The sequence below is a fragment of the Hypoxylon trugodes genome (genome assembly GCF_022578975.1).
Source record: "Hypoxylon trugodes strain CBS 135444 unplaced genomic scaffold F4822scaffold_8, whole genome shotgun sequence".
In the NCBI taxonomy this organism is placed as follows: domain Eukaryota; kingdom Fungi; phylum Ascomycota; class Sordariomycetes; order Xylariales; family Hypoxylaceae; genus Hypoxylon; species Hypoxylon trugodes.
The window spans coordinates 288-524993 of NW_026250023.1; the positions used below are offsets into that span (position 1 = coordinate 288).

A 524706-nucleotide genomic window follows, 5' to 3' on the forward strand; every position below is an offset into this window, starting at 1 on the left:
AACCTTGGAGTTTCCCTATATTATATTCTCAGTGTACAGGTATAAGGCTTTGTCCACCTTATAACACGATATGCATATCAGGAGATATGAGGCTTAGTTCCCCTCATATGATATGACATAGGGACATGCCTTACGGAAAGAAGGTATGATGTTACGTTCCAAACTGTAGGGTAATATATATAATATAGAATTAGGGAACAGTAATTAATTGATCACTGGGAAGCTTTTGCTTTATGGCTTAACTAGTTATCCCCAAATTAGTTTGTGACATTAAGGTTAAAGATCCTAATATTATTGTTATTATATTAATTAATCTTCCTTTTAAGACTTGTAGCTATTTTTTAGGTTTTTTATATTAATTTTTATAGTGTTCTATTTCCTAATAATTGTAATACTTAACCTTATTTAAATCTCTTTTAGATTTCTTATTATTATTAATTATATTTAAACTTTAAGTTTTGGTTAATTCCCTTTTTCCTTGGTTTTTCATTACTTTAAAATCTTTTTTCTTTTTATTATATCTTTTATATAACCTATTATTGTAAAGAATTACCTTGATTATATATTTATTAATAATGATAAGTTATTTTTCCTTAGAAAGTTTATCCTTTATTTAGATAATCACTTCTTTATAAAAATAATTAAATTATATATCTTTAGGTAATTATCCTATAGCTATAAATTGTTTAAATTCTATCATATAGAATGTAACTTATCCTTTCTATCTAAGATAGTAGATGGCCTTCTATGTTTCCTCTTTTTTAAATGATTTATCAAATATCATCTACATTTTGCTTTCAAAATGTTTATATAGTTTGAAGATATATTAAGATTCTTTTGATTTTTTTTCGGTAATGTTAAAATGATTTTCCAAAATGGATTAAAATTATATAAAGGTAGTTCCATTCAAAAATTAAATAACAACAAATATTTATTATTCCTCCTATAATAAATTTTCTTTATAAAAAAATAGATAAAATTTTACACATATAAGTTAATCTTTAATATCTAAAATTCCATCATAAATTAGTAAGTCTGTTAGTTTATATCCCTTAATGAATGGAAAAGGGGTCACTGTTCTTTCCTTTTTTAGTTAAAGATCTTTACCTTCTTTTTTCTTCCTATCTTTTTTATCGTTATTATTGTTATCATCTGGAGGTCTAGGGGGTGCTGGTTGTTGAGAGGTTCTTAATAAAGATCCTTCAGGGGCCTTTCTTAATCTGGCTTCCTTCAAGGTCAATTCCTTTTTAAGTCTTTTAATCTCCCTAAAGGCAACTATCATTCTGGTTTGTTAGTTAAGGGTCTTTTCTTCTTTCTGGTTATCCCCTCTTATTCTGACATTAATTTCCTCCTATATTTCTAACTCTAGGACTTGCAAGTATATCTTAAAAAATATCATTCTATTAATAAATTAGAATATCTCTTTTATTAGTAATAGATCTTAAGTAATATGAATAGATATGGGTATTCTAGGTAATAATAGATTAGACTGTTATAAATCATTTAAATCTTCATTTTAGAGTTCTTCTTTATTTGATTCTTCTTCATTTTCCAGGTTAGGATCTACTAATTTATCCCATATTTAATTGTGGTATCCCTCAAAAAATAATTCTTAAAAGGCATGAAAATTTTCTATTTTATCTTCAAAGATTAATAAAATAAAAGAAGGTTTAATTAATAATGATAAAGGAATATCCTATAGATGACTCATACCACTTCTTAACCTAATATTAATATTAATCAAAAAATTATCAAAATGTGACAAACCTATGCCTCAGAAATATAGTCATTATTGGATTAGCTAATCCAAAATATCTTGATTTAAAGATAATAATATTAATAATAGGTTAAATAATTAAGTATATTCTATTTATCAAAGAAGCTTAGAGTCTTTTTACTATATTTAAAAGAATAATCTTAAATTAATAATTAAAAAACTATAAAAAAAATAATTAGATATAAAGGAAATATTTATATTTATATAATTTAATATTCCTCTTTCCATCTTGCTTTATTCTCTTTTATTCTGGAATAAGATAGAGTAACACCTCCTTTACTTTATTCTATTCTGGAATAAGATAGAATAACATTTCCTTTACTCTATTCTGCTCTGGAGCAGGATAGAGTACTATGCTCTATCAGCTAATAGAACAAACTGGTTTGCCATAATTTCCCTATGATTAGGTGCCTGATGCCCCATCCGACTAAAAGGATGTAACTATAAGTTGTTGGGTTGTAACAAATTACATTCCATCAAAATATATTAGAATAACATTTTCATCTAATAATAATATGACAGAGATGTTTTGATTATTAATTTATACTGAAAACATCATTTCTCTTTCCATTTCTCCTTCCATATTCCAATCCATATCCCATAATGGTCTTTATTTATTTAAAGAAGAACTAGATTCTTCTGAAAAGACATTTATTTCTTTTTTTTTAGAATCTCTTATGCTTATTATATCAAGATTCCATAACTGATTTATTTGATTTATAAAATTCTTTATTTTTGTTTATTAGATGGCTTTATCATAATTTGGTAATGGGTTTTCTTATTCTTCTTCTTTTTCGACAATGTTAAGTATTTTCAAGGTTAAAGATCCTAATGTTATTATTGTTGTATTGGCTGATTTTCTTTTTAAGATTTATGGCTGTTTCTTGGGTTTCTTATATTAATTTTTGTAATATCCTATTTCCTGGTAATTATAATATTTAACCTTGTTTAAATCCTTTTTGGGTTTCTTATTATTACTGATTATGTTTAGGTTTTGAATCTTGGTTAGTTCCTTTTTTCCCTGGTTCTTTATTATTTTAAAGCCTTTCTTTTTTTTATTATATCTTTTATATGATTTATTGTTATGAAGAATTACCTTGGTTATATATTTGTCAATAGTGGTAGGTCATTCCTCCCTAGAGAATTTATCCTTTATCCAGATAATTATTCCCTTATAAAAATAATTAAATTATATATCTTCAAGTAATTACCCTATAGTTGTAAATTATTTAAATTCTGTTATATAAAATGCAGCTTATCCTTTCTATCTGAGATGGTGGATGGCCTTCCATGCTTCCTTTTTTTTAAGTGATTTGCCAAATATCATCCACATTTTACTTTCAAAATGTTTATATAGTTTAAAAATATATTGAGATTCCTTTGATTCTTCCTCGGTGATATTGAAATGATTTTCCAAAATGGGTTAAAATCATATAAGGATAATTCCATTTAAGAACTAAATAATAATAAACATTTATTATTCTTTTTATAATAGGTTTTCTTTATAAAAAAACAGATAGAGTTTTGCATATATAAGCCAGTCCTTAATATCCAAAGTTTTATTATAGGTTAATAGATCTACTAATTTATATCCCTTAATAAATAGAAAAAGGATCATTATTCTTTCCCTTTTTAATTAGAAATCTCCACCTTCTTTTTCCTTCCTATCATTTCTATTATTATTATTATTATTATCTAAAGGTCTAGGAAATATTAGTTACTAAGAAGTTCCCAATGGGAATCTCTCAGGGGCCTTTCTTAATCTAGCTTTTTTTAAAGTCAATTCTTCTTTAAATCTTTTAATTTCCTTAAGGGTAATCATTATTTTGGTTTGTTAATTAGGGGCCTCTTCTTTTTCCTGGTTATCCCCTCCTATTCTAATATTGATTTCTTCTTGCATTTCCAATTCCGGGATTTATGAATGTGTCTTAAGAGGTATTATTCTATTAATGAGTTAGAATATCCTTTTTATTGGTAACAGGTCTTGAATGGTATGAACAGGTGTGGGTATTCCGGGCAGTAATGGACTAGGTTATTGTAAATCATTTAAATCTTTACTTTGGAATTTTTCTTTATCTGATTCTTCTTTATTTTTTAGGTTAGGGTCTATTAGTTTATCCCATATCCAATTATGGTATCCCTCAAAAGGTAATTCTTGGAAGGCATGGAGATTTTCTGTTTTATCTTTGAAAATTAGTAAAATAAGAGAAGGTTTAATTAATGATAATAAAGGAATATCTTATGGATGGTTTATGCCATTTCTTGATCTAATATTGATATTGATTAAGGAGTTATCAAAATGTGATGAACCTATGCCTCAAAGAGATATAATTATTATTAAATTAATTAATCTAGGGTTTTCTTAATTTAAAAGTAATAATATTAATAATAGATTAAATAATTAAGTATGTTCTGTTTGTCAAAGAGGTTTGGAATTCTTTTATTATGTTTAAAAGAATAGTCTTAGATTAATAATTAAAGAGTTATGGAAAGAGTAATTAGATATAGAGGAAATACTTGTAATTATATAGTCTAATATCCTTTTTTCCATTTTGCTTTGCTTTTTTTTACTTTGGAATAAGGTAGAATAGAACCTCTTTTGTTTTATTTTATTCTGGAGCAAGATAGATTATTGTGTTCTATTAGCTAATAGAGCAGATTGGTCTGCCATAGTTTTTCCATGATTGGGTGCCTGATGCCCTACCTGACTAGAAGGATGCGACTGTAAGTTGTTGGGTTGTGACACCTTAAAGGAAAAATTGGAAAAGAGGTCGATTACAGAAGCTATATTAGTTTATGCCTTAATATTATATTATTATTCCCTTGCTGGATAGTATTCCTTTTTTGACTATTCTTATTCTTTTAGTTCTTCTAGACTTTAGAGATTACGTTAAAATATCTTTAGGCCTTTTTCTTTTAATAGTTCTTTTTGCCGCCTAAGTTGTTTAATGTAAGTTAAGGTCTTGGTTATTTCGGTATAAAGATATTTAAAGGCTTCTTTAGCCTGACATTCTTAAATAGATAATTATTTTTCCTTATTCTTAAACTGGGAAAAGGAATTAATAAAAATATCTATCCCATTATATTAATAATGATATAAAACATATTCATTATACTTTTTGGATATTTTAATTGCCATTATATATTTAAAATTATGGTTAAAACAATATAAACACAATATAATATCCATATTAAGACCAATTCTGCTAATCCATTCTAAAAGCTTTGTATACTCCTATCCTTAATTAGTGTATTTACATTTTACAGATGGATTGATGGATATAATGGAGATTAAATTGGAAGGGATCTACTAGGAAAAAGGATTTTCAAGGATAAAGGAACTAAGGAAGGAAAAAATAATGTTATAAACCATATAGGCCTATAAGGATATAAAATCTTAGAAGAAACCTTTTTCTTTATTAAAATGGAATAATAATAATAGGAATGTATAATATATGATATAGATAAATGTGGATAAGGGTATCTAATCTTATCTAATAAATGTAATATAGATGAATATAGATGAATATATCCAGTCTTATCTAATGAATATAATAGGGGATAAGTATAGATAAGGAGATCTAATCTTATTTATAAGAAAAATAATAATAAAGAATATCTATATAATCATTACAATTCTCTTATATATCTAATCATTCTTTCATAACTTTTTAGTTATTAATTTAAGACTATTTTTTTAAATATAGTAAAAAAACTTTAAGCCTTTCTGACAAATAGAGTTAACTTAACCACTTAACCTACTACTAATATTGTTACCTTTAAATTAAGAAACCCCAGATTAGCCAATCCAACAATGACTATACCTCTTCGAGGGATAGGTTTGTCACATACTTATCTTAGATTTATTAAAGTGAAGGCTAGATATAATATGGTATTAATATGTTTAATTTATCAAATATATTATAATTAGGTATTATTTAATGTTTATTTCTTTTAATTTGGTGGTGAAGATGTTATTGTTATTACCTTTAGAGTTAGAACTTTCTTCCTTAATTCCCTTATAATTAATTAAAAATATAGTATATTTATCTTTATTTTATCCTTTTTTAGTTTTTTATTTATTTTTGGTTTCTTTTTGATCTTTTTTAGAATATTTTATAGATTAATATCCTTTTTTCTTATATATTTAGTATTGTTATTTCTAGTTTTGTAATACCTTTTTTGATTAATATTTATTATCTTTATTGTTATAATGGTACCTTTTTTTAATATAGAATTAATTAATATCTTTATTATTATTATTATTAATTATATATTAATATATTTTTTTTAAATTCTTATAGATATTAATTAATATATATAATTTATTAATTAATTTCTTAAATTAATATAATAAAATAAATAAGGCATATTATAATTATAATAAATTATTGCTTTTTTTAAAATCTTTCTTAAAAGTTTATTAATAGAATAATAACTTATTTAACATTATCTTGAGTATCTCTATATTAGACCTTTCCTTATTCTTTTTATTAATTTTATTATTAAAAAAGATAATAGTAATTTAATTATAATAATATTAGATTTTATTTTATTCCATATTAAAATGTTATTCTATGGTAAGATATATATTTATAAAGTATTAATATTATGGTATATTATATAAGAAATAAATTATTATCTTTCTTATAAAAATAGTAGAAAATATAATATAGAATTATGTTTAGTGTATTCTAATTATATAATATATATTTAAGAAGAATTAAAATTTATTTTTAAAAATATTATATATTTTATCTATATAATTATTCTTATTATTCTAGGCTTTTTTGAAATGGTTGATAATCATTAGCAGGTATATTTTATTTGGAATTTGTACTAGGGGAATATTATAATATATATTATCTTATTAATTATTAATGGATATGAATATTTATTTTTATTAATTATTTATTAATATAGGTAATAGAATTATCTGGGAAGAAGAATTAAAGTTTCTAATAAGATGGTTTCCTTTTTTTAATTTAATGTTAAATAGAATTATTAATATTATATATAGATTATTGTGACGAACCTATGCCTCAAAGAGATATAGTTGTTGCTAGATTAGCTAATCCAAGGTTTTCTTAATTTAAAGATAACAGTATTAATAATAGGTTAAGTAATTAAGTACATTCTATTCGTCAGAAAGGCTTGGAATCCTCTCACTATACTTGAAAGAATAGTCTTAAATTAATAATTAAAGAACTATGGAAAAAGTGATTAGATATAAAGGAAATACTTATATTTATATAATTTAATATTCTTTTTTTTATCCTGTTTTACTTTTTTCTATTCTGGAATAAAATAGAATAACATCTCCTTTATTTTATTTTACTTTAGAGTAAGATAAATGATGGTTGCATAATGAAGAACATGTGACCTACTTAGTCAGCATCTTTGTATTTAAATAGGTTACTTTGTTTGTCTATTCATATGGATAGACCTTTCTTCCTTAAATAACTTAATATATATTGTCTTATCTTTATTATTTTTATTCTTTTTTTTACTTTTATTTTGCTTCATTTACATACATACCTACCAACATTGATCAATATTATTAAATAGTTAATAACATAGATTAGCAAGGTTAAAAAAGTCATTGTTACGACAATCTGGAAGATCTTATTGTAGTAATATAAACAATATTAACATATCTATTTCTATCTAAATCATTTTTCTATTATTCCATTTATGATAGAATATTATTTTACCTTATTACATAACCTTTTTGAACCTTTATTTACATATTATAATTTAAATTCTTTATCCTTTATATCTTTAGCCTTATCATCTTTAACTTCTATATATATTATAATGTTATAAGAGGAAAGTTCAGTATAGGTGCAAACATACACCATAGAAACCAACCCAGTTAAATTGGAAAATATAAATAAACTATGAGAATTAATAAGTTATTTCCTTAGCTAAATAACAACTTTTATGCAACATTTTGATTATATAGCAGTAAGATAGGAAATCATTAACCCTTGAAAAACTATCCTAAAACAAAAGGTAACTTAGGCATTACTTACACTAATAAACTTCAAAATTATTAACAAAAATATATCACATATTCATATAATTAAGGAAATAATAGACAAATATCAGAAATGGTTTTAAGATTTTATAATAATAGATTTTACTAATATACCAAAATAATTGCAATTGGTGTTGAGAACTATGTTGATGTAACGGGATATTTACATAGGGTGGCACAATGCCAATCATATAGAAGTGCTTATTAATCTCATATCATCATGTGAATTACCAATGTAGAATTTCAACAAGTTGGAAATAATGAAATAGAAATAGCCTGATATGTTGGTATGAAAGATATTAATATATAATATTAAAAAGGGATTGGTTTACCCTGAGGCCCATGTATTTATGTACATATATATTATGTTATAATAATAATTAATGATCTTTAATCCATAAATATTAATATATATAACAGAATATATAGATCAAGATCCAATTTTATTAATAATTCCTATTAAATTACCATCTATTCATTTATTTTATATGACATATAATCTATAAGGAATGCCACTTCTTATCTATAATAATCTGTTATTATAGGGACCTATTACTTAGCCCTTTTTTTAACAAATATTTAATTCTTATCTAACCTTTTTTCTTTTATCTTTATAAGGTAATTAAGGTAATCCTTAATTATTAATAATCTCTTTTTTTCCTTCCTTATTTTAATAAGGAATAATTATATTCTTTTAGGCTATCTTAGGTAATAATTATCCCAATATTCCAGTATTTGTGGCCTAATAGGGATATAACTCTCAATATTTTTATAATAGTGACTATATATAAAAAGAATAGCCCAACTTATTGGTACCAGGAAATGTATCTAGACCTTCTGGATTGTTATTGGATGATCTATATATAACATTGGTAATTTTATTTAATATTGGATTAAAAAGAGGAAGTTATCTTATTAGAAATTTTGGTTCCTTCTTTTAGATAGTTTTATTACCTATATTAATAGGTAATCAATAAAAATAAATATTTATATCTATTAGTAATTAATAAGATAATATATATTATAATGTTCTCCTGGTATGAATTCCAAATGAAATATGTTTATTAATGATTGTCAATTATTTTAAAAAAACCTAGAATAGTAAGAATAATTATATAAATAAGACATATAATATTTTTAAAGATAAATTCCAATTTTTTTTAAATATATATTATATAGCTAAAATATACTAAATATAATTCCATATTATGTTTTCTACCATTTTTATAGGAAGGGTAGCAATTTATTTCTTATATAATATGCTATAATATTAATGCTTTATAGATATATATTTTGTTATGGAATAACATTTTAATATGGAATAAAATAAGATTTAATATTATTATAATTGGATTATTATTATCTTCTTTAGTAATAAGGTTGATAAAAAAAATAAAGGAAGGTTTAATATAGAGATATTTGAGATTATATTAGATAAGTTGTTATTTTATTAATAAACTTTTGGGAAAGATTTTAAAAGAGAATAATAGTTTATTACAATAATATAATATATTTATTATAATATTTTATAATTATAATATACCTTATTTATTTTATTATATTAATTTGAGAAGTTGGTTAGTAAATTATATATATTAATTAGTACCTATAAGAATCTAAAAGAAATATATTAATATATAATTGATAATAATAATGATAAAAATGTTAACTAATTCTATATTAAAAAAAGATATCATTATAATAACAAAGATGATAGATATTAATTAAAGAAAATGTCATAAAGCTGGAAATAATGATATTAGATATGTAAGAAAGAAAGATATTGGTTTACAAAACATTCTGAAGAAGATTAAAAAGAGGTTAAAGAAAGATGAAAAACTAGAAAAAGACAAAATAAAGATAAGTATGTTACATTCTTAACTAGTTATGAAAAAATTAAAGAAAAAAGTTCTAATTCTAAAGGTGACAATAATGGCGCCTCCATCATTGAACTAAAAGAAATAGATGCTGAATAATACCTAACTGCGGTGTATCTGGCAAACCAAACGTACCAACACTACATTATATTTAATTTCCATTTTAACAAATCTAAGATAAATATTACCTTTATCTTAGATTATTATATCAAAAACATTTTTTAAGGGATTATTCCCAATATAAGCATAACAAGAATATCCATGGTTAGAAAGGGATAATGTCAAGCCTTCATTAGGGAATTCTCTGAACACAACCTTAAGATAAATACTAACTAAATTGGAAAAATAAACATTAGATTTGGCAATAAATCTTCGATTAAATTACTAGGAATAATCATAATTAATATCCCATTTAGATTAATTAATTTTTATATTATAAAATTAGATATTCTTTTCTTTATATATTTTAAGGACATGGATTATTTAGATATATATTTAAATAATATTATAGATTAATTAATTGAAAAAAATGGAATAATAATTATAGTTATTTATAAATGGGGATATCTATAATTCTATTTAAATAATATAACTTATTTTATAAAACCTAAATTATAATGTATTTATATCCATTTTGGTTATCCATTTATGAATAAATTATATAATTTATTAGATAAAGTTAATTATAATATCAATATTAATAATATCAAAGAAATTAACAAATTCTATTACTATTATCAAATCAAAAATCAGATTCTTTAAAAGTTTAGGTTTAATCTAAAAGACCTAAATATAGATTTTAATTATAAGATAATTATTAATATAATGTATTTTAATGAATAATTAATCTTATATATAATCAATGTAACTACAGGTTTCTAGATAATATATTTTATGAAGATTATTTTGGTTAAAGAAATTTAAGAAATGTTGAAATAGTATTGGATCAATATTTACCTTGGCTCCCCAGATATCGTCACATATGATGCTAATACCAACTTTAATAACGCCAAATTTAAAAACAAAACCTGTATTATTAGAATTACCTATAACCAAATATTAATAAAGGTATATTAATTTATTAATAAGGTTAAGAAATATTATAACCTTATCTATAAAACCTATAAGATCATAATAGATGAACTTTAAGGTTTTGGTTTAAAGGTATTATAATTTTAGATGGCTGTTAAGGTAGTTAACGATATTGTCAATCCGGACAGCCTCATCCCTATTCTCTTGGTTTTTAGCACCTACCCAAGGATCAACATAGATTCATTATCCATTCCTTTATAGACCCAAAGGGTATAGGCAATCCAAAAGATAATAATAAAAATTAGGAGGATTAAAGTATAATATTCTATCAGGGATATCATAAATATATAAAATAACCTTAATATTTAAAGAATATTCTTTATGATATTCTTTATTAATAATAAAGTCCTGGTTTATTAAGAAAAGGAAAGATAAAAAAGCTTTTATAGAATTATTATGGTTATTAATAAGGATATAATTATAGTTTTTAACATTTTTGATAATATGTTAACATTTAGGAATTCCTATGTCAAACCATATACCTAACCTAAGGAAATTCTAGTATTAATAAAGAAATTTAAGGTTTAGTTATTTTTATCTTTATTTAACCTTAACGATTTTGAAATTATCCCCGAAGAAGATCTTATGTATATCAATGATTTTTTTTATATTGTCATTTTGTATCTTATTATTAAGGAATAAAATAATCTTATTCTTATATTTAAATTATAAGTGGATAAAAAGATAGTCATTTTAAATAAACCATATAAGATATCAAATATAAAAAAAATAAATATATTATTTAAAAAAGACATTTTATAACCTAAAATATACAATAAGGTAATTTATTGAGGTATAATAGTCTTTAAATTAAGAATAGTTTATAAAATTAAGGCTAAGAATATCTTTTTTTCCTATAAAAAGTTACGGCTTATGGTCTAAGGATATGACAATCCCGATAAGGAATTTATCATAACATATATACCCATTATCTAAAAGATAAGCTAATAATTAATATTGATTCTTATCTCTATACTATACTATTAAGAAATGAAAATTATGATATAAGATATAATTATGGTATATACTTAGTCTAAAATATTAATATAAAAGACGATTTTTATATAATTATTAACTAAACTAAAAGATAAATATCCTAAAAGAATACTATTATAAATCATTAAGTTATTATATAGCCTTATAGAATCAGGTATTTATTAATTTAAAACTTATTTACATTATTATTAATAAAAATTATATATAAAACCATTAGCTTTTAATCCCTGCTTACTGGTAATAGATTTAGGCCTCTTTGGAATCATAGGACTTTAGATAAACGATATTCTTAACATAGATATTATGGATTTTTTTGTTGCTGAAAATGTAGCACTTACCAAGGTAAGAATTAGGGCATACCCTTAAAAGGTAATGGACTTGGAATCCAAGGATTTCAACAGTTTATACATCATTATCTACAATAAGGACTTTAAGATCTCTATTATTTAAAAAAGCCAAGTTAAAAAGCTTAAATTCTTAGATGTAAAAGGTTTTAATATGATTAAAAAGTTTATAGAATAGAGGGTCAAAGGTATATATATTGTTTTTATTTGTTAATCTGAAGCTGTTTTTGATTATTTTATGGCAGCCTAATATCTTGAATTAGGCCCTAAAGAAGTGAAGGTTTTTAATGCTAAGATATAATAATAGATAGATAATTAAATGCAAAGACTTAACTATGTCAAATTAGATCTATAAGATTTGCATCTATATGTTTTTATTAACGGATTATTTGTAAATAATAAGGATTTAAGTTTATAGATTGGTTACGTTATTGTTTTAGGTAATAAGGGATTAACTAGTTAAGATAATGAAGTTTGGATCATTAGAAATATCATCCACTGATTGTCCATTAAGTGTAAATATGTCACTTATAATGTCTTTATTAACAAGATTTATGGAATGATTTAGGGCTTTAATATTAGTTATGTCATTCATTATACCATTAATATAATTTTAAGGCACCTCTTGTTCATCAAGATTTCTCTTGTTCTGTATATCGATTCTTTCTCCCTGTATTAGTGTTTGGTATAGATGGGCAGTACTAACGAAAAGAGACTGATGATTGATTTGATAGCTTTGAGATAGTTGTATGAGAACTGAGAGGTAGATGACATTTATTGGATTTATGACAGCTATAACCCCGTGGATGTTATAATGAAGGTATTTCTAAATGAAGCTATAAAGAGGCTAATGGAGGACAATTAAATTATTATATGATTGAAGGGATGGATGAAATGTAAAGATAAGTAATAAATTTGCAATCAATTGAGTTGCAAAAAGAAAATAGAATGAGTAATGGTTGCATAATGAAGAATATGTGACCTATTTAGTCAGCATCTCTATATTTAAGTAGGTTACTTTGCTTGCCTACTTATGTAGATAGACCTTTCTTTTTTAGATAACTTAATATACATTGTCTCACCCCTACTATTTTTGTTCTTTTCCTTACTTTTACTTTGCTTCACTTACGTACGTACCTACCAACAATAAAGCAATATTTCCTTTGCTTTGTTCTGTTCTAGAGCAGGATAAAGCATTATATTTTATTAGCTAATAAAATAGATTGGTTTACTGTAATTTCCCTATGATTAGATATCTGATACCTTATCTAACTAAAAGGATGTAATTGTAAGTTATTAGGTTATGACATTATTCCTTTCCTCCCTAAATCTTTTATCCCAAAAGTTCTTTAATAAATTCTTTCTTTTATTATTTCATTAAGATATTATCCACCAATAAGAAAAAATACAATAGTTCTTTTAAACTCTTTTCTATTAATTACTGTAAATATCTAATCCTTGAAATTAAGGAAATTGGTTTTAAAATAATGCTATATTCTTGTTATTTTAATAGGGATTTAGTTTATGAGAATATTTCTGATGTTTATAAATATTATAAATACCAGATTATTAATGTCTTATATGATAGGAAAGAAATCCTTATAAATTCCATAGCTTAGATTAGGAAAGAAAAGTGTTATTTAAAATTAAAGGAGAAAGCCAAAGAACTTCATCTCCAGGAATTATTATCCCATCTACAATATCTCCAAAAAATACATTATTTACTAAATGAGAAGGATATAAAGATGATCCAGAGAAAACTTATTAATATTAAAAAATTAGAAAATGCCGAGTATGTGAAAATAGTTTAATAAACAATTACTACTTTTTCCATCGAAACTTCTAAGATCTCCCCTACCTTTAATTAATCTGAGATAAACCTTGGTCTTAATCCAATATTATCATCAATTAAAGTCTTTCTAACCTTGGTTAATTAAGGTTCTAACAATAAAAATCCTTAATTAACCTCTAAATCCCATTACTTATAAAATATTCTTGTAATTCCCAGATATTATTCTCTTTAGAATAATTAAATTATTTGATAAAATATTTAATCTAACCATTAATAATCCTAGAATCACAGATGGTTTCAACGTTATATTCTTTTAGGTCTTCTTCCAATTTGACATTTCCTTCAATTTCAGCATCCCTAGATGTTGATTCGAATATAATAATATAAAATATATTAATTTTTAATTTCATATTTGTTAATAATTATAATCAATAATTTATTCTTGAAAAGGCCTTCTTAATTAAGAAGGGTCTTAGTTTTTTAAAATCTAACTTCTTATTTAGCCTCTTAATTCAAATTTAAGATATTTTTAATATAGAATATTGCTTATCTTATAATAAATAAACCTTATCTCTTTTATATAGAATTAATCTTTCAATTCTTTTCTTATTATAATATATTATTATTTTGTATTATAAAAATTTGAGATGTTATTGTGATGAACCTATGTCTTAGAGAGGTATAGTCGTTGCTGGATTGGCTAATCTGTGGTTTTCTTGATTTGAAGGTAATAGTATCAGTAGTAGGTTAAGTAGTTAAGTGTGTTCTGTTTGTTAGAGAGGCTTGGAGTCTTTTCATTATGTTTGAAAGAATAGTTTTAGATTGATAATTAAAGAATGTGAAAGAGTGATTAGATATATAGGAGAATTGTGGTAATTATATAGATATTCCTTATTGTTGCTTTTTTTATGGATGAGGTTGGATCTCCTTATCTATATTCATCCCTTATTATACTTGTTGGATGAGACTGGATGTATTTATCCATACTCATCCATGTTATATTTACTGGATGAGACTGGATATCCTCATCCATATTCATCCATGTTATGTGTTATGCATTCCTACCCTACTTTGGAAAGGAAAAAGGTTTCCTCTGGGGTCCTATCCCTGTAGGCCTGTGTGGTTTGTGACATTATTTCTCTCCTCCTCAGTTCCTTTGTCCTTGAAGATCCTTTTTCTTGGTAGGTCCCTTTCAATTCAGTCCCTATTATGTCTACCAATCTATCCGCAAAGTGTAAATGCATTAATTAGGGATAGGAGCGTGTAGAGCTTTCAGAATGGATTGGCAGGATTGGTTTTAATATAGATATTATGCCATGTTTATATTATTTTAACTATAATCTCAAATGTGTAATGGCAATTGGGGTATCTAAGAAGTGTAATGAATATGTTCTATATCGTTGTTAATATGATGGGATAGGCATCCTTATTGGTTTCTTTTCCCGGCTTAAGAATGAGGAAGAACGGTTATCCATTTAAGAGTGTCAGGCCGAAAAGGCCCTTAAATGTTTTCATATTGAAATAGCTGAGGCCTTAGCTCGTATTAAATAGCTTAGGCGGCAAAAGGAACTGTTGAAAGAAAAAGGCCTAAAGATGTTTCAGTGTGGTTTCCAAAGCCTGGAGGAGCTGGAAGAATAGGAATAGTTAGAAAAGGAGTAATGTCTGGCTGGGGAGCAGTAGTACGACATTAAGGCGTAAGTTAGTGTAGCTTCCGTGGTTAACCCCTTTTCCGACTTTTCTCTTAAGGATGTAAACTTTGATTTGCCACCGTCGGTCAATCTAGGTTCTGGCGGTGGAAATCCTTAATTAACTTCTGGACCTTCTTATTTATAAGGTGTTCCTATGGTTTTCAGGTACTATTTTCTTCTGAATAGTCAAATTATTTAATAAAGTATTCAATTTAACCATTAGTAATCCTAGAATTATAGATGGCTTCGATGTTATATTTTTCTGGGTTTTCTTTTAGTTCGATATTTCTTTCAAGTTTAACGTCTTTAGGTGCTGGTTTAAATATAATGATATGAAATATATTGATTTTTAATTTTATATTTATTGATAATTGTAATCGATAATTTATTTTTGAAAGGGCTTCCTTAATTAAGAAGAATCTTAGTTTTTTAAAATCCAACTTTTCACTTGGTCTCTTGATTTGAATTTGAGATGTTTTTAATATAAAGTATTACTTATCTTGTAAGAAATAAATCTTATCTCCCTTACATAAAATTAATCCTTCAATTCTTTTCTTATTGTAATATATTGCTATTCTGTGTTGTAGAAATTCAAGGCATTACTTAAGCTTAGCTTACAGTGTCAGGGTTCTGATAGCAAACATCTCTGTTCTTGGTGGTATTGTTTCCAATTCTGGGATAGCCTTGTTTGTTAATGGTTTCTATTCTATATTTGCTTATTGTCCATACAGCACTTCTTGTAGTGACATCCTGGTGGTGTCGCTGACCGAAATATTATATAAGGATATAGTAAATGGTAAGAATTCCACCCAATTATCTTGTTCATAGTCAACATAGCTCCGTAAATACTATTCCAATGTCTGATTTAGTTGCTCCGTTTGGCCATCAATTTAAGGATAAGCCATCATAAAAAACTTCTATTTAACCCCTAGCCTCTTCATTAGGCCAACCTAAAATTTCGAGGTAAAAAGCTTATTTCTATCTGAAATAATCCTCCTTGGTAGCCTGTATTTGCTAAAGATCTTTTTGATAAATTCAAAAGCCAAATCTTCGGTTGTATAGGTTTCCTTAAATGGCATAAAGTACCTATATTTTATAAGTTTATTGGTAATAACCTATATATTATTATATTCTTCTTTAATTATTAAATATTGTGATTTGGGTAATTTAGTGATAAAGTCTTATGTAATAGTATTTTATGGTCTGTCTGGAACCTTAATGGGTTGTAGAAGTCCATATGGTTTATGTCTGATTTCCTTAACCTTGTTGTAGATGTTACAGTTTAAGATGACCTTTTTAATTATTCCCTTAATTCCTGGGAAGTCATATATTTCCTATAGTTGTGTAATTGTTTTAAAGATTCCCAAATATTTATATAAAGGGTGTTTGTGTATTTTTTGTATGAATTCTTTTTGTAATATTGGTGATATGTAGATTTTCCCATTATATGATACCATATCTTTAATGGTGAAATCCTATATCGATAGAATATCTTTGATTTATAGGGCTTCTTTCTTGATCCTTTATTCCCATTTATGTTGTGGCTTGGTTAGATATACCACCGATAATACTAAGATGTTGTTGGACGTTTCCTGGAATATTACCCTTTCTTCTCTGACCTTTTTGGTATTGAAACCCTTTGGTCTACTGAGAATGTCTACCTGAATATTCTCTTTTCCCTTAATATGGTAGATCTTAAAGTTGAAATATGTAAGATCATCTATCCACCGTGATTGTCTATTATTAAGAACTTTAGTAATCATAAAAAACTTAAGATTACAATGATCTAAATAGATTTTTAAGGGTTTAATAGTTTTTGATACCTATGGTCTCCATTTCTTCAATGCTTGGTGAATGGTTATAAGTTCTTGGTTATATGTTTTATATCTTACTTCTGATCCCTTAAAGGTTTTGGAAAAATAGGCGATTGGGTGCCAATTTCCATCATCTTCCAGTTACTCTAATGTTGCTCCCATTGCTCCATTCGAGGCATCGGTATGTAATCGTTTTTTCTTGTTTAGGCTAGACAGCCTCATTACTAAATCCCTTATTATAATTTTCTTCATTTCTTGAAATGTTTTTTCTGCCTTTTATGTCCATTTAAAATCCTTTGGATTTTTGACATATATTATAATCATTATTGGTTCCATAATTTTCCCAAAATCCTTAATTAAGGCTCTGCTGTAGTTGTAGAAACTGTGGAAGGCTCGTACTCCCGTGATGATTTCTGGGGTTGGCTATTCCCTGATTATGGATATTTTGGATTTCTGGATCTTGATTTTTCTTAGAAAGATTGTATATTTAAGGTAATCAAGTTTTTGGACGAAGAAGTCACTCTTGTCTAGATCCATGAGAAGCTTAGCTTCTCCTAGGGCCTTGAATACCTTGTATACATCTTTTTTATATTGTTTTTTGATTCTTGAATGGATTAGAATATTGTCTAAATATATAAAAGTACTTTTTCCAAGGAATTATCGTAGAACATCCTAGATCATTTGTTGAAAGGTGGCTGGTGCATTTGTGAGTCTAAATGGCATTACCAAACACTTGAAATGACCGTGCGGTATTCTGATAGCTGTTTTCCACTCGTTTCCTTCAGCAATTTGTATAAGGTTAAAGGTAAATTTTAGATCCAATGAAATAAACCATTCATCATCACCTATTTCTTCCTTTAGGCTTTTAATATATGGTAAAGGATGCCCATCTTTGACCGTGATCTCATTTAGTTATCGGTAGTTGTAGATATCCCTCCATATTATTTCTCCTTCTTTATTTAGCTTAGATGTTCCATCTTTATTCTTCTTAGGTACTAAGAAGACTAGATATCCTACTGATGATTTTGATTTTCATATAAACCCTCTTGCCTCCTTATTTTGGAATATAACATGTAAGACTTTGGATTTGTTCTGGTTTAATTTGTAAACTTGATGTAGTTTTGGATGTTCTCTTTTCTTTAATATTATTTTATGGTTATATTGGCCATATTCCGGTATGCCTATATCCATATCTGGATTATCCTGGAATAATTTAAGAAATATCTTTATATATTTTTCTTTGATTTTAATTTGTTTTTGGTCATTTGATTCTTTGGTATCCATGTATCATATCATAAGGCATAGAGGTACGGAATGTTCCTTCATGAGGTTGCCTATTTGCTGTAATTGCTATTTCGATTCGCTTAAATTGGCCTCTTTCCAATGCTCAGGGGCTGAATCTTTTTCTGGCTCATCCCAATAAAGTCAATCTTATACCCAGTCGATTCTTGGATTACTAGCTCTGAGCCACATCTTTCCCAAAACTAATTTGTAGTTTATGTTAATAAGATTAAAAGATACCAACTCCTGGTGTCCTTGGATCAAGATAGAGAGAGCTGCAGTTTCTCTTTTGACTTTTCCTCCATCGTAGGCAATGAGGCTTCCGTCGATGTTGCTGACTTGGTAAGGCGTCTTCTTTTTTTGATACGGTATTCCATATGTGTTGACCAATTTTGGATGGATCAAATTGACTGTACATCCTGAGTCAATCAGGACATTAAATTCATATCCTTTCCATATCATCTTCACGATTAAATGGGGTCCCTTAGCTGTTCCTACTAAACATACTGGCTTGACCTCATTTGATGTCGTCTGTAGGATCTTCAGCAATTTTTCCACCATATCCTACTGTTTGTTAATCGTATCGATCATTCCTCGTGACAGGTTTACTAATTGTTCGGTTCTTCCTTGGAGAACCACAATCTTGCTTTCTAAATGTTATATTTCCCTTTAAGACTAGTCGATCATCTCCTTGTATCGTAGTAATGTCTGTTCGTAATGTCCATCCAGGACAGCATTTAAATACTGAGCCACTTACTTCAGATATCCGCAAACAGGTTTAATTAAGGTAATTTTGCCTTGTTTTTCCTTGTAAAGTATTGCGTGGGAGACCCTATATATGTTCCTGTAATATCGTTGTACGAATTCCCAGTCCCATCCGTTTCTGATTACCCCTTTATAATCCAAATCTTCAAGTGTTTTCAGGGTAAATAGTTCCGGTATTCCTTATCCTTTGAATATTCTTCTAACGATATTTCTGCAGGCTCTCCTGCAATTCCATCTCCTACATTTTCGGATCCATACTTCATCACTTTTAGACATATATTTTGGGTCCATTAGGTCACCAAGATTATAATAATAATAATCCATTCGCTCAATTAACCATACGTGGTATACCAATTCCAGTTCGGGGATTCGATTCCATCCTTCCTTATTATTAGAATCCCATCAGTCCCATACCACCTGCTGGTGTAGTTGCGTTCCATCGAAATATGTCAGAACAACATTTTTATTTGGTAATAATATGGCAAAGATGTTTTGGTTATCAACCTATACTGAAAATATTACTTCTCTTTTTATTTCTCCTTCCATGTTCTAGTCCACGTTCCATAATGGCCTTTATTCATTCGAAAAAGAGTTGGATTCTTTTGAAGAAACATTCGTTTCTTCCTCCTTGGAATCCCTTATATTTATTATATCAAGATTCCATAATTGATTTATTTAATCCATGAAACTTTTCATTTTTATTTGTTAGGTGATTTCGTTATAATCCAGTAGTAGGTTTTCCTATTCTTCTTCTTCTTCAAGAATGTCGAATATTCCCAAGGTTAAGGATCCCAATATTATCATTATTGCATTAACTGATCTTCCTTCTAAGACTCATGGCTATTTCTTGGGTTTCTTACATTAACTCTTATAGTGTCCCATTTCCTGGCAATTGTAGCACTTGACCTTACTCAAGTCCTTCTTGGGTTTCTTATCATTACTGACTATATTTAGGTTCTGAATCTTGGCAGGTTCCCTTTTTCCCTGATTTTTCGTTATTTTAGAGCCTCTTTTTTTCTTATTATATTTTTTATATGACTTATTATTGTGAAGAATTGCCTTGGTCATATATTCGTTGATGGTGGTAGGTCGTTCTTCTTTGGAGAGTTTATCTTTTACCCAGGTAGCTACTTCCTTATAGAGGTAGTCGAATTATGCATCTTCGGGCAATTGCCCTATAGCCGCAAGTCGTTTGAATTCTGCCATGTAGAGTGCAGCTTGCCCCTTCTGTCTGAGGTGATGGATGGCCTTCCATGCTTCCTCCTTCTTGAATAATTTGCCAAACATCATTTACATTTTGCTTTCAAAATGTTCATATAGCTCAAAAACATATTAAGACTCTTCTGATTCTTCCTCGGTGATGTTGAAATGATTTTCCAGAATGGGTTGAAACCATGTGAGGGCAGTTCCATTTAAGAATTGAGTAATAATAAATATCTATTGTTCCTTTTATGGTAGGTTTTCCTTATAAAAAGATAAATAAAGTTTTGTGTGTGTGAGCCAGTCCTTAACATCCAAAGTTCCATCGTAGGTTAGTGGGTCTGCTGGTTTGTATTCCTTAATGAACGGGAAAGAGGTTATTATTCTTTTCTTTCTTGGTTGGGGATTTCTGCCTCCCTTTTTCTTCCTATCCTTTTCATCGTTATTGTTATTATCGTCTGGAGGTCTAAGGGGTACTGATTATTGAGAGGTTCCCGATAGGGATCCTTTAGGGGCCTTTCCTAGTCTGGTTTCCTTCAAGGTTAACTCCTTTTCAAGCCTTTTAATCTCCCTAAGGGTAACCACTGCTCTAACTTGCCAGTCAGGGGTCTCTTCTTCTTTCTGGTTATTTCCTTCTGTTCTGACATTGATTTCCTCCTGCGTTTCCGACTCCGGGACTTGCGAGCGTGTCTTAGGAGGTATCATTTTGTTAATAAGTTGGAGTATCTCCTTTATTGATGGTAGGTCCTGAGTGATATGAACAGGTATAAATGTTTTGGGCAGTAATGGATTAGGCTGTTGTAAATTATCTAAATCCTCATTCTGGAGTTCCTTTTTATCTGATTCTTTTTTATTTTTTAGGTCAGGGTCTATTAGTTTGTTCTATGTTTAATCGTGGTATTTCTTGAAAGGTAATTCTTGGAAGACATGGAGGTTTTCTGTTTTATTTTTAAAGGTTAATGAAATAAGAGAAGGTTTGATTAATGGTGATAAAGGGATATTCTGTGGATGGCTCATGTCATTTTTTGACCTAGTATTGGTATTGATTAAGGAGTTATTAAAATGTGATGAACCTATGTCTTAGAGAGGTATAGTTGTTGCTGAATTAGCTAATCTGTGGTTTTTTTGATTTAAAAGTAACAGTATTAGTAGTAGGTTAAGTAGTTAAGTGTGTTCTGTTTGTCAGAGAGGCTTAGAATCCTCTTACTATGCTCGAAAGAATAGTCTTAGATTAATAACTAAAGAATGTGAAAAAGTGATTAGATATATAGGAGAATTGTGGTAATTATATAGATGTTCCCTACTGCTACCTTTTTTATGGATGAGGTTGGATCCCCTTATCTATACTTATCCCTTATTATATTTGTTGGATGAGACTGGATGTATTTATCCATACTTATCTATGTCATACTTACTGGATGAGACTGGATACCTTCATCCATATTCATCCATGTCACATGTTATACACTCCTATCCCACTTTGGAAAGGAAAAAGGTTTCCTCTGGGGTTCTACCCTTGTAGGCCTATGTGGTTTATGACAATTATTTAAGTTTAGTTTATAGTGTTAAGATTCTGATAATAAATGTCTTTATTTTAGGTAATATTATTTCCAATTCTGGGATAGCCTTGTTTATTAATGGTTTTTGTTTTATATTTGCTTGTCGTCTATATAATGTTTCCTGTAGTGATATCCCGGTGGTATTGTTAACCGAAATATTATATGAAGATATAGTAAATAATAAGAGTTCCATCTAGTTATCTTATTTATAATTAATATAATTTTATAAATATTATTCTAATGTCTAATTTAATTATTTCATTTGGTTATCAATTTGAGGATAAGCTATTGTCACAACCCAACAACTTATGGTCGCATCCTTCTAATCAGGTGGGGCATCAGGCACCCAATCATGGAGAAACTATGGTAAACTAGTCTGTTCTATTAGCTGATAGAGCATAGTGTTCTGTCCTGTTCTAGAGCAGAACAGAATAAAAGGGATGCTGCTCTGTTTTGTTCTAGAGCAGAATAGAGTAAAGGAGGTGCTGCTCTGCCTTACTCCAGAGCAGAATAGAACAAAGTAGGATGGAAGGAAAAATATTGGATTATATAATTATAAATATTTCCTTTATATTTAATTATTCTTTTTATAATTCTTTAATTATTAATTTAAGATTATTTTTTTAAATATAATAAAAGGATTTTAAGCCTTTTTAATAAATAAAATATACTTAATTATTTAATCTATTATTAATATTATTATTTTCAAATTAAGATACCCTGGATTAGCTAATCTAATAATGACTATACTTTTGAGGCATAAGTTTATTACATTTTGATAACTTTTTGATCAATATTAATATTAGGTTAAGAAATGATATAAGCCATCTATAAGACATTCCTTTACCATTATTAATTAAATCTTCTCTTATTTCATTAATTTTTGAAAATAAGGCAGAGAATCTTCATGTCTTCTAAGAATTATTTTTCAAAAGATATTATAATTAAATATAGGATAAATTAATAAACCTTAATCTAAAAAATAAAGAAGAATTAAATAAAAAGAAATTCCAGAATGAGGATTTAAGTGATTTATAATAGCCTAGTTTATTATTATTTAGAATATCCATACCTATTCATATCATTTAAGACCTATTATTAATAAAAAAGATATTTTAATTTATTGATAAGATGGTACCTTCTAAGATTTATTTGCAAATTCTAAAAATAGAAATATAAGAAGAAATCAATATTAGGATAAAAAAGGATAACCAAGAAGAAGAAAAGGCCCTTGATTAGCAAGTCAGAATAGTAATTATTATAAAGGAGGTTAAAAGACTTAAAAAAGAATTGGCCTTAAGGAAGGCCAGACTTGGGAAAGCCCTTGAAGGATCCCTATTAGGAACCTTTTATTAACCAATACCTTCCTAATCTTCAGCACTTCTTGGATCTTTAGATGATAATAATAATAATAATAGAAAAGATAAGAAAGAAAAGGGAGATAAAGATCTCTAATCAAAAAAGGAAAGAATAATAATCCCTTTTTTGTTCATTAAGGGATATAAACTAATAAACCTATTAATCTATAATAGAACTTTAGATATTAAAGATTAATTTATATATATAAAATTTTATTTATCTTTTTATAAAGAAAATCTATTATAAAAGGAATAATAAATATTTATTATTATTCAATTCTTAAATGAAACTACCTTTACATGGTTTCAATCCATCTTAGAAAACCATTTTAACATTATTAAAAAAGAATCAAAAGAATCTTAATATATCTTCAAACTATATAAACACTTTAAGAATAAAATATAAATAATATTTAACAAATTATTTAAGAAAAAAAAAGCATAAAAGGCTATCCATTACCTCAGATAAAAAAGGCAAGCTACATTCTATATAATAAAATTCAAATAATTTATAATTATAAAACAATTATTTAAAGATGTATAATTTGATTATTTCTATAAGGGAGTGGTTATTTAGATAAAAGATGAATTCTTTAAGGAAAAATGACCTATCATTATTAACAAATATATAACCAAGGTAATTCTTTATAATAATAGATTATATAAAAGATATAATAAAAAAAAGAAAGGTTTTAAAGTAATGAAAAATTAAAGAAAAAAGGAATTAACTAAGACTTAAAACCTAAATATAGTTAATAATAATAAGAAACCTAAAAAAGATTTAAATAAAATTAAGTATTATAATTATTAGGAAATGGAATATTATAAGAATTAATATAAAAAACCTAAAAAATAGCCACAAATCTCAGAAGGAAGATCAGTTAATATAATAACAACAATATTGGGATCCTTAACCTTAAAAGTATTCAACATTATCAAAAAGAAGAAGAATAAGAAAGCCTATTATTGGATTATAACAAAGTTATTTAATAAATAAAAATAGAAAGTTTTATGGATTAAATGAATTAATTATGGAATCTTGGTGTGATAAATATAAGGGATTCCAAGGAGGAAGAAATGAATGTCTTTTTGGAGGAATTTAGTTCTTTTTTGGATGAACAAAGGCCATTATGGGACATGGATTGGAATATGGAAAGAAAAGTAAAAAGAAAAATAATATTTTTAATATAAGTTAATAATTAAAACATCTCTATTATATTATTATTAAATAAAAGTATTATTCTGATATACTTTGATGGAATATAATTATATTAATAGGTGATATAGAATAAATGGGATTTTAATAATAAGAGAAGATGGAATTAAATCCCCAAATCAGAATTGATATATTATATATGATTAATTAAGTAATTGGATTATTATTATTATAATCTTAATGACCTAATAAACCTAAGATATATGTCTAAAAGTAATAAAATATAGACCCAAAAACATAGGAAATGGAATTATAGGAAAGCCCATAGAAATATTATTAGAAAAATATTCAAAAGATAAGGAATACCGGAATTATTTACCTTGAATATATTTAAAGATTTAGATTATAAAGGGGTAATCAAAAATGAATAGGATCGGGAATTCATGCAATAATATTATAGAAATATATATAAGATCTCCTATACAATACTTTATAAAGAAAAATAAGGCAAAATCACCTTAATTAAGCTTGTTTACAGATATCTAAAATAAATGATCTAGTATTTAAATATTATCCTAAGTGGATATTATGAATAGATATTATTATGATATAAGGAGATGATTAATTAATTTTAAAAAGAAATATAATATTTAGAAAGTAAGATTATAACTTTTTAAGGAAGAATTAAATAATTAATAGACCTATTATAAGAAATGATTAATATAATTAATAAATAATAGGATATGATGGAAAAGCTACTGAAAATCCTATAGATAATATTAAGTAAAATTAAGCCAGCATGTTCAATAGGAATAACCAAGGGACCTTATTTAATTATAAAGATAATATAAAAAGGATATAAATTTAATATCCTAATTAATTTAAGATATATAATTAATTTGATCCATTTAAGATTAATTAACATATATAAAATATTATATTAGAAAAAGAAGATGTCTTATTAAGTTAATAATATTAATGGAAGTCTCATTGTCTATGATGGAAGAAAAGTCAAAAGAGAAATTGTAGCTCTTTTTGTCTTGATCTAAAGACACTAAGAGTTAGTATCTTTCAATCTTATTAACATAAATTATAAATTAATCTTAGGAAAGATATGATTTAAAGTTAGTAATCTAAGAATCAATTAGGTATAGGATTGATTCTATTGGGATAAGTTAGAAAAAGATTTAGCTTCTGAGCATCAGAAAGAGGCTGATTTAAGTAAATCGAAATAACAATTACAGCAAATACAAATAGGCAATCTTATAAAGGAACATTTTATATCTTTATGTTTTATGATATAATATATAAATATTAAAGAATTAAATAATCAAAAATAAATCAAAATTAAAAAAAAATATATAAAAATGTTTCTAAAGTTATTCTAGGATAATCCAAATATAAATATAAGTATATTAGAATATAGTCAATATAATTATAAAATAATATTAAAAAAAAGGGAATATCTAAAATTATATTAGGTTTATAGATTAAATTAGAATGAATTTAAAACTTTATATATTATATTTTAAGATAAGAAGGCAAGAGGGTTTATATAAAAATCAAAATTATTAATAAGATACCCAATTTTCTTAATATCCAAAAAAAATAAAGATGGGATATTTAAATTAAATAAAGAAGGAGAAGTAATATAAAGGGATGTTTATGACTATCAACAATTAAATAAGATCATGGTCAAAGATGGGCACCTTTTATTATATATTAAAAGTCTAAAGGAAGAAATAGATGATGATAAATGGTTCATATTATTAGATCTAAAATTTATTTTTAATTTTATATAAATTATTGAAAGAGATAAGTGGAAAATAGTTATTAGAATATTATATAGTTATTTCAAATGTTTGGTAATATTATTTAGATTTATAAATATATCAGTTACCTTTTAATAAATAATTTAGGATATTTTATAACAATTTTTTGGAAAAAATATTTTTATATATTTAGATAATATTTTGATCTATTTAAAAACCAGAAAATAATATGAAAAGGATATATATAAAATATTTAAGGCCTTAGGAGAAATTAAATTTCTTATAGACCTAGATAAAAGTAATTTTTTTATTTAAAAATTTGATTATTTTGGATATATAATTTCTCTAGGAAAAATCAAAATCCAAAAATTTAAAATATTTATAATAAGGGAATAGCTAATCTTAGAAACTATTATAGGAATATAAGCCTTCTATAATTTCTATAACTATAATAAAGTTTTAATTAAGGATTTCAGGAAAATCATGGAACTAATAATAGCCATAATATATGTCAAAAATCCAAAGGATTTTAAATAGATATAAAAAACAAAAAAGGCATTCTAAGAAATAAAAAAGATTGTAATAAGAGATCTAATAATGAAATTGCCTAACCTAAATAAGAAGAAATAACTATATATTAATGCCTTAAATGGAATAATAAGAGTAACATTAGAGTAATTAAAAGATAATGGAAAATAACATTTAATTACCTATTTTTTTAAAATCTTTAAGGGATTAGAAATAAGATATAAAATATATAACCAAGAATTTATAATCATTTATCAAATATTGAAGAAATGGAGATTATAGGTATCAGAAATTATTAAACCTTTAGAAATCTATTCAGATCATTATAATCTTAAATTTCTTATAATTACTAAAATTCTTAATAATAAATAATCATAATGAATAAATAATCTTATATATTTCAACTTTAAAATTCATCATATTAAAGGAAAAAAGAATATTTAAATAGATATTTTCAATAGATTAAAAAATCTTAATATCAAAGAGGTTAGAGAAAAAAGGATAATATTCCAGAAAATATCCGATAATATCCTAATATTATTGATGGTATATCTGACTAAGTTATAACATAAATAGAAATAAAAAATCAAAAAAAAAACCTTATAAATTAAGGATATTTTATTAATATAGAATTTCATTATTAAGGATATAATATCATATAATAGGAAAACCTATATATTATTAATATTATAAAAAGAATTTATATAAAAGGTATATAAACATCTTTTATATGGACATTTGGGAATCTTTAAGACAATTGTATAATTATAGGAGATATATGATTTTCCAGGAATTAAAGGGATGATTAGAAGGATCATTTTAAATTATAATATCTATAATAAAGTTAAGAAAATCAAATATAAACCATATAGGTTTCTATAATCTATTAAGGTTCCAGACATATTATGGGATATTATTATATGGGATTTCATTATTAAACTACCCAAATTATAATATCTAATAATCAAGGAAGAATATGATAACATATGGGTTATTATTGATAAACTTATAAAATATAGGTATTTTATATTATTTAAAGAAACTTATATAATTAAAGATTTAGCTTTTAAATTTATTAAAAAAATCTTTAATAGATATAGGCTATCAAAGAAGATTATTTCAGATAGGGACAAACTCTTTACCTCAAAATTTTGGATTAACCTAATGAAAAGATTAGGGATCAAATAGAAGTTCTTTATAATAATTTATTTTCAAACTAATGGCCAAATGGAACAATTAAACCAGATATTGGAGCAATATCTGTAAAGTTATATTAACTATGAACAAGATAATTAGATAGAATTCCTATTATTTACCATATTCTTATATAATATTTCAATAAGTAATACCACTGGGATGTCATTATAAGAAGTATTATATAGATAAAAAGTAGATATAGAATATAAATTATTAATAAATAAAACTACCCCAGAATTAGAAATAATATTATCTAAAGTAGAAATGTTTATTATTAGAATCCTGATATTATAAGCTAAGTTTAGGCAATATTTTGAATTTTTATAATATAGAATGGTAATATATTATAATAAAAAAAAAATTAAAAAACTAATTTTATAAAGGGGAGATAAAGTTTATTTCTTATGAGATAAACAATATTTTATATTAAAAATATCTTAGATTTGGACTAAAAGGCTAAACAAAAAGTTGGATTTTAGGAAGCTAAGATCCTTCTTAATTAAAAAAATCCTTTCAAGAATAAACTATTAACTATAATTACTAATAAATATAAAATTAAGAACTAATATATTTTATATTATTATGTTTGAACTAGTATCTAAAAATATTAAAATTGAAGGAAATATTGAATTGGAAAAAGATCTAGAAGAATATAATATCGAAGTCATCTATGATTCTAGGATTATTAATGGTTAAATCAAATATTTTATTAAATAATTTGATTATTTTAAGGAAAATAATACCTAAGAATTATAAGAATATTTCATAAATGATAAGATTTAGAAGTTAATTAAGGATTTTTATTATTAAAATCTTAATTAATTAAAATTAAAAAGATTTTAATTAATAATAATATTGGATTAAGATTAAGGTTTACTTTAGATTAATTAAAGGTAGGGAAGACCTTAGAAATTTTAATAAAAAAAATAATAATTATTTATTAAATTACTTTTATATATTTAATATTTTTTAATTTTTTAATATTAATAAGTTTCTTTTGGATTATCTTTATATCCTTTTTATTTAATAAATAATATATTTTTTGGAAATATTATAGATAGGATAATAATTCCTGGAGATGAAGTTCCTTGGCCTCTTCTTCCAATTCTAGACAACACTTTTCCTTCTTAATCTAAACTACAGAATTTATAAGGACCTCTTTTCTATTATATAAGACATTGGTAATCTGGCATTTATAATATCTGTAGATGTCGGAAATATTCTCATAAACCAAACCCTTATCAAAATAGCAAGAATATAGCATTATTTCAAAACCAACCTCCTCGATTTCAAAGATTAGACATTTGTGGTAATTAATGGAAGAGAATCTGGGAAAATTATTATATTTTTTTTTATTAATGGATGATATCTTAACAAAGTAATAAAGGAAGGAATTTATTAGAGAACTTTTAGGATAAAAGATTCAGGAAGGAAAGGAATGATATTATAACTTAATAACTTATAATTATATCTTTTTAATCAGATAAGACATTAAGTATTTAATTATAAAGAAATTATAATAAATTAATCTATTTTATTAGCTAACAGAACATAATACTCTATCCTATTCTAAAACAGAATAGAGCAAAAAGGATGCTACTCTACCTTACTCTAAAACAGAATAAAATAAAGAAAGTGTTGCTCTACCTTACTCCAGAATAGAATAAAGTAAAGCAAAATAGAAAGAAGAATATTGGATTATATAATCATAAGTATTTCCTTTATATCTAATTATTTTTTCTATAATTCTTTAATTATTAATCTAAGATTATTCTTTTAAATATAATAAGAAAATTCTAAGCTTCTCTAATAAACAGAATATATTTAATTATTTAACCTATTATTAATATTATTATCTTCAAATTAAGACATCCCGGATTAGCCAATCCAACAATGACTATACCTCTGAGGCATAGGTTCGTCACAGCTATTATAAAAAGCTTTTATTTAATCTTTAGCCTTTTTATTAAGCCGACCTAAAATTTCAAGGTAAAGAACTTATTTCTATTTGAAATAATCTTTTTTGATAGTCTATATTTGTTAAAGACTTTTTCGATAAATTTGAAAACCAAATCTTCAATTATATAGATTTCCTTAAATAACATAAAGTATCTATATTTTATGAGTTTATTAATAATAACCTATATATTATTATATTCTTTTTTAGTTATTAAATATTATAATTTGGATAGCTTAATGATAAAATCCCATATAATAATATTTCATGGTTTGTCTAGAACTTTAATAAATTATAGAAACCTATATGATTTATATTTAGCTTTTTTAATTTTGTTATAAATATTATAATTTAAGATAATCTTTTTGATTATTCCCTTAATTCCTAGAAAGTCATATATTTCCTGTAATTGTATAACTATCTTAAAGATTCCCAAGTATCTATGTAAAGGATATTTATATATCTTTTGTATAAATTCTTCTTATAGTGTTAATAATATATAAGTTTTCCCATTATATAATATCATATCTTTAATAATAAAATCTTATATTGATAAAATATCTTTGATTTATAGGGTTTCTTTTTTGATCTTTTATTTCCATTTATATTATGGTTTGGTTAGATATATTACCGATAATACTAAGGCATTATTGGACATTTCCTAAAATACTGCCCTTTCTTTTTTAACCTCTTTAATACTAAGACCTTTTGGTTTATTAAGAATATTTATCTAAATATTTTCTTTTTCCTTAATATAATGAATCTTAAAGTTAAAATATATAAGATCATCTATTTATTATAATTATCTATTATTAAAAACCTTAGTAATTATAAAAGACTTAAGATTATAATAATCTAAATAAATTTCTAAAGGTTTAATAATTTCTGATACCTATGGTTTTCATTTTTTTAATATTTGATAAATAATTATAAGTTCTTAGTTATATATTTTATATTTCATTTCTAATCCCTTAAAGATTTTAAAAAAATAAATAATTAAATATTAGTTTCTATTATCTTCTAATTACTCCAATATTACTCCCATTGTTTTATTTAAAGTATCGGTATATAATTGTTTTCTTTTGTTTAAGCTAGGCAATCTTATTATTAAATCTCTTATTATAATTTTCTTTATTTTTTAGAATATCTTTTTTATTTCTTATATCCATTTAAAATCCTTTAGATTTTTAATATATATTATAATTATTATTGGTTCTATAATTTTCCCGAAATCCTTAATTAAGACTTTGTTGTAGTTGTAGAAATTATGGAAGGCTTGTATTCTTATAATGATTTCTAAGGTCGGCTATTCCTTTATTATAGATATTTTAGATTTTTGAATTTTGATTTTTCTTGGAGAAATTGTATATCCAAAATAATCAAATTTTTAAATAAAGAAGTTACTTTTATCTAGGTCCACAAGAAGTTTAATTTCTTTTAAGACCTTAAATATTTTGTATATATATTTTTCATATTATTTTCTGATTTTTGAATAGATTAGAATATCATCTAAATATATGAAAATACTTTTTCCGAGGAATTGTCGTAAAATATCCTGGATTATTTATTAAAAGATGGCTAATGTATTTATAAGTCTAAATAACATTACTAAACATTTGAAATAACTGTGTAATGTTCTAATAACTATCTTCCATTCATCTCTTTTAGTAATTTATATAAGATTAAAAATGAATTTTAGATCTAATAATATAAACCATTTATTATCACCTATTTCTTCCTTTAGGTTTTTAATATGTGGTAAAGGATACCCATCCTTAACCATGATCTCATTTAATTGTTAATAATTGTAGATATCCTTTTATATTATTTTTCCTTTTTTATTTAATTTAGATATTCTATCCTTGTTTTTTTTGGATATTGAGAAAACTGGGTATCTTATTAATGATTTTGATTTTTATATAAACCTTTTTATTTCCTTATCTTGAAATATAATATGTAGGGTTTTGGATTCATTCTGGTTTAATCTATAAATTTGATGTAATTTTGGATATTCTCCTTTTTTTAATATTATTTTATAATTATATTAATTATGTTCTGGTATATTTGTATTTGTATCTGGATTATCCTGGAATAATTTAAAAAACATTTTTACATATTTTTCTTTAATTTTAATTTATTTTTAATTATTTAATTCTTTGATATCTATATGTTATATTATAAGGCATAGAGGTATGGAATATTCCTTTATAAAGTTGTTTATTTATATTTATTATAATTACTATTTCAATTTACTTAAATCAGCCTTTTTCTGGTTTATCCTAATAGAATCAATCCTGTACCTAGTTGATTCTTAGATTGCTAATTCTAAACCATATCTTTCCCAAAATTAATTTATAGTTTGTGTTAATAAGATCAAAAGATACCAATTCTTAATATCCTTAGATTAAGATAGAAAAAGTTGTAATTTCTCTTTTGACTTTTCCTTTATTGTAAATAATGAAACTTTTATTAATGTTATTAACTTGGTAAGGTATCTTCTTTTTTTGATATAATATTCCATATATATTAATTAATCTTAAATAGATTAAATTAACTATATATCCTAAGTTAATCAGAACATTAAATTTATATCTTTTTTATATTATTTTTATAATTAAATAAGATCCTTTGGCTATTTCTATTAAATATATTAACTTAATCTTACTTAATATTATCTATAGGATTTTCAACAACTTTTCTACCATATCCTATTATTTATTAATTATATCGATCATTTCTTATAATAAATTTACTAATTATTCAATTCTTTTTTAAAGAGTTATAATCTTATTTTTTAAATATTATATTTTTTTTTAAGATTAATCAATTATCTTCCTATATTATAGTAATATCTATTTATAATGTTCACTTAAAATAACATTTAGATATTAGGCCATTTACTTTAAATATTTATAAATAGGTTTAGTTAAGATAATTATACCTTATTTTTTTTTATAAAATATTATATGGAAGACCCTATATATATTCCTATAACATCATCACATAAATTCCCAATCCCATTTATTTCTAATTATTCTTTTATAATCCAGATCTTTAAATATATTTAAGATAGATAATTCCAATATTCCTTATTTTTTAAATATTCTTTTAGTAATAATTCTGTGGACTCTTCTGTAATTCTATTTCCTACATTTTCAGGTTTGTATTTCATTACTCTTAGACATATATTTTAAATCTATTAAATCATCAAAATTATAATAATAATAATCCATTTATTTAATTAACCATATATAATATATCAATTCCAATTTGAAGATTTGATTCTATCCTCCCTTATTATTAAAATCCCATTAATCCCATATTATCTATTAATATAATTATGTTCTATTGAAATATATTAAAATAATATTTTTATTTAGTAATAATATAACAAAAATGTTTTAATTATTAATCTATATTAAAAACATCACTTTTCTTTCCATTTCTCTTTCCATATTCTAATCTACATCCCATAATAGCCTTTGTTTATTCAAAGAAGAACTAGATTCTTCTAAAAAAATATTTATTTCTTCCTTTTTGGAGTCTTTTATATTTATTGTATCAAGATTCCATAACTGATTCATTTAATCCACAAAATTCTTCATTTTTATTTGTTAAATGGTTTTGTTATAATTTAATAATGGGCCTTCTTATTCTTTTTCTTTTTTGATAATGTTGAATATTCCTAAGGTTAAAGATCCTAATATTGTTATTGTTGCATTGGTTAATCTTCTTTCTAGGATTTGTAGCTATTTCTTGGATTTCTTGCATTAATTCTTGTAATATCCTATTTCCTAATAATTATAATACTTAACCTTATTCAAGTCCCTTTTAGATTTCTTATCATTATTAATTACATTTAAATTTTAAATCTTGGTTAATTCCTTTTTTTCCTAGTTCTTTATTATTTTAAAACCTTTTTTTTTATTATATCTTTTATATAATCTATTATCATAAAGAATTACCCTAATTATATATTTATTAATAATAATAGGTTATTCCTCTTTAAAAAGTTCATCTTTTACCTAAATAACTACTTCCTTATAAAAATAATTAAATTATATATCCTCAGATAATTACCTTATAATCACAAGTTATTTAAATTCTGTCACATAAAATATAACTTACCCTTTTTATCTAAAATAACAAATAGCCTTCTATATTTTTTCTTTCTTAAATAATTTATCAAATATCATCCATATTTTGCTTTTAAAATGTTCATATAATTTGAAAATATATTAAGATTCTTCTAATTTTTCCTCAATAATATTGAAATGATTTTCCAAAATGGGTTAAAACTATGTAAAGGCAGTTTCATTTAAGAACTAAATAACAATAAACATCTATTATTCCTCCTATAATAGGTTTTCCCTATAAAAAAATAGATAAAATTTTACATATATAAACCAATCTTCAACATCTAAAATTCTATTATAAATTAATAGATTTATTAGTTTATATCTGTTGGTAGGTACGTATGTAAGTAAAGCAAAGTAAAAATAAGGAAAAGAACAAAAATAGTAGGGGTGAGACAATGTGTATTAAGTTGTCTAAAAAAGAAAGGTCTATCTATATAAGTAGGTAAGCAAGGTAACCTATTTAAATACAAAGATATTGACTAAGTAGATTATGTATTCTTCATTATATAACCATCACTTATTCTATTTTCTTTTTATAATTTAATTGATTACAAATTTATTATTTGTCTTTATGTTTTATCTATCCCTTTAGTCGTATAATAATTTGGTTATTTTCTATTAGTTTCTTTATAGCTTTATTTAGGGATGCCTTTGTCATAATATCCGTGGGGTTATAGCTATTATAAATCCAATGGATGTCATTTATTTCTTAATTCTTATATAATTGCCTTAAAGTTATTAAGTTAATCATTAGTTTCTTTTTGTTAATATTATCTATTTATATCAAATATTAATATAGGGAAAAAGAATTAATATATAGAATAAAAGGGATCTTGGTAAATAAGAGGTGCCTTAGAATTGTATTAATGGTATAATGGATAACATAACTGATGTTAAAGTCTTGGATTATTTTATAAATCTTATTAACAAGGATGTTATAAATAATATGTTTATACTTGGTAGATGATTAGTAGATGATATTTCTAATGATCTAAATTTTATTATTTTGGTTAATTAATTTTTTATTATCTAAGATAATAACATAACTAATTTATGAATTTAAGTCTTTATTATTTGTAAATGATTTATTAATAAAGATATATAAGTATAGATCTTATAAATCTAATTTAATATAGTTGAATCCTTGTGTTTAATTGTTTATCTGCCATTATATCCTAGTGTTAAGAGCTTTTGTTTCTTTGGGGCCTGGTTCGAAATGTTGGGCTGCCATAGAGTAATTAAAGGCAACTTTAGGTTAACAAATAGAAATAATATATACACCTTTGATCCTTTATTTTATAAACCTTTTAATCATATTAAGGCCTTTTATATCTAAAAATTTAAGCTTTTTAACTTGGTTCTTTTAAATAATGAAGATCTTAAAGTCCTTATTATAAATAATGATATATAAACCATTAAAATCCTTGGATCCTAAATCTATTACCTTTTAAAAACATACCTTAATTCCTGTCTTGACAAGTATTACATCTTTAGTAATAAGAAAATCTATAATATTTATGTTGAAAATATTATCTATTTAAAATCCTGTGATTCTAAAGGGGCTTAAGTCTATTACCAATAAATAGGGATTAAAAACTGATGGTTTTATATATAATTTTCATTAATGATAATATAAATAAATCTTAAATTAATAGATGTTTAATTTTGTAAGGCTATATAATAACTTAATGATTTATAATAATATTCTTTTAGAATATTTATCTTTTAATTTGGCTAGTAATTATATAAAAATTATCTTTTATATTGATATTTTAGACTAAATATACACCATAGTTATATCCCATATTATAATCTTTATCTTTTAATAATATAATATGAAGATAAGAATTAATATTAATTATTAACTTATCCTTTAAATAATGGATATATATATTATAATAAATTTCTTATCAGGATTGCCATATCTTTAGACCATAAGTTATGACTTTTTATAAGAAGAAGAGATATTCTTAACCTTGATTTTGTAAATCATTCTTGATTTGAAGATTATTATACCTTGATGAATTACCTCATTATATATTTCAAGTTATAAAATGCCTTTCTCAAATAATACATTCATTTCTTTTATATTTAATATCTTATATGGTTTATCTAAAGTGATTATCTTTCCATCCACTCATAATTTAAATGTAAAAATAAAATTATCTTATTCCTTAATAATAAAGTATAAAATAATAATATAGAAAAGATTATCAATATATATAAGATCTTTTTCAGGGATAATTTTAAAATTATTAGAATTAAATAAAAATAGAGATAATTAAACCTCAAGTTTCTTTATTAATATTAGAATTTCCTTAGATTAAATATATAATTTAACATAAGAGTTCCTAAATGTCAATATATTATTGAAAATATTAAAAATTATAATTACATCCTTATTAATAACTATAATAACTCTATAAAGATTTTTTTATCTTCTCCTTTCTTAATAAACCAGAATTTTATTATTAATAAAAAATATCATAAAAAATATTCTTTAAATATTAAGACCATTTTATATATTTATAATATCCTTAATAAAATATTATACCTTAATCTTCCTGATCTCTATCATTACCTTTTAAATTATCTATACCCTCTAGATCTATAAGGAAATAGATAGTAAATCTATATTAATCCTTAAATAAACATCAAAAACTAAGAAAATAAGGATAAGGCCATCTAGATTAACAATGTCGTTAACCACCTTAATAGCCATCTAAAGTTATAATACCTTTGAACCAGAACCCTGAAATTTATCTATTATGATCTCGTAAACTCTACAAATAAAGTCATAATATTCTTTAACCTTGTTAATAAATTAATATACCTTTATTAATACTTGATTATAGGTAATTCCAATAATACAAACTTTGTTTCTAAATTTAACACTATTAAAATTAATACCAGCATTATATATGACAATATCTAAGGGGCCAAAATAAATATCGATCCAACATTATTTCAACATTTCCTAAATTTCCTTAACCAAGATGATCCTTATAAAACATATTATCTAAAAGTCCATAATTATATCAATCATATATAAGATTAATTATTTATTAAAATATATTATATTAATAATTACTTTATAATTAAAATCTATATTCAAATTTTTTAAATTAAACTTAAATCTTTAAAAAATCTAGCCCTTAATTTAATAATAATAATAAAATTTATTAATTTCCTTAATATCATTAATATTAATATTATAACCAGCCTTATCTAATAAATTATATAGTTTATTTATAAATAAGTAATCAAAATAGATATAAATATATTATAATTTAGGTTCTATAAAATAAATTATATTATTTAAATAGAACCATAGATATCTCCATTTATAAATAATTATAATTATTATTCCATTTTTTCCAATTAATTAATTTATAACATTATTTAAATATATACCTAAATAATCCATGTTTTTAAGATATATAAAGAAAGGAATATCCAATTTTATAATATAGAAATTAATTGATCTAAATGGGATATTAACCATAATCATTCCCAATAATTTGATTAAAGATCCATTACCAAATCTGATATTTATTTCTTCAATTTAGTTAATATCTACCTTAAAGCCATATTTGGGGAATTCCCTGATGAAGGCTTAACATTATCCTTTTTTAACCATAGATATTTTTATTATATCTATATCAAGAATAATTCCTTAGAAAACATTTTTAATATAATAATCTAAAACAAAAATAACATTTATCTTAGATTTATTAAAATAAAGGCTAGATATAATATAATATTGGTATATTTAGTTTATCAAATATACTATAATTAGGTATTATTTAATATTTATTTCTTTTAGTTTAGTAATAAAGATGCCATTATTATTACCTTCAAAGTCAAAACTTTCTTCTTTAATTCCCTTATAATTAATTAAAAATGTAATATATTTATCTTTATTTTATTTTTTTCTGGTTTTCTATCTTCCTTTAATCTCTTTTTAATTTTCTTCAAAATGTTTCATAGATCAATATCCTTCCTTTTTATATACCCAGTATCATTACTTCTAATTCTATAATACCTTCTTTAATTAATATCTACTATCCCTATCACTATAATAATACCTTTTTTTAATATAGAATTAATTGGCATTTTCATTATTATTATTGTTAATTATATATTAATATATTCCCTTTAGATTCTTATAAATACTAATTAATATACATAATTTATTAATTAACTTTTCAAATCAATATAATAAAATAAACAAGGCATGTTATAATTATAAAATGCTATAGCAAACATATTATATTATTATAATAAACTATTATTCTCTTTTAAAATCTCTTCTAAGAACTTGTTAACAAAATGATAGTTTATTTAATATGATCTTGAATATCTCTATGTTGGACCTTCCTTCGTTTTTTTTGTTAATCTTATTACCAAAGAAGATGATAATAATCTAATTATAATAATATTAAATCTTATTTTATTCTATATTAAAATATTATTTTATAACAAAATATATATTTATAAAACATTAACATTATAATATATTATATAGGAAATAAATTATTATTCTTTTTATAAAAATGATAGAAAATATAGTATAAAATTATATTTGACATATTCTAATTATATAATATATATTTAAGAAGAATTGGAATTTATCTTTAAAGATATTATATATTTTATTTATATAATTATTCTTACTATTCCAAGCTTTTTTAAAGTAATTAATAATCATTGGCAAATATATTTCATTTAGAACTTATGCCAAGAAAATATTATAATATATATCATCTTATTAGTTATTAATAGGTATAGATATCTATTCTTATTAATTACCTATTAATATAGATAATAGAGTTATTTAAAAAGAAAAACCAAAGTTTTTAATAAAATAACCTCCTCTTTTCAATCTAATGTTGGATAGAATTGCCAGTGTTATATATGGATTATCTGGTGGTAGTCTAGGGGATCTAGATATATTTCCTGGTATTAACAGGTTAGGTTATTCTCCTTGTACATGATCATTACCATAGGAATATCGAGAATTATATCCTTATTAGATTGTAAATGTTGGAATATTAAGATAATTATTATCTAAGATAACCTAAAAGGATATAATTATTCCTTGTTAAAATGGGGAAGGGAAAAGAAAGGTTATTAGTAATTAAAGATTACCCTGATTATCTTATAGAAATGGAAAGGGAAAGGTTAAATAAGAATTGGATATTTATTAAAAAGGGGGCTAAGTAATAGGTCCCTATAATAACAGATTATTATAGGTAGGAAATAGCATTTCCTATGGATTATATGTCATATAAAACAAATAAATAAATAATAATTTAATAAAAATTATTAATAAAATTGGATCCTAATCTATATATTCCATTATATATATTAATATCTATGGATTAAAGATTATTAATTATTGTTATAACATAACATATATGTACATAAATATATGGGCCTTAGGATAAACCAATCCCCTTTTAATATTATATATTAATACCTTCCATACTAATGTATCAGGCTATTTCTATTTCACTACTTCTAACTTATTAGAATTCCATATTAATAATTTGTATAATAATATAAGATTAACAAATACTTCTATATGATTAATATTATACCACCTTATATAAATACCCTGTTACATCAATATAATTCTCAACACCAATTACAACTATTTTAATATGTTAATGAAATCTATTATTATAAAGTTTTAAAATTATTCCTAATATTTATCCATTATTTCTTCAGTTATACAAATATGTAACACATTTTTGTCAATAATTTCAAAATCTATTAATATAAATAATGCCTAAGTTGCCTTTTGTTCTGGGATAGCTTTCTGAGGATTAATAATTTCCTATCTTATTGTCATATAGTCAAAGTATTGCATAAGAATCATTATTCGGCTGGGGAGGTAATTCATTAATTCTCATAACTTATCCATATTTTCTAATTCAACTAGGTTGATTTCTATGGTATATATTTATATCTATATTGAATTTTCCCTTTATAACATTATAATATATATAAAAATTAAAAGTGGTAAGGCTAAAGATATAAAGGATAAAGAATCTGAGTTATAATATATAAATAAGGATTTGAAAAGGTTATATAATAAGATAAAATGATATTCTATCATAAACAGAATAATAAAAAAGTGATTTGAATAAAAATAGATATACTGGTATTGTTTATATTATTATAATAAGATCTTCTAGATTATTGTAACAATAACTTTTCTAACCTTATTAATTTATATTATTAACTATTTAACAACATTAATTAATGTTGATAGATATGTACATAAATGAAGCAAAATAAAAGTAAAGAAAAAAATAAAAATAATAGGAATAAGACAATATATATTAAATTATCTAAAAAAGAAAGGTCTATCCATATGAATAGACAAGCAAAATAACCTACTTAAATACAGAGATGCTAACTAAATAGGTCACATGTTCTTCATTATGCAACCATCAATATCCTTTAATAAGTAGAAAAGGGATCATTGTTCTTTCCCTTCTTGGTTAGGAATCTCTGTTTCCCTTTTCTTTCTTATCTTTTCTATTGTCATCGTTATTATCATCTAGAGGTCTAGGGGATATTGGTTATTAAAAGGTTCTTAATAAAGATCCCTTAAAGACCTTTCCTAATCTAATTTCCTTTAAAGTTAATTCCTTTTCAAATCTTTTAATTTCTCTAAAGATAATCATTGTTTTAACTTATTAATCAAAGGCCTTTTTCTCTTCTTAGTCATCCCTTCTTATTCTAATATTGATTTCTTCCTGCATTTCTGACTCCAGGACTTACAAATATATCTTAAGAGATACCATTCTATTAATAAATTAAAATACCTTTTTTATTAATAATAAATCCTAAATGATATAAACAAATATAGGTATTTTAAATAATAATAAATTAGGCTATTATAAATTATCTAAATCTTTATTCTGAAGTTCTTTTTTATTTAATTCTTCTTTACTTTCTAGGTTAGGATTTATTAATTTATCCCATATCTAATTATAATATCCCTTAAAAAATAATTTTTAAAAAATATAGAAATTTTTTATTTTATTTTTAAAGGTTAGTAAAATAAAAGAAGATTTGATTAATAATGATAAAAAGATATTTTATAAATGGTTTATATCATTTCTTAACCTAATATTAATATTGATTAAAAAATTATTAAAATGTAATAAACCTATGTTTTAAAGAGATATAATTGTTATTAAATTAATTAATCCAGGGTTTTCTTAATTTAAAAATAATAATATTAATAATAGATTAAATAATTAAATATATTTTATTTATTAAAGAAGTTTAAAATCCTTTTATTATATTTAAAAGAATAATTTTAGATTAATAATTAAAGAGTTATAGAAAAAATAATTAGATATAGAGGAAATACTTATATTTATATAATTTAATATTCTTTTTTTCATCTTGTTTTATTTTCTTTTATTTTGGAATAAAATAAAGTAACATTTCTTTTGTTCTGTTTTATTTTAGAGTAAGATAAAGTAGCACTTCCTTTATTCTATTCTGCTCTGGAGTAGGATAGAGCATTATGCTCTGTCAGCTGATAGAGCAGACTGGTTTGCCATAGTTTCTCCATGATTGGGTATCTGATGCCCTACCCGACTAGAAGGATGCGACTGTAAGTTGTTGGGTTGTGACAATTATCCAGTGGTAATCCAAGGGATCTAGACATATTTCCTGGAATTGACAGATTAGGTTATTCTCTTTATATAAGATTATTATTATAGGGATATTAAAAATTATATCTTTATTAGGTTATAAATACCGGAATGTTAAGATAATTATTACCTATAATGGCCTATAGGAATGTAGTTATTCCCTGTTGAAATAAGAGAGGGGGAAGAAAAGTTATTAATAATTAAGGATTACCTTAATTATTTTGTAGAAGTGGAGGAAGAGAGGTTAGATGAGAATTAGATATTTGTTAAAAAGGGGATTAAATGATGGGTCCCTGTGGTGGTAGATTATTGTGGGTAGGAAGTGGGACTTCCTATGGATTATGTATTATGTAAAGTAGATGAATAGGTAATAGTTTAGTAAGGGTTGTTAATAGAACTGGATCTTGATCTGTATATCTTATTATATATATTAATATTTATAAATTGAAGATTATTAGTTGTTATTATGATATAATATATGTATATATGGATATATAAGCCTTAAGATAAATTAATCTCTTTTTAGTATTATATATTAATATTTTCTATATTAATGTATTAAGCTATTTCCATTTTATTACTTTTAATTTATTGGAATTCAATATTAATAGCTTATATAATGATATAAGATTGGTAAACATTTCTATATGGTTGGTATTATATTATCTTATATAAATATCTTATTATATTAATGTAATTCTTAGCATCAATTATAATTATTTTGGTATATTAATAAAATCTGTTATTATAAAGTCTTAAAATTATTCCTGATATTTATCTATTATTTCTTTAATTATATAAATATATGATATATTCTTGTTAATAATCTTAAAATCTATTAATATAAATAATACCTAAATTATTTTTTATTTTAAGATTATTCTTTAGGGGTTAATAATTTCCCATTTTATTGTTATATAATTAAAGTATTATATAAGAATTATTATTTAACTAAGGAGATAACTTATTAATTTTTATAATTTATCTATATTTTTTAATTTAATTAGGTTGGTTTCTATAATATATGTTTATGCTTATATTAAGCTTTTCTTTTATAATATTATAATATATATAGAAATTAAGAATGGTAAAATTAAAGATATAAAGGATGAAAAATTTAAATTATAATGTATGGATAGGGGTTTAAAAAGGTTATATAATAAGGTAAAATGATATTTTATTATAAACAGGATAATAATAAAATGATTTGGATAGAAGTAAATATATTGATGTTATTTATATTATTATGATAAGATCTTCTGAATTATTATAGTAATGACTTTTCTAACCTTGTTAATCTATATTGTTAACTGTTTAACAATATTGATTAATGTTGATAAGTATGTATGTAAATGAAAAATAATATAATAAATAAAGTAAAATAGTTGGGGGTAAGACAATATATATTATGATGTCTAAGGAAGGAAGTTCTATCTATATAAATAGACAAAGAAGATAACCTATTTAAAGGAAATCTTGATAATTAAGTAGATCACATGTTCTTCACCTATGTAACCATCATTAATAAAAGGAAGGCCAAAGAATAAAGACCTAATAGGGCCAGGGTAACTAATCAAAAAGAAGTTTTTATAGAGATAATAAAGATTATATGTCAAGATTTATATAATAACCTCTAATGATTTTTAAGAATATTATAAAAATAAATAAAAAAGAGGTTTTTAAAGGTCTCTATCTGAAGAATAAAAACCATTTAAATAAAAGATATATAAGAAAAAAATCCCTTATATATCTAATTATTCTTTTATAATTCTTTAATTATTAATCTAAGATTATTCTTTTAAGTATAATAAAAGGATTCCAAGCCTCTCTGACAAACAAGAATGTATTTAATCACTTGACCTATTATTGATACTGTTACCTTCAAATTAAGAAACCCTGGATTAGCTAATCCAGCAATGACTATACCTCTCCAAGGCATAGGTTTGTTACATAAATATGTTCTGTTTATTAAAGAGGCTTGGAATTTTTTCATTATACTTAAAAGAATAATCTTAAATTAATAATTAAAAAATTATAAAAAAATGATTAGATATATAAAAGACTTCTTTTTTATATATCCTTCATTTAAGTAATCTTTATTCCCTAAACAAAAACCTTTAAAAATCTCCTTTCTATTTATCTTTATAATATCCCTAGAGACCTCCTTTTTATTTATCTCTATGACACTCTCAGAGACTTCCAGAGGTCATTATATAAGCTTTAACATATAGTCTTTATTGCCTCCACAGAGACTTCTTCTGATTAGTCACCTTGGCCCTACCAGGTCCTTATTCCCTGGCCTTCCTCCTGTTAGGTTGTAACATATTAGTTTATGATAATTGTTTTTATTCCTTTAGTTTTTTCAAATTTTAGAAATCATGTTGAAACATCTTTAAGCCTTTTTCTTTTAATAATTTTTTTTGTTATTTAAGTTATTGATGGTTGCATAGGTGAAGGACACGTGATCTACTTAGTCATCACGTTTCCCTTTAAGTAGGTTACCTTCTTGCCTACTCAGGTAGATAGACCTTTCTTCCTTAGACAACTTAATACACATCGTCTCACCCCCATTACTTTGCTTTACTTGTTATATTGTTCTTTCATTTACGTACGTACCTACCAACAGTTATTTAATATGAATTAAGGTTTTAATTATTTTTATATAAAGGTATTTAAGGGCCTCTTCGGCTTGATATTTTTAAAAAGATAATTGTTCTTCTTTATTTTTAAGTTAAGAGAAGGAATTAATAGAGATGTTTATCTTATTATATTAATGATAATATAAAATATATTTATTATATATTTAAAATTATGATTAAAATAGTATAAATAAGGCATAATATCCATATTAAAACCAATTCTATTAATTTATTCTGAAAACTTTATATATTCTTATTTTTGATTAATGTATTTACATTTTATGGATGGATTGGTAGATATGGTAGAGATTATATTAGAAGGATCTATTAAGAAAGAAAATCTTTAAGGATAAAGAAATTAAAGAGGGGAGAAATAGTGTCACAAACCACATGTGCTTATAAGGATGTAAGACCTTAAAGGAAACCTTTTTCCTCGCCGAGGTGGGGTAATGACAATAAGAATATATGACATATAATATAGATGAATATGGATGAGGATATCTGGTCTTATCTAAGGAGTGTAATAAGGATGAATATGGATGAAGGTATTTAATCTCATCCATAAAAGAAGCAATAGTAGAAAACATTTATATAATCATTATATTTTCCCATGTATCTAATCATTTTTTCAATAGTTCTTTAATTATTAATTTAAGATTATTCTTTTAAAGTATAATGAGAAGACTTTAGGCCTCTTTGATGAATAGAATATACTTAATTATTTGATTTATTATTAATACTGTTATCTTTAAATTAAGATACCCTGGATTAGCCAATCCAGTAACGACTCTACCTCTCCGAGGAGGTTCGTCACAATAAGTTTATTACACTTAATTTTAATCTTAACCTTAACCTTAACCTTAACTTTAATCATAACCCTAATCTTAAGAAAATAAAATATCTGAAATATCATTAATTATATATATTCTATATTCTTATATTTATATTGTTGTATTAGAGTTATAAATCACGGTACTTGACTTCGTCTAGAAATCATGTGATACCCCTCAACCAATCCCTCCCTTACCTCCCGCTTATGGATATGAAATATCGACGTTATTAAGGGGGACTTCATTTAATGTACTTTCGAGATGTTCGAGTTCAAGCTTTTGTTAAAACAGGACTGCGGACATGATGTAACATACCGAAAATTAAATATTCAATTACTATATCTGTCACACAGGGACGGGTGCCGAGGCCTTGTTGGTTACCGTGTGAAACAGGCTGGCGGTTAAAATAGCTACTACAATGTCCGTTGGCGAACCAACAGGTCAGAATATAGGTATACAGGGTCACCAACACAAGAACGCCGGAAAGTCAGGTTGAAGTATACGTACACATCAAGGTGTCATAGGGCAAACCATATGGAGAGGATAATAACTCAGTTGTTGCGCAAATAGAGCGCAAGTAACTGCTACGGGGACTATAATGTGTATGCACGGGTATCCCATTTGTCTGAACGGCTCCTTTGTCTTCATCAGTGATAAGGGGTCCTCCCGATACCAGGTATCGCTTCCTTACAGCTAGGTACCGAGAGTACTGACAAAAAGAGATCTCAAGGACTTATTAGATGAAATCAATTACCTAGGTACTATTCTAAAAAACAGTAATATTATTCCATAACGAGCAATTCAACTTAAACGAGTGACCAATCGTCAGACTACAAATATACCGCGGCTACCTGGGTACCATATAAACTTGCGAGTCCCCTTCCAAATAAACACAGCAACTTGTCTAACTAACAGGTGTTGCAGTAGCCAACTTGGTTCCGTACTTGGAGTAATTCTCCCAGGGTTTATCATCAGGAGGGTCAGGAGAAGGCACAAAGCTGTTAGGGCTTAGACCTGCTTTACTCTGGAAGACACAAATGATATCGGACCCCCCAAATAAGAAGTTCGAGATCTCATCGCCTTTTTTCAATTCGTCGCCCTTTCGAACCGATAACTTCACCCCTGACACGAGGGCCATACCAATGGGTACTAAAATAGAAGGAATTAGTGCCGACAAACCTCAATCAATACCATCTAATTCATGTAAAGGAGAAGAAACAACCGTTGACATCACTTACGCACTGCGACTTTACCCAACACAGGGTTATCGATAATTATTATGCCCCGAGTCTGCAGGAATTCTGTAACAATAAATAACGTCTATTAGCAAAATGGAACTGCGTCAGATACTCTTTGGGGTAAGATTAGAATGGATAACTAACGATAGCCGGGTGTGTCTGGGGCCTTAGGATCCTTAAGACCGCGATTCAGTATGGTACGCTTGGCTTTTCCGTCATCGTTGACCTCAAGGTAGCAGGTACCCTGCACAACTTTTGCCTCAAGCACTGTACCTCTAACTGGAGCATGTTGACGGTGATAGTTATACGAATTTAGGAAGGCGTGCATCCACACACCACCATCGAACTGATCTCCATATTCACTTCCCTGGAGTAGGGAGCTAATGGTCCAAGGAAGGCCCTTTATGAGGACAGTTCCCCCAGAAGAGATATTGACTGAATGATCATCAAGGGTCGTATCGTATCTACAGTCGGCAGGATAGACGATGACACTATCATCATCCGGGCTTTTGATGGGTCTTTTCCCTTTCTGGAGGAACCGAGCGAATAATTCGTTGAAGGTCTTCCAACCACCAACAGGCTCAAGTGCTTCAGCTATATTGTATGCAGGCGATTCTCGGAAGGTTTCCAAGGACTTCGCTGTCAAGGAGTCTTGAGTGTCCATCCATTGGCCAACGAGCTGAGCATAGACAACTAGCCAGGATGAGAGCCAAGTCAACGGCTGCCCAACCACGTCGGGCGTGATAGGAGTCTGCATATCCTTAAGCGGGGACTGATTGAAGACGAAGTAGAACATGCAGAGGATGTTATAAACATCCTTTCCTTCGCTGTTCTCGTGGGGGATCCATCTGAGGAGGTCGTCCGCGAACTTCAGGAATGAATTGGCTCCAGTAATGTCAAACGTGTTCATGAATGTGGGCGACTTCTCGTATGCTTTCTGGACAGCATTTTCAAGGGCATGCGGGCCGTGGGATTTCTCAAGATATCCGACGAGCATGATAATGATAGGGTTAAATTGGCTATTCAGTTCGCCAACATATGGAACAGAACCAGGGGTTGAGCCAAAAAGGGGAGCGGTCGGCAAGCGAGCCATGTTTGAGCACCGGCTTAAGCTAATGGAGTAGATAATTGTATTGGGAAAAGAATGATATTCAAGATCCAAAGAGGTAGGAAACGTGAGGAAGTTCGCGGCGACTTATAGACGGATCTGATAACCCCCAAAGAACCCGAGGCGCGACAGTCGAACCTAAATCTTGAGACCCCTGTCGGCCTTCGGCCACCCCCTCGCTCTTGTCATTCAAAATTGTCGACTGAAGAGGCATGTGCTTCTCAATACGCATTAAGATATTCGCGCATATGTATGAACAATCAAAATTATAGGGGCAATGGGAAATCGAACGAATTATATTCATGGGCTAACACGTCGAATGGCCAGCTGAATGTTGATCTCTTGTTTGTTTGTAGCGCTAGTTCATAATTGCGACCATAATATTAATGACCGGTGTAGACTTAACGTATCATTTTCGTCGGGCGCATATAATGTTGGGTGGTCTTGTCACAAAGTGACCATGAAGGCAGGGTAGTAGATGTTTTGTTACACGAAGAGCCGGCGAGTAGCAGCTTAGAGAGTTCCCATATGCGTACATCCACGGATAACACTTCCATCATCACGCCTTAAGCCTGGGTTGTTCTCTTTATTAATAGAGGTTACTTACGGCAAGAGGGATGTCATCCGACACCTCTTATAACAAGCGAATCACACGGCTACCTAGGTAGACTATGACGCTCATGGAAAGCACCTACCCGTACTTTCTGGTACGGTCGGAGGGAATTTTGCAGACACCTGCATTCGATCAATATTGTACGGTTTAATCGTAATGAGGTCAGCCTTCGTTGCCAACACACATCGTTGCATCCTATCCTTGTACGTGTCTCGCGAGTTAGGTAGACGTACAAGAATTTCGTAGTTATCTCTAAAATAGAAGTCAATTGAAAGTTGTTCCAGCCATTTGAAGCTCCGGGTTTGAGATTTGTCTGATGTAACGATTGTTAAGTTGTCTTTAATGGTCATCCGTAAAGCGGGACCTAGGTCGGAAATGCGCTCGTAACTCAAACAAGTTCAAACTCCAACCAGTCCTTTTAAGGTCCAAAGGTGTCTGATATTTTCGATACTGCTGTCGTGATTCGTCTTCAGGATCAAGATCATTCATGTTATCTGCTTCCATCTTATTGATACCGACACGTTGGTATACCCCCGATTCCATCTCATACAGAATCACTACCCAGATTCCTCTAAAGTAAGCTTTGGAATAAATCTCTTGCGCCAAATTCACTGCTATCCATTTTCCAGAGGGAGATATGGAATCGGAGAAATCCGACATTGGCGGGAAATACCACTGTAAAGAGCGCCCATCTACTGTTTTCACGAGTGCTTCTATGGGTATTTCGACCTCTCTTCCGTCTTCAGGATCGCCGTAGAACTCCTTTACACCTAAGATCTCAAGTGGAATCACCCATGTTGCGATGTGAAGCGTAGGCCTTATGTGTAGACTTTCCTCGCCATACACCGTTTCGAATTGATCCCAAGAAATCATTCGCCCATCTTGCAACTGAACGTCTACTTTCATATCCTGATTCCCTTGATAATATATCCATTCCTTCTGACTAAAAACATATTCGATCTGTCCGTACCATCCAGTCCAAGACGAGGAGGGGAAACCTTCCCGTCGAGTACTTGGCTTATGGACGTCCCAGCAAAGGCCAAGACAAAGTCCTATTGTAGGTGTCCATACCATTGAATCGTACTTGGATTGGAGTTGACGATTATTAGGACGAGTAGGGCGCGATATTACTGGGACGCCTAAGCAATGTCTGAGTCTCCGTGGACTTTGTTCCAAGGCTCTTAATATACCCAAGATTCCATTCAGGATGTCAGAACCTTTGGTTAAAAGTCTTCCAGTATAATCATGAATCTGTTCTATCACTTCCCAACCCGTATTTCCGAGCTTGTGTGGGAATATTCGACTATTCGTGCCGTTGAGTAATGCTGATTTGAATCGTTGTTGATCCTTAGTATGGAGTTTTGAGAGAGGAAAGCTCAAACTCTCAAAACAGTACATACCACTGCATTCATAATACACTTGGTGATCAGTAAACACCAATCGCCTACGTGATAGTACACCTTCCTGAAGTGTCCAGCCACGTCTCCACCACTTCGACCACAAGATATCGTCATCAGGCTCGTGCAGTGTGGACACTAGAAATTGATCGCCGACTTTCGCGTGAGGTTGTGTTAAACTTCTAGATCGGATACCAGGAAGACCATAACTAGGATCTTGACCGGCAGCTGCAATAATAATCACTTCGGCGCAATTATATATCAAATCCATTTTAGGGACTTGCTCAGCAATCTCTTCAGGGGCCCCTTGGTTGATACAGTATCTATCAACCCACATATACTGAAAGCCAAGCTCTAACGTGGCTTTTATCGCATCATCAATGATATTGGATACATCTTCAGGGAGTTCTTCCGAAAACGTAGGGCCCTCTCCAATCCCCCAGACATAGCTTAGCGCGGTATATGGTTGCTTCGGGGCACGAATGACTTTTCGCGTCTTGCAGTTGATAAGTCTAAAGGATGCCAAAGAACATACGGCGCGTGATCCTCCCGGTAAGCCACAGTCGTGTATGTGGTGTTTGTCACAATAATTAACCCATTCCCGAACTACTTCAAAATGAATAGTCGAATCTAGGATGCGAACAACATCAGAACCATCTTTGAGCTTTGAAACAAGTAATCTAGGAGGATCGGCTGGGTCCGGATCCAGTGACAGCACATTTATGTCAACGGACTGCCAACGAGGGTCAAATGTGATGGTACTGCTGGAAAAGCATCTAAGAATATGCGACTCATGATCAATCGGCTGGAAAGTACTCATTAGAAGCTCACATAAGGCACATGAGTTAGGTTTCCATGTGCTTATGTTTCCCATGTCAAAGACTATAGTGCCCTTTTTAGTGTATTTCTTTCTGCTGAAGGCGGTGTTGAGATTGACATTTTGGCATCTCCGACATAGATGTTGGGTTTTTGAACGAGTACGCATGCTATGCGTGCTAGCTGGTAGCGGAGAGTTGCTGCGCCACCGACGTTTGAGTCGCTCGCGGTGACTCATGGTTGTGAGATAGACGTTGCTCCAAAGGTGTTAACTTTGGAATATAGTACGAATCTAGGACATAGAGTACCTTTGGTTCTGAGTAAAAATAGCGAAGAATCTGGAAAATATGATCAGACTGAAGTTTTCTGATTGATGTATTCAGCTGGCTCAGCTGGGCTGGCGGGGTCATTGTCGCCTACCTAAGCCCGGACGAATATTTGGGGGACAACTTGGTGGACGGCTTTTATTGGCTGGGGCCATTCGATGCGTACTACGTATACGTAAGCGCTGTAGAAATCTCTGATAGATGTTCCCTAATCATTTATGGTCATTCCGGAAATGTGTAGCCAGACTTTCATTACGAACTTGTCTTATGCCAACACGGGTATGCCGTAATGACTTGATCATTCTAATATCCCGCGGGCTGGGATATGTGAGGGATTCGGAGTTATTTTCTGAGGACCGGGTGCCGGGAGTCGATCGAACTTTGAGCTGATTGAACTCCCTAACGGAGCTGTACAATAGAGCGGCTGTGTAAGACTCGGCTTGGCTAGCCTGGTAGCGGAGCCGCGATGGCCTGTAAACAAGCCCCAAACGAAGACACTGAAAAAGTATGTACATACACCTAGGTCTGGGCTGGAGATATACTTCATACCTATCTAGACAGATATGAGTTATCATTCTCGATTATTCGACTCGTTAATTTGAGGCGCAACATGGTCTCGGAATCGGAGTTTCCCAAGCATCGCAGGATTCTCCAATTTCAGCTTAATATGCAGCCTATGCAGCCCAGGAAGAGTGCAATCTATTTGTGAAATCCCTGATAATTTAGTTAGGCAAGTTCATCAATAGGTAACCCTTGCAGCTACACTCACCTACCTGATTGAATTGCTTTGGGAATTGAAAGCACCTAGGTAATTTTGTGATAACCCTACGGCGATTCAATTGAGTAACATATACCCGAAGACCGCCGCTGAAGGGAGTAATCTCAGCTGAAGGATCCCTCGCTAGGGGTTTCTGTTCCTCCGATCATAATGATTTCCGAGTTGGTAAATGAATAACTTGGCTGAGTAGGTACTTATAGCCATACATATCGCCGCAGAGACCGTTCAAGATTGTGTGATGTTGATTATAATCAATTTTACACGGGTCTAGACATTAATTCGACGGGCATTAGGAAGACACGGCATCTCAGGACCGGATAAAATGAGGTTCGCCAACACTACTCTCTCAGCTATCGTAACCTCCTATGTCACTACCTTAGGCGAGCGAAAATATGACCAAATAGCGCTCTACTTCGCACCGAACGCCAATTGGTGGGTTAATGGGAACCCAGCATGCAACCCAGACGCAGGCGACGGCACGGTGGCTACACGATTACCAACGCTACCCGGTCTTCTAGGTCGTTTCGACAATCTCTCCTTCGACGTACTCAATATCGTGGAGCAGGACGACAAAGTGATAGCTGAGACTATATGCACGGGACTTGGCCCTCAAGACTTGGTTTATGTCAATAACATTACCATGTCCTTCGTGCTTAACGACGACGGCAAGTTTACGACAGTCAGGGAGTTTCCGGATTTTAATGAGCTCAATTGGGTTAACGAGTGGTTCAAAGAACATAATACCACTGGTACTTCTTCACGGCGGTCGGATTCAATGGGGCGGAAGTGGGCGTAAATGAGGGGCGTTGGTGAAAATGGCAGTTTCTTCCAGTTGCTTCGCGTGGCTACCGAGGTACCTAGGCAGCTTTTCGCTTTATTCATTCGGTTCAGTGGTGTGTCTCGAGGCGTTCATGATTGGACGTTGAAAATCATAGACGCTAGAAAATAGGAAGTTCTTGATCAATATTTTGAGTGGCTTCTACATCAAAGCAATACTGAAATGTCGCATGGGTACCTAAGTACGTACCTAGGTAGATAGGTGCGTTATCCGGAGGGATTGAGTGATACTGTAGGTGGCGTAGGTTTAACAGGCGACGCACATCCCCAGCATTTCATTGATGGTCTAGGATGCCGTAAGTACCGTTTCGGTACCTAGGTACCTAATGTATTTGTCTTATTCCTTCAATGTTGCCGATAACACCCTCGTGGAAATATTCGCGGGGTACGAATATCAAATTTGGCCCATCATGCGTCGAAGTGAGGACATCATATAGTTGATACTCATCCTCCCTCTCCCTTCCGTTGCCCAGAGTGCTATTTCCAGCCCCAAGTTTACCCAACTCCCCCGGGGCCACCTCAAAATCAAAATACCACAATATCTTTGCCAATACGATGCTGGCCTCGTGGTATGCTAGAGTCCTACCAGGACAATTACGTGTACCGATAGAAAATGGCACGAATTCTTCCTGCATTCTCTTTCTTTGATCTATAGGTGTGCTCGACTCGAGCCGTCGTTCGGGTTTGTAAGAGAAAGGCTCTGGAAAATACTCTTCGTTATGATGATGAGCGTAAATATTAACACCAATTTGGATGCCAGGAGGTATGACCTGCCCATCTATGATGAGTGGTTCCACCGATTTGTCCGATGGCGAAAGTTCTCGCCACGGAGTACCCAATACAGGCGGAGACATGCGTAGAGTTTCGTCGATACAAGCCCGAAGGTATTGACAGGAAGCCAATGTAGGTCCTGCTCGTATGTCTTCGCTGGTCTGAAACGTCGTACGAATCTCTTTGACTAGTTTCTTATAAACTGTAGGATTGCGGGCCAAATAGAGGAACAAGCATATCGGTCGGTAGAAGGAAGGCCTAGCCCAATTCTACCTCTCTTGCTGTTACTGGAGGCGGGAGCAAACAGCCTGCTGCTTTGGTAGTGTTTCCCGACGCTTAAAAGCCTACGAATGCGGGCCTTTTAGTCGACATTAAAAGTCCTTACTTCATCAGCCACGGGCGATCGAGGGCTGTCGAAGAATCCATGAGTAAGGGGAAGAAGGGTAAGTTACTTTTCGCGTTTCGGCGTTTGGTCTAGAAATGACGGGTGGCTTGGAGTTTTGAGCGTCGAAGATACATATGGATCTCCACATGTCTCATATCTAGGTAGTGCTCTATGTGCGAGTGATCGATCCACCATCGCCTATAGTTCTTCAGTAAGGCCGCGGTGGGCCGCTTATGGAATCACAAAGCTAATGAGTGGCGTTCCTTGGCTTTCACTCCTGATTAAGGTAGGTAGCTGCCAATAAGACTCACGATTTAACCCTCGTCCAGATAGATGACGATCTCCTACACCCGATCATGATCTACCGCAAGCCCCAATTGTGGACTACCTCTCTTTTCCTTTAGTTTTGAACGAGAACATGCCTGCTTAAGTACCTTCCGCGCGAACACCCCTCTGATATGTACCAACGAGTGATTGAGCACGCGTACGAGGTCGATTCCAATTTACCAGTATATGTCGCCATATATTACATGGACCGCTCGATCGCTCAGTTGTGACTACCACAGCAGCCACGGACATCAATGTCTCGGAACACGCACTGCAACATATATCAAGCCAAGAACTATCCTGTTGCGTAACCAAACCAATACCTATTCCTACCAATCACATATTACGTACTTATCTCAGCTCCTAATCCGATTTCACCCATTCTCAGCCACACAAGTAAATGCCCAGTCTTCCCCCCAGCAGCTCCCATGATTTCTTTTCCACTCTCAGTCCTTTTTAATATGATTGCGAAACTGATGCATCTCTCTAGCGTCCCGTCGATTGTCCAATCAGGTTTTTGCGATGACATACCATTCCCGATTGATACGCCTAACCATTTTCGGTTTTTACAACGCGATGATTCAATCCCAGCGATCGCCACAATCGTATGTATCACATTATACTTCGTGTATCAACACGAATTCATCTTTTCCAACCTATAAATGATTACTCAGTCGATTCAATTACATTGGGTATCTAATTACTTGGGTTGGGTTAAGTTAGGTACCTAGTATAGCTCATATTTATGTTGCTTGCGCCGTCTCTAGGCACCTCAGTAATTAACACAACTTACCTGCGCACTACAACCTCTTCCGACCGACCTGTACCACACATTCACGCACGAGACTTCACAGCTCAGATACTATCCCAAGCATTATTTCAATTCAACTATCTTTTAAACCTCGTTCATTTACTACTATTTTATCCCGTAGTTACGGTACCATTTCATGGAAATCTTAGCGACTTAGCCGCAATATTTCCCGGTGCAAGGTGATTAGGCGATGCATGTCTACCATTTTTTATAACATACTGACAGACTATATGAAAGAGGTACGTAAGCTTTGATTTCCGACCCATATCCTTTTCGATGATTGTCAAAGTAGGTACAATTAAGCTTATTTAAACGATTTAATTATATTGAGAATTACGTGGACTGGTATTCGCGGATAATTTGAATGCAACGTGACTTGAAGCCGTGGAAGAAGTCGAACATTATGGGATGGGGACTTTGAAAACTCATAAAACACAGAAGCGCTAACGCCATATTGGTATCTTGGAGTCGCTAATTCATGTTGTTGTCCTTATTCTCAAAATGTTTGTTTCACCCCTATTTTTGTTTAGTGTCCTGCACCTGACATTGGGCTTGTCAACGGCATCGATTCCATATGAGCGGAAACAAGAAGAGTGCGACGTAAAAACTCGTCATGTGTCATGGTTCGTCTCGTATTGCTCGTGAACTCTGTTGACAATCTAACAATCCTCAGGACCGATCTAACTTCCACTGAGAAATTGGAATATATTAAAGGTGACCTATGTTTAATGTCGACTCCTGCAAAAGCCGGTATACACGGGGCCAAAACTAGATGGGATGAGTTGCAGTACGCTCATATTGTCCAAGTGAGCTATGTTCACTTCGTGGTAAGTCCAAATGAAACCATCACGTTTTACCATTCAGATAGGTATTGATACCTTGGGCATAGGGCGCATTTCTTCCATTTCACCGATACTTTCTAACTGTGCACGAACATCTTCTGAAAACTGAATGCAATTACACTGGTCCAATTCCGTACGTGCTCATAAAGTCCCCTGATTACCTAGGTACCTTGGGTAGGGATAACTAACAATGATAGATATTGGGATGAAACTTCCGACGTTGGAAATATCAAAGAATCTACTATTTTCGACGTAGAGACGGGATTCGGCGGAAACGGTACGGGACTAAGTGGTTGTATCGCCGACGGACCTTTTGCCAACATCACTTTACGCTTTAGAGAAGACAAGACTACAAAGGAATACTGCATCTCCCGACACCTTAACGATAGGGCTCTTGAGGGTGCTAATAAAGATAATATCGACGCATGTCTTGCGGCAGAAAAGTTTACGGATGTATGGAGTTGCCTGGAAGGTCGGCCTCATGGGGCTGGACATGGTGGTGTGTCGGGAACCGTACGTACTCGTTTTAACTATCCGTCAGAGTGAAACGCATTGACTAACAATAATAGATGGTGAATCTCTTCCTATCACCTGGTGACCCGATATTCTATCTCCATCATGGTTTCTTGGACAAGTTATGGTGGGACTGGCAGTCCTTAAACTTGTCTATGAGATTAAATGAAATTGGTGGTAATAATACGTCGTCTGGTCCAGGTTTCGGTCCCGGGCCAGGATCCAACTTTACTAGAAACCCTTTTGGCAATGGTAGTTTTCCTCTACCACCTGGATTCCCGCCAACCAATGGTTCAAACCCCTTCCCCTTTCCAGTTCTGAACACAACAATTGACAGGGCATTTACTGACTATTTCAACGACAACGGGAACATTACTACATTGAATCATACTCTATGGTCTGCTAATATCTTGGAGAATATAACAATTGCGGATGTTATGGATGTTCGTGGTGGGTTCGTATGCGGCGATTACCACTAGTAATGATGGCGATTCGGTGCTTACCTAGGTAACCTCGAGCACATTTATGAGTTAGGTATACCTACCTACGTACCTAGGCACAATTCGAAACTCATCCAATAAAATACATAGATCAGATATGCGATATGATTATAGTATAATGTCCCTATCGAACATAAGTTAAGCATCCTTAATATCATTAAAACGAGCTGATTGGAAGTTAAACGCAAATGTCTGAAATACCATCCTGCGACTATATTTTCAACCAATTACACTTATTAGGTATCTACAAAATTCACTAGGATTTCTTGAGTCGCATTCGACTAAATGGAGATTTGACGGTCTACGCCGATCGACGGAATACAGAAGACCTCGGGACCGAATTCATATACCTACCTAGGTAGTTACCTGGGTACATACGTGGGACGGATGGAACCCCTTAATACCCAACCCTCTAGTACAAACCCAGGGTAGTATTCTTCTCACATGAGCTTATTTGAACTTCTCGTCATCAATATGTGACCAGAATAGGGTTTAGGTTGCTGAAGGCCGTCAGGTATAAGTTATTTGCATAGGTGCACGATCGGAGATATATTTCTTGGCTTGCCAGATTTCTTACATGCTGGATGTGATGTACTGATTTCAACGTTCATTCTTGTAGGAACTGAATCTTTACACCTGATCACTCACAAGACAGATTATATCTGGGTACCTAGGTAGTCAATTGAATCAGGCATGTGCTTATTTGACGTACCAAATGTCTCTGTATACCTAGGTGATTCACTCTCCAGGTTGGATGAATTGCCCACCCTCATTCTAGAATAATGATGCCAGACTATAAGTAAACGAGCACATTTACGAAGCACCCAGTCAAACAAGATATATAATTGGAATGATAAATCAGGTACACATCTTCCTATTTGGGCACTTGAACTAGGGTAGAAGGTAGTAGCTTACCTGTAACTCTGTGTCGGCTTTACTCTAGAGTCTTACCCCAATTAGTTGGTTCTGGAATTTCGTCCTGCCATTTTCATACCAAACGGAACTTAGTGGAGCATGGGATTGATCCCGGGAATATAAACTACCTGGGGTATGTAGGTAATTATCGTCAGATGTAAGTTCTAGACTTGTCCAGCTCCTCGAAATAGTATATTCAATTTTCTGTCCGTAGCTGACAAAGCTAAACCAATCATCTTACTCATTATCATGATCCTGCTGAGTGATCTGATTTTTCTGGGTTTCTACCTCCCTAGCTATCATCCTACCCTTGCTTACTTACCTAGGTACCTAGGTTCGTTGCTGTGACCCTGAACTAGCGCTTGACCAAGATTGTGACGGAGATATGTCATGAAGGAATCATACCGCTAGCGTTATAAATGTAGGATGTACGCCTAATTTTTGCATGATTCGATGACTTCTCGTCGGTTTTCACTTCATCCCAACCCTACCTGGGTAAATAACCTCGTCGTATCTCGGAATGCTGCGTCAAATTATTTCCGGTTTAGCCGTGTTCGGCGGGCTAGCTCACGCTTCTACGGGGACGAGCTACTCGTTCAAGACTGAAGGTGCATGTTCGACGGCATCAGGAACTGGTGGTACGGTACCGATGTCTCTTCCAACATCTACAACTACTAGCACCGTCTCATCAGTCGTTACGGAGAAAGAGGTAACAGTACCATCAACATACAAGATCACCGCGGATCCAGTAACGACAACGGTGCTCACCCAGTCAGCATTTAACTGGACTACAACCACTAAGACTCTTCCCGTTAGCACTGCTTGGCAAGTAGCTCAATTGACTGTCGCAACCGCGACATGGCCAGTTACTGTTTGTACCAACGATGTTACTCCGACTACCGTGACGAAATACAGCGGTAGTTATACACCTGTCTCTGGTCAAGTCACTACGATTCCTACTTCGTATCCGTCGCAGGTTGTATGCGCAACTGGTGTGACGTGGTTCACCTATTTACTTCCAACAGCAACTTCTGGTGTTACAACTATAACGGTTACACCTACAAGCACGGTGTTTGCCCCTACGACCACTACCACGAGCACCATCTCGTTGACAGCTACAACTTGGGCATCGACCGTCACGAGTCCCACCACCAGTTACCATGCTACGACAAGTATTGTGACGACAAGTATAGCTTGCGAAGCTACAACCACAACCACGTTAGCCGCTAAATGTGCGCCCACGAATATTATTTCGGGGATTGATAATTTCGGTCTTGTCTCTGGTAAATATGCCGACAACGCAACGGTTATCTATATTCGCGACGATACCTATAATGACCCAAGTCTTTGCTGCCAATTATGCCAGGACAATGATGGGTGCGCGGCTATTATGTCTGGATTTTCGGGGTATTGTGGCTTGTATTATGTTGGAACACCAGACGAGAGCCCGGTTTGTGATTTCACGTTTTCGTACCAGTCCCAATCGAATGTGTTTCCGGGACAGAGCCTCTGGGTACAAACAGGGTGCGGATCGATCGAATATACTGGAGGTGATGGTGTATAAGAAGTTTGGCGGTTAGGATGCAGTCCGAGAACTCGAAGATAGGGTATTCGTGGATGGATATATCAGATATCGACTACTGCAGTCTTCAGCGAGCAAATATTACAAATACATATTGTGAATTTGATGGATTGTTGCTGGTAGTGTGCATGCGATTCGATAATATTGTAGTATGAATAGAACTTTGGGAATCGATTAGTTGTTCTCTCCGTAGATGACGGATGCGTAAGAACGCTGTAGAACTCGCGCGGGGTGGGGTCTCGCCGTGGGGTATTGGTTCTGGGGGTGTCGGCGGCTACGTCTTTTTATTCGGTGACTGACTCGGTGGACTCGAGAGACCCGTAAGATGGGAATTGGGAATTACGTCGTATACCATTTGATGGTTTTAGAAAGTTGGCATATCGGTTAATGTAAAGGTAGCAGGCCTTTGGTGTGACCTTGTTGTCTATGGCACGTCGACACCAGTTCCTTGTTGAACTACCCTATCAGCCTATCCGCGCGAATTCCATCACAACACTTACTACACCACCATTGCGCAATATATCTCCCTCGAAACCTACCTAGATATTATTTCGGTTGTATCAGGAACGGTATCTCTTCGACATATTCACGTTCGGGCTTCGGGTTGACGGATGTTCGATACGTGTCTCGTTCTTCTATGACGAAAGTGTTTACCTAGATAGGTATCAAGGTAATTAGTTGGTATCAACGAATGATGGGCAGGGTATAGAATAGGTTCGGGTTATCGTCGATAGCTATAAGATGCCATTGAACATATTGTCCGAATACTACCGACGTGATGTTCGGGTTCGGGTTCATGGAATTGGTATTAGAATTGAACTAGAACTGAATTGAAATTGAACTTGGTGAGAATCTTGGCATGTGGTTGCTTATGTGGCTTTTTTACTTCTATCCGCTTCTAGCCGTTGGTAACCTTGTCTCCTTTACCACGTACGTAGATTCTAGATCTCTTTTTTTTTTTCTTCGTGACAACGACGAATTCAATCATTCATTTAATATGGTGAGCCATCCATTAGATTAGACACGTTTTCAATTCTATATTTAGATAAGGTTCCCCAATGCTAGTGATCATAGTGGCTATTACTACCGACATCCGTGTAGCTACCTAGTATTCAGGGGTATTCCCCAAGAAAACAATCATTCATATACTGATTCATATCGTACGGCTTCATTTCAAGATGACAACCGTGCATGAGAGGCTGAATATTTGGAATTATTCACACTTGGTTATTAATCTGGCCATGATCGAAACCTAAAGAAAAATTAGTATGATTCGGAATCATACCCACGTTATGATTGCCGATGTATTGTAAGGCTGCCGCGGGCTTGTCTTGTGGAGCGACTTATATGATGACTTCGGCCCTACTCCCCACGACGAATTTTCCTCCTACAGCACACTCCCAATACGGCATGCTTGGTTGGCGAAGACCTCTCTGCGACCCTTGATGTGGATTGATACTATGACGTAGAAGGTCCAATCAACAAGCATCTCACATCAACTACAATATCGAGTCAGCCCGATATGTATTTTCAGGCTTAGGTCGTAGTACTAAACCCGAGAAGATGATCGAGATGTTCTTGCGGCTTGGATATTGGATACCAAGACGATGTAGGTGCTCATCAATGTGAGATGCGGGGGAAGATGTTCCGAATTATACGTTTTAGCATTCGCCTAAATTAAACGAGTCGGGAAAATAGCAAAGCTCCAAGAAAAAAATGACGATCGGGCAATTAATTGGGATTTTGTCCTGTACGGCCGGCTATCGGCAGATCCTCGACCTAATGTTGGCGTGAACGCGATAGCAATACATATGTAGGCTCGGGTAGAACCACACTACCCCTTTGTGGGCATCTCCATCGTCACCTCAACCTTGGAACACATCATTGAATTCGACCTCTACCTAGGTAATCGCTAATATGAAGTGGCTTTCTCTAACTTTGGCACTCGCCGTGCCTTCGCAGGCCGCCCTTCGATTCGGATGTTCGACTGTTTCCATTCAGCGTCTTGACCCCCTCGTCGAACCTGGCAAGGTCCCTTCTGCGCATCTTCACCAGATTGTTGGTGGTAATGCCTTTAACGCGTCCATGGACCCCACCGATGGAGATATCGCGGAAAAGGCTACATGCACAACATGTACTTTCTCTGAAGATTTCTCCAACTACTGGACCGCCGTGATGTTCTTCAAACACCCGAACGGAACCTACAAGCGAGTACCAATCATGCAGAACACGGCTTTGCCTAACGGTATCAATGGTGGAATGACCGTTTACTACACGCAGCAAGACTTCTCGTCCAACGGAAACCAAAAGATCACAGCTTTCAAGCCCGTAAGCACATAAAGGTAACCCCATATGCGAATGGAAAAAGCTAATATTATAAGGGCTTCCGTATGACTGTCGGTACACCCACAGCTACGTCCAAGTATGGACCTGGGTTGAAGTTTGTCTGCCTACAGAACAAGGGAACTAGATTCCCCGAACTAGATGACTTCCCTCCTAACAAGTGTGCTGGTGGTATCATGACTGTCCATCACTTCCCCGCGTTAGTATCCCTATAACCAATCACCAATCGTACTTTTATGTGACTTTCTACTAACAATATTTAGATGCTGGGATGGCAAAAACCTCGACAGCCCCGACCACCAATCTCACATGTACAACACCGTAAAGGATGCGTTCCAGAACTCTGGCCCTTGCCCTGAATCTCACCCGTATGTTAAATCTAAAGGATCAACTTAGTATAAGTTTATCATCTAACGATATAACAGCATTCGTGTTCCTCAGGTCGCTTACGAAACCCTTTGGGACACAACTCAATTTAACAACATGTGGCCCACCGATGGCTCTCAACCTTTTACTCTAAGCTACGGCGACAACAAGGGTTACGGCACTCACGCCGATTACGTCTTCGGTTGGAAGGGTGATGCTCTTCAGCGTGCTATGGACTCGTCCTGCATGTTCAACGCCTGCGAGAATGGCAACCCTCTGAAGTCTCAAGGTGTAGCCCAAATGAACCAATGCCAGGTCAAGAGCACGGTAGATGAAGATATTGATGGATGTAAGTGGTTACAGATTTCATCGAATAAGTGTGACAAGCTAATCATTTATTTCAGGGCTCAATTCTCTCCCCGGCATGTAAACAAATTGAGCAAGGAGAAAAGCATAATATCAGAATGGACATACCAAACCGTCCTTAAAAATTTGCTTGTTTAGATTTGTTCGCGCTTGTGTTCTTGAACTTCAAGATCGTTATATACCACGGCTAGTAGGAGTATACTGTGTTTTCAAGGAATCGATGCCTAATAAATATGGATAATCATACCCCTTCGTCCTAGATACTTAGTTACTGAGAAAGGGAGTTTATTAAGGCTAATATTGATATAGCTACCTAGGTAATGAAATTATTATTACTTTAAATTTATGAATACGTTTTAAGCAAAATACTAAATCATTCACAAGTCTACCTAGGTGTGCAACCAATATTCATTTTCTATACTACATACTAAGTGCTAGGATGTTACAATAGGAAATAGCTTATAGAACAACCTCATAGAGGTGGAAGGTCCATCAAGATTGTCGTGACGTTTAGTAGATCGCCAAGAGCCACCTTATTTGATGGCCATGATAGCCATGTTTCTCCGACTTCGATTGCTGGGATATCCAAGTCGTCAAAGGTACCTGTTTCGTCCCAATCGTTAGGAGGGTAGTCGCTCCATGACTTCTTAAAATAACTTAGAGGTCCGCTATTCTTGGCCCGTTTTACACTGCTGTACAACAATCCTTCAAACAGAGTATGGTTGCTGTTGGCTGGAATCCTCCACTTCAGGCGCGAGGCCTGCGAAACCATTTCGCACGTTGATTCTAATTCTGCTACAATGCTACCGGCGGCATGTTGGCCGATCCTAGCAGATTCTCGAGCGAGTATGAGCGTTTGGTTGAGTTTATTGAGAATTGAATCTATACGAGGCTCATTACCCATCTGTCTATGCTCTATTTCCGTTAGAAGACCGGAAATCTGCATATGTAGAGACCCAAGGAGGTCCCTAGCTTCTGCGTAATGTGCTCGCATACCATGCCAAGGATCGTAACGAGAATAGATACCAGAACATACGACCTCGTTGAAAAGATCGTAGATCCGACGATTGTGTGGGACAACGAATGTATTGAAAGTGATGAGTGCAGACTTCGAATCACTCTCCAAAACGAATGCCTGTAGGAATTGTCGCAATTCGAATTCCGGTGATACCCAGTCCCACCAAGTGGTTAAGCTAACCCATTGCTGAAGGACCATACTTTCCCACGAAGACTGTAATTTATTTTGTTGGCTGAAAGTTGAAAGAGTAGTGTCTAACAGTCCTAACAATATCATAGTATGACCTGTGTCATCGCTAGTTTGGCTCGGCTCGTTCGTTGATGCCGATTGATCCGATCTTAATGAGTTATATGGGGTGATAACTGAGTATATATGGCTAAAATTGGACTCGATCTCACGATAAAAATCTTTATGGAGACTTGTCCAGCTACTGCGAAGGGGTGCATGGTGATCCGAAATTAGAGTATGCAGACTTTTAGGTGGAGGGATTGTCCAGACTAAGGTATAAGGCGTAGCAGACGGAGACGAGTCGTTATCAGTTGGTGTAGCCCACTTTATCGGAATATCCGGCGTCGTGGATGAAAAGAACCATAAGATTAGCCATCCTACAAGGCTAATGGCGGCGTAAGCAATGGCTAGGGGAATAAGTCGCTTGAGGAGAGTATGGCGCCAAGTTGAACGTGGCTTAGGAGTGATTTCCTGCAAGTCGGGGATACCTAACTGTTTGTCGTAGCTTTCATCTCGTCGGACCTCAATGGCCTCTGAGCAAGTCCGCTTTACTTGCGACTCTGGGAGCTCGCCACTTCGCCATGATCGATATTTCCCTCCGAGGTGAAGGCTTAGGGGTCGAGGGGTTTCTACAAATTCTGTTTTACCCTCCATATCGCCATGATATACAAATATAACATCTTGCTGTTCGTTGGTTACCCCATTAACCATGCGTATAACGTTATGAGCAGGGCGATTGTGCGCCGGCTGCATTGGCTCATCCTGGAATGACATTGTTAACAAGGCTTTACCTATGTAGTCAATGCTAGGCTATTAGGTTATCTTCTATATGAATCTCAAGCTAATTAGTCGGAGGCGTAGGTAAGATTAATGGTAGATGGGAAGATCCCGGAAAGAATTTCAACATCGCGGCTTGCTCGCCGGTCTTATCTTAAAATCAAAACAAAGAGACATAAAAAAAAGGCATTTTTCATAAAAGAGAGAGTTGAGGCTATGAAAATAACTGTGTACGCTGTTATGTGAATGGTATGAGATGTTGTTTCTTGTTTTTCGCCTGACTTCTAGTTTATAATCTGTCATTCGTACCAACTACGATGCCAACCAATATTGACTTATTCATTGACTTAAGCATATCTACATCTTGCCTACTCTTTTAAGAGATAAATTATAACCAATTATCTAATAGCTATAAGTTCTTGCCGCATTACCTACAGCAATGACTTCAGGTCCAAGTCCAGGTTCCGGTTCTGATTCTGGTTCTGGTTCGAATCCTGTTCCTCTTACTCCTGCTCCAAAAGTTCCCAACCCTGTTCCTTCAAGTCTTGGTTCATCTCCACTTTCAAATACTGGTTCATCCCCATCAGGTTCTACTTCAACTCAGCCTTCTTCTGCTCCAACCACAACAAATAGCCCAACCTCAGGTCAAAAATCCGACCCAACTACAACCTCTGCTCCTGCTTCAGGTTCTATTTCAGCTATAACCATAACCCCCGGTTCCGCTCCTGCCCCTGCCCCCGCTCCTACTCCTGCCTATACCTTCCAACCAAATTACAGCAACGGGACAACTGGAGTCCCTAACGAAACTTGGTTCTCATTAGCGATTTGTGTACAACCAGAAAACTCTGACAACGACGGACGAGAGCAGATTATCATCCTCAACGTCGATCACGATTTCGATTTCCTTGTTTCCGGACCACTGGGACGTGAAGGTCTCACGAATGAAAAGGAAGACCAAGATATTCACAGTCCTATCGTTTTCCATATTTTTAACAATCTTGAACGGAAAGATGATGGTGAACATGAGAGTGTGGTCACTTGGCGTACCGACTATGGACGTCTCGAGCGTCCACCCGGTGGCCGATACTTATCCCCTGATATACTATGGACAATAGCAAACAGACATGAAGAGGAAGGACTAGGGGTTTGCGAAGTAGAAGTTTTGAGAGCGGTACCAAACTCCGAGCAGGTGCGTGATGATGATGATTTCACCTGGATCGGAAATCAAGCGGATTGCGACGGGGGAGTACATATAGATCAAACACGTATTCTAGAACGTGAGCCATTCCTTGAAGAAATACGCGCCAGAAACTACAGGCCGAATCACCTCTTCGAAAGCTTTCAAATCGGTTTACTGCTATTACTTGTCGCTATATTGACCATTGGTTGGGTTCTAACGCTCGCCGAATATGGTTACGGATGGCCGTTTTCCGCCTCTATTTAGATATCCTTACTCTTAACCATCCACCCTGGAGAAGTATGTACATTAGCATTAGTCTTGGCAATTGAAATAAAGCTTGTGACTTTACACCACAGTCTATACTAATTGATTGCATCTTATAATACCTAACATAAGTAGGTGATCTGTTATATTTCATCTAGATTTCTCTTAACCACCTTTCCTTGCTGAATTATCAGAATCGGATGGCCCTTCTGTAATGTTATCTTGTGCCTTCCAAGCTAACCCCGAGTCCAATATACTTGGATTTTTTTGAACGTAAAATCGAATACTCAACATGGCTATTATACTTCCCACGCAAAACGCCGCTGACATTGGGAATCCAATCGGGTACTTCGGAGAGTCCGAAACTTGCCATACGCGTAGAGGGATAGTAGCATGTCCCACATAAACCAGAGTGATTGCAATTGCTACGATGATGGATCGCCCTTCCGGTTCTTTGCGCAAAATTTCTGCAAGCCAGGCGATTAATGCGTAACCCCAAGCAGCTGTAGCAAAGGTTAAGAAATAGAAGGTCATGATAGTGGGGTGCGAATTAGGCCACCCAGCTAATACGGACGTAGCTAGTAACTGTAGAGTGGCTGCGCCGCAAGAGATCTGCCATCGCCAGCCCTTCCAATCACTTAGAGCATTTAGGGCGATATTGCACACTATCGAGATTGCGTAGCCGCCAAGGGGGATAAGATTTACCGTGTAGGTCGAGTAAAGTGGTTCTCCTGTGGAATTTGTAACGCCTTTGAGATACAAGAGGAAATATGAGTTGGCGCGTTGAGACCAGGCGAATTGGAGGTAGGCTGTGAGAAATAAATATGTAAGGGGACTCTTAAGTAGTAGGCGAAGTTTCTCTACAAGAGTGCTGAAGGGAATTAATTCTGAAGTATTCACCCCGTGTTCTAGCAACCTTGAACGTGCTAGTTCACGTTCCGAAGGGCTCAAGTAGATGGCTCGGGTGATTTGAGGAGAATCAGGGATCACTAAGAATCCTATAGATCCCCACACCATGGTAATAATTCCCGAAACGATAAATAACCACTGCCATCCCTCGAGGCCGTTCACTCCATTGAGATTTTTATAGAAGGCAGCCTGTAAAATACCCAAGAACATATTCCCAGCTACACCACTAACGCCAAATATGGCTAATCGTTTCCCTAATTCTCTTGGTGTATACCAATTGAAAATAAGGCTAACAAGGCCAGGCCATGAGGTTGACTCAAAGACCCCAAGGAAGAATCGCAGTCCATAAACGGTTTTCGCATTTGGTGCCTTGTACGTAGCGAGAGTAAGTGCTCCCCATATTATCTCGCAAATCGGTAAGAATATAGAAGGGCGGATTCGTGTCTGTATCAATTGAGCCGGGACTATGAACAACGCATATCCAACAGAGAAATATGTGGTAAATTCGACTAGTTCGTTGCCATAAAGTGAAAGCGATTCCTTCATGCCCGAAACATAGGCTTGTGTCGTTGCTGATTGGTCCATATCTTTCAACAATCCAGCAACAAACGCCCAAGTCAGGAGAAAAGCATCGAGTTTAAGGGTTATGACATGTCCCGGATCTTTGAAATATGGATGAATCCTTCCCAGCCATGTCTGTGAACTAGTATCTAGGACATTTTCTTCGACTTTGGGATTTGGCTTGCTAGTATCGCCTAGAGTATTCGGCATCTTCGCTATGAAGTGGTTTCACCGCGATAAAATTGAACGGATGCAAAGGGTTGGCAAGTAAATCATTTTCTTCTAGAAAATGTGTACTAAGTAACAACACAGGGAGGTTCAGTCATTATAAACATACCCAATTGTTAGGTTAAGAAGACCAATGAGAATGAAAACATTTACTATAAAGATCTTTCCTGATCCATGGTGACATTCGAGCTATAATTATGTCAACGCTTCTCAACCTTTATGCTGGTCAATAGTATCGACTAGGTTTTGTTAGATACCAGCATTGGCGTCGTGCCCACGTGCTACATGCGAAGTCGGTGCTGATAACCACAATGTCGGCCATACGCGTAACATATTATTACCCCACGTACCCCTTTGTGAAAGCAACCCCTTACCTTGAACTTGTTGCCAAGGGGCTATTGGTTATCTAAATGTGTAAAGTTATGATGCCGTCACCATCCGTGCTGATGTCGTGATTAGTACTAGCCAAAATGGTAACCTGAAGGGCATATTAGAGATCCACCACAGTACTAACAACCGTTTTCCGTCGACGAATGATAGGAATTAAGTTCGTCCGTTTCGGGAGATATTAGCCGATGATAGATAGAAATGACCCATATTAACAAGGCATATAATGTTGGTTTCATTATATAAGTCTCAACTCATGAGACTAATAAATCGCACCACAGACAATTAAGTCAACTAGGGCATATCAAACGAAATGGCAAACCCCCTGTATCCGGATTATCTACCAACCAGGCCAGATGGATATTCACCGACATTAGATGTCCCTCTGTTTGAAGCTGATGAGCCTGGGACCCGAGCAGATCCTACTACACCATCTATTTTGAAAGCCGGTGCTACGATAACAAATATAACGCCAATAATTGGGACAGAGATTAGAGGTATTCAGCTGAGCAAACTTACCCATACAGGTCTCGATGAAGTAGCATTTTTAGCAGCTCAAAGAGGAGTTTTGGTCTTTGTAAGTAGTAGAAATAGTTGTTGAACTGCATCTGATGGTAATCCGCAGAGAGAACAAGATTTCGCGGACATTGGATTTGAGAAACAGAAAGAAGTCGTGAAGTATTATGGCCCGCTTCATAAACATCCGACCATGGGTTATCCCGCTGGAACTGGTCCAGAATTTCATGTTGTCTACGCAGACGAAAAAGCGTGAGCAAGGGAAGCCCAGATATGGAGGAGACCTCTAGGCTAACTATGATTGTAGAGGAAATCTCAGAACACTTTTAGGTCCTCACACCACGTATGACTTATGGCATGTTGACCAAACTTTCACTCCTAATGTACCTTCGACCACTTTCTTCTGGGTACTTGAAATCCCTGCATCTGGTGGCGGCGATACAGCCTTTACCTCTCTCACAGCAGCTTACGAAGCTTTATCCCCCGCCTTTAGAGAACTACTAGGAGGACTCAGCCTCTATCATACTTCAGCTTCAGTAGGAGAAGTTGCTCGTGTTGGGATGGAACGTGCGTTGAAAGAAGCGGTTAATACGACGCATCCTTTGGTGATTAGGCATCCCGTCACTAGAAAGCCTTCGCTGTTCGTGAATCCGACAATTGCTCGAAAGATTGAAGGATTTCTTCCTGAGGAATCAGACAACTTGTTGAAATTCCTTCACGATCACTTTAGGAGTCTTGACTTCAGCTGTAGGGTTAAGTGGGAGAAAGGTACTGTGGTGGTTTGGGACCAACGAGCTGCGGCACATAGTGCAGTTCCTGATTTTGCGGATGGTGAAAGGCGGCATATGTTGCGGATGATTCCTTACGGGACCAAACCTCAGCCAGCATTCCCGGAGAAATTTATTGATTCAAAATAGAGTAGCCAACTCAGCTAGATAGTTATTCCTTCTTACTAATCGTTAATAACATCCCCGTCGAAAGTCCAACGGTTACGGTCCGCTCTATCTTATCCTATTCTATGAAATATTTATCAAAAAGGTGCAATGCCATAGAAACATCAACCTCTGTACTCGCCATATCCATTAAATACCGTCCTTCTGTTCTCCTAGCTTGATTAATTGACTGTATCGTTGTCGTATGAATTGCCGCCGTTATACTTTTACATAGACCGTAGTTCGAGTAAGTAACTAGCCCCAATACCCCTTAAAACCCTCGTTAGACTAACTAGAACAAGTAGAAACTTGTCGTATAAGGTTTGACTTACCCGATGATACCTTGGCAACCATATTCGCCGACCCTTTACCAACTCCTTTGATGGCACCAAGTGTACCCAATTTTCTGCCTCCTTTTATGGGCTCCTGGATTAGATCCGTGAAGCCATCCGTGATACCATCAACAAAGTTTTTACCAGCGACAGCCGCGCCAGATTTCCAATCCGTAATTTTATTTATTTCACGAACTTCCTCGCCGTATAATTTCGGCAAAACCCGTAGTCCTTCAGTGGCTGCTAGAGGCATGTCAATATACATACCTTTGAAGAAATGCTTGAAGAACCCTCCGACCCCGGAAGCTGATCCAGCCAGAGCTTCTCCAATATTGGCGCAAGACTGTCGACTTCGGTATTGATGTTCGTTTTTTGCGCTAGCAGCTACTGAAAAAGCTGACGGCCCAGAATCATTGCCCTTCGTAAGGGTATCAGGGGGCAGTGAGGGGCTAATACCCCTTTGTTGTCGCTGATATACTTGTATTGGTTTGACTATAATGTCGGATGTCGATACCACCATACCCTTAAATGTACTAACGAGTGATGAAGCTGTAGCAGTGACGGGATCCCATCGTACTGGGTCAATAATTGTTGGCCTCGGGACATACCTATGAAGAAAATCAATTAGCCTGACAATGTTAAGGGCAATAGCTGGTCGGGGATTAGCTATAAGCCATACCGCTCCAGACGGTTCTTTTCAATCCTTAAGTTTTCTACTAGAATCTCTGCTGCGAGTTTTGACAGCTTCAGTCGGGTGGTTCCTTTTCTATACGTCCAGACAGCAGCTCTATCCCTCAGAATATCACACCTTAACTCGTCGGCGGGAATGTTCGCGTGGAATTGATCAACGGCAACCCTAACGCCGGATTCATTTCTCATTTTTTCACTGAGATTCTTAGCAGCTGCTAATGCCCCCTTTGTAAGACAGAACTTGATGGATTCGGCCAAATTCTCGCTGGTTAAGAGGCTTGGGGGGATAGGTTGAGGTCCAGCACCCGCATTGGAAACCATGGCGCCCCAGAAGGGTTGACTAGACAGTTAGGTCAGCAGAAATATGGATTATAGTCTAAAAAGTATGCATACTCCCCAAAAAACGGAATAACTATCGTAGGTCGACCATTAAGAAGCCCACAGGCCGTTGTTCCAGCACCTCCGTGATGTACCACGGCTGTAACATGTTGGAAAAGCCATTCGTGAGGACAATCTCCAATGAATATCACGTTCTCGTTGTCTTCATCCCCAACATCCCCGAGCTTACTCCATCCACGTGAGATAATGGCACGAACTCCACTAATCTTTATCGCACGTAATATGGTGGCGGTCAAACTTGCGGGATCCTCGATAACAATACTTCCAAACCCGATATATATCGGTGGTGGTCCATCTCGTAAGAATTTTTCGATTGTATCAGGTGGCTTATATAATGGGGGTTCACGGAAGAAGAAACCGCATACGTCTGTGTATATTAGTAACCTATGCGTGATTACGATAGTGATTCACACACCTACCTATATGAGAAGGCCAGTCAGAGGGCTTTGGTATAAGGTTAGGAGACCAGCAGTATGTGAAAGGTATTTGAAGAGTTTCTGCTAACGTAGGTCCTTCCGAGGTTGGTATGGGTTCCAAGTCCAGCGTTTCCCTCCAAGAATTAACCACATCCCCCAGTCTAAAAGTGGGTTAGCTCAATGTTTTCTTGCTTGAGAAGTTTACAGGTACCAACCCCTGCCAGGTCATCCATTCCACGAATAGGTACGATACACGATTGGCATGACCAACTGGTATCGAAGAATTGGTAAGATCCATATTTATGAGGGGATGGGGGAAGGCCTTTGTAATAGTCCATGGCACTAAAGTCTCAGAAATTAGCGATTCATATCCACGGATACGGAAGTCTGAATTTTGGCCGAGTATTTCAGATGCCCGTGGTCCTTAATACACGTTAAGATAGTTGAAAATGGGGTTACTTACTCGTAAACATAAGATGTAACGGAATCCCAAGAGCCTGTGCGCAATGAATATGAGCAAAGCTTGGAGGGTTCGCTATGATGACTTCGGCGACAAAGGGACACATTGTCACAGGGTCTTTGTCGATACATGAGTTCCAGCATCCCTTCAGGATCTCAGAAATCATTTTTCTCTTTTTCTGAATATCACCATCCTTTAAACTTTTCATACTCGGAAATAATCCTGGGTTCTTGACCATGTAGGCCATTAGTTCTGCTGGGTCTCCACCGATCGGATAAAACTCTAGCCCAGAGTCTCGAACAAATTCGGCGAATGTGTCGTGAGTAGCTAGTCGGACTCGATGACCATGACGGAGTAGTTCAGTGCCTAGGGCAATGAAAGGTTGGACATCACCGCGGCTTCCAACTACTTGGATAACTATATTTAACTTGAGATTAAATTGCTGGCGGGCTACTTCATCGTAGGGCGGTGGTTCATCGTGGGACTTCCTCTTTGGAAGCTGATCTACCACCCTAGAAAGAGTTTTGAATAATCTTGACTTTGTGTTAAGATCAATCCTGCCATCGTCTTGTATGGTATGGTAGGTTAGCTATTATATCGGGGACTTTCTGAGAGGGGATAATACCTCCTACTAAAGACACGTTTGCTTCCGTTCCGCGGTCTAGATTCTCGGTCACGTCTATTGGCGAGTATTCTGGAGGCAACAAGCCCAGGTCGGTATGATTAGGATCTACCATATTATTCGGTTTCTACGATGAGGTCCGTTCGAATATATGATTTCGTTTGAGATAGGTATAGAGCAAAGAGAATGCTAGAGTTTTTAGATATGTAAAATTCAGTGAAATAACTACGTCAACCAACATGAGTGCTTAGTTAGGTACATATACCGTCGAGTCAGTGAGTATCCAATTATAAACAAGGGAGTAGAGGCTAGGTTCCAGCACGGATGGACCCATGTATATCCAAGTGAGGCTTCAGAACATGTCGCTTTAACCAATGTCAGATAATACAATAAATTTCCACCTAATTTACCTAGGTAGGTAGAAATTCGATATCTTCTAGAGATTTTTTTCCTTTTACTAAGCGATATACTTGGTTGACTCGTAAGGTGGATCGTAAGAGCCTAGTGGTTGACATGATTAGGATAAAACGAAGTATACGAATACGAAGATTATACGAAGAGCTCTAGACTTATCACTGTACGGCCAGGCATACGAGAATATACGAAGTACGAAGTACGAACCATACCCCCTAGATACGACCCACAAAATAAAGTCGATAGTAACCCCTTAGCGCCTAGATCTTTGGTACATATATCCTAGTAATATGTTAAGTTATGCATGGTATTGTAGATTGTTTCAGATACTAAAACGTCATGGAATTATTTGCTTAATTGGGCTAATCTTTACATCAATAGTTTATACGAGCCGGATCGCGAAGTACTTATATTGTAGCTAATTACAACAAGAAGTACGAGTACGCGTATTGCCATACATTCAGGTATCTAGCAAAATCAAGTTGCAGAGCCTCAAGGCCAAGAACCAATCATCATGCTTTCTTAACCAATGTAAGTGCCTAGGTACCTAGGTAAATAGGTAGGTATAAAATATGAAATGTATATATTACGCTCGTGGTCACCCATTGTTGTCAATAAACCGCATGTCGCATCCGTCATCATTGTCGAATGGAATTTTTTTGATAGGGAATCTGCAATCATGGCTGACGATGCACCAACCTTCGTTTTTTATCTTTATAAGCCTTCTATGGCTGCTGCAATTATATTTATCATCCTATTCTCCATATCCGCCCTTCTCCACGTTAAGGTACTTATCCAAAAAAGGACATGGTACTTTATTCCATTTGTTATCGGTTGCCTTTGTAAGTATACTGCTCATTGTGAAAGTATCACTCGAAATATCATAGCCGATATCTAACCTAATTGTATAGTTGAAGCTGTTGGTTATATAGGACGAGCAATGTCATCACCCGAATATCCCAACTTTACGAAAAACCCATATATCATCCAGTCTATCCTCCTCCTTCTTGGTCCCACTCTATTTGCGGCGTCTATATATATGATCCTCGGCCGACTCGTCGTTCTACTCGAAGCCGACTCCTATTCTATGATTAGTCCGCGATGGCTAACAAAATTTTTCGTACTGGGCGACGTGCTATCGTTTTTTGCTCAGGGTGGAGGTACCTAACGTATACTAAAACTCCTCGTCAGGACGTTATATACTAACACATTGGCATAGGGGGAGGCCTACTTACACAAGCAAAGTCAGAAGACGATGTACGCCGTGGCGAAAATATCATCGTCGGGGGCCTCGGAATTCAAATACTTTTCTTCGGATTTTTCATAATAGTTGCCTTCGTATTTCATAGGCGTATCTCGAGAGATCCTACTAGAAATGCTCGGACGTTAACTACCCCCTGGAAGAAACTTCTCGTCGTCTTATATATCACCAGCGCTCTCATCATGATCCGTTCAGTATATCGAATAGCTGAGTACGTTCTAGGTTCAGACGGCGAACTACTATCTAAAGAAGTATACCTATACTGCTTGGATGCCCTTCCAATGCTGATCGTGGCGGTTTCATATAACTGGTTCCATCCAAGCCGGGTTGTGAGTCGAGAATTCCTTCAACGATCGTCCGTTACGAGTTTGGAAGTTTTGGGTTGAAGCCTTTGACTTTATTGAATACCTAGTTCACATGATCATAAATTTTATTATTAGTCTTTATGTTTCATGATATAAAACTAGAATAGGGCGTTACCGAAGTTTACTCATTGTGAGGCGGAAGTTGGATAGGAGCAAGACACCCCAGGGGATCGGGTGGAAATATTTCTTTCTCAGAGATGTATCATTAATTTATTTAGTTAAAGTTCTAGGTAGTATCAGGTTAATAATCTAATAAACCTGGAATTTGAAGGCATCAAACGTATAAGTCCATGACTGTATAGATTCAGAATCAATCACACAGTCCAAAGTCCCGTTGTTAGACCATAATGGTCGAAGTGGCCATTTACACAATGAATCAATGCCACCTGTGTTCTGGAGGGTATCAGGGGCTACCCCCTTTTCAGCCCATTCGATTACCGACTGTAGTGTAGTCGCAGGCCAACCTCCATTAGGTTGATCTCTGTTACTTCCACAATGTGCACCTCCAGGAACGAGATACAGCCGATAAAATTCGTCCATGGCGGCAATGCTTTCATCATACCCGAGGCCACCATACATCGTGTTACGAACAGAGTCGTAATAATGAACCGAAGATGCTGCTGGGATAGAGGAATCGGCTTCTCCATGAACATGTATAACCTTGCTCCCAGCAGACTTAAAAGAGGTAATATCTGGCCAGGTCGTTTGAAGCGAATCATAGTACCTTTGCATACCCAGCGCCATCCAATCTCTTAATGTGTCTGCAGTCACGTTCTCTAAACTGTCGAGGACATCTTTATCCTCCAGATTGAGATATCTGGTGATATATTGACCACCTAAACCCGCGAGACTTGGTTCCCACGTCTTCGTATCCTGGTTGTACTGTGGAGTGGCATCGGCAAATGACGAACCGGGTTGGGGATTTATATAGATACGCTTCCCATTGGAGTCGATGAGACCGTTTGTGAATGCGGAAGCAACAGCCACACCCTTGGCAGTAATTGTACCATTCTGCTCGGGAGTAGGTCCAGCTCCTGGAAATTGGCGACGATGTAAAGATGGTGGGCCACCAGGAAACCCACCAGTTGAAGCGGGGCAATAATAAGGCTCGCCTATCGTGGAGTTATAATCGAAATTTAGCTTGCAAAGATCGGATCTCGCGATTACACCATCAACCCGTCCATCCAGGCTATCACAAGTGGCGATTGTCAGGTTTACAATCTTTTCCAGCTCACAAGGGGGGGGATAGTATCCAATAGACGCTCCGATAACTCCACCAGATAAATGATTCGTCTGCAAATGACTGAAGCGAAAAGCAGGCGCGCCGGTAACAAGACCATCGAATTGGTCAGCGAAACGTTGAATCTGACTCCAACCCTCTCTCCCACCTTCGGAGCAGCCTTGATAATACGAGTAGATTTTATTGTCGTTGGACGTGTTGAAGAAGTTTCTAGTGAATTGTTTTCCGAGTGTAGCAAGTTCATGATGAGCCTGGTATCCAAACATGTATGTAGCTTGCCAATTGATAGTACCTTTTGCTAGAAGGAATACGTCATCATACTGAGTGTTGAAGTTACCAAATCCGCCATCAGTAATCCCCGAAACGGCGCCAACTATGATTCCGACAGGGCTAGACGAGCCCCCAGAGTTAATAGCAAGTCCTCCTCCTCCAGTAGAGACGTAGCGGTTGGCAAACTTGTCTGGAGAAGGTACAAGGTATGACACGTGAACAATATCGTTAGCAATCCCGTCATGGGAGTAGGCGAATGTGATATTGCAGTAATCAATCACGGCTGCCCCGAACCATTGAGAACTGACTGACTTATTAGTTGTCAAAGCGGCTGAGATCGATGATGGATCAATTGTGATACCGAGTCCAAGGTCTTGGACAGGGAGTACGCCTGAGGCATAGTCGACTGTGCAGTAATCGGCTAGAGAGGCAGCTTGAACAGCTACAACAATGACGCTGAAGGATAGAATTTTGCCGATAAAGTCCATCGCCATCGTAAATCAGACTACGAAATTTAGGAAGTCGTGATAGGAGAAGGAAGAAGATCTCAAGACTTTAGGATACGTCACCGCCTAATATAAGAATTGTCGCTACTATGTACATCTCCAATACTACCTTAAACTACCACTTTACAATTTTCCCCGAACAGGAGCCTCCTCGATATGGCTCCCTCGGGGATGGATCTACCGCAGTGTAAATGTTTCAGTGATTTTCTATTCGATCGGATGCAAAAATAAGATCAAAATACGTACTTTGAACGTCTTAAAAACAACACATTATAATAGGCCGCGCGTCGTTTTGAGATTTGACTTACTCTATTTGGATATGAGAAGAAATAATGGGACGTTAAAGGTAGTACTCAGTGGGGGTTACAAGGGTCCTATGGGATAGACTGTGAATCTCTGTATGATCTAGTTTATATTTGATAATGGACGATGGAATAAGAAGTTGATTAATATCTGATTTGCAACTGACTTTTCTAATTCCAATTTCTATCCAATAGCTAATAGCTAATATGAGATAGTCATCGATCTAGACACTCCCCGCAATGCCTTCGGTATGGTACCGATATGAGGGGACATGAGGGGATACTACCAACCACACATATGTGCTTATTGTTTCAGAGTTCTTTAGATATTTTACGACATATACTGTGAAGTTTTGATCTAATCTTGATCTGATTAGATCTCATCAATCGCATCGGATCTATTCCGCTGAGCTCGTAACCCACCAACCAACCTCCAGGCTGGGTATCTAGTCCCCAGTCTCCACATATTTTTGTAACTTGAATGGATACTCAGCTGTTAAGGTAGCATTGTTACCATTATGTTATTCCCCTAATTATAAGTACGATATCCCTAAATCAGCTGTTTTTATTCTACGAGAAGAATTAGCCGAAATGATTTTCTTCAATTCACCCCCTTAAACAAGGGATTATGTAAAAGGGGTAAAGTACCATGCACTTACATAATCAAAAGAAGTTCCTATCTTATCGATACAGATAAGAATATGACGTTAGTAAGCGTCTGTCTTACCCGGGTATCTCCACATTTACCTGTCAGCATCTCAAATACCAAAAGGCTTAAGGTAATCTTCATACCGACATATTATGATGCGCCCATCTTAATCCTTCATCTTACTGACTGTGGCTTATCGTTCTGTGATATCTCAAAGCTATTATTTAGCAATTTCACGATGAAACCAATCATCGCTGTGCCTGCGACTCTCGGGCTCGTATATCGAGCCTATTCGCACAAATCGCTTACGCCTCTCGGCATCTTCGCCGCTGCGTTAACCGCAACCGCCCACGCTATACACCCTTGGAATTTACCTTTCGTACTTCTCTGCGCTTTCTTCTTGGCTGGTACCCGTGTCACTAAAATCAAGGCGGATATTAAGGCGGGCCTTACATTAAATTCTCAAGGGAGTGGTGGCGGTGAAGGCCCAAGGACTCATGTCCAAGTCTTGGCCAACTCATTAATGGCCTCTATCTTAACCCTACTCCACGCCTATCAATTACATACACGACGTGATACCATCTTTACCCATAGGGAGGTACCCGAAGGTTCATTTTGCTATAAATGGGGTGGTGACTTACTGGTTGTTGGGATTATCGCCAATTACGCTGCCGTTTGCGCTGATACTTTCTCCTCCGAACTTGGTATCTTATCGCGTAGTACTCCAAGGTTGATTACGTCATTCTCCCTACGAAAAGTACCTCGAGGCACTAATGGAGGTGTCACGTTATGGGGTCTTATCGCCGGCTTTCTTGGTTCATCTATTATTGTGGCTGTATCCTTCTTATTTCTTCCGTTTTGTGGCGAAGACACGAGTGGGAAAATCGGTGGTGGCGGGAGCTGGACCATCACACAAAAAGCTACATTGGCCTTGGGGTTGACTCTCTGGGGCACCCTCGGCAGCCTTTTAGACAGTTTCTTAGGAGGTTGGCTTCAACGAAGCGTACGAGATGTACGCTCCGGTAAGATCGTCGAAGGTGAAGGTGGCGTTCGTGTTTTAGCATCTTCCCAAGACACTGACTCTCATGCACACGATCATTACGAGAAATCCGCTACCGATGCCAAGGCTAAAATACTTCACGGAGAGGGAGGCAAGGCTATTGAGAGGCAACCCGAGCCCGCCAAGACCGAAGCGAATGACCCCACCAAGGATCCGTACGACCCCAAGGATAAACATCGTGCTTCCCACTTTGGAGATCAGAAGCCTACGCGAGTGGCTGTAAGTGGGTTTGACTTGCTAGATAATAATGACGTCAACTTCCTAATGGCATTCACAATGAGTGTCGGCGCAATTGTTGGTGCGGGTTGGTATTGGAATGTACCATTGGACAGCATTCTGCGGGCTTGAGAAAGACGACAATTCGCGACTGGCGGCGAATGACGATGCCAGGGTGTACTTTAATGTATGACATTTGGGGTATCCCATCTTATTTACGGGTGGACAATCAGCAAGAGGTGGTGGCATTTAGCGATAATGGCTATCTGAGTATATGCGCGAAGTATTAATAACCGTGTAATGAATTCTATTGCCTGTCTATTTACCAGAGTACATTCCCGTACTCATACTCCGAACCTCTCGTACCCATTTAACCACGATATCAATTCTAACCCTTATAAACGCGAACGAGATCATCTACAGCAGTCTTGATTGTTCCATCAATGCCATACCAGAAATGCTCTGGTGTTAGCATCCAACGTCTCAAATGGCCACCGATGATGTCTTTGGCAAGTTGACCAAGCTCACCCGCAGCTTGTTTCGGGAGCTGGACAAGCAAGTCTCCAACAGCTTCTTTTTGGGCATCGTTCATATGAGTCTGATCTACGTTCTTCCAGATATCCACAAGCCTATCAATGAATGCGGAAGCGCTTTGAGGGAAATCATCGGTGGGGTCGGTACATAACGGATCCGGTGTCGTCTTCTCACAGTACGATAATAGTGTCGTACTCGACGGTAGCGACGGAAAGCTTACGGTATCCTGCCAGACACTTATCGGGTCACCAAAGACTCCTAGCGCGATGACCTTAGATGCTGCATCACCCAATTCACCCATAGATTTGTGTGCGCACAGTGCGCCTTGGCTATAATCGAACATATTAACGATCGTCTTTAAATGGATAATAGGTGTTGGAAATAAGGATATGACTTACCTCCATCCCCAAACAGCAATCTTAGCATTTGGACAATGAGAAGAATACGTTTGCACTGCTGACCCTAGGCTCTTTGCGCAGTTATTTGATCCACCTTCCTCAATATAACCAGCTAGATCGGCCGGATAGTCATCAGTGCTAACACCCTGGAAGGCCACATTGATACCTGAAGCGCCGCTAATTAAGGCATCATGAAATGGACCGCCAACCCAAGGACCTAGGTTTCTATTTGAAGTTTATTAGTACAGCGAAACACTGATCGTTCTATTATCGGGGGGTCTTACCCTTGGTCAAAGGTTCCTCGAGCGAAAATTACAGCAAGATCAGCACATCCTGCGCCTTGGTCTCCTTTTAATACGGAGTCCCAATCATTTGCGGAGACAGCTGTATCGCGACGATTTATTATCGCTGCTGCTGAAGCGGGTGTTGTTAAAGAAGTGAATAATAAGCTGGTGAAACTAGATAAAATTGCGAGTCTATTCATCGCGTATGCACCATTGGTAGGGGCCATTTCGGGTATGTGAGAACTTCCAATTAAACCAAGACTTATCTTCCAAGTTTCCGATTAAACAGGTATATACCTAGGTAACTTGGGAGAGAGTAGATGAAGATATTCCGATGCTTTTGAAGGTAGGACTCTCTGACATATATAGGAATATTATCATATGTTGGAAGTCCATTTAACTGTTACCAATTCCTTGGGAATTCGCATTTTGTCCAATGACGGCACAGCAACTTCGTTAAACGAGTAAATCCAGGGACTCAAATGCCTGCATCCATTTACCATGCCATTCATGTTTGGTATTTGCTTGTACGATAGAACCGGATACCGAGCCACTCTATACCAAACACCTTCCTGAATGGAAAGGAAACTTGTATTTGTTTATTTATGGATTGAATTTATGGACAAGCCGACAAGCATAAAACGGCGCATCGCCTTCTCCGATTGATATCCTTGTTGTTTTTTCCTTTTTCACGTATTGGACGCTGTGTAACATGTATCCTTGTACCCTTGTGCCTCTTCAATTGAACTCGGGTTTAATTGCACGTGCTCGCGCGTCATTCACCCAGGTATCTGGGTATTTAAATTATGTAACTGTTTAAACACCAAGTAACCATTCAATATGTTATACTGATGCTTGTGATTTATACCCTCTGATTTAATTTTTAATTAGTAACATGTTGGGGATAAATTTCATTGACCTTACGACCGTATCGAACTGATTTTATGTCGCTCAATACTGAAAAGGGAACATCTTGTTTCAGCCATCGGAGTTTAAAAAGACCGGAGCTCAGATACACGGGGTTCTCTTCCCGTAATTTGTGTTACGACGGGATAAGAACAGCTGGAGAAATTGAGTCAGATTGGTAAAGGTATTGTGATTGTGATTACGCTGTTTAAAATTTGTAGGAAAATACCTCACCTATATGTAGAGGCACCTTGGAAAATTGTGATAACATCCGACATGGATGCTAGCTCGACTCATAAGGTCAATAAAAGGCCTGAGCAAAGGCAAATGCACGTTTTAATTATCGGCGCCGGCATCGTCGGTCTTACGATTGCTCAAGGCTGTCGCGAAAACAACATACCCTACACAGTCTTCGAAAAAGATGTAGAAGGTTGTGAGCCAAATTTGGCACAGCGAAAATATCTACCAAGCCTAACAATCTGATAGGAACTCGTACTCAAGGCTGGGCTCTAACGTTACATTGGTGTCTAGATGCGCTCAATAGAACAATTGGAACAGAGAAAGCAACAAGGATACCCGACGTAGGTGTATTGGTATCGTATATTCCACAATCATTAATAAGAGATAGGCTGTGGTGGATAAATCAGTGACGAGCGACGCGGGTAATTTCCTATTCCTAAATTGTGAAACAGCGTCGGTCAACCTTTACATCTTAGGTGTTTGACTTGGACTGACCCGATCCTACAGCGAGGTTCGATATAGGATTCCTCCTTCAAGGAAACGACTTCGATTACACCGACAGAGGCTTAGGAAAATCCTTTCAGAAGAAATCAATATTCGAGAAGGCAAGAAGCTTGTATCTATAGAAGAAATTGACGGAGGTGTAAGGGCGCACTTCGAGGATGGCACCTTCGCAGATGGAACATTGCTAATTGGGGCCGACGGGAATAATAGCAACGTTCGCAAATATTTGATCCCCGATGATTACGCCTTAACTCCTTTGTCCATCAACCTTATAGGGGTCGTACGTCACTTCTCTCCCGAACAAGCTGCTCCGGTTCGTGCGCTCGATCCGTTACTCTTCCAAGGCCTGCATCCTAAGACCGGTAATTTCCTTTGGTATAGTATTTATGTGAGTCGTGTAACCATAGTAACGGTAAATGTAACTCGTCACTAATGATTAATCAGGATTCGACTCACGAACCCGACGGGCGACCTTCCTTCGACGCACAAGTCATCATATCTTGGATGGTGAAAGATCCAATCGCGGACGACATCCCAGAATCCAACAAAGCCCGTATCGAAATCATGAAGAAGCGCGCGAGTACCTATGCCGAGCCTCTGCGAAGTATCGTAATGGACATACCAGACGATCTAGACTCCACGACACCTCTTAAACTTGCCGATTACCCCCCTCGACGATGGAATAACAAAGACGGACGACTAACACTTGCCGGAGATAGTGCTCACGCCATGACCATGTACCGCGGTGAGGGAGCAAACCATGGAATACTAGACGCGGCATTATTGGTGGATTTGCTCAAGAAGGTTTCCACAGGTGAAATTGATCAAAAGGCGGCCATTGATTCATATGAAGAGGAAATGAGACCACGAACTCTTCTGGCGGTTATGAAGAGTCGTGAGGCGGCTTCGGATGCACACAATTGGGATGCGCTTACGGAGAACTCTGCTGTCGTTGCTGCGAGGATTCTTCCCACCACAGCATAGCATGGTCAGGGAAATCAAGAGAGGCAAAGCCTAACATCAGAATGAATGGCATGGGAGAGGACTTTATAATTTGTGTTGCCCACTTCAGTCCATGGATGTCGCTTGAGATAGGTATGCCCCGCTACCCCGCCCCCTTTTCCAGGTCTTAATTACAGTCGCTTCGTTGAATCCTTGGAGTTTTCACCCTATCGTTCTTTCAATGCATTCTCCCGATAATCGTCACCCAATAGTTTATGTATTAAATATTGAGTTGAGCAAATACATACCCACAATATCCTCCTATATTGTCTACTACTTAACGTCGTACAACTTCCATTTATATCGTTACACCAACCTAGTCAAATACGTCAGTAGCGTATCTAACGTTTCTCAATTCGTCCCACCATTTCTGCGCATCCTCATCACTAAGCTGCTCACCCTTCGACTTCGCATTCTCTTGCTGTATGCGCTTTGCAACTTGTTCGACTCCCTGGCTAACCTTTTGCGATCCACAGATATAAAGCTGCGCACCATTACGCCATAATTCGAGAAATTGAACGCGATCGGCCCACACAATGTCTTGAACATATTTAGAACCACCCGACTTATCTGGGCTCCTACTAAAGGCTCGTTTGATCGTAACAGCACCAATCTTTCCCCAGTCGCTAAATTCCGATGCATATAAATCATCTTTCCCTGGCTCCCGACAACCGTGGTATAACACAGCCGGTGCAAGTTTACGACTAGACTTAATCATGACCGCGCGCTCTTGTATGAAACCGCGAAATGGAGCAATCCCACTTCCGGCGGAGACCAGGATCAATGGTGTTTTTTCTGGAGCGGGTGGTAAATGAAATGCCGCGTGGGATGGTCGCACGGAAATACGAAGCCTATCGTTAGCTTCGAGACCTCCTAGGTAGGAACTTGCAACGCCGATATGATTGCCACGGCCTGATTTCGCGCGACCCGACACCACGGAATAAGTGATAGAAGCAATTGATGAGTCTTCAAGTGGAGATGAAGAAATGGAACTAAAACCGTTACTTCATGGTCTCTTTTGGACGTAAGTTAGCGGGCACTTACTATTGACGACATCGCATTGGTGGTAGCATCGCTAGGAACGATCCTAAGTCTATTTTAATAGATGAATAGGCTTCTAGCAAGTCAAGCACCGATGTTCGCTTGGCAAGTATCTCGGCCTCGTAATCATTGGTGGCTAAACTTTTTAGCTTCTCACGATCTTCCTCGGTGTCTGCCGCATCAGCCAGTACGTGGATGTTTCTTTTCGTCGCTGGCTGGGTCAATTCGACGAAGTCGCTTAGGATACTATGGGCAGGAACCAGTTCATTAGTTGGGAGCCTTACACCGGTCCCTTCTATTTTAATACTTGCATCCCCCTACAGCAAACGATATTAGCGACATCAAGGAATGCGGGGAAGAAGGGGAAGAAGGGGGACACTACAGGCAATTCGAACCGACGCATAATTCGCTGGACCGTTTCTTTGGGATTGATGGGAAGGACGGTCAAATAATCACCAGGTCTATAAGCCAAGCCGAGTGGAAGCCGAACATCAACCTGCTTTTTCACAGGTTCCCCATTGGCAGTGAGTAATCGAGTCGCGAGGACTTTAGCCTCGCTTACATTCTGCTTCAGGATTGATGATCGAGTATTTGAGACCTGTACTTTCAAAGGGGCAACTCGTGTCTTAGACGATGCCTCTACTCCGTCATTTCCCTGCAGGGTGTTCAAGGCCGGCCAAAGAACCTATGTAGGTGGTTAGCGAACAAGCATTGGCTAAGGATGATCAAAAATAACGCCGCCTTCCTAGGGACATGTTGATTTCCTCCTCAGTGAGAGTAGCTGATCTGGGACTTACGTTATCTTCCCATGTTTCAAAGGCAACAAATACATCCTCTCCTGCAGCATCTGCAAGGCCTATCTCAGCAACCCTCATTGCACCGAGTTCTCCAAGTCTCATATCCACCAACTTCGGAATTCGATGGAATGTCTGTGCCCAGTCATGGTGACCACATCCAAATACCGCGAAAGAGGATCCCTGGAAGACGGTTTCATCTTTGATGCTATTGATCCACGAAACGAAGTGACCGGCATTGTCTGGGGGCTCGCCTTCATAGCTTGCTGTGATAATAACGACGGGCTGGTTTTTAGGAAGCTTTTCCACAGCACCGTCCATGCAATCCAGAGTCGACACACTATATCCGTACTGGGCGGCATCAAAAGCTAGTCGCTGCGCCAAAGACTCGCATGTACCGCTATTCGAACCATATAGAATAGTAATCTGCTTGCCCGAATCGTTGCGTCGAGCGGTCGCATTTCCATTGGTTTTCACCTTCTCTGAAGGCATCTCAGTTCCGGCAAGCCTAGACTCGAGCTTAGTAGGATCCATGCCATCACGGAGTATGGCTCTTATGAAGAAATTATCCGGTTTAATGGTTAAGGTCTGTTTATGGCTCAACTCATAATCCGCGTCGGCTAGAACGAAGTTGAAGTTCTGGAATAGCATGGCCATAACAAGGACAGCTTCCTGCCATGCAAAGGGTCTACCTATGCACTGTAACATTCAGTCAGTTACACGAATTTCATGGCCCTGATTAACAAGGAAACGGACGGGCCAGGCATGGAACCAAAACAAGCACGCGCGATGCACAGGGAGGAATAATTCAAGGAGCACTACTTACCGCTCTCGAGCCACTACCAAAGGGCTTCCATGAGTTCTTCGGTAGCTTATTAAAATTTTCATCAAGCATCCTCTCTGGTTTAAATTCTAGGGGATCATCGAAAACTTCTGGGTCGAGATGTGATCTTAGCAGAAGACAGTTAATGAATTCTCCTTTATGCACTAAGTATTTTCCAGCCAGCAAGGTATCCTCTAGCGGGGAAACAGAAAAAATTGGTATAGGCGAATCCAATCGAAGGGTTTCACGGAGGACCTATATCCATTAATGTCGCATCCCTTAATCAAGGCTGACTTCGACGAACCGCTGTAATGAATGGAAGCTTTTGCACATGTTGCACAGTTACAGGCCCTTTACCCACGACTTCGTCCACCTCTTGTTGTACTTTGCGATAGTCATCGGGGTTCTTCAAGAGTCGATACTACGATAATCCAATCTTAGCATGGGGCTCAAGATGGAATTTAGGGAGGCTCGAGTATCTATTCCGATGATAGGGCATCGTTGAAGCGGCATGTTTCATCGATACCGAAGGGTAATAAGAAGTGCACAGGAGAAAACTTACCATAGCATATGATAAGGTACCGGACGTGGTCTCATGCCCAGCGACTAGAAAAGTTATCAAATTATCAATAATCGACGAATCGCTCATTTTCTCCCCAGTTACGGAATCTCGCCCCTTAAGCATAGCCGTTAGAAGATCTTTCCGGTCATTTCCAGGGTCCGACATTCGCTCTTTCAAAACCGCCTCAGCTGTTTCGCGAAGTACATCAATATGAGACTGGTACGCTTTATCTTGGGCTCGGTAGAAAATCGATGGCAATGGTGGCCTCTGCACCCTCCGTCCGGACTCAGTGAGGAACTCCGCCATAGAGCTGATGAAGGGGTGCAACTTCTCGGAGTAGAAGCTATTGAATCGAAAGCCCATAGAACAAAGAGCAATTATGTCCAAAGTAAGGCGTGTGAAGTCTTCGGGGGCGTTGATTCGGTTTTGCGGTCCATGTCTCGCCCACTTCAAGACTAACTGCGAGCTGATATCTCGCATCTCGTCAAACATATTACGAATATTCATCGGTCCGAATGCCGACATCAGTACGCGATGAGCAATTCCCCAGTTCGGCTCATCATAATGTGCCGTAAATAGTCCATCATGAAGGCCTCGTCGAAGCTCCGTTAAGACTTCGTTGGGAATCTTTTTAAATCGCTTCTCGTCACAGACCTCGTCGACTAAAGCGCGCGTACTTAGGACCACTAAGCGGGCTCCCGGGAATCGCAATCGATAAATCTCGCCATACTTATCCGCCAGACCCGCGATTGAGAACACAGGTCTTTCAAAATCGAGTTCATATATATTGCCGATTAATGGAAGCTGTGGAGGTCCAGGGATAGGGCTAGGGGATTGAGTGGTCATGTTTTGATGTCGGTTAGTATCACCACAGTAGGAAGTGGGTATTAACAATGAGGCGATAAATGTCAAGGTCAGGTCTTCGTTCTGATTATAGTCTGTTTAGACTCTCCTATATGACCGAATTCTCCTTTATAACATGCGGAATAAGTAACAGCCACGTATATGCACCGGGGTGGACTATCTTCTAGTCGCGCTTTCGGGGTTGCGATTCATCCGCAATATTGTTTTACGATCTACTATGTCATAATAGCGATACAAACACGCCTAAAGGATTCAAATCCCCATCATTACGCCAATGAATATGCTCCGAAACACCTAGGTAGTAGGTATACTTACCCTTACGTCCCGGAACATTACGCATCACCATGATAGAAGCGGTAGGTCGGTACCCACAAATAAGCACTACGTACATGACAGGGTTATACGGTTCTTATGGAGCCCGCAAATTTAACGTGCAGTCAGCGTACCTCTTTAACATTTTAACGGACCAACTAGAACCTCATGAAGCAGGGGATTACGCCGGAGTCGGGCTCGGAATCGGGGTCGGGAATAGATGTGGATCTAGTAAAGTCACGAATAAGGGATAATGAAAGAGCTGAAAGTGTCAAATTACCTTAACACTGGTCCATGACAGACGCAATCTTAGATTTGTCATCTTAACATTATCTTTTTCGATCAATTTCAGCCTATTTTAGTTACTCAGGTATGTAGCCCGCCCAAAGCAATCCATCCCGACTTGCATCATTCTCAAGTGAGCACCCGAGTACTCGGACAACTATGGATAACCGCTCCCCCCGATCCCGACCAAATCTACGTCCCCGGAGAGCGCTCGCTTGCCTATCATGCCGGAAGAAAAAGCTTCGGTGTGACCATCAGCATCCTTGTGGTAATTGCATGCGTTCGAGGAGCAAGGCATGTTCTTACCCCCCACAACAAGACGAGCCCACTGCCAGTGTCGCCCCACAAAACGCGTCGAAAAGTGATGAAGCCACACCCAAAGGTTCAAGCAGCTTGGCGAGCGGTGGGGTTGTGAAAGAAAGCCCAGGGCACGAGATATTCGCCCGTCGCGAAGTATGGAAGTCATCTTCAATAGGGGCTTCATTGGCGGTAACAGTCGCTTCCAAGGGCGAACCTGGCCCGAACGAAACCTTTTCTATAGATAACGGTACTACTATAACGGATTCGAATAGCAGCAACCAGGATGAACAGACAAAGAGGAACCAGTCGGGCGTTAGGCATCTTCGCATGAGTTCCCAATTATCCCCTTATATGGACAAGTACCCTATCAGCGGGATAATAATGAAAACGCGATATCTCTCTCAATCGCATTGGATGTTTTCGATGACATTGGTAAGTCAATAGATGCATCTAGTTCTAAGAACCTTCACTGACAGATTGGACAGTTGCCGTATTCCTTAGATTGGTATGACGAACAGTTAAGACGTCAAGGAGCTATCTGGCAAGACTTGGTAACTTGCAGGTTACTCGCTAGATCCATCAAAGCTGCTCGTATTCTCTCATGGACACCCGGGCAGTACGGGAAACATTTACCGACCAAGGTAATAGCAGACGATTTACTTGATGCGTACCTCCGTACTTTCGAGACTATATATCGGATCATTCATGTTCCCACATTCAAGCGCGCGTACGATGCCCTTTGGGAGAATCTTAGCATGGCAAACTCGGCTTATATGGTTCAATTGCAACTCTGTCTCTGTATCGGCGCTTGTTTCTACGATGAAATATTCTCGCTTCGTCCCCAAGCTCTTCAATGGATTGGGGAAGCGGAACACTGGCTTCAATCATCAGGAAAGCTTCGCCTAACAGTTTTCGGTATTCAAACAATGTGCCTATTGCACTTAGCCCAACAAACAGCTCAGCATATGCAAGAACACCAAATCTGTATCAACTCGAGCGCATTGGTCAGAGTTGCGATGACCGTTGGTCTACATCGCGATCCAACAAGGCTTCCGAATATGCCCCGATTCGAGATCGAAATACGACGACGATTATGGGCAACGATACTCGAGCTCGCGTTGGACTCTGGCGTTGATGCTGGTGGGTCATCTATGCTCCCATCCGACGATTTCGATTGTACCTTACCATTGAACCTAAACGATGTCGAGCTTGAGATTGATAAATGTGGTGAATTCATACAACATGAAGCGTCTGAATTTACTGATACATCTATTCAAATCGCGCTAGGTCGGACATTCGCATCACGACTTTCTATTGCGAAATACGTTAATGGGATAAAACCAGACAATCCTTACGAGGAGACTTTGAGACTCAGTTCAGAATTAATGACAGAATATCGTTCATTGATCAAGTCGCTACATTCTCTTCGACCACAGCCCGGAAAGTTTCAGCAGCAGTACTGCGAACTCATGTTTAGTCGCTATATCTTTGCCTTGCACATAGCATATATGCCTCGAGCGTCTAGCGATCCGGCCCAGTTTTACTCCTCCCGAACTATATGTGCCGACACAGCTTTAAGACTTACATCATTTTTCTTGCCACAGTTACCCATACCACAGGAGCCTCCATCATTCTCAACCCCATCCGACTCATTTCGGATCGAGCAGAATTTCTGCATTGAGACAGTTCGGCTTTTTACCTGTGGCTCTGCCTCATTTAGGTCACTACCTTGGCAAGCTGTCATGGTCATCGCGGCGGAATTGGCAGCAACAGTATACCAGATCCATGATACATCCCCTTGGATGGGAGTCGTACCATTTAACCAGACACAAAATGGCAACAGAATTCGTAGCATCGAGCTATTGGCATTACTTCGTGAGGCTATAGATTGGACAAGAAGACGTGTCAAAGCCGGTCAGCTCAACGTTAAAGACCTTCTTTGGATCACTGTAACACGAGCCGGAATTGAGGCCATAATGGAGGGCGCTCCGGCTGAGCCGGCCATGGACTCTAAAGGGAAGGAAGCATTAGCTGAAGCTATAATGATCCTTGCCGAAATAACGGGTACCAGCAGAACCGTCATTGATAATAACTTTTCAGACTTAGAAGATCAAAGACCTGGTGCTTCCAACGATTTTTGGTCTATAGGATTCTCTGGCACGGAATGGGATACGTTCTTTATGTAGAATGGGTATATTTCAGAACGAGACCGACGCTCGTAAGCCTCGGGTACCTAGGGTGCTTCTAAATACTCCTCAACCATACCTGACTTTTGCAGCATTATCGCTAAACCAATCATCCGCAACGAGCGATTCTTCAGTTGAAGCATAATTGATGATAGTGCTCTTGGTCGTGGTGTACGCATGGTACGCATCAATACCATTTTCACTTCCAACACCACTCGATGACTTAGCCCCACCCCATGAACTGCTAGGGTCATTCCTATGATGTGTATTTATCCAAGTGATTCCTGCGTCGATTTGTTCAGAAACGCGGAAAGCCTGCGCCAAATCTTGAGTCCAAATCCCTGCCCCAAGGCCAAAGTCACTGTCATTAGCTAGTTTGATAGCCTCCTCTTCAGTATCGAAACCCACAACTACGATGACGGGTCCGAACGCCTCCTCCTTCCAGATACGCGTCCTGAGAAGGCTATCGCCCTCACTTGACACGAGAACTGTAGGCTGGTAGAAATAGCCCTTCGAAAAAATGAATCTATCGAGAGGGCTGGTGCCGTGCATCCTGCTACCCCCAATAATGGCCTTTCCGTTGCCGCTTGCCAAAGCCTCGGAAACTAAGGTCTCGACGTGATTGAGCTGTTTTGCTGATATTAAAGGCCCCATCATCGATTCTGGGTTGTCCGGAGAACCCATGCGCTGTGTTATCGAATCCGTCTTCACCTTTAATTTTTCTAGTAATTCTGGCAAGACCTTGTTGTCAACGATAATCCTGGTGCTGGCTATACAGGTCTGACCACTCGCGATAAAACTACCAAATGCAATCCCGTTCACGGCAAGTTGCAAATCCGCCTTCTCAAAGACAATTAGCGGTGCCTTTCCCCCTAGTTCAGCAGTGTACCTTGCCAGATTCCCGCCGACGATTGCTCCGATCGCTTGGCCTGCTGGCGTACCTCCAGTCACGTCAACTTTTCTTACTAGCGAATTCTTCACAAGTGCCCTGCCAGTTGTAGCACCAAACCCCGGCAAAACGCTAAACACGCCATCAGGGATGTCAGCTTCCTTTAGGATCCGACCAAGTAGAAGCGTCGATAGTGGGGTTAACTCGCTCGGCTTCACAATGACACTATTCCCCGCAGCCAGCGCAGGTGCCAATTTCTTAACAGCGATGAGTAGCGGATGGTTAAATGGTGTAATTTGAACCACGACTCCAAGTGGCACGCGATTGATGAAATTGTGCAGCTTCCCTGCGGTTGGAAGGACGGGTTGTTCCTCAACTCGTAAAAGCGATGCATAGTATTTAAACCAACGTACTAAAGACGGCACTTGTGCTTTCATCTCCCGGATCGCGCGGCCGGTCTGTCGCACCTCAAGCGCAATGAAATCTGGTAACCATTCAGTAAGGAGGATTGCGCATTTATCCAAAATATCAGCCCGATGATGGCGCGAAGATTTAGACCATATGCCGGATTTAAAGGCTGCATGGGCGAGATCGATGGTATTCTCGACATCGGAGGTAGAGGCAGCATGAGAGCTAATGGAAGAGAGCAGATATCACATTAGGACGTAAGTATTCAACAATTTATGAAAAATACACGCTTTAAAAACCAGTATTCTGATATAGGTACTTACTATGCGAATATTTCACCAGTTGCAGGATCTTCAATCGGTATTCTGAGTCTCGTCAATTACCCAAGGCATGCGACGCGGAGACTGCGCAACTTACAGCTCTTCTTGGCCTGGCTTCTCTTTACCAGCAACCCACATAAGATACGTTTGAGCCATTATGAAAGTCGAACCCTTGCAAGATCTAAATAGCTAATATACTGAGAGAAGGATACATGAAGTTGTTATGATTTGAGAATCATCACTTCGGGCTGGACATGCACATCTCCTCATTAGGTATGTACCTGAGTACCTCATGTAAGCAAGCCACAATCTCGGATATCTCTGGCAAAAGATAAGATATCACATGATTGGCACCAGCACATTTTTATGAACAGTTCTCGCTTATAGTTATGCATATTTATACATAGAGCTGCCTACTATGGTACGCAACTTACCCCTATTTCGGAGGCTGTTACTAACAACATTGAAGCAGGCAACCAAATAGGGCATTATAACTCAAGACCTTCATCGCACCCCTCATAGATTGCCAAAAGAACGTTCTCAATTTGATGCTAAGCTCCAACTAGAAGTACGACCATGTCCACATCAATTCTGCAGGCATCCGCCTTTACGTTGCAACAGAGGCTTACGGCCGGGGAAATCACCAGTGTTCATCTTGTTAAAGAGTTTCTTAATCAGATTGAGAAACACAACACCAATGGAATGCGCCTCAATGCGGTTATATCTATACTAGATCGTGACTTGGCCTTAGAGACAGCAAAGCGCTTGGATGAGGAGCGGAAGTATAGTAGAGTACGAAGCGGGCTACACGGAATACCCATTATAATTAAGGTATACTTTCCAAAATCTGAACATTAAATGTATATCAATAACGTATTCACGTTCTAGGACTGTATTGTCACCGGCCCCGACCTAGGGATGTCAACAACCGTTGGTAGTCACGTCTTTGGCGCGATGCAGGGGAAACAAAATGCACCACTAGTAAACCAGGTATCATGAGCAATATTTCTCTCGTCTAGAAGGTAACTAAACCCGAATACAGCTCATCGAAAATGGTGTGATAATTTTAGGCAAGGGTAATTTGACGGTATGGCCTCGACACATCGAATTGTTACAAATACTTATGTCTAATACTCTATAGGAATCCTGCGGACTGAAGTACGTCTACATCTTCTACCCTGATACGAAACCGGCGTGGTTCCCAAGTTCATTCTAACTAGATACTATTTAGGTCAAATGATACACCGATCGGCTGGAGTGCATACATGGGCCAGACATTATCGGCTCACAAAATGCCTCACTTAAGCGAAAAAGATCAGCCGGTAAGTTATACAGGGCAGTATGAACCTGCATCTAATCGAGTGTATATAGACATGTGGTGGTTCCACATCCGGCCCGGCAACCAGTATCGCCGCGGGATTCTGTTCTATCGGGATCGGCACGGAGACGGCAGGCTCGACCGTTTATCCGGCAAGTTGCTGCGGTCTTTATGGTATGAAGCTGACTCCTGGGTCCGTCTCTACCAAAGGTGTTTTCAAATTGAGCGAGTCATTCGACAGTATTGGGGTTTTAGGGACAACCCCATATGATCTTGCGCTACTCACGGATGCCATCGTGAGAGAGGCCAAGCCAAAGCCAGTATCAGAGAGACTCTCATCCCTCACGGCACGATCCTGGTCGGATCTTGGTGTTGGTGTAGTTACGAATACTTGGGGTGTAGCACATGCTATCGAGAAATGGTGTCGACCAGAAGTGGTAAGATATTTCCCACCTATCCTTGTCAAGTTGTCCAGGATGTTTGACTAACTCCAGAATAGAAGATCATATATGAGAGCGTCCCCCACGTTCTTGAATCCAAGGGTGCTAAAGTAATATTTCCTCTAAATATTCCCGGCGGAGATATTCTAAAGGTCGATGAAGACAACCTGGGCACTGTTGCATGTACGAAAGATGAGCATATAAGCAGTCCTTTTGAAATAATATGAAAGTTCCTAATAAGTGTGCTAGATCACGAGTTCCCTAGGGAGATAGAAGAATTTCTAACCAATTTCGATCGCACTACGAGCATTAACTCGCTAGACGACATCATTAAGTGGAACGAACAGAACGCAGATATATCCTTACCTGATCGTCAGTGTTCCACAGTTCATTTATTGATAGGGGAGTAACATACCACTGACAAGACAAATAGCATATAAAACTCAAACAGAACTGATTAAGTCAAGAGACAATAAAATGACAGAGCAACGTCACAACAAAGTCCTCTCTGAACTCCGGCGTATTGCCATAAACGAACTGGAGAAATCCATGGCCGACGGACTAGATATAGTTTTGGCTCCATCTGACTCAACGATGGTGTCTTACGCAGCTTGTGCTGGGTGGCCTATTGCTACTGTGCCACTCGGTAGACTCGATAGCAATGGCCAGCCATTTGGACTTTTCGCGATTGCTCGTGAAGGGAGTGACGATTTATTACTCAATTTCATGGCTTTATTCGAGAAAGCTTTTCCAGCACCAAAGAGAGCAAGCTGCCCTTTTGACTAGGCTCGTGACTGGAATAGGAAAAATGCCAATTACGTTATCATCTCCATCATCCAACTACGTTGCTCTCAAATCAGTTTGCTTCTAATTCATTGAGGGTTAGGAACCTTCGGAGTTGCCGACCCTACTCTCTCTGCATAAGCGGCCGCAAATCAATAAATAGGTGTCTAGGTCCGGTCTACCGGGATCCATTGCGCACTCATATTTAGAGATCGGCGAATCGGTGTGAGGTGTGCGAAAAATCTAGACGTCCACGTCTCTAGTATAGCACTATCTTAACCAAGAATGGTTAGTCGAAAGGTACCAAGACCTTTCTCATATAACAGCATGTAGTATAGCGCTTTGACATTTGACTACGTCTTTGCTGTCGGAGTTTATAGAATGAGGATAGGCTAACTACGGAGCTATACGCTGGAAAGGACTTCCACAATTAGTAAATAATTACCGAAGTAGTTAAGCTTCTAACAAATGCCAAGGCACCGGTGCGATGAGATTCGCGTTCGGATTTGAACCCGATGCATGTTTAGCGTGGTGTGGGTGGGATCTTTCTGTCTTGTTAGTTTTCCCCTACTATCCCCGAAGTTGCCTTAGGGGTTTAAGTAATGCTCGTAAATCCTATCTCTTCGTCTCCCTGACTCTTTCATGATAATAACCCCCTTCGTACGTAGAAAACGGCGCATAAAAGAATGATATCAACCCCCTTGGATGACAAACGTGTAACATTATTTAGCTCAGACACCGAAGGGCAGTAGCAAACATGTATTCAACAACAGCTGTACAGCCCTACGATAATGATATCCTTACACAAAAGGAACTAATAGGCGAATGGATTCCGGATACTTCTACACATTTCCTAGCTTCGATTGGACCTTGACTAGCGAGGGGCTATATCCGTAGCGGGAAACCACCCCTCCAAGAACCAGGGGTTGTCCATGGGGATGGTAAGAAGACCTAGTCTGTCGTTTGAGGTGTCCTCGATGGAATAATCCAAGTAGGTACTTTCCAAATACTGAATCAGTGCGCGTATGACGTTGTCGTTATAGGACGTTTCCTTAGATATATCCTCGGTGAGCAAGGGTTGTTTCGACAAATTCCAAGAGCCAGGATACTATCAATTATGGTAGTGGGATGATACCGAGAGTAAATCGACGGGCGTCTATCTTTTATTTTTCCTGTCACGGTACCTGAATAAGTTTTATTCAGACTATACTAAGACTATACTGAAAGAGAGCCGAGACGGAACTATTACCACGTGGTACTCCCTCTAGTGGGATACTTCAAGCCTATACTATTTAATTAGTAAGCTATTCTTCACACCTCCGTTCGTATTACAGACCAATTAGTGGTAGATCAAGTTTCGGCAGTGACAGCGGGTTCCCTGGTATACTTTGGTACCTGATGTAAGCTAAGTTAGCTGGAGTCTGGGTAAGGTACAGTATAGACACATACATGGTAACATGCAAAGAGAGCAAATCAACTGCGATGCAGGTGCATCGGCCTGGTCTAAATCGAATAGAGGCCATGCAGGGCTGATCCTTGGGTCCTAGGGCGTAAACCTGTTATCAAATGCGAACTAGTCAGCCGCATTGACTGGTGCAAGGGAGAAGTTTACAAATCTGTATACAGCCGAGGAACTAAGATTAGGTGAAGATCTCATGGTTCATTGGACTTATCGTGGCACATCGAGTTCCTTAGCACGATCGAGAGATCCACAGGAACTGAGACTCTAATCTTCCATATAAATGTCCCCCGCCCGATCATCATCCACCAAAGGTGACTTGGACGTCTTTTTCGAGCTTTGATCTCTTCACGAAGTATCCCTTCCTTTCGAGCGCGAGCGGGGAAATACTCCAGCGTGGAGGATTGTTGGTATTTATTGCCATCAATTGTCCCATAGGAGATACCCCAGATCAGACAAGCCATTGTTTTACTCTCTTTTGGAATCCGATATGGCCCCCTCTATCGAATCAGTCGTTGGCCTTTGCCACAAGGCCACGGTCCTTGGCAACAAAATATCAATACATATGCTCGAATATGTTGGTACCGTCGAAAAGCATGGACATCAGTTCGATGATCTAGCACAAGATTTCCTAGAAACATGTCGAATAATGTGGTCGCTTGAGGCTGGTCTGACGGAGTGCTCTAGGAGCAACCAAAGGTTCCCACCCGAGATGATCACGGAGCTCGAGAAGAAGTTTAGGACTACCAACACCGACTTTCAGGTTCTCGATCACATGTTGAGCCGCCTCCTAGAATATGAGAAGAAGGGTACTGTCGGGAAAATCCAAAAAGGGTGGCGCAAGATGTTCGCCGATAACGATGTTGAAAAAATGAGGGAGAACTTAGCAAAGACCAGGGAAGCGCTAAGAATGAGCGCACTCGTCTTTCAATGGTCTTTGGGAGACGCAAAGGTTGACGAATCTGTCGGTATCGGTTATGTCGGCCTTGCTGCCGCGCTCGAGCGCATGTCGAGAGGAAAGACTGTAGCCGGTATAACAAAGCTAAAGTCTCTCAGCAACAATACTGTCGTTACTCATCAAGTAGAAGAGATACCCTCCGGGTGGCCTTTACCACCACCTGCCCCTCCAAGTAAAGGCTCGGTCACAGATCATTCTTCTTTCAGAACGCGTGAAGAGGTCCATCATCCGGTTGCTCATTTATTACCCGAGATCCAGCGGGAGCCATCAATATCAAACTACACAATCGGTAGTGCGGCTTCTTCTTCTCGTGGCGCTCGAGAACGTGTCGTCTCGACAACAGCCGATCTTATGGGCCGTTCTGTCGCTCACAGCACTGCGGCATCTGGTGGTATTACGGAAGTCGATACACTAGTTGAGGAAATGGATTCATATGAACCTTTCAAAGTCGTTCGCTTGAAGGCTGATCCTCTTGCTATGCCTCGGTGGAGTCCAAGGAATACAGCAGGAAGCGATACTTCCTCATTAAGAGAAGCTCTATTCTCCGCCGTCGACTCAGGGAATCACAAGTTAGCCGAACAATTATTAGATCGAGGCGCTTCTCCAAATAATGGGTCTGATGTGCACATCTTAAACCAAGCAATTGCGCGTCACGACTCGGAGACTGTTCGCATTCTCTTACTTTTCGGAGCTGATCCGAACGCTCCGGATAACCGCAATATCACTCCTTTACATTTGGCTGTTGAAGAATCATTCAGGGACGCTCTTATTATGCTACTGAAGTAAGTTCCACCTCAGGAGAACCCGTACACGTTGGTGTGAACGGATTCAGGGTCTTGTAACCTCGCCCCCACCAAAAGGGGGATCAAAGAATATTTACTAATGGCTGGGTGTTTATTATAGATACGGTGCAGACCCGAACCTCGCAGCGGGACCCGAGTCCGAGACACCGTTTATTATGTCCGTGATTGAAGACAAGTTCGAGTTGACTCGCATACTTCTTATGTATGGTGGTGATGTCAATCATGTTATGATCAATGGTGACACTGCCTTGATGACAGCTATCATAAAGAAGAGGACGAAGAAGATTATCGATATGCTCCTTCAATATGGCTCAGATACCAATACCAAGAATAGAGAAGGTCACACCCCACTATTTGAGGCTATTCAATCGGGTCGTCTCGAGATTGTTACAAGCCTGCTAGATCATGGAGCCAACCCGAATCTTCCCGGACCAAAGCATATGGTACGTAAATGAAGCTCCACGTTTACTTGTTTATTCCCTTTCGGACATCTGCTAACGTGCTTAAAGTAAGTGACAACTGAATTATCGCGACTTTCGGGGAAATGGGGGATGGAGGGGGACAAAAGGAAAATCACTAACATCAGTCTTCCGTAGGCTTTGGCCGGCTGCGGGGCTACCTCGTATCCTCGATTTACTCCTTTCTCGTGGCGCGGACCCCAAGAAAGCCCCTGGTATTATGGAATTGGCGACTTCTATCAACAACATAGACTCCGTGCGTGTATTGCTAAAAGCCGGCGTCGATCCGAACGCCAAGAAGGATGGCATCTATACACCACTTTGCTCATCTATTCGCGATAATCGTGCCGACATATTTGAGTTGCTCCTCGCGAATGGCGCAGGTAAGTCATCCACACTCTCAAGGCCTGCATGAAGCAAACCAACTTCTAACTCCAATATTACTTAGATCCCAACGTGCCGAGTGCTGAATATCCGGCATTCAAGTGCGTAACACATTATCGAACTCAGTATCTTGCCCCATTGGTAGCCGCTGGGGCCGATCTCAACACTCCCAAGGGTGTTCTCGAAACTGCAGTACAGTTTAAGAATGTCGAAGCACTATACTGGTTGCTGGACACCGGAAAAGTGTCGCCTAACCACAAGACTCCCAAGACCGGTGCTACACCATTGACTACTGCGATTCGGGAAAATCGTCCCGACTTAGTGGTAAGAACATTTCATCAATCGGACTAGTAACCATGTACTAATGTGTATTGTGTTTATGAATAGGATCTCCTTTTATCCCGCGGCGCCGATCCTAACGTTAGAGGCGAGAACTGGCCTGTATGCATGGCTGTGAGCCAACCCACAATTCTTAAGCGTCTATTACCTGCATTAGCAGAGCCACGTGCCTTTAAGGGTGTCATGGAGATGGCTGTCGTAGCCGACCAGCTTGAGAGTGTAAAGCTACTCCTCAAGGCTGGTGTTAGTGTGGAGGACCGTAATGGCGGTGTCTTTTCGCCATTAACCACAGCTATCCGTGAGGATCACAAGGATATCGTACACTTCCTACTGGTAAGCTAACCCCCCGCATCTTGAAGAGAGATTGGTCGTATATTTTGCTGATTCGAATGTCCACATCCAATAGGAGGAAGCTGGTGCTGATGTTAATGCGCCCGGAGAGCACTTGCCGATCGTCAAGGCGCTGCGACGAGTACACGGAGCTGATACGGAAATTATTGAGTTACTTTTGAAGCATGGCGCGGATCCAAATAAGATATACCGTGGCCACAATGCTTTCATCCAGGCCATCGAGAACGGCGACCCGGAAATCCTTAGGCTCCTTATCGACAAGGCGGGCGTCGATCTTAATGTTAGGGATGATTCCGGAATGACGATAACTGAGATCGCTGCTCATCGGGGTTGGGAAGAAGGTCGACAAATTCTATTGAGTGGGAGAACAATATCGTAGGGAAAAGGTGTCACAGTCATCATATGATTTTTCTTTTGTAATTATTGGGCATATATCGTGGATATCCATCTTATCAGAGCGGCAATGGGTAACGTAAAAATTAACGATAAATAATTTATACCAAGTCTACCATAGCTATGCCTAGGTATTAGCGGTGCTATTCTTACAATTCAACGCATATTGAACATACCGATACTGTTAATGTTTTCCTTTACCCCCTATTGATTGATTGTGTAAGCCACAAGTGGGAGTAAAGAGGTACGTACCCGGAGTACCTCCGAGAATGTCATCGAATCGCCCGCTGAGCTTTATCGAATAATTCAAATCTGATAGTCCTCGAGAATTGAAAATTGGAATCATCTAGGCAGGCTAGGGATGCGCTCGCAGGATTATTCATGATAATGCACTCATATCCTCAAGCCACTGACATCGTGTGAGTGGTATCTACCATGCCTTGGGGCGCCGTATAGGATTCGTTGCGACCAAAATAAACTACCATCATGAAATAGAATTAGTAATTCAACCATCTTCGCGAATGATGGTGTGTCTCATGTGGTGGTAATGCCTCGGATATTATTGGATATGCAGCGCCGAACACCGACGTCACTCTCGGGCAATCCTCTTCGTATTATAAATCGATATGCTTCCCCGCGCTGAACCCGCCACATCTTATTGCTAACCAATTTCAACTCCCATTGTTTAGCATCATGTTGGTTCTTGTTACTGGTGCCACAGGCAATATTGGTCGCCATCTTATTGATAGCCTTCTGGCTAGAGGTCATAAAGTTCGGGCGCTAGCTCGTAATGCTTCTGCCAAATTGTCGCCCGAAGTTCTATCAAGGCTCGAAAGTGTCGTGCAGAGTACTGGATACGATGATATCGCCTCGCTAGATCGTGGCTGCGCCGGTGTCGATGCCATCATCAACGCCTATAGTGGAAGACCAGAGCTAACACTCGAAGGTCAGCTCTTACTCTTGCGCGCCGCGGAACGAGCGGGTGTAAAGCGTTTCTTCGCTGCGTGTTGGAACTATGACTGGACTACTCTCAAACTCGGCCAACATGAGGGTTATGACCCTTTCATTGCCTTTCAAAACCATGTCGATTTGACATCCGACATAAAGCCCATCTATATCTTCACCGGTGTCTTCGCCGAAGTATTCTTTGCGACGCCCGGCCATGGAGACTTCTCGCCTCGTAATTCGGGATTATGGGATCCAGAGCGTAAAAGGCTTGAAATTTGGGGCACAGGGGATGAGCCTTGGCATTGGACTACTGAGCGGGATGCGGCGGAGTTTGCCGCGGAGCTTATACAACGTGATGATGCTGCTGAAGGAGGATATTGGCGTCTCTGTTCTGGTGTTAACACTCTAAAAGAGATCGCTGCCACCTATGGGGAGGTAAAGGGGGTTGATGTAGACGCAGAGGTTATGGGGAATGCGAAAGATTTGAGGGAGAGAGCACTCCAAGCACGGCGGGAAGGATCTCGGCGAAACTTTTGGTTATACATCGGTTGGTTCTACCAATTATATACCGTGGAGGGAACCTGGTCCTTGAAAACGCTTGACAACGATAAGTTGGGACTGCGCACTACAACCCTTCAGGAATTCCTACAGCAGAATCCAGCCATTTAGTTTATGAAGCGTCAATACGATGTATGTGTAGGTGGGGCAAAGAGAAGGCATACTTGGTATCCTCAGGGGTCCAATTACTTAGGACCATCACCCTCCCTAGTTATTTCATGGTGTGATATGGAAGAATGGGTCAGCGACATGTCATATCAAGTCAAGCTAGATGATGTAATAGTTGCTATTTGGGACAACCTCAATGATTTGACATACCCAAACATTCAATTCAGGCTTAGTATTCAGATAGTCTTGTTATCGTAGAGGATGGTAACACGTACCTAGTTGCCGGGAACTGAAGCGCCCACTGCCACGTTGATGGTGCAAATTTTACGACCTGCAGCGACTAACATGGATATGGTATGCTAGATAATCTTATCATCGGATCTATCGGGATCATATGAAAGTAGGTATTTGGTAGAATGCGCGATACACACAACTGAGACTTGCTTTGATCTACCTCCGAAATCGGAGAATTAACGCCAAGTCCCGTCACGATGGGAACGAATTACATGCTGATGAGGCAGGTAATAAAGTCAGTGATGCCAGGGGGGAGAAAAAAAAAGAATTGGGCTAAGGTAACCCTTGCGAACAGAAAAAATGGATATCTCATTAATCCCGTTCATTATTTAGCATAAGGCGCGATCGGTCCACTTAGAGCCTCTTTAGATTTTCCCCTTGTAATTCATAGGATTATCCTTCTAATCCCCTGACGATGCTAACCAAAAAGAGGCATTCCGTAGCACATTAAACTTTTGATTGGTCAATTTACTTTCGATGCATAAGAACAATGGGGCATCTACATGTATCAAGAGAGGAAAATGTAGGTGGGGCAGACGCGTTTGCTGGAAGGGACGAACGATAATCACGCGATGGTGACAGAGCCTTAGTTGTCTTAGTTGGGATTAGTGAAATAATGATAAGGAGTAGCAAGTGGAATCAGTGGGACAGTGGAGATTGCTGTGGTAGTTGCGTGGGTAGGTGCATCCATGAAAATGAAAGCTGGGAAATAGGTAGGGACGGGTACTCACTTTACGCACGACCCCCCCGGCGTTTGCTTCCAGCTTTTGAATGAGAGATAAGAACTTCCCTAACCTTTTTTTCTTCACTTAACCCAAGTTTACTTATCCTGAACTTTACTTAGCACCCATTTTCCATCATCAATCAATAAATAATCATCCCCAGAAAGATAGACACAAACAATCAACGTCATCACTTCCATCTTCCATCATGTCTTCTGCTTTCGTTCAGCGCCCGGCTCCGGCCTTCAAGGCAACTACCGTTTTCCCTGGCGGCGAGTTCAAGGATATTTCTGTCGGATTATCTCGGCCAGTGGTATGTTTGATTCCATTTCATTATCCCTTTCTCTCTTCATACAACACCCATATATCTTGGTTGTCCTATCATCACAATGGTGATATTTGGATGTGGAGATGGCATTCCCAACTAACTCATTTAAAGGGTCGTCCTCCTATTCTACCCACTCGACTTCACCTTTGTCTGCCCGACCGAGATTATCCAGTACAATGATGCCCTGCCCCGCTTTAAGGAGATTAACACCACCGTCCTCGGTGTTTCGACCGACTCTCACTTCTCCCACCTAGCATGGACTGAACGACCGCGCAAGCAAGGTGGACTCGGCTCTGACTTGCAGCTTCCTCTTGTTGCCGACAAGTCTCACAAGATCTCACGCGACTACGGTGTCTTGATTGAGGGTGAGGGTGTTGCCCTTCGTGGTCTTTTCATCATCGACCCCAAGGGTGTCCTCCGACAGATCACCGTCAACGATCTACCCGTCGGTCGCAACGTCGAAGAGACCATCCGTCTTGTCCAAGCCTTCCAATTCACTGATGAGCATGGCGAGGTTTGCCCTGCTGGTTGGCAAAACGGTTCCAAGGGAATGAAGGCGGACCCCAAGGGAAGCCTCGAGTACTTCTCTACCCAAGGAGATGCGGTCAAGAATGGTCATGCTAACGGAAATGGCGAGTCTAAGAAGCGAGCCAGAGTGGACTAGATCAAGCCGTCAGTTGGGGAAATTTGGAGAAAAGCAAAAGAATGGTGGTGACGTAAGTGGTATGAAACGATCCGATCGCCGATTGTGTACCTGTACTATTAGCTAGATTTCTACGAGCATTAGCTTGCGGCAATGCCTTAATACTTTCGGCGTGAGGAAATTAGACAGTTTATTGCTCTTTTCAAAATACAGAATCCTGAAGATTAAGCCTGTATTTATTTGAGTGAAGTATGCCTCTTGTCGCTAATTACCTAAGTGTAATGCTCTAAAGTTACCTCCGATTTCTCCGATACTCCAATTCGAAACCAGCGGAGATGATCTGCGAAATAGTTTAAACTTGACTCAGCAAATCTCCAACACTCGGAATAAATTCACCTTTTAAACTGAACTACAATTTACATTTACAATATTCCTACCAGCTATAAATGTTGCGATAGATGTCGGGGAGCATATTGTTCGAAGAAATCCTGTAATTAGTGTGCGTTCTAGGCTCTCATTCTTACTATTCGGAACAATTGCTTTTTATACACCATGTATACACGAAGAGCGAAACACCTAATATCGTTTTTCGGACACCATTCCGATCAAGTATTCCTCCGAAATCGACCTAATCAGCGTGGTCGCAGTTAATATCCTATGATGATCATTTATGCTGATAAAAAGTCGGCGGACTCGCGACAACCATCTCGAAGATTGGCGCCATACTTTTCGTGATAGAAAAAAAGGCGTGTGGATAGAAATGGAGACGTAGAGCGAGGAATGTTCAACTCCGATGAGACTGCGCAATTTCATTTCTGCATCGGATGTATCCGATCCACCAATTTCTATGATCCATCGGCCATCGGATCTCTTCCGAAATGATGATTCTGAATCGTCGTCACACTACGAAATACACGTTATTAATATTCATTACTCCTTGATTCCAATATCTTTTTTAGAAAGTAACGAGCACGTTATTCTATTCTAACAGGATCGATCTATCATGAAGTTCTATCTTGGAGTTTTTAAGCTGGGAGGCCTACTTGTTCCAGCAATTTTCCAAAACTACCTCGCCAAGTATCCACAACAAGTTGTCCGAACCCAACAGCAACCTCTTTCTTAATAGATCCATCGGGTTCAAGTTGGTCCAAGGTTTCGAAGAATTTCTCGATATATTCTTCCAATAACATAGGAGGGAACGCCTGCTCAGGACCACCTTGTAGGTCATTCACGGCGTCACGATGCTCCCCATCCAAACCCGTATCTACATATGGCGGTACGATTTCTACCACATTCATATTCTTTTTTATTTCATCTGGCGCGTTACTTAATTGTTGTCGCAGGACCTTAGCCAACGTGTGGGCACCAGCCTTACTTGGGCAGTAAGCTGGATAAAAGCTGAAAGGTGCATATGCCAACGCAGAGCTAGTGAGGAACAAGTTCGTCTTGGTCCCAACCCTTGCCAACTCAGCTAGGTGAGGTACGAATAAGCGAACAAGAAGAGTAGGCCCTGTTAGGTCCGTGTTGATCTCATTGATAATCGTCTCAGAAGTGATGCTGGCAGGGTCGAAGAAACTGAAATTTTTCTGAATCCCAGCATTGATAACGACCGAATCTAAATTGGGGAAGTCTTTTAGGAGACTCTCAACATTGGCGGGTAGGGAGTCTAGATCGGAAATATCAAACTATCAAATACAGTTAGTCAAAGTATGCGGCAAATCCCAGGGTTACACGTCCGACTTACCGTGCGAGTCTCGAGGCCTTTCAGCTCTTGCGCCAACGCGTCTAATTTGGCTTGCCTACGACCGGTGGCGATAACAGTCTTACCCAAGGCATGGAAACGACGGGCAAATGCTTCACCTAGACCAGAGGTAGCACCGATAATAAGGATAGTATTGATTCTCGACGTCATAGCTGCGACAAGCTTGCTTCGATTTCTTAACTGATTGACTTGGGCTGTTGATTCGGTGAAGGACTTGGATGTTCTGAAGATATAGAACAAAACACCATCAAGAACAATTCCCTCGAACGCGGTTTTATACTCAACAGCAAGCCAAGATTATCATCGTGCATAGGCACCGAAGTGACGAACCACCTCTTCCTAAGTCGGGGCTCCGGTGATAGTATTCTATAAAGCCGGGTAACGTATTAGTCGTCTACCATATTTGGTATGTCTTAACTCCATTTGGGTTCGTCTACGCTACTTCGGGCACATTCTACTAATGTAGGTGCCTATATTTATGCAGTGTCAGCGTTCTGTGCCGTGCAGCATCTCTGTTACGCGCCTAGGTGGGTTATCCCATCTCCCAACTAGCCCCTGACTATGTTACCTCACTATGTCAAGACCAGTATTAGAAACCTGGAAGTTGCCAATATAGACATGGAATTCTATTCATGCCCTAAGTTCTTTCACGTCGCTTATCTACTCATATACAACCTTCAATTCTATCTAGATGTCTACGCAGGTATCTAGGTGAGTGGCCACTATTGACTCGCTTGCATTTAGGTGTTTAGCTGTTTAGCTTCAAGTCCGAAAAATCTAACAAGGGGTAACCAATCGATTCGAAGTCACAATCGTTATTAAGTGTCGGTATTTCTAAGCCAGATCATATGTATGGGGCCAAATCGAACCAAACTCTTGGGTATCGCCAAGGATTTTACACCCCTGATCAGCATTGCTAAAGTGTCCCTCTATGCCTATCAAGTATTAGTTTCCGCACGGCTTAGCGGACTTACCATATTCTCACCAACATATACTACTTCGAGCTGTTAATAATGCAGATAATCGAGCCAACGTGCATTTGGGCTTCTATTTTTCGCACCCAAGCCGGCTTTCACTTTACTTTATTTCATCATTACCTTCTATTGCTTGCTATTCAATTCTGCTGAAGAACGTTTATAATGGCAACCTTGGAATGTATAGTTGTTCAAAAGATCCTAACGATTTATCATCATCGTAGAGAGGGACATCCTCCTACAATATACAACCAACGGTCGATTGGATGAAGATGAGAAAAAGCCAACCCCACTTGGCAAGCCAGGAAAGGGGGATCTAGATGGACGACGATGTCAGGTGATGTCTAATTAGGCTATAAATTCGCATCACCGCAGAATATATATGGACGGCATGATAACTACCGAATTGTTAATGTCAAGCAGACATCATAGACCACCGAGAAGGAAGTCTGCCTAGGTAGGTAGTTAGGTAGGTAGGTATGGACTCCTGATTTATAATCATGGCATGATGAATTGGGTAACCACCCAACCTACTCAATATTTTCCTTCGACGTATGATATATAACTAATCTTCAGTACGTAACATTCATTCTCAACCTGGCTGCGCCGCGTTCCCGCATGACCCAAAGGGCGTCATCCTAACCCCGATAACGTACGAATATCTACAGGGTATACTGTATAGCACCTAACTCCCCATAAAATAGCACAAGACAGTATATTCCGCACCGTCCCTAGTTTTGGTAACGCCCTTCTGTCAATGTGAAGCTAAGGAGTTGATTACACCATTTAAGCCCATTCTCGGTCTAAATCACTGTCGATATTCGTATGTAAAATCTTAATAAGTGAATTATTATATAACACCAAAATCTCGGTATCCATTTGCTTGATCTCACCGACGGGTTGGCGCAGGCAGCAGCACAACCCCACAACCGAAAATGCCTTCAACAATAGTCCCAAAGGCCTTGGAGCCCGGTGCGACAATAGCCTTCATTTCACCCTCTGCTCGGATCAATCATGAGTTCCCTGGTGTCATGTCACGAGCGACTTCGTTGCTTGAAGGACGTGGTTATAAAGTCCGTGAAATCTATAATAGGGACACGGGAATCCAATCCTCCATTTCTAATCGCCTAGCCGAGGTACGGACCGCATTTTCGGATCCTACTATCTCCGCCATTATCTGTACCATCGGTGGACCGACGTTCACCGAGTTAATACCAGCTTTAAGTGCTGACGCGGAGCTCCACAGCATCATCCGCGCCAATCCCAAGATAGTCGTGGGTTACTCCGATATATCGGGTCTGCACTGGTTCTTGCATGCATACACAGGACTTCGCACCTTTTACGGGCCGGGAGCCATTCCGGAGCTTGGCGAGTCCAGCTCTGTCGACGACAAATCCAGTCCGCTTGCGTTCTCCGTCAATCATTTATTCCGTGTCATCACGAATCGCGAACCTATTGGAGATATCCCACGATCTCCAACATACACGGCAAAGGTCCCCACAATTTTCCGTAACCCAGCTTCGGTAGAGCCACCAGAGCTCTCCCCTACTCCTGGCTGGATATGGTTGCGACCCGGTAAAGCGCAAGGACGGCTCTTCGGTGGTTGTCTAACCGTCATAGCCCGTCTCGGAGGGGTCCGTGGTATAGTTCCCGATTGGAAAGGACGGATAGTATTTTTCGAGACGGCCATAGGCGATGATGAGGAATCCGGAAACCCACTTCCTCGAGTGCAGGCAGGTATCGCCGATCTCATCGCGGAGGGCGTATTCGAAGAAGCGGCGGGATTGGTAGTGGGGCGACCATTTGGATATGATACCCCGGAGATGAGAGAACAGTATATCGGAGTGATCAAGGGGCTTCTATGCGAGGGACGTTTGGCAAGCAAGAATTTCCCGATTTTGTTCAATATTGATATTGGGCATACTTCGCCGATGGTCACTTTACCATTTGACGCATTAGCTCAATTAGATTCTGAGAAAGATCAGTTCTCTATTTTAGAGCCAGGGGTGCTATAAAGCATTGCCAGTGCCGTCGGATCTATCCGATTGAGGTCGTACAAACCAGTCAGTTAAGCACCTACTCAGGGTTGTATGAGCAAATCAATCCCTATATCAATCAATTGAGAGTAAACCTATGACTTACAAATATAAATATATCGAATTTCTATTTATTAAGGCATACGTGTTTACAGGACGACTTATCGGCGATAATTCCTAAGAGTGGGTGTCGCGGACAATGGAAAGTAGAATATGTCCGAGCACTCAGGGGTCAAGAATGCGGCGCGGATGCACCAAAACCCAAGTGAATAATGCTATCCTAGTGAATAGTATAAAATCAGTACGAACTATCATTAAGAAGCTTTGAAGATGTTTTAATTCATTAGCAATTTATAATCTATTTAAATACCGATATCTGAGGAGACCTAGGTATTTCCTCCCTACCCAAACGTCAAAGAAGTCTCTTGCTTCAATCATGTAATACTCTCGTAGGGAGAAAGGGTTTACTTAGGAATAACTTGGCTTTTTTTCGTTGAGTTGTTGTCTCTCTATTTTGATCGACAAGAAATTATCGTGATCTAATATACAGCAGAATGTCTTCCCAAAGTCGCATAGCCGAACTATCGGCCGTTGTAGCAGCTCATACACACTTAATCGATACCTACCTCGCTGAGAATGCATTGCCATATCCATCTTTCGAAGCAGATGGTCCAACTGAGCTCGGATTACCGGCGGAACTAGAGGAATCCCGAGCGTTAGTTCTTCAAGCAACGCAAGAGCTCAATGATCTTCTACAAACACCAAGGGATTTGCTTTATAACCATCACGTGTGTAACCCCTTGTGAATATAATCGCATTCATCATATAGGGACTAATTATTTATCAGCACAACCGTTTGTTGTATATGAAAGCCATTTATCGCTTTGATATTGCCCATCAAGTACCTTTAGATGGAGAAATCACGTACAGGGATTTAGCGGCAATAGTAGGAGTCGACAGCGCTGCCCTTAGTCGTATCCTACGCTTAGGCATTGCGTATCGTATCTTTAGAGAACCTCATCCTGGTGTTATCGCGCACTCGCCAGCCTCTAGAAGTATCGCAGAGGACTCGGGTATTTCAGATTGGATGGGGGCGAATACACATGAGCTATGGCCAGCAGCAGAAAAAACTGTTGAAGCACTTATCAAGTGGCCCGGTGCAACAGAACCCAATCAAGCCGTACGTACGTATGTTCGCGATTGTAGTATCCGACTAACAAAATCAGGGATTCTCGCTTGCTAAGGGTACGAATGACCCTTACCTTAAGGAGCTCTCCAAGGACCCAGAAAAGGCACGTCGATTCGGTGGTGCTATGAGCTTCTTTATCAGTGGTCCCAAATTCTCGCCGAATCATCTAACCGATAACTACCCTTGGGCTACTCTAAACTCTGTTGTTGATGTGGGCGGATCTCATGGTGACATGGCTTTCGCCTTGGCCCGCAAGTATCCGAACCTTCACATTACGGTACAAGATCTACCTACAGTAGTCGCGAGTGCGAAAAAGGAAAATGGCCTAAATGTTCAATTCATGGGTCACGATTTCTTCGAAGAGCAACCTATCAAGAATGCCGATGTTTATTTATATCGCTGGGTCCTTCATGACTGGCCTGATAAGTACTGCGTTAAGATCTTAAGGGCACTCATACCAGCTTTGAAACATGGTGCGCGAGTCATCGTCATGGAAGCAGTCCTTCCCCCTTTTGGAGTTATTCCTAATGATATGGAGCGAAATTTGAGGTGAGTCTAAAAATCTTTTTTTGTGCACACGTGTGCAATATTACAGGCACACATAACTGACTGGACTCATAGAGCTATGGATATATCGATGCTTGAACTTAGCAATGCCAAAGAACGCGATCTTGACGAATGGAAAACATTGTTTCAGGAAGCTGATCCTAGGTTCATCTTCCAAGGTGTAAAGCAACCGTCGGGATCCAATCTAGCCATTATTGAGCTCGCGTGGGAGGGATGAAGTGAATAGCTTGAGCCTCTTCATATTACTAATACATAGCGCATTAAACGAATGATATTAAACTTCCAACAGCTTCGAAAAATCGCGATAGATCGAATTATGTCAAGTCACTAATGGTTCTATCAATTCTATATGCTCTCATCGAGATGGTTGAAGATCGTCCCCCCACCACATTCGATCTGCTTCTCAGTTCAGCCATGACTTTGCTCCGATAGGAGCGATTATTAGAACCAATAAATATTTCTATTGGAGACGCCATGGTAAGGGAAGATTTTCAAAAAGATCATCACTTTTCATGGGAAGTTGTATAAAAGTAATACCATACCGCCCCGGCCGAGAGGCATGGTACTTCGTGAAGATTGAATTTGGGCCTGCAAAGTCCCCCAAAATAATATTTCGTTGTGTATTATTGAAGTACAAATAATTAAAAGGGTACACAATTCCTCATAATCTTAATCCTCATGGAATTAATATCCCGAGAACGAAGTGCGTAAAAACTCCCTAAAGTTCCGCCGTATATACAAGCCCCTGCTCTTGAAGGATCCAAACTCCATGATATCCACCACATAACCCAACACTAAGTAATTCGAATTGACGGAAGGTATCTTCCGGCGAAATAAAAAACTGCGGCGACCAAGTTATTTTCCACCTTCAATGTGAACGTTCATCCCTTCGTTTCTATGCCTGGGTCACGATGATGCGAGCTCCTTGTCAAAATCACACAGGCCGCTTCCGTCCTTCCCCTCTTCAGTCAACCTCTCTAGGGCGAAATAGTAGCCTTTGCTGCCAACGGCGCAGATCCCGTCGGCGTAGGTTTCGGGGTAGGCGGTGACCCAGGTGGGGCTGCGGTAGCAGTGTCCATGCAATACCAATCGCCATGACACCAACATCCATCGTTGCAGGCGGCACATAGCTCGTCGCTTGGTGCATCATGCGTCCATGTATCACTGATATCAATAAAACCACACGATGAGCTCTCGCGCCGACAGTATAGACACCGATTACACTCGGTGCGATCAAGTGGCGCGCTGCATCCTTGGTTGCAGTACCACCCGCAGGAACTGCAGTTGCTGCCTTCTACGCAGCCCGTAGACTGTGCGAGGGCGGTAGGTAGGAGGAAGAGGGACGTTAACGTTAAGAAGTTTGAGAGATGCATTGTGATGGCCAGGTGGTGATTAGTTGGGTGATTTTCGCATGACCGTGTTATGCTCAGCTTTAGATGACCGAGGATGTTCGTTTCTACTTATATCGACTGCCCATCGCGTCGATCAAACCTATGTCATAGGTACGAATGGAACCAAAACCCCCCTTTTTTCTTCAGAAAAAATATATTGGATGTTGTCATAACATGTTATTTTGCTTCGTGATCTTCAGTTGCGATGTCACTCTACGTGCATCAATTGTCGTATTGTCAATTTAGCCCGCATAGCCGAAAACCAAAATGCAAAAGTGCCTTTTGATAAGCTTAAAATGACCCGTAATGAGGTATGATGCTTCTTTCTTAGAACAGATGCTGTTCCGTAACCCCAAAACTCGTAGGAAGCTTCGAGATGTCGAGTTGAGCGGGGCCCGAGGAGACCGTATTTCGAACCTCTAGAAGCGACCCAACTACAGCGAAGACTTGAAGACAGGGATCATGTTGTAGGGACTTAAGGCTTGGCTAGGTAGCTATCAGGGGTTCTTCAGCTTGGGGTCGTTCTAGCATGGTAAAATTTTGCTTACATCCGTGAATACATCGTAAGATTCGTAAGATCAAGTAGATTTATCCTACACGCTATCTGACTGGCTTGAATGAGTAGGTAGCTTGGGAACCTAATAGCCTAGGTAGGTATCCGATGATTCCGAAAAGGAAAAGACAGGGAAATGAAAGAAATCAGACTAGTCAATCGGCTGGACAAGCCTTCGCACTAATCTACAATGTTAGACATACAATAACTCCATGAATTTTCTTGTCGAGGACCTCTCACCAGGCCTCCCATTTCTGTCCTCCTATAGCCACAAGACGGTTAAACAATTCGTCCCTCATTGGTAACGCAGTGACGCGTCGTACGTTCCCTAACCTGTCCGTAATTTCTAATCCGTCGGCCACTTCTCTACCCATTGACCACCCAACCACTATCTTGGCCTTCCATCCATATCCACCAACCTTCTTAAGTTCGGCGATATCATTAATGGCGATAGTCCAAAGTGGGTGCAAATCTTCGCGCTCCACCGACCCAATCTTCTCGATTGTCGAGTCAGTACTAAAAGATACCGCTGGAATTGTGGACTTCGTTGTGATGTAGACATGTCCTTTCTGGCCCTTGTATCGACCCTGAAAGTCAACCGGTCCAGAGATCCGGCTATCGTCCGATCGAGGAACAGCACCCAGACGGTTCTTAGCATGATGAGATCCCACTTTCGCTCGAGCGTGATCGGTACCAATAGCCGTCTTCACTGCGCCTTTCGTAGTTCCTTTGAAGAAGCCGATGATCTTGCTACCTTTCTTGCCGTGCTTAGACCCCTTTGCGGCATCAATATCCGAGCCACCAGTCTCGTGTGCAGTTCGCGGGTCATGTTCCATGGCCTGTTGGATTTCTTCGTCTGTAGCGTTTAGTGGCGGTTCGGCACCCGTTGCTCTCAATTCGTTGTCTGTAATTTCCGTTGGCTTCTCAGGTGGTGGCTCGCTAGTAGAAGGCGGTGGTGGGATGGGAGCCTTATTAGCTTCGCCTATGCGAAGAAGGGTAAGTGTTAATTGCGCATTAGTCGGTACACCCTTGAGTATTGTGTTGCGAAGCTCGAGTAATTTCTGCCAGTTAGGGAATGTATGGTTGAGCCACTTCAATCCGCGAGAAATAATGGGATCTCCGAAAAAGCCAAACCCTACTCCGAAGGTCACACCTTTCATGAACATGTAAGATGTCACGAACAGAGAAATGAGGAACAGCGGAAGAATCAAAGAGGCTAGCCTCAGTCTGTAGATGTCCCTTGGGAATGGTGGTGTGGGAGACAGAGCATTGGCAAATCTCTCCCAAGTATCGGACACATCAGCAACACCATGCATAATTGGTCTCATTTTTGTCCACATCGCAGTCTCGACTGGGACTTTAGTCTTGTCATGTTTCGGACTCGCCTTGCCTCCCGCAGCGACATCTTTTGCCTCAGCAGCCGCAACGGTCACACTAGTAGGATCTGGCACGGCATCATCGGGAGATCCCGATTCTGTTGACGGTGCAGCTTGTGGATTCTTTCCCGTAGCGCTTGTAACCACGATTGACGTAATGCCATTGAAGAAATTGCTAGCTTCTTGTTCGACCGCCTCGCCCTTGTAATTTTGTGGTGCTCCTGTTGAACTCTCGGTGCTGCCAAGAACTCCAGCTTTAGGTTTTTGAATGCCACCAGTTTTGCTATCGACCAATGCAAGAGGCGCCGGTGGGAAGAGGATATCTCGCGATCGTGGGTAGACAATGAGTGTGATCAAGGTTAGTGTCAGTGTCGGAACAACTAGATCGAGCGCCCACGCAAGGAAGTAGACCTATCGGTACCAATTAGTTTAAGGTGTCGCTACGACAGGACATTGTAGAAAGAAGAAATTATCTAGGAAGACTTACCGCGCAAAAACTTGCTGTCCGACGAGTCTCACGCCATGAACGTAATCGCGCAATATGTTTGACAGCAGCTAACAACCCGACGACGACAGTCATGTAAAGTCGCTCAACATTCGCTCGCAATTTGTCGGGAGAAAATTCCTCTTCATCGGCTATGTTGAGATCTAGATCGCCAGGTACAGTAGTGGGCACTTCTTTAACATGGTATACTTGCTGTGATGAACCAGTTTCATCAATATCCTCGTTCGCGATGTTAGGAAGGACAACAATATGCATACCTTATTAAATCTTCGCACCAATAGCCATAGATCTTCGTTACCCAAACCCCCAACCAACGGCCCGGATATTTCTTCTTTCTTCTCATTCCAACCCAAATCGATCACTTCTTCATCATGCTCTTGTTGGGCTAAGCCCTTCTCTTCGTGATCGTCCGTAGCCAAAGCATGGGAAAGTGTCGGTTCCTCGGTGAGGCTATTCGCAGTTTCACGCTTCTCGGGTTCGCTAACAGGTTGGGTATTCGGCGGAACGGGAAGAATATCTGTTAATTTAGAAGCTATAGTGTTCTGGCCCGAGGTGGAGCCATTTTGATTTGCTTCTTCGTCTGCAGACATAATGCGACTTTTGTGGATTCAGTAGTAAGCTTCAAATATCAGGTCGACGAGGTTGGCTCAACCCTTCGGTATATATACGTAGGACTGGAGAAGGTTACGCGGCCAAAAATCCACTCCAATTCCCATCTGTCGTCTTGAATATTCCATGATTTCTTGTTCTATTTACTAGAATGGCGATGTTTGAATTCTCCCAGCCCTGTTAGTGAAGACTAATGACGTCGATGGCACCCTGAAGTACAAAGCCTAGTGTAGACGATCCAGAAGCGGAACCCTCTTAGTGCCACACGAACAGCGTGATTCCTACTATTTAGCTGGGGCGATGGCGAATAGTCAATTCGGATTTTATTCTTAGAAAGACCATTCCCAAAAACTTGAGTCTTGTAAGTTAGACGACGGGCGGTTGTTGTTAGTTCCAGGCTATAGACCAAATGGTTACTAGTCTTCTACAAGTTTCTAATGCCCTGTAAATCTAAGAAAAACCTGTTAGATGACACAATTCTTTAGCTGTTGGGGGGGTACTGTTACGGGATGTTTAGCTGCACTTAAGATCGATCGATCGGAACTATAGGCGGATGTCACCATACGGTCGGAGTAACAAATTTCATGTGAAGGCAACAGCTAATTTAGACGAATACATTCAATTTTTCTATAGGGGATATATCTCAATGCTGAATGAACTCCGTTCATGTCTATCAGATCGTTGTCGTTGTATATGTGGGAACTGATGTTTGTTTGTCTTGGGAAAAGTTGACGAACGGATTAAAAACGTCATTTTCGATCTATTACTTCTTTAACAGGATTACATAATCCATTCTACAAACGATCCACTTCTTCCTCGGGACAGGTTTGATGACGAAGCCTCGGAATATTTCATCAACAAGTAGATAAATGAGTAGATTATCAGGGAATACACGTTTCTGTTCAAGTCACCATCATAAATCGTTTGAGGTTCGGAAAGACAGCATTCTTACCTAAGGGCACAAGCTTAGATACCTATACTACCGAGACACCCGGAGTATATGTGGAGCATTACTTGACTACCCGGTCCGGTACCAGATAGCTGGGACAATAAATTTCATATTAACGTACCAGGAAATAGAATTGACATTAATTTTCCTATCGCTTTCCTCTCTTGAAGTAAGTCGGGTTATTTAAGCAGACAATTGGCCAAATAAATACTCAGGTTTCCACGCATTGAAATCCGACAAAGGGTGTTGAAACCCCCACATAAGAATGACATGTCCGGGACCTAACACAAACATCTTCTATGACGACATGTAAACATCACGATGGCGGATTTGGGGCGCATATGGAAGAGGAAGCATAGCAAAATAAAAGTAAATAATAGTAATTACTTACGGCAGTGTATTCAATCCACTTGATTATTGCTAATAAAATTATTAACTTCAAAAACAATCTACGATAGCAATCGTCTCGGAGCAAGCCCACTATCAAGAGTATCGGAATGTCGCCTCCAACCGTGTTCCAGCTAAGCGGGACTTGTAACAATTATCCTTGGGGAAAGAAAGGAAAACAATCCCTCGCAGCACAGCTTTGCGCGCAGACGCCTGGTATTGACTTTCAAATCAAAGATGATGAATTTTATTCAGAGATGTGGTTTGGAGACTACCCTGATTTCCCAGCTCGCAAACTAGATACCGGCGAGTTATTAGCAGACGTGCTTCAAGCCAACAAAGAGAAGCTTCTAGGAAAGAAGGTCATTGAGAAATTTAACAGCCAACTTCCATACTTGCCGAAGGTATGTTTTCACCATAAAGAAACCAGTTTTAAGGATAAGAACTCATAAGACCCTGTAGATCCTATCGATCGCCAAGGCACTCCCACTACAACTCCACCCTAATAAGGAACTTGCTACTAAACTTCACGAGAAAGATCCAGACAGTTTTACCGACCCGAATCACAAGCCTGAGATCGCAGTAGCATTATCCAAATTCGAGGTTTTCGCCGGGTTTAAGCCGTTGAATAAAATAGCACCTCTATTCGAGCTTCAACAACTACGACAATTCAATCCAGAACAACCAGATAAATGGACAGACGAGACATTACGGAATGTCACCAGAACCCTACTCAAGGCTGACCTTGATACGGTTAGAAAAGTCCAAACAGAACTATCGAAGGTCCCGAAAGATCACTTGGGAGATGCAGCCTACATCTTGGACCTCCTACCCCGCCTTCAAGATCAATACGGTCCGGAAGATGCAGGCAGTTTAGTGGCGCTTCTGTGCATGAATTACCTTGTCTTCAACGCCGGAGATGCAGTGTGGATACCTGCAGATGGAATCCACGCATACTTAGCTGGCGACATCGTCGAGTGCATGGCCAGGAGCAATAACGTGCTCAACACCGGCTTCTGCCCGCCTGGCGACCGTAACAATGCCGATACATTCGCGGACACATTGACTTTCAAGGCTCACAGCAGGGATGATGTTTATCTACCTAGCCAGAAGTCGAACAAGAGCAAGAATGGGAAGACAGTGGTGTATAGACCACCGATGAGTGAATTTGACATGCTCAAAGCAGACCTAGGCGCCGGCGAGAGCGAGGAGCTTACCGCGAGCGAAGGTCCAGGCGTATTAATCGTGACCTCGGGGAAAGGAGTAATGCACGCTGAGGGAGTAGACCATCAGCTTAAGGAAGGGTTCATCTTTTTTGTCGCGCCAGGTGTCCCGATCCTGTGGGAGAGTCAGGATGGAATACAGATACACATGGCTGTCATCTGAATAATAATGAGAGTATGGATCATATCGAAGAGTGAGGTTATTGGAGTTACATTGGGGTTTCTTTATAACTAGTAAAACATCTATTATATCATGCAACTGGTATTATACCTCTTTGCTCGTATCCCTAACTTCATCGAGCTATTGGCGGCATTTAACTAATTAAAAGCCACCAATTATTGAAATCAGCCAAGAATATACTAAATAATTGCCTGTTAAAGAAGATTTTAATTAGGATAGGTAGATTGTTTAGGCAATTGAACTATTGAGCTTCCGGAGTTAGATCACCCGGCAAAATGTCTCATCGCCCCTCAGCTCAACCAGCTCGAGAAGATCTAGACAAAAACCATCACGGAGTCTTGTAAGATACGGAATAATTCAAGGTAACAATACGACATGCCCCATACTTATAACTATCTTGACCAGGTTTTCCGAGCGACCGTAACATCGCGATGTAATGTGGTCTAGATCTCTGTGACTCTAGGGATGAGATTACTTGGAACAAAGCAATCTCAATCATTTCCGACGGGCAGCTTTCGCAGTAATATATAGCGAGGTGCGCCGTATGCATTATAAGCCACGGCGTGCCGATCTCAATACTAATACATCTCTCTGCATCGTAGATGATCTCAACAGATCGGATCAGATCGCCATAGAACCGTGAATCTTTTATCTTAGTCGGTTTATTGCCCTCAGAATACACTCATCAATCACTCCTAAATCCCTTAGCAATGGGTGTTTATGGACTGTGGTGGCTTCTAGCTCTAACCGCTACAGCGGCCCCAACAGCGCCGGCCACAATTCACCTATGTGGTGATTCAACCATGGCTAAAGGAGGGGGAGGCGCTGGATCAGCCACTGAGGGATGGGGGGAGTACCTCAAGTACAGCTTCGGTTCCGACTTTGTCGTACACAATGCAGCCATCGGCGGAAGAAGCGCCAGGTCATTTACTCGCGAGGGCCGCTTTACCGAAGTAGCCAATGTGGTGAAACCAGGCGATTGGGTTGTCATTGAGTTCGGTCACAATGATGGTGGTAGTCTAAGCAGTGACAATGGACGAACCGACTGTCCTGGAGATGGCGCTCAAACATGCCAAACCACGTATAATGGTGTTAAGGAAACTGTCCTGACATACCCTGCATACTATAAAAATGCCGCGAAACTCTTCCTCGACAAGGGAGCCAAGGTCATTCTGAACTCACCCACCCCGAATAACGTGTGCGAAAGTGGAAAATGTGTTACTGACACATCGCGATTTGACTATTACGCATGGTAAGCAGTAAAATCCAGAGAAATTTCGATTGTTTTACTGACTATTCCGAAGGCACGCGGCTGCTGAGCTCAATAGTCCGGATGTGTACCACGTACCGCATAAACAATATGCAGTTCAAGCCATGATCAACTTAGGTGCCACAACCGTCAATGCCAACTACCCGAAGGATCATACACACACTGGACCTTATATGGCCGACGTTATGGCTGGAAGCTTCGTATTGGGTCTTAAGTGTGGAACTACTGTTTTGGGCGCAGCTGCGAAGAACTCGACAGAGTCTTTGACGAAAACATTCTATGGTGCTTGTATACCGCAGAATAGTACCGTTCCTATTTAGTTCGTCTAGGTAGTTGTCGAAAATTTACTTGTATGTGCACCTAGGTAGACATGATCAATCGTCGTTCGTGGAATTGTGACACCAGCTGGGGAGTGGCTTGTATTTCGGGAACATGGAAATGAAATGGAAACATTCAATAGACAAGTTTCGCCAACATAGGAAAACGCCGCCGATCACCTCTCCAAAAGCAGGGAAGAAGTAAAAAAAGAAGTTCCAAATGATGCGACGTCAACTGAAATTCAACTCAGCAATCTCCTTCTCACTCCAATCCCACAGGCATTTCGCCAAGTCCATATTCTCACCATCCCTCGTAAGATCACCCGGCCTCCCAACCGGCAAGTAAAATTGTCCAAGCTTAAGATTACTTTTCTCCGTAGTCAAAGGCCAGAGCATGTTGCACGCGCCCTCTTGCACAGTCAGGAGACCTTTAGGATTCGTCGCGTACACAACCATGCGATTGATCCAGGACGGACTATCCACAAGCCCGGTCTTGGCGGTACCTGGATGCACGACGACGCTCGTGATACTATGGTATCTACGCGCCATCTCTTTGACTGTTAGAATGTTGGCTAGTTTCGCTTGACCGTATCGGACCCATGTATTGCGGTCTTCTTGCTTTGATTTGATGAAGTCGAATAGTATACCACCGCGCGGGTGTAACCCGTAACCCAGACTCGTCAGCGCAACAAACCGTACATCGGAGCCGGGCTGCTCGGCTGTGCGTAACATGATAGGAAGTAGGAGTCGCATCAACGTGAAATTTCCCATATGCGATGTTCCAAATTGGATCTCGTAGTCATCAGCCGTCACGTCGGCGGGCACTGCCATAAGCCCGGCGCCGGCGATGATTACGTCGAGTCTGCCCGAGTGGAACTTCTCAACTGCCTTAGCGATGGAGATGCGAGATCCGAAGTCGCATTGCAAGAAAGTGACGCTTACTGATGCATCGATGGTGTTGATGTCTGAGATGATTGCGTCTGCACTCTTCTGGTTGCGACCGGTGAAGTAGAGATGGGAAGGTTTGTGTTTGGCTAATTGGATGAGTGTTTCTCTTCCTAGCCCTGCAGTACCTAGCTATATTGTCAGTATAGGGAGGTTTAGGTGATATGTTAGGTACCTCGCTAGGTGTAAGGGGTTGCGTACCGCCTGTGACGAGGAACACTTTTCCCTGAAGGTCAGGAATATCAGCTTCGGGATCGAAGTCAACCTTCGCGGCGCAAGCAGACATGATAAAAGATGGGTAAATTCGAATTAATTCGAGTCTTTTGGTTTTCAATAGTTATATGTTGTCGGTTCAGGATGTTCTGAGGCTCTCTATTAACCGTGTCTTGACTCTAGTTCATTTCGCCAGAACTCGAGGGCGCCAAACAAGCCTTTATAATCCATCGTGAACAACAAGATGGGCATGATCAATAGGTTTCCTCAGACTCAAATTTATGAATGAATTCACGTAGAACATGCTTCTTCTCCCAATGTATGCCCATTCTAGTCATCGACATTGTCGCGGTCGAATAATTCCTCCACGGCAAGGGTTAGATGCTAAGATGATGATAGAGGCATAGTACCTTAGGTAGGTAGCTATTCTTCTTAGGGTCCCGGGGTTTTAAAGGCTGGCTGTTCCCTGCGCTTCTACCTGGAAGCACCCTGGACTGCCCTAGGTAGGGACCCCTAGTTGTAATTTCAGTGACAAATCATCGTATAATACGAAGACCTAACGGGCTCTTACAGCGACCCGAAATCTAGCCTACGGACTAATTTTTAGGCCGTGTACTGACGTAGTAAAGCTTCGTTTTTATGCCGCCGCTTATTACTGGATTTTATACGAAACTATACGTAACTTGCATCCTGCCGCAAGACTCGTATATCTTCGCGACAACTCTAGGTTGCTGTCACTTAACCATAGCTTATTCCTAGAGGGAAAATCACTAGAATGGCTTGGGCAGGCATGGATTGCACTGTATTGTGCGCCAATCTCATATCTCAGCACCTACCACCTGCTCTAATTAACGCCACCTCCCACTGAGATATGAAAACAAGATTGAATTATTCTACCTGGGTATATCATCCCGAAGAGACTCATCAATCACATTTATCTACATCGTCAGGGCATCCAATCTTCTATCAATTTCTATCGTCCACTCAACCTCTTCTCTAAATATCGAAGAGGGAGATAGAGAACCGCAGTCACAGCGAATGCCATCTCGAATCCAATGTCACCAGCCTTCTTCGCAATTGGGCCTTCAAACCACACCTGCGACATGCTAGGAATAGCCACCGCAAAGCTGAGCACACTTGCTGTTAAAGCTGCGACACCCCATGGCAATCGAGATGCCACGTTCCAACTATCGTGATCATATGAATCATATTTACCACCTCTGAAGACATTATGTTCCACAATTAATACCGCGACGAATGCCGCGGACCAGTAACCGATCAGACCAACAAAATTCTCAAGGTTGGCGAAGAATTCTGCCGCAGCTTTGACGCTTACCGGTATAATAATAGCGGTGACTACCACCGAAAACAAGTAACGCGGTACTACGACGAGCTGCGGGACCAATATCTGGAAATTAAGCGTAATCGAATACATCGTTGCAGAGATGTTTCCGAGTAAAGTTAGCGATAGCACAACGACGACAAATTTTCCGAATCCGCCAGCCCGAGATAACATGGCAGCTAATACACCGCCAACTTGTGTCGAGTCGTAACCTGCTTGCCATTCGGGTACACTAGCTATAGCCCCTCCGATAGCAGCGCCTAGCACCATCAATACCACGGACGGGAGAACAAGGCCGGCATATCCGTATAAGAACAATCGCACGCTTATATCAAGTTAGCTTAAGATCAAGATCATCACAATATGGGACAACTCACGATGAGAATTTGGGATTTAAATATGTTGTGAAATCCGAGGCGAGGCAAGCATATGGGATCATATAAGAGGCAATGATCATTCCAAAGCTGAGAACACCACCGGCTGTCGCAGGTTCCACTGGTGCTTGCTGTTGGAGGCCCGACCCTCCGCAACCAGTAGCGATTATTATCGCCATCACAGCTGGAATCCACGCGAAACGCTCATACTGATGCAACACCTCATACCCGCAAAAAGATATGAGGAGAGCCAAAAAGCCCATGATGACTATTCCGACCGCCGGGGTGAGAGAACCACCAGCAACGGCCGACAAGCATTGACCTCCGATGACGCAACTGACGACGCAGAAACCCGTGAGCGTGGCCAGATTCAAAATGACGGGTACGGAAACAAGGTATCTTCCGAAAGAGAAACGAGCTTGAATCATTTGTCGCAAACCAGTTTTCGGCCCCAAAGTACCAAGATAAGTCGGTATCGCCGCAGTCAAGAGGCAGAAGAACAAGATGACTAGCGAGCTGTCCCTCAAACCTAACCCATACGCCGGACCTAATAAGCCGAATGTAATACTAATCGAGAAGTCAGCAATGTTTGTATAGCATGTATAGTATGAATAACTCACGGTAAGAGGTTTATATTCATACATGCCCATATCGAAAAGTAACTGCTATAATTTGTAGCAGTCCGATCTTCTAGCGCTACAGGCATGACACCTCGTTCTTCTACTGGACCAGCCGAAATGAAATCCGATAGGATTTTGCGAATGGTTTTGGTCCATGTACGACCCCTCGACTCAGTAGCATCGCTCTGCCCAACAGTCTTTCCGACATACTTGCTAGTCACCCCTGGCTGCGTCCCAGCATGTTGGTAGCTCTCCAACATCTTGACAGTTCCTGTTTATACACAGGCCTACGCAACCGGTAAGGAAGTCTCAAAAATCCGCCCGGGTAAAAATGCGCAATCGATTCTTAGGCCCTGATAGTAGCCCAAGGAAACTATTCGAGAGAGGGGAAGTCGATCCCGGAACGTCAATGATACCCAAATATAGAGCCAACAAGGTATAACATAGATTGCTTCACACGTTCGCGATGAATAATAGCAACCGTAAAGCGAAACCGAATTATTCCCACTGTCGTCGAGGATCTATAAAAAGGCTTATGCTCCGATGCGCGAAATTATCTAGAAGGATCGACAATTCCTAGATGTATGTCATCATGTACAACTGCAAGTAATTCGATAAAGGCTGATCTCCTGTCTCTACGACAAGGTCCCAATGTTCTAGACGCAAAAAGGAAACAATGATTTTTCCTGATGGGAATGAAGGGTCCAGGCTATCGAGTTTTAAGTCAAGTGATGTAATCGCCACAAGAGGGAAAAAGTTTTCTCACGTCTTTCAGCGATAGCTTCGATTCCCCGTACAGTGTGTATAGTATTAGAAGCTATACAAACTATTAACTATTATACTGTGTGGTCTCTCTAGACAACTTCAGGATGTTCCTTTTTCACCGTTCTATACTACATTCGAACATTTTTCGCATTTTCAATTCATTTAAATTAGGAACTTATAACAGTACTCTCAATTCCCTATCAACTACGGCAGATGTGATAATGCAAACGCAGACCAATGAGCCGACATATCAAAAGCTTATGGCCCCTGCCGAATTGGTGATAAAAATTCAGACTCCTTCAACGATCCCAGTGCATCCATCGGAAACATCCAGTAGCCAACCGCATTGCTTATCGAGGATGCCTTGGCGAGCTCCTCATCACTTCTAATCTCTTCTACACGTGCCTTAAACTCGTCGATGAAGCTGAGGTTTTTGACAAGTTTTTCCCAAAACCTATCCTCCGCACGCAACCACCGCTCGGCGTCCGCACGATCCATTACCTTATGTATCGGCTCCTTGGGAAACATCGTCTCGGAACACCCCCGAGAGGCCATGAGGAAGTGATAAGAGGTGGTCATTGAGGAATGCGGTATCTCCCATAAATGAAGCATCTCGCGCCAGTTGAACATCATCCGACGAGGATCATCCCGCTTGAAATAAACGTGTTTTAAGTCTCCTTGGATAGGTCTCGGATCGGATGCCATGATGTCAAAGGCCGGTGTCTTGGGCGCTATAGGAATCGATCTATGGAATTCGACCTTGTCCACGATATCTGACACCTCACTACCGCAGACACGACCGAAATTGTCAATGTCTATAAAGAAGACCTTATCAAGTTGCGCGATAGTAGCAGTAAAATCGTTGCGCCGCTGTTCACCCATGTTGGTCACATCCGTACAATTCTTGATGCATATCATATCGACAGCATCCAACCCCAATTTAGTAACGCCAACTCCATGAGGATCCAAGCTCTTCAGCTTGCAAATGAAGTTCGAAAAGTAGAGACTTCTACGCGGCGGCACTCTGATTTGTAGAATATCGAATTCGGGGTTAAATGGGAGAATCCCATATTTTCTTTGTTGGCCCTTTTTGAGCGTACAAGGTATATGTATCCGATAAAAACGAAGCACGGCTTGCCTCGACTCTCTATTAACTCGAAGAAGCTTGCTGAGTATATGATGGCCTCTTGCTAGACATATCTCGTCCTTGGTAATCCAGCCACTCGGTACTTCGACCTTGACGATCCGGTTGCGTGGTAATGAATGCTCCCATATTAACACACGGAGTTCCTCGGGGAGATTTGGGAATTGTGGGAAATCATTGTGCTCAGCTTCGTATGTTGGATTCAATATTCGCAAGTGCTCTTGAGAAGACATAACTAAATGAATAGTAGATGAGACAACACCAGGGATGATGTGAATTTACAGATATCTTTGATATGACAGAAAACTTCTTTCGGTAAGGTTAAGAGAGAACATTTCCGCCTAGAATTTATGTCTGATCTGCACAATTAAATACTACCATATCCACCCACAATCCCATCCCATCACCGACTTTTCGCTCTCAACGCAGCCTCCTGCCCCGCAATCCTCCCCATCACCGTCCCCATAGTCAATCCACTACCACCAGGATAATTATCCCAGAACAAGCCACCAAGCAGCTCACCAGCGCACCAAAGACCATCAATTCTATTTCTAGTAGCTTCACTCACGACCTCCGCACGAGACGTAACCGCCAGCCCGCCGAATGTAAATGTGATACCACACGTCACTTCAACAGCTTGGAACGGTCCGCGCTCGATAGGCCTGGCCCAATTCGTTTTACCCAATGCAAGTGATTTATTCGTACCCTGCGTAGACAAACCGTCTTTGACGCTCGGATCAAATTTCCGCTCAGGATGTTCACGCTGAAAGTTCTTACACGCATCGTTGAACTCAGCAATGGTCTCAAGAAACCGTCCCTTATCCTTTAATCCCTTTTCTATGAGTATATCCGCAAGTCCATCGAGCGTTTCTGCTCTCAAATTTGTCGTAACGTCGTCGGCGTATTCTTCCTTACGAAGTAAAGCAACTCCGTCCGCATCCCATATCTGGAATGCGACGCCCTGCGGTTGCTTCAAGATTTCTTTCCCGAATATGGCATAGGTGTAGTTACGCAAATCAAACCCTTCATCCACAAAACGCTTGCCGTCGATATTCACCATGACACCGAGAGGATAACCGGACTTGGTGTACTGGTTAGTCAATTTTCGGTTTCCAGATGCATGAGGCGAATTGGCATCCCAGGCTACAGAATGGCAGCCTGAATAATTGCCCTCCAGTTTCGCTCCGATCTTCGCGGCTATTTTGTGGCCATCGCCCGTGTTGTACTTGGACCCCCGAACATGAGCAAGATCCCAACCAGGACCTAGATACTGCGTTCGCAATGCGGGAGATGCTTGAAACCCACCACTCGCTAATATGACACCACCTCGAGCTCCAGTGGTTTTGATTCTACCGTTACTGAAGACCTTAATACCAAGTACCTCGTTTGTCGTAGGATCGGTGATTAAATCAATCGCTGGGGTGCTGAAATGGACGGTTACACCATGTTTCTTCGCAGTATTCAGATGAAATTCGAACAATTCTTTGCCGTGTCCTATTTCGTCCCGATAGGTAAGAATCAGGTTCAACGGCACTACAAGTTTAAACATAGAATAGGGCTTCTCTCACCAACCATACTCAAAACCAAGCCACCCCAAAACTTGTACTTCCCATCGACAAAATAAGCCTGTCGATTGAATGAGGGTATAAATTGAGCGCCGTTGTCCATGAGCCATTGTACCGCTTCCCTCGAGTTTTCCACGAGTGTCTTAGCCAGTACCGGATCAGCTCTACCTTTAGTAACCCGATTAATATCCTCAACAAGCATTAGCTCTGTTTGCTCAAGTTCAGAACCACGTGCAAGCTCACAGCATGAAAATCAGCTTCCGTGTAAGGCTTCATTTCAATCTTATCAACAAGATCTTGAGGCAAGCCCTTCGTGCCATCAGAATGAAAAAGATGAGGTGATAAATCCCGTATACCATCGAAACAACACCGGAACGCGGCAGCCGTGTAGAATGAATTCCCACCCGCATCTTCAAACGGAGCCTTTTCAACTAGACAAACCCGAGCACCGGACTGAGCCGCAGTAGTAGCAGCCGAAAATCCGGCATTCCCACCTCCTACAACTACGACGTCGTAACTTTCATCGAATGTCATTTTGCGATGATGAAATAAATCGGCTCCGTAGAAAGATAGATACCTAAGTAGGAATTAGTTAGAGATGGAGAAGCTTGGGATCCCCTCAACTAAGACCGAGAACCCGATCCACTCCGATTTACTTACCCCAACTAAGGTAGGTACCGTGATCTTCTAGCCCGAGAAGTAGCGATACGAAGCCGTTCATATCGGTCAAACTCCGATCATGAATCGGGATTAGGCCGAAATAAATTGTTACGCTAAATAAGATGTGCATATAGAAGTAAATGATAATGTTAATCCTTGATGTAGATATTTCGTTATGTTCATACATAGCATGGTGTTAGAGCTGAATGTAGTATTTTATGGTTACGTCGATGAACAATGGTCAATGCCCAACCTCGAGATGCAGGTTTAAAATCCCATATCCGCCTCCCTTTGCCTAACCGATATATCCACAGCCGTATGCCAATATCTAAGGCGATTCCGTACAGGTTTTAGGTATTGCGGCATTGTTATAATTGCCCGTCCAAAGGAACTAAGAGGTTTTGTGTTAACCATTGAATCTATATCGGCCTCCACTCGGTTTAACACGGCTGGGGTTTGTGCGTCGAAGTAGAGACCACAACGGCGCATCTCTTCTAAATGTTCTAACAATCCAAGTAAATCCCCACGACGAGTCCAGTAGATCATGAGAAGTTCGTTGTAAAATGGGGTTGAGACACCAAGAACGTAAGATTCCAACCCTAGCTCTTTGATCCGAGGGAGAATTGAGAAGGCGAGGGGTGATGGCATGCGAAAGCCGTTATCAAGACGTCGAAGAGCAAGAAGAAGGTATGCCGGGTATAATGGTCCATGGATGTATAAGTTTAGTTGCTTATCTTCACTTAGTTTCTCCTCATGAAGTAATTCCTCACTTTCCGTCTTTACTGTCGCATCTTTTCGTTTTCCTTTTCTTGATTTCCTTTTGGAAGATGTAGGCTCAATACTGGATATGGAATCGTTTGTCGCATCTTTAGTATTTTGACTACTAAGACCAAGTCTCGCTGGCATCGTAAAGACTTCCTGTTCCAAGACATCCCACAATTCGAAATCGGACTTCGCGGAGTTTATTAAGCCTTCGACGCGGCTACGCTCTGGATGACGCTTGCTTTCCAATTCGACCATACGGTCCAGCGCATGAGGTGACGTTTTCCAACCTTCGTCAACCTGATCCTCTTGCCCAGCTGCAATAGATGCTTCATCGTACGCAATATCATCGTTACCCGAATATTTTATCGCCGAATTCTTGATTGCGTCGATAGCTTTACTAGCGGCGGGGCGCAAGTCGGGTGGAAATCGTAGGAGGGCTTTGTTTCGATCTCGAGCGACACCGGCGAGGAGACCGGGGGATGCGATAGTAGAAGTGCCGGTCTGGCCGGCGTTTTGGGCGGCTTGTTGCATGATGACCATAGTCGAACGAGCCGTCGTAGGGGATATCGCATCATCCTGGAAAGTAGGTTGAAGACCACGGCCTTTTATATCTGCGAAAATACGTTCGAATATTTGCCTCTCTTCGGGAGTGATGGTACTGCGGCGAGTCGGTTCCGATGGGACATTTTCGTCGCCGACTTCAATTTCGAAGGGGATATCATCTTTTCGTTTTAGTCGTCGATTCGTAGCATGCAAAGAGCGAGTGAATACGACGGTTGTTCGAGGATTCGCTCGGAGGATTGTCCTCGTATGGTATAAAAACGGTAGTAGAGTTGATGACATTCTGAATGATAAAGAAAGAAAAAAAATCAGTCGTGATTATCTACATTTAGGTGTATATGTACAACAATGCATGAAGATGTGCGGATTCAATTGACGATGGCGATGGAAATTTTGTCTTTAGAAGGCGGGATTGCCTATCGATACGGCTATGGGCTTTAAAATAAGCGTTTCCAGCGGTTTGGAGCAGTGGGGCTAGGCTACTTGGGTACCGTACCAGGTACCTAAGGCGCTAGATTTGCAGCCCTACGTTGCTATTAGACCCTGTATTATTTGACTTAGGGGTATATACATCCAAGACTCCATTCCGCTAGAATCAGATCAAATTAACCGTCTTTATCGCACTACACATCTTAAAGATCGTGTTAGGCAGGTCGACGTCTGCCGTACCCAGTCTTGAAAAAGTGTGTCCCCACCAACCTTCGCGGCGTAATATTAAACACCCATGACACCTAAGATTCTGGGTGTCCTTGAGACTTGCATGCTCCGCGATCTCAAGTAAATATACTATCCTTGGGCAAGCCCACCTCGCGTAATTAGGAACGTCTAATATGATTGAATCCCCCGATAGAATCTTTATTCCCGTGTACCAGTGACGTAATGAATATCTAGGACCGCGGAGCTTAGGTGTATATTGAAAGAGCCAGCAACAAAGCAGCCGGCCTCGTAGCACCAGATTGCTTCGCTCCAGAACTCCATATGGATTGTTATTCACATAATGACAAGTCGCCTCTATGACTTCAGAAGTAGTTTCCATATCAATAAGGTAAGGATATGAAACCCACCCAAAATCTCCAGAGGCCCAAGACCATGATGGCATATTTGTTGGTTTTGGGAGTTGGGCACTAGCGTTGTAGTTATACGAAACCCTCCATAGGAGGTCTCGATGAAACGACCCGGTCCATACTGTGGTATGAAAAAGAGGTTAGTGATTATACCATGAGGAACGTGAAAATGAAAGCGTATGTTACGCACAGCCAGCCAAATAGCTCTCCCCTTGACGGACTGCATGAAATTGCTCGGCTATGGCCCCAATGGCAGGAAGTTTATCATCAGGGTTGCTCAATGCTAGTTGACAATATTGTTCAACCGTGTCTCTCCATAAAACGTCAATATCCTTGTCATTCGAGTCTTGGAGAGACAAAGGTCCCCGCTGATTCTGAATAACTTCATTGCTCTGCCGCTCAATGTTGATTGATTCATTAGCATGTTTCAGTACACTTTGGAAGATATCTCTCTTATGGCTTTCGTTTCTAGTTGGTTGATGCTGGAGATGGCCGCATTCGCAAATAGCATCACAGAAACATTCGAAAGCTAGCTCGTAACCAGCGAAGTATACAACCCTCGTTGATATTATACGCTCTTGGTAGGCCCACGCTCGGGTTAATAGAGGTTGCTCTTTACCTGCGCGACGGTACATCGAGAAATACTTCTCATGAGCTCGTCGTGTATAAAGGAGGCAACGTCGGTTTTCCAGTCGTAGTTCAGCAATGAATGTCGGATCGAAGTCATCTGATATTGATGTTGAGAAAAGTCCAGTGTTGCCGTCTTTCCCCCACATAGCTGCTAGAGTCACATAAGAATTCCTATAGACGTAAAACATCCGTCCAGCCTCTCGCTCCCAATCTTCTTTATCGCCTTGTAGAATACAAATACAATCAGCCCAGAAGTATTGGATTCCTAATCGACGAGTAAATTCAATCGCATCCTGGAGAGTTTTAGGCAACGTGGACCACGGTATACGCTTCTTGCGTTCGTTAACCGTCGAACGTGTCGTTTGACATAGAGGTTCATATTGTCCCCAACAATAACTTAGTGCAACATACCGCGAACCACTAGGTACGTTCTCGTCGAGGAACACATCCTTATCGAAGCCAGGGGTGCTAAGATTGACGAGTCGCGTCGGAACGAAGGATCCAGACTTATGAGCCTCCCAGCAATCTCGATGTGACTCAATTTGGTTCTTCGTCCAAGTGAGGGAGCCGTCTGTTAAGGAACCGCAATGTGATGGTTGCTGGTTTGGAACACTAGGATTAAATTTAATCTCACTGTGTCCTGTTAAAGTGGCTAAATATATTTCTACCGCAGCCCAGTCCCCATCCACCCTCCCAAAACGAACCCAGCCGTTTGACCAGATCTTTATATAAGCGTCTTGACCTGGGGGTGCCCCAGCAAAACGAATACTGAGGACCTTGAGGGCCAGGATCAATATTTTACAACGGGCGCAGTTCTCTTCATTAGACTCCAAAAGCCTCTTGAATGTGATTCCGTCGTTTGTTTCGCTAAATATTTGTAGGGGATCCCCATTCCAGTCACAAACGTCACAGCGAGGACCCTGAAAGTTTGTACGTACTACGGAAATCACCGGGATACTTGGCAGTCCAGATGGGATGTCTCTGTCTTCGGAGGTTGGCAAGCTCTGTTGTTCCATCTTTATATTGTGTGGAGAGTAATGGAGAAAACATAATCGGGTGAGGGTTGGTCAGCGCGCGGGGGAGTCAAGGACCCCTTCATTTTGAGGCCCTCCACCATTGCGTGTCCCTTCTACGTGTATGCGTGAAGCTTCATTAGTATGATCAGAAGGACGTAGGCAGGCTGAGGACCGGGGTATTTATATGCATAAACCTGGTATTCCAATGTTCTTGATTAGTACATACCCCCTTAGAAGAAACCACGCTAAAATTAATTAGGTAATCAATAATTTTAATTGGAACGCGGAAAGCATGACTTCGCGTTGGCGCGTCTTAACTTTTAATTGATTTTCGTCATTCACGACATCGTCGCCATCACCATTTACATCCGCGCATAATCCATTCAATTTCGGCTTATGATTCTTATATTTGAAGATCGATAATCGAATCCCTTTAATACCACAATTAAGGCAAATTCTCGCCTACAGGGCTGCAAATAATCGAAGGAAGGAAGATCGCGATTCAAATCAGATTCACGTCCCCCACCTAAGCTCGTTCATTCTTTTTCTTTGTCGAAATATTTTACACGATACAATCCACACTTTATAAGTATTGGTTTTCGAGATAATTTAGGGTGGATATTATCAAAATCGGGTTGATTTGATTCGATCTTCTTACCCAAGATGGCTCCCGAACTTAGCACCTTCGAGGCGCGAAGGAAAGCAAACGTCGTGAACAATGCCAAACTATTAAAGGACTCAGCCGAGGTTGCGGCCAAGATGCGCAGGGCCGCAGCTCCCCCTCCGAGGCCAACTACTACCAAGAAGAGGAAGACTGTCGAGCCAGCTCCTCGTACTCGCGTCATGCCTACACGTCAAAGTGCAAGGTTAGCCGGAGCTAGTACAGATGCTGACGGCGCTGGTGTGAAATTGGAAGATATTCCCACCGAGTTAAAGCCCCCTCAACCTAAGCGCATTCGCACAAGTGGCGATTTGCAACTCTCAAATCTTCAGGTGGAAGGTCAGAGATGGTCAAGTACTAGTGCGCTCGCCTCATTCGTTCAGGGCGCGCAACCTGGCGTTCGGACATTCACGGAAGAGGATATCAAGGATACATCGGACGAAAAATTAAAGGATCTCAGGAAGGAAATGGATGATTTGAAACTGTATGAAGGTTGGGTACCGAATGGTGAGTGGACTTATTCAAAGCGTAGTTACACGCGACATAATCTGAACCGTAGTTCTAATTATATGCAGATATCAAAATTACTCCTGAACGTGTTTATGCCCTCACTTTCCATCCTATCCAGGATAAACCAATCATCCTTGCTGGTGACAAGAAGGGTACCTTAGGATTTTTTGATGCGTCGCAAGAAACTCCCTCTCAATCGGAGGATGATGAAGATGCCGATATTCCTTTACCGCAAGTGGGCGCATTTGAAGTCCATAGCAGGACTATATCCTCCATTAAAATACCCACATTCGATCCCAACTCAGTCATCACAAGTTCCTACGACTCCTCGATACGTTGTTTAGACTTGCAGTCCCAAGTAAGCAGTCAATTATGGCAGCCCGAAGATGACGATGTAGACGTGGGTATATCATGTCTCGATGTATCGCCCGAAGCCAAAGACACCATCTTCTTTTCAACCTTAGAAGGTAACCTAGGAAGGTTTGACAGGCGCTCGAAGGGTAAAGCAGATATATGGAGCTTATCCGAGAACAAGATCGGTGGATTCTCCCTAAATCCATTGCTTCCTCATCTAGTAGCGACGGCATCACTAGATCGAACCGTTAAGATATGGGATTTGCGTATGATCAAAGGAAAAGGAGAACTACGCCACCCCTCTCTACTAGGTGAACACCAATCACGATTATCAGTATCACACGCATCTTGGAGCCGCGGCGGATACTTAGCAACATCATCCTACGACGACACAGTCAAAATCTACGACATGTCAGATGCGATGAAGTGGAAGGCCGGACAGGATCTATCCGATGACCAGATGAAGCCAACACAAAAGATCCCTCATAACAATCAAACCGGTCGCTGGGTAACCATTCTCAAACCACAGTGGCAACTCAACCCCGCGGACGGTGTGGAGAAGTTTGCTATCGCTAATATGAACCGGTTCGTGGATATTTACGATAGCCAAGGGAAACAACTTGGACAGTTGGATGGTGAAGGTATTACTGCTGTACCTGCGGTCGCTGAGTTCCACCCTACGTTGAATTGGCTTGTATGTATTTTCCTTTTTTATCCCAACCCTTATTTTCTTCTCCTTCAATTCCCCTTATTTGACTGAAATAGTTGCTAACCTTCGATTAAACAAACAGGCGGGCGGAACCGGCAGTGGAAAACTGTGTCTCTGGATGTAAGGATGAACAGGATAAAGGCGCATGGTATATGGTAGTTCAGGAGTCAATGATATTACAGTCGTTTAGTACACGAGCGCTTGCATAAGTTATAGCATAGCATCTCACATTAGAAAGTTCGCGAAGTCGATGCGACTAAGGCATTTGACAAGGAATATAGTTGGTTGATTTAGGTATATTATGCCTTCCAAGCAATAGACAAAAAGTCCCATTCAGACTTAAATGAGCCGGGCTAGGGATGGATACTGAGGGGGGTATATAGCATTTGGAGGCGAAGCATCAGGCGCTGCGTGCGAATTTTAATACAAAATAATCTTCAATGCTCAAAGGATAACAAATTATCCGTCAATTAGGACAAATTACAACGCGAGAAATACTCGAAACTCCAGAAATAGATATTGAGATGCCTTCAAGTCGAATTTTAAGCGAACCTCGGGAGAGTTGCTAAATAGGATATCGCACTTACCTAGGTATCTCGCATCTTTAATCACCAGAATTGAAACAGCCCATAGCACATAACTGATAGCAATATAGCTTCATTGGCACTTTTATGTATTGATTATAGTATATACACAGTATACAGGCCCTTAAGGAGGCTTTCCGGGTGGGTGTATTACTATCGATTATCCCCCATCAAGTGGGAGTCTGCATAGTGCGTGATTCTGTTGTCGCACTATACCATAGAATCATAGTCTTAGATAGACCATGTATCCTTGATGCCTCTTCAGATGAGCCATGTCCGAGTTCTCTGGATTTGACCTGTCTAAAAGCATCGTGTGCTCATTCGCGTAGTTGGGTACGGCGTCGTTCCGCCCAGATCGAGGTATCGTGGATTTAGCATATCTGCGAGTCTCGTCGCAACACCCAAAGCACCAAAGCGCCAGCTATCCATAAGACATGATGACTCCATGCATCGTTATCATAACATCATCACATCGTCTTCCAATTCTGGCTCAGGTTCTCCCTCTGGATCCACCCGTAAGAATTCATGTTTCAGCGCCTCCTCCGCGCTAATCCTCCTCATCGGGTCCAAATCCATACATCTGGACAAGAACTCAATAGCGCCCTTCTCTTCTTCGGTGAGTTGGTTCTGTTTCCCATCTTTGCCGCCGTCACTCCTACACGTGCTCCATAGCATGATCTTCTCGAAACTGAAACCCCTCTCACCGATGGTGGGAATATTGGTATCGAACACACAACCATGTAATTGGCCCGCTTGCTTCATTCGCTTGGATCCAAATATAGTAGCAATCTCTATCATAGCCTCGATATCGTCCGCACTGTTGAAGAAGGGGAAGCGTTTGCAGAGTATAGTAAGGAGAATGACACCCGCAGACCAGATGTCAATCTTGGTCGTCTGCTCAGTACACTTGAACAGCACCTCGGGAGCTCTAAATCCACGAGTACCTGCCCTGTTCGCCCGACGAGATGGTCGGGTGTCATTCACTGGATAACCAGGTTGCGGGCCGGCTTGAATTGAGTTGAAAGCGACAGATTGTTGTAATCTTTGTTTCCTGACTTGTCGGTCTTCATGGCAAAGACACGGTTTGGTATCATATCCCTCCCGTTCTGCCAAACCAAAGTCTACTAGGACGCCTCGCTTCTTCTCGGGATCGTAGAGGAAATTAGTGGGTTTAATGTCGCGATGAATAATTCCTTTGTCGTGTACGGCGGCTAAGGCGGTGAAGAGTGATCGGAAGTATACTCGCATGTCGTACACGTTCATCTGGGGATAATACTTTCGGAAGTCTTGGTGACGGAAGTAAGGAAGAATAGCAAGGACTTGATCAGCCTGGCGGAAGGCTGTAACAAGAGGACATACTGAAAGGGAATCTCGTAAGTCGTGGAGAAGTTCGAGTTCGTTGAGGATTCGGGCGGGTGAAGAGGTGACATAAATCTTCTTGATTGCGACGAATTTTGGTTTTTGGCGGGATCGGGAAGAGTGAGACTCGGTTCGAGAATGAGAATCACCTTTAAGCGGTGGAGGTCTCCATTGGTTTTCCACGGCATCTATATCCCAAGCGTTCTCGTATTCGTGGTATTGGAGGTCTTCGGCTTTATAAACAGTAGAGAAAGTTCCTTCGCCAATTCGTTTTATGAGTCGGTATTTGTCTTTAATGTTAGGAAAGGTAGCTTGTAGCTTCTCCATGTCGTGCTGGACACTCAGATCGATATCGTCTGTGTCTTCGGAGGAATCGGTCTCATTTCCGTCTTCTTCTTCAGTTCGGTTCTCTTGTTCGTCTTCATCTTCAGGATCCTCTTCCAATAACTCATCGCGATCGACATGATTTTCATATATTTCGTTGGCACGTTGAATTCGGGTTTGGCTTCGGCTTCGACTCCGAGTAGTTCTCCTAACGTCTGAGATCCCGCCAACGGGGACATCTTCGTGGATTCGGAAGGGGTCTTTGGCCACTCGACGGTGACTAGTAGTGGCCATGATTATGGTCTTTGGAGTAGGTTTATGTTAGTTGTCGCCGACCTCTACCCTCGCCCCCAAACACATCAGAGCCAACCCGGCTCGATGCTTTGTAATTGTTCGGCGTGTTTCGCGAAGGGAGGTACCGGTAATAGGAACTGATTGATCAATTATTCTTTTCCAGATAATAGATCAAGCTATTGCAAGTTCTTGAGAAAGAAAATAAGAACTTGGGATCGAATTTAAAGACGTAGAGGAAGTATCGCGTTGAGCATTTCTCATATTGTTCATGGAATGAGAAAGTACAAGGAAGTACATGGAAATATGTACTTTCGCCTTGTAACACGCCGATGAATTGTGCCGGGTACTCTTCGGGTATTTATTCAACGCGTTTTATTTGGTGGATAAGCGCGGGGTTAGCTGCAGAAAATTGATTGGAGGTCGCGTCTTATCGGGAACCAAACAAAAACAAATCCGTTGCTAAAGCAGCTGCGGGTCAGGTCGCACTCACTTACATCTTGCATCACCAAAATACTTTATCGCACTTTGTTGATCTCCCCTCTAAACTTCTAATCTTTTCCCCTCTTTATTTTTATTCAAGACACTTTCAACTAACAACAACAGGAAAACACCTAAAGATACCCTCCTTATTCCAAAGCGCAATACTCTGATTGATTCTATATCTTCTTTTTCATGTTCCTGGGGACATTTTGCGCATTTCCTGTTTGAATAGGTAGTCTTTTATCCTACTTAATATAACCCATTAGTTTCCATCCGCACTTATTCGTCCACACTGCGCTCCTCCAGCGCAAACACCACCGATCATCATGGATCCCATTAACTTCGATATAAATGATGCTCTCAAGCATTATATGAGCGATCCAGCTGCAATCTCTACACCAGAAGCCGACGGTGCATTAGTCGACTGCGAAACAGACCCCGAAGCTCTATCCAACATATCTCTTCTCAACCCGGTGTTAAATCCCATCGTCGATGCCGTTGCCGGAAATCCAGATGCTATTATGCGCAGCGCATATTTTGACTCGTTGCAGTTCCTTCTCAAGTGTGCACCCACTTCCATTACCCCCTCTGACAACCCTCAGTCTTCCAACAAGAGAGTACAAGAACCAATTTCTAAGATTTTCCTCGAATCCAGATATACGCAATTTCTACCCACACATGCCCTCAGTAAGATCTTCGACTTGATCATGAGTGGCCTAGCAGCCGAAGCCGACGCTATAAACCACGATCTCGAAAACCCAGACGAACAAGAGATGATCGCCCATCACAAATCCCTACTCGAAATATATGGTTTTCTATTGCAGTGGACTATCGCTTGTGTCGAGACGAAAGCCGCCGAGAAATCATCTACCACTTCTGTTTCACGCGCCAGAGGTAAGGGCGCAAAATCCAAAGCCGCAGCGAGCAAGGATAAGGATGGCAGTTGGGACAGTGTCGCCCAGTTACAAACAGCATTAGACGTTATGTCCAAAGTTCTTAAGTTGAAATTGGGCAAAATATTTCTTACGACAAGCGAGCGCGATACATTCATTGGTCTACTTACGAGGCCCGTTTACATGGTTTTGGAGAGTGAACAGAGAGTCAAGAATACAGCTATAAAGATGCATGCCTTCAAGGTTCTTTGCATCGCTGTTAAACATCATGGCCACGCCTACGGTGAGAAGTTATAGTTAAGGGAATTGGACTTAGTAGTATAACTAACCTGATAATAGCGGCGCAAATATCCATCGTCCAGAATTTGACATATTTTGAACATCTATCCGAACCGATGGCAGAGTTCTTGCATATTCTTGCGGAAACATACGATTACCCTCAGTTGGCCGACGAAATTCTGAGGGAGATCAGCAATAAGGAATTCAACACCAACGACACGAAGGGCCCTAAATCAGTATCGTCATTCATCATCAAGCTATCTGAACTTGTTCCCCGCCTAGTGATCAAGCAGATGACGATGCTAGCCAAACAATTAGACAGCGAGGTACGGCTTATCCCATACAATTACGGGCCAATCTAACATTTTTATCAGTCATATGGGCTAAGATGCTCCCTCATCGAAGTTTGCGGCAACATGATCGCTCACCTCACCACACAAGAAGAGCGAAGCGAAAACCACAAATCACAATTGAATGCCTTCTTCGACGTTTTAGAAGAGCGTTTCCTTGACATAAATCCTTATTGTAGATGTAGGGCTATGCAAGTCTACACGAGGCTCTGTGATCTTGAACAGAAATTCCCCAAGCGTCGACAGAAAGCTGCGGAGCTAGCTTGTCGAAGTCTTGAAGACAAGAGCAGTCACGTCAGGAGAAATGCTATAAAACTTTTAGGGACTTTGATAAAGACACACCCCTTTACCGTCCTGCATGGTGCTCAACTTTCTCGCAAGGATTGGCAAGAAAGATTGGACAAGGTCGATGCCGAATTAGACGCATTGAAGCCACCAGCAGGCGAACCTGGTCTAGGAGAAGATAAAGCCGACAATACAGCACTAGTAGACGAACCCACACAAATCGAATCACCTCAGAAGCCTAAGGAGATGACTGATGAAGAAAAGGTGGCAGCGGTTCTGAAGGCCCAGGAAGATGCAGCTACTTCGGAAGCCATCGAGAAACTAACGCTGACGAAGCGATACTACACCGATGCTCTCAAGTTCATCGAGGTACTACATGAGGCTACATCTACCGTATGTCAGCTTCTTGGGTCCAAGAACAAGTCCGAAGTCATTGAGGCAATGGATTATTTGGAAATCGGAAATGCGTACAACATCGAAGACAATATGGTTGGAATTCGACGAATGATGCGCCTTATCTGGACAAAAGGAAATAGTGATGAAGGCAAAGGTGTGCAATCGCACTTAATTGATTGCTACAGACGACTATTTTTCGAAGCACCAGACAGCTTCAGCCCCAATGACGCCGCCATCTACATCGCGAGAAACATGATCAGTCTCACATCGGGTACGACCCCGGCCGAATTGACGAGTCTCGAACAACTCTTGGCGACAATGATGAAAGGTGGAATGATCTCCGACCGAGTAGTCACAAAGCTATGGGAGGTTTATGGCTTCCAGAGGAGAGAAATTTCTCGATCCCAGCGACGCGGTGCTATTATTGTTCTAGGCATGCTTGCTACGGCTTCACCTGAGATTGTTGTCGGTGAGATGGAGGCCATGCTACGAACCGGACTTGGATCTCATGGTCGATCTGACCTCCAATTAGCCAAGTATACATGCATTGCTCTACAAAGGCTTAACCCCTTAGGAAGACAAGCCAAAGATTCGCCAGTCAAATTCAGTCGCCTTCCAAATGAGCACGCCGTACTAGCGAAGTTAGCCGCAATCACCGAGGTTCCAAGCGATAGTAAGGAATGGTTTGGAGTAGCCGAACAGGCCATCAATGCCATTTACGTCCTTGCCAAACATCCCGATACATTATGCTCTGAGATTATTAGGCGCAGAACAAGAGTCGTATTTGCCGCACAGCAGAAATCTCCATCTGCATCTCGCCCTGGATCGCGAGGCTTCGATCCTACTGTGACCGCTGCCGTCGACCAGGGAATGACTCAAGGCATCACTATGAATCTTGATGCCCCTACTCAAACTATTCGACAAATTTCAGAACCACCAGTCGAGCCCAAGCAAAAAGCCGCTATTGCGCTTTCTCAACTACTTTTCGTCGTTGGCCATGTGGCCATTAAGCAAATCGTTCACCTTGAACTTTGCGAACTCGATTTCAAGCGACGGAAGCAGGAGAAAGAAAAAGAAGCTGCTGCTAAACCAGCCGAAACACGTCCTTCCGTAGGTCGTAAGGGCAAGACGGCTGCTCCTGCTCCTGCTCCTGCTCCAGAGGATGCTGGAGATGAACTTGATTTAATTGGTGGCACGACGGAAGATGACTTTACAGAAGCCATGGCACACATTCGTGAGCAAGAGCTTTTATTTGGGCCACAATCACTACTGTCTAATTTTGGTCCGATGGTAGCCGAAATATGCTCGCGTAGCGATATTTACAGAGACAAGGGCCTACAAGCAGCAGCGACTTTATGTTTGGCGAAGCTCATGTGTGTTAGCAGCGAATACTGCGAGGCTCATCTACCGCTACTAATTACCATCATGGAACGGTCACTTGATGCGACCGTGCGATCGAATGTTGTCATTGCTCTCGGTGATATGGCAGTTTGCTTTAATCACCTTATCGATGAGAATACCGATTTCCTGTACCGCCGATTAGCTGATAGAGATTTGTCCGTCAAACGTACTTGCTTGATGACCTTGACATTCCTAATCCTCGCGGGTCAAGTCAAGGTCAAGGGTCAATTAGGAGAGATGGCTAAATGTCTGGAGGATGAAGACAAGCGTATCGCAGATCTTGCGCGCATGTTCTTCACCGAGCTCAGCACCAAGGACAACGCAGTATACAATCACTTTGTCGATATGTTCAGCTTGCTGTCCGCAGATCAAAGAATGGAAGAAGAACCTTTCCGGAGGATTGTTCGGTTCTTGTTGGGATTTGTCGAGAAGGTAATTTTCCCCTCGCCAATCACTCATAATAACCCATTGCTAATAATAATAACAGGACAAACATGCCAAGCAACTCGCAGAAAAACTCGCAGCTCGTCTCTCACGATGTGAGACAGAACGCCAATGGAATGATGTTGCATACGCGTTGGGTTTGCTACAGCATAAGAATGAAGATATTACGAAAGTCGTAAGCGAGGGGTTCAAGGTTATCCATGCTTCTGCTTAGACTGAATGATGTGATGGATGTATGATGTATTTATCGAGGATACCTAATGAACGGTTTGGTCCATGTCACGTATGGGTTGGACGATGAGGATGAAAGGAGTCTGGCGTTGAGGATTAGGATGGATAGGATGGAGGTCCTTTTCGTGGTAACATAAAACTTATATTTTTTTCTAAATGAAATACATGAACTTTTAAAGCAATAGTCTCGTGTCACTAGCCGAATAGTGATGTCCATCGCCCATATCCCGGTAAGAATTTGTACAATTTAAGTACGTTCCCAGTAAATGATCATGGGCCTTGCTAATAATTGCACTCGTGTATCTTATGGCCTATATCAACGCTACCTAGGTAGGTAACCCTACATATCACTTTTGGACTGCTATACATCCCCAAGCATAACCAGCATACTGCCAAATCATAACGCAAGATCAAGACCAGAGCATTGGTTGAATTTATTTGCTTCTCTTCTCTGTTGGTATATGTACAAATTCCCCAGCGACTCTGACTTCGGGGAGCTCTTCCACTCATAGCCAGAGTGCATTTTCGGGTCTATTTCATGAAGCATACGCCACCATCACTATTTTCTTTCCTTATTTTGCTTATTTCGTAACGTTGGTCGGCGTAACGGCGAATGTCGGTCTCACGTATCTGCAATTACACCACCATCAGCATTGATTCTCATCTAACCAAGACAGAAGAGTAGATATTTGAAAGGGAAAGGGGAACATACCGATCCGAATTATAAACCTTAACGTTCTCACCCAAAAGCTCCTTCTCACGCGCCTGATCCGCCAAATGTCTACGCACTAGATCGCGGTCTTCTTCGGCTTGGAGGAGGGGGATTAGGTGGATACGCGACCACATCTTTTCGCGGGCGAGTTCACTACGGTCGGATTGTTAGTATCGACCTCGAGATGTATTGTAAGGGGAAGGGGGGGGAGGTACTTTTGTTCTCGGACACCCTTGGTTAGTTTGTAGAAACCGAAGACCATGATGGCGCCCATGCCGAGGAGTAGTGTTGCGGGGCGGAAGCCTGGGCCGGGGAGGTTGCGCTAGAGAAGAGAATTATGTTAGCACAGGGTCTTCTCAGAAGATGAACCCATTTCTGCTTGATTGCGGTGATTCCAGATGCCCGCGATGTTCCAATTTCCCCTACATCTCTAGAGTCGGCCGTTTCGATTGCGAAGTATGGAGTAGTTGTGGAGGCCGTGAACGTGACACGATCTCTCATAGGTATCGTATAACCGTATCGGGAACATGTAGAAAGTCGTCCGTATAGATACGAATTGTGTATCCCAGCTCCTCATTCATCCCGTCGATCGTCCGCAACATCATAGCCCAGTATTCCTCAACCTCCCTCCTCCATCCCGACTCCTATTATACCCTCAGTTCGGCCTCTCAGCTCCTCCCCAACATCCACACACCCTCTTCCGCACCGACCGCAAATAGAAGTAATAAATGCGCAACTAACCTTATACTGCACAGGGCCGTAACCCCCAACGGGGGGCATATCCTGAGGCATCTTGTCTGCCTATTTGTATCCTCTTTCCCCTAATCAATTTCTCTTCCTTTCTTTTTCTTCCCTTATCGTTTCGTCTCCGAGTATCGGTTCGTCGTCGTGATTATTATTGTTGTTGAGAGAATGAATGATTAAGCTTCAATTGGCGCCGCTTGATTCGATGGCCGGTACTTTAGTGGGTCGATGAAGCTTAGCGTGATTTAATTGGTTGGGGATGAAGGTGGGGGTTCCCAGTTATGTAATTGGATCACGTGAGTCCCATACATGTACTTAGGTACACTTACATCATAGGATATCGAAAGTCGACGATGAGACTATCTTGTCGTATCATTTAAATATCAAATATTAACGGGAATAAATTTCTTTACTATAAGCACCCTACTCAATTCATTCGCTATGCAGCCAAACACCTGAAGAAGCGTAGAAAAACCCAACACAAAAGCCACCCTTATCCCGGTATCTCCACCTACGTACCATTGCCTTGCCTTTGCCTTTCCATTGCCATTGTCCTATCCGCCTATCGACAGCAACTTGAACAAAACTCCTTATCAGGCAAATAAGAAAAGGATATAAACATTGTAGATTAAAACAACAAGATAGAGCAAGAACATACGCCCCATGACGATGATGGTATGTTGAAGAACCCTTGAAGATGATATGATGCCTGCCTGCCTGCTTTTTCTTTTTTGCGCCGCCAATGTCATGCATTCATTCGTCTTCTCGTAATCCGGACAAACTTAATCAGCAACACGGTTCCTCACGTCTAGATAGCCAGTAGGTTGGTTATAGGTAGATCAACCTTTCTCGCCCTCGGCTTGTAATTCTGCCTCGAGCTCGGCTTCCAAGTCGGCAAAGTCATCATCATCATCATCATCTTCGCCACCGTCGTCGGCCCCGTCTCCACCGCCACTCCCAGCACCAATAGGGTTCATCTCGCGGTCACCATCTTCCTCGTCACCCGTACCTAACGGTGTCGGCAAGCCACTATCTTCCGCGTCCTCTTCATCAGTAGCGTTTCTCACATTGCGCAGACCCGTAGTCCTCGCCTTTGCTATACGCTGCTTTTTAGAAAGGACGCTTCCTCCAGTTTCTAGGCTGTTCTCACCATCATCATCTTCACCCAGCTTACGTTTCTTGCCCTTAGGTTCTTCCGTTTCCGTGTCCGTGCCGGCATCCGTACCTTGAGTGCTCTCAAAGTCTGAGTCATCTATATCAGATCCCATAAACTCTTCAAGCTCCTTATCAACATCACCCCATTCCATTCCATCGAGATCGTCTATGGGGCTTTGTTGACCGTCTTCGAGGTCAGGTGGCATTACATTGAACCTATCTTGTAACTCATCGTCCTCATCCTCATCGTCGTCGTCATCGTCATCATCATCCTCCCCTGAACCATCCGCATCACCATCATCAATCTCATCGTTTGCTTCTTCCTCATATGACTGACGACCAGAAGTGACAATGGTAATCTTTGGTCGAGGTGGCGATGCTGATCCTTCATCTAGGGGTGTATCGGAATTTCGGTCTGCGGGATGTATTTGTATTAGGTAGGGAGTTTCGTCCAGCTTGACCCATTGCGCTATTGAATCGGCAAGCCAGTTCTGATTGACAATCTTAATCGACGGAATGCGTGCTGCCTGGCGAACCTTCTGAGTTCGCGGACGTGCAAAGTTAATAACTAAGTGAGTAATCTCATTGCTCACACGCGTCCGAATTTCAGCGCCAAAGCTTTCTGCTTGCATCCCTATTTCCGTTTTACGTACATCAACGTCTAACGGAACAAGACCAGAGAGTACCAATCTCGTATCTTTAAGGACTTGGGATTTGAGGAAGTTAAGAGTTGATCCTACATCTGGTATAGTGTCGGGTCTTATCTCGTCACTTTGGCGATTTGCTGATCGGGCATCGTATTGTTCGTAGAATGAATGATGTAGGTTGGCGAGGTGCTTCTCTAGGAATTTCAGTTCTCGGTCGTCGTCACGAAGTAGCTTATGCCGTTGGTGTGAAGGAGTATCTGACTCTCCATTTACCACGGGTTCTGGGTTGTCGCCGTTCTCGGTGGATTTTTTCTCAGCTTCATTGTCCTCCTTATCTAATTCTTCTTGTAAATGCAATAAGGGGCGATCCTTCAATTGTTTCTCCAGTGTGCGTTCCTGCTCTTCTGCTTGTAATTGTAGTAGGGCATTGTCGCCTTCGCCATTCCCATTCCCATTCGCTACCGCCCTTTCATGTTCCGAGGTAGGACTTGGCTCGACACCACTTGCACTAGGTTGTGCAGCGTTGCCATTGACTGGTTTTGGCTTCGGCTCCGGGGGACGAGGGGCGGGTATGATATCTTCACGCTTAGGCAAAAAACTAGAATTGATATCTCCAATGCCTGTGAAGAAATCATACGGCGAAACTTTGATCAAATTTGACCTATTCCGTGGCCATACGTCAGCTCGATCGTCCATGACAACGACCATGTTAGTGCTGACAGGGAATAACCGTTGCAAACTCTTGGCGGTTATACTGTCGTTCTCGTCTCGACTAATGATTCGATTGCCGAAAAGCTTTTGTGTAGGATCGACAATTTTCGCGATATTAAGGGCATATGCGCGCGTGCCCATCGTGTAAACGTGTAACTCGAACATTTTAGAAACTCTTTCGAGGAATTCAGCTAGACCTGGGCGCATCTTGATGTAGTACCAGCACCCGCTGGCAGCTCCTCGTGGACCATCGTCAAGTTGGAAGCAGCGCACATCTTTGACAGCTTCATAGTTTGGATTGGACGGATCGCGTTGCCATTCGCCAACAGTAGGATCGATACAGGCGTGTATGATAGTTTGGTCAAGATCGACGACAAGACTAAGCTTTCTGGCCTTTAAAAGTCGACGCTGTAATTGCATCTCAGCGCGTGCAGCCTGATCAGAGCTTACAGTAAGAGCGATATTATCATGCACCATGGCGACCGTGGCGCGCGCAGTGTCGAGGGACTCGCTGGCGTAATTCGCCTCCTTCATGTCCTTACCACAAATGGCGCATAATCCAGCGTATTGTATCTCATGGCTGCAAGTCTCGTCTATGCTAACAAGGTCTTGGTCTTTTTTGATGACTTCACCTATCTTCACGCGCCATTGTTTCAGTTTGCCCTCGGCAGGGCTGTCCCAGTCTGCGACTCCTGTTTCTTCTATTTCGTGTTCTTCGTTCATAGTTGGGTCGCCTACTGTACGCGTGTATTTAAATGTGTATCGGAGGATTGGTTCTTGTTTTGATACATCGTCGCCAGGTTGTTTTAGGAAATTTGTTATTGTAATAGGGTAACGGAGCCGAGCTCCTAGTCGGAGTGTCTTGGCCATTTCGTATGTATTCGTGGGGTGTAGAAACGGTCATACACCCAATAAATTACGGCCTAGACAACAAAGAAATGTTAGTTTGGAATTGACATGATCAGGCCATGTGTGCAAAGTAGGGAGGTAGCTTTGGAATGTACTGGAAAGGTGTGAGATGTTATAGGTAGTCGAGTGAGGCTCGGGGAAAGACAGTCAAGCAAGCTTAAAGACGAAAGTGGTACAAACAAATTGGATACATGATGAAATGGTAAGACAAAGAAAAGCCATTATCTTGTTATGCGACATGGATCCCATGTACAAATGGGCAAAAGAGAGATACAGTATGTCAATAAAAGTAGTTATACCGACCTTTGCGCGCCACACCTATCGATGACGGAAGCTGTGAAAGTAGGTAGGGTCGAGCTCAATAGCTCCAGTTTTTCCCATTGCACTTTAAGACTAGAGTATGCCTTTCGATAGACGAAGGTGTTGACCGTGGAAGAAATGGGTAGGTCGCCGTCGCAGATAGGTATGTATTGGTAACAATGGATGAGTAGGTAGCTACTTGATTATATCGAAGCTGTAATTCTTCACGCGGAAGAGGTAGCTAGGTAAGGACGTAGGATTTCAGGCGCAGCTAAACGTATGACAACTTCATGTTGTGCCGCAACCACGGCGGTAACAGACGTGCAATGTTGTGAAGATTGCCTTAAGTATGTAATAGTATTGAGGAATAGAAAATAGGATGTATAGGTTTAAGTGGATGCGTGAATGCGTCAAGGAGAATTTATTGTGCTTATGCTTGCGCGTGCACGGCGATATGTAAGGTAGGCGTAGTTCGTGAAAATAGGTAGCTTCCAGGTTTTGGTCTACAGAAAAAGGCCAAAGAGGGTTAGTGGGTTTCAATAAAATGGATCAGTTTAATAGGAAAGGGGTACCTAGGTACATTGATCAAAGTGTAAAATGAACAAATCAACGTGGACGTAGACGGGTTATCCCGGTCCTGTGTAACACTTCCAATTGGGGAAATAATTTCAGTGGAACTGATTGGATGACAAGGTGAACGGAAGGTTTGGTAAGGAAATGGACGGATGGGATTTGATACATAATCAAGAATGACAAGATTCAGATAAAGTAATAGTACAATTCCAATGCTTTACCCATTGACAGATAAGGTAGAGGAAGTCTGTGCAATACTTATATTAGGTATGAGAAAGATTAGGTATATGACCTCCAAGATGGACACAAAATGGATACAATGAATGATAGGGATACATATACGGGGATGCATGTACCTTAGTATGAATGTACATACGTACATACATAAGAGCATGTACATACATAGACGTACATATATTATGTATGCAAGGTATTTGGGTGAGACGAGAAAGATAGGCCGGCACTTGCATGCAATTGAAATAGGGTGATGATGGCATTGTTTGTAGGCGAGTACAAAAATACTTCCAATCATATGACGCGAAGAATCGGGTGCTTCAAGCCTCAATTTGGGAAAAGAAAGAAAAGGGAAAAAGCATTAAGAACTTGTACCCACTTACCCGTATTGATCGCACGTGGACGAGAAAAAGTAACACTCAAATACAGTACTTGAGGTTACCTACATATGTAGGTATGTAATTGATAGGCTCGATAAGAAGGTACTTAAGAAAGGTAACAGTTGAAAGCCACCAAGAGTTGCTTCTTAAGCCTTACGCCAATTGGTTGATAAGGTTGACGAAACGACTTTCAATAATTGGTGTACCTTAACCCTTAATTTTATAGCGTACGGGAGTAAACTGGTATAGGGAGGAGTTGTAGGTATTATGTAAAATGATTCATAGAATGATGAAGAGTTAAGTGAAGAATTATAAAAGAAGTTAGAAAGGTTGAAAGGCTAGATTGGTCGGTTGAGAAAATTAAGCACAAGCCACTAGAACAAACGCCTCTTTCTCTTAAAATTCACAGGCGAGATGGTGTCCCCTTAAAAATTCACTTGGGGTGAGGGGGCCTTTTTGTACCTGGTGGCAGACGCATGGGCTGGCCTGCACCGTAGACAGGCAACCCCTCGCTTACCCCCCTGTCCGTTTGCGGGGAGCTTTAGAAAACAGGGGGATTCATTGGACACATAAATGACGTGGCTGAAGCTCCCTGCATGTGGCTAGTAATCCATACATATGTACCACCATTTTACATCAGGGCAAGTACATTTGTATATAAATACATAGATACAAGAGTACATAGGTACGTACTCGCATGTGGTAATGACTCAAGCGAATGATTTCAGACACTTTTCGTCATAGTCGCTGACATCAAGATAGGGGCTACTATTCTCCAGTCATTTTTCAAAATTGCTCCATGCGAACTCCATTCAGGCTGCCAGATAGTAGCATCATTCATGAAAAACCAAGTAAGACTCATTGAGAAAGGTAGATATTGATACAACAAGGTTGATGAACTCTCTATTCTTTGGCTTGCTTTGCCTGCCTGTGGTCATACCCATTACCCAAATATGTAGCCATTAATTACCCCTGAACCCTCTTATACTTCCATGAACGGCATGAGGTAGGTAAGCTGTTATGTAAAACAGCACCAGAAAGTAGTAAATGCAAAATAGTACCGGACGCCTGCGCTTGCAATGCAGAAAGAGCAGTCAGTCTATGCGCGCGCATACACACCCAAATCCATAACGTAAACTGTCGTATACTATGAAATCCTCTGAGCCGGATACCATGATCAGATAGGATGTAATATTTCATCCCATCTTGCGACTGGATGAGTTAGATACCAGTTTTCTGCTCGGTTTCTTTCCTATTTAACCTTCGAATTGGATTCAAGACGTTACCGAAAACTCCCAAGATTAGAGCCGTAGTTCCGACCCAAAGGCCACGGCACTAACCGACCGTACAGGTATCTCCCTAAGACCCCGTCGTAGTCGATGTTGACTTGGCCATGCTTGAACTTGTGCCGGCTCTACCGAGAAATCTCGATCCTAGGGAACCCTGTCCGGTGGCTCCATTAATACTTGCTTCCATCTGAGAGAGTGCGCTTTTCTTAACAACGAGCTCAGGGTCGACTTCATCACCACCGACGAAGGTCCAACTCTCTTCTTCCGATTCATCAGCTATAGTGCCGTCGGGGCTACTAGCCGTAGCTGCATTCTTGCCAGCTTTAGATTTGATCAGGCTCTTGGCGTATTCAAGATCTCGGTATATGCATTGGATAGCTGTATCCACGCCATTTTCCTGTTCCAAAAGTTAGATATCTGTCATTACTAGGTGATTGAAGAAAAAAGACATACCTTCCGAATAGTCTCCCCTAATACTCGAGCCTTTACAATCATTCTTTCGCTGTGAGTGGTCTCCCATAGGGCTCTCGCAAAGCTGTTGGCTCCCCATTTCTTCAAGCAGATACCAACACCCAAGTCTTCAACCCGGCTACCAAAGAAGAACTGGTCGCCGAAAAATGGACGAATGATCGTTGGGATACCAGCACGTAAACTAGCGCCCGTTGTCCCAGAACCACCATGGTGCGCGGCTGCATCCATCTGTGCGAATAACCAGTCGTGAGGTGCGCTTTTAATCTGGAATATTTCCGGTGGAAGTTCTTGTTCGGGTACCGCGGCTTCCTTATTACCAAGGCGGTCAGACCAGCCCTTAGATAGCACACACCGAACATCAGCTTTCAATACGGCATCAATAACCTCTTGTGTCATCTTCGCAGGATCCGGTACAATAATAGAACCAAAACCAACGTAGACTAGCTTCTTATCATCTTTGCGAGCTTGCTGAATGAAGTTCATTAGATCATCGGGTGGAGTCCATTCAGTACCCTCGTCCAAAAACCAGTAACCCGTTACACGAATCCAATCACTATAATCAAGTGGAGGCGCAACGACCGCAGGAGAGAAATTGTAGAGGAAAGGAACTTTGTTTGGCTGCAATTTCTCCAAACTCGTGTTGGGTAACCCGAGAATATTATTTCTCCAACGGTTGATTTGGTGCGCCGTTGCTTTCCAGAATACATTGTCAAACATGACATATGTGACATAGTTATAGGCGCCACCCATTTTGTGTTCGGGCATAACGAAAGCGTGGGGGTAGGCCCTCGTGCGGGTCCACGGCATCGTGAAAGCTCGGAAATAAGGGATACCTAATGCCTCTGCAATGTGAATACCGGCCATGGCACTAGGACTTTCAATGAGTAAGTCGGAACCTTTGCATGCCGTAAAAGCGGATGCAAGTAGTTCATCCAACCAGCCGCGAAATTTCGAGTTTGCTTCCCTTAAGAATGCCCACGTAAAAGTACCATTCTGAATACAGATACGCATTAGTTCACTGGGATCACCCTCAACAGGCGCGAACTCGATACCGTGCCCTTCAATCCAATCCTTGAACTCCTTATGGGTAGCTATTCGAGGTTTATGTCCTTCAGCCATCAGCCCCTTGCAGAGTGCGATATAAGGCTGGACATCACCCCGAGAACCAATCGTCAAGCAAGTGACTTTCATAGGCTCTGAAGGTTTAAAGTTGAGGAATGAAGCTTTAGGATCGTCGAATAGAATCGTGGGTGATGAATCGCTTAGGCAAGATGTTTCATGAGGCATCTTGAGGTCATGTTCGACGTTTTCTTGAAGTCGCGCCTCATGGAGTGCGTCACGTTCTGCCATCGCTTCATCGGCATCCTCCTGGTCTTCTTGATCTAACGAGCCTTTGTCTCGTAGGTAGCGCGTAGTTTCAAGGTTTCGTAATAGTGTAACGGTGCAATCATCGCGTAATTCAGCCTTGTTGAATTCGAAAAATATTTCTTCGTGGCCACGAATGACAACGACCAACCCAGAATATCCAAAGCGGAAGCCCTTTTCTTTCTCGGCAGTTTCAATGTCCTTCAGCGGAAGAATTAATTTCGTCCGAGTTCCAAGCAGCAAGCTACGGAAACAGAAATGACGATCGCTGATGTAAACTTTACCATAGAGTGGCAAAACACGAACAATATAGCCGTAGTAAGTTGCCTGTAATTTCTCCGTTTCTGGGAGGGCAAAGTGCGCCCGGAACCGATCCATATCTACACCATCATCGTCATCCATTTCTCCATCAGGCTTGAGAGCAGGAGCTTCATGGTAATGTTTTCGACCGCCTTTCCACATGCCGGATACTTTCTCGACATATCCCATTGACTCAGTCGCCAACAAATTGCTCATATGGCGGCTTGTTTGGTTCAAATAATTAGCGAAAAAGCCCGCTCGTTGTAATGGATATGCGCCCATTCGTGCTATTTTCTGAAGGCCCGGTGCCGATGTTGTTGTCGATTGATCAAGTTTGTCGCTACCACTAAAATCGTATACGTGCCCCGTAGTGGCGGCTCGATGTTTGTCGTAAGCAAGCGATTCATCCGATTTCTGGGGCAATCGACTTGTACCAGACGATCTATCGCGGCGGCCTGCGCGAGAAGCCGATATGGAGCGACGAATGGTAGGTCTATGAAATACTTCGCTGCCTCTTAAAATCTGACTACCAGAAGGGTCTTCGTTTGATGATGAAGCCATGGCAGATGTGCTAGGGTCTTCGAGTGAATGAACGTATGACTCGGACGACTCCAACTTTTCTTGTTGAGCCGAATTATCATGCATGCGATGCTTGCTTAACGACCTGCTGGCGCTAAAACTTCGACGAGGTGAAGCATCGCGTGTTAATGTATCGAGATCTAGGCTTCGTCGCCCAAATTGTCGAATGGCATCAAAACTGCCGCGGGCTAAATCACCACTAGCTCGGGGACTTGGTTCCCGCGGACTATGAGGTGAGAGGGGAGCTAGTGTTGCTCTGACATGATCGCGAAGTTTGGGAGATTTGAGCTCAAGTGCGGCAGGGGCATTTTTTTGCTTAACGCTTAATGAGCTGTGCCGAGAAACCCCTTCAAGTTTTTGCTGTTGTTTAGATGATTCCAGCTCGGAGTTTGATTCCTGATGTTTCGACGCACCCTCTACTAGGATTTTGAGGACACCAATTGCTTCTTTGCTAAAGCTGAAGAATGAAAAGAAATACTCGTCAATGGCATACGTCTCGTCGTTATCGATGACGCGAATCTTGCAAGTATCGGCAAATTCAATCATTTGACTGTCCTCGACGTCTATGACATTCTGAATCGGAAGAGATATCTTGACGCTGTCGCCTTCGTTGTGAGATCGGAAGATAACCCTTTGTAAACTCTTGACCCATTCCTTGGCACTTGGAGCGCTATCAGCTCTGAGGTGATAGGTTCGGTGATTTGTGACAACAGAAAAAGATAGCCCATCTTTTTCTTTCTCGTCAATATTTGCCGATATGGCATAACTTAAGTCGATTTGACCATGTGGGAAGTAGAGATTCGATGGATCACGATAATAAGCCAGCACATCACCTTTTAATCGGAACCAGTAACGACTATACTTGGGATTCCGTTTGCCGCTCTTGGATAGATATCCAGACTTGGCAACTTCGTGCTATTTTCATCATTAGTAAGATCCCTCGCAAAATTCGGGGAAAGATCGTACAGCTTTCTTTGGCAGATAGGCGTAGAAGCAAATATGCTTGGCGGTGATGTACATGTAGCCTTGTAGCAGCACGCTCTGGAGTAACCAACAAGGATATTCTAAACGACGTTAGTTCCTGAATACGAACCAGTAAGGGAAATGATTGTTTTTCATCATACCCTCTACTACTTCTTCGGGCTCGTCAAATTCAAATATCCTTTTAAGTTGTCGCGCGAGTAAACTAGGGCCATCATCGCCATCACCCCTTCGATGATCACCCGATAGTCTTTCAATATCAAAACTTGGCCTAGACGACATTTCTGCCCTGGCTTCTAACATCCTGGTCATCACTGGAGCAAGCCTTTCTTCACGATCACTTGTTGCGGTATCGAGCGTGGGCGAGCGCGAGTCTGTAGTCGGTGAGCTTAGACCATCGTCTTCGCCCTCTACACCTGATTTAGATTGGAGACCTGAGGATTTTGTTTGCCTAAATTTGGACCTCGTCGCAAGTCGTGGGAGCTGGGGTAACGATCGTAGGAGTTGTCCTGATAATCTTCTTCTCTGTTTCTCTCCCTTTTCCTTATCCGAGGGACTCTTTCTCAGTATTGTTGTCTGCGCAATTTGTTCCTTCTCTTTACCTCTCTTCGGTCTTCCTCCTCGGTCCATTTCTTCATCCTCGTCGCTCGATTGACCTTCGAATCGATCGTTGAAATCTACGGTTGATCCAGCGGCTGCAATCAAGCCAAATATCGATTGGTTCAAGTTCATGAACATCTGAGCACCTTGATTGGGTGGTAGAACATCCTCGTCTGCGTCGTCTCCGTGGTCTTTTAATCGGTCGGGAAGCTCCATAGTCGGATGGTGGTCTTCTTTACGTTTCTTCTGAAGCTTTTTACTGACGTGCCGGCGGGCGGGACTATCTTCGGATGGGGGTGCCATAGCGGGCAATAAGTTAGCTTAAAGGCAAGCTATGAACCACTGACTTGTCCAAGCTGATTCGGATACTTTAGGGCTTAAGATTAGCGTTCGCTGAACCCGTGGTACCGGAGCAGGCTACACAGGCGAAGGGACGAATGGGAGAAGAACACGGCTATGAAGGCCGCAGGCAGCGTTGCCAAGATTCGTAGAGCTTCGAGACAAAGGTCCCGAAAGGCGTGAGAGTTGGATCGAATCAAAGTGGGCCCGTGGAATTACAAGGCGGTGGGTTTCAATGATGCAGATGCATCGTTAAAAAGGTAAAGAGTGATAATATGTAACAGTTACTATAGTAGTATTGTGAATAGATTGACCAAGGTCAAGGTAGTAATAGTAGTAGGCAGAAGAACAAGGGCAAGAATGAGAATGTGAGGCAGATAATGATATTAGCTACTCCCGTCTAGACTATTACAGTCAGCTGGTAACTCATTGGACAACGCCAACAATATTATTGTACAGGTACAGGAAGGACAGATGACTACCCTTTAGATAGGTAGATAGAACGGGAAAGAAAAGGATGGGATAGAGAAGGTAAGGACAGGATTCAAAATGGGATCAGTTGATTGGACAACAAGGTCAGTGACATGACATGAATTAAGTGTGTGTGCGTGTGTGTTGTATGGGTTGTATGGTGCGCGCGCATGTGGAAGGACTTTTTGGATGGGAAGAAGTGGAAGCGTAAGTGTAGGTAGGTATAGGTAGGTAGCCTAGATGTAGCCTGGATGAAGCCTAGCATAATAATTAATGGAATAATACATCCAAGAATACGCCTAGGATCACATTGCATAGGCACCATGTACCTACATTATCAAAGCTTATCAGGTGCCATTCGACAAGGCCATTAAAGCTCATTAGGGTATATGATTAGCCCAGCGAGTAAGCTTTCTTAACTTCAGTGCTATCGATAACTTTACTATTGCCGCAATGACGTTAACTCTATCCACTATAAGTACCTCATAAGTCATCCATGGATTTCATAGCATTTTAATAGGCAGACACCTCAATTAAACATTGAAGGGAATATTGCGAACCTTAGAACAAAGGGCAAGCACAATTTGTCGGTGAACCCTTGGGATTTTAGTTGTTATTATTTTATGTACTTCTATGCATCATAAAATATGTATAATGTATCATGTACATTATTTAATGTTCATAAATCGTTAAGTTCCGATCTATAATTGTGCACGATTTATTCAATTAATTCTCATCTACAAGTTCCGCGCCAATTTGTCCGAGTCATTCGGTACAAACAAAATCGACACAAGATCAAAAAAGGTCCCGAGTTCTCTCGATCACATGCCAGATCTATAAAAATAGATAAGTGATATAAGGGACTTGGAGGCTCCCTCAAATCAGCCTCTTAGCAAATAATTGCATTTCATCAGCAATTTGTATCAAATTCTAGAAACATGATTATATTTTTGTATATAAGTAATCAGTGTATTAGGTTGCAAGCCTTTCGAATGATCAGAGCACCTACCTAGGTACATACATGGTAACGGGATTCAATTCCGAGGCGGACACTGGCACAATATCAGTAAATACCTAGGTACTTAGGTACATACTGACTAGTATAATCAATACATGTACGCAATAACCCCGGGAAAAGGTATCTGTCGGAAAAGACCGGAGTCGCACTTGATCGTCACACCTAAAGGATACATCATGGTGCGAGAAGACTTGTCAGCAAACAAAACAAATTGAGGTTGCATAATTCGTCCTGTTAGATTGGTGTACTCTCGATGAATATCTGTATCCACCCCTGAAAATCATAATTAAGACATAAGTCACATCCCGAAATCGGAATTTGGGTAAAATGCATTTTTTGTATTCAGCTGAACTCCCTTTCGTAGAATCCGATCATGCCATGCGATGCTCGAGAAAGCCGAAGACTACCTGCGAAATATGTGCAGGTCCATTGAGTTACAACCGTCCCAAATCGTCAGGTATCCGTTCCCTTGTTTCCCTAAATAGAAGCCCTTCCGCCAGTACACCCTTATGCGACCAGCTCAACAACACCACCAGCCTCTGTGATCTTCTTCTCCGCTAGCTTGCTGACCCATCGTGCTCGGACAACTACGGGGACTTCGGGGATTCGGCCCTTTCCGAGGACCTTAGAGTAACCTAGAGGGAGGAGGTCGATGACGGGAACGGTGTCCTTCTTCTCGCCGGAGATGTAAGCCTCACGGGTCTCGGCGGGGACAAGCGACCATAGCTGCAAAATATCCGAGTCAGTAAATATTGACCAACGATATGATATAACAGATTCCTAGCAAGGCGAGAGCTCTCGTGTTGCGCAAACCCCCACTAGACTACTAGACTACAAGAAAAAGAAGAGATTTCGGATATCGTACCTTGTCGAGGTTGATGATGGGCTTCCAGAAGTGGTTCTGTTGCTTGTGGAAGTATCGCATGCCAACCTTACCAAAGTAACCAGGGTGGTACTTGTCGATGTTCGTTCGGTGGTGGTGTTGACCACCGGCCATACCACGACCACCCGGGTGCTTGCGGTGCTTGCCGATACGACCGTGACCGGCCGAGACGTGGCCACGGCTAATAAAATGGTTAGCAACCTGATTCCATTGAAGCGCATAAGGGAATTCAAAATGTAGTTGTCGCTCAATTCGTCGCGCCGGATGCCATGAATAATGTTTTTCGAACCAGTCCCTTTTCCAGCTAGTCATAGCAATATTATGCAATATTTCTGGTCTCTCGTCGTTGTCCCTAATTTTCCTTGCTACTGGTGTCCCTTCTCTTTGCTATTCAATTTCGTTCTCCCACAAATAAAGGTACGACATAATATGGCAGTTGGTCCGGCGCGACGATAATTTAAGGCGATCAATAGCGAAATGGAATTGATTCGATTATAACATACTGCTTTCTGGTCTTCGATAATCTGGTAGGCATTTTGTCGGAGGAGTGGCTTGTTGTGATGTATTGAAGATGCCAACTCTGAAGGTGGGTTGCGGAAGGTTAGGCGGGTTTTGAAGGTTGTATTGAAAAATTGTGAAATTCTTTTCGTTTAATTTTTTGGGTAGGGTTTGGTGCTGTGGAGAATGAGCCACACTCAATCAATCGCTCCTTCTTAGCCACAACTGTGTGTCCCCATTACCCCGCTAATCTTACCAGCCACACCAAGCAACCTTGGAAATGGATCCATCTCGACACCAATTAAATTTAGCTTGATTACTCCACCAAAACTCATACAACTCCCAAACCAGACAGCAACAATTTGAAAAGAGACGAGGACAGCAGTATTAAAGATCAAATGTCGCAAATAATTTTATAAAGCTGAACAATTCATCTAATGCATAAAACCCTTCATCTATGCACGCAATCCGATTCTTCGGTGATATCAATGGCTTCTAATTCAAACATATCAGAGGCCAAAGTGGTTGCGGGTTTCCCACTTTCACAGCAAAAGTGTATGAGTCTGTGCTCTCCAGCTTGACCTTCAAAACGTAGTTTTGGTCTTCCTCACCAAACATACCAATATGACACATCATGAATCTACCCCAAATTATTCCTAGCACATCATACATTCAATCCCAGTAGCCATTTTTGTACCGTCCGACAAATATGGATGAGATGATTGATGCTGTCAGGAAGATTGACTTCCATCACCCATACACTCCATATGATGTGCAGGAACAATTCATGAACACTGTATATAATGTCCTTCAACAAGGAGAGGGTCAAATTGGTATTCTTGAAAGTCCAACTGGCACCGTATGTCTATTCCCGCCTCAATTTATTCGACATCTCCGCTAATAATTATAGGGAAAATCTCTATCTCTGATATGTGCCGCTCTCACTTGGTTGCGCAATCACAAGAGATCAAGATTTGAGAGTTCTGTCGCCGAAGCAGCTGGCAAATTCAAAGACGAACCTGATTGGATCGTAAATCAGATGCTCAAGAGGAAACGGGAAGAAATACTCAAGCAATGGGAAGAAAGAGAAGCTCGTTTGAAGAAAATACGAGCTAAAGAAAAGTTAATGGAGGAGAGAGGGTCCAAGCGAAGAAGACTAGATGATGGTAGTGTCAAAAAGAGTAGCAGGCCAGCCGATGACGATGACGAATGGTTGTTAGATGGAGGTGAAGATGAAGACAGTTCCCAGAGTAATGATAATTCGTCAGGCTTCAGCAAGGAAACGAGAAGCTTGATGGAGAAATTAGGTCTAGGGACCCTTGGAAAGAAAGAGGAGGAAGAAGACATAGATGACGGTGAGGTCAAAGTACGTTATCACCATACATATTTTTAGAAGACTTGGCTAACCATTCATAGATCTATTTCACATCAAGAACACACTCGCAATTGACACAATTCATATCAGAACTACGACGACCGACTTTTCCTACATCATTGCCAGATTCCCTTCGTAGCGATGACCCAGAAACCGAAACTGAAGGCATTAAGCACCTTCCATTATCTTCCCGACAGCGTCTTTGCATTAATACATCGGTCTCCCGTCTTGGATCTCTACCAGCAATCAATGACCGCTGTGCTGAACTTCAACAGCCTAAATCCAAGGACAAGTGTCAGTTCGTACCAAATGCAGACAACTTAAGTTTAACGCATCAGTTCCGAGACAATACCCTTGCAACCCTTCCGGATATTGAAGATTTATTTGAGCTCGGGAAAAAACTTCAAGTTTGTCCATACTATGCCTCAAGAACTGCAGTTCCTGGTGCGGAGATCATTACGCTTCCCTACCCGTTACTTCTTCAGAAAACTGCCCGAGATGCACTTGGTATTAAACTCGAGGGCAACGTAGTCATAATTGATGAGGCCCATAATATTATGGATGCGGTAGCGAATGTCTATGCTTCTGAAATCGGTCTTAGCGAGTTGAAGCGAGCAAGGCAAATGCTTGGTGTATATGTGAAGAAATTTGGGAAGAAGCTTAAAGGCGAGAATCGGGTTATGGTCGCGCAAGTTGCTAGAGTGGTGGATGGTCTCAGAGATTGGTTGGAGAATGCATCGGAACTGAAGGTAAGAACAAGAGTCAACGACCCGCTCCAAAACCCCCACTAACCCATATTCTAGAGCGACCAGGGAATCGTCGACCCCAATGTTCTTTTGAGGTCTAAAGGTATTGACCAGATCAATATGTACAAACTCATCCAGTACATACAAGATTCCAAACTCGCATATAAGATCGAAGGCTACGTAGCACAAGCCGAGTCCCAAGAGGCTGGTGTTGATTCACCTCCATCACGATCAACTCCTGTCCTGCATACACTCCTATCCTTCCTCGTCTCGTTAAATAACCTAAGCTCGGAAGGACGAATTTTCTATCACAAGGTATCCCAAAATGATATTAAATTATCGTACCTCCTTCTCTCACCTACACATGCATTTTCCTCCATCGCGTCTAGTGCGCGGGCTGTCATTCTTGCTGGCGGTACCATGTCACCCTTCGAGGACTACACAGCGCACCTATTTCCAAACCTAGCGGCAGACAAAATCACAACTCTGAGTTGCGGCCACGTTATTCCATCTTCCAGCCTCTGCGTATGGACCTTAGCCTCCGCTGGACCGAAGACAGATACGAAAAGCATGCAGTTCGAGTTTAGCTTCCAGAAGCGCAGTGATAAGTCTATGATTAACCAGTTAGGTCTAGCAATCCTTAACATATGTACCGCTGTTCCGGATGGTGTCGTTATCTTTTTTCCCAGTTACGGGTACCTCGACGAAGTAGTCGCCTCATGGAGCGCAACTAGTGCAGGTCAACCTAAATCATTATGGGATCGACTACAAGCGAAGAAAGCCGTATTCCGCGAGACGAAAGGCGGATCAAGCGATGAGGTACTAGAGCAATATACCGAAGCGATTCTAGATGGCAACGAAAGTAAGGCTAAGACCAAGCCAAATTCCACACCAGCAGGTCAAACCGGCGCTCTATTACTTAGCGTCGTAGGCGGGAAAATGAGCGAGGGCATTAATTTCTCCGACCGTCTCGGCCGCTGCGTCGTTGTGGTCGGACTTCCTTACCCGAATATCAATTCACCTGACTGGAAGGCTCGAATCCAGTACATCGAATCGACGACGCTCGAGCGTCTCAATTCTGCCAACCCGTCCATGTCAAAAAGCGAGGCTATCGCAACGGCGAAGCAAGCCGCGCGTGATTTCTACGAAAACGCGTGTATGCGCGCCGTGAACCAGAGTATTGGACGTGCTATCCGACATCGTAATGATTACGCTGCTATTGTGTTGGTGGATCGACGGTTTGCGACTGAGAGGATTAAGAGTAAATTGCCTGGTTGGATTCGTGGGGGTTTGGTTGAGGGGAGTGAGAATGGAGGGCTGGGACAGATGATGGGGAAGTTGAGTGCGTTTTTCAGGGGGAAGAAAGGTGAGGCTGGTGCTTAGTATCGTCGATGATAACTATTGTCACGATCTCTATGATTAGCTCCGGACTTAGGAATAAATAATTGATGTCATAGAGCATGCCAACTTCCTGACATTGCCCAGAGCGGACTGTAATTGGATCGCGAACCTGTGTCTCACTACTCTTGTAAACATATTTTTAATTAGGTTGTCGCCATAGATTGAAAACCCAGGAAGTCTTCCCTCGGGGAGGGGGGGTATATTTCTGGCAAGATGTATTGATAACATTCAATCGTCTAATCTGCCGAAATTGGTTGTCATCATCGAGATTGCTGACTCTCTGGTCAAGTTTCTTTTTCCACCTACTAGATGAACTTTTGCGCATCTATATTTAATTATTTCGAAACGGCTGAGAAGCTATTGAAGCAGTAATCTCTCGTATCAACTCATTATAGAATAGAACTGCAATGGAGGCGTTCTTCCCATGCCCTGAGCTATGCCAAAGGCGTTTTAAATGTAAGACCTTCTCCACCGGAGACGGTTGATATCTAGATTTATATGGATCATCATAAAAGCTTCACGATAATTTAAGAATGGGTTCTTTCGGCTTCTGTTCATTAGAGCAAGCACCAATGTTCTAAAATTTTCAATGATGCGATTTTTCATATTATCTGCTGTACTTCTAGCGCCCCTTGGGGTCATCGCCGCTCCTCCACCAAAATTACACGATGCAGGGTCTAACGTCGTGATACCTCCGCCTTGTATCGCGATGGATCCGCCGCCTAGTGAAGATGAGACACAAATGCGATTTGGCAAGTTCGCGTACGCTTTTATAATAAAGAAGAACCTTACTGAGGCGTTTGAATATGTTTCTTCCACTTATATAGTATGTTACTCCTACTAAGAACAGCAACGAAGCGACTTAACTAACCATAACCTGCCATCATAGAATCACCAACCACTTGCCGGCGAAGATGGCCCCGATGCTGCTTTAAAAGTCTTGGGCCCAATGTGGGAAGAGAAGACACTCATTCCTCTTCGTACGGCCTTTAAGAGCGACCAAGGATGGTTGGATTACATGGCTAGTGGTGCTGGTGAGATTATTGACCGCTTCCGGTGGGAAGCTGGTTGTATCGTTGAACATGTGAGTATATGGGTTGTTTACTATTGAGTCTCAGTTCGCTTGGATACCTACCCAAGACTAACTAAATTCGCTAGTGGGACGATGGTGGGAAGTTCCCGGATTTCTAAGTCAATGAAGAGTTGAATCTCAGAGCAACAGCCTCGGTTTGATATAAGGGATAAGGGGCTGATACATATGATCTTGAAGTACAATCGCCATATATTATGTTTGAATAATACTTAATATTAATCTAGGAGATTCTCATCAACTACTTTGCATTCGGGAAGAGGGAAGACAAGATTCTGAGAAACGAACGGTAACGTAAGAAACGTCTTATAAGCACAGTCTAAGACAGACATATTTGTGTAATCAAGCATAATAGACTTATGTCGTTGTACTGGTACAAGCGCCTATATTGTGCTGTTATGCATGCATAATTATATCGGAGCTAATACACACCGTCACGCCGTGATTTTACCCCGCGGTACTATCGATAAGAAATACACCTAATTAAGCACTTAAACGAGACGCGCTCTTCGTCGCGTCCCTCCTAAATAATTCTTCCCATTATACCAAGCGTTATACCAATCCACAAACCATTGATCTTTCAACTCCTCTTTTTCGATCGCATAAACTGACTCCATACTACTAGGAGGTACCCAGTTGGAAAAATGGCCTCAGAACCTCGACATGAGGAGTACCAATACCTCGATCTCGTCCGCGAGATCCTAGACCACGGCGAGCGTCGACCAGATCGGTAAGTGAAAGCAATCGCATCTTTTATGCACGTGAATTGCAAAATACTCAATCTAACACTTCAAAATAGAACAGGCACAGGCACATACTCTATCTTCGCCCCACGCCCCCTCAAATTCAGCCTCAACAATAACGGCACCCCCATCCTCCCCCTCCTAACCACAAAACGCGTCTTCCTCCGCGCCGTCATCGCCGAGCTTCTCTGGTTCATCGAGGGCAACACATCCTCCACCTCTCTCAGCGCGCAAGACGTAAAGATCTGGGATGGCAACGGATCCCGTGAATTCCTCGACAACCTCGGGTTAACCGAGCGCGAAGTCGGCGATTTGGGACCGGTGTACGGTTTCCAATGGCGACATTTTGGAGCCGAGTATGTTGATGCGAAGACGGATTATACGGGGAAGGGGTATGATCAGTTGGCTGAGGTTATACATAAACTGCGCACGAATCCGTATGACCGCCGCATGATATTGTCGGCGTGGAATCCGGCCGATTTAAAGAAAATGGTACTTCCGCCTTGTCATATGTTTGCGCAGTTTTATGTCTCGTATCCGAGGCAAGGTGATGAGAAGGAGGATAGTCCGAAGCCGAAGGGACATTTACATTGCCAGTTATACCAGAGATCGTGTGATATGGGACTGGGTGTTCCGTTCAATATCGCGAGTTATGGGTTACTGACGCATATGATGGCGCATGTTTGCGATTTGGTTCCTGGGAGTTTGACACATGTTATGGGCGACGCGCACGTATATATCGATCACGTCGATGCGCTCAAAGTTCAACTAGAGCGAGAACCGCGACCGTTTCCGGAGATACAACTCAAGCCTGAAAAAGGTGGCTCAATTGATGGGTGGAAGGTAGAGGATATTGCGGTATTGAACTACGAGCCACATAAGACGATTGCCATGAAGATGTCTGTATGAAATACGGAGAGGTTCTTAGACACAAGGTACGTCTTGAAAGAATCAGAGTGGGAATCAGAATCTAGCTCTCAAGAAAATGCGACATGATAATGAGTGTATATTTTCGGAAGATATAAGAGTTGCATTGGGGCGGGCATGGGGTTTAGTAGACTAAAGACATCGTCGTCACCCAGCTTTGTTTCCTCAAAGTCTTCATTCTAGATAGCATATTAATCATGAAGAGATCGTGGTACCAAACAAGAGGATATCTTGGAATATACCCACTTTTCATCTGTTCATATCGTTGCATTTCCTAATGTCGTGAGCCAATATATAACTACGAATCGCCACGCCTTGATCGTCTTGTGGTCAATTACTACTAGTTAACCCACCTGTCTTAGTTTTACTATTGAAAGGTATTTTGGACATTTCGATCTCGCAATCTGACCATGGCGGATAGGCCGAGTGTCTCGGATCTAGCAAGCATCGCGAAGAAAGAACCCCAGAATCTACAGCTTCATGCTGATAAAGTTGTGCATCTCGAGTTCTTCGCTGGTGATGCCGCTCATCACAAGCTATTCCGAGGTGTGAGGTTTTCCAAGTTGGAAGATCTCAATTTGGATGCATCGGATGATAATAACGATGAATCGCTCGAGCCGTATCTCGGACCTAGCTTGAAGACCTTGCTTTTCTTCGGAGGTCCGATCTCAGATGCATTTCTCGAAAAGCTACAGGTTCGTGTTATCATTCGCGCATTATGTGCACCATTAACAGGAAACAGAAATCTTGCCCGCATCTCGAGGAGCTACTCATTGATAATCCGCGCGATCTCATTTCTCCCGAGGGATTCCTGCGATTTCTCAACGGCGCACGGTCTCTGAAGCGATTAACAGTCATGTACGGCCTGGAACGAGTTCTCACCGATTCCGTCTTCATCGCGCTCGCCACGAGACCCGGCCTTGAAGTTTTCAAGCCGCGGAAACTAATCACTTCGAATCTCGTATCAAAGGTCGTTGTCGTCGACGACGATCATCGCGGCGGTGCCAAGCGACGGCTCTTCCCGCACCTCCGCAAGCTGACTTGCGCCGGGGACGCTGACGGGATCGTAGGATTGCTGCCGCACCTCTCAGAGCTGACTCATCTGGAGGCGAGCATCGAGGGTAGCAATAGCGGTAACAGCGACAGCGATGAGGATCCCTCAGAAAATGAAGCACGAGACTTATTACTGAATATCAACAGACACTGTCGCAAGTTACGATCGTTAAAGTTGGGATATTCGCAAACTGACAAAAATGAAATTGCAATATCGTCGGAATCGCTCGTTAAGCTGACGCAAGGGATGGAATGGCTAGAAGAATTGTCCATCTCCAATGAAAAGGTGAAAGTGGAAGGATTTAACGACTCGCACTTCGTCAGCATGGTCCGGACCCTTCCGCGCTTGGAGAAGCTGCAGCTATCGTTCGACTGCGATCTCACGGAGGCCGCGTTGATCCAATTGTTGCAGGTAGACGAGCGAGCTGGTAAGAATCTGGCCGAGCTGGAAATCTGGGGGTGTTACACTCTCAATATCCCTCTCCGCGATCTAACGGGGTGCGATGCTGCGTTACCCAAGCTACAGTCCCTTGTACTCGGAATGCTCATCATGCCGTCCCCCGCATCCGATCCGAAGACCTCGGAGGTCGTTGAAGCTGCTCGGCTTCTAACGATGCTTGCTCCTAACTTAGAAGAGTTCGATGTTGTGCTCGATAACGCGTTTAGCGACATGGTTCACAAGCAGCTAACTACGGCACCTACATAGTGGTAAACTAGGTGAAATAGGTAAATGACATGTGATATTATCGTCAAGTTTGGTTAGATGTAAGCACTTCTCGCCCGCGTTGTAACCGTACGAGAAAGATCCCTTCACCGTTCTTCTCCTCTTCACCTACATTCAAACTTGCCACCTACCTTACTTACATTAACTTACATTACATTACCTTAGGTACGTTACCTTCATCCGATCTTTTCACTCGTCTAGAATCCCTCCCACTCTAAAGCACTAAAGAAAAAGGCTGGTCGGCATTGATGAGGAATGCTCCACCGCATAACGCGATAACCGCATCGGCTGTGGCGTCAGCTCGATAGTGTCGATATCTGACTTGGGGTAAAAATCCTATGTTATGCTTAACATACCTTGATCATCACTATTATTAGACTTAACTACGATCTTTAAAACATAACCTGGAAAAGATCTAGAAGCTCAGACCTGAATTTAGAAGTGGAAGCCTGGTTAAGGGAATCGTAGTCGATCATACAGTAGAATGATTTGCTGCGCCATGGGGAACAATAAAAAAACCCCAGGAAATTTCGACGCGCTTCTATTGACATTTTCCCAGGTTAGGAAGGAAGGTAATGGGGTCAATTTGGTTCAAGATGTCAGCTATTGCATTGATTCCGCCATTTTGTTCGTCTTACAGGAATAGCAAGCAATATCGTGGGGTGAGGAGGAGCTTGATCCCTGAGCTTACTTGTTGCCGGATACCGACTTTTGTCGTCTTTCTTGCTCCTTTTTGTGGATAGCTTTGTCGCCCACCAACCCTGCCGGCCAGACTCGAGACGGGCGAGAACTCGGAGTATGGAGCTGTATTTAGCGTAAGGTACGTAAGGTAGTAGTGTGAAGGAAGAGAGGTCGTTCTCGGCTCTCCTTACCGAAAGGCGAGTCGGAGGAATATAGTAGGTTAATGAAAGAATGCATACATGAGTTACATAGTAGAAATAATAGGATCCTCTTGCCAAAACCGTCCTTAGCCTTTTCGTAAACGGCAAAGACGTAGACGTATGCTATCATTTGCTAATTTGTGTAATTGTGTAATGAGTGGGCAAATATCCGAGCTCCCTTGTGCAACTATCCTTGTTTCCCTTGCAGGCGGAGGAATTGGTATCACGTACTCACTCTCACGTCAGCTTAGCGGAATCCCTTAGTTGATTAATCTCTAGTACTCCTCTAATCTCTTACCTAATACCTAGACGCCTTAAGCATAATGAAGGACGGGCGGGGTAAACCAGTCAATGCCTCTGATTCCATTCCCAACACTGCTACCTTGTGCTTATTGGGGTCCAGAAATGGCATATCGTGCATAGCCTCGCAGCCTCATTGGGAAGTTAGCTCTTCACCTTACCTAGATACGCGCGGGGTTCATACTTTCGATACGTCAATGGAAAGCGGATTGTCAATTCTCCCGTAGGATGTCCCTCTCCGGGGGTCCACAGAAGCATATGCGACTTTCCTCGGAGGTGTGGTAGAATGTGTTTCGAGCTTGTACGTTGGACAATGCACGTTGGATAACCTTGGAAGGGATGATGAGAGGGAGGAAGACCTTCTCGTGCGTAGGTACCTGGGTAAGTTTAGTAGACCGTCAAGGTGAAGATTATTCGAACCCATCAAGTATATAATGATGAGCTTCATCCCTCTTCTTGGTGTCTGAATCTTCTCATCATCATCACAACATCTTCTACAACAACAATCTTCCAAACCAACAAACAAACCAAACAACCACTTTTAACCAACTTCTTCCAAACAAACCAAATCATTCAAAATGGCCCCTATCACTACTTTCATCCTCACCACCGTCAAGGCCGGTGCTAAGGTCGAGGAGTCCTTCGGTGCCATCGAAGCCATCCAAGACACCATCAAGAGCGCCCCCGGCAGCGGTGCCCTCCGCGTCGCCACCCTCCACGAGGACGCCAACCAATACCGTCTCTTCATCGACTGGGAGTCGATCGAAGCCCACAAGGCCTTCCGCCAGACCGAAGCCTTCCAAAAGTTCGCCAACGAGATCTCCCCCTTCGCCGCCAACCCCTCCACCGTCTTCCACGCCGAGCTCTCCCCCTTCCCCCCCTCCGTCCTCGACAACGCCGAGGGCAAGGGAAAGACTGCCGTCGCCGAGATCCTATTCACCTACTACGCCCCCACCGCCGATGCCGACAAGAACCTAGCTCTCGCCCAGAAGCTAGCTTCCCAGCTCGCCGGTGCCGGTTTCGCCGGTGCCACCGGTGAGACCGCCGTCGGCTGGTCCGTCGAGAAGGACATCGACTACAAGGGAACGCCCAGCCGCGCCCTAGTCGTCATCCTCGGATGGGAGACCGTCGCCGCCCACGAGGCCGCCCGCAACAGCGACAAGTACAAGAGCATCATCGCCGAGTTCCAGGGCTCCACCGATGCCACGGGCTTCGAGGTCTCCCACGTCACCACCAAGACCTTGTAAATTGCAAAGTCTTCCTGATGGGACAATAACGGCCTGGGATATATATACTCTTGTCAGCAGGAGGGGTCACTGGTCGCAATATATGAATATATAGAAACTTTTCCTTTGTTTTTAGAAATGGTATGAATGACGAAAATATAGACGTTCAAAGTTGGAAAACCTTTTGCTTCTTCCTCTCATGCATTGCTTTTTGTGATTGTGACTTGAACGAATTAACAATCGTAGAATCCTGAGCGAAAAAGTACATCCATCTTATACTAGTTTCTTCATAATCGGAATATCTTTCGGCACAGAAATGAGAATTCTCAATTCTATTATTCAAAATTAGCAGGATCTATTGGATATCATACAGCTTTTGGTTCGGTCCCCTCTTTCGTGCTTGTTTCTTTCTTCCCTACCTCTTCATCTAGGGATTGTCCCCTAACAACCCCGACACCATGATCAGCCATGTCCGATTTCAAAACAGGCGGTCCTGAAAAGTGCTTTCGTCCCCAAGCGAAATACCATAAAATACTAATTGCGGCGAAACCTGCGAACACCACGCTAGCATAGTTCATAGTGGAAGCGTCCAAACCGGTAAGATTCGTGGGCATACAGAAGAGGAAAATCGCAAGGACAATCCATAGAAGCGTGGTGACATTAATGGCGAAACCAAATCGACCAAGTGAATACGATGCATGTTCCAATTGTTTCCGCCCACGGACGACAGAGACTAGAATTGGCAAGCCATATGACGTCGAGAGGCAGATCGTGGCGACTCCTGTGAAACTACTGAATGCCGCCGAGGAGCCGAAGTAAATCAGACCTAGCAAGCAATCGACAATCGCAGATAAAGTGAGAGCCAAGAGTGGAATATCAAAACGCTTGTCGACTTTACTCCAGAGACCAGAACCGGGAATCGCTCCGTCGCGGGCAAAGGCATAAGTGCAACGACTTGAGGCTGTTAGTGCACCAACGCCGGCAAATAACCAGATACCCAAAATGAGGAATAGCAATCCGAAACCCCCACCAGCGCTACCTGTGGCTGTCTTAAAAATAAGACCGACTGGTTGTCCGTTGGCTACTTCGAGTAGTGTCTGTACTTCCGGTAGCACAAAAAGGATGGGTATTAAATAGACCAAGCCAGTGATGCCGGCCGCCACAACAGATACTATTGGACCCAGTCAGCAGATTATACAAATTTTCACTTGATTGTGAATTCCGGCAGTTTGTAGGAAATTTAGAAGGGGAGTGTGCATTAAAATAGAGGGATCTATGCGGGATATACTTACAGACAATAGCTTTAGGAACTTCCCGCTCGGGCGTCTGTACCTCCTCGCACATAGCGGCCACCATCCCGTAACCCGTGAGCACATATGCAGGCTGCAACAAGCCGACAAAAAAGGACCAACCAGCTGGCCATCCTGAAGCCGAGGCGTCATAATGCGCAAACACGAACTCCCCACTCCTCTTACTCGGCGACATGACCAGCAGAACGATCAGTAGAATTATGATCGACGCGCCGGTCCAGTATATACAAATAGTATTAATAAGATCCAGGTATTTCGAGCCGAAGATATTGATGAGGTAGCATACGAGCATGACGGCCCAGAACATGAGGATGGTCTGCCATTCGTTGGCGACAAAGTCTTCGTCCCATAGCGAGATGGCGCTGAGAATCAATTGAGCGCCTCCGAAATTGATCGATAGGGTGACAGTCCAGTTTCCGACTAATGTGAGCCAACCGGTGATCCAACTTGCGATAGGCGCCCATTTTGGTGACGACAACAATGCAGCCCAGTAATAAACGCCACCGGCTGTGGGATACACAGAGCAGATCTCGGCGAGCGAAGCAGCGATAGCGGTCGAAAGGAGTGAGAGTAATACCCAGCCCCAGATAATAGTGACGGATTGACCATTTGATAATGAGATATAGAATGTCGTGCTTAAACCATAAGGAACAGCCATCTAATTCATGTTAATATTATCATCCTCTTTTTTTTCTTATGAGTCACTTGGTGTTGTCGATATTTCAAGCGGGGTCCCATTCAATATTGAGGCGCTCGTGAAAAGAAAAAGCAATAACACATACTATTAACAGGTTAGTCTATATCTCATTTGATGTCGATTTTATACGTACCAATAGCAAAAGATAAACCAAGTACTGAGAGCATACTCAAACTCCGAGGCAATTCTGCCTTGTAACCCATCTTAGCGAGTGCATCATCCGCAGCTGTGGCCTCGCCTGACTTGCGCCGGCCAGCGCTAATAACGGATTCCCTTCTCAACGCCATCAAATTGGCGATAAATGAACAAAATAAAAAATGAAGAAAAACAATAAGATAATTACATGGAACAGAAATGTTAGTGAGCGACGGGAACGTGTAGAAGAAGCTCACGCGACCCCCTGTTCGAGTACTGATAACATGAAGACTTCTTATCTCTGAGCTGATCCCTCAACCTTGGAAGTCTTTGTCAGGTAACCCGATTGAGTAAATACGGCAACTCGATGGGGGAATATCCCAGTCTAACTTATCAGTGACCTAGCTGAAGGTTTAATTACTTGGTTACTAGTCTTGATATGGTCTTAGCATAACTCAGCTAGTACCTTTTCTACCTTTTCTACTTCTTTCTATGTTTTATGCTTATCTCTGTCGTACGAAGCATTGTATAAAATTAGTGTATACTTGTATAAGTGTAACTATTAATAAATATCTTTAGAAATAATCCATCGCAACATAAACTTCCCTCGTCACAACATTCAAACACTTATAAGTATTAAACAGTCCCACCTAGTTCTATATGCGACAATTAGAACCGAAGCAAAAATATTAACAAGCTTATATACGTCTAGTACTAACAAAAGGACTTACTCCGAATGATGCATCCGAGGTTCATAACGTCCCTCATAAGTTCCCCGCACGCTATTCGCCCGTCATCGCAGGTACTATGTATGCTGAGGTACAGAGCCGATGACTTATTATGTTATGCAGCGAAAATACCCCATCACTGTGACCCACTACCAAACCGAATAAGGCAAAGATGCGGACCGGTCAATTGTTAAACATCTTAAGCTCATGCGAAACAAGGTGGGGAAGCTTCAACTATTTGTTCCTATGATACATGTACGGTAAACTGTTTATAGAGCCTGAATGATGGGTTAAGCTCAGGGGATAATACTAACATTATTCTCATCATGTAAGTCAATAATTTCGACGAATATTGACATTAAAACATCAAGTTTCAACGAAAAGAGAAAGGGTATTTCATAAATAATTGCAATCATGGCTCCTCGTCCTCGTTTGGAAGGCAAAGTTGCGATCGTGACCGGAGGTGCATCGGGATTCGGACGAGGCATCGCAGCTAAATTCGTCGAAGAAGGCGCCAAAGTCATCATCGCCGATTTATCCCAAGAAGCCGGTCAAACGGTAGCACAAGAATTAAAATGCGATTTCTCAGTCGCAGACGTAACAAAACGAGAAGATTGGGAGAAACTCCTTCAAATCGCTGTGAATAACCACGGCCAACTTGATATCGTGGTGAACAATGCTGGAGCTACATATGCCAACAAGCCGACCGAGGAAGTAACCGAAAAGGATTTCGATCTCGTTATGAATGTCAACGTCAAGTCTATTTATATCTCTACCAATGTTCTCCTCCCCTATTTCTTGGAGAAGAAGAGGCCGGGTAGCTTTATCCAAGTAGCCTCCACAGCAGGTATTCGACCACGTCCGAAACTCACGTGGTATAATGCTTCGAAAGCGGCCGTGATCAATGCTACCAAGGTATGGAGACACTACTACTGTCGCTTTTTCCCCTGCGACAAACAATTTAGCCGGTTTACAAATATCAAACATCATATTTGAGATTGGAGACATCAATGCTAACTATTGCTTCACAATAGACAATGGCAGTCGAATACGGACCTCAGCAGATTCGGTTTAATGCGGTATCTCCGGTGGTAGGAAGCACGGGTATGACACATCTATTCATTGGAAAACCTAATACCGCCGAGAACCGCAAGGCTTTTGAGTCCGTCGTGCCGCTAGGTAGAGGCTCTACGCCGGAGGATGTCGCCAATGCTTGTTGCTACTTGGCCAGTGAGGAGGCTGCCTTCATCACAGGGGTCAACATTGAAGTAGATGGAGGGCGATGCGTATAAGAAACTTGCTCAAACCAATCTACGAGGTCGTCATAGAGACAGCATCGTGACAGAGCCAGCAACCCTTCTGTCCGAGGCTAGGAGCGAAATTAAAATCTGCTCTGATGGAGATGGGTATTTTCTCATCATTGGCTCGAATGTGGTGTTAAGTGTGTATGTATGCATGAGGTGACTAAAAAAGAATTACCTCCTTACGATTTCGAAAAGCTTCCGAGCATTGATTCATATCCAGCTTTACATCTATTCAAAACTTGACATATTTATCATCCCCTCCAATGAAAGAGCTAAAAACCAGGGTTCGAGCAGTGATGTGTACGCAAGCATCCGTCTTCAAGGTTCTCCTATTCCTTAATCACCTGCAGTATCTGCCCTGGTTTCCGGTGCTTGCGCTCGGTCTCAGCGTTCCCGGCGAGGCGGGCTACGGTAGTTGGGCAATTCTTGGTCTATCTAAAATTCGAGATATGTTGCATCGGCTTGCCGAATGCGTACTGATTTTAGGCGTCCTTCCGATATTTCCGTTTCGGGACTTTTCGATGGCCTCCTTTCCCCACAAGCACCCCACGAATACCCATGACAGAACCACGCCGCGTATACTCGTGCGCCGAGAAATCTCCCATGTTTCCCATGCAGTAAGCCTGGTTTGTCGCAATTGGGATCGCCGACGATGGAACGACGGTCCGTCCGGTCAAGGTATGGTAGCTTGGAGTCGGCGAGAAATGCGATTCAAGTGGTGGAGGAACATTGAACGAAATGCTTTTGCAAGGTCACAGCTGAAAACTACCTGCTTTCGCAACGTCGTCCGCGTCTAGGATGTGACATCACTCGCATCATGGAGCCCCTGCGCCGGTATTTGATAATATATATAAAGAGCCTCTCGTCTCTTGGCGACGCCGTGGAACAATCTAACCACAGCACCGTCACCGTCATTCTCAGATACCCAAGGACTCAGACCCCGGAAGATATCTTTAGCCCGCCATGAAGAACTTCGCCAACATTGCTGCCGCTGCTGCTCTCGCAGCTAATGGTGTCTCGGCCCATTACATCTTCCAGCAACTTTCGGTCGACGCTACTGAGTACGGTCCATTCGAGTACAGTAAGTCTCGATCATATTCAGGAGCTTTCTATTACTATGCGCGAAATGTCATGAATGCTGAAACGATCTTAACCTGAACAGTCCGACAGAATTCCAACTACAACTCTCCTGTTACGGGTAAGTCGCCTATACCATTTCTGCTCTGGACCTTCACTAACCATTGCAGATCTGACCTCGAACGATCTGAGGTGCAATGTTGGTGCACAGGGTGCCGACACCAAGACGGTAGACGTTAAGGCCGGTGAAAAGTTCACATTCACTCTCGATACCGTACGTATCCCACAACTATATCATGTCTGTTGACACCGCGACTAACTCATCACTAGCCCGTATACCACCAAGGCCCCATCTCAATCTACATGTCCAAAGCCCCCGGCGCCGCGTCCGACTACGACGCCAGCGGTGAATGGTTCAAAATCAAGGACTTCGGTAAATCAACCTCCCACACCCCCACCCCCTAACCCAAATTCCATCCATCCCATCCACTAACCATACCCACAGCTCCGGACTTCTCAGGCGGAGAAGCGAAATGGGACATGGAAGGCTCCTACTCCTACGAAATCCCATCCTGCATCGAGGACGGCGAATACCTCCTCCGTATCCAGAGTCTCGCCATCCATAACCCTTACCCTTCTGGCACGCCCCAGTTTTATATATCTTGCGCTCAGGTTAAGGTCTCGGGCGGAGATGGTAGTTATAACCCCAAGACTGCGCTTATTCCGGGTGCTTTTAAGGAGACGGATCCGGGGTATACTGTTAACGTAAGTTTCTCTCTTGGAGGGGTTGAGGTTGGATTTCAGTTATGGGGGATGCTGACTTTGGGTTGTCTAGATTTACTCGGACTTCCATAATTACACTGTTCCGGGTCCTGAGCCTGTAAGTTACCTATGCCGGTCCTACGTTTGAGTTATGAGAGCTAACAGCTTCTAGTTAACCTGCTAAACTCTTCGAGGAGCTAGCTTAGATGGGTAGCATGCTGGACTCTGCACAGTTGCATCGCGAGGGGTAGGCGTTGGTTCACCATATATACCTAGGCACAGATATAGGATCAATAAATTCAAATTATGATTAGGCACAACCATGTGTTCCACTCTTGTATTGCTTCACTACTTCATGAATCGTGTTAATGATGCTACATTGATAGTTCATCCCGTAGTTGTTTTCGTGACCATATCCCCACCCCATGAGAACATGAAGTTTACGATGGTTCGGAATGAATACCAGCATAAGGGTACTAAGTCCTGCATATACAATATGCGAATAGCGATATGCTATTAAGTGTCACCATCGCTACCCCCAGCCATCCCAGAACCAGGCCACATCAATTTCCAGGGGTAATTCCCCCTGTGACTTGACGGCAATGGCAGGTAGTCAAATTAAGAGAAATGAAGCCATGTGCAGAATACGGGGGCATAGGTTACACAGCAGACCTAGCTACATCTTAAGTGAGCTTCTAAGATGAGATCTCACTGTTGCTGTAGTCACGATTCGCTCATCGCGAGTCACAACATGAGTAGGTAGTTCCGATAGGTCGAAGACAATGTCAAGGAAGGCTACGTGGGTAACATAAACTTTAGTATGCTTCACTAGTGCAGTTTATCTCACTTCATCTTCATAAAGCTGTGTAAGAGCTAATACTCATATTTCCGAAGCAATTATCTATCAGTGACCGACGTGGACTCGGTCAAGCTTCTACTTGCCAGGGAGGCTTCAATTTAGTGCGACAATCACTTAAAGTTATTTTCGAATGAGAAACAATTGACTTCCATTGAAAATCTTCGATCTCGTGCTCAATATTCCATTATATGATGATTCCCTCGCCAGTCCTTGCTGCCTAGGACACCCGTAGTGTCCCGAGAACATGGGTTTAGTGCTGACAGCAACAACTTCGTTCTTACGTGTTCACAAACGCGAAACTAGCTGTCTATTCTAATGTGCTTTGATGCTCCTAAGAAAGTCATCTCTTACTTGATCTGAGGATGTAATACTTACGAATGCCTCGGCAGCGAGGTCTTGGTGACAGTTGCCGAGGTATGCTATGCGAACCACCCAATACAAAAAGATATATTTTTAAGATGAGTAAACTAAGTGTTCCGTTAGTATCAGAAGATATCATAAGGACGTTGGTCGCTTATTGTTGTATAAGTGCTTACCTCTTCATAATCACATAAGAGTAAGATGATATTTCATGATATTATTAGCCTAAAACTCATAAATATGAAGATTATTGTTAAATCTCAAGTAAATAAGATTAATATCTCCCAAGAGCTTTGGGATCGATCCTAAGGAGGTATATGGGTTGTTGAATAGATTCTGTAGTGTCGTGAGTGTTCAAGCCCCTCTTAGGCAATACGAGAACGTAGACACTACGCGATTAGTAAATGAAAGCTTAAATGAACGTACAATATAAATCATCTATAATCTCTTTAAGTCTTTACAATTAAAATCTAACAGTCTTCTCACATTCTCATCAAGTTCTTCTACTCTACCCCTATCTTCACGGATAACTTCTCCGAGTAACGTGCGAGGTCACAACCAAGGCGGATTACACCTACGCTTAACGATAATCTCTAGGAAAAGACATTCTACACTACTAAAAAACTTTGATTAAAAAGATCATCAAAGCGAACAAGCAAAGCCACGAAACCCCTGAGTGTAGTAAGTTAGCAACCATCGAGGCTGAGTCCAAACCCAGCCACCCCTCGTCGCAAGTCAACCATCAACACCTACAATCCGGAAAATCATCCCCAAGACAAAAAAAAAACATACCAAATCCCCAATCTAACAATCCCTCCTGACTTAAACACACGCACAAGAAAAAAAAAAAAAGCGCCATGAACCAAAATATCAACCCAGTCAAAAACACGCAACAAGTGTGCCCACGGTGGCAAATTTCGACGCCACAACCCGCGAAACAAGGCGACCGAGTTACGTCGTCGACCCCCTTCAATGTGATACAGCCACCATCCCTACATCCGTCCCTCCAATATCTTTTTTCTTCTTATGGTCCGTTTCCTTTCTTTCCCTGGCACAGTATACCTACATAACACCCTGCATGCGCACGCGCACACGCATACGTAAATATGCGGTAAAATAACAAGCCTCCTAAACGCGGAGCGGGAAAAGGAATGTGAGAACGGAGAAAGAGAGAGAAAACTGTAGGTAGACAAAATAGACGGATAGGCAACCGTCACGAGGCGAAACATAGAAAAGTGACTAATATTCCCCTCCATTCCGAATCGGTCACATGGACCATCACGGACGCGACGACGGGGCGCAGGGCCATGGGGGTTTGTAGGTGTGGATGGGTTGTGTTATGTATTATATGTACGTCTATATGTAGGTAGATAGAGATGTACGTATATACGTATATACATACGTTACCTGGGGCATGTATGTATGTACGTATAAATGTGTGGATGTATGTAAGTACTAGGTAGTATGTGTGTACCCCGGACATATCCACTACCCACACCTTATACCCATACACCCACATATACATATCTACCTACATACACACAGACGCACTCAACGCGCACAACATACATAGTACAGACGGGTTCATACTGAGGGAGGGATGGGATGGGATGGGATGGGATGAAGGTTGGTGGGACAAGGGTTATTCAACTACCTACTTACTTATATCGAGTTCCCACATACCCACCTACGTACCTGTGTATGAACTGATCTTTCCAACCTTTTTCAACTTCATCAATCTCCCATGTAACATCTATTCGATGTAGTTCAACGTCGCGGATGCTAGGTGCTGCGGCCCGGGACCGCGTTTGCAGATTTATCCACTCTGTTGTGGACGATAGGATTGCCTAGAAGACAGAATCAACCTGTAGGAGCTCTTTTACTGGAGGATCTAGGTTGACACGGCCTGTGATCATAGTCCGATGAGCCTCAAGAGGGTGGGAAACGATCATCGATGCCTAAACGCTGTTGATGGACATCTTCCTTCTGCCTCACCATCGCTCGGCTTCTAATATCCGTTCCCCACCGATTACTCACGTTATCATAGTATCGTTCAATATGGACCCTCCCGACGATCTATAGCAACCCCATCTTTTGCATATGGTATAGTATAACCCTGATGACGGCGTCGATCGAGAATAGCGCCACCGTATGTTGTCATATGTTTCTCATGGATTCCCCGGACCTGTTGTATTAATTATTATATTTTGTAAAAAGGATCTCCCATGTGGTCTCCGAATAGGCAGGTCGAAATCGGTTTTTCGTTGCCGGGTCTGACAAATCCACCTTCTCTCATACGGGATTCGAATAGTCCACCCTGCCGCGAATGAATCATCCTTGAAGATATCTGCACGTCATGTCGACGTGCATCGTTGATTACGATACCTATTTTTTCCGCTAGGTCAGTCGTTTTTAATAGAGTATCCTGCCAGAGCGTCGTTTTAGGAATGCATGGATCTGCTAAGCTAGTGAGTCTATATCTATCATGTACCGATGTTAGTTGCACTGTAACTGTTTAAGAACCTCATTTGGGATCAGAATGGTACCGACCACCTACGGGCGTACGGTACTTACTGCATGATAGAACCGAGACTTGTCGGATGTGACCACTTCGAATCTGCAGCAAGGTATGAGCTTAACCTGGAGCAGGCTAGTAAAATAGTAGTCTATTGCAATTAGATGTCGATGAATACTTTCTTGGCGGGCGTATTATGCTAGATATGACGGATGCTGGAACGCGTGCTGCACGAACTACGGGTGCAAGCGCTTGCGTATGTCTCATCGTATCCCTAATGCATGTGCGTGGCTGATGGAGGGCTGGTGTGGGGAGGGTGTATCATGGGATAGCTGGACCAAGCTTGAAGGGGTGTAGGGGTCCTAGGCCGTCCCAAGCTCTCCTAAGCTGCGAGAGAAGGGGAATCTCGCAGATCATAGGATCTGGACAAACTTGACAGTCGATCAGATACACCCTTGCAGGCCTTGTAGAGAATGAACCTTGTTCGGATGGTCGGGAGACGAGGATAATCCGTTGCACTGCAGCGGAGAGAAAAGGGTGTCAAGGATGTTTAAGCATAAGACAAACGGCGTCATGGGATGTTGGTACATATCGGTTGGGGTTTGCCCGAAAGGGAAATAAGTGGTCGATCCCTCGGTGAAACTTGATAGGTCCAAGATGGGGGCTCTGAATCCGAAGCAATAGTAACCTTCGTAGTCTTGTGTATATGAGTTTGAGGGATTGTCGTAATATGTGCTTGATGAAATCACATCAAAGTGATATCTAGGAGTTCGTTCTAGAACCTATGGTTATCTGGTCCCAATTCTAAGCTACCTAGATAGGTGGTTAGAAGGTCAAGTTATGATCTTCAATGGTAGCTCACTATTGGTCGAACCTGTAAGGTCTAGTTTATTAAGAACCATACCCTGTCAGCATATAGCTGGAGAAGTTCAACGCCACGAGATAGATCCTTGAACTTACTAGAGACGGCAACACGAGGAACTATAGGCGAGATGGAGACCAAATTGAGGTAGGTGTCGAATGCCGTACGTATTACAAGTCCAGCCTCACGGATAGGTTAGTGGGGGGATGCTATACTATACGCATAATCGACTAAGTAGCTAAGTAGTTGGTCGTCTCAGGATGGTGTGTGGAGACTGTTCATGTAAGTCGGAATGGTGAGGGCAGCTGATTGGTGATTCGTCTATCCAAAACGGTGTGGCCACACCGCGAACGTTTTGGGGATTCATGGCTGACTCCCCCATCTGTATAGAAGGCTAGGCTGATACTCACTTGGGTGATTGGGCAATTTCGGAAATAACGTCGCTTTCGGGAGTGATCGGGGTGCAAGTGATCGTAAAGGGGAGGCCTTTTCGCTTCTCGGGACCGTAAGACACCGAGAAAGACAATGTACATACCGTTTTAATATGCAGGCGAGGTCTTGAAAACGCATGCCATGGTCGAAGTGATTGAAAGGGATAATGGTGTACACTTTATAAGACTTAAATGGACTATGCCATATGACCCCCATCCTGCCAGTAAGCAAATTCTAGCGCTTACATAAGTAGTCATTTTGCATTTATAAATGAAGCCAGTGATCTATGTCGATTCATTGGACTAAAGATCAGAGGCTATACGACCGGTGGTAAGTATCCTAACCAGATAATGGTGTCAACTCTTCAAAGTTCTTGGGAGTGTTGTTATGATGATGGTACTCGATCGCACATGTTCTTGACGAAATAGCCACTTGACTTAGAATAGGAACCTAGATAATTATGGAGTAAGAGTGAGAAGAGTTGGAATAGACCAAGCATAGCCAGGGCGGACTATACGAGGCTAAGGGTGTATCAGATGACCTTGTGGACTTGTCATTATATTGAACGGCGAAGTCGATAAGTGATGGTGAGAAACCTCAACAAAATTGGGGGTCTCGCTTCTCATGAGATGACCTCGACTAGCGGAGAGAGCAAGGAGAAGATGTTGATTTCTGGTTTTTGCATTTTCCCTGTTCCGTTTGAGTCAGCCTAGGATTTCATCCTAAACTTCCTCTATAGTCAAATCGCCGGCGGATCTAGTCCAAAGACAGACGACAGGCTGACACTTGATGAGACTGGATCATAGAATATGATGGAATCAAGACGCAGTGCATAGCCCATAAAAATGTAGGCATTGCATATCTAAGCCGTTGAAAAACCAAGGCGAAGAAGAACCCTAGGAGGTGATGTCTCAGTCCAAGCGCGTAAGGATTCTCCAAACACCGACCTTGGATTTGATCTATACTCTTTCGTGGTCACATTAAACAGCCCCCAGTCCTGTCGGTTTAGCTAACATGGACTAGGCCCCCTAGCTGACTTCTCGCCTTTTGTCGGCAGTTGAGCGATCAATTTGAGATCACCATCTCGCGGGGTTAAAGCCGGATAGGCGCGCAGTAACTCTTGAGCAGGGTAAGCGACGGGATGAGCCATGACGGGCAAGGCGATAAGGTCGCATTTACCACCATGCTGACCTCTATAGTGAAAGAATAACCCTGTCTCCGATTACTGTCACTGTTCTGGTGATGCGATGGAGTTCTCCATGATTATCGATGGGGGTGGATCTCCGGTAGTCGTCCGAAGAGTACTTACACTACTGAACCAGGCGTACATATCTGCATATATACTTGTTTTACCATGTATATATGTATGTATGTTGTATGTAAGTGGTACCCCTCCTTAACCCCAGGTAACGATCTAGGTATTGTTTGAGAGTGTGGGAGGTATGGTAGTGGTGGTAAAGGTAAAGGTAAAGGTAATGGTGGTGGTAGGTACAAAATAATGTGGAGGAGAATTGAGAAGAGAAGGGAAGCCAAGAAAACATGGTGGATTATTTTTCAAGACCATTGCCGGTCAAATGTACCTTCCCATGTATATCGAACAGGGGGCAGCTGATTGTTAGTGGGGAATAGTGGAAAACGGAGAGTGAGATTTCCCGGGTAGTGGGTCAAATTGATTGACTAGCATTGGTGTGGCAGCTGTGTGGTTCGGCACCTAAAGCTACTAGAGCAAGGTTGGTGTCACCATCTTGCCTGCTCTTGCTTGCTTAATTCCTTAATTCCCAGCTCAAATCCACTTCTAACCTTGGAACTATGAGTATATGGGTGCGCCACCGCCGCCACAAAAGAGGTCCGAGCACCCACACCCCCATTTAACCCCGGTGGACATCTTTTAGATCAATTGATTGTTACTAAATCTGGTGTCGTACTTTTGTACTTTCTCCATAATCCTCACAGCTGTGGAATCTCTTCAAAACTTGACAGCTTGATCAGCTCCCCACGCGATGAATGGTTGGTTACTTGGTCTCTATCTGATCATCACGAGGCAACAATATTCCAGCTTGTAACATCATAGAACCATTCAAGCTACGCTCAAGCAACCATCTACCTTATGTCCAGTACCCTTCTAGGTAGTGGGTATGACTTCTATCACCAACCATCTACCATCTACCTGCTGCTTTGTCTACTACCTACCTAATCTACAACGTACATCACATAACTATACATAATCATACATTACATAGGTAAACATTCATTCATTCAACCATCTATCGGATATCCCGGTCTTGTAGATCGGTCTCCAGATCGATTCTGATGGCACTTCTTCACATACGCAATCGTATCATCTCCTTTCGCTAGTGCGGATAGCGTCAACCTCGTGGCAGCACACTCGACGCAGCCAAGCTACGTACGATTATGTACAAGCGACGAGATGGAAGGCTGAAACGCTTCCCCATTTCATCAATGCCTTTGGGTCATTGGGTCATTGGACCATACTATTGATGGCTGGACCTACTTGCTTTGAATCCGGACCATTTGAACCATTCATTCCCAGCCTAGCCTCCTGTGGCATGGCCGGATTCTTCCACATGCGCCGGGTACTTGCTTATTCCATTACTATACCTATCATCAGAGAGATAGAGAGACGGATACAGATGAGAGGGCTCCATCTATGCATCAATGTCTCTTCGGTTATCGGCTTTGATAGCTTAGCACCCCAAAATCCAACCCCCTCTATTTTTTTTTTTTTTTCAAGGTCCCTCCCCCCAACACACATTCGAACATTATGGGCGTAGTCTCGAGGCGCAGACGCGTTATGCGACGTGTGTGGATGCCTGCGTACGTAAATGTGCGCGCATTCTATCTGTTCCAGTCTGTCTTACTTACACGAGGGGTGACAGAAGTATGAAAAGTTATAGCTGCAGTCGCCACTACGCCATGGCTGCTCACCCGACGCAAGGAGCGGTTGAAGATAACTGGGATCGCCATAAAAATCCAAGACATTGAAGCGGAGAAGGCAGATTCCGTTTTCGTGTCGGGGTTTTCGTGCTAGACATGTCAAGCAAAGATAGATAGACACACATAATGGTTTGTGCCCTAATTTGTATTACAGAAGACCATCCAAAGGCCAAGAGGCACCAGAGGCTCAACAAGGAGGGGAGGGCTTGCGTACCAATCAACCAATGCCGTACGTCATGCTTCGTCTAATTCAACACATGCCGGCCTCTCTACTTCTCTACCTAACATAACAATGCTGGTTCATACGGTCTGCTAGTGCTCACTCGTATTATGTCCATATGACCTTGTGGGCATAAATAGACCATAGAGGGCGGCTTTTAAGCGTGAGCTTTCAGCTACGGACGAAGGCTAAGTTACCTAGTCTCCCGGATCCGACTCCTTGGGACGACCCGAGTTCCATCCTCTTTACCAACAGCGTCGACTTGCATCCCTAGGGATCCCACTAAATTCCCCATTGACTGGGTATCGAGATTCTAGGTAGGAAATCTACCTTGGCTTCGGTTCGCCAAGTTGATATCACTTTCGCCGCAAATAAGTGTATTTGTGAAGAAGAAGAAAAGCGGCGATATTCTAACCTCCTCACGATACACAAGCGGACGCCTAGACCAGATCTTTAGCGGAGAACAGCCGAAGAAAATTAAAACGGTCACTACTGTAATTGATATGTCACATCAATTGACATTCTAATAAGGTATGTTGCTTGGTCACGGACGCTTCGGGACGAGAAAAAAATAGAGAGCCACAGCCGTCTTACCACTCTTAATCTCACTTACAGGTTACACGAGTGTTTTTTGTATTACTTTGCCTCGCTCGCCCACATAGACACTTAACACGACATCGCCAACTAACATCGGTTACTACACACGAGACCAAATTATTGAGGCAAAGAGAGGTGAGAAACTCCAAATATAATAAGAGTGAGCAATCATATTTCCTGATGACGGCGTCCCCGGTCAAATGGGATCAAAAGAGCATTTACTATGATCATGATAGCTTATGCCGGGTTGCTGCATCTGACACTGGAAATGGTTTAGGAAGATTTAACGACGACCCTGTCGCGTCATCTTTTAGACCGATCCTCGATTTCCCAAGTTGCTCGAAAAAGACGATCCATCTACTTGGCATTCCGACTATCCAGAAACTAAACTTGATCTAAACCCGTCTGTGCTCCCCGTCATACCGACTTGATTTTAGTTCATCTTCACCGGTTCCCCAAACTGCCTTCATCGCCTCATTTATCTACCTATCATTTACAAGACCGAGGTGTACTCAATACAGAATCGTTCACCCCGCGGCCTATAATTTGCTGGCCTTGAGCTGGTACTTTTAGTACTCTTAAGCCTAATCCCAGCTGTTTAATTGATTGGGTGCCACGCGTCGGGTTTCAAGGCAAAAGGATCCATCATTCAGTTCCCTCGGGTTTTCTCACCTTACCCATCAGCTTCTGCATACGAGTGGCCAATCTTTATTTCGGCCGTTGATTTGTTTGATTTTAATTTTTCTAAACCATCGTCGTTTTCAAGCTAGAAATTCTAAGACGGCGTCATCGCCATCGATGATATCTAGCTAGCAGACGATTGTGAGATTTTACGGCCTAAAGGCATAACCATAACCTGGTCATCTTTCCCTGGTTGGATCGGGAGGTAACTCCTCTTCTAACTGCGTACGTATACGTACATCCATACCTTCGCACATCAGTATCGTGAGACGCCGTGACGATCCAACTCCACCGTTCCATTATCTGTGGATCATTTCATGTCGCAATCTCTCCTCCACTTACATGAGAAAAAGTCACGAGACTGGTAAGAGAGAGCTGGGTGCACAATCTAACAGTCTCTATTCTTTTTTAACTCCCTCTCACTCTTGCAACCTACCGGCGCTTCAAGTTCCTTGACCCAAGTACACACACACACACACACACACATTCATACACCCGAGTCTTAATTCCAATCCCCAATGAGACCCCCACACAGGCTTGCCCTACCCCCTGCAGGTCTAGCCCAAACGATCAAGTCCTGAACCGTCAGACAATACAATACCCTGGAGCCATTCCTCCGTCCTTACACAAGATTCAAGGACAAGTGCCTTTTATCAAGGGTCAGCCGAGAGTTCCTGACGAAGAGTACATCAAAAAGGGCGCTGGATTTATTAGTAACCACGCAAATTTGTATATCTGAAGAGGAGTTCAGTGCCTTGCAGCAACCTTGCATGACTCTTATCTTCGGCAGCACAAGCGGTTACCTACCTGCCTTACCCATTTGGCAAGCCGCCGCCCGATGTTCGGGACTTAAACTGCTACGTTGAGCTGCCTATTCCCACGCCTACTTTTTTGACGCTTCCGTACCTTGAAACCTGTTCATATCGACAGGGCGCGCGCAATTGCGACGAGAAGGAGGGCGATCGATGTCATATTTTCAATTCTCTTGTGTCCTCGTGATTTGATTAGAGTCATTTCACTACCACTTGATATTTATGAGACATACATATCATATCCTACAAGAAAAAAAAAAGGAGGGAAGATATCCCATATAAACTGACGCATTTGCGGGTACCTTACCTGATCCGGCTTTCTCGGTCGGCGCATTCCTAAGACCTGGGGCATCAGCTTACGAGTTACTCTTCCCCAAAGTCTTACGAATCGCCAACGGCCTTTTTGAGAACGACAGAATACGGAGGACGGAACCATAAAATCCATTCTCAAGGCGGGCGTAACCTTGCCCATCTCATCATCAAACTTCCGAGTTACAATCGTCACAAATTCCCCGAAAATTCCGTATTACATAGTTGATTGATTTCTTCAATCATTCATTGATTCATTCGTTCTTTTTGACCCCAAGTACCAGGCAAGCAACAACAAAAAGTCACGACGATATTGAAGTATCTCGAAGGATCAAATAACAACAAATTTGGTTTACCGAATTTAATTCGTACCTCATTTATTCAGTACTTATTGGTAGGTACCTACTGATTTCATTTATGTTACTTACTTCATTTCATACACCCACACATACACTACATACGATCCCAAGCATTATTAATACATACATAACCCGTTCATCATTCCCTTCTTATGTATTGAGAATCCTCTCTTACATCTACAAGGTCGTCCCCCCACATCTATATATGTATTCATAAAAAAGTGAGGACCCCTCGAACCAACCCCTCCTGTCCCTACATGTATTATTCTTCGGCCTACTAGGCAGGGCGATTCCTCTCTCGTTTCCCTCTCCCTCACACACCAGACAAGGCCACCCCCCTTCTAAGCTACCTAGTTACATACCTACTTAGGTAGATACCTTACCTTACCTACCTAGGTACCTACCTCCTACCTAATTTACTTAACCATCGCGTATTTCTGGGTCTTTGCCCGTCTGCGAACCTACGATCTCATTCCAATCAGAACCTGGTCAGCACCTTGTAACCCCCCCTTCTTCTTCCCCCAGGTCCTTAGGTTCCATTTTCCTCTTTAACTCCCACTTAACTTACCCATCTTACCCTAGTTACCCTAGTACAAGTTACCTTTTGGGTTAATGATAATAGAAGCTCTCTTACAAGCTTCTTTTCTCTGCCCCCTACCTCTTTTTCGCTACCTTATACCTAATTACCTAGGTATAATAATAATTATACACACTGTAGGTAGGTCTTTTCGTCTTTTTCCCAGTCGCAAGACCTGAGTCCCAAGAGTCCCTCAATACGGTACATATTATCGATACGCCCCTCCTCATTTTTATCATTTTATTCTTCTCTTCCCCTTCGGATCACCCCTCGTCGTTCTGCAGCTCTTTGATTTGACCGAATCTCTCCCGCCACTAACCCACTAACCCTCTGGGTTTCTCTTTTCTGCCTCTCTCGTCCCCTCTTCTCATTCCCATGCAGATTAGGGTCTCCTTCGTCTGAGGAAATCCAACAACTCACCAATCTTTCTCCTCCAGTTATCTTTAGACACACCACGCACATACGCAACGCACACTTATAACCCGGAACGTCGGAATTCTCAAATCACATCGTTCCAAGTTAAAAAAAACCCCCCTCCAATCCAAATCTTATAATTTTTTGTTCCTGTACCTTACACCATCGAGCGGTAACTGCATACAAGCGGGCGGTGCGCGCGCATACGTGTGTACGTTTAGGAGGTATTTTTTTTATTTTATTTCTTTGGTACATGTAGGGTTGAACAATACCTTTATTTAATTGATTTTTTATCTGAATTTATCTAATTTTTTAGTTATTTTTTAAATTCTTATCAATTGTTTTCAACCAATCCTTTATACGCTACACGCAGACCCTTTTTTATTTTTATTTTATTCCTATTTTATTTTATTTTATTTTTCCTTCGAGTCGGGAAATACTTCCTTACAATATACATTGATACATTGCTGCATTGCTGCATTGAATCCTGTATCCTTACCCATACCCATACACCTCTTACACAATTATCTACATACATACATCATACCTACATATTTATATTCATGCATACTTAAGTAAAGCTACGTGCTCCGATAATAACAAATCGTTATTTAGGTCTCTTTCCTACATTGGCTTATTAGCCCTCGACCTTGACACTCGAGACCCTTGGGACCCTTGACTCGACCCAAGAACCCAAGAGTGGAAAATCAAGGCCAGCAAGACATACAAGAAAAAAAAAAGACGATAAATAAATCAGGGGGCGTCAATGCTCACAACGACCAGGTTGTCGGCGTGCCCCTCCTAAATCCTCCTCCCTCCCACGTCTCGCTACCACGCATCGCCGATATTACCTATTACCACCGTTGCTAGTACCATTCCTATTACTACTATTTCTTACTCTCTCTTTTTCCCATCTCCACCCCCCCTTCTATCTACTACTCCGTACCTATCCGTCACCATTTAAATTCCTTATCCGATTGTCGCCTCCACCGCTACCTACCTTACCCGGGTAGATATACCTACGACGCCCACGCCTGCATAAAATGTCCGAGTATCGTCATATGAGGTCCGGTAGTCTAAGCATTCCCTCATCAACAAACACAATGAGTCCAATAGTTCCCTCACACGGTCGCTTCGATGGGCCGAGAAGCCCGCCGAGTAAGTTCTTCATATCCATTTACTATATCAATTAATTGGCAATTAGTTTCTAACTTCAATGCTTCTTCGGTTACAGATACGTCGCATGTTCCATGTAAGTTCTTTCGACAGGGCGCTTGCCAGGCTGGTTCTGCGTGCCCCTTCAGTCACGATCTAGGTACTGCTGCAGAAACAGTATGCAAGTATTTCGCAAAGGTAAGCAAGCAAGCAAGCAGTGTAGAAGAATGGTGCTCCCGTCACACAACGAAAGCGCGCACGAACTAACCATGTGGTGAAACAAATAACAGGGCAATTGCAAATTCGGTCCTAAATGTGCCAATGTACACGTTCTCGCCGATGGAAGACGAATCAACTACGGCAAGAATGGTATTACGATCGGTCAACCTATTCATCTCGGAAATCGAGTCAATCCTACCTCATATAACTCCTCTAGTAGCGCTTTAACGAATTCCTTTATGCGCGCTGATTCGAATCAATCCTACGGAAATGGTTACGGATATCCGATGTCACCGAGCGATACATATCAATCCATTGATCGACGACCAAGCTTAGAAAACGTTCCAACGATCGATACTACATACTCTCACACGAGCTCACAATATGGCTCACCACGAGAAGAAGATCCGTCGCGCCTAGGTTTAGGGCTCTCACCTGTAGCCGCCAAGGGCCTATCTGTACTCGACGCACCCCTTCCAGCTTCTTTCGACTCCAATGGAATATCCAACGCTGCTAGATACCCTGGAGGGCCATGGCCGTCCTCTGTACCTTCTCAATTTGGACTCGACTCACCTTCGCCTTCTTTGAACGCAGCCAAAGATTCGCGAACTTCCGAAACTCTCAAGCTTCTCCATCACTCTGCATTTGGCAGCAACGAACACTTAGCCTCGGCCGCCGGCGGTTCCTCACCGACAACCCAACCACACGACGAATATTTTGGTAAACGCCAGATGCATTCGAGCCGCTATGCTAAGCCTAAGATGCTTAGCAGTAGTGCGCCTCGCGCTATCGCCGGAGCTATCGATCGAGACTGGGAGTCAGAATTCCCCTTTCTAGAAGAAGATTATCTGCCCGATAACCTGAAGGATCTGCTGACACCAGCTGAGAAGGCCCGACGTGGGTCACGAGCGGCCGACGAGGAGTCCAACGGTCACAGGGGAAATGGAACATCACCCAGTGTCGTAGGAGTGAGTGGTACAGGGACACCCAATGGTGAAGTGAGCTCAAAATTTGGAAGTCCCATGTCGTCGAGCCCAAGTCGGTGGGGTCCGCTGTTCCAACGACAGCACGAGGAACAAAAGCACGCCGCAGCCGCTAGTGCAGGTGCCTTTGGACACGTTGGAAGCCCTCTTCGCCAATCCAGCCTCAGCGCTAGCGTTGTGCGACCGCAAAATGCGAGCCGGTCCAGTAGTATCGACGGTCCCAGCACTTTGACCCAGCAGCTGCAACGTATACGCATAGAAGGCAACGGGGGCGAATCACCTTTGTTACATCCCAATTCCCATGCTTCCCATAACCCAAGGCCATCTAACGGGCGAGGCGGCGAGCGCCACGTCAGCAGCGGCTCTATCAGCTCCAGCGCACGATACACTACTCCGATAGGAGAAGAGGATGGCGAATTCGTATTCAGCATGGACGAAGACGGCGAACGGGAAAGCACCATAAGAGCCCGGAAACGTATGTCCGTAGGCACAGCCATGAGCGTTTGGGGTTCAAGCTACGCTGGCGTTACCTCCGGACCAGGGAAGAAAGACGACAACGCCGCAAGAGTTGTCGAAGGAGTTGGAGGACGGTGAACAATAGCAGACCCAAGAAACGACCAGTACAAATAAAGGTGCATCTTCAAGCGAAGGAATAATAATTATGCTAGGAGAAGATGTCTAGTCCATGCGAATCTCCTATTTCAAAGGAACACCGACAACCCGAGGTATAAACTTACCAAGCTACCAATTTCCAAATAACGAAGTTACGAATCACGAGGTGCCGGGAAGCTGGCTGTTTAAGGCACGGAGCATTTATTTCACAACACAAAGAGCGCTACGACAAATTCTACCATACCAAACTACCTAGGTACCAACTTACCTATCTATTTTACCTATATAGGAAAAGATGTTGGAAGTGGGGAAAATGAAGACTGTTGCATAGCAAGCAGACAGGCAAAGCAGGCATAGAAAGGTGGACTCACCCTGCTACAACTCGTTGGTACACATTTTTCACGGCATCCCAGGTTGGTAAAACAGCGGCAGCCCGGCGAGGTGGGCAGGTTCTTAAGAATATATTATTATTTTTTACAGGAGATGCGGATCACAAGGGGGACGGAGTTGGTTTGGCAAAATCATCATCATCACAGCACTACCATGCAATTCATTTCCATTTTCCTTTCTATTTGTTTATAACCATGTTTGAATCGGCCCTCATTTTCAAGCTTTAAGGGGGGAGTTTAGTTTTCATTTGCTTTTTTTACTTTTCGGAGATATCCTGACTCTTTGCATTCTTTTTTATTGTTACTGTTGCACGCATTTACCTTGACATCTATCATCACCTTTATCTACGTTACTTACCCACCATCTGTCTATTCACACAAGCAAACAACACTCATGTAATTTGGCGGGGTTTTCAAAGTCATTTTCATCCATGGGAATAGGGAAATGGGAAACTCGGTGGTTTGAACATAGGCCGGTCATATACACGAGATTATAAAAAGAACAGAAAAATCCAATTGGAACTTAGATCGGAACGAAACTACGCTGCTTCTTCATCTTCATATTCTTCATTGTTATCCTTTGCTATTACCTACCTAGAAGAACTACTCATACACGCATCTATACATCTATCCGTTATACTGCTTCTTAGATACACGTCTACGGTTTGGTTTAGTTAACTTGCCTTAGGTATTCCTTGAGATAGATACTTAGATACACGACAGTGGTACAGCACGGTACACTATAGGACTTGTGTAAATTCAACAACGTTTAAATTTCTCAGGCCTACAGGGCTTGTATAAGTGTACGTACCTTAGCGTCTACGTGTTGACAGTCCTAGAGGTATCATCAGTTACTCTCTTTCTAAACCAATATAATCACTGCCGAAGAGCCTCATCTCCCCACACTGTATGAAAGGTTAATTGTTAACTTCGGTAAGCAGACCCTAGGTAGACGGGCAAAAGCTGAAAGAAAATGAGGCGGAACCCTACTGATCAGGAGATTATAGTCTTATCGTGTGAAAGTTGACTAACATTGATGAGCAGGTCTCTACAAGGTGGGCGAGGGCTGAAAGGGAATGAATCAGGACCTGGTTGATCTATCACTACCTGAATGCTAACAGTCAAATTTCATAGGCGAAGCTTTGGGGGATGAGCAACAATGCTGTAGAAGTGAGTCAAAGTTCTGTCGATCAGGTCATGCGATAGCATACTCACCGGTATTGAGTCAGTCTACAAATAAAGGAGGGCTTGCGTACGCCTTTCGAGCAAGTTTTCGGTACGCGTAGACCGGAGAGAAAGGCAACCATGTTGGAGGTCTCGGTGGGAAGTACACATCTATTGATTGACAGATGGGCAGCAAGATGGCATCGACAGGGAAATAGAGGGTTTGGATAGGCATACGATGGTGTGGTTAATACCTCAGAACTATCCGCGGTACATCATGATGCAGAATAGGTAGAATGCCACGGAGAGAATACCTAGGCAGACGGTCTGAACCCTAATACACTTTCTCACCGAAATGATCGGGGACCTATCCAGGTCGGCAACCATTTCGATATTGAGGTTGACCTACGTAAGCCACCGAATCTTCCCGTTTCCCTGAATATCTACATGGGCGCCTCATGGGTGGATCAAGTTGATGATGTGGGACAGGAACCAGGCACCCAACCATTCACAATCCTATCGAGATCTTGGAATGATATGGTTCGCTTCCCCCACGCCATTAGTTCGACTCATATTTGCCATTACGCCAGTCGATGACCAATAGACATGCCTAATATAACCAATTCAAAGTTGTGGTACTCCATTAGGCAGACGCGGTACGCGTCCGCGGGCTTTTTCGTGCCAAGACAATTTTTTTGCGCAAATGCGCAGATGAAATACAGAGGTAGGCGTTGAGTTGAAAGGGGGGTTACCGCCCGATTGCTATGAAGGCTGTAGGTAATGGTCGACCTCTAGGATTGAGATATAAAATGCAAATTTCGAGAGTCCTAGGTATAATACCTAACCCTTTCACAAAGGAGGCTAAAAATCACCGACTGGGATGGTATGAAATTTACCCGACCCTTACATGAACTATAGGGCTGTATCATAATTTGCCTGTTAATTAAATAATACTTTTGGTTCATTCTTTGTTACATCCAAGGAGACCCCTGTGATTCGGGATCTACAGGGGATTCAGGATTCGGCTCAGGACATATTTCAAGCATAATGCTAGTACTAACACATATCTTATGACATTTCTTTATTCACCGTGACCCCATAAAAGTTTCAAATTATACAAACATGTCAAATCCCTTAAGAATAAAAACAGACCCAGCCCTATTTACATCTCAAAAGTGGAAAAACATATTCCTTAGGCCTCCAGAGCCGCATCGACGGCCTCAATCTCAGCCGCTTTCTCGCTAAACTAACCTTGTATCTAGGTTAGCGGGAACATACCTAAGCGCTTAGGAATCCGGGAGCGACAACGGATGGACGCAGCCGTACTCATAGCCCCTAGGCATCGTTGAAGCGAAAGCGAACCTTGGAACCCTCCCCAACATAGCCACCTGGCCACTAGATTATTTCTCGCATGTCAACAACCCCAGAAATACACTTCGCCATCATCCCAAGAACTATCCACCGACGGTACGAACACAAAGGCGTCGAATCCGAAGCACCTGTCCATTGTGGTGACACAAAATAGGCATGCCGGGATATCCAATCTGCCAATGCCTGTCTCAATATGCTGAACGGGTACATGCTGCCAGAACAGTCGCCACCCGGGCACCAGGCACGTCATCAGGTCCAGGCAGATACTATCCGCCTAATGGATCACGGCTAGATCCGGACCAGATCATAGGCATTCTGATGGCGAGTTGCCTATCAGCCACCAGACCACCAGCCTCTTGCGGAATAGACCTCGTTATCTATCCAACGTACGTCTAACCCAGATGGAGGACATACTACCAAGTATGGTTAGCGGTATTATTCTTGCTCAAAGCCCCTATTTACTTCTTCGAGTAAGTGAGAAGATCATCAGGGGCGTTGTCATACCCCTTCCATCGCCGCTCGAAAATGATGACTAAGCGGGGTCAGGAGCTCGAAGACGGTAATAAAATAGCAGTTATACTATAGGTTACACTGTATCCATGACACGTAACTAAGGGTCTAATCTAAAACAGAAAGATCAGTAAATATCCCGTCGTCATTATCTTCGGCATCAATTTCTATACAAGAAAGACGTTATCCGAAAAGGGAAAGCATGTGATTCGGATTCGTGGACGACTAGCCTATCAGTTGTAAAATGGTATGGTATTCGTAAATGCTATGCTGCCTGATGATGGGAACTCTACAAATCCGATGATGATTCCTTCAATTGAGAAGGGAAAAAAAGACTAGCGTCGTTGCCAACTGTCGTAATATCCCAATAACCCGGATAGTCCACTCACGGCTCGGCTCGTCAGCTCTGCAGCAAATGATCTACTTCGTACTTCGTGGAGATGACAAGAAGGTTAGTAGGGTTCTATATTTGTACCTCTATTGACGTTAGGGTCGTAATGCGTCATGCAAGGAGGGAAAGCCAGGTGGCAGACGACGGGGATCCAATCAACTGGACCCTAATATAAGAATGAGGAGCTGACGGCATAGATGATATTAAAAAACACGGAGACAGAAAAGCAATGGTTACTGTCGGATAGGGATACTAAAGGAGACGATGGAATGTTGTATGTAGCACTAAACCAAGTTCTGCTTGTTGCCCCTTTTCATGTTACATGTCTGCGTCGTCACTATACAATAAACCCAACTTTAGTCTCGTCTTGGAGTTCGCGTTTTCCAACCCATTTACACGCCATAATCGTGTGGTCTATTTTCCTTGAAATGGTCCTTGTTTGATGCAGCGATAATCTATGCAAAGATGCCCAAAACTCACCATATTGATCGTTAGTGTGATTGGGATAGGAGATGGCAAACTCTGAATGGGGAAGCAGTGCTTGCTTGGAACAATGTTAGCATAATCCAAGGAACCGAATGATCCTCGTGTAAGCTTCCAAGATATCTATGATTCAAGTAATGCGCAACCCGTTGATGAGATGGCAAGAATTGACGAGACAACGCACAGTAGAGTCATCTGTGTCGTGATATTTCTGCGTCGCTATGCGAACATTAGGCATCTCATACGAAATTAGCAATTGATAGAAGGCATTGGTTGATATTTAGGTAAGTTAAATCATCTCTTGCGCCTTTTCCCTCTACCTAAGATTTCATATTTCATGACAAAGCTTCAAAGTCGGGACACCATTAGGAAGAAGCAGTACATGTCAACTAAAGTAACACGATATAGGCATGGTATAAAATTGACTTTACAGCATTCAAAACCCCATGTATCCAGCAAAACAGCGACACTAGCCCCCAACGAGGTTCGAATATATCAGGAAAATTGGTCGTTAATAATTCAATACTTCGTCAATGCCGCAGATTTCTAAGGATTAACCCTTCAGTCCCTACGATCGCCGCCACGTTTAGTTTATCCCTTGAGAACTATTTAGATTTCGATGCCTCAATCTCACCACCAGGTTTCGTAGCCGAAAGAGCCACATAATGCCAATGTCCATACCCCCTATACGACTCCACGCCAGCAACCGTATTAATAAACCACCGCTCCAGCCCCAAAACGCGAACAAAGAAATACGGAATAACAGCCAGGAGATAAAACGCCCTAGTCATAGGCCGAATATTATACGAATAATCCCTCACAACCACATCCTCAAACCCAGCATCTTCCAACATCTGCTTAAAAACGCCAGGTTGGGAGATCGCATTCGTGGGCATAGCAGCGTATTTATTAACTTTAACCATAGATTCCGCGATATCCTTTGGCGAGCCCTCAAGCGCATTATGGTCGTACTCAAACATCACCAATCTCCCACCGGGCCTTAACACGCGGTGGAAATTACCTAACACGGCTTTCGGATCGCTAGCATGGACGAACGTCTCCATGGTATATACCCCATCAAACGAACCATCCGCAAACGGGTCTAAATGGTGATAATCCATCCTCTGCGCCGATATCACAGTTTCCGGTAGACGCGAGCGCTTGATATTCCGCACGGCCTTGGCGACGTGATGTTCCACGACATCAATAGCAGTTATTCGGAATTTGAATTTTTTCGCCATGCGTAGTGCTACGTGCCCGACTCCGCAGCCAGCGTCTAGGACTTGGGAGTCTGGGGGGAGGGATAGGGCTTCGCCTAGTTTGTCTTCCATCCTGCGTAGACTTTTGGAGAGGGGGAATGGCCAGTATGTGTCGTGCTCCCAGTACCCGAAATGTCTTGTACCTCCTAGTATGAATCTATAGCCTAGCCGTGATTCTAGGGAGTGGTAGTACGATTGGAGGTCTGGGTTTGAATTGATGACTGGCTTTGTGTTGCCAACCTCCTCTAAGGAAGACGACATGGTTGAGATGGTGAGGGTTGCTATTAATCCGTAAGTGTAATGCTGTGTGGGTGTATGATATCAAGGAAGTGTCGAATGAAATGGTTCATTTATTAATAAGATGTAAATAAGAAGTAGGAATGTTAAAAGTTGGTGTAAGCTTCTGAAGTAATCTTGCTTAGTTCCACTTTATTCTGTGATGTGATAGTGATCGATGCTAAAATAACAGTCACTAATAGTGGAATATGTTAAAAATAGTGTGTATAACGACCGTACTTTTTATCGACGGATCGAGCCGCGCGCTAAGTAAATCCTCGTCACCAACAAACAGTTAAGTTCTGACGGGTTTGGTGGTACAACGATGACTTGGGTATGCCCTGTAATTAAGCCTTACAGACATGGTATAGCCTCAGATGTATACTGGAATAGGTGATATACCTTTCATATCTCATAAAAATAACCAATCTCTTTCTCCAACCATATATACGACGTAACTTTCCTGCTCACAAAAACAAGAAAAATACTTGGGGGTATCCAACACCACATGCATCCCACTCACCCACATCCCAAGGTCCCTATTCACAGGTCCTAAATAATATAAACTGGCATACGACTCCCATACGTCGCACTCCTCGGAACCATAACATCATCCTTATGAAAATCATGCAACTGCAACCAACAAAGCATACGGAAAACCAACAAACACCACGTAGTATCGCGGAGACGCGGTCTGTCTCGTAATCCCAAAGAACAAGTCGGGACTTGCATTTTCTCGACGACGTTTACCTCAATCTTTGTAATCGCGAACCGTTGATTGAACTCCCGGTGTGCGATGGATAGGTCGGGATTGTAAATATGCGTTGCGGCCCATCGGCTGCGCTCGAAGAGAAATGAGATTAAAGACACCTCGTTAGCGCCTTCGTTGGCGCGGCCGAGTGGGAATAAATCGAGGAGGCGTGACGGACGTTGGCTGAGATCTGCGACGACGCAGGCGATGTGGCGGTTGACGGTTTCAAGGACGATGGTTTCCGAGGGATGGTCCTCGTCCTCTGATGATTCTATTAAAAGTGTATCCAAGGTTGACATGACCTCGCGGAGGTTATCGAGGAGAATAGGGGAGAAATCTTTGATTAGGGGATTCTCTAGGTACGAACTCAAGCGGTCGAGTGCAGACCTAATGGAAATTAATGGACCGGGGATATCTCCAGCTGCAGCGTAGTTTTTGTAGAGTTCGGTTTGGTACTCCTTGAAGACTAGAAGGAGACGTCTTGTGTTGAACCATCGACGGTCCCAGCGGAATATCGTTGGATTGGGTAGCATGCGGTAGCAATATCCTTCAACTGATAATGATCGACCCAGCATACCAAGAACATCGAATATGACTAGGGAATGTTAATATGCATGTTGGTCTAGACGAGAGTGAGTCTTCTCGATAGGATAGGGCTACTCACCAGGAAATAAATGAGAAGTCCTCGCATCCTCATTAAGAAAATACTCAGCAACCGTTATAGGGCACCCGATATCCATCAACGTCTCAGCAATCTCCTGCCGACTGCCCAATTTCAACATTGGGAGAATCGGCTCCGTGGGTCTTTTCGTCATGTTCTTTTCATCAAGATATTCATACTTATCCAGAAAATAAAATGTCGGACTAAAACCAAAGCAAAACCTCTTAATCGAGTTATTAGGAATAAGTCGATTGTCGAGAAATACGGTCTTGTCGTGTCTAACAAGTGTAAACACGATACCTTGCTCGGCATTGAAAGATCCTAGTAATATACACCCGTTACCCTCCGCTCGGTACCTGTCCGCTTTTGAATCCCACATGGTCCAGTAGATGCCGAGCATAGCTGCTATCTCTACTATATGGCAAATAGTCGTACCCGCGAATGGCTTTTTGAAGTTGGGTACGAAATCCCATGACAACGTCTGCGCTTGGACTGCGACGGCGATTGTGCGGGCGGAGAAAGGTCGCGGTTTTTTCGCATCCACATTAAAATGCATCAGTTCGTGCCATCTTGCACTATCACGCTCCATGCTTTGCAAAGTTCGGAGTAATAGCACCCAAGTAGCCTCGACATTAACACCACGTCGGATGGCCGTAGTCCTCGGAAGAGAGCCCGCGTCGATAGGTAATGGTGTCCGGGTTTCCTGATAGCTTTGGTCGCTTCCATCTATATACCAAATCTCCCGACCTGGAACAGGCCCACGTCTATTGAAAGCCGGGGCGACGAAGAGAATGGGCGATTGGAATATGATCTCGAATCGTAATTCCAACCAACGCCATCGACGACGGGTAGCCCCGGCCCAGGGTCCCATTACCCAACTGTTGCAATTTCTTGCACCAAGCGCATTAAGAGATACGTTGGTGTAATACTGGTATAACAACTGAATGGATGACACGATTAATGCGACAAAACTGATCGCCGTCGATATTACACCCGCAAGTGTAGCGCTATCCATCCCCGTGTTGCCTATCGTTTTGTCGCCATCTGTTGAATTATCCATCTCGGTCCTGCGTAAATGGCGACATTTAAGCGTATTCATAAGTGAGGCCCTAACAAACGAAGTAAATAATTAATACCCAATACTATGATTGGCAGCGAAACGAAAGCAAAACGTCTAGATAATATCCAATTGGCGCGATAAAATTTGGGTTAAAAAGATGAAGCTGTAGATAGATGTGGATTTAAGAAGTATATTTTGAGATTAGTCTTGAAGATTTCAGGGCTGAAATTGCTTGGTTAGGGGGAATACAGGGGGTTTCTTTGTCGCATCCCGTCGCATTCATTACCCTAGGTAGTGCTAGTGGAGCGTCAGCCGCATCGCAGTTATCGTTGCCTATTATTTTGTGAGCAATATCTGACCAAACCTTTAACAATTCTCATTATTCACAGATTATTTCCGATATGTCATATTAGAGATCTCACCAAGAAGCGCAAATTCGGGTTGAAGGAGAAACGATCTATACACTAATACAACGGTGGGGGGGAAATCGAATATCGATTTAAACCGCACCATGATTATCTTCGTTGATATCCTTTCTCGTTGAGATTCGACCATTTCGAACTGGCCGACTCAAATCCCGCCATCATCACGTTGTAGTTTTATAGGCGTACATGGTAATTGTTGCGGGATCCAGATTCTATGTATGAGTTATTGTCATCAGAGTGGTGTAGCTGTTAATGTACAAGATTGTATCTTTTAGTTCGCATCCGGTTGGCTCAAGATGTACTCAACAGCCTGGTTAACTGTTGATATAGTAAGGTTAGCATTTTGTTCAAACCAATGCTTTTCTGAGATTTGGAAGAGTATCGTGAATTCGTAAAGGGTCTCATACCACTGTGGATAGCGTCTGCGTCCTTGTCGGGGATCTCAATGCTAAATTCCTATTTATGGAGTCAGTAATCACATTCTACCTCAATATCGACAAAATTTGGTAGTCCTCCACGGCCTGGAGCCTCGTGACATGTTGTTGCATACCTCTTCTATCGCCATAACAACTTCCACTGTATCTAAGCTGTCCAAACCAAGGTCGTTCGAGAAGTGAGAAGTAGGCTTGATCTAAGAAGGGTCAATATTCCAACGGATATATCTAGCGCATCGGTATCGAATCTTACGTTAGTCGGGTCGTTGACCTATATAAAAATTAGCGAATTATTCTCTATGGCCGATCTTGTCCAGATTATGCGCCCAATATCCTCACACTATCCCTAACCTAACTACCTAGGTAGCTCCGGTCTTGCAATTTGCCAACAAGTAGCCAGAATTATCTCATTTGCCCAACTCTTATACTCACAAGCCAAACATAAAAATACCACCCAAACTAACTCACCTTGTCGAAACCTTGTAGGATGCCAATAATACGGCCCTCTACTTCCTCCTTCTTTAATCCACCACCGGCGGAGTACATTCGTACGGTCTGGAAAGCGGCGATTTTCGGTGCGGGTGCGAATACAGCTCTAGCGGGCACAGCGGCTCTTCGGATAGCAGGTCGAGCAGCGGTGGTAGCGGCGCGAGACGCCGAGACGGCGGTACGAATTAAGGCTGCGCGATACATTGTGACGATCGAGTTAACGACTCAATTGGCGAAACTCGGTGACGTAGAAAAGGGGGCGTAGTGACCGTCGAAACGGGTGGTGTATATTTATTTGGTTGGAGGTGGAGTGGGATAGAGAGAGCTGGTATGGTAATTGAAGATTAAATCGAAGTTAATGATAAATTTCTCGTCATTTCACATTTCCCACTCCGAAAGCTTGGACCCGCGGAGCTAGCGGCGATTTGAATTGAAAGCTGCACGTGATTTGCTTTTATGTTTTTTATGTAAGTGTACGTAAGTACCTATGTACAGAACGGTACGTATCGCCCCGGAGGTTTTGTCCGCCAAGTGTCCAGCAACTGCCGTTATGATTACCACCAAATGACTCGCAACTGGCTAAACTGTCAATTACATTCTATGACCTAATCTCGTGGCTCCGCCTTTCCTGTGGCTTCTTCGGACTCGGGGCTTGAGCTACGACCAATCATAAAACATCTTTTGTAATATCAAGCTCCACCTAAAATCCCGAAACTCCAGCATGACCTCAAAGCTGTTCAAGAAACATTAATTTCGCCATTGCCAATTCCACCCTACATAAACCTCCCCGCTCTCCTTCTCACAGCCCCCGATTTGCTTGCTCGCCGTATAGCGATATGCAAGGGCTTACCACCACATCGACGGCCGCCATGCTGTCCCGCCAGCTTGTGCGACGGCCACAATCCTACCCCGTCGCGGCCTTCGCCGTGGCAAGAATAGTCGCGCAACGCACATATGCCACACCCGCTGGACCGCCAGCTAAGGGATTCCGATTGCCTAAGGCGAAGCGATGGGATGAGGAAGAAGAAGGAACTTTTGATCGCGCTGGGAAATATTTCCTCATGACGGAAATGTTTAGGGGAATGTATGTCGCGCTGGAGCAGTACTTCCGACCACCGTAAGTTCCCGTCTACCTATCAATTGATGAGGGAGTGATCCAATGTTAATGTGCGATGCTTTTAGTTACACAATTTACTATCCTTTCGAAAAGGTTCGTGGTTTCCGACGACCCCATCCTATTTTAATCGAGCCTGCGGGATATACACTATCTTGTGACATTGAGATTATTACTCGAAGGGAAAGTATTGAACGAGAACATGACGACTGACTGCGCAATAGGGTCCTATCTCTCCCCGATTCCGTGGCGAACACGCATTACGACGATACCCATCAGGCGAAGAACGATGTATTGCCTGCAAGTTGTGTGAAGCTGTACGTTCCATCCTCTACGGAACCAATATTTCGCACAATGTCTCATAATATCCTCTGTAACATCGATCTAACATATCTACAGATCTGCCCAGCACAAGCCATCACCATCGAAGCCGAAGAACGAGCCGACGGATCCAGACGAACAACCCGATACGATATCGACATGACCAAATGCATTTACTGCGGTTTCTGCCAAGAATCATGTCCCGTAGATGCGATCGTTGAATCACCCAATGCCGAATACGCCACCGAGACGAGAGAAGAATTATTATATAACAAGGAGAAGCTCCTAGCAAATGGAGACAAGTGGGAACCTGAATTGGCAGCTATTATTAAAGCAGACTCGCCTTACAGATAATGGAATTAAGCAAAAATAGAACTACGACTACATCATGGGGGCGTTGTAACCAATGTACGCTGTAAATATTGACTAGAGGGCAATGAATATTTTTCCATTTGTGGCGTCCAAGTATATGCTCCTGTTGCAGGTGACATTGGCTTTCTGTTGTTGGGGAGATGATTTAATTCAATAGTCATGGCATTGGTATTCCTAGGAATCCCTGTGACTACCCAGGTGGCTTGTGCCAAACTTTGATTATTTGGTTGCCTAGGAATTTACCACGAGGTAGGTTTATAATGTCGAATAATGTTCATACCAGCACCAACAAAGAATCCGAGCGCGTTGGGAGTAAAAACCGTATCCCGGTGGCTCAGTTGTCTGAACTCCCGAGTCGACAAGTCAGGCAGCTACCACCGGTGGCGGTTTTTCGCGGGCCAGGTTCGATTCCAGCTATGAGTACGATTCATTTCCAGCATCGAACCTGCACCGTCTTTTTGCCATTTTGCTCGTCACTTTAATTGAATGAATTATTATTGATTTTTTTTTTCTTTAGCCGCCCAACTTCAAGTAAGTCGTTCGCAAGTAGATAAAATTCCGCGCAACTATTCGCATATCCACCAATACCATATCTAAGGGTCAGCTATTGGTATTATGAACCAAGGTAATATTGACGCATACCTCGAGGCAATTCGTCCATGTTAGGATTATCCCACATCATAAATACTTTCTCGTCGTCATAGAACCCCCATTAAAACACAATTACTCGTGCATTTCCCAAGATATCTTCCGTAGACACCCTCACTTCGGCGCATCCGTAAGCGGAACATACCTAACCCCATACAACCTCTCCTTCCTAATCTCCCCCTTCTCATCCTTATCCACCGTCCAAATATACTGCTCCCACCCCCCTCCATCCCCCACAGGTATAAACATGCGTCCAGGACTCCTCAACTGCCGTATTAACTCCTCATGCAATTCCACCGCCGCAGCACCAACATGTATAGCATCCCACCCTCCCTCCTCATCCTTCCGTACCTCCCCCTCCGCATCGCCATTCGCCGGCCCTCCAACACCCGGTTGCGAAATCGTAGGTTTCGGCTCGGACCACCCTTTTCTCCCATCACCCACACGAAACCTCACGCGTCCCGTATCTAATGAATGCCTCCCCTCCTTCGATTTCCTCATATTCTTCTCCCCAAGCTCTTTCAACGCAGGAATATGTTCCAGTCCCACAACAACCCCATTCTCCCCAACTAATTCCGCGAGTACATGCGTAAGATACCCACTCCCACTCCCAATATCCAGTACCCTTCTCGGCCTCCCCTTCTCCCCTACCAAATCCCCGACTCCCTCCGCCTTTTCCCCTGCAGAGGTTTTCGGGAGCAGGAATGGTAAAAGGGTTTCCACGGCGTTGGCATGCATATGCGGAGCAGATATCGTAGCGTCGTGGCCTATGGGTTGCGGACTGTCGTCGTAGGGCGCGGAGGGAGCGTAGTGGCCCCGGTCTACGGCTAGGAAGGCGGATTTTACGAGCGGTTGCGTTATTAATTTGTTCCGCCAGAGGTTTTCGATAAGTGTGGCGTTGGAGGTGCCGGAGCTGCGCCAGGCCATTGTTGTTTTACGGAATCGTGATCGTGCGCGGGTTGCGAAGCGGCGGGGGAAGGTAATTCGAAGGGTTGGTTGGAGGGAGATTGGGAGTGTTGAGAGGTTAATTGGTGGTTTGGAAGACACCTTGAATTACGGGTTGGTTGTCTTGCTCGGGAGTTGAGGTAGGCTAAGGTTAACGTAGTTCAGGTCGCAATCAAGGGGAAGGTATTCCGAAGCTATATAGTCACGCGAGTGATATGATAAGTAGTAAGAGTTCTTTGAAGTAAATTCAGACAAAGAAATTCGTATATAGACACGTAGTTAAAAATGTACTCATGAATTCAAATCTTGAGTTTAATTAATATTGTATTAGTTTCAACTGTTGTAATTATTGGAAAGTTCGCGAAGTTTGCTCCTGATCATGACGTGACTTTTCGTTCAACTTGACATGTACGCAATGCGGGGCAGTTTTGTATTCCCAACCCTTCCAGTTACAACATTCGTTATCGATAATCTATACCTAGCAGATAGATTCCATATCGACCAGTGAGTTATTGACCCAGATAATTCCTATAATAAGTAAAGTACATGTAACTCATTTCTATAAGTAAGTTATACTATTTTCAAGGTTAGTTGTAGTTGTAAATCGAAGTGGGTAATAGGTGGACAGGTGGAGCATCGAATATCTGGGGAAACCCTTGGGGATGTGCTTCAAGGGAGATGGATAGACTAGTAAGCAAATCGCATGCCAAAGTTCTATTGGAAATAATGGAGCAATTAGTACATTATTAGACCCTCGATTCCCTTCCCAAAGCACCGGGATGAGATAATAGTATATTGTAGCAAAATCGCTCGAAATGCCTCACGCAAGCCTACTCATCCAACGGATTTCTTAAGTTACACTATCACAAATGGTGACAATCCCGTAACGCCCCTTACGCCATTAATCCCCAACAAGCTCCGGTCCCGTAGGTACCAATTCACATCGTGGTACAAGTTTGTCTATGATTTTCATATTGACCCGATAATACAACATCGACTTCCAACGAGGAATTTTTTGGATTCGATATAACCAATACTAAACCACCGTCTCGGCTCGCTCACCTTCTGCAATAATCGGTACACCCAAGCCCCTATCTGGGCTCTGAAGAACTAATTGTTCATGCTTCCTCGCCTTGATGTAGTCACTAACTGCCCGGATCAAGATGAACCAGCCCACGATCATAAGCAGATACGCAGCCCATTCACTACTCGCAATATCGCTGAAACTTGAACCATCTCCATTACTCGTGCCGACAGAGTTAGGGTCGAAATCATGGCTATTCGGGTCTGGAGGCTGTGCATATCCATCTGAGGGTGCGCCATCCATACCTCCCCCGCTGGATGATCCTTTCATGTAGAAACCGTATTGGATAAGCGTAATACCGAGTCCAGCGCGAGAACCATTCTTTGCGGCGTGTGTTGAGTGTAATAGATATGTAAGCAGGAAACCGACGAGCGTAAATGACATACTGATCATGCCATTCCAAATGAAACTAAATACGGAACCAACTGGCATGCCGTCAATGTAGACATCATCGGGGCCACCTAAACCGGGTGCTAGAATCGTTGTTTCCCAGTAAGGCGGTGCGGCATCGGCTGCGGCTTGTTCGTATGTCTAATCCATCATCAGTAAATCGAGACCATCATACTAATAGTATACGGCTAGGAAGAACATACCGGAGGTGCTTCTTCCACTATCTTCTCTCCCCTTTCCGGTCGTGCCATCATATTGGAAAACACGCCATCAGATTGTATTCCACCACCATACACTCTAGAACCAGGTTGCGGAGGGATAGCAGTACTAGAAGACCATTGCGACGGTTGTCCTCCCGGAACAGACGGCCTTATATCGCCGCCATCCGAATTTTGACTGCTAGTATTATTTGATATCGGAAATGAATTCCCTCGTACTAATCGCTGTCTATCATCGGGTTCGTCATCACTATCGTCATCTTCGGCATCGAACGCATCCGCTAGCGTAGGATCGACATTTTGCCTCCTCCGTTCCAACGAGGAGGTACGGGAATGAAATGACGGCGGGGGAGAGTTGGGTATTGATCGTGGTTGTCGCAATGAAGAGGGTGCAATCGGAGTATCAGGTTCGTCGTCTTGGGTGTTAACCCTTTCGTACCGTCCGGACATCGTTGTCGTTGTCGAAGTAGAAGAATGAAGAATGAAACAGGAGTCAGGGGTGTACGTAAGTGGCAGTGTTATTTTCGGCAGGCCGGCAAAAGGAAAATGGTTTATCGTCGCAGGAATTATTTGTCGATGAATAATAATAAAAAGAAGTAGTAAAAAGAAATAGGACAGTTATAGATTCTAGTCTTCTTTAAGGAGAGTGGTGGGTTTATTGGAAGACTAGGAAAAAGGGATGGCGTGACGAGAGAGATGATGATGGATAAGAAAAGATGGTTGAATGATTGATGGGATTGGAACGAGATCTGTGTTAAACGATGGTAAAGGGAGACAAATGCGACACACGGGGGCAGAAGCGGCGGCGCGCGGGACTAGCTTAGTGTATTCAAGCACTGTTAGGTAAGGTGATGATGCGACCGTTGTAATTCACCCGTAGCGCATCATAGGTGTATTATAGTGCATTATAGCGTATGTAGACACCCGTATTACAGGGACATTGTTAGGACGTTTTTAAAACTTACAGGAGAAAGTCTTAGGGGAAGATCGAACAGAACAGAAGCAAGAAGGACCAGCTGACCAATAGCACCTGACAGCCTTAAGGGACAATGTCACCATCAGCTCAACGCACGAGCCATTTTAAATTCACCAAACTCCATACAGTCAACCTTATTCGGCAATTACAGGGATTCATATTATTGGAGGCCTGAGATCGGAAGTATCCTATCACCGATATTTATGCATGCATTTGAAAAAGACCGATCTTATGTTTATCGATAACAGATTATCGATTGTGCAGATAGTAAAGCCTAGTCATTGATTGGTTCCGTCATCGATGGTCATTAATTTTCATGAATTCGATATACATCTTTAACTCGATGCGCCGACGAACACCAACGATATAGCATATCCAATTGAATGCGCAAGAGTTTTTGTCTAGAAACTAGAGATATAATTAGATACTCTATTCCCTTCACCGAGCAGTCATGTCTCGTCAAACAGTTGTATGTAAATACCCCTCCTACACGAATGTTGATAATGACTTACACAATTTAGAGCGCCCGAAACCACATTCTACGGGCGCTCTCCCAGTGGCCCAAGGATACCCTACGGCCTCAGATCCAATTCCACGATGTTCTACGGAAAAGATTCGAACAATCCTCCAATTCACCTGAACAAGAACAGCTACAACAAGCCAATGCGTTGTATTCACTCTTAGACAACCGATATAAGAGAAAGGTAGAATACACCTGAGATGACCAGAGTCATGTAGGAGACTATGGCTAAATTGGACTACAGTACCCGATAACAGGGACCCTTTTACATCCCAAGAGCAATCCGACATATTTCTCCAATCTTGTACAAGAACTCGAAGAAGCTCCGAATCGATCCTCTATGGAAAGACTTTGGTTGAGGTTAAAGGGGGTTATACGATTACAATAGAAACATAATAAGGGATTTATACCAGTATATATTAATGGCGTGTAAGATATGGAAGAACCAGAAGACCAATTGTATACCTGGAGTTACGGGCATCTCACGATCTGCATTGGGGAATGGAATAGTGTGTTCATGGGATCTTTTTGTCTCTCGCATTTGTGTATATTCGAATCTACTCTCCACAAATGATTATCAAGCATCATGATTCGACCGTAAATTTAGTTTACCAAGTTCGCCTTAAAGGATTTCCATAGCGGCCGAAGAGCGGTCTTCCAACTTGGTGATGGACGGGAGCCTAGACGAGAGCTTTAGGAGGCAACATCGACTATTCCTCCGACCCTGACTTTGGCGTGACTCCTTTTCCCGCGCGGTTCTGACGATTTTGTTTCTTCAAGTTTTGAAAGGACGCGGGGCAATCGCAGCATTCGTAACACCCGTCCAGTCAAGCCCAGATACAATACGCCTCCATCTTTTAGAATATCTAGGGACACTACCAGGTCCTGTATCCGTGAGGTTCCGGGTATCAGTCTAACGAAGGAACTTTTCCGTCCATCCGTCCCTGTCTATAAGTACTTATTTTCCGGATCCAGCGTCTTCATCAACTCCATACTCTTCTCATACATAGAAAAGACGATACCACCACTCATAACCAACCGCGCCAATCTCGGTAAGGCACCACTCCAAAATGTCAAAACCCCTTCATGCTTAAATATTAAAGCCGCGCATCGAAAACTGTTGCCGTAGACTTGTTTCGCCTCGATACTCTGCATCCTCGTCTTAATTGTGTCAAGCGGTTGCGTCACAGCTACCGTAATAGCACCCGCCACACTCCCTATACCAAACGTCGCTACCGTCCCGAGTTTCTCCCCAGGCGCTGTGTATGACTCCGCGAGTTGCTTCAGGCTTGTATATGACCCGAAGCGCACGGCACTGTTTGCTGACTGTCTTGCGGCTGTAGGCACTAGACCTTGGAAGAACCCTCGAAGTCCTCGTTCCCGCGCAATAATCGGGACGGCATGTAAAAAACCTCGCATGCGCGGATTAGGGGACTTGCGGTCGTCGATTAAGGTCGTCTTTATGGACTCGGTAGGAGTGACAGCGAGTAGCGATTCAGTAACCCCAGCGCCGAAGCCGGCGATCACGTTTCGAGGTCCGGATACCTTCCCGTTCTCATCGGCGAGCAGGCGCTTGTATTGCTCGAAAGATACGAACCGAATCGCAGCCTTAGCCGAATTGCCTATAATTAGGGTCGTGCACCCGGCATACCATTGTTTGCCGAAGGGTGGCCATGGTAGTTTTTGACCGTCGCCGAGCTTGCGGTTGAGTTGTGTGCGTGTCTTGGCGAATTCGGCGGGGTAGGTTATGGCGATTTCGACGGCACCGGCTGTGGCGCCTGCTATTATAGACCGCAGCGCGCTGGGTTTGTCGGTCGACATTTTTTGGTCGGTCGCAGTGTTGTTGAAGAGTGATGCTTGCGCCGGTGTCGCTGCAACTTTTTTGAGCTTTCAGGTCGAATCGATTGATGAATTGATATGGATGTCGTGATAAAATTGCTTTATCCCACGTTAAGTCATACGTCATATACCGCCTATAGGCATGCGACCTCTTCACCTTCACCTTCACCTTCACCTTCCACCCTCAACTACTTCTACCTACTTATGATTATGTTTCTTAAGTCAATATAAATATTGATAGAAGCTACTTATGCCCTATCGGACTCTAAATCAGGGAAGCATCGTTCTTGAAATTGTTCGAATATTCTCCAGTCACGCGATCGACTTCCCCGTTTGTTCAACACCCACCATGATATCAACATTCGCTATAACTACTAGCCATGAGCCACGAACCATCCACCAAAGAGGGCAAAAAGCCCATCGAGGAGAAAAAAGCACCCGATACTGATAACCACGCAGCCCTCCATCAACGCCAAACAGCTATCGCCGCACTCGCGAGTTTACCTCTAAAGACAGTACTCTCCGTCTTCCGTCATCAATGGCATAAAGACAAAGCTCGCATCACATTCGCGCACGCCGAACAATACATCCGCGAACATGATCTCCCGCCTACGAAATCCGAATGGCCAAACTTAGCCAAATACAGACCGCGGCATTGGATGGTCCATACTTTTCAGCTTCGCTTAGTGAAGAACGATCTCATATGGCATCGCGAGAAGTATATCAAGCTATACCTAGACGCCGTCATAGCATCCGCCCGTCTACCGAAGAAAGATCCTGTTACCAAGTCCCAGGTGCATAGCATTCGGAAGACACTGTGCGTCTTCATCTTCCCCGGTATAACAGATCGATCTTCATGGGAGACATACTGATATAGCTAGTAGTACGAGCGAGTTACGCATCAGCCTACCTAAAGACCTCGCCAAGATATACTACGGCAAAGTACCTGCTCTTATGGACGCTGCGATTGATCCGGGGGAGTTCAAGGATATTGTTGATCATTTTGGGGCAGAGCGGCATCCTATGTTTCTTACGGTTCCGATGTCCTTGCATTTGTGGAGTATTCATCAGGATTACCCCGATCTCTTACCGAAGACTCCGGCGCTGTGGGATTGGACTATGCCGGCGGATGTTATTGAGGCGAATCATTGGAAGCATAAGGAAGACCTGTTTTGAGAGGTGGGACGGGCGGTACGACAGAAGGGGAGTGAAGGAGACATGCCTTTTCCCAGTATTGTTAGAGATCATGAGTTTAATCAAGTTAGGAATACCTTAGAGAATAGGTTAGTTGATACATCCGATACTCCTCAATATCGTGCTCCTTGGGCCTTAGAAGTTTCACGTCTTTAGTGGACATACAACTTTAGATATTAAATTCTTATGCCATCATGAAGTATTTCACTTTAACATTGGTGGGCTTAACAAGCATCATATATTTTCATAAATATTATGTGATGATACTGACCTTTAAGTTGATAGTGTAAGTAAGCGGGAGCACGCTTGAGACAGAGAGACGAGGTATATCCTCCACCAAGACTTAGGTAACCACTCAGATACCTATCTAGCCCCAAGGTATTTCGAGGAGTGCCCTTGTTATATATATCTCTCTCTACCTAAGATATGTAGTAGGAATCCCCGTCCCGTGTTGCGATTGGAAGTGACAACTTGTCGGTAGCCAGCACGCACGAATGGAAGTCCTCATAACCTGCCGCTCTACCGCATAGTCTATTAGATAGTCGCGTTTGAAGGGGCTTCTTTACACTCTGCCAGATCTGATTCGAATTGATAGCTACGCCGATGGTCTTGGGAATATCAGGGTAGATCTCCTGAATGAGCTCTCCAATGCTGCTCACTAGTCTGTTACACTTTGATTACGCATAACCACGAGAGTCTGGTGCATCCATGCTGTTCACATGAGTATCTACTCGGACGTCCGGTTAATATAGACATTCACTTTCAAAGCAATAGGTGTGGACGTAAAGAAAAGGGGTCATGTCAAATCTTCAAGCATCTGTAACAGTGTTAATAGGAGGTAGTCATGCTACGCAAATCGAATTCGCCTATCTCACATCCAGGTACTCTTACACCCTCTTCATATTTATCCGGATAAATCTCATGCTACCGGACGCCTTTGGATGAAACTGACATTCCTCTAATCATTCGCATTGAGGCCTCCGAGATAGCGCATCTGCGAGGAACGTCACCAATGTATTCCGAGTAATGCATGCACTTCATTATCTCCCATGATGGTCTCTATGTTTCTTGTCCCAGCCGAACTCCATTCGCCATATCCCCGAATGACCGATATCTGATGCAAATCAATCCTCATGTTGGACACCTATCTTTCCCCTTCCGTTCCTCAATGCGATTTAACAACCCTGATATGCGCCACCTCTTGTCTGAACTTGAGGCGGAGAGCGATCGTGGTGTCGTTGAACCGGAACTCGGAAATAGCGAGGATAAGGATCGCGAAGTTCTAGACGATGTCCCTATGACATCCGTCGGCCTTCCTAATCACATTATTAGCACTCAACCAAGTCCAGGTCTCACCTAGGTAAATAGATCTCAATGAAAAAGGTGAACTCACGGATATTCCCCCTCCCACCAATCCCATACCCCCTAAGCTGCGTATCCCTCTCGCCAACCTCCTCATCTCCCTCACCACCATCACCATCACCATCCACACTCCCACTTCCCCTACCACTACTCCCACCTACATCATCCTCACTTCTCCGTCTTCCCCTCCTCCTAGGCGCCTTCCCACCAACACCCTCATCAAACCCCACACCGTGACTCGCGCGTCTGAGATCCGCAACCGAGATACTACGCACCGGCGCCAGCCGTCCCTGCACTCTAACCCGATGCTCAAGCTGGCGTTTTTCAGGCGGGAGGAGACGACTAGTATCCGGATCTAGATCTAGCAGCGGGACAGTACCATCATTACCGTCTCTACGCTCGCGGTTCGGCAGGTACCCCGAGAGCTCAGCGAGGAGAGGTGGGAGAGGGGGTGGTGGGGTGTAGGGGCGGGAACGCATCGTCCTCTGCTTGGGTTAGGTTAGGTCAGGTGCCTATCTAATCTGCTTAGCCCCCTAGGTATCTATGTGCCTTAATTGGGTTGGATAAGCAGGAAGATCGCAAGCTTGGCTGGGCTGGGCTGGCTTGGAATGGGGCGGTGTGAGGTTGGAATTGCGGCTGCAGCTCGTATGCAGGTGAGCGACCACGTATGTAAGTGATCTTCCGCGGTGCCTTTGCCCGCTACCGCGTCGATGCGGGTGGTTGGGTTCGGGTTCGGGTCGGGGTTGAACTAATTAATTGGTCACCCGTGTTGATTTGGTAGGTAGACAGACGAATTCTAGAAAGCGAAGCGAGAATGTGATCGGAAATTATCCTACATTAGGTAGATAATGCGAGTCGAGTGATGGCGAAATTACGATAACTTCAAACTGTGATTGTCGGCGCCATAGGTCGGAATTGGAATGATGGGGAATGGATAATGCCTACGAACACGACACGACACGACACGGGACGAGATGGCGGAAAATGAAAATGAAAATGGAAATATCAACAAGGAGTTAGTCAAGTAAGACCGCATCGTATCGTGTTGATCATCTTCTGTTTTCGCTTCGTTTTGCTTTTTTATCGAATGCATAATTGAAAATTGAAATTACTAAGAGGAGCGATAAACCCCCTGATAACGTCAGACTGTTCCTATTAAGGGAGAAAAATACGATAATCTTTAGATTTGTTGATGTGATGAATTGATTGAAATAAGTCAATGGAGTCTATTGTATACAATTGATGTTGAATCCTGAGTTGACTCTTTCTTGACCAATACCGGCGATTAATACACGTGATGAATTACCATATGTACGTACGTGTGAATGAATTCCTTCATTGAGGCTCCATCAGATCGAAAGGATTATTTGAACCATACAATACCGAACCGTGGATGGTATCGTGTGTCGTTTATGCAGGCATACGGCATTCGTGGATCACCTCGTGGGTGCTGAAATAAGATACCTAGAGATTGATTGACCTACCTATTTTGTTAATTTCGCATTTTCGCTCGCGTCAGAAGATCTCATTTTCGTCTTATTTTCGTCTGAATTTTACGGCACAGTTGTTGTGTTTTGTTACACTGTTTCGCTTCTTCGTCCCACTCTCTCGGGGCTCGTCACATCACTACCCGTAACGGGGTCACCTTTTTCATTACCTACCCAGGTAGATTACCTAGGTATTTTATTCTGGTAATTATTGGTTCTGGTTCTGGTTCTGGTTCGTAGGGCTTAAATAGTTTCAACTAAAAGGCCCCCTCGTCTTCCTATGTGGGTAAGGTGATCAGTCGGGCACTCCCGCCCGTCAATAGTTTTGATTCTCTTTATGTCTAAAGTAACTTCTACCTATATTTCGTCAGTTATATGGTTATTAGCTTGAGGGGTAAATTGGAGAATAGAAGAGACAGTACGGTAACGAATAGTTGTTACGATATGTGCTATTTAGTAGTTGGAATAGACCAAAGAGTTGTTATAGATCATCGCTGTGCCAATAGAAAAAATACAGGGCTTGTTAGTTGCGTTGCGACAGGGTAGATAGCTTGGTAACTGATCTTGAAACACCAACATCTTACCAATTGGTAAGGTATCTGAGTAGCCAACAACATATGCTCTCGTCGCCGTAGGGGTAAATCCTACTCATGGCGATTATGATATGCTTCAACCTTGTTGAAGGAATTGAATCGCGCATGGAAAGGAAGCCAGGCGAACTTTGTATCTTCATTTTCCCTTCTCCTTTCGCGATCTAGCGCATGCATTATGCTGTGTAGCCTCACAGGCGGGCTCGCGTCCAAGTTGAGGAAATCTCTCGATCATCTTGTACTTTTGCGATGGCGTCTTATTCGCCTCCGTTCTCGATTGATCACGATCCTATCTTAGTCGCTTGTTAGTTGGTTACAACAATACCTAATTGGTTCAAGATCTTGCCTTCGAGTTTCACAACAGCCAGCTGACTATATGAAGTATTGCTGTTGGTGCAGAGCTTCACCATTATCGTCTTGACCGATGCAATAAAAAATTGGTATGGTGGTCAGATTCAAAATCCATCGCATACTGCGGTAAGACTTTTCACGCCGTTAGATCAGACGAGACGCAAGAAATTCCATTACCAGCGTCTTGGGATCTGACAGGTGCCTACCCGACGTCCTGGTCGAACAACCAACATTGATGAAATTGATGACAGGGCTATTGAGAACAGACTTCAAATGTCAATGTCAGGACCAAGATTCAATCCATGGCGATAGCATCAAAGCCTTGTTGGTTTAACGTTCAAGGTCTTCGACGTGGGATGATAGTCTAGAACACTGATAATCTACATCGGTCCCCTTGCGAAACTTACCCTTACGTCGCTGGGCAAAATCCTTCATGTTCTCCCTTGCTTCCTCGTCTAGAAGCCTGAAGGTCTGGGTCGCCTACGTAAGTTGAACAGGGTTGGATTTGTGAAGTGTACGTAACTATACGTGAACGGTATTATAGGGGGCGCAGTTCATAACACTACCGTCCCAGCCGACGATACAGCGATACAGCGTGGAGTAGTTATCCTGTTACCCTTGTAATTGGACCCTAGCTCTACAGCACTCCCCCACTGGCCGAAATGCAGGAATAACACACATAACTTGGCCATGTACTTACTATGATCAAGCTCGTCGCCCTAGCAGCCTAGCAATGCCGTATTTTCATGCTATATTGTGCGACATGGAAGAAAATTTTCATTCTCATTTCCCATAACCAACAAATTAGCTTAAAAAGCGATCTCGTTAGTCTCCGTGTTCCAGCCCAGGATTATTTGATCTAGTGGTTTGAGGCGCGCGAGGACTTCCCAATACGGCTGGGGCTGACTGGACCGGTTTTGTATGGGTCCTCTTCATCTAGGTACGTCCGGCTTCGCAGCCGATAGAACTACTTTAGTATAATGAAAAGCTTGGTTTTGGGCACGGACGGAACTTTGTTACTATAGTCCTACATGCTATACTACACTCCATATATGCCCCCGTTAGGTGACTAGGTAGCATATTTGGAACTTCATCACCTTCCTACACTAGTAGCTTAGTACCTCTCTTAGTGAACGGCAAGGTCCGTTACGCTTCAACGTTCCGAAGCGAAGTCTCTAAGTCTTCCGAGTCTAAGTGTATACGCTTAAGACGGAAGCCTAGAACTGCCGTGAGGACGCAAATTTGCTCCGAGTCGGTTTGCTTCACCTTCCTTTCTAGATTACATGTGAAGCATAGCGTCGAACTTGGGGTAATTCGAATCGAATACTACTATAGGAAACCCCCGCGCGCGCAGAGTGAGTTCCATACTATCGGTAAGTCCATCCCGATGGTATGGCATAGCGTGGTTCCTCTTGCATTATGTTGTGATGGGCACTCGGGGAAGTGTATGAGAAACGCTAGACATGGTAAAATAACACTAGAAATTGTATCACATAGACTATAGAGTGGCTTACATATGTAGCACATGCAGTTGCGTGAGTTCATTTCCACATACCCCTATCCTTTCCCCTGACATGAAGCATGGCATGTGGGCATGTTCTTCGTATGTAGGTAATGAACTTGTAATGTCATGTAATGACCTGTAATAATACACGTCTTGGCTGTGTGGGCACGTTACGTACAGAAAACGTTGTTGGATATGCCGAAGTATAACATTTATGCTGAGCTCACTATTACACATTACACCAGATCGACAGAGTTGTGCATACCCAGCCTCGTTCTGTGCGGGTTGGTTGCTCGGTTATGGGTGGGTATCTTTCTAGTTTCTACACACGAATAAAGAAAACAAAAAAAGAAAAAGCATGCTATGCTGTGCTGTGCTGTACATCGAAGAACTTTTCGTCTGACAGAGGAAAAAAGACCATGCTGACGCGCCAGCTCAACCGTGTAAATGACAAAAAAGAAAAAGCAAAAAAGTGAACGCTTTTAGTACACCATCTCGAAGGGAAATTCCGCCCTTGCCGTACCATATAGATATACAACTCTCGTAGGCGTGCACCCGCACACCTGCTAAAAAACCCATAAGATCTAGATGTTTAGTTCAGTTTCGGTTCTGTTGAGCTCAGCGTTTTTAAGCTGTTGCCTAAAGATTCGAGCTTCTTCATATCTCCGTACTTGCTCGTCCATTCGCTGTTGACGTCTCGGTAGTCCTCAGGACCATATGGGTCGTAGAGCTCAGCGAAGAAACCCTTCTTGCGGTATATGCCAAGACCTAGGTCCCGCTGCAGCAGGTCGAGGTAAGGCACAGCATCGAAAATGAAGTTGGGGTTCTTGGTACCGTCGGTTGGGTACCGCCATTTGCCGAAACGATTATGCAGCACTGTTTCATATCGAAGTTGTTGCATTGCAACCTCGTCACCTACGGCTGTTGAAGGATCCCGCTCTAACTTGCCTGAGAAGTATGCACTGATCCAGAGACCTTGCAGGTGTGCTGTGATCATATTACTGAAGTTGGAAACAATTCCAATGAAGGCCGTGTCGCGAGCACGCAAGAATCGCTCGGACGGCGGTACGATAAAGTGGTGCAGCATGTACGGTGTTAGAGGCTTGTAGGGTGTTACATCGTCATTGCTGACAATTCCCTTCTGCTCCGTCATGGGGATATAATTCTTGTTCCACACGGGTTGATCTTTCAATCGGGGAAATCGCTCAAGAATTTCCTTATCAACCCGTTCCATTATTGCCGCATCGTTCGCAAGGTCGGTGGATGGTGCATCGTCGCGTGGGGTGTGGGGGATACCGAGCTCACCTTCAATTCCTTCAGGAAGGAATTTGATCGGCGGCACGTGTTTCCACCCTGTGTGGGCGAGTAAGACATCGGATTCGAATTCGGTGCCATCGGACAAGTGAACCTTGCCGGGGCTCAAATGGTCGATCTCGCTAACATAGATATTGACATCGTCGCCTTTGACGAGGTCCATGAAGTTGGTATCGTAGTTCATGATACTGAAACTGGCCCCCGTAAACATCGGGTCAGTCCATGGCTTGAGCTTGGCAGTCTTGGGGTGCGAATCATAGGCGTTGAGATTAATCACATCTCCACCTAAGACTTTCCAAAAGGAGTTGACGATACTCCGACCAAAAGCCGTGCCGTGGTAAAAGCCGCGGATTCCCCCATAGCCATCAATATCCCCCCACACGCAAGGACTAAACCAGGTTAAGAAACGCACATCTATTTCTGTGTTAGGATTCATGTTTCGCAGAAACGCTATTGCTGCAAAAAAAGCAACTTACTCGCAAGTTTCTCAATCCACTTCTTAAGTGGCGTAACATAGGATGGCGAAATCCAACACGGGCCATGGCCAGATGCTACCGAATATGGTTAGCACGAACACTGCAATTCGGTGAGATTATGGGGAGGGGAATGCATACAGCGAATAACCCAGTCGACTTTGACGCCTGCAGTCGCGTATGCGTATACTGCATCCCAAGCGAATTTGGTGGCACCAAAGATGGTGACTCTCTTTGCTGTTTCTAACGTATCACTGTTCTGTTTGAACTGTTTGCCATGAAAGATTCTGCCTCCAAAGGTCTCTTGGCCTGCAAAATGTGGTAGGAAAGGCTCTGAGGTTAGACCCGTCGCGAAGATAGCACGACGAGCAAACACTTTAATGGGGGGTTGACCCGGGGGTGCAACCGTCAACATCCAGCCGCCTTCAACGGTATCCTGGTGTTCCGCGACAAGTACCTTCGTGTTTAAGCGAATCATGTTTGTGATGCCAAACCTGGCGGCGTACGCCTTGAGGTAATTATTGATAACCTCTCCCGGCATGTGTTCACCAGTCTTGACGCCAAATGTTGGCGTATCCATAGGGAAGTCGGGATATTCGAACGTTCCCAGTAAGTTATTGCTCTTCAATCCAGGGTATAGACGGTCGTCGGCCCATGTGCCGCCTAAGCTGGACTGCGAGTCGAAGACGGCGAGAGAGCATTCTGGTTGCGTGCAGTGGAACTGCTTCGCCGCAGCTAAACCGTACCAACCTACAAGTCAGAGGGTCAATATGCGTCTCCTTATCCACCAGTAGGTGTATCATCCGCCCCGTCTGCACATAATAGAGGAGAGAGGGGGGGAGTAGAGCAAAAGAAAAGGAGCAAACTTACCAGCGCCAACAACGACGCAATCGTACTTTTCCATTGTGATGCTGTCGCGCTTCTCCGTTGAGCTGGGATCTGCCATAGTGATGATACACTTACACGCGCTACTCGTTCTCACTCGGTGCTTTATCCGACGGCTTGTTTGTCCTACGCGACTAGAAAGTGCGTCTTTCTTGGTATAGTACAGCTTGGTCTAGAAAAGAGCCGGAAAACGGGATAAAGGTCGCAGGATAAACTTGTTGGACATACAAAGCCCATTAAGGATCTAACATAGGTAATAGTCGAGTTCAACTCACCCCCGTGCTCACCCCCCCTCTCCCTGCTGATGCTTCGAAGCGGCACAAGGCCGAGACCCTTTTCCATGCTGAGTAGCAGGAGCACGGCCTTGCTTGACTCTGATCTCCATCCCGACGGCCCGCCCTAATCTTCTCTCGTTTCTTGTCGTACGGTACGAAGCAAGGGGGTCATAGGGCCGGCTCCTTGTAAGCTAACAAGGGGAAGGCTGTCTTATTTTGTCTTGTTATGAAATGCTTCTCGAAAGGGAAACCCTCCACACTCTTGGCACATACCCAGGTACTTGCTAAATGCTGATTTTACCCACCAACGCCAAACCAGTAGAATAGCCGAAGAAGCGAACGCTGATCACTTGCTTTGATTGGTCTAGCTTATGCCCATCCCGCTGTTGCAATACATGGGAACCATTAGGGCCTCCTTTTTGTTTCTTAGATTCCCCACCGCTTCTAACGATTGACAACCTATAATAGCCCTTTTATAACTTACTAAATCTTAACGTTCTCCAGTCTCTCCCGTTGTTACATGCACGAAATCGTGGATATCTCATTTAAGGGCACTTGGTGGCTTGAACTATGATCAACTATCATGGCGTGTTCGGTTCGGCAGAGCCCGGCTTACGACAACAGATGACTGATTGTTGATTAGATGCAAGCTGTGGCCAACATAGGGCCATTGAGGAAAATGCTTATGTTATTGTTGGTTGGTTTAGTTGGTGTAGTGCAGGTGTGGGAGGGGAAAGAGGAGTGATACTATTGCTCACATAATTCCTCGCTTCTACCAACTTGCATATGCAAAACAAATGTGCAGCACACCATCAGAAATTTTCTATCGTAGATTCGAAATTGTTCTACATACGTGCATATACACAATTGGAGGGTAGCATGCATAGGAGCTTCAGATAGAGAGCATAAAAGTCCGAGCTACCTAGGCATTCATGCAGCCAACAAGTAACCAGTAGGTAACAAGTAATACCGAAGAGGTAAAGGAAGTCCGGGGAGCTAATTCCGCGGGGGTTCTTGAGGCTCTCTAGCTTCGGTCTCTCTCAACAGCTAAGACCCCTGAGCATCCCATTCCTTCGTCTTCACACGAATCAAGGAAATTTTTTGTAAATTGTTTTATTTTACTTGTTCGCCCCCAGCATGACAATGCCTCCCACGTGAAATCATCGCCATCCCACGGAGAGCATTGACCTGCCCCCAAAGAATCAGATATGATGTATTGTACATACGTACCTGAATACGTAGTACATGGCGGAGGTCCCGCCAGCATGCAGAGGCTAACTTGCCGGCCCCTGAGGGAATGTAACAGTGATCTTTAGCCGCGCATGCTCTCCTGCATAGAATCGGGGCCGATTGTCGTCTCATGAAAGACGGCACATTTTCACTCGACAGAATATTAACTGTATGAGCTCTAGGGCTTATGTGACGTACAAATAGTATGTACAGATGCTAGGGGTAGCTTTGGGTGGTAATATTGAGCTGCGTCTAGGTTACCAAGATTTGAATAAGGGGAAAGATAACACATCGTGTGCGTTCCTGCATTACGAGGCAAGTGAGGTAAGTAAGCACACCCCGCCTCCTCGTGTGATCATGCGGTTATTGATCGTATAAGTGATATAAATCGTCACACTAACGATAACCGCAACTATCCTCCAGTATCAGTTTGAGCTTGTGTCGATCTCTCACCGGGTATCCATATATGTGGCATCGGCTATCCACCCTGATAATGACTCGAGATTAGCCCCAACCCTGTCAATACAGCCAATTTCTGGTTCAGGCTCATGAGAACCCATGTTGATACCCCGATCTATGGACCTGCCCTGAATTGACCAGTCACAACGCCATTCACAAAGGACCCTGCTCGGCCAACAAATGTATAATTCTATGTAACAGATGTACAATAGTATATACCAACCCTCCTCCATGTGGCACAACTCTTGAATAGTAAAAACCTCTAACAAGCCCGTCCATCCGCTTGTCTTCACTAGTCGACTTCAAGTCAAGTCCACTCCAATAGTCTCGTCTCTCGCTTGCTTCGTTCTCTTGCCACGTTTTTCATCATCCACCATTATGTCTTCGGCCGCCGCACCACCGGACCCAGCGGCAGCGGCCGCGGCTGCTGCGGCTGCTGCGGCTGCGAAAGCCGCTATGCTTCAGTTCACCATCGAGGCTTGGACACTCCTTTCTATCGGTATCGTCGTTACTATGCTTCGAACATATGCCCGGATAAAGGCAGTAGGAATCAGACATCTTCAAGCAGATGATTATTTAGTTTGGGTTGGAGCGGTTAGTCTTTGTTAATGACTCTCAGGGTTCTCAACTTGATGAAGTTTGTGAAATTAACTTGGGTTTATACATAGACCTTTTATGCCATTGAGACCAGTCTTGCGTATTCGGTTGGTGCTGTTGCTCAAGGATTAGCCAACAATGGAATGACGGATGAGGCGAGAGCCGCGTTGTCGCCCGATAGCGCGGAATACAAGACGAGGTATGTGGGATCATACAGTGGATGTGTCGAAAGATGGATAATTTGGGTGAAGATGATATACTGACTGATTCGTCTAGAGTTATTGGCTCAAAGATCCAAATTGCTGGATGGTCCTCCTATTCGGTTCTTCTTTGGTCACTCAAGGCATCTCTTTTGATTTTCTACATGCGTCTGACAGTAAGCATTTGCTTTTTTGATATGTTGAAGAATTTTCACTAATTATAAACAGGCGGGATTAAATCGAAGTTACCTTATTCGTATTTACATCGGCTTTGGACTTCTCGGCACCAGTTTCGTCGTTATCCTTATGAACCTCTTCCTTGGCTGCCGACCGTTCCATAAATACTGGCAAATAAACCCGGACCCTGGCAGTAGGTTCCCCCTTTTAGAATCTTCAATGGATGCGAATGAATACTGACCTATTATAACTACAGATACTTGCCAGCCCGCCCTTTCAAACGAGATCATCTGGGTTTATCTCTCGATGAACGTGATCACTGACTTATACCTGATTTCCATCCCTGTTCCCATGCTTTGGCAATCAAGTTTAAAACCAGTGAAGAAGTTTGGCTTGATCATCCTCTTCAGTGGTGGTTTATTCGTCGTGGCTTGTGCTATTCTGCGTTGCGCTCTCATCGTGACTGTAAGTTTGCTGTTCTCGCGTGGCACAGTCCAATCGGTAAGATCCCAGGAGCTAACATGACCTGCAATAGGATCCCGTCAATGGTGCCCAACTAGCAGGATCTTGGGCCGTACGAGAGACCTTCGTAGCCGTAATAACGACAAACTTGCCCATGGTCTTCCCTCTTTTAAAGCTATGGTTATCTCCCGTCTTCGGCTCGTTGCTCACCACGATGCGCTCGCAGCAGAAGTTAACCGACAAGGAATCGAGGAGCGACCTTCGAACGTTTGGTGGTGGCAGTCATCAGAGCTGGCGACGACGAGGCGGTCCTCCGACGGCGAATCCAATCACCAACATTACCTTCAACGAGAGCGAAGAACGAATGGTTGAAGACGTCAAGATGCAAGACCTCAAGGGTTGGACCGACTCGAGTACCACCGGTAGCATCCCCACCGCGAACAATATCCGAAAACATGTCGAGGTCGAAGTCGTCAGTGAAGCGCGGGATGAGAAAGAACTAGTACACAACCGGCGTCACGTTGTTGGCGATGAAGAAAACCAACATCACGGAAACTTCTCCTTTGCTCGAGGGCCGCGAAGGACAAGTTACAGCGGCCAACCTCGAATGTAATAAAGAAAAAAGATGAAAAAAATACATAAAACGGTAGATAAAGGGCAACATACTAATATTATACATATTGTCAAAATACCTCTCTTGACTGGCGCAGACGGTACAGTGAAGAAGTTGAAGAGGCTTTAGAAAAAAAAAGATAAAAAGCGGGATCATTCGGGTTTCTTCTGCGGTGTTTCGTTGTATATGTACGAGGTGTACTTATATGTGGACTCCAACCCATCGATCGGGGTTAATAGGGATAGTTTCTTCTCAGATTTGAACGGACTCTGGCTGGATAAGAGCGTATAGGCGCTCCGACGAGCAATATCTAGGGTTTCATTTCGTCGGAATTTTGCGACTTTAATCAGTCGAGGTACAGGTTTTACTCTACAGGATTGGAGATGGGAATGTCCAAGATCTAAGTATTATACCTATGTCGAGTGTGGGGAGGCAGACCCGGTGCCACGGTGCCGGGAAAGATACTAGGGTAGTATAATACATTGGTACTGGACATTGATATTCTGGTACCTATTGTGTCATCCACCCATCTTTCATTTGAAATTTCTTCGAGTGCTGATCATCTATCAATGGCTAATTTGATGATGGCTTTCAGCTCATCTCTCCCTAAGCCCTTGATGCCCAACAAATCGTTATCGCGGACGGGGAAATACCCGCCCCAACCTTTACCAATGAAAGCACGGTTAATAAACATAGCAATTACCTCCTCGCTATGGTCACCTTCTGACCAGCGCCTGAAGGCCTCACTTTCCAAATTTTCGGTTTGGGAATACGTCAGGTTCCATCCGTCGGTGGCCCCTAGTTCCTTGGCTATTGCAATTAATTCGTTCTGGGTCGTGTTGACGCTGGAGATTCTCACGGGGCGATTGGCCGTCTCTTCCGGGTGAGTCAAGATGCCGATCACAGCTTGGGCAATATCGTCGTAAGTGGTAGCGCAAAAGAGTACGTCACCGCCGTCTTTTATGTCGGCTTTGCGCTCCTTCACATCCACGATGAAGTCCAGAGTCCAATCAGGCCCAAGAAACGACGCATTATGAATTGTGGTCCAAGAAAAAGAGGGGTTTTCCTTGACTTTCTGTTCACATTGTTCCCGAATGGCAATCTTCGGTTGGTAGATAGGAAACGCCGCCAGTTTAGGATTCAAAAGATCGTTGCCGTACTCAGAAGGAATCATCCTCTTAACGCCGGCTTGAAACGCGGCATCTACAAGATTTTTCTGCATGTGAATGGCCTCAAAGGCCATGGCTGAGACTAGCGCATCCTGACCGCGGAGTGCTGACTCGAGGGACTCAATAGAATCGTAGTTCACCTCTTTAACGCTGACATTGGCGGGGAATCCGCGGTCTTGACTCCCATTTCTGGTGAGAACGGTCACGTTGAAGAGCTTCGACGCTAGAAGATGGTCCACGATTGGGCGGCCGATCTTTCCAGTTGCCTAATGAAAAAATGTCAGCATTATACATCACATTGTGCTACGAATTTTGTGAAGGTGGAGCGGACGAACCCCGACAACGGCGACGTTTTTAATTGTAGTCATCGTGAAAAAGCAATCGTTATGGCGTGTGCACCTAGGTAAGTCTGGTAAGTGTAATGAGATATTATGGTTGGGCTAGGATTGCACAGACAAAAATTTCCTGAGTCTTTCGTAGAGAATACGGTTGGGAGATTTGGGCGCTTTTGAACCAGAACCAAACTTGTACTACATGTAAGTCACTGCCACGTTGTGTATACACATCATTGTGATGTCTATTCTACCGGACGGGGGTACTTTCAGCCCTTCGGGATATAGTGCGTGAGAGGCGCGGCAACCCATCACACCGGAATAGGTCTATAATCTTCAACAGGTATGATTGGCCGCCCTGGAGGCCACTGACGATAATTGTTGGTTACAAATCCACACCGACGGAATCGCGGTCATTTCCCATGGCTTTCCCATGGCCTTGGAACTGGGCCGCGTTCTTGGTCGGTCCACTCTCATTTGCTTCTTCGCTTCTTCCAATGGCGACGCTAGAAGCTTTCCTATTGCGACGAATGTCTCATAAAGATATTAGAGGGTCCAGCAAAGCGTCCAGCATCGAGAATATCCTTGCCGCCGCCTGTAACTCTCTTATCGCCTGCAACATCATTGCAACTAGCCAGGGGTTTATTAGTTTCTAGGTAGTAGTATTATTGCCTAACGAAAGTGTGGTGGGATAAAAAGGGCGAGGCCTAAAAGCGTTACGAGGCAAAAGCAGCATCATTCCTGGCGTGCTGGAGTGTAGGAATGTGCAGTTCCCCGTAGTAGTCACAAAATAGTGTCGTAGTAGGAAATCCGGCAGTCCCATGCCGCCCCCTGGAACGATCCTATAGGATATTAAGCTAAGTATGGAGAAAGCTGCAGGTTCAGCCGAAGACCCTGTCAGAACCCTGAATCCCCTGCCTAGGTTCTCTATACCCCCTGCTCATCCCCACCGGCGACCCCCCTCAACTTGACAGCTGTAAACAGTTTAGAGGTTTACATCGTAGGAGAACATCGAAGCGGATGGGCTGTGGTAACGGAACCGCGAGCCTTTCAATGTAACAATACCGCCCTTTTCTGTGGATTCGAGAGGGATTTGTTGATCTTGACCTCTCGATTGGAACCAGCCCATGAAACAGGCCAAATGGATAATTTTTTATTCCCAATCTTTTATTTTCCTTTTCCTCTTTCTTGCCTAGCTTACTCGCATCCGGCACCTCCGCCTATTACCGCTGACTTTTCTGGTGGCTCTCCCAGGTACGCATTGGCCTTCTTACCTTAAGTCTCACCCCGAATCCTCGGTATACTGCCCAAGCCACGGGGGGTCCTCTTAACCATACCAAGCCTAGTTTGGCTGTCTAGCCAGTCTATCGGGAGTCTTTTTCTTTCTTTTTTCTTTTTTTATACTATGACTTGCGAGAGAACAACGTGCCAAGTGTACCGTATCGCCGATATTCCACATTCCCATCTCCTTGTACTTCCCATCCTCAACAGTATCCCCTTTTTCTGTACTGGACCACCACGTGTCTCGGACATTTCGAACTTCAGCCTCCATCGCCTAGTCATCGACCTAGTCATCTATCCCGGAGGCCCAGTATGAAGCTAGTAAGGACGTGGTTGCTTGCCCTACTTTTGATGCGTTCCCATGAGAAAGGTTAACCCTAGTTCCACGGCACGCCTCGCCTAGCAGGAGGATCGTTTCCCTTGTCTAGAATAGAATGGTGACACCGCTACCATCGAACCTTGTTGCTTACTATGGCTCTGTCCCGCGATGAGTGAGACAAGCTAGAGACAACGGATGTAAAAACCGGAACTGATTTCGGGGCCAGGCCGTCGGGTACACGTCGCCGAAGTGCCTCTGGATCAGAGCTCGGCCCAACTGACGATAGCTACAAGGACCCATGGGAAATCTACTCGGGCGGAGTCGGTTAGCTAGCTGAAAATCCAAGTACCAGGAAATAGGAGGTCCCGCCAGTCTTACGTAGACACATAATCAAAACAGAGAGAACACATGGATATGACGTACGTGTAGGTATTTATGAAATTTATAATGCTCGTATAGTGAAATGTTCATACGCACCGTGTGTCTGAGTGGTTGAGAGGAGAGCTCGAGCCCAACAATATCCAGCCACAGCAGCATCCAGGAGGAAGGATAGACAACGAAAGCACGCTCATCAGCCGTGGAGCTAGTGGCCTGTTTCCATATGGGGAGGGGGGAAGGAAGAGTTTTTCTTGATCGATTCCGTTCTCCGGCCGGCACGGTACTTTCCATGAGTAACTCTTCTACTGCCTGTGCATTTATCCCCTTGTGACAAGCATTCCATTGGATCTGCCATGTCAGTGACGAGGTCTCTGCGGGGCCAGATGATTGGGTGCATCCTTTGGACAATTGCCTGATTGGTTAAAGAGGAAAGTTTCAACCGAGTTGATAATCTGGCTAACAAAAAACTCGTGGACGCTTGAACATGTGCGTATCGATGGCCAAGACGGTTCGGTCGACAAATTCGTTTATGGATCCCCTGCCTGTTACTGCTCCAAAAGTACCTGCTCGTCGAAACGTCTTGCCGCTGGGCATCATCGGGCTTTAGATAGATGGGCAAATTTGCACATTTGTCACGGTCTGGGTCCAGCACTGGCCAGAACGAATATTGAGAGTATAAGTAAGCTCGTAACCTTCTCCGCTCCCCATCTTTCTTTTGAGGTTCTGCCGTGTAACAGATAACTTCCCTTTTTCTTTTTCGAAGTCTCCCCAGTTCATCATGGCTTTCTCCTTGCTCCTAGCCGCTGCCGGCCTTATCATCCTGTCCATATACTATATAGTCCAGTGGCTGATACGATGTCGACGCCGTTCGTATATGAAGAAACAGAATGGCTGCCTGCCTCCCAAGAAGCTGCCCCAGATGGACCCATATCTGGGGACTGACATCGTCATGCAGAATCTCGCAGCTGCGAAGAAGTATGGCTTCCTTAACCTCCTCAGGTCTCGACATGCCGCCAATGGCCTCACCTTCACCACCAACACGTATTTTCGAACCACAATCAACACTTGCGATCCAACACTTATCCAGAATGTCTTGTCATTCCAATTCCAAGACTTTGGTATGGGTCCTCTTAGACGGAAGAGCGCCTCTCCACTTTTAGGCCAAGGCATCTTTACCACCGACGACGAAATTTGGGCACACCAACGTGCTCTCATCCGACCCAGCTTCGTTCGAGCCCAAGTAACGGATTTCTCCATCTTCGGTCACCACGTCGACCAACTCATCTCCCTCATCAAGCGTCGTAACTACGAGGTCGATCTTCAACAACTCTTCTTCCGCATGGTGCGTAGCCTCATATTGCGTTCTTATCTCATCCCTAATAGCTAATCCCTCGATAGGTTCTTGACTCTAATAGCGAGTACATGTTTGGAGAGTCTGTAGGCTTGATGTCAGAGAACGCCTCTGAATCCGCCACCACCTTCCATCACGCTTTGGATTACGCCCAACAAGGCACCATCTTACGCTTACGTCTCGGAAACCTCATGTTCACTCATCGGGACAAGAAGTTCCGTGACTCTTGCGATATTGTCCATGCATACGCTGACAAGTTCGTTGCACAAGCTCTCGAGTACCGACGTAGGCAAAAGGAATTCCCGTCCGAAAAGAAAGTCGATGACGAGGCAATGCGTCAGAAGTATGTTTTCCTCAACGAGCTTGCTAAGGATACCGACAACCCAATTCTTCTCCGGGATCAGATCGTGAACATGCTCTTGGCGGCTCGAGATACTACTGCTGGTTTACTAGCTTTCGTCTTCTTCATGTTGGCTCGAAGGCCTGACGTGTGGGCTAAACTTCGTGCCAATGTACTCGAACATTATTGTGAGCCTCTGACGTACGAGGCTATCATGGATATGACGTATCTCCGATATATTGTGCAAGAGAGTAAGTCTACCCCGGGTTTCTTGACCAATCCGCAAAGCTAATATCGATTTTAGCTCTCCGTCTCTTCCCGCCCATTGCCACAAACAGTCGCATGGCCAACAAGGATACCGTACTTCCCGTAGGTGGTGGCCCTGACGGTAAATCGCCACTTTTCGTCGCCAAGCACCACGTCGTCACATACAGCACATTCGTTATGCACCGAAGGAAGGAATTCTTTGGCGAAGATGCTGACGAATTCCGTCCTGAACGATGGGAAAACCTTCGCCCCGGCTGGGAATTCTTGCCTTTTAACGGCGGGCCGAGAATCTGCCCCGGTCAAAAGTTCGCCCTCACGGAATCATCGTATACGATCGCGCGTCTACTCCACGCATTCTCCAGTATCGAGAACCTCGATCCGACCGAATGGAGGGAACAATTAACACTATCATTAACGCTGAATAACGGCGTACAATGTCGCCTAATTCCAACAGCCTAAGGGCTTTTCGAATTACTTTCCCTTTTTGACTCTTTCCTTTTTCGATTTTTTTTATTAGTTACAACATACCCACATCTCTCAGCGACGGAGCCATTGCCTCCTCTTGATGAACCGGATATTCGGGGGGCGGCCATGGTGTTGGAATACAGAAAAGGAAAAATTTCGGAGGGGTAATCAATCTTACATCGTTTTTTAATTAGATTGTTAGGTACTGGACATTTTTGCACAATTGCTGTTGTATATTTGGGTTATGATGTGCGTGGGCGGGTTTTTAGCTTCTGTTGCCAGCACTCTGGCTAGACACTTGACCTCACGATCGAATGGTGACACGGGTTTATTTTTCTCTTTCTGTCTTTAACCAATAAGGTTATTTGTACGAGCTGGGAATAATGGTGGTTGTTGTACTTCAATATCCGAATAGTTAGGTTAGAGAGATATCCAATGAGTTGAAGTCACGATAGTATAATCCTGAGTGTGCCAACGTACCAACCACCTTCCGATGGGTTGTCCTGTAAAGCAGGGTTACCCTCCGTAAAAACGACACTTTCGGAGTCAGAAAACAGGTTTCTTGCAGAAAGTGGCGCTCCTATGATCCGGGCTCGCCGCCCTTTATATAAAGTCGGACAGCTCGTAGGCCAAGCTTGTGCGTGACACCAAATATGGAGCACGGCCGCAGCAAGGCCGCAGTGTATGGGCTATCGAGATTGAATTCTGAGAGGGGCATGAATATGCTGATCATTAAGTGCCGATGGCACGGTTATCATGCATGTCTTACATATTCTTATATGTATGTGACTTCCAACGTACATCCGCGTCGGGATTTAGTGTCACTTCGGATACGGTACCATGAACCATGGGTGCCAGATATAAATACTAGGTACCGAGACACTGTTATTACGGATTAGCTAAGCATTGCAAAATATGTTATTTGGGTGGTATAATCCCGGTGTTTACTTAGGTGTTAATATCTGCACATGGTGTTGACCCTTAACTCTCCTAATGGTGGATATATCCCGGTGTGGGCCATTCTTATTTCAACGCCGTTCACTTCATCGTACTGTTTTCTTTTTATTCTCCGGTTTCGGTTGATTTTATAACTTGGTACATATGCATGAAGACTTTATAACAACATGGGGTTTGTCTCAAGTAACTGGCGCGCCTATATGCAAGGGATAGGGGTGTGGCGGTTCGAGTAACATTTTCGTATAACTCGCATTTATGCCTTTTTTTACTCATGGCTATAAACTTTTATGAGTTAGTTTCAGTCTTGATTCTCATAAATGCCTCAAAATAGCTTACTATGTTTAGATCTGTTAGGACATATAATCTCCAACAAGGCTCTAGGGACTAACCGTTCGTCCCATATAATCAAAACATGACTCCAATGAGATAAAACAGTTTCACCGATTATATGCAGAGGCAAATGGTACTGTTAAAGTTGATTAAGCATTCTATTTAAAAATTCATGGACAAGGGTATAACAGTCAAGGGTCTTATCAGCTAAAACAACCAGGGTCAGGAAAGGCTTTAAGAACAACAGCACCAACATAGAAAAAGTAATACTCGGATTTGCTCATTCTGCATGTTGCTGCAAGCCACAGCGTATCGTCTATGTCACACAAAGTCCCAACTGGTTGATGCCTGACAGTCTTACGCCTACTTGAGAGGTGAAGTCGATATTAGCTCGAAGCTGAAGGGATCTTACAATGCCACGTCACCCCATTCTTCTTCTTACTTGAGATCTGACATCGCTGATCTATCACACTGATGATCGTTCTGTGCGGCTCAGGACATGGTCAAGGGTATGCTATCCTAGCAAGCCCTGATTCCTTTGCGCTTTGGAACCATCGGTCTGTTCACCTCAGCACGTGGCGATGTTACATGGTACCCCTACACATCAAGACCCACAATGTTACTGATATAATGCAACGCACCATTAGTGACCATCAAGTCAAGGGCATACGGCGCTTATAACTGTTGTTATATTAGGTGTCTAATAAGATATCAACTGAAGCCTGACCGAGAGTCTCAAGTTCGGTTACTTTCCCAGCCGGGATCATTACCGGCGTATTTCCTATCCATAGAGATCTGTTAAACTATCGGCAAGCTCTGCCGAATGCCCACCTGCTGACCCCCAAAGCAATCTTCCCTACGTTGATCTGATAACGACAACTCCTTGTATTCCGAACCCTGTAAAGTCTGTTACACGGTAACTCGTATGGTTTCAGTACTGTAACCTAAGCCCTTTGCTTCTCTTATAATATCGGAGTGGCTTGTTACAATGATATTTACCTGGGTACAGACTAATCTATCAAGAGATCTTTTAAAAGTGCACTCAAAAACCTTTAAACATCGATAACTTCAATCCAATCCCTTGGATCTTCGACCCATTTCCACTTAGCCATGATCTAGAAGAATCGGACTTGTATAGGTGATATCGCTGCATATTGAAGCGGGGAAGCGCACCATGCCGGGGGCAGTGACTAAAGTCCTTCAAGATACTCCGAAAACGATCAAAAGTGCCTATTCAATTCTAATAGTGCTGACCATGAATTCTACGATGAAATTAGAAAAACAGGAGACTACTAGAACTCTGACAAAGAATCGTCTCAAACTGATAGGGTAGAGTGCCAACCGGGGTATCGTTACACAGGACTTCGGGTTGGATAGGGCTCCGCTGGAGACACATCCTATCGCGCGCACCTTAGTACATGATACTGATCCTTAAGGGGTAAAGCTTGAATGAACAAGTGAGCTGAAGCTGCAGCCTAGGGAATAGGAGCATCTACAAGATAGGAAAAAGCCTTACACCTGCTTTTGATAGCACCGCACTATGAATGGAATAGGAAGTACTATTCATGTGGTACGACCTTTAGCATAATATCATAACGCCGAATATCAACTAACCCCATGTGCGACAATCATCTCTATTCGGATCAAACGAACGCAATAACCGATCACATCCCCATTCATCACGAAATCGCCACAACATGGTCCCTTTACTTCGCATTAGCCTCCGCAACCCTCTTCTTAGCAAGTCCGCCCAATTTCTCCGCCGCCGCACTCAACGCTCTAGGGTCAGCGCCACGAATCACAGGCTGTCCATTGACCCCAACCTGCCGCCCCTCCTTGAAGAACATGAACGTAGGCATAGCCGTAATACCATACTCACGCGCGATATCCTGCGCATTATCAACATTCACCTTGGCGAAACCCAAGACATTAGGAACGGAGTGTTGCTTCGCTAGCCCTTCGTAGTGCGGCGCGATGGCCTTGCAGGGTCCACACCAATCTGCGTAGAAGTCTACTGCGACGTAGGTTGTTGATGCGAAGAGGGATTTTAGCTCTGGGAGGGAGTTGATGTGGTGGAGGATGTCGCTGCTCATTTTGCTTTTTGGTGGTGGTGATGGTGTTGTAGAGGGGCGTTGAATTCGGCTGGCTGGTGGAATGAAAAGAGCTCAGATTGAAGTGGAGTTTTCGGGGGAATTTATTGTTGAAATGATAGTCAAATGAGCTTTTTTAGAAGAGGAAATGTGGAAAGGGAATTGATAAAGTGTCTAGTCATGAGCTGATTTGAGAATGTTCGTTTTGGATCAGTTAGGCTGGAAGATGAAAGGATGATGGGATGAGATGCGAGTATCATGGAGAACATTCTACGATATGCTTACTAAGTGAATACTCGTGGGATTATGCAATTTTCGGGAAGAAGCACGTGATACCCATCACTTTCACCAAAAACCTACACCTTTTTATTAATATCAGCTCGGCATGTCTATTGAGGCTGTAAGAATGGAAGTAGTGTAATGATTGGAACCGTCCAGGGGCACCTGCTTTGGACATAAGGGAACGCGGTGGAAGGGACATTCTATCTTTGTACGCAAAACCCGTTCGCATTGGTCTGATTCAAAGGGGAAAAAAAGGAAGTCTGGGTCAGAACGAAGTTTTGAATCAGGAGTTAGCTGGAGCTATGCATGTCATCATTCCCAGTGTAGTTCGAAACATCATGGTGAAACCTGGAGTTGAACCCCGGACCAGACATGTTCGATTCTCGCAACCGCACCACTGCACCGCGTGGTTGATTGGTTGTTGGATTATGGTTTAAAACTTACTATGTGTGGTGTATCGTGGGGTTGCTCGTCGGTACCTTCTTAAGGTTTTTATTGGGCGCAGTTGGCTTCTTGGACTGGCTATGTCAAACCAATGTGATTTAGGTCACTCTTTCCAATGATAAGAACTGCCGGTACAGTTATGCTGAGAATTAAAATCATCTACAGTTCACGGAATATATGTGAAGTAACTTTCAGAATTTGAACTCTTAAATTTCCCATTTTCCTCTGGGCCTGGTTACGATACACTGCTTCGCCGTTATAAAGCGGATACATGTTTCGTGATTCTCTTTTGCTGGGCACGTAGGTAGATGTTAGATGAAAGCTATGCTTACCTAGGTATCTAGCCGATTCAAAGGAATAATCTAGAATTAGGGGTAAAAGGGGCGAGACCAAAGCTACTCTAGTCCCCATAAAGGGAGTGAATACGAGGAACTTTAGTAGGCGTAGAAATGTGATGGGTATGACATAGATTAGGGAATATTAGGCGTCGGTACCCTCTTAACGTCCATATCAACGACATGGCAGTGATTCTTGTGAGTTTCCATAGATGGGATTTAAGAGCCTGAGGGTCTGGTTCAAATTACGGACCAACCTGTAGTCACCACTCCTCCTGCTGACCCAAACTTGAAAGACACCATGTAGACTACCTAGGTAGGAATAACGTCTTCCATTCGCATGGCGCGTTTTTGGGTTTACTCATTTGTACTATCAACGAAAATCAACTATGGGCCATCGAGATGTACCTGGAAACCCATTTCATGTATTAGACGAGTGTTGAGAGATGCCAATAGCCTAACCATGTATCATGAAAGTGCCTCCGTCTTGTCATGAAGGAGTTGTAAAATTATTTACATGCTCCTCGCGAACCAACAGGGTGATTAGCCTCCATTTATGGTTGTGAGAACCGACGTGACACTTTGACTTGGATGCGAGCTTTGGAAAATAATGTTGTATATTCCAATTGCATGATACATAGTACGATTTGGCCACCAAGAACAGTCTAAATATCTAATATAATGATGTCGCGGAAAGGATACGGATGGCTAGCAAGCTGGCCACGAATCTCGGCTGGACACCTAGTGGCCCTGGGAATAGATCTTCCATATCTTCTTCCAAAGTCTAACGAATCTGAGCTAAAACTATTGTTGTTGATGACCTAGGCTCGGGTAATGGTTCCTTTAGTAGGTAAATGCGAAATCGTGGTCCCCACTCTCATCAGTGACTGGTTTCGTGGATCCGACATCATGGATTCGATCGGGATATTACTTGGTCCTAGTGCACAGGGCGCGACGGCAACGCTGTATGATGCTACTACGACATTGTTGCATGTAAAGATGAGGAATTACGTTTGCAGGGGTGAGTGGCTTAAAGTAGCAATTGAGAGTGACTCATAACACTCCAATGGTATTCTAGACCGCTACTAGTTGACTCACATCTGATATGGTTCGATTAGACTTGGAAATGGTCAAAATAATCCCATGTCGGATTTATGTATCGATGCAAAAATTTCTCTGGTACCCAACGGCAATTCCAAAAGAACTACAACGGGCCAGAGGGTAAGTGATCGAAGAATATTCCGTCTTTCCTCCAATTTCCCCTCCAAGACCTGTCATTGAGAACTCCGAAGAGCGACGAAAGCCAGAGTGAATATGAAGGATGTTGTCTTATGATGAAGAAAAAAAGAAGAAAGGAAGGAAAGGAATTAGCTTGAAAATTTCATTTAATTAGTTTGGGCAGAGTGGAGACCGGCGCAACGATATTCCCCGGGGTTTATCCAATATTGTCCAGCCACATCTATGTCATAGTAAGCCACATCACCTTTGAGTGGATTCTTTGAATCTTGCAAATCTATGTGAAGTGGCATGGTGGGTCAGAGCTAGTCCACAAAGGTCGAGTTTGGGCCAATCAAAGACATTGTATTTCAGCAGGGGAACGTATCAAGCCTAATAAGTAGATTACCCCGCCATTCAGGTCTTCGCTATTACCTCTCTGACTCCTTCCCGCAGTAAAAAAAAGTTACAGTGCTAATCAATCAAATCCCAGCCCGCCGAGTCGTGTGTTATTTTTTTGCCCCTCTTTCCATATGCATGCGGTTTGACTCGACATACATAACATCACACTTCGGCGACTTCTCAAACGTTTACTTTACTTTTAAACCTCTACTTTTAAATTTCGGGAGACTGGTGCTTCTCTAGTCAATTCTAGACAAAAGCTTGACCTTATTTTATTTCGGGTTCTTTTTTCTACGGCGCATTGAGCTTGAAAAAGCCGGATTCGATCAAGCTATCCCACCATCAACCTTTCATCACAATCAATCCTTGACACCATCATGTCTGGACGAGGAGCACCAGGCGCCAACTCCCGCGGTCGGGGAGGAAAGTTTAAGAAGTTTACACGAGGAGGTAAGTGATTGATAAATGCCTTCCATTCATTCTCTTCTATTACCCTTTTAACGCGACCGCTGCTAACAATATTCTTCTACAGGTGGAAAGCATTACTCTCGTGACCTTCGACCCCTCGATGCCGACGGTAATGAGATTAGCATGTGGAGTGCAGATGCTAAGCCGGAAGACGAAGATGACGATGACGATGATTCCGAAGAAGAAGACTCGGATGAGGACTCCGACGACGCTGGTCCCTCCCAACAGAATGCCGAATTGACTCGAGAAGAGCGTAAGCAAGCCAAGAAGGCCCAGAAGGAAGCCGCCATTGCTAGGAAGAGCAAGTCTGTCCAAGTTGGCGACATGCCCACCGACTCCGAAGAGGAAGAAGATGACGATATGCCTGCCAACCCTAACCACTCCAAAGCCGCGCGCAACCAGACCAAGGCCCCGCCATCCGATGCTGTCGAAGAGGCAACCGAAGGAGTCAAGAACCTATCGACTATGAGCCGAAAGGAGCGCGAGTCCATGGAAGCTCAACAAGCTAAAGAGAGATATCGCAAGCTTCATGAGGCTGGCAAGACAGATGAGGCTAAGGCTGATTTGGCCCGCCTAAAGCTCATCCGAGAGAAGCGTGAAGCTGAGGCTGCCAGAAAACAGGTTCGTAAATACTCAATCATACTGATACATAGGATACCTACTTACGCTATAAACAGGCAGAGAAAGAGGAGAAGGAAGCCCAAGAGAAGGCACGAAAGACTGAGATTGAGGCTAAGGAGGCGAAGAAGCGCGAGGCTGCTTTGGGCAAGAGCGGAAAGAAGGGCAAATCAAAATGAAGTAACTAATTTGCCAGTAGTTGTTATCTTCGACATAGCTTGCATAGCCTCCAATTGTTGGGGCTCCCCTTATTGCATACGATCAATACATTCTCGTCGCCCTGTGGATTATGGCTCTCGGTCTGTGTAAAGTGAATATCCTCATTTGGCGCCTCGTTGTTATTATGTTGTTATACCCTTTTTATTGGGGGATGTCTATTCCGAATTCTATGATTTCCTTGATTATGTCGAAGCATTAATTGGGTGCATCTCCACCTACGCTTTCCTTCCAAAACTCATCAAAGTCGATACCTTCCTTCTTAAACATATCCCTGATCTGCTTCGCGACTTGTTCCTGGTTTTCCTTAGTGAACCCACCGGCTTTCTCAGTCTCAAACTGTACGGTCTCAATCCAGCGATAGAACAGATCCTCCTTGCCCACGGAAGCAAGTGCATCTCTGAAGGCGAAGACTTGGCGTCTTCTTTCGTCCTCATCGGCATTCTCACCACCTTTCATGTCGACAGAAAGCCATCCGTAATCCTCATGGTAAGCCAAAACAACCGTCTTGAAGGCCTCAATCGCAGCCATCTTCCTGTCGACCATCGTATGCGCATCAACCATAGCTGCCCAATCCAAATCCCACTCAGCGTTCATAAGCAGGTATCCCGTTTTCTCATTGAGTAGCATAGGCGCCGTAGACATGCCAATCCTCGACACAAATAAACTCTTGGCAGCTGCGTCATTGACAAAATCCCCAACATTCTCATCCCACTTCCTACTCCTCCTAACCACAACCTCACGATCCTTAAACCCAACACTTAACCGCCAGGAAACCGGATTTCCATGCTCCTGCGCAAGACAAAAGTCCAACGGCCAATGCCATACAAACACAAACAGCAAAAAATCAATCATAAAACTCGCAGCGCGTTTCCCTACTTCGGGAATGATCTCATTCCACTCCATCTCCTCAACGATGACCGTGGTCTCGTTATAATACCCCAAGACGGAAGCTACGATGCGTAGGTAATACGGCACGATTGTGTACATGCGGTATACGAAAAGTCCTGCTAGCGCTAGGTTCATGAGCACCGGGACTGTGAAGATTTTGCGCTTGAAGTCCCGTGGGTGCGAGTCGATGTGTGTTATGTAAATGTGCTTTTCGTCGAGTGTGTCGATGAATGGTTGGAGCACTTCTGGGGGACGCTTGAAAGGTGCTGGAGGTCCTGTGTCTTTTTTTTGCTTCGGTGGTTTGGGTCCGGATTTGCCGGACCCTCTTAGACGGGCCATTATTTATGAGAATTCGAGGTTGTCATGTAAATTAAACGAATGGAATGTATATAAGTCCTGGTAAAAAGGAGGGCTGTATATGAAAAACGGGGTAAGGGATGAATGAAGGAAATAAGTTCTGCTAAAATTTCGAGATGGACGTAATGTGGCTCAAGCTACCCTTGTCCTTGTACCTGAACCCGCGTGGCTGTGCTATTATTGCGGGCGGACCCCACTAAAACTTTCCGATCTGGATCAATCGGTGATTTTTGGTGGGTGGCGCCGCGATACGCAATTCTTTTTTACATCTTCAACAATTTGGAGCAATTCTCGGATCTACTCATATTCGAGCTTCAAATGTCGCGTGACAATTTGGAGTAGCTGTTGTCACTATGCTGAGAGCGGGAATATCAGGGGTTAGTCCATATCATTACAGCTATTGCATCTATGAACCCTATGATTAAATGCTAACGCAAAGATTATATAGCGAGAGTCTTCAATATGCGCATTCTGCCAACATCGCCTTTCGTTGCGCTTCACAACGCCACGAACCAGCAAAAAGCAATTTTCAACTACGAAACCCCTCAAGGACGATGACGATTGGGGTTGGGGGAACCATAGCAAACCCCAAGCTCAACCGAAACAAGATGATTTCTTAAATCAACGTGAGCTTTTAGCGCGCCGACAGCTACTTGCCAAACAGCAACAGAAATCAACTCCCGAACCTCCGAAGCCTAACCCTGCTGACAGTGGTGTACAAGCTAGACATGTATGGGATGCAGGAAAGCAGCGAGAGATCGAGACGAGCTTACGGAGAGAGGGTGTGACGTTCCAAAGAGAAGCTCATAAAGAATGGCGCGACAGATCCCCTTTCCAACTGGCTCCGCGGTTAAGGGATGTCGGCCAGGGATCAACTTTTATAAGAAGACCACCAGGAACGCTTGCTCGTGAAACGAGGGAAGCTAATACGATCCGACCGAATGATTTCATAAAGGGTGTTTTCCCACAAGGAATTTCCCAAACCCCGAATAACAACGATTTGAATGGACGAGGTGCTCGAGAATCGCGCTCTCTGGGATCGAATCAATTTTTTAAAGAACCCCCACGGTCAACCCCAACCAATTTCGACTCACCCTTTGGTGATGCGCACCGTAATATAGAATCGAAACCCACCAATCCGCGAGCCAGTCCATTTACGCCCCCGGAGAAAGATCCGGACTGGAGTTCGTTGGCACGAAAACAAACTCCTAAAAGTAGTGACTTCTGGAATCATTTTGGTAATGAATTTAAAAATAATTCCAAGAGTTCCCAAGCGACGAAGACACAAGGATCAAATGATTTAAGAACGGCTTCGTCGCGATCCGATAGCAAAAATACTTGGGAACAGATGGAGAAGAAGGTTGCAGACCCGAAAAGTTCGGGTTCTAAAGCCTTATATGACTGGGGTGAGGAGTTTGACACATCAGGGAACCAAATCAAAAATACCTCGAAATCTCCCCCATCCAGGGCATCTACGACCGACACTCCATCCAGGGTTCTCGAGGAACAGAGTCAAGCTAGGGACTTCGGGGGTCGGGATCGAGGTCGTGGACGTGGTGGGCGAACCGATCGGTTTGAGACTTTTGAACAACGGGATAGTGGTGCGGCTGATCGTGGAAAACGCTCGCGACGTGGGGCCAAGTTTGGCTTGCAAGAAGATGATGGAGCTGACTTCGATTACGAACAATATCAGGAGAGGCGTCGAGCGAAGGCAGCACGAAAAGCACAACGCGAATCCGAGAAAGCCGGTCCTACTCCTATTTCATTACCCGAATTGATAAGTATTGAAGCGTTGGCCGAAGCACTCAAAGTGAAGCCAAAAACATTTTTGAAACAACTTGGCGAGTTAGGTTTTGAAAATGTCTCGTTAGATAGTCTGATGGCTGGAGACACGGCTGCGCTTGTCGCTCAGGAATATGGGTTCGAACCGACGGTAGAGGTGGACCGTGATCTTAAACCCCGCCCACCACCTGAGGATGTGTCGGTTCTTCCACAGAGACCACCGGTTGTGACTATTATGGGTCATGTTGATCACGGAAAAACGACTCTACTCGATTATTTACGAAATTCATCTATCGCCGCTCAGGAACATGGAGGCATCACTCAGCGTATTGGTGCTTTTTCAGTGAAGCTCTCCGGTGGTAAACAGATTACCTTCCTAGATACCCCTGGGCACGCTGCCTTCCTTACAATGCGACAACGGGGTGCTTATGTGACGGATATCGTTGTTTTAGTTGTGGCCGCGGACGACAGTGTTAAACCTCAGACTATTGAGGCTATTAAGCACGCACGTGGAGCTAAAGTGCCGATCATCGTTGCTATCAACAAGATTGATAAGGAAGGTGCTCGTATAGATCAAGTCAAATCTGATCTTGCGCGAGAAGGTATTGAGATTGAAGATTTTGGTGGAGATGTCCAGGTAGTGTGTGTCAGTGGCAAGACGGGCCAGGGTATGGATGACTTGGAAGAAAACATATTGACACTCTCCGAGATTTTGGACCACCGAGCTGAAATCGACGGCCTCGCGGAAGGTTGGGTTCTCGAAAGTAGTTTGAAACCGATTGGTAAAGCTGCTACTATCCTTGTTAAACGAGGCACGTTACGGCCTGGCGATATAATCGCAGCGGGTCTGACGTGGGCTAGGATTCGACATCTTCGTAATGAAGCGGGTGTTGAAATCGATGAGGCACCTCCTGGTACAGCGGTCGAAATCCTTGGGTGGAAAGATCTGCCCGCAGCAGGTGACCAGGTTCTACAAGCTGAAAATGAGGGTAGAGCGAAGGATGCGACGGAGTACCGTGAAGGTCTTCGCGACCGAGAAAAAGATGCTGCTGCTCACGAAGGAATTTCTGAAGCTCGTAGAGTTCTCCAGGAAAAGCGAGCTCGCGAGAAGAGTGAAGCAGGAGCTGATGAAGCCCTGCCAGAGGAAGAGAATGGTACGAGGATGGTGAATGTCGTCGTCAAGGGCGATCTTCACGGCTCGGTTGAAGCAGTCTGTGCCGCGGTCCAGGAGCTTGGTAACCACGAAGTGCAACCACGCATCTTGCGCTCGGGCACAGGTGCAATTGGTGAATTCGACGTGGAACACGCGGCGACGAGTAATTCTGTCATTGTCAACTTCGCGACGACAACTCCGGGGTACATAAAAGCGATGGCAGAGGAACAAGGTGTGAAGATATTAGACCATAACGTTATCTACCATTTAGTAGACGACGTCAAGGCCGTCTTAAGCGAATATCTGACGCCTGAGATTAGCTCCCGCGTGTTGGGTGAAGCAGAGGTACTGCAGGTCTTCCCGATCAATCTTAAAGGTCGCGTGTATAAGAATGTCGCTGGATGTAGGGTGCGCAATGGTGTTGTGGCACGGACGAATTTATACCGCATTTTTAGGGATGGGAAGAAGATCTTCGATGGTGAGTTTTAATACCCCCTCCCCTCCAAATCGCTTGCTTTCTCAATATCTACATTGCATTTGTTCAAATTGCTAACAATCGAATAGGTAAACTCGAAACACTAAAACATGTCAAGAAAGACGTAACAGAGATGCGAAAGGGCACCGAATGCGGTATCGGGTTCGAAGAGTTCCAGGACATCAAAGTCGGCGATCAGATACAGGCTTATGAGGAGGTGAAGACCAAGCGGTTCTTGTAACCACTCGACTTATGACTGGTTAAGGGGGGGCTTGGTTTGGAGTGTATGGTATATTGTACATATAGACGGTAGACGGGAACTACGAAAAGGTATCTACCGGTTGGCATCTGTGGCGTTGCCTTGGTTGCTATGTTGTGTATATAGAAGGCACTGTACTATGCACATATATCATATCCCCTCTAAAATAATACATTTTGTACAATATCGAGGATTGCTTTGTGCGCGTATTATTTATGGTCCTCTGGGTTATAATCGATTAGAGTTGACATATCGGGCGAGCTGGTTTGCCTTCATATGGAGTAGGGACGGTCTAATCTAGGCGATTATTGCTAGCGAGTCGAGACATTCCCTTGATTCCTGAAATGAAGAAAAAGAACATCGACACGAGAGAAGCATCGACACAGAATAGTGTGTTCTTAGGTAGAATCTGCCTCCTATCAACCGGTAGTCCACTTGACTTGACTTCTACATCTACTATCGCTTATCACCGCTTCGACTTCCTTTGCACAGTTGTCCTACTCTCATCTTTCATTGCCCGCGTTTTCATATCTTCGCTCATTTACTCAGGTATGCTCGTTTCTTATGCAAGGTTCAGATCACGCAATGCCAAACTCGGGTATCTCGCCCGTCTCACTCCTTTGCTCTGCGCCCAATGTATAGCTAACGCGCCATCTTAACTTGATCGTTTCGACTTTCCTCACTCTATCTCCTGCATGGTATACCTCCACCGTCTGTGTAACACCAGCGGTCTGGCGAGGTTGCAAGGCACGACCTGTCTGCGGTTGTAATTGTAATTCGTAGCCCTTCAGTTGCGTGGTTAGCTACTATAGTATTGTCAATTGGATGTGCTAGACGGCTTACCTTTGTTACGGCTAGTTGGTAGTGGAGATTACTGATTGGCGCCGTGGTGGTGTTAGAGAAAAGGAATACGAGAGAAAGCGCACTCGGTATTGTCGCCCTTCTCGCGTTCAGGTCGATTTGCAAGGGTCCGTCCTTAACGTTTACCTTATATTCCGCAGGAAGAGACGGCTCAGGTGGTAAAGCTGAAGAAAATGACCATTCATCATCATCATTTGAGGTCGCAGGCGGTGGGGCGGGTTTAGGCGTGGCTGGCTTAGATGAGAATTGAGGTGAGGCGAGAGCCGCAAAAGGATCGTTGGCCGGGGTCGCTTTTTGAGGTGGCCTAGAGAAGGAAGATTGTTGCGCTAGGTTTGGTTGTGGGGTATTCGACTGAGATCCTGTAGGGGGTGAAGTGAAACCAGAAAAGGAAGAGAATGGCGGAGGTGTAGGTGTTGATACAGGGCCCTTAGCACTGTTATTTTGAGTCATTGAAGATAGTAAAGCAGGTCCGGGTACATCTAGACAAAAAGTTAGCCGTGTGTTCTAGTTGATTTGAATAGACAATAAATTTGACTTACTTTGGTTCGACCCGAAGCCAAGCGAGATACCACCCCCTTGACCAAAACTACTACTGCTGTCTCCTAAAGATAGACCCAGCAGGTCATTCTCAAGACCACCAGCCTGTGAACTCGTTCCCGCGGTGTTGTTAGCAGAACCATTTGCCGCAGCATCCGCGTCGAAATCGATCAATGAAAGCTCGTTCGCGGCCGATGTCGACTTTCCAGCTGGTGCTGACGACGTCGTGGGAATGGGCGCGCCTTGGGCGATCTTGTTAGCGCCCTCAATATCACCCTTCTTGAGAAGCTTCCACCGTTCAACGGTCCGATGTATGCTGTCATTGATCTCGAACAATTTGGCGACCGCCTCATGATCGTCTGATTCTTCTTCGCACATCTTCTGAATCTTGGGTTGTGCGCTTTGAAGAGACGAGGCTAGTTCCTCAAATACGTCGCCATCCTTCATAGAATCGCCTGGCTTGAAAGCTGCCAGTCTTTCCTCCAAGAGGCGCGCTTTTGCCTGAATCTTTCCGACCTCTTCCGCCGCCTTTGCTCGGTAGTCCGTTTTCGACCTCGTATCGTATCCGGCCATAACCTTCATAAGGCGATTGGCTTCTTGTAAGTCCTCTGGAGTACCTCTTCGTATTAGTTCTTGTAGCTTAGCAGATTGCGCTTCTCGTTCTTCCTCCTCCATTTCCTCAGCCGATTTAAGATTCTACGATTATTAGTTGGTCTAACTGCCACGTAAGCTGCGCCATAATCTACTCACATCACTAGGATTCAAAACAGCAGCATCATCCCTCCGAACTTCCGGAAAGTGATAACCTTTGTAGCTCAACAACCGGTGCATATCCCGGATGAATCCGAGGTCTTCCTTGTACCGACTCGTCTCGCATATTGTACTCCTCCATTCTTCGATCGCTTCCAGAATCTTAGACTGGACTTTTGTGTAACGAATAGGGGGTCTCTCGGGAAACCGTCTGACAAGTTCGTTTAGGAATTCTTTGGTACTAATCTGAAGTTGAAAAGGATACCCGCAATTCTTGACACAAATATCGAGAAGGTTAAGAGCGAGGAGGCTAACGTTGGGATTGCGCGAGTTGATATAGTTGACTATAGCGACGGCGGCTTCTCGGGGTGCGCTACCTTTCTTGCTGTTGATCAGATCGGAAATTTCGAGATTTAAAGCGAGGTTCGGTTCGTAATTCTCTGGACTACAAGCATTCGCTATGAATCGCTGAAGCTGAGAAGGTCGCGGGTAACCCAATTCGTTCCAACGGTCTCTAGCCGCAGCTCGAGCGGAGGCGGCCTCCATGTTTCAAAAGTGATGGGATGCAGGCGAGAGAGGGGAGATATAAGTCGGAATAAATTGCGCCTGATGCAATGCGCCTATGGAATTAATCCATCCATAGACATTCGCTTATGTAAAATAGGAAAAATAATTATTTTATTCATGAACGACGATCATGTCGCAGTTGTTGTTTTTTGTCAGTTAAAAGGCTGAAGCTTAAAAAGGGTTATCACCAAAAGTATTAATGCGGCGGCGCCTTGGCCTTGGTGACCATCGAGCCTACCAAAATAAGCTGGGCAGGCATCCCACTTGATTTGTGGCGCAGTTATATGAATTGTGGCAGCAATGACCTTGGAGAAGTTGATAGAATAACTCTCAACCAATCAGATAACAAGCCGTAGCTTTGGGAAAGCACTATCCCCGGATAATCTTATTTATCCGTTGCATAAGGTGTATCTTGCACAAGCCCCACGAACAGCTGAAGCAAGGACAAGGTTTAACTTTTTGAAGTTCTAGGGTAATTGGAATTGCCCCACGCTTCGTCATTCTATCTCATCTACGAGAATTTCATTGTTTTTCTCTACCTTTTAATACTCGTATATTCTTCCTTCCTTTCTTCCTTGTCGCTTTTACTACCCATATCATCATTTTCAAAAGGAATAACTCAAGCATTCAACATGGTTCGACACAAGAAAGATAAATTCTCATCTCGAGGTGGAAAAGGTCGCGGAAATGGCCCAACTCGACCGCGCCTCGCCGACGATGATTCCGAACAAGCGAACTCTTCCCAACCCGCCTTCAAAGCCGCCTGCTGGGACTTGAACCACTGCGATCCGAAACGATGTTCAGGAAAAAAACTTATCCGACTTGGCCTCATGCGCGACCTTCATATTGGCCAAAGACATAATGGCGTTATTATTACACCTAACGGAAAACACAAGATCTCCCCCGCCGACAAAGAATTAATGGAACAATATGGCGCTGCTGTGGTCGAATGCTCCTGGGCGCGAACGCAAGAAGTACAATGGAACAAGGTCGGCGGAAAATGCGAAAGATTATTGCCGTACCTCGTCGCTGCGAATACTGTCAACTACGGCAAACCCTTCCGACTTAACTGTGTCGAGGCTTTGGCTGCAGCATTCTACATATGTGGTCATGCCGACTGGGCAGAGGAAGTACTGCGACCGTTTAACTATGGAGAGTCTTTCTTGGCTATCAATTCAAAGGTACTTAGGAAGTACGCCGCATGCGCCGATGAAGACGAGATTATAAAGACAGAGAAAGAATGGATGGAACGATTAGAGCGGGAACATGCCGAAAGCAGAGAGAATGCTGATGATGACGATTTATGGAAGGGTGGAAATGTTAATCGTCGAGCTATTATTGACTCCGATGACGAAGAAGATGAAGATGAAGATGAGGACGATGGAGAAAATGGAGACGAAAACGGGGATAATGATAGCGTCGACGGCATCTACCTTGGGAAGAAACCAGAACAGTGGCCACATCCCGGAGAAAGCGCGCAAAAGCCGAAAGAGGAGAAGGACAATAGGGATCCCTTCCATATATCAGATGACTCCGACGACGATGCTGAAATGGAAGAAATACGTCGTAAGGTTCTCGCGTCAAAACCATTCGCCAACTCCAAGGAAGCGGATCACAAACCCAAGCCACAAGCAATACCTCCACCTCAACCGCAAAGGTATCACGTCGACCCCGATGCAGAGCCTGATTCGGATAATGGGGAAGATGAAGATGAAGATGAAGACGATGATGCGTTTGATAACATTATCGACGCTACCCCTATTACTGATAGGATAGGTCTAACAAAGCTTGAGAAGGAAAGGTCAAAAGCAAATGTCATGAGTCGGACATTCTCGTCGGGCTGTGCGACGGCGCCGAAGAGATGGTGAGTACATGATAAATAAAAATGATAGAAACCGTACCCGGTCAAATGATGGCGTATCGTACGCCTTTGCTGGCGTCGCTGGTACTTGTGTCTTCCTCGAACATGGGCGCGAGGCACGAAAATTGTCTATTCGCTAAATAATTTGGGTGCCCGACGCTCCAAGCCATTCCATTCCGGTTCGTACCTAGGTATAAGCCCGATTCCTACTTACAATACCACCATGATTAAAGGTAAGTCTCGAGTCAAGGTGCTATAGATATCTACCCTAAGAACGTACACAGTAAGTGGATGCCCGTGTAATTGAAGCCAATTGAAACATGTATAGTCTACGCCTCTACTACGATTTTCTTTCTCTTAATAAACACACTAAAATGCCAATTTTCGTGAGATAAGTTATATAGATGCACACCATTAATCATTAGTGATGTATTTCCTAGGCGCTTTTATATGCTATTTCCACATGATGCAACCGGGTATCTAGGTTCGCACCCTAAAACAGGCCTGAGTATCATCTCATAATATTAACCATTAATTCACATTTCTTCCTCACATCTTCCCCAGCACCATATCACCGCCCCTTCCACCGTAACCGTCCAACCCACTCCGCCCACCTCCTCACACCCTCATCCTCCATCAATAACTCCACCGTATAATACCTCCGCGCAAGCTCCTCATGTCCGGCGAAACGATGCACGAAGCGATGACAAGCACCGCATAGCCAAGCTACATTCTGTAAATCTTCCTCTTTATGCCATCCGCGTTTCACTGCTTTGGAATGCACGAATCGTGGGATTAGGTGGTGGTATGATAGTGGGATATAATTTCTTTCACAGATTTCACAGCCGGTTGCTTCTTTGAGCGTGGCGCGCGGGGCTGGGGGTGGTTTTGTGATGAGGGAGAGGTAGTGGGTTAGGATTGGTGCGAGGAATTCATTGATGCCTTGTGTTGGTTCACGGGTTATGGAGTACGTGGATAGCGAGTCGGCGATGGCCGGGTCGAGGGTTGGGAGAGGGGGTATGGAGGTGCCTGTGAATGGGAGGGTGTAGGTTGTTTGAAGGGATGGGGATCTGGTCCAGAGGTAGTAGTCTAGGGTTTTGAGGTCGCTGGGGAGGGAGTGGAAGGTTGTGGTTGCTATGTACCCGGCGAAGTCGGCGAGGTCGTCGGCGCTGGTTAGGTCGGTGTCTGCTTCTGTTTCCGGGTCTGGATTTGCGGACTTGGTCTGTGGTGGTGTAGATGTGGGCTTTTTGGACTTGGGTTTGGTCCTTCGTTTTGGTTTTGCTTGGGGTTGTGAGATTTTCTCGATCAGAGCAGTTGAGAGACAGTCTAGGAATATCTCGTAGTTTTTCTCTTGGTCTTCTGGTATTGCTGTCATGATATCCGATTGTTGACATACGTCATGTGGTTGATATGATGATGTATTTCGGTAGGGTGATACGGGTGTAAATGCGTAAAAGATTGAGTATAATAGAGCTTATGTATATCAAGGGAAATTCTATTTATACATATTAATTTCGAAAGGATACTACTCACACTATAATGTATTATAGATGAAGCATAAATGTAGGAAACCATCTATAGCGACAACTATAGAGCACTTACCTATCCCAATGCAGTATACAGCTACCCCGCAATATCAAGCTAGTAGCTAATGCATCACGCCCTATGTCAACTGATGACGATGACAAACCGTGAAGAGCCATATAAACGCTCAAGGGTATTTGATACGGGGGAAATAAATAACTTTCTAAGAATCACCGATTGACTCATTCCCCGTATTGCTACTCCACATTCAAATGGCGACTAAGAAAACAGTTATCGCATTCGATCTCTACGGGACACTACTATCCACCGAATCCATCGCCCAGGAACTAGCCAAGATTTACGGCGAAGACAAAGCTAAATCATTAGCTGCATTATGGCGACGGTATCAGCTGGAATACACATGGCGGATTAATAGCATGGGTATAGTCACTAAATCATTCAGCTCTTGGGAGAATAACTTTCTAACAAAAGTTAGGCGAGTACAAATCATTCAGCGAAATAACACGCAATGCGCTGGGACACGCCGTAGCGGAGCATGAATTGACGCTCTCGGCGAAAGACGCGGATACGCTTATGAAGTCATATGATGCACTACATGTCTTCCCTGAAATACCTTTAGCTTTGAAACTTTTGGAGGAAAACGGTGATAGGGTTGAAGCTTATGTCTTCTCGAATGGTACCGATGAAATGGTGGGGAATTCGATTAATACTTCGCCGGAATTGGGACCTCATGCGGGAAGGTTCAAATCGCTGATTACTGTTGACGGTCTTAAGTGTTTCAAACCGGATAGGAGGACGTATGACCATCTCGTTGAACAGGCTGGCAAGCAAGGAGAAGCAAGCGACGTATGGGTTGTGAGTGCGAATCCGTTCGATATCGCAGGGTCAAGAGCTGCGGGATTGCAAGCCGCATTTATCGATCGGGCTGGCAAAGGCTGGATAGACCGACTGGAACCAAATCGCAATCCTTCGGTCGTAGCATCAGGTGTCGATGAAGCGATCAAGTCAATTTTAAAGAATTAGTGCATTATCATACTAAGTATATATCATAACTATTTCATTCTTTCGTAATCCAGATTCGCCGTGAGGGTATCAACAATTTGCAAACCGGTAGATCTATGCGCATATAGACCAACCATATGTGGAAAGAATTTAGACAATCTTGTGGAAGCTCTCGAAGAGCTTGATAATCTCTTCGGCGAATAACTCCGCATCGCCGGGATATCGAGCACTGATGTAATTGTACTGCTCGTCCTCGACAGTGAAACTAGATATGGTGAGTGATATATTTCAGCTTGCGAGTGAACATAGCCTTGAGATAAATGGTTGGAAAAGATAGGAACACTTACGGGCCTGGGTTTAGACTGGCCTTGAATTGAGATGGGTCGGCAAGAACCTTTCTGACCTACAAATTGATCAGATGATAACACTCAGGTTTTGTTGGGATAGTTGTTATCCTTACCGAGTCCTCAGTATTTTCGCTTTGTGCGCCAAATGTCTTGTAATAATCACCGAGCACCGCCCGTGTTCCCCAATACGCCGCCTGCTCGAATTTCGCAGGCAGCGATGTAGTGTTACAATCGCGAATGACACTTATCCCATTGGCATCTTTCGACTCGGACAAGACCATCACACCATGACACACAGCGCCTATCACTTTCTTACTCGGCTTCTTTGTCTTGGGGAAGTAATCTAGTACGAGTTTGTGTACGATGGGGGACTCGATGATTTGTCTAACACTTTTCTCGTGGCCTCCGGGGAACACGACGAGGTCAAAAGGGTCGAGGGAAAAGCTGGGGTCGGACCAGGAGAGCGGGTGGCGCATCTCTTCACTTATGGCCATTTTCTTGTACAAAGTGACGACTTCCTTTTTTGCTCCCTGTTATCCATTGTTATTAGGATCGATCATTCGATCGAGGTTGTTCGCGTGTAAGATGTCACGAGTGGTTACGGCGTACGAGTAGTTTTTGGGTGAACCCCTCCAACATTTTCTTGTCGCATCGCGGCGGCTTTCCGTTCTCGGTCGCGAACTTGATATCGTAGCCTGCATTCTTGAACGCAGTGTAGGGGACGGCAGTTTCTAAATATTGTGAGTCAGCGCTAGAGACATGCATGTTATAGGTACATAGGTGGGCGCTTAGGTAGGCAAAGGGCTGTGGTAGAAAGGTGGCGTACCTGTAGGATCGTGGCCATAGTCGGCCATCATAATGAGGACTTTGGGGTTTATGACGGATGTCCCCGGCGATGTAATTTGGGGTTCTTCCATCGTTTCTTAATGATACTGGTAGTAGTACCCTCGATATTTGTTTGCGATTTGTTTAGGTAAGAAATGAGGTCGAAACGAAGTATGTTGTGTTAAGAAAGAAAGTCGCATCAATCGATTTGAAGATCCCGAAGTGGGAGGTGATTGACGTATGAGGTACTTAGGTACATGTACTCATTAACACCCAGCTAAGACCTAAAGCTCCTAGGCGTACTAACGGGCGAATAAACGCCTAGAGCACAGACCTAAACGAACCTAACAGAAGGGCTAACAGGCAGAAGACGTTACACTTTAGGACGTTTTAAATCTTACTAGCTGGTCGGGTAACTCGGCAAATCATTGTTACTCACAGCGTACATAATACGCTAATCAACAGTAATAATCCAATAATAGAAGGCCATTTTAGTGACTTGATAGAGAAACTTCCCCTTATTTCCTCTTAGGATTCATTTTTCTTGCAACCCTCCACAACTCAGTTGGCTCAGATGACCCAAGATGACCCAGACTATGACCAACTCACACCGACCTTATACACTTGTTTATTGGTCATTAGTGTAAAAGTGGACGCCTAGGGGTATAATATGATATAATATCTCAGCCCTGTAGGCTCTGTAGTCCCTGTAGAGGGGCACTACCTAGCCACGATGTTACGGTGCACGGTAGGCACCCGCTCCAGCATGTTCGTTGCCGACACCATGGCAAGCCACCGTCCACATGGTCTCTACCCTCGTTTTTCGTGACATCCTTACGTATTTAGGTTGGGGTACAAAACAGCTCGGCTCGGGGCTTAGTGTAGCTGAAAAAAGAAAGAGGAAGACAGAAAAGGTACGAGGATGGACATCCTGGGAGTAATAAAAACTTGTTGCTATCCCGATCTGGGAGTCATCTTCTCCGCTGTGAATTTTCCTATTTACTTCGGCTGTGTACTCGTTGTCATGGTCGCTGGTTTGCTTTACACATCACGCATTTTCGCACGACCAAATGGAGCTCAACGACAAACAACACCTACGTCGAAACCCGTCATGGATCGTACCGAATTTTTCGGCTCGCAGGTCGGTGGCGAGTCCGTCATTAACTACAGTTATACCGATATGCCCTGGAGGTTGATGTTATGGGATGTGAGATACTTCTTCACATTCGCATGGGCCTTACCTTTTGTAATCTGGCCTGTTCGTCCTTGCGACGGCGATCATTTTGACGAATTATCATCAACTTGGCAGAATTTATGGTGCATGTCCATTCATGCGATACTTCTGGTTCTTCAGTTAATTTTTATATTATCTCTGCCTCTGGCTTTTCTCCTTCCGGTTTGGATGGTAGCGATAGGAATAGGCGCATTCTTCACGTTGAACTGGTTTTTATGCCTGGGTTTGAATGGGAAGACCATCACATTCGAGTCTGACCCGAAATATGCACCCGCTAAGGACGAACACGCACATGAGCAGTGGATTTTCTTAAATGGTGTAGCCGTCGGGTATGTTCGACCTCGTGATGATCCAATGCGGATACAATGTGGTACTGACTCCAAGATTTTAGGGAGGCTTGGCTAAAAAGCAATATCAATCGTTTGGCCATCACTTTCAAGCGACCAATCATTGGTGTTCATAATCGTACTGACGGTATCATATTTGATATTGTTGAATGTCTCATTCAACGTAATTTTGGGTATGCAACGAGCGATGTACGGATGGCGTACAAAATCATTAAGGAAAAACTGTACAACCCGAAATACACTAAAGTGATTTTCATTCTACACTCACAAGGTGGAATCGAAGGTGGACTGGTTCTCGACTGGTTACTTCAAGAGTTACCGCAGGATCTCCTATCGAAACTTGAAGTATACACGTTTGGAAACGCATCCAACCATTTTAACAATCCGCATCGACATGTCGAGTCTCAGTCATCGGAACAGAAATATCCTTTGACAGATACTCATATACCCACTGTAATCGCCGAGATCCCTCTTACTGACTCACCAGTTGAGACTCAATCATCGCGAAGGCGACTTTCAAACGGTAGCAAATCTTCGTTTGAGGTTAATGGAGGACGTGTTCCTACACTCACCTCGCTGTCAAAAGAGTCTACTGTGTCGCGTGCAACTGCATATACTGTACCAGCATCCGACCGAGCAATCGCGCATGTCGAGCATTACGCCCACACGACTGATTTCGTAGCTTTGTGGGGAATCTTGCATTTCGTAACGAACGAGCGTGCCTCTCCAGAGATGCCCCGTTATATCGGTCGTGTTTTTCGCCGTTCTTCCCCACGCGGTGGACATCAATTCTGCCAACACTATTTGAACGGGATGTTTCCACTTGCGCGTGATGCTAAAGGAGAGTTTATTGGATGCGCCGAACGAAACGAGTTCATGGACAGCATTGTGGAAGTGGCTAAGAAGGGCACGGAAAAGGAAGACATACGTGAGGCTGTTGAGAATGCCTGGTCTATGCTTGAATCTAGCGGGGAAGAGGTGAATGGTGTTAAGGATGAGGTTGCGATACACGGCAGTTTTTACGAGAAGAAGTCCGAACTCAACGACGGAACCGTAAGAGTGAAGGATCTAAGTCGGTTGTGGCAGTACAGAAATGGAAGGAGCCCACCAGATCTCCCTAGAGAGGTGAGAAACGAATTGAGAAGGATGACAGTGGAATAATCGACACGATGCTTAGGAAAGGTGACTGATGAGAAATGATATATCCTCGGAATTGGCCATGGGGTGCATTTTTATTTAGTAGACTGGATATCATTTTGAATACCCGACATGAAAATAACTAGGAGTACGGTACTTTTGATCTTGAGTTATTCATATCTAGGCACATATATACCGCGATAATCACGCATATCTGATCTTGAATACCCAGCAGAATTCCTCTTTGTCCAACAGTGCATCATCAACTTTGATCTTGAGGACGGTTTGGTCACCACTTCTAGCCACACTCCACGCCAAATCCTCGCCTCCCTCAATAGCCAACAGACTAACTTCATCACCCTCTAGAATCGGCACCGGGGCCGGGACATCAACCACACCTTCACGGACCACCGGGCGTTCTAAGAACAACACATAAAACGCCTCATCCGTCTGCGTAAACCTCACATCCGGCCCGCCACTAATTTCACTCTGTACAAACCAATAAGCCGTATCAAACAACGCCTCGCCATGCGTCTTAATCCAACCTCCCGCCTCCCGCAAATTATCAACCTCAGCCTGTACCAAACTCCCATCCGCTCTCGGACCAATATCCAACAACAAATTCCCATTCTTAGCCACGACATCAACAAGTGTATAAATCAACGTAGTCGCATTCATATACGCATTCTCCGGCGTCGCGCGATTGTATCCGTAACTATACGGATCCATACCTAAATTACTCTCCCACTTCCTTCTTTGCGCCGTGCTGAACCGCGCGTATTCCGGTGTATCAAAATCAGCTGCTTGCGGCACACCGCAGCGGGAGTTTACAGCTACTTGCCGGTTTTGAGAACGCGCGATGTTCCACCATGTAGAGGCGAATTCCGCGGTTACGTTTGCCGCGCCGCAGTCGCACCACATTATATCGGTGCCGTAGATATTAGTCAGAGTCTGCATTTGCGGGAGCATGAGATCTGTCAGGAAATCCGCGACTGGGATATAACCAACATACGGCTCAATAAGCCCAGTAAATGGATTCAGAGCCGGAACGCCGGGCCAACTGTTTGTTCCTGGGATGGTGTGTGGGTCGAATTGGTCGAACCCGTAGGGTCCGAAGTCTGGGTTATACCACTCGGGCAGCGAGAAATAGGTTCCGCGTTTTAGAGCGGGTTGGTATGTTGATGCGGCGGAGAAGAGTTCGCCGAGGACGTCCCGGTGTGGACCATGGTGTAGGGCGCTGCGGTTGCTGGTGGTTCCGGTGTCGAAGAGGGCGAAGCCGTCGTGGTGTTTGGATGTTATTACGAAGTACTTTGCCCCCGCGTCGGCGATTAGGTCGACCCATGCTTTCGGGTCGTAGTTTGATGTGGTGAAATTCGCGAATGTGTCGTCGTAGGCCCAAACCTCGCCGTAGGTGCGAAGGCGATAATCGTAGAAATCGGAGGAGTCGGCTTGGGGGTGGTGAGTTGAGTACCACCTACGTCAGAGGCGCCTCTGATTAGTATCATTGCTGAGAGGAGGGGGCTGGGGTCGCACGTACCAGAACCATTCTGCGTAACTTTCGTGGGGAGATGAATTTCCCCAGCCTGTTACTGAATAAGGTCCCCAGTGGATGAAAATTCCGTATTTGGCTTTGTTGAACCAGTCTGGACTTTCGTGTCTTGCGATGTTATCGAGGTCGGTTGTCCATTCGGTTAGACCGAATTGGATACCCTCGAATTCGACAGACCATTTGTTGATTATGACTGAGGCATTTACGGTCCCATTCGATGATGTCTCTACTCCGACTGTCACGATTTTCTGATCACCAGGACACAAGCGCTTTAGGTGTCCATCATCAATGGTCTCGAGTCCATCTCCCGAGATAGAAAACGTCAAACCATCCCCTGCGACACATTCGGATCCTGCGTTATTGATTGTAATCTCGACTGCCTGCGCGCCGCTATCGAGCCACTTTTGAGTCGAACGAATCGATTGTACGCTGACCGCCGAGCCGCCAGCCCACAATGAGATTGCGAATACATGTAATCTCCCATCATCCTCATTATCTGCTTCAGGCAAAGTGATCGAGCGCAGTTGCTTGCCGGGACTCAGCGATGCGGTACGCTCAAAGATATGACTCGTGTTGTAGTCGACGCCGGTTGCGGTGAAACGGCTCGGGAAAATTAGTTCCCCACGATTGATAGTCAAGAAGCTATACCAATCCAATGATCGCAACTCGTACACCGATGTGCTGTTGTCGGTGTATGTGAAGGTCACATTGCCGGATACGGTCGCTTCCTCCTTATCTTCGGAGACTAGGAATGAGGCCGAGAAGTACGGACCGGATGGTACTGATATGCTTTGGCCGCTACAAATTACGTTATCCGACTCATCGGGGCCGGTATAACCCGGGAATGAGTATACTATACCCGTGTAGCTTGAGGTGTAGAACGGCGTATTCAAGTCCGGCGCGGGGTACGATTGACCCAGTGTATCGAAGGAGGCTTCACCTGGGTATGTACCGAATGCTTTATTATTGTAAAATGGTGATAGGTCGACTGTAGTTGACTTTTACATCATCAGCTCTATACTGCCCAGGTTGCCCAGCCGGGCTACCTGTTCCTTAGGATGCACCTCACCCGTGATCTGGATGGTTTGAACTGTGGCTCGGTAGCGGCCGCAGCGAAAACCGTCACATGGAAGGCAAGGCCTGCGACGATCTTAATTCCGACAGCCATTGTCACTGGTGGAATTGATCTTCGTGTTTTCTTTCTTACATAACAATTGGTAATCCAAAAGCGAAAGAAAATCCCATCATTTCACACCGGGCCTCAGGTCCGCCCTCACCTCTCTACCCTCACCCGCCTGATCGGCACCCGATCGTGGGGACGTCACATTCCGCCGGCTTTAGGCAACTCCCGAGATCTACTGCAGGCATGACGATAACGTATGTAATGGTCCTTTTCCGGGGTTCATTAGGATATAATTGGACTGACGAATGGATGGTCGCCGGAAGTTAAGGGGTAACCTCGGTTGCTTATCTAGCGAAAATCCGTGGGATTTTCCCCGTGGGGTTGGATCATTGTCGCGATATCGCGAGGGGATTACGCAAGCACCATGCTTGACTTACTGTTGAGTTTGTTTTAACTGCCTTCGTGACTAATAGGGAAATTTATGTGATGTGTGGGGAGATTAAGTTGGATTAAAGATTTTCATATAAATTGCAATTTATGTGATATCTATAATCTTAACCCTTAGCAACGCCCCTTTTCATTTCGGTCTATCCACACCAGTACAACTTAGACCCGGTAATAACCGATTGCGATACCTTCAGTGGAAGTATAGACAGAACACAGCTTCAGGGGCGATATCATGTGACTTCTCCTGGTCGCAAACTCTCTATTGTATCTTCTAGTCGGCGATTCAAAATGGAAAGGGGAGGCGTACGCTGCGGCGTCACCGACGACGACTGGAGTACAGCCGATATATTGGGGGCGACTCGTAGCGACCTTCATTCGCGTCGACGTTTACCTTGTTGAAGTCGATGACGAAAGAAACTTCAAGAATTTTCATGAGAGACCCGAATCTTCAGCAGGGAAAACTTTTCACAACGTACTGGAACCGTCCAATTCCACTTGTGGAAGCGGTGATGTTATCACTGGCGGGTAGGATCTAAGAGATAAACTATGTGTCATTATCTCCATAGTACTTCGGCCTTCCCGGTATGTGGAATTCTGTTTATAGGTATTGATCCAAGATGAGAACTCATTCCATCTTACCGATTTCTCGTGCATTCCAAATATTTCGCACAGTTTATCCCCGTCGTGCCGAAAAGGAGACACACTTGTGGCAATCAACTGCGAACGGCTTACAATGCATGATAACCTTAACGGATTCTATCTATCTCGATAAACAGTCATTCATCGACGATCGCATGTTTACGGGCCTAATTTGTGCCGTGCCCTGCGTCAGGTTGGCATTTCCGTTTATGGTGTTTTAGATGGAGAGTCATCTAAGGGAAATATTCTGCCCTTGTGCCGTGGGAGTGATTTGGAATTATTTTTGTCTCCGCCATGTGGCCTCGCCGAGGAGCGTGCCCTACGGCACAGTTAACCGACCTGTTGGGTGGGAGAATATTCAGGAGAAAACTTGTGACAACCAGCCTCAATATGGAGGGGCCGACATAGTTGGTCATATTATGTGTGTCTGTTTCGTCTTACAAGTTGCACCTGCATCCGCGATCCTATCACAAGGCGTCGGCAACAATATAATAGTCCAATAAGAAGTCTAGACATGTCACTAATAATTATTTCTACCAGGGAGGCGAATCAGATAAACTACGGCCTTTGTTTCCTTACGTTGATGACGACACTAGCATGTGTCCCAATAATTCCTACGGTATGGCTTGCCGGACCAGGGCTTTTGATACGGCTTGGCGGTGCTTTCTCCCCTCTACATTAGGGCCGAGATTTGGACCGGATATAGTGAAGAGCGGGCGCCCCTTCGGCACCCTTGTATTCTTCACAACGGGTCCGGCCATATGGGATAGCGAAAAAGAAAACACCATTCTCAAAACTAACACGGACAATGTGGCAAGTTAAGAACATTAGATCCGAAAACTAGACTTATGGACCGTAGTATCGAAAGTTCTCGATTGTGCCTGGAACCCACGTTTCGCTCACAAACGAGGCGATCTGGAAAATCATACTTGGTAGCCTACCGGGTAGTCTAGGTCAACTCACCTACACGTGTGGATTATACGGTTACCAGTGGCAAAGGTGCATCCATTTTCGAATCGAAATTATTTGTTTGGACCCATATTTCCAAGCACTCGATGCGGCTTGTTGCTACTCTGCCATTTATCGCCGTTCTATTATTGGGAGGTGTATATAACCGGGTAAATGCGATACAGCCAGAAGGGGTTGAAAGCAGGCTCAGGGATCAATCAACTCTCGGAACTATGGCTGTCCTTGATCCCCAATGCGGAAATCGAATCAATCAAGCTGCAAAATGATCCTGGCCAATCGTTCCAGGAAGCCCAAGGGAAAGAAATATTCGAACGAGTTCTTCGGGCTCGGCAGTTCGTGGGTGCTGACCCGCGAAGGAGCACTTTCGCGGATCATACAAGTACAACAGGCATCACGAACTTCCCCAGAATCCCAAGCACCCCGGATTCTACCTCTGCAACCGTGACTTCTCATAGCAGCTCTCAGCTAACCCATTCGTTGCTTGTCCAACGTCTCACTCATCTTACCCAAGGCACATCGATCGACGTCTAAGGTAGAATTCAGTCACGATGCAGCTGACTTCCATCGCTGCCGTCGCGCTTCTCGCGCAAAATGCCGCCGCTCAATTCGGTAACTCTATGCTGCGATTCGCATGCTCCCAACTGGTCGTCGACCGTATCGACCCCTTGGTCAACCCCGGCATGACGTACACTCCTCACCTTCACCAGCTAGTCGGTGGTAACTCCCTTAACGTCACCATGGACCCCGCGACTCACGACTTGGCTTCCTCGACCTGCACGTCCTGCACATTCAAGGAGGACAAGTCTAACTACTGGACCGCCGTCATGTTCTTCAAGTCCAAGAACGGAACATACAAGCGTGTTCCCCAGGTCGGTAACGGTGGCCCTCAGGGCAAGCTCGTCAACAAGGGCGGTCTCGACCTTTACTACATCCCCAGCGGTAAGACCACCGCTTTCAAGAAGGTATGTTAAAAGACACTGCGAAATTTTTACTCTTCAATGAACGCGAGATTTCTAACTTTAAACCAGGGTTTCCGTATGTTGGCTGGTAACGCTGCCAACACCGACCCCTCAAAGGTCCAGAAGTCCAACATCTGCCACAGATGCTGGACGTCGCCCAACGAGAACACCTTCGTTGGTGGTGCTCCCTGCACTGGCTCTGACACTGTTGACATCCCCAGCTCCAAGAGCTGCAAGATGATCCGACAGACCATCATCTTCCCCACGTAGGTTTTTCACTTAGGCTACTTTTATGATTATTCTACTCGTACTGACATGAAAACTAGATGCTGGGATGGCAAGAACCTTGACTCCCCCGACCACCAGAGCCACGTCGCCTACAGCTCCGGTTCCGGTGCCACTGGTGGCGGCGCTTGCCCTTCCACCCACCCCACCAAGCTCCCTCAGATCATGTACGAGCTGATGTGGAACGTCACCGAGTTCGCCAACAGCGCCGACTTCCCCACCGACGGCTCCAACCCCTACGTCTACTCCATGAACCTTGGGTAAGTGAAACCGCACCTAAGATATTTAATTTTTAGGCGATAACTAACATTATCAACAGCGGCCCTGCTGCCCACGGTGACTACCTCTTCGGCTGGGAGGGCGACACTCTCCAGAAGGCCATGGACAACATCGGCAGCTGCGGTCTTAACACCGACTGCACCACCGCCGGTATCCACGCCCAGACCCCCGACCAGTACAGCGCCTGCACCAAGGAGCAACAAGCTCCCGAGGACGTTGACGGCTGTAAGTTCCCCTCCTCCATTAAAACCCATAAACGAATAATTACTAACCCAAAACAGGGCTCAAGGCTCTCCCCATGGGTGAGATGGCTATCAAGGCTTAGACGAATTCTCCTGAGTGGGAAACTTACTAGACGGAGAATTTCCACCAGGGGAGGTTTGATTCCAGCCAAGACCATTTTTGCGTTTTCGATGAAAAACTTCACCGGTGGAATTTTCCTCTGTACTAGTAAGATGTAGAGCATTCATTTACACGCCACGTTGGTGCGGTCAATGTTCTATTGCTAGGTAAATTTGTTAGAGGTTAGCCGTTGTCATCGACATCTTTTCCACATAATTATACTCCATTTCCGTTTTAGCTGCTTCAGTACTTCTGAAATCAATTGCACGTGTCTTGTGAATGACTATAAATACCTCTTATAATCGTAGTGCATCCATCTTAAAATAGATGTTGTAGTATTTCTCGAGCGTGATGATGTAGCATCGCATTCTGACTACCACAGTAAGCATCGAATCCGCTGGGACGAACTTGAGCCTCAGACGTCACGAATGAAAACACGACTACGTAAGAACACATAAAATCTCTCAAGCCACCTATCGTATAGGATTGAAAACTGGACACTTTCTGTTTTATGTACAACTTGAACGGTATCCGCGTCGGAAAGAACAGTAAAACCAAACCAAACATTGGAGCGCCACTCCTCTCTTTTCTCCCATAACACACGGCGATAGCCACCTCCTCTAGGTAACAACACAACACAAGTAAGTCGCGCTCCCCGTCACTATTTCAAGGTACGACATTTCCTCCCCTTCGTAGGTCCTTGATGGGTGACTTGTAAAGAAGCGAAGAATTTCTTCACGAAATGGAGTTTGGTTAGAATGGATTCTGTAGGTAATACGGTAGAGTGTAGGTAAAATGATATTTATAAATCAATAATTTTTCTCTTATTTCAAAAAGAATAAATAAATTCTCCCCTCTTCCCGTGTCCACCGCATCAACAGCAAGTTTTGCACTCACAAGTTCCGGTCAACCAGGTCCTGGAATTGGGCGTTGCCGGCGGCGGCGAAGTCGTGCTCCCAGTAGTTGAATAGGTCGTGGACGTTGATGGGGCTGGAGGGGGATGAGGGCTGGCTGGGCTTGGACTTGGCGTATGCGAACGCGAGTCGGTTGCTGCCTGTCGGGTTCAGTGTCTTGGTTGTCGTGCCCGAAGTCGTGAATTGTGTGCATCCTGTGCACTTGGTGGTGATCTGCCAGTGTGTACCGTTCGACTTGGTGCCTTTGCTTAGGAGTTGTACCGTGGCGCCTGTGTAGGCTGTTGGGGCTGTGTGGGAGCTGGTCGTGGTGTCAATACTGTTTTTATTCTGCTAGACGGGTTCCTATGGTCGCGGAAAACGTCGAGGTGCATGTAGGCCTAGAGTACCAACTCCCACTCTTCATTTTCCTTGTATAAAAAGAGCAACTTACGTAGCGCGGCGGACAGACACTACACCGCTGTTACCATTCGGCCAACCAATGAGCAAAGGGTTGTTGGTCATAGAACCACCCCACGCGAGGCCAACCCAACCAGCGGAAATAGGAGCGACAATCTGAAGAACAGCGTCATACGGTTGACCCGAGGAAGCAGGACTAGGGATCGCGACCCGGAAAGTAATGGCAGAGCCGGAGCCTGTTGTTGTCGCGGCGCTGTATTGGGAGAAGGTGAACCCGGTGTCAGGGTCACGGAATACGTCGCCGGCGGCCTCAGATGCTGTTTATATGGATCGCATGACGCCATATGTTAACCAATTGATCCCCAAGTAAATCTTCCCCTTCTCAGAAACACCCCCCTTCAATCTCCTCTTCAACGTGATTTATACGCACCGAGACTGAAAAGCGCGACTACGCACGCCAAACCAAAGTTCCAACGCATCTTGATTTGTTGACCTGAAGCTTCCAAAGAAAAAGGGGGGTAACTAGCGACGTCGAAGAAACGGCTTTTCGAGAAACAATTAACCACCGTGGCCTTAGAGACGAACTATCCTTAGGTAATTATGTTAGATAATTGACCTCTATATTCCAAATTGTGTCTTTATTGGTAACTTACTGGTTACACGTGAGTATCAGACAAATACTTCTCGGCTAAGGAAAAATTATATAGTACGAGGCGGCCTACTGGAAGCGGCAGCAAAAGATAAGGGGTGTGAATTTCACATGCGCAACGTGGCGGTATTCCAGGACCTCGTCAATTAGATATATACCCATTGAGCAGGCGGCTCATTATAAAGTGAATTGAGTGAGTGAGTTTTTTCAAACCCAGACAACCCCCCCCGGGCTCTTGCTTCCAAGTTAGACGAGAGATAATGCGCCATACGATATAACAAGAACAAGGAGTGCGGGCCGGGGCCCGCACAGCATAGCATTAGCATCTAAGGGAAGAAGGAGGCAAATTCTCCTTGGAACCACGCGTAAACTGTTAAAGATCATCGAATTGCGTATGAAGCATCTACAGTAGCTCGAGTCTTGGCTACGTCCACGAGCATGCTGACCAAAAGCCTCCGTCCCGCGAAAAGCACTTTGTTCGGAAAACGGAAGGCCGTAATAGGTATCAATTGGAGTAGCAAGGGCCGAGGAAATGACGGTTGGGGTAGTAGAAAGGTGACGTTGGGAGCGAGCCAGCCATTTAGCCGTATATTGGCTGGCCGGGGGGGTTTATGGCTAGGGGGGACTATAACAGAGCCGGGGTAAATACAATAGGAGCAAAAAATAAGGGGAGAGTTTTTCCCTTTCTACCCGCATGTTTCTCCTATTAATAATAGCAGAGCGAATAGAATTCCTCCTAAAAGGACACCGGGGGTTGGATGCGACGGGGGGGAGCCCAGAACCATGTCAGAATAACCTCGTGCCTGACAGGCTGTGGGATGCATCGGCTCCACGAAAAGGAGGGTTCGGTGGCTGGCGAATAGACCAAGCAGATGCGTCATATTTCAAATCTCTTCGTTACACGCATGACATTTCGTGACATTTCTCATGGTTTAGTCAGTTAAGTCCGCGGTTGCCAAGCTCGTGAAGAATACGTCCGAAGACAAGTTGCGGCATAGTAACATCGTGAGATTCACCGGGAAAGTCGTCACAGTATCCGAAAAATGAGACGTGCGCAGTGGATCTGTTAACATATTTCGTTCCTTGGAAATCATCGTGACATAATTTGAATAAGCTATTTTGGGAACGAATTAAGGTCAGGCGATAGTGGTGAGTCCCAGTCTAGACTTTGGCATCAGAGTCTAGAGTCGAGCAATTATTAGCACTGGCATTCGATATTGCGACATGCAGCGTCGGGTCGGGTCCGCAGCTCCTCTGTATATTGCAAGATCCGAGATCCAGGGAAGCAAGCTCCTTTGGCTCGTGCTGGTTGGCCTAGTATTAACTATGGCTGCTTGATTGGTTACCCTATCGAGCCTCAGTCCCGTATTACCCTAAAGAAACATGCAGTCCAACCCCTCAGAGTGATGGCCACGCGAGTAATAAGGACTCAGCTCCTTCTAAGCTTCTCTCACCGCAAATTGATGATAATACCTCACAAATAAGGATACCTAACCAGGATTAGAGCGTATGGCACAATGGCGACCGAGAAGGGATCTCATGAATCAATACTCGGGGTAGAGCTAAGAGCTACCTCATAATAAAATGCTAGCTCTAGACTTATTCCTTTATGATCCTTGTCATTAAAAAAGGTACCAATCAAATGGTGCTTGACCTACGATAGGTCTCGTTGTGTGGGAGGAGTTGTCCCTGTCATAGGTACGATCTTCAAGACTGCGGATGGCGCATTCTAGAATGGAAATGCCCGCGTTGGATTTTTCGAGATGCTGAAGATAGCAACTTTTAATAATAGCCTCTGGAGCCTTAAGCTATCGCGACTGTCGATTGAGTGGGTGGTCTCGCCGGTGAAACATACTGCAGCGTGTGCGTAGTCTTTTTAAAGCCGTCGTTCAACCCACCTAAGCGCCATGACTTTCGAGGGGTGTCCTCAAATGAGGCTCGATCGGAAAAATTGCGCGAAAGGTGTATATTACGTCGGCATCTTCGCCGTATATTTCTACCCTTCTTTCAGCCTTGGAAAGCCCCATTGAAACTGTTTGACCGGAGTGTGATCTTGTCAATTTTCTTAGTATGGCATTGATTTCCTTCTGGTGGGGTAATGTTGCGCGAAAGTTGAAACGTTATGATTTCCATTGAGACTGCCGTCGGAGGGGTAGGAGTTCAGCTAGAATATTTCCAGTCGTAGACGATGGAATTGAGCATGGTAAATATAGATGCCGTCGGCGCATACCGTATGCGTAGCTCCTCAAAGTCTATATCGGAAGCCAAATGTCTTCCAGTCCGTCACATCCTCGTAGTCTTCTGGCCTGAGTTGAACCGTATTGACTGCCTCAGTGACATTATTGGAATCGGCAACGTCGACTACCTTCCCGCCACCAACAGCGCCAGAAGCTCCAGCACTCCCTTGGATTCCTTCCTCTCGCTGTCTACGCTTATTTGTTAATTGTAGGTAAATTCTAAGGATGGCGACGAGACAGATGACTAAGGCGTAGCATATCATGATAGCGCGGAATGCAGTGTCGTATGTGGGTTCTTCGGTGGATATGAATAATTGAGGGCCAACAATACTAAACGATTGCGTTAGCGAAAGACTCGATGCACTTGAAAGCTCTGAGTGAATTTGAATGGGTTATTCAAGGTGTCGCGGGGGAATGCGATGTCTAGCGACGATAAAACGTACTTTCCGGTGCAGTAAGCGATAAAAAGCAAAGCCGTCATGGTCATTTTCTTCGTCACGCCCCTATAATTGGACTGTACGAGTGAGAGAAGCAGCGGTAAGCCTGCCGGTCCGGTGGACAGAAGGAAATATCCAAATAATGAAACGCCATGAGGAATTGAGCTTCGGCTACCGATCAAAGCCGATCCGACCACAGGTGGAATAACGACAAGGCCAACAAGAATACAATTCATCGACCGGAAGTGACCGGCTAGCCATCCGCTCCCAGAAATGGCTGCTATGGAAATGATGGAATAAGGAATATTGATGAGTGTTGATTGAAGCGACGTGAACCCAAATGATGTGATAACTAAATTGGCAAAATTCTGAGTACCGCCGTTAGGGATCTGGCAAAGTAGCGCAATTGACCAGATCAACCAAGTCTTGGGATCCTGTAGACATTCTAATGTCTGCTCCCACTTCCAAGTGGCGTTCTCGGTGCGACCAGTGCCGGCGATCACAATTCGGTCGCCCGCCCATTGACGCTCTTCAGGCGTTAAGAATTTCGCCTGGGAGATTGTATCCGGTAACAGAAACAGTATCCCGAATCCTATGAGGAAGGTCGCTACACCTAAAATGATGAACATCCAACGCCACGGGCTGATACTATCGGTAATGTGACCAATCCCATAAGCGAGAAGTGACGAGATGATGCCTAGTTCGAATCAATAATTAGGTCATCGTGGCGCCACAGTCCTTACTCACCGCCTACGGAGTTTCCTGCAAACCATATGCCGGTTCTGGTCGGAATTTCATCTCGGGTGTACCATGTAGATGTGATGAACATCAAGGCCGGCGAGATGGTCGCTTCGGCTACACCAAGAAAGAACCTTACGGTAACCAGGCCGCCATAATTAGAACATACAGCTGTTAAAGCTACCACAACACCCCAGATGAAGGTATTCGCAGCCAGATATTTGGCTACCGGCAGCCGGGCAACTAATAGGGTTGTGGGATAGGCCCAGAGGAAGTAACCAAAATAGAAAATGCTAGAGACCCAGGAGTAATTGGAACCTTTTAGGTGAGTATCCTCTCTCAATCCGAAAACTGCGGCGCTGGAGAGAATGGTTTTATCCATGAAACTAAAGGTGTAGGTGAGAAACAGCAGCGGCATGATGCGCCAATCGACGCGCCGTAAGATGCGACGAGCTTCATCACGATCAACAGTGCTATGCGCATTGGTAGCCTGTGTGGTATCTGCTGTGGTAGCCATCGCAGGAGAACTCTGGTTGTGAGTTGATTCCGGTTGTTCGAATTGAAGCAACGGCTCCCGCTCGTCAGGAGGTGTCATTATCTTTGTGGGATGCCGAGGATACCTCTTATGTATCGAGTTCCTGGTATGCCTACATCGTGTCTGGTTAGGTCCATTTGAAGATGGACCTAGGATGCTAGGATGGTAATCTCTAGCGAATCGCCGGATGTTTCCTGAAGACGATGTAACCGGCCATCTCCGATTCCGATTACCGACAACCTTATCAATGAGAATATATGTCATGTGACACAATTACCTAATTATGGGGTATTATCTAATCAATAGAAATACATATGTACATACATGTATGTACCTAGGTATAGTAGTTGTTCTTTTTTAATAAAAACAGGAAAAAGAAGAATAGGAAGAAAAAGGAAAAGAAAAGAAAAAAGAGAAAAATAACTACAGAATAACAGTCTTTACTTTTATCTACGACAAGGAAGCGACCAAATTTGGCTGCAAAGATGATGGCGGCCCGTGTGTTGCCATTACGCTCTCAACGTTGGTTCTCTCGCGGTTAGACGGCGCTTGAACTCCAACAATCGGAATCACTACATCGTTCTCCAATGAACTTAATATATTGGAAGGTTAATAAGTGAGGCATGTGATAAGGTTGTGTTAAATCCTGATCACGATGGACGTGCACCCACAAGGTATTTACACCTAAATATTTAGGGGCATCTCTCGTTACTCCTCTATAACACCCCCTTAAATGGCGAACTGCGAACAAATTTGAACCCTAAGGAAAATACATAGTTCCAGAAACTAAAATCTCAAAGCCTACCTAAACATCATGTCGACAGAGCAAGAAGGGAAAGGGTCTATACCCATGTATATTGCTACTCTAGAAAAGAGAAAGCGGTTCGAGAGGTTAGCCCCGGGCAAGGAAGCATTTCGTAATGTCATGCCCAGCCAGAAAGAGGCCCTTCGTCGAGAGCTGAGTATTATCACCAATAGCGCAACCATCACGTCAAGAGATCGAATTCTACACCAAATCAGGGCTAATAGGGAATGTTTATACGCTTTGAGTACCTACGCAAAGGTCACTTCCCCAACTGCTTACTTTTCCGCCAACCTGTCGCGAAGACCTTTGCACAGTATAGACTTGTTTGATTGCAGCAATAAGTCTACTGCACTGTATATTTTCGATCCCCGAATGCAATTCTCAAACGTGATGGCGGAACCTATAAACTCGTGGATGCATCGGCAGTGGTTCGATCCATACCGAACAGACGTCGAGTTCTGTCGATTTCCGATCAAGTCCTTTGCGGTTCATTACAACGTGGCCGCCCTTGGCTCCAACCCAGACACAGACCAACTGATTGCTATGCATACTGATATCTGTGAACGAGCACAACTTACCACAGCCGTTGGTAATGGCACGGGAGACCCTACACTGCCAATACTAGGTCCACTTCGCGGACCGGCCACCCCTGATATTGATATACCGGTTGCTCACTACGACAGCTGCGAGCGAGCGCATATACTTCAACCCCTCTTCAAAGCTTTCTTTATGGTCGCAACGAACTATGGAGTCGGCAATAGCGGATTTGGAGAACTGGACGATGTGGCAAAAATAACAGTACGGCTTATTCTCACAGGCATCACTGACGGATTAAGTGCACCAATATCATTCGAACCGTTACGGGAAAATGCACTCGATGGTACATACGCACCCAACTCGAACACTATAACGACAACTATGGGCGCGGCTACCAAATTTATCCTGGAGCTCGAAGCACGTGAAATCTCTGCATTCGGTATTCGGCCTGATATAAAAGCTCTGTCCCGTGAAGAGATCAGTCGTGCATTTAGGTTCTCCAAAGACGCGGGACTAGAGTACGCAAAAGAACTTGGTTGGGTGGAAGCGAGGGATGGAAGGCTGGACGAAGTGAGCCCAAGAAGTGCTGAGTGGGTAAATCCTGAGAAGTTTCCGCTTTGGGTTGGCACAGGTGCTGAGAAAGCGAGAAGTTTCACCGAACACGTTACCAGCACGTTTGGATTACACAAAAAATATCGCCTCTCTAGGCATTGGTGGTGGGAGTTGGAGCAACCAGCAGAGCTCAAAAAGCCGGAAGACCTAGAAGAGAAGGATGACAACAAATCGACCCCCAAAGCTCGACCGCGAACTAGACCTGGCCGTTAGCCTGCGATGAGTAGCTAGGTATCTGATTATGCGAGTGAGTATTCATGGCTTCTTAGTATCGGAAGCTATTTATGCTGACGAGACAAAATTGATATGCTTTAGATCCTCAAGAGTCAGGGCCGTGTTATTAGATGGAATGCCATTGGGAGATATCAGGACTTTCGAATTAAGATACGTCAAAACTATTTAGTTAGGCAGACAACCTGGCTACATCGTTACATTTACTCAGTCTGTATTCTCCTCAAGGAGATGGGTAGCTTGATGCGCGGGCGGAGTACGTTTCATACGGAGTAGACTTTATACCCTGGGCTTCACAGATTGCATGGTTTCAAACTAGAGGACACCGATTCGGGTGACAAAAGAAATAATAGATGTAACTAAGGATGGCTACCTATTTCTGTACTCAATATTCCAATTACTTTCATCAACTCTCATCCACCTCTTCACTCCAACAAGGCCTCGCGCAGGTCCCAAACCCCTCATATGCTCATACATACTTGAACGGGTACTATTATTAGCGACGACCTTCGACCAACTCAATAGGTAAGTAATATGCATCATTCATTCCAATCAATTTCTCCTCCTTCCTCTTCTCCTCTATTTTCATTCTCCGTCGCCTCTCCATCTCCATCAATCACCCACCCACCTACTTCAACTCAGCATCCTTCGCCGTAGAAGTGAGCATGTACAAGCCAAGCGGACACTCATCCGCATCTTGCATAAACCGCATCTCCGTTAGGCTTCTAGGTACACTGCTCAACTCAACAGTAACCTCCTCGTCCCCGGTAGGACACGCGAACGACTCAACGGTATACGCATTATCGTGCGTAATACTAAGTCTTCGCACACTATTCACCATCTCCGAAACACTATTCTGCGTAGTCTCAGTATCCACCCTTCCATCCAAGCGCGCAAACTCAATTTCCCCTGGACCGGTGATGTTGAACGCGGCCTCAGGGTCAATAGAGCGTTTATCCGGGGAGAAGAACACGAGTGTACACATCTTCTTCTCAGCACCACTGTTATCACCCGGAGGTGCGCCGAATTGGAAGATTGTCGAGATTGTAGGTGATACTTCACCAAAAGACGACGGACCATAAGCGGTATCCGGGTTCGCGCTGTCGATGGGGATGATTAGGCGCGGGGCTTCCCATTGTCCCGAAAGAGAGCCGGGACACAACATCCTGGATTCGACAGAGCGGCGTGGGACCTTGGATGGTGCCCACGCGGGTCCCTGACCTTGGTCCTTGGGTTTGTCATGGTTGTCGGGGCTGGATTGTTGGGACCCGGAACTTGAACTTCCTTGGTCGGGCCAGGCGTTGTTGCCGCCGGCCGTTATGGTGGAAGTTGGTGCGGGTGGGGTTGGCGCCGGAGGAGGGATCTCGCCGCTGCTTGTTTCAGCTGGTGGGGTTGTAGGATATCCCGGAGTGCTTGTCGCTTCGGTCGTTGGAGGTGCCGTTGGGTACCCGGGTGGACTTGTCTCAGGTGTAGTCTCAGCCGGAGGTGTCGATTGACCTGGAGTCTCCGGTGTTGTCGTCGGGACTTCAGGGGTTGTGGTAGGGGCCTCGGGCGTCGTTGTGGTTGGCACTGCCGGCGGCGAAGTGGGATATTCAGGGGTCGTCCCCGGAGTAGTAGGCGTTGTCGTACCGGGTACTTCTGGCGATGTTGTAGTAGGAACTCCGGGTGTTGAAGTTGGATACTCTGGTGTTGTCGCCGGGGTAGTTGGAGACGTCGTTCCGGGCACCTCGGGTGAGGTCGTCGTTGGCACTCCAGGCGTCGATGTGGGATATTCAGGGGTTGGAGACGTCGTGGTTCCTGGTACTTCAGGTGTTGTGGTGCTAGGGTATCCTGTCTCTGTCGTGGGAGTTGTTGAAGTCGAAGGTACTTCCGTCTCACTTGAAGTGGTGCACGAACTCGTGGTACTTGTAGTCTCCACGACTGTTGTAGTCGTGCCGGGGTACGTCGAGCCCGGGGTAGTAGGAACCGTTGGAACCGTTGGAACCGTCGGAACTGTAGGGACTGTAGGGACCGTTGGCACAGTGGGTACAGTTGGAATCGTGGGAACACTGGTACTTGGAGTTTCTCCTGGAATAGTTGAACTGGTAGTACACGGGGTTGTGGTACTCTCAGTCTCGACGATTGTCGTAGACGTACCAGGATATGTTGAGACTGGGCTGGTTGGAACTGTAGGAACTGTGGGCACCGTTGGTACTGTTGGGACAGTCGGCACCGTAGGAACTGTCGGTACTGTGGGAATCGTGGGAACGGTAGGGACAGTAGGGACCGTCGGAACAGTTTCAGAGCTCGTGGTACACGGACTCGTAGTACTCGTTGTTTCAACCACCGTAGTAGACGTTCCCGGATACGTCGAAGGGCTAGTTTCTCCCGGAGTAGTAGGGACCGTTGGCGTCGCCGGAGTTGTAGGCGAAGTGACCGGGTAAGTCTCACTAGTAGGTATGGTTGGAGTAGCCGGAGTAGTGGGAGTGGTAGTCTCAATCGACGGTGTAGTTACCGGGTAAGTTTCGCTATTCGGAGGCCCCGTACTGCTGGTGACGATAGGTGGCGAGGTTCCCGGAACACTGGTACTCATAGACTCGCTTGGGCAGACTGTAGATCCAGTTTCGCATCCAGGTACCGTAACAGTCTCAGAACTAAATATGGTAGAAATCGATCCAGATCCCGGATATGTTTCACTGGTTCCCTCCGTCGGGCTCGTTGTAACAGGGAGACTTGTTGGTGGAGGCGCCGGAGGAGACGTCGTGGGATACTCCGTCGAAGTAGGTACCTCTGGAGTAGTTGTAGGAGTTACTGGAGGTACGGTGGGTGTTTCCGGTGTGGTAGGCGTCCCCGGAGGACTAGTTTCCGGACTAGTTTCTGCAGTTGTCTGTGGAGTTGTCACTGGATAAGTAGTCGCTGAGGGAGTAGTCTCTGGACTAGTTTCTGCACTAGTCTGTGGGGTAGTCTCCGGAGTCGTGACTGGATAAGTGGACTCTGGGGGACTGGTTTCTGGGGTAGTTTCTGCAGTTGTCTGCGGAGTTGTCACTGGATAAGAAGTCACCGGGGGGATAGTCTCCGAACTGGTCTCCGGACTAGTCTCTGCCGTAGTCTGTGGGGTTGTCACAGGGTAAGTGGTTGCTGGGGGACTAGTTTCTGGGGTTGTTACGGGGGGAGTCGTCTCCGGGCTGGTCTCTGGACTAGTCTCCGCTGTAGTTTGCGGGGTAGTTTCCGGCGGGGGGACACTTGTTGCAGGGTACGTTGCCGATGTAGGAACTTCCGGAGTAGTAGCCGGCGTTCCTGGACTAGTTGTGGGTGACTGCTCCGATGTTACAATAGTAGGAACTGTCTCGGTAGGAATAGTCATCGGTGGCGGCATAGCAGGACTAGTGGCCGTCTCTATAGTGGTCGTCTCGGGCGGAGAAGTCTCGCTAGGAGGGGATGTTTGCCCAGTGCACGCGGAATCTGTGACCGTGACGTAAACGGTCATGGTTTCCGGCACACATGAAGTAACTACAGGTCCGGTAGACACAGGCGGCGCAGTTCCCTCTCCAGGTGATGTTGTTTCAGTCACTTCAGGAGGTGAGGTACCTGGTCCACCATTGCCACCAGGAGTGGTACTTGAACCTCCCGCTGGGGCTGTAGCAGATTCTGTACCCGTTCCTCCAGTGGGAAGCGATCCAGATATTCCTGAAGTTTCTGTCCCCCAAGGTGTCGTTCCAGGATAAGTTGACCCTCCTACTGGAGCAGTTTCGCTTATACCGGGATACGTCGAAATCATACTCATCGAGGCCGTTTCACTCCAGCCAGGGTATGTTGAGCCCCCGCCCGGCGCCGTCCAACTTTCGCCGCCTGGGGAGGTTGAACTTCCGCCTTGAGGAGCAGTGCCACTTACGCCCGTAGTAGCGCTGCCTGTTTGACCTGGAGCTGTCCCGGAACCGCTAGACCCTGAACCACATGATGAAGGATAACATCCGCTTGCCGTTAAGGTGATCTGATCACAATTACTTCCTCCAGGGGAAAGATATATCATGACGACACCATCTTCGCCCGTTGCGCACTGCCAAAAAGTAGATTGACCATTATAAGTCACCTCCCCATTGCAGCCGATAGAAAATCCGCCTTCGGGAGTTTGGCCGACGTCGCACTGGAGCACTGTACTCGGCGGTGTCCACCAACAACCTCTGCCTTGAGAATCTGATATTGTATCTCCATCCAAGACGAAGCCAGATGGTGTAACGCTAGTTCCAGAAATTCCAGCATTAGTTTGGCCGCTGCTGTATTGACCAACTTGACCACTGAATGAGCCACCAGTCGAAATGGTGAAGCTACATCCACTCTGACGGGCAACAAGTGAGTATGCGCCGCTCACTATGGAAGATAAAGCAAGCGGTTTGCTTGTGTATATCATGTTGACGGTTGTTATTCCAACCAAACACTCAAGCTCTGTAAAACTCTTGGGGTCAAGTATGACAACAGGCCCCGAAAACGATAGACTGGGGAAGAAGAAAACTCAAGTTGTTTGACAGAGAGGCCACCCAGCTTATATCTCGGCTACTTGAAGGGCAAGGAAGCCTTGCTGTGAGGAAACCCTCAAAAACTTGATTTTTATCCTAACCTTTGGGATTGCCTAGAAATCAACGTCATGTACTAGCTATTCGTGACAGCACAACGATATGTGTCAGAAGAGTAAACTACGTTTCAACTTACATACCTACGATCCTAGTCTCTGTAGCTAATAAGAACCAGCGTGTAAGGACTGCTTGTCGCTGGATAGTCACGAAGCTCTGGGGTATCTGCATCCGGCTCGATACATATGCGGATGCATGGCCTAAGGATTATTGGTTAATGAAAAAAGAAGAGTTGCATAGGGAAAGGTTGGCTCATACAATCCATGGCGAGTTCAACATGTTGACGCAATTCAAGTGAAGAGATGATGTATAGGTTATGCGAGGCTCGTATTTGATGTTGGCTTACCCCTGAATGGCTAGGTAGCGCAACTACTGCTATTACCCACAACCGGGCACCAAATTCGCTCATTTCCAACGCCGCGAGGACTCTAATACGGGACCGAGCATTCGGAAACTAGAGATAATTTCTGGGATATTGATTCAATCTAAAAATTCCGAGGCACTAGCCACAGCGGTGTCATCGTACCGGAACATTCAGTCACTAACTAGGACAGTAGTAACGATTATATTAACTACCTATCTGAAATATGAATTGCATGATTCTCTCTGCGTGTAGGCACTCAAAAGTCATATCATGCATGTAATAATTAACACATCTAGTAATACCGAGGTATTCATAACTACCACATATTCTCTGATCCACGTCCGCCTCTTCGCTTGTAACAATTTGTGCTAGAGAACTAGCTTTCTTGGCTACTTTAATTCAAGAATTATGACGCTTAAAATGGTATTTTGGATGTTTATGCCTTTCTTCTAAGGTCGTCTATTTTGTATCATGGCCTAGGCTTTGTGAGAAATGAAAAGAGGCAGGAAACAGTCTTGGCGATTAGCCCATACATATTCTTCATCCTAGATCCATGCAACCCATGCCTTTTTATACGAGATGTGACAGATTTCCGAGCTGGCCGAGGAAAACATGGCATGTCCGCTACCATTTTAAGTTTGACGGGATATTGACTAGTAACTTGTAAGGACTGCCATATTCGTCTTGGAAAAGCTTTCATGACGTTCACTTGGGTATTATTTTACCATAGTGGCTAGTCCATATCGATCGATAGGATACTGGGAAACTCCTCGGAGAACACGAGGGATACTAGTATCTTTACTGGTAAGTCGCATGACCTACGTATCTAGTTATTAGAATGACTTATTTTATTGGCACAAGAGGGGCCATTAAATGGCAAAAATAGTTTTTTGAGTTTCTTGACCTCTGCAGTTCTGAACCATTTCCATGACAGGGAAAAGAGCATCCCTTGTTTGGCTCACACGTTGCATATGAATGACAGTTTGACAGGTCCGGCATCGGCTACGACCCGCAGGCGACTTATTATCATTATGTGCGATATTTTCTGATTGCCGACGGAAATAAACGTCCCTATATAATTATACGCTAGATGGTAGGGGATTCCGCTTGTAGCTTCGGTTCTGCTGCAATGTCCTTGGGGCATCTAGTTTGCAATCAAGATCTTCGATCGGAGTTATCTTAGAATATGCTTATTTCATACCTGAGTAGAGGTAGTAATCAGGATGTCGTCCAAGTCACAAAGGTACCCAGGTATTTAAGGCGGATAGTTAGGAGTGCGGTCACGTGACACCCCTTCTCATGACCCCAGGGGAAAACTGTTACACGATGAGGCGTCGGCGCAAGTCCCAAATTTGGTTATTGGGATTACAAATCTATTTTCTTTCCCCCATAATGGGCTATAGTATCTTTATGTTCTCGGCGTTAAAAGAACTAGTCTTTGACAGCTGAGATCTTGAACCCGCCGGGACACAACCGCTGAAAGACGCCTTTGGGGTCATATTTAGCGGCCGCATTCCTCATTTTATCCACATTATCTTTTCCGTAACTTTGAAGGACATTTTGATCCGGACTCGCATAATTGATATATAGCCAAGGGCAGATACCATCCTCGACAGACTCGGCAAATTTGCGGATACCTTCAATCATCTCACGAACCTGTGGACGTGCCCAGCTCGCTAACTCCGGCGTGCGGACACTGACACTGGCTTGTATCAGAATAGCGTCATGTGCATAGCGTTCTAATCCGAATATATTGCCACCAGCAGCTACGGAGTGCTCAGTGTAATATTTCGGTATAGGTTGGAAGGAGCAGTGGGTAGTGAACTCGCCACCAGCTACCTTCTCTTGGACCTTGCTTGTTAATTGAGTATATAACGCATGCGCTTTAGCGATGATCGATGCATCATTCTTAAAAGTTAGAGTGTACCATGTATTGCTTCCTATACGTTAACAAATGACTGAACTATCAAGTGATTGATGAATCAAGACTTACTAAAAGTTGGGCGGAAGTGAAGTATATGGCAAAACCTCCTGAAGAGTCGTCTTCTTGAGGTTATTGAGAATTTCAGGCTTCTCTCGTAACTCTCTGAACGCTGGAGGGTTCTCTACTCCGGCGACGTTGGTGCAGACTGCTACTGCGAGGCTGCCCCCTAAATGTGGCATGTGGCAAACGGAAAGATTTAGGGTACTATCAGGATCTTTTGATGAATTCGCGGTAAAGTCAACGAATGCCTGTGCCGCTGCGGGCATGATCTCCATTGGATGTGCCGCATATCCACCCCACAGGGGTCCGCTTGAGAATGTTCGCATGGTGAACTTGGTGACAATTCCGAAATTGTTACCCCCGCCCTTTAGAACGCGGAAGAGGTCAGAATATTCTCCAGTCGCATCAGCAGTAATAATCCGGCCATCAGCTAATACGACTTCATAGGCCACAACATTATCACAGCCGAAACCAACGCGCCCACTGTAAAATGTGTTGCCACCGCCAAGCAGAAAACCGCCAACACCAACTTCTGCTTCGCGGGCCCCTGCGACGACTCGTCCGTGCTTCTCTAGTTCTTCATAAACATGTTTCCATTTGCCGGCAGGTCCAATATGTGCCAATTCCGTCGTGGCATCATATTCGGCTGAACTAATCAGACCTAAGTCGATCGTCACCCCACCGTCAATATTGTTGCTTCCGGCCCAATTTCCATGGCCTCCCGAGCGAACAGCAAAGACTTGACCTGCGTCTGCCAGTGCTTTCACTGCCGTAGCGACCTCAGAGGCAGAGGATGGTTGCACAATGCATGCTGGCCTTAGTTTGGCGCTATTACACCAGTAAGACTCAATGCGTTGCGTGTATTCCGCATTGCTTGGAACTAAGACGTGAGATTGTAATCCGGCTGCGATAAGGCATTGTGCCTCAGGACAATATTCGGTGGTGGGAAGGCTAGACATAGTGGCTCTAAGACTGACTTTAGGAAGGCTACCTCGGTAATAAGTTGCTAAGGGGTTATACTGGCTGTTATAAATGTGGTTATCTGAAAATTCAATGGTGGCCGGATCATACGGACTTGTTGGCTGTCGGTCTGTATAGCCAATCATATACTCAACCCGTAAACTAACCCCTGTTGATTATCTCTATACCTTGCTATACTCCCAGTCTAGCGCTTCCTTCGTAACAAACGACGAATGACGCGTCTAAAACTGGATCCATATAGTCTTGCCAGCAGAAAGCTATGATTGAGTTTATCCTCTACTATGTAATATCATTGGAGAAAGCTGGCAGACCGACTCCGCATCACTAGAACACATGCTCGGGTTTCTTTTATCTCCGTGAAAAATTCCGCCGTGCCGTCACTTTTTTAAGATAGAAGAATTTGTAATTTTTTCCTTTTCACCTAATTTATTGTCTAACTCAGGGTACTGGTTTCGCCTTAAGGCTTTTGTATGGCTTCCTTATCGGTGCCCCTTAATTACCCCTTTCGGGGATATTACCGGCGGCCCGGGACTAGGTGGACCCAGTGGATCATAAACCGGCGCCGTATTCGGCCGATCCCGGTTCCGTTTAAATGGGTCTATAATCTCGTGTCTTGAATAGTTCCAAGATTTAGTCGACTTTGAAGCATGATCATTCTATTCTTTTCAAGTTACCAATTTCGTCCATAGTCCAACCTTGAGGAGCACGCATCATAGGAATGCAATCTTCGACTAAATTTCCCTCCGCAACATCTAGCAATCGCGTACCAGTTTGTCGCTCTCCAGACCATAAGATACACTTTGGTCGAGTCGAGGTGAACTGTTCGTCCGCTATTTGCATTTTGGGTATTTCAGGGATGAAGTGGGCGTATTTAGGGAACTCCGAAGGGGGAGGCGAGTTCCATTACTACCTTCGACCCAGGTAAATCCTTCCGCGAGAATTTGTATACCGTTCATCGTTGATGCTATGTCCTGGCCGCCTTCCTCTGCTGGCATGCGAATAAAATGTTTCAGTGTCAGGGTCATCAAGACCATGAAAATTCTCATACGGAAGAGATTGACTCTTGTTTGCAAGAACATCGCGACGTACCCATGCTAGGGATTCGTGGTCTTCAAAAGGAATTATGTGGTCAAACATCCGCAACTTCTGGAGATTAGGGCTATTCCGACTTGAAAGCTTTTAGATGCTCCGCCAAGACAGTTACAAGGCTTGCATTCAGGAAGGTACATAAATGGTTGCAATAAAAGGAGGGATATATACCAAGATCGGACAGTCTAATTAGACACTGCTCGAGGTGCGGCGCTCTAATTGGTTTGAATTTCGGAGAAAGCGTTAATGTTTTGGCTGCGTCGAAGTCATACCCGAACGCTCCAGGGCAGATTATTGGTAAATTTAAGCGCAGATATCGTAGCTGAGGATCTTTCGAATCGAGACGCAGAAATGGTCCTGCTCGCCCTTATACACCTTGTAGTATTCGTGATCCATGACATTGATTTCCAAGCAAACGCAGGTTTTAGGGAGACTATCTACGATAGCAGCAATCAATGACTTAAGCATCCACAGGTCGGAAGGATAGTTGGACGGTGCCGAAAGGGACAGGGATTTTAAGTTGCTCATTCTCGAAAGCCTCGATGGTAATCCTTTAAAGCCACTTCTTAGTTGCCGAAAGGCTTCTGCCTCCGCACTCCCACAGAACGAACCCCTCGGGTAATGAATATATAGTGAATGTCTTGACCAATGCATCATTGATATTTGAAGGATAATTGGACCATATAGGAAATGTGTCGACAGACAGGGCGACATGTTAGTACAATACGGAGGCAGCTGCGGACGACCACCGTTGGTAGCAAAGAGCACAGCGAGTCAACGTCGAGAGGGATAAGCCCGATTCGAATACATAAAGCAGAAGCTCATTGGAAAGGGTAGAAATCGGTGAATTTTGAATTTTCGATTTCGGGTCGGCCATTGCTAATTTTAAAAGACAAGTTCTAGATCACAATAGAAGGCCGAATGACTAGGTAAGAAGTACGAGGTTCAGGAGATCCTCATTACCAGTACCATGGTAGTCAGAGGCGCAGCAACCGGTTATTCGGCTTAGAAATAAGACGGCTGGAGCCGGTAGGATACATTGATTAGTCATATTTGGGGGTTGGGGTTAGGGCTAGGGTTAAGATCAGACTCATCGTGCTGACTGATTTGTGTAACAGAGCAAATGGCAAGTTGATACTCTCTCTTCTTATATAAATCTTCTAATTCTACGAACAAAGAAACATCCCACGCGAACTAGGATTAGGGGATAGCTGACTGTGTAATTTTAGAAAGGGACGTGCTCCTTGGGTCCGTAAATACCCACTAGCCCACCTAAGAACCCCTGATACCCAAGAAAAGAGGCTGATTAACCCTTGAGGGACTCATGTGGAGTAATATCCCAAGACCTTGTCTCTTTGTGACGTCTCTAATGCCAAGGAAGATTCTTCGAAAAAAAAAAAAGATTATGTATCTACCTAGATAGTTATTCAAGCAAGGTAGTATTTTATGCTAGGGGACATTGGCGACAGCTTCGTAAGGAAGTCAAATGCGAAATCGAGAAGCTGCATGATCGGTTCCACAAGGAGTTGTGTGTCCATACCTACCTAGGTAGGTAGTATGTGACACTGCTACTTCAGGGAGAAAGGTTAACAACATCAGCCTACTTTAAGGAGTAGGAATAGTATGACACGATTCAACAAAACGGAACTAGTTTGGGTGTTGTTAAGATCAGCTAGGGCAAAACATGTGGCATGGTGATCTTGTTACATCATCTCACCAACAGAATATTATAATACGTTCGAAAGTATAGCAGTCATCAACTTTAAGGGGAAAAAGAAGGCATCTAGGGTCACCATCACCAGGATGTGGCTGAGACTTGAGTGAGGATTGTATCAAGGCTCACTGCTTATTATGATTTTACATCTGAGACGGAAAATCCGATTGAGCAATGAAGACATGTCATTTGTGATGATCTATAAACTTGATGTTTGTTGTAGGGCAGCATATGTTGTACAAGCATAGATGAAGTTCTAGAAGCAATATATCAACGAATCATCGTCTACCTCATGGCAAATTGACAGGTCAATATTCACCTCTTACCTCATCTTGATGATATTTAGGTACGACTTCTGACAAAATCTTTTCTAGATAGGATATCACATAAAATCCTTCCCTCGATACCTAGTGCACAATCCCATAGTGAATCGGTCTGAAACGTGTACAATTATCTGGTATTCCCTTTTTTTCATCTGCTACATACTTTATTATGCAGTACTTTGATATTTGGGATGTTGTTGACCCTTTGAAGATCAGACTCCCCACTATCCCATCTTTGCTTTTGAAATACCATGGTTCAGGTGCGACAGGGATTGTCGCACCGGGGGTCGTACCGGCCTCGTCAGCTATCCGTTCCGCACGACGCGGTTGTTCGATACAACAAATATGGTAACCTACCTAGGTAAAATTCGTGCTAATCAGCAACACAGGCTATCGATACCCGGGTAGAATTCTCTACGTGATGTCAAGTCGATTGAATTTGTTGACGTTAATGTCTAAGGGCAACTCAGACAAATGTCTGAGACTAGAGCAAGGGGCACACGGATATGTACCCATCGGGTCTTCGCGGGAGAAGCTTGGACGCTTCGTAACAAGACATTGTGGCTGTAAGGATACCAACCTAGTGGACATCAGGGGAAGACACATTCCTGTATTTGGAATGGATCGCATATCCATTGCCAAGCCGGAGATTTCGATGACTTACATGTTATCCCTATCAAAATATATTGATCTACACATTCATAGACGTCTCATCTAACTTGTGGGTTCGTCCGTATCTATTTCCTTGGCGCCCCCCCCCCGTTCCTTTTCCTTTCGAATGTTCTCGCCCGGGAGAGCGCCCTCGACCTTCTCATGACGCACGCATCCATTCTGCTTCTTTACCTTCCTTTTTCAAGATGCCTACTTTAGATGTTAGCGAGTTGAATATTGTCGTCTCAGTGTTGGGTGAGCTTGAACTGTGCATGATTATTTCAATAGTTCCGCGATGCTGATACTATCATAGGTGCTTTCATAGTGCTATACGGCCTGGTCGCCGTCAAGGTAAAGGGCGTCTGGTATCTTGGAGAAGCGCGTTAGTTTATTCGAATACCTTGTGTATCTGCTTATTTGCTGAACGTTCTTTATTAGTGCCGGCAGTGCTCACGGGCATGATCTTGGGCCCTATCGCGGCAAAGTTCTTGGACGCCGAGCGATGGGGCTCAGCTATTCCAGACCAGCAAGATGGAATTACGCTCGGGGTTATGCGGGTGATGATTGGTATTCAACTGTTAGTCCACCACGGATAGCCATTGCATGAGACATGCTTCAATCCTGTGTCCCAAATAGCTGACTAGTCTCGACCGTTGTAGAGTCATTGCTGGATACCAACTACCGGCTAAGTATCTCCTATTACGATATAAGGAGTTGATAGTCTGCCTCGTTCCCATCATGGCGATGATGTGGTTGGCGACTTCCGTCTGTGTTCTTGCGACTATTCCCAAGGTATCCCTATTGGCCACCCTTGTGATCGGGGCATGTGTCACGTCCACAGATCCAATCCTCTCACAAGCCGTTGCGAAAGGTCCATTTGCGGACAAGTATGTGGCACGACCTCTTCGAGAGATTATTTCGGCGGAAGCCGGCGCCAATGATGGTTTTGCATCACCTTTTCTCATGCTTGCAGTGAACCTCCTACGTCTCACGGAGAATCGACAAGCAACACTTGTGGAGCGTGGTCGAGGTGTTGGTGATGATACGAAAGATGTTGGTATTGCCTTGGGCAATTGGGTTATCGAAACCCTTATTTATATCGTCACACTAGCAATTGCGTATGGCGCTGTTGTTGGTTTCTGCGCACGGATGGGAGTTAGATTTTCTCTATCTCGACGATGGATCGATACTGAGAGCTATTTGCTGTTCCCTACAGCTCTAGGTGTAAGTTGTTTCCCGGCTACCTAGGTGCTCGTCGTACGCAATGAACCGAACTGACCAAATGTTGAAGCTTTTCATTGTTGGAACCTGCGGAGCAATCGGCACGAGTGATCTTCTCGCCTGTTTCGTCGCAGGCTGCGCCTTGAATTGGGACGGGGAGTTCCTAGCAGAAACAGAACGCCGCCACGACGAAGTCAATTCATGCATAGACGTCATGCTCAACTTTGGCGGCTTCATGTATCTCGGCATTACCATACCTTGGTCAGAATTCCATCAACCTGATACGACTGGGATCACCATCTCTCGTCTATTAGGTCTGGGTATCCTCGTTCTCCTCTTTCGTCGAATCCCCTCTCTGTTACTCACGTATAAAATGATGCCCTCGGTAGTAAAAAACTGGAAGGAGGCGGTGTTCATGGGATATTTCGGTCCCATAGGCGTTGGTGCTATATATTACCTCCAACACACTAGGCTACTCTTTCCTAAGGGGGACGAGGCCAGTATAGGGGAGCGTGAATTACTCGATGCTATGTGCCCAGGTTCGTATATCGTATCATCTTTTGACTACCCGCATAACTGACAGCGCTTTAGTGGTATATTTTCTTGTACTTTTTTCCATCATAGTCCACGGCCTTTCTATCCCGATTTTGAGCGCTATTTATGGGTACTGTGGCGTTCGGACTATCACCGAGGACGCAGTTGAGATTAAACGGAGGAGTATATACGTGGCTACTCCGCCTAATGCTTTCAGGGGCGATCCAGATACGTTCATCGTATATAACCGATTTTTCCGCCCACTTGTAAATATTGCGACACTTCCAATCACACGCTCTCGGACTCGTAGTGATAACGATAGCGTCTCAACCAAAAGTGAGGAAGAGAAAAAGGGCCCTCGACTAGTAAACCTGAACAGGGTGGAGAGTACGCAAAGATGATATCTTCTAGAGTTTTGTTAGATATCAAGAAGGGTCTCTTTAGGCGTTCACCACGGTTATGAAATCATTGTTTTGCTGAATGGAGCTTTGTCAGGCGAATTTGTTTGAATATGCCCCCGAATATGGTGCGATTGATATTTTTAATTTGGTTTTAATAACGAGGTACCTAGGTATGTGAGGACATACTATAGAGTCAATACAAATTTCAATTCTATCGATGAAACTTTCGAAAAGCCTGCTGGGTAAACCCGTTAACTACCTAGGTAATTTATGTTTGTCTGTGTACCTACATAACCTCCTGAGGTCATTGGAGGTTTCGGATCTATCCGAAGGTCTCCACATTGAAATGTTATGGCGCAATTAGGTACCCAGGTAGTAAACGTATAGTTGATCCTTAGCGCATTCAGCACCTGGTACTCCCCCTAAATCAATTATAATTGGGGCTATATTGACACATTGACTTGAATTAGCAGTCATAATACCGAAAAAGTGATTAAAATGGCCACGTCCAAGCCGGTAGCGCCCTAACCACACTGTCCATCGCATCAATCTTGTCAATCAAGTCCTGCAGCTCTTGCTTGCTAGCTTGCGTATTCGCATCGTCATTTGGGTCTATCTTAGCAGCCTGTCGATTCGCGTCATCGGCCCACTGTTCCTGGAGCCTCGGCAGGAACTCGTTGATGACCTTCATCGTCTTAGTTTCGACGAGGGCCATTTTGCCCTTCATGTACGTATCCCACTCGGCCTTCAATCCTAGCATCGGCCACGGCTTCCAGGGCGGCGGGTTTCGGGGGTTCGCCTTTAGGATCTGGGTGTCGAGAAGATCGAGCACGTTGCCGACGCGGTCCTTCTGGCGCTTTAGGATATCACGGATGTGGGCGTCTCGTACATGCGCGATCCAATCAGATAACGCATAGACTTGATCGCCTCGCCCGAGCCCTGGCGCGTGGGCAGCCTGTTTTGTATCCATTTGGACATGCTGACGATTTGGAGTTCTTTTCCTGTTTTCGTTGTGCCGCTCCACGCCTTCCCCTTAGCAGGGTCGTTGATGCCATGCTCCAGGAGAACGTACTCGTCTGTCTTCCACCTATCCGTAGGGTATTGTTGGGCAATGTGGTCCATTGGCGTAAGGGAAGCGCCGACGCCCTGTGAGGTATCTAATCCCGGAATGGGCACCGCAGCTATATCCCAATGCGCCCGAACGAGGTCACAAAACGATAATTTCGGTCTTTTCTTGTCATTCGGGTCTAGATTATCGAAGGGGCCGAGAGAATTATCAAGGTGCTGGAAGAATTGCTTTGGCAACTGAAACTCGAGTACGCGCTCCGAGTCGTACTGTGTAGGCGGATTTGTGATAATGCGGGCATCCAATGGAGCGCCAAACTCGTAATCCTCACAGACGTCTGGCCTATGGAAGCCGTATATGAAGTTGTTAGCGACCGCTGCATCTCCACCTTGGGGATAATCGAGCTCGACGTCGATGCCGCATATCTTCGAGGACTTGCTGTCCACAATGCCCTCCTCAAGAACAACGTATCGCGGGTCTAGAACGGTCTCATTGTACGGACCCGTCCACTGCAGCTCAACCTGCTCTCGACGACGCAAATCGAGGTTGTCATCACCGTCGCCATTTGTCAAGAAAGCGTCATCATCCCAGGCGGGCTTGATCATTGAGCATGGTGTTCCCGAATTCTCGTCATCATCGTCGCTTATACTGTCACTTCTCTTCGTTCTGCTGCAACTTCGCGTAGCGACAGTATCTGCTACGGTGATGTTATACAATAACAGCCTTCCTTCAACGCTGACTTCGGCGTATTCCAATGCGCTTCTCGCTGACGTCGCCGCCTGCGACACTCTTGTCAAGAATTTTCGTCCTGATTTTTTCTATCCCCCAGCATCGTTGTCCCGCATCTGTACCAATAACTGCTCCTCGTCATTGGCTACGTGGATGTCTTCGGTGCGAACCAGTTGTGGAAACCAAACTGTCTTAGGCGACTTACAAGTTGAAGCTGCGGCCGTCTATATCCCAGGATCGCTACAGTTCTCCTTTCAATCAGCATGTCTGAAAGACGATGGTGGTCGTTACTGTGGCCCTGTTGCGGCCTTAGCAGCAGCGTTTCCTGACCCCGGAGTCAGTCCATTCAATTATATCAGCAACATCACAGGCCAAGACCAAAAGCCTGATGATTGCGACCTCTGCATTGTAGAACGGTTGCGCTTGCGTGCGGGGTCACCGTACTTTGACGGCCCTGTTGTGGCCAGCCAGTCCCTATACGAGAGCGTGACGTCCAGTTGCAGCATCACGGGTCGGCCCATTTCAAAAAGCTCGCTTGGCTACTTTACCTCCACGCCAACTCCGACGGCTAGCACTTGCCAAGGGTCCAAGTATACGGTTAAGCCTTCGGATGATTGCTACACCATCTCCAAAAGCCAGGGTGTCGGCAGGGCCTGGCTATTGGCCGACAATAACCTCGATGCATACTGCAAAAACTTCCCCGCGGCGGGCACCGCGTTGTGTATCACGAACAAATGTACCACCGTAACGGTCGGCGTCAATGAAACGTGCGCCGTGATCGCAAAAAGGGCTGGTATCAGCGAGACACAATTTCACGCGTGGAACCCCGTAGTCAACTACGCCTGCTCGAACTTGAAACAAATGAATGGCTCCGAGGTGTGCATCACTGCTCCAGGCCGCAAGTTTGTGGCACCCACAGACACGTCCGGTTTGCCGCCCATGACACCCACTGTTCCGGCGGCGAAACCAACTGACGTGGCGAGGGGTCAGGCGGAAAGCCCTGCGGTAGGTGGTACGAGGTACAGAAGGGAGACTACTGTAACCTACTTACTCTCAAATTTGGTATCTCGCTCGCCAACTTTCGCTTCCTCAATACAGGCGTAAACGGGAATTGCACCAACTTATTCGCCAATGAGAGCTACTGCGTGCAAGCCGTTGGCAATATCAATACATACTCGGGGCGCCCGGGTTATATGTCCATCACAATTGACCCCAATGCTACCTTCACCGGTGCCCCATTCACTCAACGTCCCAACGCTACGGCGTCTCCATATACACGACTCTACACGCCACTTCCGATGGCCACGGGTACACGGGATGACTGCGTGCACTATTTTGCTGGTGATGATTACCAAGTGAATGTGACTGGTTCGACTTTCGCAAACCCTTGTCTTCTCGCGGCTGCAGTCTATGATGTTGACCTTGATTCATTTGCCGCCTGGAATATCGGGCTCGGAAACATAACGGCGCCCTCTTGCGCATTTGATAAGGGTGTAAACTACTGCGGGTCGTGGTACCTCGAAAAGCCAGATCAGCTCGATCCTGTCTCAACGACCAGCAGTACAGCTAGTAGCACAGCCAATAATACAGGAACGTCGACTGTGAGCAACACAACGACACCAACAAGTCCAACTCCTCCAGCCCCAACGATGTCGGGCGAACCTGAAAATTGCAATAAGTGGGCTGTCGCCGAGAAAGGCGTGATGGTATGTAATTTCCTGAGTTTTTTTTATTGCCCCGTACAACTAGGTTACTGACACTGGATGGTATAGTGCACGGATATGGCCGCCACCGCTGGCATCTCCCTAGCTCAATTCTTGGCCTGGAATCCCGCTGTTAGCGACGATTGCCTTACCAACTACTGGCTGGGAGAGGCATACTGCGTTGGTGTGTCATCAACGTCGGCCAAGACAACTCCCAGCTCCAAAACGCCCTCAGTTACATTGGTAGCAGGGCCCACTGCTACAAAACCTCCCCTATGACCATCCGCACGCCGACCAAGCGATTGCCATGAATAAAGCGACCTTATAAGCGGGAACTGCCGAGACCGTTTCAAATCCTTGGTATTTAGCGCGGATTGTGTTACACAAAGCCACTGTTACAGCGTTGCTGTGTCGGGGTAACGTGCGAGTCGGACAAGAAAACTGGAGGAGTTACGATACATTACGTTACTAATGTAAAGTTAATATCGTCGTAAACACGTCCCGAAAATATGAATCTTACGTTCGCTGCTTGCCATCGTAATATCCTCTCAGTAGAAAGCCTTGTAGTCCTCAGTTTCCCTTTTTTGTAAAAACTCGAAGGGATTCCACAATATATCAACCTCTCGGTCCTCCCCGCCCAAACCCTTGAATGACTGGATAACGTCTTCCTGTGGTCTCCACGACCCGACTTGCCATGTCAACAACCTTTTGCCACCGTCGTTTCCCGGAGTGTAGCTCACGCTCCATTTATAAGTGGCGCGGTTTCGGTTATACGGTTCTTCATCAATACCCTCGTACGCGCGTTTCCTCTCTCTCGAAGGTCGCCAGGCTAGGTACGTAAATAGTTCCGCCTCTTCTAGCGTAGGCATACCCTTTAGCGCTTCAGCAAAGGCAAACAAGAGTGGCTCGATCTTGCTTCGTAGAGGCACCGTGCGAAACACATCTGTTTGGAGTTCTTCTTCCTCGGTTCCTTCAACTTCCTCATACTCTTCATCTATTTCTTCATCCAGCTCGTTAGGACCAGTAGGCGGATAATGCTCGGACGTAACCTCAAAACCGCCGTCGGGGTAGGGGTTTTCATTGCGCGGTCCGACGAAATACCAGGTACCATCAGGACACCACGGATGGAACTCGACACGTAGACGTTTCATGCGGTGCCACATAATTGGCGCCTGGAATAGATCGGGCGTCAAAAAGGCACGCAAGTCGAGCTGCTTCAAATGCGATACGAGAGTTCGCAAGGCAAGTGAAAGGGGATCGGCATCCTCCGGACGGATGAGATCCGGCATTTCGATGCTCTGGTTCTCGTCGGTGTAGAAAGTATTTTGCTTCCAAAACCATAGACGCGCCGAGACTAGCGAGGTGGGTAGTTGTTCGTGTAATTCCTGCACTGCTTTACCGAACTCATGGCGCTCGTCTCGCCATGGACCTTCCTATGGGCGAGCGAAATGGTGGAGCGTACGTAGGGTGAAGGCGGTAGGCATGCGCTCCCACAGCCATGGGCAGTCGAGGTGACGCAGTGCGGGAAGTCTAGACGCAAGCTCCAGTGGCACGCGAAGTGACACAGGCCGGGCATTCATGTAATCGATGTTTACACCGTAGTCTGGCCTTGGGAACAGCCGGAGTTCAGTCACACGCCATAGCTGTGGCAATGTGGCTGGGCCATGCAAGGAGAGACGACGCCAATGGAAGTTGCGATGCAAGCAATTAGGATAGCGGTCGAAGGATTGGCCGATAACACGGATGGCTGGAACGAGACCATCTTTGTCGATAAGGTCATAAGCATCATCCGTCTTGTTTTCTGTGTTCTCTTCCTTCTTACTTAAATGCTCGACTTCATGAAGCGCCTCAAACAGGGCGTGGATCTGGGAGGAAAAGCTTGGGTTGATAGCTTCAAACTCAGTTGGTGTCTCGCGGCAGGGTAGAGGTGATTCATCTGAATTGAGCAATAGAGGCATTTCTAGGTCATAAACACAACCTTGTAGCCCTCGCGAATGACGGGCATCCTTGAGCAGGGAATTCAATATGGCTTCTTTGGTCCCAGGCACAGCCATGATGAGGACTAGAGTTTGAAGAGAAACATTTAAAAGAGAAAATGAAAATGATTTCGAAGAATTGAAATATTGTCTTCTCTAGCTTAGCACTAAGGTTGTGAGACGTGAGACCCTGCAGTGTGACGACAAGTTCTCATGTGACTAGGTACTTTCAATTTACTTATGTCAGCATTCCACCCCGCCTTACTAATTGAAGGAAGCACTTTCTTTTCGGATGTATCCGACACCTACCTAGGTACGTTACACGAACATTTCAATTATTAGAAACATTGAAGATAGCCAATTCCTTCGGATGCATCCGAAACCCTTAATGATGTAGTGTTACACAAGTCGGTAACATGGTCCGAAAACTAAGCTGTACACTCCCATTAACAAGAGCGACAGCCAAGTAACTGCGAGGCCGAAAACATACAGTTCTTCACCCAACCCACTCTAAATCACTTGATAGTTTTGAATTCGACGTCCCTCCTGAAGATCCAAGAAGAACTATCGATTGATACGCTCTTATAATTCAACACACGCTCAACAAACGATAGTACGATCATGGGCGATACGAGGAAGTCTGGATTCCGATGCTCGATAGACATCGTTAGGCGATCATACGTGAGACCAAAACCAAAGGCGGATTGATGTAATTTCACTTCGACCGCGGGAGGCTATGATTATTAGCCGCAATAAAATACTTCCTATATAAAAGTATAATGAGAACTCACATGCCGAGTGTCGCGGTGGTTTATTTTACACCATTTCTTCAGATATTCTGCCAACAGTTCTAATGTCGGACTGTGGCTACACTGGACTTCAACCATCGACTTACCGCCACCATATATAACAAGGTGATATGGCGGTTTAAGGAGTAATTCGTCTGGACGTGGTAGAATGCTAATATCCGGAAGTGTGTCGAAATATTCATGCGACTTCGTAGAGGCCGGTTTATCGTATGTCGCATCAATTGATACGTCTGCCCAATCTTCCGGGGGCGTTTGTGGACCAGTGAAGCAATCGAGTAATTTATCCTTGAAATGCGACTGTAGCTCGTTTGATGACGGTATGCTGCCTCTAGGAAGGCCGACATTAAAGCCGGCGTCCTTACTAGACCATGTCACTGTCGCCTCCCCATTCTTCGAAGCCTAATTCCCAATTCTATCAGTCATCACATCATCCAACGTTCGATACATCATACTTACACCTATAGAAACTCTCAAACGGCCACCGGCACGCTCGAGCAAAGTGTCGGACCATTCGGGGTTGATCTCCTTTTCCAATATCTCACACAGGCCATTGAGAAACGCCTGGCTAGCTGCTGCAACCGAAGGAATGAATGTAGATTTATCTGGATAATCGTCGCCCAAATCTAATAACAAATCCTCCCAGGCAACTTCTAATGCTATGTCGATGCCGAGAAGTTGTTTCACGGCGGATCGCGCTGTGTTGATAGGTGCATCCTCCCTATCCCAATGATCGCGGATGCCGACACGTATCGTGAGGGATCTAAAAATTCCATTAATAACACGACGATAGAAAATCCAACGACACTTACGGTGTTGACGGTGACATGATTCTTAGTTGATGCGGCAAATAAGTCAGACCCGATATTTGTTGCACATCTAATGTTGCACGCTATCGTCGTCATTCAATATAGGGGTTTAAGTGTTTTCCGGCTAACTACCGGCCCCCACAACCGTGATAATATTTCGACCGAGGCTTACCGCGAGGCATTTCACTTTCACATCGCATGACAAGCAACTTACGCGTCGTATGAGATGGAAGTGGGGGCGAGGAAACAAGTGCTCGACGCTGCCAAGACGAGCTGAAAGTCCAGGTAACATTGACCCCTTTTTAGCAGGCGATGACCCACAAGGCAATCAGCCTTAACGATCAACGTCTTCAAGTTAATTCAGCAGGGTTTTACGGCCCCCGAGATAAATAAGATAGTCAATATCTATCATTTACGTATGCTCGTTAAATATTTGAAACGGCACCGGGGATGTTGCCAACTACAGTTACCCGAACCCTATCGCAGTTTTTCGTAGTACGCCGTGTATAAGCGTGGCTCTTGCGGCTGAGAAGATAGTGAATACACTAAACGCCAGTAGTGTACTTGGCAGTACGACTAACTATGCTCCGGGACCTAACTTCATCTCCGCATCGGAAGCAAGTCGCTTGCGGTTGAGAATAGTCACTCTTTTAAGGGTCTACAACTAAATTTAAGGCTGACTTGAACTGTTAGTACATGTGATGTTAGGCAGATAGACCTTTTACCCCTATCGTAGGTTAACCGGTAGCTCAAGGCATTCTTCTCCGGAAAGCGGATAGCCTAGTAAAACGACTAGCAATAGGCAGCGACGATGAAGCGAGACATCTCGGTTATCCATCATTATTTAAAGGGTTACGAGACCCTGTGCAAGGTTATTCCCTAGGACTTCACTATCACGCAAGAATACGCTACCAAACTTACCATTCGACCCCCCAAACACCACACGACATAATTAAGATGTCAAAACTACCTCCCGTTGAGAAATTGCCTCTGGCATTGAGGAAAAACAGTAAGTTGAACCCGCGAATTTATCGCTCTCGGGAAACTGACTGTGATAGTTCGCGATGACTGGGACAATAAGAAGTTGGATCTCGAACAACAGATCTCCAACATCCTCACTGTCCCCTGGACCGTAGACGTCAACCCCAACCAATTATACGCGTATGCCACAGAGGGTTACGCGAAAGAATCTTTGGGAAGTTGTATAGCTGGGTAAGCATCGAGCGGAACCCACTGTATCCAATCACACACTAATCCCCTTCTAGTTATATCACTGGAGCCGCATATAGACTCAAGGAGTTCGTAGATCATGCTGGGGAAGAAGGCTTAAAAGAGCTAAACACCATCTGCTCCGCCCACACCATCACCATAGACCTAGATGACACCGGACGCTTCCCCTACTGCGGCGTAGATATCCACGAGGGTAAATTACGTATTCTTTTCGCTCCCGAACGTCTAGGCGTCAACATCGACGACGCCATCAATCGGGATATCCTTCTAAAGGCCCTTAACGAAGCCCCAGCCCCCACATCAGAGGACAAATTAAGCTTCGCAGCGCGGTCGGATATCCGCAACGAGTACGAGCCCCGAGCCGAAGCAATCCGAGCGGAAATCGGGCAGATCCTAGAAAAACCCGATATCAAGCTAAACCCCAACTTCGAGAGCACATTCGCGAAGCTCCGTGAGGAAAGCGAGGCGAAGAAGATCGACATTCGATCTGATTGGGAGAACGTGTTGGGCTCCTTCACGCGTATGTATTGGGAGGGACTCGTTACTCAGCTTAAGTGCCAGAAGTTCGACCAGGATGAATTGCTGCGCGAGGGATTCCATGAGGCGGTTGAGAAGGGAGAAATTGCGTTTCGGATTGTGGATCAGTTGAAGTATGACTCGTATTGCGAATGCGATATCGAAGATGGTGTTTTGTATTTGCAGTGTACTGCTAAGAATTGGGGGACGAATATCGATAATGCGGCGGAGAAGCTGGTTGATAGGTTGTAACTTCTTCACGTCATCGAAATGTTAGTCGATACCAAAACGAGGTCCTAAATTTTGAAGTATAGAAGATATCCAATGCTATACTCAGTATATCGACCAATCCAATTGGTTTCTACACAATGTTAACAGTTGTCACTTCTGCTTTGTCCAGTGCCATAATAGCCAATTCTCTCATTTCAGGCTCGAGACAGTCGATCTGGGCTGTACGCGCGTTAAGCTGGAGGGATCCAATTCGTTCGAATGTCTTCCCAGTATCAGTGGAGATGAACCTCAAAATCAAAGAATTGTCTATCTTGGGCTTTGTCTGTTGAGTCATCCTTAGGCAGTAAACCTCGGCGCCAGAAAGAACTTCATATAGACCGGGTCGAGTTAAGTCATAATCCGGCCAGACTCGAGGGCTAAGTATTTTTCCGTCATTCTCAATGCACAAGTAGTACTGCGGGCGTCGAAGAGTATCAAGGTCAGCCTTGAGAAGTAGAGCCGCCGGTAAGAGTTGACTAGTCACTCGAAGCGACCCAGAGCTAACTTGCCCGAACTCATTCAAACCAGCGGGTGTAGATGTACAGTCTTCGATGAACGCAAATTCTATCCGTTCCTCCTGTTTTTCTAAGAAGACTTGGTCGTCTTGATAGGTTATTAGTCCATCCTGATACTCGATGAGTCCTTCGATACTAGCCCATGACCACGAAGGAGCTCTCCACTTTTGCGGCCGAGATTTCTCGCAGTTAAAGGTCATCCACAACAAATCGTCAAGCAGCGAGTCTTGGAATAACCCAGATAGATATGGTGACTTCCGTTTCTCTGCGAAAGTTCTCGCGACGCCAGCCAGTGCTGGGAGGCAATCGCCGGGTATGGTAAGGTGTAGCCCTGTGTAAAGCATGACAAATGACCGCCACACCCGCGCGATGAAATATTGCGTAAGCCGAATCCAAGCGTTATTACTCATTTTCCCATTAGAAGTTGATATAGTAGTCTCCAAGGCTGAAGAGTATAGACTTCTAGGGTTCGGTAAGGGTATATCGTCGGTGGCGCTGAGGAAGCCGATATTGTCGCATTCACAATACGCGTTGGTGGAGCATTCGAAAAACAGCTCGTAATAACCAAAATGTAATACTCGTGGAGATAACATGCGCTCCTGGAAGATCCATGCCCGTGTCATTAGGGGAAATTGTGGTGATGTATTATCCATTGAAAGGTCATGGTCTATTTTCTCTCGGAAAATGAGGTAATACTCTTCCCCATCTGGAGTCGTGCCGGATATTTTGAAATCTGGTGTTATCGTGAATAAACCGCCGTTGCCATTTCTTGATTTGGTAGCTGCAAGTGTCAAATAAGCATTGTGGTAGATGGATGCCATCTGGGCGGACTCCCGTTCCCAATCTGCTGCGTCGTCTTGAATGATGCATAGTGAATCAATCCAGATATAATCAATCTCAAAGCGTCGCGTCATTTGTATCGCGTCCGAAAAGGTTTTGGACAAGTCCTCGGTGCGAATCTCGTGCATTCGCTCAAGAAGGGTTGAGTTGGTAGTTGTGATAATCTGGTGTTCTCCCCAACAATGGCTAAGACATAAGTACTTCTCTGCGCGCTCATTTCCTTCAACTAACCTTACCTTTCCATCAAGTCGGCCGACATCTACTACCCTAGTTGGCAATTTTTCCAACGACAGTAACCTTTGCTGTGAGGGGAGGCAGTAATTTGAAAATTGACTAGGATCTTCGCCTTCTGGTATTTCGCTAACATGAGATTCATCACAATTTTCAATCCATCCACAAGCCTTGCTAAAGGCTTCCTCAGAGCTGGTTTCTGGAGATGTTCTCGTTGAAACAGGAACATACTCCCAAGCACCGGGACAAGGGTAATCTTCGCCTGGGCATCATGAGTGAGGCTATATAAGGCTTGGAAGAGGCAACTTAGTTATGTACCCTCAAGAGTGAAATATTCAACAACAAATTCAGTTCCGTCATCTAATTCGCAGATAATATCTTTATCATCCCCCCTGTCACTGTCTATCCAACCAGGATATAGGAACCTGAAATTAATCCGCACAACCTGCTCAGGGCGTAGTTGACGTTGCTGGAGGCATTTCACGATTCCCTTTTGAAGGATGGCGCAGCAGTAGCATTTTTCAGCTGAGTGTAAAAACTTGGGCCAGGGTATATTGTCATGCTTAAAATCGCGAGATGGGAGTTTCGGAAGTTGTCTCGCGTCGTCCTCGGTCAAGAGAGGACCAACACCTTGGAGATAATTGCATAATAAGCATGGCATACTTCGGCATTTGAAATATTATGTTGAAGACCTAAAATATTTAGGCACCTACGTAAATAAATGAAGGTGGACAGACAGCGGAAGGGAAGGTTAGGAAGGCTGGAGGGTGGGGGTGGGGTAGGGCGGCAAGGTAAGGCTTGTGGCGTCGCAGGCTGTACTACGTAGGCTAATCTCGCTTATGACGCTGTGTAACACTATATATGTAGGTCTATGTAGGCAGGTAGGTCTATGCTGTGTAATAGATTACTACATACGTGTAACCTCCTCCATTCAACCTTTATCATTCGCCTTCACAGGCAATCCACAGGCGGCTCTACGAAAGGCTGGTTTGGTGAGGTTCTGGGTTCCCTCAAAATGATACGACGTCGAAGCTGAAATTCTCGTCACCACAAAGTGCTTTTTCTTTACGGTATGAGTCAACGGGCACCTGGATCGAAGGATTTTTCTGGCATCGACCGCATAACTCTCCATTGGGGCGGGTGATCTCTCGCCAGATAGCCGCAATGCATCGCGATACATTACGTACGCAGAATGCCACGGCGATATGTCACATTGTCTAGGTATGATTGAGAATCCGTCTTTATGCGGATTTACATACTACATCCGACCTCAGGTATTCGACTGGTCAATAGGTGAATATTGCGTGATACAGCTTACAGCCCTATCATTCAGTCCAATGATCTGATTTCCGTTGTATCGGCTCTCAAGCGCATTGACATCAACTTAAGCGCTCATCCGTCATCGTTGGCTGATTGTGTAGCATTAGGCAAGGACCATGCGACGCAACTAGTTATGCCTCGTTACACGAACCAAGGCTGACTCTGTTACGCGCAAATAGTTGCCAAATTATAATATGAGCAAGGTCATGGGGGCGTTAATCGAAACCTCTTTTGCGTGGACGTGTATATTCAGAGGCGCGATGTCGAAGCATCGCCTGAGAACCAAAATTACTTGACTTGTGGATGTAGGCTGGCCGTGTGTGTGCGAGCATGGACTAAGGCTTCGCCGGTTTTTACCTTCCAGTATATAAATGCCGTCTCTATGTCCACGATTCCAATTAACCCCTCAGATATTCGCGCGGCAGAATCTAGTCGCAATTCATCACCATGAGCCGAAGCCTGTACGACAAATCTCTAGGACGCCTTAAATTTAGCTCTGACATAAAAGACTCAGACATAAAAGCCTATTGGTATAGACAGGACTGGGGAACGTTCGATTTGATCCAGGGTCAGAATCTTGTCAATCGCTTTACAGAACGCGTATGAACTATAACCACTACTATTGTACTTTCTGCTTACATGATGAATATAGCAGCGGGGCCGGATCAGCGAAGCGCATCATGGCCAGCTCGACATGATGTAAGCAGGGTATAACCTAGAAATTAGCTACTATAAAGCTAATAGACAGAAGACTACTAGAAGCCGAGGGGCATAAATTTGTAGGCATGAACCGAAAAAGATTCCAGCAGCTTCTTGAAACATTCAAGGTGCCCATATCCTCGGTACAGGGCCTTGTACGCAGCTTATTCGACGAGGGCGGTCGGCCTACTCATTCAGTCCACCATTCCCCAGATGGACGCCAACTTGTTTCCTGTAAGGCCGATTGGCTCTCCAGTTGGCATCTATGTGTAGCTAATACATTGCTCAAGGTATATCTATGAATGCCCCCAAACTCGAGGACGACTTCGAAGCATCCTCACCTATGGGATCATTCTCAGTGTTCCTCCGAGTATCAGCCAATGGGAATCCAGCAACGTGTATCATTCTCGCAAGGAACCTCTGCGCAAAAAAGGACACTAAAACCAACAACCAATCTTCAAGAAAGACATGCCCTTTTACCCGTTTGAAAACATTGTTCAATGGTAACAAGCCGAATGTCCCGGGGTATATGCGAACAGAAAGTAGTGACCCAACATCAAGCGACTATACCGAACATACTACTATGGCAGACGAAATCCGCCAGGCGCTCCAACACGACCACCAGCTGATCAACTCCAATCCCCTTTACATACTTAGCACTCTTTGTGGGCTGCTGGACAGGGTGAACGAGAACTATTTTCAGAGTCGCCTCGCAAGATTCCACCCCTTACGGAATACTATGGACGGCTTTTGCCGAGGGCAGAAGGATTTGTTCAAAGATGATGGCGCGGCTGTCTTTATGGCTATTCACAAGTTCCAGGTCATGCAACGCAAACTTGGCGCGTTGAAAGGCGCTATTAAATACGAGGTGTCCGCATTGGGTTTTGTCGAAAGTGTTTGGGAGAAGCATCGAAGATTGCAAGCCTCTGTCGATGGATCCCAGGTTTCGGCTTTGCCATTGGACACAATTTTCCAAGAGGTGCAATATCAAATCCAGGACCTTAAGGGCGAGGCTGCATCTCGCGAGTCGAGCAGACAAGAGTTAGAAGAATGGGTCAAGTTAAATATAGAGATTGTGAGTGGGCATCGTGGCCTTGTTTTTGAGCCAGGGTATTAACCAGGTTCAGCTTCGCGACGGAAACCAGCGACATCATCTCAGATTGGTCTCTCAAGATAGTATAGCAGTTACAATAATAGCGTTTGCTACACTAATATTCCTTCCTATCTCGCTATTAGCAGTAAGTTCACCAACGTTTACCTTCGATACGTGTCCTCTATTTGCGTGACTAACAATTCTCATGAACAGTCGATTTCCGGCAGCAATGCGTTTGCAGTCGACATGCAAGATATAAGTGATGGAATCAAGGTATGGAAACACTGGTGGCTTCTACCGGCCGTCTCTGGGGGATTAACTATCCTCGTCCTTATTGGTGCCGTTGTGTATTGGTGGTTTAGAAGATGTAACGCAATCTGCAAAAAGATGAGAGATTCTAAGGAGGTCCTCGACGGCGATGGCTGCCCCGTGGGAGGGTTCGATGTATGAGCAAGGTCCAACCACTAGGCCTAGGTTGTCAAAGAGAGCTAGGGATCACTTTAGCATGGGCGTTACTACTTTTTTTTTTTGGACTCTTCCGATTATGCCTTTAGATCTGTACCTTACACACATGGATCCGTGTTCGCGATAAAGCGACACTACAGAAAGACATTCGATAGATAAAGAATGCGTATTTCCAAATTACAAGAAATCAATAATAACAGGGCGATGACAATAATGAATATTTTGGGACACTGAGGTGCACGGGGCACATTACTAGAGAGGGGGATTGGCACGAAATAGGGGTTGTGTACTTGGGTATTTACGTACGCGACCACTTACACATAGATACCTAGAGTCTAAACAATCTAATCCAAAATAAATCAATACTCAGATTTAAACTGAGAAGTCGACTTGGGGGAAGCCTCTCTTGTTTGTTGGAAATAAATACATCACGTTGTTTGGATGGTTGGCCTCCATATGCCCTAAGTCTGGTCACCAAGGTAGAAGCAGGGGCCTACTAATTCCGTTTCATAGACACATAGGCAGTTCGATGCTAAGTCCAATGAATTGCTCATTCGTAATTACCAAGTAGGTACCTAGGTAGGTAGAATACAATGTAGGTAGGCCCGAGGGGTTCTGGAGTTACAAGTGTGAGGAAGTCCCTAAGGTTGACAAGAGCGAATCATTGGGCATTTAACTGCCCAACCGGAGCGCCGTGATTGCCCCTTAGGTACATTTAGGCCTATTCATTTGCGCTAAGGAAACCGGGAACTTGTTTGCAACTGCGGATTGGGTGAGCTGTTTACACCTGCCACGGTGAAGGTAGAACGTTCCTTGTGAATTAACCCGTGCATACACAACAGAAGGAGGAACGCGGCGCCGACCATAATCAACAAACACGCAGCGGACAACATCATTTATTATTATTTTTCGGCGTCCCAAACACGCATACCATCTTGTCCTCTTTTATTTCATCAATACACCTATTCACTTATTCGTCGTTCATTTATCCATCCATTCACAACAGTACAATCTTTGACGGTAGTCAATATGGCAAACACTAACGTTGACGCTGCCATTCGATACCTGACCGATCTTTCTGTCCCATACATTACCCCTGGTGACCTTGACTGGGATATCCATTCGGCGACCTACAACCTGCGCGTCCCTGTTATTCCGGCGATCATCGTTTTCCCCGATCATGTGGGACACATCAGCAGTGCAGTTTTCTGCGCAGGTGAACATGGACTTAAAGTCCAGGCTCGATCGGGAGGACATTCGTACGCATCCCACAGCAACGGAGGGGCGAATGGCTCAATGGTAATAGACCTGCAAAAAATGCAGTACTTCAACTCTGCGCGAGATCCGGTCTTAGTCCGCGGTGGAATGCGACTGGGCAATTTAGCCCATAACATTTACACCACACTCGACCGCAAGCGTGCCCTTCCTCATGGTTCTTGCGCTGGAGTTGGCATCGGAGGCCATTTTACCCATGGCGGGTATGGTTTCTTTTCGCGTGCCTGGGGTCTGGCGATGGATCGCATTTCGGCGCTTAGTGTCGTGACTGCGAGTGGAGCATGCGTCTACGCCAGCAAAGAGGAGAATGCGGACCTGTTCTATGTGAGTCTTGGATCTCTTAATCATCGAGTATTTTTGATAAGGTAACTTGACTAACATAAGTTTGACTCAGGCTATGCGGGGTGCGGCTGATTCATTCGGTATCGTGAAAAGCTTCTTCTTAGACACGGTTCCAGCTCCCGAGCGTGTCGTACACTGGGATCTTTTTATGCACGATGCAAACAAAAGTATCGACTCTGTTGTTGACACTTTCCAACGCGTTCAGAATTTCACCCATAACGCCTCCATCGTTGATCGAAACTTGGGATTCAACATTACGCTCTCTGCCACTTGCTTTGCGATCGGAGGCACCTATTTAGGATCCTCGAGTCACCTCGCGGAAACGATTATCCCTGCGCTTCATGAAGGCATGCAATTCACGCCCTCATTCCAATTCCGTGAAGTTGATTGGCCCGCGTCACTGAAACTTCTCAATCAAGGCGTCGATATCACAACCCCAGTGGACGACGAGTGCCGATACAACTTCTTCGCCAAAAGTGTTGTTGTGCCCGAGCCAGGATTTACCGAGGAGGCATTGAGGAGTTTCTTCACGTTTCTTCTCACCGAAGGAGCAGACGCGCCCGTCTCTTACTGGATCTTGGTTGACTTCTATGGAGGCGCCGACAGCCAGATCAGCAACAAGGACATAGACTTCAATGCTTTCGCTCACCGCGATGCGCTCTGGGTTGTCCAGCTGTACGGCTTCGTCGAAAACGACGAAATCTTTCCACCGGAGGGTATTGACTTTGTCAACGGACTCGCCAATTCGATCACGACACACCTTCCGCGATACGGTGCGTATTCGAACTACGCCGACCCCAGCCTCTCACGACATGAAGCGCACACGCTGTACTACGGGCCCGAGTTGTATACTCGTCTCAAGGCTATTAAGCAGAAGTGGGATCCCAAGAACGTTTTTGAGAACCCACAGTCAATCTAGGGAGATGGGTGTATGCGAGTAACAGGATAGGGTGGACATCTGGCTATAAGATGTGATTGCATCTCAAACCGGTACTGGTGTTGCATATTGAGTTTAGCACGACGGACGAGGCCGATACATCGAGCATTGCTAGGTCTATCCGCTCAAGGGAAGGGCGCTCGGGTTATGATTTTCCTGTGAATAGGCTCTGCACATGGCTTCGCAATAACACATATGACTCTAAAAATCGATGTAAAAATACCAAAACAAGGGCATGAGGTTGAACCACGAAGGAGGTCGTGATGTTCTTTGATAAGTCAACTTAGAGAAATCAAAAATGACTTTGAAAAGGGGGCGGGGTAAGTAGTAAATGCTTACATAACAGAATCTGGTTGGACTTCTCTTACGTAATCAATTCCATTAGTCACTTAGGTAAGTCAACTGATGAGTCAGCAGGCTAGCAAGCTTGGATTAGGTAATACGCTGAGTATCCAAGGATTCACTATGTCATCAGCTCTCGCCTAATTACGTTGAAACCAATCTAGGCTGCCAAATTATAATAACACATGTCAAGGATGCGTTAACAACTCTCTACTTTATTTTCCCTTCAACACCTATATCGACGATGCAATGGAGCCCCAAATTCGTCTTCCAAAACCTACGCGACCGCTAGGAAGACCCCTTGGTTATTTATCACGAGCATTGATCGCGGCCTCATATCCTCTACGAGGCATCTACTACTTCCTACGTCATCCTTCCTATTACCCTCTCTTCATTGGAAGACTTCTTCCTCTGTCTATCATCTCTTTCCTAGTGTATTTGATCCTATTCACATTTGCATTTTTACCTCAGTATGCTTTCTTGGCTCTATTCCACGGTTTGTCAGGCGCATGGTTTAATGCGGTGGTACTAGTCTTGGGTGAGGGTCTGGTTATTATCCAAGGTTTATTTGAAGGCTTCTTCGTTGATGAGTGTCGCGTGGATGTTTTTGATGTAGGTTGCCTCTTCTCATCACAGTAATCAATTCCAGATAAGACTGACAACCACTAGGCAACTCTCTTAGATCTAGGTCTTGATGATCTCGTCGCGCCGCACCGACTCCTCTTCGCCGATGCGCCCACGTCCGTTAAGAAACTTGGCAAGCCAACAAGCGCCGCCATCTATCAGCCATGGAGCTTAATCCAAATTGTCGAGTTGATCATCTTCCTACCCCTCAACCTTATTCCCTACGTCGGAACTCCTGCCTTTATTATAATTACGGGCGCTCGATTGGGGACATTCGCGCACTACAGGTGGTTCGATCTTAGAGGGTTGACGAAGAAGGAGCGCAAGGCAGAGGTTAGAAAAAGGATGTGGGAAAACATATGGTTCGGTACCATAGCAATGATTCTCGAGCTCATACCCATCCTATCTTTCTTTTTCCTCTTGACCTCGACGACAGGCGCAGCGCTCTGGACAGCCAAGCTTGAACAACAGGCAAGAGGATCATCCGTTTCTGCCCCTCCCGCTGATGTTCCGGGAGAATCGCAGGAGCACGGCCCTGATGAACCACCTCCGCCGTATGTGGACAACCCTGTATAATTATCTACAGCTGGATCAATTGGAACTTGACGAATCTCACTTTTCAGCATTTTGTTTTGGCCTATGTATTATGAGAATTGATCACGATGTGGTTTCGGTGCCTAGCTACTACGTACACTAGCTTAAGTGTGAAACGTTTATGAAGACAGAAAATTCTACTATTGAATTTGAATTCGATATGTGCACACATCAGAAATCTCTTGCGATACAATTAGAGATATTCAAACCGAGATTTCCAGCGTGGGTAATCTCGCATCTTCTAACTAGAACATTGTCATGACATCTGCGTTGCTGAAACCTACAGAATTACTAAGCAACCAGATCTATTATGTAAGTCGATTGATTTCCCATTTCTTAGGGGTCTCTGCTTACGTAACGAGTTCTTCCAACCTGCTAACTTCCCTCCTAAGAGAGCGACTTCATCGGAATTTAGGGCGGCTGCCTAACGCGAATGCGTACTTGCGTATGGAAGCAAGTACGACGGTCCTTTAGTTCCCATTTCGATTCTTCCACGTCCTTTGGAAGGAGCTACACAACCTCGTTTGTCTACGTAATGGAGTATCATCACAAAGTTTTTCAAGAGAGGAAGGTGTTCCTCGAAGACTTGGAAACTGCTACCATTCTCAACACATTGTTGTCGTGCCATGCAAACATAAACTCAGAGTGATACTCGAGTGGAAACAAAGGCATCCACCCGCATCAATCTAGCAAGGCTACATTTCACGATTCTCACAGTCCAAGTATCTCCTGATGCCGTCACTGCCTTGCAACTCACAGATGGAAAGCATCCTGCCTCTGGGTACATGATTTATTCACCGCGTCTTACGGGTATATATCAGGTCGGGCAATTGATAAAAATGAAAATAGTCCAAGCCTGTGTTAAGTAACATCTAGTTCAGCTATAGTTGCTTCGTAAGAGTTACTTCTGAATTGTTGTTGCTTTTCCGCAAAGCTTCACCTCATCAAGTACTACGTCGCTCTAGGAGAAAAACAGGAAACATGGGAGTAAGGGTAGCATGGCAGAAGCTCTTGAAGGGGGTATGTACGTCGGTCGATGTTGCCATATCAGAAACCTTACTATGACACATGACATGATATTAAGTTTTCACCATCGACGCCTTCCTTCTATCCTCAAGAAAAAAGGAAACATCCAACATCGATCAGGAAGGCACGGTGGAAATAACGTTTCAAACGCAAATTCTCTTCCCATCTCCCATTTCTCAATCTAAGTCCCTCTTCTTTTTTTCATTCTCTCACTCCATCGCTCACCATCTTTCATTCTCATTATCACCCTGCTTGACTCAACCATCGTCATTCGTTATTTATTACTTCAACCACCTGCAAAGCATACCACAGATTACAGATCACTTCGAACATGCGGAACAACGCCCTTGTGGGCGTCCTAGGGGCTCTCGGGCTCGTAGGATCGGCCACAGCACAAGCATACGGCAATGGGTATGTGATTGACAGATCAAACCAATTGACTATTGACATTTCACGATACTGACATGCCTTGAAAGACATACAACCACCGCCGGCGGCAATAGTGGAAGCGGTAGCAATGGCAATGGAGCTGGTAGTGGCACTGGCAACGGTGCCGGTAGTGGTGCTGGTAGTGGTGCTGGCAATGGCGCTGGAACCTGTCCCGTTGGTGAATCCACTATCTTCGTTACTGTTACTCCTTCTGTTCTGCCCACCATCGTGTCCACCGTCTATTCTACCATTGTTTCCACTGTCGGTTCGGGATCTGGATCTGGCCAAGGTGGCCAAGGTGGTTTCGGTTCCTCCGGTACCAATGGTTTCCAGCCTTCCACTTCGCCAATTGGTTGGTCTCCGTCTAGAACCATTACTATCCCATGTAACACTGAGTCGTCTGGAGGAGTTCCCTGGTCTACTGATTTCCTCACTATCACTCTGCCCCCTGCTCCTACCAACACCGGTTCTTCTAGCGGCCCCTACACTTATACTATTGTGAGCCCTGGTGGTCCTCAGTCCGGCTCTGGTGTACCAGGCAACGGTGGCCCTGGCGGACAAGGTGTTCAACCATCGGGAGGCAATGCAGGAGGAGTCACAACTATCTACCCCGGCCCATTCGGTATCTCTTCTTCACCAGGCCAATATCCCTTCACAGAGACATTGTCAGGAGGAGGCAATGGAGGAAGTCCCCCATTCGGTACTATCACAATTACAGCCCCTGGAGGATCACCAAGTGGTGCTGGCCAAGGTGGTCCAAATGGCCCAGAGACTTCTGAGACGATCGTTGTCGTTTGGCCATCTGAGTCAGCTGGATACCCTGGTGGCCCGGGTTCTCAAGGAGGTCCAAACGGTGGTAGTGGGTCTGGTGGGTCAGGTGGCTCTGGCGGCACTGGCAATCCTGCTACTACAACTCCGTGTGAGTCTACTGGCAATGCTGGAGGCGCAGGTGGGCCAGGCGGCCAAGGAGTTTCCGAGACCACAATTTGGACCGCACCAGGTGGGTCTGGAAATGGTGCTGGAGGTCCCGGAGGTCAGAGCGTTCCTTTCACTATCACTTTGAGTGCGCCAGGAGAATCACCAAGCAATCCCGCGGGCGGCTCGGAAGGTCCTGGAGGCTCTGGAGTTTCAGGTGGTCAGAGTGGTCCTCAGACTATCACCATAACTGCCCCAGGAGAATCGCCAAGTAGTCCTGCCGGTGGCTCCGAAGGACCTGGGGGTCCAGGTGGACAAGGCATTCCCGAAACCTTCACCGTCACAGTCCCAACCGGATCGCCTGGTAACCCCGAGACCTCACCCTGCCCGGAAGGGAGCGGCTCTGGTCCATCGGGAGCGTTCTCAGGCTCTACTCCAGAGGTCATCACAGTTACCGGCACCGCAAACAACCCCGAAGTTCCAGGCGGACAAGGTATCCCGTACACCGTAACCTTGACAGCACCAGGCATTTACCCAAGTAACCCTGCCGGCGGTTCTGGCGGCTCTAGTGGTCCTGGTGGTTCTGGCGGTTCTGGCGGTTCTGGCCCCGGTGGCTCCGGAGGTCCCGGCGGACAAGGACTACCAGGCAACGGTGGTAACAACCCCCAAACGGTCACTGTAACTGGTCCGGAAGAATCTCCAAGCAATCCTAGCAGCACACCATGCCCTGAAGAAAGTTCCACCCCGCTCGTTGTTACCGTCACTGGCACTAATCTCACACCTGGCGCCGTCGAGACCATTACGTTTACAGCACCAGGCCTATCACCGGGCAATTCTGCTGGCGGACCCGGAGGAGCTGGCGGTCAGGGTGTTCCCCACACTATTACAGTAACAGCACCAGGAGAGCTGCCAAGCAATGGAGCTGGAGGGCCTGGAGGTTCTGGAAGTAAGTATCCCTTGTCGCCCTCACATAGTACCACGCTTACAAATGCAGGTGGCCAATCAGGCAATCCCTCAGGAGGGCTCGGTGGCCCAGGTGGTCAAGGTGTACCCCCGACTTTTACAGTTTCAGGACCCGGCGAATCGGCAGGCAACTCCGGAGGATCGCAAGGCCAGGGTACAACTCCATGCCCAGAGGGCGAGTCCGGTTCTGTGTCGCACCCGAATACAATCATTGTCACTGGCCCCAATGGCGGCTCTGGTGGAGGCAGTGGCGCTTTTCCGACAGCAGTCACTGTCACCGTCCCTGAAAACCCATCCGGAGGTTTAGGCGGTAATGGAGGCGGGAACCCAGCACTTCCGACAATTACCGCGACCGCTCCTGGAAATCCATGGGGAGGCCCCGGCGGCAGCAATGGAGGCAATCCTTCGTCACCCGGTTTTGGTTCTGGAAACCCATCTGGGGGAGCCGAAGGTAGCAATGGGGGCGGTGCGTATCTACCAACTATCACTGTGACTGCCCCTGGATCTGGGTCTGGATCTGGTGCAGGTACAGGTGCAGGGTCGGGATCTAACGGTGGCCCTGGTGGACAAGGTATTCCAAATGGACCTGGAGGATCTGGCGAACCCACTGTTACTGTGACTGGTCCCGGAGAGCCAGGTGAGCCAACCGTTACTGTTACCGTCCCAGGGGGTTCGGGAGGTTCGGGAGGTTCGGGAGTTCCAGAGGGTCCTGGGGGCTATGGAGGAAACCCTTCAGGTCAGCCATCCAGTGGCCCTGGAGCATCTGGAATTGGCTCTGGTGCTGGTGTAAGCGGCAATCCTGATGCCGGTACGCCAACCGACTCCGTCCCAGCCGGTGGTTATGGAGCCGGCCATCCAACACCTCAAATTGGTGGTTCGGGCTCTCAGTCTGGATTTACAGCTGGACCTGGAGGACAAGAGACAGTCACCGTCATCTCTACTAGAGCAGGCGGTCCAACACACACAGTGACTATTCCAGAGGAATCTTTGACAGCAACGGGTAAGTCCATGCCTGCTATCCCTTCGTAATAGGACAGCTCCCCCGAAAGTCTATTGAAAGTCGAACAGTTGCTAACTATGCTCGTTTTAACAGCTGAACCTTCTGCAAACCAAGGCGGCTCAGTTCCATGCGACACGAGTTCTGGTTCTGGTATATCGGGGGCTCTCCCAACTAACACTTTCTCTCCTTCACGATCCCCGATATCCGTCGTACCGACCAGCGGTTGGAATGCCACTCCAACGGAGTCAATCCCCGCTGTGTCTCTTCCTCCTGTCCCTAGCTTCCCAGCGCCTGTTGCCGCACCGTCGATTACTGAGATTCCGACCGGTCCCTTGGTGGAATGTGTGAAAATGACTTCGGTAACGATGGCTTCGAAGACGCTCTCATGGTGTGCTCTACTTGCAACAGTAAACAGCATAGACACCAGTACCACGCTACCCGAGGAAACTTACGTTACCGAGCAAAACAGCGTTTTCAATGCGGCCCCAACTCAAACCACTGGAGGCTATATCTTCTCTCGAGATAATGCCGAATTACCCGGTCCATCCACACTAGCAACGGTCGTCGTACGCTCACCTGCTTCAACCACTAAGTCTCTCTCCCAGAGTGACGGACCTTCGCCTCCCGCCTGCGGGAACCGGGCCGATCTGGGCGACTTCACATTCAACGTAAGTGATAGACCCCCCAATAACTATTAGATGTATGGCTAATACTCTTGTTACTTTGATAGTTCGATGACCTTCCACCTCTCGGAGGAGGCTCGAAGGCGATGCCACTATTTAGCCCTTACCATCGATTTTATTTCTCGTCCGGGTTCGATGTTCTTCCTCCACCACCTGCTCCGTTTGACCCGTCTTCCGGGAACCTAATGATCCAATTCACACCATCGTCGATTTCCAATCTTACCGAGCCCGGTGTACCCTCTGATACAGCGAAGATCAGCGTTGGCCCACAGATATCATCGTCTTGCTTCCCATTCAACTTCAACGGGTTTAGTCTTGGGTGCGATTCTCAAGAATCCCCTTGTGTCTTTAACTTCACGGGACTTCGATTTGATGAGCAATCTCGACAAGAGAAGGAAGTGGTTTGGCAAACAGCAAGTGTCCCAGGATGTCCTTCAATGAGCCACTGCAAGCTTTCTCCCGTGGTTTTCACAGGATTTGATCGACTTACATCAGTCCAAATCAGCCTTAAGGTGGACGATGTGCCCAAAACCTGGTGGGCAGATGACCTTTCGCTTGGGTGGTCTGATAACCAGTGCGAGAAGGCAGACTGTCGTTCTAAGGTGCGCGATACGACTCGCAAGCGTGATGACGGCTCCAAAGACCGAAAGTCCAGATCGAGACTATTGGACTTCGCGCAATTCCGCGGTTGATCCGTAGCGCTAGGGTGTTGTAGGTGGGAGTCTTGTGCTCGATACTCGACTTAATTTGCTACTTGATAGAAGGTTTGCTTGAGATGTAGGTGGTGCCCGATTGTAGATGAGGTTATTGCCTCAGTCTATGGGATAATATGTGCAAGGAGATGGAAGAGATGAAGCCCAACATGGTGGCAATTTTGGTCGATGCTCTGTCCTCATGTAATATCAAAAATTAATCATTTACTTTAGATCAGAGAAATGGGACTAGACGTATTCGCCTACTAGGCAAGCGAGAGAGACTCTAAGTCGTATAAATCTGTATGTGGTGGCTACGTGCATACCTGGCTGCTTTCGACGTGAACTCAGGGCAGATGGCGCAGCTCCGACGAAGTCTTATACTTCAATCTTAATCCCATTCAATACCCGTCAAAGCGTGAAACCAAGACACCGTAATGGGTGAATGGCCATGTAAGTAGCGACATTGAAAAAGGGGGAGAATACCTAGGTACATTTCGAATTAGGATCAGCTTAAGTATGACTGGTATTACAAGAGCGACACTACCTAGGTATATAGAGCGTACTATGAGTGAATGATTATATTTTTATTAACATATACTCGAAATTCAGTCCAATTATGATCCTAGGCATTTCTCTGCGCCTTCGCCCGTTCCGCTTCAATAATTCCCTCGAGAAACAATCGCGGTAGTTGCTTCATTTCGCCCATGATAGAATCTGCCACGCTCAAGTAGTTCTCCACAAATTGGTTCCAAAGCCGTCGAGCAAATTGGCCCTCCTGCAGTGGTCTTGGGTAGTAAGGGTCATTGGCTTTGAATGCGTCTACCATGCCGTCAACACCAGCTTGGTCCATAGTGACGGGCCAAACTTGGTTGAAGTCTAGTAACCATAGCTCGGTTGTGCGGTGAAAGAAGTCATCGTGGACGCGCGACGATGGGCCTGTGAACGAATTTGGCTCCATGTTGGATATCTCATCATGGGTTTTCGGAGATATCGGGATCTCTTGTGCTGAGTGTCCCAACACGAATTCTACATCGCGGGCATCGGTTTTCGCGGCCCAGTGCATGATGGCGAGGGCTTCTGCCATGCGGGATGTTATGGTGTCTAGGTCTAGGTCGAGCTCCGCGAGTTGGTTAAGGTGGAGCTTGAAGTTTCGTAGTGAGAAGAAACTTCGTCCACTCTTCCCGTTCGAGGACCCTAGGTACACCCTTACGAGACAATCTCGGTTCCCGGCGCATGCTAGTGCACTGGGTTGTAGGTGTGGGCTGCAGTACTTCTCGATTAAAAGGGTTCTCGTAATCTGCGGCAGCGGTACAATCCGTTCGGTCACAAGAACATGTGTCGGCAAATTACATATATCCTCCGCGGCCTCAACCAAAGTAGTATGCTTTTCAAAGTATTCCGCGTCGTCCCCCGGCACGAAGAAATACGGTCGTGGGATTCGGATCCTGGCACCGAGAGGTGTTGCCTTCTCGTATATAAGCGTGTGCATTTTGTAATCATTCCATAACTCCAGACCCGGGTTCTTGGCAAGTTTCGCGACGAGGGATTTCCCGGCCTCGGCAAAAATGGCACCGCATGCGCCGGCGCCGATTTTGGTGAATGATGGTGTTGTGTTGATCTCGGCGGATGAGGATGAGGTTGAAACTACGCTGTGAATGGACAGGGCATGGCTTAATCTTCGTTCAAGGTCTCCCATCGGTGGGGTTTCTTTCTTGAAGTCGGGATCGATGGGGCTGAGAATTTCGGAATTTCCAGACATCTTGACAATTATTGGAATATTATTGGTGTATGAATTGCTGGTATGTACTGTACGTTTTGTTGGATAAACAGGAATGATATTTAAGCTGCCGGGTGAGCGGAGACGCGTATTATATTGCTTCCAATGTTTCCAATGTTGGGAAGAACAGACCGCCTGTAATGAGTTCGATACTTCCGAACATTGAAGTTTGGGATGAACCTATCCAACCTATTGACAGCGCTATAAACTTAGAATTAGAGTTATAAGAGAATTCACTAGGTAAACTAAGTGTCCTTTCTATTGCTTTAGGTAGTCGCCTGCCTGTCTGATTTCGTAGTAAACAAACTACGTCTTATCAATTGTACCTATTCATCCAACCCACTGTCCTAGCCCCTTAATGAGTTATCCTACCCTATCCCGACCATCCTGCTTACGCCATATCTGCCTTATTATCCATAGTAAGGCCAAAATGCAATCCCGAGGCATCTGTCCGTCAATCAGACGATGCAATATGAATACACAAACTCCAGACCTGGGGGGTATAGGTCGATGCTAGAATAGAACTCGACTCAAATCGACGAATCAAACCGAAAATGTAGACCATGCAAGCTTAAGCAATTTCCTCTTCAACGCCCCTTTTCTGACTCTCTTCCCACGCATTAACGAGCTTCTTCCTCGTGCACTCGTGTTCGCCCCAGTTCCTCGCGCTGATCCGCATGCGTGCGACGGCGCGAAGTACGTTTAAGAATACGCGGAGATTATTTGGTGCGTTTTTAGATGCTTCGCGTTTCCTAGATAAGAGGAGCGAGTCCGGCGATTGGATGCCGAGTTGTTTGTGGATGCCGCGGAGTATGCGGATATCTGCTTTATTGCTATGAGGGTGTTAGTTTAATGTTATGTAGAAGTAAAGATAGGAAGGGGAAATAGGATAGAAACATACCAAGCATCAGCAATCTCCAATTGCAGCGAGAGGAACTTCTTGGCGAATGCTGCGTCGTTTCGTAACTTGGCTTCGCGTTCCCACCGCGCTTGCATCCATTGCATCTGTAATGCCATACCGCGAATTTCTTTAATATGACGCTTCTCTGCTGAGTCCGCTGCTCGAATAACAGCCTCGTGATCCCGTTGGTCCACCACATCCATGACGATATCGCCATACCGAAAGCTTGCCTTGTTGCCCTTCTTGACTATATGTGGTGTGTAAGGTGTAGAAGGGTTATCAGAAGATTCGGCATTCTTTGCCTCGATCCAGGCCAGTGCTTCTTTAGCGCCCTCTTGTAGTCGTTCGCAGTCGGCCTGTAACTTCTCGGCTGAAGCTTTGTATGCGGCACGTTCACTCCGCGCTTGGTCAAGCTTCTGGCGAAGTTCTCTGCATAGTGGGGTGGCATAGTCTAGATCTTGCTTTGCTAATTCTAGTTGCTCTCGTAACTCTTCACATAGGCGATTCGCTTTCTCGGATTGTCTGGTCGCTCGATTTAAGTCTCGCCTTAGCCCTTCGACGGTGCGGTTGGCTTCTTCCAACTTTTGATCGGACTGCTTCGACTCATGTCGAGACGCTCGTTCTGCCTGATGTTTCAGGCGTTCACATTGGCGCTCAGCATCGCGAAGTTTTCGGTTGGTCTCTTCAAGTTGTCGCCTTAAATTGTCAGAAACCTGGTTGGCTTCTTCTAATTGCCCACCAAGGTTGCCTGCCTTAAGTGACTGGTCGCGCTTCGCTAAATCGAGCTGTCGTCTAAGGTCTTGGCATACGCGGTCAGCTTCGGTCAGCTTCTGAACAGCATCCTCCGATTCTTCGTCCAAAGTCGCCTGAAGAACTTCGACTTCATCTTGTAAAGCCTCTATTTCCTCAGCCTGTACTTGGCATTCCGTTTGGCTTTGTTGAAGCTCTTCGCGGAGGGCAGAAATCTCATTACGAAGCGCCGCCAGTGAAGATTGACGTTCTTCGAAATCTTGTCGCAAATCGTCTATCTGACGACTGAGGGCCGCTTCTTCCTTCTTGTGGCGCTGGGTTTCACTATTAAGGGCATCTTGCAATCTCATCTCCTTGCTAGATAGTGTCCCTTCAGCATCGCGCAAACGGTCGATGGTACGTTCAAGACCAATGGCCCGTTCCTCTAGACGATCTCGTTGCGCTTCCAGGTCGCGTCTCTCGGCATGCCACTTTTCACGATCACTGGATAAGAGATTGTCCTTCTCGCGAATGTCGGTGTGCAGCTGCGATATATCGTCGTTCAGCCGTTCGATCTCCGATTTCAATTGAGCACGGACATCTCGCTCAATTTGGCGGCCATGGCTCCTTTCCTGATCTAGATTAAGTTCAAGGTCGCCAACTTGGCTTCGTAAGCGGGATATTTCTCGCTGCAACGAAGAGGATTCATCTCCAGAAGTATTTTGACGAACTCGTGCGTTCGCCCGCTCGTGATCCAAGCTTGTTTCCAGTTCTTGAATCCGCTTCTGCAAACGATCGACCTCTCTTTCTAATGACGCGGACGCAGATTGACCTCCCGACGCTTCTTTGCGCACTCGCTCGATCTCATCCTGTAGATCAAGGACATCATCGTTCAAACGGTCCACTTCTTCCTTGTGCTTAGCGTTTGCTTCGTACAAGTTTTGTAGGCCGCGTGACTTCTCCTGACCCAGGTCTGCCTCGAGTTCGCTAACGCGTTTTTGCAAGCGCGCGACCTCTCGCTCTAGTGAAGCTGATGCTGACTGACCCCCTGATGCTTCTTGGCGTACTCGGCGAAGTTCATCCTGAAGATCGGCAATACCATCATTGAGGCGGCTAACCTCCGACTGATGCTTGCGGTTCAAATCGCGTTCGATTTGCGAACTATGTGTCTTCTCTTGATCGAGACTAAGTTCTAGATCGTCAATTTGCTTTTTGAGCCGAGCAATGTCTCGTTGTAGGGATGCTGACTCATCGCCCAATGCATCATGGCGAAGTTGGAGAAGGTTCTTCTCGTCTGTGCGCGTTTGTAAATCTTTTTGCGCAGTATCGAGTTTTGACGCAAGGAGCTGCCGTTCGCGATCCCAAGACTCCCGTTGTTGCAGGAGTTGTTCAGCTTTGGAGCTCACTTCCGTGGCGAATTTTCCCTTCTGAGATGCGTCCTTCTCGAGAGCAGCGTACCTTTCCTGCCAATGGCTAACTTCAGTCTGTAAGCGTACGACTTTCTCTTCGACTTGGCGGGAGAGTCCTTTGGTAACTAGAGACTTGTTCGACATCTCGTCTTGGAGTTCCTCAAGATCTGCTTCTGCGCGGTCTTTTTCTGACATTGCGGTTTGAAGTCGGTCTTTCATCTCTTCAAGCTGTTGCTCGAGCTGTCGAACATCTGATTCGAGATCCTCGATAGTGCCCTTCGCCTCATCGAGTTCCTCGCTCGCTTGGGTATTTTGTTGAAGCTCCGTTATCCGCTGTTGGGCAGATTGCCACTTTTCTTCCGCCTGTCCAAGTTTCTCCTCTAGATCATTAAGCTCTTCGTCTCGGTCATTGATCTCCATATCCTTTTCGCGCAGGTCGCCCTCTAACTCTCGAATCTTCTCCTGTAGTTGATCTATCTTCCCTAGATCTTCGGTGGGTTGAGCGTGCGCTTCAAGCTCGGACATTTTACTCTGTGCTGACTTCCATTTTTCTTCAGCATCTTCTAACTTATTTTTTAATTCGTCTACTTCCTCTTCGCGTTCGTTGATTTCTCGATCTTTTTGTCGCAAATCTGCCTCGAGGTCGCCGATCTCATCTTGTAGTCGATCCACCTCTCCTTGGTCCCTAGTTCCTCTCTGTAGTTGTCGCTGTAGGTCTTCAATCTCGGCATCTCTGTCTTCTAAGCGTCGTCGTAATGCTTCGATCTCGGCCCTTTGGCTCTCATCAGCATACTTCTTCTTGGCCTTCTCTTGAACTTCCAAGATTTGTTGCTGATATGCCTCAAGGTCCTTCTCTGCCGAAGCTAGATGCTTCTTGTATGTGTGAAGATCCCTTTGCATCTGGACCTTATCGACTTTTAGTTCGGTGTTTTCCTTCAGAGCAGCTTCGCTAAAGCCGGGACCTGTTTTCCGCAATGCCTCCTCAAGGAAATGAATTTTGAGTTTCAGACCGAAGTTCTCTTTTTCGATTCTGTCGATAACATTTTCCTGCTCTCGAAGTGATAGTTGGTTTCCATCCTGTAAAGGACCTTTGTTGCCGCCGCGTCGTGGTAACACGGCTAATGGTGTGGATGCGGCGCTGCTAGTTTCGACATGTGGTAAAGGTGTGGCATCGACGTATGATTCGCCTCTCGAGGGACCGTATAAGGAGGATTCGACGGGAACGTTTGTCATATCTCCATCTTCGTCGATTTTGCCTAGGGCAGGTGTAGCTACACCATTTGTATTTTCCTTGCCGAATCGACGCGCGCTGTTTCTCGTTGCGGACTTTAGCATGGGGGTGAATTCGGCACCACCTAAACCTGCTGGTAAGAAGTTCCCTCTATCACCTAAAGGTGCGCGATTGCTTCCACGGGGTGTTCGCAAATTGACGCCACGTTGGAATATGTTGTTGTTTTTTTGCGGGGTCTGGAAAGACGATTCTTGCGTTAAGTCGAAATCTGGGGGCCCTTGACTGAGGTAGGTTGCATTCCCCAGGTTGGTGCGAGGTGTGTCGTCCATCTCGACGGTGGATCAAGTAGGTTGACGCCTTATACGTGGTGTTGGTGGTGACGATGGTAGCGACAGTGGTGGGATTGAATATCGCGATAATACCAGCGCGTATTTGGAATAACCATGAAATTAGATAATAAAATGAAGAATTAGCTAATCATGGTAAACACTGGCTTGAATCGAGTGTATAGAAAATGTAATTGTAAATTATCTTGAAAAAGACAAGAGGAGATTTACAATTCGTAGTCGACCTCGCAACATATGGAATTATTTTTGTTGGACAAGACGCGTTTGCTTGTGTTTACTTTGGCAGGTGTAAAAAGTTGCCGAGACCAAAGCTTCTAAATAGAGGTTGATTATACCTTATAATACTACGCTAAAAGGTACTTAAAAACTTAAGCTATGACAGCACATGCATTTTACCTTCAATAGGACTAGCCTAATTTATTATATATTTGATAATCCCATTTGGGACTAGCACCAATAGTAAGAACCTTGAGGTCCAACCACTTTATTCTTCAAAGGTGGGGTGATAAAGACATTGCTACTATAAATGTACTAGCTACACGTAGACCCACTATAACTACCGCTGCCTGACGTATCAGACCCATTGAAATTCGCATTACAGTTCGCATTAGACTCTTCTCTTCGTCGCAGTTGGTCGCATGAGACCCTTCCGCATCACTTCCTTCTTTACATACCTAAGTAATCCCCGATTCGGCGCGGACAATTATTGCCCTCTCGGCGATAACTTGTCCCACGACTTTCAACTTCTTATACTTATATTCCCTTTCCCACCATCTTTCTCGCAAGTTGACCTTGCCCTCTAGATAATCACATATTGGAGGAAAAGATGGCTTCACTCGATTCCCTACCCGACGAAATCGTCCACCAAATCCTACTCTACGTCTCCCCGGAGGAGACCCTGACAAAGGTCGCACGACTATCTAAACGTTTCAACCGAGTCGCGCAAGAACCCCTTCTTTGGAGATGTTATTGTCTAGAAACATTCAAATACTGGAACTCGGAACATCACTTCAAAGAGAGATTAAGAACCCATATACACGATACCGACTGGAAGCGACTCTTCATCCAACGACTTATACGTAACAACCAGATCGTCCAACTAGTCGATGGCATTGTCACCTCTCGTGTATCCCGATTACAAAAGATAGAACAGATTTGCCAGTACGGATATGATGCAAAGGATTATCTTCTTAGCCAGTGTCGAGTTTCGGACAATACGGAAGACGTTTTGGCGCGAAGGTATTTCTGCTCAATTTGCGATTTATCCATAAATGTGCTAATGGCGAATCGTTCTCGATGAATTGTAGATATTACTCCTGTTCCGTCCTCGACAGTATACATAGAAGCCTCGCAATAGAAGAATGGGCCAAATATCAGAAATATGCATCACGTCACATCGGCGAAGATACCCCGAATAGCGAAAGACTGAACTGCGGCATGCGCCTCGAGCGTGCCCTAGGTGCTTTTGATATGTTCATGCTTCACGATAATGAAGGTGACTTAGACGAAGTATGTTTAAATATTCTGTTGAGTCTAGGCCTTTGACTGACTTCGCACCCCACTTCATAGATTACCGAGCTTCTGGATGATATCGCCACTCGTTTCCTCAGAGCTCACGGAAGTCTCCATCGAATGACCACTCGACAAAGAGCCGTCGCGCTGGCCCAGTGGCTTCATTCAAACAATATGACGGGTTTGAGCGATCCTACGGAACAAACCTACCGTTATCTGCGCAACTGTTTGATAGGCAGAGCCCTCCGAGATGAACACCATCCATCGCTACCTATTATTTCTGCTGCGATTTACTCGGCTATAGCGTCCCGACTCGGACTGGAAGCATACCCCTGTGCCTTGCCGAATCATGTTCACGCAACAGTCCTATCACCGCCGGGCATGTCATTGGATGGCGAAATTCTTCCGGAAGGACAGTCCAAGAACCAGGAGAACATGTTCCTTGACCCGTATGGATCAGATGAGGAGGTTCCGCTAGATTATATTCATAGTTTCCTATCCCGACTTGGAATCAACTCCGGCCATGAAAATCTACTGCAACCAACGGCTACGGATCTTATCGTAATGCGTACCGCCCAAAACATTCGAGCCTCCTTTACCAGCTTCCGCACTAACGAGCGTCCCCTCTCCCAACTCATTCCAATGATCGAACTCAACCGCGGCGACTGGGCTCGTAACCTCCAGCCAGCTCTATACAGCATGATATGGGCAAGTATAATGATGGTCCCCGTGCTACCAGAGAATGACGAGGTCCGTTGGGACTGGCAACAAGATGTCGGGGACTTACGCACTTACTTCTACGAATACTTCCCCGAAGACTCGTGGCTTGTCGAGAAGTACGTGTGTCCCATGTACGACATCTTCGCCCCGCCCATGCGCCACCACAACGAGCGTGAACTCCCCTCCAAACGTATCCGCGACCAGATCCGTGAGATTCGTCGCGTGGATGCGTCGCCGAAACCACCACGCAGTAGAATAGATCTTTCAAAGGGGGTTAATGTCAAGTATCGCGTCGGTCAGGTCTTCAGACACAGGCGCTACGAATACCATGGCCTTATCCTAGGCTGGACCGTCGAGGGCGCGTCGACTTGGGACGATAATCCGATGTCCCCCGCCCAGAGACCGTGGACTACGTATAGTCAGCCGTTTTATCGGTGCATGTAAGTCACCTATTAACATTCTCAATTCAATAACATACGCAACGTGCTAACAGAAATGTAGGGTCGGTACTGATGGATCAGACCACCATGTCATATCCGAGGAGAACATAGAAGTCGTAGAGCTCCGTGGAGGCCCCGAGGTATTACCCCCCGAAATCAAGGATTTAATGCCGATGGCGGGTAAATTCTTCAAGCGCTGGGATGGTGAGAGGGGGATTTTCGTTAGTAATCTAAAGGAATTATTTCCTGAGGACTAATGAATTCTACCTACCCGTTTCCGTAGCTGGTTTCACACATATGTTTGCATTTTTGGTGGGCTTCGCATTGTTTTATCGTTTCCGTCGGTTGCATTATACGGAATTCTTCGCTTTTAGCATGTTTAACTCCCCTTAATGATTATCCCCTACGACTGCAATTACGATCACGACTCCATGGTGTTTGATGTCTGCATGAGATGATGGAGTAATGGAGTCTATGATAGAAATGTAATTTCATGAATGCATATTTATTTCTATAAGTGATGGGTCTATTTATTGGATTGATGGGGGTAGACTATACGTGACTGGACACTTGAGTATCATTTTAGGTTCCTAAATTCAAGAAAATCATTAAGACTTATCACCAGCACAAAGAGACGTACTTTCAAACGCAATGTTCTCATTAATATTATTTTTACCGCCCACCAACCACCGACCACCATATATACACCTCCATATCCATCCCTCTATATCCTATATTCCCCCCTCCTCGCCGACCTCCAGCTTTCAATCCACCTAGGCACTTACGCAGCACCCATAACCTCAACCCTCTCAATCAAATCCCCGCCGATCCTCGCGATCTCCGCTAGTATCGCATTTTTATTAACCTCGAACAATTCCTCCTCGCCCTCATCTCCCCTTTCCTTATCTTTTTTACCCTTATCCTTTTTCTTCTTATCTTTCTTCCCCTCCCCATCCCCCGCCCCAGCCGATCTCAACGAACACGGCATATGCACAGTAAACGTCCTACGATGTAATTGCGGATTCCACAACGCGGCGATGACATTATCATCAGCCCCACCATGGAAGAAGAGTAGCGGACTCGCGTACGCGGCGTTTAATTGCTTGAGAAGAGTCTGTGCGGGGTGTTCGGGTAAGGGGAGGGTTGTCGCGCGCGGGCCATCGAATCCGGTATCCAGATTCTTAAACCGCGAGCGTCGGGCGGTATCATCGTCGCCGCGGGTTATACTCTTAAGAACCTTGGGCGAGAGGTGTAGTAGGACATCGTAATCGCGTAATGGGGATTGGAAGAGACTTCTGATGTTAAGGTCGGCGCCCTTTTCCTTAACTGCTTTGCATGCGGATCGGGCTAGACTAGTCATGCGCGTAGCCACGACTTTAGAGGGGCCGTGTTGGGTGTATGCGACGCCGCTGACGTCGTGGGGCGTTGCGACGAACAGGACCGTGCGGTTCATGTTGGGGTCGATTTTCCGCCATGCTTCTAACCGAGTGCCAATTTCTAATCGCTGCGAAGTAGAGAGCGAATCGGACGAATCCACGACGAGAGGTTCATCACGCCAGTCCCACCTTGCTAACAATAAAAGTGTTCGGAGAAACCCGGTCATGGCACTGGTCGGAGTTTGCCATGGGTACGGACGGAGGAAGGCTTGCAGGACGAATAATTCTATAAGCTCTTCATTGAAATGACATGAAAGCTTATGAGAATTGAACCAATGCTTGGTAAGCCGTATGGAAGGAGACAGCGCGGGGAATCTAGTGCAGAAAGTGGACATGGTTTGGTTGTGGAGTGGTAGATTTGTATACATCCGCTTGTACGAAGCGAGCAGATCGGCAGCTTCTGTACGAATGTGGCGTTCAATAGTTTGGTCTTTGGTTCTCCTCTCAAGAAGTGACTCCTCAAGGTCGCTGTGGACCCTGAGCCTAAAAGAAGCGCCATTCTCATAAACGACATCCAGGAATGCCAGATTCTCGTCATCACGAGTTGCGTTCTCGAGTCCAAGGTGTGTCTTGACTTCGTCTTCTTTCACTTCTTTTAGCGAGCTACCAATTTTTAGCAAAAATGCAATTTTAGCTCTCTGGATTGCAGACAGATTTTCAGGCCATTTTCCAGAAACCTCGAAAGAAATCACGACTTCCATCGGGTATAGAAGAGGTTTTCGGAAGTTAAATTCCGGTATAGATAGCGACGTGCGTCGTAGATCCGCGCAAATAGGAGCTATATGTTTCACATGTAAAGGTAGTCCCTCCAGAGTGCGGATATCTTGCTCGAATATTTCGAACGCTTGTTTAGCAGCATCAAATGCAACCTTATCCGAAGGCGCAAGAGACATAATCTTGGGTATATCTTGCCAGTAGAACTCGAGATCGCTATCAGCCACCTCAAGCCTTAACCTAAGAATATACCGTATAATGGCTTCACATATTCCCGAGAAGCCTAGAATAGAATATTCTGTCCAGTCAAGGCTTTCGACAATATTTCCGTCGGGAAATTGCCAGAGGTCTGCCTTCTGGCCCCAGAATTCTCGGAACTTAGCCGATTCCTTCTTTTCTTCGTACGGAGGACCATACTCGCGACCCTGTGATGCTTTCAAAGGATCTACAACGATTCCGACAAGAATACCCTTTCCTTTTGTCTTCGGAGATGCAGCTGAAATCGGCCATAATGTTTCTCCGGGAGTATGAATGTGGATGAGTTGCGCCCGCTCACCAAGTGCTCGTTTTACTATGTTATACAGCTTAGTGCTGAAATCCCAAATAAACCCTTTACGATCAACTGATTCAAGATCTCCTTTTGAAGTTGGGAGATTGACGCTTAGTAGCAAATCGAACGTCTGAAGAGGCTGATCAACTTTGATGATGAATAGGGGGTCGAATTGATCGAGTGGACTGTCGTTTATTGCGGAAAGAGACCATTTAGCTTGTTCTGTTAGCATTGCGATAGACCACGGAGTCATCTTGTATAAGATATTTATCCCGCGGGCGACATCATATAAGACCGGCGCAGGTTGGCGGAATGTTTCCACACTAGGAGGATCCTTGCCGATAATCACTAGTTTCTTTTGTAAATTCGTCGTGACAATGTATTGTAGAGTCGCCTTGAAAAGTTGCGTGCTATGAAGCGACGGCGAAAGTACCGCTTCTCCTTTCCGGCCACCGCCCTGCAGAAGAAGAGCTATTAAGACAGCCCATTCAAATTGACCAAAGCCACCACCGTAGACATTACTGCTGAAACCTCGTTGTTGCAACCATATGCGTCCTAGAACACATGCATCCGTGAAAGCAGAACACGAATTTGTGGCCCGATGTAATAGTCGTAGGTATGCTGAAAATTGGCTTTCAGCTTTGAGGGTCGTGTTGTAAAACGGTGTGGGTAATTTCGCATCTTCTGTCTCTTCAGTTTTACCCTGACGGATAGCATTGCTGGTAGCCATGAGCTTGGTTGTTGGAAAGTAATTCTCTGGCGCACATGGAATAATGCGAATCGCAGGAAATGCTCCAGACTTGCCTGAACCTTCCTTCGGCCGAGTAATCGCTACGGGCAATAATGGGTTGCCATGTAGGTGATCGAACCAAAATTCCATAGCCATTCCGGCCAACGCCGTTCGAAGGCTTGCGGTGATATAAGCTAGGTAGTACGCCCTTTTGTAGAAATATCTCATATTCAAGTAGTCCTTCTCTTGGAAAATGGATTCAGGCATGACAACAATCATGTCAATAGCTAAATCCGATTGAGATTTGACACCAGTCTTGAGAATCCAACTTCCTACTATATTGATCTGAGCTGGCGTATCGAAAGAGAGCTTGTATGGAGAGTCTTTTGCAGGCTTTGGATCGGGATATGGAATCGTTATTTTATTCGATTTTTCAAAGTTTGTTGATACTTCGTTAATCTGAAAAATAAGACAAATTAGACACCAGCCAAGTATTTGCGTAGGAAATGAGACTCACGGGAAGAGGTTCATGTGGTTCCGAAGTTTCGATTACTTCCTTGAGGCGACGTAACATATTTTCGACATTGTATGTTGTCTTGCCATAATCCAGTTTAACCTCCTTTAACAATTCTTCCGTCTCGAGGATGAAAGCGCTTGCGCCGGAAGCACCCATCGTCGCAGCGGAAGCGCTGGCTGCTTCAAGGGTTGATTCGCCATTTTCGTGACTTAATTTTCGTCGTTTCGCTGTACTTTCCTCCATATTCGATCGACCACGGAAATCTTGGAGAGAAATGCAAGTGATGATGACCAGATCTGGTTGTCCAGTTAATTTCCCTGTATTTTTATTGTTTTTATTTGAAGACCCATCGCTGTTTCAATTCCATGTCCTTTGAACCTTGAAACTTCAAAAAATTCCCAAAGTTTTGGCTATCGATAAGAGATAAGACGGAGATAAGACGCATCTATTCCTATTACAGCTTAGCATAATATGGCTGAAGCAGCTGAGGTAACGGACCAATTAAATCCCTTAAGCCTTGTTGGCCCCTCATTTTACAGTCCCTACCCATGTCTGTTTTATCGAGCGGCTACTGGCATTGGCTAATGTTCTTTACATAATAACTTAATAAGTGTTCATCTTTGCCGCTACTTTCCGCGAGAGAATAAACAATGCCGGCAGTTTCCCACGCGCAATTAATCGACTTAGGTACCTATGGATTCCCCAATTAAGGGACCACCTAGACACTTACTAGGGAAATCAAACGACATTCATAGCCGAAGAGAGCTTCCGTGCCGAGCGCGGAGAACGAAAAGCGATTCTAACACGATTACCAACATTGGAACTTACGTACCTGGGTACTTACCTTTAAGACCATGGATCTTCCATAATTATTACGATTTATTTCAATCTTTCCTTTTGTTATATTTTAGTGTATCATGATATAAGTCATTAGCGATTTTAGCCATATATTTTGTACCCGTTACGACCCATATCGCGTGTTGAAGATCGATTATTCCTACGAATTAAAGCTCTGTCCAATTGAGTGTTGTCGCAATGCCCTCCGCAGCAGTGTGCATGAGAACGTTAAGGGCATACTCTCGGTATGGCCCAAATGTAGGTGAAAATCTATATAAACAAACGTTATCCGAAAATCGTCAATTTAATTGACATATTTAATTACTATAGCATGCTAGAATATTTGCTCGAGCATTTTCGGCAACTTCCAGACGTGCCGAGATTAACAAGGTGTATCCATCCGCCTCGGAAGCTCTTAAGGATATGAAATCGGATTCAACGGTATTATGTGGTGGTTTTGGTCTATGCGGTGTTCCAGACACCCTAATCAACGAAGTTCTAAAGAAACCCGAAGTAACGGGTATCACGGCAGTTTCAAATAACGCCGGGACAGATACCTCTGGATTGGGCCAATTGTTGAAGACTAAGCAGATCAGGAAAATGATCGCTAGTTATATCGGCGAGAATAAGACGTTCGAAAAAATGTATCTAACAGGAGAGGTGGAGCTGGAACTCACACCTCAAGGCACTCTAGCCGAACGTTGTGCTGCTGGCGGCAAAGGTGTCCCCGCTTTCTACACCCCAGCAGCTTTCGGTACTGTCGTACAAACCGGAGAATTACCCCTAAAGAACAAAAGCGATGGAACACCCGATGTGTTCTCGTACCCGAAGGATGTAAAGGTGTTTAACGGGAAATCTTATCTTTTGGAACACGCTATTGCCGGAGACTACGCCTTCGTCAAGGCGTACAAGGCGGATAAGCTTGGAAACTGCCAATTCCGTCTTGCTGCTAACAATTTCAACGGTGCTATGGGTCGAAATGCTAAGATGACTATCGTTGAAGCCGAGCATATCGTTGAGCCCGGCGAGATCGCGCCGGAAGCTATTCACTTGCCGGGAATATACGTCAAGAGAGTTATTCAAAGTACTACGGAGAAGAACATCGAAAAATTCACGTGGACGAAAGACGATAATGACGCGGATGCCAAGAAAGTGTTGGGTTCGGGCGACACAGCGGCTAAGAGGGAAAGAATTGTTCGCAGGGCTGCTAAGGAGTTTAAGAATGGCATGTATGCTAATCTCGGAATTGGTATGCCCATGCTTGCGCCTGGATTCGTCGGCCCTGAAGTTGAGGTTCAGCTACAGTCTGAGAACGGTATCTTGGGCCTTGGCCCGTATCCGAGGCAAGGCGAGGAAGATGCCGATCTTATCAATGCCGGAAAGGAGACAGTGACACTGAAGCCGGGTGCTGCTGTGTTTGGTAGCGAAGAGAGTTTCGGTATGATCCGAAGCGGTCGTATCAACTTAACAATATTGGGAGCTATGCAAGTTAGTGGTACGGGTGACCTCGCAAATTGGATGTTGCCCGGAAAAGTTAAAGGTTTTGGCGGAGCGATGGACTTGGTCAGTAACCCGAGCGAGACAAAAGTCGTTGTCACGATGGAGCACACAGATAAGAAGGGAAACCCGAAGATCGTCAAACAGTGTGCTTTCCCCTTAACGGGTCGGGCTTGTGTCTCTAGGATTATCACCGAACTGGTAAGTTTTCGGCCGATCTACTATTGTTTTTAATGCTAACCGTTTCTGAAGGGTGTTTTCGATGTTGATTTTGCGCACGGCCTTACCTTGATCGAGATTGCAGACGGTGTAACGGTGGATGAGATAAAGAGCAAGACCGAGGCTCCATTCCACGTAGCAGAGGACCTCAAGCCTATGCTGTAAATTGATAATGCAGATGAAGTATATATTGACAATCTACACGATAAGGCTCTACACCTGCATTTAGAATTAATTATACATAGTGGAATCCGAAATGAATCTTCCAACAATTATCCGTTAAATCAGCTCCGGGGGAACATGATCGCGAAGAATAGACAGGATCTCACTCCACGTCTCATGATACATCTTCGTCGACTTTTCACTCTCGAGGAATGGGGTCATCCTATAAGTAAGACCCAACTTATTAGCTAATTTGAAATAGGAATTCAGCTTTAAGGGGCAGATACTCACTTCGGATACTGATCATTCATCCAAAACCGCCCATGACTCTCCTTCCCCAACCCCGTCGCACTCACCAGCGTCCGCGCCCCTTCTTCAGCGCTTCGCCCGACGAAGAAATACCGCACCGCCATGATCAATTGGATACTTGTAGGGAGGCCCTTAGTCATATTGGTGTTACACAACCCCGGACATGTGGCGTTGACGACGATATCGGAACCTTCACATAGATCCGCGATACCCTGTACTGCGTACCATGTCGCTAGCTTGACGAGGTAATACGACGCTCTGCTGTCCCATTTACCCTCGTCGTTGCATCCTTGGATCAGTGTCTGGTCTTCGGGCGGAGCAACGACTTCTGGGATTCCGAAGATTGCGCGGCTGTTTAGGAATGAGATGTGTGGGCGGTAGGCATTGGGGTCTGATGATGATGCTGTGTCGCGCATTTTGGGTAGTAATAGAAGAGTTAAGAGAACGGGCGATAGTAAGTCTACTTGCACCGCCATCTCCCACCCATCACCACTCCGAACATAACTAAACCCCGCGACGCCACCGGCGTGCTGGATGACATGTAACTCAGGAACACGCTTATTCACACGTTCTGCGAACGACTTGACGGATGCGAAAGACGAAAGGTCTAGGGTTTCAATGATGAAGATGTCAGGTAAGCACCCGGTTTTTTGGATGATGGAGGCTTTGGCTTGCTCCCCTTTTTCTTGTGTTCGGACGGCGAGGATTAGGGGGTTGGCGCCTAGTGCGGCGTACTTGACGGCTGCGAAGTGGCCTAATCCTGCGCCGTAGGCACCGGTTACGAGGACGGCTTTGTTCTTGAAGGATAGGTGTGTTGGGTCTGCGGGCGGGTTGCGGGCGTCGTGCCAGAGGTCGCTTGTGGATGTCATTGTGAGTATTGTTCTTGAGTGAATAGTGCGGTGGTGCCAGAGTAAGGGACGGATGTGGGTATATGATACTTCAACTTAGCAATTGAGAGAATATTAATAGCTATTTAAATAAGAGAGAACTACTTGGAGGACTTGAAGAAATATCGGATGCCTGGTCGACCCCGGCCTCGGTATACCGAGACACGCCGGCTTGGCATAATTCCATTTTAGGAATGTGGGTCTTATTAGACCCCGAAGTAAGTACCATTGTACCTAATGTCGGGGTTGTTCGGATTCCCGACTACGGCGTATATCCTATTAATTGATCTCTAGATTGAGAGCAGCCTGAAGGATGAGGCGTGTTTGAGTGGCAGTGTAAGTACATATCTCCTGGGTTCTATGACCTAAAGTTCGTCCCCCTTAGCCCTTGTGGGTCATATTTGATGGAAACACTGGAAGCACTGAAAGTAGAGCACTAGGAATTGTGACACAAAATCTTGCGGCATTAATATATCTATATAGATCATGCCCCTAATAATGCCGCGGCGGGGTGTTGGCGCTTCTTGCTTGACTTGGCGTAAATGCAAAGATCATCGCTGTCTTCAGGGTCAGAGTCAAGATAATATCATGACCAGCGGGTATTACTATTTCCAATTCTCCTCTGTCCGTGCGCATTCGAAATAAGGAAACACGATTCGTTCTATTGATATTAATTCCCGTTCAAGGAACATTCGAGAGAATCGAAGCCGGTCTTTGGAAGTCTGAGAGTTGTCCTCTGTTTGAAACGTCCAAGGCTATAAAAATCATATAGAATGAACGTAGGTAGGTCTCGAAGCTACTGATAGTCGTAAATAAAAAAAGGAGTGACAAATATGTAGAAATTCTTCAGTTTCCAAAAATGTTTTCAGCTTGAAGGAAAGACATGGCGTCAGTAGTTGAACCATACGAAGCGATACATCCTGGGGGGGTATCGGAGGAACCCCTTATCGCCGATGTGGGGGCAAGGGAGCCCTTAGAACAAAGAAGCCATTCGTATATGTATACGATAGTTCCCGTAGCAGTTACTTGCGATCTCTTCGCGCAACAACAGAGGTATTAACCCCCTCATATGGTTTGCCTCATGAGATGCCTCTATTCAGAACTCCTTTCGCCGCAGATTATCTAACTTATCTGCCTAGGTACGTCCACGTGTACCTAAGTTTCAAGTTACGCGAACTGCTACTGAAAAAGGGGCAGCAGATAAAGCACAATCGCCCAGGCACACCACATCTTCCATACCATCTCATCAGACTGCTGGTCCCAACGTAGGAGAGTCATAACAGATATGAAACCTCCGGTAAATAGTACTGGCAACCAGCCAAATACTGTGACATTCCAGAATAGGGGGCAGAAAATGGTCCAGCCTAGTACAAATAATGACATCCATCAACGTGAAAACTTCTGGCCGTAAATCAACGGCACGGTTTGTCTCCCTCGGGCTTCATCTCCTGCAATATCAGGGAAGTCCTGGGCTTGGATTGTGGTGACAACTATCGAAAACGAGATGGCCATCCATTGAACGAGCAATTTGGTCCCCTCAGTACTGAAGTTGCCGCCGAGAAGAGTCGCGACAGCGCCCCATCCAAAGAAACATAACGCCGCGGCGTTGATAACATGGCGTTCTAGCGGGCCGGCGCTGCTACCATACAAGTCGTTGTATAGATATATCATAGTGATCAGCGAGACACTAGGCAGGAAGCTGCCCATGAGCCAACTACTACCAATTGTAAACCAAACTGTAGCACGGAGAAATTCTCGCGCCTCCGAGGGCGTTGGGCGCTTGGTAGGTATTGCCCGCCATGGTCTATTCACGTTATCCTCAAGAATAGAGTCGGGTAGTCGCTGATTGGCGAGATCCTCGGCTAATAGGTGCAGCCATAACCAAGAAAACATAAGTGGTATGCGAAGCAGTATTTCCGTACGTCCCAGTGACGGTGCCATAACGGCTCCAGCCTTTGATAAGACTAGTGCGAGAGCAAATGCACCCTGTGGAAATACGACGCATTTGAAGTCATTACCCGTGAGGACGTATAGGGTCTTCAAATGGAATGAAATTGTCCGCTCCGCCTTCCATGATGCATTGGCCCATGATTTCTACACGAGGAGATCTCATATGAGAGATCAAAGGCAGTATGCTTACATTTTCATGATTTTCGACAGGGTCAGAAATCTTTTCCGGTTCCGACTTAGGGACGGATATACATTGTTCTAGAATAGTCTGAGTTTCTGTAGTAGTCATGGTGATAATTTGGAAGCAAGTTCAAAGAATCTCGTAAAAGTATACGGCTTGAGTAGAGGGTAGAGTATTCTCTATGGCGACGGAAATTGTCGTAAGACCAAGGATGCGGAGACTAACGGCTCTGGTGTTGTACAGAAACCATCAAATATACAAAAATAGCACCTTTATTTTGAGATTTCCTTTATCTTTATACTGGCAATAAAGAGGTCATATCGGTACTGAAGGGTCTTTTTAGTTCTTTCTAATATACGTCACTTTGTTCGTCTCAACCACTGACGATGGGATCCAGACTGTCGGGTCCATTGTTGTCGCACATTAGTGCAATGTGCCATATTAGTGTGAGATGACAGGAATATATTGATTTAGAAAGGATCGAAGGGGAATCTGCTCGCATGTGGATGTGGTTTGTATGCCGCCGATATTAGCGTCTCTTCTCAGTAATTCGCTTTTATTGCCTCTTAATCTGATATCGTTTTTGGCAGGGGTAGTTTATCAAAGCATCTTCTCAGATCTTCGTTGTGGTTGTCATATCAATGTCTGGTGTAACAGTCCCTTGGTAATTAGCTCTAGCTACTTGCATACCTAGTATTGTACTATGGCGTCAGCTGGTCTAGTATAGATACTTTGGGCATTACAACAAGCCTTGAGGCCGTTGATGCCCATTGCAACGCCAAAGCCGCTCTCCCGATGGCCAGCGAACGTGATATTAGTCTGGATCTCGGCATGAGTGTTAATCCAAACATTACCAACCTTCAGTTTCTTCCTGAGACGCTCTGCTTGCTCCATATCACGAGTCCATACAGATGCACCTAGACCGGTTTTAGTGTTATTAGCCCTCGTGATGACATCTGTCTCATCTCTCCATTTCAAAAAAGGAAGAACGGGCCCTATTAAATGTTAGCTTCGTTCGCCTACTATGTCAAATAGGTTAGAACTCACCAAGCTGCTCCTCAACAACAATCCTTGCATCGTCTGGCGGGTTATCAATGATTGTGGGCGCAAGATAGTATCCCTTCATATCAGATAGTGGTTTCGTACTCCCTATCGCGACATTGAAGCCTCTTCTTTCCACATCCTCGAGCAAACTTTTGAGGTACTCGAAGTGCTCTTTAGTCGTGATAGGTCCCATATAAGCGTCCTCGCCGAGCCCTAGCTTAAGTGTCTGCACAAGCCCAACAATAGCGGCCAGTACGTCGTCATAAACTGCTTCGTGGACATAGATTCGTTTCATGTTGATGCAGATTTGACCCGCATGACAAAAACAGACGAAGCCGATTTTGGCGGCCACGTCGGCAGGATTTACGTCCTTGCAAACGATAGCTGGATCGTTGCCGCCTAGCTCAAGTACCACCCGCTTTAGTGTCTTGCTGCAGGATTCCATGATCTTCTTTCCGACTGGAATGCTGCCCGTAAAACTGACCATGTGAACATCAGGGTGTTCGGTCAACAGCTACAATGGAATGGTTTAGCGAACTATCACCCGTAATGGTCGACCTTTAATGCTACTTGCCGGCCCTAAATCATTGTCCCCACTCAAAATTTGAACAACGCCGGGAGGGAAAAACCTCTGGGCCAATTCTGCAAGTTTAATGCTGCAGTAGGGTGTATGAGGAGATGGCTTCCATATGTAGGTGTTTCCGGTGAGTAGAGCTGCTCCCATTTTCACACATGAGAGCTGAACGGGATAGTTCCAAGGGACAATTCCAACAATCACACCGAGCGGCGTATATCGGGTGACAACTTTACGTTCCGCGGCATCTTCGATGACTTCTTCAGGAAGAGATAATCTACAGAACCCTCTGAGATACTTCACACACGTCGCAAGCTCGTGTCGAGCCCAAATCATCTGTTTATGAGTAGTGATAAGTAGTTAATTTTTCATAGTGCCAAGGTTACACGATTTCTAGGTGGCAACGTTATAAAAACACTCACGGGTTTGCCGGTTTCTTTCTGTAGAATCCGAACAAAATCTTCAGATTTCTGCTCTGTAGTATCGGCGAAGCTTCGAATCGCGCAAGCACGCTCATCCCAAGGGACTTTAGCCCATGCATCGGCAGCCCGGTTGGCCGCTCTGACGGCTCTGTTTACATCGTCGACCGTGCCGAGGGGAGCGTCCGGATTATTTTCTAGTGTAGCGGGATTGACTGTGTGCCGTGTCTCGGCTGTGCACGAAAGTTCTCCATCAATTATGTTATGGAATGTATCGAAGCAGAGAGGCGTATTTCCTCTTATATTAGTGGCCATTTTCGCCACACTCCTGAAACAGCAGGGAAATGGTGCTAGAGAGGTGGGAGAGGCCCCTCTTAGTATTGTGTTTAGCTGTGTAACATGGGGGTTCTATCGCGTACGTACGGACTTATGGTGTGCCCCTTTGTTACTAGGAGGGTACTTGATGTACATTGCCGTTCACCAAAACCGGGATTCCATGCATTTCATTTAGGATAAAAAGCAATTTTATAGTATGTATACAGTGAGAGGAGATATGCTTCAGGTGCATGAAAAATCATGCCGTTAGTTCCACGAGGGTTATTATCTGCCCGGGTAGCCAACAATATCTGAGATGTTGGCATACTGGACCAACATAATCATCTGTAGCCTGCCTAACTTATCCCAACAACATCTAATCAGAGCATTTAACGGCTCAATGAAAACTTCATGAGATCGTTTTAGTAGGACTGTATAATCGTGTAACCCACCATAGGCTACACGGGATGTTGCATGCATCGTATCTCTATAGGCCGCCACCGCTTGTGGCGTGCTTACGGCATGCTTTGGGCGTCTCTTGCGCGATTATTCGCACCAGCTCGTTTTTCCTTTTTTTTCTTCCGTGTCACTCGATATTTCGAATATTCCCGGACCGATGATACCAATTCCGGAGGAGGCGCCGAATTGTTGCTGCGTCCTAACCACAACTTGCGGTCCCAACGCCATATCCAGATGCTCCCTTGCATTGTCTGCTACTACAATATCAAATGGTTTAAGTGGGGTTGGAGTGGCATACATATGTATCGTATTCATTGCGAACTTACAGTTGCTTACCAACCCCTGTCATTCTACCTACTGGAATGAGTTATTCGTTGGCTCGAACCTATACGTACGTCATCACGCTAGCTTTCCTAAAGTACAGTGCCAAGCGTTTATACCAAAGAATGTTCTTGTCTTCACGCGCCTTTTGCAAGTGTATTTGGATTATTACGGCTTTATCAACCAGATAGCTGCTCCAAGTTCCGCTGGTAACCAGCATTCAATGCATTCCATTCTCCGCGGCGTTGGTATCATGATCTGCTTCCTTGCTGCATCAATCACGACATACCGTTCTTTCATCACCTCTTCTTGAAGGAGCGCACCGCAATTTATTCCGATAATAGCAACTCAACTAATAAGGGGCTCGCGCGCCATAATAGACTCTTCTCAGGAACACAATTTAGCACATATGTGAAAAGAGACACTATCCCGACAAGGAATAGTTGTCACGAGCGATATCGAACTCACTCAACAATAGAAATAAATCTGGATTAAAAACGCCGACGAGTTACGATAGCAGAGCTCCCCCATCAGAGCTAGAGTCGGAGTCGGATCCAAGCTCGCTTATTTCCTCATAACTAAGTACATTTAAGGAAGTATCGCCTTCGAGACGCAATACACTTGACTCTTCGGAAGCACCGGACTGTGATTCCGTGTCGGAGACATCCTCTACTGAGTCAAGCAGCGTTTCGGAATCTGGGGGTGTTAGTATCTATATCTATTTCTTGAGGGATATCGAACCTACCAGAACTTAAGGTCGCAGAGGATCTTGTGATCCCAGTGGTCGAATCAGCATGCCAAGCCAGCGGGTCCGCCTTGCGACTTATCTGGTCCAAGGCTTCACTCCTGATTGTCTTTACCATCTTGTTGAGTATGTCTCGCTGTAACACGTAGCGCGAATCCTTGTCTCCCTGGGGCAGAGCTGCCAAACCCCAGTTCAGATACAGCATCTGATGTGATCGGGGCTTTACAGGCCTTGATGGATGATGTTGAAAGTACAGGTGACAGCAATAACAGGCCGATTTGCTACACCCTATGTAGGGGTCCCTGCTGGCGAACCGAAGTTTGTTCTTCCAGAAGTGTTCAAGAATCTGGATCTCAGCATGAATAACTGGCTTGAATGTCTTTTTATCATATTGTTCCTGGATTAGCTTCGCGATATCGAACTTCTGATCCAATAAATCCAAGCACTCTGCATATTCTCTCAATCGAGGGTCGTTTGCACTCAACATCCGTTTCAGAATGCTGTTGAGCTCTGTTAAGGAGTCAGCTTGTGGCCGCGCATTGCAAGGTGTTGGTTCAAGTAGTCGGACGTGGTATTGCTCTAAAAATCGGGGCATCTCTGACAAGTCTGCGATGACTTCTTTGGGAGCCCTGATATGGTGAGCTAAACGTCCTATGTAGTGGCGTGCCGACTTGAAATTGGATATTTGATTGTGGGGAGAGTTTCCGGCATTGGATAGGATTATCTCTTCTAGCTTTCGCATTTCTGGTGTGCTTCGTTGGTCATAAGCTAAGAAGCACAGATCCGCCGTATTTGTCGTTTTCTTTACGACGAATTGGTTCAACCATGTTATGAGTGATTGGGAGTCTGTAGGTAGTCGTCAATACCTATTTACCTCGATACACGTTTAACATAACTGAATTATACCTGTCGTCTGTTCGACGTTTTTGAGTTGTTGAATACACCTCTTCGCATCCCTACATAATAAAACGATTTCCTTCTTCACCCTGTTCTGGGCGAATGTAATGCATTTGTGCGTGAAATCTCTCTCCTGACTAGGTCTTCGGCTTTCCTCTAGGTCGGTAATATGATACACCGTTTTCAGAGTGTACTCTACGAATTGCTTTATCTTCTGATGTGTGCGAGGTGCGTTCGAAGCCACCCAGAAGATATAGCATTCGTCATTCTCTTCGATGGCAATTGATGAAGTCGTGTCACCGCCTTTGTCATAGTCGCAGAGGTAAGATAAATTACGAAGCAGCCTCCGCCGTCCGGATTCGTCAGAATTGGCGTCTTGTGGGCCTGCTGTGTGCACCCCCCGTGTCTTGCCAAGAGCACGTAACAGTATTAGGGGTTCATAGAATCGAGAAAGCAACCTTGAGTATACGTCAAGCCTTGGTTTTGGGCCCATCATGTTCGAGGTAGCAACACAATGTGAAGATGTTGGGAAAACGGTAAATCGCGATTAACACTCGCATGCCAGCCTTATATTCGGCCCTCAAGGACCGTGGGAAATACTAGGGGACTTATATCTTTCCTCTGTATGTATCTTAGACTTCGTGATGGATGTGTCCGATATGAGAACTCATGTTGCACAACAGATATGCGGCGTGCTATCAGGGGTTTGACTCGTCGACTCCAAGGGGCTTCCCCACGGATGGCTGCAACTATTGGCTTCCGATAGGTAATAAATCTGCACCAGCAAAAGCAACTGATAGGTAGCGAATGCGGAAAGACGCCACGACTACTTGGCTGGGTATTATTGGGTACCCCGCACGCTTACGAATATGATAGTGAGCTTCTCTTCTACATCTGCTTGGTACTTGGGATATAGGGGGCACGTAGGTAGGTAATAACCCCTATGCCAAGGGGGATAGCAATCTTATTGGTGTGCAATAAGTACCTACGCAGGTCTACAAGCCCTTTTGTCTTAGAAACATTTCTGCTTTCATACCCCAGGCCAGGGTCCTTTCCTGTGACGATAGGGGGCCAACTCTGACAGCCGCCCTTAAGATGACTGAGTATACTCAATCGACAGCGTGATAGAAGTACAATTCCACCCGTCAACCACCGCCACACCACCTCCCTCGCTCGTAATGTCCAAACCTAGGCCACACCCGACCCAATACTCCATCGCGCCCTGAGCGCAAGCTAGCGTCCCCGCGGCTGCTCTCGCTACCTTCGCCGTCGAATTCGGCGCGGACCCAGCTCCATTACATTCTAACGGCGCATACCACCCATGCTGTTTATTCTCAATCTCATCCAACAAATCCGGATCGACGAAATAAACCGCACTCCCACTCCCATCGCCATTATCTCCGCCCGCACTTTCAGTACGATTCTCCGCAATAGCCACCACAGCGCTCGAATTCCCGACCAACCCCGCCCCACCTAGCGAACACAAATGCTGCCTATCTGCATCCCCCTCGTCGAGACTAAACCGCGAAGCGCGGTCCACTGAAGGATTAAATATCGCGCCGTCGCCGCTGAGTTGCACGTACCACCCATCGAACATACCACCGGGTTGAGCGACACGCAGAGCGAAAGAATCTGAGACCTTTTCGCAGAGGGTGGTGGACGTTGGTGTCGCCATGGGTACGGTGGAAGTCGTATTAGCGAAGCGAACTGAACTTGTTGAATTTGCAAATGGAGCGGTTCTTGTTGCGTTGGCGGAGAGTACGGTGATGTTGTGATGGGTACTGTTGAGGAATGGGGCCAGTGTGTGGTTGCGTAAAGAGGGGACGCTTGTTATATTCATGAATGGAGCTGAAGTCGTCGCATTTGATAACAACTTTGTCACGCTGCTTGTTACGTTGGCTGTTGCCGCTCGCGTGGAATTTAAGAACGGTGCTGCGATGGTCGCGTTCGTGAGAGCACCAGCGGTTCCAGCTGTACCGCTTTGGAAGCCCGTCACACTCGCCGCACTGGGTCGCCTTGTGGCACTTGTCGAGTTCGAAAATTTGCCGAGACCTACTGTCGCATTGGGAGATGAGGAACCTGTCGTGTTACCAAACCCGCTCGAAATGCTTGTTTGGACTGCCGTGCTCGAGATGGTGTTAGACTGTGTGATATCAGGTTCGCTACTAGAGGTCGCTTCCGCTATCGAGGGGCTCTTCAGCCTATACTTGTCGGTGGAGGTTTTCGCATCGCTCGACCCTAGCGAAAAGCTTGAAGTGAAAATTGAGCTCGAATATATCCCTGAGCTTGTTGTGTTCCGATGAAGTGCTGTTGAGTTCCCGAACCTGCCACTAGTAGAATTTCCGAATAGTGACGAGCTATTATGACCAAGTGCATACTTTGTAGTCGTATGAATAGCTGCTATAGTCGTGGTTTCTACTATACGCGGAGTCTTAGTAGTCGTTGATGCTGATGCTGTTACGGTGGTCTGGGTTATTCCGAAGCATGAACACGCCGACTCATAAGCAGCCGAAGCGCAAGGAGATGCGTACGTCGGAATAGATGTCGCCCTCGCGGTAATCGGACCATCATCGCTTACAGCTCTCCCCATTAAGACATTAATGACTTCATGTCGCTGCAGCCATCGTTTCGGTGGTTGCGCGGAACTCGTTGTCGTTTGCGTTGTCGTCCTAGCAGTAGTTCCTGTTGTTGTGACGGTAATAGAGCTGACGACAGTGCTATTTCCATCGTTAATCCCAAGTTGTGTGTCATAGATCAGGATCTATAGTACCTCGTTGCTGGAGTAATAGTTACTCGTGCAAATGACTGGCAGTCTTCTTTTCTAAGCGATGATGCCGCATTTTGCACAGCTAAATAGCCAAGCGTCAGCATAATAAGGATGCACCAATGGACAGTTTTAGTCGCTTACCCCGAAGGCATTCGTTAGCTTCACATTCTGCAGCTACCTCCGTTGCTAATAGTGTCGCGATGAATACATTTAGGATACGCATTTTTCGCATCGCCCTTCTCGTCGTCGTTTCTATCGATCCATGTCGGTATCACCCACAAAACATCTTCGATCGATCTGAAAGATCTTAACCCCAGCAACAATTAACATGACGGCGGTAACCACCTTTTTATGAAGTGTAAAAAACATGGAAAACTTGGAAACGACAGCGTCGCATTTGAAATTGGACTTTCATGCACAAATTCCAAGGCGCGATGGGTTTGTTAGCTTGCGTGGGACCAATCGTGACATGTCTTACCCCTGAATCCTTGGGAGTTAACCCTTGTTTAGTGAAGCTAACTAGGCCTGAACAACCCCTGTAGGGATTAACTGGTGGACTTATATGTAGACTACTATCGAGATCTCACTGCAACATTCGTCATTCTTTCTACCTTCACGATCCTTAACTTCAATTGCTATTACAACCGTTCTATCATTTCACGATATCTTGATCGGGCTTCAAGTAGTAAATTTGGAACGTTAGGTCATATCTCTATTCTATGAAAGATTCCATTTGTACTCTCAACACACTTATGCAAACCCCAAAGATGACATCTCGCAGAATAATGATAATGATCACTCCCTTTTCGCCCTATTTCATGTCATCCCATCACATTACGCATACATACCATTCATATACGCCAACGACCTACCTCCCCATCCCATCCCATATTAATCAACTCTTCTTTCCTCTCTTCAAATCTTAACCCTCCACCCCATCCCCGTCCTCCTCATCCTCACCCACCTAGCAGAAGCAAGTAACCCCATACCCACCAGTAAACACGCCCCCGTAAACCCCTGCGCGCCCTCATATCTCCCCCCCATACTCCCAATAATCGCACCAGCAATCGGATTCCCAGTTAACACCGCAAAACTCACAATCGTAAACACCATCCCCATCCTCGTCCCCTGTTTCCTAAGATCCGTCGTCAAACTACTAAGCCCCGCGGGAAACAAACTCTGCAACGCTCCCGCAAAAATCCCAAAAATACTCGTCCACCCGTAAACCCCGGCAGGCGTTTTCACAGCCATCCAAGAAAGCAGACACACGCCACAAACAAGACAGGTCGGAATCATCAAATTCAGGGGTCCAAAGCGATCGGCAAGATGATTCGGCAATAATCTTCCCAAAATACCAATTCCATTCAACAAAAGCAGTAAATTCAATGAATTCGTGTACCCAAGTGTAGGCGTAATCTGGGATCGACTAAAAGCCGCCAAGTAGTAGAACGCGAAATACACACCCCAGAAATTGAAAAACATGCCTACAGCATAAAACGTGTATTCCAATTCCCGAAACGCGCCCCATTCTACTAGGTTACCCGCGCGGCGGGGTGGGAGACGGGATTTCATGAATGTGATGGCGCAGATTAGGGTTGTGAGTTGGACGAAGCCGATTGCGCGGACGGCCCAGCCGAAGCCTGCTGTGGGGAGGAGTTGCCGGGCCATGGCGGGGAATATTAAGCCGCCGGAGACGGATCCGCAGGCTGTGATGCCGATGGCGAGGGAGCGTTTCTTGTTGAAGTATGTTGAGACGGTTGATATCGTAGGGCAGAATATGCAGCCACTACCTATGCCCATGCATAATCCTTGCGAGAGGAGAAGTTGCCAGTATTGGGTAGCGACGGAAGTGGTGAAGACGCCGAGAGTCATGAAGATGGTACCACATATGATGACAGGACGGAAGAAGCCAGCATCTGTTAAGCGGCCCGCAAACGTGCCGATGAAGAAAGTCAGGAAGACTTGAATTGATCCAATCCATGATACATCAGACGGTGGACGACCGAGCACTGAGACGTAGTACGTCTAAGAGATGAAAATATCTGTTAGTAACCTCATACCTCATTGCTCATAAGACTTGCAATCGACGATTATAGTCCATGATACGTACTATTAATATGTTAGTAAAGAGCCAACGAGATTATAAGGAGAAGGGGTTCGACAACCGCGATGAAGGATTGGTTACACAGAACTCAGAACAATCTTAGACTATACATACCCCTGCGACGACGACAATTAGCAAACATTCACAACAGCGAATTCATCTCAGGGTTCAATTACATACTGGAAGACACCAAAAGAATTAATAAACCCCCACGTATTCATAATAGCAAAATGGCCACCAATGCAAGCCAACCAAGCAACGCGGCCCCCATCCGGCGGGGGTCCGGGGTTCCAACTAGATTTCGTCGATATCCTACTAAGCACGCGATTTACGGCCCCGGCCATACCGTCAGCCTCCGTATTAAGAATCTCGGGTTCGGGCGGAATCTGCCAATCCTCGACGGGATCAGTGGGGCTAATGTCGCCATCGACCGGTCCCTCATCTTTTCCCTTTGCACTCTGGGCCGAAACGTCGCGTGCTCCTCCGGGTATGGTAGGCTCCACATGTTCCTTCTCGACGTCTACTGGTAATTCGGCATCACTGGAACTTGGCGACGGCATGATTTAGGAATCAAGCAATGAAATCGAATAGCTTAGATTGGTTGGTACTTTTGCTTGTGTTTCTTTAACAAAATACAAGATACTGTGAAACGACTTCTTCCTCTTGTATAATATTGCCTATTCCATCGAGATGACTCAATTTACTTAAATAGCTTAGCAATTCCTAGATAGGAGGCTGTTATCGCTATTATTGAGAGCTCGTAGAGAGCCTGTGTCGTGATGAGTCAAAGAAATTCGAATCCAACAAAGGAATTAATTCCGCCTAAAAGACAAGAGGGAAAAAAACACACGAAAAACTCGGCAATAACTCCGATGAGTAATGCATCTTTCCATCTTCGTATTTTTTTGAACCGGACACCGTCGGCTATCGGCCATAGTAGCCCACCATTCAAGTGGATCTATCCATGATTCGAAGCGGGGATGAGCCCTGGAGAGTTATCACCGGTGCGGTGTCGTATGTGGCTGCTAGGATGCCAGGATGTTAGGTGAATTTTGTAAATTCTAGGGCGTGTCGTCACAGACGCCGCCCCTGCATCGGGATTTGGAAAGATGGGGTAATACATAGGTAGGATCACCAACGACGGCGGGCTATCAATAACCCGGGGCATTTAGGAAATCAAGTCAAGATTGAAGAACACTCAAATTCCGATCTTTTAACATGTCACAAACCAATTGTCTGTTTATTCGTTTGTAAGATTCATTTCCTGTGACAGATAAACGGATGTCGCTGTGTCTTCCATTAAAAAAACGAATAGATAAAGTGACCAAGAACCCACAACCCCATGGAATTATCCCAGCACAGGCCTCCGTTCTTTTTGATAGCCTCGTTGGATGATAACACAAATAAAAAGACAAAAAGCAGAGAAAAAACACAACCCGTTTCCCCTGACAGCCCGAAAAAATGCATAATACCAGAACCACAACGCATCACGACACCACGCGACACCTAACAGCATATGAAAAAATAAGAATTTCATAAGTTCGTCATTGTAGCACTAATCGCTCAAAAAGGACACCGATACCGACGCCGACACCGAGCAGCAACATCCCATTCCACGTCACTTCGTGTCACATGACAAACAGCAAGTTAGTGTCTAATGTCTCCTGGTTAGCAGAGAGCAACGTCAGCGCTCGGGAAACGAGAGCGGAGCTGGAGACCTACTTAGGGGATGACTGCATGAAAGTTGAGGTTTTTGGGTGTATCGCGTGGCCAATTCGTCCCGGATGCTGTTGAGTAGTTGTACATAACTTTGTTGCGGGTTCTTTTTGAGTGCGGTGATAAAAGCCCATGACATGGCACCGGTGGCTTGAGAAGCAATAGTCGCGTCGGCCCTGTTGGTTAGTTTGGTTAGCAATCCCCACCCCCAATGGCGCATGATACTCTAGGAAAGAGAGAGAAAGAAAAATAGAAATAGGAAAAATAAGCCCCGGGCACTAAACCGAACGAACGTAACTCGTCGCCCTAGATGCAGAGCTACAGCCTTTTATGACTGCACTCTGATCTAGAGCGTTGAGAAACCATTTAGGAAATAAATGTACAAAATGACTGTCCCCTATATCCAGATGCCCACATTATGTGTACCATATATATCCCTCCTGTAGATGAGAAGGAAAAGAAATAGAAAAGGAAACCGGATTGTACAAGATTATAAGTGTACAGGTCTTATGCCTTGAATAAACCCAAGATATATGTGCCACTCGTGCCACTCATACAACTCGAACAAGTGAAAATGAAAGGGTATCAATAGGAAGAAACCGTAATGAGAGGGTAGACCAACGAAGTCTGATCGTCTTTGCTTCCGGAAAGCATAATAACATCCGCGGCTGACGTCTTGGTAGCCATGGCTCTGTGATGCGCATCCTCGCCGCTTGTAGCTTTCTTGAAGAAGCCCATGATATTGTTCGCAACGCCGCCTAAATCGCCTTGGCTGTAAGAAGAGATAACACCCAAAAGACCCTGGCCGGCCTCCTTGGCCAAGTTGGGCTCCTTGAGGATACCTTGGGTTGAGTAGATGTAAGGAAGGTCGAGGGCAGTACCAGAATGACACGAATCGAAGATAGCCGTCAATCGTACTCCGCTTTGCAACGGTTTCACCATAATGCGATGCATCTCGTCGTCAGTAATATGGCCTGTATGGCGGAAATCAACAGGGTATATGACTTCATCATAACCATCGGGTTCGTCTCCATCTAAATCTTTGGTTTGACCGCCATGTCCTGTATGAAATTATTATAAGCAACTAGATCATATTAAATGTGAACAATCGCGAAGATCAAGAGTCGTCATACCCGAATAATGGAAGAACAGCGAATCGTTGGGTCTCGCATCCTTCACTAACCAATGCATAGCTCGTAGAATGTTTTGTTTCGTAGGTTGACTCATCGGGTTTTGCTGATCGTCGGTGAGGATAACCATATCCTCGCGCTTGTAACCGAAATGCTCAACAAGGTAGGCCGACATGTTTCTTACATCATTGATACATCCTCGAAGCTGGCCGCGTTGGCCAAAATAATTTATACCAACGAGAAGTGCCTTTCTTCGACCCGTACAGTTACTATACTGAAAGGCGTATCCTTGAGGCGCGCCTTGGCCGAAATGTTGCGGTCCGGACGGGGGAGGAGGAGGGGCACCAAAGTTGCCATGGTTGTAGGAATTCGAGTTTATCGTGGGTATCCCTAAAGCTCTTTGTTAAACCTGGAATCAAGCGAAACAGTGTCGGACTCGTCGATCAATGTCTTACCAGGTCTGCCATATTGACTCGGAGGTTGGCCGTAGCCGCCATGTTGTTGTGGTGGTTGTTGCGGGGGCGGACCCTGATGAAGATTATCAGCGCGGGGCTCTGAAAGCAAACCGTCATACTATGCGGTATACGGCATTGTTATTCACCTGGTTATATGCGTAAGGCTGTGGTGTATGTTGGCCGTAGCCGTAGGGAGCTGGCGATACTCCTTGAGGAGGAGGATATCCGTTATATGGTTGAGGTGGACTGCGACAATGTCAGCTACCTTTGTTTGTTGTCGCTCGTGATCGACAAGAATGAATGAGCGGTCATACGGTTGTTGGTAGTAGTTCCCGCCGTGATATTGTTGTTGCTGCGGCGGACCATACCCTCCTGGATAGCCGTAACCTGACATATCAATGGGTTATATCGTATATCGTATATATAATTGTTTGCGACGTCGAATATATAGCTGTTGTTGTAAATTGTATGTCGCCGACAAGCTATGATCGATAGGTAAAAGTCGAATGTGGGATAAGAACTCGTGGGGTGGAGGGATAAGGCGGGGGAAGGATTTGGGTTTGTCGGATGGGACAGGGTAGGAGGTTCTTATATAGAAAAAAAAGAAGAACAATCGACAAGCGACAACTCGTTCGTGGAAAGACCGATAGAAGAAAAAAAAAAAAAAAAAAAGGTTCGTTCGCGATACGTTTTTGTATGTATATGAGATCTTGCTCTTTCCCTCTCTGGCGTACAAGATGGATAAGGTAGGTAGGTACGGGTACGTATGTATAAAGTATCGTATGGAACGGGTATGGGCTATGATGTATGTGGGTTATGTGGGTAGAAAGTATATTTCCTGACCCTTGAACCGAGCCCCGGCTTAGTGCACGTCTTTGTTTTTCTTTCCTGTACTCTGTATGTAAGCGCAGCCCCATGCTACATAACTACCAAGACTACTACCCACAAACCACGAGCCTCGATAGTACTCCAGTAGCTTGCGCAAGTAGCCAGGTAGCTTTAGAATACTACTTCAATAATAAAATAGAAAATATAATGCCAAGTCTTTCCAGGATGGGTTATAAAAGTACACGCTAGCAAGGAAAAAATATCCCAGCACGGCGGTCAAGCGTTGCGGCGCAGAGAACCTTGTTTGACAGCCCGCACATCACCTTTTTTTTTTTCTTATTTACTTACATACAAGTACGCTCACCTGCAGGGCAGGGGTCGGTGTGAAAAAGCAAAAAGCCCAATATCCTACTCGTTTCTTTCTCTTTTCTCCAAATTATCGTCGGAGATGTATACGTCTGTATGTGCGTCGCTATGCCGTAATTTGTGTAATTTAGGTATCAAGATAGGAGTTCGCCGGTATGAGTTAGTTAGGTATGTAATGTATGTACCTAGGTGGACATAGGCAAATAACAAAACCGGTCAGGAAGTAAAAGGTTACAACCGAGGACGGATGAAAGCGATGGGTAGGAGAGATCTTAGTGTATAACATATAACGTAGGTGGTGGTAGTAATGGTAATGATGGTGGTGTGGTGGTGTGGGATGTATGCTGCTGTGTGCTGTTGTACGCTGTAGCTCAAGTAAATTGCGCTGTATGAAGGGAGAAATAGGTTGCGATGCGAAAAATGCGGGATGCGGGATGTATCTTGGTATCTTGGTCTGAGTGTGGGTTTGTGGATCCCCATTTGCTCTTTGCTCTTTGCTCTTTGGAGAAGAGAAGTTTTGGCGCTGGCTTCAACTCTGGTGCCGATGTGGAATTGTGGAAAGTCTCAATCCACAATATGCTGTAAAACATGTGAGACTTGTCCAATAACAAAATTCGTCTTCTCTCCATGGGAAACATAAAAAATGTACGATAAGTACGAAGTCAATAAAGCAATGGAGTTAACCGTATGGAGTAATAGGGATATCGTCATTCTAGCAGTCAAGCTAGGGGGGGCCGATTCTTAGTTTACAGAATCTAAGCTACCTATGTCGCGTGGAATAACGGGAAATCGTAACTAGAAGCCAATCATTGATTAGACTAAACCTAACTTAGACTTAAACCCAAGACTCACGGACCAATGAGAAAACAGAATGCCCTAGTAAATCCTAGTAAACTAAACTGAGTCGGCGACCCAAACGCGGCCAGGCCTCCCTTTTTTCCCTTACCAAGAAAGCTAAGAACTAAAAACGAAATCAAATCAATCAATTAATCCTTCCTCGCGTGTTTCCTTCATACAACCTGAGAACCACGACCAACAAAATCCAATAGTTTAGTGATGAGCCGCAATCCTAATGTGAGATGTTTCCTTTTTGTCCCCAGTCTTCTTACTTAGTTACTTAGTACCCCCCCTTCAGCAGCACGAATCTATCCAACTCTTGCTATATGATCGACAATTATAACCATCAGGTCGAGATAATCCTCGACTTCTCTCAACTTCTAGCCTCGGAGCTGAATGGTTTTCTCGGCATCCTTGGACAAAGCTTTTTATCATTGTATGCCCAAGATTGCTCTACAGAGTAGGTAGTTTCCATTGGCATTGACTACGGTTATGCGGCTATCACTGTACCTGGAGCGGAACACGTCAGTACTGTTACAGCGCAATTTCTCTGCATCTCTCCTCTTGAGCGAATGAGATTCTTGGGCAGCCTTGCTACAAAAAGCCCGATCGGCGACCTAATCACCGCAAATCAAGCACTTTTATTATTCATTCATTCCACTATTGACAGTTTCGTCAGTATTTTCTAGGCGCCTCTCTCTAAGCTTGCCGGCGAATCCGTTTGAAGCGGCATAAGTACCGTATTCGGTATTCGCCTTTGGAAACGTTCCTTATGTCCGCTGTAAATAAAGGCTTAGGGAGCTATCCGAAAGCATTATGGATTTTAGAATTATGATACCTACGTACATGCAGATCAAAACATCAACAAGATAACCCTGCCTCATACATCAGACGCCATAAGCCGCCTTGACATATCAATATGATGTATTAGATGCTCCATCTGCATGATGTTTTGGAGTATTTCCGACATAATGTTACATTGACGGTTGGGGAACAACGAATTATCCGAAGTTGCATATCGGCTTTTGGATCTCGGGATACCCGAAGAATGGTGGCTGACGTGCAGATTTTGTCTGAACTCGCTTCTCCGGCACCATTCTAGCACCTCTAGCAACCTCTAGCACCACTCCAACAGCTCTTGTACTTTCCTACTGTGGCTGCCACACATATGTACCGGCATACCGCACTTCTAAGATTATGCAATACCTCGGTACCTTGAAGATCATATTAGGAACGGTTATGTAACCCGGGTCGCTTCCCACCGCTGCATGCGTTAGTTCGCATGCTAAACAACAAATACATCGTGGCTGTGATAGTTTAATGCCATCATATCGAAACTTTTATACGGAGAAGCCTCGACCGAAACATTGCTTCCACGGAAGTTGATCCTTTTTTGGTATTGATGTTTCAAATGCCACGTTACTTGTGGCTCTTAGTTTAAGAGATCTCCGCATACTAACTACATACATGAGATCCCAAGTGAGGTACTCGTCGACTTAACACAGCATCAGAGGTAACCAACCGCTAAGAAGAAATCCACAAACTAGCTGTCGCATACATATCCGTCTTAGATCTGTCTCAAAGCTGGTGTAGATCATCAGGTACAAATGTCAAAAGTTTCATCTCATCTTTCATACAGACGCCACCATATGCATCATTCCTTGACACTCCCGGGCACTTGGGATAAGAAATGTGTGGAGGAGCCAATCGAGGGGAAGCCGACGAGCACAGCCTCAGGGTCCAACTCTGATCTTCTGCAGAACTACAAGGAAGAAAAAGTTTTCGGGACAGCATGGGCCATGAGACATGACATAACAGCCCTATCTAGATATGATGCCGCACTACATTCTCCGGATATGCAAAAAGAATATGCGTCTGCGAGTCAGCGGTCCGATACTATCACCATTTGAGAAGGTGAATTGTGTCAATAGGTCAATAGGCCTGTCCAGCCACCCTTCAAAACCCTTTTGTACCCTTTTTCGCACCCACCCACATCACCCACACGTACACAAGTAGCATTCATGCAACTGCTTACCGCCGGGACTTCTGCATGTAACTCCCCCCAGGCTGAGCTCTATCGATAATTTTCTGCCAGGGTGATAATGCTCTCCCCTGCTCGCTCTATCACACGAAAACCCTTTTCTCAGCTCACAAGTGTCGAAAAAAGGGACTCACGCTATACCCTATCTATCTCTTCACATACGCGTCAATTAAAGCAACTAGCCTATCGCATCTCGCCACGGCTCAGCTACCCGAATAAGGCGGTTGAGGCTATACAGCTATTCTCATCTATATTTATCTTACATCTTTTTGAGCCTCACTTTTTTTTTCTTCTTGGACCTGTTAGAATTCGGCTTTAAGCAGATCTCCAAATTTGTTAGGAAGGTAACGTTTTATCGTGTGAAGATATTTTCACACGCGCATCGCAGCATGTAGTCTCCGAACCCTCCTCGACTTTCTCTGTAGTCAGCACTAGGTCAGTCTCTGTGTGGAGCAGGCGGGTCCTCCCGTCATTCGGAAGACGTTAGGATTAACGACGACAACGAACTCATTCTAAGACTACCCTGTCCTGCGCCGAGGGCTGCATGTCTCACGTTATAGCACCGGAGAAAATTCGATTCGCGTGATTCCATTCCGCGATAATCCAATCGCACTACGTCATGTTCGGGAGCAAGAGCAGATCTAAGGGTTCTCGCTAACGAATGAGGGAACCAAATCTTCTAAAACATTTTCATAATAACTTCGCTGCCTATGGATTGACTTGACTCCGTGTAACGTTTCCATTGAGCCGCAAGATAATGCGGGTCAAGATGCTTTACCTAGGTAGACACCTACTATTCCGTCGCGAACAAGATAATCATGATTGATTATCGGAGAGTAGTCAGCATTGCCGCCCAAGGATGCAAGACGCAAGTGCCCAACACTGCCGGCAGCCGGTATATTAGGTTGTGCTTATATTCACTTTAACAACCTGACTAAGAAGTCATGCAGTACAGAACATCGAATGGGAATTGCGATAATCTCACCGCGAGTTTATCAACCATATGCCTATCTAATCCCTTCCGTCAAATGAACTTTTAGATAAATGTCGAATCGATTCATCACATGGTAGGCTTAATGCAATAAACACCAACGACAGTTCAAAGTAATAGGGCTTAGAGAATGTCGATCACGGTCTTAGTACTTGCATTCATACGCCTATTCTCCGTAATTGGTCCTTCAATTCTGCCTGTATAGGTATCTGCTTCGGCAAAACGGATCGGCTCCTAGTGGCTACACACGTACCTGAGATAGATGGAGACATGTTGGGGGTTAAGGGGCGAAGTGAAAAACGTAGACTAAGCCCCTGATATGATATGCAAGTCTGGACTTTTGACAAAGATACAGACGGAGATAATCGTCCAGGTAACTAGGTATAGGCGAGGCTAGATGATAGAGGAGTCTTCGGGATAATAACATAGGGCTGTAGATATGTGGGTAGGCGGGTTGGGTCCCGTCGACAGTACTACACTCCTAGGTACAATACCCGTCCAGCTCGCTTGTGAAATAGAAGCGGAATAGTCGAACCCACTTGTAAGGCGAAAGTTTCAGGCGACTTCTGCTTCTGAGACCACAATAGGCAAGAATATAGCAGCCTTGGAGGTGATAAGATTGAGACATACCCCCTGGACAAGCACGAGAAGTATAAGACATGATGAATTACTAAGTAATAACTTATCCAGTCCTCACCGCCCACGAGACACCCGCCAGCAACATAGACAGACGAGGCTACGTGCCCGCGCGCCTACGATACCTAGCTACTCATCACCATCGCTTACCTAGGTGCACAGCCATACATGCAACATGTCCCTTTCCGTACGTAAAGACCTTGCATACATCCCTAACGATGATCAACCCTAGAGTACGACTTCGTATGATATACATAGCATCACATATACCTGCAGAAGCTCAATCCCCTCAACCTTCACATTCACAGCCACCAATCTCAGGGTCCTTATTCTCCCGAAATGCTAAGTATAGGCATCAACACACCAAAGCAGCAATTCCAACCGCAGACATTCGGTGAGTAACAGAACAGCGCCCCTACCAAAACCAAGACATCACCAAATAAGGAATAAAAAGGAAAAAATCTTATACCCAAACTCGGAAATTGCCTTAAGCCTCATGCCTAGCTAGGCATATCAACGTCTGGACATGACATAACGGTCTCACCGCATGTGGCGCTATCACTGTCTATCAGAGCCTTACCTTAGCAGCTCAGGTACAGTAAGTAAGTAGTAGGCTGGTAAGACATTAAGCACACCAACTAGACTTGATTCACTTGCCTTGCCGCTTCTCGGTTTCGGAACTCGCGAACGCGGCTTAAGTCCGAAATACTTCCTCTTTCTTGGTGAGTAGGACGAATAACTACAGGGGGCACAGCCTCGCGAGAGAGCGCTAGCACATAGCGTATGTACACCATAGGAGCATGAGAAAATAGATACAATGACATCATGGTCGAGAAAGCAAATTAGCAAATATCTTCCGAAGACCTAGCGAGTTCGCGTGTCGTACCGTACCAAACACTCACCCATGGTAGGTACGAATTATGCTTGCTTTTTGCTTCATCCACTTCATTTACGTCTATCAGTACTGATATCAACATCAAATGCGACGGAACTAGACACACCATCACTCCAACTCACTCCACGCCGCATCAATGTCTGTCTAAATCCAACGGGCTCAGCTTACCAGCTGTCCTCACCCGATCGTTCCTCCCATTCCATGCCAATTCCCTGTCCATGCTATGTACTGCCTTAATTCTCGCGCTCAAGTCTTCAACATGAAGGCCATGGTCCGAGAAAACCTCTGTTACTGATCGACGATGAGCCAAAGCCAACCCCTAACCCCTAACCCCTTTTTCATCCTCATCTCACAATCCCCTCCTCACCATACCTCCTCCCTTCAGGCATTCTTCATAGGCACATCCCCACTCCCATCACCCTCAGGCTCCTCATCCTTCCTCATCGAATATCCAATAACGCCCCAAAGCAACCTCATAGCCTCAAGTCTATCCTCAACAACAAAAAGATCAAACCACTTACTCCGCCAAATCTCGAGTTTACCCCAGCTCCTGCCTTTCTTCCCGTCCGTTTCTACCACATCCTCCGCTTCGCCCGCGAAAACTTTAAGTAACTGATTCGGCACGCGAACGCGTAGTATTGAAAAATGGTGAAACACGCTACTTAGCACGAATACATCGTCATAATCTGCGCCTCGCGGGCGACCGACAGCTTTGTAAATCGCTTTGCGGTCCCAGTTTGTGGAGGGTGGGCGAACCATGCGGTAGCTATCGTAGATGCTCATATTCTTGCGGGGTTTCTTGCTAGCCGGTTGTCCGCGCATCGGGATAGAGGGTAGTGATGCTTTACCTCCTTTCGTCAATGATAGGGACGAGGACGAGCCTGCTTTCTCTTCCGGCTGATTCTGTGGGGTTGAAGAGGAAGATGGGCGCTCGGCATCCGATTCCACAGCGTCTTTATCCCCTACGATGGAATCGCCGTCGACTTCTCGTCCTATTGGTCCGCCTTCACCGCCGCCCCAGCGCTTCTCAGTCGCCCACCATTTGCCCTCGCCGTACCTCTTCTCGGGCTGGCCTTCACGGGCGCGATGCTGTGCTATGATTAAGGCGGCGATGAGCTCACGCCCGAAATCAATGTTGGATTCCGCTGAGGATTTGAAGTTAGTCGTGTTTCGCGCGGATACTGCGGCAATAGGGCCTTCGGTCACACCTGCGCGGGCGGCTTCACGGGTGGTAGGTGCTTTCGCCAAGTACACACATCCTGAAGGGAAGTATGATGCTACTTGGTTAGGGGGTGCTTTGGATTTTGAAGATTTCTTGGTTGGTGGTGAAAGAAGCTGTAGCCGAGGTTCAACTCTTGGAGGGAATATGTTGCATCCAAAGCCGTAGGAAACGAGTTTTACAAACGCCGATATGAAATTGTGGCGGAAGTCAGGGGGCATTTGCGCACCGACGCTAGTACGGTAAGTAACTTGCTGGGGACCCTGGGACTCGCTTTCGGGATCCGCTTCGGAACGGGCATTGGATTCGGGTGCGGCGCCGGTAGCGGGTTGTTCGGCACCAGCATCAGCTTCTGTGGGGCGCGGTGGTAAAGGCGGGGATTGTTCCTGGGTCTCCGCGGGAAGCGGGGGTAATGAGGTGTCATCCCAGTAGGCAGCCATAATTTCCATTTGTTTGAAGAACTCGTAGCTATTGCCTAATCGTCGTTGTTGCTTTCCTGCTTCCGGTTTGATGCGCCGAATTGTACGAAATGCATCTTGGTTTGGTATGGAAAGTTCATTGCGCCGGTCCAAGTAAGCGCGAGCATCAGGTGAACGGCCCCCATTAGACATCGGGTAGCGGAAAGTGGCATCTCTACTATATGCTTCATCCATACTTATACCGTCCCATCCTATCGATGAAGGCAGGTAGGAAGGAATTGGGACGATTTCTTCAGCTGGGACATCTGAATGTAAGTGCACGCCAAGAGCGGCGAAGTGAGATTCTCTAAGCTCAGTCGGGCGCTGTAGCCGCTGAAGGTAGCGAACAAGAGATGTTTGCACATCTTGGTCCGAGGATTCGTCTAATTGTGGACTGCATCGTGGCAATCTGATGGGAGTAGGAGGTGGAACGTCTTTTGGTGGCGGCGCCAACTCCGACGAGGAGTGAACTAACAAACGTATGAGATGATTTCATCATGGGAGATGGGTATTGAAGATGGGAAAACACATTGTGTGTATATTTAGTAGAATTGAGTCGTTTGCCTCATAATGATGATGATGATGAGTTGGCTATTGAGGGGCGGATGTAGAAAACAATCCTTTGAACTCTCCCTTGTTACGGCGATGACGATGGAAGGGCGCACGTCGCATCTTGACTAGGGAATCCAATCTTTACTGTGGATGGTAGGCAGAAGGAGTAAATAACAAATAAAATGTAAGTAGACTTACTAAAGTTGACTCCAAACATTTTTAATTATGGAACGGAAGCAAGTAGGAGGTCGTTTCAAATAAGAGACAGTCCGGCGAGTGGAGGTATAGTGGTATAGTAAGGGAGTTCTAGATCGTAGAGGAAAGGTCGTGATAGGTGACACAACTCTCTAACGAGGTCGCCTGGTGCCTGTGCCCAGCTTGGCCAGTTAAAAAAACCAATTAATAAAAGTTCAATTCAATTAATCAATCAATCAATTTTTAATCAGAAACGTCGGTCGTTTTCTTTAGATCTCATAGATCTAGAAATTTGATATGAACAAGTTGAAGCTTTCTTAAGTAAAGCCGAGAACGAATAGGGTATATGTGGCACGGCTCGTGACTTGTTCACTTAGTAGGTTAAGGTACGCAGCTTAAAGCTTAACATAGTAGTAGAGGCTGAGAAAGACAACATCATGGAAAGTCCCTGTTGATAGATTAGAGCGAGCCGGGCGTTGGTTTTAGTTTAGAGCGGGACTTCACCCGAATGGGGCATCCACTAGAAAGTTTATCGAGTGGTCCGTGCACATCGAAATATCCAAATATTGGACAGATTGATTGGCTCATTCATTTGATTGCTTGATACCTACCTACATGTACATCATGTACATACCCAATTGATCCTTCCAATAAGGTACACCATGTGCCTATGAGGTAGGTACACGAGGTATATGTGGTACGAGTAGGTACGTTCATGTAGCTACATGTAATGTTACTAACATATTCTGCATGTACCAGGGTACATATGCACAAGATGCTGTAAATTCGTTGGAGACATTGGAGTCGTCAAGAACAGTTACCAGAATAAGTACTGCGAAGCCGGCCATGATGTACATATATGTATGATGTATGTAGGAATGCGGAGAACAATCTTAATAGTGGTACGATTGAATACCATAATATGTACCTGTATAAATACAGTAATAGCGAACAACAACTTCAATTGATACCAAAAGTTGACTAATCATATACAAATTAATGCAAACGGGCTAATAAAAAGAAAAGAGAAAATGCGAATTAAAGCACACCGGATGTTTTAGTTTATATGAGATACTAAACCGTCTTGGCTAGCTAACTCCCTATAAAATAATATTTATACCCGTCTATCTCCTTCAGTTTGATAGTCGGTAGATCGGGTAGGCGAAGTGGGTAAATGTATAATAGAACGAGGGTTTAAGGTACTATCGTGGCACCGTGCCCCTTCGGTAACTCGGCAGACTACCAGATCCGATCTCCTTAGGAGTTTTGCCGGAACTCGATCATGACGGGCATTAAGACGTACTTTTGAAACTTGATGTCGACATCGTTTGACAGCTTACTATATTTCTTTCTAAGCTAATGCGGCGTATATGTGTATGAAATAGACTTAGAGAGAATGGAATGTTAAGGTTGATAAAGATATGGGATTGTTACGTTAAATAAAATGCATTTGCAGGTACTTGTGGGGGCCTATGACACCCCCGACCCGTGCCGAGGGAGATTGACTTCCGGGCCGAATGTTAGTGCATACCAACCAACACATCCGATAAATATTTCTTACCGTAATACCAATCTTTACCAGCCACCTACTTTTATCACAAAATTGATGTAGAATAATGGAATTGATAAAATTATTGACATAAAATGAAAATCAATTAGATTCCTCTACCAAATCAATTTTCACATATTATCATTAATGGTGTGGCGCCTTACTGCGGCTGAGGCAAGAAAAGAGAAAGACGAAGAAGGAGGGGGGGCCGCGCCGTTGCGTCAGGTGTGTCGCAAGTCAGGGGCTTAAGTGTTTTACCCCACACTTAGAAAAGGTAATTCTGAGGCCATCAACTCTCCTTAAAGCAACCCCTGTCGTCTCTGTCCTTTTCTGTACTGCCGCTTTGTTTCTTCCAAGACTCCAACAACCAATCCTGTCCCTCTACATCCTTGCCATCAAACACACTATACAGGGTCAAGACATTTGCGACAGCAAGCGACGGCCGTGCAAAGCATTAAGCATGTACATACTATACATACTACCATTGGATAATGGCCAAAATCACGGTAGGCAGTACACGCCCACTACACACCCTCGAGGTCAGGTAGTATTCTCTTCCTCTTCGAAGTAACCCTCTCTCTTTCTATCCAGGGGGGTTTACGTCTTTACATCTCTTGGCCTTCAGATTCGGCTAACTGACACACCTCGACTGATACCTTTCTATCCTCGCTGTTTGACTAGTCTTAGACTATCCTTCTCGCTCGTGAGGTCGAACGTCTCCATTCCCATTTGATTCTCTTCTCCATCAAGCGTCGTTCAATTCCTTCTCTTCTCTTGAGCCTCATTTTTTCATCAGTCTCTATTGTATAGAGCGCGTTGAGTCGCATTTTCCTCTGGTCTATCAGGGGAATATACGATATTCTTCGTATTCTTTAACATTTATCGTTCATGATCTTATGATCGTAGTTCGGCCGCAACGGCCGCCTTCTTTTCTCTTCGTATTACCTCTTCTTATCTAAACTTCGTTTTGCCCCAAGTGGCGCTGTTGGTTTTTTTTTTTTTTTTAAATTCCACCTTGCGACTGGTATCGCCTACTCTTAAAAGTCTATAGTTATGGCATCAATTACAACCCGGAATGGTAAAAGGTGTACGGCGGTGCCGAAGAAAGCAGGTCTCGAACTTGCTGCTGTTGCTACATCATCTTCGTCTTCATCCTCATCTTCCTTGACATCTTCAAGTTCTAGCTCAACGTCAACATCATCATCTTTGTCCTCGAGTTCAACGTCAAGCTCCTCATCTTCTTCATCCTCTTCGTCCTCCACATCTCAAACTGCGACCGAAAATCAACCGACTTCGGCGCCTCAAGACCAAAACCAAGCGAACCCAGACGATCCTGCTTCGAATTCCTCGGCTCCTTCTCAAGATACCGGAGGCGCGTTACCCGGCAATCCTTTCAACAATGTAGGAGGTGCAGCTCCTTCAACATCGCTTCCGGATTCGATTATAAGCACTAGCGCTGCATCAACTCCGACAGATTCTTTACTTACTGCTGATCTCCCTACACCTTCTCCTAATCAGCCAGACAACCAGTCCCAGGATACTAATGGACTTGACAACACCGATCCAACGGCGGCACAGTCAGGGGATTCAGATATATCAGCAAGTTCAGTGGGCAATACTGCGATAGGAGCAACAAGTGGTACACAACCTACTGGGACATCATCAGAAGCTGGAGCAAATGGGGCTGGGCTACCGGGTACTCAGCAGGCCGTTACTGGCAATGCTATCACTACGCAACAAACGATAGCAATAGCTGGTGGTGTAATTGGTGGAGTCATCATCCTTTCACTTATAGCATTTGGTATATGGTTCTGGCGGAAGAGAAAGATGCAGGATCGGAGAAGCACCATGCTAACACCAATGTCTCCAAATGCTACGTTCCGCGGTGGTGACGATGAGAAGGGCCCTTACCTTATCAGTCGAACTTCCTTAGGACCGACACCATTCTCCGAAAAACTATGGGCTACTGTTGGTGCGAAATATCGAAAGTTACGTGGAAGAGTTGGAGATATCGTAGCTCGAAGTAATAGCCCAAGTCCAAGTGTCAATCTTGACCGAGGAAACTCTCAGTTTGGGCCGCCAGATGCTGCCCATAGCCGAAAAAATTCAAGTAGTGGTGGTGCAAAAGGAGGCCAATTTACTAATAAGGGTGGCTTCGTCGACTGGTGGGGTCGGTTAGATGAAGATGGCGATCTCAACTGGAGATTACGTCACGAATCCCAAGGCAATGCTGCAGCCAGCAGTTCACTTGCTGTCCCGCAATCTACTAAGCAGGGTAATGGATCTAACTCGCGGCCCGACTTTCTTACGCTCATGAATATGGACGACAAACAGCTTGAGCGAGAAGCAGGAAGGGGAAGGGGGAGTGTAGGCGGCCAACGTCGTTCCATATCCGTGGGTGGCGAACAACATTTCCTCGGTGGCCTAGGATTGAACTTTGATTCAGTCGATCCCTTCTCCGACGTAAATGCTATAGGGAATAATACAGCTAAAGCTACGCCTTTAGTAGTATCAGCAGCAAACAACCCATTTTCGGATGCGAACGCCATATCAGGGCCATCGAATGCTGGACTGACGCCTTATATCCAGAACGTACGACGCTCCCGTGGACATAGCGTAAACGGTGGTCTAAGTCGACAGGCCAGCAGTGCCGGCAATCGTGGTAATAGTGTATACCGCGAGTCTAATGCCAGTGTGGACACGGTTGGCACTAGACGGAACAAGTTCCGCTCAGATCCGTTCGATCTAGACCGACCGGATCTTTTTAGCAATTCTAGCGTCAGCGTGCTTGCAGGAGGTATCAGCAGATCTGGTAGTCGCAGGAACACCAGTGCGGTACCGAAAACACCGCAACAAGCACATGTCAGAGCTGATAGCTTCACATCAAAATACTCTAGTGGCGTTAGCGGCGCGAGCCTGAGCGAGTGGAGTGACCCCGGCCCTGATGTTGGACCAGCAGCCGTGCGATATACACCGGATAGTGCACTAGGGAGGCAGCCTTCTAACAAGAAGGGAAGGAGTGGCACTAGTCAGGGCAGTGTAGGCAAAGCGTTATGAACAAATATCACGTTCAAGGCGTACGAAGCATTCACGGCATAGAAAAGGGGTCCGGAGAGAAACAGCATCGGATGAAGGAGCATGAAGCGTTGTTGCTTGATTTATAGCATACCGAAAAAGGGGGTAGCTCGGAGTTCGCGGGGTGCATTGCTCTTTTAACATATTTCCTCTGTTGGGTTTGTGATACCCGGCGACCACACGCTCGCTTTATGATACCAATCGACCAAGAAGGGAGAGGGCCAGGAAATGGAGTGTCCCCTCTACCAGCCACCACAATACGTATAGATAGATGTTTTTTATTGTTTGTGTGGGGTGTTATCCCCGTTCCCAATACCCTAACCGCGGGAAAATACAAAGAAATCGGACGAGTGTAAGTTAGGAAAGGACAAGACCTCGCGAGGCAGAAGATGGAGCTTGTTAGCTACCAGACAAGTCAGTCAGACAGACTATCAGAGTAGGCTGACTGGCTTTGCTGTGATGTGTGAAATAAAACATCGCGGAGAGTATCAGAGTATAGCTGAATTAAAAAAGTTTCGAAGTTTACATGCTTGATTTCCAAGGGAATACGTGCTGTAAAGTGGTTACATCATAGTAAGGGAATCGGATGTGAGTTCAAGCGTCCTCGACTTAACACTTCAAGCTTGAAAGTATCTTCCTTTGTACCCTTAAATTGCAAAATCATATATCTTGACAATTCTACAAACTTGATTTTTACTGTATTTCGGTATTCAACTACATAGCATTTGTCCAAACCACAGCACAACCTCACATCCAAGCCATATGTACCTAAGTACTCCAAAATCCACACTCCACCCACACCATTTAAACCCCAGCCCCCTTCTCTCTCCTCATTGGTTAGACGCCTACATTAGCGCAACGCGAAAACGCGAAATTTTCCCTATCGCGTCGCGCCACGTCGCGTCTCTCACGTACGCGTCTCACGATTATATTATATCACGACACGACTTACCGGTTTGGTTTTCGGGTTGGAAAAGATATCAATTGGGTTGGATGTAACCAACTGGATAGCCTACTGTCTAATTCCCAATTTGTTGATTTATAACCATTGTTGGGATGTCAATGGTTGTCTATGCTAAATACGGTATCGAGGTAAGTGTCGATCCCTTTTTTTCGTCAAGACTGACGAACAGATATTGGGCAATGGTGTTTATTTACGCAGATCACAAGCAGGAAGACATAAGAAGAATCCATGATGATTTGTTTATTTCGTGTAAGAGTTCGGTGAAAGCTATGGAAGCCACATGCTTTCCTCCCTCCTACGGATGATATAGCTCATCCACATCCACCTATCATGCCCTCCCTCCCTACATCCACCCTTCCCTAGGCTACAACCAATTCCTCACCGCAAGGCCATGCTATGCTAATGCAATGCAAGCAACACCTCCATCTCACAACAACACTAACAACAACAAAAAAGCATAAACGCAGCGTGGGCGAATAAGCATATGATTCTCGAAGCGAAGTGTGTGTCCGTATCATATAACATGTCCTGAAAAAACAAACAAGGGCAAAAAAACAAAGTTGATGTGGTGTAATGCCGTGACCAGTAGAAAACGCCGTGCAAAAAAAGTATTCCGCGTTGCTGACCTCGCCTCGACTCGACGGTGTAAAAACAATATAAAAACAAACAAACAAAGAGAGTCAAAGTCAAAACACAAGAGTTCCGTGTCCGTGTCGTCTGTGTTGTACAAACGTAAGGGGCCGAGTCAAATCAAGTCGACCGGTAGGTTTGGTTCATTCCGTCAATCCATCCATCCATTCCGTTCCAATAAAAGTATAGTAGTTAAAAATCATGGCGAGAGCCGGGTATGTCGTATGTGCGTAGGTAAGCACAGTAGGGATCGAAGAATAAGTCATAGTTGGGACGTAGTGTCCAAAGGGGGAAGTAATGAGAGTAAGAAAGATAGTTGTCACCGTAGTGTTCGGACCTGCCGAGCTCAGGGTAGCCCCGGTATAGGTTCGTCAAACGTTAACCGACGTCTTGCTCCACTCAAGGGGGTCTTCGCTGTTGGAGTTCTAAGCGACAGCGGTGTCTTCCATGGCTTTTGCGCCGGGCTGGGTGTGATATTGACGAAGTCCGATATATCGAAAGGCTGACTTGGTGTTGTTGGGAAAAGATTACCTCCACCAGGCGTTGTCATCATCGACGACGGCAGCGCAAGATCCTTCTTCGGAGGTGGTGTAGATGGGGGTTCCATTCGGGTCTTTGTAGAATGTACGGCGGGGGAGGGAGACGTTGCTAGATAAAGCAACAAATCTGCGCCTTCTTCGCCAGTCTTTTGCCCATCCTCGGCACCTTTACCTCGCCGATTTAGTGCTCTACTGCGCATAGGCGGTGTTCGAGGCGGTGATGAGTGATCATGGTGAACCGCAAAGGAATGTAAAGGTAAGAGGTCATCGTCATCATCCGAATGCGCCGCGAAGTTTTGTGATGTAAAGTCCACGGAAGGGTGATGTGAACTTTGGAAAAAGGAAATATCGGGTCCAGTAGAAGTAGTAAAGTGTGGTTGCCTTCGTGGCTTAATAGGAGAAGATTGTGTCAGTTGGCGATGTGCTCTCCAGGAATTATGACCATTGTTCATGGATTTATGTGCGGCAGGCGTGGTACGAAATCGCTTAGTAGGACTAGACATGCTCATTTCGAACTGTGCCATGTTATATGTGCGCTTGCGATGACCGGTACTGCCATTGCTGGATCCGATGGCATCTGAAAAGAGAGGGGCTTTGAGCGGGGAGCTCATAAGTGTTCTACTACTGGGATACGGTAATTCGGATGTGCTGGAGGAAGAGTCGGATAGGACATCGCCGTCGACGAGGCGTTTTCTTCGGATCTCCTCCTCATACTTGGGCTCAATCTTATCGAGTGTCAAGTCTTCCCACCCATGCTTGGTTTTGAACGATGCCAGAGCCAACCGACCTTGTAACTTTCGGGCAATCTAGCATTGTGAAAACGTGTCAATCAGTTTGATATCCCCTCGTTGGTCCGGTGGGTAGAGTAAGTGTATATCATACCTTGCTAACTTCCACTCGTTTGAGCACTTTATCTGCAACAGCCTCAGGCTGTTTCTTCAATGGCGACGACATGTTGTTTTGCTTGGACCAGAGGCCAAAGATTTGTTGTGCTTGGATTTGCTTCACTTAGTCGGAAGTGACGTTCGTCGAGTGATTTTTTAGAAAAATATTGCCGGGGTACTAGTGATTGGGTCGGTTTGTTGGCCGGGCGCTTGCTGGTGTAAGCGAAGGGGGGTGTGGTATGGTTGCTCGGAGGGATCGAGGGATATGATAGGTAACGAAAGGATGGAATGATGGACGGAATTAGGTATTAAGATACCGTTTCGTATTATTATAGAATTGACTCGAAATCGGTTACTATGGAAAGGAGCGAGTTGTATAACAAGTAGAGAGAGTAGACAGCATTGGTCGGGTAGATAGTATGATTAATGAACGACGACGGTGAGGTGGTGGTGGGAAAATAGGTAGGGAAAAAAGTTGATTAGTTGGCGGAGATAGTATCTTGCCTGGGCTGCCTGGATTCCCATAAGGAAAAATAGTGCTGCGCTAACAAAACTAAAAAAACGAAAGTGACTGGGTAATGAAATGTAATGAATGGTAATAAATTCCGTGCTATGGTACTTCTACCTTGCCAGGCTAACCTGGTCAGGGTTAAACTTCTTTTGCATTCCTCTCCATGGAAACCGGGAGTGATGCAATAAAATTGATGTTTTAAGCCCGAGCTCAGCTTCCCTTGAACATTAAAATTCCCAGCAACGCCAGGTGAGCAGGCCACTAAAAATGACTAAAATGATTACTCCGCATGTACCTAGGAGTAGGTACCTATTAGTCCTAACTTCAGCGCAGACTTTACCTACCCACATGCCTTCTAGGGCTATATTGTACCTATTAGAGAGATCTCATAGGGCCGGATTGCAACGCCCACAGCACGGTATGCAGCATCTTCAGGGGGGTTGCTACACAAATGCGTCCACTAATTTGCCGGTTAGATACTACTAGCCAATACAATTCGTGGTAAGCGGCTAGGGTGCATTTCTTTCACCAATTGTTTTCCAGATAGCCCGGTAGGCTGCAGGACTTTCCTGCGAGCAAGATATTCTATAACATGATTTTATAGGTTGGCGTTTGCGCTGAAAGATATAACCAAGTTTTACTGGTCTGCTTAGCATCGTAAGTCACCTCTAACAGAATATGTGGCGTGGTCTTGAATTAGTTTCAGACCGGCAGGCCGGTAACCCTCGAAAAGACAATAAGGATGTTTGACGATAAATGAGATATAGGAGGAGCATTTTGTCGGCCATATACCTAGGTGGCATATTCGAATGAGGCAAAAAAAAAAAATTATAATCCAGGGGGAAGACAAATATGGTAACATCTTCCAGACATTGCATTGCTTATCAACACCCCTATACGCATAGTCGGCGAACAAGTTGCTTTAAACACTAGCAACAAGACATGAATAGGCTCGATATGGTGCGATCTACCACCCTGCCTTCGTAGTTTCATACGTTTCTTTCTCAACAGTGATCTGAATCGGACTAAATTATGTCTCATCAGCTCGAATGTTAATTTTGACCTAACTGTGCCACCTCGAGATTAGGGGCAAAGCGATAAGCCGGTATAAACGCTCTCCTAAATCTCTTGTCAAACTATAAGATGCAAAATATAAAGTGACATTTCACGTTACCAAAGAAAAATCAAGTTTCGTAGAAAATTTCGGAGTTTTATGATCAACTTTTTATCATTGTTCCGTCAGAAGCAAGGGATGGTGATGGCGAGCTCGATGGTCTGTAACCTCACATCCTAAAAGGGTAGCCAATTTAAACCCATGTCCGACCAGAAAGTAAGGCTAAGGGCCATAAAAAACGTGCCGAACCCGCATTTTGCTGCAAGCACTTTAAAGCAAACAAAGTTTAGAATGGAATAGATTTCTTGACTTTTTCATGCGCTCGTTACATGATGCCTCTTTTTTCTCCTCCTTAAAGGACAAAGAACATGATCATGTCACTCAGATATCCCCTAACCTTACCAATGGTGATACACTAAATGTGCCTTTTAAGGGACGCGCAATCAAATGCACACCCCGCATGGCGTTCATCCCGTCCGTACCCGATCGCTAGGCGATTCGCTTTAGCGAGGAGTTTTTGAAATGTTTCGAGGTTTTTGGTGGGAATGGACTATAAATCTTCATGCTGCAACCTCGTATTATACTATGGCAATGTTCATATAATATAGCAAAAGGTTTGGTAGACAGGGTCGCAAGACGATGAATACGAGATTTTGTTAGTCGACCGACATCTACCCCCAAATCGACTAATTAATTGAATATGTGTATTGTTAGGCCGACATGCTCATCCGCTATACGGTTCGGATATGCAATGTTGATCTTGAGCGAGATATACCTAGGTAGATATTCCATCCATCCATGGCACATAATATCTAGTGGATCATATCCGAGCGTTTAATAGGAAGTCCGATGTTTTGGTGTTCACCCCTATAATAATGGTGGTGGCCCCGGATATCGAAAAGTCAGCCTCCTATTAAACCAAGTAAACTTAGAAATGTGAGACAGCTTACGACCGAACGTTAAAGGGTTGTTTTGTGCAATTGAGTTGGACATCGGACCGGGCCGGTTTTGCATTGCATTCGCAGAAACTTCAAAGCATCAATCGATTCCGAAAACTTAAATACCTTAATCTATATAAGAACCGACGTTGGGAGGAAAGGATGACCTGTATCGTGCATATGATCGGTAAACGTCTGTCTTTAATGAAGACTTCCCCTTTCCGAACAAAACCCACAAAGCCATTCGACTTTGCTTTCCTGCAGCTTTCCCCATTACCAATTTCCATTTTCACGATGCCTCTCCTATCATTCCATCCTCGTTGTCGATCGATCTATACTCAATTTTTCATCGCCTGATATTTCAGGTGCGATAACATGGAAGTAATAAATGAACCATTGTGAAATTGTGAAGAAGTTTGCGAATGACAGCTGGCACTAAATACCTAAGTAGCGCTGGCTTTGATTACACCAACTCAGATATCCGCTCAGACCTTTGTAGCTACTTCATGTGGTACTTTACATGATCTGCATCTTTGCAGCTGTAGTACGTTGATACGGCGCTATCACCGGTTGGCTGCATATTCCGACCGTGCTGCCGTGTTAGCCAGGGCTACGATACACAACACATCATTTTGTACACCAAAGCACGATTATTCCAGCAGCCGTAGCTCTCGTTTCAATAATGAGATCTGTGATATTCCGACAAACATCAATGGCACTATGAATAAGTAGTCGGACTCTTTGTTCTTATTAATATCCTAGAGTGTTCTTCATCTTTATCTATAACTTATTTATGATCTACTATCCCGAATCTCTATCACCCTGCCACCTAATTATAACAGCAGAGAACATATCGAGATCCTTGCAGGACCCAGTAACAGCAATGCAACCTTGATCCGGATCTCCAAGTACAAGTTTTCGTTCGTCACCAATATATTACTGTATCACCTGCCTATGTCTGCCGGTTGCACGATCCGTCAGCTTCCGAAGCCTCTTAATTTTCTTTTCTTTTTTCAACATTGAGAGATAATCACCTATGAATTATTCTAGACTTAATTCATAGGTGTACACATTCTGTATAGTCAAACACACATAGAAAATCAGGTACGTTACGTGTTTATTTTCATGTCAAGTTCATCCTTCTTGGGTATGAAGATATGTAGAAAATGTACTCGAGGTACATGGTTAGGTACATAAACGGGTGAGCCTCGCCGGCCCTTGCCTGGTAACTTCTCGTATCCAAGTTTTCAACTGCCAAAACGATCAAGCGGCTTTCCCCGAATCAGATTAGTGGGATGCAATTTCAAGGAGCCAAAGAATCCCACTAGTTTCATAACCCACTTTAAATCATTATTAGGCTACCCACTTATCAGCCGCGACGTCATCATCATTCGCCAATTCGTCAACATCTCCCGCCCGCAGTCAAATGTCAATCCACATTCTAATCTACAACTGGAACTTTTCAACCTTTCTGATCGTCTCTCTACCTATCCAATATCCAACTTTGGCTGACTACTTTTTAACTTGTACCACAGCCTGCTTGGACTTGTTTCTTATTCCCTCTAAGATACGACTGATCCAACAATAATCGGCCCTACATCCGACCAGGACAACTAATTCTCTTCAGTTCCGTTGGTAGAGGACACAGACACACAATCACTTTTTTTCAATTTCCAATTCGATACATATCCAGCCACGCAGAAAGTACCTACCTGAGTCCCCGATAACAACTGTACGGCCAATGTAACCTCTTTGATAACCAATCTACATACCTCACATGCTTCTTCCACCAGTCGCTCGTTGATTGTCTATCCACCCTCCACACACTCTCGTTCTATCTTTTCCCCTAACCACGCAACTTTCGTCGCTACATTCGCTTCTTTAACCCCTAAAGTGAACATATAACAAGCCAAGATTGTTTTTTTCCCCTTCTACTTCAGTAACCCACTTGATTAATAGATCCGTTCGCTTTAGGGAAGCTCACTAGCCACGTTAGTCAGAACTAGCAAGTGGCTGTTTGCTTCCCGTTCCTGAAATAGCTCCGAAAAAGACAACGCTACGTAGTAATTTCGGTTGCCAGACACGAGAAGGAAAACAAAACTTCCAATAGCCAAGTGTAAACTGAGACCAATTGTCTTTCTTTTGATCGCCTTCAAAGACCAGCCAACCCCCATTAAGGTCCAGCCGCCATGGCACCTTCATTCCTCAACTTTAAAGAGTTTCGAAGAAGATCACGAGCTAGTATCCGTACCGATCGCTCTACCGATACCTCAAGTTATGATGACCACCATAGTCAACATACCACTCCCACCAATGGATCGATCACGCCTCCTTCTATAACAGCCCAATCCGATCCGGGATTAAGTACTCAAGTTAAAGACCAGCCGCAACCTCCTCCTGTGCCCGGTAACAGGCCACCTCCCCAGCCCAATAACAACCGGTATAGTGTATCGGGAATGGCTGGGCTAGGATCGCCTATGCTAAACGGCAAATCTTCGTTGCCTGTGTCGCAATATGCTCCTCGAATTTCTAACCTTGGAGAAAATACTTGGGTATGGTGGAATTTCCTATCAAGACATTTTGCGACATATGCGCCAAGAGCATGGACAAAAGCGTCTAGGTGCTTTTTGTTTTTTGTAAAATCTGCTTACTGATTCCTCGGCAGGTCTCGCAAAAGATACTCCTAGTTAATGGTACAATTGGAGAACTTGGTCAGCGATCGTTAGAGGGAAACGTCACAGTTTGCAGACTGGACGATGGATTCCCACCTACGCAATGGCCCGTAAGCGAATCGCAGTTCAAGGCTTTGGTGTACCTTATGCCCGGTGCGAATAGATTACGATTCGACTTTGCGAGCCCAAAGCTTGCCAACAGCGGCTCTTCGAACCCGATCCACTCGTCCTATATCACGGTGCACATGGTTCCTCCGATCAATGCGCCGCCACTACAACTCGCCATCCTTTTAGCGAAAGATTCTCCTGGTACATTCGATGCGGTTCCTGCCCGAGTTGAGAGGGAAGGAAATGGTCTTGAAACGGCCGTCCGCAAGTTTCGAATGGCTGCTTATCTCTGGCAAGCATTCACCGCTGAACAGATGTGGAGAAATAAGCTTGGGAGAAGAGTGTTTAGATTCGAAGAGGAATGGACTACTGGTACCTGCAACCTTAGAGATAGGGAGATGGGTATAATGCGGTCAGAGGCGCGTATCCATGTCATCCGATCAGACAAGACTTTAGCCGAGATCAGGGACCTTGAAATTGCGCAACAAAATCCCAAGGCAACAAAGAAGGGCGATTTATACGGAATTGCCGCCGATGCGCTCAAGAATTATTTTAAACCACTTCCAGGGCAAACGCAATACGTTTCAGTCTTACTCTTAGACGCGCACTGGGATACAACAGCGAAGACAATCACAGCACACGCGGCCCTAGGAGGTAATTCTGGCGATTTACATATGGCTATTTTTGGATCGCATTGTATGCAGAGTTATCCCACGAGCTTCGAGGAGGTTGTACCAGCGTTCAACGACTGCACGCCTACAGACACCAACTTCGTGGCGAATGATTGCAATGAATCTGGAAGTTCATGGGAAGCTGCCAATATTGGTATTGGTGCGCATCTCCATGAAACTGGTCACCTTCTCGGATGTCCACATCAAGAGAATGGGGTCATGCTTCGGGACTACGTCAGATTAAATCGTACATTTGTTGCCCACGAGTCTTACTCTACACGGACGAAATCGAAAGGAGGCCCTGTGTCCCAAGCCGATGAGTGTACTTGGCACCGTCTTGATTGCCTGCGATTCCGAAGCCACCCCTGTTTTAGACTGCCTAACGATCCGGTCCTGAACCCCGACGCAAGTGTTCAAGCTTGGCCAGTTGAAAATGGACATGTGCAGATTACGGCAGCCACCGGAGTTTCATTTATAGAGATCTATCCGGAAGGCGACGATCTTTGTCATACGTGGATCGAGTACCCGTTGGAGAACGGTCCCGTGCAGCGAACCCTTACACTCACCGAGCAGGAGTTGCGAGATAGACTCCCAGAAGACAAGCGGAAATCGAAAATAAAGGTCTGCATTAAAACCCACGGCGGTGGAAACCTCGATATCAACGATTTCCATAGCTTGTGCTCGAAAGCGTCTTCGTTGAAGTTGTCTTTCGGCAAATCAGCATACCGGAGTGATAAACTAGGGTTCTCGCAAATGGAAGGCAGTGAGCCGCAGGAATTCGTTTTTACGAGCACTACCCAGAAAAATCGAGTTCTATCTCGTGTTGTATTTTACCATGGGTTTGCCTTGGATGGATTAGAATTCTTCTACGATGACGGTTCCAGCCAGTTGTTTGGAAAACGTGGGGGTAAACCTGGCGGTGATACATTTGAAATGGGTAAGTTGTGATAACTCCCCACTGCTGCTATTGTTACTAATTTTTCTAGATATCCGCCGTGGCGAGTATATAACCGGCTTTTTTGTGCGATCAGGGTTGTGGGTAGATGCTATTCAGGTTTTGACGAGTCTCGGAAGAAAATCGCCCATTTATGGTAACCCGCATGGTGGTTCTCCGTATGTTACTTCCCCTATTAAAACTCCGTCCGATGTCACTAACAATTGTCCCCAGTCACACGCTTCTCCCTCCCCGCGGTTACACGGTTTGTGGCGTTTCTGGATCATGCGCTGCTTGGGTTGACGGCTTTGCCGTTATCATCGCTCGGTAAATGAGATATTTGGTATAAACTCCAAATGAGCATTAGAAGGCGTCGGCACGAAAGGAGTCGTGTTTTCATTCTAGTGAGGGATTACAACCGCTTTTTTTCCCAATTGGTTGTACAGGATTCTGGCATCTGCATATTCACTTTCTTACGGCATCATATCCCCGGCATACACTGGATTCGCAACTTGGAAGGGCTTTTTTTTCTTCTCGGTTTTCTTCACTTCTCATCTAGCATACGTAATTACCGGACCATAGGGAAAGGTCCAAGGAAAGGAACATCAGGTCTTTTGGTGAGCATATCATGACGGACTGGTTGTCCGGTATCATTCTTGTGCGTGGGAAACGGTTGATTGTAGGGACTACAGTCCGAGTGGCCACTTGGACAGTCAATTCGAGGTGTGCACGCATACGACAGACAGAGAAGAGAGGGGGGCGGGAGACGTCATCTCGTGAAGTAATAATTGTTTTTCGCCAATGCCGACTTTAATCAGTTGAACGCAATGGCTAGAGAATTGAGGAATGGATGGAGACGAGACGGTGGTGTTGCTACCCAAAATCACTGTACATAGGTAGTTAGCAACATACCGGGACTAATAATCTGATCTCTGCGAGAAAGAGAGGGCCCATTCGAAAGGCTTTGTCGTGGTGCGATGTGAATGGTTGATGTAAATGTGTGTTGCTAATTTGTTGTTCGTTGTCTTCGGAAATTCTCGTCCACAACCATACTCCGTAGTCGTCATACTCTCGGACGAATAACCCAATTTTTCCTATTCGCGAGCCCAAGCACCCAATTATTGATATATAAGTAAAAACAATGCGTTGAATTAGCACGTACGACCACAGGATTTGGAAAATTCGGGATCCCGTCCGCTCTCCCATAGACAAGCCAAATACCGCCGAATTAGTACCTAGGTCGGTGACGACTAGGGAATCCTCGGTGTTGTACGTTTTATTTTACTTTAATTTTTATTTTATTTTCTTCTTCATATTATTCTTTTTAGCCTGGGTGATGGTGATTATAAGTAAAAGTTTATGGTGGTGAGGTTTGAGTATCACAACTCCAAATCGGAGATACGTAAGCAGGTCAGGTAGCATGTACCGGCAGGCGGACCGTTAGTACGATGATACAAAGGCCTAGAAAGCTTGAATCTGGCTGGCTGAATGACTTACGCCTCCCCCGCGCTTGTCCCCTTGCGGCCTAGCGGACCCTGGGACGTGTCCAAATGACGGCATCACTGATGGGTTGCTGCGCTGCTGCGCCTACCCGAGAGCGAAAAACGGGTTCTAGCTAAAAAGCTGTTATTTTTTGGCTTTAACTTTTTTTGCCTTGCCTCTTTTCTCGCCAAGGTTTCTTATTATTTTTGCTAACCTTGATTTCGATTTATTACTTTTCTTCTACTACTTCCGATTGTCGATATTTACCAGCGACAAGATAATAAAACGGGAAGTAATAAAAAGAAAGAAGATTGGAAATAGTTTGTACGACTCGGAGCTATTTCTAAAGGTACACAGCATTTGGAAGTACCTACCTACCTAGTCGGTGACGACAACTACGACGATCTACTATCCCACCCCACGAAACGAAACACTTGGCGAAAGACAAAAAGAAACTCGGTATCGTGAGGGGACTCAGTATTACGAGTAAAAAAGACATTGCTTTATCGAGCTTATACGAAAGTTACGGGATCGAGCGAACGATTATAATCTAGTTGAGCGGTCTAGCGAAAAAGAGAAGTGAGCAAGTGGAAAACCAGAAAGAAAACAGAAATCATGTCGAAACGAACCAACAGCGCCAGCAATGGCTCTGCGCCGAAGACAGGTGTTACTGAAGAGCCTTGTATGTCCTCCGGATTGCCTATTTTAAGATTGGAATAAGCTTAGGATTGTGATGATATACTAACAATGTTATTCCCGTGTATAGCATACAACAAGCAGAAGGACCTCCTCTCTTCGTCCACGGGACACTTTTCGCTGCTCAAGGCGTTACATATGGCGGATTATATTACTGAATTGAACGGTACTTGTCACCCTCAACATCTTTCTACATGCAATTCAAAGATATTCCGCATTAGGGAACCAGACATAGCTAATAAGCCACCTTCTATACAGGCTTCTGCGGCATCATGTCCGTCTTCTCATCGTTACGGTACTGCCTTGGCGACCCCGCAGACAAGAACAACCTCTACCTGGCCCTAGCTTTCCTACCTTTTGGTCTATTCTTCGACTTCATGGACGGTCGCGTCGCGAGGTGGCGCAAGAAGAGCAGTATGATGGGACAAGAACTAGATTCATTAGCTGACTTGGTACGTCCGCCTATTTCCCCTCCTTCATCCATGCGTTCGACACCCTCACCATAACCCCGTTCCCTTAACTAACTCATGTTTCTCTTCCAGATCTCCTTTGGTCTCGCCCCCGCCTGCGTAGCCTTCAGCATCGGCCTCCGTACAACCCTCGACCACATCCTCCTCGCCGTCTTTGTGCTCTGCGGTCTAACCCGCCTAGCGCGGTTCAACGTCACCGCGTCAAGCGGCGCCGTACCCAAGGACGCAGCCGGCAAAGCCGCGTACTTTGAAGGCACGCCCATTCCCACGACCCTCGGCATCGATGCGCTGATGGCTTGGTGGGTAAGCCGCGGTTGGGTTTTGGATCAGGTACCCGGTGGTGTGTGGTTTGCGGGTTCGGCGCTGGAGGTACATCCGATCGTGGGTTTGTTCCTTGTGCATGGGTGTCTGATGTGCAGTAAGAGTTTGCATGTTCCCAAGCCCTAGTCTGCTCTGTTATATCTACTGAACGGCAGGGAAGCATGGGGTAAGAAAGGGACACGAGGGTGCAGATGTTAGATCTGGTTATGTTTTATGTTCTTAGTAATGAGTTTTGCATGCAGCGGGTGTGGTGATTTCTATTCTGAGGTGGGTTGGTGAGTGGGTGGATATACGTGTCTTCCAGGCGGATAGTCATAGAAAAGGCAACGAAAAACAGCGTTAGAGAAACAGAATACACCAGCGATGAAATGAGATGATGGGTTTGGGGAGCACTTGTGGTTGAATTCAGTATATGAGCATAGCATAACATAGGATCGTTGGTGATTCATATAGCATACACGGGGAATGAAATTACCCAGCTCTTATTCAATGTTTGGAGTATGACACTTTGCTATTCAATGGATCACATGCGTAGACGGGAAGGTGAAAGAAGGATTATTCGCGAAAAGTGGTATACATGAGACCATGAGACTATTTGGTATCCACTTTTCATTTTTCATTAATGCATCACTTTTGTCTATCTGGTGTAAATCAACTCTAGATAATCCGGGTTATTTGCCGGTGATCCCTATCAATGGTCGAGGGGCCTGCCGTCCTTCCACATGATACGCACCGCGAGGCGCAATTGTATGGCTATGTCGCAATGGTGTCGAATGCCTCCTCAACTCTTTCAACACATATCCCCTAGACGTAAATCATCGCATAACATCCTTCGAAAAATCATCATGATCCATCCATCTCGAGGATCAACTCCCTTAACACACCTTTCTCTGCTAATACTTTCACCCACTCATGTATAGCAGGCGTATAATCGCGCTGCCGTCCACGTATAGTCTCCAACGCGTCTTCCGCCGCCGCCAGCTCGACAGCATATTTCGCATCGAAAACCTCTTGTTCCTCCTGTAGGCTTCTCGCGTACTTAAGAGCCTTGTAGACCGTAAAACCCGGCTGGCTTACTATAACCTTGAAATCATCAGGCTCGAGACTTACGATTTGGTCGCGCTCTATGAATAATCGATCGAGACGTTCATCGTTGTAGGTCTCAAAGGGATCCGGGTATACCCATGCGGGGTCTTTGCTGAAGAGTTCGTGGAGGGTGTGGGAGCAGGCTAGGCTTATGGAGAGTTTACGGGATAGAGTGAGGAGGGGTGAGTTGCTGATAGCTAGGAGACTGAATGGGGCGAATTCGTTGCGTAGCATGCGTTCTTGGATTGCTGCACTTGCTTTCTCGAGCCATGAATCCCCGACAGGCCCTATTTCGAAGACACGTTAGAAATACAAATTGTTATTGGGAACGGTGGTAGGCATACCAAGGCAAAGAGGCTTCACTTGAAAGCCATCTAATTCCCATACTTGGCCGTTTACGGGTACGTAGGCGATGTAGTGATAATTCGTTTCGATATTACGCTTCTTGCGGGATTGGCGAGAAGAAGAGGATGAGGAGGATTTCCCTCGTGGTCGTTTCTTCTTAAGCGACTCTTCATACTTATTGTCGAGTACTAGATCTTCGGCAAGAAGGTCGATACGCCTGGTTTATGTTAGTCGGGCCTATCTGGTTATGAGTGGGTTAAACATACCTCGCTACGGAGTTATGAACACTACGAATGAAATCGTCTTCATCCAAGACGCGACCTCGGTGGGGAGGCGGCAATAATGATGTCTCTTCTCGAAAACCTTGGAGATCGCCGCCGAGATTAACGTCTTTGGCATTCATGATGATATTCGTCAATGCGACAGTAGCACAGGCATTGCCGGCTGTCTATTTGTCTATCAGCTAACATGCATCTTGAAATTTGTGGAAAATCGCATACCTGATTGGCAAACCAAAGTCCAGGCGGACAGTCTTGACGTTCTTTCTCATGACTTGGTTCGCTATCTCCCTCGTATTCGAAGCAGAAAATAAATCCATGTACCGGGTGTCTGGGTATTGTTAGTCGCAATGCATGAAAATAGCGATTAGTGATCTTACGATAAGGATTTCAAGCTTTCAGTATCTAAGCTATAGACTTCTTGTACCTTGAAACTCACGGTTCCGAGCGCGAGTAGCATGGCATTAAAGAAGGCCTATATGATGAATCAGCGGGATCTCAGAATAATTATGCGCAATATATGTAGTTGATCTTACCGGCTCAGATTCAAGTTCGACCCAGCCCAGATACTCATCATGCTCATCTTCGGACATCGCACTCAATACATTGTCTAGAAGTGCGCTGGTATCATCTTCGTCGATAATTTCTTTAGCCACCTGAGCGGCTTTGCGCTTTGGGCGAGTTCCCTTGTCGGGTGGTTCGCCAGCTATTTCGCCGGAAGTCTCATTTTCCATGGTGGGCTCATTATCCATAGTGAAATTGTTGTCGCGTTTCCTTGTTCTTCCTATCATGAACTCTGGTTTTTTCATCATGGTTGGTACCCGGAAAGTTGGAAGCGGCGAAGATTGGTAGGTGCCAAATGAGGGATGGAGTGGGTTGGTCTCCGAGTCGGTTGCGACCGACGTATTTCCTAGGTTGGATGGTTTGGGTCATAAGGAAGCAACGAAAGAGCTAATCCACTGAACGCCGGAGGTAAGTCACGACGGGTTGTTTCAAAGAAGATAGAAGGTACGACGGTTATTTCCAAGGTTGTTTACCCAGGTAGGGTTCAAAATGTGATGTTAGGAATCCGGACCCCCTATACCTTAGGTAGGTACTAGTACCGTAAAGGAACACTTGCAACCACGTGTATGCAGCCCTTCCTTGTGCAACCCTATAGGCAGTTAATTTCTGAATCCAAGCACATTGGTTTGAGTAATTTTATAAACTCACCCGCTGTAGTTCTCCCGATAAAAACCAAAGGTTATAGGAGAAGAGAAAGGTTTAAGATAAAGAGAAGAGGAAACATTTAATAGCGATGTCGTCAATCAGGTCTTATTTCATTTGACTTCTTTAATGAACAAATTAGAAGACTGGAAATTTTGGTGCGTACAAAGACGAATATAATAATAGTTACACACACCTTCATACCCGAGTAAATGTTCCAATGCTGTATGTACTCTTTACCTCTTCCCATTTCTGTCCCGTGATAGTTCACCTATAAGACATATTCCATACATGTCAGTCTTGAGACCGCTCTATATCATTTCCATGAAAGGGATTGCACCCTTATTCTTTGGAGGTCGGCGAGTTTCGTTTAGAATATGAAGAAAAGGACAATGACCAGGCGTCTCTAAGCGACTTGTGATGTGATGAAATAGACGGAACAAAACTGATGTAACAGGACAATTTCCAACTGCTAGGCAAGATTATGTCATTCAATTGATCTGGGTAGTTTAATAATGCCGACCATTCAGCACGAGTAAATACAAATGAGGATAAAAAGGGGGTGAAGATATGTTTTAGGTGAGTTTCTAAACCGTTTGCGATTTTTGTACATGCAATGAAGATTACAGAAATGGGTTGGACGGACGTGCTTGACGTATGTATTTATATTTATGTCGAAGTTGAAGGTGTAAGAAGATGGATGAGAATTATGTATCCTACCTACATATGTACATGTAGATATGGAGTATGTACCTGTCACCTCCAATCAGCAACCAAGTTGGCGGTTACAGGGTTGTAGCTTCAAGCTTAAATCTGCAAGTACCCCACTATAGTCCCATAAGTTGTAAGTCATAGCTCCCCAATCCGGTCCTTATTCAAACAGCTTTGCCAATGAGTAAGGTTAAAAATTAAGGTGCCAAGAGGATTAGACAGCTGGCAGCAGCCGCGTGTGACGGTATGGACAGCTAACATCCTTCCCATTCAGAAATTAAGAAAGTTTCTTTGACGCGGCGCGTCTTGAGGTGTGATCGATGCTTCCGTTTGCCTGCTTGGATTTTTTATTTATTATTACCGTCCATTTCAAAGTCTCTGACCAGTGACCACACACACAGAAAATCCACCTTACAAGCTCGGGCAGGTAATTCACTCCCACTCCATCCAATAACTTAAATTTTTAATGTTTTTCTTTTCCGCCGACTCAATAAGAAATGATCCAATTTTTAACAAACAATTCTTCTGACCATTAAATTTAGTTCGCGACGACGGCGACATTCCACAAGCCCGACGAAATTCACAAACGCCCAATAATTCGTCGTCGTCATCCTCATAAATATCATCACATAATGCGATGGATCCAGGCACCCCTCAAGTAAATGTTGGAGCCTTTCCAGCTGGAGGTTTTGGTGGCGGACCACAGCATCGTCAACCCCAAAATCAACAGCCACAGAATCCCCTCCAAGGCGGTCCGTTACCAGATGCCCCCGAACACGCACCGAATCCTGCGCCGGTCGGCAACCCCGTCATACCTTTAACCCTCGTCGACGCTGCGAGCCAACGTTTTTATGCCGCTGCTTTCTACATAGGATTGTTGGGATGGCGGTTCTACGATTGGGTACACGTACTCGAAGAAGATAGCGGATCTTTTTATTTCTTCTGTAAATGGATCCTCATCGACTTCGCCTTTTTCTTCTCCTTGCCTTCGTTACGAATACCTTGGCTGGAACTACCCGCACCGACCGTCTCGTCAATATACTTTGTGCATCTAATACTCAATTGGTTGTTGATGTTCAATGTCCCACTTCCATTCCAAGGATGGCTCCTAGGCCTAGTTAAGATATTCTACGATAAGGAACTTGCCATATCAGAACACAATGTTAAGGTCTCCAGTATCTTGCATAACTCTTCTCTTATCATGGGCAAGCAGATTATCAATATTCTTCCTGAAGGGTATGTCCTCGGTAGCAATTTTCTCATAATCGACCATCACTAATATTGTGCTAGCTCCGCTCTACTCAACCCCGAAAAACATCCCTACTGTCTCGGCCAGGGAGTTCAATCCGTGACCGTCCCCGTCTACTTTAACGCCACAGTTCCTGTCGAAGTCGAACTTACACGATTTGATCTCGAATCCGATGCTCGGGATATTGTGAGGCTAAGTCGCAAAGAACTTAAGGACATCGCTAGACACTCGATAAGAGCTACCGATGAGGATGGGGTTCTGGGTCTTTACAGATACGATATTGTCCTCAAGAAGCCCGGCGCCTATCAACTACACAAAGTTCTCGACGAATACAAGCTCGAGGTTCAACGGCTTAATGACCCTACTTACATTGTTCCTTGCCCCAGAGCCCGGGTTCGTACAGCCCAATCGTCAAAGAGATGTCTTAGTGATCTCTCCAACTTGGCTATGGATGTTTACGGAACACCTCCCCTGAAAATAGTCTACAGCCGAACAATCAATGGAAAAGACCACAGCTTCCATTTCCAGAGTTTACAACCTGAAGGGTACTCGTCTCCCTTGCTTGGTCCTCGACGTACAACTTTGATGCCCCCGGGCGAGGAAGACTATAGTTGGGCTAGAGCGCAGACGGTTGAGGTGGGCCTAAACGAATCAATGAATTCGGCGGGCGAGTGGCAATACTCTATCGACGAGGTTTCAGATGTTTTCGGCAACGTCATCTCATATCCCCAACCTGAGGACCCCGATGCGAAACCCAAACCCAGACACCTATATGAGAATTTTGTCGTTAGGGGACGTCCTAGAGCCACTATTGTAGGTTGCGATGGGTCCCACCCTCTCAGGGTGGCGAAGGGGCAGTCAACGAAACTTCCTCTCAAGATTTCGCGTCCAGGTCAACCAGAAAGTCTACCTCATACTCTAACTTGGCACTTCACACCAGCTGAAACCCTTGGTAAGGATGGAGATCATAGCGACGTTATCGAAGTGGGCTCCTTTACTACCAAGAACATCACCGACCAACCTTCGATTACGGCAGCGGGTTTATATACTCTGAAATCCGTGTCTTACGATTCGTGTGAAGGAGAGATCGAGGAACCGTCATCGTGCCTGCTCATTAATCCTCCCGAGCCTAGATTGACTCTTCAATCCGAGGAAATCCCGGACAAATGCGCTGGCAGCTCTGTTGGTCTCCGAGTTAATCTAGATATGATTGGTACTCCTCCATTCAGACTTGTTTATTCCGTCACCAGCGAGACCGAGCAGAATAGGAGAGAGACAGTTGAGATCAAAGGCCTGCGACAGCAAATCGACTTGCTTCCAAGAAGTGCTGGTCGATACCAGTATCGGTTCAGGAGACTCGAAGATGCTATTTACAGTGTCCCCTTACCTTTAACAGACCAATATTATCTGGAGCAGAACGTGAAGCCGCCCGCGCAAGCTTACTTTGGTCGGGAATCTCGTAACATCAACGCCTGTCTTGATCAACCTGTGAAACTCGACGTGAATCTCATTGGAGAAGCTCCTTACACACTAGAATGGGAGCTCATTCACGAATTCAAGAGGAAATCAGAGAAAGCGACTAACATCACTAGTGGTTCCTTCACTATTGAGACCTTACCCTTGTCGACTGGTGGTGAATACACTCTTTCTCTAAAGAGTGTCCAAGATAAGAGTGGATGTCGTATGTTCCTTAAGGAAGAGGCCAAGATTTCTGTACGTCGTCAACGACCACGTGCCGCGTTTGGTCTCGTCGATGGTAAGAGAAAGACAACGGTTCTTGAGTCAGCTCCTGCCAACATTCCATTGAAACTTGTCGGCGATGGCCCTTGGAAGGTTGGATACCGCAACCTGAATGAAAGCTCTGATAGATTGGTTCGTATTGCACGGACCAACAACGACTTTATTGAAGCGAAGAGCCGAGGTGTATACGAAATTATCGACGTGATGGATGACCATTGTCCTGGTATTGTGACCGCCCAAGCCAATACTTTCGAAGTAGGCTGGTTTCCGCGCCCCGAGCTATCGTTTTCGCCAAATGATGCTATACAGCCCGTGGATAATAAATTCGTCAGAAGGGACGTTTGTGAGGGTGAGGGTGATGGAATTGAAGTCGCTCTTCGAGGTAGGTTACTCTATTTATATTTTGTTTTTGTCAAGCTGACTCACCAATTTCACAGGTACTCCTCCTTACCACGTCGAATACGAAGTCAAGCATAAACCAAAGATAGGTTCGGTCTCGGTCGCCCGAAAGGAATTCGATGCTGCTCACGGGAAAGCAGCTATTCCACTAGACACAACTAAATCTGGAATATATACCTACACATTTTCCGGTCTCTCGGATAATCTCTATAACGATAAGCGACAATCCGAGCCTCTTACATTGGAACAGACGGTCAATCCTAAACCGTTTGCTTCTTTCCTCAAACCCGGCCAGACATTCAAGATGTGCATGCACGAGGGTGACCCGAACGAATCGATTCCCATCAGACTAGAAGGAAAGGCGCCTTTCTACGTTGAATTCGAGATTAAGCATCGTTCTGGAAACCTGCCGGATATCTTCAGGATCCCCAATATTCCGTCCAACAATTTCGCTATTCAGGTTCCAAGGGATTATCTCAAGCTCGGTGGTCAGCAAGTTAGAATCCGCAAGGTGCGCGATGCCCGTGGCTGCCAACAAACGACCGAAAGTGGTGGGGGTGTGGTTTATGTGCAGCTCTATGAAGCTCCCTCTATCTACCCTCTCGAGGCACGGTCGGATTATTGTGTTGGTGAGCGCATTGCGTACACCCTCTCAGGTACACCTCCCTTCGAGGTACAGTACGAGTTTGCTGGCAAAAAGATGAAGGCCAAATCCCAGACTACCAATTTCCGTCGTATCGCTGAGTCTCCTGGTGAATTCACAATCACCGGAATTAGTGACAAGGCTAGCGAGTGTCGTGCGGCAGTCAACTTGGTGAAGAAGATTCACCCAATGCCGAGTGTCAAGATCAGCAAGGGTCGCGTTATTCAGGTTGATATCCACGAAGGAAGTGAGGTGGAGATTCTATTCGAATTCTGGGGCACGCCGCCCTTCGAATTTACATACACGCGTAGCACAAACGCGCGAAAGGGACAGAAGAGTGAGGTTTTGGAAACGCGTCATGACATCAGTTACGAGCATAGTAAGGTAATTACGGCAAGCTTGGAAGGCACATACGAAGTTGTAGCCATCCGGGATAACTACTGCGCGTTTTCAACGTTAGGACCTGAGGGGAATGAAAAGGGCCAGAAGACGTTGAAATATCACGCAGGTTAGGTCTCGGTGATTGGTTTAATGGCTTTTATACTCATGGCTTCTCTATACCTGGTTCCTCGTTGGAGGCGACTGGTGGAACTTGGTTTGACCAGATTGGACATAGAGATGCGGAAACTCGGGGAAGCGGGACGAAGACGAATGAATCGGTTCCGCGGAGGAAGGGGAGGCGGGATTTAATGATGTTGCAGAACGGTAGATGTGGAGGAGGATGAACTGGCTATGGTTACGCACGGTAGCCGGGCCGTAGGGCATTGCATGAGCATGGCGTTCTGGTAGGATATTCAGCAAAATCATCTGCTGGGGGATTTGCTGCTGCTTGCTGCTGCCGCAGTCCCAATATAAAATGTTTATTGTCAACCTTACTAAAAGAATTCGAAATTGTGTCTATTGTGATTGCTAAGATTGAACATACTATTAATGAAGCAGATACCTATACCTAGGACCAAATACTTCATTCATAGTACGACAATTGTCTACTTGACAGTATGGAATAGCCACATGGTACTGGTTTCTACAAATGCCGATGACTTTCGACAGCACAGTAAGTACCCTAGAATTTAGTACATGCGGGTGACAAATGCCTGCCACTATCACCATCTAGGACTAGAAGACATGCACGGCATACAAGTGACAGTGGCATATATTTCCTGCTGTGCTACCGGACTTATCCTGTTTCTTCAAGTATCCCACGGACATGCCTAAGTACTTCATAGTAAATGCCTACTTGGCACCATTTCAACGATGATTTATGATAAAATACAAGGGTCACGAACTTACCTAATTCTTCAAAGACCAGCACCCTGTACTCCCACGTTGCATTCCAATAGGATTATAATGCTTCGAATCTTAGTTACCCCTTCTAATCAAAATAATGGCCATATGGCAAAACGAGATGCAGGAATCGCGAATCTCGATGATTGCAACCTTTACCGGCTAGTCCTGATGTGCGTAAAAGTGGCACGATGTCAGAGTATAATTTAGCAAGGGTTCGAAGAGGTGACAGTGGTTAAGCTGGAGGGACTGGGGTTGTAAAAATGTTGACAAGCCTCGGATTCCTCCCGAGGGAAACTAAAGCTTCACTTTTATTTCTTTGCTTGGCTGAATTGAGGTAATTGGTATTGTTTAGGTACGTCGGGTGCGCCACACACCGACATGATGTTATGTATGTGCATAGTCACATCCCGTACCGTGAGGGACGCGAGATCTTGTCGCATTCTCGGCGCTCGCCTTATCTGGGCTTGGTGTGTTGATCCCGGACGGGTGTTCTCTCGTCTCCTGCAGATATGTACCGATTTGGGATGGATGTGCCCTGCCTATAGTTGTTCGGTATTAAGATAGATAGTTCGACTCTCGGACTTTCGAGTAAGCTTCTAATAAGATTATATTAGGGAGATCTTAATGATCTGCAGTGATGGCGTCCGCTGTGGGTTTGGATTCGTAATTCGTGTTTCTTGTTATTATTTTCTCACGATGATAGGTAGAATTGTTGTAGGTGTGCTGGAGGAATGGGAGGTAGCCTACCTGCCTACCTGGACACCTACCAAGAACGGCCTAAAATAATACATCGTGGATAGCTGAGATGGTACCTAAACTACCGACTTACGTTTCCGAAGTCCGTAGAGTCCGACAGCTTGGTACTGACCTATTCACCCGTTACGGGGCGGGATCAGCGACTCCCCACGTAACTAGTAATGTTAGCTGAGAACTATTTTCCATTTTCCCATCCTTCTTTTACTCTTCAGTCTTCACTAAGTATAAGGTTGATTTTAGTAACGTCGCCTCACCTTTCCCGGAGATATTTTACCCAAAACGAGTTACTATACTAGAAAGACTAGGCTGTGATTAATTTAGTAGCTCAAAAACGCCCAGACATTTCGGCGAGAAGGGTTATTCGTGGCTTGTCAACTGACTCGAGTCTTTTGAAAGACACACATAGACATCTATCATTACTATTTAGTCAATATCGTACGACATGTGTCTTCATTTTTAAATGCGGTAACTATATATGGCATTCTTGTCGTTAACTTATAAAATATCCAAATGTTTAGGTGTTCTAGTCACAATAAGATGGTAGAGGGGACCAAAATCACGACAGCCCACACGCATTGATATAACGGGTAATCCAGGTACTTTTTTTTCTTTAGTAAGTAACGGAACTCTCCAGGTTCTTGGGTCGCTTGGTAATGACGCCTTGATAAAGATATGTGGAAGAGTGGAACGAAAACGAGGAACTAGAGACTTTACTAAACCTCTCTTCGTTAGTCGTTGACCCTTGTTCTCTTGAAGTTCGTTACAAGCAGTTCCTCTACCGTTGTCGATTTTCCCATTCTCCACATGGCCCGCCCCTTGGCCCTGGGGTCATTTATTAAATCGGGATGGAGTTCGAAGATATGGGTAGGGGAATCCTTGATATTTAGTTAACTATCTATCCACTTACCTACGCACATACATAGATATGAATATTTCGCTGTTGACTTGTTTCTTTCTCTAACTTCACTTTCTATCTTACATGTTCATACGACCCCTTGAGATGTGGCAGTGGCGGAAACTCGGAAGTTATCATATGATCCAGGACTATAATTGAGTTACCAATTGCAGCAATTCCAGGGTGTATCCCGCCTCCAATCACACTCTCGATCGACTAGGACCCCCTTACCCCGGATTGACGGAACTTCATCCATCTTCAATCGTATCTGTATGTGCTTATACATCTACATATACCTATACTTAAGAGTATAGATATACGTACGTATTAAGCATATGTATATGCAAGTTTGTATGTCTCTGTTCGAATCTTGGGGCGCTGCGGCACATACACACCTGAAACAGAGACAGACGGGAACGACGAGGAGCCGGCCGGAAAAGTTGATACACGACTTGCATACCGACCGCGACCAATAACATTGCGGGATTTGCAAAACTTCACCCACGCCCTCGCACGGTCGTCTTGTGCGTTAGAATCCCGGTGAAAAAATCAAGAACGTATCCATTCTTATTGTCCCGCTGGTTGGTCATCTCGGGTGATAGACTACAACCTACTTACCTACGTATCTGTTTCGATAATCCGGGGCTGACGATCTAAGGCCTTATTTGTCGACACTTATTATCGAGTGAAAGGCCCTTATTTTCGAATGTAACTTGCGTTTATTCTTCTCTTTGAAACTTCGAAACTTAATTGTTATAGGGAGAAAGTTTTGAAGACGATATTACTATCCTGGTGTTATTCGATCATCCGTTGAGATTTTGTGATTTGCGGAGGTTCACGGGCTACTTACACGTAGAGGCTCCACGAGGAACTTCGAAGGGCCATTTTGGGACCACCCCAAGCTGCTGTCCATCTACGAACGGCGGTCTAGTTTTATTTTTTCAATAAACCAGACTTATATCGCCGTGACGTACCATCGTCACAAGGGTTTTGAAGATGGTGTACTGCGGGAAACCCTCGAAGGGGTGTCAGATGTGCAGGACGAGGAGAATTAAGGTAGGTCAGGTCGCATCACCGTCTATCTGAGAATAATGAATCCCTCTCCAAGGCATCATGTTCTACGCAGGACTAACCAAAGCGCTCTTCCGCCTACAATAGTGCGATGAGACCAAACCCACATGCAACCAATGCGCCAAGTCGCGGCGGCAATGTCCTGGGTACAAAGACGAGTTCGACCTGGTCTTCCGCAACGAGACGCAGGCAACAGAACGCCGTGCCCGAAAAGCGGGCAGCAAGAAGGCGCTCGCGCTCAAGACAAGTTCCAAAACAGACCAATCTCTAAGCATCTCCCCGGTGTACTCAAGTACCAGCAGCAGCAGTAGCAATAAATCCCCCCTAGACAACCAAAGAGCCATCATCCCCTCCCTCAACATCCCCGTAGAACACCAAGCCAGCTGCCACTTCGTAGCGAACTTCATCCTAGTCCCGAGCGAGGGCAGCGGGCGCGGGTTTATGGATTTTGTGATTCCGTTGTTGAGGCAGGAGGATCAAGGGCAGGGACACTTACGACATGCGTTTAATGCGTGCTCCATGGCTTTTTTGAATAACCGTGGGGGAACGGGGGGTAGGTTCGCGGATAAGGCGTTGCATGAGTATACGAAGGCGTTGAATGGGACGAATGCTGCGCTTAGGAGTCCGGAGATGCAACTTGCGGATTCGACGTTGGCGGCGGTTTTGCTTTTGGGGTTGTTTGAGGTATGTTGAATCTGTCTGCCTGGGGATTATGGGTGCTAATATGGGTTGTGCAGAGTATCACGGCGAAGCAAATCGGCATGTTGAACTGGGGCTCGCATACCGAAGGTGCTATACAGCTTGTTAGAGCCCGGGGTAAGAAACAGTTGAAGAGTAATGTAGGGTTGGCGCTCTTTGCTGCGGTTCGGACTCAGATGGTTTGTTTCCTAGATATACCTTTCCACTCCCTCTTCTCTACCTCAGTATAGAGCTAATACGGCATCTAGATCATCCACAGTCTCACATCCGGCACCGCACCCATAATGGGCGCAGAATGGTGGATCGACGACGCAGTCCGCGACGGTACAGCAGCGAAATGCCACCGCTTAATGATTAAAACCGGCGAATTGCGCGCCGAAGTAACACGTCTAATGAGCGGTACCTCCGCCTCTAACCCATCCTCTTCCTCATCGTATCAATCATCTGGCGCCAATGTTGACGTCATGCTCGACATGATCCGGCGAGTGCAAGCTGCAGACCGCGAGGTCGTAGCTTGGATGCGCGACGTACCTGAAGAATGGAGTTACCGCACCGTGGCATGGGAAGACGGTCCCACGGGCGCTGCGACACCGGATTATTCGAAACTGGAGGTTTTCCCTGGGAGGGTGGATGTATATCGTGATTTTTATATTGCGAGTGTGTGGAATACGGCGCGAACGGCGAGGTTGGTGCTTGCGTCGCTGGTAGTAAGATGTGCTGCTGTACGTGATATATTTTCTTTCCACCCCCTTTACCTCGCGTTATATTGTTTCGCAGGAGCCAGGCCCGTGCCTGAGGGTTGAAGAGTTCTTGCTTTAAGACTTGTCTGAAGCCTCTACCTCCTATTCGATACTGACTTTTTTGGTGTTGTAGTGGGTATGTTCCCCCGTCGATTACCGCACAACGCCTGAATACGCAACCGCGGCACGCACTTGCGTTGATACTATCACCGACATCATTGCCTCAGTACCGTATCACCTAGGCTGGCACCTACGCAACCGCAAACGCGTAGCCGTAGCCCTGCAACAACAAGCGCAAAACGCGCACTTCTCTCCCTCTTCCTCCAACCCCTCTTCCACCCAATCCTCCACACCCTTCAACTTCCTCTCCGGCGGAACCTTCGGCTGCGGCGACGACAACACGAACCCGCAAGACGAGGGACAAGTCAAAGCCCTAGCCGGCTATTTCCTAACCTGGCCCCTAATCTGCCTCGTAAGCCAAGACTACACAACCGACGCCCAGCGATCCTGGATCGGCGGTCGACTCGCGCATATCGGGGACGCGCTCGGCGTTAAGTACGCGCATATCTTGCGGGGGTTGCAGATTCGCATCCCGTCTATGCTGATACGGAGAGATGGGCTAATGATGGCGATGGCAGGCCCGTATGGTGCAGCACCGGCTGGTTATGCGAGGATGGCTGGGCCCGCGGGGATGGGGATGGCGAGGTTAGGAGGAGGGGGGAGGGAGGTTATGATGAGGCAGATGATGATGATGCAGCAGCAGCAAGGGAACGCAGGTGGATTGGGTCAGGCGCAAGTTGTGGCTGGGTTTATGGGGGCACAGCAAGTACAGCCGCAGCAACAGCAGCAACAAGATCCGTTAAAATACATCGAAGCGTTGCAAAGAGAACGATTCGAAAAGACAAGAGCGGAGCTCCTAGCTAGAGCTGCGGGAGGGCAAAACGCGGGAGAAGGACAGAAATGGGTTGCACGACTATGGCTTACGGTCTAACCTCACCCACGCGTTTTGAAGTTGTGAGCCTTATGATGGGTAAAAAAAAAAAATGATTACTTGCAAAAAATGGCAAAAAGACGGTGCGGGTTCGATGCTGGAAATGAATCGTACTCATAGCTGGAATCGAACCCGCGCCGCGAAAAACCGCCACCGGTGGTCAGTTGCCTGGCTTGTCGACTCGGGAGCTCAGACAACTGGGCCAACCGGGATACGGTTTTTACTCCCAACGCGCTCGGATTCTTTTTTGGTGCTGGTACTGAGAGTTATTCGATATTATAAACTTACGTGCCTAGGTATTTTTCCCGGGCAACCCAAATATTGCACGGATGTGGACAGACCACCAAAAGGGAAAACAGGACTTTTGCACGATAAGACGGTTGATTCATTGACCCGGTGATGGATTTTGGGATGGACTTTATTACATGGGAGGATATATGAATATTCAGCTTGGGCATGGATGTCGCGTTTGATGATCTTTCATTTTCCCCCTATCTGGGTTTTTTTCAGCTTTCAACAGAGGGATGCAATTTTGTTTATGTGCGTTTCTTACAATGTTGGGTTGCAGATTGGATCATAGGAGCTTATTAGAGCGCATATTTGGTTGGGAGGATACTCAAGATGGCGTTCCGATTTATTCATAACTTGGTTCTAGGGAAAGGGTTTGGATAGGTGTACTGCTATTGCGGCGAACAGAACCATGCGAAAATTTGATCTCAGCTCTACCTATTTGATTTAGGATAGCTTTTATATACACCCCTTAGAGATGATTCCTATAACATATGAGTATTGTGGATTGACACGAAGATGATTAGAATAAGGGCGAGGTTTAATATATCTCATGAACACCGCATCGTGCATAAAACTCCGATAAAATGCTAGACGTAGATCCTCTTCGTATGTCGCTCCCTTCCATGACGGAAAATCACGTTATCGTGATACAATGCAATTTATCAACTTCTCATTGCGGGTGGTATTTGTAGTACAAAGTCCACCACGACATTTGTTTGTTATATATTAGTCTGATGCTGGTTGAACAATGCGGAAGCGGCCGCACCGACAGCCACAATCTTAAAGATATTTTTTGAGCTGTAAACGCCTTGTTTTGTTGGTACAGTAAATAAGCAACACTAGAAACACCGTGGTCCTCTACCCCCTAACATCCGCCCAACCATCAGCCAGGGTATCATCGTATATCGTAAAGAACCTTCTTGCGCATCCATTTTCCGCAGTCATAGAGAGTATATCCGATTCAACAACGTTCATGGTGTTGATTTAGGTGTTATCGGATTCGCGACTCGTCGTAATTCCATGGGCGCAAGTGGTTTTGTAGAATAAATAAAGAGGTTCAGAGGTCCACTAGGATTGTACAACCCTAAAGGAGGCCTCCGGTACCGCACGAAATGAAGTTGGTATACATCCGACAACAAGTATCGGCTTCTCGTCCTCGAGTTCACGACCTCGCTTCCCCCCTTCCGTTCCTTATCTCCTCTTGACGGGCGCTGGAGCGCTACTCCCTAGATTCCAGGCCTTGACAACCCAACTCTGTGTGGCATCAACGTAGTTCTCTTGTTCCACGTGCTTGACGCCAACTTTGAGACCATCCTTGGTGAAGACCACGTTCTTCTTGGCCATGCGCTTCTCGGTACTGTCGCGAATCTGAACGACGCTGAGGTAGATATGGTAACCGACGAAAGCAGCACCGCCGAGAAAGACGAGGAGGATTAGGAGTGGGAGTAACTGGCTGGAAGCGAGGGAGCTTACGTTAGCGATCTGTAGGTACCAAGATGATATGATTGTATGCCTAATCGCGGCAAGTGGGTAATGTTAGGTGAAGTAACATATATACCTAAATGTCGAGGGCTTGGCCTCGACTTGAACAGGCGATTTGCTTCTCCAGGCCATGACTTCGGATTTTATTTGTTAGGTTGTCTCTGAAAGGTATAGATACGTAAAGTATATGTTGAAATCGCAATTTTTGTTAGAATAGAAGACAATTAAAAATAAAAATAGTATGCGACTAAGTTTTAGGTGGCGACGGTTAGTCTAGTAGTGAGTCGTAGTTTATGTAGGTATTATAATAGGATCCCTAGGTAAGTGAATAATGAGAATGGAAATAGATTTGGTTTGTAGAAGAATAGGTATGTGCTTCTTTGATTTGATTGTTGGATTTATGAAGATCAGGTCTATGTAAGAAAGTAAATACTAGAGAAGTACGTAAGAAGTAGATGAAATGAAGTAGATGAAATAGAGGAAGAGGATAGGATAGGATGGAACAGATTAAGAGAGAGCGAGTCTAAACTTATCCCATAGTGTAACGCAATCGCGTATAGGTATTAAGAATGGGAAAGTGCAAAAGGTCTCAGCTGAAAGCAACTGCACTTTTTCCCTACCTACCTGGTTATTCGGACAAACATCAGGAACGACTCATAAAAGGTAATAAGCACATGCATAAACGTGCTACCAGAGCAGCGACTACCCGTTGCCGCTACCTGCCATCGTACCGAACCGTGAGCTAACACGCTAGGTACCTAGCTTATTGCTAACGAAAATACTAAAATTAGGCGGACACGCCGTTTGTAATAGGGGAAACAATAAGTCTAGCCTGCCTAATTGAGGTCGATACCAACATCAAAAGCTGGAAGTTCGGCACGTTTGGATGTATATGGATGTATGTATGTATACCTACTTTGGTATGGTACGACGGAACAAATAAAGGGAGATAATAAAATGGATGGATCTTAGATCGGAAAGGGAAAGGAACATGGAAGAAGAGAGGGAGGGGAACGGGCCTCCTATGATGTGAGATGGAGGGGGATTCTCCATTTGGGGTCCATCAGAAGTGGATCCTTTTGATAAGTAAGCTGAAGAAACCCGACGCCGATCTATTTGTGCTAAATTCATAATACAACTCATAAATGCATACACATGTATACCTAGGTACAAGGTGGATTACGACAGACAACTGACAGCTATGACAGCATTCACGTGATTTAGTATATTAATTCCAAGGATCAAAGTTTCTGGTGGGGGGAAAATAAGGAAGGAAAGGAAGGAAAGGAAGGAAAAGCAAAAGTAAAAAAAAAAAGGAGCTTGGACCAAGCTACATCGGTCAAGTTGCCCACCATTTTTATTCAATCTATCGAATCAACATCGTCATTCGGCCTGTGAAATTGACAAGTTGCTGAATTCGGGTACATTGACCATCAACTACAATATTCAACCAAGGTCAGAAGAATGGCGATCTTATAAAATCATATTTTATTTTATTGTTGTTTTTTCTACTTTTTTTCCTATTTTCCTATCTTTTACGCCGTTCACCTTTTAACGGCTTACACCGCCAGCGTCTCCCTTAATTCTCTCTGTACTGGCTTTTCTAGGTTCTTATAAAAACGTGGCCTCCGCCGAGAACCGTGCTTCCTTCTATCGAATCGTGGCCACAAGTCGGACAATTAGTACCCTAGCAACTAAGCAACCAGCTACAACCACCGAACAACTAAGAACCCAACGTCTCCTAATACGATCCGACTATAAGCTCCTTTAACGCGATCCCGGATTTATTGTGCACCGAATAATTAGGACGTTGGTAATAAGGATTGTTCCAAAAAAAAGACGGACGGGAGGAAAATAGTATCAAAACAGCCCACCTCAGGTCAGGTTAACATCACCGACCAATTGCGCCAATATGGCTGCCCCTAACGACGGCTACGGCCAATATCCCCCACAACAATACAGCCAAGAGGCCCCCTATACTGACCAACCACCAGCGGGATACGAAGGGCAAACCTCACCTCCCCCGCAATCTGTATCGCATCATGACGCTGGAAAGAAAAAGAAGAGGGGTTATGCTACTCAAGCTTTCGAAATTGGCAGCGGCGCGAACGCCGGTGCTACCGGTAGACCAGGCGAATCAGTCCCTCCTGGCTTTGTAGGAGGTCCTGGTCCCCAGCCTTCTCCTGGCTACGGTGGCTATCCCGCTCAAGATTTCCAGCAGCCCGGATATGTCTCTCCCGGCCCTGCACCGTACGGCGCTCCGCCGCATCCAGGTGCTCCTGTCCAGCCAGGAGTAGCTGGCTATCAGTCACCCGATCCTTACTACCAACCCGGAGTCGGTCAACCGCCGGGTGTTGGTAGCATAACCCAGGGCATGGCCGGTATGAATATGGGAGCTACTCCTCAGCCTGGTGTCCAACAGCCTCCCCAGCATGGCCAGCAAGCTCGGCTGTCTCTAAATCAACTCTATCCTACCGACTTATTAAATCAACCTTTCAACGTCTCCGAACTTGATCTTCCCCCGCCTCCTTGTATTCTACCGCCAAATGTAAGTGTCGCAAGTGTATATCTGCTTTGAACACTTGACAATCCAGGCTAATTATCATGATAGGCCAGTGTAACCCAGTCGCCCGACGCAAACTGCCCCCCTAAATATGTCCGGTCTACATTAAATGCGGTCCCCACCACGCATTCCCTACTCAAAAAATCCAAGATGCCTTTTGCCCTTGTTATTCAGCCCTACGCCGCTCTTCATGACATCGATGACCAAGTGCCAGTTGTGCAGGACCAAGTTATAGCTCGTTGCCGGAGATGTAGGACATACATTAACCCTTACGTGATCTTCCTTGATCAAGGTCACAGGTGGAGATGTAATATGTGCAACCTTACCAACGACGTTCCACAAGCATTCGACTGGGATGCTGCTGCTCAAAAGAGTGTTAACCGATGGGATAGATACGAGTTGAACCATTCTGTAGTTGAGTTCGTGGCTCCTCAAGAGTATATGGTCCGTCCTCCGCAACCGCTCGTATATCTATTCCTTTTCGATGTCAGCTATGCTGCTGTTTCCACTGGTCTTCTCGCTACGAGCGCGCGAACCATTCTCGATAGTCTTAATAGGATACCGAATGCGGACCGACGAACTCGGCTAGGATTCATTGCGGTCGACTCAAGTCTACACTATTTCTCTATTCCCAAAGACGACGAAGAAAATGCGGAGACGAGCATGCTTGTTGTTAGCGATCTGGATGAGCCGTTCCTGCCCGTGCCTCAAGACCTACTAGTTCCCTTAATAGAAAGTCGAAACAGCGTGGAGAACTTTCTGACCAAACTCCCCGACATGTTCCAAAACAACCAAAGTAACGGATCGGCTATGGGTTCGGCTTTGAGGGCTGGCCACAAGCTTATTTCACCCTTGGGTGGTAAGATTGTTGTTCTAAGTGCTTCGCTACCGAACATGGGAATTGGGAAGTTGGAAATGCGAGAAGATAAGAAACTTCTTGGCACTTCTAAAGAAAGCGGTCTTCTTCAAACCGCCAACAGTTTCTACAAATCGTTTGCTGTTGAATGTTCTAAGAACCAGGTCTCTATTGACATGTTCCTCTTCTCCTCACAGTACCAAGACGTAGCCTCGCTTAGTAACCTCCCTCGGTACACTGGTGGTCAGACTTGGTTTTATCCGGGATGGAACGCAGGTCGAGCGGAGGATGCAGTCAAGTTCGCATCAGAGTTTAGCGACTTCTTATCTTCGGAGATTGGATTGGAAGCGGTGCTCAGGGTACGGGCCACGACTGGTTTACGTATGAGTACATTCTACGGAAACTTTTTCAACAGGTCTTCAGATCTCTGCGCCTTCCCCGCCTTCCCTCGCGACCAATGTTACGTGGTTGAAGTGGCTATCGACGAGACTCTACAGAAGAACTACGTTTGCCTGCAAGCTGGTGTTCTATACACTAATTGCAATGGAGAACGACGTATCCGGGTTCTGACCCTAGCAATTCCCACAACTACCAATCTCGCAGACGTTTACGCTTCGGCGGATCAGTGCGCCATAACGACATACTTCACTCACAAGGCTGTGGAGAGAGCTTTAAGCAGTGGTCTAGATGCCGCCCGCGATGCTCTTCAGAGTAAACTTTTGGAGCTACTACAAACCTTCAAGAAGGAACTTGGTGGTGGAAGCATGGGAGGTGGTGGTTTACAATTCCCTGCTAATTTGCGCGGCCTTCCAGTGCTTTTCCTGGGTCTAATAAAACACGTCGGTCTCCGGAAATCAGCACAGATCCCATCCGATCTCCGATCAGCGGCTCTGTGCCAACTTTCTACGTTACCCCTGCCACTTCTCATGCAGTACATCTACCCGCGGTTGTTCTCGTTACACGATATGCCCGATACCGCTGGGGTCCCCGATCCGGAAACGAGCCAGATCATTCTTCCGCCCCCATTGAACTTGTCTTCAGAACGATTCGTTTCATACGGTCTATACCTAATCGACGATGGCCAGACACAGTTCCTATGGGTTGGAAGGGATGCTGTGCCGCAACTTCTAATGGATGTATTTGGTGTAGCAGACCGTACGCAACTACGCGTCGGTAAGGGATCGATCCCAGAGCTAGATAACGATTTCAACGAACGGGTACGGGCTGTAATTCAGAAGAGTCGGGACCACCTATCACGTGGAGTAGGAAGCATAATCGTGCCGCATCTATATATCGTCCGAGAAGACGGCGAACCGAGCTTGAAACTGTGGGCACAGACATTACTAGTAGAAGATCGGGCAGACCAAGGAATGAGCTTCGGCCAGTGGATGGGAACGATGAGAGAAAAGGTAAGCTCCTGATGATCACAAAACCAAATAAAAGCAAGCACGGATCTTTCTCTCTCACTTTTTTCTCTGTCTGTCTCTCCGACTTAGATAGTTTTATATGAAACTTCACAAAGACCAATTGCTCACGTTTTGCTTCTTGCGCTTCTTGATTGTTTAGGTTGTTCAGTAGTACTGCGTAGTCGAACGCCTTCGGGAGGAGCAGGATGAGTTTGAGGGGTTGGGGGTGGGGATGGGGTGTTATTATTGAGGGCAGTGAGTTGAGGAGTGAGGTGGAAGACTGATACTATCCACCCGGTGGTCGAAGTAAGATAAGAAAGGAAAAGGAAAGAAAAGGAGGAGCGAAATAGCATTCAGACAGAATGATAGTGTACCAGCGATGTCTTTTTTCGCGGCTAAATAGAGGTTAGGGATTTGCGTTTTGTGGTATTGTTAGATAGAGCTTCAGCGCAGCCCACCTCACTTATGTCGTGGAAGTAAAACGAAGCCGGCGATAGTAAATAAGTACCGAGAATACTTAGCGGATCGATTTGATGGTTTTACTGGTGAGATGCTACCGCCTACCTACCTACCTCAGGTAGGTACCTATTCTTGGAGTATGAATGATGTGTGTAGAAGACTTAGTAGTTCCGTGTGCACCCATTGCTTTCAGAGCAGGAGTGAGGTTCTCCTCAAGCTTATGAAGCTATTCAGGGGCTATATAGTCATATCTCGTCTATCAGAGACCAAGAACCATAAGAGCTTACGTCAAGCCTCCTTTTACTACTGATCATTGCATACCACGGAGACATTGTTTTATTTTTATTCTTTAATTCGTATTTACATTTACTACTAACTGGACCCCAAATATCTCTACTATTCAATCCTTGTGGAGTCCCTAGGTGCATTTCACGTGGCATTTTTCAATCTACATGAAATACTAGGCGGCATTAATGAAACGTAGGCATATGTACGCATATCCGTGGGGTAGGTAAGTGAAAATAAATATCTAGAATATACAAATTTTCTTTAGGTTATCAACTTAAGGCGTTTACACATCAAATTCGACGGGACTATTCATTCCTAGCCTTCAATGTAGGGGGTGCGAATTAGCTTGTAAATGAGTTCTCATCAGCCTTGCGACGCGTGTGGAAGTGAGTTAGTGGCTGCTGACTCTAATAGTGCAAGAACGGCGATTGTAGAACCAATATTGCCTGTATGATAGATCATAAGGACTAGCTAGTCGGCTATCCTGACGCACCTACCGGTGTTAAAATCCGCGATAATAATCAATTAATTACCAGAGGTAGGAAATTAATTTACGCGTACTGCTGATTGTGGCGGCTTCTTTGCGACATCGATAGTAAGAGGCCATACTTTTTTTGCGATCTCGGCTGCGAAATGGATGCAGCAAGACGCCACCCACGAGAAAATGCGCGTTTCATTGGTTTTTGAAACGAGTATGTATAGTACTTTGGCGTTCTTTGCAGGCCAATAACTATGTAATAACCTGCATACTGTCGGTACTTGTCGCCTTCTTGCTTCGTGGCAGTTCGTAGATTAATGGCGTATGATATATGAGAAACTTGAAATCCATCCTGGAGGCCGCATGTCTGACGGCATGCTCGACTAGATAATTCTCCGAGGATAGAAAGTCATCGGATATTGAGAGCTGGCCCGGTAATCTGGCTATTGGACGGCACGGGCGGATAGATGGCCAGCCACATCATAGATATTATATAGGCGTCTCGGCTTGTTGTGTAAAGCCGAACTCAAACTTCTGACCACAGGAGGATCGGCTGGCTGCCGTCACAGTTTTATTGGTCGTCGCCCCTATGTAGTAAGATGATGGTGACGGTAAAACACGACAGCTGCAAGGTACCTCAGGAGGTGGTATGTAGACATGATGTATGTCGAACAGGGCTGGCAGGACAGGAGTGATTAAGAAGCAGCCCGTGCCGAGCGTTCCTGAAATGCTTGGGTCACATCCGTTCCGACCAGTCATGAAACAGACCAGGGGAGGCTGCGGATGAGATTTAAAACACACGTGCCCACCTGCGGTGTGCGGCGCTTGACGCGACCCATCATTGGATGGCCGGATTGATTTCGTAATCTATCAGCACACGAGGGAACGCCTTGGGTGTGTTGCTCGGGCGGTTACAAGAGATAGGAACCTTGCATTGGCATGATGTAGGTACCAATACCATACAGCTTTTTCATGTTAACATCGTATGGTATATAATTTGGAGGCGCCGTTCTGCTGTGTGATAGGGGTTGACAACGTTGAAAGTGTGAGAAAAATGGAAAAAGATGGAAATGATGTAAAAGGTAAGCTTTTGAGTTGCCTGCCGAGGTGGATGAAAGTATGTAGGTAGAGTTTGAGAAGTCATAACGGCGTCGTTTCATCGGTTCAAGCCGTTGACCTTCAAACCTACTTCAATTGATTGGGGTGCTTTGAAGCCAGGAATGAACATTGAATGTACTTGTACCACATGTATCTATGTAGATACTTAGGTACATGTAGTGATGGAGGTGGTACATGATGAGACACCAATTCGTAAAGTAAAATCAGGTCACTTTTCTAATGGATGGAATAAAAAAAGGGACCCCGCGAAAGAAAGTGTCGATGCGATGCAGCTGCAGCAATCGCTGATGTCCCCTTACCCCTCCGACCCCACCTTTGCTACCTTTTTGCTCACTCCTTCTTTCTAGCTCCAACCCCTCCCCCCTTCCCCTTTCAACTCCATCACACCTCACCATCCCATCTCGAGTCAAACCTAAAACATCTCTCGGGATGCTGGGTACCTGCCGTCTGTACGTCTCAACTGTATGTATGTAGATGTAAAGACAGGCATGGATGTTTACGGCGGCAACTCCCTTCCCTCTTTTCCCTTTTTTTCTTTCCTTTTGACATGTCTAGTCGGTTTGACCTGCTGCTAATCCTATGATGAGCAACCTGATTTTAGATCCCACGTGGGGAAATTACCCGGGACTACTGTACTTCAGTGTAAAGTTACTAAGGGAAGTTTAGATGGAAGTTGGAAAGAGACATCCATTGAGAGAATGAAGAAGGGAAATTCTGATGAAATTTGAAATTTGCATTACTGTTTGTTGTCTTACTTTATTTGCTCTTGATGTAGCTAACACAATCTATTTTACCTTATAATCCAGTTTCCTCCTTGTTTTCTAGTTTTCTCTTCCTCCTGAATAATCTGATACATACAACTCTTGTCACCGTTATCACTGCATATACCTACATCCATATAATCTGCTTCAACGACAAGCAAGTCTCGTTATCTAGCACTAAACTGTTGTCATCCGACTACCCGGTGCGTACATGTATGAGGTATGTATATGCACCATAACTCCATACTATCCCATACCATACCATACTTAGCTCTTAGTACTCTAGTGTCTGGTCGCCGTCGCATTATTGGGGTCCACTCGATGCAAGTAGCTTCGATTCAATAGACTGACCCATAAGTTGTTACATAGGGTCCGAGGGGTTTTTTAATCCACAGGCGTTGTAACAGCTTTTCTGTTCGTCCTTTTTTCTCGCTCGAGCCGCTTCGAGCTCTTTGACATTTCCCAACTCTGCTTCCTCCTCTGCCCCGCTCATGCTACACGCTACCTTACACACTACAACTTATTACTTGATTGATACTTGGTACTTTTGTTGTTACTATTCTTATTTTTTTTTTTATTCCTTTCTTCCCTTTTTTAAAACGTCTGTGTCGTTGTTCCCTCTTATCAAGACAATTATTTGGTTGCTTTATTGTTTTACCCGACTGTTTGGGTTATTGTTCATAAACCGTTTTCCAATAAACACATCCATTGCATCCATTGGAAGGTCACAGACGGGTCGATTTCTTTTGGCATTTACGTATTTACATATACGTATTTCCCTAGATACGCAAGTACCGCATATGTAGTGTTGGTACTGATACCTAGTACAGCATTCGATAAATCACACCTCACTTACATGCAATACATTTGAGAAGTCACTCGGAAGTCACTACATATGTAGGTACCTAGGTATCATCCACACCAATTCCAGTCACCATTCGAAGAAGGCGGGGCCCATCCAGATTCATTCATTTATTCAACTCGATTATTCGACTTGAACTATTCAACTGCACCCAACAACTTTCCTTACTTGCGCCGTCGTCAACGAGTCAACTAATCCAAAGGTAAGAAGACTTTCCACGTTTTATTCCTTTGCTTCTTACCCTTCCACAACAACTCCACCGGCGCTTCATGTTCCACTTAACTACTCTATCGAACCTATCGTGCGCCGTTAGGTTACAAGAAGAGACAGTGATTGCTCGTGTTGGCGCGCATCTTCTCGGGAACCCTGTCTGCCTTCTCCCACCCCCTTCGGACTAAGAGAATAAATATATGGAAGCGTCTGAAGTTTTGTAACACGGCGTTACAACCCGAATGCACTCTTTGACCTCGAGTCTTGTTCACCTGTTCGATCTCAACTTCCGAGGGCTTGTATTGTGCTTCATCTTGTCTTCTCGAAGCTAAGCTATCCATCACGCGAACCACTTCGTACCTAGTAGTTGTTCAGTGCACATCTACGGCCGGAGCAATAAAGCTGTCCTAAGCAAGCGCATAACCCGATATCGAATTACTCTTCCCTTTCTATGTTATACGATCTACACAAATCATTGCGATTCGCCTCCAAACCCCTGACCCCAGTGTCACTCATGGTTATCGTCTTTGTCCTTGCGCAACAATCCCAGCTAATGTAACAACTTCCAGTTCGATTAGACAGCCACAACTACCGCATCGACGTACAAAGCTTAGACCGACGAACATAAAGGAGCCACATGTTTGGTTTGTGAAATTGAAAGAACGAAAAGCTGCGATTTGCAATAAAGCATTCACAATTCCTTTGCGACAACCCATTTTATATAGGCGGCAGCTGCAATTCGGTCATACCGGACTCGACGCCTCGGTAATTACTCGATAAGACGTTCGAATAGGGTCGCCGTAATCGATATTCTATTGTGCTATACTCCGTCGTGTGGAGCGTGCACGATTTTTGTTCCCTGCCGAGCCGAAATTACCTATATAGACGCTCTTATTGCCCTTAGAGGGTCTTAATATACCCACTCTGGACGCCTGAAGCGTTGGAACCTTTCGGTACTTGGGCTTTATTCCGCTCTTCCATCCAAACATCGATTTAAAATCATCTGTTCCGGCGGTATAAGCAAACATGTCGCGATCGAATCCCCCCAATCCGGCTGGATCCCGAAAGATCTCATTTAATGTTAGTGAGCAATACGACATCCAGGATGTTGTTGGAGAGGGAGCTTATGGAGTTGTCTGGTAAGTTATTATTGTTGTTGGGATTGCAAGTGAAGTCCAGTAGCTAAATCCTCATGTATAGTTCTGCGATACACAAGCCGTCAGGCCAGAAAGTCGCCATTAAGAAGATTACTCCTTTCGACCATTCCATGTTCTGCCTAAGAACTCTTCGAGAGATGAAGCTTCTTAGATACTTTAACCACGAGAACATTATCTCCATCCTTGACATCCAGAAGCCGCGAAATTATGAGACTTTCAATGAAGTATATCTGATCCAGGTATGAGATGAAATTGGACCCAATTGTGTTTTGATTGATGGCTAATTCGATCCCGTAGGAACTAATGGAGACGGATATGCACCGTGTCATTCGTACCCAGGATTTATCAGATGATCACTGCCAATACTTCATCTACCAAACGCTACGAGCGTTGAAGGCTATGCATTCCGCTAACGTGCTTCACCGAGATTTGAAGCCGAGCAATCTTCTACTGAACGCTAACTGCGATCTGAAAGTGTGTGATTTTGGTCTTGCACGATCAGCCGCCTCTCAGGAAGACAACTCTGGTTTCATGACAGAATATGTCGCTACCCGTTGGTACCGTGCTCCTGAGATCATGTTGACGTTTAAGGAGTACACCAAGGCGATTGATGTTTGGTCCGTCGGTTGCATTCTAGCGGAGATGCTAAGCGGAAAGCCTCTTTTCCCAGGAAAGGATTGTATGTAATTCGATTCTATATCTTAAAAATGATTGCCCTGCTAACATGAGTACAGACCACCATCAATTGACTTTGATCTTGGATGTTCTAGGAACGCCAACTATGGAGGATTATTACGGAATTAAGTCTCGTCGAGCTCGCGAGTATATCCGTTCCCTTCCTTTCAAGAAGAAGGTTCCGTTCCGAACTCTCTTTCCTAAGACTTCCGACCTCGCCCTCGACCTGCTAGAGAAGCTCCTAGCCTTTAACCCCGTCAAGCGTATCACTGTGGAGGAGGCTCTGAAGCACCCGTACCTCGAACCGTACCACGACCCTGAGGACGAGCCGACAGCACCTCCGATTCCCGAAGAGTTCTTCGATTTCGACAAGCACAAGGATAACCTTAGTAAGGAGCAGTTGAAGCAGCTCATCTACCAAGAGATCATGCGGTAGAACCGACATTATTCTGGTAGTCAGGGGGTGATGGCATATCTTATGCAGGGTTTTGGGCTTGAAGAATACATCTACTGAAACCAACTCCAATCGCGTACGCTGAGCATTCGCGGTTTTGGGACAACCAACCAATCAATGAATCGACCAATCACCGTTTAGCATAGCAGGCAAAATTTATGGACAAGACAGGGCAGGGTGTGTCCCTAAAGAGAGTAATTATTGAGAAGAGCCGAGAAATTACTAGAGATTCTCATGAGGGATCCTCCTTTCTGCTCAAACGATATGGAACATTAGGGGGAGAATGGGAGATCTTGTGCTACAAAGCTGCGCACGCATAAGATCTTAGCATAGTGGGAGATGTTGATGGATAACGATGTCTTATCTTCTCTCCAAATTTCTTTTCTACCTTTGCTGATAGTAAACACGCACTTTTTTCTACTATCTTGTGGACTTGTACTTATGTGTATGTGACTATGTGATGTGGCGTGTAGACGGCTCTTGACGTTGTGATGGAAGCTGGTGTTACGCTATTATGTATAGCTCCGTGTTATCATTAATCTGTACATAGACTGAACTTGTGCTTGAGAGGTTTGTAGGGGTACTTACAAAATTACACATCATCATACTCTGGACTATTAATACCTAAACAAAGGGAACATCTACAAATCTTTCCTAGTACCACATACTATATGATATTTCCTTGCCCATCCTACTGACCAGTATGTAATTCCACCCCATCCCTCGCGCCTACAAGCTATAGCGCCTAATTATACGTGCAATGGCCCCTATTATGGTGATAAGTGATGGGACGACATCCAATTGGAAGAATATTATATATCCCTTAACCCTAAACTCACTCATCCCTTGCTTATATCTGATAGAAACTAACGAATGGGTGGATGGGATCGATGTTCACTCGATAGCGTTGTATAACGTAGCTATTAGCTCTTCTAATCTAAGCCCGCTTGTTCTCCTATCCCGAGTTCTCGTGCTAATCGGCTGAGGTCGGATGTAGAAGTTCTATCCGTATTCCGTTTCATTCCTTATGGTGTTACCAGGGTGTATCATTGCTATACATCCATATGTCATTTCACAAATCCACCCTTATTCCAAATGATAGCGAACTTAAATCTGGTTAAAATGATGTGAAATTCCATCTACACATTGGATATCGTATTAAGAGTAGGAGTAGGAATAAGCTCTCTCTCTGTCTGACTTCCGACTCCCAACTTGCTGAATCCGGTCAGCAAGTCTATACGTGGACAAAATGCTGTCATTCTTACATTAGACGATTCTCTCGTCTCGCCCTTGTCCTATTCTCGAATTATTTGGCCATTTCTCATCACCCTCATAATCTTAAAACCATCGAACATCCCGCTAAAACCAACCTACCCGCTCCCCACAACCCAAAGCTCAACACCCAGCACATCAAACTTCTCGCCCTCGTCACTAAGCGGCTGATTCCCAAACGTATCACACGGCGCGCTGTGTCCACGACTTAATCCATCATTCAACCATAGCCCATACGTACCCCCGCCTCCACCGCCCACTGATAGGAACTTAGACTCGCAGAAAATGCAATAATCGTTTGCGCCCGTATACGCGAAATTTTGGAATCGGATACTTTGCGCCGGGGGTTGTGGAGGGGGTAGTGAAGATGGTTTTAGTTTGTTAGTTGATGGGTCTGTGATGCCTGGGGCTAGGGTCTGTTGTTGTTGGGTGGCGGGTTGGCGGTCGTCGTGTGGGGGGAATGTGGAGGCTGTGGAGGCTGTGGGGGATGCTATTGTCGTGGTGCGGAAGTTGATGTTGGTTGTGTCGGCGGAGGGAGGTGGTGGGAGTGGTGCGTGGAGGCTTGCTCGCCAGAGGAAGCATTCCCCTGTGCCATAGTAGGAAGCTGCTGGGTGTGGTGCTTCAGTTAGGTATGCGCCGAAGGTCTATAGAATGTGGGAGTTGGGTTAGCTTCTAGTCTTTTGTTTTTGGACTTAATGCTGTTATATTCGCTTTTGTATGTATTCGCTTCATTGGTGATGGGTTCGTTTCCTTCGGTATACAATAAAAAGGTGACTCACCCCATCTTTGCCGTCCCTCACTACGAGCACAAACCCGACTCTTCGGCCGCGGTACTCATCGCATAGCTTGTATAGCGTCCCTAGGGAACTGCCATCCTGGTATAGACTGTATACTAACCGCCAATCCTCAGCAATCTTAAGGCGTTCCGGTAAGAAAGTACGGATTTCCTCGGCCACGCCTCGCGCCAGCAACCTCTCGTCAGCCCCTGTGTCACCGCGATAGCCTCGTAACGTCAACGGTTCTAGCGATGGTAGTCCGCGCGGTGATGCTGAACGCCCAGGTGGTCGTGAGGGTGGGATGAAGGGGCCGTTAATCCCATCACCTGGTAATGCTGGTTCTGAATTCGCATTGTAGAGTGCTGTGTGTGAGGGTGGTGTCGTGGTACCACTAGGAGGTGATGTAGGTGCTTCGAGGGAGGAGAATCGTCGCCATAGACCTAGTACGGCGGACCCGATGTAACTACCGCCGCTATTCGGGGAGGTCTGAGGTGGAGGAGATCGTGGTTGTGATTGCGATTGTGGGTATGCGTAAGAATGGCGGGATATCGGGGTGGAGGTGCCGGAGGAAGGCGGCGAGAAATCTATTAAGTTGCTATCCTGTCGATTTACACTCATGGTCGGTAGTTGTTTTGGGTCTCGTGGGGGTAGGTAAGGGTTTTTTGGTGTGGATGGCGTGCGTGATGGTGATCGTGTGCCTGTCGATCGGCCTAGTAGGAGTAGTAACAGTAGTAGTAACAGTAGTGGCGGGAGGTGATTGCTGCAAAGCTAAGAAGTGAAGAAGTTGGAGAAGTGGATAATAGCTTCTGTATGTAGTTTCTAGTTTTGTCTTAGGTAAATGGAGATAAGATAGGTGCTTCTAAGGTTCTCGATCAGACCTTACCTACCTCTTCCTAGGCAAAAGGTAAGGTAGGGTAGGGGTTTAGTTATTAAGTGGAATCATCGAATGTGACGTAGCGTGACGATGGCTGTAATGGTGGGCGGTCTATTGGGTATGTTTGGGGTATGTTCTAGTGGGGTCACAGCGGTATGTCGTATTGTGGCCAGTGAGCTATGAATCGTAAATGCGTAGAACGTAATAATGAGAGTATCAATTGTAGGAACTTTAGATAAGAACTATGGTTATAATAAATAATAAATGCTATGAGAAATTGAAGTGGTGATGATCGATTAAGTAAAAGATAAGTAAAAGGTTTAGGTGTTGGAGTTTTGACTCTTGTTAGGAATGATGGAATATTTGTCGACTATTATTAGACACTTAATTAGGTTTCTTACTCTCGAAATTCCAATGGATGGTCCGACTTCCCCATTCCCCATTCTCCACTATATAAAGCCTATTCGCTGTCTCACCAATAAACTCACTGAGTACTATCATCCAATCCTGCGACGCTTTCCATACTTTATACTTAACTATGTCTATGGCATGTACATTGACCACTCGTTTGTACATATAAATGAGGTTGGTGATACACAACATGCCAAGTAAGCTTTACATGTATGTACGCCATCCTGTTTGGTTGTAACAGCTAAATGCGCATAAGTTTATTCTTACATAATACAGTGTTTCATATACCTCATCAAGATACAAGATACATCCAGATATACATACATACGCCAATAGGAGGCAATGTAGTTTGGGCAGTTAACTTCTTCGATTATGAGGACCTTTCTATAAACTCAGTTATACTCTGCCACACCCCTTCAGGACTTGGCTTTTCAGAGCACACATCCGGGTTGTAATCAAACGTCCTTTTTAGGAAATTGCGTGTGGTTGGTCCGATCGTCGCGATAAATGTTGATGACCTCTCTTGAGTTTTGGGGATAGCCTTACCAGTCTTATCATCTAGCATCCCCAATCCTCGAAGCATGCTATCGCAACCGGTCGGTGAGAAGACAACCACCCATCTTGATCTCCGGTTGGTCGTCTTTTGTAGTACGTTTGCGAAGTCTCCTGAGAAAGACTCCATAACACCTGTGCCGTACACCACTATCTCGGTCACTGAGATTCGTCGGGTATCAGGTATGGCCTTATCCATTAATGTCTTCGGTATGATATCTCTTCTCTGTTCTCCGACCGGAAATAGTAGTGGGGGCTTGGTCGGTCGGTCCTTATACCACTCGCCATAATGGTCTAATATGAATTGCGCGAGCGCATCACCGTTCCCTGTGTGTTCCCCAAATATCTGTAGCTGAGGGGTCTGCGACACGGCTTTGAGCGCACGGGTTGTAGCGGGACCAACACTGTATATTGGGACGTCTTGAAGATGTGGCCAATTATCGTCGCCTGTTTGTTCTCGCGAGTCAGAGACTAGGGTCCCATTTGATGTATAGAATGTCTCGGACCTTTGCCATCCTCAACTAACTTTGCAAATGCTTCGACGGCTCTTTGTGAAGTAAAGATAAGGCCTCCGTATGCGCTGTCCGGGTTTTTGCTCATCCGCCTTTCTCGCAGCAGTTTGTCGAATTGTTGCATTCCATCATCTTCGAATTTGTGCTGTAACACAGGGACGAAGGTGGGTTCGAAATCGTGGCCCTGTCGCGGGGTAGAGAATAGATCTTCGTATGCATCCGTCGGTATCGATTTCGTCTTGAGGAGTAACACAGGAATCTTTTCTGTATTGGAGGCCATGGAAGCTGAGCTATGCCAATCGAATTGGCATAAATTGACGCATTGGTCGCGTGAGCTGGCAATTTTTACAATTCTATGTCGCGCAATTGAAGCTTTGAATACCGAAGAAAGCTAAGACGTAAGCTTTATCGATAAAAGGTATACCAATACAAGGATGTACCTGAGAAATAGTGGATTAGATAAGGTGAGCTAGCATTGAGTGTTCGGCCCGTGCTTAGTTGTACTTTGGTAGTGGCGTCACCGGCCGGGGCCGGGACTCGCTTCCCGCCGAGCTACTGAGCTAACTGACAAATCCGATTCCAGCCAGCCAGCCAGCCGTCCATCCAAAATTAATTAATTTTCTTGCCGACACCTTTCGATTCTATAGTCGCAAGCTATCGCGAGCTCCTATGCCCATCTTTTCTTACCTTATTCTTATTTCAGCCCAATAACACTCACATAATGGCTGCTGACACGAGAGAACCGCAACCACAGCCTAACGAATTGCCCAAGGGCGTCGTAATAGGGAAGGATGGAAAGCCGTGAGTACCTACCTAGCATTTTCGCTGTACCATGGTTCCAATATCATATTGACTGGTTACTGATGTAAGATCTACGTAGATGTCGATCATGTACATCAAAAAGAGATTTTTCCTCATGGGCGCAAATGACAAAATCGTCATTAAAATCTGGTAGCGGTACCGGAACTGCAGCAGGCGCTGCTGCTGTTGGAGCTGGAGCTGGCGCTGTTGCAGCCTCAACATTTTCCTCACAACGTCCAACTACGGATGATTGCCCAGCTGACGTAGAAACGCTTGGGCGGAGTACATGGACACTTTTACACTCGATTGCGGCGACCTACCCGAAAACGCCGAGCGTAGCGGAACAGTCGGATCTCAAGACGTTCATGGGGGTCTTTTCGCGGTTATATCCGTGCTGGGTTTGCGCCGAAGATTTCCAACGTTACATGGAGAAAGAACAGATCCGAGTCGGTAGTCGCGATGAATTTGGCAAATGGTTATGCGAAGCGCATAATGCTGTGAATGTTAAGCTGGGGAAGAACACGTTCGACTGCTCGAAATGGGAGGAGAGATGGCGGACTGGTTGGAAGGATGGACGATGCGATTAAACTCGTCGATCAGCGCGTCGGAAGATTCACCCTTCTGATATCCTCGTACATGGACCATGGCCATTGATGCTGTTTGGGAGATTTCCAAAGTTACTCTGATGACTAAGCCTGGTCTTGTAGATCTGCTGTATAATATGTCACGATAAAAATGACTGACGATAGCGGGCATAGTGTTTCAAATTAGATACTAGATATGGCTTCACCGCTCAAAAATTGTATATCATCGAATCTTTCCTCTTTATTATTCTGTATCGTACCGGTCCGATGAAATTGAGGTATGATTTATCATGAAAGATCGGCATTTCCGTGATGGAACTTTAATGCGGCGGATTTTGTGTATGTAACTAGACCGTTCCAGACCACCGGTCCTTGCGACCCAGGCTAGCTGAGTAGTTAAAAACAAGCCGGGTCCGGCCGATTGGTTCCATTTATTATTTAGAGATACAAGATTTAGAGTTAATGGAATACTTAAATTTCAACCGTCATAATATTGAGTGAATTAACTTTAAGGTTTCTTAATTCAAAGGATTCTTGTGCAACTCGAATATCGAGGGATATTCCATGTATTCCAATGTACCGGTGAAATCAATCGATACACCCCTTACAGTAAAAAGAAACAGGAAGAAAAAAGAAAAATAAATCGATACATATCCATTGCATCATCGCCTGATCATCGCCAGACTCCGAATATGCACCATGGTCCACAGAAACAAGGCCCGAATATGTCAAGAACAGGCGATGCGAATACACACCTTACGATTTTGAGTATCCGTAACTTTCTCGACCTTCGTATCCGCCGTGCGACAGCGGCGACGGTAAGAAATTATTATTTGATATTTAGTTGAACATTTTCCTTTTGCTCAAGTGAGAGACATTTCTTTATTCTGCATACTCATACTCCATCGAATAATATCAACCATTGGAGTGTTAGTGTAGGTAGTCAAGTCGAAGACACTTACATACAAATTGACGAACAATTACTCTATACCTACTTAATTACTTAACTACCCCTCAACTCTTCTACGTCAACTTACATAGGTAGTATACGATTACTCAGTACCGAATACTACTTATAACTACTTCTCAACAGTACTTCCTCATATAGAAACAATCACAGCTACAACATCCAAATCAACCATCTGAAATAGGTGAAAGAGGGGAAAAAACGCCACGATGACCAATCTGGACATCCGGACTAAAAATCTCAAAAAGCCCGTTGACGTGGCTGAATACCTCTTCACGAGACTTTACCAAATTGGTATCAGATCTGTTCACGGACTTCCCGGTGATTTCAATCTGGTCGCTCTCGATTACTTACCAAAAGCCGGTCTAAAATGGGTTGGCAACTGCAATGAGCTGAATGCCGCCTATGCCGCCGACGGGTACGCCCGCGTGAAGGGCATTGGTGCTATCATCACCACTTTTGGTGTGGGTGAACTATCCGCCGTTAACGGAATCGCCGGAGCCTACAGCGAACATGTACCAGTCGTCCACATTGTCGGCTGCCCAAGCACCATTTCTCAAAAAAGTGGCTTGCTACTACACCACACACTTGGAAATGGCGATTTCAACGTTTTTGCTAATATGAGCGCTTCTATCTCATGCGCTGTTGCCAAACTCAATGATCCGGTTGAGATTGCTGCTCAAATCGATCATGCTTTGCGTGAGTGTTACTTACGCTCCCGCCCGGTATACATCATGTTCCCCACGGACATGGTTGAGAAGAAGATCGAGGGCGAACGCTTGGAAACCGAGATTGATCTAAGCGAACCCCGGAATGACGCCGATCGAGAGGACTATGTCGTCGATGTCGTTCTCAAGTACCTACATGCTGCTCAGAAACCCGTCGTATTAGTCGACGCTTGCGCTATCCGTCATCGCGTGCTAGACGAAGTCCACGACCTAATCGACAAGACCCAACTCCCCGTCTTCGTCACTCCCATGGGTAAAGGCGCTATCAACGAGACTCACCCTAGCTACGGCGGTGTCTACGCCGGCACCGCTTCCAACGCTGGGGTTAAAGACATGGTCGAAAACTCAGACCTAGTAATCTCCATCGGCGCGCTAAAAAGCGACTTCAACACCGCGGGCTTCTCCTACCGTCTCTCGCAACTAACCTCGATCGACCTGCACAGCGACCACTGCACGGTGCGCTACTCCGAGTACCCGGGTGTCAGCATGAAAGGCGTCCTCCGCAAAGTCGTCGAAAAACTAGACGTCGCCCAAATCAAAGCCCTCCCAGCCCCCACCTTCCAAGAACCAGCCACGAAATCCGATCCTAATTCCGTGATTAAGCAAGAGTGGCTATGGGCGCGTGTAGACCAGTTCCTGCGCGAAGGCGATATCGTAGTGACCGAAACCGGAACAGCGAATTTCGGCGTCTGGGAAACGCGCTTCCCGGCGAATGTCACGGCGCTGAATCAGACGCTGTGGGGAAGCATTGGATGGGCTGTTGGCGCGTGTCAGGGTGCTGCACTAGCTGCTCAGGATACCGATGGTCTTGAGAAGGCGAGAAGGACTATACTTTTTGAGGGAGATGGCAGTTTACAACTTACGGTGCAGGAGGTTAGTACCATGATCCGACATAAACTCAATGTTATCCTGTTCGTTATATGTAATGACGGATACACGATTGAGCGGTATATACACGGTATGGAAGCGGCGTATAATGATATTGCGACGTGGCGGTATAAAGATCTACCTGCTGTGTTTGGAGGGGAGGGGGAGGGGGTTAAGTCGTATGTTGTTAAGACTAGGGGGGGGTTGGAGGGATTGCTTACGGATAGGGATTTTAATGAGAGGAAGGGGTTGAGGTTTGTCGAGTTGTATATGCCGAAGGAGGATGCGCCGAAGAGTCTGATGTTGACGGCGGAGGCTAGTGCGAAGAGGAATGCTATGACGGAGTAGATGAATAATGGCTCGGAGCGAGATAGGTGGAAGTGAGATGAGATGCGGCGATGGAAAGGGGGTGAGCTTATTGGTTTCTATTTGTTTTTATGGGACGGTTATGAATTTAAGGGGGGCGAGCACGTGTATGAGATATGACTTCAACTATAATAAGTACGGTACGGGCGGAATTGGGTAAATAATTATAGAATTTTAACGAAAAGAATAGGACTATAGTCGATTGGAGTAGTGCTAATGAAAAATGGCTTCGATGTTCTTGAGCGTATATAATTCCGGGACGGATGATGGCTATGTCGTGTGGTCGGTTTTCATATCGTATTGTGCCTTCACTCCCCCCAGTTTAAGTACATTCAAACCGATATCACCTTTGAAACAGATTTTCATTTATACCTAAAGGAATGGCAGTGTTTAATTCGTTGCAAGCCCAGTCCATTATGGTCTAACCCTCAAAAGGGGGTGATGGTAAGTGGGTCAATTGAGCTGGTGGCAGAGCCCTCTCAACCCGCAGACTATGTCTAGATTAAAACAGGCATTACTTCACTTGTTACAACATTAATATTATACAAACGCCTTATATCTAGGTATGAAAATAAGGCTGCAATTCGAATTAAGCATCTAGTCGTGTAGAAAAGAAAAAAGGAATAGGGAGAGAAGTAAGAGTAAGCAAAGTAACCCCCTGCACTACCACTGATCTTCTGGATTCCTGTATCTATGATTGCTGACTTGAACTTAGTGGTATGCCGAAAACTACAATTCCGTGTCCTGTTGGAATGCTCGAATGCTTTTGGGGGCGTTATTGAAGTTGGGTTGACCAAGCCTTCGCTTAGCTGTCGGCTGCCTTAAGTGTAGTGGATACCTAGACTGCTAGGCACCGACCGGCGAGTCAATCAACGACGGCGGAGCAGCGTTGAACATAGCCCTCTCGTCATTTGCTTCATCCACGGAGGGCATCATACATAACCGCCAACAGCGGCATAGAAATGCAGAAAACATGGATCGACCACGCCTCCTGATCGCAGCCATAGTGCAGATTGTTGCCCGGTTATACCCCCAAAACGCATACTATGAAGTTGAATAGGTAAACCTATGACATCTTAATATAGAGGTATCGTCGAGAACCAATCCTAGAAATAGGAGAACGGCGACTTGTGTGTTATGAAGGCTTGTTAAGTCTTCTATTTCGCCTGCTGCAATAGAACGGTCTCTATAGAGTTACTGCAGAGCGCAATACCGGTTGAAGCCCGAGAAGAAGCGCCTCTGACAATGTAGAGCCTGATGGAAGATAAGCCCGACATGAACGTACCGCTCCTCGCGTACCTTTCAGAGCATAGAACCATTCGGGATTAAAAACGAGAAGATCCATAGATGAAAATATTCGCCATACAAGTGCTTATCAGCTCGCTAGATTCCGCCACGTAGCCGACACACTTTGGAATGTCAAAGACGAGTTATGTACGGGCATAGCCAGATCGATCCAAGGGTTTCTGCAAGAAAATGGCGCACAGGGTATGTCCGTTAACCAAAGGCTCACGACGCCACAAGGATACTCCAAGATGAACGGCCCGATAGGATGTGTGGCGTGGATTGGTAGCCCCAAAACTCGCGCGGGGAAGAAATATCAGGCTCTGAGGTGTGCGTAAGTCCCTTGGGTTCCCTGGACTCAGTTCAACGGAATGGCTAGCGTGTTGGGATATTTTATCATGGACACACACCTAGCCATTGGACAGGGCGCTCTCGAAGATTTACAGTACATTAACCTGCAAAATACAGTATAACTATGAATGTACACAGTGGATTTGTTTCATTCGACCTCTCTTCTATTAAACTGAGCGGATACATCGTGTCATGGGATGCGAGCCTAAAGACATCAATATTACTTATGTGCTAGACAGGGGTTTAACATACATATACTACGAGGTACGACCAAGAAAGCGAAGGACACGCATATGAGATATGTATTGAGTATGTAACGAAAGGGTTACACCATGATGCCATCGGGGAAGCCCCCTGCCCCCACCTTCGTAAGGGACTTTGGTCTAAGACATGGGGATATGGAAGAGTCGCTTATCTTCAGTGTATGTTAGCGAAAGGAAAGTCATCGCACCTTCAGCGATGGCCGCCAGAATGTTGACTACCTGGATAACCGTATTGTAATTTTTTTTTTTTCGGTGCGGATTACACTCATAGATCATGATTTTATTGAAGTGATTAATATTACTTACAATCTAAGCATCTCTAGATAGACGTGCTTCCATGGTAATACTTCTCTTGGTCAACGCTTGCTAACTTCTGTTGTACCATTCTCTCTGTTGTAGGAGCCGAACATACCCGCCCGGTTGGGGTGTTGTGACCTACATCTTAGGTACGTCTCCTCTGGGGTATCCTCCTCCTAAGCCGCCTTGTAATAAATCGCTAGGTACCTAGGTAGATAGTTAACTAATTGTGTACATAACAACGACAGCTCCCAGAACAATGTTAGGATCATCCCAATCAATACAATCAAAGCAACTACTATGACTGATAGTTCCTGGTGGTGATTCAAATTTTGCTCAAATTCTTCCCACTCGGTTTCGTCGGATTCTACCTTTGCGGCAGTCCCCCTTCGTTGTGTAACAACCCGCATCCTATTCCGTTTCTGGGTTCTCTCCACTTTGTCGATCCTCTTATCGCAATGCTTCCGAAGTCGACTTTCCGCTAGTCTGATCTCTAACGCATCGCAACTATTAGTATCAGATCTCCAATACGTGCACGGCCACAGGACTTACTTCTACACATAATTACCTTTAACTCGTCTCTTAGAGAGCTGCTACTCTCCGCTTGTCGTAACGGCCCCATTCGCTCCTCGCTAACGTATGTGCTGTCGATCACTGGCCTGCAGAGGGCAGCCTTCGTAGCACGGGCTTTTTGAAGAAGGCCGAGTACAATACTCTCGGCTGACGCTTTTGTACCATGGTCTCTCATTACTGTCGCGCCATATTCCTTCATAAGATTCCAGAAACTATTCCCTTGAAGAAGCCGGGACTCCTGCTCGACCGCTTTCTGCTGGCTGCTATTGGATTCGCCCCATTTCGTTGTGAGCAGTACGACATTGTTCATGTCGTTTTGGCCGGTGATTGTCCTTAGTAGCATGATAAATTTCATAGAGGGACATTCAATAGGGGGACCGTCTATGTCGTGCATATATATAATTCCGGTTAGGGACTTGTTGCCACCGTATGGATCTTGTAACCATTTCGACATACGCTCGAGAACCACATCTTCGTTGGCTGTATCATCGAAATCTGGCGTGTCGATAACCAGTATCTTGCGTTCCTTGACTATACATTCTATCTCCTGAAATAAATGAGCTTCCTGGACTGGACCGGGTTAGCCTTCTTCGTCTCAGTATTAGTATGAGACCGAGAACGAACCAGATCTAACATTATGTCCAATTGCATTCACACAATCCTCCCCGACTAGCCTTGAAGCGAAACTGGATTTCCCGCAGCCGGTTCTACCCATGATCGCTATGATTATATCTGCCGTCGCTCTCATAGTTGAATTCAATCGTCTCGGTGCTGTTGGCGGCTGTCTTACGGATGAGCTACTTTCGGGAACACTATCGGTTGATGAAGTAAAGATGACACTATTTCGCGGTGACTGTCGACCTCGCAGCCAACTGGAGCCGTTTTTTGAAATAGGGCCATCCCGTTGGCTTAAGCGCGATACTGGGTTCATCAGTGGTGGCATCTTGAATGATTGGCCGCCACCGAAAAGGGAAGCCAAACGAGTGACTTGGTATGCATTTGACTTTCTCCTCTGCGGCCTATTTATTTGCGAGGAAAATATGATATTCTCTAACTGCAAAGCGAAACTGGTACCTTCAGCGTTCCAGTTGGGCATACTTACATACATACCTACGCTTAACCGACTCTAACGCTCCACTATAGGGGATGTCTTCACATTTCAAGTAAGCCATTCTTTCACTTCTTAGATAGTAAGGTACGTCCAATATCCTGCTAATAATTTTCGGATATTCTGCCCGATCGTTGAACGCCGTTCGTCACACAATAATACTGTTTGATAACGGAGTGGTGGTTCAATTTATAGGCCCGCCAGCTGGTACGGCATGGTTGGCAAGATTATGCGGTACCTGAGGCTCTGTTGTGTTTGCCTACTTTTAGTTGTGCATGCGGACGAATTTAGGCGCATGACTTGGAGGGATGGGATGCCTTGCTCTCTCAAATTCTCCCATGGATGCCTATAGTTTGGTAAGTTTTATGATAGACCGCACTCCCTGCAGGTATAGAGTGAATCGAACACAGGTATTTTGTATAGCTCCTTAACGCTCCATTCAATAGCATCGTCGAGATAGAGGCACCCGAGTGGGCACAATATTCATTTAGGGGCCGATGCATACCTAGAAACTCTTCTTGCATTGCTGGACTCGGCCAGTGTCCTTAGTCGCTACATCCCTCGTGCCATGCCCCCAACAAAGTATCCCAATGCTCTTGAATTGCAGAAGAGACAATATCGTTACTATTGAACTAACGCCAGTGCATCTGTCGAATGACATGATTACACGCTTGGGATAACCCATTTGACATATATTCCACGTGGCCTGCCACCCATATTGCGGAGTGCATGCCTGAACAGAGTGTTTGGCGTCAGAATGTGGCTAATCTTCTTGCTTGGCCTATGCATATTTTATGACGGCTCGAGCGATTCTTACGTGCCTGCCTACCTAGGTACCTAAGGTAGGTAGGCATATATAGCCTTCACCCTACAGCTGTTAGACGCCTTTTACAACTTCAACATTTTTTTCTTTCTTTGGAAATCTTTGAACTCCCAGAATGCAGTTAGAATCATTAGATACCGACCCGTTCGAGCGCGTTGATAAAGCACCTCTTGGGAAGGCTAATTCGGAAGTTTGGAAGGTTAAACATAAAGGCAATGGAGAAGTCTACGCTCGAAAGGAGTTCTCGTTACGTGTGCCGAACCGCGACCAACGCGTCAAGGATGTCAAGAAGGAAATATCGATAATGGACAAACTTAAACATCGCCATATTGTTCAGATCCATGGAAGCCATTACATTGGGAGCGACGGGATGATTGGCATTTTGTTACGCCCCATTGCGGACATGAGCCTCACGGGGTGGTTTGATTATATGGGTGAACTCCAGCGAGATGGCAATGATACAGACCGACTTGAAGCGCGCAACGTCATGTGTCAGTGGCCGTCGTGCCTTTTCCACGCGTTAGATTATCTACACAACCTAGGCATTCGTCACAAGGATATAAAGCCCAGCAACATCCTTATCAAGGATGACCATGTCTACCTTGCCGACTTTGGCATTTCTAGGAATTTCAGGGATGCGACCACTTCCAAAACGAAAGGCCCGCTTGGTGGAATGACCGAACGTTATATATCCCCTGAAGCTAACGATGAGCTACCACGTGGCAGAGCCGCGGATGTATGGGCACTGGGCTGTACTGTACTCGAGATCTGTACCGTCGCGTCGGGACAGAGCACTATACAAGACCTAAATCAGCATCTACTAAGAAACGAAAAGGGTCTACCACCACCATTTTGCCAATCTCCCTATCTTGTGTTTGATTGGATATGGTTACTTCTGGTCTCTCTGGTTGGCGAGCCCCCTCTTAAGCAACACATTCAGAAGATGCTTCAGCTGGCATTCTTGATGCTTGACCCGAACCCCGGCGAGCGGATAACGGCGCGCCAGCTCCTTGACTTATTAAACCAATTGGGCCAAGGAAGTTTCCACTCCATTGCCGAGCTGTATTGCGATGGTTGTAAAAGGAAATCTTGCGTACCAATGCATAATACGCAGCCGCACTCCGTATTCAAGAAATCAGAAGACGAAGATGTATATATACCATCAAGATTGGATCTTTCGGCTGAAACGCCGAACCTTTGGGAGGAGATCAAGCAGCGGTGGCTGGTAAGAGATGATGATTGAGTCGTAATTGCGTGGGCTTTGTTGCTATATTTCTACCATATCATCTAGGTTACTTGGTGCCGTCTTTACTCCGACCTCGACCTACTCATCCCCTTTCCTATGGACTATCTACTAATACTCTACAGTTGCGCCATATTTTGTCAGCATCTTAGCCAGGTTGGGTCGTTCTCGGCGTACTTTATTTGATTTACTACATCAGAATGAAATTTAGTTATTAAGTATAACTATATAATGTAGTTACAACCACTTCCTCCTACATCTGAATACTTTGCAATATTTCTTGGGCTCTATTTATTCTACTTCTTGAGGTCCTTACCGGCTCACGATCCTCCTGTAGTGCTGTAAAGTTCGCCCATGGATTGCCTTCAAGACATATCCTGACAGCTTCTGAGTATCTACATCCGGTCTCTGCCTCAAGGGTCGCTAGAGAACCAACTTTTAATAGTTGTTTTCGAACCTCCCTGACTTTTGGGCGCGGTATAAGTCGATTTAGGGATATCCCGAGAAATTGGTGGATCGGCTGCCAGAGGCCAATTTCCATCAGGACCACCCCAAGACTATAAACATCATGCTCCTCCCTATACCCATACTCACCCTCTCGAGGAACATCGAATTGTACATTCGGGTGACGGTACAGATCATGTTCCCTCCGATCGCTGGGGAGCTCCGTGAGTGCACCTGGATTTGCTGGACGAGAGTAATCGAACCCGGCTAGACAGAACAACATCCAATCTGAGCTTGATGAAGATGTCAAGAACAGGATATTGTCACTTCGCAGACCCTTATGGAGCCATTTTGTTGCATGAAGATGCTCTAGGCTTGCGGTGAGCTTCCGCGCCATGTCCAATCTGGTAGTTAAGGAAGGCTTCATTGTAGTTTGTAATCTGGTATATAATGACTGCGGAACCGATATGCTCCCTATGGCGGGCAACTCAAAAACAAGCCCAAAGCGAGTGGAAACAGGGTCGTGGACATAGCCATGAGCTGTAGGGAGTCGAAGTCCCCTGGGCTTATCTGGGTTGTCCAGGAATAACGCTGCAAGGCGCGCGACCCGATCTTCAACATAACTATACGCCAAGGTCGTATTCCATTCACCATAGTCTTTCCATTCAACCCATACAAGAGCGTTGTCATATGTCCCAGCGACTCGCTGAGCTTTCTGTTCTTCTTGGTCCTCTCGAAACTTCAGGTGCGACAGCGACAATTTAAGGCTTCCGGGGGACGAAATTTGGAGCCCGATTCGGGCAGTAATGTTCTCCTCAGATGGTAAATTGTCATCGTCGACACTTATGTAGAGAGCCTTAAAACGGGCTAGCTGCCCTAACGTCTTGAGTACACCGTCGTCCGAGTCTGCCTGAGATCCGTCCAGAGAATTTTGTGGAGGCAAACGGAGCGACCGAAGAAGTTCAACAACTTGATCTAATTTGGTGAATAAATGTAGAAATTGCAGTTGGGTGGTTTCTTGGAATTGAAGGTACCGACACCGTTGCTTAAATTCGAGGCTGAAGTGCATTGAGTTGTTTAATTCAGTTAACTTAGCGAGGAGTTGTTCGAATTTCGTCGCATCGAACATGGCCCAACGAAGCATCGTCGGACATTTTAGAACTATATCGGCATATCGGAGGGCTTTTTGTCGCAGAATCTCGCGCGTGCCTAAAAACTTCGTAGCCATTAGCAGATAAGGCACCAGCATGATGTGGGAGGGTATTACTTCGGGCGTAAGCAAACCCGTGATGGATGGGGTACTGCTCCTTTGACGACCGTCGACTATCTTCAACATAAGATCATACCGTCCTTTAATCCGGCCAAATTCAAGGGTTAGAGTCCTGATCTCAACCAAAGAGTCCAGTAGGGCTTGCGTCCTCTCATCCAAAGGGTCATCCTCGGAAATAGTTTCTGCTGCGAAGTCGGATGCATTCCACCAGTCTAGCAGTTTCAGCTGTTCCAGATGAAGCCGATGCCTCATATACCCGTAATTTTGCGGTAGATCTCTGGCATCTAACAGCAGTTGGCACCCTTTTATGCAGCCAGCGAAGACTTGGAATGCTAAAGATACCACTCCGAGTGCAGTCCCGGGATCCATGACCCTTGGTTGACTTAAGAGCAGGCATATATGCTAAAGGGCGCTAAAGGACGAAGAGATCGGGGTATAAAAGCAAGATCATTGCTGGGACCAATCGTTTAAATAGTAAGGAATCGTACCTGTCCGCCAAAGGCGCTCTAATGAGCCGCAGTTACATAGCCTACTCCTCAGAGCCACCATGTACCAATTCGAACGGAGTTTTAGCCTTCAGTGCAACCAACCCGAATGCCAATGGCCCAATCGCTCAGGGAGAAAAGGGATTAGGCACCTATACATGGGAATGCCCGAGGCATGGCCGAGATCTGAGGGAAACTAGGGCGCCGTACCCGCTAGGAGCGCCTCAATAAGCGAGTGGCGCTTGGTTTTAATGTAGGCTGTCTCACCTACAGTCTTCTACTTAAGTCCGGGCTACCCAGCATTTGTGTGCACTGCGGGAAAAAGGATTGAACACCTGGGTAGGCTTTTGGATTGAATTGGAGATTTGGTGGGTATCTAGGCTCAATTCTTACTTGTTCTTCTTCTGGTTGACGAATAGGGGGCCAATGACACTCTGACATTCAGTACAGGCTTTATTAAGCATCTATCCTCGCTTACGAACGATCGGTTACTTCTACGTCGTCTATTGTCATCGATTCACATGGCGAACATAGTTTGAGTGACATTAATCACACACCAGCGTGTTTGTAAGAAATTGCAAGCTCATCGCATATACATTTACCTAGCCGGCCTACTATCGTGCGACCGAAACCAAGGACCGCATATTAAGTCAACTGAATGCCTCGAGATAAGCGACTTCTCTTTTCCAATCCTCCACAGTTTCCATAACTCGATTCAGAAGACCCGGGCCGAAGAGACGAAAGCCCAAACGAGACCGAGAAAGCGCATGAAAAGCACCGCAGAACACCCCCCTTTTCTCTATATCCTTTTCCGAAGCACACTACTCATCCACCCATCCATTCCCTGCACTCATCTAAACCTCTCCATCATCCAGACCAGCAGACTCACCAGTCTCCGCCTCACCATCAACCTTTGATCCCTCGTCGTCCTCGCCCTCGGGTTCCTTCTTGCCCTTCTTGCCACCCTTCTTCTTGGTACCGGTTCCGGCCTTCTTGGCGCGCGGCTTCTTAGCGGGGAGAGAGGTGCTAGTGGTCTCGCCGTCACTATCGGCTTTGCGCTTTCGTCCACCTCGACTCATCTCCGGAATCTCGCCGTCAGGGTCGACACCGACGGACTTGGCGAGCCCATGGAGCTTCTTCTCAATCGGGCGCCAAGCGTGGCGGGCTGAGTCGGCGCTGGCGTAGTTGCCTAGGCGGGCGAGCTTGGTGGCGTCGACCTGGAGAGATTGGTAAGTATGTGTGTTGGTAGGCGACTAGATGGGAGGTGTAGAGGGGACTTTTTGGTAGGGGGATGGAGGGAGGGAATGGTGTGCGATGAATGATTGGGCATTTTGGTGCCCTATTAAGACCAGTAATTTTCTGCGAAAAAGGATAGAGGAGGAAGGATTTTCGGGTGGGTAATTATAAAGAAACTTTGAAGAGGAAGCTCTCCGGCGAGAAATAGGAAAGGAGGATTGCTTACCGGAGGAGCACCGTCGCCGGGCATGCATTGCATGGCGAGCGCAATGACTTCAATCTCACGTTGGTTGACGGCAGGCTTGGCATCGCCAGCCTGGTTCTTGTTGGCAATGGGCGCCATCGTGAAAGTGACTGGAAGTGAGATTGAGAAGTAGTGAATGTTTGTTGACAGAAGACGATTGCTTTGGGTCGCAAGCAGGACGGTGGGCTTTTGGAAGCCGTCAAAGAAGTCAGTCAGAAGTAGATGTAGATGTAGGAAGAAGAAGTAGGTTTTGTTTTCCGTAAGAATAGAAAACTAAGGTAGGAAGAAATTGACAGGATGTGAATTTCTGTGAAGAGTTGTGAAAAATCGTGAATTCTTAGGTTGGTTGCTACTTGTGCACGGAACCTGTGAATGGTAGCACCCGCAACTCGATATCTGTAAAAAGTAAGAGCAACAACCCTGCCAGGTATCTTATCGGCAGGAACAGAAGAGTGTACCTGTTATTTATTGAGAAGTTATGTTGCTGCCCTGAGATATCCATAAACAAATATCCGTGCTTGCTTTCCCGGTTGAGACAGTTCTAAGTCGAAACACGGGAAACCTCACGCGCCTTTACTGCGAGAGACTTCCCACGTCAATGCTATGGCCAAATATATCGGATATTCCTTAGGTAGTCCTTGACTATTTAGTACTGTTGCCCAGTTCCGTGCCAGCCCGGGCCGTCTCGACATCCCCTGCCCCCGCCACGTTGAAGACACTGACTTCCAACCCAACTACTTCCTAGAACTTTCCAATAAATCGCAACCTTAGTATTCTTTTTGGTAATATTGCAAAGTAAGTAAGTTAAAATATAATGATATAATATATTGGGCAGTGGTATATTCTTGAATTGATCCTCTATATCATCCAGTCCTACTTCTAATTATTGTTATAGGTGGACTTAGACTCGTTCCATCGAGATTTCGTGAACTATGTTCCCTTAAATCTATTGACACCTCCCTGCTACGGGAAGGGCCATTTTGAAGTGCACCCATAAATGTGGCAGCCTGCCTGGCTGATGATCGATCCTTTTGATCCTGCTGTGACGGAATTGGATTTATAGGTGAGCTCCAAAGGCTCGATGTTGGCGATCGTACCAAGTTTACCAGATTGTTCAATACAAACAGCTCGACCTTCAACTTGATGCTATAAACTGCCGGTTTTAGGGTAGTCTGAATTTGGAAGTGCCCGGTGTACTCGGTGACCATAAGTATTGTATCCAACGCGAAGACCAGGAGGAATAGTGCAATCATCTGTCGCAGCATATTTCGAATTTTATTCCCTCTTATAGCACGCATGGGTTCTGATGTCTTCCTGAAAGCATAAACATATAGACCAGAGAGAAAGGTTTCCTGGACTGTAAATGCCGCAAGCTGGATAATCTTAAATATGTCGAATGGTCCAGTGAACCTATCCGGATAATTATTCGGCGTAGCATTTACGCCGATGAACGTAACCGTCGTCGGGAGTTGCAAGGTAAGGAATGTGGTAGTGATCATAATTAAAACCCATCGTATCTTGCGAGTGTCGTTCATGACTAGATAAAGCCGAGAGTATAGGACAACTGACTGTCCAGTTGTCATCATCCACCAGCCCAGAGACGCGGTCACAACCATCGGTAAATTTGGCGTCAATTTGAAAAGTCGTAAAGTGGCAGATATTTCATGAAGTATAATCCCAGTATTCGCCGCCATCATGCTCCATACATAAAGGGTATTTTTGCGCCGAAACGTCCCAAATGTCAATATGTATATCTCAATACAATTATAACATGCTATGGCGAAAAATCCTCCGATGACGACAGCAATCGGTAGCTCGACTCCCTGAGAAACCGCCTCTATTTGGTTCGGCATAATGAAAATCACCGGTTGGCATATCATTAATGCTTATCAAATGATATAATAGGCACTCTACATTAGTGGAGTGCAATTCGAGAAGGCCAGCGCTATTCTTGAGCGATTTCTATTCCATAGGGAGGCCTCTTTCTCAAAAACAAATACCGAAGGCATTGCCGTATTTGACGTCCACCGAGAGTCATAACTAAATGCTACAAAGCATAGTCAAAGTCTAAACTGTGCTGGAATAATACAGCTCGGGGATTATTCGGTTTTGCTTGTAAATGTTAAGATGGAGGACTGTACGAGTCAAACTAGGAAGTCAGGTTATTCAGACATGTAAGCTCTTCCAAATGACGAGAATAGGTCCGATTCCAGAATAAGTCTATGGAGATATGGAATTCTACAAATACCTATCTTCTTAGGTAGGTGATGTGCACGGTAAAGCTGTGGCGCAAGAAACCGGGGGCCGCTACTGAGGCTCTTCCGCGTGGCCAAGACGTTTCTATTCCGTAATCACGTTAAATAGAGTTTCGCTATGTCCGAGATTAAGGTTTTTCTAACGCTTCGTGCCGTTCTACATCGCATTAGCCCCGGACTAGTCGATAGACCAACACGGCACGTGGCGGTTATAACGCGGAGAGGTCTGCGGGGATTGGATGCATTCAGCCACTTTGGGGAATAAATGTTTATACGGTAAGGCATTTTCCGAAATGTTATTCTTCAAAAGCTGCGCGGCACAGTCGAATTCGTGGTAGCAATGATATCGCCATGATGTCCGCTACGTGGGTTGACGATTGGCTGACGATTTCGTATGCTAGAATATGCTACTGACAGGTATATATCTCGAAGTGGCTGTTTCATTTTTTCAATATTTAAAGATCTTAGAAAGTGTGCCATGTCGTGAACGTAGACACCTAAATTTTTGGCTTGGAGCTGGAGTTGGGGTTAACCCCTGAGCCAGGGTTAGGGTTCTCCTTTTTATGCGTGATTATGTAATGAAGGTGCTCGTCCATCTCATTGAAACTAGATGAATGATATAAGTTTTAATATATGGTGATGGAAATAGTGATAATATAGTAGAATAAGAAGAAATGAACAAACCACTGGAACAATATCCTATCGCTTGTTGAAAGCTCTTCTAGGGTATTTCCCCTCCGCCGCGGGCCGCTTCGTATCCCCCGGCGGAACATTATCCCTTCTCGTATATTCAATCTGCTCATCCATTTAAAGCTCTCATATTACCATAGCTCCCCCGAGAGATTTCGAAGCATTGGTTGAGCAATACTAAAAAATTCCCAAGACCTTTTGACTCTTCTACCGGGTCAGCTCTTAGATCTCGTATGTTGAAGAGCTAGAAGTCCGAAAGGTCGTCCCTGTAGCATCCGACCCCGCCAACTCGAATATTTCTTTATCCTCCACCATAGATATATAGGAGGTCGGTAGTACCGCTACTCGAATCGTCCATCCGGAAGCTTGTCGGGACTCGTCCACCCTAGTAGAATATATAGGATGGCGAGCAATGGATAGCTGCCAAGCACCTATCTCAGGTGGGCAAAGTCGCAAATAGAGCTATGCGATGGCTTAGGGACTATGTTTCTCTTCTTCGCAAACCAACTACCCCTTTAGGCTCTTCTTGAAGAAGATGCTAGGCAGGGGCACCTGTTCGCCTGTCTTTGTGTTCAGCCACGAGTAAGAATCCGGATTATAAGCAAACTCCTCGTAGCCTTGCTTTCGATACCAAGCTTCGTTAGATACCTAACGCCAAATTATTAAATCAATATTCATAGAATACCCAAGACTTATAACGCGTTACTCACCGCCGGCTTCGGGTTTCCCTTCGCGAAGTAATGTAGCTCAAGTAGCCCCGGGTCAAACTGCGATTTTTCGGTAATCGCGTCTAGCGCGGTCGTCTCTGCATTGAACACCGGGCTCAAAGCTAGTGATTCGGCTGCTCGCATCGTCGCGCGGCCAAGCCCAGTTCCCTGGAGTGCCCATGATACATACAAGGGTCCAATCCACACGGAACCCCTAGCGGGAAGGCCTAACTCCACATTTTTCTCGGGGCGGAGACCCAGCCCAATGTGCCCAATGGGGATGATGGGCTGCTGCGATGCTTGACGAGGCAAGCCCCAATGTATTGATGCACTATCAACGATAGGGATGGCTTCCTACATGGGCAGGCGTTAGAAAGATGAGTAAATAATGAAGGGAAAGCCGATGAGTGCTTACCTGCGGATATCGCTTCGTGTGCGCGGCAATAAGTCCGTCTCGATCAGGGTAGTCATCAGCTAACAGCTTCACCACGTTAATTATTAAATTCTAAAATCCCTGTCTATGAAGTGTCGACGGGTATGGTAAGGGGTAGCTCGTACAATCCAATACATAGTCTTAGTCCCCTTAACCGTCATGTCTCTCCACGCCTCAATGGCATCTTCCATCCACCCACAACCAATTCGCTGCTGCACCAATCTCTCGCGATGCGCATCGGATGTATGGTCCCAGGGGACAAGCTCAACTTTTGCAGCGATCTTGCTCGTCATTCTCGAGATTCCTTGTTGTATATGTTAAAGGAATAGGGGTAGCTTAAGCAATTGATGTCAATTGAATTGGACAAAAGTTAACTGAAAAGAAAACTCGCAATTAGCGAGCGGGAGATCCGAGTTTTATATTTGATTGAAAATTGTTGGTTCAATTAGCGACTCCAAATTTGATCCTGCGCCTTTCGTATAATCAAATGTTAGTATCGCGCCTTGTCTTTCAGCTTGAGTTGGAATTGGGCGGCTCGGTCTCGATCCTTGGCGCCGCACCAGCTGCCGAAGAAAAGCATAATGTATGTTGGATTAATTCGTATCTCGATATTTACTTCATTAACGATGTTAAAAATGGTGCGAGAGTAGACCTTGAATACGATTCTCATGAACCATCTAGCTGGCCTAGTTACCCCTCAATCAATTGCAGCTGAACTGTCAATTCTCAGTGCATCATCTAACGAATAAATCGTGTTGGAGGTTGCAGCGATAATAAAATTAGAACCCGGCGACATCTGCGGACTCCGTACGAATAAAACGCCATGCGACCACATCAATCCATTCCCTACCACGCTTCGGAACCTCGGCTCGGAGCCCTATCTTCCATCCTCCTCCTACATTAGTAGTAATTCGATGCTAGAGGGTCGTACGACTAGCAAGTCTGGCCCGTCTCCTATACACACCAATATTAGTCACTGGGAGAATACACATGGAAGCCTTTGAATCGCCTACCACAAAATCTTGCCCGTTGCAAGTCTTGACTTTACCCGCATCGCAGATAGTGTATCCTTGGGGGTGGCTCATGCCATCCAAGAAGCAGCCATCTGCCAATGCCGTGGCTGCGAAGGCAATAACTAGAGCGATCGCGTTGAACTTCATCGTAGTAACGTTGGAAGTAGTGGTCTCGTGTGGAAGGCGTAGATGAATGTGCTATAGAGCAATGCAGAAGAGTCGGGTCGATCACCTAGGTATTTATACTTCGTAGAATCTGTAGGGCAATAGTGTAGATTAATGATCTGCTGCGGTGAGACTGTAGGACTTTATACAACTGAAGTTATAGGACCATACCAAGCCGCAGCCCCAAACTGTAGACGTCGATCGCTTTCGCTATATAAGTCCCGTTTCGGATTTTCTTATTAACTTGAAAAGTCGATGGAGAGGATTCATTTAGAAGATCCAGAGTACGTCGCTCCAATTGGTATACTGTTGATAGAGATCTTCGAGTAGCTACCGTAACTAGAATAACTTGGGTTAATATACCCAATCGATACCCCCTTTAAAAAAGTGGCAGAATAGAATACGGTAGAGCTATAAGCCGCGACAAATGTTTGAATCAATGGCAAGGTCGCTCGGCAATAATAGTATAGACGAATGCGACCGGGATATGAGGAGAAAGTATGATGAATCCTCATCAGTAATCTGGACATCTTCTCGCGGCTTCAAGCCTATGCTGGCTAGTCTAATACAACCTGCCGTATATCGTGGCGCCTGTTCAGTCGAAATTATGGGATTCGAATGGTTAGCAAGGGGGTATAGTCCTAGAGACTCATAATTCGATACGTACCGTAGAAGGTGGCGTGATCATAAGCGATTGACTATATCAAGAAGGCAGAGGAACATCAGGGGATCGTGGTGTTGATTTTCCATTGCTATAATAAGGCTAATCGAAAGCCCCAGTTGACCAGGCAATAGCATAGCATGGGATATTGCTAGCGAGTCATACTAAACGACGCGATATATCATAAGGGAACACTGGCCCATAACTAGCAAGAAATGCATATGCTTATTAACTGGTATAACCATGCATACGATGTGTACGCGATAGATGCCACGACTCGGCAATCATGCATTTTCCTTCTCTTTCGGCTTCTCATTAGATTCACTTTGCGCCTTCGAAGCCGCCATGTATATTTCGTGGAGATTGTATCGCTTTAGATCTTCCCAGTCTCCGTCGACGACGCTCATACCGCAAAATGTCTGCCACAATTAACCCCGCTTTAGCGTGACGTCTCACAAGAGAAATAAAAAGAAGACATACCTGATAGATGTCGATAAGAATGACTTTATCTGGCGATGAGAGGTTGACCTTGTGGTGTGATGAGATCAGGTCTGCGACTTTCTTAATCACATCGTCACGCTTGAGGATGTTGTGTGCTCGGAATGTGGGACGGATGGCATACTATTGAGAATCATCAGTATCGTCCCAACATAATTGGCAGTGGTGAGAAGTAGGGCACTTCGGGGTTAGATTTGAGCGAGTGGCGCACCGTATATGCGTCTGTTTGAGCGGCCGCCTGATCGTCTTCGTCACCCGCCAACTGAAAGTGTTCGCCTAGAACTTTCTTCGCAACCTCCTCCAATCCAAGCTGAGTGGCTTTTCCACTCGCCGTAACCGGCGTAAATCGGTTGATGAACCTTGACTTCCTTTCTTTTTTCTCTTCCACCCCTTTCGCATCCTTGCAGATCTGCCGGACCATCTCAACGGAGTTAATAGGTGCCTTCGTCCGCATGAAAAGCAAGCAATCGAGATCCATGCGCAGGGGTTCGAACACTGAATCCTTGGGTTTTTCTTTGGGTTTCATTCCTTGGACTTCCTTCTTGATGGATGATTCGATGTCTTCCTCTTCGTCATCCTCTGCAGCCTCATCAGGATCTTCCCGTTTTATGGCGTAAAGCTTCTCTCCATACTGTAAATGATATGAGCGGTTTGAACAAGATGAGAGTAAGACAGGCGAATAGATACCTCTTCGCAGATATTCAACAATTCCTCAAGAGATTGTCGCTCCTTGCCCTTCACACATGTAGTCCATATGCCTACATCACCTGGTTCTATGCCTTTACCTTTTAAGGACTCAAGTTTAGATTTTTGGTGTGGCGTCTGCCATCTTCCATTGCTACCTCCCTGCGAAAAAGATTGCGTTAGGATGTGGAAATTTGGTGATGGAATGTGTAACCTTACCTTACTTCTTTTAACGGGACGGTTGTCGGAACCCCGAGCATGCTTCCTCTTTGCGGAAGCATCCATAGTGACAAAAGCACCGAATTAAATTGAGACAAGTTGAAATAGGGGCTCTAATTGATACGGCCCACTAGATTCGTATGAATTGTGGTAGTAGGCAATTGAGTACGTTAATTGGGCGATAAATATGATGGATTTGAGTATGAGCGGATGGAGAGTCTAAAAATTATGGGAGCACTGGCAAAAAGTGGGAACAAGACAGTGTAGCGTTATTTTTAGCACTGTTACTTCTAAGTAGGTAGAGCTTCCACTAAGCACTTTTAAATGGGAGTTTATAGATTGAACCATATTCTAAGGAGTCGAACCTTATATATAGCTGAATTTCTATACACGTTATTATCTATACCAATAAGGACATCTTAACGTGCTCTGACCGCTGCCCAAAACGCACAGCCATACCTAGGAGTGTGCCACCCGAATAAATATACATACCGTCCCAGTATACGTACATATATTTAATTCGTCGTCATCTATGAAAATTGCAGAGGTCATATCCCATCTACCTTCCCCATACTTCCCTATCCGTTACCCTCCCAATCATTATGCCTCTTCCTCATAAATCTTGACCTTTTCTGCATATTCCCTGATGTTGCTAACGATATAATCATCGATCGTGTTACCTCTACCGGCCGCAACGCGTAATATTAATTCATTAAGTGTCTGCCGTCCCAAGATATCCACATGGTCGGCCGTATTGGGCCCTCCACGAGGATTGAACCTTTCCGGTTCATGAGGCATCTCGACAACTGAAACCTTGACGCCTGTCGGGTTAAACCGTTTCATGTGCCAACCTTTCGAACACATATATCCCGTGCTTAATAGGTTAACCGTGCCGTCACCTTCTCCCATGATGATGCCGTGATCGATTTCGTCGGCTGTCAACGCCGTGTCGATAGTAACGTTAAGATTCGTGAACCCCGGGAATTCCGGCGTGCGATAATAGTACGCTCTTTCTGTAGGTTTCCCAACACCGTAGAAACAATATACCTTCAGATTCGGGGCTAAAGGTAGCCTCGTCTCAAGAGGATTCACCCATTTGCGATGGTCCAACTCATTAGCTTCCACTTCGGCGGAGGTATGGGCTACTCCCTGGGAGAAGCTTTCCTGGACTCTATCCCGGTACCAATCGTCCGTTGTTTCCATGAGATACTTCATCGCATCGCTAACAGTAAAATTTTGGTCCGGCGTAGTTAAGTTCAGACCGCGTCGGAAGTTCAAAAATGAACCAAATGAATTCTTCTGACCAGGCTGATCATCCGGCGCCCACGTCAAATTTCCCCAAACCGCATCCCCACCCATTGGTAACATAGCCGACATACCCGGCATAGCTCGAAACATCTCGGCGCGTTCATCTTTACTCAAGAATTTCTCGAGTCCGTATACCGCAAAGGCATTGAGCTGCGCCGTATCCCGCATTTCGCCGGAAAGAATGGCAGTCACATCCTTAAGCGCGCCCAACATGCACCCACTGATGTTGATCCAAGCCTCTACATGGCGGTCGACCCAGTCATCGCCCCCTTTACCACCTTGCGCCGATGCAACCCAATGGAAGAAATAAAACAGAACTTGGCTACCCATGCTGTGAGATGCGAGAACCACCTTCTGACCAGAAAAGTCATGGGCCAATTCAACATAATTCTTTAACCTCGTGAAGTACTGGTCTCGTAGTTCCAAGTTTTGGTATGATAGACGCCAATCGTAAGCAGCCGTAAATGAATTGCTCGGATCGTATCCCAAAGACGCAAGATTTTCCAGAATCTTGCTCCAAATCCAATATCCCGTGATAAAGAAGTCGGTAGCATCAAAGCCTTGCGCAGCTCTCAATTTAATATTCGGTGGATCTAACCCTGTCTTTTTGTCCAACATTATGTGCTTTTTCCATATTTCCTTATCCATCACTAACGCCTTCATCATGGTCCAACTACCCCAGAGTCGCTTTCGAAAGTACGGTCGGGAGATATTAGCAGTGCCCCAAGACTCGAGGCCTGTCGAGATGACTCCGGGGACCATAATGACGGGATGATGTACGCTGAGCCCTTCCGATCGGGCTTTTACTCCGACTGCGAAGGAATCATAACTATCAACAAAATCGCGTTCGCCCTTCTAGAAGTGTAAATCTTTATTAGCCGGGGCCGAGGCTTTCGTTCGGATTAACGGTGACATACTATGAGATCCCTCATATCCTTGACGAGACCAGCAGGCAGCACATCGAGGAAGCTATCCATGCTAAGCTCGCCAATTTCGGGAAGTTCGATTAAATCATTATTCTTAGCGAGAAATCCGGCCGCGATAAGCCCAAACAAACTACCCATCAAGAAGATAAAAGTATTTCGTCGTTTGCGGGTCTTGGGTGGGCGCTCTTGGTGGATAATTTTGATCTTATCGCCCGGTTTGACCGGACTTTCGTCTCTCGGTGTCGGTACTGTGGATGAGGAATCGGATGAGTTATCGGCGCCGAGGGCCCGGCGTCGGAGAGTTGATGCCATCGTACAGACAGGGCTACATGACCGGGTGGAAAAGCGCTGCGTGCGTGGGAAAGTGGATGATGGGGAGGAAACGAATCGGGGCTCGCAATGGTTCGGGGTCGAAGCTCGGGGGTGATCAACAAATGGTCAGTGGACCAACAGCCGCTCTGTTACGTCAGCTATGTTGTCTCAGCGGTATTCCCGTAGTAGGTGTGGACTCGAGACAACAAGTCGTTGAGTGGGTGTATAGGTATTCGTTGAGTTTGTTTGTAAACAAAAAAGGAAGAGAAAAATTAAGTTGGACGACGTGTACCTGATCAACGGAAATTACTGCAGGTGCGAAACTTCAAATCCTTAGGAAGGGGAAATAATTTGCAACATTTTGACGTCAGTCCGCTTCTCCAGCGACCATTAGCATGTGCTACCTTGTCCGTGGGAAAGAAGCTTGGGCCAACCAATTAATGGTGGAGAATATCGGTATTCGGCGTGTTTCAGAGAGACTAACCAATAACATCCTAGAGGATTTTGGTCGTTCGTTACCCGCTGTATGTACTTGCATACCGCAAAGCATGAATGTGCCTCACTTTGAATCCCGTCCCACTTTGTCAATCTATTACCGGATTGGTCAACTCAGGTAGCCTTTCACTTGTCCCGTAGCTAGGCGGAAGCCAACGTTAATTATTATGGCTTATGGCTTGCATGTGAAAGCGGGCCGTTTTCATAGTCTGCACCACCACGTTCTAGTGTAAATTTATTACTGTAACAATTAAACTGCCGGTGCCGTCTTATTTAATCCCATCCTCGTTGAATTCTTAACGACTTCATCCCTTCTCACACCAGTACGAACTTTAAGTTGTCACTTAACTGAGAACGGTTGTCCAACCATTTTTTACGAAGCTGACAACACTGATTCACCTACGACCTCAACAGAAGCGCCTGGCCCCCCATCCCGATCATACGTTGTCAGCAATACACCACATGTGACCAGTCGTCAAGACATGGAAGTAGCCCGCGCGAGTGAGCTTCCCGGCGAACTTCGATATATCCAATACGAACATGCACTAGAAGAAAAATACCTACCCGCGATCCGGGCACTGATCTCGAAAGACCTCAGCGAACCTTACAGCATCTATGTCTACCGGTATTTCTTGTACCAATGGGCGCACTTGTGCTACATGGTAGGACAAGGCTCCGCCCATACACACGGGGGGAAACGATTGGCTAAAGAGTTATTTTTCATTGTCTTACAATTAGGCGCTCAACCCCGTCGACAGCTCGCTTATGGGCGTCATCATCTGCAAGCTCGAACATCATGCTTCCCACTCGCCCCCGACACATCGAGGCTATATAGCCATGCTCGCGGTATCCTCTGCCTACCGAGGCCACGGTATAGCCACGGCGCTGGTAAAGATGGCGATCGATGCGATGGCTGAACGGCACGCCGACGAGATTGTTTTAGAGACCGAAGAGATGAACATACCAGCTATGAGACTTTATGAGAGACTAGGGTTTTTAAGGTCGAAGAAACTTCATCGGTATTACTTGAACGGAAACAGTGCCTATCGATTGGTGCTATTGTTGAAGTCAACCGACCCCGAAACGAATCAGCCTGACTAGGAATTAAAAGGATATGCCTCCACGTGGAATTCGGCTCTACAAGGTGAATTTTATACCCATGGTACCATACACTCGAAGCAACAGTTTTAGACTTGCTTGAGAAGGATGTTGAATATCCTAGTTTACGAGAATACGTTGATGAGGGGTAGATAAGTGTGCGATAGGATCGTCAAAAGGACAGGTTGGAGGATTCGGATGACGGTAACATAAAGCATTTATGCATTGTCGGCGTTGGAATGGTTAGCAAGTAAGCATTGAGGTTTTATTTCGTTTGCGCTCAAGCTAGTTAACTATCTGTGATTGGGTTCTCCCATTACGCATGAAGAAGCAATTTCGTGATAGCAAAGGGTATCTCGACAAATTCATCCGTTGTTTTTTAAAGACACATATATCCTCCTAGTATGATTGTTGATTCATTTTTCTTATTTTACTCTTTCTTGGTGCGAAGCATAGACGTGGTGTCGTATATGGAGGCTCGTATCTCCCAGGGATTTCCTCGCGCTATCCCTAGGTATGTGTATACATCTAATCTGGTAAGAATACTACTGGAACAATTGTATTGGTGATGAGCTTACCTGGTTTGTAGTACAGAGCCCTTCCATTAGCCTGGATAAGCCCGAGCTGCTTTAGTTTTTCAGCGACTCTTCTGACATCCTTGGTGTCGGAGAAATCAGCGGTGTAGACGCATATGAGTCGATCTGTCCTGTTATCAACAGTCGATCGTGGTGCAACTTTGGCGCCGATTCCTAGTTCGTTATTTGAGGTCGCTTTGGCGACGGTCTCCCAGACTTCGTTCACTGTTGGAACGGAACAGAAGAGCATCCACTTGTATATGTCAGGAATGAATCATTCAATTATACTGAGTTGGTATGAGTGGTAGTTGACTAACCTTGCCGCACCTCACGTGGTGGGCCTTTGCCAGATCAAGGATATCCTTCGCCGCGTCCGTACCAGCCTTTCGGCATTCTCGGGAGATGAAATTGGGATTCTTGCCAGATGATTTGCACATATTGATGAAGTCGGAGGCGAAATGTAGCCTCGCCATCCCGCCCTCAACAACACTGTTCAGGTCTGCGCCTTCTTCCTCAGGGGCTTCATCTTCACCGCCACGTATCTTTTGGTTCTCTGAGTCACTCTTCCTCTTGCGATTGATGTAGGGATTGCAGACCCAAATCCAAGGATTCTCCGGGGTTTCGTCTGTTGTTGCGGGCGGCACGCGCTGAACGAATTCTTCAATCGTCTCAGTGAGTTGCCAGGCATTCTCCATGCCGGCGTATGGGTTGTGCAAGTGAGACATGTCCTCCATTTCTTTTTTTCGGGCTTGAATCTTTAACGGTGTATCAAGGGTTTGGTATTGCTCCCACCAGGCTTCAACATCGAACGCTTTTATCCTGGCCTTAAGATCTATCATGACATCATCGTCGCCTAAAATGATATACATGTATCAACAATGCTGCCTAATTTATGACGGACGAATCGTATTTACCATAGAAATCGGAGTCATCGGAACTCATGATTGCATCTCTAAGTGTGACTCAAAATGAGAGGAGGATGTATATGTAGGTGAGTCAATCAAGTGAAACACATGAAACAAGTCATACGTAGGTAAAGTAGAGAATGAAAAAAGATGGAAGAGCTGAGACTTCTCGTAAGTCTGTTGCATGGGTAAATAATAGTAGGTCAGTCTAGAATGATAGTATTAATAGTTGAGAAAACAAGGGTCCTCATTTCCATGATTGGGTTCAAGTCCTACATGTACATATATATGTAGGTGTTTAGGTATCGATTCCGAGTGGTGTGTGGTCTACCAGGGATGTAAGTTTGAAGGTCTGAGGCCTCTTGCATTTTGGTTGTCACCTCCAGAATTGGAAATACCAGAACCAGGTTCTCGGGCGCTAAGGTTGGTCGGTCCAGTGGCAGGGTTCCGCTAATCCAGGGTCCAAACAGCGGGGATGATTCCGAACCGCACACCGTCGTCGGTAACTACCCACTTTTACCCTGGTCTGGGCACGCACCTTAGCATGCATCATAAAACCCAAATCAGTCCCAATTAAGTCTCTTCCACTTATAACAAGCATAAAAAACGAGGGGAGCTGCAGATAATCATGAAATACTTTACTTTTATTCTTACAACTTCTTATCTCGAGTAGATGCCCGTCTTTACAAATGGGGATACGCTTGATCTTTGATGCCGCAACCCGATACAAAATATTTTAGCGAGCAGTGCCGCCTGAAGCCTTGCTAAGGATTCATCGCTCGGTCTAGAAAAAAGCAAAATTGATAAGTGATGGAGGGGCAAGGGCGCAATCTCGCGCCGCTGAGGTCATTAATATTAGACCTCCCTCCCAGCTGCATCGAATTCTGTCCCGGTCACCCGAACTATTTTGTTGTTGGCACATACAACTTACAAAAAGAAGATGGGAAAGGTGCAGAAGTTGCCGATGCCGATGCCGACGGGGAAGGGCAGCAGGCAAAGAAGGCCACACAGACTAGAAATGGCAGTCTTGTTCTCTTTAGATTGACAGGGGCTGCAGATATGTAAGCCTTCTGCCTGTCATTATTCTATCATATTTTCGACATCAAATTTACCATTGGATAGAAACCATGTACAGACCGTGCTCTACCCCTCTGCTATCCTCGATCTGCATTTTCATCCTAGTCGAGAAGGACATACAGTGCTATCGGTTGTCTCCAGCACAGGTACGCTTTCATTCTTTAGGCTTCGGACTTCGGAGGAATCCCCGGCCTCCTTGGAAGAGATAAGTACCCATCGGCCACTTGGTGATGATGAAGGAATTCTTTTCTTATCATGCTCATGGCATCCGTATATTCCGGAGCTCCTGGCAATTACGACATCCAACCACCAGGTCCATATCCTACGTGTGGATGACTCCTGGAATGTCCGCACCACACGGGCGGAGCCAGTGATCACTCATAGCCTTGAAGCTTGGACGGTGGCGTTCTCGTCATTAATACCGAGAAGGCCGAACCTAGACCCGAACGTTTCGCTAGAGAGGAACTCGCAACTATTCACTCTCTTCTCGGGTGGCGACGACTCGAAATTATTCGTCGCAAAATGTTTATACCATCCAATTCGAATTGATAGCGAAGCTGACTCGATTGAAAGTCCGTTTTCTGCAATTTCGTTAAGGGGTCATGAAGCAGGGGTTACCGCTATTCTACCACTGAACCTGCAAATTGTGCTTCTTGGTTCTGTGGTTGTAACCGGTAGTTATGATGACCATATCAGAGTGTATACTATTAATGATCAAAAGTCAGGATTGCCCCCTCAAAATCCTAAGCTAATAGCAGAACGGAATCTCGAAGGAGGAGTATGGAGACTCAAATTAATCAAGTTAGAGAAGACGACAGAAATGGTACCGAGGACGGATCAGACAGAGGGGACGACGAGAGAGCTGCGACGATGGAAAGCTCTGATACTGGCATCGTGCATGCATGCGGGATCGAGGGTGGTTGAAATCACAGGTGATGCCGTTACCGAAACATGCCAGATCAATGTACTTGGTCGTTTTGAAGAGCATAAGAGCATGAATTACGGCAGTGATTTCCAACCAGGATCTGAATCAGAAGGTCGAAGCCTCCGATGCATATCAACGAGTTTTTATGATCGACTGCTATGCTTGTGGGAATATTAGTCATGTATGCCTGGGTCTAGGGATTGGGTAGTACAAGGATTGATATTTGGTCGAATTGACCGGTCGAAGCACTTACTTCGTGGCACTGCGCAGACAAAACGTCGATACTAAACTTCGTCATGTAATACGACGAAAACAAGCTTCTATATATTGATGATTAGTCCTCTTTTTGGCCCTTTGAAATGCCTAGACATGTTCTCACATGACTTTGTGACTCATCCAGAGAGCTAGATTACTGCATGACGGGGCGAATTATGTAAGTACATATGTAGTACATACATACCTAGGTACCTACATATATAAATCATTGTCACTCCCGTTTTCCTAGCCGCTTTCTGAGTCGCCCTACAAGATATTCTCTAAAGAGTTTTAATTGCACAAACTGCTGTGGAACATATTCGGGAATTCTGTAATACGTCAATACGTAAATACGTACAGTCATACAAGCAATTTTATAGGGCGCCGTAAGGTACTTTTAGAATTGTTCTAGTCTTTCCAGAAACAGGGGATTTCCGAGGTTGGTTTGGTGGCTAATTGGTTCCTCGTGAGTAATAAACCCCCGGCGAAGTGGGGTGATTAGGTACGTACCTGCCTAGACAAAGTTCTGCCAACGTTAAAACCTCTAAGATAAGGTAGAGGCAAGAAGCCTTGACCAAGTACAGTACCTAGTAACCACGCTACTCACCATTTCCCAGCAGATGCGTCACGTACTGTACCTACCTATATCTTAATGCCGCTATTTCCTACATTAGTATACATAATATGACCACAATATGACCTGAGTTTCCTTTCTTTAAGGTTACACCTCAGCGACCTCTCCAATCAACGCGTTGCAAACCATGCCACTAAAGTTGAAGCAACACATCTTTCTTTCATCGAGCCTCTCAATTTGAATTGTAGGCACGCACCAACTCCAACTCCAATCACGATACCCTTACTATCCCAATCCGCCAATCTATGTTTAACCAGCCTAGCCTGCCAGCCTGCCAGCCTAGCTAGTGCATTGACCATAATTCATCGTCCCACTTGCGACCTTACCAACCTGAACATTTTCCTTTACCTTGACTTTCGCAATTACTAAATTCAAGTAGAAACCTCGGGATTCCTTCGCGAAGGTGCTTGCTCTACTCCTCGAGTCCAACACACAACCCGTATTGTCTCGCCCATACGTATACTCGGCGCACCTCATGATTCACCCTTAAGACAAAGTAGTACCTAAACCGAACAGCTCCCGCCCACCCCTCCAAGATCGTCGTCCTTCGACTGCGCATCCCTAGTTCCTATACGCGATGACAGCGCACACCTCGATCAATGGAAATATGGGATCGGGCGGCAACGGTTTTAACTCCGAGAACATGGCAGACCTGCCCATGATTCATAGTGCTCTAGAAACGGTCCACAGTCCTTATTCCTCCAACGAAGCCCGTAAAGACGCCCAGCTATATCTCGAACACGTGAAGAATGACGAAAAAGCCTCGTATTACGGATTTAAGCTTGCCCTAGACAAATCGCAATCACCCGTAGTGCGACACTATGCATTATCACTTCTCGAGCATGCGATCAAGCATAAATGGGCCTATTATACTCTGGAACAGGCTACGGCCTTACGAACCGGTGTTCTCGAGCTCTCCCAGAACGTATCCCGAGACGACCCCGCCTATTTGAGGAACAAAATTGCCCTATTATGGGTTGAGATTGCCAAAAGGAGCTGGGCCGGCGACTGGATGGATATGGATACGATGCTCGTCCAACTATGGCAGGTCGCAGACTCGGCGGTTCACAAAGAACTCGTCCTGTGTGTTCTAGAGATGCTTTCAGACGACATTTTTAATGGGGACGACACTGTAGTAGCAGTCCGTGAGGGTGTTCTTAGCAAGGCATCCGTTGAGATTTTTACACCCGCTGCCGTCCTAACAGAAACCTTCCCGAATAGACAACCAGGACCGGACGTTCGATGTGGGGATGAGGGTTGGCTTGCCAGAATTACAGAACTTCTAAGCCAGTGCTTATCTGGAGACGTACAAAACAATGCGGAACTGCGAGGCTGCGCTATACGAGCCCTCGCCGTCCTCTACTCCTTATTGCCCTGGGTCATCCCTAATGCTGTGACTGCGACTCAGTGTGTACCGGTCATGTGCGAAGGTCTTCGCGCGTCCAACATCGACGTCCAAAAGGTAAAGCGCTAGCCCTGCCATCTATCAATCCCTACATGAAAAGCTATTATATATAAAGCTAACTAAATATTAAGGCATCTCTAGAAGCAATGCACTCCTTGTATGCTCGCACGAGCTTTGTCGACCAGGAGTTTTTAGATCTCGTTGTTCCGTTATATGGCAGCAAGTACGTAGACTTATTCAGACGACTCTTCGAATGGTCGATAGTCGACCCTGAAGACATTGACGATGATAAATATCAGTTCGCTAAGAAACTGTCTGAGGTAATTGTATCCATGAATATCCAATAGGACTTTTATTAATTATGCCTAGGTGATTTCGTTCCTTGGAACATACATGGATCGTCGTTTTAACGTTCTACCAAACGACCCAGACCGAATTGATTTCCAAGGATTTCTACAATTACTTCTCCTAATTACCCAAAGTCAAAGTCTAGTAGTGTCAATTCCCGTCCTCGTGACGTGGACACGCCTTCTGAACAACCGCTCTCTCGGACCAAACATCGCCGATGTGCCCACCTTCATTGGACCACTGCTAGAATGTTGTAGTTCAAGGCTAGTTAGATATGAAAGCCTGCCCGAAGAAACTCAGGATCCCACGTTCTTATTCTTACTAGAGGATACGGATACAATTCCAGAGCGCCATGCTTTCCTTGGCAACTATCGCCGTTACAGTTCGCAAGTTGTTGAGAGCATTGTTCAGCTAAAGATCACCGATGCAATGCAACACATTCTAGGGCAGACACAAAACATCTTAATACATCTCTACGACAATGGACCGCCGTTTGATAGTATGTCTCACTATTCATTACCCATTAAAAGGAATATATTCTAACTTGTAGTAGTAGCGAATTACTCCAAAACATCTCAACCCGTCCTTCGGGTTGATGCTCAAGCGACAGTGATCGAAGCAGCTCTGAAGGGTTTCGGAAAATGGCGATCAACAAATGAAAACGCCCAGGTAAGAAAATTCTATTCTTAGTAGATATTGATTCCTTGCTAAAAACGACATAGGAACAGGAGATTGTTGATCTAGAGCAAAGCTTAGAGTCTTGGTGTAATCGATTGTTAGTGATGAAGTTTGAGGTAAGTTATATACAAATTCGTTTCTTATTGATGTTGCTAACTTGTCGATATAGGATCCCCTCATTAGAAAGAGGATATTACAACTCCTTGTAGCTTTTTCGGTTATGGCGCTTGATAGGAACCCGAACTTTATGTTAAAGGTTCTGGAACATATCCTCGTAACTTGGCCGGCCACTCATCGCGATTACCGGGTATATACCGATGCGATTAAAGAACTACAAGCGGAAAGCATGGTTGAGTTGCAAAGACTCGCCGCGAAAATGCCCGACCATTTGCTTGTAAGAAATTCGATTGATGATAAGTAGATACGAACTAACCATCTCGCTAGGATGTCTATGATCAGATAGAAGCAAAGGTGAACGATATGATCGCCTCTGGAACTTTGGACGAGAAGCGTCAGATTACATACCAGACCTTCCTTTTCACCATTGTGTAAGTGTGGAAGCCCTTCTACAGAACGATAATACTAACGCAATCAAGTCACCGTTCTACACGGCTTGAGCAAGCCACAAAAGCCCAGAAACTGCGAGGGTTCATTGATCCAGTAGTATCTCAATGGCAGGATGATGGCCTGAAACGAGCATTGTCTTCGTACGCGGGTTTTTGTGAGCTCATGGCACTTGATAAGGCCCAGGCCTATTTAGCCCAGAAACAAATGCAAAACATACCCGACTGGGGCGCCGTGGAACTCGATGCTGAAGGACAGGCCTTGCAAGCTGAACTTGAACAGCGACAAACTGTGAGCGTATATTAAGTCTCTCTATGAATGGAATGTTTGCTAACCTTAAACAGGTCCTCCCGCTACGGCCGACGAAATCTTTCTTGACTTGTTCCGTCGATAAGGTGGAGAAGGACACCGACCCATATCAAGTTTCATGCGCACTATGGCAAGATGGATTCCCCACGATCCTCCCAGAGCTTCTCAATTTCTTAAAGTAAGTCTCATTACTGTTCATTGAATTATATTTAGTCTCGATTAACTCGTAAAAACAGTCATGCACACGCGTCGCATACCCCTGATAATTGGTCAGGACTTCCACCAGAGATGAGAAGTATTGTTGGCCGTGTCTTAACCGATAGATTCTGGCAAGCTGGCATTTCTGAGGGCAGTAAAGATGAATTCTATGCTCGCGTGCTGGAGAAGAAGTTCACTTTAGAGGGCCTTGCGTCTACTATCCGAGGGTCTATTCGATTCGTACGAGAGTCGTGCTACGCGATCATCTACTGCATGACGCGTTTGGACGTACAATTCTACGGTTTTAGTGAATTACCAGGACCTTTGGCCCATGCTCTCCTGGCTGACTCATTCAGTCTTTCGCCCCACCAGTTAATTAACGTTCTTAATTTGGTTAGATACTTGGTGGACAACTGCCCAGTGCCTTTACGAGATCATTTCCTCCCGCCGATTCTGGCCGCATGCTGCCAGCAGATGGACGCTAGAATAAGCTCTGAATGGGAGAAACTTGACCAACAGCAAGGGGTGAAAACAGGAGGAGACGCTCTCACGGAAGAAATGAAAGCGGAGAGCATTCTACGGCAGCTGACGTATGCATCGGTTATGATGATCGCGGATTTTCTAGATCCAGCTAGGATCAGTAAGTTCTTAATGATATTATGAACTCTCGTACATATATGCTAACATTTGACAGATACACCCATCCCATCTCTTGAAGAGAATGGAGGAAGGAATTATCCTACACTACGAGAATTTTGTCTAATGCATTCCTCCATTGTAGAGCCATTATTGTTGTTCTGCACTCATGCTATTCGTTGGCGAGACTCGCGGTGCTGCGGCATAATGTTGAGAGTTTTCCGGTCTATCATTCCGGAATTCGCAAGAGCCCCGGGAGCCAAGCAGCGTGTCGATACGGCACCTATACCACCGGATACGGCGGCTGCTATCCGAGAGTATATATCGTCGGATGTTGTCAAGGCTTGTATTACATCAATTCACGAGCCGTATTTTGTTGAGTTGCAGAAGGAATTTGCTTCTCTCGTTGCCACGATTGTGGTGACCTATAGTCCTCATACGGCGACGGCACGAGATGTGCTCATTTCGCTTCCCAACATGAAGCAAGCTGATGTGGATGGCGGCATAGAATACATGATGAGGAGTGGAACAAGCTCCCGCGGCCAACGAGCAGTCATTCTCCAACTGTTGGGCGATCTAAAGGGGGTAAGCGTCTCGGAGATGGGCAAGTTGAGCAAGAGCATTGGATGGACCTCGATGAACAAGGCCCCCGCTACGAAGAAACCGGTGCGAAGCAAAATGGCCCAGCAATTCATGACTGCTCCGTTGTCCGGACATAACCCTACAAGATCAGAGGCCACCGAGAACGGCCGAGATGAGAGAAATGCCGACAATTTAGAAGGCGTTGCTAACCTTTTTGAATCGTAAGATTCGATAAGATGACGTCTTTGAAAAAAATTAGATTCGGATATTAGACTAAATGTGGTCGGCCTATTCTCTGCAATCAGGCTAGTAACAGTTGTATAATGAACTCCTGTAGTTGGTTTCGGGATATCACCAGGAGCGAATGCATTTGCACGGAGTGGTGGATTGATTTGGCCAAACTATTGGTCACACCTGGACGACACCAGCGATAAGGTCAGGCTGACCCATTTCGATAGAAGCTGCCTACATATTGAGGTTACTCATGCTGACATGGCAATAGACAAGGTTTCATTTCCAAAAACCCGGGTCTATACAATTGTACTTTAGATCTAGTTGATTTGTTACCTACTAGACTAAGAAGGTCGGCATACTTCTGGATTGTAGTAATACAATTAAGTTAGACAAGTAACCTATATAGCAGTGAAAACTAAGTAGAGTCAGACACCTTTCGTGATGGTTGTAAGATGATACACCGGATATTTTTAAACTGGCGGACTCATGATATCGTAACAATATTATACAGCTACTTAGGTACATACTGGGGTGGTGATTATGTAATCCTACGGATTTGAACGCTGACGTAATGAAGTGATACCCAAGATAACCGTTAGATAAGGTATAAGTATGAGCTCATAAACCTAAAACTGGACCCGACGCGGGGGAATTTGAGCCAAGGCCATAGCGAAAATGGAAAATAGCTTACCAGGCTTACCTAGATAGGTCTTGGGGTATTTTTTTTACCATTTTTATTTCCTTTCCCGCATACCATCGTTACAACACGCCTTGTCTGATCGACACTCGACACTCAACAACCAACTTGCGTTGGACATAGCCACGCGAGCGACTATCTATGTCTGGCGTTGGGTTATGATTTTACAGTAGAGCCTTCTTATTATCCATTATAATCTCTTGTTTTATTTTATAGGTGTCCGTTACACACCCAACCTTGGTTAGGCTTCGTGATGAGATGTCGGACACGTTGCTTGGGCTCTAATCAATATGGCCGACTCAGACTCCAGTTACTCGATAGAAAATGAGGAGCAATTATGGAATGGTTCGTCTTAGCTTCCTCTTCGGTTCTCCTATCCAAGCATGATAAAATTAGCTGATTTATGGATCTTCAGAAATAAACAAGGTCGTTGCTATCGAGTGCCCCGCCGAAGCTCACGAAACGATTGACGATGCTCTGCGATCATGGCTGTACCTTGCGTCGCGATGCCGAGACGAGTTCTCCCAATCCGAAGACGACGTAGCGAATTGTTCACAGCGCCTCCTCGATGGAAACCTCTTCCAAACCGATCCTGAATATGTGCGCATGCAGATTATCTACAGTTTGCTGCAGGAAGATGAACCTGGTCCCCTATACGTCATCGCTAATTTCCTCATCCTCGACGGTCGGGCGGAAGAGGCGACATTCAAGCGGATGATTGAAGAAGGTTGCTTCCATCGACTACTAGAACTGATAAATGAACGAAAAGATGACGATCCAGGTCTACATCGATTACTGTTGGAATTGATGTATGAGATGTCGCGGATTGAACAACTCCGCATTGAGGATCTTCTACACGTTGACGATGCATTCGTAATCTATCTATTCCAACTGATAGAGGGATTTTCCGATGATGCGCATGATCCTTATCATTATCCCATTATCCGTGTTCTTGTAAGTTGAAATAGTGTTTGATGGCATCTTTTTTACTTATCCATTCCTAGCTCGTCCTTAACGAACAATACATGGTTGCATCCACGTCAGCCATAAACGAACCCGCTTCGCTCGGCGCACCATTAACGAATAAAGTCGTCAAGTGCCTTAGCATATACGGACCGCAATATAGAACATTTGGCGAGAATATCATATTGCTTCTCAACCGCGAAACCGAGACGTCGTTGCAGCTTCTGATCTTGAAGCTCTTATACCTGCTTTTCACTACTAAAGCCACATACGAGTATTTCTATACGAACGACTTACGAGTGCTCCTTGATGTCATTATTCGCAATCTCCTCGACCTACCGAATGAGCTGATGGCTTTGCGACATACATACCTCCGCGTTTTATATCCCTTGCTTGCGCACACGCAACTAAACCAACCGCCCCACTATAAAAAGGACGAAGTACAAAAATTGTTAAGAATATTGTCTGGGTCGGGCAACACCCATTTTGCGCCGGTAGATGAAACAACAGTAAGGCTTGTGGATCGGGTAGCGAAAGTCAAGTGGCTTTCGGACGGGGGTGTAGGTGCAAGTGCGGTAGCGCGCAAATTCCTAGGCATCAGCCTTTCGCATTCAGATACCGTCAGTAACGTTAGCGTCGTGGACGTGGCGGCAGTCATGGAGAAACCGGGTGTACAAACACCGAGCCGGAAAGCCGAGTCGCAAGCCGAAGCTCAGGTCGAGGCTGAAGCCAAAGCGGAAGCAGAGGCTAAATGCGAGATTACGAAGTCAAGTTCTAGTGGGCATCCGAAGGAAGCACCGAAGCCGAGCAGACCGAAAAAGCCACTTCCCGAAGTACCAAAACACCGACACGGAATACCTTATGTTCATTCAGGGCTAGAAAATGGAACCAGAACTAGTACCAAGAAAGCACCCCCAAAGGCACCACCGCCGAGACGGAAAGGTAGGATTAAGCACACTACAACGTCCGAGACGGTGAAGTCTATTTCGGAACTGGTTTGAGAATAGGGGTAAGGAACATAATTTGACTAATAATTTGATATGGTAGCACTCGAGATTGGAATTCCGCGTCGTAGGGGAATCGGAAACAGGCATAGCAGAATGGCATATTTTGATATGAACATGGCTGGGAGGGCATGGCGTACCGGAAAGCTGATAATGCTTTGTTGATCGGGATTCCGGAACTACATAGCATATTTGCATGAGCAAGGCGTTTATAGGGAGGGGTGGTTGGAGGTTTCTTTTTTTTTGGAACCGAAATGAAGAGTGAGCTAGGTGATTAGGAGATGCGCAGCACGTAGTGCGTAGGGGATGGAGTAATAAATATGATTTATGTTTATGAATACTTGATTTTTAATATAATGTTGTTATTCCCAATACCAATATCTTAATTTTGTATGTCTTACTTCTAGAGGAGCCCGACTTGATGTGCCTGATTCACATGTGGTTACGCATATCCTTCTAGACTTGTCTTGTTCCAGGTGTACGGAGGTGATACGTGAAGATGCATGCAGGTCATGAGCTGAAGCATCACGCTAGGCACCCGAGTAGCAATGCGGAGACTGGGGATAGCGTATAATAGCTTATGATATACAGTCAAGCTGAGCAAGGATATATGAAAATGCGGAGTGCCGATTGCATATGTATATGGACGCCCTATTATATAGTTCTCTTCCGATTTGGGCGAGTTCTTAGTAGGGCCAATGGCGATCATTGATGCTGTGACGACATCATTGGACACCTTTCAAAGAGGCTTGGGATTGTGGCTGTTTTGCATCGTCTTAGTCGACCAGTCGATAAAGGCCTCGGACTCACATGCTTTGAGTGGTGAAAATTACCTAACTACAATTATTCGAGTCGCACGTTTGGGGGATACATGCTACCGTACGACCATACGTAGGTATATCGACATTGAGGTAGCTGACGTATACCGGTTTTGCAGCAGCAAATTTGTAGACGAATGATCCTGTGTTGTTTCCAGAAGGTATAATATAAAAAGGGTGTCTTATCATAGCACGACATACATATCTCCTGAGATTTGATTGTTCTTCTTCTGCAAGGGAAGAGACATCGGCGGAGAGTCCCGTGAACTGAGAACATAGGTCAATAGACGGGATAGCTGTGTTACGTCATAAATCCTATCTTACAAAGACTTGAGAACGCCAAAACCCCGCCAAGTGGCTTGTTACTGACAGACCCCTGTTAGTAGATTGCCGAATCCGGATGGTACGAAAATGCTAGCTGGTAACGTTCATTAAGCTTTTATGTAGGAACGGTACTTCATCACTTAGGCAGGTACCTCCACATTCATTTAATTACGCTAAACTCATTTAGGTTGGCGTGTTTGCAGAATTAGGAAGAGCAGCTGGGGGAGAGTCGCAAAGGTGACGACAACGCCATCATCGTCACTGCGCATCACTCCAAGTTTCCTTCTTCCTTCTTCCGCGCCGTCGGTTACCGGCAACAATCAATTTCCCACAATCCCCCAATCGTGATTCCAGAAATTCCGTTGTTACGAATACTATCGAAATTCGCAATTTTATTATCCTTTGAAACACTCTTTTCTTTTATTTATTATTTGAAAGCCCAATTAAGTTGCGGCCCAACTTCAAAGGACGGCGAACTACTGAATCGTGTAGGTAGCACCCATTCGCGACCATTTCTCTAACCTAGTTCGTTGGACATCCTTCGCTTCGGTACCTCAGGTATATCACTCGAATATTCTCGATAATTATAGCACAAAATACCTCTAGTCATATACATGATTCATTTAGGCTAACTTGGTAGTTACCCATGATGCAGGTCTGCTGAGACATACAACCTCGAATAAACAGCGTCGAATCCTTGAATCCATCGCCTTACCGAATTCAAAGAAAGGCACATACATTTACCCTATTCTGCGACCGTCCCAAACTCTATGCACCCACCATTTGCGAAAATAGCAATACCTACGTATCCTTATGTACATGCTTCTTAAACAAAAGCTTTAAAAAATCGAAGATACACGCCTATACTTGCTAGCGAGAGGTACTACAAGACTGAGGCTATTGACTAGCTGACCCCTATCGATCTTAGTCTCAAACCTTCTATGCTTAGAAGTAAATAGTCTGACAGGCACTTGAGTCTAAGGTTGCGTCAACTCTGTCATGTCCACTAAGCCCCCATTGCCGTCCGCTCCGTCCGCCGTCAGTACCAATATGAACCAGCCCTCCGCCGCTTTTGAGTCGGGAGGATTCCCAAGTAACGGGAACGCAGGAGGAGGCAGTTATTCGAGGCCTACTTCCGGCAGTTACTTTGCGTACCACCAGCCACAAAGGCCACACGTCGATGACGAAACTTTGTCTAACACATTGGCTAATTCCCATATTGCACCGCCCCAGAACGATAACCTTCAAGTCGCAAATCGCCAGACCAAATTTAATGAGGAGTGGGATGCAAGCGTGAGAGGAAGTTCCATCATCGACGGCCCAACTTCTCAGCCAAACCAATACCAACAATCCCCGATGCAGCGCTCTAACTCTATATCTTCGCGGCCCGAGGTCATTACTACTGGTGATGGCTCGGGCGCGCATTCTATATCGTTATCGCGGGGAAATACTCTGAAGAAAAAGAACTCGCTACGTAGGAGTGGTAGTCTTAAGCGCAGTAGTAGTCGCAGGAGCATGAAGGCCGGTAGTGTGCGAAGCTTAGCTTTGCAAAGCTCTCACGACTCGGACGAGATTCACAGCGTATTCTTCTGCCCTGTGCCAACCTCGGGTAGCCCTACAGAAATATTATCCAACAGATTTCAAGGTATGTTATAATATTTCTGGCGGCTATCCTTTTTGCGAATGACTTGATTGCTGACACGGTTTTGTAGCTTGGCGAAAAATGCTTAAAGACTTTATTGCGTATTTTAGGGAAATACAATCGCACTACGAGCACCGATCGAAGTCGCTTCTTAAGCTCGCTAACGTACTCAACAATACGTCGACGCCACCCGGATTTCTTGCGTCTGGCGGGTTGGACGACGCGATTCAAATACTCCGGAACTATCACAAGAATGCGATCATAGAAGCTAATAAGGCCCGCGAAATCGAGGAAGACGTTATTCTAGCATTAACTGGTCTAAGAAGCGACCTGAACCAAAAGATCAAGGAGATCAGAGGCCTGTCGAGCGACTTCAAGAATTCGGTCGAGAAAGAAATGGATGGAACTAGAAGAGCCGTCAATGCACTCCAGGAAGTCCTGGGGCAGAACGAGTTAGACTCGTCTATGACCACGGGCAAGCAAGATCCCTATCTCTTGCGACTCGCGGTGGATCGTCAAGTTGAAAGACAACTGGATGAAGAGAATTATTTACATAAGGTAAGCTCATTTTCTACCGTATATCAAGGTACTTTCTAACAATACCAGGCATATTTGAACCTCGAGTCTTCAGGTAGAGAGCTGGAGTCTATCGTCGTGGGCGAGATTCAAAAGTCCTACAATGCATACGTAGGTATCATCAAACGAGAGTCGGATGCAGGTTACAATGCTATCGAAGAGCTCCGCGCCGGCCCCATCGCGATGCCGAAGGATCACGAGTGGATCACTTTTATCCAAAGAGATGCGCAATTTGTTGATCCTGACGTCCCATTAAGGTCCGCCGAACATATTCACTACCCAGGGCGAGACCACTTCGCTTGCCAAGAGATCCGTGCGGGTCTACTTGAACGCAAGAGCAAGTACTTAAAGAGCTACACAGCTGGATGGTAAGTTGGATTTTCTTTGGTCTATAGACTAGCTAACGTGATAATAGGTATGTATTATCGCCGACGCATCTGCACGAATTCAAGTCCGCCGATAAGACAATGGCGCCAGTCATGTCACTGTATCTCCCCGAACAGAAGCTAGGCTCCCATTCCGCCGAGGGAGGTTCGTCCAACAAGTTTATCCTAAAGGGACGACAAACCGGGGCTATGCACCGCGGTCACACTTGGGTGTTCCGTGCCGAGAGTCACGATACAATGATGGCTTGGTATGAGGATATCAAGGCCCTCACTGAGAAGTCGCCCGAAGAGCTTAGCAATTTTGTTCGAGGACACGCTCGCACATATTCGCGTACTTCGCAGCGCAGCATTAGTTCGGATGGTATGGTGGATGAAGAAGACGATGAACCCTTTTCTGTCGACCCGGCAGTCGCTAGCCCCGGCTCCCGACAAGAGCCCCTCCAGAATAGACCCGAACCCGGTGGACGTTTCCCGTCTGATCTCCAGGTTAATGCCCAGAGAGGTTTACAGGTACCACGTTCTCCCAGTAGCGTCGGGTCAGGATTTGTCGGTAACGAGTATACGATGGGTGGCGCGAACATGAATAGCAATCAAGACCGTGACGTTATCGCGGCTGCAGGCGCGCTCCCCGGCAGCGGTCTCGGTGAGCCTTATGCAGGGAATCGGGCATCGCAGTTGGTTGGTCAATCCTATGGAAATACTCCGAGCGTGAGAATGGACCAAGCGCACAGTCACGCAGCAATTATTGACCATGAGGCGAAAGCAGATGGCGTAAATCCGTATAATGCGGAGCCTATCATCCCACAGCAGCAACAGCAACCACTGCAGCAGCAGAGGAACCAGCCGAGCCAACCACTAAACGCACCCATCGTTATTCCAGGACCGGCGTCATCTAGCACCCTAGACACTGTTACTAGCCAAGATTCAGGCAACCCTGGTGCCTTCGAGATGGCCACAGATGTACAGCAGAAGTACGCACCGGCCCCCGCCGCATATGGTGCGCAAAGGAGGGAACAACCCCAAAGCAATGGATACACAAAGCCATTGCCCGGCGTTGCTACCGGCATTCCCTTTTCGGGTCAAAATGGTCAGCCCAGGCCATACGGTGACAGGACTAACAGCAATCCCCACGTCCCGGGCGAGTACCCCCGAAGCACACCAGGCGGAACACCCGGGGCTTACTAGGTATTTTTACTAGCTCTTTTTCGATTAGATATCAAGATTTCCATTTTCTCTTATGCGAACACGACGGTGGCTTTTTGTCTGTTTCTTTCTAAGCAGAGGTAAAGGGGGTTTGAGCTTTCGTTTTGAGCGTCAGACGTTAGGGGTATACCTTTTCTACTTTCTTCCGCACGGCGTTGGCGTTTTAAATTTCCCCTTCTTTCCATAGTACCCCGAAGTATCAAAGTTCGCCGAAGACAAAATGGCCATTTAGGGGAGGCGGTACAGGAAAAGAGAGCTCCCGCTCTGATTCTTGTGATAGGATGGTCTGGATAGACAGGCAGGCAGGGGAGAATTAAATAAAAATGATAATTGTGATTGAATGAATCGGCAGGATACATGTGATTCCGATTCAGAGTTGTGGATGTAGATGTACACTTGCGCTGCTGAGATGAATTGGAAATATGAATATATTGCATGGTTTTAAACGGCGGCGATTCTTTTGATCGTGAAGTAGGCCCTTATGACTTGGTCCAGTTGGCATCATCCAATGGTAAGCATAGCTACTTAGTTATGAGGTTTATGATATGATGTCTTATTTGCTAGTCTACTTCGCTGTCTCCTCTTACCATCATGGGGACGTCATAGAATGACTCCAAATCACACGACCCAAGGTCAGAATTGAGGATGATATGCAAATTTCACTAAATTTAAAGTCCATGATACGGTGAGTGCGTTTCATATACAGCTACCCTAGTCGTCTAAATAGCCTCTACTAGCGATGATGCTTCTCGTTATATGCAATCAAGGCCCTTTCAGCATAGTAAAAAGACTGGGCGCGTAAATACCAAAGAAGCAGAAAAAAAAGGTTCAGAATTTTCCTCGTAACGCCATTCCCGTACCACATGAACACATTGAATAAGGGAAACCGCGAGAAGAGACGACCGCCGAGACGTTCAAAACCTGGGCTGGGGTTTAGAGGGGAATACAGAGAGGCACGGGGGGTATCTTTGCCCAAGCTTAGAATCGTCCTCTGCTGCTGAAACCGCCTCGTCCTCTGCCACCGCCGCCGCCGCCCCTGCTGAAACCACCACTTCCGCTAAAGCCACCACCACCGCGACCACCACCTCCTCGGCCGCCGCCAAATCCACCTCCACCGAATCCACCTCTTCCTCTTGGGGGACCGCCTCGGCCTCCTCCGCGTCCACCTCTTATCGGGCCACCTCTACCACCTCCACGACCACCAAAACCGCCACCACCTCGACTAGGCTTCTTGACCTTGGGTGCACCTGGCGGGGGCTTAGGCTTGGGAAGGAACTTCTCGAGGGGGAGGAGCTTCTCGGAGCCGATGAAGAATTTATCGCCAGGTTTAAAAGACGTAGCTTGGATACCCTCGGTGGGTTTGATAGTGAAGTAGACCTGGTTGATAGGTCCCAGCACCTCATCGACTTTACCGACTGCCGTCTTGTTCTCGAGGAAGATCTGCGCGTTGAAATGCGGAACCTTCGGGTTCACGCTCTCGCATACCATTTCTCCTTCGCATGCGTGCATGAAACTGCCCATTTCGAGGATTTGGTCTGGTGGGCCCATGTCGCGTTGTCCGAAACCGCCACGGCCTAGAATTAGAGAGGTAGAGTTAGCTGCATGGTTGGTAATAGTGATGCGTATTTTCTTTTATGTAGAGTAGAGCTTCAACGTACCGCCGCCTCTGAATCCACGGCTACCTCCACCACCGAAGCCGCCACGTCCGCGCGGCGCTCCTCTCGACATTTTGGCGATCAGATCCGAAGTCAATTGGATATTTCGTAGTGTATGTATGTGTTTAATTCGTGCGTCGAGGGTTGTCAATTGGTTCGTGGTTTGCGACTGCAAATTCGACAACGAATTTGAGCTTAGAATAATTTTGCTGGAGCTAGTCAATGTAGCAAGGATCCACCCGCACTTTTTTCTCTGTCGGAAAAACAGTCGCGGCGGATAGGTGTTATCGATAAAATGATAAGACTATCATATCGTGCATTTGTCTACTGTGCACGTACCACTAAAGAACCATGAACATACATGCTCGGATACTGTACCCAGCCACCTCGCAAGCCCTGTAAACAAGGGAAGTGAGGAAGCATTGAATTACAGCCTGCTGCTAATTTACAAGACCCGGGTGATACGGGCTGAACATGGTGACACCTTCCCAAGTTAGACCTAATTTTCACGAAACTTGACAGATACCACAGCTATATCCAAACGTGGACCTAATAGGAATAGTTAAAGGGGGCGATCCAGTAGGCTGGATGCTTTTGTCCTACTGCAATAGACACAGAAACGTTCCATCGTTTGAGGGGATACGAACTTTGTCATCCAGCTTATACTATCCATTACAACCCATACCTAAGACCTAAGACAATTCTGCAGGTAAAATGTTACGCTTTTAATGTCGGTAGAACAATAACTCCTGTGATTAGGTCCGTGATAGGATTATAATGCTTTTTTATAATACATACAACTTACGTTTATTGGTGAGGTGATCGTCTCGGAGTAGTGTATGATAAACAGCGGGTTTCGCATGTCTTTCATTGAAACGATCGCTAAAATCCGTCTGATCTCTGCCAATTTCAAAGGAACTAATTATAAACAAATGTCTTGGGTCGCAGAGGTAATCGCCGAGTTAAGCCCTTACTTCGATTGTTATCTTGATGAGATGAGTGGCGCTCTGGGGCCCAAGCCTTCGTGAGCCGTGTCATGAGGGCAATTTGTACGACATTGGTATGTTTTGGGACGAGATGCTTTCACAAACTCAGGGGGTTAATACCTACATACTCGTAGCTTAATGGCAGCAAAAGAGATACATACGCATCTATACTATTTGTCGTCTAGTGTAGAAGTTAAAATCTATAGCTTTAAATTACTGTGTATAGCTCTATCATCACTTAGCTTGTCAACTCTAATAATCAGGAATTGATTATAGCGACACCGAACCTCGGCAAGTACCTACAACCCACGTTTATATCGTAAAATGTAAATATTGATTGGCTTGGAAACGTGCCGTATTGAGTGGTGCAAAAAAGTTCCCCAAAACTAAAGCTATGATGCACAGCTACACCAACAATCAAGCTAAATTTGTCCTTATGATGAAACCAGTAGAGACCTTCTGCGTTGGGTATGACGTTGTGCAACCCGTCCCAAGATATTAAAAGGATCTTTGGGATTTTGCCAAGTCGGGTCGACCAAACTTGTTGCTGCAAATCTGAAGGCTGAAAATGTGGGAATCTAGGTACTGACTGTTAAAAAGATGCACGCCCACGTTCTAAGATCCCTGAATGTCCCGACCCAGATATCTGAAATGTCTTAAATGTTCTTTAGTGTCTTGGTTTTTTTCTGAGCGCGGATGCGGATGCGGGTCGTTAGATACATTGGTTCGAAATCCTTCGAGAACACCAATACCTTGACACTTTATTTTTCTTGTCTTTTCGGCTTGAGAATCGACAACGGATATAAGGCTAGCCCATTGAGACGTTGCCAAGTTTATTATAACCTCCAATTACTTATTATTTTAGCGACATGTGTCTAAAGAGAAATAGAGTTGATTCTAGTAAGTTAGTACCTGAGCGGTTTGCTTGGCAGCTGCTTTGATAAGTCTAGACCGCGTGGAGAACAATTAACTAAGGGCTGAGAGAAAAAAGAGATCGGATATCATGCTATACCATATGCGGCTGTCATTTCAGCAAGTGCCTTTCTAGGCTGACGCTTAAAATGGACTCGGTTGGCATCAGATGTCGTGCTGTATTACAGTAATTTACAGTATGATGTTAGGGTGATCGAAATTCGCATCAACGCCCGTTTTGATTCCGCCCTGTCCGGTTGCGGCGCAGTTTGGTTCGGCTTTTGAGTTAAAAACCGCCGCCGTCAATATTGTTGTATTCGTGATCGTATAACATATTCTTCTAGTAGATAATCCCTTACGTTCCTTATGTGATATGAAATTGCGGTATCGTTATTATTATCATGATTGACGAATTCTATCGTTTGATGCTACTGTTAGCTGAGTAGATCCGATGGCGCGGGTCGCTAAACTTGGACCGAACCAACACTAAGTAATAATAGTGATTCTAGCGATCGCCTTACTCGAGCTTCTCCAGACAGGTAACTGTTCTAGATGTGATCCATTTTTGAATGGTTGAATACTATTGATAATTGGTATACTCGTAACAGTATTCTAGGTTGGATATACTCTCGTATAAATGATTCCTATTAGTAGGCAGCATTTAAATGAACCCGGATATTTGTTCTGAATTCTACCAAGCGTAGCACAGCTGAAGCGACCAATACGGCTGGTCATTCCGGATACGACTAACCCCGGCAGATATGCATGTGGATCTCGTGGTGTTCGGTATGTACAATCCGATTCCACCTATCGATGGGAACACAGACAGGTGTTTTAACATGCGTATGTCGTGTGTATGTATGTGTGTATGTATGTGTGCAAATGTAGGTGTATGTGTATGTATAATGCAAGCAAGTTTGTTTTCTTGCGTGCTGTAATACGAAGTTGGATGGAAGAAACAAGAAAAAACTCAACTTGGTCATTTGATAGGTGATTTACAGTACATTGTATCTACATCAACTTCGATGTAGGCGGCAATTCCCAAAAATGATATCAACTGCGGGGAGTAAGGTACAATTAATACGGAGTTTTTCAATGACAATAAGTACAGCTAAGCATCTGACACATGCAATTTGGTACATCCGCACATCCATGCCAAGGATGTACATTAAAGATCGACATATGTCCAATAGGAATTCAACATTCAAGGTATACTTTCCCACGTACTTGCCCGATTATGCAGGTATACAATGTATAACTAGGATGTAATGTATATACTCGGTAGAAAAAGCAAAGCAAGAACGCCACTAGAGATAGCGAGGTACAATATAGTACCTAGATATATACAGCAAATGGGAATGGGACAATCCGTGGCTCCCCTAACCTTAAAATCTAAGCCTCTCCAGGGCAGCTAGGGGCCCTTCTCTTTGGATGGATGGATGGCCCCATCGACTCTATCAGCACTAGCGTAGCGTAGTTCTTTGTAATTTGTCTTGGCCTTTTTTTACCCACGATGGGTCTTGCAGGTCTTGCAGTCTTGCAGATGAATAACCAAATCCATAATCACTCGCTCGTTCTAGGCTACCAACAAAAAAAAATTAGTGTGTTGTAGGTCGGTAGTAAGAGAGAGAGAAAGTCCTACCTTAGGTGGATGTACCCGTTTCTAATAACGGAAGTAATAATGAGCTGGATTGCCTGAATTTGATGCATCTCTCCCATGTTCATCTTTTCTTCGCCCCTCTCCTTTATTCAGCCTCCAAAGCTTGTCTTCCTATCTTCCGTTCCCTTTTCATTTATTTTTCTTTTTTTCTTATTACTTGGCCTATTTGGTAAAGGACATCTTCATAATATGGTATCTTTGCCAATAATACCCTCGTCTCTTTCGCCCTTGTCACTTTGACATTCTTCACGCTTTTGGGTGTGAGACTTCATAAGACTTAATATTACTGGTCGGTCAACATTAGCGCATCACTCACAATACCGTCGAATCGAGGCGACTAGCTTTTAGGATACGACGCGTTGCACAGTATTAGGAAAACAATAGCCTTTTCAAAAGCAGGATAGGATTCCAAGTGCTTATCTGTTACTTTCCCTTGGCGCAATACACGAGCGCATCGCTGAACTCGGGTCGTATTCTACATCAATCGCATTCAAGATGAAGAAACAAAGAGAAGAGGACGTCGAGTCCTCAGCTCAATTACTCTCCAAGGAAAACAACTCATCTTCCAGCGAGGAATTCGATTACGACGAACCCGAGATACCGCCCAATTGGTCCACATCGCCACATAGATCAGATCAACATACATTATGGCGTCGCCTACAATCAATGCCGATACCTACCTGGATAACCAATTGGTCGCCTGCTCGTAAATTCACCCCCAAGTACCTCGTCTCCGCAATCGCCATCTCCCTACTTATTACCTTGGTCATCTTCAACCCTTACTCTCCCGCAAAACCTACGCAACACCAAACAGACGTCGATGTTTCTTCTCCCACCGCAACAGAAATAATACACGCGACGTCAACTGCTGTAGAAAGTCCTACCGTAACATCAGCTGATTCATCCGCGCCGACCGAGGAATCCAAGGAACCGGAAGAGACCGAAGAACCCGAGGAAGAAGAGACGGATGGTGATGAGAAGGAACAAGAGGAGGGAGAGGGAAAAGAGGATGAGGATGATAGTAAAAGCGAGGATAAAGAAGACTCCAAGCCGAAAACTAACTCCAAATTCTGTACTACATGGCCCGTAGATAAGAATGCAGAGTACAAACTCGACCCGGCGCACCGTGTCAATAAGGTCAAGCTTGACAGTATCGCTCCGAAGGGCGGTTGGAAAAAACCGGCGGGTATCAAGGTCATTGGCATGGTCTTCTATGGTCGCAAGAGATATGTCGACATATTGGACTGCTACCTCCAACAGAACCTTGCAGCCAATGGCGGCTACTTCGACGAGGTATGGTTTATGGCTCACACCAAAGATAAGGATGACATGGCCTGGGTGGAAGATCTCGTCAACAAGACCACCGATTACAAAATTGTCGGTAAGGGAGATTGCGAAGGGAAGAAATACAACTGCATGTGGAATTATGCCGTCGAAGACAAGACCATCTATGTCAAAATCGACGATGATATTGTGAGTAACCCGCTACAATCCGTTGTGTTTCCACGTGGAGCTAGAATTGTTACCCCGCGAAGTAAGGGAGAACGTAGACTAACCTGATTGCTTACCTAGGTATATATCCACCCCGACGCCATTCCCCAGCTCGTACATACTCGAATCGCCCTACCTCATCCGTTTGCAATCTCGTCCAATTTGGTTAACAGCCCGGTAACCGGTATGGAACAATACCACTACGGCGCAATCCACCCTTTCCTCCCGGATCCGAGTAGCAAGCCTTCGTTCCTTGCTACTGAGACGTGGCGAGTATCGGAGAAGCCGAAGTATCCCGAGGAGGAAATGGTAGATGATTATGATCTTATGGATATTCAAGCGCCATATCGTGGTCACCCGTGGCTTCTTATCTCCGACGACCATTACGATCTGCTTAAAACTCCGATGGGCAAGTACGACCAAAATCGCGGCTCCGATCCGATCGCGTTCGGTGCAGCTTGGAAGTCGTGGGCAATCGGCGCTCAGCAACAATATTCGCTTTTATACAACCTGGAGCAGAATAAAATGCAGCGATATTTCTTTGGTCGAAATATTCGATATCCAGAAAATGCCTTGGCTCCGAACTCTTCTGCGGTTGTTCTCGGCAATAGAAAAGGACCCGGTGGTGAGCAGACGTACGACACGGGCTATAATCGGTACAACCTGAACTTTTGCGCCGTCTGGGGTTCCGATATCCGAGATCAGTTACCTATCGCAGAAGATGACGAACAGGATATCACTGCGGATATTCCGAGACGGATTGGGCGACCGTTCCTAATTGACACGCGATCTGTCGTCGGACATTTTAGCTTCTTTACACAGCAAGAAATCACCAAAAGTGATCTCCTAGACCGATATCGGGCATTTGCGAACGAAGCTGTCTGTGCGCCGAATAACTTGAAGAAGCCATGGGATCTGATGTGCGACGGTTTCCGAGCCAAGGGTGGCCTTGGGCGGTAACACCAACAACAGCCTGATTAAGAAGTAATGATAAAAAGGGAGAAGAGGGGATACGAAAAAGACTCAGCATGTTTTTCTAAACCTGATATTCCATGACATTTTTCTGCATGGCGTTCCTGGGTAATTGCATACGAAAACTAGCCTCGTTGATATCGGGAGGGTGGTCGGGCTAGTTAATGGATGAGGGCAGCATTGGTTTATTCTTCCATATGGGGGTGTTATGAGGCGGCAAGGCGTAGGTTCAACTGCGAAATGCGAAATGTAGAAATTCGTTCTAAACGAGGTTAGAGTCTCCTGATCTGTATATGAAATGAAAAATACACTGCGTCTGTTCAATTGCAAAAAATAAATTTCCGTTTGGTGATTTGAAAGGGAAAAAGTGTCTTATATGTAGCACATGCAGTTTTGGTACGCGCGTCCCAAAGTGTCGGTGCCGTTTCTTAACCTTGTTGTATCCTCTCAGGGGCTCGGTTTGGGTCGGTTTGGGGGGTTATGGTTTTCGCGCGTGGGTGGCACAGCGGGATGATGGAGTTTGTTGGCCAATTATGGGGAGGTAGGAGGGCTGGATTGACGAAAAGTTGATGAGATCATTTGGGAATATTATATATCAGATGATGATGACATGAAAATTTATTGGGAGGGTGTCAATTAGAAAATTGTGTCTATCTAGGTAGAATGGTGATATGGTTTTGAGTCTGGATTTGGTGCGAATTTGTAAAAAGGAATGACTCAGGATTCACGATGGTGAGACAGGGTCTTAATGTGGTGATAACTTACCCTACTTAAGTGGGATAGAATATATAGGATTCCCTTGCTTCTGGTGAAACGATTTCGTGTTTGCTTCGACGAGAGACCCCTTGGAATTTTGTTGCGGCTCTAGCGACTAATTGGAAATTGATATCGACTTTGAGTGCGGTTGATGTGGTTGGTGGCCTACTTTGACGATGGCGGTCTGGGCGAATAGCCTGCTTAGAGTTGTATTGGGAATGGTCGTCTTATTTTTACCCTAGGATCGGGAGTAGGATCTATTAGAACCCAATGATACGTAATCATATCTATGTGTTTCTACTTCCCAGGGATGTGAACTGGTTCAATATGATAATGTTGTCTTATATACGATGTATGTAAGTCAGTTCATATACAAGTTGGTATCATATGAATACCCGCAAGACCGCCGCTAAGAGGGGTTTCAGAACTCTCATCCCCACACTGAGTCGAACGCTCTCGAGCCCCAATGCCTTTTCATGGTATATATGCAAGATGCTAGATGCTCCCAACCATAACGCCCTACCCCAAAATGCAGAATATCAGATGCTCCAATGCGTAAATGTAAATGCTAAATCACCCCCTTCAAAAACGCCGACCACCTCCTCTGAACCCCGGGCACGCTCCACTTAGGCGTATGTCTCCTCACGGGCGTGATATTATGATTATGCGGCACAGCTCTATCCAGAGTATTCATAATCCGCTCGTCGTTGAACCTATTAAAATCCCTCCACCAATTCTCATCATACGCTCCTGTAATTAATAAGTAATAGGTTTCATTACATCCATACCCCTCGATGAAGCCGCACATACGTCGCAACGCGGCGTGAAGGTGTGCTCCCTCGCTGTAATTATTGTTGCTGCTGTAACTGTCACTGCTTTCGTCGAATTCATCCCGTGCGTGACGAGGGTAGAATCGATCGAATTCTTTGATTATGAGGAGACGTCGTCGACCGATTGTGCCGATGCGATTACTGCGGTACCGCCGTGTGCGTAGCCAACGCCATGGGGGTAGGCTTGTGAGCGTCCAAGAGAAGACACGCGCCGGGATGATGTCAGCTTCGTCGACGAAGCCGGTTAACACCCACATCTGTGCTAGATCGTCCATGCAATCGCTGAGTTCCTTGGAGTATGCTGTGCTCCATATGTATAATGCACCTCGGTTCGCTTCGGATTTGAGTTGATCTTCGATCACTAGGTGCTCAATGTCTACTTCGAAGGTTGCGCGACGTTTGGGCTTTTCGTTTTGTTGTTGCTGGTGTTCTGTGTTGGGGGTAAGTCGCTTGAGTTGGTGCCCTGCTAGTAGCCATGTTGTTATCGTGATGACGAAAGTAATCGGAAGTAGTACGTAAAAGAATGGTGGAGGGAGCCAAAGGTATGAGAGGCAAAGTGCGAGGAGCAGGAAGAATATAACAGCGTAGCGAACTAAGTACCAAGCAAATGGCGGCGGACTCTTTGGTTCCACGTTAGGACTTCGCCACAATTCGTTACTAAAGCTCCTAGGATAGAGGTGGTAATTTGTTGGTAGCAAAGAGTGGTTGTATTGGAGTTGATCTGCACGAAGTGCTTCACGACCCCTTGCTGCGGCGACATGGAATGCTTCACCATTCAGGATGAGAGATTCGTAAAATGCGCTATAATAGGCCTCGGCGGTGCTCTCCAAAATCTGGAAGCTCATAGCCAGTACCTCGGAGACGTCATGACTAAGGAAAGTATAACACATGTTTTCGAATATTCGGCTCTGCGCATAGGAAGATAGGCATGCGCTTAGAGCTACCTTTGTAATGCGACTCCTCTGTAACTTTTCGGCGATCTGCTTCACGGGTACATCGTGTAAGGATGTATCGTCGGTTAGGAGCATTTGGATCTCGTTATCTTTTGGTTTGAATCCGTGTAGTTTTGAGTCGTAGGGCTTCGCAAAGCGAAGGTAGGCCTGGAGCTCTTGGGGTAGCTGGCTACCAGGAGGTGGAGATAGAACCCCTGATTCAGAAGGCTTCGGAGGCCCGATCTTCCCATGTAAATCGAAATGTACTATATCATACGTTGTACGGCCGGGTTTGAGGTATTCGTCGAGCTCGTCAATGGTCCCAGGGCGTACAACATCGATATGCAACTTAGGCGTTATTCCTCTTTCCTTAGTCTTTCGCGCGATGTTGAGCAACGGCCCTCTAATAATTAACTGTTATTACTCTACTTATGTTATAATAAGTGAGGTTTGCTGTTGAGGATACCTACTGTATGAGACTAGGCCGGTAGTCGACATATCTCTGGTCCGAGCCTTTCCTAAACGACCGAGCTATAACAAGAAGTATACGATATTCGGCTTGGGGCGCTGGTAGGTTTGATGTTTGACAGCTTGTTAACCGTGCGCTGGAGCCGACGTTTAATGTTCGACTAAGCCGGACTCTCTTAACGCGCTTCCCGGTAAGCTCAATGCATGGCCAAAAATCTGAGTGCTCGAGAACTTCCCAAAAAAGCGAATGAAGGCTGATAAAACTATCAGGTTCAGCGAATCTGGTAACATCTTCGTGGATGGAGATCCGACAATACGTCTTTCGGCAGCAGCTGAGACCTAATTGGTGAAATAGTCTGTTGAAGTATTTTCGCCTACGCTGCGAGGAAATGTTAATTAAATCGACTTTGTCCAAGTCTATTTAAGAGGCGGAGAGATTATAAGGTCTTCGATGCCGAAGTCATCTTCACATCATTCATAGGATTGGTAAAGCGGTGCTTACTTGCTCGTCAAGCCCACTGTCGGGCTTGTAATTATAGTCTTCTTTCAGAAAAGGATCCTCTAAGTCGACTTTACGTTCTGGTTCGCCATTAATAACAACAGCGACTTGCCATTTTCTTCGACCGCTCCGGTTTCCGATATATTGTAGACAGTCAATTGCGATTTTGTCTACGTGTGACGTTGGCTTTGAAATGGTAATCACGCTCGGGTTCGGGTTAGATCTCGAGGATCCGTTGATTACGCCGTAGATCGTGGGGCTATTGGTAGCCGTATTATCAGTCGCGAGCGCTCTCTGCGAACCAATGAGTGCCGTAGTTACCGTCGGTATATGCGATTCTGGTTGGTTCATCTCGGACGTAGCACCAACAATAAAAGTATAAACTTGGATTTAACCATTCGACCTTCGGCTCAAAAAGAGGGCAGAAAAGGATTAGGAAACAGAGCTAAAAGCTATTGGAGACACCAAGCTTTGAGGCTCATTTGCTTTTCGGAGAAGGCTCTAGTCTTCGAATCGGGGCTGAATTGTTCATCATTCCGCCAATACCACTTCGGTATTTGATAATGCGTACATATTGGAGTGACTAATATCATTTGGGAGGTGGCTGTCCCTAGCTAGCACGCATCATGGATCGGAGCCCTGCAGAATTTCATACCTCCTTGCCGCCACCAAACCTGTGCATAGGACAATGTATCACTCGAGAACTTAGCACGGGATAGAGTCTGCGATCTTATCTAAACGACACCGAACCGAACAGAATTCATTGCTTCTTCGCTTGGACTGATAGGTGGGGATTATTTATGACGAATTGTGTGTATCCATACATCAAGATTATACTCCGTATGGAGGTGAAAACCGGAGTTATACAATACGTGCATAAGGTTTCGGGTGAAAGTGGGGTATCTACAGACCTATCATGGTAGATGTATAAGGTTCGGCCCGCGTGGGCTACTTTAATCTTAATGTAAATTGTGTTGAGTAGGTAACTTAATACTTAATTCTATTTCCATTAAATCATTACCCAAGTAGCCTGTGCCTATATAGCAGTCATCTCTAGAGCGATTTCACCATCTTTCGTGTCTCATTTAGCTAAGACATAATATCCTAGCCGATCCCATCGTGATGTTGATCTGAAATGGTGGGCTGCTTTTTCTTAGTTGATTGGTCCCACACGGAATTGTCCTTGGGGGCCAAGTCCGCATGACTTTTTCGGTATCGAGGCTGTAGAGTCGAGGGGGGCGAATTGAGGCGCAATGTGGAAAAATATGTAATTGAAGGCTCCTATAGATCAAGGTAAGAATATATAGATGAACCTAGTATTGAATTTTAAAGGCATTCTCATTCGAGTTATATGGCTTCCAATACTCGAAGCTATTGATTTCGCGTTCGAGAGAAATTTATCATTCTTACCGTGGGGTAGAATCTACCTAGGTACTCAAGCATGGCGCCACCAAAGCCATATTTCCTCCTCTCTGAGTTCGCTACACAAGACAAAGTCTACAAACTCCTAGGCCGAGCAGTACCGTTCGATTCCGAAAGTCCAAACGACGATAATAATCCGTTAAAACGGCCTACGGAAGGACATATTTATCCAGAGCTACCCCCCAAGGGACCCGATTTGCGCCAGTTAGACAAATACCTCTATCCACAAGAAGTAACAGCAAAACAAGCAAGCACGCTTCTCGCTAGCGCCCACTCAAGCGAAACGAAAGTAGCCATTAACAAGGCCATTTCATTCCTGCGCTCCACTGAGACATCAAATGAGCGTACAGCGTCGATCCCAGTATTCCGACGCTTTACTATCGACGAGGCACCCCGTCGAATCAAAGAGTTGCTAAAACATCCCGAATATTCAAGAGATATCTTCGAATACTTTACCAAATTTCCAAATGGGAAACTCGGAATTATCAATAGCATCATCTGTGTCGGGAATATGAGTCTCAATGACCAACATAACCAGTCGAGCGAGACCAGTGCTCAAGTAGAGGTCCCTAGTGAGGCTTTCGGAGCCCCCCACAAGACAGCCGACATCAAGACTAAATTGTCTACATCGAAGAATAAGATATCGGAGACAGAGGGCACATATGAAGGTGAGGTAGTAATGGCATGCTCGTACCTACAGATAACGAGAATCCGAGAGTCACGACCCTGGTACATGGCTCTATTCAAACCCAAGAAGCCCTCTCTGCATGATATCATCATCACAAATGAAAATGAGAGTATCCAGCCAAGTACCATGACTGTCGCTCTTCCTGGAAGAAGGGTTTCGGGCAACCAAGAAGTCATTCTAGGCGCAATAGTTAGCACCAGCGATAAAGCTGTGAAAGCTATTGACGACAGTAGTGACAGCGAGTCTGATGATGATGATGGTGAAATTGAACTGTATGCATAGGGTTTATATTAGTTGTTAGCTTAGGTACTAGGTGGTGTTACAATATTTTGTGTATTAAATAGAGATTCCCCTATACACTACCTGGGTAGTTCAGTTGTTTAGTAAAGGCACTCGCACACCATTCATCAATTACCACCCAATGTACTGTATAGTGTAAGCACCCAACCCTAATATACCTCACCTGATGTAGCGAGAGTAGATGGAAGTGAATGTGCAAAATTATCCAAAAATAGATCGGATTTTCAATATTCTATTTCGATCACGGGTTCCCTCAAGATTTCTGCTCATTGTGTGGCCACCATTTTCAGCTAGGCATTTCTAGCAGTGTTCTTCCGGGCTTACCACACGCTATAACACCCAGTTTAGCCACCCAGCACTGCCACTGACGTTATGTACTACACTCACACGACATTCCACCCTCCGCGCCCGACACCTAACTAACCTACCTGACCATTACAACTCTGAAAGACTCCATGTCATCCATCTTAAACTTCAAGACAACGTGATGCACCATCGCGAGTCAGATAATACATTCGGCTCTAATCACCCATACCGTTTTTAATGAATTTAGTCAGGGATTGGTAAAGATGGCGATGTTTCTACTAGCCACCACCCTTTAATATTTTAATACGATCGCTGGCGTACGAACTACATCGTTAATACAAACTATGCGTATGCGCTTCCGGGTATAAAACAAGTCGAGCACGAATGGCAGAGGCTATAAGTATTTACTCAGGCTTCACAGCCCTTTCAACCTATGCCTCGTACGTATTCCGGCGAGGACGGCATCGATCCCGACGATCGGACGACGGTACCGGCATCATCGAGCTATTCACACCAGATAACCCGGATGTTGAGTGGGTTCTAAATGACCAGGTTCCACCCTTAAAATGTAGCGTTACTGATTGAAGAAAATAGCATCTGCTTCGTCCATGGCCTCGGTGGGGATCGTATACAAACCTGGAAATGGGCTGATCAGGATTCCGAAGAGAGTAATATCTGGCCGAAAGACTTTTTACCTCAAGATGCTCAAGAAGGCCGTATAAATGTCCGCATACTTTCATACGGATATAAATCCTTTGCGCCGACACCAGAATACTTAACTCAGAGGACCTTGTATCGTCATTCTCAGCAGCTACTTTCCAGTCTAGCAGTGGTTCGTAAAGGTCACATCGACCGGCCGCTGATATTCGTGGGCCATAGCCTCGGGGGCGTTGTCATCAAAAGTGCTCTCATATTTTCAAGCCAGGCTAAACAATCCGAGTTGTCAGCTCTTTCGGTTTCCGCGACTGGGATTATCTTCCTAGGTACCCCCCACACGGAGACCATATCATGCCTAGATCGATCCATGTGGCCAAGCATGTTGGCAGCTATCATCCAACTAAATAAAATGGAAAATACCAGTCTGATAAGACACTTGGACGCGCAGAGTTTCACCTTGCAAGCCCGGCTGGAACCATTCAAGGCCTTGAGCGATAATATCTCAATAGTGTCTTACTATGAAGGACTTCCATCCTCTCTAGGTGATGTAGTAAGTAGGCTCACTCTATGATGGACTTAAAATGGCTAAATAGGTCCAGATCGTACCCATAAGGCATCCATATGGGGATAAAGTAGATGTTATTAGTGCGGACCATCGGAATATGTGCAAATTCCCTAACAGCAGCCATCCGGATTATCGGAAGGTCTCCAGCGAGATTTTTCGCTTGTGTCGAGAGGCGACTATTAAAGCACAGAGCAATTGGGATCGGTATGGGAAAAGAAAAGGTAACTAACCCAAACCCGCTGCATATCGATCTAGAAGAAATAACGGGTTGTATTAGATCAAGAAGAAGCTTCTAAGAAGTTAATGGGAGACGTACGAAGTATGAAGTGTACCATCATTATTCCACATAAACCTTTTTACGTTATATACTGATTTTTTATCTCGCGGGACAAGGTACGCCTGAGACTTCTAGATCGAATGACTTTTGTACTGGTGTTTTACTTCCACCTAGGAACCTGAAATTCGTCGGTAGAGTGAAGGAACTCGGATTTCTTCACGATGCACTCGTTCAGAAATGCCCACAGGTGTGTACTAGCCCTTGCGCCACCGTCAATCTCCATGGAGGTGAAGGGATAGGGAAGACAGCGGTCGCTCTAGAATTTGCCTATGCAAATCAAGACTTTTTTACTTCTATTTTTTGGATTCCTGCTACGAGTCAGCGATCTATTGAGCGGAGCATTGTGAATATTGAAAGTATTCTTCACCGACAATCCCACGAGTCTAATCCCACGATGGCGTCTTCAACATTAACCGACTCGCCGTCGGATGCGGATTTCGATGAGGGCAAACAACGTTCAAGCATCAGCTCAGTAATGGAGTGGTTCCAGAGCCCCGAGAATTCCAGATGGCTTGTGATACTGGATGACCTAAACATCGAGGGTGACCCCGACATCGCCAGATACATTCCTAATACGACATGTGTTCATGGTCATTGCATTATCACTTCGCGGACACCTATAGAATGGGATATAGTCACAAACCGTAGAGTGAATCCACTCAGCCCTGACGAGTCTCTATCACTTCTAAAGTCATCAACGGGCCTTTCAAAGGCTGATGGTATGTATCTACCCTCTCCTTTTTCACTAATTTGCCCCACTACTAATGAATACAGAGCGTGAACTGGCCGATTTATCGAAGTCCTTAGGATATATACCCCTAGCACTTAAAAATGCTGCTTCTTTCATATCTTCAACGAAATCAACCTTGAAAGAATATATGCGACGCCGTCAATCCTCGATAAGCATTAGGCAGGGGGAAGCAAAGACTCTTGCTTCGTTGAAGTATACACCCCGTCAAAATGGAAAATGCATTACTAAATATTCTTAGAAACTTATCCCCCCTTTCAACCAGTATATTTCAAGTATGTTGCGTTCTCTCGCTGCAATCTGTCTGCGTTTCGGTTTTCTTATCAAATTCATTCCGGAAGAACTGTCGTAAGTAATTAGCATTCCGATAATATAGCATAACTGACTGTCTCTAGCGGGTGACTCAATGATCGCCATTAGAGAGCTTGCACAAAATTCACTAGCGGCTCTTACTGAGGACGAGAGGTACTTGATAACACAAAACACAGTTCGTGATTTTGGCCGAAGTACACTCTCGGACGAACAACTTCGATTCGCCAGCCAAGTTGCTTGCGAGTCCTCATTATCCGTGGCAAATTCATTGCGAGAAGTTAGAGATGGAAACGAGGCTTTCAGAACCTCATTCGCTGAGTGCGATATCGCAACCGTCATGTCTCAATGTTACCCTCTAATCACTACTTATCTTCCATCGTCATACGAATGGGATATTGATCTCGATTTGATGGGTCAAACATGCGAGAAGAATGGCCGAAATAGCGACGCGAGCGACTACTACAATCTTCAGGTCAGCCAAAACAAAGGGACAATTTCGGCGCTCCGAAAAACGAAGATGCGGCTAGCATTGACCCGTCGTATATCTGGGGACGATGTGCGCGCAAAAGAATTGTGCGAAGAACTTATACAGCCACAGGGTATTGCAACTCCGAATTCAGAAGCGCCAACATTGGAAGAGCAACCACAAGGCGACGATGTAGGTGTCGAAGCCTTGAGATTTCTTAAGAAAGAAGCCCACAAGAAGTCCGACTCTGAAGGAGAACTAGCTTTATCTAGGCAGATCGCTGCTGCACAGGAGCACCGCTTCGGGTACAAGGATCAAAATACACTCGAAGCCGTGAAGGAACTCTCTCTCGACCTAATCGAAGTCGGGTTCTACGATGAGGCGGAGGCCCATATAAGGCGTGTTTTGTTATCCTACGAGAATATGCCTGAAACGAATTACGTGAAAAAGGCGGTGGCACTCGAGATTCTAGCAACTGTTCTGTTGAAGCAGGGGAAGTACGATGATGCAGATAAGTTCTTCACTCATGCTCTATGCAATCACATGGAACGCCCAGGTCGCGAGCATCCTACCACACAGAAGTGCTGGGCACGGCTGGGCCAGGTCTACGATATGCAGGGTCGCCACGACATTGCCAGCCAAGTCTATGATAAGTGCCTTGAGGTTCTTGAAGCGACCCTCGGTACTAGCCATGCCGACGTGTTACGAGTAAAAAGCTACAGGGCCACCAACCTATCGAACCGAAATAAGCACGACGAAGCCGAAAAGGAGTTTAGAGATGTTCTCCGTCTTATGGGGTCTAATAGCAACAACTATCACGAGAATGATCGGCGTAGAATCGCTCTACAACTCGTGGATATTCTCAATAAAGATCCGCATGCTGATGACGACGCATGGCTCGCGGATAAGGTGCACAGGCTAGAGATCGAGTACAGCCTTGACTTGCACCACCGATTAGGCTGGTTATATTGAAGAGCTCCAGCTCTTATGACGATAGATGCTAGGAGTCGCTTAAGTGGTTACATGCACATCTACCTACCTAGTAGGTAGGTACCTCGTGTAAGCTTCGTGTTCATTTGGAAATGTTATAACAACTTCGATATAGACATTTAATGAAACCCTAAAATGGCCGATGCTCGGAGTAAGGCGCACGGGAAAAAGAGATAAAGCGGGGAGAAGAAAGAAAGACCTTAGTCGTATTTTCTACGCTGCCCACATCCACAGAGTTATGCGGATCATGCATCAGGTCGATATCAACCCTAGACTTCCCATGCCCAGTCTTCAACAACACAACCCCAAGAGGCTGCTTGCGAAGTTCGTCCCGCAAGCGAAATCCAAATTCGACCGCCACCGGCAGTCGAGTCAACGGTAGTACGACGCTATATATCATATCGAAGCAGTTGTGAACAAGGGGCCTGTCGTTATGCAAGTATGTGGAGAAATATAGCCTTCGTAAGCCCTCCATGGAAGTAAGGAGGTCGCAAATATCTTTCCAACTCTCCTCGTACTCGAGCGGTGGGTCAATCAACTCATCCTCGTATTTCCTCCAGTACCCGAAGCCGGCCCACGGGATCTTGATAGATGAGATGGCGTGTAAGCTTGCTCTAGGCGAGTGAACAAGGGAGCGGTAGAACGCTTCCAGAGACTCGAATGTGAAAGAATTCTGCCGATATAGCATAGGATATGCTTCAATATAGCTAAAAGCCAGATTAGCCTCACTTATAGTCGTGCTACAGACGAGTATATATCTTACATCCTTTTACAACTTCTCCACCGTCAGCAGATTAACCTCCGCAAGGACGTACTTCGTCGGGATGCGACTCTCGATTCCGACAGGCCCCCACGATACCCCCGTTCTATTCTTTCGGGCCACCTCCCACAGTTGGCAGTCTCGTGGCAGCACAATGTGCCCTAGTTTATCAATTTTTCGCACTATCGTTACATCGTTCCCAGCAAGAGCATACATCCAGATATCAGCCCGCAACCCCGGGGGTAAACAGAAGAGTGGGGATTGATGCTGCGGATTGGCTTCAGGCTCCGGAGTTGGGGATAAGGGGACTTCGGAAGTCTTACGGGCGGCAAGATCCCCGTGCTTGTGGCGGTCATCCCGGATCGCTTCCCATTCATGGAAATGCCTAACCCAGGGGCTTAGGTGGTTCATTGTGTATTGTAATTTGAATTAACACCGATTTGTTAATAGAATAAGTCGAAAAGAGCTTAGAATTATTGATGATACAGATTTCGATTCTGTTCGCGGCGTTTGATTCACGTCATATGCCGCTGCTGACCAATTATGATCACCGTTAATCGTTATATTTCTAATCATAACCCTGGAAGCGAAAGATCGCGGGGATCGTTGTGGGTCACCAACGGCAGCATCGGAGTTCGACAATTACTATCTTTTAAAATAAGAATCTATAAATTCATTATACTTAATTCAAAGCTGAGTTATGCCCTTATGCGACTACTCATCGTCTATTCAATGTTGTATGATACTATACCATGGACCCCTTCTCGATGATCGACGTATACACTGCCGTTTATGAAAGCTATGTCAAAAGCTTCTTTCTTTTCCTTTCCACTTGTTGGCATGGTTTCTTATCCACCCTTTCAATATAACAGATGAGAAGAGATCTCACAGTTTAGAGACGATTATAAAATATAGGGGATACATTATGGTGTATGTAAGATTCAAGAGCATGTCACTTACAGCTCGGCGGCTCGAAACTTTAGAATAACTACTACTCTCATAACTTAGTAGAATTAATTACCAAGATACCGAATACCGAACGGCTGTATGCTTCCAAGGACTATATGAGACCAAAACACCGGAACCCCTTAAATCTCCCAGAGCCTTGGAAGAGTAGATAGACGGTCCCTACACTAGTCTAGCCGCATACTAAAAAACATATTTGGGCGATCTGCGAGTCTAGCTTCGATTTCTATTAGCGCTATTACCACCGCCCCGGGTAACTCGATCTGGAATGTGTTTGTCCAAAGTCTTGTTTGCAGTGGACATTTAAATCGTGCGGACCGTACCTAGCTATAAGATCTTGGAATGAAAACCCACTTATGTGCGGGCAGGGCTTACGCGTATTCCGCTGAAGCGTAAAAAGAAAAGGGATTTTTCATAATGTTTACATAGGGTAACCCTGGTTGCGTGATGATATTTTCGCTACAGACAGACTCTAGTGGGTTCTAGTCACATATCTTTGCAGACCGGTGTGGTGGTGTGAAGATGCGGTAAGATATCAAAATATTTCCTCGGTAATAACTTCGGTTTAATACAGTTAGATCGCTACTTATACAAAGCGCCATGGCTTTACATGGCTCAGCTTAAGTGTCATATGATTCCGAACAACGCATAAACAGAGTATCCTCATGCCAGAGACAATAGATCTTCATACATAATTTGCCCCTCCATAGTATTGTATCCCCCTGTACCTACTTTGCTATCCTCATTCCCCGCTGACATTGTTTCCAGGAACAGAATAGATGTACATAGATCCCGAAAGGCAGTTGATAGTGGCTCCTGCGAATTCGGAAAGTACCCAACAGGCATATATGAGCGAATCAAATGCTCATTTTAGGGACCTGGCCTCCATCAAAGCCTATAGGGTATACTAAGCATTAGCGTTCGTTATCTTATGAACTTTCCTCTATGAACGTAGTCGACACAGCATATGAATTCAAAAGGCTATACCTAAGTAGTTAGGGGTAAGACCTGGTTTGATGATAATGACCGCCCCTATTCTTCAGGCATCAGATTGAAAATTCATGCATATACAATCGACCAAGGTAACCATTCCGCACTGGTGAGAAGATGTTACATTGAAGAAAAGCAACTCCAACTACAAGATCATAGATCGACCATTGTATATGTGATACGGCGTCTAGATTTGTGCTTACAAATATGACCATTACAAAATATCCTGGATATTGGCTGGGGGTTGGTCGCCGAGATTTACCATCCGGTTCCAGTATGCTGATACAAAAAGTCTTCCCGAGGAGGGTTGCATTGCTCTTATTGAAGCCCGGCAGTGGGCCATGCTGATCGCCTAACGGGTGGCCAAGTGAGACGCCGACGATATTACAGCGACATCCTCATATATGAGAGATTCGGTTGCCTGTACTTTGTTTGCCTAAACGGTATGGAGCAGCCGATTCGCTAGATTACGACTCGGTATACCTGGTACGTTGGAGAAGAGACTTCTATGGATGCTATGCGTTAAATTCATGAAGTCACGAAACCCGCTCGGTATCATAACGGCAACCTTGGGCCAGTAGGTTACGTCTTAAGTGGCACCCTTGGGGGTTGCTTGAGCCAGGCTAGAAGCACGAGACAGTCATGTTGAAATATATATGAGTCTTAACTCCACTGTTGTATTGTTGATACATTCGCAGCCCTTGCCAAGCCAAGCCTGGTCAACTCCCAACGGCCCCATTTCAAGGAGTTGAATTAACTCCATTTTAAGTCAACTCCGGTACCCTAAGGAAGGGCTCGGTGCTATTGTTCGCAAGTATTGCAAAAGCCAACCGCTACAAGACTTTATTTAGCGACGTGACCCTTATTTAAGAGCTATGTATTTGCTACCTTTTAATAGTCGTAGACATTTTCCTAGGTTGCTAGAAACCGATTTAAAGAGCTATCGTAGCAAGGCCGAGTCTTCATGCCTATCCGGCCTCGTTAAAATATAATTAAGCAACTCGGAGTTGAATTCCTGTCACACAAGTCGGCTTTCTAAAGCTCACTGCAGAATCTAAAAACGGAAATGGAGGCAGGGGGCAGATATAATATTCCCGTGCAATAGAGGGCGGCTAAAGCTGACTAGGAGAAAGGAATCTTTGGTACAAAATTCGCTTCTTTGAAAAATGATTCTCTTACACGATGGTTCCAGTACGCGGCTCCCATCCTACGATCCTGTACTGGGACACCGCCGCGCTAAGCCCTGTTGCGATAAAATTGACGACAATACTACGTAAGCAAGACGGGTCCGAGAATTGACTATGGTAAGCATCGCTACGCTTGGACTGTCATTGGTGTGCTTGGGAGATGTTGCTGGGCAGATATCATCAAATTTTATGCATCCAGGAAGTAGGGCCGTTACAGTATCTGACAAGTCAAAATCGGAATGGCAATCTTTATATATACGAAGGAGAAATGATCGGGAGCTCGGGCTGCATTGTGCTACCGAGATTTCACAACCTCATGCCGCGGAGACTCTGGGGGGGTATAAAAGATTTAAATAAGAAGCAATACGGTTGACCGGTCCGAGACAGGAGATTCTGTTGGACAAATGAGCGTATCGCTTAATACTTGGATGTCTTACAGACTTATAGTGTGCGCACATACCGCACATACATGTAACCTGTGGGGTGTCTGTATACTGTATACTGATAGTATTTATTTCTGTTGAGTGGGTGTTGGACAGGACGGTAATGTGAAGCAACACAACCCGGGTGTCCCTGCTACACCTTAAACTGAAGCTATTCAAAATGTGTTATTAAGGAGGTACTTTTCCTTGTACCACGGCGAAGTTCCCTTTGAGGGAAACTTGTAACATGATGATGTTCGAAATGATATAATTATAGATTTCGGTTTTCGTATGTATACAGTAATAGAGAGCATGGACAATGGAATAGGCGCTAGGGTCAGGGATTAGTTCATTATAGCATTTCGAAGTTGATACTATGTAGAGAAGGTATCAGATCCGAAGGGTCCACAAGAGAAAGTAGAGAGAAGAGAGTACGGGGTTCCTTTTTAAAAGGGAAACCCTGGAGCTCTTTTGTAAAGCAGGGGTTAGAAGGGAAGTCCCCTATTTCAGACTCCGGACTTTTCCAAATTGAGCGCCTTTCGCTTACTCCCAGCCAATAAGAAATTCCCCGTCTCGCTTGCTAATGCAGTCCCACAATTCGCACATCACTATTCTAGACCCGCTACCATACCGTCTTCCGCTGGGGACTTCCCATTTACACCTACCGCATACGTAGTAGATTAATCAAACCGTTAAACCTTTTTTTGCGCCGACACTCCATGGTTAACCACTAAACACTGACTACGCCAACTCTTTTTTTCTCTTTCTTTCCTTCTTGCATCCTCGCATTCTTGCCAATCTTGGACAAAGTCCCACGTTGCTCATTGCATCTAAGTCCGTCCGTCCATCCATCCATCACTTGCTTTATTATGGTACTAATTTCTACTACTACTCCCACTACCACCACCACTGCCACTACTATCCACTAACCCGCTAATCACTACTACTCCTACAACTACACACCGGGCACTGGACACTGAACATTGGATCACTGGATCACCACACATACCGGGCTCTTACCAGTCCAATCTAACCCGCATTCTCTACACCTTCTTTCTTCCAACAAGCGCGCGCCCCGGTACCTAACTTAACCTAGTGTTGTTATGCTCGTGGCACTCTGTTACGCACACCGCTGGATCGGGACGCAATCTTCGATGATGAGACACCATCGTGTCCATGCAACTTCGCTTGTCAAAACCCAATGGCCGCTGTGGCTTCTAGAGAGCCACCATGTCCCACTGCGCTTCGCTTTCTTGACTTTCCCCTCGGGACTTTGGCGTCATATAACGCGTGGGACTACGTTAAAATGAGTCCCACAGCAGCCTGTCGTCGTCTTAAACCATGCCCATGAGCAGCTAGCTTAGCTAGTTAGCTGCTAAGGTGGCTTCTTCACGATGGGGAGGGACTTTTCTCAGCCCGCCCACTTGCCGCCCCTAGCCAGGGTTCCCGGCCGTGGGAGCGTCCCTAACACGTTCGGGCTTCGAGAATTCTGGAATCTTTCGGTTGGTGGCTTGGCGTTCGGATACCTCTTGACCTGGGTGGAACACTTACATGATACTCGTCGTTTCACATCTGGAAAGGAATTCCCTATGAGCGCACACATCGCTGCAGCCGCTCGAGATCGTAGGTCCACATCTTGTCACCTGTCTACGCCTCTTTTAGGCGAGTATTGTCTATGGCCACCTTAGTCCCCTTTAGAGCCGCGAGTCGGATGTCTCTCTCTTCGCCAGGTAAGAACGCCTCATTCGCCAACAACCGACCTTCTGTATCTCGCACTAGCCTCACGAGAGCCTACCTGTCGTTTCTTCAGACGTATTATATCGTGTAATACCGCTATTTCTCGCCCACCCTTAGCTGAGCTCTCTCTCCTCGGGTCTCGACGACCAAGCGAGCCTACTAGATTGTCATGCTGACCGAGCGCATCGCCTGAGGCTTTTCTTCCCTTTTTTCGTAAAGTCTTTTTATATCTTGCCCTTTTCTCGTCCTTTTATAGATACCTTTTTTCATATATATTTTTTTAATCCATGGTCTTCTTGCCTTTACTAGCCGGTGCAATCTAGGGAGCGATATTCGCGATGTTCTAGAGACCAATATCCATGGGCTATCTTATTTTATAAGCTAACATACCCGGCGGTGTTGAGCTTATGTCCCTCTTTGAGTTCGTTTTATGTACCTAAGGTTCTCTCTCATTTCGGCGTGCGTCTAGATTGAGTACCTCTATCAGCTACCGAGGAGCAACCACCCGCCCCAACCTTCTATTTTGAGAAACTATCTACCTTTATTATACCCCCTACACCTATAGGAAAAGGGCAGAGGGCAGATGCCACAGGCACAAGTGATGCGCCGGACTTCAAGGGTGGACTTAGCGCTGTCAACCAACCCTTGTTCCGTTGCCGCAGGCCCCGGCAGCCCTTTCTTTTCACTCCACATCCTCGAGTCTTCTTCTCCTCCTTCACATGCTCTTCCGTCAAAAAGAGAGCACCTCGACATACCCGGCCTCTCGTGTACCACAAGATGGCTAACTTCATGCCGCCAAATCTCTTCTGTCGTACGAACCGAGCGTTTGTCACCCGTCAACTCCATGGATCGACTTCACCCACTCGAATCTATGCACTCGGTTATCCGAAATGCCCTACCAAATATCACCGTTGAATCCATTAATCCCTTACCATCGTATCGGCTCCTAAGATTCTTCAGCATTAAGATCTCAGATGGTCGAACATTAATCCTTAGCCTCCCGCCACCACCCACTCTGAGGCTACTCCGATCTGAGAGGGCTGCAAGCGTCTCAGAATCTCTTCTTACAAAGTGGCTTCTAGAAGGAGCGCTCCAGGCCCCTATACAAGCTGGAGGTTCTATCCAGGACAAGGCCGACTATCACCCAACCACAGAAATCCAACTAAAACAAGATAATCTGAAAGTTAGTTCCAAGGAAACAATAAACTTAAAAGAGGACGTCCTCAGATTTCTGCCTATTCTTGTCGCCTATTCTCTTTCATCGACCGAGTTAGGTTCCCCTTTCAACATTTTCGAACCGACTAGAGGGGTTCCCTTATCTAAACTCCCAACACCTTTAACAACACCTGAAAGGAAGGTTATAGACTTGGAGCGAGGTCAACTCATACGACGTCTTTCTAATTTCACGTCGCCAAATGGGGTTTTCGGTCCAGTCACTGGGGTTATCAACACCCAGCTTCCGACCGCCGATACACATGGAACACAACTAGCTAACCAGAGCTTCCGCGGTGCGCGTACATGGAAACATGCTTTTCACTCTCTATTGGAGAGTGTGCTGAGAGATGCGGAAGATATGGCTGTAACGATTAGTTATGAACCGATCAGGGGTTATTTCAACAGATTGGGCTATTTGTTAGATGGCATCAAAATCGCACGACTAGTACTACTAGACGCAGGAGACGACTCCAACGTCCTAGTTTCACGATTGAAAGAATCTGCTGAAGAGGAGGATAGGACTCAGCCCCAGCCCATGCTGAGTCAAGAAACGAAAACGATTAAGACGGAGGCAGCAAGCGAGAAGAATCAAGAAGATAAAGGCGGACGACCACCCGATTCTCAGAGACCAGTACTCACTGTTACAGGACTCCGCGACTGGAGTAACTGTATTTTCGGAGACCCCCTTTTTGCTGAGGCGTTCAATCAGGACCCCTCACCTGAGTTCCTGCGTGGCTTCCGTGAATCTCAAGAGTACGACACTTCTGGCGGCGAAAGCAAGAAGGCTAGCAAAGATGGTAGCGATAATCTCGTCGAGGATTGCGAGAATGTGCCGGGCCGTTTACTGCTATATGAATGTTACCACGCTACAGTGGCTGTTGTGAAGCAATTTTATCGACCTGGTCCTAATAGCAGCGATCGAGAGATTACGGCGCGAAGACGCCTAGCCACGGCGCTAAAGAGACTCCAAGAGGTGGAGGAAGAGGCGGCAGGGAAACGTCCCAGAAGGCCTAGTGCCAATGTGGAGGCGTGGCCGGTTAAGAAATCTAGGGGAGATAAGGATAGTCCTATCCCCAGCGTGGAAGATGAATGAGGAGACTATCATTAAAATAGGTGAGTGGAAAGTGAAGGAGTATACAAAGCGCAGGCAGAGCCGCTTGTAAAACATCGTATAGGGGGGATATATTGAGACTTTTATGTTGTATCTCAGCTACTTCGCCATATATATTGGTACCTAGCTTATGATGAACATTGATACGTCCATGGATACAAATTTTATGTCGTCTAATTTGTGATATATATTTGAATGTCCTTCCACTGATATCAATGGCGGTAGTAGTACTGCTACAATAACATCGCACAATGCAACAGATAGCAGATTAAATGGCTTCCACTTCATCGTATCATGATAACAACACTCTAATCTCACCAGTCGTCCTTGGGAACAACGCCCGAAGCCTAGGCTTCTCCCCTTCTTCTCCTGCCCCAGTATTCACTCCCAATTCTATTCCTAATCCCACGCCCGTCTGGTGCTCCTCCCTCTCCTCGATTAACTCATCCGCTGCGACAAGTAACTCCTCAACATGCTCGAAGTCGGCACAGAACCGCTCGGCCGCCTCCTCAGTTACGTACCGCGCCAGCTTCGCGTCTTGAAGGTGCTTAACGTTCTCGAGGGCGTCCATGACAGCGGATGGAAGGAAGTCATCTAGACCCTGCGCTGCGTGTACCAACGCTTCTGCTTGTAGCACATCGAGCTTGCCGTCGGCGACTTGTAGGACGTCATCGCCACGTGCGTCGCTAAGGGGGTCTAGGGCTGTGAACAAGGGTTCGAGAGCGGACCCGGTGCGGAAGAAGGCGTATTGGCTGTCGATAAGACGGGCGCTATGGGAATCGATGATGGAGCGAAGACGCGCGAGGCGGGTTGATGTGAATGCGGTAAAAGGCTCGAGGGCAGATTGCGCGGCGAGGAGGCAGTTGAGGAGGAATATGGAATCGGAGGGCGGGGAGACGTTCTTGGACATGTTTTCGCAGCCTGACATGAATGGGTCGAAGGATTCGGCAAGCACGGGCTCGAATTCAGCTTCCCTGTTATCGTCATCTGCGGCAAGGGATGTTTCGTATGTTCGCATGATAGCGGTGAGTTGTTTGAGTGCTTCTTGTAGGAACTCTGGGGGTCCGAGGTCTGAAGGCGTGTGCTGGAATTCGCCTTCTAGTGTTGTGATGTGGTCGCGCATTAAGGAGCGGAATTGGCGCAGGGCTTCGGATTCGAGATTTGCCATTGATTGTAAGAGGACCGAATCGGCGCCGAGAAGTTTTGAAAAAGTGACGCGGTAGAAGCTGAGTAGGTTCGCGAGTTTGTATGCTAGGATTGTTTCCTCATTGGTCTGGATGACTTGTTCAACACGCTGCCGTAGTATGCGCGCTGCGCCGGAGACATCTCTGTCGACTAGCTCGTTTAGGGCCTTGACAGCATCGAATTCTGGGGGCCCGTCGGCTTCGTCGGCCATTAGATTCCACAGTTCATTTTCTCGGCCTTCTTGAATTCCCTTTGCAATTTCATTTCCGTCGGAGATAAAAAGGATTTCAAGAGCCTCCCGCTCGGAAACTGCGGCGGAATGCGTCCAAGCTAGCATGTCACCTGCGTATCGTAACGGATCGTGAGCTACTAGCTCTATGGGCTTAACAGAGTGGTCCTTGGTACCAGACGCCGATGTGCCTGTCAGTGCTAGGTAGAAGGCATCGGATAGGATTTGCTCCCTTGCCTCGGCGAAGAAATCCAGACAGCTTTGGAAGAGAGATGGACGCTCGGCAAGCACACGAATAGCACGGCGCACAGACGAATTAATCTGAGGGTTCTCAAGATTAAGTGTCTTGAACTCTTTCTGGACCCAACGGTACAGCTTCTGGAAGGCCTGGTTCAGATTCTTTGAGGTTTGGTCCATGATCTCAAGACCCAAGGTCTGACTCTCAAAACCAAGAAGGAATTCGCAATCCTTTCTAATACGTTTAGCTTTAGCCAAGACGGCAAAGAAGCGATCGTCGACGGGCTCAGCTGTTAAAGTCAACCAGGCTACCTCGTCCTCCGAAAGTACGAAGTGCTCTCGGAAGGCCTTTAACACTTGCTGCTTGGTTTCGATATTCCGCCTCTGCGTCATGAGAGAAGATGCCTCCTCTAGCATGGTAGATGTCGACTCATGAGCTGTGGTGACGTGGCCTCTCATCTCTTGGTAGCTCTTATTCAGTTTATCAATAGTTGTCCCAATCCTCCTTAATTGTTCAGCCACTCGGCCGAATTCCGTTATAATTTTGCCATTGCTATCAATCACCTCCTTTTGGACGTCTAGTCGCAATTGTCTCCGCGTCTCAGCAGTGTTGCTAATACCGCGCTCATCCAGTAGAGCTAGACTCTCGCGGAATTCCGCGTCTGCGTATGAGGTCGATAGTACAGACGTCACTTTTGATGATAAGGGATTTGAACTCCGGCCCACAGAGCCCGGAGTTGAAGTACCTGTGGGCGACAGTGGCCCCGGAGTTACTCCATCCCGTCCAGGTAGAGGGGGTGAGGCGAGGCCATTTGAGGCCATATTTCCAATTAAAAGAGTCCCAAATTGATCTAATTCATATCATCGCTTCTTCATTCTAATTGGATCTAATAGAGAAATGAAATTGAGGGAGAATATCTAGAATATCTTAAAGATCTCAAGTATAGAAAGTTGAATGTGTGAGAAAATGCCACCTGGGAAAAGTGTTCGACAGCTGGAGAAATTGGTTAAGGGGACTAGGCTAATTATGGAGCTACTTAGGTACTAACGGAGTATCCATGGATCCACATATTAAACCACCCCTGTCGAATGACTTCACTCACGCGATGGTGATAACGATAAGATAATATTAACCTTAGTCCGATAAGGCCTATTGAATGGCGCGTGGCTGCCTCCTAGTAGTGGAGTTCTACCGGAAGCACGTCTAAGTCATAAGGTCGGATTCGACAATTCAGGGTCCAGATGACCATCACATATTCCATATTCTATTCTTGATATCTTCGCAAACACTTTTGAATCAGAAGACTTTATCATCATAACTTCTGACATGTAGCATAAGGATAATAGCCTTTATATACGTACAGGTACATGCATAGGTACATCAGTTGGCTCCAACTTAGAGAGAGCCTTGGAGAGCAAGCTTAACTTCGGCGCTGCATATGCAGTAGGTAATTAACAACCGACTTATAGTTTATTCTTGTTGTTGAGAGACACGTCAGAAACCTTCCCTCCTATTCCTCGACTTCTTTATCCTTCTAAAATATACATATTCCTTCTACCACCCTATCGAGGACCTCATCTAACCAAATAATCAGGCTGATGAAGCTCCCAAAACAAACGGACTTAGATGGTGATTCCGATACACTCATGAGTCGACACGATGCCTCCCAACCTCTTTTCCCGTCTCGTTTCCAACGATAATAGATCCCCATACGAACGACTTAGAGATGATCCAGACGGCGACGTCGAAAGTAGAGCAGGGTTAGATTTAGATGAAGAGAACCTAGCACATAATTTCCACGATGACGAACTCGATCCTAACGAGGGCCTCGGCCTTGACGATAGCCGTGTCTCCACCCCACGTAGCCCTATCGCTACTACCAGCGAAGCCCGTCACAATCCAATAAGAACAGGCAGGCGGGATACAAGACCACGATGGCTTATGTCCGAGGACGATGGAGATAACGACGTTCCAGCCTCGCTCCTAGTGGAAGGACCCGACGACATCGCTGCGAAGCCGAGCACGCCTAGGGTCAGCCCTCAACAGACACGAAATCCCCGACGCAGCTCCACAAACCGGAGGATACAAGCGCAGTGGGAAACTGCACAGGCACATCAAAAACTACATCAAGATGACGAATATGGTTCCTCAGCTGCTCAACCTCAGGTAGCCGGGACCACGAAGCGGCCGGGGTTCGCCGGTAGTCCCAGAGATAAGGCTATGTTTAGATGGGCTAACGTCTCCAATCTCGACGTCTTCATCAGGGATGTTTATGATTACTACTTAGGAGCTGGAATGTGGTGCATTTTACTAGAAAGATTTCTACATTTACTGTAAGGTCCCTTTTTCCCTGATTTATTATTAATTCACAAGCTCACATCGAACAGGAAAGTGGCGTTCGTAGCAACCCTACTTACTGTATTATCACAATGCATAGACTATAGCAAGCTTCGGGAGAGCAAGAGCCTCTCCCAAATCATGATCCCCCAGTGCACCAAACACATGTGGGGGATCTGGAATTTGAGTCTCTGGGTTTGCAGTTTCTATTTCGTATGGAAGACCATCCAGTGGGTCCTAGACATTCCACGATTAATGCACATTCGGGATTTCTTCGTTTACCTCCTAGAAATCCCCGAAGAAGACATGCAAACCGTCTCTTGGCAGGATGTAGTATCCAAGATTACTGCCCTCCGCGATGAAAACGTCAAGACTGCCACCAATATTACGCCATCCCAACGGAAATTCTTGTCGAAACAGTTGGGACAACACATGGCTAGTCAATCAAAAGAAAGGCTTGACGCTCACGATATCGCCAACAGGCTCATGAGACGAGAAAACTACATTATCGCACTATTTAACAAGGACATACTGGATCTTACGGCTCCCATTCCGTTTATGAGGAATCGGCAACTATTTTCAAAATCGCTCGAATGGACTGTTCAATTCGGAGTATTAGACCTCGTCTTCAATGAAGGTGGCCAAGTTCACCAGCGAGTCTTAAAGTCTGACCACCGAGGTCACTTGAGTAAAGAAATGCAGACGAGATTCGCTTTTGCTGCCGTAATGAATCTCCTTTTCGCCCCTTTTGCCGCTTCCGCTCTTGTTATCGACTTCATCTTTACTTATTACAACGTGAGTATCATCTTAAGCTATTTCAACGATGCGTGCTAACCCATCATCAGGAATTCAAAACCAATACCTCATCGTTAGGAGCACGACAGTACACGCCACTTGCAAGATGGAAATTTCGCGAGTTTAATGAACTCCCACATCTTTTCGAGGAACGTCTCAATATGTCATACCCCTTTGCCAAGCACTATATCGACCAATTCCCAAAGAAAAAGACCGAGTCAGCTGCTCGTACCATCCAGTTTTTCTCTGGTGCTCTAATAGCCGTCATGGCCATTGTCGGGTTCTCCGATCCGGAAATGTTTGTGGACTTCGATCTATTCCCTGGGATGAACGCGTTTGCCTTCCTCGCACTCATGACTACCGTATGGGCAGTAGCTCGTGGGATGATTTCGGAAGAGAATGATGTGTTCGATCCCGAATTCGCGATGCAGAACGTCATCGAATATACACATTACCAACCAGATCAATGGAAGGGGAGACTTCATAGTTACGAGGTAAAGGCAGAATTTTCAGAGCTTTACAAGGCGAGAATCATTATCTTCCTCGAGGAGATCTTCGGCGTCTTGGTTACACCCCTGGTACTATTCTTTAGCTTGCCGAAGTGTAGTGATCAGATCATTGATTTCTTCCGCGAGTTCACGATCCACGTCGATGGACTAGGATACGTTTGCTCATTCGCCGTCTTCGACTTCCAAAAGGACCAACGTACCACGAGACAACCGCAAGGGAATATGAACGATGCACGTGAGGACTACTACGCCACTAAGCACGGAAAGATGCAAGCCTCAGTACATGGTTTCCTAGATAATTACGTCTACCATCCCAGAACTGGCCTTCCTGGCTCGCACGCTTTAGGACCAGCTGGGCGACACCAATTCCACCCCCCGCCTACCTTTCCCGGCTTAATGTCACCGACGCTCGCTGCAGATATGCGTTCATCTCGGATATTACCCAATGACAGGCCTAGGAGTCGAGCGCCCGGTGGAACGCAGCAGCATCCAGGCCGAACGCCGCGATTCGGCCCAGCTATTGCACCGTCTCCAATGGCATCGATGCTTCTCGATCCTCATCACCAGCCTTCTTCTTCATTCACGCGCACACCACAACGGGCACGTCAACGCGGTGGGTATCACGGCGATAGGGATATCATAGAAGAATCCCTCGAAGATGGTGCCTCCAGAAGCGTCATCCGCCGACACGACACGGGCTACACGGACGATGGCGATGTCGAGGAGAGCGTAGCACGCTTAGGCGAATCGACATGGGAAGGATCGCCGCGCCGAGGGCTAAGTAGGGAAGCCAGCAACGCGACAACGGACGGAGATGAGGGACCCGGCGTTGTTACGATGCTGAAGCAATTCCAGCAGGTGCATATGGACCGACGGGGAGTCATGTGATGTGAAAGAGCTTTAGCAAACAACGTGAAATACAACTAGCATAGGCGCGGCGCGATTCAGTTCAGGTAATAGGAACTTAGGAATAGGGATGGGGAAATGGATAGGAGTTATGGTGTTTAGACTGCAAGAGGAACCTGCCTACACGTCTAGGTTAGCTGGTATACAGCAGTGCTACTGGTATAGAAAGATAACCCATATACATGCTTATACTTCGCTAACAGAGCATAAAGTTGGTCGAAAACGGGGTCTCGGTCTATGAATTAAGTATAAGCACGTTGGAGCAGGTAAGTTATTATATAGCAGTACCATTGAGGCAATGGCGATGCTGTATAATAGCTTACTCATTTTCCAAACACGTTTGTGCTTAATTCATAGACCGAGACCCCGTTTTCGACCAACTTTATGCTCTGTTAGCGAAGTATAAGCATGTATATGGGTTATCTTTAGCTCATACCTATTGTAAAATTCGAGGAAACGAAATAATACTAGCTAAAGGAAATATTCTTCCGAGGTGGTAAATATCAATAGCGTCGAACACAGCTACCCCTGGCTAGATAGCACAGCAAGAACATCATGTTCGGAATAAATGAATCCTACCAAATTTGCCATACCAATGAATCTGTAAATTCAAGCTGTATAAGGATATCCCCATGAGCGAGTAGAGTTATAAGTCAACATTAGTGCTAGTCAACCTTATCCTCCCTTTTCATACCCCTATAAGCCAAATAAGCAGGCTTCTTGCAGCATAACAATCTGCCCCGACTGACAGAAGGAATCGGCCTATCAAGTTCAAGTCACAAATACAGCTACGTGGGTTGGAACAAGCCAAGCACATAAAAACCCATGAAATTTAGGAAGATGCAATAAATCACTTTTTGGCCCCCAAACGACCGGGTTGTAAAATAAAACGAAGCTTACACGGCCTGAAATTGCGGCCCTTTCTCAGATCTTAAGATCTTAGTTCTTCCCAAACCGAAGCTATGCAACTAGAACTTTTATCCTCATCCCTTTTGTTGATGCTGCCCCCTTTTTGAAGGATTCCAATTTAAGAAAAAAAAAATCACACCCAACTATTTACGCCCCCCTAACTGCTGACGGTTTGCGCATTTTGTAAATTCAGGTGGAAACTGCGGATGATGGAATCGGCGTCATCAATGGCAATTGGCCTAACATCGGCCAATGTCTTGATCTTGGCAGTACTAGAAAGATCAGTTAGTCATAGTAATAATATTCAACTTGAATTAACACATACCATTCCTTGACTTGCTCATCTGTCATGGTCAAGCCAAGTTGCGTAACTCTGGTCTTGACGGCGTTCCAGCCCGTCAATCGGGAAGCGAAATGGACGTAGCGTGTAAGACCGAAGTCTTCCGGGTTGAGAATCTCGTATGTCGACGGGTTGTTGAGGATGGCCTTGGCACTATAACAATTGGTATTAATATAACGCCTCAAAATAACATCACTTTACTGAAAGTAGTATTGGAAGGTGTTTTCGGAGGGGTTTAGCTCACTGAATACCAGCCTTGTGGGTGAAGGCACAGAAACCTGTAATAGGGTTGTTGAAAGGGGTGTTAATCTCCACCGCTTCAGCAACCATGTCCTCGATCTAATTATATTAGTTGACATCAAATTCATATTAACGCATTTGTGACAAACTAACCTCCTTGATCATGCTGAGCTTGTACTTGCTCTTGACGTAATCAGGGCTTGTGACCACCATACGCGCTAGGAAGCCACCAAGAGGAGTGATTCCGTTTCGCTCTCCGACTGTGACACACGTTAGTAATCATATACACTCGTAGAAATTTCCCGTGGTAGCACAAGACACTCACTTCCGAGTACACTAGTATCGACATGTGTCGCACCGGCCTCAAGGGCACAGAAGCTATGATCCCGTTAGTAACACAAAACAGTTTCATGTTAAATGAGAGACTCACGCATTGGCAATAGCACAGCCTGTGTCGTTGTGGAAGTGCGTCTCAATGTCACAAGCTGACAGGAGTTAGTAAATGTAATCTAAAAAAACATATTATATCAACTCACAAACTACACCCCTCAGCGTTCGCACGAGCTATTTCCAAGGTTAACATTATTACGATGATGAGGCGAGGTGATTAATATACCTCGTAGACCTGTCGAGGACTGGCGCAACCAACTGTGTCAGCAATGCCGACACGGTTGACACCAATCTTGTCCACAGCGTTATAAAGCGATAGAAGATCCACAAGATCCGATCGGAACGAATCCTCACTTGAGACTAGAGTCCTATTAGTGATAACATCCAAGAAGAATAGAGGATATCAACATACATCGAACCTCTATGCCCTTGTCCTTGACGTATTGAACCACTTCTAAGGCGGCCTTAGTGATGAAGGCCATGTCCTTTCCATGGCTGTGTTCCCGAAGGAAATGTGAGGTACCAATGACGATATCAAGGCCGTCTACACCGGTGTCAATGGCCATTTGGACATCTCGCATGTCGCATCGGACGTCTATAAGTCACAGTCAGTAAGTAAAGCAAGGGATAAGTGGCATCTTCAGATGACTCACGGGTCAAGATCTTGGCCTAAAAGAAGTATTAGTCTGGATCTGCGACCGAATAGCGGCAGAGATCATACCTTGAGTCCGAGCTTGCATATTTCAATGCAGTCCAACCGCGATTGTTCTGATGCGGCTGGGGATGTGAGTTCTATGTAGTCGACTCCGAAAGCATCGAGAGCTGTGGAAACGATAGTTCAGTATTGTGGCATAAAGGACGGGATTTTGGAAGATTCGGCATACCCTTAGCACTGCAAAAATAATATTAGTAAAGCGCAGAGAGTAGGGATATAAAGGGGCGTACATGTTGATTTTGGTTTGGGTGTCGAAGTAGGCATTGGCGAATTGTTCTCCCTCTAAGAGAATTATCAGTATGGGTCGAATTGGATCCGAGGAAGAAATTGTGATGGCTAACCGCGAAGAGTCGACTCGATAATCTTAAAGCGAGCTACATTGGATAAGAACTCGCCCGGGTTGGATTGGTATGGGTTGGAGCGTCGAGCAGGCTGTGTGCCATTTGTACCATTAGTACCGTTGGTACCATTTGCGCCCTGGAAAAACAAAGAAATGTTAGTAAGTGAAAATGTCGAAATTTGGGATTGGGTAAACGTACATTGCTGGCGGTAGAACCATTTGTTTCGCACATGTTTTTTTATCTTTGGTTGTCGGGTATCTAGTGATTGTGTCTTGTGGGGTTATTATGGAAGGGAATTGGGAAGAAGAAAATTGTTGCCTCTCTTTATGCTTTATGTTTTTTGCTTTTGTGCCAGGAAAGAAATTTCAACTTTTCGCTGCAATGAATCACAAATCATAAACGGAGTGTAACCGCAACCCCACGTACGCCGATCGTCGGTTCCCCAGCTCAGGGTCGTACCGTTGTATATCCGTACTTTCCAGAGCCGAAATTGAGGAGCTGTCACATGACCACTACCATTAAGATCCCTGTAAATGGTTTAGCCTAGTAGTGGTGACGTACCAAAAACTGGAATTGACCAATGATCGAGTCGGTTTTTGTACCCGTCCCTCAGGTTCAAATGCTCCCTCCTGCATCAAGTTTGGCCTTCAACGAGCTAGCCCCACCATCCTTTTCTAGATACGTGAAAGAAAACCCGATAGCCAAAATGCATTGATCTGCTTGGGTACATATTGTACCTAGGTAGATAATGAGTCACATTTCCAAGTTATCAGAGTTATCGGCCGACGTTGACACGGTAACAAGCTAGAGGAACTTCCGAGGTTCTTATGTAATCCCATGAAACAATTATGAGGAAGTTACTTCACGGAATATAAACCTTTTTACAGATACTATAACAAACGTTGCTCGAAGTAGAATTACGTGCAGCTTGAGCGACACAATAGTGCATATCACAGTACCATTGAAGCAATTATAAGGCACCAACACTTATAGACGTCTAGATGTAATGTAAGTCGAAGCTAAGTAAGGGATAACTGACATGCCTCCTTTCCGCGGAGTAGGCAACTATCAATGCTATCCTATGAATTAATATGTTGGAACTTACCTAGGTATACACGTATACTGAGTTATAAATGTGCTCACTCGAATCTAATTGGCCGGATCTCATGCTGGTGTTACAACACTCTACATTGTACTTCGCAACGTTACGAGATGAGGGTGAAATAAGAATAATGCGACTAACATAAAATGTAGGACACTGGTGCGATATAGACCCCGAACTGCCTAACAGATATTTTAAACCACCCAGGATTCACGAGCGACAGTCAAACTTGCCAGGAACACAAATGATAGAGGGGCGATAACCCCCCCAAAATCGCGAATGATCGCCCAGAATTTATATCGCCATTCTTTAGGCTGCTTTTCAAATAGCTATTTGATAACTTATGAAAAACGCATATAGTTTCCTCGACTCTTAAATACCAAACCGGGATCCTCTTCCACTACAGGTATATTCTGTTTTCGAATTGTTGTTTTCTTGATGTTTGCGACTCTAGTTCGATTTAGTATGTTGACCTAAAGCAGCAGTGAGCTTTTGATTGCTATGAAATGCAGCAAACCATCTACCTGGGTACTGGGCCAAACCTCCCAGGCTATTTTCAACTAAGTCTGCCTCACTGGAGATTGCCTATACCCTCAAGTAGCTCCTATGAACGCGGAGCAGGTTTCATCAATAATCTTGGATACTCGGAGGTTACACGCTCACTTGAGGTTGTGCTCGCCCAGCTTACCCCGATCCCTGGCACATGGATAAGTTCCAGGCCTGGCAAACAAAGGAAAGGCGTAAGTATGCTATGCTGGGGCGTCTAATGGTCTGAGACCTATTAGGACCAACCTGATGTGATTTGTCAGATGTTTGATATTCGTTCTTCGTATCGGTACTGAACCTATAAGGTCTTCTTTCTCTGCCTTGTGAAACACTATAAAACTTCTAGGATTCTATAGGCAAACACCTAAACTTGCTCGAAGTCATATCACCTTAGACGATAGAACGAATAGTATGGGCTCGCCATACCACAACACCCCATAAAAGCTTGTTGGATGGCATGAAGGTCGAGGTTATTATGTCAGATATTAGACAAGGCGCTAACATTGGTCTTGCTTCGCGTAACCACTCATCCCGGCGCGATGGAATACATCGGTAATAATGTTTAAATGTTGGCATTACCTAGGTAACAAGTTATATCGTATCGATAGGCGGTAAAGTGGTTAGCCCGATGTTTTATCCGTAATCCCGTAGAAAAGTCGGGTTTCGGGGATACTTAGGCATGTCAAATTTTGGTGGGTGGATTCCTCTCATATTTCCGCACTCAGCTAAAGCTTAGAGTATGAAAAATCGATGGACCGTCTCTTTAGAAACCGACGAGAATAAATACCAGTAAAAACGGCTGACGGAAATATGTAATGAGGGGTTCTCTTCGATGCCAAGAAGATGAATCTAGATAAGTATCCCAAAATGACATTCATATCATACGATGATAGTTCGATCGAACAGGAATGTAACATATTACCCCAGATTTCAGGGCTGCAGTGTGCAGTGCCGCGAGGGAGTTCCCCTGCTGTCGGGTCTTTATATATATATAAGAGATTAACGAGGCTGTTGACATAGATGGGAGGACTTTGGAACACACGTGAAAATGACCCATGCTAAAGATTCCACAGGCTGCTTGTTTTTTTTTTTATCTGATTATCTGATAGCTGTCCCCACTTTAGCGGTTTCATAGCAAGCTGTCAGCTAATAAGGTTGTATAAAAAGTGCAAAAGGCGGCAATTAATTCAGTAGCACGTACTGTGTTGAAGAAAGACAAATAAAAATAAAAGTACTTGTTTATTTGTATATAGGGTTTGACACCCGCAGGTAAAAAAGAAAGAAAAAGGAAATTGGGGATCGCAGTAAGATTTTATTTTGCTGATTGAAGAGTTTACCTGTCACAAGCCACATGCAGTTCGGAACGGGTGCATTTCAGCCTTGGCCTCATGGGGCTAAAAGTATTGCTCGCACTGGGTGCACTAGACCTGATGTGGACTGAGAAGGTTAGATACTTGGGTACATCTGGTACTTTAGCACCTTAAACCCAATGGCCTGGACGGCTCCGACACACCCCTGTGAGGCCGGCCTCCGAATTACGCTTGCGATCAAATTGAAAAAGTCGAGCATGCACAAGCAAAAAAAGTACATAGCGTACATATAGCTATTCTTGTACCACATTATCACCACCATCTACGTTATTTGATCCCGGAATTATTTTCTTAACTTCCCAAACTCTACCACACATTTCATCACCACAATTCGTACCACCACCAAACTTGCCGATCCATTTCCACCTCAGCCGTACACCTTCTCTCTTTGCGATTTTCAACTTTAATCCTTTGTTAACCGCTTTGTCCCTCACGTCCGAATCGTCGCTACTCTTTCACCTCATCATATTTCGCATTCTGCGTAAGACTTCCTCCATTCCGACAAATAGCGACATCTCTAGTCAGCCTCTTCTGAGCTGCACCTCGCGCGACGACTTTCCCCTCGATCTCACTTAGACGCAACCCTGGCGCTCCAACCTAAGGCCTTCGGCGAAGGCTCCTCAGCTGTGGCCAAAATGGCCCAGCCTACGGTCGAGCCTGTGGAGGATTACGAGTAAGCCGCCCTTTTTTTTTTCTTCTTCCACTCTTGAGTATGACCGATATTGTTGCTAACGTACTCGAATTAACTTGCTAGTTACGAATCCCTACCACCGAACTTTTCGCTCGCCCAAAATATGACGGCCGGCGCTTTCGCGGGTATAGCTGTATGCACCGACTGCTCCTCGTATCGCTATATCGAGATCGCCGTTGAAGCTAACAAAATGACAGGAACACACTGTTATGTACCCGATCGACGCGATTAAGGTGCGCAACGTCTGATCACAACCAACCGTGCGGCACAAAGCTAACTTGATATCATCATAGACTCGAATGCAAATTATAAACCCCTCTGCAAACGCTGTCTATAAAGGGATGATACAGAGCACCATGCGCATTGCGAGTGGAGAAGGTGTCCTGAAATTATGGAGAGGAATGTCGAGTGTCGTCGTCGGTGCCGGTACGTTCTCTTCGTAAAGCTCTATATTGCTCATTATCTCACTCCTCCGACTTTTAGGACCTGCGCATGCTGTCTACTTCGCGACATATGAAGCAGTCAAGCACGTGATGGGCGGTAACAGGGCTGGTGTTCATCACCCTTTAGCAGCAGGTAGGCGCAAATTCCCTCCCAATTTCAGTCTGATGTGCGTTGGTACTAGATGTCTAATTTGTCCCTTTTTCTACCAGCCACGAGTGGAGCTTGTGCGACAATAGCAAGCGATGCGCTGATGAACCCCTTCGACGGTATGTTACCAAATTGAAGATGCTACTAATTTGATTATTATTCTAACTATGGGTATAGTCATCAAACAACGCATGCAAATTCAAAACTCCAGCAAGATGTATCGATCGATGACCGATTGCGCTCGATATGTCTACAAAACGGAAGGTCTCTCGGCGTTTTACGTCTCTTACCCCACCACCCTATCCATGACCGTACCGTTCACCGCTTTACAATTCCTTGCATACGAATCCCTCTCTACGACCATGAACCCGAGCAAGAAATACGACCCTTTTACACATTGCATGGCAGGCGCCGTTGCCGGTGGGTTTGCTGCCGCATTGACGACACCAATGGATGTGATTAAGACGATGCTGCAGACTCGTGGCACTGCAACGGACCCAGAGCTTAGATCGGTCAATGGTTTCATAGCAGGGTGCAAGCTCATGTACCGACGGGAGGGAGTGCGTGGATTTTTTAAAGGGGTTCGGCCGAGGGTGGTGACCACAATGCCGAGCACAGCCATTTGCTGGTCGGCCTACGAGGCTTCAAAGTACGTTTCATTTTCGAAATTTTGTTCAACATTTTGCGTCATATAAACTTACAAATTTCTTCTAGGGCGTATTTCATTCGCACCAACACAGCAGCATCATGATGGAATAGGTAGGGGACAAGCATTGAGTCCCAGTGCTGTTTTTCGAAGGTATCCACGAAGAACTCCACTAATCGGCCCCCTTTGTTGCCGATCCTCCCGGGCGTCAGCATATCTCCGAGCCTACAGATGACCGAGCCCGAGCGCCGCGAATCCCTATCGCTACAGTCAAAGTAATACATCCCGCTTTTTAGCTTGAATTGGGCTTCTTCCCTTGGAGTCCTTTGGGCTTCGCATGGCCCTTGTTTCACACGAGCCTTAGAGAAGGAGGGGGATCCATTTTATAGGTTGGTTCACCGAACCTTTGTGGCCCGCGGGCGTGGTATGGAACTCGATTCGATACATATGACAGGTCTTCTGGATACGGTTGCCCGTTGGAGTTTTACGTGGAGTTTCCCGTGGTCTTCCGAATTTCCCTCGTTATCCGGGCGAATCCCAAAAGAAGTTTTTTCACGAGCAATCGGAATGGAAAGGGGAATTATTCGAAAAAACCAGCTAAAATCCGGAAAAGGGTGTCTGGCCGAGGTAGACGTAGACACTTGATTGTATATATGACTTGAGATGTTTTTTTTTTTTCGTATCATACCTCCGACCTTTTGTTATTGCCCCGAGGTCGGAGAAAGGTTCTAAATGAAATGATAATGGCGGGATGCTGCGAAAGAAGGAGACGGCGTTCTGACTTGCTTTGCTTTTTTTCAATTTCCCCATTTCTCTTTTACTTTTATTTTTTTCGACGTCTTTATAAAATTGCCCCTTCATTTATGACGGCGGTTGGGTTTACCTATATAAGGCCTAAACGGGGAGAGGTAGGGAGGGGGGTCTGACCTTTTTCGGCTTAGGGAATTCCCAGTGTACAGTTATGAGACTTGGCTTTTGTTTGTGGATGCGGCATCAAATGAGGATAGGTACAGCGTTGATATTCATGATTGGCATATCATCCCGACACGCTATTCAAAAAAAAAAAAACCATTCACCTCCAACATATATTGATTTTCTTCCTTTTTTTTTCCTTTCTCGCCGTAAATTGTGATATATTACGTGCTTACCTACGAAGTACCCGTCGCCTATACGTGGATATTATATTGCTAGTACATGTATGTAGTGAGACCCTTCCCGTCTCCCGTCCTGGATGTATGACGTACATAATATGTTTCTATCAGCGGCAGGCAATTGTGGTAGCTGAAAGTAACTCCGCGGCCAAGGCAGGCAGACGGGTTACGTGTACATGTTTCTACTTCTATCTCCGTGACCACACAGAATCAATATACATGGCAAAAGATAAATAACTGCATAATCATGTTTCCTGTAGGATTGTGGTACACCGGTTCTCTTGTGGAATTGGGCATGGACGCATGTTACTTCAATGACGAGTGTTGGTTAAAGGTAACTCGTACAGCCCATATGGTAAGGGTCTGATAGGTGACTTATATCCGAATGAATAGAGGGGAAAGTCGAAACCCAACACCACAGCTGCTGTTAACAATATACAGGGCATACTTGATATCGGTACACGTACCGGTGGTGTCGTCATATTGATAACTATATAACCTCGTAGACATGTCAGTTGTAATTTTCACCAATCACTGATCATCCACCAAGGGATGGCCTTAATTGTCATCCCGAGATCCATTGCAGGGAAATTGGCAAGGAGCTAAAGTATACATGTCTTATATATATATATATGTGTGCAAATTTTTAAAAGTATCATCTTAATTAAATGCATATTTACTATCATGCACTCTCGAAAACTCCACAAACTCCAGCCGCCCATTGTCATGCAGGATATCTTTATTGAAGAGCGCTTTAACCGAATGGGAATCCTCCCGGGAAGCCACCGCCTCCGGATCCAAACTTGAATTGGAATTGTTGCCCACCGCCTTGTTGGAACATGAACGGGCCACCACCACCGCCGCCGCCGCCGCCGAACGGATGTCCATGTTGGAATGGATTTTGTTGTTCGTGCGAGTTGGGATCGTCTCCTCTGTCGAACCTTTCCCGGAGCTCGGGGTTGCTGAGAACCTCGTACGCCTCATTGATATCTGCCATCTTTTTCTCCGCCTGTTCCTTACTGAGGCCTTGTTTCGCCGCTTTATCAGGATGATGTATCTTGGTTAATTTTCGGTAGGCTGCCTTTATTTGTCGTTCATCCGCGTCGTGGGCAACGCCAAGGACCTTGTAGTAATCTTTCGTCTTGCTGCGCTTCAGAGCCACTTGAGCCTTTTGCATTACAGGGTTGATGATGTTGTTCTTATCCGGTCTAAGTTCCGAAGCCTTCTTCAATGTCGCAATGGAAGCATCAAAATCTTCTGCTTCTAGTTGCGTCTTTGCCTTGTACATAAGTCCGTAGAATGAATTCTCATCCAGTGTTTGAGATTTTGCACAATATGTGCTCGCTTTCTTGCTATTTGACTATATGATAGTTAGCTTTCATCCTTGTTGGCGGGAAAGGAATTAATAGTACCTCATAATAAGCCTGACAAGCAGTCTCAACTAACCGAGCTAGCAAAACATTGGGCGCACGTTCCGGGATAATCCCACTCTGCTTAAGTTCGTTGATCTGCTCTTCGACCTCGTTGATTAAACCAGGCTCTTCGCCAGATGGTACTAATAATTTAACACCAGTCATAGGCTGGTTCCTCTCCAGAGCCTTGTTGACTTTAGCTAATGTCTTATCAACGTTCTTCTCTTGCCTTAGCAGTTTTTTACACGGCTTGGACTCTGGATCGGAATGCATGCATTTCTTGATCTGAGTCATGCCCTGTTCCAAGTCTCCTAAGCCATAGAATGTAGTGGCCGAGATCTGCAAGTGTGGAGTGGTATCGCCCGCTTTCATCTGCAGAACATGCTGCAGATCGCTCATTCCTTCTTCAACTTCACCCTTTTCAAATCGACACTTGATGCGCAGTTCACGGAGATTCGGAGCTCGGTTTGCGACCATGATGGCCTCTCCTGCCTGACTTATACACTCATCCCAATTCCCACTTTGTGCGGCTGTTTCCGCCAATTTAGCGGCACCTTGGGCTTCAATAAGTTTATCGAAGTCGGGGGAACCAGCCTTCTGTTTAGCTAGGGTGTATTGCTCCTTGGCTCCCTCCCAGTCTGCGCTCTTCGCCTTGAGTTTGCCAAGTTGTACGTGTGCGCCTTCGAAACCGGGTCTCAGTTCAAGGACCTTATTGAAATCCAAAGTAGCTTGCGACGTGCGGCCGAGCGAAAGGTAGGTGGTTGCGCGCTTAAAGAAGGTCAGGTAATCGTTGGGGTCGCGAGCGACAGCAGCATCGTAGTAAATCAAGGCCTCGCTTGTTTCGCCTTTCGTCAAGTGGGTCTGCGCAGAAGAGAGCAGTGATGATATGGGGGTATCGGAAGGTATATCTGAAGCAGACAAACCCGCGACAAGACCGGTGGAGGACAACGCAGTGGCCGCGACAGCCAACGCTGATAGAGGGACGATCATGGTGACGACACAATAAGTAGACGGTATTGCCCGTTGGCGCGGACGCCGTCAGGGTTTCGCTAGGTTAAAAAAGACAAAAGGTGAGATTATACTCCAAGATATGCGAATATGTGAGGACGTTCGAGGGAAAGTGAGTACTTTTCGAGAAACTAGGAGAAAAGAGGATTGGTTAGCTGGAGATAAAAAGGAAGAAGGTCGATCTATAAAAGGGACAGTGTTGATAAAGTTGCTACTAAAAGGTTAACAAGTGGCTACTACGTGAATCTAGCAGAATCTGCTAGAGAAGTACCTATCAAAATGCGTAGGTAATATTGTGTTACAAAGTACTTACTAAACAAATTGATCCTTGCATTGACAACCTGGCCACTTCCAAAGTCGATTTGTGTTCTGGACTGCCTGACGCGCCGCGGGTGACCTTTTCCTAAAGAGGCAAGAGGGGCTATAGAAATTCCACTTGCCGATACAGCGACGGCCAGTTGCAGCCGCAGGAGCAACCCCACCAAATCGGAAATCCTACTGGCACCCACTTCCCCTGTACATCCTTGTTAGTCGCGTGTATTTGACGTGTTCTCGAATTCTAATTCACATGATTTACTTTCGTCGTCGCAACAAATATTTACACATGTACATATCTAATTTGGTGCTTACATGAGATAGAATAAAGAAAGGGCATCACCCCATCCAATTCACCACATATCCTCCTCTTGACGCTCAATACGATAATGTCTCACTCCCGCTCCTCTTCTAACCACCAAGCCGCCATATTCTCGCCCTCAGTAGCCCGAGCCGCCGCTTCTGCCGCTAAGGATTGGTCCTACGTGGACGACTGGCTACGAAGCAAATACTCCAACTCAAATATTAATCGCGGGCGCCCTCCAGCATTCGAACGCAACCCCGAAACCCTCAAGGCCCTCCTCGCACTCGCTGCCGCTAGTGAAGCCGCAGACGAAGATCGCGACCAACTCGCTCGAGTCGAAGCCGCCGCCCTCGAAGATGTACGGACACAAGAACGAGAGCGAGAAGACAGGAGAAAGCGACAAGAACAACGAATAGAAGGGGGGGAAGAAGCACCAATCGATGGAGATCTCCTAGCCCAAGACCTCCTCACCGCCCTCGAGTCCAACCTAAGTAAAGAAGGCCAAACAGCCCTCGACGCCCTAGCTACCACTTCCGTCGAACTTGGTGTCGCCCACCCTACTCCTGAGCTCCTAGGCTCGCATATCGTAGACCTCCGAACACGCCTGGTCGCCGCCTCGGACGCTGCCGAGCGGGTAGACCTACTCCGACGGTACGTCGATCGAGAAGCCGAGCGCGCGGCTGCGTTTCTTGAAGAGCTGAAAAGTGGCGATGCATATCAACCTAGACCAGACCTAGCACGACAGAATTTGGATCTACAACGGAAGAACCAAGTTACCGAGGGCCGCCTTCCTGAGCTCGCGCGTCAAGTTCAGGGTTTAGAGAAGGCCGTTGGTGGTCTACCAAGTTTGACGGTCGAGGACGTTCAGGAAGACGAGGAGGCATATCTCGAGTTACTGACTAGGAAGAAGGATCTAGATGCGCAAGTTCGGGCGTTTGCTGGGTTGCCGCCAGACATCGAGGCAGCACGAGCTGAGTTAGAAGCGCTCCGTTCTGAGCTTCGAGATGCGACGGAGAAGAGAGATGAGAATTTCGAGAGGTTAGTAGAGCGAGAGAGCCCAGTAAAGACTCGGAGGAGATTTTGAAGGGTTGTAGGTAGTAATCAATGACATTAATATTGTATGATCTTATAATCCAGGTATTCACGCTGTGCAGTTAACAGTACTCAATACAGTACAAAGTACAAAACAGAACCTCACCGCTCGTGCAAACAGTCTTTCAAAAACATTCCCTATCACGTATGTATTCCCGCCATCTCTGCTGGGTATGAGTACAGGTAAACAAATGGCCATCCTACTCCGGCAATCTAAGCACAAGCTTGGCGTTTATCGCCAACGACTCGACTATTGTTGTTGGGATCGTTTACCTCTGCCCGAAACCGACGCTCCAAGTCTACCGAATTGTCTTCCTAATCCCGAGCGTTTAGGTGGTGCCGCAGCAGGTGTCGAATCCTTCGGTGGTACAGCTGGACCAGCTGGGGGTCGTGGCGCCTCCTTCTCCGTGATACGTAAGCCGCCGAAATCCAGGCCATCGTCGAGGCTGCTTCCATCAATAATTCTCTGTGCCCGTCTTGCTCTTTCCTGTACACTTCTGAACTTCTCGAGAAGCTGATCCCATCGAATCATGCCGTCTTCGCGGCCTTTTCCCAGTCTGTTTGGCCGATCGTAACTTGATGCGCTAGGTGCTGTGGCAGAACTAGTAATGGGTGAAGCATGAGTGTCATGGCCGCTTTTAGAACGAGTGTGGTTTTGGAAACAAGAAACAGCTTCGGCTACAGAACCTTGCCTGGAATGTGTAGGGGTAGTATTAGAGAATGGGTTTACATACGGTCGTGGCCCAATTTGCAAGTACCCTATCGAGCTTACACTGTTCAATCTGTTCTTAAGGGCGGCGAAAGCAGAGGATTGTGGCAAAAGCATTAAAAGTCCGTACAGACACTTGTACAGGTACGGATATTTATCGGGTTCGAGAAGTTGAAGTCGTAGATCTGGTGGTCTCAATGTTAGCGCATCTAAAAGGGACCAGGTTATCGAAGTCGAACTCACACGTGAAGACAGGGGATTCGATCAATTGGACAAGCTTGTCTATTTGGATAAGTATGTTGACTGTCATCTCGAGTTCCGCACTTATATCCGTTAGCGATGTGTCAAAGACTTCGATACCTACCTAGGATCTGGTACTCACAAGATTTGTAAGAGGTTATAGGCAGCTTCGTATGCCTGCGCAAGCAGACACAAGGAAAAGGTAGCGACAGCATTGTAGCACCAAGAACGGAATAGGGCAACAAAAAAGGCTTGGCCATCCTACAGAATTGTGAGCGAGATGTTAATCAGTATATCGAGTTGATAAATAATAAAAAAAAAAAAAAACATTACCTTCGTCTCCAGGTTTCGCAACCGCTTCCGCAGGTCGGCTAGCTCCGGGGCCGTGATGAGGTTGTTATTGAGATTCTGTACCATTATACTAGCAAACTCAAGGTCCTCTTCTTTCTCGATTGTTTCGGCCAGTGTACGATATATCCGCTCGGGACTTAAAGTCATGCATAGTTGACGGATAATTAGGTTCCCCCGAGTCTCCAATAACTTCCTGTCTGTTGAGAAGAGCTGCAAGAGGCTAACCATGAAGTTGGAGAAATAATCATCCTCACTGTTTCTCGAAATTTGGGAAAGTAGCTGTAAGTCTTTGGTGACGACAGCTTCGGCCGGATCCGACAGCGTTTTGAGGAGGGCAGGAAATGTTCCATCATTGAATGCAACAATCTTCTTTGGTGCCTTTCGGTGCAACATTATGAGCCAAGTGAGTGCGGCGACACGAGTTGCTTCGTGATCATTGAGAAATAACAAGGTGAGAGAGTTGACTGCGGCAGCGTAATCTAAATCCGGTTGGGTTTGAGTAGATTGGGCGGGGGTAGGTGCTCTATGGTTATGGGCAGGCGTGGGACTACGTAGGTCTATTTCACGGCCACTCGATAAAGAGGCGCGCCCACTAGATGCTCCCTCAGGGCGGTCCGTGGTTCCAGGCACGGAGAGTCGTGAGGCTGATGGGCCCTGCGGTACTTCTGGTTCGTCGGTAAGAGAAACAACATATTCCATCAGCGAACCGTTCACCTTTGCTGCAGCTTGACGAATCGGTTCGACTCCGCTAGCCATTGCTGGTAGAAGATGAGCTAGAACTTTAGGAGTGAACGGTAGGACCTCTTCAGGGCAAATTTCGAGAAACGATACTATCCACCGCAAACTCTCTAAAAGGCTGTCTTCCTCTTTTTAAACGTTAGAACCTAAAGTCGTGCGTAACGCGAGCACAGACACTTACCTAGAGGAGAATCAAGAGTTGCGGTAAGAATCTCGAGTATTGCCTTGTAGTTGATCTGGACATCCTGCCCTGGGATCCAATCATCCTCGCTGCTAACTTCGTCTTCGTCCTCGTTGGCAGTAGTAGAACCGGCTTCCTCGGCGTCATCCTGTTCCAGATGCATACTACCACTATCAACTGAGTCTTCTCGTTTTCTCTTTCCGTCTCCCTTTGATCTTTTGCTTTCGGCAATTCCCTTCTTTACCCGGGAGATGCGTTTGATTTCGTTTAAGAACTTATCCAAACAAGCTTGCGTCGCAGCATGGACATCGCGATTATTGCCGCAAAGAAATTTCAATAGACCCCCTAGAAATTCAGGCAGATACGTAACTAGCTCAAGATCTGGAATGGAGTCTAGTAAGGTAATCCAACCGACGAGAAAGGTTCGCGTAAATGGGTTCATAACCCAAATTCGCTCTTTCAAAAGAGGGATGAATCTGGGAAGCGAAAACGCCGTCGGGGGGCTAGGATGAGGGGAGGAACTCTGTTCGGAGTCTTTCGTCTCATAAGGCGGAGGCACATCAGCCTCAAGTACCGAAACATACGTTGCCGCGGATTCAGAAACTATATCCTTGATTAGGCGATCGAGAAGTTCGGCGCCATTCTTTACAGAAAGTTCCGAGTCGGCACCCAGCTGTATAAATTAATCATATCAGATTATGTAAAAGGGGGAACTGGGGATGGGGTCAACGGTACCTTGCATAAAGCATCGAATATGTGATTAAAATACTTCAAGATTTCCCCTTTGGCAACCTTGGCGATATTATACATAGACTCGCAGGCATAGTACCGGACGCGGGCGTCTTGATCGGTAAAACACGCCAGGACAGGTGGTACTATGACCTCGAGGTATCTTGGTAGTTCCTTAAAGTGTCAAGTTAGATAAGCAAGGTTGAGCCCCAGCAAACAATGAACCATATTACCTAAAAGGCAGATAAAGGGGGATAAAGGATATCACGTACTGGGCCCAGGGCAATAGCAGCAGCAGCCAGACCTATCAATCCTCCATTCCTGGCATGAGGTTGGTGAACTGCATATGCATATTCGTTACATAACTGATCAAGGATATCTTTGATCCTCTGGTAGTCTTTGGCGACGCTTAGTTCTCGGATGGAACGTTCGAGTCTAGAAGAGTTAGTCTAATTAATGGAGGGATGAATGTTGAGAGGGGAAATACATACTCAAGGGCACCGGTCTTCCTCTTATCGTATAGCTTATCATTAAGAAGCCGTTGGATATTGGGTTCCATCGTTGCGTCTCCGTTTCGGATTCTCAGGTCACGTTACCATGCTGTGCTGCGCTGCTCCGATGGCAAGGAGGTTCGTCTACTTCACAGAGAGCTTAGCACGTGAAATCTCGGATTGGTCAGGCAACCGGGCGGATAGCCCAAGAATACAAGATGGTGTTCAGGTGTTTTATGTCTTTTAAAAAAAAAACGCTTGTTTCTGTTGGTTAAAAGATGGAAGAGATTATTTTAACCAACGTAGCGGGTTTACAAAATAAGGCTACCTCGTGATGGGGGACCAGGACCAAGATTAGATAGGAAGAAGCAAGGCTGAGGGGATGAAGCACCGATGATGTAGGTAAGTCCCTTGTGCCGTTCTGTGCAGGGATTGGATTCGGCGGGGCAGAATCCACTAACCCCAGCTGACCGTTACACGCTAACGAGGCTGAACCTTACCTTTATGTACCTACAGTACGTGCATTAGGCATGCTAGATACCTGTATATATGTACATGTATGTACATAATGTATCCTACCTACCTTATGTAGGTATCGGATTGGATTGCTTTCTAGAGGAAAGTGTGGCGTCTGTATTAAGATTTTCACAGGGGGTTACAAGCTGCTTAACGCAAGTTTGCCCTCAGCGCGCCACAGTAACATTATCCTCTTAATAATTTCGATAACATGCCAGCAGTTGTTTCACCGGCCAATCTATCAGAATATTAATGAGTAACCCCAACCCCCCAATTCTCCAACATTCAGTATTTAGCGCGCCAATGATACGAAATGCCACACCAAAATCATTCTCAGGTACTGAAAGATCAGACTTCATAAAAGTTGAAGTCAAAATATCATAAGGGACGAGCTATATAACAAGATGTATATCTAAGGGAGCTTGGGTACATTTCGGTATCAGTACGAATCACTTCTTCATATGCGCGACTCCTTGAGAATACCTACTATACCTTTACTAAGACGTTACATCCATCAACCACGAGTTCTTGCGCAGCCTTTCGATATATGAAACCCCCACCTGAGCAAAGACAATGACGTAATATCGGGATTTCCAAATACCGTCGCGAAGCCACTCGGACTTATAAGATGGAGTTTTAACGAGAAAGGGGGGAAAAGAAGAAAAAGAAATACCAATACCAATACTAATACCAATAGGAATAACGCGTTAGGCATGGGAAACGAACACGATGACGAATTACCTACCTATTTTAGCCACACACAACACACACACCCAGGTACCTACCGCGGTATGTTAGAAGTAAAATAGTCCGATTTCTCACGATGGATAGTACGGATATATCTGACCACTAGAAATGCCTCATTTACTATATCTATACTCGCCACGCAGACATGGTTATTTCACATAAGGTATCTATCAATAGTGCCTTAGGTATTCATTCATTAGGTACCGTTTCACCAATATTATTCACCTTCATTTCTCTTTCTCTTTGCTTTTTTCCCTCTCTACTTTCCCCTCCAACCGCTCCAACCAGAACGACAGGATATCTCCGCGAACCCCCCTCGACGATGGGGTTACCTAATCGCGATCATAGGTAGTTATCTTACCGTCTAGAATTGCTTCTTCAGGAATCCGTCATTTCTCTACGTATGACCAGATCCAACGGTAAGGAGAGACAATGATACCTACCTAGGTAGGTAGCAGTGCGTAACACAGCCCTAGATATATTGCATACTCGTATACCATATATATCGTCTTTATTAGTTGATGCTTCCCTCCCTACGCACAATGACGTAATGAGATCTTTCCGGGCGTTACTTAAACGTGGTAATGGGTTGTAATGGGTCGTAACCTGCGGAGAATAGAGTCAATTATGGGAGGGTAATCTGCAAGATTTGTAAGACTAGGTGAAGAAGCCTCATTCTTTCTAATCCAAATCGTATGTTTGATTCGTAAACGCCGTATGTTATCCCTTCCTTATTAATAGTCTATTATTACTTCTTATGATATCCCCCTTTTGTTTTCTCCCTCCCCGCTTGTGATTCATTACTTAGTATGTATCTTTCTTACGTTATTTGTTTATTATTATTGATGATAAACTCAACAATCCTGTACGTAATGCCGTAAAGCCCGAGGGAAAGCATATGCTGTTTCAAAATGGATATATATGCAGCCAACCAGATTAACAAGGTAAGCCGATAATGGATGGCAGGTGAAGCAGCAGACCGGGGCGGTAAGTAATCCCCTTTTTGGTAGGTTACATCAGGTCGTAAAGCGCTTTTACCTAGAACCCGTCCGCTGGTACGAATAGTTATAATATATCATATTTAGGATTTGGCATAAGTAAGCATCGCCATATACAAAAAGACCCTGCGGGCAGGGGTCCAAGGTGATTCACGCTCAAACACAACATCAATATATGTGATCTTGGTTAAGCTTAACTGCTGTAGATGTGCTCTGTTCACCTATTATATCCTGCGATGGTGCTACTCGTGGGGGTTAGCGCCAGCGCCACTAACCATCCTTCGCTCTGCTATGGTCTCTCTGCAGTTCCAGAATGCAGCTTGGCTTGTCCCGACGAGTCCCGCATCCAGTGGAATGTCATGTGCACCATATGAGTGACGTCGATATCGCGGCATCATTACCTGAGCGGAGACTTGTCCGTACGTATTCCATCGCGCAACCCTTGGCCAAACCCTCTATCTTCAGCAAACCGAGATTATTCCCCCCCCATGATCTGTCACAAAAGACCCGTCTAGATCTTCAGTCCCTGGGCCCTGTCTCGGATGTCAAAGCTACCATCGCCTCCGCGATAACTATGTGCAAGCTTCATGATTGGTCCGAGATTGGCTCCGAGTCTTGCTTCACTTCTCCTGGCCGCCATCGCCTTTCTTTTGGCCTGTGTCGCTCTTTCCAGAGGACCCGTCGGGGCCGTCGCCTTTCTGTTCCTTGTTGTTCCGAGCAGCCATATCTGCACGCTTTGAGAACGGGTCCTAACTGGTGGTAAGCAACACAGACAATTCTTCGAGCTAGGCATGCATTACGGTCTTTCCGCGAGCCTTGGCGATCCGCGCAGCCGCCTTCTCATCCATCTTAGTTGGGCCCATCCTAGGTGAGGCAGCAAAGACAGGCTGCAAGAGCCAAGATAAATAAGAATATAACGAAGCAGAAAAGTAAGACTTGGAAGTCAACTGATATACAGAGTTGTAGAGGCATTTATGAAATGGTGTCTATGGAGTCGAAAGATTGGCGAACATAAGAAGAAGAGATGGAGGCGACAAGCGAAGTTATATAGACCAAATCTGATGGTGGGATGAGACCGGCCTGGATATTTGTTCTCAGTCCCCGGTCAAGCCGTTGGTGTTCGATCGCACTTCCTTTTTTCCCCTTCATGCCGGTGACATTGTGGCAGCACGCATGAGGCAAATCTCATGTATGATTCTGGCACGTCACCGGTAGCCGGGCTCTTCCCATAGGCATCATGCAAGGAAGGACAGGTGCAGAACTCATGCCAGAACATGTGCGACCGTAGCAAACAATAGAGCGACTGACATGAAGTAGGGTAAGATGAGAAACGCCTCTACCAATCTCATCGTGAGGCCCAGATATCTAGTGGCTAGGAACAGTCTAGTCCCCCGGGATCCATATTGATCGGTGAAAAAAAAAATCGCAATGCTTTTTTTTGTCCCCTCTCAAGCACGTAGACGGCGCAGATCGAAGTCATTCATTCTACTACGGCGAGGTCAGCCATCTGCAAGAAGGTGACGAAATAATCCCGTATCATCGGAAACTTACGCATCCAAGCGTTGCCTTCGCCGACGATACGCGGTTTTCCACCAACATATTTCTACCCACCACTAGTTGAGACTGAGAAAAGACCGAGATCGCAACAGAACACAGAGGTCAGGAGAGGCAATGAAGGCAAACCACTGACAGCTTATTCTTGAATTCAGCTGACTATAGGAGGTAGCTTAGGCTGAGACGTAAGGAGTCAATCGGTGTCGCACAATAGGATTAATTCAATATCTGCGAAAATTGCCAAATTATTATCCCACGACGGAGCCAGCCTAGCCAGCCTAGCCAGGTATATATCCTCTCGTCCGATAAGGCCGCAAAAGGGGGTTGACCACCGGAACAAGGATCACGGGAGCCTGATTCTGACCAACACCCCGAGATCTCGGGGTAAGATGTTGGACTAACACGCCACTCAAATTTCAACAAGGTGGTCAACAAATGGCAGGTCAAATGCTAGAACCAGCCTTGACACTTCTTGCTCGCCACGGCATTGGCTCGCTACAGAAAACAGGAAAAAAACAAAAAAAAAACTTCCCACCCTAGAGCTCGAAATGTAGTAATTCTTCATTAATTCGGAACGGGAGGACGGTCCGACTACGTGTCGCCAAGTTCGCAAACATTGACCCGTACGTTCCTCAGCGAGGTTGCATCAGGTCCTCGGGATGCTATTTGAGACATGGTAACTAAGAAGGATCTGCGCCATCTAATGTTAGGCCGTCCCTTCGGTACACGCTCGCTGTTCAACAGAGGGGGCAGCTACCTATTTACAAAGGGGGTTCAGGCTACGAGAATACAGGGGATACCAGAACTTTAGTGGTGGTGTCCATGCCCATGAATGGGGTCATCGCTTTCCGAGATGACTTTCTGGCACTTGGCTAAAATTGCAGCTTGCCTCGACACTTCGGCCAATGTGCCGACGACCTGCTTGTTACCATCCACAAAACCGTACAGCGCATACGGAATGCCGACCTCGTCACAGAATTCCTGCACAAGCTTTTGCGTACGGCGGAGATTGTGGCGTGGGATTCGGGGAAATAAGTGGTGTATGACCTGAAATTGTAGACCACCATGGAAAAAATCTAGCCACTGAGGGCAGTCGATATCCATGGTAGTACGAAGCATTTTCTGGGGGAATGATTCGTGGGGTCCAAGATCCGACGTACTCATCGCAAAATGAGAAAGGCAGATTTGCGCGTGTACGGGCATAGGAACCATGTGGCTGATCATGACAAAGACGAATCGGTCCCAGTTATTAGGAATCGACTTATACAGGACACCATAGCCGTACCAACTCCAGAAAAACACCATGCCGGCTAATTCGAGCCATCTGTGCCACCAGGCCGGGCCTTTCCGAGGTCCCCTTCCTGCGAGTAGATATTCCCAAGATAAGCGGTAGAGATTCACACGCCCAAAGAGGAGCAATATGTAGTATGTGTAAGGCTGGATCCTGAGGGTAAATTTTGCCACAGCGTCGTATTCCATCACACGGTCGTAGTAGGTGGAACGCATAGATTGGAAAAACCTGTGAGAAACGGCCATGAACGGCATATGCTCAATGTCTGGGTCGTGCTCGGGCGCATTTGTGACGATATGATGCACGTTATGGTTATGTTTCCACCATCCCAAAGACAGGCCACCCAGGAAGTCAGCGATCAAAATGCCGATGACGGTATCTGTATGGAAGCCATGAGTTATGCCCATGTGCCCGGCGTCATGAGCTGAGAAGACAAGTTGATGCCAGACTGCGCCTAGTGATATCGCGCTCAGAATATACCAACCCCAGTGTAGGAAGAGGAAGCTGAGGCCGAAAAGCATGGAATACCGAGTAACTTCTATGGCGTATGCCCAGTAGTTGCAAGCGTAAAGATTTTCGTCTTTAACGTGCTGACGTAGCAGACGATACTTGGTAACAATAGTGTCCTGTGTAGTGAAATCTAGGGATGGATATTTTTCCAAATCCAGGGTGGTCTTCTCCTTGGTGATAGTATTCAGGTATGACATGCCATCATCAAACTCTACGGAAGATACAGACGTCGTAGATGGCGAGCTAGGAATTTGTTTATCGGCGGTATGGCGCTTTCGGGTCGTAGATTCCGAGGTATTGTCGAAAACAGGAGAGGGGTCACGGGAACTTAGGTTGCTCAAGGATGTCGGAGAGGTTGGATCGGACCCGTCGGTATCATTCTCAAGGTCCTCGTCGTCCACCAAGGGCCTAAATTTGCCGCCTTGAATAGGGGGGATGAAATTAGTCCATCTTCCTTCAATTTTACCAATTCGATAACGATTCATTTGCTGCCTTGCTTCGGGGGAATGGAGACTAATAAGAGAAACATGTTAGACATTTTAATATTGATATTGTTTAGTATACATAACACAGGGTAAAGGGTAGCACGAACGCAGTAACTTCATCGGAGGCATCCCGACCAACCATGTGCAAGATGGCCTTGTCACCACCTGGGTGATACTGGCGCCATGCATCTGCCTTGATTACATATTGATCGAGAATGAAAACACTCCGTCCGTCAGCGATCAAGCCTTCGATTTGTCTCCTCGACAATACGGGAAACTTTCTTTCGGCCATTGTCGTCCTTTCGGCCAGTTAAAGCAAACTAGCAATTTACGCAGTCATTTGAATTGATTGTGTAAAATAGAAGTGGTCCCTATTAGTTGGAAAGGTTGCGGATGGGACGAATTGAAGAATGGGGAAGGTTGGAAAGTCAATTGACTTTTAAGGATCGGATGGTTCCAAGGTCAGTTGCTTGAGATTCAATTTCCACTGTAAAAAACCAAGGAAGCTTCAGAGTGGAATAGCGGTGGGAATTAAAGGTGGGGGTTATACACTGATACCCCTGAATTTCTGGCCAATAGGATGTGCTCGCTAAGCCACGACTTCCCCCGCATTATGAAGCTTTCTATACAACCTTCCGATGTGATATACTCCACTTATATACCTATTTAGGTAATGATTTATTTTGTGAGCTACAGTTTCACAAATTCACAAACTACTTTGCTCTGATTTTTCTTCAATCAAACGAACTAATTCTAAGTTTATAAGTAACATATCTCTCGTCAACGTCTTCCATATGAATTTTGTTAATAACATTGGCTCCATCAGAATTTCAATTCTCAAAGAAACAAAGTGGCATATCCAATTATGATAAAAACATCCGACATAAGACTCCACATGTTCGGGTTCGGTCTCCGATTCCGAAGCCTTCCGTGTCCGAAAGAACTGTCCGTGGTACTATTCGCAGAAACCCTCTTGACGTCGTACGACTAGTCATGCAGATTCTAGGTTCTTACATTTATATGTTTCTCTTATCCCTGCTTTGTTTCGTTTCCCTCGCCGAAAACCTGAGTACTCGATAAGTCGAGTAGGCCCCTCATCGATACCAAAATTTCACAACGACTTTTTAGAAGACTGGCCCAAAACGCCACTATATAGTCGCATCGGTGAAAAGAGACTCATGAGTTTAACCAGGTGTCTATAAATCGATTCTATGAGAGTTTACACCCTTCCTAGCGTTAAACATGCTGCCAGTGAAATTTATCGGCCTAGTGCCTTCTAAATAGTTAAAGACAATCCAGAATTTAAACGAAGAGCATCAAATACGCCTGTTTTAAACATTGGGTGTTGGCGATATTTATTCATTAAGCTTGAACTTAATGGATGTTCTTCATACAGCAGTGAAGTCTGTACCAGGGCTATGTGGGTGAGTGTTATTCTAACTGATCCCCATTACAGAATGGGTTGCGAAATTTGGAATAAGTAAGCGGCAAGACATTAACCGCTCTCCGTTCAACTCTTCATCTAGATATCTAGATATACCTAAACACCGCCTAGAAGCCTCGTCTCCTAATGATTATAGTTGCCTGGCAATGACCTTGCCTGGTGATACCACGATGATGCCTAAGAGCCTCATCATTCTAATACGTGCAGCACTATGTTGAAAGAGCGTTTGAAACTCCTAATCACACTCTCTTTTTCGTTCTCAACGCGTCTTCCATTTCATGAAAAACTTAGAGAACAATTGCAACTCCGGTACAATTGATAAAAGGTCTTACCATAGCCAAAGCACTCATTACAACAACCTAATCCTTGTCCACAAGGGTACAAATCAACTATACATTTACGTATAGAGGAGACTAATAATCTTCTGGGTATAATCTACTTCCAGTAGATTTGAAGCGTCATACCTGCCAGCCCATCTATAATGGCGTCTGACTCCAGGACCCCTCTTGACTATGTCAAAAACCGAAAATGTATCCACAAAGCCGCCAGCGACATCAAATACAATATCCCGGAAGACCCAGCTTGGTGGTTCTTCAACAATGCTGCCGATAAGTTCCTTCAGAGTTCCGAGTCAGCCCTTAGCGTCGTCCATCACGAACACCCCTACGAGGCGGGGCATCGCATAGCCACAGATACCGTTCGCTTTTATCATGATGTATTACAGAAAGATAGGATCCGTGGATGGGAAAAAGTTCAAAAGGTTCAACCCGTGCTTTTCATCTCATCTTCCTTCGCGAGGTCACAATGTTCGGTAAACCGAGAGGGGCGTCCGCTTAAGGTGAATATGGAGCGCGTGATCTTCGAGTTTCTCGAGGGATTCCGCCCGTTTATCCCGCAGAATTGGGCCTTCGTGTATAACGCAGGCAGGGACAGGCTCGGCACGATGGAGCGTATCCCACACCTCCAGCTCCCAAGTAGTCAGTCCACTTTTGGAAAGCACCTCTTGGTTTTAGTGGGACTAGAGAATGCCAATACACCCGAACAAGAGGTTACGTTTAGACGTTTCATTAGGGTCATCGAAAAGCACTTCGTCAGAAACGGGTTGGGGAAAGTCTTGCTCGTCTGTCGTAAGCCATTTGACATTACTGGCATGCTAAGGGACGCCACTTCCGTCATAGATATCATGGGGAAATATGTACCAGAAGAACCAATCACTGAGAATAATCAAGTAGATCAGCCATGATAATCTTCGTAGATAGGTATTGATAAGTTAGTATAGACCGTATATCGTAAGGTTTGATAGTCCTATTATACCCATACAAGGTAGCTTTATAAAGAATGCTCGTCTCCCTATGGTGAAATTCGAATGATAAGCTTCGATATGCGATATATATGAAACATATGTATATATATTTATATGCCCAGATTCCACTAAAAATACCAATATCAAAACTGTATAATCCATTGCAGATGTGCCCGAATCAAATGTCCTCCCAATACATAGGATTCTATCGCATATTTCTCATTTTAACCAGTTGTATCGCTATAGAACTCCCCCAAATACTAGACACGCTGCGAGCGCCGACTGCTCCGACTTCCAACATTGCTTATACTATCACTTGGCGCCACACTATCCACATCATCTTCCCAATTTCCACGCCCTCCTCCGATAACACTCTCCGGCTGCGGTACGTTCCTGGCTGAAACATGGCTTGGCGCACGATTGGGTCCTCGAACCGTGGATGAAGAGAAACGACTTCCGGCCTTCGATGGAGCACGTGATGGCGGCGCTGTCTCGACGCTGGCGGGCGCGGGCCTAATCGTACTAGCGGACCTATCGCTACGGGCTGAGATGTATGTCTCAACTTCAGGGTCGCGGGGCCTCGCTGTAGAAGTATATTTCGAACTAGCGTAGCTACGATAATCCGACTCTGGAGAGCGTCTCGATGATGCTGTAGTGTATCTTGAACCCGCCTGGCTATGGTTATCCGCAGCGGTGTGCCTGGAGCTCGCGACGCTGCGGTGCTCCGCATCCATCAGCAGTCGTGGCGCGTCGCCGTACTTGGGACCCGCACTGCTGCCAGCGTTGCTCTTATACTCGTGATCAGCTATCATAAGTGGGCGTCTTGCCGAAGAGGCCTCGCTTCGGGTTCGGCTTCCAGTAGTGTATTGGCTTGAGTGACGGCTAGCACGATCGTCGAGCTCCTCCACTACCCTGCTTCTTGGCCCACCGGCGAAGCTAGCTGGCGGGTAGTACCTGGGTTGGTTTGTTGGGTAGGGGTCCGGAAACGTAGAACGTCTGGCAAATGCGGGTGGTTGCTCATATTCCTGGAAAGCCATACGCTCTCGGTCGTCCTTCATCATAGAATAAGTGAGAGCACCACCAACGGCGGCGCCAACAGCGACACCAAGGACAGTACCGAACACAGTGGAAGTGAGCCCCTGTGGATTCTCACGCGGCGAGGACTCTACAGTCGAGGTCGTGGTGACGCTTTTCCGCAGCACGGTAAGGGGGTCACCGTTGGAAGCACGGCTCCCCACGGTCGAGCTGGCCGTGGCAGAGCCGACGACGGACCGTGAGGGCGCCACATCTAGGTTCCAGTCAAGAACGCGACTCACTTCGTGTGAAGAGGACTGAGTTCGACGCACCGTCGAGCCGACCTGGCTTGTGGCATAATCAGGAGTACTGCCGTGAACGACTTCCATAATATTCCCGTCGAAGTCGCTCACTCTTGCGCGACTTTCACCGTTCGGATCTGAATTGTCTTGTATATGTAGGTAATTGATGTTTGGGCCACACTCCTTTAGATCTGGATTGGATCGCAGGGCAGCTGCGTGGAAGGCGGATACGACCGAGGGTGAAGTTGCTGAGAGGACTAAGCGGCAGGGTTGCGGCGGGTGGGCGTCGGGGCCGATCCTTTGCTTTACCTCAAAGATCGGTTCAGGGGTAGGCGAATTGGTGTCACCAAATACTATCGACGAGGAATTGGCGGATATATACTTGAGACCCAGCGGCTGGGCGACTGCCGCAAAGAAGGAGGCCGAAGGAGGGAGGTCCGAAACTTGGAAAAATGGTAGGGCCTGCATGTGTGCTACTGATACGCGACAAGCCTCTAGACACTGCGAATTCAGGAGCAAAAAAACGAGGCTAGTCAAGGCGCGGTGACTGAAAACGTAGCCAAGCCAAGGACGAAGGTATGCACGAATGCTGATCGAGAGGAAAACAACAGATGCAGCTAGCCTACTAGCAGCAGGATTGTGGGGTGTGTATAAGAGTAAAGGTATAAGTAACGAATGAGAGGATCAGTATCTTGGAATCAAAGTGTTGAAGGTGGTATACTAGGTGGAACAAGGTGGAACGAAGGATGTTGTTGATGCTTAGATGCAGATACACAGATGTCTTAACGCTCGAGTGAGGCACGCCTATTCTTTTCTATTGAGGAAGGGCTTCTCGCTTAAAACAGAGAGTGCTATATTGATAGAAGATAACTTGGCTCCAAGTTGCTCAACTTTGGTTTGGTATCAGCAGCAAAAACAACGGGGACAGCTAGAACCGAGTCAGAAAAGGACCAGAAAAAGAGTAGAAAAAACTCAAGAGTAAAAAGATGCTTAGGTAGAGCCAGAGAAATATCTTAAAAAGGGGGCTTCACATGTAGACCGCTAATAGGTGGACATCTCCTCAACGAGGCCAGATTAGGTACTGATGCAGGAGAAGACATATCTACAAGTCTTGAGAAAACTCCGGAGAGTGCTCGCCCTATAGATGCAGCGTGACTGGATACCTGGCTTGGTCTAGTTGCGCCCATTTCGATCATTCATACACGTGTAGCGCCACGCATTGATCGATGAACAACCCAGTGGGGTTTCGTAATGGTGGATGAATGTCCACAACGCTTGCATGTGTGTGTTATGGTCCACGGTTCTCGATATATCTTAATAGTATATCGTCAACAAAAGGCGATGTATGTACGAACCCAGATAGCTTGATCAAGATGGATGGATGGATGAACACGAGGTGGTTCGAGCCCAAATGGCATACTTGCGGAATTTCATAGTGGCGTTGTAATACAAATGGGGGCAGGTGATGTAAAGTACCCGTCGTCCTCAGTAAGAAATTCGCGCTTTTCTCCAAACATCTTTGGAATGGCACTGGTGGACGAACTGCCACGTTGGATGTATGCTCTATGGGTATCGAATTACGTGTGTTTGGAACGCCTCCAACATAAGTTTTTATCTAGAAGAGAGAACGTTCGACGAATAATCGGGGCCGCTGCATATAAAAAAAGGTAGCTTGACGACAGGTACAGATGATTGGGTTATCAATTGGTTAAGAGGAGTAAGGGGAATTATATACTAAGCTAGAAGGTCAGAAAGTATGGATAATGATGTGAAAGAGGAAAAGAGAGAAGTGACCGCTGTTTCCGCGGTCCAAACAAAATCGACCACCTCCAAAATCCCCCCAAATAGGCAACGGAGACTTTCCCCACAGTCCACTTTTTTAATGGACAACGTACCCGTGGACATTACATATACGTAAATGGATCTATATACACGTAGGAACATGCTTCTACGTACCTAGGTACCTACTCCAGTCAGCAAGACACCTTCCCAAGTAAGTACAATACAATGTATACATTGTAGACGGAGGAAAACAACCTTCAATGTGGGAACATATACAATGTTGATTGGTATACCGGAGTGGATATCTTTTTATAATCCGAAGCTGTAACGACTAGTCCAGAGTTCAAATGTGTAATACATGTATAGAATGACTAAGTCTGTCTGCATCAGGCTGCTTTAGTATTCTTCCCCCTTACTGTTTTCTTAGTCCGAGATCCGCAATGCTGACTGAATTTAAAGAGGTCGGGTCTGGCCAGGCGTCCACCTTCACCTTGCATTCAAGCGTGGATCTTGTCTCCAACCAAGTATCGTGACACAGAGCGATACGATGTTTACCTAACAGCAGGTCAATAGCAAGCAACTGTAAGGGACGCAGGCCCCCAGCCGAACCGGGAGCTTCGCCTTGTCTACTCTTAACGCAGACCCCTGATTGTTACAAACGAGCAGGCACCTCCAAAGTGAGAAGCTCATGCACTCAGCTCCCACCCCGCTTCTCAACTCGCCCGATCTATACACTGGGTTCCCTGCATGTCAGAGCAATGTCAATTGGCACATAGGCCAAAATAACTACCCTGTCTCGAAGATCAGGTTCGCTACTCAACCAATCCATAGAGCCGCAAAAACAATCGATCCACGTCTAAAGACATTGGCCTCGATGTAATGCTAAGTCCTTGTGGATGCTGAGTTTGGTTAGTACCCGCCAAAGGAGACAAGGCGATACGACTAAGAAAGAAAAAGGGGGAAAGAGAGAGGGCTGTGGACCAAGTTGAAGTGGTCCACAAAAGACGGCGAAAACGTCTTGGATCTCATGTTGAACGCCTGATGTTTTGGTTGTAAAAACAGAGACAGAACAAAACCCTTAAGACCCAAGTTCAGGGCATGTCTGCGTCGGCCGCCATGTTGTATAGCGAGCTTCGCAAGTCAACGCCCGCTCTAATCATTCATACCTAAATATGTTCCACCAACCTACCCTCCTCTTACATTCCTCCATCTTCTATAAGGGGTTAGATTCAGGGGTAAACCTAAAGGATATCCCAAGCATCTTCAGCAGCATGGCAAAACTTGCTGCAAGCGACACTAGCCGAGAGACTGTATTGACTGATTGAAATCTTCTCGTCCACATACTCGTCGGCAAAGTTATCAGGGCCTTTAGCCATCGCACCGACAAAAACGCATATGCTTTCCTTGGGTCCAAGAGTCTGTATGTAGTCTCGTACACGCACGGTAGTCTCTTCGAAACTTAGTGTGACTTTGCGACAGTTAGGTGGAAGGTGGTCTGTAATTGGGTTCTGGATGACTCGGAGTAGCTTCTCTTGCGAGTTTGTTGAACGGATGGATAGGCGATGTAATAATTGAACCATCAAACCAGCAAAACGCTTGAACGTCCGGGGAATGCGGACGGTTGGTGATACCTCTATGAGGACACCCTTTGCGGTTTGGATATATATCTGCAGCTTGCCAGCTTTGTTGATAGGCGAATCCAAAAGAGTGAGGAGGCACTATGTTAGTGGATGTACTGTTAGCATGTTGAATGCCAACCCAAGAGGGAAACTTGAGATTTGTTGAAAGATGTGCGAATTATAAAGTATGATACTCAGCATACCTGATGTGTGATATCGGGTCGGGCATCGCTAATATCCCGGTTCATCTTGCGCATCACCCCAATGTGTTCATCGCTGTTGAGAAGCGAGTATTTGTCTTCGCGTTGCATACCCGCACGACCAACACCGCCACCGTGGGACGCCTTGTAAGTCTCAAGACTAGCATTGGACAAAACCACAATGAGTCTCTGGCCATCCTTGTCGCTGGTGGTTATGGGCACATGCTGCTCGGCGACCAATTGCGGGAGAGCTGGAGGAGGTAAAGACTGGGTACCTGTTGAAGAGGCCATGGGTATTAGAAAGGTATGCCAATTGTTGTTATAAATGGTACGACAGATGTCGCAAAGTCAGAGACAAAATAAATAACAAATTTTAAAACAAGTTGACTGTTTGCAATTGCTACAGGCTTCCGTATTTCAGAGCGGTGTGAGCAGGTCAGAAAGTGCAAAGTGTGCAAAAATGTGCGGCTGAAGCGACAGCTCGGAGCTAACTATAGGCGAGAGCGGCCGAGCGTGCAGGTATTTCCATAGATCTTTGTCTCCAGAGCTAAGAAAAAAAGCAATTCTCAAACTTACGAGGTCGTTTCCCGGCGCGGTACTCTACTGTAGTAGGCATCGTAGGCTGATTTCGGTGATAGGACCAAGATAAAGATAGAATTGTCCTTAACAAAATCTACTAACGCGTAAGTAGAAAATGGTAGGCAGGTGATTGAGTAGGTGAAAAATAAAGGGATATCGTGTAAGAATGTAAGTCTGATCAATGATGCTGACTGTTGTTGAGCGGGGGGGTAAAGTATTGAAGTGAGGAAAAGAAAAACGATGAATCCAATCCGAGATGGGTGTGCAGAGGATTTTTGTCACCGACCGAGTCCGTCCAGGCACAATGCTGTCCCCACTGATAACAATGGTTAGCCTGCTATCAAACATCCTGTACGCCACGCTACTTGAGCGCTAATGCAACGCTACGGTAACTACTTTTGCAGTAGAATCTGCAAGCTTACCCCTCTCAACCGTTCGAATTGTTCCTGCTACGCTCCTACCAGGCCGCCAGGTCCGGGTGCTTCCTGCAAGCAAACCAAAACCCCCTCCAACAAACCAAAGTATCCCCCACCTCGGCGCTCTTTTACAGGGTCTAATTCCACAAACAGGTGATGGTGGGGGCTCCACTCTAGCTATCAATTCCTTCCGTCCAGGGTGCAGACTCTCCCCCGATTCCGAAATATCCACCAATTCAATTCACCGAGAGTCAAGAACGATGAATTGAGTCTCCTATAACATATACATCAGTATCATCAGTATCATCAGTATATGAAAAACCCGTAAGCATGACTGAAGAAATAATATCCGAGCTATCCATCTCACTCAGCACGGAGCCCCCAACCGACCCGCTACTCCTATAGGAAAAGGGAGGCTCGGAGAAACTGACAATATGCATCTGCAGTCATTCTCAACTAACATCATTGACGGATTTCTAGTTGCCCAGTGTCGACACATTCCAGCCGATTCCAAGGAATTACCCGATCTTACTGGACATACATATGGTAGGTGTGACAGTATGATATTTGACCCATACATCATGAAAGTATTACGTACGCATGCCTAGGTCAGGATACCTGGACGTATCCATCTTAACCAAATATATTATCATGACATCAATTCTCTCCTTTTATTCGAGGGGTATGAACATGTTAATTAGCACCCTGTAACAGGCAAATAAAACTGAGGCAGGCTGTCACCGGTGATGCATCCGGGTACACTACAGCATGCGGGTAAACGATTCTTCATCGACCAGAGAAAAGTACACGGACACAAAAGTTGTTTCACATAACAACTCTACATACTACACATCGACAACACACCGGCCTTCATGGCTTGCTAGCAAGTATAATGTATCACCAATGACACAGTACATGTCCACTGGTTCGGTCGAGATGGTTCTACATACACACGGATATCTCCGGTGGCTCCCCAGTTCCCCATCATCAGTCCCGACCCCCAATAGACTGTGGGTCACGACCGAATTGTGTTACTTTCCCCGAAACCCGCAGCGTCGAGTATTAGTCATGCGTTGATTAAATTGATATTCCCCTTCTAGGTTTGATACATCTCATAGACAGAGATTTCATGCCAAAATTCGCTTAGTATAACATGAAATAGATAAAACATTTGCCAATGTTGGATTGTATAATTATTAGAGGCGATGTCTTGAGACCAAGGTGGGAAATAGTTGAGCAATGCTGTCCTTACTCCCATCAATAAAACCCAGACCGATAAAATATACACAGATTGATTCGATGGTCGACGAAAAAATCAGATCAGTTACTCTGTGTAGTGGCGTTTTATATGGTATGGATTTAATTAATAAATACCATGGGTTGTATACCAGACACTAAAAATACGAAAGGACATAGGCTAAAGTACATCTTAGGTCTTGAACATAACACGGGAATAAGATATTCAGAGCCTAAGCCTACGAGAGTGGTCTAAGAAGATCACCAAGGATGCTTCACTTGCCTAATGAATTGGTTTATTTTGGGTGGATATTGCGTTCGACTTGGCGTCAGTCGCCGTGGATGGGGTGTTGGCGGAATATAATATACCTAGGTGAGGAAGGTGAAACTGTGCACAATAAACGGGAAGAGGAGTGGGTAGAAGAAAGAAAAAAAAAAAGAAAAAAGAAAAAGGATGCCTAGGGGGTTCGAACCCCTGATCTCTCCCATGTGTGTGGTGACCCAAAGGGAGCGAGTTACCACTTCTCCAAGGCATCTTAAGTGCTTGTTTTTAATAACGCCGACTTATTATTACATATATGCTTTGCGTAGGTTGGTTTGGTGGGTTATCGAGGACGCGTCGACCAAAAAGTAAGGAACAAGCGTTTAGGGTAGTTACGCGTGCAAGTCTGAACGCGCCCAGTCTCACAAACAAGGATCCAGCACGTGTTGGATGTAGGAAAGAACCGTCCAAAGGGGCCTGGCTCACGTGCACGAATGACTTCAACTCGATTAATATATATGCCTATGCTCCCTTTCCCCTATCTCTCATAACACTATTTCATGCTGGGTACCCTATAATCCCATCCAACCGTATTCCTCATTATTATTAGTAGTCCAAATCGTCCATCCCAGGTATAATTAGTTTAACACACACATGGAGAGACAAAGACCGTAGTACCCAGCTTCGAGGGAAGAATTTAGGAAGTCCCGTTGTTTTGCAGTAGCATTTTACTTAGATATTTGATTAGTGTGAAGCTCATACCCATCCTTTCAATTGCAAATTTCGGCCCTTATGACACACCCATACCCGTGGTAGATACTACTTGCGGTATGTTATAAACAATTTCCTCTAGGACATAAATTTTACAAGGCCTTTTTAACATCCGAGACGTCTTTTCATACCTTATATCTTTTTCAAATCGCAGGGGACCCATCCCTCAAGTCATTTCTAACCGGATGCCAATTTCTGCAACGATGAAACTACAACCCTAAAAGTTAACTTGGTTCGAATAGGTAGAACTCATGAGGGCCGGGGAGCAGTTTAGAAATAAAGGCTGTAAAGGTCACTTACATTCTCCATTGAAAGTATCCGAGTCACCACCATATTGATAAGCATCGTTGAACTGCCAAATTGTATAGTATGGCCAACCTCCAGGAGGCGTCCCGGCGCTGCTACTGTAACGCGCGAGGACGAGTGGATTCGTATTGATAAAAGCGTTTGACCCCCCGGTGCAGCTTGACCACCATGAAGGATTCGTATAGAGAAGCGGATAACGGCCAGTACTTCCGTAGTATGTATCGCTGAAATCTTTGATCCAAGAGACCATCGCACTCGCCGAGAGGCCCGCACAATCACCCTCTAAGTCTAGCATCCCCGGGAGAGTTATTCCATCCTTCGACCAGCCGCCACCGTGTGCTAAGAAATATTTGGCTTGATCTACCCCAGAAGAACTATCAGGATGTGCGAAATGGTAACCTCCGCGGATCAACCCAGCGCTCGTGGCACCGCTGTAGTGGCTGCTGAAACTCGGGTCGATATAAGTGGTGCCTTCCGTAGCCTGTTTTACCCTTTTTAGCAATCACGTATGTTGGCTTAATGCCTAGATGTTGGAATTACCTTAATGATAACGAAGCGCGCTCCCGAACCGTAGGCCGCGGCAAAATCTACGCTCGATTGGTAATGGGATATATCAAAGCCAGGAACAGCAGCAATGGCAACGCTGCCCAAGCTTAGAACAGTTGTGACGAATAATCTCATGTTGATATATGGTAAAGAAGTCTGTAACTCGGATTCTGCGTCTCGAAGAATTTACATCATTTTGCTCGTGGTTTAGACGCAATTAAATATTTTTCATAGGTAGCCTAATATATAGCTATAACTTCTACACCCGTAGCCTTAAAAGGGAATCTATAGTATAAGAGTATGGCCTCAGTCTCCCCAAAATGCCATCACGAATTAGGTAGGTAGTATAAATCAAGTTTTTCTTGTGGCGTCGTTGGATCATTGGATCTGCTATGCCTTTCAGCTAGACCTCGAAGCCGTCGATCCGCGCTAAGAGTGGTAGGTGATTTTGGACGTAGTAACATTGCCTAGATTCGTATGAGTACATTCTCGTGAAGTAACTTAGTCGGGAGGACTCGTTTTCCAATAAAAGGGTCATGTGAAGTTGAAACCTGATGTTGTGACTTCCACTACCTAGGTAGCTTACTATGTCGCTGCGGTACCTAGCGTGGTTAGGTTCTGATCCATTCAGCTGAGGTTGCCCCTAAACTGGAATGTCAAGGCATAGGGATGCTCGTCAAAGAACATTGCAGACACCCAAGCTCCCCGAAGGAAGCTCGACGGGGCAATGGTTTACCCGCCTTGCAACGAAGTGGTATCCTCTCAAACGAGCACGTTGTTGACTCTTAGATACATTCTTTCGAATAAGAGGGGTGGCGGTGTCGATATGGTTTCATAGATGACGAGAGTGGCTCGTTACCCCTGACGGCTGATTCTTTTGCTAGCTAAGCTAAACCTATTACGATACCTATACTTTCGTAACGGGACTATTTCGATGTATTCTTATTTGGACTCTAAAATTGCGGAAGATTCCCGCATCTTTACTTCATCAAATGGCGAGAATTCGACGGAACACGACTGCTTGTCTGGAATCCTATATAGGTGCATTTTCTTGCAATGGCTGGGAATTGCCAATGTTGTATGGAAATTTGGCCTCTTATTCCGTGATGTGACTTCAGTGAGGAAGCATCCATTATTTTACAACAATATTTTGAAATTGAAGAGGAAATTGGTTGATGACCGCAGATTTCTAGCGGGTATACGTGATTGACCTAGGTATATGTATCTAGGTACCTTGGCTTTATTATGTCGCATGCCGTTGCTTTAAAGTAGAAAACAATTTGATGGGCCCTGATGAAGCTAGTGCTGCTACATGTATATAGCGGGAACTTATCGATAGTGCCGGTATAATTATTTTCCGTCATAATAGCAGGAGGTGCTAGTGTACATAGAACTTTGGAATTGATAGTGTGGTAGCACCAAAAGATTTTGAGATTGGTGGGATCCCGGAGTAGAAAGGGCCACTCGACAAGATATTACACCAATTTCGAGCTAACAAAGACGAGAATCATAGCGGCGGGCGGTCTAAACCAAAGGAAGTTGGAATCGGCGTAAAAAGTTTACAAAAAAATGTCTTCCGAGCTCGCAAAAAGGGCAGCTACTGCCTTGCAACAAGCGAGCAAGGAATTACATGGTATCGTGGTATCGGCCGGTCGAATGGACAAAACCGTAAAGGTTAAGTTGGGAGGTTTACGATGGGAGCCGAGAGTACAAAAGGTTTGTCACTCTGAATCCCTCTTATCTATAAGGATACCCCGGCTAATTATTAAATCTCTTCTAGTTCTTTAAACAACCACGCTTCAAATTAGTCCACGACCCATGTAACTCCGTCCGACAAGGCGACGTAGTCGCCATAACACCAACTTGGAGAGTATCGCAACACGTGCGCCACGTTGTCAAGCACATCATTGCGCCCTACGGCGATCCCATCGACGAGCGACCGGCCGTTCCTGCGGTAGAGGAGAGAATAGCTCAAGTGGCAGCCAAGAGAGCGGCTAAGGATGAGCGAAGAGCAGTTCGCAAAGAAGAACAAACAAAGATCAAGGAAGAAGAGAAAGCTGCCCGACAAGCGAGGAGGGCGATGAAGTTAAATTGGAAGGCTGGACAAACTAAACAAATACCTACGCAAGATACGACACTAGACGATGTAGATTGAGGAAGTTATAAATGCATTCGGATAGGCATACCAAGATCTTTGAAAAATCGGGACAAGATTACTAGCCGCTAACATTCTACTTGGGAGGTCGACACCATAGAAGGCGAGTTCGGCCCTCTGCGAAACCTTGTATATATCAAAATCATCTCCATGTAACATAACATATGTACAACTATGGATTTGTACGTCCCTGTTTATTTGAAGGGCAAACATACCAAGATATTCCATGCTCGATGGGTGTCTCATCCTTCATATCATATGTCAACCCATCGCTCCCTATCCTGAGAACGCCAGTATCACAACTGCTACCCTGGTACATCCTTGCGTCGAGGAAGCCCAGTACTAATGATATGCTCCAATCAAGGATTATTATCCACCACGCTCTCCAAATCTCTTTGCCCAATCCTCATATTCCTTTAACCCTTCCCTACTAACACTAGGACGGATCGTACGAAGACTAGCCTTAAAATCCGCCAGTTCTATGGGTCGAATTTGATCCATTGTCATCTGTAGGAGTGCCTCACCTAGGGCACGCAAGGGCCCCATTGCCGCATCTTTGGCTAGAGCAGTTATATCTGAACCCGAGAAGCCTAAATCGCCATCATGATTAGCGCTGTATTGTATATTTATACGTGTATGAAAATCGAGACTAGGTCTTACCTTCCGTTAAGTTCACCAACTCCGCAATGTCGGCGTCTGTAAGATTGTGCTTTTGTTGACCAAGTAAGGTTTTTAATTGAGTGGCTCTAGTATCTGCTTCTGGGAGAGGGATATACTGGCGTCTCACGAACCTTCGTCTGGCTGCTTCGTCGATTGCCCATGGTAAATTGGTCGCTGCTAGCACTAGTACTCGGTTTGGATCACCCCGCTCCTTGTTTGCCTCGTTGTTGCTTTCACGCCCTGCGGCGGCTCGCTGTAAGTCGCTCCATTGGATGAGAAATTCGGTTTTGATCCTTCTAGTAGCTTCATGTTCTCCGGATCCCGTCCGTTGAGAGAGGAGTGAGTCTATCTCATCGACAAATATGATGCTCGGTGCCATTACTTTTGCCAATGCGAACAGTGCGCGAACCAGCTTTTCAGACTCGCCAAGATATTTACTGGTCAAGCTGCTTGCTGAAATGGAGAAGAAGGTAGACTTAGATTCTGTGGCAACGGCGCGGGCCAACATTGTCTTCCCCGTCCCTGGAGGCCCAAAGAGTAACATACCTCTAGCTGGTTCGCGAAGACCCATGAACAAGTCCGGTCGTAAGAAAGGATATACTACTGCTTCTCTCAGTGCGTTTTTTGCAATCTCCAAACCGGCAACGTCACTCCAGTGAACTTCGTCGCCCTGCACTACGATCTCGTTGAATATTGCCTTCGCGGCAGCATCATCTATACCGGCCGGTAAATTCTTCAATATTCCTTTTTTTCTTACTTCCCATTCGTCCTTTGCTTTCTTCCTTTCCCTAGCAACAGAATCCGCCGAGGACTGGTCTTCAGTGTCGGAGACCATGGGCGACTCCTTCTGTTTTCCCTTGCGTTTTCGGCTGGCAGAGGTTGCTCTTACCGGCTCGTCGCTGGATGATATCTCCCCTCTCCCGTCTTGTTCGGATGTTTGCCGACCTACTCGTTTTCTGGCGCTATTGGGCTCAAATATTTTGCTCTGCTCAATGGGCTTTCTCCTCACCGAGCTTTCCTTAGAGCTAGTTCTAAGAGCGCCTTCCAGAGGCACTGGGGTTCGAGCGGTAGGAGTAGTTGGCTCGTCGTAACTTGATGATATTCCCTTCCTAGATGTTGACCTTTGCTCCGTTCGAGCTACAGTAGGGCTCAACTCTTCACGTTCTTGAATAGATAGCGATCCTAGGGCGCTTGAGGCAGCACCTAGGGCAAGGGAAGATGGTGTAGGGGATGTAAAATCGTTCGCATTCCGCATCGAAGATTCAGGGCTAGCACGGGCGGCTGAAGGCGTAACACTAGAAATACTATAAGCTTCAGGAGAGACCACCAATCTTCTTGTGTGACTATCCCAGTGTCTTGGAGTTGGCGCAGAACTTTTTCGTGTCTGCTCGTAGGACCGTCGCGGTTCAGGGGCCTTTAAGGGTGAACTAGTCGTGTCTGCAGAGTTCCCTTTTTCGAGGCTACTCCAAGCCAGCGTGGCTGCCTTACTAGCTCCTGGGCCTTTGGTGATCTTAGCTGGTGTGTGCCGACTCGATTTAGCAGATTTTTCGTGTTTCCCTGTCCGTAGTGTTGTTCTCATGGTATGCTTTTCTGGGCTGGGCGATCGCGAAGACCTCCTTCTCGGAGTAGATGTACCATAAGGAGGCAGTGAAGGTGGCCTTACTGCAGAAGATGATAAATCTGGATCCATTATGGCATTGCGAAGTCCCAACACTGCCTGTTCGGACGTCCTCCGAGAAGGGAAAGACGGCCGTTTAGGGAGTGGTGGTTTAGACAGCTCCGTATATGTTATTGCCGGTATCGTCCCGTCACCGATCCATCCTCTTTCTGGAGTATTTGGGATTGACCGGCCGTCCGCACTTCCTTCCGCACCGATGCTCGACTGTGTAATTTGCAACGATGAGTCCTCTTCTCGGGATATCCTCAAAGCTTCTAAGAGATCAATCCTCTCCTTGCATTGCATTTCCAACTCTCGCAGGCTCTCGAGTAAAGCACGTTCGGTCTCGGATTTGGGAGAATAGTTGCCTTGTCGCTTATTCATGGGATTTTGTCGTATCTGTTCGAGTGCATTCCTCCAGCTTAACATCGCCTCTCTCTCGTCTCCCTAGGCGTGTAGTAAACCAAGTTAGTTCGGTGGGAAAATGGTCAAGCAGGTATGGTATAAACTAGGAACTAGGGTGCACATACCTGGCTCTCATAGTAGACAGCAGTGGAGCATTTTAAATAGGCCTCATCGTATGTTTTCTGGAGGCTAGAGACACTACTGGTAGGCCACATGCTTGTCTTGCGCGGGCGTCGCCGTTGATTTCGTCTGGCACGAGAGCATATGGTTCTTTGACAATGTCATAGACGTGAGAAATATAGAAGAATTGATTGACGGTTTTCCGCATTAGAGGATTACATCAGTGACCTTTCATTGCCTATATTAAAAAAAATAGACGTGTAGAAGGTGTGATGCTACAAAAGATTAAAAAAACGGTAAGTACCTTGATTGAAGTCTAGATTCAGGAACGAATTTTGAAGATCTCACGTACATCTACTACCGCCGATACTAGATTTTGGAAGGACCCAGTGACGTCGCGTTCGTGTTTCTTTAGTGCACATGTGGGGTTAGAAGACTAAGAACTTGATCCACTTAACAGTCGCGTTTACCTACAGTAGGTACTTATGGAAGTAGCGCTGGAGGTAGGATACATGTATGGTGGGGCACTTTTAGAGGGAGAAGGTACATGCATATATATACATACATAAACAACATTGAATACGTTTGTATGTACATAGTGTGCTTGATACCTCCTTTTCAAACCCCTTTTCTATATAATCTTGCGAACAATAATCACTCGAATTTTGATAGAAATCCTGACTATACCTTACTTAGCTTTCCTCTTCTTCATCTTCGTCACGTGGAAGCTGTAGCCCCATCATACCAAGTATGTTCCCTGCCGGACCTGCCATTCCAGCTTGGCTCTTAAAGCTTTCCAGCAAATTCTTGGCGAGATTATAGTCAACATCCACATCCTCCTCACTGCTTTCCTCCCCTGTGCCAACGTTACTCCCTAATTCATCCTTTGCTTTGCCCTTGGATTTAGCTTTATCTCCTGATGCAATAGCTTTCACGTTTTCAGAACCGGTATCAAGCCTCAAAGCACCATGCTCCCTTAACTCAGCTTCCATCTGAACCGCTAGCTGCCTAATATCCTCATCCTCATCTTCCTTTTCGGTAGTGTTTGTAGTGGTGTATTCCGAAGTACCTGGCTTATGTTTCAGATCCGTCGCTGGCTCTGCTGGCATTCCCATCATTTCCCTCATCATCTTAGAAAATTGCTCTTCGTCGAAACTAACATCTTTGTCCTCATCGCTGTCTTCGTCATCGTAGTTTGTAAGATCGTCGTCGTCGTCCATATCGTCCATGTCGGCACCTTCTATCCCAGCCTTCTCGTCATTGAGAAAGGCCTCAAAGCGGGATACAATCTTTTGCAAGTCTGCTTGCGTAGAAGAATCACCAAATCCATTTTTAGACCTGTTTTTAGGGCCACGATTGCCCTGCAATTCGTCTTCAAAATCCTCGAAATTAATATCTAGCCAGGACTCGTCATCTTCCCTGCGTGCATTCTCCCAAGTCTCCATATCTTCGTCGTTTGGGAGCACCTGGGCACCGTCTTCTTCTAGATCCTCGAGGAGCATGGCAAACTCGCGCGCTAGACGATTATCTTTCTCGTCGGCGTTGGTAGCAAGCATTTCGAAACCGCTCGTCACCTTCATACCCAATTCCAAACGCGCCAACCTTTTTTGAGCATCTCCTGCACTAGATGCTTGCTTTTCTGCGTCCTCGAATACGTCACTCCATATCGGAGGGGGTAAGAAGCGCTGAGATTTGAGTTGCGCGAAAAGAACCTTTGTGAATTTGACGCTGACAGTCACTAGGTCTCTGGGTGGGAAGTGCACATCTTCAACTAGGGAGGTTAGGGGCTTCATAGCTATCGGATCCCGAAGGTAAAATGCCTCGATAGCAGGAGCTATGGTAGAAGGTTTATCATGGAGGATGTATGCTAGTTTCCTGGGTATTGTGACTAGAGAATAGTGTATTGAATGTGTGATGCGTTTGGGGTATTTCTCTAACCTGTAGAAAGCCTCTGCTTCTACAAAAGTAGAATGTATCAAGGCATCGGGATTCGACTTGATGAACTTGACTGCTTCGGCCAAGGATGGAGATCTTTTTATACCGGAACTAGCAGCAAGAGGGAGGATATAAATTTTGCCATGGTGAACCCATGCTCGATTGCTATCTATTTCTGGACTTAACCATTTTGGTAGGACGTTGGCTGCCTCGACAAGTAGGAACTCGCCATCGCTATCAGAGATTCTCGCCCAGAGAGACGGGAAGGATCTAGTCAACTCCCTAAGCAGGTAGACTATAAGCCATTCGTCTTCTACCGAGTCTCCATAGTCGGTTATCCCACTCAGATAGATCAGGTCTTGATCTCTTTCGAGGCGTAATTGGAAGGAATCTCGTTGCCATATGTACCCCCCGGCAATATTGTCACACAATTGTAAAGCTGTTTTGCGGATATTTTCAAGTTCCAGAAACTGGCTGCGTCCTTCGAGTTTTTCATCGATAATAAACAAAACATACTCAACGCAGTTCTCAGGGAGCCTCCTAGGAAATCCGTCGAAGTCGGCCTGAGAAAATTCGATTTTGTCTTCCATGGGATCCATTGATCGATCAATTATATTTGGTATATGAATTCAACTGCGAGCGTGGCCGCGCTCAACCTTGGCATACTTAGAAGTATCGATGTATTGGAGAAATCTGTCGCTAGCACCACCGTAACGTGGGGGTCATGAAACTGAGAGGTTCTCCTAAGCTACATGGAATGTTACCTGACAGGGAATAGCAACTGCTTTCTTATTAGTCTGCCGGATAATGCCCTGCAGCTAAGGCAAAGATTGGTCGAGGGTGACTTATGGCGTACTGCAAGTAGAAAAGAACCTTGGAAAATTGAATGTGAAAAGCAAAATGGGATACAAAATATTCTTAGGCCGCGCTTTACATACAATATCAACCAATCATTAATCGGATAGGTACAATGCTCCCACAAGCGACGTACAAATACGTTTTAATTGGTTGATTCATTAAATAGTTCTGAGACATGGTTTGTGCTCAGCATGCTCAGCAAGGATCCTCCCCCTAAATCCAGACGTCCGGGCTCGGACCCCTGCTATTTAAGCGGGAGACCACAGTTAGTACCTAGGTAGTTAGTGCCCAGGTGGGGGTGATACATGTAGGTAGGCTCTTTCAAGCCAGCAAGCCTGGCTCTTTCCCATTTTCCTTAGTACCGTAATACCGCAAACAAGGGTGTTCCCACGCGCAGTATCGCGTCTCAAGTCGCGTCTCTTCCATTAAATCTTAATTGCCATCTAATTTCTCTCCAGCTTATTTGCATTTGATGGTCGACGGTTGACCCGCAGTCCTATTTCCCCTCCAGACCGTTGCACTAAGCCTAAGTTTCTCCGAGAGTAGTAATTATCCGGCTCTGGAATTCTTACGTCGCTGTCGACATTCGATCCCAAGTACTATAACACACCCAAGTCTGGTCCAACAAACCCAACCCTACGTAGTAATAGGGCAACAACCATGCCTTCCGCAACCATCAAGCGCTCTCGTCGCGCTGCATTCGATGATGACGATGACGATGACGAGGATACTATCGCCCAAGCTAGCTCAAGCTTAAAAAACGAAGCTGTAAGCATTCACCTTGCCCATTAAAAACCACTATATGCCATTGACTGCCACCCACTAACCTCGCCGATATAGCAACGAAAGAAGGCACGAATCTCGAACGCAGGCCCCAGTACGAAGTCGACTCGGGAATCTCGCCAAGAGAGTCCATCCAGCTCCGAAGAAGATGAAGTTATGCAGGAACCGGAAGAATCGGAAGAGCCAGCCGCGACACAATATGAAATGATGCGAGATGCCGGGTTCAGACATCTCGAGAATCCTGATTTAGATGATCAACGAGCAACACAACGATTGAAGAATCGCCCTCACATGTTGGGCGAAAATCAGGTGGCTCTCAACGCTATTATCGAGAGTATCACCTGCATAAACTTTATGTGCCATACAAAGCTACACGTCGATCTAGGGCCCCTACTTAACTTCATAGTCGGAGAGAATGGAAGTGGCAAGAGTGCTATCTTGACTGCCATAACGCTTTGCTTGGGTGGAAAGGCATCTGCAACGAATCGTGGCGGTAGTCTACGAAGCTTCATTAGAGAAGGCCAGGAACACGCCAACCTAATAGTGAAGATAAAAAACCAAGGCCCCGACGCCTTCAAGCCCGATTTATACGGAGAATCGATCATTGTTGAACGATACTTCACTAAATCTGGGTCAAGTGGTTTCCGATTGAAGGCTGGCACTGGTACCAATAGGATTATCTCGACCAAAAAGGGGGATGTAGACGATATTGTCGAATACTATTGCCTTCAGGTCGATAACCCTCTGAATGTGCTCTCCCAGGATAATGCACGCCAATTCCTCAACGCTGCTACCCCGGCCGCTAAGTATAAGTATTTCGTTCAAGGTACCCAATTAGAGCAGCTCGACCAAGACTATCAACTTCTTCAAGAAACACTCGAGGCCAATGAGACAAGATTGCTCGCATTCCAAGAGAGCATTCTATTCCTCAGGGAAAAGAGTGAGAAGGCCGTGAAGTTAAGGGACGCCGTCACTAAGAGTACAGAGATGCGAAGACAGTCAAAAGTCTACTCGCATCAATTAGTATGGGCTCAAGTCAAGGAGCAGGAAGCCCTTTTTCAACAGAAGGAAGATGGTGTAGTCGCAGCCCAGCAAGAAATCGAACGGATGGAGGCCACAATTACAGAGAAGACGGAGATACTCGAGACGATCGACGGGAAGATCCAAGAAGCTGACGATGCCCTAAACCTACTTCGCCAAGAAGAGGGTCAATTCAAAGAGCGAGAAGAAGAGGCCAAGACGAACTATACTAACGCTCGGGCATTAATTGAGCAGACACATACACAAGAGAGGGACATTCACCAACAGTTGACCAATGCCTCCCAGAAGGTTAAAGACTATGAAAAGAAGATACAGGAGGAAGAGCGCCGTCTTGAGGAAGCAAATGGTGGGGCTCTTGCTGAAAAGCAAAATGAGCTTGAAGTCGCAAATCATGCCATAGAAGAAGTCAGGGAAGCCCAGAAGGCCCATGCCGAGCAAAGCCCCGATGTCCTCAGAGAGCGTGACGAAGCCCAGAAACAGGTCATGGATGCTGAAGGTTTAGTCAGACAGAAACAGCAAGAAGTGACGGCAGCCGAGGGCCGGATAAGAGATTTATCGCAGAATCGTAGCGATCCGTTCGCCGGTTTTGAGCCTCGAGTTCGTGATCTTTTGCGAATCATTGACAATGACACCGGCTTTTCACAGAAACCCATCGGCCCGATTGGAACATGTATACAGCTAACCAAACCCAGTTGGTCCGCCATCCTCGAGAAGATAATAGGAGCATCTCTCAATGCATTTATCGTCGGAAGCCGATCCGACCAAGCACGACTGTCATCCCACATGGAAAGGCTGGGAATTCGAGGTTGTCCCATATTCACAGATTCGAGAACCCGAATCAACAATTTAAAAGAACCCGACGAAAGTTTTGATACTATACTGAGAGTTTTAAAGATCGACGATCTGCGCGTAAGAGATCAATTGGTCATCAATCACCTGATTGAGCAGACAATCCTCATTGAAAGTCGGCCAGACGCGGAGCGAGTCATGTTTGACGGTCATCAGCCTGAGAATGTCGTTGCTTGTTTGTGTTTCCATGATACGAAAAAAAACCAAGGTCTGCGACTTACAAGACGTGGCCAATCCCTTGCCACTAACCCTGTCATACCTAATTTTGACCAACAATCTCGGATGAAGTCAGTCGACGAAGAATCGCAAATTAATTATTTCAAGGAGTCCCTAGAGCAACTTCGAACAGAATTTCGAGAACTAGAGGCGTCAAGAAGAGCTCTCCAGCAATCATCGCAACGCTGCGCGCAAGCAGTCAATCAGCACAAAAAGCAAGGAATGAATCTCGAGAGACAGCTGCGCACAGCTCAGGCCCGAGTCACCCATATCGAGGAGGAACTTGACAAATTCGAAGGCGTCGATAACAAACTGCAAGGGTACAAGAACGACCTTCAGGAAGCCCAACTCCAAAAAGATCACTACGGTAATCAGTACGGCGAGCTAGCTATGCAGAAGCAAGAGATGAACAAGGAGGTAGAGAAGATCAACGACTTATTCAAGAGGGCCAAATTGGATTCTCAGGAGCATAGAGCAAGGATCACCAAGGCCGAAGATAAGGTAAAGAGGTTTCAAGAAACCCGCCGGGTGGCCTTGGTGGAAAAGAACAAAGCCTACGAAAATCGAGATCTTGCAAAAGCTGGAAAAGTCGAAGCAGAAAGGTCCAGAGAAAGGCAAGCGGAAATAGTCGCAGATTATATTCGACAGGCGAGTGAGGTCTGTGTGGAGCGAGCCTTTATACCTGAAGGAGAAACTGTTCAAAGTATTGAACGTAAATTCGACACCGTCAGGGACCAATTGAAGAAGATCCGTAGTCAGCTAGGTGCGTCGGAGGAAGAGATCCAAAATCGTGCCTCTCAGGCAATCCAGGAATACCGAGAAGCCAAGAAGAGCCATAAGAGTCTCACTTCACTAGTGGATGAATTGAAGAAGGCCTTGATGGATCGGCTACGCAAATGGCGAACGTTTCAGAGACTCATCTCTGCACATGCTCGATGTAACTTCAATTATCTTTTAAGCGAGCGTGGCTTTAGAGGTGAACTTTTCCTTGACCACAAAGCCAAGAGACTTCGAGTTCAAGTTGAGCCGGATGAGACGAAGAAGAGCAGTGCGGGTCGAAACACAAAGACGTTGTCCGGTGGAGAGAAATCCTTTTCGTCCATATGTCTTTTACTCGCCATCTGGGATGCGATGGGATCACCACTGCGATGCCTCGACGAGTTTGACGTCTTCATGGACAATGTCAACCGTGCCATTAGCACTAACATGCTAGTAAGTTGCCATATTTCGGTGATAGTGTGACGTTTTGTTGACCAATTCCGCAGATAACTACGGCACGTCGTTCCGTCGGGAAGCAATTCATCCTCATTACACCCAACGCCATCGAGGGCAGAGCAAAGATCGATAAGGACGTCAAGATCATCAGGCAAGTTCTCTATTGAGTGGTTGGTTGAAATCTCAACTAACAACATAACAGGCTCACGGACCCTCGACAGCAGCTTCTTGCGAATCCTTAGTAGTTCGATATACAATCATGATATCATGTAGGATTCTAGGGCATCCATCCGGTTACCGGCGTTCTACGGTTATATCCTAAGGTGTTCAGGTGACGGTAGGCTTCTACGGGTTTTAGAAGCTTCCAAAAAGTAAGGTTTTTGGTGCCAACGGGGCAATGGATGGAGGGGGGCGGGTAAGTTCTCAACATAAACCGCCAATGGATCTCGTTATCTTTTTATGTTGCTGTACAAAAAGTGGCGAGTGATGTAGTACTAGTTGCCTGAATGTTGGACTCTCTAGCCATTGCTGCAGCCCCAATTCCATTCAATGGTGTGAAGGCCATCTTCCAACCGTATGCCGGTACTGTACGTGTGCAACTGATACAAGTCTATAAGGTAGTCAAGTACATTTTTTCACACCACCAAACCATCTCTATCAGTCTATCTCCCCCTTGTCAGACTAGTCAAGGGTCTGTGCGGTCTTTACTCTATACGATATAGCCTACCTAACACATCATATCCTACATGTCATATCCTTACTCCTTGACTTCTCAGCACGTTTACCCCAGCCGAGGCGGTGAAGCCAACCCATTGGGCGAGACCGCCGAGGGTGTTGCCCATTTTGCTAGATTCTTCTAGGCGCCGCCGCAGGAAGTTGCGCGTCTCGCCGTACCCCGGCGATCGGTCGTTAGTCATGAATAGCTCCGACGACGCGTAGATGACCGACAGCGATCCGCGTTTCGAGTACCAGGACGGATCGACCGCGGTGTCGCCCGATAGAAAGTATATTTCGTCGGCGAGGAGCGCGAGCTCGCGCAGAGAGGTGGGGACGTGGGAGGGTTGAGCCATCACAGCTAGGGCCTGGGGTTTGGGGTGAGATTGTATTAGCTAACACTATAGCTCGATATGCAAGTAGGGAACCTCTCAACGTTGTGGATTATGACTCACCTCCTGCCATCGGTGGTTAACTTCCTGGTTCCCAAGTAGCCTCTCCCATGCCAACCGCTCAACTTTTTCTGGGATATGTAGCGATGCTGCGGATGAAGCGGTATTTGTCTCAGAGCCGAATATTTCTTTACTCCGCGGCGCAAGCGCCTCCCGTTGGGTTAATAGATGATACCGTATCAAACTGAAAGGTCCCTCGGGGAGTAGGTTAGTGCTTATGTCGAGATAGCCGGCGTCGCGCGCGCCTAGAGATAATGTGTGTTGCGTGAAGCCATGTTCGGGGACATGGCGGTAGGCAGCGGATAGGATGGCATTTTCAGCCGCGCTGAATACGCCTGGAGGTGGTGGGTGGTCGTAAGAGTGGTAGTATGACCGTTGTAGCTTAGAACTATTCAGGAATTGCTGTCGTTGTGATCGGAGCTGATGTTGACTGGCTTGTCGCAGGGCTGCTCCTAGCCTAGCTGTAGCCCTCGACGGGGCCATTATGTTTATAAAAAAAAAAAAAGTAATTCGATAGTTTTATGAGCTTCAATTGGTTATAAATTACCTTGCTATACTGTAAATAAATGTCGTTGCTAGCTATTGAAGCTCATGTGTTATTATTTGACAATTGGGATGACGATCTTTTGAGAAAGTCAGTCGATTATCGATTGCTATCGGCTTTAACTGCTGTACTCAAGGTTGTCTCGGATTAGACCGTAGCGTTGGTCCGGAGATCTCCCGTTGTTCCGGTAGGTGCATTGACAATTTTCAAAGATGTGCCTACCTAGGTACCTAGGTACATATGGAACGTGCTTCGTGAATACATTTTACATGTACATCATCAGCAAAGCTTAAGATTATTGATGGTTTACGCACAAAACATAAAATAAATGCCTTCAGTATAGTAGGCATTGTTTAAGTTTAGTTGGTTTAAGACTACTTAAATTCAATCTAGGTATTCAATGTACCATTCTTACCAACAAACAAGAACCAACTACAGTTATAGATGCCAGCTCACATCCCCAACTCCTAGACCATTAAAGATTTACATAATAAAAGGTCTATCACCATTCATAAATACATTTTTAATGATTATTATAAACTTTTACGTCGATATGGCCAAACAATACGCCGGAAAAGCATGTCAGCCATAAGCTTGAATCACGATGCTTACCTAGGTAGGTAGCACAAAAGGCATCTTCTAGAATATATGTTTTACATTTACATCATTTGATTTATTTTATTCTAGTTAGGTACCGAGGCTACGTGCACTATGTTAGTGATTGCAGAAAACCATTCCCAGAAATTGATGGGTTCCATACATGCCTACCATCCTATATGCTTAGGCCCACGTGCTATATAGAACTCCTAAGATCCATAGATGTTATGACTGTTTTCTATCTAATGATTGCAAATATTAACTTTGTCGCGATCCATTTCCCTTCTCGACTTGATTTTCTCTACTCCTTCCCCTCATCCCGCGCCTGGAACGAGTCGAAACTCCCAATTCCTCAAGGTAGTGGCTGTCAGCAGCCCTACCATAATCCGGTAGGCGGCGGCCAGCGTTCCTATTGGACTCTCTGATTGCGGAGGGGCGGAGATGTGACGAGATTGGGTACTGCGAGTGGGTAGGGAGGAACAAGGGGGGTATCCGATGTGACTCGGCCTATTCATCTTCGTAAGACACGCTTTACGATATCCTGTCAGATCAATCAAGAAATCGGGATCCTATGCCCATAGCCGGGTGGCTATCAAGCCAGGATCACTCTGGGAATGTATGAACTTTTGATCATCAGGTTTCAACAAGGACAGAAACGACTACTCATACCTAAAGAGGATTATGTCCATAAAGAAACCCCGCTAAACTTCAGCACCTACAAAGTGACGTTTATCCTCATCTTCACTTCCATGTCCATTCTCGGCGTTACCCAAGTGTACTTGTCGGTAAGAGGCAGCAAGGGTTGCGATTGGATAAGTTGAGGAGTTACATGCGCGTATCGTTGCCTCACTGCAAAGCAGGGGGGGACTAGTTAGCGCGGAGAACAGTCATAGTTGCTCATGCAAATTTAGAGATACATACGTGTATGTGTATAAGTACAGTACTTCCTTGTTGAGCGAAACGAGCGAGTAGAGGAATAGGGGATCCGTTGAAGTATATGTTGTTTTACGGACTTTTGTGGGTAAGGAAGATATAAAAGCCCACCGTATTAATATGTTCTTAGCCTTTAAGCTCCAACCATCATATCATAAGCTGTATATCGAGCATGCTATCGCCGATTGCCAGTCTGGTATGTGGTCGATATGATGTCCGATAGGCTAGGTCTTCAGGAGATACGATTATGGACCTTCTTCTAACGGGCGAACCCCAGACGTGATGCAACAAGAATAAGTTCTTTCTGGCTACGAAAGGACTAATCTAGTAACACCACACCTGTTGTGTCACCACAGCATCGCGGCTGAGAACAAATATTGGTTCTTAGTCCTAAAGAAGCGGCACTTAACGAGTATACAGGTCGCCAATCACCACGTAGATGCTTAGGTGTAGGAATAAGGGATACTTGTGGTAGCCAAGCAGATAAATCACGAATCCGGCAATGACGATGCTACCGCTTTTGTCATGATCTGATTTATCGATTAACGATTCTAGGCGATGTTGATGCTAATGACCCTGTACCATTGCACAGATGAGTCTCGAGTGTCAATACTAACAGCGGAAGAGCAGGGGTTCTCGGCTTGAATGTAACTCACTAGAAGCAGTATTATTTCTCCATGGCGGTGAGCTTCGTAAGGACTATCTGTGGGCTATCAAACCTCCACGAAGTATTCTCGACGGTAGTGCTCTTATATAAGGGGTTTTCTTTTATATCATGCAGTTAAAAGCTTTGATTTAATATAACAATAAAGGCACTCTCTTATCTACGAAAATAGATAATATATTCAGTATATATTCTCTGTTTAGATCTAATGAATAAAGAACATTTCATTATTATAGAAAAGGCTTAATTATTGCGGCACGGTAGAGTACAATATAGGGGATAAGTTATAACATATACCTTTAACTCATCATCGCATAGCTTTACCTGCAAGGGCAAAATGCTCGTCATTCTTATGCCTGCATCTATTCTCTTAACTCTAAGCGATAGGAGAAAAAAAATACAAGGCTTTAAATCACTGATTGGGCAATAGGCAGACTAGCTGGTCCAACATAAAACCAACCTTCGAGGACTTCTCCCACTTGTATCAAAGAGGGATAGAGAGGATTGTATTACTACATGGACATGGACAACTTTCCGTAAGAAAAAAAAAAAAAAATGTCCAGGGAGTATTATGCGGTAGATTCGGAGCCGAGGGCCACAAAGAATTGGTTCACGCTGCAGGCGGCCATTTAGGGACTAATCCTGGCATCTATAAAGTGATAGGTCAGAAAAAAATTGAAAGGGAAAAAGAAAAAATCGAGCTAAAGCCCCCTCCTTAGCCCAGGAAGTGACTAATAACCAAATTATCTGTCTTCGAATCGCAACGGACTGCCACGACGGGTGGTGATACAAGTGTCTGGGCTTAAAGGGGGGCATGTCCTGGGCACACCTATTATATATTAATGAACAAGCTCGATAGAAGCAGGCTACGGGGTGTAAGTGCGTGCTGTGCGTGCTTGTTGTATGTATGGTTGCGTACCCTGGACTTGGATACGACTGTGACAACGATCCTGGCCGTTGGTAGGGAAGGGTTTGGCTATGAGACATGGCTGGCGTAGCGGACCGATCTCTCCAATGCGATGGCCACGGCACCAGCCGTCTTTAGGGTTTTCTTGCGTCAACCGATGAATAGTTCGCACCGCCTTTATGTATGCGTGAAAACCTATCTAATGGAATAATAGCCTTTGATATGGATTTACGGGGATGAACATGTGGTGTATGAATGGATCGAACAAGAGAAAAGGTCCGTGGAGCTTGGGCCAACGGCCGGGGACCCGGCGAATTGCCCAGTACCATACATGCTTACAGCGGGATGTTATGTATATAAGTATCTTAGATGCCAGAGATCGTGAGACCTACCTACTTTATTTGCGCAGCGCATATGTTTTATGTATTGGACTACTTCAAGTAAAGTATATACTCCGGCCGCCATATTTAGAAATATTAATTAGATACACAATAGCCCAATAAGCGACTGCGCATTGCTACATCTATAACCTATCCCATTAAAGAAGTATATGTGGCATGAAGTAGTCGGGTAGGTACCTGTGAGATTATCGCGAGTGCCAAGGTCGCGCTCCTCAAGGATTTTCGGAGCGGGAACTATCTTATTATCCTTGTTCGATCACCTAAACTACCAACGTGTACTAATACGACTTTCCCCCCTTCTTCTTGATGCAAGTACCTTGTTTTAAGTATTCGTGGATGTACACGAAGGTGATGGCCGTGATGGGTCTAGTTACTTTATGCATGTCTCAAATGATGAGAAGTAGGCAAGGCCACCTATGATATTGCAAGGCGGCTATTGATCGTCAAGCTCAGACGAATACGTGTAAAATAAAAGATATTTTCAGATGTTTAGATCGAAGCTCGTAGAATGGATTGGTCCTTGGCGTTCAGCGTAACCCTATCGATCCCCATAGTATGACATATAGAGATGTAGCGTCGATAATTTCCGGTTTTATAGTAGTAGTGGATAGTAGGGCTAGCCTGTCAGCACCCGTCGACGGCGCGTATGAATCGTGGACTAAGCTTATGCATGTACGTACGCTATGGAACGAGTGATCGAAGCCCACCTTATGATCGGCATACCGTTTTTACATACCGAGTGTAGATGTTCTTCCTATTATATATACCTTAGTTAGCATATATAGTTTGGATGATATAGATAATAGGTAAGTTAGTTTTTTGGTTTTTTTTTCTCTCGGAGTTGAGACGAGGATTATTAACGGATTTGGAACCGCCTTATTCAGCAAAAAAGAGGGCTCGTTGGATTGGAAATGTTCCCCGGTGTCAGAGTTGCTTTGCATTCCCTTGGAGCGTGTCCGGTTACAGGCTTTGAAATATAATTCTGCGGGACCACCTCCACCTTGATCACCACCATCCACCATCATCATTACTACCATCGCGTCAATAACAAAAATCCGAGGTTCTTGAAAAAGGAATAATAAGAGGATAATGGGGGTATTATATACCTATTTACTTATATAATAGGTACTTCTATGCAATATGTTGTGGCTTTAGTTAGGGGTGTAAAATCAGATAACTGATACTTCGGATGAGCGGCATAATATTGTGTTCGACCGGTGTGGAATTCCTCCTCCATATTATTTGACAAAATAGTCTTAGAGCTACAGCCACGTAAGCCTCTATCTGCCTTACACAGAGAAGAAAAATACATACCTAATGCATGAATTAGAAAATTTACGCATGCTAGATAAGCCTCTAGGCACGATTAGGGAATATAGTACCTACCCGTAAGTATGTTCGTTGAAAAGGCATCAGATACGAGTGGGCAAGGAATAGGTAATTGGAATGTATCTTAACGGCGGAGGTCCGAGAATTATTATCGACAATAGATATATCAGATATTGTAACTTAGAATAAAGAATATTTATAGGTTTATAAGATATTGATTAATATAGACAAGATCTCATAAGATCGATATCGCCATCGATGTTGCTGCGATGTTAACTCATTAAAAGTATGTACTTTATAAAGTATGGATAATGGTGTGCGGATGTCTGATGCTAGTGAACCACCCATGCACGGATAATGTACCGTAGAAGGTATGAAATTGGGCGGGTACCTTACCTTACTTTTATTTCGTACTGTAGCTTCCCATCAAAGCTTTGCACGGCAAGTGGGGACCGTAACTTCTGATGGATCTATCTATTGTACCCATTGTATGTTTCGAGTACCTGGAAATGTACTTAAGTATACCTATCATACATGTAAGTACATTACGTCTGTTGTACACATGTACTTTTCTAAGACAGGGATGATAAAAGTAGAGTTCATTATGTACCTATGCATTAGGGCATGTAGTGGGTTTTAATCACGATTACGGGGCTATTTTTCCTCTTCCCGAGAACAACCAGTGGCCCCCCACAAACAGACCAATGAGAGAAGAGGGTTCAGCTGACTCGGACGCGGTAATCTTGTATCCATTTTGGGGGCCGGTGCGTTCCCAATCGTTTTTCCCAATCGCGCGTTTTGCTTTCAGCCCAAATTCCCATCCGTCCACAACCAGCATTCGAACGCATCTCCCCAGATTTTTCCTTTCCCTTTCCCATTCTCGTCGATATTAGGACTGGTACCCTCTCCTGCAGCAGCAAGCATATCAGGATTCCAAGTTCAGGTACGTACGTATGAGAGCAGCCGCCGACCATCTGGTCGCATATGCACACCCTTTCTACCACCTACCACCCCTAGCTGGGTTGCTCTGTTATTTTATTTGATTTTATTTGTTTAATGAAATTTTTTTTTTATCCCCGATCCTATCAATTTTTTTTTCTTGCACACGCGCCCAGCCACTCGCTGTACACAACGCGTGCGCAACACCAGCAAACAGGCGTCGCTTTTGCCTCGTCTGGCCCTACCAAGCTTATCTCAAGCTACATTTACACCATTCACTTATCTATCTGTTACCAGGAAGGAGAGACACGTTCTATTTCTAGCCTCAACTGCTGGATTTGCGCGTGTGCTCACCTTCTGTATTACAGTGTGTGAGTGTGGTGTGTCTCGCAAGGTGGCCACTACCCATCAAGTGCTGCTACTTCCTGATATACTAGGTGCTTGCTTGCTTGTTAGGCTAGGCTAGGCTGGGTGGTTGTGGTGTTGGTGCCGGTGTACCGTCCGGCCGCACCTTTGTGTCGTTTTCCCTCCTGCATTACCTGCCGTACCTACCTTACCTACCTTACCTACACACGCCATACCTGCCTCCAGGGCTATTCTACCTACCTGCAATCCCACTACCCTCCTTCCTAAGCTACCCGTATACGGGACCAGCTTACATAGGACCTTCTGTCAGCACCGCTAGCCCATTGTGCAATACGAATGCAGCAGTGCTGAATCACACACGCTACAAGCATTTTTGTACCTTTCTGGCTGGTTCTTTGTTTCCCCCCCAAGCCTTAGTTACCTGCTGCTGCATCTTAGTTCCCTCCCCCTTTTTTTATTCCCTCTCAGCTAACGAGGGTCCCCGAAAAGATTCGACACACTCCTTGTCACTTCGAAGGCTCACCCCTCCAATACAGGTTTACTTACTTACGGCCTGCTACCAGCACTTTCGTTGGTACATTACTATCGGCGGAGAAAAAAAAAATCTTCTCAGACAAGGCGGCTAAGCTTTCACAAAAAAAAAAAAAAAAAAGGTCGTTACTGAACGTATTTAACTATGGGTAAGTCCACACCACCATCTTGGGATATTCTTGAGCGACATGAACATCTATACACCATAATTATTTATTATCAATTCTCAATTGTTCTCCTCGTCTACTATACACCAGGGACTCGCGTGTCTTCCGAGCCTCCTCGCTCGCTTCGCCCTCTCGTCCCATCTTGTTCCATATCCACATCCCACACTACCTATCCTGCTTCGTACGTGCCTACATACGTACATACATATATACTACTACCTCTTTCTGCACTTGCATACGCCCTGGCTGTCGAATCAGATCCTTCCTTAGCTTCTTGTTAACGGTATTCCTTCCCACCATTCTTGTATTGGGGCGTAAAAACAAAATGCCTCTGCGACGTGTTACTGCTTCCGCTAATACCTTCACACACGCATCTGGCTTGTAACAACCCACAACAGCAGCGGCGGCGGCAGCAACAAGACCAGCAATAATAACAGTTGTAGCAACAGCAGCAGAAGCGGAAGCAGTAGTACTAGCAACAGCATTACCATTACCCGTTTCCATATTCCTACCTTTCCTACCTTTCTTCCCACGCCACCCTCTCCCCACCCAATCACACTCTTCCCTGGTCCTCCTTTTCTCGATTCACTCCACCAGTTTCTCTATCCTAACCTGGCCTACCCTTTGTGCCGTTTTATTCAAGCCGCATCCTATCCCCGTGCCCTTTAATACGCCGCACTTCCCCCCACCCCCGTCCCTTGACGCTCGCTCTCCCCTTCCCGATCCACTAACGGTCTGGCCTCTTGAACACCCCCCGTATGCAACGACGGCCCGCCCAAATTGTCACAGTTGACTGTCCAAATTGACTTTTTGTCGCTTGTCCAATACTTCTACTTTTCTTTCATGTTCATTTTGTTTTGGGGATCTTGACTTCTAACTCACGATATTTTCAATAGCGGATTCAGGAGATACTTATCGCCCCGTTAAGGTAAGCCAACTGAGCCACCAGACCCTTTTCTGAATTTTGGACTGGGTATTTTCCTCAATTCATCCCGGGAATATTCGTTCTGCCTTACCTACGTTACCCTCCTTACGTTGGTTGTTCTGAGCGGCGGCAAAACCCTAAATAAGAACCCACCTGTGCGAATTGGCAAACCGCTTGTGCCTGAAAGCTTCTCTCCACACGTCATCTTTTCGCCTTTGAGCTGGGTAAAGAGGGGCACCGAGACGGGACCTAGCTGAACTCGGGATATATATAAAGTTTGCTGATATCAAAGAACCGCTTGCAAGTCGTGGACGTTGTACCCTAGTCCGATTTGCGAGGAATTTGTTATTATTAGTTGTCTTTTTTTTCATCTCTTTTTGTACTATTTCCCAACCAGTTTGTTTGGGGAAAAACCCGGAACATCACAACTGATTCCTTTACAATCCGTCCTCTTCCGGGGCGCGCTATTTTTTGTTTCTAATGCCATATGTACCCCGCCTAGATGCTGACAGGTTGCAGCGCGAGAGATCTCGCTCGCCCCGACGTGGTCGTTCGAGGAGTCCAGGCCGCTCGGGTCGCCGTCGATCATATTCACCTCGCAGCCGGTCTCGAAGCCGGGAGGATTATCGTAGATCGGACAGACGATCACGATCTCCCATGACTGGAGCTGGGGCGACGGTTGGAGGATCAGGTTCGGGTTTCGGTGGACCACCCCAACGGACGTACGAGGAACGTGCTGCTGCACGCGAACAAATGATGAATAACATTCGCGAGACGTCGCAGCAGGACCGACGTGTCTACGTAGGCAACTTGTCTTACGACGTAAAATGGCACCATCTCAAAGATTTCATGCGACAGGGTGAGTTGATATTTCTCCAACGAGTACTAATCATGAAATTGCGGTTCACAGCTAACTATTTGATGTGCTTGTAGCTGGCGAAGTACTGTTCGCTGATGTTTTATTACTTCCGAACGGGATGTCTAAGGTGGGCTTCTACACGTGATTCATGGCTGGTTTTTCTCTTTGGTTCTCTCTCCTCTGGCTCTTGTTGGAATTGATGGATTGACGGGTTGGGACATTGTCCGTGGGTTTTTGTAGGGATGCGGGTAAGTAAAAAATACCTATCATGGATTGGGAGTACTTCAGCTAACTGTGACCTAGAATTGTGGAATATGCTACAAGGGAGCAAGCCCAAACAGCTGTTCAGACTCTCAGCAACCAAAACTTAATGGGTCGACTCGTCTACGTTCGTGAGGTAAGGTCAATTATCTGGCTTTCTTTGCTCTGTGAAAGGCTGAATTTGGAATTAGGATCGTGAAGCGGAACCTCGATTCATCGGCGCGACTGGAGGCCGCGGCGGCTATGGTGGTGGCGGAATGCAAGGCGGTTACGGCGGCGGTGCTGGGGCTGGCGGCTCTGGCGGCTCTGGCGGCTACGGAGGTGGAGGTGGCGGTGGCGGCATGGGTGGCGGCAATCGCCAGATCTACGTGTCCAACGTTTGTTCATTCCCATCCTCTTTCTCAATGCTAATTTAGGTGGTTGGTTCCGGTATTAACTATGCCAATAGCTTCCATACACTGTTGGCTGGCAAGATCTCAAGGATCTGTTTCGACAAGCAGGTCAGTAGACTGTTCTTAACTGATACGTCTTCCAAGTGAGATACTAACTTCTATTGGTGCCAGCTCGCAATGGCCAGGTAATCCGGGCTGACGTTCACTTGGGCCCGGATGGCAGACCCAAGGGCTCTGGAATCGTCATGTTCGAGCATCCCGAAGATACTCGCAATGCCATTCAACAATTCAACGGTTTCGAATGGCAAGGTCGCCTACTCGAAGTTCGTGAGGATCGATTTGCTCACCAAGGCGCTGGTGGATATGGCCGGGGTGGCTTTGGAGGCCGTGGTGGTTTTGGCGGTGGTTCCTACGGTGGCCGAGGAGGTTTCGGTGGTGGTCGTGGCGGCTTCGGTGGCGGCTACGGCGGACGTGGTGGCTATGGTGGACCCGCCAGCAGCGGCGGCGGCGGCGGCGGTGGTGGTGGCGGATATGAAGCCGCCAGTTCAACCCCTGCAGCTCCAAATCCCTTCACCGATTTTGCCACAGCGGGGACTGATCCGAGCGAAATCATATACGTTCGAAACGTAAGTATATATAAATTCCTATCAACTGCTTTGGGGGGTTTTACTAATATCTCTTTTGCTAGCTTCCTTGGTCTACCAGCAATGAAGACTTGATTGAGCTGTTCACGACGATCGGCAAAGTTGAGCAGGCCGAAATCCAGTACGAGCCTAGTGGACGATCTCGGGGGACCGGTGTCGTTCGCTTCGATGGTACTTCGACTGCAGAAACGGCCATTTCAAAGTTCCAGGGCTACCACTACGGCGGGCGACCTCTTGGCCTAAGCTTCGTTAAATATGTCACTCCAGGTGGTGGCGACAGCATGGACACGGATACACATGGTGGTCTGACTCAAGACCAGATCATGTAGGGTATCGTTTACGAAAGACCCCATTGACATCTACCCCTCGAACGTGTTCGCTGATGTTATATCCGAGGGTCAGGGTACGATATCGAGTTCCCAGCCAAGTAATAGATGATTTTCCCCTTTGAGATTTCGTCGGCTGGAACGCGCAAATTTGCTCGCTCTTACATATCATGTACTATTCGCTTCCTTTCCTTCTCGTTTCGCCTCTGCGCTCGTTTCTTTTCTCTTTTCAACATGTACCCCCCTTCCGGCAACGGCGGTAATCCGAGTTTCTCACGCGAAAAAGATTTGCCGGGACATAAGACAATCATTATCGGCAACGAGCTCCACTATAAACAGTAATATTATGGAGAGGATGGGAGATGGATGGATCTGGGTGTGTTGATTTGTGGTCGGCCTATACGACATGAGGGCGATAGCAATCAAGACTCAGCGTTTGGCAAGACGCAGAAAAAAAAAACTTTTCTATTTCCTTTTATCTTAGCGTTATTAAAAGGCGGTTTTATCAGGTTCATGATGCCTTGCGAGGAAATGAGAAAGCTTGAGAAGACGCATCAAAATTAGATTGTACCCTTGCGAATAGCATTCGGAATTTCCAGAACTAGGTGGCGGTTGGCCTATTATGCTGTACTTGGAGGCAGCCCTGGATTGGCAAGACGTTTTAGTGAGAAAGGCGTAGGACTTGTTCGGTGTGCCTATAATGTGTGGTATCTCAGGTCATGAACAGCCGGGCTTGGTATGTGCAGGTTATCGTGAGCTGGTTTTATTTGTGTGCATTATCATACGTGTGACTAGACGGCAAAGGACGAGCTAACAGTCATGGATTTCGGATACGGTTGCATCACCCTGGCTTGCAAACAAGGCAGGCGAAACATGTGGAAGCTTTGTATTGTGTCTATTAAGGTGTATCGGATATCTTGGATGCGGCATCAATTGCATCTTGTAGCAGATACCTCGTTGCATACCTAGGTAGTGATACCAAATGCGTTTGATTTCCGTAAGTGAGTTATGGGATGCCATCTTGTTTATAAACTAGGTACCTCCCGCGGTTGTATAGGCGTAATACTTTTTAAAATAGTCACTAGTTGACTCTGATTTGCATCTTGAACTTGACGGTTGGTGTTACTGTGTCTGTTTGCTCTAGGATATATAGACGTATATATATCTTTAGATTTCTTCTCGGATTCATACCAATGAAACCCTACACGTACCTAGGTAGATTATAACACATCTACATTATAAATTACTCGTCTCGAACAAAACACGGATATAATCAACTCATTTACCTACCTCGACTGCTATTACTCCACGTCGAATATCCACAAGATCAGAAGTCCATCCCGTTCGCAGGACTGATGTGTGAGGTCCACCATAAGAAATGTATCGCCTGCAGGCGGGTATGGGTAGAGCTTAAGAAGCTTGCTAGCTGTGACAACAACAACAACCCAAATGAAAAGTGCCCAGAACATTTGTGTATGTACGTGGGCAACCCGCGCAAACCTACTATGGGTGAATGTAAAGACTGTAGGACTACCAGGGAGCGGCAAGGTGGTCTTGATAACGACGGTTAAGATTGCATCATTAGCGATAGGGCGCTATGATTGGGGGTGGGCGTAATGGATTCACATCGCCGTGGAGATAAAACGTGCAACAATTCGATAGAAGAAGGCAAGATGAGCAAAACAACTTTGCTAGGACCGGCCCCCTTAAGGATACTTTTATTTGTAGGTAGACTGCCGAGCGAGACTCAGATGTATGCTTTACTATAGTAACACCTGTTTTCCCTCATTTCCCTTAGTAAAACTTGGTGTTTCTAAGGCCTTTCGGGGACGTCTTGAGCACCCGGTTTCTCAGTTATATGGGCATACGAGATTGTACAGCCTTACTGACAACGATATCGAGCGGAAGTCTAAATCGGCAGTCATGGAGGCGACGTTTCGCATTTGACATTCGTAGCGATAGGTGAATGGTCGCGCCGATATGCGATATCCTTTCAAAGAGGGAGGAGGCGACAATAGGGAGATTAGATATACTAGCAAAGCAGGCGAATCAAGTGCCGGTAGCAGCGGTAGTGCCCTTCTTCTTCTTTGCTTTACCCTTCCTCTTACTGCGATCTCTCGGTTTCAACGTGGTCATGCCCAATTTGCAAACTTCAGCATACTTTTCGAAAAAGATAGGAAGCGTATCGGGATCGACTATGGTGGATAGCTTAATCTTCTCCTTGCGACGTTCCTTGCCTTTCGCATTCGTTGCTCTAATGAGCACGGGCATCGGTCTCGGAGGGTGTAGATCAGGGAATATGGTATCGCTTGTCGACTCTGGTAAGGATTGGCCGTGGGATACTAGAATAAGTATGTTAAATCAGAGAGAACCATGAGGTTAGGATAGTCGACTCGAGCAAGGCGTACATCTTTTTTGTACTAGGACTATAGAGCCATGGTCCTTGCTTTTCTTCTGATCAAAGAGCTCAGTGAGCTTGACGAAGAACTAGGAATAGTTCAGCAAAGAGCACAGTTTCCATGACAGGGACTATATGTAGGTACAAACCTCATCATTGCTTAGGTGTCCCATCGTGAAGTAGATTTGACGCCGGATATCAATATCGAACGCGGCCCCGCTTCCGATGATGATAGTGTTAGATGCCAGGGAGTTGGAACAAAAAGTTGAAGGTGGTGGCACTGATGGAAAAAGGTACAAGTAGTGGGGTAGAAGTACCTTCCTAGGTACATCTTTCATAAGTATATACATATG

General features: G+C 44.6%; 168 protein-coding genes and 1 non-coding gene across 169 annotated transcripts; 78 read left to right on the plus strand and 91 right to left on the minus strand.

Annotated features, from left to right (window-relative positions):
• Positions 1–46283: 46283 nt before the first annotated feature.
• On the minus strand, positions 46284–48269 carry F4822DRAFT_334467 (phosphatidylserine decarboxylase-domain-containing protein). The gene is made up of 3 exons (XM_051455715.1): positions 46866–48269; positions 46722–46784; positions 46284–46632 (listed from the first exon to the last, which is right to left on the minus strand). The coding sequence occupies exons 1-3, from the start codon at positions 47812–47814 to the stop codon at positions 46388–46390; spliced, it is 1257 nt and encodes a 418-aa protein (XP_051310891.1). The 5' UTR covers positions 47815–48269; the 3' UTR covers positions 46284–46387.
• A 316-nt stretch (positions 48270–48585) lies between these two features.
• F4822DRAFT_334316 (heterokaryon incompatibility protein-domain-containing protein) lies at positions 48586–51043 on the minus strand. The gene has a single exon (XM_051455713.1). The coding sequence runs from the start codon at positions 50891–50893 to the stop codon at positions 48782–48784; it is 2112 nt and encodes a 703-aa protein (XP_051310892.1). The 5' UTR covers positions 50894–51043; the 3' UTR covers positions 48586–48781.
• A 1038-nt stretch (positions 51044–52081) lies between these two features.
• Positions 52082–52555, plus strand: F4822DRAFT_431970 (uncharacterized protein; the record flags this gene model as incomplete). Its single annotated transcript, XM_051461558.1, has 1 exon — positions 52082–52555. The coding sequence occupies one exon, from the start codon at positions 52082–52084 to the stop codon at positions 52553–52555; it is 474 nt and encodes a 157-aa protein (XP_051310893.1).
• Positions 52556–52709: 154 nt separating this feature from the next.
• On the minus strand, positions 52710–54043 carry F4822DRAFT_334589 (cytochrome P450). The gene has a single exon (XM_051455716.1). The coding sequence runs from the start codon at positions 53448–53450 to the stop codon at positions 52920–52922; it is 531 nt and encodes a 176-aa protein (XP_051310894.1). The 5' UTR covers positions 53451–54043; the 3' UTR covers positions 52710–52919.
• Positions 54044–55391: 1348 nt separating this feature from the next.
• F4822DRAFT_431972 (Di-copper centre-containing protein) lies at positions 55392–56724 on the plus strand (the record flags this gene model as incomplete). The annotated part of the gene is made up of 5 exons (XM_051461559.1): positions 55392–55513; positions 55564–55717; positions 55780–55865; positions 55930–56245; positions 56302–56724. 5 exons carry the CDS (start codon positions 55392–55394, stop codon positions 56722–56724), a joined length of 1101 nt encoding a protein of 366 aa, XP_051310895.1.
• Positions 56725–58180: 1456 nt separating this feature from the next.
• On the plus strand, positions 58181–59224 carry F4822DRAFT_431973 (uncharacterized protein; the record flags this gene model as incomplete). The annotated part of the gene is made up of 1 exon (XM_051461560.1): positions 58181–59224. The coding sequence occupies one exon, from the start codon at positions 58181–58183 to the stop codon at positions 59222–59224; it is 1044 nt and encodes a 347-aa protein (XP_051310896.1).
• A 1935-nt stretch (positions 59225–61159) lies between these two features.
• F4822DRAFT_438083 (uncharacterized protein) lies at positions 61160–62381 on the plus strand (the record flags this gene model as incomplete). The annotated part of the gene is made up of 5 exons (XM_051462473.1): positions 61160–61570; positions 61624–61784; positions 61849–61953; positions 62011–62300; positions 62356–62381. The coding sequence occupies 5 exons, from the start codon at positions 61160–61162 to the stop codon at positions 62379–62381; spliced, it is 993 nt and encodes a 330-aa protein (XP_051310897.1).
• Positions 62382–62789: 408 nt separating this feature from the next.
• F4822DRAFT_445152 (uncharacterized protein) lies at positions 62790–64337 on the minus strand (the record flags this gene model as incomplete). Its single annotated transcript, XM_051463350.1, has 1 exon — positions 62790–64337. One exon carries the CDS (start codon positions 64335–64337, stop codon positions 62790–62792), a length of 1548 nt encoding a protein of 515 aa, XP_051310898.1.
• A 442-nt stretch (positions 64338–64779) lies between these two features.
• Positions 64780–65784, plus strand: F4822DRAFT_431976 (uncharacterized protein; the record flags this gene model as incomplete). Its single annotated transcript, XM_051461561.1, has 1 exon — positions 64780–65784. The coding sequence occupies one exon, from the start codon at positions 64780–64782 to the stop codon at positions 65782–65784; it is 1005 nt and encodes a 334-aa protein (XP_051310899.1).
• Positions 65785–65949: 165 nt separating this feature from the next.
• F4822DRAFT_431977 (major facilitator superfamily domain-containing protein) lies at positions 65950–67464 on the minus strand (the record flags this gene model as incomplete). Its single annotated transcript, XM_051461562.1, has 1 exon — positions 65950–67464. The coding sequence occupies one exon, from the start codon at positions 67462–67464 to the stop codon at positions 65950–65952; it is 1515 nt and encodes a 504-aa protein (XP_051310900.1).
• Positions 67465–68182: 718 nt separating this feature from the next.
• On the plus strand, positions 68183–69302 carry F4822DRAFT_431978 (taurine catabolism dioxygenase; the record flags this gene model as incomplete). Its single annotated transcript, XM_051461563.1, has 3 exons — positions 68183–68446; positions 68495–68637; positions 68693–69302. 3 exons carry the CDS (start codon positions 68183–68185, stop codon positions 69300–69302), a joined length of 1017 nt encoding a protein of 338 aa, XP_051310901.1.
• A 165-nt stretch (positions 69303–69467) lies between these two features.
• F4822DRAFT_445153 (glycosyltransferase family 1 protein) lies at positions 69468–72351 on the minus strand (the record flags this gene model as incomplete). The annotated part of the gene is made up of 8 exons (XM_051463351.1): positions 69468–69490; positions 69650–70257; positions 70329–70679; positions 70733–71105; positions 71158–71315; positions 71370–71496; positions 71618–72181; positions 72240–72351. The coding sequence occupies 8 exons, from the start codon at positions 72349–72351 to the stop codon at positions 69468–69470; spliced, it is 2316 nt and encodes a 771-aa protein (XP_051310902.1).
• Positions 72352–72952: 601 nt separating this feature from the next.
• On the plus strand, positions 72953–74307 carry F4822DRAFT_412117 (RTA1 like protein). The gene is made up of 3 exons (XM_051458926.1): positions 72953–73492; positions 73562–73810; positions 73870–74307. Exons 1-3 carry the CDS (start codon positions 73228–73230, stop codon positions 74295–74297), a joined length of 942 nt encoding a protein of 313 aa, XP_051310903.1. The 5' UTR covers positions 72953–73227; the 3' UTR covers positions 74298–74307.
• A 218-nt stretch (positions 74308–74525) lies between these two features.
• On the minus strand, positions 74526–76280 carry F4822DRAFT_445154 (feruloyl esterase-like protein B precursor; the record flags this gene model as incomplete). The annotated part of the gene is made up of 1 exon (XM_051463352.1): positions 74526–76280. One exon carries the CDS (start codon positions 76278–76280, stop codon positions 74526–74528), a length of 1755 nt encoding a protein of 584 aa, XP_051310904.1.
• Positions 76281–77481: 1201 nt separating this feature from the next.
• Positions 77482–78651, plus strand: F4822DRAFT_431982 (integral membrane protein DUF92-domain-containing protein; the record flags this gene model as incomplete). Its single annotated transcript, XM_051461564.1, has 1 exon — positions 77482–78651. One exon carries the CDS (start codon positions 77482–77484, stop codon positions 78649–78651), a length of 1170 nt encoding a protein of 389 aa, XP_051310905.1.
• Positions 78652–78779: 128 nt separating this feature from the next.
• On the minus strand, positions 78780–80150 carry F4822DRAFT_334745 (carbohydrate esterase family 5 protein). Its single transcript, XM_051455718.1, has 3 exons — positions 79736–80150; positions 79452–79676; positions 78780–79382 (listed from the first exon to the last, which is right to left on the minus strand). The coding sequence occupies exons 1-3, from the start codon at positions 79960–79962 to the stop codon at positions 78908–78910; spliced, it is 927 nt and encodes a 308-aa protein (XP_051310906.1). The 5' UTR covers positions 79963–80150; the 3' UTR covers positions 78780–78907.
• A 442-nt stretch (positions 80151–80592) lies between these two features.
• F4822DRAFT_412126 (FAD/NAD(P)-binding domain-containing protein) lies at positions 80593–82681 on the plus strand. The gene is made up of 5 exons (XM_051458927.1): positions 80593–81071; positions 81128–81222; positions 81270–81334; positions 81389–81773; positions 81830–82681. Exons 1-5 carry the CDS (start codon positions 80918–80920, stop codon positions 82367–82369), a joined length of 1239 nt encoding a protein of 412 aa, XP_051310907.1. The 5' UTR covers positions 80593–80917; the 3' UTR covers positions 82370–82681.
• Positions 82682–82703: 22 nt separating this feature from the next.
• Positions 82704–86453, minus strand: F4822DRAFT_438086 (bifunctional P-450:NADPH-P450 reductase; the record flags this gene model as incomplete). The annotated part of the gene is made up of 7 exons (XM_051462474.1): positions 82704–83379; positions 83432–83745; positions 83811–84113; positions 84226–84921; positions 85049–85300; positions 85350–85466; positions 85608–86453. 7 exons carry the CDS (start codon positions 86451–86453, stop codon positions 82704–82706), a joined length of 3204 nt encoding a protein of 1067 aa, XP_051310908.1.
• An 891-nt stretch (positions 86454–87344) lies between these two features.
• F4822DRAFT_438087 (uncharacterized protein) lies at positions 87345–89554 on the plus strand (the record flags this gene model as incomplete). Its single annotated transcript, XM_051462475.1, has 2 exons — positions 87345–87800; positions 87854–89554. 2 exons carry the CDS (start codon positions 87345–87347, stop codon positions 89552–89554), a joined length of 2157 nt encoding a protein of 718 aa, XP_051310909.1.
• A 69-nt stretch (positions 89555–89623) lies between these two features.
• F4822DRAFT_431987 (aldehyde dehydrogenase) lies at positions 89624–91327 on the minus strand (the record flags this gene model as incomplete). The annotated part of the gene is made up of 3 exons (XM_051461565.1): positions 89624–91076; positions 91175–91216; positions 91269–91327. 3 exons carry the CDS (start codon positions 91325–91327, stop codon positions 89624–89626), a joined length of 1554 nt encoding a protein of 517 aa, XP_051310910.1.
• Positions 91328–91609: 282 nt separating this feature from the next.
• F4822DRAFT_412151 (amidase signature enzyme) lies at positions 91610–94304 on the plus strand. Its single transcript, XM_051458928.1, has 9 exons — positions 91610–92002; positions 92060–92161; positions 92214–92258; positions 92313–92329; positions 92403–92493; positions 92543–92926; positions 92989–93112; positions 93179–93301; positions 93363–94304. Exons 1-9 carry the CDS (start codon positions 91748–91750, stop codon positions 93713–93715), a joined length of 1494 nt encoding a protein of 497 aa, XP_051310911.1. The 5' UTR covers positions 91610–91747; the 3' UTR covers positions 93716–94304.
• Positions 94305–95661: 1357 nt separating this feature from the next.
• F4822DRAFT_431989 (ankyrin repeat-containing domain protein) lies at positions 95662–98843 on the plus strand (the record flags this gene model as incomplete). The annotated part of the gene is made up of 6 exons (XM_051461566.1): positions 95662–96911; positions 97033–97379; positions 97519–97773; positions 97839–98098; positions 98162–98446; positions 98520–98843. The coding sequence occupies 6 exons, from the start codon at positions 95662–95664 to the stop codon at positions 98841–98843; spliced, it is 2721 nt and encodes a 906-aa protein (XP_051310912.1).
• Positions 98844–99033: 190 nt separating this feature from the next.
• Positions 99034–100795, plus strand: F4822DRAFT_335332 (uncharacterized protein). The gene has a single exon (XM_051455720.1). It carries the CDS (start codon positions 99551–99553, stop codon positions 100472–100474), a length of 924 nt encoding a protein of 307 aa, XP_051310913.1. The 5' UTR covers positions 99034–99550; the 3' UTR covers positions 100475–100795.
• Positions 100796–101695: 900 nt separating this feature from the next.
• F4822DRAFT_431991 (thioredoxin-like protein) lies at positions 101696–102479 on the plus strand (the record flags this gene model as incomplete). The annotated part of the gene is made up of 2 exons (XM_051461567.1): positions 101696–101763; positions 101927–102479. 2 exons carry the CDS (start codon positions 101696–101698, stop codon positions 102477–102479), a joined length of 621 nt encoding a protein of 206 aa, XP_051310914.1.
• A 1004-nt stretch (positions 102480–103483) lies between these two features.
• F4822DRAFT_431992 (NAD(P)-binding protein) lies at positions 103484–104370 on the minus strand (the record flags this gene model as incomplete). The annotated part of the gene is made up of 2 exons (XM_051461568.1): positions 103484–104143; positions 104203–104370. The coding sequence occupies 2 exons, from the start codon at positions 104368–104370 to the stop codon at positions 103484–103486; spliced, it is 828 nt and encodes a 275-aa protein (XP_051310915.1).
• Positions 104371–106007: 1637 nt separating this feature from the next.
• On the plus strand, positions 106008–107515 carry F4822DRAFT_412177 (peptidase). Its single transcript, XM_051458929.1, has one exon. It carries the CDS (start codon positions 106130–106132, stop codon positions 107207–107209), a length of 1080 nt encoding a protein of 359 aa, XP_051310916.1. The 5' UTR covers positions 106008–106129; the 3' UTR covers positions 107210–107515.
• Positions 107516–107784: 269 nt separating this feature from the next.
• F4822DRAFT_431994 (putative O-methyltransferase) lies at positions 107785–109203 on the plus strand (the record flags this gene model as incomplete). Its single annotated transcript, XM_051461569.1, has 4 exons — positions 107785–108018; positions 108078–108410; positions 108457–108968; positions 109041–109203. The coding sequence occupies 4 exons, from the start codon at positions 107785–107787 to the stop codon at positions 109201–109203; spliced, it is 1242 nt and encodes a 413-aa protein (XP_051310917.1).
• A 371-nt stretch (positions 109204–109574) lies between these two features.
• On the minus strand, positions 109575–110921 carry F4822DRAFT_412178 (uncharacterized protein). The gene has a single exon (XM_051458930.1). The coding sequence runs from the start codon at positions 110357–110359 to the stop codon at positions 109964–109966; it is 396 nt and encodes a 131-aa protein (XP_051310918.1). The 5' UTR covers positions 110360–110921; the 3' UTR covers positions 109575–109963.
• An 8-nt stretch (positions 110922–110929) lies between these two features.
• On the minus strand, positions 110930–114145 carry F4822DRAFT_335412 (uncharacterized protein). Its single transcript, XM_051455721.1, has 4 exons — positions 113927–114145; positions 113069–113870; positions 112794–113003; positions 110930–112717 (listed from the first exon to the last, which is right to left on the minus strand). Exons 2-4 carry the CDS (start codon positions 113399–113401, stop codon positions 111167–111169), a joined length of 2094 nt encoding a protein of 697 aa, XP_051310919.1. The 5' UTR covers positions 113402–113870; positions 113927–114145; the 3' UTR covers positions 110930–111166.
• A 378-nt stretch (positions 114146–114523) lies between these two features.
• Positions 114524–116476, plus strand: F4822DRAFT_335464 (mannose-6-phosphate isomerase). Its single transcript, XM_051455726.1, has 2 exons — positions 114524–115160; positions 115219–116476. Exons 1-2 carry the CDS (start codon positions 114867–114869, stop codon positions 116140–116142), a joined length of 1218 nt encoding a protein of 405 aa, XP_051310920.1. The 5' UTR covers positions 114524–114866; the 3' UTR covers positions 116143–116476.
• Positions 116477–116963: 487 nt separating this feature from the next.
• F4822DRAFT_438093 (carbohydrate esterase family 12 protein) lies at positions 116964–117750 on the plus strand (the record flags this gene model as incomplete). The annotated part of the gene is made up of 2 exons (XM_051462476.1): positions 116964–117412; positions 117465–117750. 2 exons carry the CDS (start codon positions 116964–116966, stop codon positions 117748–117750), a joined length of 735 nt encoding a protein of 244 aa, XP_051310921.1.
• On the minus strand, positions 117729–119567 carry F4822DRAFT_335439 (oxidoreductase). Its single transcript, XM_051455724.1, has 2 exons — positions 118894–119567; positions 117729–118820 (listed from the first exon to the last, which is right to left on the minus strand). The coding sequence occupies exons 1-2, from the start codon at positions 118976–118978 to the stop codon at positions 117979–117981; spliced, it is 927 nt and encodes a 308-aa protein (XP_051310922.1). The 5' UTR covers positions 118979–119567; the 3' UTR covers positions 117729–117978.
• On the minus strand, positions 119404–121986 carry F4822DRAFT_412184 (permease for cytosine/purines, uracil, thiamine, allantoin-domain-containing protein). Its single transcript, XM_051458931.1, has 3 exons — positions 121242–121986; positions 120625–121188; positions 119404–120572 (listed from the first exon to the last, which is right to left on the minus strand). Exons 1-3 carry the CDS (start codon positions 121499–121501, stop codon positions 119879–119881), a joined length of 1518 nt encoding a protein of 505 aa, XP_051310923.1. The 5' UTR covers positions 121502–121986; the 3' UTR covers positions 119404–119878.
• A 278-nt stretch (positions 121987–122264) lies between these two features.
• On the minus strand, positions 122265–123383 carry F4822DRAFT_432001 (uncharacterized protein; the record flags this gene model as incomplete). Its single annotated transcript, XM_051461570.1, has 1 exon — positions 122265–123383. One exon carries the CDS (start codon positions 123381–123383, stop codon positions 122265–122267), a length of 1119 nt encoding a protein of 372 aa, XP_051310924.1.
• Positions 123384–123468: 85 nt separating this feature from the next.
• On the minus strand, positions 123469–125487 carry F4822DRAFT_335426 (FAD/NAD(P)-binding domain-containing protein). Its single transcript, XM_051455723.1, has 4 exons — positions 125376–125487; positions 124959–125292; positions 124719–124905; positions 123469–124644 (listed from the first exon to the last, which is right to left on the minus strand). Exons 2-4 carry the CDS (start codon positions 125247–125249, stop codon positions 123554–123556), a joined length of 1569 nt encoding a protein of 522 aa, XP_051310925.1. The 5' UTR covers positions 125250–125292; positions 125376–125487; the 3' UTR covers positions 123469–123553.
• Positions 125156–127465, minus strand: F4822DRAFT_335455 (uncharacterized protein). Its single transcript, XM_051455725.1, has 2 exons — positions 125376–127465; positions 125156–125292 (listed from the first exon to the last, which is right to left on the minus strand). The coding sequence occupies exon 1, from the start codon at positions 126981–126983 to the stop codon at positions 125643–125645; it is 1341 nt and encodes a 446-aa protein (XP_051310926.1). The 5' UTR covers positions 126984–127465; the 3' UTR covers positions 125156–125292; positions 125376–125642.
• Positions 127100–129542, minus strand: F4822DRAFT_335424 (heterokaryon incompatibility protein-domain-containing protein). The gene is made up of 2 exons (XM_051455722.1): positions 127956–129542; positions 127100–127886 (listed from the first exon to the last, which is right to left on the minus strand). Exons 1-2 carry the CDS (start codon positions 129409–129411, stop codon positions 127297–127299), a joined length of 2046 nt encoding a protein of 681 aa, XP_051310927.1. The 5' UTR covers positions 129412–129542; the 3' UTR covers positions 127100–127296.
• A 187-nt stretch (positions 129543–129729) lies between these two features.
• Positions 129730–132137, plus strand: F4822DRAFT_335502 (WD repeat-containing protein). The gene is made up of 3 exons (XM_051455727.1): positions 129730–130579; positions 130648–131630; positions 131728–132137. Exons 1-3 carry the CDS (start codon positions 130075–130077, stop codon positions 131767–131769), a joined length of 1530 nt encoding a protein of 509 aa, XP_051310928.1. The 5' UTR covers positions 129730–130074; the 3' UTR covers positions 131770–132137.
• A 119-nt stretch (positions 132138–132256) lies between these two features.
• Positions 132257–134515, minus strand: F4822DRAFT_412194 (kinase-like protein). Its single transcript, XM_051458932.1, has one exon. It carries the CDS (start codon positions 134204–134206, stop codon positions 132686–132688), a length of 1521 nt encoding a protein of 506 aa, XP_051310929.1. The 5' UTR covers positions 134207–134515; the 3' UTR covers positions 132257–132685.
• Positions 134516–134739: 224 nt separating this feature from the next.
• On the plus strand, positions 134740–139098 carry F4822DRAFT_335513 (condensin component). The gene is made up of 5 exons (XM_051455729.1): positions 134740–135248; positions 135342–135862; positions 135919–136184; positions 136233–138722; positions 138778–139098. The coding sequence occupies exons 1-5, from the start codon at positions 135013–135015 to the stop codon at positions 138946–138948; spliced, it is 3684 nt and encodes a 1227-aa protein (XP_051310930.1). The 5' UTR covers positions 134740–135012; the 3' UTR covers positions 138949–139098.
• A 266-nt stretch (positions 139099–139364) lies between these two features.
• Positions 139365–140603, minus strand: F4822DRAFT_335509 (GRIM-19). The gene is made up of 4 exons (XM_051455728.1): positions 140419–140603; positions 139893–139999; positions 139678–139830; positions 139365–139595 (listed from the first exon to the last, which is right to left on the minus strand). The coding sequence occupies exons 1-4, from the start codon at positions 140467–140469 to the stop codon at positions 139547–139549; spliced, it is 360 nt and encodes a 119-aa protein (XP_051310931.1). The 5' UTR covers positions 140470–140603; the 3' UTR covers positions 139365–139546.
• Positions 140604–140768: 165 nt separating this feature from the next.
• On the minus strand, positions 140769–143859 carry F4822DRAFT_335551 (uncharacterized protein). The gene has a single exon (XM_051455730.1). It carries the CDS (start codon positions 143802–143804, stop codon positions 141261–141263), a length of 2544 nt encoding a protein of 847 aa, XP_051310932.1. The 5' UTR covers positions 143805–143859; the 3' UTR covers positions 140769–141260.
• A 1071-nt stretch (positions 143860–144930) lies between these two features.
• On the minus strand, positions 144931–145414 carry F4822DRAFT_412199 (uncharacterized protein; the record flags this gene model as incomplete). The annotated part of the gene is made up of 1 exon (XM_051458933.1): positions 144931–145414. The coding sequence occupies exon 1, from the start codon at positions 145246–145248 to the stop codon at positions 144934–144936; it is 315 nt and encodes a 104-aa protein (XP_051310933.1). The 5' UTR covers positions 145249–145414.
• Positions 145415–146370: 956 nt separating this feature from the next.
• F4822DRAFT_335584 (glycosyltransferase family 1 protein) lies at positions 146371–151478 on the minus strand. The gene is made up of 4 exons (XM_051455731.1): positions 150459–151478; positions 150301–150398; positions 147073–150249; positions 146371–147016 (listed from the first exon to the last, which is right to left on the minus strand). Exons 1-4 carry the CDS (start codon positions 151216–151218, stop codon positions 146690–146692), a joined length of 4362 nt encoding a protein of 1453 aa, XP_051310934.1. The 5' UTR covers positions 151219–151478; the 3' UTR covers positions 146371–146689.
• Positions 151479–153250: 1772 nt separating this feature from the next.
• On the minus strand, positions 153251–154161 carry F4822DRAFT_438100 (ribosomal protein L18e/L15P; the record flags this gene model as incomplete). Its single annotated transcript, XM_051462477.1, has 3 exons — positions 153251–153469; positions 153609–153807; positions 154130–154161. 3 exons carry the CDS (start codon positions 154159–154161, stop codon positions 153251–153253), a joined length of 450 nt encoding a protein of 149 aa, XP_051310935.1.
• Positions 154162–154662: 501 nt separating this feature from the next.
• On the plus strand, positions 154663–157652 carry F4822DRAFT_335617 (DNA repair helicase). The gene is made up of 4 exons (XM_051455732.1): positions 154663–154983; positions 155035–155490; positions 155541–156248; positions 156303–157652. Exons 1-4 carry the CDS (start codon positions 154834–154836, stop codon positions 157626–157628), a joined length of 2640 nt encoding a protein of 879 aa, XP_051310936.1. The 5' UTR covers positions 154663–154833; the 3' UTR covers positions 157629–157652.
• Positions 157653–158216: 564 nt separating this feature from the next.
• F4822DRAFT_412207 (uncharacterized protein) lies at positions 158217–159060 on the plus strand. Its single transcript, XM_051458934.1, has 3 exons — positions 158217–158472; positions 158536–158730; positions 158805–159060. The coding sequence occupies exons 1-3, from the start codon at positions 158236–158238 to the stop codon at positions 158835–158837; spliced, it is 465 nt and encodes a 154-aa protein (XP_051310937.1). The 5' UTR covers positions 158217–158235; the 3' UTR covers positions 158838–159060.
• Positions 159061–159274: 214 nt separating this feature from the next.
• Positions 159275–160756, plus strand: F4822DRAFT_335641 (thymidylate synthase). The gene is made up of 2 exons (XM_051455733.1): positions 159275–159466; positions 159536–160756. The coding sequence occupies exons 1-2, from the start codon at positions 159381–159383 to the stop codon at positions 160386–160388; spliced, it is 939 nt and encodes a 312-aa protein (XP_051310938.1). The 5' UTR covers positions 159275–159380; the 3' UTR covers positions 160389–160756.
• Positions 160757–160816: 60 nt separating this feature from the next.
• Positions 160817–162165, plus strand: F4822DRAFT_432015 (uncharacterized protein; the record flags this gene model as incomplete). The annotated part of the gene is made up of 2 exons (XM_051461571.1): positions 160817–161101; positions 161149–162165. 2 exons carry the CDS (start codon positions 160817–160819, stop codon positions 162163–162165), a joined length of 1302 nt encoding a protein of 433 aa, XP_051310939.1.
• A 1463-nt stretch (positions 162166–163628) lies between these two features.
• F4822DRAFT_335682 (uncharacterized protein) lies at positions 163629–165064 on the plus strand. Its single transcript, XM_051455734.1, has one exon. It carries the CDS (start codon positions 163943–163945, stop codon positions 164609–164611), a length of 669 nt encoding a protein of 222 aa, XP_051310940.1. The 5' UTR covers positions 163629–163942; the 3' UTR covers positions 164612–165064.
• On the minus strand, positions 164784–166686 carry F4822DRAFT_335788 (amino acid transporter). The gene is made up of 2 exons (XM_051455736.1): positions 165883–166686; positions 164784–165761 (listed from the first exon to the last, which is right to left on the minus strand). The coding sequence occupies exons 1-2, from the start codon at positions 166556–166558 to the stop codon at positions 164956–164958; spliced, it is 1482 nt and encodes a 493-aa protein (XP_051310941.1). The 5' UTR covers positions 166559–166686; the 3' UTR covers positions 164784–164955.
• Positions 166687–167764: 1078 nt separating this feature from the next.
• Positions 167765–168890, plus strand: F4822DRAFT_335806 (3-oxoacyl-reductase). The gene is made up of 2 exons (XM_051455737.1): positions 167765–168375; positions 168495–168890. Exons 1-2 carry the CDS (start codon positions 167875–167877, stop codon positions 168750–168752), a joined length of 759 nt encoding a protein of 252 aa, XP_051310942.1. The 5' UTR covers positions 167765–167874; the 3' UTR covers positions 168753–168890.
• Positions 168782–169737, plus strand: F4822DRAFT_335762 (uncharacterized protein). Its single transcript, XM_051455735.1, has one exon. The coding sequence runs from the start codon at positions 169028–169030 to the stop codon at positions 169559–169561; it is 534 nt and encodes a 177-aa protein (XP_051310943.1). The 5' UTR covers positions 168782–169027; the 3' UTR covers positions 169562–169737.
• Positions 169728–170787, plus strand: F4822DRAFT_432019 (glycoside hydrolase family 61 protein; the record flags this gene model as incomplete). Its single annotated transcript, XM_051461572.1, has 7 exons — positions 169728–169845; positions 169927–169962; positions 170012–170115; positions 170172–170274; positions 170347–170606; positions 170677–170721; positions 170776–170787. The coding sequence occupies 7 exons, from the start codon at positions 169728–169730 to the stop codon at positions 170785–170787; spliced, it is 678 nt and encodes a 225-aa protein (XP_051310944.1).
• Positions 170788–172819: 2032 nt separating this feature from the next.
• F4822DRAFT_412221 (uncharacterized protein) lies at positions 172820–173413 on the minus strand. The gene has a single exon (XM_051458935.1). The coding sequence runs from the start codon at positions 173345–173347 to the stop codon at positions 173036–173038; it is 312 nt and encodes a 103-aa protein (XP_051310945.1). The 5' UTR covers positions 173348–173413; the 3' UTR covers positions 172820–173035.
• A 9706-nt stretch (positions 173414–183119) lies between these two features.
• On the plus strand, positions 183120–186215 carry F4822DRAFT_336190 (uncharacterized protein). The gene is made up of 3 exons (XM_051455740.1): positions 183120–183713; positions 183790–183908; positions 184001–186215. The coding sequence occupies exons 1-3, from the start codon at positions 183599–183601 to the stop codon at positions 185504–185506; spliced, it is 1740 nt and encodes a 579-aa protein (XP_051310946.1). The 5' UTR covers positions 183120–183598; the 3' UTR covers positions 185507–186215.
• Positions 186216–190437: 4222 nt separating this feature from the next.
• On the minus strand, positions 190438–191352 carry F4822DRAFT_432022 (S-adenosyl-L-methionine-dependent methyltransferase; the record flags this gene model as incomplete). The annotated part of the gene is made up of 1 exon (XM_051461573.1): positions 190438–191352. The coding sequence occupies one exon, from the start codon at positions 191350–191352 to the stop codon at positions 190438–190440; it is 915 nt and encodes a 304-aa protein (XP_051310947.1).
• A 194-nt stretch (positions 191353–191546) lies between these two features.
• F4822DRAFT_335886 (uncharacterized protein) lies at positions 191547–194206 on the minus strand. Its single transcript, XM_051455738.1, has 2 exons — positions 192783–194206; positions 191547–192713 (listed from the first exon to the last, which is right to left on the minus strand). Exons 1-2 carry the CDS (start codon positions 193876–193878, stop codon positions 191920–191922), a joined length of 1890 nt encoding a protein of 629 aa, XP_051310948.1. The 5' UTR covers positions 193879–194206; the 3' UTR covers positions 191547–191919.
• Positions 194207–194535: 329 nt separating this feature from the next.
• Positions 194536–195391, minus strand: F4822DRAFT_432024 (acyl carrier protein; the record flags this gene model as incomplete). Its single annotated transcript, XM_051461574.1, has 5 exons — positions 194536–194582; positions 194672–194720; positions 194815–194895; positions 194952–194969; positions 195167–195391. 5 exons carry the CDS (start codon positions 195389–195391, stop codon positions 194536–194538), a joined length of 420 nt encoding a protein of 139 aa, XP_051310949.1.
• Positions 195392–195910: 519 nt separating this feature from the next.
• On the plus strand, positions 195911–197115 carry F4822DRAFT_336552 (NADH-quinone oxidoreductase). Its single transcript, XM_051455741.1, has 4 exons — positions 195911–196304; positions 196370–196397; positions 196526–196618; positions 196701–197115. The coding sequence occupies exons 1-4, from the start codon at positions 196024–196026 to the stop codon at positions 196974–196976; spliced, it is 678 nt and encodes a 225-aa protein (XP_051310950.1). The 5' UTR covers positions 195911–196023; the 3' UTR covers positions 196977–197115.
• A 501-nt stretch (positions 197116–197616) lies between these two features.
• Positions 197617–199000, minus strand: F4822DRAFT_336564 (protein-L-isoaspartate O-methyltransferase). The gene has a single exon (XM_051455742.1). It carries the CDS (start codon positions 198567–198569, stop codon positions 197757–197759), a length of 813 nt encoding a protein of 270 aa, XP_051310951.1. The 5' UTR covers positions 198570–199000; the 3' UTR covers positions 197617–197756.
• A 282-nt stretch (positions 199001–199282) lies between these two features.
• F4822DRAFT_412272 (uncharacterized protein) lies at positions 199283–201293 on the minus strand. The gene is made up of 2 exons (XM_051458936.1): positions 200265–201293; positions 199283–200202 (listed from the first exon to the last, which is right to left on the minus strand). The coding sequence occupies exons 1-2, from the start codon at positions 200727–200729 to the stop codon at positions 199624–199626; spliced, it is 1044 nt and encodes a 347-aa protein (XP_051310952.1). The 5' UTR covers positions 200730–201293; the 3' UTR covers positions 199283–199623.
• A 186-nt stretch (positions 201294–201479) lies between these two features.
• Positions 201480–202288, plus strand: F4822DRAFT_412275 (uncharacterized protein). Its single transcript, XM_051458937.1, has 3 exons — positions 201480–201724; positions 201777–201959; positions 202020–202288. The coding sequence occupies exons 1-3, from the start codon at positions 201707–201709 to the stop codon at positions 202161–202163; spliced, it is 345 nt and encodes a 114-aa protein (XP_051310953.1). The 5' UTR covers positions 201480–201706; the 3' UTR covers positions 202164–202288.
• On the minus strand, positions 202289–203619 carry F4822DRAFT_412276 (mitochondrial carrier). The gene has a single exon (XM_051458938.1). It carries the CDS (start codon positions 203594–203596, stop codon positions 202724–202726), a length of 873 nt encoding a protein of 290 aa, XP_051310954.1. The 5' UTR covers positions 203597–203619; the 3' UTR covers positions 202289–202723.
• On the plus strand, positions 203620–204941 carry F4822DRAFT_412277 (uncharacterized protein). Its single transcript, XM_051458939.1, has 2 exons — positions 203620–204431; positions 204499–204941. The coding sequence occupies exons 1-2, from the start codon at positions 203995–203997 to the stop codon at positions 204788–204790; spliced, it is 729 nt and encodes a 242-aa protein (XP_051310955.1). The 5' UTR covers positions 203620–203994; the 3' UTR covers positions 204791–204941.
• Positions 204942–205939: 998 nt separating this feature from the next.
• Positions 205940–206649, minus strand: F4822DRAFT_432031 (uncharacterized protein; the record flags this gene model as incomplete). The annotated part of the gene is made up of 2 exons (XM_051461575.1): positions 205940–206124; positions 206202–206649. 2 exons carry the CDS (start codon positions 206647–206649, stop codon positions 205940–205942), a joined length of 633 nt encoding a protein of 210 aa, XP_051310956.1.
• A 4045-nt stretch (positions 206650–210694) lies between these two features.
• F4822DRAFT_438108 (FAD/NAD(P)-binding domain-containing protein) lies at positions 210695–212835 on the minus strand (the record flags this gene model as incomplete). Its single annotated transcript, XM_051462478.1, has 4 exons — positions 210695–211830; positions 211893–211967; positions 212031–212639; positions 212760–212835. The coding sequence occupies 4 exons, from the start codon at positions 212833–212835 to the stop codon at positions 210695–210697; spliced, it is 1896 nt and encodes a 631-aa protein (XP_051310957.1).
• Positions 212836–214795: 1960 nt separating this feature from the next.
• Positions 214796–217067, plus strand: F4822DRAFT_336764 (uncharacterized protein). Its single transcript, XM_051455743.1, has 6 exons — positions 214796–215332; positions 215407–215534; positions 215612–215711; positions 215764–215905; positions 215969–216177; positions 216248–217067. The coding sequence occupies exons 1-6, from the start codon at positions 215117–215119 to the stop codon at positions 216785–216787; spliced, it is 1335 nt and encodes a 444-aa protein (XP_051310958.1). The 5' UTR covers positions 214796–215116; the 3' UTR covers positions 216788–217067.
• Positions 217067–218517, minus strand: F4822DRAFT_336817 (NAD(P)-binding protein). Its single transcript, XM_051455744.1, has 2 exons — positions 218292–218517; positions 217067–218222 (listed from the first exon to the last, which is right to left on the minus strand). Exons 1-2 carry the CDS (start codon positions 218322–218324, stop codon positions 217347–217349), a joined length of 909 nt encoding a protein of 302 aa, XP_051310959.1. The 5' UTR covers positions 218325–218517; the 3' UTR covers positions 217067–217346.
• A 2284-nt stretch (positions 218518–220801) lies between these two features.
• F4822DRAFT_336884 (putative cytochrome P450 alkane hydroxylase) lies at positions 220802–222909 on the plus strand. Its single transcript, XM_051455745.1, has 3 exons — positions 220802–221608; positions 221665–222208; positions 222262–222909. The coding sequence occupies exons 1-3, from the start codon at positions 221045–221047 to the stop codon at positions 222681–222683; spliced, it is 1530 nt and encodes a 509-aa protein (XP_051310960.1). The 5' UTR covers positions 220802–221044; the 3' UTR covers positions 222684–222909.
• Positions 222910–225495: 2586 nt separating this feature from the next.
• F4822DRAFT_336931 (thioredoxin domain-containing protein) lies at positions 225496–226219 on the minus strand. The gene has a single exon (XM_051455746.1). The coding sequence runs from the start codon at positions 226067–226069 to the stop codon at positions 225683–225685; it is 387 nt and encodes a 128-aa protein (XP_051310961.1). The 5' UTR covers positions 226070–226219; the 3' UTR covers positions 225496–225682.
• A 2568-nt stretch (positions 226220–228787) lies between these two features.
• Positions 228788–230127, plus strand: F4822DRAFT_336955 (uncharacterized protein). Its single transcript, XM_051455747.1, has 3 exons — positions 228788–229194; positions 229277–229833; positions 229890–230127. The coding sequence occupies exons 1-3, from the start codon at positions 229122–229124 to the stop codon at positions 230007–230009; spliced, it is 750 nt and encodes a 249-aa protein (XP_051310962.1). The 5' UTR covers positions 228788–229121; the 3' UTR covers positions 230010–230127.
• On the minus strand, positions 230065–231385 carry F4822DRAFT_336961 (uncharacterized protein). The gene has a single exon (XM_051455748.1). The coding sequence runs from the start codon at positions 231274–231276 to the stop codon at positions 230245–230247; it is 1032 nt and encodes a 343-aa protein (XP_051310963.1). The 5' UTR covers positions 231277–231385; the 3' UTR covers positions 230065–230244.
• Positions 231386–231647: 262 nt separating this feature from the next.
• F4822DRAFT_432039 (initiation factor 2) lies at positions 231648–234945 on the plus strand (the record flags this gene model as incomplete). Its single annotated transcript, XM_051461576.1, has 3 exons — positions 231648–231671; positions 231743–234707; positions 234794–234945. The coding sequence occupies 3 exons, from the start codon at positions 231648–231650 to the stop codon at positions 234943–234945; spliced, it is 3141 nt and encodes a 1046-aa protein (XP_051310964.1).
• A 457-nt stretch (positions 234946–235402) lies between these two features.
• F4822DRAFT_336981 (VHS-domain-containing protein) lies at positions 235403–237900 on the minus strand. Its single transcript, XM_051455749.1, has 4 exons — positions 237112–237900; positions 236364–237057; positions 235807–236303; positions 235403–235748 (listed from the first exon to the last, which is right to left on the minus strand). The coding sequence occupies exons 1-4, from the start codon at positions 237655–237657 to the stop codon at positions 235542–235544; spliced, it is 1944 nt and encodes a 647-aa protein (XP_051310965.1). The 5' UTR covers positions 237658–237900; the 3' UTR covers positions 235403–235541.
• A 248-nt stretch (positions 237901–238148) lies between these two features.
• On the plus strand, positions 238149–239919 carry F4822DRAFT_412338 (DUF367-domain-containing protein). Its single transcript, XM_051458940.1, has one exon. It carries the CDS (start codon positions 238311–238313, stop codon positions 239544–239546), a length of 1236 nt encoding a protein of 411 aa, XP_051310966.1. The 5' UTR covers positions 238149–238310; the 3' UTR covers positions 239547–239919.
• Positions 239920–241106, minus strand: F4822DRAFT_412339 (uncharacterized protein). Its single transcript, XM_051458941.1, has one exon. It carries the CDS (start codon positions 240912–240914, stop codon positions 240111–240113), a length of 804 nt encoding a protein of 267 aa, XP_051310967.1. The 5' UTR covers positions 240915–241106; the 3' UTR covers positions 239920–240110.
• A 114-nt stretch (positions 241107–241220) lies between these two features.
• F4822DRAFT_412341 (haloacid dehalogenase) lies at positions 241221–242141 on the plus strand. The gene is made up of 2 exons (XM_051458942.1): positions 241221–241504; positions 241560–242141. The coding sequence occupies exons 1-2, from the start codon at positions 241336–241338 to the stop codon at positions 242105–242107; spliced, it is 717 nt and encodes a 238-aa protein (XP_051310968.1). The 5' UTR covers positions 241221–241335; the 3' UTR covers positions 242108–242141.
• On the minus strand, positions 242142–243607 carry F4822DRAFT_412342 (class I glutamine amidotransferase-like protein). The gene is made up of 5 exons (XM_051458943.1): positions 243260–243607; positions 243043–243164; positions 242547–242963; positions 242434–242489; positions 242142–242351 (listed from the first exon to the last, which is right to left on the minus strand). Exons 1-5 carry the CDS (start codon positions 243348–243350, stop codon positions 242237–242239), a joined length of 801 nt encoding a protein of 266 aa, XP_051310969.1. The 5' UTR covers positions 243351–243607; the 3' UTR covers positions 242142–242236.
• A 762-nt stretch (positions 243608–244369) lies between these two features.
• Positions 244370–246000, plus strand: F4822DRAFT_438113 (uncharacterized protein; the record flags this gene model as incomplete). The annotated part of the gene is made up of 2 exons (XM_051462479.1): positions 244370–244821; positions 244884–246000. 2 exons carry the CDS (start codon positions 244370–244372, stop codon positions 245998–246000), a joined length of 1569 nt encoding a protein of 522 aa, XP_051310970.1.
• Positions 246001–246090: 90 nt separating this feature from the next.
• Positions 246091–249052, minus strand: F4822DRAFT_337104 (glycoside hydrolase family 29 protein). The gene is made up of 3 exons (XM_051455750.1): positions 248595–249052; positions 247514–248523; positions 246091–247450 (listed from the first exon to the last, which is right to left on the minus strand). Exons 1-3 carry the CDS (start codon positions 248691–248693, stop codon positions 246181–246183), a joined length of 2379 nt encoding a protein of 792 aa, XP_051310971.1. The 5' UTR covers positions 248694–249052; the 3' UTR covers positions 246091–246180.
• Positions 249053–251251: 2199 nt separating this feature from the next.
• F4822DRAFT_432047 (uncharacterized protein) lies at positions 251252–252551 on the plus strand (the record flags this gene model as incomplete). The annotated part of the gene is made up of 5 exons (XM_051461577.1): positions 251252–251665; positions 251732–251928; positions 251989–252207; positions 252267–252451; positions 252508–252551. The coding sequence occupies 5 exons, from the start codon at positions 251252–251254 to the stop codon at positions 252549–252551; spliced, it is 1059 nt and encodes a 352-aa protein (XP_051310972.1).
• A 910-nt stretch (positions 252552–253461) lies between these two features.
• F4822DRAFT_432048 (CBD9-like protein) lies at positions 253462–254357 on the minus strand (the record flags this gene model as incomplete). Its single annotated transcript, XM_051461578.1, has 3 exons — positions 253462–253780; positions 253913–254195; positions 254309–254357. The coding sequence occupies 3 exons, from the start codon at positions 254355–254357 to the stop codon at positions 253462–253464; spliced, it is 651 nt and encodes a 216-aa protein (XP_051310973.1).
• Positions 254358–256772: 2415 nt separating this feature from the next.
• Positions 256773–258534, minus strand: F4822DRAFT_432049 (putative allantoate permease; the record flags this gene model as incomplete). Its single annotated transcript, XM_051461579.1, has 3 exons — positions 256773–257094; positions 257208–257898; positions 257949–258534. The coding sequence occupies 3 exons, from the start codon at positions 258532–258534 to the stop codon at positions 256773–256775; spliced, it is 1599 nt and encodes a 532-aa protein (XP_051310974.1).
• Positions 258535–258680: 146 nt separating this feature from the next.
• On the plus strand, positions 258681–261071 carry F4822DRAFT_337202 (uncharacterized protein). The gene has a single exon (XM_051455751.1). It carries the CDS (start codon positions 259289–259291, stop codon positions 260639–260641), a length of 1353 nt encoding a protein of 450 aa, XP_051310975.1. The 5' UTR covers positions 258681–259288; the 3' UTR covers positions 260642–261071.
• A 216-nt stretch (positions 261072–261287) lies between these two features.
• F4822DRAFT_445193 (ubiquitin 3 binding protein But2 C-terminal domain-containing protein) lies at positions 261288–265046 on the minus strand (the record flags this gene model as incomplete). Its single annotated transcript, XM_051463353.1, has 1 exon — positions 261288–265046. One exon carries the CDS (start codon positions 265044–265046, stop codon positions 261288–261290), a length of 3759 nt encoding a protein of 1252 aa, XP_051310976.1.
• A 2015-nt stretch (positions 265047–267061) lies between these two features.
• On the minus strand, positions 267062–268573 carry F4822DRAFT_438116 (uncharacterized protein; the record flags this gene model as incomplete). The annotated part of the gene is made up of 2 exons (XM_051462480.1): positions 267062–267566; positions 267624–268573. 2 exons carry the CDS (start codon positions 268571–268573, stop codon positions 267062–267064), a joined length of 1455 nt encoding a protein of 484 aa, XP_051310977.1.
• Positions 268574–272520: 3947 nt separating this feature from the next.
• Positions 272521–274716, plus strand: F4822DRAFT_412387 (Na(+)/H(+) antiporter 1). Its single transcript, XM_051458944.1, has 6 exons — positions 272521–272627; positions 272686–272754; positions 272811–272949; positions 273032–273596; positions 273664–274132; positions 274185–274716. Exons 1-6 carry the CDS (start codon positions 272579–272581, stop codon positions 274526–274528), a joined length of 1635 nt encoding a protein of 544 aa, XP_051310978.1. The 5' UTR covers positions 272521–272578; the 3' UTR covers positions 274529–274716.
• Positions 274717–275021: 305 nt separating this feature from the next.
• Positions 275022–276199, minus strand: F4822DRAFT_432054 (uncharacterized protein; the record flags this gene model as incomplete). Its single annotated transcript, XM_051461580.1, has 2 exons — positions 275022–275529; positions 275601–276199. The coding sequence occupies 2 exons, from the start codon at positions 276197–276199 to the stop codon at positions 275022–275024; spliced, it is 1107 nt and encodes a 368-aa protein (XP_051310979.1).
• Positions 276200–276299: 100 nt separating this feature from the next.
• Positions 276300–278305, plus strand: F4822DRAFT_445198 (carbohydrate-binding module family 50 protein; the record flags this gene model as incomplete). Its single annotated transcript, XM_051463354.1, has 3 exons — positions 276300–277335; positions 277422–278029; positions 278096–278305. 3 exons carry the CDS (start codon positions 276300–276302, stop codon positions 278303–278305), a joined length of 1854 nt encoding a protein of 617 aa, XP_051310980.1.
• Positions 278306–278574: 269 nt separating this feature from the next.
• F4822DRAFT_438118 (uncharacterized protein) lies at positions 278575–280080 on the minus strand (the record flags this gene model as incomplete). The annotated part of the gene is made up of 2 exons (XM_051462481.1): positions 278575–279455; positions 279489–280080. 2 exons carry the CDS (start codon positions 280078–280080, stop codon positions 278575–278577), a joined length of 1473 nt encoding a protein of 490 aa, XP_051310981.1.
• Positions 280081–280121: 41 nt separating this feature from the next.
• F4822DRAFT_337435 (uncharacterized protein) lies at positions 280122–281885 on the minus strand. The gene is made up of 4 exons (XM_051455754.1): positions 281621–281885; positions 281268–281571; positions 280794–281210; positions 280122–280736 (listed from the first exon to the last, which is right to left on the minus strand). The coding sequence occupies exons 1-4, from the start codon at positions 281635–281637 to the stop codon at positions 280518–280520; spliced, it is 957 nt and encodes a 318-aa protein (XP_051310982.1). The 5' UTR covers positions 281638–281885; the 3' UTR covers positions 280122–280517.
• Position 281886: 1 nt separating this feature from the next.
• Positions 281887–283670, plus strand: F4822DRAFT_337359 (uncharacterized protein). Its single transcript, XM_051455753.1, has 4 exons — positions 281887–282305; positions 282372–282626; positions 282676–282829; positions 282883–283670. The coding sequence occupies exons 2-4, from the start codon at positions 282575–282577 to the stop codon at positions 283613–283615; spliced, it is 939 nt and encodes a 312-aa protein (XP_051310983.1). The 5' UTR covers positions 281887–282305; positions 282372–282574; the 3' UTR covers positions 283616–283670.
• F4822DRAFT_337284 (HET-domain-containing protein) lies at positions 283527–285982 on the minus strand. The gene is made up of 2 exons (XM_051455752.1): positions 285538–285982; positions 283527–285481 (listed from the first exon to the last, which is right to left on the minus strand). The coding sequence occupies exons 1-2, from the start codon at positions 285878–285880 to the stop codon at positions 283725–283727; spliced, it is 2100 nt and encodes a 699-aa protein (XP_051310984.1). The 5' UTR covers positions 285881–285982; the 3' UTR covers positions 283527–283724.
• Positions 285983–286796: 814 nt separating this feature from the next.
• On the plus strand, positions 286797–288915 carry F4822DRAFT_337445 (uncharacterized protein). The gene is made up of 6 exons (XM_051455755.1): positions 286797–287139; positions 287192–287238; positions 287291–287472; positions 287529–288313; positions 288366–288476; positions 288545–288915. Exons 1-6 carry the CDS (start codon positions 286987–286989, stop codon positions 288779–288781), a joined length of 1515 nt encoding a protein of 504 aa, XP_051310985.1. The 5' UTR covers positions 286797–286986; the 3' UTR covers positions 288782–288915.
• A 435-nt stretch (positions 288916–289350) lies between these two features.
• Positions 289351–291625, plus strand: F4822DRAFT_412407 (putative glucooligosaccharide oxidase). Its single transcript, XM_051458945.1, has 2 exons — positions 289351–290386; positions 290451–291625. The coding sequence occupies exons 1-2, from the start codon at positions 289826–289828 to the stop codon at positions 291330–291332; spliced, it is 1443 nt and encodes a 480-aa protein (XP_051310986.1). The 5' UTR covers positions 289351–289825; the 3' UTR covers positions 291333–291625.
• A 199-nt stretch (positions 291626–291824) lies between these two features.
• Positions 291825–293082, plus strand: F4822DRAFT_337523 (uncharacterized protein). Its single transcript, XM_051455757.1, has 2 exons — positions 291825–292304; positions 292362–293082. The coding sequence occupies exons 1-2, from the start codon at positions 291942–291944 to the stop codon at positions 292890–292892; spliced, it is 894 nt and encodes a 297-aa protein (XP_051310987.1). The 5' UTR covers positions 291825–291941; the 3' UTR covers positions 292893–293082.
• A 666-nt stretch (positions 293083–293748) lies between these two features.
• On the plus strand, positions 293749–298743 carry F4822DRAFT_337519 (uncharacterized protein). The gene is made up of 5 exons (XM_051455756.1): positions 293749–294347; positions 294413–296226; positions 296275–297243; positions 297337–297911; positions 297974–298743. The coding sequence occupies exons 1-5, from the start codon at positions 294268–294270 to the stop codon at positions 298616–298618; spliced, it is 4083 nt and encodes a 1360-aa protein (XP_051310988.1). The 5' UTR covers positions 293749–294267; the 3' UTR covers positions 298619–298743.
• Positions 298744–299210: 467 nt separating this feature from the next.
• On the minus strand, positions 299211–300441 carry F4822DRAFT_445203 (zinc finger protein-domain-containing protein). Its single transcript, XM_051463355.1, has one exon. It carries the CDS (start codon positions 300378–300380, stop codon positions 299244–299246), a length of 1137 nt encoding a protein of 378 aa, XP_051310989.1. The 5' UTR covers positions 300381–300441; the 3' UTR covers positions 299211–299243.
• Positions 300442–305640: 5199 nt separating this feature from the next.
• F4822DRAFT_337560 (uncharacterized protein) lies at positions 305641–308206 on the plus strand. Its single transcript, XM_051455758.1, has 4 exons — positions 305641–306254; positions 306323–306524; positions 306585–307687; positions 307749–308206. Exons 1-4 carry the CDS (start codon positions 305842–305844, stop codon positions 307942–307944), a joined length of 1914 nt encoding a protein of 637 aa, XP_051310990.1. The 5' UTR covers positions 305641–305841; the 3' UTR covers positions 307945–308206.
• Positions 308207–308468: 262 nt separating this feature from the next.
• On the minus strand, positions 308469–311877 carry F4822DRAFT_438122 (Nrap protein; the record flags this gene model as incomplete). Its single annotated transcript, XM_051462482.1, has 2 exons — positions 308469–311576; positions 311635–311877. The coding sequence occupies 2 exons, from the start codon at positions 311875–311877 to the stop codon at positions 308469–308471; spliced, it is 3351 nt and encodes a 1116-aa protein (XP_051310991.1).
• A 362-nt stretch (positions 311878–312239) lies between these two features.
• On the plus strand, positions 312240–314463 carry F4822DRAFT_412421 (coenzyme A transferase). The gene is made up of 3 exons (XM_051458946.1): positions 312240–312729; positions 312802–314169; positions 314221–314463. The coding sequence occupies exons 1-3, from the start codon at positions 312670–312672 to the stop codon at positions 314350–314352; spliced, it is 1560 nt and encodes a 519-aa protein (XP_051310992.1). The 5' UTR covers positions 312240–312669; the 3' UTR covers positions 314353–314463.
• Positions 314335–315616, minus strand: F4822DRAFT_337581 (uncharacterized protein). The gene is made up of 2 exons (XM_051455759.1): positions 314641–315616; positions 314335–314572 (listed from the first exon to the last, which is right to left on the minus strand). Exons 1-2 carry the CDS (start codon positions 315525–315527, stop codon positions 314467–314469), a joined length of 993 nt encoding a protein of 330 aa, XP_051310993.1. The 5' UTR covers positions 315528–315616; the 3' UTR covers positions 314335–314466.
• Positions 315617–316504: 888 nt separating this feature from the next.
• Positions 316505–317458, minus strand: F4822DRAFT_412425 (uncharacterized protein). The gene is made up of 2 exons (XM_051458947.1): positions 316743–317458; positions 316505–316684 (listed from the first exon to the last, which is right to left on the minus strand). The coding sequence occupies exon 1, from the start codon at positions 317436–317438 to the stop codon at positions 316932–316934; it is 507 nt and encodes a 168-aa protein (XP_051310994.1). The 5' UTR covers positions 317439–317458; the 3' UTR covers positions 316505–316684; positions 316743–316931.
• Positions 317459–318113: 655 nt separating this feature from the next.
• Positions 318114–320090, minus strand: F4822DRAFT_412427 (aldehyde dehydrogenase). Its single transcript, XM_051458948.1, has 4 exons — positions 319717–320090; positions 319295–319630; positions 318724–319234; positions 318114–318671 (listed from the first exon to the last, which is right to left on the minus strand). Exons 1-4 carry the CDS (start codon positions 320026–320028, stop codon positions 318367–318369), a joined length of 1464 nt encoding a protein of 487 aa, XP_051310995.1. The 5' UTR covers positions 320029–320090; the 3' UTR covers positions 318114–318366.
• A 379-nt stretch (positions 320091–320469) lies between these two features.
• F4822DRAFT_337640 (uncharacterized protein) lies at positions 320470–321218 on the plus strand. Its single transcript, XM_051455760.1, has one exon. It carries the CDS (start codon positions 320645–320647, stop codon positions 321119–321121), a length of 477 nt encoding a protein of 158 aa, XP_051310996.1. The 5' UTR covers positions 320470–320644; the 3' UTR covers positions 321122–321218.
• Positions 321219–321316: 98 nt separating this feature from the next.
• Positions 321317–322946, minus strand: F4822DRAFT_432072 (uncharacterized protein; the record flags this gene model as incomplete). Its single annotated transcript, XM_051461581.1, has 3 exons — positions 321317–321504; positions 321554–322399; positions 322460–322946. The coding sequence occupies 3 exons, from the start codon at positions 322944–322946 to the stop codon at positions 321317–321319; spliced, it is 1521 nt and encodes a 506-aa protein (XP_051310997.1).
• Positions 322947–323354: 408 nt separating this feature from the next.
• F4822DRAFT_337662 (uncharacterized protein) lies at positions 323355–325790 on the minus strand. Its single transcript, XM_051455761.1, has 3 exons — positions 325359–325790; positions 325221–325299; positions 323355–325167 (listed from the first exon to the last, which is right to left on the minus strand). Exons 1-3 carry the CDS (start codon positions 325447–325449, stop codon positions 323541–323543), a joined length of 1797 nt encoding a protein of 598 aa, XP_051310998.1. The 5' UTR covers positions 325450–325790; the 3' UTR covers positions 323355–323540.
• On the minus strand, positions 325791–327881 carry F4822DRAFT_445213 (MFS general substrate transporter; the record flags this gene model as incomplete). Its single annotated transcript, XM_051463356.1, has 3 exons — positions 325791–327242; positions 327306–327326; positions 327498–327881. 3 exons carry the CDS (start codon positions 327879–327881, stop codon positions 326133–326135), a joined length of 1515 nt encoding a protein of 504 aa, XP_051310999.1. The 3' UTR covers positions 325791–326132.
• A 1124-nt stretch (positions 327882–329005) lies between these two features.
• F4822DRAFT_432075 (caspase domain-containing protein) lies at positions 329006–331016 on the minus strand (the record flags this gene model as incomplete). The annotated part of the gene is made up of 6 exons (XM_051461582.1): positions 329006–329213; positions 329660–330098; positions 330171–330557; positions 330623–330695; positions 330769–330868; positions 330937–331016. 6 exons carry the CDS (start codon positions 331014–331016, stop codon positions 329006–329008), a joined length of 1287 nt encoding a protein of 428 aa, XP_051311000.1.
• A 6019-nt stretch (positions 331017–337035) lies between these two features.
• On the minus strand, positions 337036–340106 carry F4822DRAFT_412459 (uncharacterized protein). Its single transcript, XM_051458949.1, has 2 exons — positions 339644–340106; positions 337036–339363 (listed from the first exon to the last, which is right to left on the minus strand). Exons 1-2 carry the CDS (start codon positions 339660–339662, stop codon positions 337598–337600), a joined length of 1785 nt encoding a protein of 594 aa, XP_051311001.1. The 5' UTR covers positions 339663–340106; the 3' UTR covers positions 337036–337597.
• Positions 340107–342001: 1895 nt separating this feature from the next.
• Positions 342002–344351, plus strand: F4822DRAFT_337875 (uncharacterized protein). Its single transcript, XM_051455762.1, has one exon. The coding sequence runs from the start codon at positions 342243–342245 to the stop codon at positions 344244–344246; it is 2004 nt and encodes a 667-aa protein (XP_051311002.1). The 5' UTR covers positions 342002–342242; the 3' UTR covers positions 344247–344351.
• A 1624-nt stretch (positions 344352–345975) lies between these two features.
• F4822DRAFT_337888 (uncharacterized protein) lies at positions 345976–347705 on the minus strand. The gene is made up of 2 exons (XM_051455763.1): positions 347280–347705; positions 345976–347203 (listed from the first exon to the last, which is right to left on the minus strand). Exons 1-2 carry the CDS (start codon positions 347349–347351, stop codon positions 346205–346207), a joined length of 1071 nt encoding a protein of 356 aa, XP_051311003.1. The 5' UTR covers positions 347352–347705; the 3' UTR covers positions 345976–346204.
• Positions 347706–351520: 3815 nt separating this feature from the next.
• On the plus strand, positions 351521–354709 carry F4822DRAFT_337967 (putative peptidase family-domain-containing protein). The gene is made up of 4 exons (XM_051455764.1): positions 351521–352396; positions 352510–354232; positions 354282–354408; positions 354464–354709. Exons 1-4 carry the CDS (start codon positions 352034–352036, stop codon positions 354558–354560), a joined length of 2310 nt encoding a protein of 769 aa, XP_051311004.1. The 5' UTR covers positions 351521–352033; the 3' UTR covers positions 354561–354709.
• A 1118-nt stretch (positions 354710–355827) lies between these two features.
• F4822DRAFT_412468 (CDP-diacylglycerol--serine O-phosphatidyltransferase) lies at positions 355828–357749 on the plus strand. Its single transcript, XM_051458950.1, has 4 exons — positions 355828–356393; positions 356478–356573; positions 356666–356859; positions 356950–357749. The coding sequence occupies exons 1-4, from the start codon at positions 356327–356329 to the stop codon at positions 357322–357324; spliced, it is 732 nt and encodes a 243-aa protein (XP_051311005.1). The 5' UTR covers positions 355828–356326; the 3' UTR covers positions 357325–357749.
• A 292-nt stretch (positions 357750–358041) lies between these two features.
• On the minus strand, positions 358042–359659 carry F4822DRAFT_432081 (cysteine proteinase; the record flags this gene model as incomplete). Its single annotated transcript, XM_051461583.1, has 6 exons — positions 358042–358571; positions 358629–358846; positions 358896–359077; positions 359130–359238; positions 359288–359382; positions 359444–359659. 6 exons carry the CDS (start codon positions 359657–359659, stop codon positions 358042–358044), a joined length of 1350 nt encoding a protein of 449 aa, XP_051311006.1.
• Positions 359660–361108: 1449 nt separating this feature from the next.
• F4822DRAFT_412472 (uncharacterized protein) lies at positions 361109–365739 on the plus strand. The gene is made up of 4 exons (XM_051458951.1): positions 361109–361251; positions 361367–362060; positions 362115–364195; positions 364251–365739. Exons 2-4 carry the CDS (start codon positions 361462–361464, stop codon positions 365366–365368), a joined length of 3798 nt encoding a protein of 1265 aa, XP_051311007.1. The 5' UTR covers positions 361109–361251; positions 361367–361461; the 3' UTR covers positions 365369–365739.
• A 3050-nt stretch (positions 365740–368789) lies between these two features.
• On the plus strand, positions 368790–371294 carry F4822DRAFT_432083 (uncharacterized protein; the record flags this gene model as incomplete). Its single annotated transcript, XM_051461584.1, has 5 exons — positions 368790–368849; positions 368952–369548; positions 369602–369742; positions 369812–370285; positions 370437–371294. 5 exons carry the CDS (start codon positions 368790–368792, stop codon positions 371292–371294), a joined length of 2130 nt encoding a protein of 709 aa, XP_051311008.1.
• Positions 371295–372264: 970 nt separating this feature from the next.
• F4822DRAFT_338064 (uncharacterized protein) lies at positions 372265–373417 on the minus strand. Its single transcript, XM_051455765.1, has 2 exons — positions 373144–373417; positions 372265–373038 (listed from the first exon to the last, which is right to left on the minus strand). Exons 1-2 carry the CDS (start codon positions 373197–373199, stop codon positions 372777–372779), a joined length of 318 nt encoding a protein of 105 aa, XP_051311009.1. The 5' UTR covers positions 373200–373417; the 3' UTR covers positions 372265–372776.
• A 908-nt stretch (positions 373418–374325) lies between these two features.
• Positions 374326–378101, plus strand: F4822DRAFT_412478 (uncharacterized protein). The gene is made up of 2 exons (XM_051458952.1): positions 374326–375615; positions 375679–378101. The coding sequence occupies exons 1-2, from the start codon at positions 374980–374982 to the stop codon at positions 377905–377907; spliced, it is 2865 nt and encodes a 954-aa protein (XP_051311010.1). The 5' UTR covers positions 374326–374979; the 3' UTR covers positions 377908–378101.
• A 4637-nt stretch (positions 378102–382738) lies between these two features.
• F4822DRAFT_338169 (kinase-like domain-containing protein) lies at positions 382739–384425 on the plus strand. The gene is made up of 4 exons (XM_051455766.1): positions 382739–383208; positions 383270–383465; positions 383524–383905; positions 383961–384425. The coding sequence occupies exons 1-4, from the start codon at positions 383096–383098 to the stop codon at positions 384335–384337; spliced, it is 1068 nt and encodes a 355-aa protein (XP_051311011.1). The 5' UTR covers positions 382739–383095; the 3' UTR covers positions 384338–384425.
• Positions 384426–385232: 807 nt separating this feature from the next.
• On the minus strand, positions 385233–387672 carry F4822DRAFT_412486 (TLD-domain-containing protein). The gene is made up of 3 exons (XM_051458953.1): positions 386407–387672; positions 385621–386271; positions 385233–385570 (listed from the first exon to the last, which is right to left on the minus strand). Exons 1-2 carry the CDS (start codon positions 387019–387021, stop codon positions 385726–385728), a joined length of 1161 nt encoding a protein of 386 aa, XP_051311012.1. The 5' UTR covers positions 387022–387672; the 3' UTR covers positions 385233–385570; positions 385621–385725.
• On the minus strand, positions 387673–389151 carry F4822DRAFT_412489 (tetrapyrrole biosynthesis, uroporphyrinogen III synthase). The gene is made up of 2 exons (XM_051458954.1): positions 388747–389151; positions 387673–388687 (listed from the first exon to the last, which is right to left on the minus strand). Exons 1-2 carry the CDS (start codon positions 389030–389032, stop codon positions 388059–388061), a joined length of 915 nt encoding a protein of 304 aa, XP_051311013.1. The 5' UTR covers positions 389033–389151; the 3' UTR covers positions 387673–388058.
• On the plus strand, positions 389152–390586 carry F4822DRAFT_412490 (FAD-linked sulfhydryl oxidase ALR). The gene is made up of 2 exons (XM_051458955.1): positions 389152–389553; positions 389633–390586. The coding sequence occupies exons 1-2, from the start codon at positions 389474–389476 to the stop codon at positions 390138–390140; spliced, it is 588 nt and encodes a 195-aa protein (XP_051311014.1). The 5' UTR covers positions 389152–389473; the 3' UTR covers positions 390141–390586.
• Positions 390587–390597: 11 nt separating this feature from the next.
• Positions 390598–393341, plus strand: F4822DRAFT_338290 (pyruvate decarboxylase). Its single transcript, XM_051455768.1, has 2 exons — positions 390598–390955; positions 391231–393341. Exon 2 carries the CDS (start codon positions 391314–391316, stop codon positions 393045–393047), a length of 1734 nt encoding a protein of 577 aa, XP_051311015.1. The 5' UTR covers positions 390598–390955; positions 391231–391313; the 3' UTR covers positions 393048–393341.
• A 2022-nt stretch (positions 393342–395363) lies between these two features.
• Positions 395364–397104, minus strand: F4822DRAFT_338343 (uncharacterized protein). The gene is made up of 3 exons (XM_051455769.1): positions 396458–397104; positions 395813–396403; positions 395364–395753 (listed from the first exon to the last, which is right to left on the minus strand). The coding sequence occupies exons 1-3, from the start codon at positions 396939–396941 to the stop codon at positions 395437–395439; spliced, it is 1392 nt and encodes a 463-aa protein (XP_051311016.1). The 5' UTR covers positions 396942–397104; the 3' UTR covers positions 395364–395436.
• A 568-nt stretch (positions 397105–397672) lies between these two features.
• Positions 397673–399133, plus strand: F4822DRAFT_338257 (kinase-like protein). The gene has a single exon (XM_051455767.1). The coding sequence runs from the start codon at positions 397880–397882 to the stop codon at positions 399005–399007; it is 1128 nt and encodes a 375-aa protein (XP_051311017.1). The 5' UTR covers positions 397673–397879; the 3' UTR covers positions 399008–399133.
• An 83-nt stretch (positions 399134–399216) lies between these two features.
• F4822DRAFT_412501 (prion-inhibition and propagation-domain-containing protein) lies at positions 399217–401427 on the minus strand. Its single transcript, XM_051458956.1, has 2 exons — positions 400719–401427; positions 399217–400667 (listed from the first exon to the last, which is right to left on the minus strand). The coding sequence occupies exons 1-2, from the start codon at positions 401088–401090 to the stop codon at positions 399261–399263; spliced, it is 1779 nt and encodes a 592-aa protein (XP_051311018.1). The 5' UTR covers positions 401091–401427; the 3' UTR covers positions 399217–399260.
• A 488-nt stretch (positions 401428–401915) lies between these two features.
• On the minus strand, positions 401916–402910 carry F4822DRAFT_338588 (uncharacterized protein). Its single transcript, XM_051455770.1, has 2 exons — positions 402669–402910; positions 401916–402423 (listed from the first exon to the last, which is right to left on the minus strand). The coding sequence occupies exons 1-2, from the start codon at positions 402783–402785 to the stop codon at positions 402061–402063; spliced, it is 480 nt and encodes a 159-aa protein (XP_051311019.1). The 5' UTR covers positions 402786–402910; the 3' UTR covers positions 401916–402060.
• A 639-nt stretch (positions 402911–403549) lies between these two features.
• On the minus strand, positions 403550–404539 carry F4822DRAFT_432095 (uncharacterized protein; the record flags this gene model as incomplete). Its single annotated transcript, XM_051461585.1, has 1 exon — positions 403550–404539. One exon carries the CDS (start codon positions 404537–404539, stop codon positions 403550–403552), a length of 990 nt encoding a protein of 329 aa, XP_051311020.1.
• A 1402-nt stretch (positions 404540–405941) lies between these two features.
• Positions 405942–407162, minus strand: F4822DRAFT_338635 (uncharacterized protein). Its single transcript, XM_051455771.1, has 4 exons — positions 406897–407162; positions 406754–406819; positions 406342–406692; positions 405942–406279 (listed from the first exon to the last, which is right to left on the minus strand). Exons 1-4 carry the CDS (start codon positions 407062–407064, stop codon positions 406139–406141), a joined length of 726 nt encoding a protein of 241 aa, XP_051311021.1. The 5' UTR covers positions 407065–407162; the 3' UTR covers positions 405942–406138.
• Positions 407163–407587: 425 nt separating this feature from the next.
• Positions 407588–408047, minus strand: F4822DRAFT_338737 (uncharacterized protein). Its single transcript, XM_051455773.1, has one exon. It carries the CDS (start codon positions 407929–407931, stop codon positions 407689–407691), a length of 243 nt encoding a protein of 80 aa, XP_051311022.1. The 5' UTR covers positions 407932–408047; the 3' UTR covers positions 407588–407688.
• Positions 408048–408686: 639 nt separating this feature from the next.
• On the minus strand, positions 408687–410263 carry F4822DRAFT_338657 (uncharacterized protein). The gene is made up of 5 exons (XM_051455772.1): positions 410012–410263; positions 409796–409954; positions 409290–409739; positions 409091–409231; positions 408687–409029 (listed from the first exon to the last, which is right to left on the minus strand). Exons 1-5 carry the CDS (start codon positions 410075–410077, stop codon positions 408895–408897), a joined length of 951 nt encoding a protein of 316 aa, XP_051311023.1. The 5' UTR covers positions 410078–410263; the 3' UTR covers positions 408687–408894.
• Positions 410264–410328: 65 nt separating this feature from the next.
• Positions 410329–413090, minus strand: F4822DRAFT_412522 (LACT-domain-containing protein). The gene is made up of 2 exons (XM_051458957.1): positions 412237–413090; positions 410329–412174 (listed from the first exon to the last, which is right to left on the minus strand). Exons 1-2 carry the CDS (start codon positions 412555–412557, stop codon positions 410612–410614), a joined length of 1884 nt encoding a protein of 627 aa, XP_051311024.1. The 5' UTR covers positions 412558–413090; the 3' UTR covers positions 410329–410611.
• A 58-nt stretch (positions 413091–413148) lies between these two features.
• On the plus strand, positions 413149–414569 carry F4822DRAFT_338866 (acyl-CoA N-acyltransferase). Its single transcript, XM_051455775.1, has 3 exons — positions 413149–413714; positions 413791–414400; positions 414458–414569. The coding sequence occupies exons 1-2, from the start codon at positions 413535–413537 to the stop codon at positions 414151–414153; spliced, it is 543 nt and encodes a 180-aa protein (XP_051311025.1). The 5' UTR covers positions 413149–413534; the 3' UTR covers positions 414154–414400; positions 414458–414569.
• On the minus strand, positions 414247–415983 carry F4822DRAFT_338786 (DUF1917-domain-containing protein). The gene is made up of 5 exons (XM_051455774.1): positions 415640–415983; positions 415043–415578; positions 414729–414978; positions 414460–414678; positions 414247–414402 (listed from the first exon to the last, which is right to left on the minus strand). Exons 1-4 carry the CDS (start codon positions 415665–415667, stop codon positions 414581–414583), a joined length of 912 nt encoding a protein of 303 aa, XP_051311026.1. The 5' UTR covers positions 415668–415983; the 3' UTR covers positions 414247–414402; positions 414460–414580.
• A 247-nt stretch (positions 415984–416230) lies between these two features.
• On the plus strand, positions 416231–418197 carry F4822DRAFT_412529 (uncharacterized protein). Its single transcript, XM_051458958.1, has 2 exons — positions 416231–416691; positions 416753–418197. Exons 1-2 carry the CDS (start codon positions 416441–416443, stop codon positions 417807–417809), a joined length of 1308 nt encoding a protein of 435 aa, XP_051311027.1. The 5' UTR covers positions 416231–416440; the 3' UTR covers positions 417810–418197.
• A 354-nt stretch (positions 418198–418551) lies between these two features.
• F4822DRAFT_412531 (ARM repeat-containing protein) lies at positions 418552–424037 on the plus strand. The gene is made up of 12 exons (XM_051458960.1): positions 418552–419983; positions 420058–420246; positions 420296–420773; positions 420828–420943; positions 420997–421068; positions 421122–421346; positions 421397–421500; positions 421549–421807; positions 421861–422003; positions 422062–422663; positions 422718–423676; positions 423744–424037. Exons 1-11 carry the CDS (start codon positions 419099–419101, stop codon positions 423464–423466), a joined length of 3822 nt encoding a protein of 1273 aa, XP_051311028.1. The 5' UTR covers positions 418552–419098; the 3' UTR covers positions 423467–423676; positions 423744–424037.
• Positions 424038–424126: 89 nt separating this feature from the next.
• On the plus strand, positions 424127–426359 carry F4822DRAFT_338875 (uncharacterized protein). Its single transcript, XM_051455776.1, has 3 exons — positions 424127–424517; positions 424588–425126; positions 425177–426359. The coding sequence occupies exons 1-3, from the start codon at positions 424463–424465 to the stop codon at positions 426134–426136; spliced, it is 1554 nt and encodes a 517-aa protein (XP_051311029.1). The 5' UTR covers positions 424127–424462; the 3' UTR covers positions 426137–426359.
• A 1186-nt stretch (positions 426360–427545) lies between these two features.
• On the plus strand, positions 427546–431534 carry F4822DRAFT_412539 (uncharacterized protein). Its single transcript, XM_051458961.1, has 5 exons — positions 427546–427839; positions 427937–428926; positions 428994–429481; positions 429530–429867; positions 429915–431534. The coding sequence occupies exons 2-5, from the start codon at positions 428281–428283 to the stop codon at positions 431068–431070; spliced, it is 2628 nt and encodes an 875-aa protein (XP_051311030.1). The 5' UTR covers positions 427546–427839; positions 427937–428280; the 3' UTR covers positions 431071–431534.
• Positions 431535–431624: 90 nt separating this feature from the next.
• On the minus strand, positions 431625–432951 carry F4822DRAFT_412542 (Gar1/Naf1 RNA binding region-domain-containing protein). The gene is made up of 2 exons (XM_051458962.1): positions 432747–432951; positions 431625–432662 (listed from the first exon to the last, which is right to left on the minus strand). Exons 1-2 carry the CDS (start codon positions 432814–432816, stop codon positions 432067–432069), a joined length of 666 nt encoding a protein of 221 aa, XP_051311031.1. The 5' UTR covers positions 432817–432951; the 3' UTR covers positions 431625–432066.
• A 4553-nt stretch (positions 432952–437504) lies between these two features.
• Positions 437505–438752, plus strand: F4822DRAFT_438138 (uncharacterized protein; the record flags this gene model as incomplete). The annotated part of the gene is made up of 2 exons (XM_051462483.1): positions 437505–437774; positions 437874–438752. 2 exons carry the CDS (start codon positions 437505–437507, stop codon positions 438750–438752), a joined length of 1149 nt encoding a protein of 382 aa, XP_051311032.1.
• A 1031-nt stretch (positions 438753–439783) lies between these two features.
• On the minus strand, positions 439784–442087 carry F4822DRAFT_339028 (uncharacterized protein). Its single transcript, XM_051455777.1, has 2 exons — positions 441749–442087; positions 439784–441685 (listed from the first exon to the last, which is right to left on the minus strand). Exons 1-2 carry the CDS (start codon positions 441778–441780, stop codon positions 440089–440091), a joined length of 1629 nt encoding a protein of 542 aa, XP_051311033.1. The 5' UTR covers positions 441781–442087; the 3' UTR covers positions 439784–440088.
• A 1133-nt stretch (positions 442088–443220) lies between these two features.
• On the plus strand, positions 443221–444911 carry F4822DRAFT_412552 (uncharacterized protein). Its single transcript, XM_051458963.1, has one exon. The coding sequence runs from the start codon at positions 443691–443693 to the stop codon at positions 444639–444641; it is 951 nt and encodes a 316-aa protein (XP_051311034.1). The 5' UTR covers positions 443221–443690; the 3' UTR covers positions 444642–444911.
• A 438-nt stretch (positions 444912–445349) lies between these two features.
• On the plus strand, positions 445350–449022 carry F4822DRAFT_432109 (uncharacterized protein; the record flags this gene model as incomplete). The annotated part of the gene is made up of 8 exons (XM_051461586.1): positions 445350–445498; positions 445560–446172; positions 446222–446408; positions 446465–446506; positions 446581–447243; positions 447299–447467; positions 447514–447620; positions 447668–449022. 8 exons carry the CDS (start codon positions 445350–445352, stop codon positions 449020–449022), a joined length of 3285 nt encoding a protein of 1094 aa, XP_051311035.1.
• Positions 449023–449170: 148 nt separating this feature from the next.
• On the minus strand, positions 449171–450211 carry F4822DRAFT_432110 (uncharacterized protein; the record flags this gene model as incomplete). The annotated part of the gene is made up of 2 exons (XM_051461587.1): positions 449171–449747; positions 449814–450211. 2 exons carry the CDS (start codon positions 450209–450211, stop codon positions 449171–449173), a joined length of 975 nt encoding a protein of 324 aa, XP_051311036.1.
• Positions 450212–452937: 2726 nt separating this feature from the next.
• F4822DRAFT_339142 (uncharacterized protein) lies at positions 452938–453356 on the plus strand. The gene has a single exon (XM_051455778.1). The coding sequence runs from the start codon at positions 453058–453060 to the stop codon at positions 453298–453300; it is 243 nt and encodes an 80-aa protein (XP_051311037.1). The 5' UTR covers positions 452938–453057; the 3' UTR covers positions 453301–453356.
• Positions 453357–455946: 2590 nt separating this feature from the next.
• Positions 455947–457410, plus strand: F4822DRAFT_432111 (uncharacterized protein; the record flags this gene model as incomplete). The annotated part of the gene is made up of 1 exon (XM_051461588.1): positions 455947–457410. The coding sequence occupies one exon, from the start codon at positions 455947–455949 to the stop codon at positions 457408–457410; it is 1464 nt and encodes a 487-aa protein (XP_051311038.1).
• A 155-nt stretch (positions 457411–457565) lies between these two features.
• On the minus strand, positions 457566–460009 carry F4822DRAFT_339153 (oligomeric Golgi complex subunit 6). The gene has a single exon (XM_051455779.1). The coding sequence runs from the start codon at positions 459899–459901 to the stop codon at positions 457721–457723; it is 2181 nt and encodes a 726-aa protein (XP_051311039.1). The 5' UTR covers positions 459902–460009; the 3' UTR covers positions 457566–457720.
• A 201-nt stretch (positions 460010–460210) lies between these two features.
• F4822DRAFT_412563 (APG9-domain-containing protein) lies at positions 460211–463933 on the plus strand. Its single transcript, XM_051458964.1, has 4 exons — positions 460211–460573; positions 460675–461413; positions 461468–462212; positions 462263–463933. Exons 2-4 carry the CDS (start codon positions 460740–460742, stop codon positions 463607–463609), a joined length of 2766 nt encoding a protein of 921 aa, XP_051311040.1. The 5' UTR covers positions 460211–460573; positions 460675–460739; the 3' UTR covers positions 463610–463933.
• A 265-nt stretch (positions 463934–464198) lies between these two features.
• F4822DRAFT_412566 (homocitrate synthase) lies at positions 464199–466974 on the minus strand. The gene is made up of 15 exons (XM_051458965.1): positions 466761–466974; positions 466563–466698; positions 466452–466503; positions 466391–466398; positions 466228–466328; positions 466160–466175; positions 465919–466101; positions 465733–465866; positions 465653–465680; positions 465547–465601; positions 465442–465494; positions 465270–465376; positions 465121–465215; positions 464862–465029; positions 464199–464808 (listed from the first exon to the last, which is right to left on the minus strand). The coding sequence occupies exons 1-15, from the start codon at positions 466791–466793 to the stop codon at positions 464694–464696; spliced, it is 1284 nt and encodes a 427-aa protein (XP_051311041.1). The 5' UTR covers positions 466794–466974; the 3' UTR covers positions 464199–464693.
• A 2732-nt stretch (positions 466975–469706) lies between these two features.
• F4822DRAFT_339339 (mitochondrial RNA-splicing protein MRS3) lies at positions 469707–471758 on the plus strand. Its single transcript, XM_051455780.1, has 8 exons — positions 469707–470253; positions 470335–470404; positions 470469–470504; positions 470565–470697; positions 470755–470847; positions 470925–470981; positions 471040–471511; positions 471577–471758. Exons 1-8 carry the CDS (start codon positions 470216–470218, stop codon positions 471611–471613), a joined length of 936 nt encoding a protein of 311 aa, XP_051311042.1. The 5' UTR covers positions 469707–470215; the 3' UTR covers positions 471614–471758.
• A 1128-nt stretch (positions 471759–472886) lies between these two features.
• On the minus strand, positions 472887–475458 carry F4822DRAFT_412577 (DnaJ domain-containing protein). The gene is made up of 3 exons (XM_051458966.1): positions 475393–475458; positions 474072–475290; positions 472887–474019 (listed from the first exon to the last, which is right to left on the minus strand). Exons 2-3 carry the CDS (start codon positions 475059–475061, stop codon positions 473414–473416), a joined length of 1596 nt encoding a protein of 531 aa, XP_051311043.1. The 5' UTR covers positions 475062–475290; positions 475393–475458; the 3' UTR covers positions 472887–473413.
• Positions 475459–475601: 143 nt separating this feature from the next.
• On the plus strand, positions 475602–476808 carry F4822DRAFT_412579 (uncharacterized protein). Its single transcript, XM_051458967.1, has one exon. The coding sequence runs from the start codon at positions 475784–475786 to the stop codon at positions 476780–476782; it is 999 nt and encodes a 332-aa protein (XP_051311044.1). The 5' UTR covers positions 475602–475783; the 3' UTR covers positions 476783–476808.
• Positions 476809–480700, minus strand: F4822DRAFT_412582 (vacuole morphology and inheritance protein). The gene is made up of 9 exons (XM_051458968.1): positions 480230–480700; positions 480011–480173; positions 479745–479912; positions 479010–479682; positions 478073–478956; positions 477882–478000; positions 477743–477822; positions 477525–477684; positions 476809–477392 (listed from the first exon to the last, which is right to left on the minus strand). Exons 1-9 carry the CDS (start codon positions 480295–480297, stop codon positions 477041–477043), a joined length of 2667 nt encoding a protein of 888 aa, XP_051311045.1. The 5' UTR covers positions 480298–480700; the 3' UTR covers positions 476809–477040.
• A 2410-nt stretch (positions 480701–483110) lies between these two features.
• Positions 483111–483338, minus strand: F4822DRAFT_432119 (uncharacterized protein; the record flags this gene model as incomplete). The annotated part of the gene is made up of 2 exons (XM_051461589.1): positions 483111–483239; positions 483291–483338. The coding sequence occupies 2 exons, from the start codon at positions 483336–483338 to the stop codon at positions 483111–483113; spliced, it is 177 nt and encodes a 58-aa protein (XP_051311046.1).
• An 873-nt stretch (positions 483339–484211) lies between these two features.
• Positions 484212–486855, minus strand: F4822DRAFT_339485 (fatty acid desaturase). Its single transcript, XM_051455781.1, has 2 exons — positions 486438–486855; positions 484212–486358 (listed from the first exon to the last, which is right to left on the minus strand). Exons 1-2 carry the CDS (start codon positions 486620–486622, stop codon positions 484852–484854), a joined length of 1692 nt encoding a protein of 563 aa, XP_051311047.1. The 5' UTR covers positions 486623–486855; the 3' UTR covers positions 484212–484851.
• A 708-nt stretch (positions 486856–487563) lies between these two features.
• Positions 487564–489177, plus strand: F4822DRAFT_339592 (uncharacterized protein). The gene has a single exon (XM_051455782.1). It carries the CDS (start codon positions 488256–488258, stop codon positions 489015–489017), a length of 762 nt encoding a protein of 253 aa, XP_051311048.1. The 5' UTR covers positions 487564–488255; the 3' UTR covers positions 489018–489177.
• F4822DRAFT_339695 (uncharacterized protein) lies at positions 489178–491134 on the minus strand. The gene has a single exon (XM_051455784.1). The coding sequence runs from the start codon at positions 490859–490861 to the stop codon at positions 489338–489340; it is 1524 nt and encodes a 507-aa protein (XP_051311049.1). The 5' UTR covers positions 490862–491134; the 3' UTR covers positions 489178–489337.
• Positions 491135–493380: 2246 nt separating this feature from the next.
• Positions 493381–494719, minus strand: F4822DRAFT_339636 (nucleolar essential protein 1). The gene is made up of 3 exons (XM_051455783.1): positions 494571–494719; positions 493998–494269; positions 493381–493893 (listed from the first exon to the last, which is right to left on the minus strand). The coding sequence occupies exons 1-3, from the start codon at positions 494608–494610 to the stop codon at positions 493417–493419; spliced, it is 789 nt and encodes a 262-aa protein (XP_051311050.1). The 5' UTR covers positions 494611–494719; the 3' UTR covers positions 493381–493416.
• A 1958-nt stretch (positions 494720–496677) lies between these two features.
• Positions 496678–496761, minus strand: F4822DRAFT_t115. Its single transcript has one exon. It is a non-coding gene; the product is annotated as a tRNA-Pro (tRNA).
• A 674-nt stretch (positions 496762–497435) lies between these two features.
• F4822DRAFT_445244 (glycoside hydrolase family 25 protein) lies at positions 497436–498645 on the minus strand (the record flags this gene model as incomplete). The annotated part of the gene is made up of 3 exons (XM_051463357.1): positions 498105–498645; positions 497559–498045; positions 497436–497467 (listed from the first exon to the last, which is right to left on the minus strand). Exons 1-3 carry the CDS (start codon positions 498243–498245, stop codon positions 497436–497438), a joined length of 660 nt encoding a protein of 219 aa, XP_051311051.1. The 5' UTR covers positions 498246–498645.
• A 1034-nt stretch (positions 498646–499679) lies between these two features.
• F4822DRAFT_432125 (nucleic acid-binding protein) lies at positions 499680–500265 on the plus strand (the record flags this gene model as incomplete). The annotated part of the gene is made up of 2 exons (XM_051461590.1): positions 499680–499826; positions 499891–500265. 2 exons carry the CDS (start codon positions 499680–499682, stop codon positions 500263–500265), a joined length of 522 nt encoding a protein of 173 aa, XP_051311052.1.
• A 369-nt stretch (positions 500266–500634) lies between these two features.
• On the minus strand, positions 500635–503202 carry F4822DRAFT_438148 (AAA-domain-containing protein; the record flags this gene model as incomplete). The annotated part of the gene is made up of 3 exons (XM_051462484.1): positions 500635–500855; positions 500926–503029; positions 503113–503202. 3 exons carry the CDS (start codon positions 503200–503202, stop codon positions 500635–500637), a joined length of 2415 nt encoding a protein of 804 aa, XP_051311053.1.
• Positions 503203–503551: 349 nt separating this feature from the next.
• F4822DRAFT_412618 (SGT1-domain-containing protein) lies at positions 503552–505690 on the minus strand. Its single transcript, XM_051458969.1, has one exon. It carries the CDS (start codon positions 505639–505641, stop codon positions 503800–503802), a length of 1842 nt encoding a protein of 613 aa, XP_051311054.1. The 5' UTR covers positions 505642–505690; the 3' UTR covers positions 503552–503799.
• Positions 505691–506030: 340 nt separating this feature from the next.
• On the plus strand, positions 506031–510378 carry F4822DRAFT_339850 (P-loop containing nucleoside triphosphate hydrolase protein). The gene is made up of 4 exons (XM_051455785.1): positions 506031–506668; positions 506741–510001; positions 510055–510155; positions 510207–510378. Exons 1-4 carry the CDS (start codon positions 506561–506563, stop codon positions 510244–510246), a joined length of 3510 nt encoding a protein of 1169 aa, XP_051311055.1. The 5' UTR covers positions 506031–506560; the 3' UTR covers positions 510247–510378.
• A 560-nt stretch (positions 510379–510938) lies between these two features.
• F4822DRAFT_339903 (uncharacterized protein) lies at positions 510939–511818 on the minus strand. Its single transcript, XM_051455786.1, has one exon. It carries the CDS (start codon positions 511651–511653, stop codon positions 511150–511152), a length of 504 nt encoding a protein of 167 aa, XP_051311056.1. The 5' UTR covers positions 511654–511818; the 3' UTR covers positions 510939–511149.
• An 8312-nt stretch (positions 511819–520130) lies between these two features.
• F4822DRAFT_432130 (RNA-binding domain-containing protein) lies at positions 520131–521958 on the plus strand (the record flags this gene model as incomplete). The annotated part of the gene is made up of 7 exons (XM_051461591.1): positions 520131–520332; positions 520407–520473; positions 520636–520729; positions 520785–520970; positions 521042–521093; positions 521157–521611; positions 521674–521958. 7 exons carry the CDS (start codon positions 520131–520133, stop codon positions 521956–521958), a joined length of 1341 nt encoding a protein of 446 aa, XP_051311057.1.
• A 2046-nt stretch (positions 521959–524004) lies between these two features.
• Positions 524005–524526, minus strand: F4822DRAFT_432131 (signal recognition particle, SRP9/SRP14 subunit; the record flags this gene model as incomplete). The annotated part of the gene is made up of 3 exons (XM_051461592.1): positions 524005–524297; positions 524364–524442; positions 524503–524526. 3 exons carry the CDS (start codon positions 524524–524526, stop codon positions 524005–524007), a joined length of 396 nt encoding a protein of 131 aa, XP_051311058.1.
• Positions 524527–524706: the final 180 nt, after the last annotated feature.

Excerpts from the sequence above, each read along its gene's own strand:
- F4822DRAFT_412552 (XM_051458963.1), top strand. The coding sequence starts at position 443,691 with ATGGCGCCACCAAAGCCATATTTCCTCCTCTCTGAGTTCGCTACACAA.
- F4822DRAFT_412151 (XM_051458928.1), top strand. The coding sequence starts at position 91,748 with ATGTCCACATCAATTCTGCAGGCATCCGCCTTTACGTTGCAACAGAGG. Across the intron at positions 92,494-92,542 it reads TAAGCGAAAAAGATCAGCCG|ACATGTGGTGGTTCCACATC; the intron begins GTAAGTTATACA and ends GAGTGTATATAG. Across the intron at positions 92,927-92,988 it reads AATGGTGTCGACCAGAAGTG|AAGATCATATATGAGAGCGT; the intron begins GTAAGATATTTC and ends ACTCCAGAATAG.
- F4822DRAFT_338290 (XM_051455768.1), top strand. The coding sequence starts at position 391,314 with ATGACCAATCTGGACATCCGGACTAAAAATCTCAAAAAGCCCGTTGAC.
- F4822DRAFT_412194 (XM_051458932.1), bottom strand. The coding sequence starts at position 134,206 with ATGGCCACTACTAGTCACCGTCGAGTGGCCAAAGACCCCTTCCGAATC.
- F4822DRAFT_338875 (XM_051455776.1), top strand. The coding sequence starts at position 424,463 with ATGGCCGACTCAGACTCCAGTTACTCGATAGAAAATGAGGAGCAATTA. Across the intron at positions 424,518-424,587 it reads TGAGGAGCAATTATGGAATG|AAATAAACAAGGTCGTTGCT; the intron begins GTTCGTCTTAGC and ends ATGGATCTTCAG. Across the intron at positions 425,127-425,176 it reads ATCCCATTATCCGTGTTCTT|CTCGTCCTTAACGAACAATA; the intron begins GTAAGTTGAAAT and ends ATCCATTCCTAG.
- F4822DRAFT_338657 (XM_051455772.1), bottom strand. The coding sequence starts at position 410,077 with ATGGATGCTTCCGCAAAGAGGAAGCATGCTCGGGGTTCCGACAACCGT. Across the intron at positions 409,955-410,011 it reads GTCCCGTTAAAAGAAGTAAG|GGAGGTAGCAATGGAAGATG; the intron begins GTAAGGTTACAC and ends TCTTTTTCGCAG. Across the intron at positions 409,232-409,289 it reads CGCTCAAATCTAACCCCGAA|TATGCCATCCGTCCCACATT; the intron begins GTGCCCTACTTC and ends GATTCTCAATAG.
- F4822DRAFT_412339 (XM_051458941.1), bottom strand. The coding sequence starts at position 240,914 with ATGACAGCAATACCAGAAGACCAAGAGAAAAACTACGAGATATTCCTA.
- F4822DRAFT_412126 (XM_051458927.1), top strand. The coding sequence starts at position 80,918 with ATGGATGCTAGCTCGACTCATAAGGTCAATAAAAGGCCTGAGCAAAGG. Across the intron at positions 81,072-81,127 it reads CTTCGAAAAAGATGTAGAAG|GAACTCGTACTCAAGGCTGG; the intron begins GTTGTGAGCCAA and ends ACAATCTGATAG. Across the intron at positions 81,223-81,269 it reads AAGCAACAAGGATACCCGAC|GCTGTGGTGGATAAATCAGT; the intron begins GTAGGTGTATTG and ends AATAAGAGATAG.
- F4822DRAFT_335806 (XM_051455737.1), top strand. The coding sequence starts at position 167,875 with ATGGCTCCTCGTCCTCGTTTGGAAGGCAAAGTTGCGATCGTGACCGGA. Across the intron at positions 168,376-168,494 it reads CCGTGATCAATGCTACCAAG|ACAATGGCAGTCGAATACGG; the intron begins GTATGGAGACAC and ends GCTTCACAATAG.
- F4822DRAFT_338786 (XM_051455774.1), bottom strand. The coding sequence starts at position 415,667 with ATGAGTTCCGATGACTCCGATTTCTATG. Across the intron at positions 414,979-415,042 it reads ACCACGTGAGGTGCGGCAAG|TGGATGCTCTTCTGTTCCGT; the intron begins GTTAGTCAACTA and ends GACATATACAAG. Across the intron at positions 414,679-414,728 it reads GGCTCTGTACTACAAACCAG|ATGTATACACATACCTAGGG; the intron begins GTAAGCTCATCA and ends TTACCAGATTAG.
- F4822DRAFT_336190 (XM_051455740.1), top strand. The coding sequence starts at position 183,599 with ATGTCCGAGTATCGTCATATGAGGTCCGGTAGTCTAAGCATTCCCTCA. Across the intron at positions 183,714-183,789 it reads TGGGCCGAGAAGCCCGCCGA|ATACGTCGCATGTTCCATGT; the intron begins GTAAGTTCTTCA and ends CTTCGGTTACAG. Across the intron at positions 183,909-184,000 it reads TATGCAAGTATTTCGCAAAG|GGCAATTGCAAATTCGGTCC; the intron begins GTAAGCAAGCAA and ends AACAAATAACAG.
- F4822DRAFT_339028 (XM_051455777.1), bottom strand. The coding sequence starts at position 441,780 with ATGTCGACTACCGGCCTAGTCTCATACAGTAG. Across the intron at positions 441,686-441,748 it reads GGCCTAGTCTCATACAGTAG|AGGGCCGTTGCTCAACATCG; the intron begins GTATCCTCAACA and ends GTTAATTATTAG.
- F4822DRAFT_412486 (XM_051458953.1), bottom strand. The coding sequence starts at position 387,021 with ATGAGTGTAAATCGACAGGATAGCAACTTAATAGATTTCTCGCCGCCT. Across the intron at positions 386,272-386,406 it reads TGAGGGACGGCAAAGATGGG|ACCTTCGGCGCATACCTAAC; the intron begins GTGAGTCACCTT and ends CACATTCTATAG.
- F4822DRAFT_335426 (XM_051455723.1), bottom strand. The coding sequence starts at position 125,249 with ATGACATTCGATGAAAGTTACGACGTCGTAGTTGTAGGAGGTGGGAAT. Across the intron at positions 124,906-124,958 it reads CGGAAGCTGATTTTCATGCT|GATATTAATCGGGTTACTAA; the intron begins GTGAGCTTGCAC and ends ATGCTTGTTGAG. Across the intron at positions 124,645-124,718 it reads CTTGGTTTTGAGTATGGTTG|GACACGGCAAAGAATTGTTC; the intron begins GTGAGAGAAGCC and ends GGGACGAAATAG.
- F4822DRAFT_412275 (XM_051458937.1), top strand. Across the intron at positions 201,960-202,019 it reads ACAACCGATATAAGAGAAAG|TACCCGATAACAGGGACCCT; the intron begins GTAGAATACACC and ends ATTGGACTACAG.
- F4822DRAFT_412501 (XM_051458956.1), bottom strand. The coding sequence starts at position 401,090 with ATGGATCCCGGGACTGCACTCGGAGTGGTATCTTTAGCATTCCAAGTC. Across the intron at positions 400,668-400,718 it reads CGGGTTTGCTTACGCCCGAA|TTTTTAGGCACGCGCGAGAT; the intron begins GTAATACCCTCC and ends ATGGCTACGAAG.
- F4822DRAFT_335682 (XM_051455734.1), top strand. The coding sequence starts at position 163,943 with ATGGCCCCTATCACTACTTTCATCCTCACCACCGTCAAGGCCGGTGCT.
- F4822DRAFT_412531 (XM_051458960.1), top strand. The coding sequence starts at position 419,099 with ATGACAGCGCACACCTCGATCAATGGAAATATGGGATCGGGCGGCAAC. Across the intron at positions 420,774-420,827 it reads CAATGGACCGCCGTTTGATA|TAGCGAATTACTCCAAAACA; the intron begins GTATGTCTCACT and ends AACTTGTAGTAG. Across the intron at positions 422,664-422,717 it reads TCTAGATCCAGCTAGGATCA|ATACACCCATCCCATCTCTT; the intron begins GTAAGTTCTTAA and ends AACATTTGACAG.
- F4822DRAFT_412207 (XM_051458934.1), top strand. The coding sequence starts at position 158,236 with ATGATGCGATTTTTCATATTATCTGCTGTACTTCTAGCGCCCCTTGGG. Across the intron at positions 158,473-158,535 it reads ATGTTTCTTCCACTTATATA|AATCACCAACCACTTGCCGG; the intron begins GTATGTTACTCC and ends CTGCCATCATAG. Across the intron at positions 158,731-158,804 it reads CTGGTTGTATCGTTGAACAT|TGGGACGATGGTGGGAAGTT; the intron begins GTGAGTATATGG and ends TAAATTCGCTAG.
- F4822DRAFT_412522 (XM_051458957.1), bottom strand. The coding sequence starts at position 412,557 with ATGGCATCAACTCTCCGACGCCGGGCCCTCGGCGCCGATAACTCATCC. Across the intron at positions 412,175-412,236 it reads AGGATATGAGGGATCTCATA|AAGGGCGAACGCGATTTTGT; the intron begins GTATGTCACCGT and ends TTACACTTCTAG.
- F4822DRAFT_338343 (XM_051455769.1), bottom strand. The coding sequence starts at position 396,941 with ATGTATGTAAGTATGCCCAACTGGAACGCTGAAGGTACCAGTTTCGCT. Across the intron at positions 396,404-396,457 it reads TGGACATAATGTTAGATCTG|TCCAGGAAGCTCATTTATTT; the intron begins GTTCGTTCTCGG and ends AACCCGGTCCAG. Across the intron at positions 395,754-395,812 it reads AAAGGTAATTATGTGTAGAA|AGATCAGACTAGCGGAAAGT; the intron begins GTAAGTCCTGTG and ends GCGATGCGTTAG.
- F4822DRAFT_412577 (XM_051458966.1), bottom strand. The coding sequence starts at position 475,061 with ATGATCGTCCCTCTATCAGCGTTGGCTGTCGCGGCCACTGCGTTGTCC. Across the intron at positions 474,020-474,071 it reads CTTGTCAGGCTTATTATGAG|TCAAATAGCAAGAAAGCGAG; the intron begins GTACTATTAATT and ends ACTATCATATAG.
- F4822DRAFT_335641 (XM_051455733.1), top strand. The coding sequence starts at position 159,381 with ATGGCCTCAGAACCTCGACATGAGGAGTACCAATACCTCGATCTCGTC. Across the intron at positions 159,467-159,535 it reads GGCGAGCGTCGACCAGATCG|AACAGGCACAGGCACATACT; the intron begins GTAAGTGAAAGC and ends ACTTCAAAATAG.
- F4822DRAFT_338588 (XM_051455770.1), bottom strand. The coding sequence starts at position 402,785 with ATGGCGCCCATTGCCAACAAGAACCAGGCTGGCGATGCCAAGCCTGCC. Across the intron at positions 402,424-402,668 it reads CCGGCGACGGTGCTCCTCCG|GTCGACGCCACCAAGCTCGC; the intron begins GTAAGCAATCCT and ends CAATCTCTCCAG.
- F4822DRAFT_339850 (XM_051455785.1), top strand. The coding sequence starts at position 506,561 with ATGCCTTCCGCAACCATCAAGCGCTCTCGTCGCGCTGCATTCGATGAT. Across the intron at positions 510,002-510,054 it reads CCATTAGCACTAACATGCTA|ATAACTACGGCACGTCGTTC; the intron begins GTAAGTTGCCAT and ends CCAATTCCGCAG. Across the intron at positions 510,156-510,206 it reads AAGGACGTCAAGATCATCAG|GCTCACGGACCCTCGACAGC; the intron begins GCAAGTTCTCTA and ends ACAACATAACAG.
- F4822DRAFT_337523 (XM_051455757.1), top strand. The coding sequence starts at position 291,942 with ATGGAGCCCCAAATTCGTCTTCCAAAACCTACGCGACCGCTAGGAAGA. Across the intron at positions 292,305-292,361 it reads GTCGCGTGGATGTTTTTGAT|GCAACTCTCTTAGATCTAGG; the intron begins GTAGGTTGCCTC and ends GACAACCACTAG.
- F4822DRAFT_335412 (XM_051455721.1), bottom strand. The coding sequence starts at position 113,401 with ATGTCTGCAGACGAAGAAGCAAATCAAAATGGCTCCACCTCGGGCCAG. Across the intron at positions 113,004-113,068 it reads TGGTGCGAAGATTTAATAAG|CAAGTATACCATGTTAAAGA; the intron begins GTATGCATATTG and ends GGTTCATCACAG. Across the intron at positions 112,718-112,793 it reads GGACAGCAAGTTTTTGCGCG|GTCTACTTCCTTGCGTGGGC; the intron begins GTAAGTCTTCCT and ends TGGTACCGATAG.
- F4822DRAFT_412276 (XM_051458938.1), bottom strand. The coding sequence starts at position 203,596 with ATGTCGACCGACAAACCCAGCGCGCTGCGGTCTATAATAGCAGGCGCC.
- F4822DRAFT_335788 (XM_051455736.1), bottom strand. The coding sequence starts at position 166,558 with ATGGCTGTTCCTTATGGTTTAAGCACGACATTCTATATCTCATTATCA. Across the intron at positions 165,762-165,882 it reads AGTTCCTAAAGCTATTGTCT|TATCTGTTGTGGCGGCCGGC; the intron begins GTAAGTATATCC and ends TGGGTCCAATAG.
- F4822DRAFT_412478 (XM_051458952.1), top strand. The coding sequence starts at position 374,980 with ATGGCTGCCCCTAACGACGGCTACGGCCAATATCCCCCACAACAATAC. Across the intron at positions 375,616-375,678 it reads CTTGTATTCTACCGCCAAAT|GCCAGTGTAACCCAGTCGCC; the intron begins GTAAGTGTCGCA and ends TTATCATGATAG.
- F4822DRAFT_338169 (XM_051455766.1), top strand. The coding sequence starts at position 383,096 with ATGTCGCGATCGAATCCCCCCAATCCGGCTGGATCCCGAAAGATCTCA. Across the intron at positions 383,209-383,269 it reads GGAGCTTATGGAGTTGTCTG|TTCTGCGATACACAAGCCGT; the intron begins GTAAGTTATTAT and ends CCTCATGTATAG. Across the intron at positions 383,906-383,960 it reads TCTTTTCCCAGGAAAGGATT|ACCACCATCAATTGACTTTG; the intron begins GTATGTAATTCG and ends ACATGAGTACAG.
- F4822DRAFT_445203 (XM_051463355.1), bottom strand. The coding sequence starts at position 300,380 with ATGTCTGGAAATTCCGAAATTCTCAGCCCCATCGATCCCGACTTCAAG.
- F4822DRAFT_336884 (XM_051455745.1), top strand. The coding sequence starts at position 221,045 with ATGGCTTTCTCCTTGCTCCTAGCCGCTGCCGGCCTTATCATCCTGTCC. Across the intron at positions 221,609-221,664 it reads AACAACTCTTCTTCCGCATG|GTTCTTGACTCTAATAGCGA; the intron begins GTGCGTAGCCTC and ends ATCCCTCGATAG. Across the intron at positions 222,209-222,261 it reads CCGATATATTGTGCAAGAGA|CTCTCCGTCTCTTCCCGCCC; the intron begins GTAAGTCTACCC and ends TATCGATTTTAG.
- F4822DRAFT_337581 (XM_051455759.1), bottom strand. The coding sequence starts at position 315,527 with ATGACATCCACAAGCGACCTCTGGCACGACGCCCGCAACCCGCCCGCA. Across the intron at positions 314,573-314,640 it reads ATGAATGATCAGTATCCGAA|GATGACCCCATTCCTCGAGA; the intron begins GTGAGTATCTGC and ends TCTTACTTATAG.
- F4822DRAFT_412425 (XM_051458947.1), bottom strand. The coding sequence starts at position 317,438 with ATGTTTTCTTGGTTATGGCTGCACCTATTAGCCGAGGATCTCGCCAAT.
- F4822DRAFT_335424 (XM_051455722.1), bottom strand. The coding sequence starts at position 129,411 with ATGGAACAACAGAGCTTGCCAACCTCCGAAGACAGAGACATCCCATCT. Across the intron at positions 127,887-127,955 it reads GGAGAGCTATTTGGCTGGCT|TATGGACCGGGTCGTTTCAT; the intron begins GTGCGTAACATA and ends TTCATACCACAG.
- F4822DRAFT_337359 (XM_051455753.1), top strand. The coding sequence starts at position 282,575 with ATGTCAAAACTACCTCCCGTTGAGAAATTGCCTCTGGCATTGAGGAAA. Across the intron at positions 282,627-282,675 it reads TCTGGCATTGAGGAAAAACA|TTCGCGATGACTGGGACAAT; the intron begins GTAAGTTGAACC and ends TGACTGTGATAG. Across the intron at positions 282,830-282,882 it reads TTGGGAAGTTGTATAGCTGG|TTATATCACTGGAGCCGCAT; the intron begins GTAAGCATCGAG and ends ATCCCCTTCTAG.
- F4822DRAFT_336817 (XM_051455744.1), bottom strand. The coding sequence starts at position 218,324 with ATGACTACAATTAAAAACGTCGCCGTTGTCGGG. Across the intron at positions 218,223-218,291 it reads AAAACGTCGCCGTTGTCGGG|GCAACTGGAAAGATCGGCCG; the intron begins GTTCGTCCGCTC and ends TTTTTTCATTAG.
- F4822DRAFT_412178 (XM_051458930.1), bottom strand. The coding sequence starts at position 110,359 with ATGCATCTCTCAAACTTCTTAACGTTAACGTCCCTCTTCCTCCTACCT.
- F4822DRAFT_335886 (XM_051455738.1), bottom strand. The coding sequence starts at position 193,878 with ATGAATACGCTTAAATGTCGCCATTTACGCAGGACCGAGATGGATAAT. Across the intron at positions 192,714-192,782 it reads GACTTCTCATTTATTTCCTG|TCATATTCGATGTTCTTGGT; the intron begins GTGAGTAGCCCT and ends AACATTCCCTAG.
- F4822DRAFT_335332 (XM_051455720.1), top strand. The coding sequence starts at position 99,551 with ATGTTGGTTCTTGTTACTGGTGCCACAGGCAATATTGGTCGCCATCTT.
- F4822DRAFT_335513 (XM_051455729.1), top strand. The coding sequence starts at position 135,013 with ATGGATCCCATTAACTTCGATATAAATGATGCTCTCAAGCATTATATG. Across the intron at positions 135,249-135,341 it reads TCGTTGCAGTTCCTTCTCAA|ATATACGCAATTTCTACCCA; the intron begins GTGTGCACCCAC and ends CCTCGAATCCAG. Across the intron at positions 135,863-135,918 it reads ACATCATGGCCACGCCTACG|CGGCGCAAATATCCATCGTC; the intron begins GTGAGAAGTTAT and ends ACCTGATAATAG.
- F4822DRAFT_412277 (XM_051458939.1), top strand. The coding sequence starts at position 203,995 with ATGAGCCACGAACCATCCACCAAAGAGGGCAAAAAGCCCATCGAGGAG. Across the intron at positions 204,432-204,498 it reads CATAGCATTCGGAAGACACT|TACGAGCGAGTTACGCATCA; the intron begins GTGCGTCTTCAT and ends TATAGCTAGTAG.
- F4822DRAFT_412421 (XM_051458946.1), top strand. The coding sequence starts at position 312,670 with ATGCCCTCCGCAGCAGTGTGCATGAGAACGTTAAGGGCATACTCTCGG. Across the intron at positions 312,730-312,801 it reads ACTCTCGGTATGGCCCAAAT|CATGCTAGAATATTTGCTCG; the intron begins GTAGGTGAAAAT and ends TAATTACTATAG. Across the intron at positions 314,170-314,220 it reads CTAGGATTATCACCGAACTG|GGTGTTTTCGATGTTGATTT; the intron begins GTAAGTTTTCGG and ends CCGTTTCTGAAG.
- F4822DRAFT_336955 (XM_051455747.1), top strand. The coding sequence starts at position 229,122 with ATGTCTGGACGAGGAGCACCAGGCGCCAACTCCCGCGGTCGGGGAGGA. Across the intron at positions 229,195-229,276 it reads TAAGAAGTTTACACGAGGAG|GTGGAAAGCATTACTCTCGT; the intron begins GTAAGTGATTGA and ends ATTCTTCTACAG. Across the intron at positions 229,834-229,889 it reads CTGAGGCTGCCAGAAAACAG|GCAGAGAAAGAGGAGAAGGA; the intron begins GTTCGTAAATAC and ends CGCTATAAACAG.
- F4822DRAFT_335584 (XM_051455731.1), bottom strand. The coding sequence starts at position 151,218 with ATGGCACCCCCATCCGAAGATAGTCCCGCCCGCCGGCACGTCAGTAAA. Across the intron at positions 150,399-150,458 it reads GCCCGAAGAAGTAGTAGAGG|AATATCCTTGTTGGTTACTC; the intron begins GTATGATGAAAA and ends AACGTCGTTTAG. Across the intron at positions 147,017-147,072 it reads TAGGGGAGACTATTCGGAAG|GAAAATGGCGTGGATACAGC; the intron begins GTATGTCTTTTT and ends CTTTTGGAACAG.
- F4822DRAFT_412579 (XM_051458967.1), top strand. The coding sequence starts at position 475,784 with ATGTCTCACTCCCGCTCCTCTTCTAACCACCAAGCCGCCATATTCTCG.
- F4822DRAFT_338064 (XM_051455765.1), bottom strand. The coding sequence starts at position 373,199 with ATGGCCTGGAGAAGCAAATCGCCTGTTCAAGTCGAGGCCAAGCCCTCG. Across the intron at positions 373,039-373,143 it reads GCCAAGCCCTCGACATTTAG|CCAGTTACTCCCACTCCTAA; the intron begins GTATATATGTTA and ends CCTCGCTTCCAG.
- F4822DRAFT_339903 (XM_051455786.1), bottom strand. The coding sequence starts at position 511,653 with ATGGCCCCGTCGAGGGCTACAGCTAGGCTAGGAGCAGCCCTGCGACAA.
- F4822DRAFT_412342 (XM_051458943.1), bottom strand. The coding sequence starts at position 243,350 with ATGGAAGAACCCCAAATTACATCGCCGGGGACATCCGTCATAAACCCC. Across the intron at positions 243,165-243,259 it reads CTATGGCCACGATCCTACAG|AAACTGCCGTCCCCTACACT; the intron begins GTACGCCACCTT and ends CACAATATTTAG. Across the intron at positions 242,352-242,433 it reads GCCAGTCTAAACCCAGGCCC|TTTCACTGTCGAGGACGAGC; the intron begins GTAAGTGTTCCT and ends CACCATATCTAG.
- F4822DRAFT_334745 (XM_051455718.1), bottom strand. The coding sequence starts at position 79,962 with ATGGCCCCTACCAATGGTGCATACGCGATGAATAGACTCGCAATTTTA. Across the intron at positions 79,677-79,735 it reads CGAGGAACCTTTGACCAAGG|AAACCTAGGTCCTTGGGTTG; the intron begins GTAAGACCCCCC and ends AACTTCAAATAG. Across the intron at positions 79,383-79,451 it reads ATTGCTGTTTGGGGATGGAG|CCAAGGCGCACTGTGCGCAC; the intron begins GTAAGTCATATC and ends GTTCGATTATAG.
- F4822DRAFT_338866 (XM_051455775.1), top strand. The coding sequence starts at position 413,535 with ATGGAAGTAGCCCGCGCGAGTGAGCTTCCCGGCGAACTTCGATATATC. Across the intron at positions 413,715-413,790 it reads GGGCGCACTTGTGCTACATG|GCGCTCAACCCCGTCGACAG; the intron begins GTAGGACAAGGC and ends TCTTACAATTAG.
- F4822DRAFT_412387 (XM_051458944.1), top strand. The coding sequence starts at position 272,579 with ATGCCTACTTTAGATGTTAGCGAGTTGAATATTGTCGTCTCAGTGTTG. Across the intron at positions 272,755-272,810 it reads CTGGTATCTTGGAGAAGCGC|TGCCGGCAGTGCTCACGGGC; the intron begins GTTAGTTTATTC and ends GTTCTTTATTAG. Across the intron at positions 272,950-273,031 it reads GTGATGATTGGTATTCAACT|AGTCATTGCTGGATACCAAC; the intron begins GTTAGTCCACCA and ends CGACCGTTGTAG.
- F4822DRAFT_412489 (XM_051458954.1), bottom strand. The coding sequence starts at position 389,032 with ATGGCCTCCAATACAGAAAAGATTCCTGTGTTACTCCTCAAGACGAAA. Across the intron at positions 388,688-388,746 it reads GTTAGTTGAGGATGGCAAAG|GCGACGATAATTGGCCACAT; the intron begins GTCCGAGACATT and ends GAGAACAAACAG.
- F4822DRAFT_337104 (XM_051455750.1), bottom strand. The coding sequence starts at position 248,693 with ATGGCTGTCGGAATTAAGATCGTCGCAGGCCTTGCCTTCCATGTGACG. Across the intron at positions 248,524-248,594 it reads TCAAACCATCCAGATCACGG|TCAACTACAGTCGACCTATC; the intron begins GTGAGGTGCATC and ends ATGATGTAAAAG. Across the intron at positions 247,451-247,513 it reads AGTTACGCAGAATGGTTCTG|GTGGTACTCAACTCACCACC; the intron begins GTACGTGCGACC and ends CCTCTGACGTAG.
- F4822DRAFT_412407 (XM_051458945.1), top strand. The coding sequence starts at position 289,826 with ATGGCAAACACTAACGTTGACGCTGCCATTCGATACCTGACCGATCTT. Across the intron at positions 290,387-290,450 it reads GCAAAGAGGAGAATGCGGAC|ATAAGTTTGACTCAGGCTAT; the intron begins CTGTTCTATGTG and ends AACTTGACTAAC.
- F4822DRAFT_336552 (XM_051455741.1), top strand. The coding sequence starts at position 196,024 with ATGCAAGGGCTTACCACCACATCGACGGCCGCCATGCTGTCCCGCCAG. Across the intron at positions 196,305-196,369 it reads GAGCAGTACTTCCGACCACC|TTACACAATTTACTATCCTT; the intron begins GTAAGTTCCCGT and ends CGATGCTTTTAG. Across the intron at positions 196,619-196,700 it reads CCTGCAAGTTGTGTGAAGCT|ATCTGCCCAGCACAAGCCAT; the intron begins GTACGTTCCATC and ends ACATATCTACAG.
- F4822DRAFT_335502 (XM_051455727.1), top strand. The coding sequence starts at position 130,075 with ATGGCTCCCGAACTTAGCACCTTCGAGGCGCGAAGGAAAGCAAACGTC. Across the intron at positions 130,580-130,647 it reads TGAAGGTTGGGTACCGAATG|ATATCAAAATTACTCCTGAA; the intron begins GTGAGTGGACTT and ends AATTATATGCAG. Across the intron at positions 131,631-131,727 it reads ACCCTACGTTGAATTGGCTT|GCGGGCGGAACCGGCAGTGG; the intron begins GTATGTATTTTC and ends TTAAACAAACAG.
- F4822DRAFT_339339 (XM_051455780.1), top strand. The coding sequence starts at position 470,216 with ATGGCCCAGCCTACGGTCGAGCCTGTGGAGGATTACGA. Across the intron at positions 470,505-470,564 it reads ACCCGATCGACGCGATTAAG|ACTCGAATGCAAATTATAAA; the intron begins GTGCGCAACGTC and ends ATATCATCATAG. Across the intron at positions 471,512-471,576 it reads TCGGCCTACGAGGCTTCAAA|GGCGTATTTCATTCGCACCA; the intron begins GTACGTTTCATT and ends AATTTCTTCTAG.
- F4822DRAFT_336981 (XM_051455749.1), bottom strand. The coding sequence starts at position 237,657 with ATGGAGGCCGCCTCCGCTCGAGCTGCGGCTAGAGACCGTTGGAACGAA. Across the intron at positions 237,058-237,111 it reads CTGTTTTGAATCCTAGTGAT|AATCTTAAATCGGCTGAGGA; the intron begins GTGAGTAGATTA and ends TAATAATCGTAG. Across the intron at positions 235,749-235,806 it reads ACCAACTAGCCGTAACAAAG|GGCTACGAATTACAATTACA; the intron begins GTAAGCCGTCTA and ends ACGCAACTGAAG.
- F4822DRAFT_339485 (XM_051455781.1), bottom strand. The coding sequence starts at position 486,622 with ATGGCCGAAAGAAAGTTTCCCGTATTGTCGAGGAGACAAATCGAAGGC. Across the intron at positions 486,359-486,437 it reads GCCTCCGATGAAGTTACTGC|TCTCCATTCCCCCGAAGCAA; the intron begins GTTCGTGCTACC and ends TTCTCTTATTAG.
- F4822DRAFT_339153 (XM_051455779.1), bottom strand. The coding sequence starts at position 459,901 with ATGGCCTCAAATGGCCTCGCCTCACCCCCTCTACCTGGACGGGATGGA.
- F4822DRAFT_335551 (XM_051455730.1), bottom strand. The coding sequence starts at position 143,804 with ATGGCCAAGACACTCCGACTAGGAGCTCGGCTCCGTTACCCTATTACA.
- F4822DRAFT_335455 (XM_051455725.1), bottom strand. The coding sequence starts at position 126,983 with ATGTCATCAACTCTACTACCGTTTTTATACCATACGAGGACAATCCTC.
- F4822DRAFT_412221 (XM_051458935.1), bottom strand. The coding sequence starts at position 173,347 with ATGTATATGTGGGTGTATGGGTATAAGGTGTGGGTAGTGGATATGTCC.
- F4822DRAFT_337640 (XM_051455760.1), top strand. The coding sequence starts at position 320,645 with ATGATACCAATTCCGGAGGAGGCGCCGAATTGTTGCTGCGTCCTAACC.
- F4822DRAFT_337888 (XM_051455763.1), bottom strand. The coding sequence starts at position 347,351 with ATGTCGTCGCCATTGAAGAAACAGCCTGAGGCTGTTGCAGATAAAGTG. Across the intron at positions 347,204-347,279 it reads AACGAGTGGAAGTTAGCAAG|ATTGCCCGAAAGTTACAAGG; the intron begins GTATGATATACA and ends TCACAATGCTAG.
- F4822DRAFT_412566 (XM_051458965.1), bottom strand. The coding sequence starts at position 466,793 with ATGTGCGAAACAAATGGTTCTACCGCCAGCAAT. Across the intron at positions 466,504-466,562 it reads TATCGAGTCGACTCTTCGCG|AGGGAGAACAATTCGCCAAT; the intron begins GTTAGCCATCAC and ends TAATTCTCTTAG. Across the intron at positions 464,809-464,861 it reads GATGAGCAAGTCAAGGAATG|TACTGCCAAGATCAAGACAT; the intron begins GTATGTGTTAAT and ends TGATCTTTCTAG.
- F4822DRAFT_335617 (XM_051455732.1), top strand. The coding sequence starts at position 154,834 with ATGGATGAGATGATTGATGCTGTCAGGAAGATTGACTTCCATCACCCA. Across the intron at positions 154,984-155,034 it reads TTGAAAGTCCAACTGGCACC|GGAAAATCTCTATCTCTGAT; the intron begins GTATGTCTATTC and ends TAATAATTATAG. Across the intron at positions 156,249-156,302 it reads AGAATGCATCGGAACTGAAG|AGCGACCAGGGAATCGTCGA; the intron begins GTAAGAACAAGA and ends CCCATATTCTAG.
- F4822DRAFT_412542 (XM_051458962.1), bottom strand. The coding sequence starts at position 432,816 with ATGTCGAGAGGAGCGCCGCGCGGACGTGGCGGCTTCGGTGGTGGAGGT. Across the intron at positions 432,663-432,746 it reads CCGTGGATTCAGAGGCGGCG|GCCGTGGCGGTTTCGGACAA; the intron begins GTACGTTGAAGC and ends CTCTAATTCTAG.
- F4822DRAFT_412468 (XM_051458950.1), top strand. The coding sequence starts at position 356,327 with ATGTCGAAACGAACCAACAGCGCCAGCAATGGCTCTGCGCCGAAGACA. Across the intron at positions 356,574-356,665 it reads TTATATTACTGAATTGAACG|GCTTCTGCGGCATCATGTCC; the intron begins GTACTTGTCACC and ends CCTTCTATACAG. Across the intron at positions 356,860-356,949 it reads TAGATTCATTAGCTGACTTG|ATCTCCTTTGGTCTCGCCCC; the intron begins GTACGTCCGCCT and ends TTTCTCTTCCAG.
- F4822DRAFT_335439 (XM_051455724.1), bottom strand. The coding sequence starts at position 118,978 with ATGTCTGCTTGCGCCGCGAAGGTTGACTTCGATCCCGAAGCTGATATT. Across the intron at positions 118,821-118,893 it reads AGTGTTCCTCGTCACAGGCG|GTACTGCAGGGCTAGGAAGA; the intron begins GTACGCAACCCC and ends CAATATAGCTAG.
- F4822DRAFT_412539 (XM_051458961.1), top strand. The coding sequence starts at position 428,281 with ATGTCCACTAAGCCCCCATTGCCGTCCGCTCCGTCCGCCGTCAGTACC. Across the intron at positions 429,482-429,529 it reads AAGAGAATTATTTACATAAG|GCATATTTGAACCTCGAGTC; the intron begins GTAAGCTCATTT and ends TAACAATACCAG. Across the intron at positions 429,868-429,914 it reads AAGAGCTACACAGCTGGATG|GTATGTATTATCGCCGACGC; the intron begins GTAAGTTGGATT and ends ACGTGATAATAG.
- F4822DRAFT_412338 (XM_051458940.1), top strand. The coding sequence starts at position 238,311 with ATGGTTCGACACAAGAAAGATAAATTCTCATCTCGAGGTGGAAAAGGT.
- F4822DRAFT_337435 (XM_051455754.1), bottom strand. Across the intron at positions 281,211-281,267 it reads GTTTGAGAGTTTCTATAGGT|GCTTCGAAGAATGGGGAGGC; the intron begins GTAAGTATGATG and ends ATTGGGAATTAG. Across the intron at positions 280,737-280,793 it reads ACCACCGCGACACTCGGCAT|CCTCCCGCGGTCGAAGTGAA; the intron begins GTGAGTTCTCAT and ends TAATAATCATAG.
- F4822DRAFT_339142 (XM_051455778.1), top strand. The coding sequence starts at position 453,058 with ATGGTAAGCATCGCTACGCTTGGACTGTCATTGGTGTGCTTGGGAGAT.
- F4822DRAFT_412472 (XM_051458951.1), top strand. The coding sequence starts at position 361,462 with ATGGATCCAGGCACCCCTCAAGTAAATGTTGGAGCCTTTCCAGCTGGA. Across the intron at positions 362,061-362,114 it reads ATCAATATTCTTCCTGAAGG|CTCCGCTCTACTCAACCCCG; the intron begins GTATGTCCTCGG and ends ATATTGTGCTAG. Across the intron at positions 364,196-364,250 it reads AATTGAAGTCGCTCTTCGAG|GTACTCCTCCTTACCACGTC; the intron begins GTAGGTTACTCT and ends CCAATTTCACAG.
- F4822DRAFT_339695 (XM_051455784.1), bottom strand. The coding sequence starts at position 490,861 with ATGCAGGCCCTACCATTTTTCCAAGTTTCGGACCTCCCTCCTTCGGCC.
- F4822DRAFT_337875 (XM_051455762.1), top strand. The coding sequence starts at position 342,243 with ATGGCATCAATTACAACCCGGAATGGTAAAAGGTGTACGGCGGTGCCG.
- F4822DRAFT_337445 (XM_051455755.1), top strand. The coding sequence starts at position 286,987 with ATGAGCCGAAGCCTGTACGACAAATCTCTAGGACGCCTTAAATTTAGC. Across the intron at positions 287,473-287,528 it reads TGGACGCCAACTTGTTTCCT|GTATATCTATGAATGCCCCC; the intron begins GTAAGGCCGATT and ends ACATTGCTCAAG. Across the intron at positions 288,477-288,544 it reads TTCCTATCTCGCTATTAGCA|TCGATTTCCGGCAGCAATGC; the intron begins GTAAGTTCACCA and ends TCTCATGAACAG.
- F4822DRAFT_412563 (XM_051458964.1), top strand. The coding sequence starts at position 460,740 with ATGCCTCCCAACCTCTTTTCCCGTCTCGTTTCCAACGATAATAGATCC. Across the intron at positions 461,414-461,467 it reads GAAAGATTTCTACATTTACT|GAAAGTGGCGTTCGTAGCAA; the intron begins GTAAGGTCCCTT and ends CACATCGAACAG. Across the intron at positions 462,213-462,262 it reads TCATCTTTACTTATTACAAC|GAATTCAAAACCAATACCTC; the intron begins GTGAGTATCATC and ends ACCCATCATCAG.
- F4822DRAFT_339636 (XM_051455783.1), bottom strand. The coding sequence starts at position 494,610 with ATGCCTACTACAGTAGAGTACCGCGCCGGGAAACGACCTC. Across the intron at positions 494,270-494,570 it reads CCGCGCCGGGAAACGACCTC|GTACCCAGTCTTTACCTCCT; the intron begins GTAAGTTTGAGA and ends CCTCTTCAACAG. Across the intron at positions 493,894-493,997 it reads GACCCGATATCACACATCAG|TGCCTCCTCACTCTTTTGGA; the intron begins GTATGCTGAGTA and ends CCACTAACATAG.
- F4822DRAFT_335464 (XM_051455726.1), top strand. The coding sequence starts at position 114,867 with ATGTCGCCTCCAACCGTGTTCCAGCTAAGCGGGACTTGTAACAATTAT. Across the intron at positions 115,161-115,218 it reads AACTTCCATACTTGCCGAAG|ATCCTATCGATCGCCAAGGC; the intron begins GTATGTTTTCAC and ends AAGACCCTGTAG.
- F4822DRAFT_412427 (XM_051458948.1), bottom strand. The coding sequence starts at position 320,028 with ATGGCCACTAATATAAGAGGAAATACGCCTCTCTGCTTCGATACATTC. Across the intron at positions 319,235-319,294 it reads GGGACAATGATTTAGGGCCG|CTGTTGACCGAACACCCTGA; the intron begins GCAAGTAGCATT and ends ATTCCATTGTAG. Across the intron at positions 318,672-318,723 it reads TGTTGTTGAGGAGCAGCTTG|GGCCCGTTCTTCCTTTTTTG; the intron begins GTGAGTTCTAAC and ends AACATTTAATAG.
- F4822DRAFT_337662 (XM_051455761.1), bottom strand. The coding sequence starts at position 325,449 with ATGCGAAAAATGCGTATCCTAAATGTATTCATCGCGACACTATTAGCA. Across the intron at positions 325,300-325,358 it reads AGCTAACGAATGCCTTCGGG|CTGTGCAAAATGCGGCATCA; the intron begins GTAAGCGACTAA and ends TTGGCTATTTAG. Across the intron at positions 325,168-325,220 it reads ACTATTACTCCAGCAACGAG|CACTGTCGTCAGCTCTATTA; the intron begins GTACTATAGATC and ends CGATGGAAATAG.
- F4822DRAFT_337202 (XM_051455751.1), top strand. The coding sequence starts at position 259,289 with ATGTCGACAGAGCAAGAAGGGAAAGGGTCTATACCCATGTATATTGCT.
- F4822DRAFT_412117 (XM_051458926.1), top strand. The coding sequence starts at position 73,228 with ATGTATATATTACGCTCGTGGTCACCCATTGTTGTCAATAAACCGCAT. Across the intron at positions 73,493-73,561 it reads ATTTGTTATCGGTTGCCTTT|TTGAAGCTGTTGGTTATATA; the intron begins GTAAGTATACTG and ends CTAATTGTATAG. Across the intron at positions 73,811-73,869 it reads GTTTTTTGCTCAGGGTGGAG|GGGGAGGCCTACTTACACAA; the intron begins GTACCTAACGTA and ends ACATTGGCATAG.
- F4822DRAFT_335762 (XM_051455735.1), top strand. The coding sequence starts at position 169,028 with ATGAAAGAGCTAAAAACCAGGGTTCGAGCAGTGATGTGTACGCAAGCA.
- F4822DRAFT_412618 (XM_051458969.1), bottom strand. The coding sequence starts at position 505,641 with ATGGATCCCATGGAAGACAAAATCGAATTTTCTCAGGCCGACTTCGAC.
- F4822DRAFT_412529 (XM_051458958.1), top strand. The coding sequence starts at position 416,441 with ATGGAGGGGCAAGGGCGCAATCTCGCGCCGCTGAGGTCATTAATATTA. Across the intron at positions 416,692-416,752 it reads TTGACAGGGGCTGCAGATAT|AAACCATGTACAGACCGTGC; the intron begins GTAAGCCTTCTG and ends ACCATTGGATAG.
- F4822DRAFT_334316 (XM_051455713.1), bottom strand. The coding sequence starts at position 50,893 with ATGAGTCACCGCGAGCGACTCAAACGTCGGTGGCGCAGCAACTCTCCG.
- F4822DRAFT_412184 (XM_051458931.1), bottom strand. The coding sequence starts at position 121,501 with ATGTTGGAGAGCTACCAACATGCTGGGACGCAGCCAGGGGTGACTAGC. Across the intron at positions 121,189-121,241 it reads ATGAATATAAACCTCTTACC|TATTACATTCGGCTTATTAG; the intron begins GTGAGTTATTCA and ends CTTCTCGATTAG. Across the intron at positions 120,573-120,624 it reads TTAAATCCCAAATTCTCATC|CGTGCGATTGTTCTTATACG; the intron begins GTGAGTTGTCCC and ends ACTTGATATAAG.
- F4822DRAFT_336961 (XM_051455748.1), bottom strand. The coding sequence starts at position 231,276 with ATGGCCCGTCTAAGAGGGTCCGGCAAATCCGGACCCAAACCACCGAAG.
- F4822DRAFT_334467 (XM_051455715.1), bottom strand. The coding sequence starts at position 47,814 with ATGGCTCGCTTGCCGACCGCTCCCCTTTTTGGCTCAACCCCTGGTTCT. Across the intron at positions 46,785-46,865 it reads CCCAGACACACCCGGCTATC|AATTCCTGCAGACTCGGGGC; the intron begins GTTAGTTATCCA and ends TTATTGTTACAG. Across the intron at positions 46,633-46,721 it reads GTTGGGTAAAGTCGCAGTGC|TACCCATTGGTATGGCCCTC; the intron begins GTAAGTGATGTC and ends CTTCTATTTTAG.
- F4822DRAFT_334589 (XM_051455716.1), bottom strand. The coding sequence starts at position 53,450 with ATGTCTCCGCCTGTATTGGGTACTCCGTGGCGAGAACTTTCGCCATCG.
- F4822DRAFT_338737 (XM_051455773.1), bottom strand. The coding sequence starts at position 407,931 with ATGAAGTTCAACGCGATCGCTCTAGTTATTGCCTTCGCAGCCACGGCA.
- F4822DRAFT_412490 (XM_051458955.1), top strand. The coding sequence starts at position 389,474 with ATGGCTGCTGACACGAGAGAACCGCAACCACAGCCTAACGAATTGCCC. Across the intron at positions 389,554-389,632 it reads ATAGGGAAGGATGGAAAGCC|ATGTCGATCATGTACATCAA; the intron begins GTGAGTACCTAC and ends AGATCTACGTAG.
- F4822DRAFT_338257 (XM_051455767.1), top strand. The coding sequence starts at position 397,880 with ATGCAGTTAGAATCATTAGATACCGACCCGTTCGAGCGCGTTGATAAA.
- F4822DRAFT_337519 (XM_051455756.1), top strand. The coding sequence starts at position 294,268 with ATGCGGAACAACGCCCTTGTGGGCGTCCTAGGGGCTCTCGGGCTCGTA. Across the intron at positions 294,348-294,412 it reads GCACAAGCATACGGCAATGG|ACATACAACCACCGCCGGCG; the intron begins GTATGTGATTGA and ends ATGCCTTGAAAG. Across the intron at positions 296,227-296,274 it reads AGGGCCTGGAGGTTCTGGAA|GTGGCCAATCAGGCAATCCC; the intron begins GTAAGTATCCCT and ends TTACAAATGCAG.
- F4822DRAFT_412272 (XM_051458936.1), bottom strand. The coding sequence starts at position 200,729 with ATGTCCGGACGGTACGAAAGGGTTAACACCCAAGACGACGAACCTGAT. Across the intron at positions 200,203-200,264 it reads TAGTGGAAGAAGCACCTCCG|ACATACGAACAAGCCGCAGC; the intron begins GTATGTTCTTCC and ends ATGATGGATTAG.
- F4822DRAFT_336764 (XM_051455743.1), top strand. The coding sequence starts at position 215,117 with ATGTCTTCGGCCGCCGCACCACCGGACCCAGCGGCAGCGGCCGCGGCT. Across the intron at positions 215,535-215,611 it reads AGCGCGGAATACAAGACGAG|AGTTATTGGCTCAAAGATCC; the intron begins GTATGTGGGATC and ends TGATTCGTCTAG. Across the intron at positions 215,906-215,968 it reads AATAAACCCGGACCCTGGCA|ATACTTGCCAGCCCGCCCTT; the intron begins GTAGGTTCCCCC and ends TTATAACTACAG.
- F4822DRAFT_412582 (XM_051458968.1), bottom strand. The coding sequence starts at position 480,297 with ATGGAACCCAATATCCAACGGCTTCTTAATGATAAGCTATACGATAAG. Across the intron at positions 477,685-477,742 it reads CGAATCCCCTGTCTTCACGT|ATCTACGACTTCAACTTCTC; the intron begins GTGAGTTCGACT and ends TGAGACCACCAG. Across the intron at positions 477,393-477,524 it reads TTGCAAATTGGGCCACGACC|TTCTGCCACAGCACCTAGCG; the intron begins GTATGTAAACCC and ends ACCCATTACTAG.
- F4822DRAFT_337967 (XM_051455764.1), top strand. The coding sequence starts at position 352,034 with ATGGCACCTTCATTCCTCAACTTTAAAGAGTTTCGAAGAAGATCACGA. Across the intron at positions 354,233-354,281 it reads CGGTGATACATTTGAAATGG|ATATCCGCCGTGGCGAGTAT; the intron begins GTAAGTTGTGAT and ends TAATTTTTCTAG. Across the intron at positions 354,409-354,463 it reads AACCCGCATGGTGGTTCTCC|TCACACGCTTCTCCCTCCCC; the intron begins GTATGTTACTTC and ends AATTGTCCCCAG.
- F4822DRAFT_412341 (XM_051458942.1), top strand. The coding sequence starts at position 241,336 with ATGGCGACTAAGAAAACAGTTATCGCATTCGATCTCTACGGGACACTA. Across the intron at positions 241,505-241,559 it reads ATGGCGGATTAATAGCATGG|GCGAGTACAAATCATTCAGC; the intron begins GTATAGTCACTA and ends AACAAAAGTTAG.
- F4822DRAFT_338635 (XM_051455771.1), bottom strand. The coding sequence starts at position 407,064 with ATGACGAGCAAGATCGCTGCAAAAGTTGAGCTTGTCCCCTGGGACCAT. Across the intron at positions 406,820-406,896 it reads CTAAGACTATGTATTGGATT|CTGTTAGCTGATGACTACCC; the intron begins GTACGAGCTACC and ends AACGTGGTGAAG. Across the intron at positions 406,693-406,753 it reads ACACGAAGCGATATCCGCAG|GAAGCCATCCCTATCGTTGA; the intron begins GTAAGCACTCAT and ends CTGCCCATGTAG.
- F4822DRAFT_336564 (XM_051455742.1), bottom strand. The coding sequence starts at position 198,569 with ATGGCCTGGCGCAGCTCCGGCACCTCCAACGCCACACTTATCGAAAAC.
- F4822DRAFT_339592 (XM_051455782.1), top strand. The coding sequence starts at position 488,256 with ATGGCGTCTGACTCCAGGACCCCTCTTGACTATGTCAAAAACCGAAAA.
- F4822DRAFT_337560 (XM_051455758.1), top strand. The coding sequence starts at position 305,842 with ATGGCTTCACTCGATTCCCTACCCGACGAAATCGTCCACCAAATCCTA. Across the intron at positions 306,525-306,584 it reads ATGAAGGTGACTTAGACGAA|ATTACCGAGCTTCTGGATGA; the intron begins GTATGTTTAAAT and ends CCCACTTCATAG. Across the intron at positions 307,688-307,748 it reads CAGCCGTTTTATCGGTGCAT|GGTCGGTACTGATGGATCAG; the intron begins GTAAGTCACCTA and ends ACAGAAATGTAG.
- F4822DRAFT_337284 (XM_051455752.1), bottom strand. The coding sequence starts at position 285,880 with ATGCCATGCTTATTATGCAATTATCTCCAAGGTGTTGGTCCTCTCTTG. Across the intron at positions 285,482-285,537 it reads TGAATATTTCACTCTTGAGG|GCGAAGATTACCCTTGTCCC; the intron begins GTACATAACTAA and ends CATGATGCCCAG.
- F4822DRAFT_336931 (XM_051455746.1), bottom strand. The coding sequence starts at position 226,069 with ATGAGCAGCGACATCCTCCACCACATCAACTCCCTCCCAGAGCTAAAA.
- F4822DRAFT_412177 (XM_051458929.1), top strand. The coding sequence starts at position 106,130 with ATGCCTTCAACAATAGTCCCAAAGGCCTTGGAGCCCGGTGCGACAATA.
- F4822DRAFT_335509 (XM_051455728.1), bottom strand. The coding sequence starts at position 140,469 with ATGCCTCAGGATATGCCCCCCGTTGGGGGTTACGGCCCTGTGCAGTAT. Across the intron at positions 140,000-140,418 it reads ACGGCCCTGTGCAGTATAAG|CGCAACCTCCCCGGCCCAGG; the intron begins GTTAGTTGCGCA and ends TCTCTTCTCTAG. Across the intron at positions 139,596-139,677 it reads AAGGTTTATAATTCGGATCG|ATACGTGAGACCGACATTCG; the intron begins GTATGTTCCCCT and ends GTGTAATTGCAG.